The 551,031-nt window shown below is 39.6% G+C and overlaps 5 protein-coding genes and 1 long non-coding RNA gene across 13 annotated transcripts; 4 read left to right on the forward strand and 2 right to left on the reverse strand.

Annotated features, from left to right (window-relative positions):
* Positions 1 to 64,335: 64,335 nt before the first annotated feature.
* CAND1 (cullin associated and neddylation dissociated 1) lies at positions 64,336 to 91,300 on the reverse strand. Its single transcript, XM_005519334.3, has 15 exons — positions 91,098 to 91,300; positions 86,700 to 86,843; positions 80,320 to 80,474; positions 78,297 to 78,420; positions 77,627 to 77,883; positions 77,440 to 77,545; positions 76,791 to 76,936; positions 75,442 to 75,734; positions 74,642 to 74,783; positions 72,531 to 74,024; positions 71,654 to 71,749; positions 69,755 to 69,924; positions 69,492 to 69,656; positions 69,166 to 69,273; positions 64,336 to 68,092 (listed from the first exon to the last, which is right to left on the reverse strand). Exons 1-15 carry the CDS (start codon positions 91,163 to 91,165, stop codon positions 67,868 to 67,870), a joined length of 3,693 nt encoding a protein of 1,230 aa, XP_005519391.1. The 5' UTR covers positions 91,166 to 91,300; the 3' UTR covers positions 64,336 to 67,867.
* Positions 91,301 to 135,369: 44,069 nt separating this feature from the next.
* Positions 135,370 to 449,450, forward strand: GRIP1 (glutamate receptor interacting protein 1). Of its 5 annotated transcripts, XM_014248866.2 has the most exons (25): positions 231,135 to 231,275; positions 346,957 to 347,037; positions 370,703 to 370,838; positions 371,788 to 371,933; positions 375,458 to 375,541; positions 376,371 to 376,446; positions 377,791 to 377,936; positions 401,113 to 401,260; positions 402,862 to 403,031; positions 408,133 to 408,288; positions 413,318 to 413,504; positions 414,752 to 414,897; positions 415,897 to 415,977; positions 423,175 to 423,244; positions 423,500 to 423,645; positions 428,490 to 428,634; positions 429,655 to 429,794; positions 429,962 to 430,150; positions 432,855 to 433,008; positions 434,758 to 434,958; positions 437,348 to 437,459; positions 437,604 to 437,648; positions 440,067 to 440,300; positions 446,666 to 446,812; positions 447,875 to 449,450. In XM_014248866.2, the coding sequence occupies exons 1-25, from the start codon at positions 231,143 to 231,145 to the stop codon at positions 448,106 to 448,108; spliced, it is 3,507 nt and encodes a 1,168-aa protein (XP_014104341.1). In that variant the 5' UTR covers positions 231,135 to 231,142; the 3' UTR covers positions 448,109 to 449,450. The 5 variants fall into 5 exon arrangements, with proteins under 5 accessions (XP_087910868.1, XP_014104341.1, XP_087910866.1 ...); XM_088054742.1 differs by lacking the exons at positions 231,135 to 231,275; positions 437,604 to 437,648 and adding an exon at positions 135,370 to 135,503 and having other exon boundaries at positions 428,457 to 428,634; XM_088054740.1 differs by lacking the exon at positions 437,604 to 437,648 and having other exon boundaries at positions 428,457 to 428,634.
* Positions 449,451 to 449,533: 83 nt separating this feature from the next.
* Positions 449,534 to 466,384, reverse strand: HELB (DNA helicase B). Of its 3 annotated transcripts, XM_088054746.1 has the most exons (14): positions 466,110 to 466,206; positions 465,136 to 465,309; positions 463,379 to 463,753; positions 460,852 to 461,060; positions 458,709 to 459,572; positions 457,505 to 457,676; positions 456,586 to 456,727; positions 455,520 to 455,650; positions 454,389 to 454,473; positions 453,385 to 453,444; positions 452,563 to 452,767; positions 451,786 to 451,923; positions 451,152 to 451,589; positions 449,534 to 450,655 (listed from the first exon to the last, which is right to left on the reverse strand). In XM_088054746.1, exons 3-14 carry the CDS (start codon positions 463,653 to 463,655, stop codon positions 450,566 to 450,568), a joined length of 2,811 nt encoding a protein of 936 aa, XP_087910872.1. In that variant the 5' UTR covers positions 463,656 to 463,753; positions 465,136 to 465,309; positions 466,110 to 466,206; the 3' UTR covers positions 449,534 to 450,565. The 3 variants fall into 3 exon arrangements, with proteins under 3 accessions (XP_087910872.1, XP_014104576.2, XP_014104577.2); XM_014249101.2 differs by lacking the exon at positions 465,136 to 465,309 and having other exon boundaries at positions 466,110 to 466,384; XM_014249102.2 differs by lacking the exon at positions 465,136 to 465,309 and having other exon boundaries at positions 463,379 to 463,559; positions 466,110 to 466,307.
* On the forward strand, positions 466,350 to 487,374 carry LOC148184332 (uncharacterized). The gene is made up of 3 exons (XR_015772449.1): positions 466,350 to 466,397; positions 472,517 to 472,670; positions 485,251 to 487,374. It is a non-coding gene; the product is annotated as an uncharacterized LOC148184332 (long non-coding RNA).
* Positions 487,375 to 507,694: 20,320 nt separating this feature from the next.
* Positions 507,695 to 515,271, forward strand: TMBIM4 (transmembrane BAX inhibitor motif containing 4). Its single transcript, XM_005519332.3, has 7 exons — positions 507,695 to 507,816; positions 509,605 to 509,713; positions 510,988 to 511,093; positions 512,172 to 512,205; positions 513,127 to 513,244; positions 513,721 to 513,766; positions 514,413 to 515,271. Exons 1-7 carry the CDS (start codon positions 507,723 to 507,725, stop codon positions 514,617 to 514,619), a joined length of 714 nt encoding a protein of 237 aa, XP_005519389.2. The 5' UTR covers positions 507,695 to 507,722; the 3' UTR covers positions 514,620 to 515,271.
* A 436-nt stretch (positions 515,272 to 515,707) lies between these two features.
* On the forward strand, positions 515,708 to 518,472 carry LLPH (LLP homolog, long-term synaptic facilitation factor). Of its 2 annotated transcripts, XM_005519331.3 has the most exons (3): positions 515,708 to 515,838; positions 515,958 to 516,141; positions 518,245 to 518,472. In XM_005519331.3, the coding sequence occupies exons 2-3, from the start codon at positions 515,961 to 515,963 to the stop codon at positions 518,406 to 518,408; spliced, it is 345 nt and encodes a 114-aa protein (XP_005519388.1). In that variant the 5' UTR covers positions 515,708 to 515,838; positions 515,958 to 515,960; the 3' UTR covers positions 518,409 to 518,472. The 2 variants fall into 2 exon arrangements, with proteins under 2 accessions (XP_005519388.1, XP_087911402.1); XM_088055276.1 differs by lacking the exon at positions 515,708 to 515,838 and having other exon boundaries at positions 515,846 to 516,141.
* The last annotated feature ends 32,559 nt before the right edge of the window (positions 518,473 to 551,031 follow it).

The raw sequence follows: 551,031 nt of genomic DNA on the forward strand, positions 1-551,031 counted from the left end.
GAGGCTGGGTGTTTCTCAGCAGCTCTATCCTCTAGGCTGTTCCCTCACAAGCTTGACTCTTTGCCTGAGGCTGGCAAGAGGCAAGTCTCCTTCTCTTGTGTTCCTTGCTTTCTCTACAAAATCCACCGAGGAGCTCCACCCCTGCATTCTCACGCTTCTTAATGTAGCTATAAACAGCACCTTATTTGCTGCCAGATCAAGTTATCTGCATAGGTTATTTCAACCTAACTTTTGTGCCAATCCCTTTTTAATTCAGCCAGAATACTGGCAACAAGCTTTTCCTTTCCTTGGATTTCAGGAATGCTGCCAAATAAATTATCTACTATTTCAGAAACAAGAAATGGCTTAATGTTAGAAGCCTGATCTCAAAAGGGATGACTACACTGAGGGAAAAAAAAAAAAAGAACAAAGCTTGTGCTTTTCTCAACTCTATAGTCTTGAGGCTCCTGTCTACAGGATCTTAATCCACTAATATCAGGGTTTCTGTGTAAAATCCCCTGTGTAGAAACAATTGATATCATCATCAGTATCTCTTTTTGTTGGCCAAAATCCCAAGGCAGACTAGGACTTGCCCAGAACAGTTTATTAGAAGCCTATGTACCAGGAGTCCTTAGCTAACTAAGCCAGAAGAAGCAGCAAATATCTATGTAAAAAAAAACCCTTTCAGCTCTCCTGGGTATAGCCTAGAGGCTGCAGATAGGACCACATCATAACTGATGGTTTAATGCATCTTCAAATAAATCCCAGTGAATAAACTGACTCATTCCTGTTACCTCCAAAGCAGCCCTGTCATCAGCAGAGACACTCCCTTTTGGCAGTGAGAGTCTGTAAGATTGCAGCTTCTCAACTGGGACATAGTTCTGCCCTCTTAAAACAGAACAAGAAGGGGACCCCAGGGTAAGAGGCAACTGTATAGTTGATTTCCAAAGCAGCTCATGCTGGGGACAGAAAGTTGTGTGTTTGACCACTTGCAGTCCAGGCTTAGACTAAATAGTGCACCTTGAGCACACCATTGGGATGCTCCACAGTTGTACTCCTCTCTCCTTACCTACTCTTGTTCATCAGCATGTTTTGCCTCATACATGTGTCATCTCTATTTTAAATGGGCTGCAAGCCCTGAGAGCTCTTTTGTCTGACTTTCCCTGGTAAAGGCCTCTGTGGCTTTGTATAGCCATCACACCAAGAGCCCAAACCAGAAGGCTGCTAGTCTCTCTTTTTTATATCCAATCCATTGTTGCAAATAATTAAAGAGGATATTGATAATGAGAATCAGGGCTAGTTCAGGTGACATTTCTGTCAATGTGGTTAAGGTTTTCAAACAATTAGGAGCCACACTTAATACCTGCAGTTAACTCATACAATCAGTTCTCCTGTCTCATTTCTCGACCAGCTCCACCTTTCTTTCATGCTCCCCTGCTTCAAGTTCATTTAAAAGCCCTGAGGGAGGGAGAAAAATACATATTCTCACAGGTGTTTTTAGCACTTGATGGAAGGAGGGGATCCTGTTCATGAACAAGGCTTGTGCTCTTATAATGCAAGTCAGTCAGATATAGCAGTACTAACGATAATAAAGAACCCTGTAACTGAGAGAGACAGTGGTGATATCTGGGTGCTGTTTTGGATTCACCTTCTTGCAGGTTTGAGCAATCTGAAAATCCAAACATTTGCAAGGTAATAATGTAGGGTCATGAGGGAAAATTGCGGTAAGAACTCTCGAAACAATCTTTCCAGGAATCTTTATGGCCTGAAGAATTCTAGGGGCAAAGACAACCCACAGCCAGCAGGCAGGAGGTGCAGGCATGCCTTGTACTGAGGACAGGAAAACAATGTGTGTTCTCTGCTGGAAGCCTTTGCCCTGGGGAAGATCAGCAGAAACAGTGCACACAGATTGTCAGTGAAGAAGCAAAGGGATTAGTTATGATAGCTGTACATTTGGATTTTCTTAGGGCTTAAATATGGCAAAGCTTAGATGGGCATAATTGTTGGACCCTGACAAGCTGCTTCAGATAGAAGCTGCCAGTATGACCTCCTCTGAACTTTCCACCATTGCTCTCTGTGAGGTCTTGAAGTCTTTCATAGATATGTAATAAGTCAAGGAACCTCAGGTGTTAAGTTTAACTTCAGGAGCCCTGTCTGAGGCTCATAGTTCAAATGACTGATGCATGATTATATTTCAGGTCTCAGCAACAAACAACTTGACTATTGTTCACATTAGAGGCCTGGGTGTTAGTGGGATTACACTGCTGATGTTTTGGCAGTATGCTGAAGATGACAAAATGTAAGTAAAATTAAAGCAAAAGCTTGTTTAACTGACTGACACAATGGACACCAATAGGGGTGGGAAAAAGCAACAGCAGGTCAAATTGGAACGGGAAAATGACAGGTTAGAAAGTAATGGGATAAACTACATGTGTCCAGTTTGTCTTTGCCTGGTGAGTTCTGCCCCAAGATAGGGAAGGAGTTGGCTGAGACAGCCTTAAAGCTGCTTTCAGTTGTTCCAATAGAACTGTGGCAGAGCAGTGAGCATCCACGAGACTGAAAGGGTGCTAGGCTAACACCTACTCAAAGGGGAAAGCAAGCCACTGAATTGTCAGGCTGGAAAAAGTGAACAATCCCAGTCTTTGTGACCATCTCAAAGAACACAAAGTGGTGAGTAACAGCCAAGATGGGTCAGAGCAAATCTGATCTAATCCGGTCCAAACAACCTAATTTCACATGATGAAAAGTGGTCAGCTTACTGTCACTTCTCAGGCTGCTGTCAGCTGAGGCAGGCAACATATGCTTGACTCACCCCATTTGCAAAGCAGAGCTCTGTCTACAAATAAATGTATTAATTGATATATTTTTCTTCACAATTTGTGGGAGGTAAAAAGGCACACAGAAAACATCTGTTCAGAATTTTTAATTTTTATATTTAGAGAACGGAAGATTTTCCCATTAGTCGTGGCAAAGAGAAAAAGAATAATCTGATCTCCATATGTACAATTCAAAAGAAAAGAATTGTCAAAGAAATATACTTAATGTGCAAAAGGAAGAAATCACATTATATAGAGCAAAACTCTCTGATCTTAAGGATCATTTAGTGTTGGATTACATAATGCAAATGCCATCATTTGTTCTTCTTAAGAACTGACGAGACAAACACCTGCCAAGAATCACATGGTTATTCCTCATATTTCCAGTTTTATTTTCTCTGGTTTTCCATGATTTAGAAATATTTGTGATCTCTCCTAGTGCTGATTAAACAAACCACACTTCCTCTGTCCAAGGAGTAAGATGCCTTGCACTTTGGAGAAACTCTAACTACCAAAACAGATACCCAAGACAGTATTCCGTGACCCTCTTTCCTAGATTCAGTTCCCAGTCACAGCCAGTTCAACTTCTCTGGCTTTTTTTGATTTCACTTTTGCAACGTCTAAATCTGCAGTAGCAGGCAGCCCCATGCCATGCAGAACACTGTGTTTAGGGCAGCTTTCTGGTGTTTGTGTTGTGATGAGTAAGGTAGAGGGATTCAGTGTACTGTAACACCTGGAGAAGGGAGTGCATTCTCATATAAGTGCTGATCTTTTTTGGATGCACAAGAATGCTAGATGGATGCTCAGCAAACACTGCTTTATAAAGCACCCCCTGTCTGCTATGCAAGTGCTTCTGGCAGGACAGGGCAGCTCCAGTCCGGCAGGGAGCCCTGGGCAGAAGCTCTGTGTTCTCACCATGTACCTTCAAGCATCAGCTTCTGTTTTTAGGTCTTTCTAAGACAGGCCCAGAGAGCTAATGAACAACAGTTGGGTCTTGTGAAGAATAGAGCCAAGACAGCTGCAGAGGCTTGATTCAGCAATTTCTTTAGTCTGATACCTATTTCCTGCCCCCCTTATGGACTACTTTGCCCCCCCACCCCCAACTTCAGGGTATTGTTTTTTAAGGAGCAACAGGTTCAATTGGAGGCTGGAACTCTGGGCAAAAAAGTAACCAAGAAACATGTACGGCAAAACCTTGTCCTTTGGCATTTATCCTTCATTTTGCTGGGCAAATCTTTGTAAAATCAAATCTACTCCACAGGATTAGCTAGAAACACTCTCTAGAGATGAAGTGGTTGTGTTTCCTGCAGAAAATTCCAGCTGAGAGAGCCATGTAACTTCTATTCTTCTAATTTCAGCTGGAAATCAGATTGTAAAACAAGCAATCCATTTAAAATTGGTCTTCACATATTTGTTTTCCAGCAGAAAATAACAGAAGAAAGAGTAATCCACAGAGACCAGCAAAGATTCCTCTGCAGCCCAGTGGAATTCCCATTAAAGGATGACAACTGTCCTGAGTTAGCAGTTGCTGTCTTTGGCAGGGAGAAGCTAATTTTACTGGTACAGCCCTGTCAATTGCCAAAGAGATCATTCAAAAAAAGGGGTTAGTAACTGGCATTTAGGTGAGAAGTAGTGCTGAGGAAGCTGAATAGAAGTGCTTTACAGAAGGGAAATTGAAAACATGGAACAGGTTGTGCCGAAGGAAAAACCTGAAACAGACTGTTCTGATCAGCAGCAGGCAGAAATAATGGCTTGTAGAGGTAGGAGATGCCAAGGAGCACATTAATTTTCCATTGCTGGGAGTGTACCTGCCAAAGACCAGCCTCAGTAACCCCTTCTGGCCCTTACATGTTCCCAGGTAACAATAAACTTTCATGTCTGAACTTGTTCTTTGTCTTAGAGTTCATCATCTTCTCTCCTTCTGCCTTTTAAATTGTATTTGAAAGGTTTCTCTGAAGGGTGCTCAACTTATCAGTGTCATTTATATCATCTACAGGGAAAACCAGAGTGTGAACAGCTGCTTCTACTCGTGATACACTCCTCTCTTTTGGCCTTCTGCTGATGACCTCTACAGTACATGTGTTGAAATCTAAAACATTTATCCATTGGAATGACACTGTTCTTCTAATTAGTGCAAATGATGTTGCATGTCTTTCATAGCATCTCCTCTGAGACAGCATATGTGATCAGCTGTGGCAATAAATTTGTTCTCTTTCTTCCCTTCATTCTCTCTTTCCTCCTGCCATGCTTGAATCTGTTTTTATTCTTGGCTGAAATCCCTCAAGTTTAGCACTGTCACACTTACTGAGTATCTCAGATTAAAACTTGATCATGTTCTCTCCAGAGAAGCAAGTAAATGTCTCTATAATAAGACCATGGCTAAAGCATGAGGAATAGTACAGAACCCTCAACCCCTTTAGGGTTGAAGCCATGCTTTTGAATTTGTCTGGGATACCAGATCTCGGGTGCTGTTCCTCCAAGCGATCTTACACAACAGCGAGCAGGTGGGTTGGAAGCAAAAGCAGCGTCAGCGATTGCACTAGGACTTGTGCTCTGGAAGGAGCTCAAAGCCCTGCACCGGTCTGGCATTTTGTGAGCTGGAGCTTGATCTTTCTCTCTGGCTGTGACTCAGAACCCGTCTGAACTCTGTAATTCCAGAGAGCCTGGAGCCCTGTTCTGCCTTGGGTCCACCTAAGCTCTGTGATCAACCTTGAAAAAAACCAGAATTGGCTCAACACTGCCAGGTGTCATGGGTAATACTAAATTGTTTTATAACTCTCCAGAAGGCTAAGAGAGAAAATAAGCAGACCTGAAATAGATGCCATTCCAGCTGCTCACTGAAAAGTGTTGTGTAACACTTTCCTCAACACTGTGTAAATATGAAAACCTTCTGCCAGTAACCGTGAGAGGAAACTAAGCATTCTTACACTCAGATGAGTAAATTGAGGCACAGAGGAGTGAGATGTCTGGAGCAGGGCAGTGCTGGAGGAGGAATCAGCAGCCTTCCTCCATTTACATGTTCTGAACTCTCCATGTATGTGCTCTACCTGCGGGGCCTCTATTGAAGCACAGTTTTTGATTGGGCTGGATTTAAAGCAGCTTGATCATCTTTTCCCTGTGGCACAGCTCAGGGCAGCTCTGTCTCTATTACTCTGCAGCTTCCCCCTGCCATGGATGGCCACGCTGGTGCCCAGGGTCAGGACAATGGGCTGGCATGGTACAGCAGTGAGATAGCCGGGCTTTGCTGCTCCAGTTCAGTATTATCACGGCACAGAAGGTGCTGCTTCCTCCTTCTAGACCTTCCATTCTGCTCTGGAAGAAGCATATGGGTGATTTGAATCTTGATTTATAGGGCAGACTTCAGCAAAGTCCATTTTAAAGTCTGTAGTTGAACTGACTTATTTAAGCCAGCCAGAATTTTGTGAATTTTCTCATTCCTACACTGTCTCAGTTGAAAATTTATCAGAAAATTCAGTCAACCTTTTTGTTCCTGTATTAGAATGTACTGATTGTGCTTTCATAAATTACAGCATGTGGTGCTTCACCAAAGTGAAAGTGTAGCAATGTTCTTTTTCAGGACTAATGCTTGGGTAGTAATAATTTGTCACTAGGCAATATTAAAGTTTTCCTACAATCCTCTGTCTGCCTTATCTTTCTAATAAAGGGTTCTTTTGCTAGTGCTTTTTTTCTGCTTTTCCCCTACCGCTTCACACACGTACCTTTCAGCATCTGCATTTGGGCAGGCTGAGATGAGGGTGAGGGGACCGAGCCCTGGAGCACCCCACTGCCTGGCCATGCCAGGATGCCTTGGGTGGCACCAGACAGGGCGAGATGTCAGTGTCTGGCGGGGTCGATGGTGCCACAGGGCTGTCTGCTGGGCCCATCCAGGCTGACACAGCTAATCCCTTTGCTGTCAGGGACAGCTGTCAGACCGTGCCGGCTCTTTGGTCACTGCCAACCCGGGCCAGATTTAAGCTGGTGTCCTGGGAATGGCCTTGGATTGTTCCTGTGAGGGACTTGCCCTTTGTTTTTTAAATTGGAGTTTATCCTGCGGGGTAGGCAGTGCTATAGGTGGTGGCTATAACTAGGTTGCTTGAACCTGGAGAGATGGGAGGCTGAGCCAAGCAGCTCAACATATTTTAATCTTCAGGCTTTAATCAGAGCCCAGGGTCTGCACCAATGCCTGTAAAATACAAACAGAAGGGTGTGTCCAGCAGTCACTCCAAACCACATCCCTGCTTATTGTAGTTCTGGCTGCAAAGGTCATGAAGCACTCAGATGAAGGCTCCTTCTAATTATTATCCCATTTGCAAAAAAAAATAAAACCAAAACCCACAGTGCAGTCATCCATGAAGAAGTGAAGGGAGAAAAATATGTCTTATATAAGCAGCACCTTTGGGGATTTGCTTGATTTTGTGTGTGCATATGTGTGTGTAACATTTGGTGAAAAACGCTCTTTCTGTTGGAATGGATATTATTCATGAATATGGTTCCAGTTAAGCTAATTGCTTTTGACTTTAAAAAAGGAAGGGAAATTTCTAGTAAGCTGAAATACCTTACTTAGACATCCTTGAAATGAAACATTTCAAAGTGTCATTTTAAAAGAAAAAAATTGCATGATCATCAGCCTGTTTCATTTTTTAAGAAAAAGGATTTGAGGTGAGGTAGAAAAAACTAAACAAAAAAAAAAAAAAAAAAAAGAAACAGCTGACCTAAAACTAAATTTGTCAGATATTCTCAGATATTCTAAATTTGGCCATCTGACTAAATGAATCTCTCTTTCACAAAGCCCCTTCTCAGAAGAGGTGAATTGCGATCTAGCCATTCAGGGTGAGCCTTTCACTCAAAAGCTGCTTGATGGAGAAGCCTCTGCATACCACAGGGAGGAAAGTAGGCCAATCTTTGTCCTTTAGAGAGGCACCTGAAGCTGTGTAATCATTGAGGATTAAAATCTTCTGGGACTCTTGCCTCCAAGATGGACAGATGGCAACTTCATGAAACAATAAAGGCATCCTTGCAAAATAAATGAAAGACAATTAGTCACTTCATACATATCAGAAGACCCTATTGCAGACAGCAAGTGTTGGGGATTTGAAAGGAATCAAACAACCTCTTAAGCTATATTTTTTTTGAGGCATATGGAGGGTAGAATTTAGGGCTATGCAAATAATAGGACTGTTGGGGTTTTTGTTCTACAACTGAATGAAAAAAAAACAGAATAGGAAATTACAAATTGGACTGAATGCTAGTTTTTCACCAAAACAAGACTTAAAAAAATAATTACATGTTCCAACAGATCCCATATATTTCATCTTCCCGTCAGCCATTTAAAAAGCCACACCAAGTAATGGTCCCATTAAGAAAACACTACACTGTTAATACCTCTGTTTATTGTGATGTTAGTGATTACAGTGTTGGCTCAGGATGAGGAATACCAACACTGACTATCCCACTCTACTGAAGGGTCTTTCTGTGCACTTTTCCTGGACAGGGCTCATAGCCATGTGTGTGCCCTGGAGCTTGCTCTGCTGACATTATTCTATTTATTTTTATTTCCAGGCAGATGCTGGATTTTGAACAGCACTCCACAGCCTCAGCAGGAGTGCAGTCCTGGGGTGATAAGGATGAGCGCTGGTCCCTCCTGGTGAAGGTAAGTCAGGGATGCCAGGGGTAGTGACAGCTCTGAGAGCAGGATGGAGACCTCAGCTGCATGACATTGCAGCCAAGCACCTTCCAGCTCCACTTGAGCTCTGAACTGAAGCCTTCCTAGGACATTAGGAAATGCTGTCAGAAGTGTAGAGGTTTCTCCACGAGTATGCATGTATTTGCTTTCCTTCTGGCTTTCAGAGTCAACATTATCATGCCCAGAACTTGCCTGAAAATTCAGCCTCTCACTCCACCAAGTGCCACTACCTCATTCCTCAGTAACATTCCCCTTCACCCTTCTCCAGGGCAGCCCAAAGTGCTGGTACCAAAACTGCTTTTTTTCCACATTGCTCTGATCACACCAGACCTGTGAATTCCTTTACACACCCAGGGGTGTGTGCATCAGGTTCTGAGTCCTTTGTGTTTTCTGTAAACAGTTTCACTCCACTGTCACACCTGGTTCTCACAGCACTAGTTCAGCCCCAGAAACCTTCCTCACTCTGGCCTTTGTGTTACTTCATACTGCTCACCAGGCCCTGCTCATTCCACATCTCCTGCTCACATCCATCTCATTCTCTTCCACGGTATCTGGCCACATTGTCTCCAGTGCCATCTCTTAGCATGGTTAAGGAGGCTTCTTACACTGCTCTTGCCCCAGGAAGCCTTAAACAAGTCACTTCCCAGAGGACAGGTCCTTCCTGGGATTTGTCAGGTGCATGGCAGGGCTGGCAGAAAAATTTTGATACGTATTTCTTTCAAACCTCTACCCCTTCTGCTGCACTCATCAGTGCAGTGTTTCACTGACTTCCCACTCAAAAGCAGTGAGGGAGCAACTTCTCTCTGCATTTTTTCGCTTCTCTGCTCCTGATCGTTCAGCCTACAAACTGGCTGGGGCTGGTGTTGTTTCCCATCACTTCCTAGCAGTCTCTGGCACAAAGGGACTCTGATCTCCACAGATCTAAGCCCTGCTGTATCAATAGCTAATTAAAGTTTCTTCTGTATTTAGGACCCTAATCATCCCTTTACTGACAGCTCTGTGAAATGGCAGTGACTGGAAATCAGACTCAGTGATATGAAAAAGTAACCGACCAGACTGAACACATCAAACGTTTTCTGACCTGTTTCACTTTGTCTCCCTTATCTGAACCACTTGGGTAGAATTTAGCGCCTCTATTTTTAAACCTTTAACTTAGGCATTGACCTCTTTACTGCAGTCACCCTACGTTCCCTTTGCAGTCAAAGAAGAGAGAGGCACTTCTGGGGTGCAGTTTGCATGCCCTACTTTTGGGGTCTACTCTAGGGCAAGATGAAAGGGACCCCAGAAATGCCTGCTTCTTCTATTCACTGGCTGTGAACAAAGTCTTGATAGTCATGCCACATGCTTACAGTGTCAATCAAAAGTGAATCAAAATGCTCTGAGCTTCCCTTTATACACCATTGTGCACAGTTAGCTCAAAATAAAATGATTATTTAGAATGTGCAGAGTTTTGTATGTTGCTCATATTATGTATTTATATGCATATAATACCAAATCCATGCATTCATCTATTACTGGGAAGCTAATCAAACAGCTCCAGTTATCACTGTCACACTTTTCTTACAGTTTATAGGATGAGAACTGCATCTTCCAGCAATTCAAACCAGTGTCGATACTAGAGGAGAGTGTGTGGGGTACAGACTTGCAGGGTCCATGTCCTTGGTGATTCTTTGCCTTTCTGACAACGTCATTCCGGTGCCAGCCACAAAGTCAGAGCCACTCTATGAGAAGTCTGGCTGGGGGTATTTCTTTATGTCCCTTCAGGACTGCATGGCAGCTTGCTGGGGAGTTTAGCTGGAACTGGTACTACTGAGTAATAGTAGCATACCCCATGAAGCAATTCCTTACCTGGGCACTCCTGCCAGGGAAGCTTTTGGGAACAAGGGCTTGATGTGTCAGTGTGAGAAGCCAGGCTTGTTCCCATTTTTTTGCTGCAGCTGACCAAAATTAGGTCTGGAATTTTAAATTTACATTTGAATCTACATGTGGGTCACTTGATGCTGAGACTCACCATATGCAAAATTAATAACACATCAGTGCCACTGGATCTGCCTGATGAATGTTGTTAGCCACTCACTACATTGCAGCCTTCGAAAAATGGAAACAGGTACTTAGAGAAAATGATGTTTTAAAAGCACTCAAAATGCTATAGCCTCTGAACTAACTTTGCTGCTACATTTAATGCAGAAGATGAGAGGATCTTGGGGGAGGCAGGCTACATATACCTTCTTATAGATGCCTAAACAATAGCTCTGAAGAAAGTTTTCATTTTCCTGTTCAGATCACTCTGGGAGGAAGTAATTATTTGACTTATTTTTTCCCCAGTATGCACCTGAGAACTGGTATCAGTCACAGCAGGATCGATGCACAGATGAGGGCATACATGCTACCATACATATAAATTACATGCATGTCCTAGGACCATGTTCTGACATCACTAATTTGTTTAACCTGCCTACAAGATAATATAAAAACATGGAAGGAAATAAGCTGCTGATATCACTTTTCAGCAACAGCAAGTCATTTGGTCTTGAGCACAAATATTACAATAAAACCTCTTGATACAAACACTATTTTGGGACAGACAATTCCATTTATTTCCTTGAGTTGGAATGCCAATTAAATCTGTCACTCGTTCCTCTGCCAAAGTTCTGCTCCTACATCTGTGGGCAAAATTATATTTAAATACCCTTAAAGTCAGTAGTATTTCAGTGATTTGATTTATGAAGGGAGCATAACCAGGGAAAATGTATTCTGTTATCTTCTCACCTAGGAAAACAATCTGATAAGCAGATCCTTAAGTGGAGACATCTTTTGGTAATGGGTTTAACTCTTTGTATGGCAAATGAAAGTATTATGAATAATACCTTATAGTTTCAGTGTTTCTCTTTACAGTGATAAACTGCACTAAAAATCCATAGCAAAATATATTCCCTTTCTTCCTAAGAGGCATTGTAGCTGTTTTCTTTTATGCTCAGTGGAGCCCGCAGAAGTTATCCTTTGTGTGCAGCAATCCTGGCACTCTCATATACCTTTAAAAGAAAATTGGCCAGCTGTACTGCATTTCTTATGGAAAGCCCCAGAGATCAGTATTCTCCTTCTAGCTCAAAAGAAGCCCAGACCATCAATCAATATCCCACTGCATTTAGGAAGTGGGTTTCCCTGAAGGAGGAGGACTTGATAGGCTTATTTGCATTTTCCCTTCCTATGATGTGGCTTTATGCAAAGTCTCTGAAAGATGAATAGCAGGTACTTGTACCTCAATCATGCTGCAGTAGTGAACTGCAGCAATGCCTGTGCTCAGGCAGCTCCTAGACAGGGCATTCCTAGCCTTTCCATGGAGACCAAAACTGTGGACCAGGTCCCACCTTCTCCCTGTGGCAACACACTGTGACATGAAGCATTTTACAGGGTGGCAAGGGACTGGGTAACATTTTCTGGACAAGCAAAGTGGAGTGGGGAATGACATCTGTTCTGTGAATAGAACAGTTGCAGCGGCAAGGTGCTCATGAAGGTGGATCTTGGAGGTCCCAGACATTCTGGCCCTGTTGGTATTGTCAGGACCCCGACATGTCTAAGAAGGTGCTTGTTCTGTCACTATTGCGCTAAACTTCATGGGGCTAAGCTTGCAGGTTCTCACTGGGCTCCTTGTTTATAGAAAGGATATATGTATATATTTACTCCCATCCTGGGGGCTTATCTGGTAACATGTTCTAGCTTGTACATGCACTTTGTAGCTTACAACTGCAAGCAAAGTATGTGCAGCTGGACCCTGAGGCTGGCCAAGGCCCTGATGTCTCTCCTGTTATTTAGGACCTTCAGAATTCTGTGGGATTCTGTTTGACCAATACAACCCAGATGTCCCCAGTGCAGCCCAAGTGTCTGGCACACTGTGACTGCTCCTCAGACCTTTCCTCCTGACCCAGGCCCCCATGAGAGGCCCCTTCCTGCAAGAGGGCAGTGGGGATCCCAGGGCCACCATGGGTCCCTCTGCAGCTTCCAATGCAGCATGGGGGGCTGTGGGTGGTGTGGGCAGAGCTGAGGTGAGACACACAAGCAGAAGCAGCTAACACAGCAGTACTTTGCTATATTATTTCATACTTGGAAGCAGTATTTCACCATTATAGCAGCACACATGATTCCATGTGAGCCCAGAACAGTGCTTTCCATGGCAGTGGCGAGGAGCAGTGCAGTGGTGGCAGCTGGCTGGTGCCAGCAGCCTGCCATAAGAGCTTGGGATACAGATGCAAGGCCCTCACTGCAGCTTAAAATATTCCTGATATGTAAATTGAAAAGGTTTAATTTTTCAGGACAATGAAAGCACACATCAGGTCACGCAATTTGGACTTGCATGGAGCTACAGCAGCACTACAGTGGATATAAAGAGCTCTTCAGCCTCCCTAACTGATGCTCAGCTTCCTCCTCACCCCAGCTACCAAGGCATGGAGAGGCTCAGATGCATTAGGTAAAATCTTTATGCTGAAAACCTATAGCAGATATCTGAAGGCAACTCCAGAGATTTCACACCGCTCAGAGATCCCAGCATCTTCCAGCATTAAGTCAGAATTATGGACCTTTAATGACCTCAGGACAGGGTCCTCAGAGCAAAGGTCTGCCTTGTTGGCAAGTGTGATTATTGTCCTTAGATGTCCATCAGCAATGCAGACAATGGATCTGTATGTCTAGCTAGCAGCTGTTATCATGTAAGGGATCAATACTGCCTGCTGTGGCCCAGTATTTTAAGAAGGACAAGAGAGGTGCAGAAGGTTGCATGCAATGTCTCCTCTCCCTATACCATTCTTGGTCATAGGTCACTGGGTTATTTTAGCATCTGATATATGTAGGCTAATCCACTGGAAATCAATCAGATCAGCTGGGAATGGGCATCCAGTGATGACAGACTGCATTAATGCTCTTTATCGCTGATTCAGTGACAAGGGTTTAATCCTGGTATTCCTGACATGACATGCAGAACAGAGCACCCGTGGGAAAGCACAGACAAGGTAAGTGCAAACATGCTTTTAACTTCTCAAAGAGATGTACATATGAGAGGGATTCTAGCTGATGCTGGAATGAATAACTTACCCTGTATTTTTAGTAGAAAGTCAGGTCCAAGCAACATGTTTGTATCTTCCCTCACTCCCCACTGATAGCATTACTGAATGATATGTACCTATTTCCTCATCTAGGTACACACATTTTAATTATAGAGATGTTCCAGTTTCAGTCTTGGCTCCAAATATATCAAGGCTTTTAATGTTATCACACCTATCAAAATACTTACTATGTCATACCTAAGTGCTGTCGTGGTCTGAGTTTTGTGTTATTTTATGTTGTCTTAATTTAAATACCACTTAAACTAGATTTTTTGTTTTTCTTCAGCATTACCATATTTCTGAAAGTGATGCAGCAGAGAAATGTAGTCTGTGTTTTCTCTGTATTTTCCCAAGGTCTGTTCCCCAAAGATCAAGAGGTAATTTTTTGAGTAACAATTGAGAATATCTTGAATTTTGACTTTTCAAGGGAAGTTAAAAGAAGTACCCAAAACCAGACAGTCAAAGTCACCAGTCATCTTTTAAAGACTTCAGCATGTCCATGCAGCTTTATCTGTAATTTATCATCACAGCTATCATTTGTCTAAAAAATAGGCTTATACACATGAATATAAGAAGTATCGGTGAGACTGCTGATACAGGAAAGGTCAGCAGGATCAGACCTTAATATTTCACATGTAATCCTGTGAATATTAGGTCCCATATGCCCTGCTAATTCCAGCTTTATCTCTAATACGTGGCTTATTTCTTAGGATTAGATTTAGAAAAGCAATTGGCCGTTCAACAAACAGTGCACCAAAGCACCCATCTTGCAGCTACAATTGGCTTCTTCTGCTGGGATTGTGAAAAATAATTCTCCAGCTCAATATCTAAGCAATTGAATTTCTCTGTGATGAAATCTGTGCCTCCTAATGGCCCGTATGTATGTGCAGAAGAATTCCCTGATCTGCTGGCAATAATTATTTTGCAGCCATGGAGAAATCTGCAATGGCAACCGTTGTCTGAAAGCAATATCCAAGCCATCTATTACACTTGCCAAAATATTTCTGCCTCGGTGTGGCTGTTGGGCTGGGGTTTGCTGTGTGCTGCAAGCCCCTCTTTGCCTTTCACCATTGCTCCCTGTCAGGACAGGCCACAGCAGCGCGCCACAATGCTGCACAGGCTGCCAGCTTGGGTGGGAGCAGATGGTGTGAGCAGGGAAGTGAGCACATGAGGCTGGGAATGGTGCTGGAAGGTAGCCTGGGCATGGGGGACAGTGGCTGGGCTGTGGAGACAAGGGTGCCTGTGCCTCCCACTGCAGAGCCCGTGCTGCCTTCTGTCAGAGGCTGTTGCTACGTCCAGATTTCAGGGTATTTGCTTCAGTGCCTGGGGCCAGACCCCTGCAGTGACCTCTCCAGGCTCCACATCACATCCTCACCCACACAGCAATCCATCTCCCAGCTCCTTTTCTGAACGCCTTGTAAAGGCCCATCCTAAAAATAAGCTTCTTGACTCATGGACACAGTGAGAAAGAGTGAGAAAACAGCAGTTAAACAAACACAAGCAAGGCACGAGAGCACACAAAGTATTAGTTCACTTTCACATCATCCAGTTAGTCAGTTTTGTCCTCTGTCATTTGCATCATATGTCCAGTCAGTTATTTAAATGTTGGAGTTTTTCCTTTACCTTTTTGGCTTCCAGGGTAATATTCCCTTCTGTTGGTTGGCTGGACTCAGTGTCTCTTTTCCAAGGTCAGGATGAGCTGTGACAGTGGTGTCACCCCCAGGTAGGGTCCTCAGGCTGCAGGCTCATCTCCACTGGCTTGGGACTGGAGGTGCTGCAGAGCTTCACAAACAGCAGTTTTTCAGGCACAGACGGAACAAAAGAAAAATAAAGAAATTTTGTATTCATCTCAACTTGAGCCAAAACAAAGAAGTGTTGGGGCTTTCTTAATTATTCTTGTGGAGGGACAAATGCATTTCACTTATCCAAAATGCAGTGATTTATTTCTTTAGGTCCCAAATAGGCAAATCTCTTGAGGGTGTAAAATGGATACAGTCCCTCCAGCCCAAGCAGAAGGCTCCATGCCTTTCCATACCTCTTGGAAAAAGAGGCTGCCCCCCTGAAAGAGAAACTTCTTCCCAGATACCGAAACCCCTCAGGACACAAGTAACTACATAACCTCCACCCTGTCCCTTTGTCCACCTCTCACAGCTGTTTGGCCACCACTGCAAGGCTGCAGGCAGTGGCACAGGACAGCAGGCAGTGTTGGATTCATCAGCACTGCTCTGGATGGGGCTCCCATCCAGGTGGGATGCCCATGGTGTTCCAGCCCACAGAAGGCATGGGCTCATCCACTGCCTGCACAGCTCTGGCCAGACCCCCAGGTAGGGTCCTCAGGTTGTTGTTCTGCTTGTTCAGCATGTGTGGGTGCTGTATGGTGAAGGCACGAGCTGTTTCTCACTTCTTCCTCTGCTCTTTTTTCCCCAATTTTAAGCGGTTTGCTTCTCAGAGCAGCCAACTTGTTGACGAAAGGCTCCTGTCTGTCCCCACTGGCACGTGGCGTCTCCCCAGTGCAAGTGAGATGCAGGTATAAATAGCACCAGCCTCCACAGCTGGTGGTCAGCTGCCATGCAGGGGCTTAGCCCAGGGCTAATCCGCTCCAATGCTGTCAAAATCCAGCCTGTTAGCCCACGGTCCTTCTCTGCAGAGAGGAATCATCTATCATCTTTCCAGCTTCCTGACTCTGCTGCCATGAAGGTCTGAGCATCTCTCTGAGCGTGCAGGTCCCTTGGGAACAAGAAGCCACGAGCAGGCTGCTTACTGAGCACCCAGCCCATAGAAAACCTCTTCAGTCTCAGCTGAATGGGATGGGACTGAACTGATGATTACTGTGCTTGTCAAAATGCCTGAGTATTTATGCTCTGTGACCCCATCACATAAGAGCACACATAGCCTATTTAGGCTGATGGGTTAGATCTTTTTGTATTAAGCATAAATGAAAAATTTTTGCATTACTATTGGAAAAATAGGATTATGGACTTGCTGGGGTTTAATACTAGAAGGTAGAGGTTTAACATTATTTTGCTTCCTAGACTAATATTTTATGCAGGAGAGCAAGCTATGGCCTTGACACATAATGTTGGTGTTACCTGAGATTCACAAAATCCCAAGGACGATCTCAGTGCAAACATAAATATGTATGTTGCATCAGCAGCAAGTGCCAATATTTTGATAGGACATACAGGCTAAGGACTTCGCTGTGGATTCCTCTGACTAAAATTAGGATGTGGCAGACAGCGTCTGAGCCCTTAGCTCCAAGCCCCCTTCAAAATCAGTTGGGAGAAGTAGGCACCTCTATGATACAATTCACCTGATGTGGATTAGACCTGCCTTAGAATAACAGGAGCTCCACAGGTATCTGTGTGCCTGCTCTATCCACAAATGTGTCCAACTGAATAAGTAGTCTGGTGTAAGTGTATGACTTTGGTTATGTGAGCCCCATACCAGGTGAAAATGTAATCCCATAACAGGTGTCCTTATAGCAGAAAACTAGGAGAAGAATGGAAGGTAGGAGACAATTTTTAACAATCCTCTAAGCTCTCTTGCTGTTGGTTTGCTCCTCTCAGCTTGGGTCAAGCACAAGACCCCTGCAGTGCCCTAGAAAGGAGCTACTGTCCAGTGGAAGGGAGAAAGAATAACACATGCCAAAAAGCCCCTGTCCCTTTTGCTGTCAACCCAGAATCCATTCAGCCTAGGTAGTTCTAGTGAGATTTTAAGCACAGGCAGGAAGGGTGGGTCATGAACCTGAGGAGGTGTTTGCAGACACACACATGCCTTACTTCAGTGGCTGCTGTTCAAGCTCTTCCCACAGCTGGCTCCAGCACAATCAGTGGCCTTGGCTTTCTATATCTCTGGCACATCTCAAGCAATGATTTTTTCCCCCCTTAGACCCAGAAGCCTCTTTTCCTTAAAGAGTTTTTTTAAAAATAAATCCTTCTCTCAGCATAACTGCTCCATCCCAGCAGCTGTGAGCAGGTCTTGACCCCCGATCTCACAGTCTGAGGACAGATTCCCCCCTGCAGAATACCTGTAATTCAAGCATTTGATTTTTCCCAGCAGGGAACCGTTTCTGCAAATGAAGTCTATTTGTGTAATGAAACATCAAGTAGTTCACACAGGGATACAGAACAGTCACATAGGGAAAGAGCTCTCAAATGAAATGCCATGCCAGGAAAGATTTAATTGTAGTTACCAGACAATAATAAAAGAAAAGAGAGGGGAAAAAAAACCCAAACAAGACTGCAGGAACAGGCTGTTTTCATTTCCCAGCAATTGCACAGCAGCAAGGCCGTCTCAGCGCTCAATAAGCTCCTGTTGGCACTAATTGGCACCCTTGGTGCCTTGGGTCTGTGTGGATGAGCTGAGGTCTGAATGGCTGGTGGGGGCAGAGCTGCTCCCACACCTCTGCAGGCAGGTGGGCTGCAGAGGGGCAAGGTGCAGCAGCAGCTCCTGCTTGCGCTTGGCACCAGCCCCAGCCCTGGCAGCTCTCAAGACTTCTGCAAAAGAATGTCCTCAGATGTGAAGAAAGCAAGTGCTTGCACAGCCATGCTGGTATCAGATGGGGGACTTCTGCCAGGATTTTAAGTATAGTTAGCAACTTTGAGGTGTGCAGGGACACCTACTCCTTGGGTATAGCAAGCGTGTAGATACCTGTATAGCTCAGAACATATGCTTCAGTGCTTTCTTCCATGAGGACCTCAAGAAGCTCAGAGTTCTTCCCTATATTATTTACTAATAGCAACCAAGGTGATCACAAGCTAATATTTGCAGTGTTGTTTTTCACATTTCTTATTTCCTATGAACCTCCCCTTCTCTCTTTACAAGTTGCCACTGCATTTCCTACCCTTGTCCCTGACAGAGTCCAGAGTTTTTCATGTGGAGGGAAAGTTTATTACTGATTCTCAAGTGAATCTTCAGCTCAGGTAACCCAGGCTCTTCTTTTGTCCAGAGACCAAATCAGTCCCTTCTCTGTGGTGTTTATGTACCAAATGGCAGCCTGTCCCAGGGAGAGAGGGTGGTAAGATAGCTCATGCATAAAGGAGTCAATGCTAAGTCTGTCTGTAAACTTTGAGTCCAGATTGCCTTCGAACAGCAGCTTGGGACTTTTGGAAGAAACTTTACTATGAACACAGAAGCACTCTGTCAAAAATTTCAAACTCTTGCCAAATATTTTGTCAAATCTAGGTTTGTTTTTTCATTTGCTTGTTGGTTTGTTTTCTTGTTTTTTTTTCACAAGAAAAAGAAGAAAGAAATGTTCCCATGGCTTAAAATTATCTCTGCAATAGCTCTGTGTAATTGCTGGAAATGCACATTCATATATGAAGGATATCTTGCTATGCACAATAAGTAACTCTGTGAATGCATCAGCAATAAAAATGCCTGAGTTGTAAAATAAATTTCTTGCAATGAGGTGGAGAAGAGGAAAGTCTGATTGCCCACCAGTAAGCAATTTATTTTGTATGAAAATAAGCATTTCCATTCCTAATGACTGTGTAAGCAGAAGTGCTTATGACAGCTACTTTATTTCTACAATAACTGACTTCATGGGACTGGACAGCTGGTAGAATAGGGAAACTGCATGCACTGGTATTTGTCTGCGTGTATTTTAGGTGGTTAAGAGGGAAGAGCCCTTATAAAGATGTCCCCAGTACCACAGTAGAATCATAGAATCACAGAATATGCTGAGCAGGAAGAGACCCATCAGGATTAAGTCCAACTCCTGACCCTGCACAGGACAACCCCAAGAGTGGCACCATGTGCCTGAGAGCCTTGTCCAAATGCTTTTTGAGCTCTGTCAGGCTTGGTGCTGTGACCACTGCCCTGGGGAGCCTGCTCCAGTGCCCAAACACACTCTGGGTGGAGAACCTTTTACTGATACCAAATCTGAAACCTCCCCTTATACAGCTTCATGATGTTTCCTCAAGTCCTATCATTGGTCATGAGAGTGAAGAGATTTGTACCTGGGGGATGTTGAAGACCACATTGAGGTCTCTCCTCAGTCTCCTCTAGGCTGAACAAATCAAGCGTCCTCAGATGCTCCTCACAAGGCTTCCCCTCCAGACCCTTCACCCTTGCAATTCCATAGAATTCCATACAATCTGTGCTTCCCTTCAGGTCTGTGCTTGCTCCTGGCCTTGGATGGGATGGGAGTGAACAGGGTTGGTTATCCCTGGCCAAGTCTGTCTGGTGGGATCCGGTACTGGGGCTTGCTACCAGGTCTCTCCCCTGCTCTGCTACCTCATCCAGCTCCTCTGCTCCCATCCCTGCTCTGCAGTGGGGTTTCTGCCAAGTCCCCTCCTGAGCCTCAGAAACAGCTGGCAGTCCCCTGTCAGGTATCTGTGTCTCCACACTGGATTCTGGCTCAAAGAAAATGGAGCCTCACTAGTGTTGTAGCCAAGGCCAAAAATTAAGCACCTCTGGAAAGGGTTAGGAACTTACCTTTACATCTCTGATTTTGAATCCCCATGCTTTAATTCAGCTGTGGTATGTGAAAAATATATTAATGATCAATAATTGTTTTGTAGGTGAAATAACTATGCTGCAAATCACATTTTTATTTTAAAATTGATAATAAACACATACCATAAATAAAGGTAATAATACATTACATGTCCACAGCAGTAGAGGATACCAAGCCTATTAAAACAGTATCAATCAGGCACTGAAAATGATTTATATTTAGCACATCTCATTTTAGATTAAACAGACTCTGCTCCCAATTACGCAGCAGTTACCTAGAGGTATGAAGGCACGTACACAAAGCTACAGCAAAGCGACTCTGAGCACTGGCTTACTTTGCTGTTGGTAAACTTCATTTTGTCAGGATTAATTGGAGAGAAGGCTGGTGATGAGCACATGACAAGCACAACACTCAATAATGCTTTAATAAAGTGATGGAAGCAAATGTTTTCCATCAAACCTCTTCAGCACGGGAAATGTGATTAATTAGGCACGTTCATCTAATTATGGTGTGAATTCTCAGGAGGTAAATGTATACTCCAAGGCAAATGCACTGAGTTGGATTCCAGAGGCTATATTCAATCTTTCTTTATGTGGTGTTTTTATGCAAACATTAAATAAGGGCTTTTTTAAGGAGAGACCTTCATGGTGATTGGTTTCCAGCACTGGATCAAAGCCGATCCTATTCACCAGTGTTCTTCAGAGCTAATAGCTGGTGTTCCTTCAGAGTAACTCTCTGGCTTTTTTATTATCTCCAGTGAGACTGAGTTGTAGGAAAAGTGCAACCACCAAAATCTTTGTTGGATATTGCCCATGTCTTACAAGCCTTCTGCTTTCCTTTGCATTAATCGTGTTTGGGTGTTCAGGGCTGGAACTGCTTTTCTAATTAGCAGCAGCAAACAAAGGATACCAAGCTCCAAATTGTGTCCTAATGCTGCTGCCTGGGCACAAGCCCTTTCAAAGGCAGGAACCATAATACTGCTGTCATTAATCCAGGCACAGCAACCCTACATCAGCAGCTGTAGGGGATGCTGAGCTCCCAGCCCTTTTCTCAGCCTGGTGAGGGAAGCCCACAGGCAGGGCAGGTGTGGTGACAGCAAGTGAGTGCTGGTGGCATTCTCCTCTGCCACCACTGCCAGCCCATTGCTGTCCTGGGGCTGCCTTCCAGCCCAAAGGAAAATTTGCTTCTGCACTGGAAATCCTCATTTTGCTTGGGACAGGAGAAGCAGCAGCTGCAGGAGCAGTTCAGCCAAGTGACCCAAGGGGCAGTAACCCCTGCTGAATCTTCCCCTTGCCCCAGCACAGCCCTGAGGGCTGCTGAGGGGCTAGATTCCCTCCCCAGCTGCAGGGTGGTCCCAGCCACAAGGTCACAGGGTGGGAGGCTGAAGGGGCTGGCATATGGGGCACAAACAGACCTACAATCACAGCAGTGCCTTGCTGTGGCTTTGTGCAGAAACAGCAGATATTTGAGGTAGTGAAGCTTGGGGAAAGGGATACCAAAACTAGCAGGGAGGGAAAAGCTGTGGCAAATTCCCACCACTTCTTTTAACGCTGCTTCCGCTCCATCCCCCTCTCCCTTCCCCAAGGGAAAACCCATGCCTGGTGCCTGTATCCTCAGAAAGATCATTGCCAAACTATAAATATCCAGCCATCAATTAACTTCATAAATGCCCACTGTACAGAGAGTTGTCCTTCTGAGCAGCTAAGGTGATTAACATCAGGCAAGCTCACCATCACAGGTTCCGCCATATTTGCCTCATTAAACCTTGGACTTTACCGATGTATTTATTTTAGAGGTTTATAGCAATCTAGTCCATAGTGCATTTAAAGTTAACAGAAAGACTCTGCCTGACTTCTGTGGGCTTGGATTCCTTCCAAGGGAAATATTTTCCTACTTAAGTAACTCTGAAACAAGGCAATCACACCAACCAAAAAAAAAACCAACCCTGGAATGTTTCATTTAAAAATATGTTGTTGACAACAGAAAGCAAAGGGATCCTTAGCACTGGGGATGTATTTTTAATCCTGCTTCAATCAAATGCTTCAGAATAATGAAGGACTTACAAAATAAATTTGTTTGCATTTATGGCCTTCCCAGCTATGGCTGGGAGGGGATGGGGGGAAGTTCTGTGAAATTCTGGTCCAAAGGAAACAACTAAGGAAAGCAAAAGCTTTCTCAGGCAGCCTGGCAGCTTGCTGGCTTCCCTGAGAGGGACAGGGAGAGCAGAGGCTGGGGGAAGCCCCACAGCGTGATGCAGTCCTGTAGCACTGTATCTGCCACACTGGTGTGACCTAACCCATTGTAATACCAGCTCCTGGCAAAGGTCTGGAGACATTCCAGAGCATTTCACTAGGGACGCTGTACCTGGATGAACAGAAACAAGAAGGAATCCCCACAAGAGAAGGCAGGGCTCTGTTTGCCTTTTATTTGCTGACAGTAGCCCTGGGAGGATCCCACCCTAAATTGTTCATCACACATTGCTGAGGCACCACAGGTATACAGAGCAGCAGCAGGTGGACATACCTGTGGGTAGGTGGATATCTGAGAGGGCTTCTGTAATCATTCCTGCAATGTAATCAGTTCTCTTCTCTATACTTAGTGCGTGGGTCCTTGCGTCATGCCGGCGAGATAATTAGTGCCACTTCAGCAGGGTGAGCCCAGACACAGCATTGGAGCAGCCAGGTGACTCACCTGGGGCATCTGTTGGCTCCTGCCAGTGATAACCAGACAGTGTGGAGGAGGAAACACTTGCAGTGCTCACTGGAAGGGCAGGGTTAGCACCTGCCAAAGTACTCAATGGTGCATCAAGATTCAAGCAACATCAAGTGAAATCCAAACCTGCAGAAGTTTCAAGACATGTAACTACTAGGATTTGGGAAGGCTGTATGATAGAGAGGTGACACATGGGCGCTGGAAAGCCTGCAAGCATCTCTTGGCTCTCAGGAAAAGGAGAGGTCTGGTTTAAATTTTTCTGCCCTATTTCATAAATCAAACCCCTACCTAGGTACTGCTCCAGAGTGGTTGGTGTCTTCCATTGTGGGCATGCTTGTCTTCCATTGTGGGCATGCTTGTGTGTGTGTGTGTGTGTGTGTGTGTGTGTGTGTGTGTGTTTTAGCTGTGAGTTGGGACACCAGATTTCTGTGTGTCCTGCTGGGGTGTGCAGATCTTCTGACATCTTTGTGCTAAAAATAATCTGGAATTGCTGCTTCCCTTTCTGTGATATTTGGTGATTTTTGTCTTCTACTCTCTGTCCAGAGGTGGACATTTCATGTGTGGCCAAGGCCAGTAAAATGCCTTGGGAAGACCTGTGCGCTGTGTTGTCTCAGATCTGTATCTAATTGCATGGGATACCTGGGAGAAAGGCAGCAATCAAACCCTCACTGGAGCATTGTGAAGGGACAAGTGAAACTGGTAGGATGTAGGCTGCAAAGCCACAATTTTTCCTCAGGTTTGGAAGAGCAATCCCAGAGCTCACCTTACTGACATTCATGAAGGGCTCTTCTCTCCCACTATGCGCTTAAGGTGTGGATGTCAAGGTAACAGTTCTGGCATTTGGAAAGCTGCTGGGGAAATGTTGCTTTGTGACACATCTTAGGCAGGCACTGTGTGCCTAGGACATGTCCCATGCTCTCCTCCTCAGCACACCTTTTCTTACAAGAGGTGCCATTTGAACTAGGCCCCCATCATGAAAAACAAGGGGATTACAGCATCACAGTCCAAAAACTGGGTCTGTGTCCTGTTGAGCACATAATAGTAGAGGAGGGAAAATAATAGAACAAGTCCTGGAGAGCTTGAAAACATAAGAAATACGAGTTGCATTTCTCAGTCCTGCCAGTGCCACCAAAATGGCATGAAGGGACTGCCTGAGGAGGGGCAGCTGTGGTCGCAGCCCCAGTATTTCTACAGGAGGTGACCTGCAACCTCAGCCAACAGAGGCCAATAGGTGCCCTGCAGCTGAGACCCAGAAAAAAGTCTCTGTGAATAAAAGGATGAAATAAAAAATATGAAGATCTCTATAAGAAGTCAAAATACTAGAAAACGTTGGCTCAGGCCCCTGCCCATCTATAAAGTGATGCAGTGCTGGAAGGGGTGCAGGGCTGGGGCTGGCAGGACATGGGGGAGATGTGGTAGCAGGAGGATCCTGCCCTGGACTCCAGCTGGGCTCGGTTATCAGCAGGGAAAGGTTTGGAGAGGAGGCACTTTGCATTCAAAACACATATTCACATCTCTCCAGTTTTCCTCAGCTTCGCTCTCCTCCCACAACTGATGGAATGGGTCAGTCCTTTACAGAAAACAGCCTACACACAGTTGTGAAGACATCCTCTCTTGTTTGTCTGTATCCAGCTGTCACAGTTTCTTAAATATGGGCATATGGGCAAAATGCCATTTTGATGAAAGAGTATAATATCCAAGAGAGCTGTGTACAGAAATCGAGTATGGGCTTTTGGAACAACTGGAATATCCGGACATGGAAGGATTACTAGATGCTGCTCATGCCATTTCTAAGGTGACTAAAGCAGCATGTTATTTCCACTCCATTGCTAAAGCGTATTACTTATCAAACACATCCTACAATTTATATATAGCGAGAAATGGCTTGAAATGTGTATGTTTTCCTAGTGCTGGTCTGAATGAAAAAGAAACAGTTTTTCATTAAAAACAAGTCAGAGGTGTCTCACAGTGTCTGCTTCAGATTTATCCCAGAATTAACTGTGGATGACCCAGGACACATATTTGCTTTTTATTCCCCTTTTATATGATACTGAGCACAATAGGGCCCAGGCTTTGACAGTAGTTCTGAGATACTGCAGGAGTATAAAGGAACATATGGATCACAATTTGGCTAGGATTTTGAAAAAAAAAAAAAACCCAGGGACCCAGTGTCCAAATCCAAGGGAAATTTTGAGATGACTAACCCGTATCTTTAATTCTTATTGAATGAAAATTACAGGAGGGTGTTCATGACTACCACAGTGCAAAGCCCACCTTGTTCAAGAAGCTCCTCACAGTACAGAAAGTGAATAATCACGTATTTCCCTGCTACAGCCAAACTGTCCTTTTGCTTTTTGAGTGAATCACAGATTTCTCTAAATGTTTTATACTACTGACACCACAAACTGCAAAATCCCTTCTTGTATCGGTAATGCAGGTAATAGAAGAAGAATAGTACAGGATGCCAGGATCTGTGTGGCGTGCAACTTCAGAACAATAAAAAAACAAATGCTAAATTAGAGAAACTCAAGGTAGAGCAAGCATTTAATGAACATTTGGTAAATACTTGAGCTCAGGGTAAGAAGACAACATATATAAGGAGAACTGCTTTAAGATCCTGGGGATTCTTCTGACTAAGAAAGAGACAATGATTTTTCAGGCTTCCTGCCCAGAAGAGCAGTCATTCATTTCCAGTTCAGCAGTTCAAAGCCAAAGGTGTGCTAAGCTGGCTTCTTGACATTTGAGAACAGAAGCTGTCTTTGACCCAGCATGAGAAACAAGATTAGCCTTTCCAGATGTGAAGGATAGTATTAGTAATGTACCAGAGGGTTTGACATGAGGTCTATTTAATAGTGGCAGGCCTGGACGATAATGATGGAAGCAAAAGTTGCCAAGTCTATAAGGCAGGATGGATAAATTAATTTAGTTATTGCTTAAATGCCTCAGCTGAGAGTGAAATGCTGGTCAGGATAGACTGCTATAAAAGAAGGGGTCTTGGAGTGAGGTCACAATATACACCAGGAGTAGCTAAAATAATAAAAAGAAGGGTTTTTAATCAGCATTTGAGAATTTCCAAAGCTTCCAGCTAAGTACATCTGCAAGGTAAGTAAGAAACATAAAACTGGGTGACCTGGCCCAAAGGAGAAAGGGGGGCTCTATTGCTAATATCAGGTGTGCCTCTCCAGGGATATAAAACGTAAACAAAGACTGTGTTAACATTTGCAGACCTGCTAGTAATCAGAAGACAGATTTACCTCACTGTTTTGGAGTTTTCTACAGATTCAATAACTTTTCTTTTGACCTACTGCCAAATCTTAAACCAAGGACAGATTTCCTATGAGACCACAGAATTATGTGTGTGTGTATTAGTCACTAGCTGTGGGATTGCACTGATCTCTTATTTTTCTCCTTGAGTTATTTCATTAACAAGATGACCCGACAGAAGATAGCCAGACAGCCTCCACGGTGTCATTTTTGTATACAGGCATTGCTGAAGAATGGTGTCTCAGTACTTTTCATCTAGTAATTTTTATTTGTTTGTTTGGCAGAGGGTGGCACAAGCTGTATGGCAGAGGCTTAATCCAGCAAACGCTAATCCCTCAGATCAGGGCCAGAGTGCTGTGCTCAGCTTTGACACTGCTGCAGGATGTGTGGTACCAACCCTGCTCTGTAGTGTGGGCCTCCCCATGGAGCTGCATCTCTGTGAGGTGCAGCTCAGCTCTGCTCCCTTCATTGTGCTGTAGATACACTAACATGAAATAAAAACATTGGCCTTTACGTGGCAATTCCAACTGTTCACGTTGAATTAGCAAACAAGAAAAAAAAAACATCAAATATCTAAATAGTTTTTATTTGACTGTGGTCTTGAATAGCAATGCTGAAACATGCTGCAAACTAAGATGTCTGTCCTCCTCCCAGAAGCTGAATCAAATCAACATAATGCTGTGCATTTGGGGCATCTTTCCCTCTTAGCTCAAAAATCCTATGAAAAAAGCACTGCTGGATTTGAAATAAACTACAAATAAACTGAGTTCAAATTCTAATTAATTCCTTGCTATGCTCATGGACAAGCACTGATTGGTTTCCAGCAGAAGCCAGGCCCTGTGGTGTGACATCCAGTGGGCTCACAGGCTCACAAGAGGGATGCTAAACATTGCCCATGCTTGGCACATGTGGTCAGTAGCAGCAGGCACGGGGTTTGCTGTTTGACAAACATTCATGAAAGGCAAAATAAGAGAATAAAAACTCCTCTGAGTGTTGCAATGAGAAATTGCTGCCCAACAGAGGTTAAAATAAGTCATGTGGATTCATGCTGCCTACCTGAGCCCAGGCAGGCTGCCATCAATGTGCACCATTTCTCTCAAAACCAAGCTGTATTTGTACAACTGCCTCATGCAGGGTTCTCCCAAACCCTTAACACCCAGGGTGGGCAAGAGGACATGTTCTGTGTCCTCCCATCTGCAGGGGAGAGCAACCATGTCTGAGAACATGCAGGTTTTCCTTTTTTCTCTGACTAGCAGAGCACTGGCAGGCAACATCACTGAAAGCTCTCTGGTGCAGCCCCAGCACATGGGAGCCAATCTGGCTGCCAGCCGTCTGGGAGATTGGGTGGTGGGCTTGGGCTTGCCATGTCCGTAATTCACATGGAACACAGACTTGGCTGGTTTTGGTGAAAAAGCTCCAATGGCAAGGCAGCTTTTACAGTCAGAGGCTCCTTTCTCAGAACGCTTTCCAGCAGTCAGATGAGAGCATCATCATTTATTGTCATGGCTTAGTGATGTCTCAGCAATAGCTCTGCCCCAGCAGCAGGGCTGTCTGTACCAGCCTTCTCCTTCCTTTGGGCAGCTGCCAGACTGCCAGGCTCCCTTGGCACTGCTCCAGTTTCACTCCACTTGTTGCTGAGAGCTGCTTCAGGTGTTCAGGGTAAGGCTCACTCCTCAAGCTTTATACTTTCTGTGCTAGGGTAACTGACCACTAAAATAAAACCTGACAGGGCACTTATTTTTCTGAGTAAATGATTTCAGCAGAATTTCACGTATTGCTTCACAAGCACAGTTATTTAACATAGCCTGGAACAACTCTCCTTTTTTTTTTTTTTTTTTTTTTGTATCAATTCTGCTTTTTCTCCTTTAAAGGTAAATTCACTCTCAAAGTCCAAATAATCAATGTAACTCCTGTTATGGCAATAGTTGAGCTGTGCTCAATTTCTCTCCTCTACCCAAACTTGCCTTTCACCTTACTAGCCCCTGATAAGAAAACAAGCTCTAAATCAACAGGTAGCAGTTAAGATATGTGGCTCACTGACTTTCATGTTGTTTTTAACAACACAGAGAGCCTTGACTTTCTGTGCTCCCCCAGCCAGACCATGAACCCTGTGGGAGCCCAGGAAGCCACGAGCAGTAGGAGGCTGGTACAAACACAGCACCTGCCTGCGGGTTCTGACAGCGTCAGCTCTTGCAGGCATGGCTGTATTGCTCCAAGGAATAGGAAAAAGACAGGTAAAACCTTTCTGACAATGTTTTCGTGTCTTGCTCACAACCATGGTGCCTGAAAACACCGATTCGGAATAAATTTCTTCTGAAAAGCAAAGGGAAATAAGGTGTTGAGCTAAGCTCACTGTGGAAACATATCAGTCTGGAACATTTCAATAGGACATTTTCAAATACTTTGAAACAAAAGGAAATCAAAACTATTGTTGAAAAAACTACATTATTTCAGATTATATTCTCCAATCAACAGCAAATAGTCTAAAATTTAAAGGTGGACATACACCCAAAATTTATAATTTATTGAGTTTTGAATTTTTTTAATTTGAAAATTCTGTGGAACAGCTCTAAAGCCAACAATCAGTAACCTCTTTGCAAAAAAATAGGAATACATTTCTTTTTTTATTGCTTTTGATTAGTCTGCTTTCCCCTTGCATAGAGGGGGTTCTTATTTTCCATGCTTGAACAGCACATTTAAATTTTGTATTTTTATAAGAAAATTTAGAGGTAATTTTAGATGGAGAAACAAAGTAAGAACAGGGATTTTTAATTTTTTTTCTCATGTATTTAGATTACTGAACTAGTGAAAAAGGACACCCAAGATAATGGTACAGCATGACAACACATCTGAAGCATAGCAATTTCAAACCATCTCTAAATCACCTCCTCCTCACGGAATTTGCCTTTGTTTTCCAGTGCCTGGAGAAAAAATGAAATTCAATAACAATTGAATTTCACTCAATAAGTGGTAAAACATGATAAAATGAACTCTGCAAAAATGAACTCAAATAATATAACTTGCATATTAATGAATTTGTGGCCTGTCAGGCCAAGGGCTTCATAGCAAAACATCCTTTTCGTAAACTACTTTGTCCAGGAAGGGTCACATCTTTTTTTACTCCCAGGGTGTGATGGCAGGTGCCGGCATTGAGCCCAGCTGCGATGGTATGGCTGGGCAATAAAATCAGTAGGCAGGAACAAAACTGGTACTTAATCATGTAATGAGTGCTGAAATTTGATGAACACTGCTCTGTGTGACCAAGTCACCAGTGGGATGCTGTTATGGAGGAAGGGAACTGTAATGACTGCAAATCCTGGTAAGGAAGAGAATTTAAGCCTTCTGACATTTCTGGCATTTTTCATCCTCCCTCCAACCCACCGCTTGTCTGAATTGTTGCACATGTGAGTTGCCTCTAGGTGAGAAGGAGAGGTGAGACAGAACACTGCACCTCCAGACTGAAAATCTGGCTGCCTTAGGAGCTGTGCCCTCAAGACTGCCCCAAACCACCCTTCTCCCCCTTTTTTATGGTACTGAAAAAGAACAAATGGGGACAAGCAGCCCCTCCTCGTGCTTAAACACTGGCAGCTCTTCCTTCCAAGACCTTTATTCAGTGTTTTTAACTTATGGGAAGCAGGTAAGGAGGGAACCCAGCCTCTCAGTGCAGAAAAATAACCCTGATAAAAATCCAAATTGATGATATGTGAGGCCATGCAGTCAGGCTGGGCATCTTTTTTAGAAATTGTCTGATTTTAAGCCTCCAGCTTACCCCTTCCCAGTGCTGCCTGCACTGCAGCAGTGACAGATGCTGCTCGTCCCTTCCTCTCTGGTGAGTGCAGGCAAGGAAAGCGCTCTGGGCAATCAGAGCTTATTTTTCAATGCCTTACAAATTCTGTCATCTCCCCAGAACACCAGGCACTAGTTCTCAGTTTTTCTCATCCTCTCAGATCACACCTATTTGAATTATATCTTCCGCATTGTCTTTGATTCACATCAGTAGGGAAAGGGAACGGGTTCCTGCCCAACAGAGGTTTGGTGGGTTATAAAAACCCAGGCAGTCCAAGTGGCCTCTGACAGTTGCTGCTTCTGGTATCTCTAATGCCTGTGGCAGCTTAGTCCCTGGGCATTTCACTGCCAAGTTAAAAAGCTCATTCATCACTTGATCTTAAAATGGCAAATTTTCAAATTTTCATATTTAATTTTTTCTTTTTTTGTGGAAAAACCCACCCCCATAAATAAAACCTAGTTAAAGAGATTTCATTCAAGCTTTAAAGTGAATGAATTGCTTACTTTTTAGGGACAAAGCAAGCCTGGGAGAATTCAGGTGGCAGACAAAAAAAACGCCATGGAAACTTAAGGTGACAAATTACAGGCTCTGTGGTTTATCAGCCTGTCCTCAAGTGGCTGGACACAGCAAAAAGTTAGCAGCCCACAGATGTTTCAGCAAGTAGGGAAGCGCTCAGATCAAGTTTTTACTGTGAAATGACCATTTGAAAAATCTGCTGTCTTATCTATTTCTAGATTATACACGATTAAAGAAGTGTAGGAAAAAAGAGAAAAACTGCAATGGTATTTTAGTCTGCCTCTATATGGTTGGAAGGTCAATTACCAAATAAATGAGGGATTTATAAAATCCACCCTGTTGGTCCCATCCCTCTGCCTGTACTGCACATTCACCATGACATTTTGGTCCAAAATTGATCAGTTTTGCCTTACTGCTTAAGCACAGTTTGCTTGTCACACACTAACCTGTTATTTTCTCAGTAATTTCCTCTGTGTGCCTCAGTCACACTAAACCAACCCAAAACCAAATATTTACTGCCACTGTGGACACAAATAGCATTTACAGCCACACAGGGGTCTTAGTGAGGTAACTCTTTGAGCCTGAGAACTATGTAGGGGTTTCTAGGAGCAAAGTCTTGCACAAAATCTGGCTGTGGATCTTTTTATGTTGTGAGACTGCCAATGCAGTCTCCATGGGAGATGCCATGGGGCCTCCTTCTCTCCAGTGCCCATAACACCAGCCTACACACTCCCAGCCTGGCTGGGCATCTGAGCTTCAGTTTTGGGGTGAATTGTGTTGACAGACACAGGTCAAACCAATGGCAAAGCCAAGAGGTGGCTCTGCCTGTCTATCCATTGAGATAAAACCTGTTCTTCTTCTGCACAAATACTCATTACCACAACCACATCTTGGCAGATGGGAACACCAGCATGTTTGTACTGATCTATTTGCTAGCTTTGCTAGTGAAGCTGCCCTCTTTGCATCCCTGCAGAGGCCTCACCTTTCCTTTTATTGGGTGTCAGCATCAGATTTTAACCTTTGGAGCCCTGCTATCCAGACTTGCATGAAGTATAAACACATACAGGCCATGACTCCTGCTGAAGTGAAGGCACATCCCAGCATTCATTTCAGACAGTTTCTAAGATGGCTTCAAAGATGGCTTTTGAAATTATGTTCCTAGGAGAAGGATGAAACTCCAGTTTCTAGTCTCATTGCTGTCACATTCCATCGAATCCCTGCTTCTCCTTGCAGCACCTGGCGACACTCCAAAAGTCAGCCACCTAAAAACAAATGCTGTGCTCCCTCTGGGCAGCTAGATACTTAACACTGTTAAGGATCTTTAGCTTTGAATCCTCTCTTGGACTGAAGTCACAGAGCTGATAAAAAGGAGACAGCAAGGGGCTTCACATCAAATATTAGGTGACAGCAATGTTGACAGAAATAATGGGTGGCCAGGTTCAAGTCCCACACTCTTCTTAAACTTCTTCTGAAAGCAGGGATCCAAATCCCAGTGTCTCTGAGAAGTACTCCAATCACTAGGTCATTGGATACCTTTTCATGAAGATAAATTGCTCATGGTAGTTGTTCCACTGCACATAAAAGAAATAATCACATTTTAAGCTGTAAGCAAAGTCAAAAGGCTTTACAGCTTGGTATTTAATCCCCTCAGAGAGGATAGCACAGTGAAAGCCCTTGTCATCCTAGCTAGAAGTGTGCACTGCTAAACCGTGTGACCATTTTGGGGTGTGTGTAATCTCCACCCCACTCCTCCCAAACAAACACTGGCTTTGACAGCAACTTTTCAGTTCCACCACGACAGTCATTTCCCCACAGCCACATCACCAAGTGTGTGAAAAACAACTCAATTCCATAATAAATAAACAAACAAGCAAGCAAACAAATAATGCATTTCCTCCTGTAAGTTCAACATGAAAATACTGTGTTCTTGGCAATGGCCAACTAGAGTAAACCATTTGAGCACCATTTCATCAGCCACTGCTGAAATAGCCAGCTTCAGAATGGATCTTTCTGAAGATCCTAATGCTGCTTTACTAGTATTTCATTACTATGGTATGATTTAGTAAATACAGTGAAGAGTGAAGTGTGGAAAGGTCAGAAAATTTGAGTTCTTTCGTTTATTTGAATTATTCCTATAGATTATGGTCATGCTCCTAGTTCTTTTCCAGTCTCAGCTATCTCTCAAACGTGCCCAGGGACATCATTGTGCTTTTCTTAGAACAGCCTCTCTCAGGGCAAAACCATGCCTTAGGCTCCTGCTGCCAACAGCAGCTTCCTGCCTGCCCCAGGTCAGACTCAGGCTGGAGGAGTGGCTGTGCCTTTGGGAATGTGCACAGCCACCCTACAGTCACTTCAGGCAGACTGGCTGGTCAATGAAGGGTGACAGGCCAGAGAACTCAAGGCCCCTGCCCAGGGGAGAGGAGAGGGCAGCAGGGGTGAAATGTACAGAGGCAGAAATTGCTTGTTGCTCACAGGCTGATATTCCCTCAGTGACCACCAGCATTATCAATACAATTGTCATTTCAAGTCCCTCCTCCTTTTGGACCAACCACAGTCAAAATTCCCTTTGCAAAACCTGACCTGTCATGAGCTGTTATGAAAGCACAGCACCCCAGTTAAAAGAGCAGCGGTTTGGGCGATGCTATTCTTGGCCAGACAGATCATTGTCCTGCAGACATCCACTGAGGCAGAGCTGGCCTTGCACCGTTCCACTGGTCTTCCCAGCTGGGCTGCCTCTGCCCTCTGCTCCCCAGCAGTGTGACATTACATATCCACTTGTCATTCCGGTGTCAGCTGCTTTGGCATCTCTTTCAAGCAATGTTAGCTTCTGGAGGGGAAGGATAGGCTGGGTGTGGGGGAACCTGCCTGTTTACCTTCAGACATGTCAGTCATTGAACAGAAGCTAGAGTTCACCAGCAGCAATATTCCTGTTTCATGGGTTTGTTTGCTTGTTTTTCCCTTTTTTCTTTAATTTGAAAAACCCCAAAGTAAAACTGAAACACAAAAAAACCCCACAAAAAACCGAACAACAGCAAAAACCCCAAATGCCCCAAAAACCTATACCTTTAAAATTAATTTCTTTTGAAGGCGTAAAACACAGATGACTGTACCAGATTCAGTCCGAAGGCCAACTTTTCAGTAACATTTTCCTGTGTTTGCAGTTCCTGCAGTGACCCAGAGCAGCAAAGAACATGGCACAATGCAACTGGTACAGCTGCCTGCTGCAAGCCAGCATCCCCATCCACAAACCAGCAGAACGAGGAGCCCTCACAATTGCTTTAGTTGTACATCTACAAGGGTAGTGAAACCCAGTTAGAAGTTCAAAAAGGAACACAGCAAATGTTTTCATTTAACCACTTTCCTAATACCTCAATGGAAAAGCTGCTTGTTTTGATAAGACCAAACAACTTGACTGTCAGTCCATATCTTCAGCTGGTTCTCCTGCAGTGGAAAGCAGTATGTGTGCAAACATAGCAAGTGGATAAGTTTGATCACATTCTCTATCCCTTATGAAAAGAAGGATGTTCTGTGCAAAACTGTAGGCTTGCAATGAAGGACACTTTTTGGCAGTCTGAAGCAGAAAGCTGTGCCACAAAGAAACCATCATCTGTTTAGAGACTGAGGAAATATCAAGAAAAAAAAGTGAGGTGTTTTCCTCTCTGTACACAGATATACCCCTGCATACTGCTTCCAGAACCTGGGAACTACCAGTGAATTTGTCCTTGCCAGCCCAGCTGACACCATGTTACATTAGAGGAAATCTTTCCAGGATCTGTTGAACTGGAAAATATTATTTATGTTCTAATATACACTTGTGTTTATTTATGCCATTTAGGCAGCAAACTGTCTTGTTCAAGGCTACAAAAGAAACTGTAGAAAAATCCCTGAGATGTATTCTGGTACTGGACCCCATCCTCCTAACCCTTTTTGAAAGCCTCAAATATCTGTCACAAGATAAACTGTAATGTTTCCACTTGCAGTTTATAAATAACCTATTTTGAACTCCCAGGTACAAGGTCTAACCCAGAAAAGAGAGAATGAGCCCAGCCCCTTTCCCTGTACAACTACTCATGGTTTTGGACAGGGTACTCTCTAGAATGGCCTTTCTCTGTGCTGACAGGTAAATAACAACATTTACCTACTTCAAAATCATGGCAGTGGAGTCAAGACAGGATTTATAAGGCATTTGGAGGTTCTTGGAGAACAGCTATTACAGAATTACATGCTGATACAGTATCAGGCAGAACGCTTATTATTTTATTTAGGATTATAAAACAAGCTGCTCTGCCTTATAGCAACATTAAGAAGTCAGATGGAATGCTCAAAGCATGAAATCCAGCACATTTCTCCTGTAACAGAAGTCCCTTCATCAAAGGTTCATAAAAAGATGAATTGCTTTAACCAGTTGATGTCATAAGACAAGTGTTATGGGCATTGAGCTTAACTTAGAATTTCATCAGATTTGTGGATTACAGTTGGAATTGGAAATGCTTTTGAATGTGCTTGCGCAGAAACGTGCATATTGCAGAGGAAAAAAATTCAGTGAGAGCTGCCAGTAACTGGCTGACAACCCAGCACAGGAGGTATGTTAGAACTGATTCACAGTCTAGTGCAACAACTTTGTTTCGGGTTAAAAGAGGGCAGAAAAGACAAACTCCATTGAGACTGTGTTACGTGAGTCCATGGACAAGGGCTTGACTTTTGATGTATGTGTATTTGGCAGTCAGCGCTGGAGATTTATTTACAGGGTGTCATTTGAGGTTTGCTCTGATATGACCCACAGGATAACCACTGGGGTTATTTTGCTTGGGGCTTGCTGTTTCCAGCTGCCTTCTTTAACTTTCTTCAGCTGCTCAGGAGACACTTCCTAAAGGCAACTTATTCCTACCTTGCACTGGGCTCCAACATTTCTGGTATTCGTTCCTCCACTGCTCTCTCTTAAACCTTGCCTGTCTAAGCAAATAAACAGGAGGCCTAAATATGTCCTTATGTATGCACATGCCAAAGAAAATACACATCAATTCACCCAAGGCCATACTGCCCTGCTCCTAGAGGGCCTGCAGGCCCTCCTAAGGGAGTGTGAGTTTTCCTTTGCTGAAAATCCCTTTATTGCTGCAGCATGGTCACTCCTGAAAAGAGGTTACAGATATTACATGTTACCCTAGGTATGCTTCAGATGATGTAAGGCAGAAAGGTTTAATTTGTGTCAGATAAGGCTCTAACTCGGGAATATGACTTGACAGGTGAAGACATTTGAAATCAGTCTCAGGTCTGATTTCAGTTCTTCGTCTGAATTGTTCAGGCCTTTATCTCACTGTGAATTATTTTATGGTTTCCATCTACAGCTTGTTATTAAATCAGTGAGTTCAATATATGCTTATATTACATGCTCGATGAACACTTCTCATAAAGTTACACTTACAGTTGTGTAGCCTGTAAGAAATCACTTGTTTTCACTTAGTGTGAGATTCCAGCAAGAGCCAGTCAGGCACACAACATCCATCAAAAATTGTCTCTGCTGGCTGAATCAGCCTTAAGGGACCACCAGGATCATCTGCCATCAGAGAGACTCTCACTGTCACAAAACCTCTTATTTGTAAATGAAAGCTAAGCTCTGTCTGGTGATGGCACAGCCTGTCTCTGCGTTAGCTTTAAGTACTGCACAGAAATGTCACTGATGCGTAGTAGTGACTCCATTTCCCCATGGAGACAATACAGCCCCAGCTTCAGACTCTACAAATCCTCTTGAGGTTAGAGGACCATCTCTCATAATCTGATGTGGCTATGTGTGCTCCACAAACTCTTTCCTGTTACTTGCAACTAGAGATCACTGGCCATGAGGCCAGAGAGAAAAGAAGGCAGGACTTGGGCTACTGAACCCTGAGCTGCTGGAAAGGCACACCATTTTCCTCTGCTCTCCCTTCTTGCCTGGCTGGGACTGCTGTGAATCTGTTTGTTGGGTAGTGTGGCCAAGCACAGGACCTCTCCAGATGGGAAAACAGCTCCCTGGGAGGTTAGCATGGGAAGCAGCACACAAGGAATGGGGCTGGGAGCAGCAATGATGGAGAGCAGGAGGAGCAAGGAGCAATTCTCCCCCAGAGCACAAGAAGGACCAGTGCCAGTGGAAGGAGAACAAAAATGACCTTACAGCTACTGCCTGTAACATGGCACAGAGGCAATTCCAGGGCTCCTGTGAGCTAGTCTCTGTTCCTGAATTACCTTCTCTCAGGTATTACCTTTCCTTTAATGTAGCTTATGAATAATAAAGAGCACATGTGCTGAAAAAATTTCTACAAACTTGCATGTGCAATTTTCTAACCAGCCTCTTTTGGATTTTCAGTTCAATTGTACAAGCAATTATTTCTGACCACTCTAACAACAATTACTCACATTTTAATAACCTTTTTCACATGAGCATGTCACCACTCAGTCCACAATTGAAGGTGAAGACCACTCCTGCTTAACAGCTGATGATCAGCAAAAGAAATGGGCCTGATCTGATCTGTTAAAGAGAGGCAAATTTAACATTTTAGTAGAACCTATCTCTATAAAGCATCCATATTCTCTCCAGTTGCTGACTGAGAGAGACAGCATTTATTCAATGGAAAAAGGGATTCATTTATATTGACTGGACTTTCCCTCCCACCATACACATTGTACACAGAACATCAGGGTACACTTATTCCACATCAGTAACTCTCAGCCCTGCTGCAGTCTAAGTGCTCTCCCATTAAATTATTCAGGATGTCAGCATGGGCAACCAGCTCAAAAAGAAAATTCAGAATGATCTAAAAAGAAAAGAAGGTTTTTATCTTATAAAAAAACAAACAAAAAACCAAAACAAAAAAACCCCAACCAAACTGAAAAACCAAAATAAACAGAAAAACCCAAACAAAACCAAAAACCAACCCTAAACCAGGAATTGTCATGTTATTTTTACTTACAAAGATCTAATTATGGCAATATTGACTAATTTGTTTCACTAGACAGAAGCCTATAAAAGAAGTCAGTGTCATCAATATATAGGCTAATGCTAATTTTTTCTTTAGCAATCAGACCTTCTTGCTGTAACTGAGGTTAAAAACAGACGTGTGAACTACACATTATTTTAATGTGTGAGAACGGAAGCAAAGGATGGGCTGGAACAATAAATGAGTTGCTTGCTTGAAAAGTAACAGTGGAGGGAGATCACTGTCTTCGTGTCCTAGTCACATAATCTGGTGGTTGTTTTAAGCAAATTAAAGTAGACTGCTTTCTTTTTTGTGAGTTCAAGTAAAACAGAGTTTTCAGCCAGCAGATACTCAATTTTCCTGGCTAGTTTTTGGATGTGGGCCATGTGTGATCAGTGACCTATTTTCACTGCAATGACATCAGCTATGTTTGTAGGATCCTGAATCAGCAGATCTGTCCTTATTCCTGGCTCTGCCTGCCAGAGCACCGAGCCAGGCTCTCCAAAGCTACTGGCCTGCCATAGATCTGTAGCAAAGGGTGCTTGGTCATAAAAGAGCTGTGCTGAAACCTAACAGGCCAGGACCATCAGGATCTATGGTGCACAATCTGCTGGTGCTGCTGAACATGGAATTTTGTTTGACTAATTGAAAGGGCCTAGGAATAGAAGAAATCTGTGCTGTTTATAGGAATTATAATTCTTCCTGATAACACTGCTATTAAAAAACAGGAGGGGCAGAGGCAAGAACCAGAGCAAGATCCTAGTGCTTCAGCTTCAGATCTGAAGCAGTTTTGGTCACAAACACCAGACTCTTGTCTTTGGAAAAGTACGGCATATCTTGCAGTTTGCTAGTACTGCATGAATTATCATGTCCAAATGCAATTTTGAGGTCAGCTCCAAAGTATTCTGCTGTTGTTTGCCACCAAAGCCCAGTGCAGCATCTGTGGAAGCTTGGTGGTGCTACTTGGACTGAGCCATACAGAAGTGGTTGAAGCCTCATAGGAAAATTTAGTCTGGAGGGAACTCTGCAGAGGTCATCAAGTCCAACTATCCACCCAAAGCAGGGATTGCTGAGATTGGGTTACTTGGAGACCTCTCAGTTAAGTTTTGGTGACTTAGAATTAAGTGCACTATGTCCAGGATCTGCTCTTCTGGAATGAACCTCATTTGGATTAATATATTTAAAGAGAGTTTTGAAATAAATTATTATTCATGTAGGGCTGCAGTGGAGACCAGAAATCTGACTGCAGTTCTTTTCACCTAGCCCCACAGCTGCCAGTGCCAGCAGCACCAGGCACTCAGCTGTCAGGGAGGAGAGGAGCTGGTGGAAAACAGGCAGTGGTCAAACTTGTGCCCACTGATCAGCCAAGGAAAGAGAAGGAAATAAAGATAGATTTTCCTCCTAGCAGCCAGGAAAGTGAAGGCAATTGGCAGTGGTTCACATCCTGCCTTCATTCACCTCTTATCCTTGGGCTGTTGACAAAAAGAGTTGCTTTGTCAGGATTAGAGTATGGATTCTCATCTTCATTTCCCAGTGGACCATCTCTGGGATGAAGTGATGTAAGAAGGGATGAATTTGGTCTCGTGGTCACCAGTGAAAAGTATTGCTATGGATCACCTGGAATGTCCTCACAGTGCTCATAAAGACCCCATCATCACCAGCAACACTGGAGGCTTTGTGAGGTGTGATGAGGGGCTTCCTGGTGATGGAAGTTCTCTGGGTGTGGATATAGTTCTCTGAGGGAAAAATCATTTAATCCATTGGCAGAAGCTGAAACTGTCTCTGGTGAGTGTTGTGTACCTGTCTGCCTCTTACTGGAATCCTGTGGTGAGTAAAACCACCGACTTCTGTGAATTTTACTCAAAAATACATATAATTTTGTGACAATCATCTTACACGCTGCCTTCCTTCATTCTCCTCTGTAGTTCAGATTACAGTAATTCCCTGGTAGCCTTTCTTTTTCACCACTACCCCTGTGTGATCCCAAGAGGCCATTAAAATGCCAAAAATACCAGTGTGACATGAAGAGGGCTGGCGTCTCTGCCAGCACAACTTCATGGACGCCAGTGCCCTGGGGAGTTGAGCTGTGCTAGGGGAGCATCTGAGATTTTAAATGTGAGCAGTGTCCCCTTAGTGGCATAGATATCCTCTTTTTGTATTCACGATGAATGACAAAGAGAAATTCCTGCCCTCAGGCGTGTGGCAGCAGCATGGGATACTAGGAAAAGCCAAGTTCCCTCTGAAATGCAGAGAATGATTTCATTAAGTTAAAATCTCCGAGGACTCTAGGCAGATGCAGGAGTGAGAATGACAAAAGCCATTACATGGGAGCCACGCTGTGGACAGCAGATAGAGCTGGAGCTGGGCAGGAGGTGAATGCAGCATGGGTTAAAGCGTTGTGATCTCCTGTGCCAGGAGACTGGGGAATTTGCATACATTTTACAAATAGCTTTGCTGTGACCCAAGTGCTGAGGCTTTCCTTTTGGATAGGCAGCATTGCTGCAGTTTAGCCATTTCTTTGTTGTTTGCTGCCTCCAACAGGATTGCTGGGAAAATTTTCTCCATCCAGTGACAAAAACTGCAATAAGAGCAGCTGCCTTTGATACTCACAGACGAGGGCAGAATGGTCCTGTGAGACAAGCAACAGATTTGCAGAGAAGTCAAGAGATGTCAGCTAGAAATTAGCACAACTTCAGATTAAAAACTCTCTCTTCATGGTAGTTTAAGTATTAATAAAGTCACTGTTTAAAAGTTCATGAATAACAACAAATTTAAAAATCAAATGCTTTTTGGAAAAGAAACTAAGACAATTCCTCTAGTGTTGTTCTTGGAGGTTTCATCTCTGTGAAAGGGCAGAGAAAATAGGAGAAGATTGCTGTGGGTCACCCCTCAAGCCACCCCTTCAGATGCTACCTAAGCTGCCTCTATGTTCTTACACACCTGCTAGCACTGGATCTTGGAACCCAAGTGCAAAGTCTTGGTTCATTAGGATTAATGAAACTTGAGCTAAAGTCCAGAGTTTCAAGAAAGGTCAAACAGATTGCTGTGTGCTAGTAAAAGCTGAGAATGCTGCTTGACTTGAAGGAGTGCAACTGCTAAACACAAACTCAAATGTAGGTTAACAAGTGTGTGTGTGTGCATGCAGATTCACACACACACACACACATGAAAATGAGAGGGGATAGAGGAAAAAACCAGGGGGAGATGTGCAATACCCATCATGTTCCCTACAGAGGACAGGGCAAAGAGATAAAGGGGATTTCTCAGAAGGGAAATATATGCACCAGTACAGAGTGGCCCATGGATGGATGGATGGATGGATGGATGGATGGATGGATGGATGGATGAGGCCAGCTGCAAGTCTTAGCCTGAACCCAGAGATCCCTACCTCCCAGAAGCTCAACTCACTGGTCTACTGGACCCATCAGTCACCCATTAGTGATTTTCTTACCAAAATGGTGTTCCATGAAGAGAAACAAAACCAGCAAAGGAATATGAAAGAACTTCATTTCTGCTTTAACTCTGATTTTTCCATTGTGTAAGCAAGCTTGAATCTGGGGAGACACACAGATCTCAATATTAAGGTGCTTGAGAGCTGTGTGTTTATACAAAATTGTATTTAGATTAAAACTCTAGGACCTCTTAACATACACAAGTCTAAAAATAACATTAAGCACATGCTTTTTATCATGGTTAAAGCTGTTGCAATAAGCCCCATCCAACATCACACCCAGCTATTTGCTGTTATGTTGCATAGTAACAGTATTTGGCAAAAACAAAGAATACTTTTGGTCAAATGAGATGAGGAATGAAGATCTGAAAGTAGCCCAAAAAGCTCCATGAAGCCCTTGAAGCAAGATACGCAGCTGATGCTGTGGCATTTAACCTGATGAAGGAGACACAGGAAAGAGGCAAATGCAAACTAGAGACCAAGCCTAGTGCCATGACACTCAGACAGGAAATGGGATGGGGTAGGAACACATTTTCCTGAGAATCAGCAAACATTTTTTCAGTCCCAGGTGCAAGGAAAAGACACAGCAAGGCTGCAGCATCCTCTCCCCTTGCTGGGAGCTGGGAACCAGCAGAGCAACCCTTGTTTCAGGCCACTCAGTGGGAAGGAAAGAGGGTCAGGTTGTGCCCACTTGAGCACATTTTTGTGCAATTGAAACAGCATGAAATTAAATTAGTGAAATGAAGAATCAGTCCACAGATACAAAAGCATCAAATACCATGTCTATGATGAGCCACGATGATTGGTTTGTTTTCAGTGCGACCCTGCTCATGCCCAAGAGTCTGGTCACATCCAAACTTTCAAATTCAGCTTGTATGGAAAAAAGGATTAACTCAGATGTCATACACTCCAAAATACCTTCAGTGACATGAACTTCAGCATCTGATCTACTTTTCTGAAACTCAGCCAACACTTCTCTTCAGTTACTAGGAGCCGAAAAACACTGTTTCTCACATCTTGCAGTTCAGCTGAGAGGCAACAGCACATGCATTTGGCACTTTGTCAGTCAAGAAAGGAAAATGAGTTTATAAAGAAAATGCTGACACAAATGCTGGCAGGGCTGCTGGGCATCCCTGTAGTACGGGTGAAGAGCACAAGCTGTTACTGCAACTGAATTCACCCTAGGGAAGGCTTGCTGCTTATGGCCACATGTGAGGAACACTGCTGCTGTCTTTGTGCTGCTCTCAGCCTTGGAAAGGCTGCTGATGATATGTTTGATCCTCGTTGACCCTAAGTTAGAAGCTAAGCAGAAGGAGATAGCTAAAGGCTATAGTCATTGTGAGAATGAAGTCTTAGCTACAACTCATAGCTGCCAAGATTAAACTCCCTACTTTAAGGCAGAGGTGTTTTACACATTTGCCACACTGCTGAACATCACTGGTGTGCCACTTGCAGTCCTCAAGTGATAATTTAAAACCAGCTGCGAAAGTCAAAGAGTAGGTGAAGGATTTTCTTCTGTCCAGAATTTGCTTTATCCTTCCCTCGTCACCTCTTTATCACAGTTCCACTTTGTTCCTGGTCTCCAACTTGCTCCTTTCCATTTCCCTCAGTCTTCTTGCCATATAGCACCTCTTTGTCTACTTACATCTCCCAGAAAAATCTGGGGAAATAACCTTGCCTTTGCCACTGTCCTATGATCCACTTCACTTGTCTGCATCTCCCCAGCCCTCTGTATGTCTTATTGTTGCACAGGCTATAACAGGAACTGCCTGCTGTCCTCTGCTTTCACAGAGGGTGCATGCCCAGCTGCTCATATTGTCCTGCACACAACAGGCTTTTTACCACTACTTTCTAGGGTAAGGTTAGTGGCTTGAGAAACATCATTCAGGACAGTCAGCTATTTTGGGTTTTTTTTCCTTACAGTTGGTAGGAATTCCGGCCCACCCATCAAAGACTCCGTTTGCTGCATGGCTTCCCACACTAGTCAGAGATGGTCACTGATTCCTGCACTGTGTGGGCAGAAGATGTGCTGTTTTACACACTCTCTTTGCACCTGATTTTGTTTTTCCTGAGAAAGAAGCCACTAATTTTGGTTGCTTCTGCACAGACAAAGAGCAGATAGGAGAAAAAAATGAAGTTACTCAAAACCACAGAGAAATGGGGTAGAGCTGCTGTCTGCTTAGGAGCTATTTCTATATCTATGTATAAAGATTTTAGTATGGTTTTGTCCCATGTGCCATCACCTTTGGAATGATGAGTGGGAGCCAGGAGAGTAGAGGAAGATGCTGGAGATTATGAGCTCCATGGGTGCAGAGGCCCCTGAGAGCAGCCCCAGGCAGCTGCTGCTGACAGAACTCCTCATGGCCTCTATGTGTTAGTCTGTCATTTGTTAGGTATTTTACTCTGAATTCAGCTTTTTCTTTCCCAAGGAACAATGCAGTGCTTTCTGTTTCCCCCTGTTTGTGGGAGCACATAGCACCAAATTATCCAAGATTTGTACAGAACACTATCCTGTGTGTGATTCTTTCTTGAAGCTGCTGGAAAAAACAGCCCTGACTTGTTTCCGTCAAAGAGCTGGGGTAGGTCACCTCCATCTTCCACCACTCACAGAGATGTGCCCATCCACCCTGCAGAGAGGACAACTCTTTACCCACACCATGTTTTACTGCAAAGCCGAGGAGGCAGCTTGAGCCAGGTCCCAAAACTGGGATCTGTTCATGCTGTTGGTTCCCTTAAGGCCCCTGTGCCCGTGGCTCTGCCTGGCAAGAGGGTGAACCCCTGCCTCCAGTGCCTCAAGGATGACTTGGAGAGGGCTGCTGCCATGCCTGTGGCTTTCCCCCACACTCCCCTCTTGCTGCAGACCCTTCAAGTCTCCCACATGAGGTGTGTGTCTCACCCCACAGCTGCTCGGTCTCTGCGTTTGTAGGGCAGTGCCACACTGTCCCCTTAGACCTACGAGCCAACATCCCACGTGCACCACAGCCTGCTCCCACCTGTGACTCCACCAACCTGCTGAGCCAGGCACATGGAGCCTCTAAGTTGGAAAGAAGCTGTCAGACTTCAAAAGAGGTTATTTTCTACTAGTGAGAACAGCACAGCTCAGCAGTGCCCGTGGGGCCAGGGGCCCTGTGCCCAGGAGGCCTGTGGGGTGTCAGTAGGTTCCCAGCCTGTCCTAGCTTGCTGTCTGTGGGACAGAAACCTCCCTGGGCTTCCTCCATCAGCTCCTGTCACACAAGGCACAAACAATTCCCCCCAGGAACACAGAATTGCTGTCATTTCACTTGGTTTCTAATCACTGGTCCGTACTTGAAACGCTCAGTAGATTTTATTTCCTATGGAAACACCACCAGTTCAAATTTGTAAGATGCTGAACATGAGCACAATCCTGTACCAGGCCCTTCTAATTAAGAGACATTTTCAGAGAGGGGTTGAGGCAAATGAGAACGGTAATTAACTGAGAAACAACTTAAGTTGTTCTCTCAATTCCCTACACACCAGGCTGAAATGGTATTATGGCTTCCTACAAAATTACATGTACCACATCAAAAGTAAACACTTAATCGAATATTCTAATTGTGAGTTTAGATAAACATCACAGTTATAAATCATTTTAATGAGTATATAAAAAAGAAACAAATACCACATTAACTTTTCATTACCTTTTTAACATCCCCCATGGATAATGCAATTCATTTATGGGTATAACAGCCCCCTCTACTATATGCTGTAGATACACAGAGGAATTAAGTAGTGCAGCTCTGGGGGTGGTTAAGGTGTTTTAGAGTAAGAAATGGCTATGGCTTGTTGATGCAGTGCTCGTAAAAATAAAGGTTATGAATTTTAACGAACAAGTCTGGGATGGAAACAAGGATAATTTGATCCAATAATTAAAAAGAAGACTTTTCTTAATTGCTGACCCTATACAAAAAGGGTTCTTAATCAAAGTAAAAGTGAACAGTGGAAAACTCTGAGGGAAGTCAACTTTTCTTGACAAGCTATTTTTCTAAAGACTCTACAGTTACAGTCACATCATCAAATCCATCCCAAAGAAACCATTGTTAAGGCAAACTAAACATCCCAATGGGTGGCAACTTCTTTGCAGTAGTAATTTAATGGCTTTCAGAAGTGTAGCCACGTGCTTCAGTAAAGAACAGAAATATCAGGGGGAAAATCATGCAGTTCTGTAACTCAGCAGAATTTCAACATTGACTTCAAAGGTGATCAGGCATTGGGAGGTGTTTTCAGTGTTGTCTTTTAGGGAAAAGTCCCTCTTTAGGTCATTTGGCTGATAGTGATAACTTAAAAGCTATTTATCTTCAGATAAATTTTGGTTATCTGAGCAAAAGCAGTATGAAATTCCTATTTCTTTGAAACAATGTAAGCAAATATACCATGAAGCCTTCCTACAGCAGTACAGCTGTTGTTTCTGATCTCACATAATTTCTTTTTGTCTTACTCTTAAATTTATGTTGTAATATTTGTACAGGCAATAGAATTTCACACAGATCTTTGCAGTAGCGGAATCAAATAACAGCAATGATGAAGAAAATAAATTCTTTCACTGTATCCTAATTTATTACACTTGACTGAAATGGTTTAGAGGCATCTCTGAGCCACACAGCCAGTAATTCTCTGCTTCATGGACAAGACATGTTTTCCTAGACATAAACTAAATTATTTATATAATACATAGAGCACATGAACCATCCATTACCTGATACCTTTGAAACAATAGGATGGAGAGCAGCCAGCATTAATTGATCATCCAACTGTCCCTTACTCTGTGTGGGCAATTTATGCCAGATGCTATATAACCACGCTTTGAAACATTTTCCACAAATAAATCTTCCTTGCAGAGGGAGGTGGTTGTCTTTGGAAAAGCTATTTATGAGCAGTGATTTGCCAGCTGCAGCACTTGGGTAGGACACGAGCCAAGCTCCTGTCTGTGCTGTACAGACTGGTGTCTGTACAGCAGGGCTGGTGCTCACGTCCAGACACACCTGATGGAAGGGCTGAGTCAACAGGGCACTGCAAAATTCTTGTAAGACAGGTTTCTGTGAGGTGTCAGAGGCAGTTTGGCCTGGCTCAGAGGAATCAATTATTAAAATTATAGCTACTTTGCAAACCAGTGGTAAGAAAACCACCTTTGACAGGCTCCCCTGATGCCGGTAACTCGACAGGGCTGGGCAGGCAGGTAGACCTGCTGGTCTGTTCCCCAGAGCTGGTGGTCACCATCTGAGCAGCAGCTGGCTCATGTGGCTGAACCAGGCACCCTGGGACAGAAACAGCTCCAGCTCTGGGGCACTGCTCAGCACAAAGCCCAGGTTAAACAAACCAGCTAGGGCAGTGTGCCCCTGTGCACCAGCTTGCACAGAGCCACACTGCCTGGTCCAGAGATGCCTCATGTGAGTGTCACCCAGAGCATCTGGGCAAAATCAGCTCCCGTAGCATCAAAGCATCACCTTCCTGTCCTATATCAGCATAGGCTATTTCATCCCATGCAAATACAGCGATTAATCAATTCATCAAATAACAAGTTATTCTGGCCAATAAAAATGTCAACAAACTGGTCTTCTTCCTCTGATTGAGCTGAAATCAAAAAGAAAAAAAAAGAAAAAAAAGTCTCAGAACTTTCTGAGAAACTTTCTGCTCTATCAGTTCTCTCTGTTCAAATTCATGCCCCACATGAATATCTGGGAAAGGTTTAATTCCTAATCTCAACTTTCTATTCCACCAAAGAAAATACATTTACATCCAAGACCATCTGCCTGTTAAGTTTGCAGCCTTCATCTGGTTGGGTTTTTTCATTTCACAGGAGTTCTTTCCTTGGAAAAATCAGCCTTTGGAACATTCCTCAACCTACAAGGTGATCAGATGCTGTACACAACTCAGATCAGGGTGACAGATCAACATGATATGTTTTAATAGACACCTACACCATGTCCATAATAAGTTTCTAGTTTATCTGGTAAGATATTATACACAGTATTTTTTTTATTGCATATGGAAGAATACTGAAAAATCTGTTATGACTGCAGTGCAAATCTTCATGTGGCCTCAGCAGGAATGCCTGTGGGGCAGACAGAAACCCTGTAATGCACAAAAAGTAATTGCCTTTCTTCATCTTTTCCTTGCTGCTCCACAAAACCTGATAACAGGTAATCTTGATAGTCTGAGCAATTCACAGCTAAGCCTTTGCAATGACAAACTTGTCTTTCCCTGCATGCTGCAAGTCCCAGTTTCAAATGCAAACCATTTAGGACGTTCCACTGGCACCTACAAAGCAGAGCCAGCTGGTGTGCATGGGCCCTCCTGCTCTGGGAGGGATTTCTTTCTTTTTCAATGTACCCTGCAGTTGTTCTGTCCCTTCCTTCCGTTTTCAAATCAGTCCATCTTTTCCTTTCTTCCTGACTTTCTCTTACCCTTGTTTTCCCCAATCTTTCTATGTCTACATTTTTCATTTTTTCCTCATCTAAATTTACATTCTATTCACTTCTTCCTTTATACTCCTAAAATTCACTCACTGCATTGCACTACTGATCCCCAGGAGAGGAGGTGGTGGTGGCAGGACAATGTTGTTCCTCCAAGACCTCTCCTCCACCAGCCCCTCTTCCCCTTAAAAGACATTTTAATTGTACAGAAAGTGATTACAGACATTATGGGTAAAATATGACAGTATCCCTTTTCCCCCATAAGTTAATTTAAATGGATGATTCAACTCAGTAAAGGTTTTGCTAAGGTACAGGAAGACTGCTACCTTTTCTGGACTTCTCAAGTAGAAAAGATTGCCCTATACAAAATTATAGTCCCTCAGATCCAAGGACACACAAATGTTTAATATTGTTGTTTATAAGAAGTGCCACTTAAATCAGTACCTGGGGTCTGAAGAGGTTTGCAGTGAATGTGAGATCAGACCTGTCCACACAGATGTGTCTGTGTACTTGAGCTCCTTCTCCCTCCTGGCATGATATCAAATACTGAGATTCCCTACATGGATTTACCATGCATGGAGTTCAGCCTGCTGGCAGGCAGTGTTCTGGAGCTAACCCACTTCCCCATCTCCTGCCATCTCTGTGGTGAACTGGCAGCTCCTCCAGGGATGCTTAAAACCAGAGTTGAAATATACCTGGTGACCAACTATTTTTAACAGAAGGGTTCAGTGTTTTCACTCACTATTGAAATACAAGTTGAGGCTCATGTGGCAAGGAAAGTCCCCAGCTGAGCCCTCTCAGTGAGCAGGAACACTCAGTGGGTCAGAGCATGGTGCTGATCACCCTGAAGTTGTGAGTTCAACCTCCATTTGAGCATTCACTTAAGAGCTGGCCTTGATCCTTGCAGGTCCCTTCCAAGTCCAAATATTCCGTGAATCTGTGAATCTGTGAGCAAAAATGACAGCCAATTTCCCACCAAGCAAACCTGACCAGCAAGCACGCTGGGACATGAGTCCTTAGCAAAAGGCAGGCGAAGGCTCAGCCCTCCAGGGGGTGCAGGGAAGGTTCTGGTCCAAGCCCAGATTTCCAGCCTGCCTTAGGAATGGATCTGCAGACCACATTCAAAGCGTGCTCTCACTGGCTCCAGCTCTGAGAGAGGAAAGGGCAGAGCTGGTTAGACTGCTCGTGCATGGGGAAAAGCCTACACACCGAGGAAAAAGGGGATGTGGGGTGTACTTTACTTCACTGCTTAGACCTTTCTTTTGATGTCTGTTTGTCTGGTCCCAGAGCTCCAGAAAATCACAGAAAGGAGATGCCAAACTACATAGCCTAGATTTGATCCAAGATTCTCTCTAAAATTTGTTTTCTTCACAGTCTTTTTCTACAAAAGGGGAATTTATTTACTTTTTATGGAGCCTTCTCATCTTTGCAGGACAGCCTAACTACCTAACTAGCAAAATATAGAGCCATAACAAAACAGGATAATAACTGCTTGACTGCTTATCTTAATGATAATTTATTCTCTAACGAAGGAGGCATATAGCTGTGAGATGGGAATTTATTTACAGTTCATGCCTGACCTTTTTAACGTCTGGTAGAATCATGTTATGGAACTGCTTGAAAATTTATTGTCCCCATTTAACAATGCTGACATTTTGTGATTATTGGCTTTGGAAAACCTACTGGCACTGTCAGGCAGAGAAAGTTCAGAAATTGCTTCCAGGGAACAAGAAAGCTCTGAATTTTAGAGTGCTGAACACTAACAGATCCTTTTTATTGCGTATTTTTAATATACACAAATAAGGAAAAACAAGATGCAAAGCAAATCTGAAAAAGGAAAAAAGAGAAATACTCTTGATTAAATGCAAATTAGAACAGGGCTTCACTCCCAGCTGTCTGAAGTCTATGGTAAAAAGCATCATTACTTCAAAGCCAGAGCGACCAGGTCCAGGGAGGCTCCAGGAGCGGTCCTGTGCCAGCTGGGGCTGAGGACAGGTGGAAAGCAGCTCAAAACAGTCCAGCTGGCAGCAAAGCAGCCCCACAGGGGCCTCAAGGCTTGTGGGGGGCTGCAGGCAAGGAGCCTTGGAAATTAGTGCTTGTGAAACTGTCCGAGTGCCCAGGCCACACAGGCAGCCCGCACACGAACAGGCAGGGCTGAGGGTGGTCCCACCAGGGTCTGCAAATCACCGGGGCCAAGTCACAGCCTTTGTGCATTTTGGGGCCAAGGGGTTCCCTCAGCAGGTGTCTGGCACACAGCAGTGGTGAGGCTGCTGCACAAGTGAAAATATAATCCATAAAATTGTCAGTGGGTACTAGCCCAACACGGTGCTCAGGCTGGTGTTGGAAAAACCTTTGGCAGGATGCTTCAACTGTGTTCACGTACAGCAGCAAAACATTACTACAGAATGACCACTTGCAGGCTTTGTTGGAAGATATCATGGTTTTCCTGACCTTTTGTTCTCAGTGACCTTACTTTTCAAAATTCTCCTTTAGCTCTTTACCTTTTTTTCACCTAATACTACAGAAATAGAGCATTATATTTGTAGAAATCAAGAGCTTTTTGTACAGCAGTAAAAAACTACCTCCTCTGTCAAAGTGTTCTTAAAATCCAGAGTGATATTGATCCACAAAATCTTTTCCATTGCCAAGATGAGGTAGCAGACCTCAGCTCCTGAAATACAGGTTCCTGGTGCCTGTGCACTTCTGAAGGAATTAGCTAGGCAGGGTTAATAGCTGCTATGGAAAAATGCACAGTTAGCTGACCAATTAACCAGTTTACCACTGGGGGACATGAATTTCCCAACACACCTAGCTTGCCACAAGATCTTTAATGAAACCGGATTAAAAATTCTTTCAGAATTGCAGCTACAAAGAGAACCAAGAAATGGGAAGATTTAAAGCCTTTTAAATATTACGTTTTCAGACTCAGTTTGCCATCACAATTGCAAATTCTGTAAGAGGAAATGGCCTCCCTGTTGCACCAGGGAAGGTTTAGGTGGGGTATCAGGAAAAAATTCTTCACTGAAAGGGTGGCCAAATATTGGAACAGGCTGCCCAGGGATTCTCCATCCCAGGATATGTTCAAAAGGCACGTGGGTGTGTCAGTTAAAAACATTGTTTAGTGGTGACCATGGCAGTGGTGGGTTAACAGCTGGACTTGGGATCTTAGCATTAGTCTTTTCCAAGCTAAATATTTCTGTGATTCTTCTAAACAAAAGTACAGGGTACAACAGAGACCATAGCAGTGTATGACAAGAAATATGTAAAACTCTACAAATGGAAATTGTGAAAATTATGTTTATAGGGCTTTTTGTTATGATAGTTCTCAACCACTGTTATTTAGAACCAGCCGAGCACCACATTGATTTCATTGAAGTATAATGGTTTTTACAACTGTTCCTCTAAATGTAGTGACTGATCTAACAGAAAGTTCAATCAAAATAATTCAACTACTTTTTCATAAAATGCGGAATTTGCACTTTTGAAAAAAGCACTTCCACTAGAAGCACACTGCAACTCAATAAGTGCAATAATAAACCTAAATGAGTTTTTCTTCATGGTAGTATCAGATCTATTCTCTCTGTTCCTAATGCACCAAAGTTATTAATCAAAATCTCACAATAAAACATCCAGGAGAAATTTTGACTCAGCTACTCTAAAGGTCTGGGTTGCAACGTGGATCATTGTGCTCTGCTGCTGTCATTTATACCACAATAGAAATCTTTGATTATATTCTACTATCCTGCTTTGTCTGCTGCAGTACAGAATCCCATGGCTTTGCCAACACTTGAATTAATATTAACAATAGCTTTTGACTTTATGCAGCACCTCAAGAAGCTGTTAATTATAGGCCATTATCAGGCTCTTTCAGCAGATATAAATATATTGTGCTCTCTGGTGATGTTTTTCATGGTACCAGTTCTTCATTCTTTCTGCAAAATGCACATCTTAAAAGTACTTGGTCCATTATGAAGGATTGGAAAAGCAAGGTAAAATAATGAAAGCCCCATCCCAATCCCAGTAATTGTGACAAGCTTAAACTCAGCAGGAGGAACACAGATAACTTTCGTGTAACTGAGCTTTGAGAGTAAGATATTTATAAGAGTGACTGTTGTAACAACTTGCCCCATTTTATGGTGGAGGTGATACCAGTTTGGATCAGCCTACACTTTTCTTTATCTAACTATTGTCAGCCCCACATGCAAGTGATGTGGCCTCTGTGCCTGGCTGGCAAGAAGACAATTTTCAAATGAAATGTGACAGAGTCTCCAAAGCTAAAGTATGAAAGGAACAAATTTCTTGCTTAGGACAGACACGAACAGTGCTGGAAATGACGCAACAGCTTCTTTCTGCAAAGAGCCAGCAATGACTGCAGTACCCCTGGAGCATTCATGTTACCCTGTGGGTCACTATTACTTCAAGTGCAGTTAATGAAGTTTAGGGCTGTAGTGAAGCTGCTGGTGTCTGGCATGCCTGGGCCAGCATCCTCGAGGAGGTACATTTTATCTGGTATTTGTTACCTAAACAAGAGCATTTAAACAAAGCAGAACAGCTCTAATAAGGCAACTTGAGGGAAACTTGCCTCAGATTAATCTACAGTTTCATTTTAGACTAGTGAAAGTTAAATCAAAGAAAGAGCAAAACCAGACTCTAGTTCCACAAGATTAAATTGATTCTCTCATTATTACCTGCAATCTCTTTTTTGGAAATTAATAGAAATGTGAAATGCTCTGAAGACATTAACATTAGTATGATGCATGCAAATATTTGAACCCACAGAAAATAATTAGAAGTTATATTTCATTTTCTCTCCTACTCACTGTCTAGAACTTTCAATGATTACTCTGGATTTTTTGCATTTTCCAGCAGAAACACTGAGACAGAAGAATATCATATCTCTTCCAGTATTCACAGCATCTTTGTCCAAATAAACATAGGCTATATTGTAATTTAATTTGTACAGTCTTTTTTTTTTTTCCCACATAAGAGAAAACAGAAAATATTCTTTCATTAAAAGAAAAAGAAAAAAAAAGTAATATCATTAAATGTGGTAAGTGACCCCATGGCAATGATATGTCAGCCATTGGCAACACTGGGAAATACCTGGCTTTTCTTTCATTAGCATCTACACCTGTCTGGTGGCCATTCTCCTTGCTCACTTGGGCATGGGTAGGAAAGGGCTATTTCTTGTATTTTCTTTGTCAGTATTAATCAATTATTTTAAAATAATTTTTATCCCTATATGTGGATTTTTTTGACAAGGAACTACAGTCCATTTGTTCTTTCCTTAAAGGCTGACATTAAATCAGCAGCAAGGTCATGACTTGGCATATACTGTAGTATTTCTTGTCAGTGGCATCTAAATGAGAGGCTGAGGCCAGCACTCATTATTCACTTACATGTGCACTTTGATAAATTCCTATCAAGTAGCTCTCTGGATTTTAAAACAACAGTATTCTGAAGTGACTGTGCAAGAGCAGAGAAAAACCCAGCAAGAAAAGTGCAGCAGTATCTCTACTAATCAATATTTCCATTTACATTAAAGAAAAAAGTGTTATCTTTGATTTTGGCATAGAACGTATGTCACTAAAGGACACAGAATGATTCACGTGAACACGTCTCAGTGGTATGACAAGAAAAGAAGTAACTTTATTTTCTGACTCCAGTATTTATAGATTCTTGACAATGACCAGGGATTGGATAATTAAGTTACCACCTTCCCAATCACACTGGTCATGCAAAATGTCCATCAAAGACATTTCTTAGAAGGAATGTGTAAACACTCTGTCTATAGTTACTTTCCTGGGAAAGTAACTAGAACTATGAAAAAAAGATCAGAAGATTTAGTTTTCAGGGTGATAAACATGATTCTTTCAGTTTTGCCATTACTTGCATGGAATTTAATTCTGGCCAGGGCAGCCCATTTTCACTCTTAACCCCATAAAGGGAAACACTGTCAGAAAAGTGCCTGAGTGCTGATGGACACCAAGCTGGGCAGGAGGCCCACCAGAGCAACATGCCCTGGTGAAGGGCAAGAGCCTCCTGGGCTGCATCAGGCACAGCCCTGTCAGCCGGGAGAGGAGGGTGATCCTTTCCCTCTGCCCGTCCTGGTGAGACACACCTGGGGTGCCAGATCCAGTCCTGGGCTCCCCGGTGTGAGGGAGACATGGACAGACTGGAGCAGCTCCAGGGAAGGGCTGTGAAGATGACTCTGGGCTTGCAGCACCTGACATTGGGAGGGGGAGGTAAGCAAGAAAAAAAAGCTTTGTGAGGAATCTCACCCAGGTGTGTAAGTTCTCGGACTGGGGAGGCAATGAGTAAAGGTCAGGCTCTTCTCAGTGATGTACAGTGACAAAGGGCAATAGGCATGAGTTGAAGCATAGATGAAACAAAGTAGAAAAGGTCTGAAGTTTCTTGTTTGTTGGGTTTTTGTTTTTTAATGTGGGTGGTCAAGGACTGGAACATGTTGCCCAGAGAGGTTGAGAGGGCTATTCCTGATGTTCTATTCGCAAAGAATTTTACACCTCTGGTACAGGGTAGTTTCTTTGCTGGTGTTTCATGGTCAGCTTGTAGCCTAGATGGATCAGAGAATGTCCTATCTCACACCTCCCCCCAGCCCTAGATATGAATTTATTGACCACAGCCCTACACCTGTGTTTACTAAAGTCCTAAAAGCAATTATCTGAGGCTCCACAGCAGCTTCACACCGTGTCACTGTTTCTTCTTCAGCTGCCTCTCTTCTGATAGTAACTCTTTCCCAAATTCAGGATGCCTCCTTGCTCTGGAAAGAAAATCTTTATTGTCAAGCCAGCGCTGTGCCATTGATAAAGCACGCTAGATTGTAAGAGCTGAGTCAGATAACCTCTGCAGGGGCAGAAAGGAGAACAGTATTTTTCTATCTAACTTGTGCAGTTCCTATAACTACTTTGAAGCTAAAGCAAATGCTTTAGAAAGTGTGAGATAACATGAAAATACTATTCTCAGAAGTTAACTGACATGACAGCCACAGAGGATGCTATGTCCTTTTGTCATCCATTAATATGCATTTTGTGTTTTCATGGCCTCTGTGGACATGCTCAGATGTAATCTGTTTAAAAAACATACCAAAGTTAAACCAAAAGAGATATATTAATGTGTGTCAATGTAATTTGAAATTTAGAAAATTATAAAAATGGGTGGTTTTTTCATACCTAGAGAAATTAACTGGATTATACATAAGGCAACTCGCAGCAGATTTATGCTCTCAGTAGCTCACTAGAATGAATATTATGAAGGAGCTGGATCTGAAAGTTCAAGGTGAGCCTTCACATGCAGGAAACTACAATTCAGGCAGCAGAGCTGTAAAAACTGCAAATAAAGGCCCATCTTGGCCAGAACGATGCGATGTAACGTCTTTGCCTGTGGTGGTGCATATTTCTGGGAGTTACCTGGTTTCTGTGTAAACCCTCCCTGCAGCTGTGATGTGTTTTTCCCCTCCCCATCCTGTCCCTGAAACATTATCCCATTGGTTGGTGTTATATGTCCCCCCGCCCCTCTCCCGAGGTTTGAAAAAGCCCGGGAAGGAGAAACCTGGTCTCTTCTCTCCTCCGGAATCCAGCCAGAATAAACATCCTCCGTTACCCGGAGGGAGAAGCAGCACTTTTTGGTCTTTTTCTTGGTCATGAAGGATCTCCCTGAACCTCTCCATCGACAGAGCTAGTGTGGATTACTTCGAGGGGCTAAGGGAGGATCTCTTCATTTGCCATTATGGAAGCAAACCTACTCCTGAAGCTGGAGATGCAGGCCCTACCAGAGATGGCAACTGCTAAACAGTCACTTTTCCTATTGTTAGGGCAATGGTCATGTTCCTGAGTGAAAGGAGCTGACAGCCTGTAAATGTACAACCAAAGCAGCCCTTGTGTTTGCTCTATTCAGCTCCTATCTGAATTGCATTCTATCGTAGTAGTCTAACCAGTGGCACCAAACTGTTTCACACTGAATTTCAGTTATGAGAAAAAAAAAATTAAATCTCAAACATTTTCTTCTCATTGGCTTTTAACATTACATGAATTTAGCAAGAGAGTTTTTGCTTTGTAAGCTAGATAACAGGGTTTTTTTAAACGGACAATTTATCCTTACTCCAATATTTGCCATATCATTTTGGACCTCCACATATAGGAGGACATTTGAGGCCTGAAAAGAAAGCTCCTCATTGCATGCTTGTACATCTAAGATTACCCATTCACTTCTTAATAGCTGAGAGCACTCAAGCATTTCAGCTTTATTGCATTCTCTGCAGCTTTATATGCTTTGGATCTTCCAGAAACAGCACACACATGCTAATTAGCACAAAACTGCCCCATAATAAGTACTGAGCAGTCAAGTAGTGTATACTTTAAAAAATATCTTTTTCCTTTTTGAAATTTCTCAAGCCTCAGGATGTTCCAGTTTTCCTTTCCAGATAAGGTGTGTTGGGGAGCAGTGGGGACATGCCTTGACTCCCTCATCTTCTGACTGAATGGGATGATATTTAGAGCATCACTCTACAAATGAGAAAAAGACAGTTCTGTCAAACTGAATTTAATTTTGTTTTAACTAAGATAAAATTTCAGTTGGTATTTTTTACTCTGAGGGCACTGTGAGAGTCATCCTTGACAAGCTGTTCATACAAAAAGAATTGTCACCGTCTTAGTAAATTCATTAAAATTTTGATGCCTTAAATCCAGGCAGTTCCTGTAAGGCAAAACTTGTAGTTGAAACTAGGTTCTGGCAAAACCAGCAAGTTCTGATGGCAGCTTAAACAGTTGGAGCATTAGCACATCCAGGTGGTAGGACTTAAGATTAACTTAAGACTCTATTTGTAACTTGAGCTTTGAAATGTATACAAAAGCTAGTTTCCTTTCCTTTTTTCCCTCAGGTACACATCTAACTCCAAAACTTGCACCCAAGTTTTGTTGCAGTTTCCTTCAGCAGTTGTTTAGCTATAGTGTTTGGGCAGATTAGCACTGAGTTTTACTACATTTAGACCCCAAGCAGGCACACAGAGCCCAGTTTCTATACCCATAAGAATAAACAAATTTTAAACTTTATCGTCTTCAAAATCTTCATAAATTTTGTTTCTGTTTCATTCTGAAGCTGCTTTTCAGAGACAAGTTGAAGTTGCTCCCTGCATTGTACTTGACAGGAGAAACCGCTCAGTGAATGAAACTCTTGATTTAGGTGAAATTCAGGAAAACAAGGCAGATCAGAGACACATCCCATCAGATGAGAAAACTCTGTTGATCTGCCACAGAAGCCAAGACATCGTGTACTTTTACTGAGAACATTGTAAAGGAATACCAGCGACAGTTCTGGGCTCAAAGAGACTGAGTCAGCATAAGAGTGACAAATTTAGATCCTGCTGAGCGAAGGAATCCCTCTTCAGTGGAACAGCTGTGAACAAACAGTGCTGAACAGGAAGTTCCAAAGAAAAACAGGAGGCTGATGGGCATATTGTATGCTCTGAGCATCACAGATGAAGCCACTGAGGAGCACAGGCTTGTGGGGCTTAAGCAAACAGTGCAAAACAGCAAGGAGAGCTGGATGAGTTAGAAAATCAGAATCTACTTCAACTCACCAAACTAGTCCTTTCTGGCATAAGACCTTCTCTTTCAAAATCTCCTTGACTGAGAAGGAAAAAACTCCTTCAAGATATTGGGAAACTAACAATGAAACTATGATGGAAAGGGGCAAAATGTGCTCAGGACCCTAGCTGGGAGCAGTGAGAAGTCAGTCCATAGCCATGTCTCTGCAGTTTTCCCTGACACCTGAGCTCACTACTTGCTGCTCTGCCTTTTTCCCCATTAACAAGACCCTAACCAAAACTCCTTTACAACACACATACAATGTGATGACAGATGTTATACTGTCCTTGGAACAAAACATACTCCAGTAAAGACATCCAGGATTTTTATTTGGTCTGGTGCTGGTTTGAGCTGTGAGCACCTAAGAGAAAAGCTCTGCTCTGAGGGCTTGAGGACCAGATAAAGGCTGAAATTAAAAGCGAACAAATAAAACAAAACCCTCAGCAAGACTGAAAATACAAAAATAGTTACAACTGGGATAAAATAAGCTTCAGCCAGACATCCAAATTCTGCTATCTCTCATAGCAGCAGCGAGAAGAACATCTGCAAGGGTGTGTTTTGGTCAGTGTTTGTGCTTACACTGGACTTGTCAGCTTTCTTTCTGCCTCTACTGCTGCCTGGAGCAGAAAGCAAGCCTCCATCTCTAGTCATTTCTGCTCAGTTACTGCAGTATGGACAGATCACTCTAAACACTAATCACTTACTTTTCAATGTTCAGCACCAAGTACAGAGATTAATAGGAACTATCAGATTTCTGGGGATTTTTTTTTTTTTGTCTTTATCTACACATTTATATTTGCATTTATGTATTTCAAATAAAATAAATTTTATGTCTTGACTTTTGTAGAATCCTATCCGTAAGAGCATCTGATACAGCTGCATTTATTTCAGTACTTGCAACATGAAGTGCAGGTCTGCCAAAACCACCTCAAAAGAGTTTGTGACCTCCTGAAGCTGCTATTGGTTTTGCACAGACATCTCCAGGAAAAACTTCTGGGCAGTTACCTTTCCCAGCTTACTATTATGGTACAAGTTGTGGTTCATTAGGATCACATACAGTTGGTTCTAGATTACTAGTTTTCCTCCCTTTGGTCAGCTTTTCCAGAAGGGAAACCCCAGAATATTACCATTGGAATTGGGGTTTTGTTGCATATTATGTTTAGTTTATGGTCAAATTGCAAAAGAGTATCTGCCTATTAAAAATAAATAAATCAGTTACCAGGGCAACTTAGATAAGAAATCTAAATTAAAACCCATCCTCTCTTGTTTAAACTCCAGACCTGCAAAGTAAGTCAGTGTCCTGTTGCCCAAACACCTGAACTCTACCATTTAAGAAGTGAATGCACTCAGTCAGGGGAAGGCAATCACTGCTGACACATCCATCTGCTCAGCAGAATCCAAAACCTAGTTTTGTGAGGTCTCTCATGTTAAGAGCCACCATTCCATTAAGCTGACTGCTGAAAGCCTGCAAGAAGGGAAGTCATTAGCAAGGTAGAAAGGAAACATGGATCCATGCTACAAAATCTGCTTTTTCAGCCATGTAACTCAGCTGGTGGGGCCCAGGGATTTACTGCACTCCTCGCAGCAGTACCCATCCAGACTGGACCGCCAGCAAACATGTGGCTACCAGAGCACTGCCTGGTGGCCACCCACCTGCACAAAATTAACACTACAGAAATGAACCTTAGAAATAGCTTGCAAAGGATTGAAATAGAACTTTGAAGCAAGCCAGTCTTAACAGAAAGCTTCAGTAGCTTGTCAAGAAAAATAAAATTCACTAGATCCGTTTCAAATCCATTCTTCGGATACCTGCAATTCCTTACCTGAGAAGAAACCTGGCTGGTTTTCCCCTCCCGGTTCGTTTGGTGTTTGTTAATGAGGCTACAGCGCCATCTCCTGGGAGAAAACAACTTGTGGCAATTGCTGCTGAAATCTTGCATTTCACTCTGCCCCCGGCACCAGCTCATAGGGCGGGTTCTGCTGGCAGTGCAGCAACTGGGTGGGCAAAACAAAAAAGTGCTAACCTTTTTTTTTTTTTTTCTTAATAGATACACTGCAATTATGAGCATTGAGAAAGAACGGAGAGGATGATTTTAGCTTAACTCCACTTTCAAGAGGCAACACAAGATTTATTATTATAGGATCAGCATGGGGAGAGTACAAGCTCAAAAACCATTCACTGATTCAAATAAAAATGAAAGGGTTTCTGGTCCAAGAGGTACATATACCTTTTGGTCAGAGGATATAAAACCCGAGGTATAAAAAGGCAGTAACACCCCATGATGAAATAAAAATACCTCCAGTAATGTTTTTTAGATTTGTGTCTCACTGCTTTAAAAAAACACTGAGAAACTATTAGCAATAAAACTACTTTCATATAAAAAGGGCCATTGTCAGAGTTAATTTTAGCTTTCTTAAACAATAAAATATTACTATATGGTTTAACACCTAGCATTGGAAAACTATCAAGGAATTATTTGATTATTAGATGATTGATGTAACTTCTATAAACACAATTCTGATCATCCAGGAGGAACCGTAACTTCAAAAAATTAAAACACCAAAAGATGGGAAACCCACTCTCAGTATATGTGCATACATATGCACAGATACTTAGTGGAGAATTTAAAGAGAGCCACTTGAACAAACAGAACACATTAATCAAGAATTACTAGCAAGCAGGTACTTTAATCTTGCAGTGGTATGTAATATTAATAGTCCCAGGCACTTTGCTGTATTCATGGAGTATTCTGAAAACTTTCTTATGGGGCATAAAGCATGTACTTTATCATCCAGGGGTTACTACTGGCATTATCAAAAAGAAATAATAGTTGTTTCCTGGAGTAGTATTATTATTTGTGTATTACACCCCTGAGTGGGACTGTACACACTGTGCACCTCCAACTCTACAACAGATTGAAAAAACCAAAAATACTTTGGTTACTTAAACCACCTTTCTTTCATTAAAAGGCTTCAGGGCTTTATATTTAAGGCTCTTTATGAAAAATGCAGAAAGGAAAAATCATAGTGATGTTTATAATCTAAACAATGTAATATAAGTCTTGGGCATCATGGATCCCTGCAGAAAAATCCCAGTGCACTAAAATTGTATTCCAAAACCCTGGTAAAAAAGGTAACTTGGGGCTACAGGAATACCCTATCCACATCTTACTTTTGAGCACAAAAATAACCTACAGCAGTGTGCTTTATTCACCAGCACAGGATGGTGTATTTACTGGTACAGGCAGGCAGGAACAGCTGGATCTTCCTTTGGCAAAGGCCGCTGATGAGCTGTGCAGACAGACTTCACAGTGCATAGCCTTTTCTTCCGCCACATGATCAAGCAGCTGTAAGAACAGATTTATCATAGAAGCTTCTGATGTTGTTCCCAGATACTGTACTTTTAATAAACCTATTTCCACTACTTTGTCAAAGAAATAGCTGGTCTTCAAAATGGAGTGCCTTACATGTGACATCCTTGTCTGCATGTCTATTCTGCGTGCAGACCTCAGACATTTTCTAGGGCTTCTGTGCTTCTCTAACATCTGCTTGTGTCAGAAATGGATGTGTTTTTATTGCTATAGGCTGAAATCTGAATAAAACCACAGAAAAGTATGCAAGATTTAAACAAGGCAAGAAAGACTAGGTTTTGTAGTGACACAAAGCAAACAGACATTGACAATAAGAGCCATAATCTGTTTACAATCCCGAAGTCCATATGTTGGAACATTTCTCTTGTAAACAAACAGTACAGAAGCTCCAAAGCAACACTGTGAAATTTAAGGCTAACTCTGCAAATAAATACTTAAATCTTGTATTATATTTTTTTGCCTTTCAAAGCACTATCCAGAGAGAGTGTTCCTTGATGTGGTTCCAAGTATTAGCTGTATTTTACAACACTGGCAGGGCACTTTCTGAAAAGAGAGAAGTGGTCTGCTTTGAAGTTAACTGAATCAGGTTGCTAAGTCTGCAAATAAGTGTATTTTTTTATTTTAAAAAAGCAGTGTAAGCATCCTTGATTTCAAACCGTATTTGTTCACTAGACCATGTTAAAACTCAAATAAAGGAGATGAACATAGACTAAATGCTCTCCCACTTTCTCTTCAGCACTTCTGAAGGCGGGAGGTGAGAAGAAAATTTGACTTGATTTCTGCAGAATCTTTCAGCTGATCCTAGAAACTGTGCATTATGCTTGTTTGCTTTACTTCATTAGATGCCATAGCAACATTTTAAGGTTCTTCCTTGGAAATATATTTAATTTATTAGAATTATTAAAAATATTAAATCCTAGCTTCAACTATTAATTGATGCCAGAGGAATTTTTTTTAATTTATATTGAGGTGAATTCTCCAAAGGAAGATCCATTAAGCTAATTTTTAGGACAAACCTTCTCTTGAAATGTAATTGTACACTTACTAAAATTACAATTAAAAATACACATAAAAAGTAGAGTATTGCATCCTATCTGATGTAGCTAAAAACATACAAAATGACATCCATAGTGCAATGGCAACTTTTGGGGGTTCTTTCAAACAGGTCTGATTCTCTTCTCTAAGTTTCAAGGAGACACTTGTTCTCTCAGCTGGGAGGTCTGCTCCCACAGACATGCAGGATATTACCAGGTCTGTTTGGACAGTCATATTAGAATTTGTTTGTTCCTGGTATGCACTTCAGGACAGGAAAGAAAGAATACTTCGACCAAAGAATGGTCACTGTACTCTGCAGTGCTCTTCTTGACCTGTTGATCTGTAGAAGTACCTGAACCTGCCAATGGACCTTTTATTTTCCCACCCTTCCACGTGCTGACATATCACAAAAAAATCCCAGCCTGTTGCCAAACTGTTCAACTCCTTCCAATCCCTCTGACAAAGACAACTTGGGTAACATGTCAAATATTGTGTTGATAGCTAAGCTGTGCAGTCTTGGAGCAACAAAAATCTAGTGACACCAGTATTAAGAAAAATAGACTAACAAATACAAAACATTTGCCAAACAGCACTAGAATGCAGATTCACCTTTGTATGTGATAGCCTGCCTTTGCCCTCATTTAAAGTTTCCTGAACCAGCCATGTTTAGCAACCTAACACACCTGAAATAAGTAATTCATAGACAATTGGAAATTCTTACCATTTCAGAAAATTGTTTGTCTTTACATGGCCCTTGATGAATCCAACTGTTTCAACTTGAATATGTGTTCAAACCATTAAAAACATTTTCTCCATGTATAAATAACCTCTCAATTGTTCTTGTACAACCACAGAATGACTGGATGCACAGGAGTGAAAGCTACTTGAATTAATATTCAAAAATCAAACACCAACACCACTACAAAATTACACAATTGTGGGTTTTTTTTCTCTTCTTTTAAGAAGTTTGGAGTAAAAAACTGCAAAAATAATCTGTTGTCTCCCTAGAAGATGACCTACAACTAAGGCAAGGTCACTATCAGAACAGTATATAATTTTCCATGTCAACCAGCTTTTCAATCTTTATATTGGCTACCTTGAGATACACATATTCTACCATTTTATTAGAGTTGAACTCAACCCAATTTATATGCCCAAACTGGTACCAAAAGCAAAAGCAATACAGAGTATTTCACTTTGGCTGCCCCCTGCCAAGGTATTAAAATCAACCATCATTCTCCATCTGCATCTTCTGTTCCTCATTTCAATTCTAATCACAAGATGGCTTTTGCAAACAAGTCACATTTCAAACCAGAGTCATGCATTTTCAACCTGCAGTGTTAGGACAGACAGGAATTCTGTAGAACTCAGTAACTTTAGTTTAGTATAACCCTCTTTAAAAAGACTCATTTCATCATCTCCAAGTTTGGAAAAAAATATGGTAATGTTGTTTGATTTTGAAAAAGAATTGATGATGGGAAATCCAAATTGTTTTTTTTTCCCTTCTGTCAAATGTGGCTGACACTTCAAAGTTGCCAGCTGTGGAGAGAAAAGAATCAAAGTAGCTTCTACCATACATACCACCACCAGCAGGCAGAATTTAGCTGTTAAAATTCAAAACACCTTCTTATTGGCAAGCTGGCCTAGAGCTTTCAATCATTTGATACAGTGTGAGCATTCTGAAACTGAGGGGCAAGAGTAAAATTTCCATGAAGCCACATTCCATGGAATTCTGTAGAACACATCATTTTGTTTTGTCCCTAGATAATGTTAGGTATTTTCACTGCAGAGGGGAATGCCTGAGCTATAAACTCCCTCAAAAATAGCCTTCAGTTACATGTTAGCATGGCATCTCTGCATGAAATCCTTCTGTAAAATGGATACTGCATGCAATAAATGAAAACATTCTCTTGCACAATGGAATTATTGTCGATACAGGAGACAAGCCTGAACCTCCTAGCAAATAACCTCAGTAAAGACTGAAGAAAGAAAGTCTTCCAGAAGACTTGAGATTACAACATCAATAATCCCCAGGAAGGATGGCATCCAAAGTATCACAAATCAGATGATGAGGAGTCCAGTGTTTGTTCAGTTGAAGAGAAGAAAGGCTGGATGTTGAACAAAACTACAGACATATAGAACTGGGGCTTTTTAATCTATTAATAAGAGGCAGTGGAAAAGAAGGAATTGCAAATTTCTTCTAGAGGAATATCTTTACTGCACTGAACCAAGTAACACAGCTGATTTCCTAATGTCTTCAGCAGCTTTATTAAACTGATTCTTAGTTGTCAAGTGGGAGAAATCCACCTAAGAAGAGAAAAAATTTCTGCACAATAAAAGAAAAAAAAAAACCAAAAATGTAACAAAACCAAATATAAACTCCTTCAGAACAAAAGTATTTTCAAAATTACTATACACTTTTATCAAATTACTCTTTTTAAGAAGAATCAGGGAATAGAAATTACCCCTTTACGTTCTGGGATCACAGGCCACCACTTGCCAATTACTTTTTCTTTCCCTTTGTATTTCCTATTCTTCAAAACTATCAAAGGCAGAACACAAAGAAAATTATTTTAAATTAAAATAACCTGGCTTTGGTTTTGTCTCTTTCTCAGCAGGACATTTTAGTTAACATCTTCCAGCTGGTGTCCATATTGTTCTCAGAAACATGCTTTTATTTCTTCTGTAGTTCAGTGTCATGTTCTAAACCACAACACACAGGTGAACATCAGCAGAAACCCTTTGTTTTGGGGGATGGATGTCCTTTCTGATTAATGTTTTCTCCACATGTAAGATTATGTGGAAATAATAAAACTTCATGGGGTGGAAACAATTCTAAAGTAACTCCATACCACAACAAAATTGCCCAATTCTCACAAAATACTCATTTGCAGAAAGCTTCCCTGTTTCACCAACACTGCTCATGGAAGATTAATTTAATTCATTATTCTTAAGAACTCCCTCCCCAGATTAAGATACAATGAAAAATTATAAATGGATACTGATGAAGAAGTTGGATTTTAATGTGAGAGTTATAACAAGAGCTCTTCTAGGGCAGGGAGCAACACTCGCTGCCAGAATTTCTACCTGCTCATGTTCAGCAGTGCAGCACTCAAATATTCCCATCTCATAGCAAGGAGGAATCAAAGAGGGGAGAAAAAACCATAATAAACTGACTAGCATTTTTCATTTTTTCAGAATTAATTTTAAGAACAGCAACAACAAAATAGACATTTTATCTGAAGTTTAGAACAACAGGGAAATAAAACCCAGAGGCTGCAGATTTAACTGTTTGGTATTTGGCAGAAACAAGTATTATTTCAGTCAGAATGATCAGGACTCACAAAATAAAAACCCACACAAACACATCCAAGGCCACATGTTACTTTGCTTTTAAATTGGAGGCAACAGAGGGAAATTACCAGTAAATATGAGAACAGTTGCTAAATCCCTACTCTAAGTCCACCAGTACAAGGTGAACTTCTTCAGAGCCTCATTATTGAGAACATCTGTTAAGGCAAATACAATAGGAGCAGGAATGGATTTTTAATTCATATCTTCAAGTTGATGAAATTTTAAAATAATCCTTCATTTGAGGGAAGCAATGCTGTTTACATGCCTATGTGCTGCTTTGTCATAAAAATACAACTGGAAGTAGTACAGCTCTCTTTATTTTGCCAACTGCTACATTAGATGCCATACTTTGAAGGAAAACTATATAAAAAATAAATTTACATGATTGAAGTGCAACGTTCTTGAACTACTTGTAGGTTTCAATTTATAATTTTAGAAAAAAAAATCTCTTGTAAGGATGGCAAGTTCTTTCACTGAAAAACAGAGCATGAAGTATTTTTGAGATACAAAAATATTTTAACCCAAGAATCTACAATGCAAGGACTGGCCAACCATTTTTATATTATGCACAAGCTTGTTAATTGGTCTCAATTGTCTGTGTGCAAAGTGATGAAAAATACTAGAGAAAGTTCTAATTTTACCAAACATCCTAAGAATAGCCTTTCAGATTGCTAGTTTTGTTTTAGTGAGAGAAATTTCCTACTTCCGTTTCAAATATTTAGCATTTAAAAAACAGCTACAGGTACTCCTGACATCTTCTTTAACAGAATTACATGAATGTAATTGACCTAAAAGCATAAACACACCAGATTTATACAAATACTTGGATATACAGAGGGAAAACCAAAGAAAACTTTCAGTCTAGTGATCCAGTGAAAACGAGTGGAATTCCAACACCTAACATGGTTAGGTTTTGTAACATAAATTCTCTCAGTAATTATGGTGCAGTTACAATCTTTATGAGTCTGTCTTCCCACATCACCAAAATAACTAACTGCTACGTGGAGACAACCACACTCAGAATTTCTGCAATTTTCAGTGAAGACTCAGTTCTTATGTTCCCACCTGCTTCATCAGTGGTCAAAGTGAAGGTTACTCTTCTGCAAGAAAGCACTCACCAGGCAATATAGCTCAACCTTCCCTTCTGTCCGTAAGCTTGCTCCCCTGTAATGTACTGTAAAACAAAGTGAAGGTGATCTGCCTCCAGCACACCAGGTGTTTGTCATTGTAGTGCATAAGCACACACAGATCTGTCAACTACAATATTCTGTTCACTTACCATTGTTACCTACTCCCTTTTCCTATTTTAGCCTCACGGTTCACGTTTATCATACCATTCTCACATCTACCTTTAGATCTATAAAACATTTTAATATGCTCTGAAAACTTAACACAAGAAGTTCAAAGATTAGTTTGACAACTAATTAGCACAACAGATTCTTAATTAGGAGGCCTGTATATTGCTGCAATTGAAGTAGATGAGTTATACAGTAAGATAATATATATACCTAATTCACAGTGCTTTTTCTACTGTATGGTTTCTTTCTAGTCATCCCACTCCTTTGTATAACATTTAGATATGTTGGTATGTTTAATCTCATTTATTTCTACTTCTAGAAGACAATTGTTACATTAGTATGAAGACTTTGGAGACAGAGAAAGCTACATTTTTAAAAATTTCTACAGCATTAGAATTGTTACTATTGAATGAGTTCATAGACTTCTTTGTTCAAGTCCTTCTACTAAAGTAAAATGTACCAATATCTCCTCTGCTTTTCCCAAGCTGCAAGCATGTAAGGTGAAGATTTTGCCCCCAAGCCCCAATGCTCACAGGAAACTGTCTCTGAGGTCATAAAAATGAATGCTTTTTTAGTCCCATAGCAGCTTATGCCATGTACCCATGTAAAAGTTTCCAAAATACCAAACTAGCTAAAAAATACCAGTTAACTAAAAAAATTCAAATTAGTATCTGATCTGGGGGGGGAGGGGGAAAATACAACTAAGTAGTTGCATTAAACAAGTAATGAGGCAGTGGTCCCACATCTTTTTGTTATTAAATTCCCAAATCCAGTTCATCGTGGGACTGCCAGGTATCCGCTTCTGGTCCATTTCTAAATTACTTCAACATATCCACAGAAGAATATTTTCTTCTGTTTGCTCTCTCTCCAACCTTTTGGCCATTCCCTGTTTCCTGTCTCACCAGAATACTGTATGACACTTGCATCATTGCAGCCTACTGGTGGTTCCATGTGCCAGAACAAAATGAGGGTCTGGCAACACTCGTCTAGCTCATACCATATATTAGTGCCTTAACAAAAGCTGTCAGATGAAGAATAGGAGATAGAATCCACTGAAGAAACTTCCTTCATACTTTTATAACAAAAGCAAAGTTGAATCCCGAGTTCAGGAACCACTGAGTGGCTCTTGTTTTCTCTGCTCATTTTATCTCCATCTTGTTTCCTTCCTATCTTGAGGTTTGTCCACCTCAATTCCAGTGGATTCAGTCTTTAGGAATGAAAACCCATGAAAACTGCAGAAATTGTCATGTTTACTGTAAGAACATCTGCATGGTCATATTACTGGCATTTTAAAAAGCCAGGTTAAGAAAACAAACCTTCATTCATCCCTTCCTGTATGAATGGCCTGTATGTCAAAATACCTGAAAACTGCACTGATACAGCAGAACTTATTTTAACTTGCATTACGAATAAACTGCACATGCTGTTTTACAGACAATATATATTTGTAAACTTGCTCATGCAAAATTAGTGTGCACAACAGGGATATTGGTTTTCTAATCCCCACATCTGTAAAAATGACATTTATGTCTGCTCTTTTTGAACTGTGCCCAAACTCTCTTTTTAATATAATAAATCTTACACATAATTCATCTGCCAGCCAAACCAATTTATGAAGCTGAAACAAAAAAGAATAAAAAGTTATACAAAAAATATGGTGCACCTGGACACTTGATTCCCACCTCCCCACCCTTTTCTGTTTACAAGTAGAAAGAATGAATAAAAGAAAAAAAAAAATCATGGTCACAAAATTTCGACATTTTAATCCTAAACATTACAGGGCAAATGGATGTTGGAATTTATTTCCATACACCATGAGTCAACTTTTTAATTCCCAAATGTGGCCAAATCCACTAAAACAAGAGTGGTTAAACTCTGGACTATGGAAATACATTTCTGGAATAAATGCTAGAAAAGCAATTATGGGGAAAGCCAACTGTCTCCATAAAGGTAAATAAAGTGGAACAATGTGTAGATTAGATACTTTTTCTGTTTCTTACTCATAACCTGTCAATTCAGTGCATCATATGGTTCAACATAATGGTCCCCATTAGACAAACATCTAACTAGTGTCCATTGATTCCAAGTTAGTAGATGATGAATCTTTTTGGATACTTTCAAAGATGGCAGCCAGCTCAGGGTTAGAGCTTATCTGTGACTGAAATTCACTCATTAATGGACTCTTCTCTGCTTCTGGAATGGTTAGAAGTGCTGCTACAGCTCTCATAGCAGATCGTTTTAGTTCATCTTGCTTTTCAAACTCCTGTTTCACTGAGTTCGCCTTTACCTACGGAAAAAATGAAAATACGTTTGAAACTTAACTCAACCCTCGCTCCGGATCAATCTTTAAAAATGTACTTTAAAAAGACAAGTTTCCTCTCAAAATTATCTAAGCTCTTAAAAAAAACAACCAAACAAAAAATACCCCCAAATATCCTTTTAGCAGAATTTTTACCAGCAGTTTATAAATAAGACTGAAGCTTCAATACTGCAAGGTAAGCCGAAAAAAGTTGTAAGCTGCCAAGTCAACCACCTAATTAAAGCAACTACGGCAGCCAACCTTTAGCTAGTAAGGTCAGTAAATGACTTTGAACTGCTATTATCACAGTACTCCCAGCTTCCAAAGAACAGAACTTTTTAAAGAAGTTGACCTTCATTAGAATAACTGCTTAACCTTCTGTTGTTATTCTCAAATATATTTCAGTGATACAAACATAAATTAGAATTAAAGGCAGTCAATTTTCATGATGTGAAATATAGCAGACTAGAGTAATGGAAAAGCAAGGTAAATCAGGAAATAAATGACTGTCAGAGCATGCAGGTGAATCAAGACCAGAGCAGGACTGGAAGGAGACTAAGTACAAAGATCCAATAATCCTGTAATATAAATGAACAAAAGGTTGGGTAAATGACAAAAAGTCTAACAAAACTCTAGACAAAAGGTCTAACAAAACCAGGACTACTTTACACTGTCTTCATCAGCCAAAGACTTGTCTGAAACAACACCATCATCAGAAATCAGAGAAACTCTCAGTATTCCAGTTTCACTATTTATAATGAAGTGAGATTTCCAAGTTGCCCAAGTGGCAGCTAAATTTTTAAGGAACAAAAGAAAAGGCATCAAAGAAACAGAGGATTTTTAAAAAGAAGCTTACAAATCTACCTCTCCATCTGTAATTTAAATAAATTTAATACTTGTACAAAGATGCATTCATTTCTAATCTAATTATCCTGCCTAGTGCAGCTTATCAACTGTAATTCAGGAAACACTGCAGCAGATCAGAGGCATTCTTTAAACATGAGTTTATTTATATTTCTATAAGAAAACACAAAATAATGAACTTAAATAAGCTGAAATACCTTAGTTGTACATGTAGCACGCAAAGGTTCAACGAGCCTGTCCAGTCTCTGCAGCACCGCGCTCGGACAAAGGGTAGACAGTCGCACCAACATTAAAAAGGTCAGCATCTAGGGTGAGGAAAAACCCAGTTCTACAAGTTATGCCTGGCACATATATGGAGATATATTTCCTATGATGAACCTTTTGAACAGTCACACTTTAAAGAAAATGGCAAATACAGTGAAGTACTTAAGCATATGAAGTAATATTTTTACCATTTCAGTCTATTCACTATTTGAAGTATTCTGACAAAGTCACTGCTTTCACAGAGAAAAATAAAGCTAACCTTAATATCATAGTGATCCTTCAGACCATCTTCAACATGGTTTAAGAATTCAAATATATCTAGTCTATCCAAACAGCTATCCAATAGAGTATACATGCACTCAAAAGCTGCTTTCCTTATGTCCAATCCATCATCAACTGTATGCTTAAATGGTCCCATTTCCACCTGTCAGTGAATAAAAAAAAAAAAAAGGTTAAGTAATACACTTCTTTTAAAAATAATCTACTTACATATTTGGCACTGTTTTTCTTCACTTAACTTACCTCTCTGATTAATTCCTTTCTGACTTTTGTTTCATTGTAAAGATGAGGAAGCACAGTATCTAAGAGGTCCCTTATCAAAGATGGTTTATTGTGGGCAGCTGAATTAAATGTCACTAGGGCTACTCTCCTGACATTGAGATCTGGGTCCTCCAGAGTTTTCAGAAAATCACCTGCAAGCACATACAGTAAGAAAGCAACTTATGAGGATCTTTTTCATTTGAAACTTTAAAATATCTTTGCTTAGTTTTATACTTTCAAAAATAGATACCTAGTGCAGGAGCTAATTTAAAGTAACAGACACCTGCTATTTCGGCATGGTTACACAAATAAAGGATTAATTATAACAATATGAAAAGTATTAATATAATTGATACACAGTATTTCATATAATGAAAAAGTAGTAGAAGAAACATGATCAAAATAAATGGGCATCACAATGACACAAAAACTTTTTTCTGAAGATATAGCATGTAAATTAATGGAAATTACATTTAACCCTTCCTTTTCTCCATTTATTAAAATTCTCTCAAAATACGCATTAGAAAACAAGTTTCAATTTTTACAGTTCAGGAATTCAAGAACACCTCTTAAGGAAAAAATCAACATACTGATTTTTAACCCCCAAATTAGCATAAACTGAGAATACCTAAATTACTATAAAATGGACCTGCTCAGCATGTATTAATGTAGCACCACCTCTCCCATCTCACCCTATTTTTGGGCATTTTAAAATTAGATTTCTCAATACTTCTACAGCACAGCCTTGTTAAAATAAATGAATGCATGAATATATCCTCAACGCTTGTGGAAACTGGGAAGTCATGAAACAACTTCCATGAGGAATAAACATTTTTTAAGGAGAAAACCAACAAGGTGTAAAAACAAAGGGACTCTTACATCCACCAAAAAGCTGGGTAACAGAACTCAGAATGACAGATTTTTAAAGTACTAGATATTGATAGCTTTTTGATTGAATAATCAGTAAGTATTTCCAGAAACCAAAGAGGCAAGACAGCTTCAGTGGGAGGGGAAAAAATCCTACAAGCATAATTCTTGAATATATTACTTAAAAAAAAAAAAGAAAAAAAAAAGAAAGAAGCTTAGTGATAAAAATAACACACAGTAAAGTGACTTCATTTCCCTATAAACAAAAAACTTACTCTTCATAAAACTTTATGCTTTTAAGCATAATTTTTTTTCCCTCCTATTAGGTTAAGAAACATAGACAATTTTTTTACAGATCTTTAGACTTGTAATTAATCAAGTGCAAAACATTCATAACATTAAAAAAATCTACAATACTTTGTTATACAAATGAGAAAAGGAAAAAAAAAAACCCACAGCACTGCAAAAGTCTCTGTCATTCTGATGTTAGCACTGAAAGCTCCGACTACCTTATACCTGTATAAAAATACACACAATTCCAAATGCTTTCAAACCACGAGCATTACAGAGTCACAACATCCTATATTTACAATTCAAAACCTGATAATACTCAGAATAATTCACACAAGCATACATGTTTTAAGTCACTGAATGTCAAATATTTCCAAGACCACCACATCTTACTATAGCAAACTGATATAATTTGGCAAAATCACGAGAAAGGAAATCAGCTTTTGGGTCCCATCCTACTAAAAACATTAGTTTCTGGTATTTCCCGTCACAAAGTCAATGCACAGAATTTTTAATGACACCATTTTTACTGCTCAGAATTCAAATAAATTAGTGTTAACAGAAATAAATTTGCTACTATGGAAGTATCTCGTAACTCTTCCAACAGTTATCATCAGCAGCTAAATTTCAAAATCTTTATTTCTGGTAACACAAAAACCAAATTTTAAATGTAATTCTCTTGCCTGAAAAGATGGAAGCTGACAGTTTAAGTGGAGTACTTACCTATGCAGTTCTTCAAGAGTGGGTCTATGGGTTGTGGATGATCAGAAATAGTGAACTTAACAGCAGTAACCACTGAACTTCGAGCATATGAGGACCCTAATATAAAACAAAAGGGTGAACATGCAAGATTAAAACAACAACAACAGAATCTAAATCATGCTCAATGCCACTCATTCCTCTTAGACTTCTAATACTCTTAAGAACAGCAAACAAGAAATGCTATTTATTACTAGCAAGGCAATACGTAACTCAGTATGTAACTCAAATAAACTCAGGGATGGAACACTTTAAACAGGGAAAAAATACCATAACATTGTAATAAGCATGTAATATCTCCTATAGAAAATTTGAGCAATAAGCCTATCAAAACAGATTATTTATGATCACATAAAGGCCTACAAAAAAATTCTCCCCTTTACAGCCGAAGAACATGAAGAAAACAGGTGAATACAGTTCTTGATATGAAACTGATTAATGAATTATGCACAAAGATCTTTCCTAATTCTTAAAAACTTCAGAGTCCTTATCTGAAAACTAGGAATATAGTAATTTACACCAGAAGATCAAAATATTGCAATTGGTTTTTTAATTTGTCCCTTAGTCGCCCATGCTCCTTCCTCTTCAAGTTTATAGCACTTTCTGGAACATAACATTGTTAACAGAAATATAAAGTCTGAAAGCAGAACACAAGTAATTCTTCTTGTGTATGACTAACAACTTCTAGTAAAAGCAGAAAAACTTAACCTTTCATTGTTAGGGGAGGGGAGCACAACTTCAAGCATAACATTAAGCAAATAATTTGAAAAACTAGACCTGTTTATTAACAGGTATCATAAAGCCATCTGCTCCAATACTTACATCCATTGCTATTCCTCACCTGATGCCAAGTATCCCTTGAGTCGTGGAAGCAGAGTCTCTGGGTCTATCAACGTAAGCTTGCCCAAGCATTCAGCAACAACATTCCTTGTACCCTCTTCTGCGCATTCACAGTGTTTCAGGAGTAAGGCCCAGATGTTCTCAACATATGGTTTGAGACCAATCACTGACGCAGAGCTAATTATTTCTTTCAAGGAATGCAGAAGAAGGTATTGCCTTTTAGGTTGACTGGTTATTTCTTGTAGGACAAAGGGCAGGTACTCAGGAAGATTGCCAACACTAATACTGCCTAAGGCGTAGGATGCCGCTGACTTGACTTCTTCACTAGGAGAAGAGAACGCTTCCAGTATTACAGACTTCAGCTCAATTTGTCCACTTAAGTCAATGTGATGCCCAACTTCCCCAAGAGAAAGCAAAGCCAAAAGACGAATGGAATCTGTGGACCTCGAGTTCTTAACGTCTTGAATGAACTGACCTACAACAGCCGGTCCTTCCTTAGGGCAGGCTCGGGTAAGTGCAGCAACACATTTGGCAATGGAATAGTAAGACTGCTTGTGAGTAAGTGCTGTGCTCTGTGAGTACACTGGACCCGTTAACATGCGCAGTAAATCCATATAGCCTAAATTATTTGTACCAGTCACAACCAAAGCTTGGAAAAATTCTAGCATGGCACTAAGTGCTCCACCCTGAAGAAGGGGTGATCTTACCAGCCCAATAAGTTCATTGAGAATGGAGCCACTAATCTTTGACAGGGAGGAAGGATATACTTTAGCCAGCGTTGTCAGAAAACTGATGGCCATCTGTGATACGTGCATATCACTTTCGCTAATCAGAGGTGGGAGCTCATCCAGGACTGCATCAATCATGGCAGCTGTCAAGCTGTCACTGTAATTCTTAATTAAAATATCTAGCGCAGAAAGAGTGCCCAGCTTCAAAGCTCGCTGGTTCTTTCTCAAAAAAGAAGCAAGAATAGGAACTCCTTCCCCAAGGATTGGTCTCAAATCTATCTTCAAAGGAGAACCAGCAATCAATGTCATGGCCTTCACTGTAGTTAACCGAGTGATCTCATTCTTCAGTCTCTCTAGAAAGATCTGAAGTGTACTAGGCAGGTCTGTGCCTAGACTGTCACCAAGGCTACAAATGATTTGACCCATGCAAGATATTGCCCTTTCTTTCACCTCCTGGTCAATGTCAGCAGCCTTTAATCTCTTGATTGTACAAGTAAACAAATCTTTGATGTAAGGAGTAGCATCAAAGGAAGTAGGCTGGTCTAAAGGACGAATAACCTTCACAAGTTGTTGGGTAACCAGAAGTGCCTCTGATGTTATCTTGTAAAATGGGTCACCAACACAAGCTACAACTGGAGGTACCAATGCTTGAACATGAGGATGAAAGACTTGGGGAGAATGATTGCAGAGGATCACATACAAACAGGACAAAGCATCTATCTTCAGATTAGAAGAACTTGATTTGTCATTCAGTGAAAAAATTATTCCTGGAAGAAACCAAAAAATGTATTTTTAGAGTAGGTATTTATAGAGTCTGCTAGAACACTTCAAAATTTCCCAAGGAAGGCAGCTATACAGAATTCACGCCTTCCGGCTCCCCATCTTTCTGAATGCTTCCAAACCCCTTTCATCACTTTATTCAACCGATTAGCTCTTAAGCTACCTCATCAAAAGACATGGGCCATTCAATGGTTTATGATATATTTTCTTAATTATAAAGAAATTCAGAACCTTCAACATTTCCAGCCTTACTTTTCACCATTACTTCAAATTTTAACATTTTAAATTTTAAAAGCTAAACAGTGGAAAATATTTTTTTCTGTTCAGATGGAAAAGAAGGCAATTAGATCTTGTAATTAAGAATCAAATTAGCTTTTTTTTGTTTAAGAAAAAAATCTTCAATCTTCTTTTCAAGATTAATGGAAATACATGACTAAAGCAATTCTATGGATACACAGAATAGCTGATTATTTTGCCATTTTCTTTCAACAGAAGCCACACTTCAAAGTTTTGCAAAAAGCAGAGTCAGGACTTAAATATTTTCATGTTTCAGAACTCCCCATACCATTTATTAGTATTTAAGTTAATGCTGTGTTTCTCTTACCTGGAACAAGTACAGGAACATGTTGTGTTAGGGCTCCAGGTAACACATTTACTAGCTCAGTTAGCATGTTAAAGCAGCACTGACGAGTCTTCACACTTTTCTCCTTCATCTGTTTGTGCAAGGCTTTAACTATGTTGGGAACCTGTAATCATCACACATGCGTTAATTAATTCAGTAGCTGGCATTTCTTTCATTATTGATCACTGGGGGAATATAAAGAGATACATGCATTCTAACTCCCCGATTTCTCTACAGAACTAGAGAAGTTGTAGAAACACTAGGAAATAAAGATTCAAAATAATTGCTTTTTAAAAAAAAAGTAATTTAGCTTTGAAAGGTGATTTGCATTAATAAAACTGTAGAGAGCAACAACTGAAAAGTCACCTAAATAATTCACTTAGAAGAAGTTTTTCAGCATTATCCTTTTTATTCTGCAAATAAAATACGTTGCAGCAGATAAAACTTTATCTTGATCGTTAGCGCTTACGTCTGAATGCACAAAGGAACTTTTGCTTTGGCAATCTGGCTAAATGACACAGGGCATGCAACTTTTACAGGGGAGCAAACAGTTTTGATTTAATAAGCACATTTGTATGAGTCAATTTCAGTTTCTAAGTGCTGCATTTTTTTTGGGCCAGTTTACCCAGCTTTCTCTCTACATTAGCACTACAGGAATAAACTGTGACCTGTGTATGAAGGAAGCATGATAAAGCACATTGAATGAACTATCCTTATGAACATGGTGCAATTTCAACATGTCTTCTCAAGACACAAAGATAACAAAAATCTTCACAAATAACCTGACTCTGAAGCATTGTCAAAGGTGTCTCTCCTTGTTCCATTGCATCAGGATCACAAAGCCAACTTTGCACAGGTCGAGTTTGTTTTAAAAGAGAAAGATATGCATGAAAAACATCTGCTTTAACATTCTCTTCACGTTCTTTGAATCTGGCTATTAAAGCAGGAGATACAGTTTTGTAGAATTCTGGAAGCATTTCGTGTCGTGTGCTAACCACAGCATCCAGACATTTAGCAGCTGCACGCCTCACTTTCCAGCTCATGTCATCATCATCACTATATTCATCATCACTCCCTTGAAAAAATAAATTATGCATATGTTCAAGTCTAGACAAGCAAAGCATCAAGTTTTATTTTAAACAATTAAAAAGAACACAGTTGGGTTCTTTGCATAAGATACATGAAGAAATAGGTTCAAAATTACTTTAAAAACCATACATATAAAAAGCCTTCTAAACAGCCTAACCTGTAATTTTCAGCCAATTTTTTCACTCTAGTCTTCCACACATATTAATTGAAACTGTAAATAGGAAAAGGAGCACCCCATCATATTTCCAGCCTGACTACTGATTTAAAGCATATTCTTTCTTATTCATGACATAAACAACAAAGCAACAATGAATACTAGCTGATCAAGATTCAACAAATTATTCTGTCTGCTTCTTTCTAGAGGTTAATCAAACTATACAGTGTCCCCCAAAATAATAAAAAAGTATAAAAGAAGCAATATAGATTTTTCAGGTCTTAAAGCAACAACTGTACAGCTCACTCCTTCCTTAAGTAATGAGAATTTACTCATTCAGTTCAGATCACTTGTGTGTCCAAGTTTTCACCAAGCTTACATCTGACAATGCTTGCCACAATATTAGCAATAAAACACCTTGTGCCTTTCAGTCTTAAACACTTTTATCCTACTAAAAAATACGGAGTCATTTTCAATCTATTCTGATTTTATGCATTAGGTACCAATATAGTGGAAAGCAGTGAGAAGCCTTTCCCATGTTATACGTGTATTTTCAATTCATTAACTGATGTTCTCACTTTAGTTATATCATGCCACACACTTCTGTGCATTTTTCCACCTTCCAGGCTGTTTAAAATATTTATCTTGTATTTTATGTTCACTCTCAGAATTACTGATCTCCAGCAACAACATCCTAGACTTTTATTCCAAAAATAAGTTCATTAGCCATGTTTAAAAGAGGTACAAAATTTGAATGAAAGTACACAGGTCATTCAAATGCTGGTATTCAGGAATATTACCACCCATACCAATTTTCTCAGATGCAGGATCATTTCAGGTGCAGGATCAAAAGCTCATCCTCTCCCCCAAACCAAAAAGAGAACATACCTTGATCATCATCATCACCGCCATCAGCATCCATAGCATTTTCATCTTCATCTTCATCATCATAATTGTAATTAGGATCATAAGTAAGATATTTAAGACAAATGTTTATAATAGTAGATACATGAGGATAAACTTCTTTAGGACATCTGTGTAATATAAAAGTACAATCAATGTCAAATTACTTTGAAGTACTAAAATATTCCTAAAAAAGATTTCATGTTGCATACTGTATTCTAGAGAGAGCAGCCCAGACAACATCAAGGCATCCATCTGAACTACAGAAATTCAAAGAAGGGAAGGTCAGAAAGGGCAATGCCATGTTGCAACACGATCTGTTAGATTGGAAGGTTGCAAAGGACTCAGATATGCCTTTGGATACCAATTTTTTATCACCACTGTTGGACACAAGTATCAGAATACTTCCCACCTCTTGTTTGTACAACTAATAATGGCACAGTAGAAAGTTGGCAGAGAACAGATATAACATACTGCTTAAGAGTTAAGTTACAAGACAGTTATAGGAACTGTTCCAGCTCAAAGCTTGCAAGAGTATTTTGTATGAAGGAGGCTGTCTCTTGACAGCTTACAACTAAATGACATACTATTAGATCTTAAGAAAGCCTGAAATAGGAACCCATGAATGACTTACCTCCTAACAAAAGATTCAAAGGCTTGAATGCAGTACTCTCGTAGCTCATCATCATCTACATTACAAAACTTTACAACCAAAGGAATTATTTTCTCAAGATATTCACCTGGTAAGAGAAAAAAATTAGCTAAGCAATTACTCTCACTGAAAAACCTCAAAGTAAAGATAATTTATATATTTTTCTTACCTATTCTATGACCTGCTTGCCTACTGATAGCAGCAATACACTGTATATAGGTCCTAGTTGTTGACATGGAATCATTTTTAGACAGCTCTGTCAACAGATGTTCAATGAGGTCAACAAAAACCATATTGCCACAACTCATAACCAGGTGACCAAGAGCAATGATGGTTCTTTTCCTCACAGCAAGTCTTGGGCTGGTCAGCTGGGGGAGCAGACAGGTCAGAATTGAAGGATGGAAGTTAACAAGCAGTCCTCCTTGCCTTAAAACAGACAAAACACAAACTCAAAACCAATTGAATCTAGATAACTTTGTTCATATACTGTAACACAATCCTTCAAATATTCCCCAAACATCACAAAGATTCCAATCAAATATTTAAATTTCTTTCTTTTTAAAAGAAGAAATGAGTTTAAAAAAGACGCTCAAAGCAATAAACATTAAAATAAGCTTAAAACTAGAGTTCTCAGAAGATGAAATAATAATTGATCTATCAACCAATTATCTTCAATACATTCACTTATTTTTTCTAAATTAAGTTTCATCTGTACTTAATATTACCGTATTATTTCATATGACTTTGAATAATTTATTTTTAACATTTGGAAAATTGAAGTTCAAGCTTTAAGGAGTATTTATGAGCATTCACCAGCATATTAAAGGAGGGATGTTTACCTGCTCAGCATATCAGCCATGATATCCAGTGCCTCCAGTTGAACAGACACATCTTCCTGCTTGGCTATAGCACTAGTGAGACGCCCTGTGATCTTTTTGCAAACATTAGCTGCTAACGCAGAACCTGAAAGTACAACAAAACCTCAGCATTTCCATATATTTAAAATATTAATAATAAATATGAATAGTATTGAATATTAATAATATAAACAGTACAGATTTATTAAATATTGTTAAGGTGCATAATACTAAATATTATGTATTAATAACATGTAATATTAAAAAAATACAGCTTTTAACACTGGAGATGATGTTTGTGACTATGGAAAGCAACTCAATCTACAGAAAGAAGTTTTTTCTACCCAACAAAACAAGCTTAAACAGCCACTCTGTTTGCTAATGTCATGTATGCTCTGCATTAGAGCTGAAAGACTATCTATGTAACTAACATACTAAAAGCAGAAGGGTTTCTTGTCCCAGAAGGTATACACAACAGAAGAAAACTGCTTTTGGAAGGGCAAGCAATGGAAAGTGAAAGCCACAACAATTACAGAGCAGTAAATGAAAGGACCACGGGTAAAAATGAAGGCATAAAGTATAAGGTAAGGAAAAGCACAGAAGTAGAGCCACTTCTAATGGCAAAGAAAAGCAAAATAAAATTATTTTGCACAAGAAACTACTTAAAAAGTAAGTACCTGAAATACTACTGAAACATTTGAGAAAGGGGGGGCAGAGAAATTTATATCTAAAGTATTTTAAAATACAAGTAAAAATGTCTTTATAACAACTTCATAGTTCCCCCTTCCTCCAATTGTCTAAAGTTGTTTCAAGTAATTATGAGAAGGAATTCATATCATGGTAACGACTGCCCAGTGGTTAGTACTCATCTTCACCTGCATGAAATTCTTCTAGTCACGTGTTGTAAATTTCAATGTGAAATGAATACCATTCCATCCTATGGTAAATCTAGTTTACCTATATCATGGATGATTCTTAACTACAACTGAAATTATAATATAATGAGTGGACAGTCTCATGTGTTACTATGGAAGCTAAGACAAAGAGCAAATAATCTGTGTTTGAGTTGGGAGCAAGAAATAACATGTTGTTTATTTTTATAGTAGGAATATTAATTATATTGAAAGACTTTGCTGCATGTTTGTTTGAGCTTTACTTCCACCCAAAAATCTCCTTTTGTTTCGTGTAGGCAAACAAAAGAGTAAAAGCTTTAAACAACTGACTTAAAATTAGTTATTTATATAAAGCTTATGCATCTCACTGCAGCTTGATAGAAGCAAGATTTACATGTCAATTTTCAAAAGGGATATAAAAATCAGAGCTCTTTTTTTAATTCAAGAGACCTCAGTCTCTAAAAATATAATTTCCAAAGCCTTTTTAATCACTCTCTATTGTCATTCATATCCTGCAATATGATATCTGAAAAGCACTTGAGTAAAAAAATAATGCTATTAACTGATGAGCAGTTCAACATTAGTGTCTCTTTTAGAAGAAACACTGCCTTCATTTAAACCTGTGGATAAGACTTTCACCGATTTAACAAGCAACTGTCAGAAACACAAGGTACTTCCCAAAACAATTCTGAGAAAGTGAGTTAAGAAATAAGATAGTTAAAGAAAAATACAGGAGTTATAATCAATTTTGAAGTGTAGTATCAACCAAAGACCAAGATAAGATTTAGCTATTACTACACCTAGATGTACTCCACCTAGCAATTACTAAAATAGAAGCTTTTACAACTTGTTATACTGAAGTTCACAATCTCCAAGTTTGTTTTCCACATTAATGCAATCCTTCAGTAAAAAAAACGTTCTTAAACTAGTAAAATTTGGCAATATAGTCAGAGAAGGAGAAACTGAAATGGTATTTGTGCCACGTTTTTACCCTGAAACTAGTTCCAATGCTAAATTAACTGAATCCTCTTCCCTAAAACCCCCAACCTCTTCAGTTTTTTGAATTAGTAAATAACAGAACTACATAAAGTCTTTAGTACAAAATGGCTTACCACTGGAAGCTGGGGGAAGTTCTCCAATCACAGTTTTAAGACCAATGCTTGAAATGTCACGTAATTGTTCTTTATCTGAAAGCATGTTTGTACAGAGGGTATCTACAATGGTCTCCACTTGATACTCCTTCACTTTGCTCACCAGAGGTCCCAGGCTGTATGAGCAAGACAAGAGTATTAAATTGACAATATTATTTCAGAATTTTGCATTAAAGTTGCATTAAGGTGGGTTTTGGTGGCAACACAAAGCAGAATTTTAAAAATGGAAAACTTTAATCTCGTTGGACTGCCATTAACTAACATAAATCTAACATTAATCTAGTAACAAACTACTTGTTTAGGACATGTTTTTTATTTGGAGCTGGAAATTAGTTTTGTACGGCTGTTCTGCTTCAGTCTCAAAATCAGAGTCCCTCTTACTTCTGAGTTCACAAGAAGATTTATAACAAAAATTAACCCAACCAGAGCCATCAGTTTAAATGCTTGACTATCAGTGACTGCATAATTCACAGACAAGTAAACAATATTCTTAATTACTGCATTTTTACTCTATACAACATCTGAATTCAGTCATGGCTCTATGCAGTAAGACAAACCCAAAATACATATTCTATACCCAAAACTGTTGTATGTATCCCACTGCTGCTACCCTCTTTTCCCATGTCCAAGAATTAACAGAGAGAAGACCTAATTATTACAAAAAATGCCCAGCAGAGCAAAAGGCAGAAAGCAAGACATGCAAGCAGGTGGAGGACATGGACAAGTAAGCCTTTGCACTAAAGTGCCGTGTGTGACTTACTGCACTATAGTAACCAGAGTAAGGATCAAAGTTTTGGCATCAGTGGTCTGTCACCATGTCAGGCAAACCTGGAGCTTCTCTTTTGATGGCCAAGCTCACTACGCCTTACCTCCCATGAACTCAGAACAGTGTTTGCAATTGAGGCACAACACTTAGATTAACACCCAGGCAATTCCCAAGGCAATCACACCTAGCAGTTTCCATGCCTTCCTTCACAAACCATAACCTGCTTGGTTTCCTTCCCTCCTTACCCACCCTACTCATGTGGTAAAACCTGCTGAAAATACATGGCAGGGCAGGGGAAGAGTGGGCGGAGAGGTAGCAAAGGCAAAACATATTTGCCAAAACTGAAGTATCACTTACAACTAACTCAGTTTTGTTTTTGACATCTGAAACTGACGCTTTATGATCACATCAATGCACAAATTCAGGAAGATTGCAATTTACTTAATTTGCAGAGTATTTAATGGAGATTTACAGATAAATACATGAGAACATGTATTGGGGTTACATTTTTAGAAGATACAGCATACAGGTAATCTCAAGAGAACTGTTAGTTGAGATACTGACTGGTACCTGATCAAAGGCATAAAAAGAAGCCCTTTAACTGCACATAAATGAAGATGTAATGGATGGTTTCTCTCTTGCTTCAGCAGATCCTGCAGAAATTAACAGCTCTGACAGAGCCCCCTTCCTTAAAAGCAATCAGAACTCATGCCCTAACCTGACACTGCCCTTTAATTTAGGGAAAGGGCACTGTACTGGATCCTTTAGATTCAATCAAACTATCTCTACAGTCACTAAACCTCTGAAAGTAGGGAGGGGTATAGAGGACTATATCCACAATCTAATCTGGTAATTCTACTGCTTAAATTATGTTAAATTAATAATGTAATATTAAAATAATTTCTGAACACTAATACTGGTAAAGACTTTTTGCCTCTAACCAAAAAACTCCTGATAAATCTGTACACAAACACCTGCAAACACAGATTATTACCAACAATTATCTCTGAAACACAAATACATCAAGCCATCCCGAGCTGCAGTCGAAACATTTTCTCCAGTTGCTGAAAAAGCTCACAGCTTTCTTCACAACTTGATTTGACTCTTCAGTCAAGCTTTCCCTTCACTGTGATTCACTGACACATCTATACATAGTTTCTCTTCAAACACACAACACTGTCAGTCAGGCTACTCATAGCACTGCTGCACACATCTACCCTTGGTGCATAGTAAATTGTTTTGCAAGCAACACAAGCACAAATCAACTCAAACAGAAACCTATAGAATTCCAAGGTACAATGACTCCATAGTAGTCCAGAGAAATTAAATTCCCTGTGCATTTCAATCAACAAACTACAGTATACAAGGTTAAAAACCCCTTGTTTTAAACCTAAACTGCTGAACAACTACTGAATTCTTTTGATTTAAATATGCTTATTTTTCAAATGCAACCTATAAGAATTAATATAATCACAGCAAAGGCCAGTCAATCAGATTCATCTCAGCTAAGGATCTGAAACACTTTTTTGCTAATGTTTTAAAGATGACCAAACCACTGAATTATATTAACACACAACATAAATTACAGTTCCTGGAAAGTATTAAGCCATATTTTAACTGAATCGGCATCTTTGGTCCTATTTATTCAACCTATTAGTTCAGCAGAGCAGACATAACAATTGTGAAGTAATTTTACAAAATATTACCTCAAACTTTTCTGGTTTTCAAAATCAGTAAATACCACTTGTAGACCTTACTATTAGTCCCAGATTACAATCTTACCAGAATTTAAAAATAAACTATAACCTTCTTGTATCAAGTAAGTTCTGACTATAAAGCTTTTGCACTTAAGCATGTGCAAAAGTGCATTACACTTGAAGGCTATTTTGGATAGTTTTAAGTGCTCTTCGATCTTTTCCCTTTCACTAGCCAGTAATTCGTGTCTAGGTTTTCTCAAAGTAAAAAGCTCATTCAGCTGCCTATGGAAATAAACAGCAACACACTGTCTCCTTTAAGTTACACACATCTGGAAATAAAGGAGTTCGTAGCACAGCTCTGTATTAGGAAGCTGGACACCAACATATAATCAGTTATAATCTCCAACTGGCATATTTTAACAGCTATCGAATAAGCACATTTATTTACAAGGAAAAATTTAAATTCACAAATTAAAAAAAAAAAAAACAACTACATTATTCAAATCACTAGCATAGCATGATGTGCAGTAGTGTATTACCAAAGCATAGAAAATGCTTTAAAGCTGCTGAACTGGATCAGCCACACAGCAGCCAATACATGCATCATCCTGTTCACACTAATGACTCAGAGCGTCAGGCAGAATTCCCTATATTGAACTACTGCCCAGAGAAGTCACTCTGATAAATGCAGAGAAACTACAGTACCACAAAGGAAGAATCACTAAAAGTGCTTGCTTTAATCCCACCTTTTCTTTAAGGATGGATAGGTATGGGTACATTTGGCTTCTTTCTGGTTTCAGGAAACATTTCACAATGTGAACCAAGAAAAATTTCTATGTGTAGGTTTAAATGGCAGAATAACAAAGTGTTCAAAATGAGAAACAATTCATCCTTAAACTGCAACACTGAACATATGAAACGATTAATATGCAATTTGGGCCAACAGAGCATTACCAATATTATCAGCAATGAGGAACAAGCAATACCAACAGAATACCTATGCTCAGGCAAACCACACTGCTTTACTATGCCAGATGCACATAATCTTAATAAAGCCACAGGCAGCATAACTACTGCTGCCATCAGCTGCACAGGATACCGTCCTGGACCACACTATAGCTATAAACTAAGGATATGCTGTAAGAACAGCATTTTCCACATTGGCTGATGGTAAAACAGCCTATGACTATCAGGTAAAACATAAACCATTCCTTCAAAAAAATGGAGACAACAAAAATACATTGACTATTTTACATGCAATTAAGAAAAGGTAAACAACCTGCCGTTACTGACATAGGTTTCATCTACTGCCTGCAGTAAAAAGCTTAACAAATAAAACTCAATTCCCTTCTTTGGGGTCAAAGATTGAAGCAAGCCAACTTTTACTTCAAGATTACTAATGCAGTTCATTAATTTTTATTTTTATTCATAAATGAACTGGACAATCATTTTGCAAGGCAGCTACCCAAATACCCATGAACTCAAAAACTGACTTCTGCTTTGCTTTTACATAGTTTATCCTGCCCCAAACTGGCATGATGTAATTGAAAGGAACAAGAACAAAATCACCAGTGTGTTTTGTAGAGATAATAAGAAAAAGGTTGACCGACATTTTAACCAATAGAGCTCTTTTTACTCAAGTGTGAAAGCAAGCAGCAGATAAGGCAAAACAAGGAACACTGCTCACTTGTTGCTACACTCGCCTAAAAATAAATAGTGCTTTATGGTTGCTCCAAGTTGTTTCAAATCTGCTGTGTTCAGTGACCTCGAGAATCAAATCTTCAAGGAATGACTCTTATGCAAGAGTTTTATTCAGAGCATTTCCACTGATCTACCTGTAGAAGTTCCCCTAACAACCTGCAACACTTTTCTCCCTTCCTCAAGGAAAAAAATACATCTCAGGCACAGACTGAAAAGTACATTGGGTTTTCTTAAATCCTCTTTCTATGAGAGAGGGAATTGATACTTTAATGGGTCATCAAGGGTCAGATGAAAGTTACTGCTGACGGTCTCTAAAGCTCACAACATTTAAATTAAGAGAGAGCTAAACACAGTTTATGCTCTCCTTAGCTCGAAGTGCAAAGAAATCCTTAACAGAAATACACAAGAGCAAAAAATACTTAAAAAATAAGAAAAGCCAAGAAAAATATGCTGGCTGAAATTACCTTCCCAATGAATCAGACTTACATCCAATGTTGTAGTAGATGGAAGACTTAAGATCAGCTTGAACTGTCTCAAAAAAACCTACAGCTTACTAGGGTTTAGCCTCTCCCATCCTTCACCCCCACCAAAGCTTCTACCAACTAAATTGCGGAAGGAAAGCACTAAGCCAGAAGAAAACTAAGTCCCTAAACCAGTCTGTAACAAAAACAGGTAAGAAGCAGTGTGAGAAAAGGAACAAGGGGTACAAGAACACCAAACAGGAAGCAGCAGCAGCATTAGGCTGCTCATGAACCGTACTGTGAGTACAATACTGTAAGCTGCTTTAAGAAGAGAATACAGGAGTGCTGGGTGGTTTTTTTTGTATTCAAAGCGTAGCTGCAAGTGATTGGGACACAAATAAAAACCAAAAACCACAACTTGATGCATTCCAGAACGTACACATGTCCACCTTCTATATGGATGTTCACAATTCACCTGAAAACCTTCCCATTATGTTTCTTGCCCCATTAAAGTAAGTTTAACACTGCTCCTTATTTGGATTTCTCAAAAACACTCCAAACTTGAAAGAGATTCAGTCACTTCAGTTAAATCCAAGAGTTTTATCAATATATCAAAGTAACCTTTAAAAACTGAAGAACTGTTAATAAGAACAGGATGCTCTTATTAACACACAGGAAATCATCTATTTTCTCATTCTCTTCCCTTTGCAATCTTTCTTTAAAGTTTTAGTAAGCATTACTTGTACTTTAAGTTCTAAATTCTAATACTGCCATTAAAGATTGCGATATTTGTGTCTATATGTATATCTAATCTAAACTTCAGGACAACTTTAGGATGTACATTAGAAAGGAGTTTTTCATGTATGCTAAAATGTAACTTTTCCACAAAATGCTATTGCACACAAAGACAATTCTAAGCCTCAGCCAAGTTTCACAACAATATGTTCTTCTGATTTGAACTCACAAACACAAAACATTCTCGGGAACACCATATGCCTATTAAGAGAACCCTCTTTAAAGCACACAGAAAGTCAGAATGGTCAAGAACAGAAACTCATAAGAAATGTAGCACATCTTCAAAAGATGCTCTGGAAAAGTCAAACCATACCTAAAGCTCAATAAAGTGAGGAAGAGAGGGCAGTGAAGCAACAGAAGTCTCTGAAAGGCAAGTAAATGCACCCTGATCCCATAAAACATTTACAGTTTCTGTAAAGCTTGTAAAACCATTAGCACAATATTCTGAGTGTTAGTGAAGAGGTAAGTTCCACATTTGATAACCTAGGCCATATCTTTACTGTTTCATGTTTTCATCTCTGTTTGAAAGCAACTCCAGTACTATAATTCTTCCCCTGCACATCATCTAAGGTCTCAGCACCAAGTATCAGCGTGGGAACTACCACTGAATTATAAGCTTTTTCTATCTATTTAACAATCAAGAATTAACACCAAAGAATAAGTGTGTCGCTCAAATACTTTCAGCAAAGACTGCATGTGCTATTAGGTGCCTGAAACCCCAAATATTAATCTCCAATGTCAACAAAACATGATTTTTTACATTACAACAATTAAGGGAGCTAGTCTACCAGAACTAGGTTTCCTTTGTGGACATCAATTTCAAAATCATTTTGTGTAGCAGTGGTCTTCTGAGTTTTCAAAAGTGCTTTATATTGTTCACTCATTACACAATTCTTTACATCATAGGAAAATAATACCTACCATTTGACAGCTAAGTTTTGCACCTCACCATTTTTATCTTCCAGTAATTTCAAAATCATCTTCACCACCTTTCTTTCACTGTCATCATCCAGCTTGATAGAATCTTTCTGTAGTTCTGTCATCAAGTCATTAGTAGCCATAAACCTGACAAAAGATATGAGATAGTTATTGCTAAAGGGATATGGGTTATTCACAGTGCTCAGGATTCAAGATTCTCAGTTTCCATAATTTGTTATCAAACAAATCACATTTAAAATGGAATTATTGTGGTCTGTTTTGTGATGCATATACATTTATAAAACAGAAAGGAAGAAAAACTGTATTTGAAAATGACAGTAACTTTTGAGTTAGATCATCATCTTTCTCTTATGATAACAACTACATGTTTTACTTCCAGCATTTACATTATACTCCACATGATCTCTGCACAGAAAAACTAACACTTCCACAGATTTTAAATAATCCTTTTGTAAGCTATGCTGATGTTGTAAAAAACAAGCTTTTTTTAAACTTTGTTAAAAAAAGTTTATCTCTGCTCTTGAGTTTATTTTAAAACAAGTTTTAATCAAGAAGAAAAACTGTTTCTCAAACATTCTCCCATAAAATCCACAAAAGCCAAACTTTAATTAATGGAGAAATAAAAGTTCTACATGTTTTTCATTTTCTTGCCTTGTACAGACTAGCTTGTTTACAGCCCAGAAAACAGCTGATCACATTTATCCAGCTCACAATACAGAGTACAACAGTAAAGAACAAAATTAATTCTTGAGAGATCAAGCAAATAAAGTCATCTTTCATATAAATTAAAAAAAAAAGCATTTATGCCTTCTGTTTCTTTTCCTTTTGAAGTCTGTTTCACAATCCATTTTTCTTTTGTAAGTGCCCTCTCTTCTCAGAAGCAGCAATACAGATGCATTACTCAATTAGAAATCCCATGGGCTTTGGTACTGACACCAACTTCCACTGAAAACTCTAAACAAGGGTCTGTAGTTAAACAGTTTAGGGTGACATTTGGACTTCAGGCACATCAGCCCCAAGCAGACATCACTTTAGCTCAGGTCATGCTTGGAAGGTTATCTCTGCAGCTTGACATGCCAGATACTTTTACTGAAAACAAAAGACTCTGCATAGTCTTAATACGCATCACAAATACCAGATGCCTAACCTCACATGATGGACCTCAACTTGTCCTGTTTTTTAATAATTCCAGTCTAATGGTTCCAAGGTGTTTCTAAGGTAAGACTTCACCCCTTTTTCACTCACTCCAACAGTCCCACTGAAGCAAACCTGCAGTCTGACAGGAACCAGATGTGCACAAAACCAGGCTGTGGATGCAAAACATCAGCTTTTAAGCACAGCGATGGACAAAGGCTACTTGGTAAATAAATGTAACAAACAGATAGGACCTAATTTAAGGATATACATGAAGTCACACAGTACTAGAACATTCAAAAACTGTCTCCAAGTTCCTGCTGTATTTACCTCCTTTTCTTAAAAACTGAATAGCCTCCTCTCACCTCCTTGGTCAATAGCTCCTATTTACTAGCCTTAGAAGTTCATGTCCACTCATCACCTACTTGTCAGTTCCTAAATTTAGCAGCGCATGCACATCCTCAGTGCACCAGCAGCCTCTGCACTCAACTGCAATAGAGCTCTCCGGGTAGACTCCTCCACTGAAACATGCAAACCAACCCAAACACCACAATGGGGTGGCGAGGCCAGGCGGCATTTAGAAACATAGTTTTAAGTAGTTTCAATGTGACTTTTAGTCAGAACTCCCTCGGCCTGCACATCAAACTCTACCTGGTTCAAAGCAGGCAGCGTGTCAGCAGCTCCTCATACCCTGTATTCAGAGCAGTCATTCTCCTGCTACAGTAAGGACACTCCTTCTCCCGCAGCCAGACTGTAAACTGCCACCTTTCCTGACTGCCCGTTTTAGAACTTAAGCCCAAATTTCCGTGTGGACAATACAACCCTAAGTATGGACATCTTCCAAGAAGTACATGCTCCAGTTCTGCATCGGACAGGTCAGTTTATCCAAAAAAAGGAGGATTACATTTTACAGTAGACTGCTTACATGAACGGTTTTTTTACACTCTGCTTCCTGATATCTACAAGGTAACTACACTGTCCCTGTTCAAACAGACGTGATCTAAGAATAAATGCACTTAACATTACTAGAACTAAGTATTATTTTATCTGTTATGCAAATACACAAAGTTTCCTAAAATGTTACTCCACAACAGCCAGTTGGTAAAGGTCTATCATCACTCATTCTTTTTATGGTTTGTGAAGTTAGATTTTAACCTATGTTAAGAATTTTTTTTTTAATATTTGAGAACTTCAAAGTTCACAGCTACTAGAACAGGTAATTTCTGAAGTGTGCTCTACTAAAGGAGCTACACAAAAAGTTTTAATTACACACAGCTAGGAGGAAAAAAGTGTTTGCTACAATAGCACCGGGCAGGTATAACCTACCCCTTTCCATACAGAAAGTTTTTAACTCATAAGAATCAGTATTTACCACAAATTCACTGGGACTTACTGTAAGTCATCCTCCCCACAAGTACAAAATGGAAATTTCAGTTAATCACAGAAACAAATTAGCATGAAAACAGTACAAAATCTTGTAACATTTGGAGGAAAAAATGTTTCAGTCTAGTTTCAGAACAATTTAAAGAAATACGGCAATTTTAGTTTGTCTCTTTAAAAAAAAAAAAAAAAAAAAAATTATTCCAAAATTTCTAGTCTGAACTCTCCAGATAACATAATGCTATTAAAATTTGAAAGAAATTCACACAAAAATCCCACATAAAATTTGTGTCCAGTGCTAAAACACCGCCAAAACCTAACAAGATTATTCAAAACCCAACTTATATATCACCACCTCTTCCTTTAGATTTTAATATATTAAGAAGAGACTTGTTTGAATGTCATCTACTTTAATCATAAACTAAGCATTGTGATGCTGCAGCAAAGCAACAAAACACAAGTGCATGTATAGCCTTTTCTCTGTCTGCATTGATATTGACAAGTAAAGCCTTCAAACTTGAATTTCTGGTTGTACTCAATACCAAAACAATGTAATTCTTTTTAATCTAATGCTTTGGCAGAGATACCATGTAAATATATTATCTCTGCTGTTTTTTAACTGTTTACTTGTATTATTTCATTTTCTGATATTTTGCCTTTTATCTATTAATTTATTACAAAGCAAGCAAAAGTTCCAATGAAAAGCAGCACTCCTGTGACAGATCCTGAACTCAGAATTAAATTCCAGTCTTGTCCCCATAAGACTCAACTGGATTTCTCTCTCTGGATGCACAGGGGCAGCACCAAACTACATGAGGAGCACAAAATCCCACTGTCTTTTAGACGCAGCATCCAGAAGGATATGAGCTTAAGATCACAGAATCATCTGGGTTGGAAGGGAGCTCTGGAGATCATCCAGTGCTACTCCTCTGCAAACACAGGGTCACCTAGAGCAGGTGACACAGGAACATGTCCAGGTGGGGTTCTAAAGTCTCCAGAGAGGGAGACACCAAGACTTCCTTGAGCAGCCTGTTCTAGTGCTCTGCCACCCTCAGTGAAACAAAGTTCTTCCTCATGTTGAGGTGAAACTTACTGTGGCTTAGTTTATGGCCATTCCCAAGTCCTGTCATTGGGCACCACTGAAAGGAGTCTGGCACCATCCTCTTAGTACTAACCTTTCAAATAACTATATGCATTAATGAGGTCCCTTCTCTTCTCTAGACTAAACATACCCAGCTCCCTCAGTCTCTCCTCATAAGGGGGATGCTCCAGTGCCTTTATCATCGTGGCCCTCCACTGCACCCTCTTGAGTTTGCCGTCCTGGCTGTCCTTCCTGCTTCTATTCGTAGAATCATAGGACCTGTGTTTTTTGAAGTTGAGAAGAGACGAGGGAGGTCACCTCACCCGACCTCTGCTGCTCAAGGCAGGGTCAGAGACAGCTGATTGCTCAGGGTTTCGTTCTTTCGGCTTCTGAGCATCTGCGAGGTCAGGAATTCAGACCTCCAGCGTCTCCTGTCCCCATGCGAGTCAGCAAACCTGGCGGCCGCTCGGCAGCTCCCGGCTGCTGGAGATCTCTGCCCACACTGCGGGGAGGCCGCGGCGGCCCCGTCCTTCACGTGCAGCGAAGGGGGGAGGGGGTCCCCTCATGGGAACTTTTTTCCCGGGGCAGCACCAACAGATTCGCGCCCAGCCCCGCAGCCGCGGCGCGGACAGCCCGGGCCCGCGGCACCGGCCCCGCCGCCAGGCACCTGCCCCCGCCCGGGCCGCCGCGGCACCAGGCCCGGGGCTGGTGCGCAGGCGGCCGCGGGGGCAGCGCGGCCGCGGGGCCGGCGGAGGGCGCGGAGGGGCGGCGGCGGCGGATCCCACCTGAAGTCCTTGTCGCTGGATGTCATTTTCTCCAGTAGGTTGGAGATGTGGTACGAGGCGCTCGCCATGTTGACGGACCCGGCCGGAGCGCGGGGAGGAGGGAGAGGCGGAAAGCAGAAGGCGGCGGCGGCGGCGTCTTCCCGGCCCCACCGGCCCCACTTCGCCCGCGGCTGCAGGGGCCGGGCCGGGCCGGGCCGGGGGCGGCGGGGCGGGGGCGGCAGCTGCGGCGGACGCGGCGGGAGGGGCGGGGAGGCGCGCGCGGCCGCTCGCGCTCGGCGCCGGGTCGAAGGCCGGCGCTGTTGATTGGGTCCGCGGGCGGGCGGGAGGCGCGTGCAGCCCTGTGACACCATGTGACGTCAGAGCGTACGTGGCGCAGAGCCTGCGCGGGAAGTTCAGGCGCCGCGGGAGAGTGGCGGGAAGGGGGGAGGGGGTACCGGTGAGGCCCGGCAGGACTGCGTGTCCCAGCGTGCATCGCGCTCGCGCCCAGTCGGGGCCATTAGCGGTGCACGCCGGGACGTGTAGTTCGGAGTGTGGAGGGTGTCCCGTTCCGCAGTGGCTGCTGGGATGCGGAGCCTCGTTGTGGCGCGGAGGAGACGACCGCGACGCGGGCGCTCCTGAGGGAGAGCGGGCTGGGGCGGGGCTGGAAACGAATCCTCGGAGCCTGGGTGCTCTTCACGTCGAAAGCGTTTGTCTGGGCTGCGGGTGCTTCGTAGTCCTCTGCCTGGCCATTGCGAGCACGCGACGTACCCTAATGTTACAGAAGCCGCAGCTCCTGTTCCAGGCCCCCTCAGATATGTACAGTGGCTGCCGTCGTAGCTGAGCACGCTCAGAAAAATGTCAGCTGAAAGCTGAAAATACTGTGAAAAATAATGTGCCGTGAAAAATAATTTTCTTGGTAAATGAAGGCATGCTTCCGTTGGTTGTGGTTTGCTGAAAGCAATTTGAAAATGTGACTGCTTTCAGAGGCCTCGGAAGCCAAAGGACGTTTCAGAGAATGGGGCTTTCTTGTGTAAAAAGTCTTCTTATTTTTCTAGGCCTAATTTGTGATTTATAGATAGATTATATGGAGCATTAGGAGAACTGGGGAAATAGTTGCACATTACATCTTCCTCAAGGTTGATATTGAAGTTCAAGGACATAAATAAATAGACTTAATCCTCAATTATAGGTGTGTGCAGCAGAACTGAAGAAGTGGCTTTTAATCCCACTATTAAAGACTTGAACTATAAAGACAATTTCTTTAGGCATTTATTGCTGCTGCTTGCAGGCAGCCTTGCACAGCGGCTAATGGAAAACGTGCTTTTTACTCAGTTGGTGAACGGTGTCACCACCGTGGCCTGTCACCCAGCCCCAGTGTGCAGACAGCTGGCTCGGAAGATGCTCATGCTGTTCATTTTCTGGTGGCTGTGCTGGACAGAGAGTTTAATATATACTGGGGTCTTCCCCAGAGCAGCTCGGTGGGAGGCTAGAAATGCACAGCAAGAGCAGGGACAGCGAAAGAAAGAGGTGGGCAGCATGGTGTTTAGTGGCACTGCAGTCGGGGTGGTGTAGGGATGGGGTAATGAAGGTGGAGTAGTCCAGAGTGAAAGTGTCCTGAGGAGGGTTGAGAACATCCATGTGGTGGAAGTACTGAAGTGAGGGGGAGCGCTCAAAAGTTGAGCTGACCCAGTGCTGACTGATTTTCAAATAGGCCATTCACTCCCTTGAATTTGCAATACTTAATTTAGTGGTTACCTTTTAGAGAGGGAAATTCTTGACTTCATTTTACTTGAATGCTGGAACAATACAGATGAAGATAGACAACCTTGACTTGGCTGTGACAGCTGAAAATAGTTTGTGACGATATTTTACACACACAGGAAAACTGTGTGGCTCCTCTTTGAAGTACTGAGGCATGAAAAGTTGAAGTACACATGTCTGACATTTGCCACATTGATTCATATTTTGCCATGGCATGGTTAGCACTATTCTAAAATGTTTTGGTGACTGTGACTTTTGAGCATCTTACAACTTGTTTCTGGGACATTAATGTCCCACAGTTGACATATAGTGCAGGAAATGAATATTCTAACCTGGTCTTTATTTACATTCGTGACTTTGGTACTAAATGGGGATTGGGCGAAAGATCGTCTTTTCCAAAAACATTCTGCCCAGGTGGTTACCATGATGCATTAAACTGCAGAAGCATTCTAAAACCAGCCAGACAAAAGAAAATCCTTCATGGCAGGTAGGGTTGAAGGGTTGATTGCTGTTGTAAAGCATTGCCAGTAGTCCCTGTGAACCACTCTTGGGATTTACCTTTTTAAATCCTTACCATTTTCAATTAGATGCTAAACCAAGTTATTTCCCTCTTTGGGAATCCTACATGCATCTACTTATAATATGAGTGTGTATGAGAGATTAAAAAATGAGAAAAATTCTGCTCTGGTCTGCTAGACAGCCTTGAACACTTCTAAAATTTTTCATAGGTTCTCTGACATCATCCTTCCCTTGCCAGTTCCCATCCCACAGTCACCTTATCCTGCCACTGCTCAAACCCAGTTACTACCAGAAACGTAAGCCTTCACAGAGGAAGAAAGGATTTTTTTGTTCAAGTACATTTATTACGATTGGGATTCAGCTATAGGAGACATAATGTTCCATATAAAGTTAAACACAGAGAGAGATTAATTGAGTTGAGATTTTTTCCAGCTGATAGCAAACAACTTCACAGAAGGAGTGGTATTCCTGCTCTGTTCCCTGTAGACATGCATATTAGATGCTCTTCAGTTCATTCACAAAGATAGCTGAAAGCTTAATTAAATGCTGTAACCTGAAAGGATTTATCTTGCTTTACACTTGCAAATACATTCCCCAAATGTTGAAGAAGAGAGGGTTAAGAGATGCATTCGTAGCCCTAGAATTTGAACCCTCCTCATTTTGCAGTTTCGCATCACGTGGGAGCTGTGGGGCCACTGATGGAACAGAGGATATCGGGAATGTGCTGCATCTCAGTCTCAATCCCAGTGTGGAGATATACCACACAGCTGTACTCATCTTAAAGGGAATCCTTTTGGATGACAAGTTAAAAGCTGGTTATCATTTCTTTACAGCTGGTTTTGGGGAAATAAAAGGAAAATTGCTGCTCTAATTCAAAAGCTGCTCACTGCTCCAAGCAGATATTTGAACCAGAGAACCTTACAGTTGTGGTTTATCACTTAGATGCATGTCTGACTTTGAAAATATGAACTCTGAATTTTCACAAAGATTCCTGGAAAGAGAGTTTTACAAATTTATTGACTGGTTTTACTAACAAACCACAGATGGTTCAAAAGAAGTGATCTAGATTTAAATATTAAAGGAATAAAAAGGAATGGTATGTCAGTATTTAACTTAAGGCAACCAGTTTTAAAAAGTAGCATAACCTACACTGGAATGGTCTCATAGGTAGGTTTCAAGGCATAGGTGTGTTTCAAGGCATTAAGGTTATTATTGTATTACATTGTATAAACAGTCGTGTTCCAAGACATGAAGGTGAGTTAACTGTAGAACCTTTTTCTTGACTTTGGAATATTAATCCTAACTATATTCCGCCAAGGGTGGGTCTTTTTTCCCCTCCCTTATTTTCTGTTTTCCTTATTTTTCAAGTTAGATGACATTTCACAGCAAATGATAGCAATTTCCAAGGTAGGACACATTTAGAACTAAGTAAATCATTGTCTGCCTTTAATCTCATAAGTGGAAGTTTTAGTTAAGGTTTTCTTTCTTTCTGAAACAGAAATTTGTTGATGTGCAAGTAAGAGTCCCAAAGCATCATTTCAAATGGTGCTCCTCTGCTGATATTCACTTAAGATTGTTTCATTTCAGGACAATTGAAGGTACTGTTGGTTTCATTTAGGAGATATTTCTACACACTTATCAAGAAGAATAAACAATATCTACAGCCCTGAACTGCCTTCCTAACCCAGATAATCCACTGCTGAAAAGCAAAGCAAAGCAAAACAAAGTATCTGAGTGTTTGAGTATCTGATTCCATCAGCTTTAAAAAGAGAAAGATAGGAAAACAGTGCTGAAAAGAATGTATTCATCTGGATAAGTAATGGACTGAAACAACTGTCACATGAGCTCAAATTGTTTCTCTAAAAGAGCAGAGTTCCAATAGCACTCTCATCATAAGATTAAGTTTCAGGAAACATAATATCTTAAAGGAAGAAAAATAACAGTGTTTTAGTTAAAAGGTTAAAAAACTTTTAAAACCTCTACAATAATGTTAAAAGAAATTTTCCTTCTTATTGCTTAACGCTGCGTAGCTTTTTGCAGCATCTGTGGTTATTTTCATATTCATACCACAACCACCAAAAAAATAAAAAAGATCAATCTTTCAAATGAAATCTGATTTGAAATATGACCCAGAAATTTAGATTCAAAGATTTTAATCGTATTATTTTCATGCTAAATGAACTTGGTTTACAGAGCAAAGGGGCTTTTTCTCGCTCAATAACTCTCCTGAAAATCAGTCCAGGCTGTTTTTCTTTTTGCTTGACCATTTGCATTTTCATGCCTTATCACAACTTGAAATTTATAATTCCTTCAGAGCCAATTATGTTTCCCTTTATGTCAGCATACCCAGATTTTTTCATGTAATGATCTCAGCAATGCTTGTACTTGAGACACTTGTCTTCAATAAACTTAAAGCACTTGTTTAATTGGAACTTCTGTTATTGAACAATATTCTCTGTATTTCAGAAATTGTAAAAATACCAATTAAGTGTTTGCACTACTTAGGCTTATTAGAACCAGAGGTAGCTGTACTATGGATTTTCTTTATTCTGGAAAGAATAAATATAATGATAAATTAATATTGTTAATAAAATAATATGGATTTTATTTATTCAGGAAAGCCTTGACCATACCAGTAATTTAGAGATTTCTGTGTTAGTACATTGGCTAATTACAATATGAGTCAATGTTTGTCCAACTGGACATAAGGGCTAATCTGTTTTGTTTCCTGACACAACTGAATTCTGTTGATTCTTGCCTTAGAAATGCTTCACTTCAAGCCACAGAATGTGATATCTCCTGCATTTATGAGACTCAGTAACTGCAAAGTTGAAGAAATACAAATACAATTATTCTGCTATGCATCAGTGTGAACAGAGAGGGCTAAAATGAAATTGGAATTAATGAATCAAGGGAATGGAGTGTAACTGTGCAGAGTATGATTTCTCGGAGCAAAATTGACTCATTTGCAGGATCGTCCAAGGTAAATTGGAGCAGGTGATGCCTGTTGTCAGCCTACCATCACTTGAACAAGAAATGCAGTCCACTGCCTGTCAAGATGTGTCCCTGTTGGCTGCCACAAACTGATTCATGTTTTGATCTTTTCCATACTCTGTGAATGTTCTGCTGAAGGGCTTTATTAGTCTTTAACTCATATGTTGAAGCTGAATGGCTCTTAATATATAATGTGTGCTTTTCTTTTAAATTTGCTATTTGAGAAATAAATTAATAGTAATTATTCAATATACACTGTCACCTACGTTCTCAGAGCAGAATCTAAAAATATTTCCTGGCTTCCATATGCTCAGCAGGAGTCATTTCTCCAGGCATCTCTATGTAATTGACTGCAGTTTTTAGACCTGACATGTAATACCAGTGCTCAGGTCCTCCTGAGCAGGAACACTGATCTTTATTAGAGACTTTTCTGGGACTGAAAACTATTTTCAATCAGCTCAAAAGTTCTTTGGTTTTTTGTTTGTTTGTTTGTTTGCTTGTTTAACTTTCTTTTTTAGTGAAATATTTTTGACACATAGTAAGCATTTATTATGCACAGAATCTTGTCAGGGGAGTACTAAGTTTGAGTATTGATTAGAGCCTGCCTGTTTATTTTCCTCTTGTTACTTAGTTTTGCAAAGAGAACAAGGGTAACAGTACCATGCACAGGAGCAGGCTAGAAAGCTGCAGTAAGATTCCTTTTGCTGTTTGCACTGACAGAGCTGCCATTTCTCCATTCAAAATCTTTAAGTGCTTAGAATGGAAGCCTTCCAAAGGTCAGAAGTCAAGATCCAACCCCCAGAACTTATGAATCTGCTAATATGTAAGAAAGCTTCATAATTCCTTGTCCTCGTTAAAGCTTTTCCTAAACTTAGCTAATTCATTGCTCATTTATGCCAAACCTTTTTTCCACTTTTCCCAGGAGGCAGGACTGCTGACAGGTCTGGGGTCTCAGGTGTCTTTCCATTTTCTGGCTATCTTGCATGGAGGTGGTGGCACCAGATTAGGGATGACCAACAACTAGTCTCTTCAGCTCAGCACTGAAGGTCTTTGTGTGTGTCAACTACCATTTTAACAGAAACAAGAATTAATTTATATTGCAGAAAAGTCCCACCATAACTGTTGAACTGTGAGGCTTAGAGTCTTTCAACGTGATTTTGTTCATTCGTATAAATCATTAACCACATTTGTTTGCTACGGCATATGTTTGAACATGTCAGAGGCACCATTAAATTTTTTAGACCCTCTGGCTTTGTAAAATTTCTCTTCATAATAAATTTGTATTAAATTGAGGTCTGGCAAGTACCAGTGGCTTATTTGTGAATTTATGTATCTCAGAGGCAAATATGAAACAAAGTATCAAAAGAAGCATGAATGTAAGTCAAGAATCTGGTATATCTCATGTGCATTATTCAAGGAAGAGGAGGATCCCTAACAAAAACATCTACAATTAGTTATAATACTTTTGAAATCATTACATGCCAGGAAGAAAAAACACATATTAATTTTTAACAATAAAATTTAAACAACATGTTTAAATTTCAAAACAGTCTTAAGAAATGCCTTCTAATATTTTGCTATCTCTTGGGGGGTTAATGATGCCAGTAGCTCTCACTGAGAGGTCTGATATTTTTTAATAACTTCTATCACAAAAGTCAACCCACGTGCTACAATTTGATGCAGAGGCATGTCATTTCCAAAACAAAACTAGTTCTCCAAAACTTCTTAGTCTTTTCATTCATTGGAACTTGAGTCATATTATTTATGCTAAAAACATCTCCTGCCTGTCACAGTGAAGGTGACTTATATGATTGTTAATTTTTTTACCACTTTTGTGGTACTGGCAGTTTAAGGATGTCATTTTATCTCTGTGTTCAGCTATAATGGTACTAGATCTGGGCTTTATTCTTTTTCCACTTTTTGTAGAGGCCAAAATTAGTCATTTTTTCTAAGATTTTTGCATTACTAGACAGTACTTTAGAGAGACTAGAACAAATATATTGTTGAAGCAATGCCATTTGGAAGGATGAGATACAGAGAGACAATTGTCTGCTCACATATTGCAAGATAAAGATGATTTTGTCTCCCAACGATTTGTAAAAATGTCCTTGAAGTCCATTCCTACCGTGTTTCTGGAGGCAGTGCTTCCTGTAACAATAGAAATAAATACACTTCTTTTTTTGTTTTCCCTTACCTGATGTCATCATTTACACCAGCAAATAGTCAGTGTGAAAAAGCTGCTCTGATGGCATTTTGCAGTCACTTTGCCCTGCTGTGAATAGTGACACTTTCTGCAGCTGTGATGGGCATGGATGGAAGAAAGATGCAGTTTTGCTGCCTTATCTTCCATCAGGAGGTCATGCCCAGATAGAACTACTGTCAGACCAGTGAATCTAGTGTCCTTCAACTCTCTCTTGAAACCTATGCTGCCAAGGACCAGAGAACTAGATGGGAAACCACCTACTGCATTCTGCTAGTCTTGTCTCTGGCCAAGTTTTTTTTTCGAGATACAGATTTATTCCATGAATAAACCACATAAGCTCATTGTTCTCAGGTCCTTGACATGTGTTGCTTTCATTCTTGTCCTCTCAGCTTTTCTACCTGGTGTTATCAGGGTCATTTTGAGAACCCATCAAAGGCTTAGAACTGTTTGAAATTTGTATTATGTTAAATTTACACAGCATGAGTAGCTGGGGCTGAAGGAGAATTTTCATTACCCCTCAGCAATGTATAGTCTGAGGCATCTATCTGAGAGGCTATGAGACCATCCTGAAGGAATAGTTTGTACATGCTTCATGGTCAGCTTGTATATACAGATATTTTATTTCAGTTGAAGGATCCCATTTAATGTTCATGAGCAAGACATTACTAGAAGAATACTTACAGGAGTAATTTTTTTTTTTTTTTCTGTTCAGAACTATTTGTCCACATCTGATGCAAAGAGTTTCTTGTTTCAGGAAGCCAACTCCAAAATTGTATTTCCTTGAGATGATTCATCTGGTGGTGCAGTAGTGCCCCTGAAAGGAAGTCAGAGGAGGTTGGCAACAGTCCATAGTATTTCAGACTTCAGTGAACCATGGAACATGGTTGGCTTGTGTGAGACATCTTGGTTGATGAAAGGCTGGTTTAAATACAATAAAGAACTTAAGCACATTACTGAATTTTAAACCAGAGTGGCATCTCATGGCTTCACATCTGCTTACATACTGTGTTGGGAAAAGATGTTACTGTGTATTGCAGGTGTATCAAGCAGGGAGGAAACCTTTATCACTATATAAGATCTGAGGCTCAGGTCCTTCTTTAGTTCCTGTGTTTAATTCATGTGCTTCAGATGTCAGGAAAAAAAAAATAGTTTTTGTAATTTCCTTAATGAGTCCCCAGCTTGTCAAAGTTCTTAGCTCAAGTTAGCACTTTACAACATGAATCCCATTTTCAGCATCAAGCAGGATAAAACCCTGACACATTTGCAAAACCAAGTGAAGTCTGAGGTAGCAAAAACATTTCCAGAACTGTGGGAAGTAATCGAAGGCGACATTAAATCTACTTGATTCTCTTTCATTGGCAACCACCTGGGTGTCCAGATAGATAATTCAGAACAAATGTGGGTTTTTTTGAGTGACTAGAAACAACTGGAATGAAAATCCATTTTCACATCAATTGCTAAACACTGACCAAAGGAGCAAATATGATGCTGAACCATGTTCTAATCTGGGGGGGGCATATAGAAGTCTGTCTATCTATCTAGATATCTATCTGTCTGTCTGTCTGTCTATGTCTTTTTAGATAAAGCACTGGATCATGTATGATCAACTGTTGGAAGACAGAAGGAAAGAGCTACATGTCACAATTATTTCTGCATTTCCCACCAACTAAAACATCTCCTGTAAAATTGTCCTGTTTGAGGTTTCTGTCTCAAGATAAGTTTTGCACCTGCTGTTCAAAGATTAAATTGCATCTGTTGAAAAGGAACTGCCATTTTGGAATTTCACATATGTTATCAAATGACTTTTTCTAAATTTATTTGTGCAACTAGGACTACTGAATTAGGAAATCTTGCTCTTCATTTTGAGCTTTACTCTGAACCTTCATCATAAAATATTTTTTGAGACAGTGAAAACACTAAGGCACTAGGTTTTATAGCAGGAAATAAAAGAAAAAAGGATGTAATTTCTTCCTGGATTTCTCTATAATAATGTATCTGTATTATTAACGTTTCAGTTGTATAAGTAACTCTATACTCATCCAAAAACACTCAGATACCTCAAAAAGTTATAGATTTTCAGTATTAAATATTTGATTCTTTTACTGTCATCTCTAGTACATACTTTCCTCCTTGCCATCCTCACACCTTTGAATGACATTGTTGTCAAAGTAATATTTATGCCAAACACCAATTCAGCATCCTTCTTTGATGTGTGCAGAATATGGAATAAGAGCAATAAGAAAGTAAGAGCAGTGTTTGCTTCTTTAAAAATAAGATTTATATATGGACATGTTCCCAACATACAGTCTTTTAGAATTTTTGCAGAAAGCTTATCATGTAGTTACTCCTAATGTAAAATTATATTTTTCCAGAAAAGTTATTTGATGACAACTATAGTTCTTTATCTTTGTACAGGTCTTTGTCCAGTTATTCTAGAATAAATTCTTTATGTACACATGCTCAGTAACAATCAACATTAGTAAACTAGAGTTACCTACATTCACTGTTTTTAATACAAAAAAGCTGAATAGCCAGAGCGCTTGACAAAGCAGCAGAGGAGTAATGCCTGAAAATACACCACTGTTTTTAACAAACTGGTATGTATTGCTCACTCCCTCCATGTTGCCCCCTAAATGTTGCTTTTTCTTTTGACAAGAGAAGCTCAAACTGCCTCTTCTGGCACATACAATTTATATCCTATATAAGATATAAGAGTCAAGTAAACTCCAGGTTTTCATCCTTTTTCCCATCCCAGGGATTAAAATTTCTATTTAAACAGAATCAGGTGATGATACAAAATGGAAGCTAGTAATTCAATTTGATATGATCTTAGATCTTGTAGTGTTGGTATACATTCATAGTTACTTCCAACTGAAATCTATCTCATTCCTATTTATTTTGTTTACCAACAGTTCCCAGGACAAACTAGTGTAAGAGGCTTAAAATGCATTTACCATTGTCCACACACATCTCATCTTAAAAGTCATCATAATTTGTGCTCAATATAAATGCCTAAAGAGCAAGACTGTATTTCTAGGAATTGGAGCAAAATAGGGCTTCAGCAAAAAAATATTCTCTGGCTGGGTTATCTAGTGCTATAAGATTGTCCAGGGTACTAGCAGTGATTAAAGAATGCAAATGAAGTGCAAAAGAAATTCATGTTGTCCTAAGTGCTGAATGATATCAAGGACTAATGAAGCAATCAGCCCTTTTATCCAAAAGTCATTTTACAGTAGAGGGAGAAAAATGTGGTAATCACAACCTATAATGTGATGATGGAAGATGCAGTGAGAATCATATTCCATTAAAGTTCATACTACATTTTTCACTAAAGATCAACAAGTTCAGTGATAGCTTAAGTCAAATTTCTATAGGCAGTTTTTGTTTCAGCTGTCATTACCTCTTAATTACATGCCATCAATGAAAGTTTTCAAGCAGCAGATCTAGTCTTTGGCTTAGCTGTGCTCAGCTGATACACCAAAACACACTCAAAAAGGAAATACTCCAAGATCATTTGATACACAGTGACTTAAACATGAGGAAGAATTAAAGGAAATAATAAAAACTGTGCACTGAATCACAAAAAGGAAATAGTTTCTTTTTGCTAATAGGGCTACATAAAAGCAAAAACAAAGCAGTGGATATGCTTCTGGTCCAACTGATGCTGACAGAATTAAGGTTCCTGATATTTAAGATTGAGTCACACTGTGTGGCAGTCATGGTAGATTTTCTCTTGGCTATACAAAACCCTTGTGATTCCAGTAATAAAAACAGTTTCACTCAAATGCTGCAGCTTAATTCTTTTCCCTTCAAACCAAACCCAAGGAGCTGATGGCACAGAAGATATGGGAATTATATATCACATCAGTGCAGAATGATCTAATTTGCTCTGATGCAAAAGTCCTAAAGAAATATGCTACTGAGGTGATCCAATCAGGCAGGGCTTCTTCTTTTCCTGTTCTAGTTTAGAAAGCAAAAAAATGATCTGAAAACCAAAGCTATGCCCTCCAGAGAGTTACCTTATCACAAAATCAGTCACACATGAAATGCTTAAATCTTTCAGGGAAAATAGACATCAAATCCAACCTGGTGTTGTTATCTTCATTTTAGAGCTTCAGTAATGATATTCCAGAGAAATTTATAATGAACCCACAAAAAGAAAGAAGTCTGGAAAATTCGTTTTCATTTCATACTTGAATTAAAACAACAGCTCCCAGACTGAGATCGTTCTCTTTAATCATAGTAAGCAAACCTACGCCTAAAGAACTGTCAAAAAAAATCTTCCTAACATAAGTGGAGTGTACCAGAATGTCTTCAGACTTTATTTAGCCAAATGCAAAGGTACTGAAGTGTGATGTCTTTCTCTGCTACTAATAATACAACCAAGTATGAAGATCTAGAAGGCTCAGTGTGCTCACAGTTGTTCTCTTTTGTATCTAAGGTGGCAATTCAAATCCTGAAATAAGTGAAGACAGTGAATTCTGTTGCCACATCTGCTCTCAGTGAATTGATCAGAGTTCCTGGTAAACTGGTATTAATCACATATAAAATGTCTTGTGATAAATTGTTGTCCCCTTAATCCTCAGAGAAAGAAATAACATAGACTGAAGCAGGCAGGAAGAACAAAATTCTCACTGGTTCTGTAGGTTGTTCCCCTTTGGGCAACAGATTTATATTGAGGAATTGAGCCAGGGACAGCAAAAGAAATCTAGCAACGCTTCCCACCTATATCTTCTAGTACCAACCTTATGCAAAGCCAAACTTGGTCAATTTTGTTTCAAAATTCTTCATGAAAGGCATTTTCAGGTCTACATAGAACAACTAAATGACAGCTAGAAAAATAACCAATGGCAACTAAGGAAGTTAAAGCAAGAAATCTTTTTTTTTTTTTTTTCCACTGAGGAAAATACATTTCAGATTTGCATTCTACTCATTCTCTCTTAGTCGTAATTTATTCTTTAGTCTTGTGCAACAGGTCATTAACCTGCTTAACAACCCTAAATCTAGACTTTTGCCTTTAGAGAAATGTAGTGAAAATAACAAATCTTTCTTCCACTTCATTTTCTTTGATAGTTTACAGGAATGCATGAACTTGGATTTTTCTTTCACAGTGGCAAACAGTAGTTTAGCTGTTAACAACATGGTGTCTAGATTTGGGACCACATTCTATGCACAGTCCTTTTATCTGCTGAGTGTGATTATAATCAGATCAATATTCTCTAATGACTGTTATCATTGTTAGGATATTTTAAAGATATTTCAACTTCCAACACCATTTGACAGGCAGAAGGTATTACTGCAAAGTTATTTGGTCATCTTGATAGTTTTTTTTTTTTCCCTAATCAGAAACAAGATGAAAATCCTTGAGAGTATAATTTAAATTTTTCATCCACATGTCCAATATTTTATCTGCATCAAAAAACACATTTTTTATTTTTTAATTTTAAAAATTAAATGCTGTTTAAAACAGAAATCATGTGAAGAAAGCAGAAGCTGGAGCTACTCCTGAAAGCCTAGTGACAGTTCAAACACCTTCCTGGGTTTTCCTCTCAGTGGAATTGGTGGACAGAAGTTGCTATTCTAAAGTTATGTTTAGATTTCCTACGTTTCCTTCGAAGTTTTCAGTTTTGTTCTCATCCACATCAATGTTCTTTTCAAATGCATAACCTGGAGGCGAAGGCCAAAACCTCTCTAGCTTAGAAGCAAATGTATTACTTGTTTTTCTTGAAGGATTATAAAACCCCATCATCTCTCTGCCAGAGATGTTCACTGAGAGAGATGCCAGCCAATATGTTGTTCCAGGATTAATTAAAGAGTTTGTCTGCCAGACATTCTTTAAGTCTGCTATTTCTCATTTTATTTTTACTTTTTGGCATGTAATAGTGTTTCCATACTTATTAAATCCTGACTGATAATTACATGCAAAAGAGCAATTAGCAGCAGACAATTTAGTGGCAAAGAATTTATAATTTGAACTGTTTACCATTCAGAGATGACTGAAAGTGATAGCAACTGCATCAAATGAAACTTCATCAGTGATATTGTTCCGGTGGAGGTTCCACCTGGGGTGCTCTCTATTTTTTCAGTCTACCTTTGCATTAAGCATAAAATCAAACATGTAAGTAGACAGTTACTGAAATATCCTGTGGTATATCAGGTGTTCCTTAAAATCAAAACCTCATTTCATTGTTCAGCACTGTGTGTGTTGAGGGACCTGTGCATGTGTTGCCTCCTGCTCTTATTAGAAAGCCCAAGTGTCACAAGTTACCATAAATGAAATTTCTTTGTCAAAGAAACCCTGGCTTAGTGGTTGAGATCTACACAGGTTTTCTCTACTTGTTTTCAATACTTATTTTAATAGAAGCTTTACTTTTCTGTCTGCAGGAGCATAGATTCTGTGTTCCAAAAATAACAATGCCATTTCAAGCACAGTCATTAGGCCAGCAAATGTAGAACCCTTATCAATCTGTTCATATCTGAAAAAAGGAAAATATTTGATGGTTAATAAAAGGAGCTCATTCTGAATGAGACGTTGAGGGCAAGGATTTGAACACCTCTCTGATCATGAACTAAGCAGGAGCCAAAATGTCTCACCATTTTGACAGCCCTTTGAGCTTGAAGTGCTCCAGTCCATTTATGTATGGGCAAGAATATGCACAGGCATTACCAGTTTGATAGGAATAATTATCAACTTTCTCTCATCCTTCTGACACATGTCAGAGAAAAGATTTGAAGATAGTGCTGGATAACCAAAAAGAAGGAGAATGTCTGGAAAAGAGACCCAGACTTTGAGGCTTAATTTCTTTATAGTATTTGCATGCTTTAGTCTTTTGCTCTTTTTCCTGAAGTTACACTGCACTCCAATTTATAATGCAGTTATCCAAGATTGCTTCCCCTGTGTAAACCTTGCTTTCAATTGTCACTTTTTATGGTCAGCCATCCCATTAGAATCTGCATAGAAAACTCAGTTCATTTATGATTCATCATTTCAAAGCAATTTGGTACTAGTTTATTAAGTAATACTAAGAAAGAAAAAGCTGAGATAAGGACCCAAGTTCATAGATCCCTCTAAGATGGGCAGGTAGCAGAGTGTAATCATGTCAGTTTTAATGCCCTTGCACCTCTAAAAAGCCACTGTGATGGGTTGTCCCTGGCTGGATGCTAGGTTCCCACCAAACTCACTCTATCATGCCCCTTCTCAAGTGGGCAGGGGAGAGAAAATGTTAGGAAAGTCTGTCTGGTTGAGATAAGAGCAGGGATAGATCACTCACCAGTTACTGTGACAGGCAATACAGACTAAACTTGAAGACATCAGTCTAATTTGTTACCAAACAAATTCAAGTAGAATAATGACACACAAAACCTAATCTTATAATACCTTCCACCCCTGCCCCTCCCTTTTTCCCAGGCTCAAGTTTACTCACACATTTTCTATTCCTCCCCTGGAGCAGCACAGCAGGAAGGGGAACAGGGGCTGTGGTCAGTTCACCACCTGTTGTCTCTGCTGCTGCTTCCTTCTCAGGGGGAGGACACCTTATACTCTGCCCCTGCTCCACCGTGGGTCCTTCCCATGTGAGACAGTCTTGCACAAACTTCTCACAGTCCTTCCCACAGGCTGCAGCTCTTCACAAACAGCTTGAGCATGGGTCCCTTCCGTGGGGTGCTGGCCTCATAAACAGACTGCTCCAGCACTGGGCTCCCATAGGATTACAAGACCTGCCAGCAAACCTCTCTCCATGGGACCATGGGTCCTGCCAGGACCCTGCTCCATTATGGGCTTCCCACAGCATCACAGCCTACTTCCAGCATGCCCCTGCTCTGGCATGGAGTCCTCAATGGGCTGCAGGTGGATCTCTGCATCCTTGTGGACCTCCATGAGTGCAGAGGGACAGCCTGTCTCACCATAGTCTGCACTATGAGTTGCAGAGAAAACTCTGCTCCAGCATCTGGAGCACCTTCTGCCCCTGTTGCACTAATCTTGGTGTCTGCAGAGCTGTTACTTTCACATATTTTCACTCCTCTCTTCCAGCTGCATCTGTTCAGGTTTTTTTCCCCTTTCCTAAATCTGTTATCCCAGAGGCACTTGCCCCTGTAACTGATGGACTCAGCCTTGACCAGCAGAGGGTCCATCCTGGAGCTGTCTGGCATTGTCTGTCTGACATGGTGGCAGCTTCTCACAAAGTGACCTCTGTAGCCCCTTGGCTACCAAAACCTTGCCACAGGAACCCAACACAGTCACGTAGATCTTAGCTCTGTGTTGACCTGGAGACTTGTGGTGGCATAGCACCCTTTCAAATACTAGTTGAAGGCTCATACAAAAGGGAGTCTGCTATCTACTGCTGAATGTTTCCTTCCTGATTCACCTACTATGCGTTTCTAGCCAAGTATTGACCTAATCAAAACTCATTTAGTTCATGAGATCTGATGTGACTGCAGCCTGACAGGTATGATTTGGAATATTTCAGAACTCAGCAGAAGAAAACATACCCACTTTGTATGTCAAACATCCAACCCTGAGCATGCATTTTGATTTATTATGAAAAAGCACACTGATGCTATTAACAGGAAAGCAGAGAGGATCAGTTTTGAGGCTGTGTTAGTTTGTAGATTTATTTGCATGTATAAGTACTTCTTCGATGTAACTGACATAACAGGAAACTCTTGTTTGCTTTACAGTTGACGTATAAGTGTAATGAAAAGCATCCTTCAGCATCTATCATGAATATACACACCTGTGGCTCCATAATGACCTTGCAAGCCAAAATCAGGGAGCCTGGGAAAACTTTGGTATGGATATACTTGTTGCATCAAAGTCCTTGAGGTTATTGCCTACACTGTACTTAGCAGCAGTTTTAAAGCACCACAAGAGTTTGTAGCCTTCACATCTATGATCTATTGCAGAACGATAACTGCAGACATTTGGTTTAATTCCTCTGAAATCAATGTTCACTTTTACTCCGCTACCCATAAGTCAAAACAGATAAATCCAGCAAACTATTCAGACAATACTGTTTTTAAGACAAAGGGTGTGTTTCTTTAATAAAGCAAGAGACAACCATGCAATAAGACATTAAAACATTTACATCTACAAAAAGGCAAGTAAGCACAGTTAGCCAGGCAATATTACTTAATTATATTGTAATAGAATCTCCTGCTCTACTGGATGGAGGGTTCTTTATGGAGGAGATCCTCATCCATAAAAAACAATTCCATCTGCATATACAAAAAAGGCACAAAACTTTTCAAAATAACAAGGGATGATTCAGGCATTGAGTTCTTATAACTTCTCTGTCCTAGTCTGGGAGAAAAAACAGTGTTGATGGTAGTTTGCAGGAGTCCATCTGGTCGGGAGGGGTGTGGTGTGTGTACCAGTCCTTTTCCCCTTTAGTGAGGAGATGTCTGTCTTTCCACAGAGCCCATTCTTCCCTGCCTGGCTGCCTTTGCATTAATAACAGGGAACAGAATCCATTCAGTGATTGATACCAGCTTATGCTAAACAATTTCCTCTCCTGTTTCCAATAAACATGGCTGTTCAAATAGATTATAGTGTCTCAGAGTGTTCACATCCCCTCCAATCCCCCTCCCCACTTCCCCCCTCCTGCCTTAGATGTCCTTTAGCTGCTCTTTTGAGATGGTAATGAAGCTAAACAGCATTTCAAAGAGGGCTTTGATTAGCATGATAACCGTGTAGTGGCTTGATGGGCAGCATGGAATGGTTGTCTAGCCTTCCAGCACCAACAGCTTCGAAGAAAAGTTATACAACTTGTTAAAGTGCATGCATGGATGTAGATATGTATGTATGTGTGTTTGCATTCACATGAATGAGGTATCAATAAAACCTGACAAGGTCCATTCATTGATACTCCCTGTTGGAACAGTGTTTTCTTGATGCACAGGCTAATTGCAGCAATTTGCCAAAACTTGCCTGGGTAATCCGTATGCATTTAAAGAGGGGACAGGAGGTGGAACTGCAGTAGAGCTCAGTAATTACTCATCATGTACAGCATCACCACATTGCTGCTACTCAAGCTGCTGGTCATTGCTAGAGACTGGACTTCTGGAAATGGCATACTACAGAAGGACTGCAGAAAACTCCATGTCTCAACACCTATGTAATGGTGTCAACATGCACACTGAGGGCTGAAACTAAACTGACATGGCACCACTAATATAGTCTCCCAAATCAGATCATTTAGGTTAAGAGCTTATGCTGAGAGAATGCCCTTTCTCCCTTGTGACATTTATTCCTTTTTCTGAAAATCAAGTGCAAGACAGGAGTTTATGTCTGGACTGTTGTTATCTGACCTGCATTGTGGTTCTAAAGGCTTAGAGCCACTCAATGAGATGGGGCAAGCACAAGCCCATTGGCTGTTTCACAGTAGTTAGACTTTATGGGACATGACTGACTCCTCTGGTTTCATTCATTTTTGAGTTTCAGCTTTTAGCTTCCCTGTTGTAATTATTTGAAGCACGACCATGAAAAACTGCCTTAATTGAAATAATGTTTCCTCTGGATTTCTTTTTTATAATGTTTGTACATATTTTGGCAGCCCTTCAGGATGCTATATGTTAAGCAAGTAGATGACAAGTGACACCTTGCTAGTCTGCAAATACTTCAGTTCCAGAGCATGAAGGAACTTCATGCCATTTATACTAGCAACATCTATCTGCAGTCCAAACAGAAAGTAAGAGAAGGTACATTGGCAACAGATGAGTTCAGCAGCATCATGAAGCTGATCATTGTGACAAAAAGCAGTGTCACCTCTATAATGTACTCAGAACTGGCAGCTATGATTACTAAAGAATATCAAAAAGCCTTACAAAGTGGTTTATTTGCTTTAACTCTAGAAATACAAACAGCATGAATCCAATATACACTTTGTTATCGTGTATGTGGGTTTAAGCAAATATTAACAAAAATACTCAAATCAAACCAACAATCCCCAAGGAGTTATTTGGAATAGAGAAGAAAACAGTGAGTAGCCTGATGCTGCTGTGTGAATTTTGGATGTGGAGGGCCCTGTGTTAACAGCTGGATGATCACGGGGGACTGAGCACCTGGGGAACAGCTCTGTGGAAAGGGCTGGGATTCATGGCTGACAGCAGGATCAAATATGAGTCAACATCATGCCATGTGCAGTGGGGATGGCTGGGAGCATGTCCAGCTGTGTCAGTAGGAGCAACGTGGCCAAGAGATTATCGCACTTTTACAGCACAGCTGGAATTCTGCGTCCAGTTTTGGGCCCTACAGTACAAGAAAGACATCAATAAACTGGAGTGAATTCAGTGAAGGGCTACCCTTGATGGTCAAATCTGGGGCTCTTGCCTTAAAGGAGATACTGAGGCACCAGGGAATCTTCAGTCTGGGAAAGGGATGGCTATGAGGGAACCTGGCAGCAGTACCTACTAACCAGTACTTACTAGCACCTATCAAACAGTACCCCAGCCTTACTGAGAACTTGGAACCAGGGTTTTCCTGGCAGTGCATGGCAGCAAGACAAAGGACAATGGCCATGTAGAGCTGAATGGCAGATATGACTGGGCATAAAGGAAAATATTTTCCTGATGAGACTAAAAAAGTACTGGAACAAGGAAGCTGTGCAGTTTCTACCATGAAGGTTTTCAATGCCTCACTGGATAAAGCCCTGAACAACTTAATCTGACCTCATAGCTGACTCTGTTTTGAGCAGGAGGCTGGATTACAGTCTTGAGGTCCCTTCCAGCCTGAATTGCCCAGGGATCTGGTGTGTCACACAGCTCATAGCAAAGCTATACAACTTTGCTGCAGGATGCTGCAGACACTGTGGGTGTCCATGTAGGTTTCAGGCGCTGGCCAGGGTCACCAAAGGGAAATGCACTGATGTTTTGGGTCTGAACCCCAAACACATGGAGAATGGGATATGTTCAGAGGAAATACTACTGTAGGCTTGCTATAATCTCATATTCTTCCTTGTGCAGCTGCTTGTGGCCACTGTCTGAGTTGGGGACTGGCTGTCCATTTCCCAAACCAGTACAGCTCTTTTTGTCTTTTTATTTCTATAAACCACACCATCAGCATGATCTACTGTTTCAAACCTAGAATTTTGCAGAGCTTTTAATTACAGGGAAGTGGAGCTTTTAGAACGTCATCCCTACCCTTGGAAGGAATAGTAAAATAATGAGGCTTTTCAGACTACATTTTTCCAGTCAATTTTCATAATGACAGTATTTGGGGGGAAATTGAAGATTGTAGCATATTACCAAAAAGTACCAGAAATGTTGTAGAGAGATCTATTTTTATTTAATTTTTTTTTTTTTTACTTTTTCAGAAGTTCAACAAGTTGATTGCAATCTGCCTTTCAAGGTCATCCATCTGAATCAATGATCTTAGCTCCACCAGTTCTGATTTTTTGAATAAAATTGTAATTACCACCCTTTTAAGCACCAGCTGTTCTATTGAAACATGATACTGGTGGTGTACTCAGTCCTGGTGGAAAAATATCTGTGAGCTGCTCTTCACTGAAGCCTCAGAGCTGATTGCAAGAAGCATTTATAGTCACAGAATTAAAGGGGCCACAACCAGATCCTTTATGGATACAGTTCCTTCTCCTTTTGTGCATTACCCTGTTCAAACACGCATTTGAACCTCCTGTACTCGTTCCTTATAAAATAAGGAGAAAACAGAAAGTGCAATATCATGCAGTGGAATGTGCAAAGGAATAATCTATGAGCTTGTCCACATGATGAGCCACATGAGAGCAATGCTCAGAAACAGAAAATGTTTCTCTGCTATTCTTTAGCAGGACCCATTTTTTTAGCAGTATGTACCATCTTTATCAACAGGCAGCCAAGGTTAACAATTTAAGAGGAAGGCTATAATCTACGTACAGTAGGATACTGTACTAAAGAAGAAATCAGTGATGAAAAGAGAAGCAGAAGAAGTGCTTTTCTAGCAGGATTTGCAGGAGAATTGAAAGGCTGATTGGCACAGGAAGTGGCATGGGAAAATAAAAGCAAGAGGTAGAATTTGTCTTGGCAGGAAAGTGATGTTCTACTATTAGAAATGCCTGCAGGCCAAAAAGAAAAAAAAAATCCTGTGCTGAGATTTAAAAAGGATTTTCCAACTGCTGTAAAGCTCAGATCCTACGCTATCTTCCTAAAGCACAGAGAATTTGAGAAGTGCAGAAGCTTATGGTCATATTCAGGGAAGAGTCCAGTGAGTATTTATCCTCTCAGACTGGGATAGTGACAGTTTCTGTGCAGTCAGGCAAGATGCAAAGGAGCAGCCAGGCACTGGGATGCACCTGCCAACTGCTGCGTCCCTGCCTTCCCTCCTTTCCCCAAAAGATTTATTCTTTGCATATTATATTGTAGTGTATTTTCCTTTTTACTTCTATTTTTATAAGAAATTAGGACAGTGGTAGTTTATCTGCTGTCTGAACAGTAGCTCCTGCCAGGTCAGGGTGCTACCAGAGGGCACTTGGGCCTGAGGACGCAGAGGAGGGAACTTGCCTCGTCAGCTGCAAAATGTGAAGCATTGCAGTACTGCTGACTGCTTAGGCATTGCTGTATTTTTCTCTATTAATTACATGGCCTTTTCTCTTTGCAAAGCCAGGAAAATGTCCACTCTGTCAGAAGTCTTTACCTATGAGGACACTCATCTCTCTGCAGTGTGCTACCAGGAATCAGAGAGCCTGGCAAGCCCCTGCTCCCTGTAAGTCTTTCCCTTACACAATAGACCTTGATCAGTATTCCTGTGCTCAGTGCTCCTGATCATTAACTCATAAGGCCCCAGTTCAAGACAGTCTTAATGCACATAATGACATATCTCTTTTCCTTAAGATTGCACATATTGAAAATACTGGTACAATTGAATGGACATAACGAGATTATTTCTTTTGTGATATTACTGTCTATCCCTGATGCAGATATTTGGCACGGTAATAATATTTCACTGCTTTTGTGTACAGCAGCTTTTGCTACAGCTGTTCTTGATCTCATGCCAGATCTTTAGTGCTGAAGGACAGGTGATAATAACTGGTAACAAGTATGGAGGGCTCTTGTATTCATTAAGGTATTTCTGAAAAGCAATGAGAGGAAAATCAGAATGACCACATGTATTAATAAAAAAGACTTGCTGACTAGAGAGATTAAATTATTTCATTTAAGATAATATGAAAGATTGAGAGTACATCTTTCTTTTGGAGATGCTAATTTTGTCACTTCTTTGATATTTGCTCTTACTTTAAACAGTATATTCTTCTATCTTGATAACTGGGGTTGAATGGAGAGTCTTTTATTTTGAGGTATGTAACTCATCACATCTCCAGATGGAGCCACTGCAAATAGTCTGAGCACTTCCAGTTCCTACTTCTCACTGTGTCTGGCTTCTGCTAGCCAACACGAGGTCATTTTTTCTTAATATTTCACTGAATTGGTGTGTTAGTAATACATCAAAGATGATGCCTTAATGAAATGCAGCAGCTGGATATAGTCACAGCATTTGAAAGCAATGTCAGAAAAAAAAGCTGTTTACTCTGCATGGAAAGGGAGGGTTGGTGATATTTGATCTGCCGGAAGCTGGAGGCTCCAGCTCTGCAGTAGGTGAAATAGACAATATACATTTGGTGTTATGTGAATTTTAGAGCTGGTGATAGACATGTAATCTCAGTCAGCTGGCAGAGATTCACAGAGCAGGCAGAGGCTGCTGCAACCAAGTAAGCTTCCATATGCTGCCTTGTCTCAAAACTAATCTGGAAAGCAGGCAGAAAATACTTTGTCATACTGTAACTAATTCTTGGCTTAATAGCCAAAAGTCCTGCTGGGGTTTGTGACCAGCATCAAACACGTGGTACCTGCATTTCTCACCTGGGTGCTGGGCTGAGAGCACTCAACTCATCCTGCACAGGTCAAGGGGTGATCTTCAGGGCTTGGCAGACTGTGGCCACTAGTGACTAGTGGCTGGTGTTGGAAGGAGAGTTCAAGGTGAAGGATCTCCATATACCACTGGCTGTGCTCCAGGCTATCAAAACATTTATTTTTTACAGGAAAAATAAAGACTCCAAATTGTCAGTGGATATTTCATTAATTTCTGTTATTAGTGTGATATTTTCTACTCATAAGGATATTATTTGTTTGCAGGAGACCACTGCTTTTCTTTTCCATCTCTGAGATTATCATCTTAGAGAAATAAAAAAGGGGTCCCTGCCAGCTTTTATGACAAACAGTGATTACAGGAGTACTGTACTTTGTTTCTCCTTGAACAGATTTCATGCTTTTTTTACAGTTTGTTCTTCCTGGTCATTTGATATCTGAATGTGTTTATTTCTGAAAGAACCTCACCCAGATATCTTGAAAAACTGCTTTCCTCTAGAGGCCAGTGATATAGCTTATATATTACTTACAGATGCAATAAACAAAGCCTCTTCTCAACTGCAATCTCTTAAGATTGCAGAATAACTAATCAGGCTGTTGGCTCAATTTGCTGTCTGATCATTTAGTTGATAAGGTGAATCCTGACTCAGATTTTCTATGGTGGATCAATCAAGTGATGGAAGCTGAATATCACATTTTCTCACCCTCTGATAATCAAGAAAAGCATCAGCATCCAGTAGACATCTATTTTGGCAGGTAGTTTAAGCTCTAAATAGTGATTTTTATCAGGGACTAATATCCATTAAAAATAACTGCATTTTGGAATGACAGCAATCATGCTCACTCTGCTGTTGTGTGAATATCTGTGTGAAGTGGACAAGTCCCAGGGGTGGCCCCAGTGTGTTTCTTACCAGTGACCCACTAGGTCAGTGTGTTTTACTGGTAGATAATTCTGCATGAGATTGCCTACAAATGACTAACAGGTGGAACACTCTCAACTAATAACAGAAGTGTATAGTAGAAGTGATCTACACAGGGAATTATTGCTTTATTTTTTCCTTTTAAAAATAATTTTATCTGAAAAATTTATTCCTTATCAGTAAGAAGCCAATAAGAAAATTACTTTTGGAGGAACATAATGGCAAAGCAATAAAAAAAACAAAAAACAAAACCCCAACAAAACAAAACAACAACCCAGAAAAAAAATCTAAATATAAAATATATCCTTGCATTAAGACAATAAGTGGCACAGTAATTGTACAAAGTTCTCTTCAGCTGATCAGAACTGAACGGTAATCAAATGGAAAATGTCTTCCATCTTAATAAACAAGAATTCTCCTTTAATATAGAATGTACTATCACTTACTGAAAATGATACCAAAACTGTGCATTAAATTCATTGTGTACATCTTGACTTTTGGAAAATATTTTTTAACAGACTTTCCTAGTTTACACATTATTCTTTCCTTCCTTCAAAAAGTGTGCAAATGACCATGAAGCCCAGACAATACCTACCCTTTGCTTAACTTTTCACATTTTATTGCAAAATATCTTAAATCCTGTGGATTCCAGGCCCCTCTGAAATAAAAAATAATTCTTTAAAAATATATTAAAACAAACATAAAATTTTCTGAAGCATTTTAATTAATTGTAATAATTGAAAAATGAGTGGTTTCTTTTGTTTGTGTGAGTATATAGATAATTTTTAGTGGCAAAATAAATAATCATTGATTTAAAATATCTTCACTGAAAATGAAGCTATCCAAACAAATAAAACATTCAATACCTTGTCTATGTGCATCCTAATAAAGTTTAAATAGATGTAATTACCTGTCATTTCCACTTCTCTTGCCTTCTGGAAGTGTGACATTATATAAAACCAGCTTGCCTTTTCATACAGGATTCAATTTCAGGAAATCAAAGACGTGTTTATACGGTCTGAATTTCTATATAAAGGTTTTTGAACTATTGACCACTTAAAAAAACCTCTTAACTTCTTCCTTAGTAGATATTGCATCCTTGTTCTCTGTAAATTCTGCTCTGAATGATTTTTACCTGCTATTAAATTTATCCAAGGTGGAATTGTTGCGTGTAGATTTTCCACGTTATATCTCAAAGTTACCGAAGTTAATACTCCTGACAAGTTCATACATATTGTTTTTTCTCTTTTTTGCCTATACGATCAGTTTGTTTGTATGTGATTTTATTAGGAAATTCGTATTAGTTTAAAGGCATAAATGGCAGTATTTAGTTAAAGGAGAAGTAGTACTACTACTTAAAAAACAAAGTTATTATTCTGTGTTTAGGCTGAATCCAAAACTTCTGTTTTGTACACCCACACTTCTATTGTAATTATGTTCCAGCAAAACCTCGCCCAAATCTGCAGAAGATTGGTAGTTCATTTTATGAACTTTAGTACTTAAAACGGAAAAAAAATATCAACTCATCATTTTTAGGCCTTTGTGGAATTCTCTGTACCACATGGAAATTAACTCTCTTATCTGCTCAGAGACTGATGTGAGAAAAAGCAATATCACCTCTGAATACATTACCAGGATAAAAGAGTTGCTTTCCAATAGAGGGAGAAAAGGAGGATGCTGGCCATGATATCCACATGCCTGTAAAGCTCTGTGTTTTGCTGATATCTTTATTTCCACACCAAGCAGAAAGATGAATCTTCCAGTTTCTAAAGGAAGTGATGCTGTGAAGTTGCTGTGAACTGGGTTTGGCAATATTTTTTTCCCATCATTCTCTTAAATAAGTCCCAAAGTCTTATGCTTGCTTGTTAGGCTTATAAACACAGACTGCTTCCTTTTCCGCTCTGGCTGCTTTCCTTGATATTGGCTGGCTTCAAAAGACGGGGAAGAGGAAGAAACGTGCTCACACTTTCTGCGAATCTCTTTCATTTATTGTAGCCTTTAGCTCATACGAATTTCAGCTTTGAGGCGTTTGCTTGTACGGCTGTCTTGTCACCGACAGTTTCTCCAGCTGCCCCAAATCCTTTCCAGCTCCACTCTATTTTAAGGATGTGGCTGCACCACATCTTCTGGGTGAAGACAGAGATACAAAAATAAGTGTTTATTTGCCAGTGTGTTCTGGATTTAAAACAACTCAGCAGCTAACCCCTGCTGGGGAAATAGTTGCCACATTCATTTAGTTCAGAGAGACCAAGCACCTTTCCTGTATCAGGGACTTCAAGCATTTCATTAATAGCTGCTTCAGTGTTTGCACACTTAATCCTTTTTATGCAGAAGCCACTGGGGATATTATAGATTAATTAATAAACCTAATTTTAAGTGTCTCTACATGGATGTTGACATGTGGTTTTGAAGAGCTTGTTACAGGCAGTGGAGATCTGGACAATGCAGAACATTGCAGCTGGCCCATGCTGGGAGACTCAAATGAGATGTCCACACCAAAGTATTTTGTGCTATCTGAGCTCTAACTGAGGCATTCACACCATGATGGTAGACATGAGGCAGCACCTCCAGGAGGTCCACATCCTCCCAGAGCAGCAGTGGAAGGTCAGGAGGGAGGTGCTAATGTGTCTTAGCACCAACTGCTTGTCTGTATCAGCTCCCTAGTCCTCTGTTCTGAAAGGAGTTGAATTTCCGTCTCACAAGTGTCATCAGACATTGGTTTGTCATGTCAGCTTAAACACATGGCTTGCCTGTGGACAATCACAATAGGCATGTGTCTTTAGGTGTCATAACCTGGAGCCGAATTTCTCCACAAGACTTATTGCTAGGGCCTCACTTTTACTGCTTTGTAGCGTACTGGGATTACACCACCAGGTTCTGGAGAGCTCCAGGAGTAGGTGTCACAACAAGGCACTGCATTCTCCAAGAAAATTGGCAATATGCAGTCAAAGAGCTTGTGAAACACGCAGATTTAGAGTGCCCTGAATGCATGCACTGGAATACAATCAGGCCTTAAGGCAACTGAGCATACATGGGGCATGGGCAAATGTGCACAGACAAGGCACTGGCTAATGCAAGTTAGAGCCGTCCCTAAGGCAAGTTGGTCCTAAATATTTATTGGGATTGATAAGCCACTTTTGACTGTCGTTTTTTTTTGCCATATGACTCCTCAGACCCTCAGTACCAAGTATAGATTGCAGGATCTAAAGACTGGATATTATTCTTCAGTCAATCTTACAATAGAAAGCACAATTAACTGCCTAACTTGTCTGATGGTAAGAGAAAACACAAATTTAATACTAAACTCTACTGCCCAATATATTTAAAAGACTGTATCCTAAATTAAAATACACTGGAAAGTACATATTGAATACCTTAAAAAACACATTTGAAAATATATTTACATTTCTCTTTCACACAACTCTCTGTCAGAGAAATTGGTAATAAATATCAGTAAGGCTCATGTTGTAATAAAACTAAGATTTCTGGCCATATTGACATCAGACTGGCTTTCCTGGAGTTAGTCTGTTGAGGAATACAAGAGTCTATTGTGCAGTAACACACAGAAGCTGTTCAGATCTGGAAATGTGTATCTGCTTTGGCATGGCACTGCCCAGAGCATTTATGCTCCAGAAACACATCTGAACTTCTCTGAGCCTTGAACTGCTGGCTCTGTATAGTGCCAAGCTATGGCATGGGGACCTGCTGGCTCAGGTTGGATCTAACTCAGGTGCTTCATTATACACCAGAAACTCTAACTTCACTATACCCCAGAAATGTGGCCTTCATGTCTAAAAATAAGCAGGTAAAAAAATTCAAATACGAGCTATCCCTCTTTTCTTCAGGGACTCTGATAATACATATATGTGAGATAGACTTGATAGGTTCAAGCAATCAAGACAGATTGCTCTACTGCCAAACTACAAACTTTTATATATTCACTGGTTGCTTAAGTTGTTCATAAGATATTTGCCACCACTCCAATATCTGGATACACAAAAGACTGATTAACTCACATTCACATTAAACTATACAATGTATTTCATTAGTGTTTTAAATAAAATTTCTTTGCTACATCCAGATTTCATCTTCTGTTGTTAACTGATGTAGAACTTATTCCAGGAGGGCTTTACCTCTCAGCAAAGACACGTGGTTTTAAAAATTCCTTGCGTTGTGTAGCAGACTTAACTGATGTGGTCCATTTATTTCCCCTTCAGCACATTATCTCCAGTATGTAAAATGAATTATTACCTCTTCTCCAATGTAACAGCACATTATGCTCCACAGAAGACCCAAAACTTGTAGTCTGTGTTCCCACAAAATGTTCTTCCATGGTGTCTTGGGTGTCTCTAATGACACTTCGCTAACTGGTCATTCGTATTGTTCTAATCATATTAAAAGTATATGTTAACATTAAAACTTTATTCAGCTGGTTCCCAAAGGACATTAGAATCTAAGGGTGAAACTCATTCCCATGCAGCTCATTTGCCAGCCAAAAGAATACAGATTTTACGTGTGATTTATTGATGCATGGCCCAGCTGTTCAGTGTCTGCTTAGGATGTTCTCATCCTGGTTGCATGAACTCTGGGTAAGACCTTGCTGCTGTCTCATAGGAGTCTTATAAATTTTAAACAGTACTATTTAAGTGTGTTAAGTGTGTAAAGCTCATGGCATTTATGTGAGAATCACTTTGTCCAGCCCTAAAATAGAAACCGCTTCTGACATAAAATACAACTGCTATATAGTACCTCTAAAATGCTGTAGAAATTTGAAGGTATATACCATATTTCTATGAAACTACTACACTATGAAAGCAGTGTAGTAGACAAGAAGAAAACAAATATCCTTTCTAATATTAATACCATTATTCTAATTGGTAGTAAATATAAAGTTCCTTCTAAACCCTTGGTGTGATCTGTTTTTCCTAAGTGAATCAGAAGAGAGACTTAGCAGCTATTGAATCATCAGCTGTGTTTTCAATAGCATGTGGGATTTCTCCCTTAAGTACTAGTGCAGCTCAGTCTTGCTTAGGTTGTGAGAGCTGATTAGATCACAGCTTGAAGCATACACAGTAATTGCTATTAACTTAATTATTTTACCTTATATTAAACATGCTACTGCATTTCCACTATTCTCTCTCCCACTATTCCATTCTTATCTTTTCAGTTAGATGACAAAATCATCCAAAAGTTAACCAGCATCAAAAAGAAGGCCACAAAATTCCACTCTCACTTATTCTTTCAGATTTATTTTTTTTTAAGGAGGCAGAGAAGTGTTGGTTAACATATGGCTACCCTTTAGGTTAATGCTTTTGTTTTGATGGTGTTGCTAAAAGGGCTTAGAGGAACTTTTTCCAGTGTTTCCACTTACTGCCCAGCAACTGCTGTCTTGGGAATTGTATAGCTTTATTTTTCAATAAGGGTTTAGATTTTATATTAGTCATATTTTTGCACCTATTCAGTTAGAAGATCAAAGCATGTTTTGCAGAAGTGACTAAGAGTTTAGAAAGAGTGGATCTTGCCTGAGCTACATATAGCTCTCCAACTATCTGTTTTGTCTGCCTATCCACCTACTGTGTAGTGTTTGCTTTGTCTTTTGGAGGTCTTTTCTGGCTTCTCTCTTTTGACCTTACAAAAGCTCAAGAGAGGAAAGGTCAGAAGAACTTCCTGCTTTTGGACACATGGCAAATTGGAAATCATTAACAATGAAAGGCACATTGAGCCCAAATAATATGTTGAGATCCTAATTTGTGGTGGTAAGGTATGGGAATGGGTCACCCAGGAAAACTGTGGTTGTGTTTCATAGCAGAAACTGAGAATGATAGAAGCTGAAAGCAATCAGCTGTGCCTGCTATTTACTTGCACTGTAGTGTGCTACTGGGATATCCTGATCATGGGGCTTCTTCTTGCAGGGAAGAGTCACCATCAAAGCCTGGACAGTGGTGTGAGTCCCTAAACTGCAGGAGCAATGATCTGCAATGATGAGACATGTGTGGGAGCAGGCTTTCTTTTTTATACAGGTGTAAATTTGTGAGGAAGATCCATCTTTGTTCAGGGTAAGACCATCCCCTTTTCTGCTTGCATTTATCCTACAGGTTTGGGCCTGGATGGAAAGGGAAGCTACATTAAGACTAAGCTACACTGAGACTTTGGTTTGTGTGCTGAGACACTAGAACAGGTTGCCCAGAGAAACTGTGGATGCCCCTTTGTTGGAAGTGGTGCCCATCACAGGGCAGGATAGGCGTACAGACAATTTTATTCATGTTGAAGACTTTTACCAGTTTTACATTACAAGAAAAGCTCCTGTTCTTACTCAAAGTTCATTAAGGAAATGGCTCTGGGAACATCTACAGTCTGTATCAACTAATTTTACACCTGGGTAGCTAATGGAGACCATCACATATTTTGTCTTTTAAAGGCAGGGAATCATAGTGAGGTGGCCATTGTGAGTATTGGGGATCTTCAGACTTTTTTATTACTCTCCAATGAGCATTCCCTGAATGCAGCCCCATACCCTGAGAGTCTGTCCTGTTCCTTCAAGTGATTACTTATGAAAATGTCAAGAGTTCTTCAGAATAACTTTACCAGGAAAATTAGGCTAAAAGTTACTTTATCTTTTAAGATATATATATATATATATATAAATAAATATTTTTTGTGTGCATGCATACGTGTCTATATATATTTGTATATATATATATGTGAGTGTCTATACACATGCACATGAGCACACACATGCACACACAAACACACTTCTGTGCCTCCTTCTTATGAAATCTATTTTACTAAGCATGATCTACCCTTTTAAATCCATGCAGAGCCTCATGAGTCACTTTGCACTTGTCAACATTTTCTAGCTTGTTGCTGATCAGTGATACCAAATCTTCCTCCATATCAATGTCAGATAGAAAAAAAAAAAACTCATTATTTTTCTCTGGGATATCTATATATTTGAGAAGTATTTTATTATCCTATTTTGGGCTTTCATTTTTACTTCTCTTTTAGACCATTAATTTGAACAATCCTGCCTTTTTTATGCTTATTCCAGTGGAGAGATATAAATATTTTATCTTAAATGTATTTCAGCAAAAGCAGAGTGAATATTAGCTGTCTATAAGGGTTAACCCATTACTGAAAAGCACGCCTGATAAATTGAAAGTGTGGCTCTCAGCCAAGAGAGATTGGTATATTCTGAGCATTCATTTTCTGCCTTAGGAGTGGAAAACCCTGTTGCTGGTATCAGATGTGATACAGCTCCTGAAAGAAGCAGCCTCAGAGGCAAATTCATACTTCACTATTCAGAAAATTATTCACTAACAGTATACATGAATTAAGGGCATGCCTTACTTACAAAGTTATCGTTGTATCTGGAATTGGAAATTGTAACTGAGAAACAAAAAGAAGCCATAAATAACTTTGAAATAAGTCAAATTCCATTTTCAAAATATCATGTGGTGTGTCTAGTAATGTAAAAATTTTAAGATGTATTTATTAAGTGCTCCTTGACATATTTTTACCCCAAATATCAGTAATATTTTCTTCCATTCTGAGTACTAAAATCAGTAATTCAGTATTCAGGTGCCGTGATGGAATTGTTAATCCGAAAGCATTCCCATAGTCCCAGAGTGGATCAGAAGAACTCCAGTCAAGCTGTCTGGAAGTGAAGCTGTCATAGAACAATGTATGATTTAAGAATAACTAAACAGCAGTTAACCTTCCCATTTTAAAAGAAAATAAACATTCCACATTTTTTTTCCATACAGACTCGTTTGGCTTTATAATCCCTATTGCATAATTCCCGACCTGCAAACTTTAATTCAGCAGCTTTGTATTTAATTTACATTGTGTTTGATTTACACTGTGCTTAATTTACATCTACACAAGAGCAAGGAACAGAAGTCAGGCTTTGACAAATCCAGGCCATATTTAACCTAGGCAAATTCCTTCCAAATGAAAAAATGCAGAGCCCCAGTGCTAATATTTCTTTGATGTACTGGAATTTATGGAAGATTATGTTGCTCGTTTATTTTAGTCACAGAGGTCTCACAGGAGGCTTTTGGGGGGGCCTTCAGTTTCTTCTGGCAGACTATGAAGAGAATGAAACACACCTCCTGGGCATGGTGAGCACCTGTGTGCTTGCTGCCTGCTTCATCCAGTCACGCTGAATAAAGCCTTCACCAGTGCCTCCAGTGCACCGACGCTGTGCTGAGCATCAGAGCCAAGCCTATGGAGAAGGGAAGGTCTTGTGTGATAATAGGAGAGGGAAGATTAAAGTAGCTTCTCCCAGGTTTCTCTGCCTCCTTCTGCTCCTTCTCCTCCCTTCTCAGCTGGTGAGGTGCCTCTGTCAGCCCTCAGGCAGCTGAGGAGTGTTAGCAACAAGAACATTGCTCCCTGCAGCAGGCGAGGCAGAGCAGGACAGAGGTGGACAGGGGTGGGGAATCCTCGCATCCTCGGAGACAGAGATGGGAGAAGGGAGGACGAAGAAAAGTGGAAGGGCAGAATTACATCCCTAAACACCCTTGAACTCTTTAGCACTCTACAATAGCCTCTTTTCTCTTACTTTTCAAAGTTAGTTACCATACTCATTAATCCACGTGCTTTTGCCTTTCCTGTTTAAAGACATAAAATCTGTTTTCCGTATGAAATCACCTCAATTTTCTCTATAAAAGTACTTTATATGTTCAACTATTGCAGGACAAACTCACATACGAATATATCAGGCTCTGAAACATCTAAACTCTATACTCCTGATATGCAGTTACTTGTTCATTAAGAAGAAGGTAGATACATTTTAAAGAACTTATGAAGTATTTTCTTTATTTAAGGAAAACTTGTGTGCATACAGTTACAGGGAATGTATTCATTTATCTATTTTTCATACAATTAAATGATATTTGTAAAAGAGGCCTAATATGTAAAATATGATTGTTTTGACATTTATGAAATGCATTGACTAATAAGATTTTCTAGTAGATGTTCCCTATTGTTCAAGTAATGCAGAAAGAATATCTTTCCTGTCATTTTGCAAAACGCAAAATAATTTCCCAGTGAATGTTCTATATTTGCTCTGTCTCCCTAACATTTTCTGGCAGGGAGGAAAACATGTCAACATTTCATGTAGAATATATGAGAAAAATTTATTTTTCCCGGTGTGATTACATACTCTTGGTATTTCAGCAGTCTGTGGAGAAGAATCCTGTGTATTCATGCACTGACATAGACAAATTATCATTCTTATTGCCTTCAAGCTATTCAATGACATTATACACCTATCCACAAACAATTGTAATCACTTTGGGTTCATAATTCACCATTTGTTAGAACTTTAATACAACTTGTTTTTCTTTCTCAGAAACCAGACTTTGCAAGTTTCACCTGGGGATGAAATACTCTGAAAGAAATTTTACTACAGTATGAAAATCAAACCTTCAGAACTAAAATTCCAGCAACAACAGTTTTCCAAGATGGTTTTGCATCTTATTTTCTGATTTATTTTATTTCATTATGTATTTCAATAATTATACCACTTTTTACAGAATTTCTGGGTACCGGAAACTGTTCCTTTGCAGTTTAATATGACTCTAAAGTGGTCAGAAGTCCAGGGTGGGTCTGTCTTCATTTTCTCTTGAAAGCAAACATCCAAGTGCATGAAAATGGGCTTTGGCTTTTTAATGCAGTGTTTTGTTTGAGCAGAAGCTGTAAACATTATTCCAAATATCAAGCTGTTGGCTTAGACATAATGTTGGTGCAGTTTTCCTGTGAAACACTTTTTTGCAATGTGAGATTTTTTCCTTCAGGCTTGCTTTTGGTCCAGCAAAGACATCCCGGGCTGTAAGGAAACCTTTAAAATCCCCTCTGAACCCTATAAGTCTTTGTTTTAGTAACCTCCAAGACCTGTATCCCTTAGGGACCTGCCACAAAGCCCACAAAGTTTTGGTGGGTCTGCAGGCTTACTCCTTGCCGGCTTCCCTACATTCCCTCTCTTGATGTGCTCTTGAAGCCTCCCCTCCAGAGAGTATTTCATTGCCCTTAGGAGCAGGGAAACTCATCTCTCTGCAAAGGGAGCAGCACACACTGAAACCAGTGCAATGCTGGCAGGATATGGTGAGCAGAATGCTTCCTTGCCACCCTCGTGCACTATGTCAAAAGGAGAGGTGTGAGCAAAGTAAAACAAGTGTTTTCCACTGTATCTTGAAACAAGTCCAGTAGTATGGTCCAGTAATATGAGAACAACTGATGAATGACACATTTGCAAAATAGGCACTTACTTTTTGCCAGCTGCCTTTGATTCAAAACCAAAATCTACAACTGGTATAGACTACCACAAAGAAAAATGATGCATGTAGAAAAGAAGATGGAATAAAAGGGTTACTCCAAACCCTTACCATACTGAACTTGCTTTATGATGCTTGACTTGTTTACTTTTTTCCTTTACTTTTTTTCCTTCCATGCAATTGCAGTTCCTGTGTGAACTAGCAGTTGTCACTAGTGCTTTTACAGCAGCACCTTAAAGATTCACTTGTTATAGTTTCAACTGGGGTAAAGCAAATCCAAGAACTTCAGCTGAGAAAAATCTCAGAAAATTTACAGTGAGCTTGTGTGCTCCGTTTTCAAACATGGGCAGCAATATCCTTTGGAACATTCTATATTTAAATTTCAGCAGTGATTATTTGCTCACTGACCACAAATGCTCCATAAATGTCTTTGTACAGTACCTGCTGTGAAGAGTTGGACTGAGATGTTCAAACTTGAAAACTGATGTCCAAATATCACTGGCAGAGGTGTGATGAGGAGAGGCAGTGGGAACACAGTAATTCCCTCATGCCCAGTGCATACTTTTCTGTAGGTTTTGATCCTGTATGAAACAAATCTGTGCTACTAGTTACTGTCATCTGGTCCTGCTGCTAGCTGCTACTCCAGGGTGGTTCACTTACCTCGCAGCTCTGGGCTAGGTTTGGTATTGTCAGCATGTGCCCAGTTCACTGGGGGCTGACACAGTCAGCAATCACATGGAAGTGTTTGACCTTCTACAGCAGGAGCATTACTGTTGTTTCACTCTGTTAATAATAACTTCCACTGACTCAGGCTTTTGTTTTTTTACCTCGGAGGTATGAGGGAGCTTCAAGTCTTCCCTGTTCAGACCCTGAAGAAGCATCTGAGAGTTTTGCTGGATTGGGAGGAATAAGAAGGTGACATGTAAGCACACCAGGATCATCTCCGTGGTGGCTGCTTCTTGCTGCCCCTGTGAATTTTATGTTTTAGAGCAAAAAGCATGGCAGTATCATGGCTCATTGTGAGTGTTTACCTGAACACAAGCACAGGTCTGCACTCAGTGTAGTTTGAATTAAAAGACTGCTGTCCAAGCAAAAGGCATGTACTACCTGTGAGCACGTGGAGGTGTCTTGGAAGATATTCCAGATCTTGTCAGGCCAGCTTTAGGTAAAGGCTGGTTGTGAAAGCAATGACCCCATCATGTACAGGCTGCAGCAGCCCCAGGAGGTGAATCAGGAGCGGCAGCTCTGTGTCCCACTCTGGACCTCTACCTGCTGGGACCTGCAGGACAGGGCTTAAGAAGGAAGGCACAGGTGGGTGAAAGGCTGGGAGAAATGCTCCCATAGACCATTCCTTCCCTAGGAGCCCTAGTATGGGGAACTGTAATACTGGATTTCTTTCAGAGGCCTCAGAGGCTATGGTTTTGGTAAAGCTAAACTGGGCTATTATCCCCCAGAAAACATCAGTGTAAATATCCATTTTAAGCCACTAGAGTAGATTGAAACATTGCATTTGAATTACTTGTAATAGCTAATTTGTTGATCTACACAAAAGGTTAGCTGCAATTTCAAAGCTGGTTCTATTAGATTTTATATAATGAGCCACTTTATCACATTATAGGGCAGCAGATCCCATTGTTTGTGTGTTGTTTCAAGTGCTTTACTTTGCTGTCGAGACCTTGCTATCACACTGTCTTGGTGTCTGTAATCTGTTCTGTGGGTCAAAAATGGGCATCAAAGGACTTTCTTTTTTTTTTGAGTCAGTCTTCATTGTTACAAAGGCTTTGAGAAAGTTTCTGGTATTTTTGTGCAGGAAACTTGTAGGAGACAAAGCAATAATAGGCTAAAAAATAAAAAGCTTTTTCTCAAGTAGCATAATATCACTCTAACCTCAGGCTGTATCACAGTGAAAATTACTAGTTAGTGTCTTTTATTAAAATATTTTCTATCAACCTGCTTATTATATTATACAAGAGAAGGTTAAAAGTGACATGTGTGCATTGTCTGCCATGGAGATGCTGTTTTCTTTGACAGACACCTGTTACTCAATTCTCATTATCTCACATTTCCTAATTTTCTAGTCCAACTCTTAATAAAGTCTCCAGCATGGAAAGTTCTGTTCAGCAGCAGGCTGGGAAACATTCTCCAGCTTTTTTGCAGAGGGAACTTCCAGAACTTGGTCTCCATTAAAAGAAATGATCAAGTTTGTGCCCCAACAGTTCACGATTCTCAAAAACATGCTGCTATTTTAATGTTCATGGTATTTTCCCCCTAAATATTTAGGCTGTGTCATGGCAACAGCTGCTTTTAGTTCTAAATTTGTTTTCCCATCCTTCATTTAAGAAAAAAATGGCAGTTTCAGTTTATTCTCCTTAAATTCAATATTTTAAACTTTTATTAACTATAAACAGCTACCCCAATGGTTTGTGATCTGCTTTGGATTCTCTATGCAAATGGAAATTGTTATTAATTATGAAGAGGCACCTAAAAGTATAAGATAAAAGCAAATATAAAGTATGTACAATATGTGTTGTAGGTTTTTTGGAAGGGGGATTACAAGTAGGGGGTAAGTAGCAAAATCAGTATTCCCAGTACATATTTAAAAATCAAGGAGTAAGCTAAAAATAATCGCATCATAACAGGGACAATCAATGGTCCAATTTTTTCCAGTCCAGTTAACTTTATTATGTTTGCATGAGTGTAAAGCAGATTGAATAATTGAATGTACAAATTCTTGATATCAACAGCTGAACATTTTATTGCCCAAGACAAGGCTAAGGAAAAGGACATTTAAGATCCTTAAATGTAACTCTTAATAAATGTACCACTATTAATTGTTATTAGTGTCATTATTTCTATATTAGGAGAGTGCTGGAAGTAAAATGTAGTGGATTCAACAATAAGTACTTCTGAAGTGCATTTGGATGATTGCTTACCTTGGTCAAATAAGAAGAGACTTAATTCTGAAGCAGAAATCTTACATTCCTTTTCTGAGTAGTCTGATCAGCAAGTAAATCAGTCAAACAAATTTAATGAAAAAAGTGCATGTAAGTGTTTTGCCTATATAAGCAATACACAAGACCTTAATGGGTATTTTATTAAGAAATAAACTGTTCTACTCAAATTCTCATTACCAACTGATTATTATAAATATCTATTCATCTTGTATTTTATATATATATTTATAAGGGAACAGGACAATGTACAAATATAAAAAGGTGCAATGACTTAACATAAAAAAGGAAATTTTTTGACTTTTTTTAAAACCTTCCAAGTCTGAGAAAACCCTACTGCTCTACTACCTGGTAGTACTGAGACTTCACCATTAAGTTGAAACATGCTGCTATTTTTAGCTCTGAAGTGCCACTGCTTAATGACATGGTTAAGGCATGGTTAAGGATGGTTAGGGCAAGGTAAGTACTAATGGCTGATGGACAACAAAAAGATTAATAATTGGATTATGCTTATTATCAAGAAATTACACCTTGCCACAGGAGGAACATACATAATAGACATACAGATATTTCATACCAGTTTATTCTATACCACACCTTCCCCTATTAGTTTTAGAGCAAGAGCATGAATCTATACATGCCACTGTGTGGACTGATTTGCACAGAACCTGCTGGATTGCTTGATCCAGGAAAGCTCCTTTCACTCTGTTAGTGGAAGTAACCATGTCATTAAAGTTCCATTTTGTCATATGTGCATCCTCCTCTGAATCAGGGCTGTTAGCATTGAATAGGACTAGGAGTTGATCCTAAACACTATGTCTTCTTTGTAGAAAATTCGTGATAAAATACTTATTATGCCTCTCTAATCTTAATGTTTTTTCAATGTTTTAAACAATTTCTGTAACAGTTTTTTACTGCTGGAAAGTATAATTGCAGGTTTTCTTCCTCTTCTGATGCAAGGCTTACAAACACATTCTTTAAGATCATTACATTATCTCAAGTACCTTTAAAAAAGCTTCTCTCTGATCAGCTCAATGTTCTGTGTGTATATGAGATACAGATAATAGAGTTATTCACATAAATTTGCATTAATGGTACCGAATTTCCTTAAAAGACTAAATTTAATCTTCATTTCAAAAAATGAAAAAGTGTGACCAATATTTTTCTGATAGGCACACTAGCTGAGTATCAGCTTTTTATGGCTGTTTGTCAAAGCAGATAGAAAATAAAAGCTTTTTCTTTAAGATTTAGGGTAAAACTTGGAAATTGTAAATGCATCTAGGCAGCTGAGGTCCCAGTCTTGAAAGCCAGTTGGACCACATCTACATTGCTATGTGCTTTCATGTGCTTTCGTGTTCCAATTTGTCTGCTTCTGGCACAACATCAAGTCTCACATCGCAGTGCAGATTCTGCTCATCGCTTTTGGGGGCTTTTTTGGGGGCTACTCCTCCCTCACCCTACAGTTCTGAAGATTTGGTGCTAGGGATGATGGGCCCGTAACATCTCAAAACTTGCAGATATTTCTAAGGTTTTCAAGTAACACTAAGTCCATGTCCCTGTGCAATGTCAGTAGTTTTAACTTAGCTCTTACTTGAGGCACTCTGGAGATCGCACACTGGTTGTTTTCCTTCCTTCCATCTTGCTGCTGTTCATTCCAGCTTCCCTTTACGCTTGCCAAGCGTTTGTACAACAGGCAGATGTTCTGTGAAATGCTGGATGCTGGACAGATTAACTCTTCAGTTGTAAGGTAGATTCGAGAGAAGTAGGATCGTACCAGTGTGGAGCACAAGGGTGACAAGCAGTGTCTCCACATCTTCCATCCCTGGAGGCAGATAGATTTCACCAGCTGCCCTAGGCCACCAGAAATGGGATACTTCTGCCCTGAAGTGGAAACAGTTGCCAAATAGAGGAGGTTACCCCTCATAGCTCTAAGTCCATGACTGGGTCAGCACTGGCCTGTCATTATTCCTGGGCAAGTGAGGATTCATGAGACAATCAATCATATGGCCTGTGTGTGGATAATGGGTATAACTAATGTGCCTGAAATAGCAGCTGGCTTTCTGATAATGGACTTCCCAAAGTGCACTGAGTGTCATTAAAAGTATTCATGGCTGCAGGTTGCTTGCCAGAAAAAGTAAGTAAATACATTCATCAGAACTCATCAGACTGGCATCAAAATGAAATATGCAGGAAAGACACGTGAAGAAACTATAAGTACCTTAGGAATCTGAGGGGCCAAATAGAGATTGTTTCGCATGGGCTGTTCTCTGCTACTGTGTCTTCTGGAGACACCGAGGTGAACCCTGACAGGCTGCTGAACAAGGAGCATAGGAGAGCTGAAAGCAAAACTGGCACCCTCTAAACCCCTGTGCCCTCACCCAGCAGCATGCTGAGAACAGGCAGAGCCAGGACCCCAGGAAAAATAGCTTTCTAAGTGTACCACACAGATTACCTGACATCCTTAATTTTGGATTGTCAGGGAAAGATTGTCAGTTATTTATCTGCTCTCTCTCTCTTGTTTTCCCTGTCCCTCCATGAAATCTGCCGTGGATCATGAAAGACTGAGGGAGAAAAAGGTAACATGTGAACTCTTCTCAAATCTGAAAGCAAAATCCCATTTCATTACAGGCAGTTTCCTTGACAATAACAATCTCATTAGTCACAATGTAATCAGAAATCATTGTCCATAATGCCTGCAGTAGAAACACCATGAATGGCAGTTAACAGGGCATGGATTTGTTTCCTCCAGGTTGTCTTCAGTCTTTTCCCTAAGCATTCCTCATCCCAGGATGCCCATTCTTTTCTGCAGGCTGATCCTGAGCTTTTGACACCCTGAGTTGTACCCAAAACTACATTCCTTTTCTGCTGTAGGCTTTATCTCTTTCCTGTAAAAGTCAGCTTGACCATGTGGAGAACCAAGCATTAAAATGAAAGCCTTTCCTACGCTGACCACAGAAATTAAGCAGAACTTAAATTCTGTGGAGCCTTCCTCCAGGCAGGTGGCAGAGCCCTGAGTGATGGGTATCATGGACCTTGGTGCTCCTGAGTAGGACTGTACAGAGGGTTGTGATCACTTAATGCTCTATGTTATTTATAATTCAATATCATCACAAAAAGGAAGCATTAAGTCAGGGTATTAAATATTCGTGTAATTTTCTTTTTTCATTACATTGGTAATTGTGTAGCACTTTGCAGCTGATTTACACTACTCATTTTTTGTGCAAACAAAACAGTTATAAGCACTAATTAGAGTATTTTATTTTAGCAGTGCACAATCCCCAAAATTTTGATCTTGGGTACCTATATCTCTTCAGATCTTAAAGCTTGAGCACACAGGGAAATGGTGTCTCTTTGTCTTGGAGCAGGTTACAGAAAGAGGAAAAGGCAAGTAGGTAGTCCCAAGAAGTCTGCTGTCTAGTGGGATTTGTGTTTGTTTGGCACAAGGATGCTGTAATGACCAAGAATATACATCCTCTTCTTCTAACTCTGAGCTTGTTTGCTGTAGTTCAAGGATATGAGATAAAACCTTAAAAATGTTTTCTTGTAAGGGAAATAGAGAAAATCTTCCTGCCTCCTTAAAACGCCAGACAGCTAAATCCAAAGTCACACAGGTACATAACATGGGCAGCAGTGGATTGCAGGCTCCTGAACACACAAACACAGTCCATCAAACTCCCACCTTCTCCTTTTGCTTATTTGAAGGCTGTAGCCAACTTCCCTAAATGAACTGTGCTCACGTTTTGTCTGATTCCTAAATCTTTTTGGAACTGACAGACCAGGTAACTTGAGTTTTAACTTCCTGATGGGCCCATTTCCACAGGCAGGCTCAGACATCCTCCTCCTCTGCTGGACTCCCCAAAATGCAAGAGATTCATGGGACCATACACAGAGCAAGCCAAAGGGACCATGTCTCCTGCACTGGCCTAAGGTGGATATTCTCCATTGTGGCTGATGAAGACTGGCTACCACTCTGTGGTAGGATGTCCAACTACTTTTTTTTTAACATTTGTTAAGAAAAGTCCCAAACTATGTCTAAAAAAATTAAAAAAAAAAAAAAATCAATTGTTGGTATACTCCTTATGTCTCATCTGTGAACTTTTTGACCTGATGTTCAGCAATGTGACAATAGCTTTTAAGATAAGACATTTTTTTAATAGAAGGAAAATGTCAAAAGAGAAAATAGAAGAGCAGTGGGCAGCGAAGATGCTGTATGGAGTTCATCTCTGGTCTGCCTAGTGCTCAGTTCTGGCAGGATTGATATCAGTTTTTTAATGAAATCACATCACATTTAATGTGACTTGCACACATTTATGTAACAGTAAGAATACAATAACACAGCCTCAGGTTCACATTGGTGACCAGTCCACCTAAAAGATTCAGAACTTACCCTTCTCCCTAGATGGCACAGCCAAATACAACAGAGCCATCAACAACAATGTGGTATGCTCAAATATTTTTATCAGAATGATATGGAAGTTCTGATCCAGAAACCCATAGAAGTTGCAATATCTTAAGTTATTTTAGGTAATTTTTGACTTTTATTTGCTGAAGAGATTTTCCTTCACACCTTCTAAAGCTCCTTGTAGTTAAAAATGTGTATGCAAACACAAAAATATCAGTTACTTAGTAAAAAATAAAACAAAACAAACCTAGAGGTTTAGAAGACCTAAAAGCTGAGGCATCTCTCCTAGCTTAGAGGTAATTTATAGTGCAAATCTCCAGTTACTGAGAAACATTGTAATCCTCCAGCAACTGAATCCTCTGCCTCACCGTCTTCCTATTTCTCCTGCCTAACTTTCAGGAAATGCGTAAGAAAAAGGAAATTAAAAAAAAAAAATAATCTCTTCTTTAGAATGCTCATAGAATAAAACCTTTCCTCAGGAATATGATACTTCTTTTGCTTTTGATTAATTCTAGGGTTGTACATGCTTCACATGACCTGCATGTTGCAGTATCAAATAAGAAGAAAGAGTACTTCCTTGAAAATCAAGATTGGATTAGTTTAAAATTCTCTGGGAAAAAAAACTGTAGACAGAAGATTGTCAGGAAGTTTATAGCTACCTGTGTGATATATTCACCATAAAATGCACATCTAAATCAGGTGGCTGCTTTCTTCTATTAGGAGCATTGGGATATGCAGAAATAGTTGTTCAGTGTAAAACAGCTCATGTGAGTTAGAGAAAGCAATTAAATTAACTTGAACCAGGCACCCATGCAAGCTTCTCCCATGGCAAAGAAATGTGGAATTATAGCGTCATTGCCTTAAAGGATTTATTTGTAAAGTCCTGCATAAGACAGAGAGAAGCATACATATTCTATTTAATGATGCAAGTATTGTCAACTATTTAATATGTAGTCTATTTGTTCCTGAGAAGCCAGTGATATTTAGAAAAAGTAGGATTTATCCCTCATTTTGAAACACATTTCTGGAGCAAATCCAAACCAGCAGCTGGGATTTTATGACTCCTGCAGAATCCTGAAAAATCCCACATTCAGTCCTAAGGAATTCTTATTCACATTCAAAGTGATGACACTATAAAAAAATAGCTAGAAAATGGCTTATTGTGGACTGAAGAGTAGAGCAATCTACTTCTTTATTCCTCTGACCTGCAATTTTGCAGAACTCCAGTGCTGGCAAAAAAAATCAACTGGAGGATCAGAACTACAGAACTACAGTGTTAAGGCTCAATGTTTGTATTTTTATCATTCATAATGGAAATGTTAGGAGTAAAAGGTGGACATCAGAGGTAGTATGAAAGATTTAGGACATGCATGACACAATCATCTGGAGTTTTATTTAATTCCATGGCCCTTGAAAATCCGGGCATCTTTTAAGAAATGGCAGAGGTAAATGCCAAAGTAATTTCCTTTTTAAAGTAGTTATATTTCTATACACTTTATTGCCTTTATACCTGTTCCTGGCTGTATATTCTACAGGAACTCTTGGGACAGTTTTCTGCACCTGCTCCTTGTGTTGGTGCCTGCTGGGCTGAATAGCTGCAGAGTCTTCTCTCTCCATTTTCTCTGCCTTAACACCCCAAAGGCATTGTGTGGATGTTTTGCCCTGAGTGAGCAAAGAATCTAGCTGGAAATCTTTATTTTATAGTGCTTAGAAATTCACATACACACTCATATTTTTCTTCAGAAATACCAATAACACCGCCCCCAACACACCCCAAACATTATTTAAGCAAAAGGACTATGAAAGGAAGGAGAAGATTAGCATAAATATATCTCTTCTAAAAGAAAAGACTATATAACTGTGGTTCAAATATGCAGGAAGTCCAAATTCAGCGTCCCAAATAATGAAACAAAAATATCAATAGTCACATGATTCAAAGCTGACATAAATCCAGTCTGACACTTGTAACTTGGTAAAACGTTTTTGGTTTGTTAACAGCACGTTGCTGGGTTTTGGTCTAGATCAGGTATCACCTGGCTGCAAGAGTGTTGTCAACAAAAGGAACTCTTCATCCCATACTCTTAATTCAACCGAAATCCAGGATATGCCTCCTCTGTTTGGATCACTGGTACTGCTCAGTGATCCTGCAGCATTGCTGATGACAGGACTGCAGCCCAAGTGCAATCAAGGAAAAGCCAGGAGCTGCAGCTTTCATCAATGGGATTTTAAACAAGGGGTTTTCATGAGTACCAAGACACATTCTGCTTGACATGCTGGCACAAAGTCAACACAGAAGAATGCTGTGTCAGGAAACTGTCATGGTATTTACAGCAGAAATTAAACCCTTCAAATTTTCCTCTGAATAAAGGGTTCACATATAGTTGTTTGATTACATAAAATTAGATAATTTCTATAAATGTGAGGATGTTACAGACAATATAAAAATAATCACAACATAATTGTTAGGCAGGATGAAGCTCTTATAAGAGTGCACTCCCAAAAGTGGCTCAGAAAATTAAAAAGCTTCATCTGTATTGCTATCATTATTTTCAAATGACATTCAAACCTGCCACTTTGAATTTCTTTTCTGTAAAAAATAAAAGGAATATTTAATCATCACAACATTAGTCTCCTGTTAGGACATGGCTGTGTCAGAAATAATTTTAGTAGTGAGATTTAAGGCCTTTTAGTCAAAAGGAACTGCCTGTAATACTGACAGAAATTTGACCTGTCACAACCGGGTCCTGGACTCTTTCTGGTGCAAATTCTGGTTTATTTGATCGGGGCCCGTCCCTGCCCTTCGTGGGAGCTTGCCTCTGTTTTAACTCCTTGTATCCCAGCTTTCGCACACCTGGGTGCGGGGAAAGTGGCCACTCAGGAATTGCGGGGGGAAAGGGACGAGCCCTAGTGACTGCAGCGAGCGGAGGGACCGGCGGCTCGGCCGCGCGGGGGCCAAAACTCAGACCCTCGCAGAGGTGCGGAGTTTCACGGAGTGTCACGGCCACAACCACAACTACGGCCGCAGTCCCGGCCCCGGCCGCAGCCCCCGGCCCGCTCCCCCGGCGTGGGGCCGCTCCGGGCCCCGGCCCGCACCTGGCGGGCGAGGGGCGCCGCGCCCGCCCCACCTGGCCCGGCCGTGCCCGCCCCGCGCCCTCCATTGTGCGGCCGCCGCCTCGGGCCACCTGCCGCCGGGCAGCGCTCCGCGCCTCCTCTGCCTCCCACAATCCCCCCGCCCACCCCCTCCGCTCCCCGGCTGAACCGGGGCGAGCCCGCGCCTTCCTTCCCCGCCTGCCTCCCTCCCGTCCCCCGGCTGGCGGAGCTCCGCCGCCTCCCCTCCCCCGCCCTCTCTCTCCCTCCCACCGCGCGGCCGCCGCCCCTCCGCCGCTGCCCGCCGGAGCCACCGACTTCCCCCGAGCGCGGGTCGCCGCCGCCTCGCCCTGCCATGAGCCGCCCCCCGTCGCCGCCGCAGCAACGCTGAGCGGGCAGCGCGGAGCCATGCCGGGCTGGAAGAAGAACATCCCCATCTGCTTGCAAGCCGAGCCGGAGCGAGGTGAGCGCGGAGCCCCGGGGGCGCCGGCCGCCCCCCCCCCGCCAGGGAAGGCGAGGCGGGCGGGCGGGCCGGGGTCTGCGGCCCCGCCGGGTGCCCCCTCCGCAGCCCGAGGCCGGGCACGGCTGCAGCCGCCCCGCGGTGGGACGGACGGCCGGCCGGCCCCGCGCCTTCCATCTTGCTCCGCCGCCGGCGGGAGCGGGGGCTGCGGGGGGCGGCTCCCACGCCGGGCCGGGGGCCGCGCCGGGCCGGCCTCAGCAGCAACTTTACTTTTCTCCGCGGTGCTGCCGCCCGCGTTGCCCCGGGCCGGGCTTTTCCAGCCGGGGGGGTGTGAGCCGGGGGGCTGGGAAGGTAGCTCCGAAGTGACTTCGCGAAACTTCCCCGCGTGTGGCTATGCCGCGGGCCGCTGCTGGACCTGTCCCGTCTGTCCCGGTGGGCGCCGGTGAACCGGCAGCGATCGCGCCTCGGCGCCGAGCGGTGCCCGCAGGAGCTGCCCCGGGTCCCGACAGCGGTCCCGGGATGGCCTCGGGTCCCCGAACCCCGCCGTACGGGTCGGTGATGTCGGAAGCGAGATGGTTCCTGGTCACTTTTAAGAATAATCGATCTATTTAATATAGTAAGATGGTATCTTTGCCCCTTCCTCAGAGAAGGCTTCTGTCGTGGGTGGGTGGTGTGTCCCTTGCTCCGTCTTCAGCCTGTGAGTCAAAGACAAAAAGGCTGGGGCATTATTAACTCTCAGGTACGCCGGTCGAATTATGCCTTTGATTTACAGGTTAGTTCCGTGGTAGCGTGTGGCGACCTGAGGCAGGACATTTGGGTTTGGTTGCTGCCGTGTTGGATAGCTGGCTCTCCCGCTAGGAACAACAATTCACCGAGTATTAAAAAGGAGGAGGTTCTGTTTGCTGTGTGGAAGAAGTCTTGTTCCCTTGTATTGGAGGTGAAGGTCTTTTGCAGAACTGCTGCCCTTCTGACTAGCAAATCCTATCTCTAATGGGAAGTTCATCCCAAACATATGACATCATGAAAATAGTTGCCGAAATAAGTGCAAGGTATTTCAGCTGTGGAAAGCGAGCTTATGAGTCTTTACTCTTCGTAAATACATCATTACTAAAATCTGTGGTCATATTTCTTTGTGTCACGAATGCGTGTAGTGGAGGAATCACAGAAATAGGATGGATGACAGTTGTCAAAATATATCAGATGTGTTTACAGATGAGGGAACTTTAGAAAGGGTCTAATCTGGCTGTGTCAGAAACTGGAAAGATTTTCTCATTTCATTCTGCATAAAGGTTGTGTCATGAGCTGTAACATGCAGACTTGTCTTTACTCAGAGTAAACAATGGTGGTGGGTTTGCTCTGATGGGTTTAATGTCATTTAGAATACTGATTTGTTAACAGTTCTAGTTTGTTCCTATTTCTCTTTAACCTCTTTCATCTTCATTATGAAGCCGAATGGATTTATATGTTAATCGTCTTACCACTGATGCTTTTCTTTATTGTATTTCAATTGTGTAAATAAAAAAATCTCTACTGTGCCTAAAGTAAATTATTGCCTTCTGAAGTGTGTTGCATTGTATAGTGCTTAAGTTTAGCTAGTAATTTAGCAGGATTCCAGTCACTGGAACTTTCTTGATTTAGACTTGAAAAAATATTAAATGGTCAAAATATTTAATCAGTATTGAATTTAATCGTTCTTGAGTATGAAGAATAGATGAAATAAAGCTTTCAAGCTAGACAGAAAAACTGCCAGCACAGTAATGAAATGAAGGTGCATCTTTAGCTAATGCAGGAGTTTAGTGTGGCATTGAGTAAAAGGCAATTACAAATACAGTTAAATTCTGGTTCAGAGCCAGTTGTGCTAACATCCCCCTCTTCTGTTTCTAGAAAATATCTCCATTCAGTTAGTCTGCAGAATGTTTTATGTACATTGTGTTATCAGAAGACTTTTGTGAATGTAAATACTGTTATTTTAAACTAACAGCTGATAGCTTTCTGTGATTTAGATACGGAGTAATACTGGATGTGAAATATCTAGTAATTTAAATTGTATTTATGTCACATATACAAATATGCCTTTATTTAAGATACAAAATATCCATTTATCCATCCCAAATGCTTGTGTATATAGGATAAGAATACTCATACAGAATATAAGAATAAGAAACATTTAAATGCACGTGTATGTTTTTTGATTTTATGTTCCTGTAATCTAATTGTTTTAATCAGTGTTTTGTTCCTGTGAGAGGAGCTAGTCTTTATTCAACTCTGTGAACACCAGTAGGACTGACTAGTAGTAATTTTCCTGTATAACAACACAGACCTGCTAAGTTAATTTGGTGCTGAAGTTTTGTGGTGGTGATCACTTGTAAAGCAAACTACAAAATGAAAAGGGATAGAACAACCCATCGAAACCAGAAAAGTACCCTGCAACCACAAACCAAACAAGATCTCAGAAAAGTGAGCAGGTAAGTAATGCCAGTTTATCCTTGTGCCTCCTGCTGGCTTTCCCCTTCAGGGAAGCCTCCCCTGCTGGCTTTATTATATCCACAGTCCATACCCTCCCTTCTCTGTCATCGTAACAGGTACTGTGCTGCTCTAATTTCAAGTCTAGTTCTAGCAGCCCATTTCAGCTGGAAAAAGTCAGCTCTGGAGGTGCTGGAAAAACTGGGAAGGTAAAGATTTCCCTGTGGTGAACTATGAGTGGCTTGTACCAGACTGTTTTTCCCTAGGCTTTTTCCCCTGAAATGTTTCAGGCTTTCTTGAGAGCTCTGTGTCTCCTTCATGCACCTGTAGGGAGCTGATCAGGCCCTTGGGTCCTCAGCAGTGGAAGGAAGGAAGTTGTGGGCACTAGGATGTGAGGCTTGAGAAGTGGGTGGGTTTGTTAGAGGGGATGTGGGGGCTGTGTCCCCAAGGCACTGCAGCACAGAGGGTTCACTGGGTGCCAATACTCTTTTCTCACTCCAAACCAGTGCAGCATTGCTTTGGGGAGCACTCCAAGGCTGTTGTATTTCCCTTGATGCTCAGTTCATTTTGGGTGTCAGGAACTGGATGGCAGTGCTGCCACACTGCAGTGCAAACCACAGAATGTTCTGGTGCAAGGGATCAGCTAAAAAACTACCCAAGGAGCTGCATTGTTTAGCTGTGAGGAGCTCTTGGGATATTGCAAACGGTGATAACCTTGTGCAGACCTCCTGAATTTGCTGCAAGTGGGGTTATTTTAGTGTATTGGTATCCTTGTTTGCCCCTTCCTTGCTTCAGAGCCCCCCTTCTATATTGAATATCTGCTGCAAAAAGTCCTTAGCGCAGCCTATGATCGTTGTTCCTACGAGTCATGCGCTGAAATGGAGGTTATCCAAAAACTTGATAAAATCAGAATTTTGCTAATGGAAATTGGCCAGTCTTGCTGAAATGAAGTAGCAGAGACATGGTCAACGCTGTTGGCTCACCTTGGCAACAGCTGATATTCTGACTAAAGGAGAATAACCTGGGATGATGTTTCAAGCATCAGAACCTGTAGGGTTTAACATTTGTGAGAGTACTTTCTGGTGGGGAAGATTCTCTTCTGAGGGGTGGCAATCAGTGGTATTTCAACAAGTATTTTTAGATGTCTTGACTGTGGAAATTATGTGGGATACTTACGTCAACTTAAAAAAACCCCTCATATTGTACTGGTTTTCAGTGACTAAAACCATATTTAAAATAGGAAGTGGAGAGCTGCTTTTCTGTGTGTACTGCAGCACAGCTCCTGGTATTCTGCTGCCTGCTCTGTAATCGAACAGTACTCTGCAGTAGCTGTGCTGCTTCTGGCTCCCACTGCCACAATTATCACAAGAAGTCCTCTCCTTCTGAGGAAAGAAACTGTGCTGTGTTAAGTAAAATATTTGTAACATATACCTGATCCAGTGTACTCTGTCAGTTCAAAAATGACATGAAGATGTGCTAGTGTAAGACAGTGTCTTTAAAATTCAGGCTGTACTTCCCTCCCCAGTTTTCTGCCCAAGATGTAAATCAGATCTTGTTGTAAACCACCTAAAATACTTCCTGGGGCAACATCTTTGTAAATACTTTAAGAAGAAAAATGTTACTGGAATTAATTTTGTTCAATATTCCTTCTAATCAAGTTAAATGAAGGTGTTTTGTGGAACTCCTGTTTCAAATTTACAGTTGATCAAGTTTGCCAGGAGTACAGAAAATACTATTTGTACATCTTGTTTGCTCACTGTGGGACTGCTTGAGATTCCTTAATGTACATGCATGTTAATTTTAGAAATTAAAGCATCTAAGTATGCTTTGGTATTGATTTTATTTTTTAAGTAGTATTCCTTCCGCAGTTGTTTTTCCTCTGTTAAATAGACCAGTTAGGTCAAGGAAGAAGGAAATACTGTATTTTTATTTTCTGCTTTTCTATCCACCATTGCCAGTCAGGGAAAGTAGGTGAATTTCAAGGAAATGTTTTAAAGGAAACATTAGGAAATGTTTTAAACCCCAGGACTCAAGGATAAAAAAATGTGCAGGTAATTTGTGAATACTGCCTCAAATACAAAACTAGCATGTTCTCATGGAAGATGTGCTGACAACAAGTATCTATCCCTGAGGTTACTGCTGCATGAGCTTGTCTGCTCATCTTAAGCTGGAAGAGAATCAGTTTCTCAGATAAGGGAAAGATAAGTTACTGAATTTAATCACGTTATTGTGGGTTAGCAGTTTGCATCTGATCAAATGAGGCCACTTCACAGTGGATATGCTTCATGCTCTTGCCAGGTATATGTTAAAAATCAGCTTATTTTCAGCCGAAGGCTGAGGGGTGACTGTTCTTTGTATTTCAGTCTTTCACCTAGTAAGGCAAGAGGAATCTTTGTTCTTGAACTTACATGGGTTCTTGGAAACTGAAGAGAGCTGCAGACCTAGGATTAGAAACCTTGTACAGAGGCTTTCTGTCTGTCTTTATCTGTTTTCTCATGCGTATCACGTGCCTCCTGAAGAGTTAAAGTATAACCTGGACGGCAAAAAACTTCTGTGAGGAGAGGATGTGCTCACAGTGGCAGCCCTAAGAATCAGGACTGGGTGTTGGGGATGAATGTTTGGAAAGAGATGCATGAAAGATCATCTTTTACCCCAGGGAAAGCATTGCCTAGACTTAGTGTGGCATGGAGATACCAAATATGTGAACAGGTGAGACATTTGGTCAGTTGTGGTATGCAAAGTGCACTCTAGTTGGTTACATGTAAGGTGAAGAAGCGATAAGGACAGAAATGGAAGGAAATGTCAGGTTCTCAGCTGCTGACACGAGAAGCTGGATTTACTAGCTTATTCCTCTCCTCCAGTAGCATCTGAAACTGCCACTAAATCTCAGATTGGAAAACACTAGGAGATAGATTATTAACAAAATACTAATTGCAAACTGTATATATTTTGTTCTTGCTGGGACTTCCGCCTTTTCATCTCAGTCTTGACTGAACTGTGTCTTGGACATTGCTCTTTCTCCATCTGCTAAACTGAGTGTTGGTGAAGACCATTTGCCAGGTGGGATAAGATGACACTCTAGAGCCGGCTTTCAGCAGCATGCAAAGGGCACAGGCACGCTGTGTCAGTTTTTTCCTTCTTTCTCTTAAAACCAGCTGGGGTGGGGAAGATGCTAACACAAGGATGGAAAAAAGGCAACAGTTGCTCCCTACTTTTAGCATGAAAGGAACTGAGAGTGGGCAGAAATCGTCTACATCTCTTGCCATCTGCATAGCCAAGTTAATAGCATTTTATGACCAGTGGTATTAAAAGAATTTGTTAAATCTTGTAAGATCTTCATGAAGGTCTGGTCTTCACTGACAGCTGAGAGATGATCATCTCCTGTGTCTGGGTCATAACCAAGGTTTTTTCCCCTCTTGTAGAAAGTGTGAGATAAATGGAAATGAATGATTTCTATTTTTTGCAGAGGTAAAAGTAGTTTTCATGTTTGTAAGAAATGCAGTTAGATTTGTCAGCAGAGAGTGATGGCAGCAAACACTCCAGCTTGCCTCAAAGAACTGTGACATGTAGAATTTGAAGCAGTAACAATATTTGCCACTGACAGGCACAGTTGCTTTTTTGTTGGTATCTGGGAGCTATAAAGGGTATAAGTTCTGAACAAGTTTTTGATCAGAGTTTCTTGCACACTGAAACATTATAGACACGCATAACTGGAAATACAGAAGCTTCAGTGTTAGATCCTTCAGCAATTTACATGTAGACAACTTCTCTTGAGTCTCGGTGCATAATTATGTCCCTACTATGAATTGTTTTTCTATTATTCAAGATGATCTGAGCTGCCACAGCTCTAGGTTCTCCCTGATGATCTGTGAAGACCATGTTGCTCTCCAGTGGTTGCGGGAGGTAAGGCTTGATGCTGCACCTTTGCCCCACTTCTTGTATCTGAGTCCTCTTTAGCCATGCTGATGCTTTTGAAAAAAGATGCACTGAGTCAGCAGGTATCTGTAAGGGTCTGATGATTGTGGTTGTGAAATTTGGATGTGTTTGAATGTTTTACCTAAGTGTTTTGAATTTATGCACATTGAAGTGTCAAGAGTACCATCCATGCTGACTTAAGAAAAACAGACTAATGAGATGTGTCAGCACCCTGTGTGGATGGGGACACGGTGATCACCTGCTTAGCCTTTCATTTGGGCAAGATGAATGTGAGACCCTGCAAAATTCAGGGTAGAATAATAACATTTATGTCAGATACATTTATGTCATGATTACTGTATCATCCTGCTGGTTTGTTTTTTTTGGGTTTTTTTTGGTTGGTTGGTTGTTTTTTTCTCAGTTTCTCTTTCTGCTAGCATAGACTGTGCTGGATGGCTGAGGAACACAAACTCACAAACTTGTGGTGTGTCCTCTGGTATGAGGTTGCCAGCTTTATTATGGTTCTGAATGACAGTGATGGTCTAATGTCTGGGTTTTTTTTTCAAAGTCATTATCAGTGCAAGTTCTGTGTGTCACTGATTGTGCATCACAGATTAGAAGCAGTGTCCTTTGCTTACTGTTGAAATAGTTTAACGAGACCATTCGAATAGAAAAGACAGGTAAGCAAAGGGTGACAGTTTTGGTACCAATGCATATTCCACAAGGAGTTTTGTTGTCTTTTTTGTTTGGAAATCACCACAGGAATTGAGACTGCCTGGCATGACTGACTCAATCTCCATCTTTTTTGTGCCCTAATTTCTTGTTATTAGTAAAAATCACCACTGAGAAGATTCTGCTACTGTGAAGAAAACTACACAGAGTATTTTAACAGTTTTACCATCTTCTTTACACACTGAAATCCCACAGATTCCAGAGTTCCTCAGTTTCTTCATGCAAGTTTAAATCTTCTCTCAAAATAAGAGAAATTATTCCCTGAAATACAGGGATGTAATGACAACAGTTAAAAGTAACTGTCAGTGAAACTTCCCAGATTTTGGTTTTATTTATCAGTGGGGTGAGACTGAAGTTTTACCACCACTGTTTTGTGGGCTAGTAAATTTCATGTTGTGTAACTGAACACAAACATTTCCTTATTGAGAGATAGAGTTTTGAATGTTGTAAAGTATTGCCAGAATGTGTCTTCTCAGTAGCTGACTTTCCTAGGAAGGCAGGAGAATTTAAAATAACTGTTTTTGTTTACTGAGCCACACTGTGTAGTTAGCACTTTCTTCCTGATGCAGTTTCCCAGCAGGTGAATGTACAGTGGGACTTGGTCTCTCTGTCCCACACTGCAGTGTGTGAAATAAAACCAACACATTTACATTTAATCAACAAAATTGTCCAGGGCCAGTTGAACAGCTTTGAGTTCAGCAAGTTGGCTTGATCCACTTTCTCTTTCAGTGGCCTCTGCGACCTGTCGTGTGGGGCTCCATACGGCTGCTTTCCACTTCCGGTTCATCCCTACGACGCGACAGGAACTATCAGTGAACAGAGCATAGCGTGTTTCTTCTGCTGGTAGTTGGTTGTACGGTGGAGCTTCTTCAGCTCGTGTCACTTGTTCCTGCTCCTCTTCATCAATGAGACCAAAGTTTTCACCTTCCGGCCAGTTTGTAATTATCTCTAAAATTCCAGGGCGATTTGGGTTTCTTATACGGGCGCGCTGCGTGATGAGGGCAATCTACTTGCTCCATGTAGCGTCGGTGGCGTGGTGGGTAGAGGGAACCTTTGCTTTGAACATCCACCCCAGCACTGGCAGTCGGGGTGCCAGGAGGAGTTGTGCTTCTGTGCCAATCACTTCTGAGGCGGCTTGAACTCCTTCATAGGCAGCTAAGATTTCCTTTTCTGTGGGAGTGTAGTTGGCTTCGGACCCTCTGTAGCTTCGGCTCCAGAATCCCAGTGGTCGGCCTCGAGTCTCCCCAGGCACTTTCTGCCAAAGGCTCCAGGACAGACCGTGGCTCCCGGCTGCAGAGTAGAGCACATTCTTCACATCTGGTCCTGTTCTGACTGGGCTAAGGGCTACTGCATGGGCGATCTCCTGTTTGATCTGAGCAAAGGCTTGTTGTTGTTCAGGGCCCCACTGGAAAGTGTTCTTTTTGTGGGTGACCAGGTAAAGAGGGCTCACAATCTGGCTGTACTCAGGAATGTGCATCTTCCAAAAACTTATGGCACCTAGGAAAGCTTGCGTTTCCTTCTTGTTGGCTGGTGGAGACATTGCTGTGATCTTGTTGATGACATCAGTAGGAATCTGACGCCGTCCATCTTGCCACTTTACCCCCAGGAACTGAATTTCACGAGCTGGTCCCTTAACTTTGCTCTTCTTGATGGCAAAACCGGCTTTCAGGAGAACCTGGATGATTTTCTCTCCTTTCTCAAAGACCTCTTCAGCCGTCTTTCCCCAGACAATGATGTCATCAATGTACTGCAGATGTTCTGGAGCCTCACCCTTTTCCAGGGCAGCCTGGATCAGTCCATGGCAGATGGTGGGGCTGTGCTTCCACTCCTGGGGCAGTCGGTTCCAGGTGTACTGCACTCCCTTCCACGTGAAGGCAAACTGAGGCCTGCATTCTGCTGCCAGAGGAATGGAGAAAAATGCATTAGCAATGTCAATAGTGGCGTACCACTTCGCTGCCTTGGACTCCAGCTCGTACTGGAGCTCCAGCATGTCTGGCACGGCAGCGCTCAGCGGTGGAGTCACTTCATTTAATGCACGATAGTCCACAGTCAATCTCCATTCTCCTTCAGATTTACGCACAGGCCAGATGGGGCTGTTGAAGGGTGAGTGGGTTTTGCTGACCACCCCTTGGCTCTCCAGCTCTCGGATCATCTTGTAGACGAGAATCACAGCATCTCGAGTTGTTCTATATTGTCGGCGGTGCACCGTTGAAGTAACAATTAGTACTCGCTGTTCTTCCACCTTTAAGAATCCTACTGCAGATAAGTTCTCTGACAGTCCAGGCAAAGTGTTCAATTGCTTAATGCCCTCTGTCTCTACAGCTACTATCCCAAATGCCCACCTAAGCCCCTTTGAGTCCTTAAAATACCCACTTCGAAAGTAGTCTATACTCAAAATGCATAGAGCCTCTGAGCCAGTCACAATAAAGTATTTCTTCCACTCATTCTCAGTCAAGTTCACATCAGCTTCCACTAAAATAAAGTCCTGTGATCCCCCTGTCACACGATCCAGTTATTGACCAAAAAATAATGAAGAAGGCTGACCCTTATAGTCTCTGAGAACAAGTCCTAAAAAGCGTAGCACAAAAATATCTGTGTGCAAACAATCTCTATATACAACAAACTCGTTAAAAAACCATAAAACAAAAATGAAGAGGAACATATCGGTGACTGGTGTGTAAGTGAACCAGATCTTGTTTTATTTCTGTGGATATCATTCAGTGACACAGAGGTAATGCCAGCTTTTCTACAAGTGCCTGACATGGAGACAGGTGTTCTGCAGTCCAGCACTTGTTTGTCAGTTTAGCAGCTTCTGCAATGGGACAGTATTCATGAGAACAATTTTTGTAGGCAAAAAAAATAAGAACAATAGCTGCCACTTTTGGGGGAGGCTGTAATAACAGCTGACATGACACTGAATTCAGCAGTCAGAAGTATCTGTGTGATGTGTTCTGCGTAGGCAAGAAGAAACAAGGTCATAGGAAATGGTTATTGGAATAGAAATAACAGATTTGTGGAGTATTTGAATTGTATTAATATTTTTTTATTTGGTTTATTGTCTCTGTGGACCAGATACTAAGTCCTTTGTATTTCTGTTGTATTTTGTATTTCTGTTGCAAAGAACAGCTTCCCCTGCTTTTTTCACCTTGATTACCAGCTCCCCTTTCCTAAAGGTGAGGAGCAACCTGGTGCTGACAAGTGCTGCCTCTCACCTGAGAAGTTTTTTTGGCATCTGAGCAAAGCCAAAGCCATTCCAAGAAGTGAGTTGTGTCAAGCTCCCTGCTATGCTTTCTTGAAATCTCTTTAAAGCATTGGTAACTGGCAGGATTTTGTTGTCTCTTGTACCCATGCTCCTCACAACAGGGTTGAGACCTGAGTTTGAGAGGAGGCAGTTGTGGAATAAACACATTGTTTTACTCTGACAAAGGTTTAATCTCAGTGGCATTTTCAGTGAAGTATTTAGTTGTTTTTGTGTTAGGAATGGATTATTTACAAAACAAATGGGCAGGAAGTAGAGTGGTAGTCACAAGAGCAAATACTCTGGGGAGTAAAATTCACTGCCTGGTAAATGAATGCAGTTCTGCTGAATTCTGAAGGTTAATTCACTTGTGACAGCAAATTTACTGAGCCCTTGTACCTGTTAGTGGAAGCTGTTTCTTAGTCCAGGCTCTCTTCTGAAAAGTCAGAGAAGACTGTTGCCAAAAATACATTGCTTCCCTCATGTATATCTGCCAGTTTTATTCTTCTGTATTTTTACATTTTCTGGATCATATTTGTAAATGCCTCACTGTTATTGAATGCATTGAGAAGTTTTGAGCCTGAGCCTTTCAAAACACCTTATATATTTGTTAAAGCTTTTAAATTTGTGAGGAATATACCTGTAATTTACTTTGACTTTTGTTTTTGTCTAATATTAAACTGTCCCAAACCAAATGACATACACAAGATGTGGGCTTTAAGTTAACTGCATTGTTAAAGATTCTATGTGCATCGTGATTTGAGGAACTGAAGAAATGTCTCCTCTCTTACAGAAATGTGTTTTGAAATTACAATTTGTAGTGCTTTTAACTTCACCTCTTATTAGGACTGTTTGCAAAATGTGCAGGCCACAGAAATGTGCAGGATTTGCATGTCAGAAGTGAAGCAGTTGATGAAATACTTTCAGTTGGGGTGTGGGCAGCTCTATGGAGAGGAAGAATGAAATGGGTAATACAAAAGGATAATTCAATATCTTTATACTTGCAGCTTTTGTGAGTCAATAACTCAATTCAGGAATGTTATGGGCCTCAAGCACAAAGTGTTAAAACTTGACTCATGTTTTTTATGTATTCATTTTTATTTATTGAGAGAACACATCTTGTGACTTGAACTTCGTATTATCTTGATTTGAATATTATAGGGCTTTAGTATTCCCAAGCTTTCCTATCATTACAGCCACTGACAAAAATGGTGCACTAACTTGGGCTTCTCTTATGGTCACTCTTATTTCCTTTGTCTTTCTTGAGCGCACTTATAGTAAAGTTTTTGAATTTTCCTGTCTGCCTAAGGTGTTTCTTTCACATGTCCACAGATTAAGGCATGCAGTGCTACCTGTATTTGTTTAAAAAACAAATCAAAAATATCAAGAATACTATATTGTAGTATTCATGTATTATATCTTGTATTCTTGTATTAATGTATCATTCTGTTTAGATACATTTCTGATACATTCACTTCTATTTGTTTCAATATTTAGTGTGAACTGGTTCCTACTTTTCAGAATACTTTAATATGAAAAGAGCTTTAATTTTCGCATAACTTTCCCCCTGCCATTAAAGATAGATTTTTTCAAACCAAAGAAAGAAGATTCAGCTGCTGGTTCTGAATTCTATTTTCTGCTTTCATCAAAGATCAGGGTAGTAGGTAAGTAGTGCCTTAAGCCATGTTCCCATACATATGTTTCTTTTTCACAAAGTGATTGAAGTAATTTTAAAAAACACAACCTCTAAGAATTTTGTGATGTCTTCCTCAGGTTTAAATATAGGAAGCATCCGTCTAGGTGAGTTATGGATTCCCCTGTCATTTAAAGAACCAGTCTTGAATATTTTTTTTGCCGCCTTATAATAAACATCCAGCTACTTTTGACCTTCGTCCTTTTCCTCCTTTTCCATCACTCCTTTTTTTTTTTTTTTTTCTGATCTTACTGGGGTTGGTGGTATTTTTTTTCTGACCCTTTTTTGTAATTAGGCATATTTAGTTCCTAGGCATATTTAGTTCCTCTTTAACTGCAATGAAAGGAGTCAGCACAAAAACTAAAAATAACTTGATTGGTCTGTTCATTGAAACTGAACAACTGTCTGGTGTTTAATCTGCTACTTTGAGGAAAAGTGGCCTTTAACTGAGTTATTTCAAGTGTTGCTTATTATTTCCTTAGTGGAAGTTGCATGAAATAATTACATAAAATGTCTTTTTTAATATGTATGGTTTTGCTTTCAATTCTTAAAATGAAAATTCAGTTTGTTTATATGAAACTTCTAAATCTTCTAATTGACAAAACAGGATTTTATGAATGCATTATAGTTTTTTGGGAAGCTGATGGTCAGTTATAGACTGTTGCCTACATAATTGTGATACTCAGAGTTGTAGTTACACACATGTAAGGCTTTGCAAGGTTAAATGTAAGCATTTTCATGATATTTAAGAGTATGCCTTTTGTCGTATGCCATGCTAGTAAAGTACAATACACAGGGAGCAGAAATTAAGGCCTTTTCCTGGGATTGTTTGTGACAGTATTCTTTAAATAGAACAATTTTTATCCTAATGTAATGAATGTGTGTTTAAGTTTAAACACATAAATTAGCATATTGGCATGTGGATTCCAGTTAATAATCGATAGCACACCGAGGATTAAAAGAAAAACAAAAACTTGTCATGGATTGACAATATGTCTAAAAGATGTCTGCTAGCACAAGGTGCTCATAAAAGGGTTGAGCCAGCAAACTGTCCTGCATGGAGTGCCTAATCCAGCAAAGTATTAAAAAATATACATATTTTCTGGATCAGAACACAAGCTCTGACTCTAGCAGAATAAATGGATGATGCATCTGGTCCCAGTTAATTTGGTGCTCATCTGAGAAAGTTCTCTAAGTCAAGGGTCAAGGTCACCAAAATCTTTGCTGCTTAAATGTACAGATAGAATCATAGAATGATTTGGGTTGGAAGGGACTTTAAAGGTCAGCTTGTTTGAACCCCTGTGCCATGGGCAGGGACACCTCCTACTAGACCAGATTGCTCAGAGCCCCAGGCAACGTGGTCTTGAACAGGGGCAGGGTAGCCACAACTGCTGTGGGAAACCTGCTCCAGTACCTCACCACCCTTTCAGCAAAGATGATCTTCCTAATAGCTAATTGAAACCTACTTTTTTTCAGTCTGAGGCCATTCCTGCTTGTCCTGTCACTGCAGTTCCTGATGGAGAGAGAGAGTCCTCCTCTGGCTTCCTTGTAGAGCCCATCTAGATACTGGAAAGCTGCTCTGGGCTCTCTACACAGCCTTCTCCAGGCTGAACACTCCCAACTCTCCCAGTCTGGCTTCAGAGGAGAGGTGCTCTAGTGCCCTTGCTAACTTGGTGGCCCTCTGTACTTGCTCTAGCAGCTCCTGTCCCTATGACAAAGGCACCAGAACTGCACACAGTACTCCAGGTGGGATCTCAGGAGAGCAGAGGGGGAGAATCACCTCCTTTGACCTGCTGGCCATGCTCCTTTTGATGCAGGTATTGAGAATGAATAATCCTTCTGAAGTTAGTGTGCTTAAATTTATGCCTGTGACTTCTATGCTTAAGTAGATCAAAGGGTAGTTCTAAAAAGAAACCATTTATTTTCTTTAATTAAAGATCATTCTCATGATATGTGCTAATATCTGTTTTGGGGGGAAAGAGAAAGCCAGTGTAAAGGATTTAAAATACTGTAAATTTTTTCCCTGTGTTTTTATTAAAATACTGGGGTTTGTTCCCAGAGAAAATGTAAAATATGTTTTTATTTTGTGGTATTTCTCTGCTTATTCCTCATAATCCTTGTTGGAAGAGAAGTTAAATGTGTTTAACTGCAGGATGTTAGACATTCTTTATTTCTGGTGGAAAAACTTTTTTTGTGGTCATTGAAAGCTGTTGCATAGTGAATGTAAGTAATGTGCAAAAAATGTGTACTTAGAGCTGGCATTTTTATCACCAGAAGTAACACGTACTGTGTACCCAAACAGGTCTGAGATCCCACTGGGTTTTCAGAGTTACCTGATTTATTATCACAAAGAAGCTAATAATTCTATATCATAGTAGAAGGAACAGTCTTTGTCAGAGTGGAAATATTGAGAGGGTTGGATTTTTGACATTTTTTTCAATTTTTTCTTTAGTATGAATTCTAAAACCCACAAACTTTTCCCTACTGTATATTTGACTGTAATAGCACTGAAAGCAGAAATTATCAATGTAGAAAATAGGGTAGCATCTTGGTTGAAATCAAAAAGAATTTTCTGTTGAATTTGTTGAAAGTAGGATACCCGTGCTGTTGCCAGTTGGGAAAGCTACAAATATGGCTTAGATTTTTTTGAAAACTGGAGCATGGCATTGGATGGAATGACAGGATCACCTCTTAAGAAAGAGAGATTAAACACTCTGGGGCTGTTGCTGCGAATTGGCATTGAAAGGAGGAAAACTAGTGATGCTATTTTTGTGCCTTGTTCCTTAATTCCCAGGTAGTTAAAATAGGTATACTTCTGGATATTCCTTCTTACTTTGATTTTGTATTCCAGTCTTTCTGCTGACTTTGAAAATGCGTTGACACCCAGGAGGTGTTAGTGAAATTAAGTAATAATTGAAACATTAGAATTTCTAAAGAAACTTATAAATGCTCCCAGACAAGTCTAAATATCTTCTGCTTTGTGGATCAGAAAAGAGGACTTTGAGTTCATTAGTTTGTTTCATCTTCAGCAATGGTTTAAAACCTTAAGCCTTCCGTCTTTAAAATGAGGTAGGTATTTATGAGAGAAAAAATGGGGCAGATGTGTGGTTGCAAGGTCATGGTAAAAGATCTGCTTTGCAGCTGGAACTCTCATGTCTTGTTCTTCAGTCAGTGAAACACTGTAGTCTCTAGTCTTTCCTGTATGAAGGAATTGTTAAGATTTCTCATTAATAGTTGGTTAGAAAATACAAATAGAAGAAAACAGACACCTTTTTCTTTTTTTCCCAGACAAAAATATAGACTTACTTGTGTGAATACAGTATGTGGGAAAGATTGTAAAAAAGCTGTATAAACCCAATATTATTCTGCAGTATGACATTGCCATAAAACTTCTAATGCTCTATAGCTTTCCAGTCATTTAAAAAATTAAATAAATTCTCTGATAACATACAATACTCATATGTCTTTAAATAGACTTGAGTTTTGCTATGGTAAAGAACACTGGTGTATAAGTCATTAAAGCTAATGGATTTTTATTTGTGTATGCTAGTTTCCTCTTATACTGGTGCATCTCTGTGTTTATTGAAGATTTCCTTGAGGAAAAAGTCTTAAGGGAACATAATTTGAACATAAATGTTTAATCAGGGGAGAGAGGGGCTTTATTTTCATAATGAAAATGTCATCTTTCCCCTTGAACTGAGGTGCTGCATAAAAGGTAGACAAGAGTAAAAGCACTTTTGCTTGTCTGATCTCCAGGGACAAGTTTATAATCTGTCATTGCATGGTTTGGGAGCTGATAATCTATGAGCCCAGTTGAACAGAAGAGAGGAAGCAATTTTTTCCTTCTCATGTAAAACCAAGGATTTACATTTAATCTTGTGAAAAATATACTCTGCCAGTACTGAGATGAGAGCACCAAGGTACCTAAGTTTGTACAGAAGAATTGTACTAAGTTAGAGTTGGCAGTGCTAGCTTTATGGTTGGACTTAATTGTTTTAAGGGTGTTTTCCAACCTGAATGATTGTATTATATTAAGTTCCTCTCTAAGAGACTGATTTAGCTATTAATCTTGATTCTTTCTTCTGATGTCCCAGTAATTTGGGTGATGCTGGAGACAGCTTTGGTCTCAGACACCTTTAGGTTTTACTTCTTCTTTACTGAGCTTCTAGAGTTGTCTTTTTGATGGTGATGGACTTAAATACCTCAGCTTCTTCCCCCATACTGTGCAACACAGCATTTGCCATTTGTTTTCTGTCTGACTGAGCAGGTACTGTTCTCTTTCCCACAACCACCCTTTGGCTTCCCCTAAGCTGTGAACTTCATCTGGTGTAGAAGAGAGCTGTAAATAGTTTTTGCATTAGGTTCTGCATTCAGCTATCAGCATCATGTTCTGCTTCTTCCTGAAACTGAGTTTGGAATGCAGTTTTATATATTTCATCCTTTTTGTGATATTTCAAAGTTACAATGAACTAGGGCAGTTATGGGAAGAATTTGAATCTTCAAGGCAAAGGACAGGTGCAGTGAAGAATACCTATAAACACCTATAGGCAAACAGGTAGAATATATTGCTAAAGCAACCTTATTAAATTGGCAGTGATGAGAATGCCAGATGGATTACTGCTTCTTCATAAGATGTTTTATTAAAAAAGAAAAAAGTAAAAATCACAAAATCTTAGTAAGTAGGGACTGTGCTATGGTGTTCAAAGATGTGAACTAATATTTACCCATTCAAGGAAATACTTTGAAAATGTCACTTTTATTAGAGAACAACTTAAAGGTCTAGAGGTTCCTTCATCTCCTTCTTTGCATACAGTATAGACTGTGTAAGCATAATTTGAGATTCAGAATATGATTTTTTTAATTTGTAATTTTTATTCATTAAAAGTCAAATTAAGATATAAACTAAGGAATAAGCAAAAAAATAATGGAATGAAATTGTTTGAAACTGTTTTAGTTATGTCTCATGTCATTCTGCAAATGTTTTAATTTCTTTTATGGTGAAGTGTTTAATGAACATAAACAAAATGTTGTTTAATATTTTATTTAGTTACGTTAAAATGAGCTATTTCTTAAAAGGAAAGCCAAGAAATTGTTTTCTAGTAATCCACATAACCTTGCCTAAGCCCATAGTTTATCTAATATTTTCATTTTCCATTTCGTCTATTAGCCTTGCTGTCTTCATGTTATTGTATTTTGCTATTTTCGTATGGTTTCATAATATTTGTTTGTTTCCTTTATCAGTCCTCAGCTATTGCAATGCTTTTTTTTTTTTTTTGACTGATTTTTGTTTTAACAGAGAGAAGAGGGGTGGGCGAATAATGTTCAAACAGGAACACTGTTTTTCGTGGTCGTTGTGTCCCTGTCCTTGTCACTGCTGTCCGTGTTCTTTGTGGCAGAGGCCTGCTGCACACTGATTGTCTCTCCTTCACACCTATGTCATTGGTCGCTGTCTTTCCTCAGTCTGGAAGACTTGGGTCCAGAACAACATCGAGATTCAGATCCAGATGTTCCTGTACTACAGCATTGAAAATCCACAAATCCATCCTTCTCCCTGCTTTTAGAGCCACTGTTGGGCTTTGAGGAGAGCTCATCACTGGATTGTCCATTGGTCCTCTGCTATTGGGTTACCCAATGAGTACATTTTCCTCAGATACCCTGACATTGCTCATAGGTTGCTCTTCATTGTCACTAGAAATCTGTACTGATTATGCAAGAATTATTAATCTCATCAGTTATCCCTCTTTCATGTTCATTGTCAATGTTTTTCTGTTTTGTTTCCTTTTCCAAAGATCTTTTCTTCCTGGTTTAAACACATTCCTAGCCCTTCCTGGTCCACATGAATTGATGGAAAAAATCCACCACGAGTCATGGAGTTAAGAAAAGTCAGAACTCATCCATGAGCATTTCTTTGAACTCAGTTAAACCAGTGATAAGGTTGATAATATTTTTATTTTTTTTTTAACTGAGTTGACTATACCTGCTTATATGTACCTTGCTGATGTAAGGTATTTCTTATTGTTTGGGCTAAATGTTTGAATTTGCCTTCTGCATGATGAATATATATAATTTTAATTTATGTATCAGTCAGATAACTTGACTATTTAGGAGATGAGTGGGAGAAGAGGATATTTCTGCCTATGTATATAGGAGTGCTTGGAAAACATGGCCCTCTGATTGGGAGCTCTTGGTTTGGGATTCCTTGCTGTTTAGCTGGAATAGATTCCAGCTCCTCTTACAACTTGAGCTGTGAGTTTCTAAGCTCTGTGTCTGGGAATAGGGAAGCCCAGAATCTGAAAGCCCAGATAGTTTCAAAATGTAAAGCAGGAGCTCTGGAGCCCTCTGTCGCTAGGCACTCTGCATATTGGAATATCCTAAAGCCGTGTATCCAGCAGCTCAACATGGGAATTACCAGAATTCATGTATGTCTGGATTTTTAATAAGTGTTCTGTATGTTGAGGTTATGTCGTTTCTTTTTCTTTCCCTTGAAGCATTTATGTTTTGACAACTCAGTAATTGGGAAAAATGTAATTGTCATTGTAAGGATTGATAACAAATAAAGTTAATATGACTGGCAAGATGTTTGAACTCAGAAGAATTAAGTTCAGTATAGCACTTTAGAGAGAACGTAACAAAGAAAATTGTCATCTGATCATATCTGAAAAGCGTGCATACTGATGATGAAAGAGGTAACTTCTAGGAAGATGACCAAATATCAAAAAGAGTGTAAGTTGGAATAGTTGGGATTGCATGCTTGGTATTGCCTGTGGTATTGCCTGTGGTTGTCTTTCTGGAAGTAGGATAGATGATTTGATGTGCCTTGGACTGACTTCCTCACACTGTCAGCCCATCTGCACGTGTTGTAAGTGCTGTAGCAGAAGTGAGCGTGGCTCTTGCAAAGCCACTTTTGTCTCTTGCCTTTAATTGGAGGTTAACTGCTCCCGAGAACGTGTGTGTTCAACAGCGAGCAGAACTGAGCTGCTCTGGCAGCGTTCCTGCTTCACTGATTGCTTTGGAGCAGCAGCGGATGAGTCCTGTGGCAGCCACGGTATTAAAAGTTTAGGATTTTTTGTGAGTAATTATTCATGAAAATAAATAATTAATCAATGTACTAGCTTGTCTGTTTTTTGATTTTACTGTGCATCTGGCTTTGTCTCTGGCCTGGTATGTAGCAGGAACAAGCACACCCAGCAATACTGGACAGTTCGCTCTGTTTCAGCAACTTGATGGGCACTGATTGCTGTAGTTTACACCCAGCAAGAGGAGCAATTTCAAGGAATACCTACAAAACTCAACAGTTTCAACTTGATTTACTTGAGGTATTAGAAAGCTTTTTCCACTTGAGATTCTGTGCATGTGGTTTGTCATTCTGGGTCCTTTTCTTTGCTTGCTTCTTCCAGCTCATTTCCAGAAAAGGGTCTCTGAACTGCTTCCCCTCTTGCATCTCACCTGTTCTCCATTTTTCTTTCTCTGTCACTCTTTTTTCTTTTCTCATTTTCTGCCATCTTTTATTGTTTCTGCAGGTCTTGAGTTACCTCTTTAGACATGCATTATAAATAAGTTGCACTACTAAGGGTGAAGACAAGCTGAATAAGATGAATGCTTGTTACCTGGGCATAATTTACAACAGTTTTGCCCACCAGTACAACAATAATATATGGGCAAACTGCTGCATAGAATCAAGAGGCAAAATGCTAAAAAGAGACTGTAAAGGTAGTTTTGTCTAGTGTTATTCAGCCTGTGGTTCATGAATCCCTGCTGGTCCATGAATTGCTATATAATGGTCCATGAAACAACTGCAGCATGCCTCAGGCACACACATGCTCCCACACACTCAGCAGGATTGTGTATGAGATCATGGACAGGCACAGTCAACAACTGGCTCCCAGCCTGGCTGTCCAGGCCTCATTAAAATGTTTATTGCTGTCCACTCTGAACTTATTCAAGTTGTGTTCATTTACCCAAGTATTAGATATCCCTGTTCTGAACCTCCTGTGATGTCAATACTTAGTTAAACCGCACACTTTCTGTGTGTGAGTCGCTGTCTCTGGCTTGCAGTCCAGATCTGGTTTTGCAGCGAGTTACAGGTCTGATATCTTGTCTTTTAGTAGAATAGTTCTAGATCTCCTGGTTCCATAATCCCAAGTTTTACAAGTTTTGTTTGTGATCTTCCATACATACGTGGCTAATATATTTTTTCCGATCTTGCTTCCAACTTCCCCAAGTTGTTGTCCTATTCTTCATGTTTGCTGTCAAGCTTGTGGTAGTATGGTGGTCATAAGGATCACTGAATTTTCTATGTTCTAGCACCTACATTCTGTATCTGATTGTAAAACTTCTGGCGGTAATTCTTGGAGGAAAATTTGGTTTTGTCCTTGTAGAATGTAGTATGCTTAATGAGATTGTGGCTAATTCTTTCTTATGGGCATGCATCTGAAATCTAAGAAATTAATGTGATAAATTCTTTCTGGCGAACAAGTCTAAGTACCTTGTTTTGTGATTGGTTTTGGACTGTAGCTAAATTCAGGTAATTTTCCATGCTACATGTGTGATACAAATTTGAAATTCTTAGCCTAAAGTGTGTAAATGGGAGGATATTCTAAAGAAAAGGTACTGCTATTTTGGAAAATAAAACTTCAAGTATATTCACTTAATTAAAGTATGATAAAATCCTTCCAACTCTCTGACCCAGTTGGTTGAAGCAAGAACAGTAGGAGCAACAATCACCCAGAGGCAGTTAATTAGCACAGATTTTAGTGCAGTTAAGATTTGGCAAAGAAACAGATACCTACAGCAGTCCTATGTTGTGAATAAGTAGCAACAGTAATAATAGGCAGTACTAATAATGAAAGCATTGCAGGAGAAAGTCGTTCCTGCAGAGTTACCAGAAGCTGATTTTCACTGTATTGAAGGGATATTGTAAAGAATGAGGTCATCTGGTACAAATTGTACTGTCTGGTTTTTCTTCCTACATGGGAAGGAGTAGAATTCAACCTCCCTCTTCCAAGAAGAGCAATTCAATAATATTAAAATTGAACAAGTCCAGGTGTTCTTGCTTTTATTGTTACAAGGTGAAAGAGTTATCTCATGCAAAAAAATACTTTCTGATAAAGCTAAAACTCTAATTTAAAAATTCCTGGCATCCAGAATGAGCAGGCACTGATAAAGAACACTTTAAGTAAATATTTCCCCATTGGACCTGCAAAGGAATGTGACACTAATCTACACCCTGCTTTAGGAGGATGTAATTAAAATAGAGTGGGAGCTTCTGAATAAAACAGGCAATGTGTGAAACCTTACAGGTCCGAGGAAGAAAAACCTGTTTCGTATTCATTTCCTCAAAGTAATGGAGGAGAGGTTTTGCTCACAAAAGATACTCTTATACCAACTGCATGAAGGGGGTGATTTTTCCTAGGAAATAAATAGATAAATAAGTGGAATTTCTCAGGAGTAATGATGGGATATCAGCTATGCTCCAGGCAGCAGTAGATTCTGCATGGGTTTTTCAGGGCTCCTAGCCTGAAGACCACAGCCACACCGTACCCGAATGGTTGGGTTTTGGCAGTACTGGTGGCGTTCAAGTGGGCTTCACAAATTGCTGCTTTGTGGATGTGTTTCTTGGTGGTGCATTTCCATTCTTGGATGTGTCCAGATGGTGTGAACAGGCCAGGACAGATCTCATGGCTCAGTCTTAACATGTAGCACTGCAGTGTCCACTGGCAGTAAATGTGCATCACCACAAGAGGCCGAAATCTTGATACTGTCTCAACTGAGACTAAAATTTTTAAAACCTGCAGTTTAATACATAATCATGCATAAGGAGAGAGGTAGAAATTCTAGAGAAGCATCATCAAATTTCATGCATAGTGGAGGCTGAGTAGAGCAGGGATGTACAAATTAATACATCTTTAAGGTAGTAATTAAAATGATGTGTTACATTTAATGGGCACATGTGGCTTGGCAGTCAGCATGTATATAGCTCTGAGCTTGTCACAACATTAACTAGCCTGCCCTGGTAGGGATGTTAAAAGGGATGTGGAGAGGAGCTTCGAGTGTGGAGGAGTGTTCATAATGGTGAAGGTGGAAGAGGGGAGTGTGTGGAATTCGAGGAGGGGACTTTATCAGTGGGGAGGCAAATTCATGGTTGTGCTGCTGCTGGTACAATTCTGTTATGTCCTACAGCTATCATCCCCCTGTCAGTTGTACTTTCTGCATTTACAGAGGCAGAATCTGCCTTTATCACAGGTCTCTAGGAGGAAGATGACTTTGCTGTATCAATTTTGGTCTTTTTTTTTTTTTTTTTTCCTCCAGAATGTTTTTAAATTCATATGCTCTTTAAAAACAAGAGATGAATTCAGACTATTGTGTTGCATTTATTATGCAGAATTTTACAAAGGGAGTGGAATCAAGATTGCCTTAGAAAAAGGCAGTAGTCAGACTTCACTGACTGCATGTGTTACAAACATTCCTTAATTACTGTGGATGTGTAGGCTATATATTCCTGTATATCAAAACAATCTGCTAATTTTTTGGCCACTGCTGACATGCTCCCCTAGTCTTTTTATCGGGTAGCAGCATTAGGTAAAGGTTTTCTGTTCCAGTTGCTCAGTTGTAGATTCATTCAGACTTTGGCAGACTACAGGGAATTCCTGCAGGCTGCTGTTTTCAAGCTTTGGGCAAAGGAGGAAAAAGACTGGATAGGACAGGGTCAGTCTGTCTTGAGACTGAGGTGCAGGGATTTTCTGGGGGGGGGAAATGAAGGGTTACCTTGAGGGCAGTGTTGCAGGAGGACCAGTGCATGGGTAGTCTTTCTGAAGTCCTGACTCCAGTAACCTTCAGCCCTCTCCTTTTAGATGTTCACGATTTACACTGGCTCCTGTTTCAGTGGTTCCCCTTCTGTTTTCTGAGCTTCTGTTCTTGCAATGCCCTCGAGCACTGTGCTACAAAAAGGCTATAAAATTTGTATGTTTGGGGTTTGTTATGGCACCAGTTGTGTCATGGACAGAATGGTTTTCTCTGTGTCCGTTTTAGCTCCTGATCCATTATCTGCTGCTGCTGCAGACATTTTCTGCCTTTGTCCCCGTTGTCCCATGCTCATGGGAATGGGTGCCCTCTTCCAGGCTTGGGTTCCCTCGACAGATTTGCCTGTGAATGGTGGGTGCATGGACAAATTTCCCCAAATGAATGGATTCTGCTAAAATACTGATTTTTAAACTCCATAAGAGCTTTAACGAATGAGTACAATTTAAGGTCTAAGTGAGTCTGTCTGTCAGCCACTGCTGTGCAAGCCTGTGCAATCCAGGCTCTAGGATGACCCTGCTTGAGCAGGGAAGTTGGACCAGATGACCCATGGTGGTCCCTTCCAGTCTCACCCATTCTGTGATTCTGTAGGGTTTCTCTGGAAAGTCTATGCAATCTTTAGTACAGAACCTTCTCTGCTGGGCTCCAAGTGCCCTGAGCTGAAAAGAAAGTATCTAAAGCTTTTGAAAGAAAATGTTGCCCAAAAAGAAAGTTAATGTTATATAAAGGATTCATCTTTTCCCAGAATGTCTATTAAACATAAAAGTGGAAGGAATTTGTCATTTAAATCTGAACATACCATGAGAAATTTCAGCTCACCAGTTAAAATCCAGCCAAGCAAGAGGCACATAAAAGCTGTGTCAACTTTAATAATTGGCACTGATATTGGCTAGAATAAATATATATATGTCTTAAAATTGAAAAGGTTTTAGTCTAACTAAAAGAGTAGATTGGCTTCTCCTGTTACCTGAGGAGCTGATATTTTTGACATCAGTCCTGGTTCCCAGAGGGAGAACTGAGTTGGTGTGTCATTTCTCAGGAAATAAATGAGCAAGTAGGATATTTATTTTTACGTCATCATTAGTAGAACTTGAAGAATGCTTATTGCTTAGGTTCTGGTAGTGTGCTTGACAATATAGTATGAATTGCATTTGAAGCTAGTATATGTTGACCTGATGCAATTGTTTCAGAGTGCTTTTTTGGGAAATGGTCCTCAAATGTCTGCTGAGAAATGGAAACAAAGGACTTGATAATGAATGAAACTTGGGGTAATGAAAACATCTGTTTTGTTTTTCTGTAGTCTTTTCATCCTACCTTTTATATGAAGGTGTTTTATAATACTGCAAAGCATAACATCCCAGGGTGCCCTTTACATGTGCTGTAGTGATGTGGGATGATTACACAGTCTGACCTCATGGAAGACAAATTGCACAGTGCCTATGAGTCTTCAGAAAAACTTCCTTGTTAAAGTCATGTTTTGGATTTTAAAGACTGTATGTGGTGGCTCATTTGTTTTGCCTGGTTATTGCTTTGTTTTGTGCAATGCATTATTTGAGGAATAGAATTCTTTCAAAACCAGCATTCAGAAATTGGGAAAGGCTCAAAAGGAAAAAAATCTTGTTGTACAACTCCTGCTGGATTTTGGAAAAAATATTCTTTCAAATTATTAGATGAAAAAAGAAAAAATACAAAGACTGTGCTGCTGTGAAAAACCAAACGGATTTAGCATTTCTGAAATGTATAGTTATAAATATTTAGAGAATCAAGCACTTAGAAAAACATGAGGTTGGTGACATCAGACATGTTCTGTATTTAATAACTTTTTAATTAACAAGTATAGTGAGTTAAGGACTCAGGACAGATTGTCATAATTTTCTAATGTTTTTTTAGATATTTAAGCATGTATTATTTGCTTACATAGTAAGCATTGTGGGCCTTGTCTGTCTTAGATTTTCTCAAGAGATTTTGCAAGCACTTCTACCTGTTAGTATTGAGCACTGTTAAAATCCTGGGGGAAGTTGCTGCTCAGGAATGCAGCTAATTTAGACCATACATAGTATTTTTATATGAGAGCTGGCTGCTGGCTTTAGCTTTGGCTGTCATCCTTGCTTACTGCTGGTTGTTTGAGGCTAGACAAGCTGCAAACTCAGCTAGACTTGGGTTTTCATTTATAGACTGCAACTGGACTGCTGTGCTCTTGGACTGGTACTGTCCTGCTTGTGCAACTTTATGGAGCACGTTGGCTGTATTAGGTAGCTTCTTGTAGAAATGACAGATTCTAACATTTAGATCTCTCCTCTGGGCAGGCTCTCTTCTATCTTCTTTTCCAAATACTTTTATCTGTTCTTCAGCTGGGCTTGCATTCAACACCATGCACTGACAGTGTAGCTGTCTCAGCTTCTACTAAGATATGCTTCAAAAATTCAAATTTTTTTTCTTCTCCCTTCCTTCAGGAAAAATAGCTTTAATGAAATTTGTATTTTTTACTTTAGTTACCATAATTTTCATGGTGCTAGTAAAGACAACACTCCACAGAAATACCTTTCTTGCATAAAGTGGCTGTTCTGGTAGCTTCCATTTTAAGCTGTATGCCACTTGAAAAATACAGACTTCAAGTTTTTAGACACAATTGTGCTAGAGTGGGTTTATTTCCAGTCATGCTTCTATTTGACTGGCTTCAACTTGCTAGCATTGTAGCAAAAGCTCATATAGAATATTTTGTGGAAATGAGAGGAAATATGTCTAATTAATAGACAATTACTTTGTGTTTTAATCTGTATACTGGTTGGGTAAATTTAATTTGTTTTAGGTGTGGTCATGTAAATCACTTTGCTGCTGCATGCATTCTTTTTGGCTTGAGAGTGCAATAGGTATCTTGTTTGGAAAGAGGAGGTGTGGGTGACACTCCTGGGAAAGGATGCCATTCTGCTTTGCACATAGGAGTTATCCGGAGTCCCATCTGAGAGTAAGGGCTTATTAAAACAGTAGCTAGTGCTACATATTGGTAAGATTTATTCTTGCTTATTCTGAAATCAGCTACTAACCATATATGGGGACTAAACTAATTTCAGTGTTAAATGGTTCATTAATTCCTAGCTTTTTCTATCATCACACAATTCAAGAGACTGGAAGTGAAATGTTTGGGGGTTTTAACACCATGGGTACATTTCCCACTTCTTGTCAGTACTTGGTCACTTTGTATGTTTTTAATTTTTTATGTATTTATTTTTAGTTAAACCCAACCATCCACCCAGAAATATGTCTAAGTGCATACAGAAGTTATTGGCAACCCACCTTCCCTGCCACATACCAGTTGCCTTTTTTTCCACGATGGGAACAAAATTCAATTGGAAATACAGTTTCAGCAAGCTGTGTTTGCATTTTCGGATGATGTGAGCATCATGCATGTGTGTCTTAAAGGAATGGTGCTGTGCCAAGTGCTTTCAGTGACATTTATTAGCAGAGTCTCACTACTAACTAGTTGCATTTCCAGGGCTTCCTGTGCCCTGTTTCAAAGTACTACATGGTCTTTTTTCCTGCTTCTTCCTCTATATATGTTGTAAAGCAGTAGTATCTTCGCTGCTAATTTGGATGAAGTTAATACTTTGTTATCTGCAAGCACCTGCAAAAAAATTCTGCTGCTCTTGCATCTTTTGTTTAAGCTTTTACAGATGACCTGCTATTACTAACCATCTAAGAATAAAGTGCAAGTGGGGATGAGGGTCATGTTGCAAGTGTACAAACCAGGAGCAATGTTGAGGTCCTTATGTGCTACTCAGTTGTGCTGAAATCCTGTCTGTCATTGCAGGACTACAGGTTACTGTTTATCCCATTTTGGGTTTCTGTGTCTCTGCTAATGGTGCATAGTAATTGTGTTTTTCTGGGTTTGCATGGGAGAACTTTGGAAGATGATTCATCCCAGAGGTAGATTCAAGGTTTGTGCACGTAAAGAATTCTACTTGTATGAAGCTGTGGAGGATCTGGGTGGGCCTCTTAGGGACATTAATTTTTCCCAGTTGTCCCCTAACCAGGGTGAGCATAAGTTTATATCAGAGGGTTTTTCTTCGCTTGGGATTTAGAACACAGCATTTTGTTGTACTTTCTTTAAAAAGAAATAGAGAAATAAATCATACTCAGTAAAAGTTTTATAAATTGTCTCTTATTATGTATGTTCGTTGTCTTTTCATTCACTAGAGCTGCTGCTTGACCAGACAGGATGTCTGTTCATTGAAAGCTGTTGTGCTGTTGTCAATCAGTGGCCATTGTCCTGTAGATTTGCACTTTGAAATACTACCATTATTGGCAGTGAGTTTTGTGAGTGCATGTTTGCTGTTTCACTTTTTTGTCCCCATTCCTTTATTGCTTATTTACTTGCAGGGATTTGAATTGCCTGACTTCATTGAACTTGAGTTTGAAGTTGCTGATTCTGTGTCTTCGGTCTAGACTGTCCTTTTAAATAACAGTAACGAAGCGCTGTCACGATGAGTGTGTTGCTGTCTCCAGTGTGGGAAAATCGTCTCTGCTGCTTCCGAAAGCTTTGCCTGAGGTGCCTCCATGTAATTGTAACATTTTAGATAATTGTTTGTAGCTTGTACTGTGCTTTTTGCCTGGACTGAGAACTGCTTGAAAATGGATAGATTGAAACCCCATCTCTTCCTTCTCCACGTTGCTAATGACATAATTGTGCATGATTGGAGTTTTAAATATTTTTCTGGAACAGATGCAGTTTGTGTCATTGGGTTTCTCTAAGGTGGATATGTTGCCTGGAGAAGACTTGTATGGTGTGAGGAGGTATGAATTAGACCTCTTCAGTCGCACAGGGGTTTCATCAGACAAGGCAGGTGTTTTGGTGGAATTAATGAATTGTGATTTTTGGTTTCACTGTCAGAGTCAAGTGGTTTATAGTGTTTATAGTGTTAACTTCTGTTGTCCAATAAACTCTGTTCTGCAACAACTATAGGCAGCCTGAGGTTGCAAGTCCCTCACTGAAAAATCTAGGCTATACATGTGGTATTGTAACAGAAGGGTTATAGGAGCTGGTCCCTGTGCTATGTAAATGGGGGTGTGGGAGGACTCCCATGCATTTGTGCTTTAACCTTGCTTCACTCATATCAGCTGTATCAGTTTAGCAGGGCAAGGTGTGCTTTGGCTGCACTGCTGCTCTTCTATCAATAGCAGATCTATCTAAACTGGCATTGTTTTCCCATTTCTCATTTGTCCAGCTGTCTCCTTCCATTTCCCCAGAGAAGGATGTTGGTTTTCCTTGTTGTGGCAGTTACTCTGTAGGTTCTTTCTCTAACCTTGATCTATAAAACGATCCAGGTTAGGAAACGAACTTCACACTGGAAAAAAGGGAAGAAGCTTCAGACTGATCTGTCTACATTGTAAGAAAAGTATCAGCACTTTGTGGAGATGTCCTCTGTGTCATTACTATTTTTATTTTTTTAGAAAATCCAGGTAGGAACAGAATGCAGGAATTACTCATATTGAGTCAGACCCAAAGTCCGTCTAACCCCATATCCTTTCTGACAGTGGCCAAAAATGAAAAGCTTGAGAAGATTACAGAAACAAGGTAATGACCCCACCATCTGTCTTCTCCCACCCTTCAGTGGTATGTGACTCTGGATATTTTCCTGACACATGATTTCCATGTGGATATTGACTGTTACTGCATTTCTCTTTTGTAACTGTTGGGCCTGTCCTTAAAGCTGTAGGGTTTTAGTAGCCACAGTATCTTATGGAAGAGTCCCATGACTTAGATCAAAGTTGTGTGAATACTACTTCTATTTCTCCATTGTGAGCATGCTGCTGCTGGTCTCCAGCTCTTGGGCCACAGGAGGCACAGCTCTTCATGCAGGCTCTGCCGGCCCTGAATTTTATTAGCTGCTGTTATATCCTGGCTCCTTCGTCCCCTTTCCAGGCAGTGGGGGATTAGCTGCTCAGCCATTGATTATCTGAGGAGAAGACCAGGACTGGAGGCAGCGTTCAAGGTGCAGGCCCACAGTGGGTTTAATGGCAGTGCTAAGCTTGTCTCTGTCTTGTTCTCTCTTCTGCATAGCTTTTAATAACCTGCTGTTTTGTTGTGACTGCTAAGCATTTCGCTGATGGTTGCCTGAAAGCATCTGTTTTGTCTTGGAGGAAAATACATCGTGCTGGGTCGGACAGCCCTAGAAAAGCTAGGCAGCTGCTGCTTCGTGCCTCAGGGCCGAGTGGTGTTGAGGCCGAAATGTATCCCCAGCAGGCATGGATGTGCACTGTGTGTGTATGCCAGGGATAAGGCAGGCAGAGAGAGCACTGAGACAGTTCTCTTTGAGCAGGAGGGAGCTCTGGGAGTGAGAGTATATGTATATACATGTTGGAGGAGCCTGCCATCAGCTGAACTCAGGTGTTGGGTCTGCCAGGCTGTCCTGGTGTTCCCAGTTGCTGGCACCTGGACATATGAGCTCCCTGGTCCCACGGCCACCATCCCAGGTGCTCTCATCTGCAGGGACATGCAGGTGTTCTCAAGCCCATAGGTGGCCCTCAGAGAGCCACTGTAATCCCTTGCTCCCAGCCACTTCTGCTCTCCAGCTGGGTCTTTGTTAGCACTCGCTGGCTCATAAACCTTAGCAATCCCAAAATGTCATTCCCTTTCGTCCCACCATGTGCCCTACACCCCAAGGCTGGAACACTCCTTAGTTGGAAAGGTAATGAGGGGTAGCTGCTTCCTGCAACTCATCTTGCTGGGTTCCATGCCTGGTCACTGTGGCTGAGATTCTCCTGGGACAGAGAGGCTGTTACTCAGCTGGGGCCTTGCTTTGAGGTCCTGCCTGCTTCTCTTCCACTGCTCCTCTACATTTGTTGAGATGGGATTTGGATGGCCTGGGAGTAGTATGGAGATGTATTATTTGTGTACATGAAATAAGATTATAAACCCAGAATTCCACTTCCAAGTTGAGTAGGATCAGAGCCCATTACTTTATGTGTGACATGAAGATTGACTTTTTTCAAAGTGCATGGCCTTTTTTAAATGTAACTTTTAAACTTTTTTTTTTTGCAATCAACCCTTTTTTTTTTTTTTTGCTAATTTAAATATTGTCAACAAATCTTGCACCTTAGTATTCACTTTTTTTACCCCTAGTTGTATTAAGAATATTCTGAGTAGCACAGATCTTAATGCGGCTCTACCAAACTACTGATGGCTTCCCCCTAGCAGCAGATCTTAATATTTTCTGATTTTGAAAAATAATCTATGCAAGAATAAATAAAGTACTATTTCTGTCTAGCAAAGAAAGAAGTTATCCTTATTTTCAAGTTTTGTCTGGTGTAGTGTTAGGCTTGTCATTGGTAATGATGCTTCTGTCATTTTCTTTTGGAAATTATTTCATAATCAAATAGCTTTTTTTGTCAGAATTTATGTACTGAACGATTTCATTCTGTCATTCATAATAATTTCCCCAGCCCTTGTAATTTTCTGAATTACTCCTGTCATCCTTCAGTGTGAGGAGGTTCCTATTCACCTTTGTTAAGCAGATGAAATATATTCAGCTTTTCTAACTTTTCCTTATAAATTCAGTGCTTCTCTCACATTTCAGGTCTTAAGGACTTCCCCCCATGATCCAACAGAGCTGAGTGTCTTGCTCCATCTGTGTTCTTTCCTATTTGCAGGAAAAACATTTCAGAGCAATATTACACAATGACCCACTCTGGTTTTTGGAAGTCTGAAGTGAATTATTAAAAAACTTTTGTGTTGGTTAAATATGTATATATGTATTCATTTTTTTTAAAAAAGTAATATTTGCCCATGTTTTACTTAGGGAAAAAAAATTACTGTCATAGTACACTAATTATGAAAAGGCATTGCTTTTTTTTTTTTTAGAAAATTATTATAGTAAGTGCAGTGGGCATACAAATAAAGAATTCATGTATTCCTCCCTAGTTACCTTTAACATAGTAAATTTAACTTTTTTTAATTCTTAACAGTTTCTACAACACAAATAATAATAAAAAAAAATTGACTTTGTGTTATCATTTTCTCCTAGTTGAGCATACCCAGTTCTGATCCTTTTCCGGAATTCTTTGCAGAACCGTTGTTTTCAATTGAATCTATAATTAAATATGCCTCTCTTGATCATTCTATATCTCTAGTCATTTGACTTTATTTTCTTCAGCTTTAAGGATGTTTGTCAAGAGTTTTGTATTTCTGTAGTATGTATCTGCAGCTTCTAGTCAGACCTTTCTGAAGTCCTTCAAGCTCTGCTGTGCGATCTGCAGCAGGGCACTGAATCACCTCATGGGCAAATGTGCTTATGCAGTGGCTGGCAGCAAAGGCTTAGCTGGGTTAAAGTCACACATATGCACAAATAACATTCACTGTGGAGATTTTTCTTTTTTCCTAGCCCCTGGCTATAGTGATCTGTTCCTGTCTGGAGTTTTTGTCATTGGAGATGGGAAATGCTTTTTGCCAGAACTGGGCTGGGACATTCACATTTTCTGGTATAGGAATTCTATAATGATCTGCCTGGGGCTTTGGAAATAATTGCTGATTAAACTTAGTGCTCTGGTTCTGATTGGGTGACTGAGTATCTGTCATTTTAGCAGACATAAACTTTGTAGTCCCTCTAGTTTGGTTACTGAAGATACAGTGTGCATTAGGCTGAAAAGGAATAGCATGCCCTGGTAATGTATGTGCTGTGTTGTGTATGGCAAGTGGAAATCTTCAGATACAAAGACATCTCCATCTCTGATCACCAGTCCCTCAGAATTACCTCAGAATTGCTATTTTTTGGTTTTTTAAGCAGCAGCATTTCTTTCTGCCATTATGGAGCATTCAGAACCAAACTTGTATGTCTCAGTTTAGCTTCTTTGAAATATCAAGTACTCGTCTGCAGTTCCTTTAGAGCTCTTTTCTAAAATATGGAAGGTTGGAAGATTGTTGTTGTAAATAGAGATAAATGAGAATTTTTTAATCAAGTGGAATTTAAGTGGAAATGTACATATCTGGAAGTAGATTTCCTACAGGTCTCCTCATAAGTGACTTCATGGGCAGCTCCTATCTCCTTGCAGCTGTTTTTGTAGGTAGTACAGAGCCTGTGAAGGTGGGAGTGAATGGTTCCAGTGGTCTGTCTCCCTGTGTTTCTGGTGAGAAACAGGTGCTAGCATGGCAACTACTGCTTGGAACCTCTGAGCAAGACCAAGTTCTTTCTGTGCTAAGTGCCTCATATACAAGAGCCTGTGCTTAGGAGCTGGTTGTACAGACCAGGTCAGAGTAGGAAGAGGAAGCTCTGTTCTACCCTTTTTTAAAAAGAGTTGAAACTAAGGGTGACTTAATACGATGTAACTTCAGACTGGGAGCTCTTAGGAGGGGAGAGGATTAAGCCCAAGTATTTGGCATGGTAGAACATGACTGAATTCTAACCCCAGACTTTCATCTGACTCTGTTATTGGAAAAAAAATAAAACCAAACTGGACTTTAATTAAAAATTGAAGCTGTTACTGGAATGTAAAAGACAACTATATGCTAAATTTCATGCATCTCATTTAACACATATTTTGCACAGAATTAGCTACAGCAGTGCTAACCACTTCTGAACTGAAACACTTGTTACAGGCCAGCTTAGAGCTTGAGGTGTTGTTTCACATCTCCAGGCTTGGTGAAGGAGCTGTGCTTTATTCTTAGGGCAGTAAGACTGCAGCCACACAGAATGCAGTATGATCTGTGTCTGGGGAAATTAGTCCACTCTTCTCATCAGAAACTGGTACTGGCAAACAACTGGTAAATGTTATGACACATTATTGTCTTTCTACTGTATTCTCTCTCTTTGTCTCTTAATATGTGTGCATATGAAATGCATGTGGTGATTTGAGGTTATAAACATACTGGTATAACTCACAAGTGAAAAATGAGCATCAGTTAAAAATTTCACTGATCCTTCCAGCAGTAACAAATTACAGAAGCAGGCAGCAGTATGAGTCACTTAGCTGGAAAAGAAGAAATATCTAGATGCAAATGGCATTTGGCAAATGAGTGATAGTATAACAATCTGAATACTGTACAGACCATGACCCAGCTATTGGCATTACTTTTAGTGTCCTGAATTGCTCAGCTGCCACACTCTTCTGAGGCTTCAGAACATCATAAATACTTAAGTTTGTATTCATTGGTTTAAGATGTTGCCAAAAGCATTAAAAGAATTGCTGTCCTAAATTAATTAACTTTTGTTTGTTGAACCTGTAGTGTGGAACAGAAATGTCAGTTTTATTCAGACAAAAGGGAAGTTTCATCTCCAGGCCATAACTGATTTTGCCCTGGCTTAACGAGTCATATATTTCCACTCGACCTGAAAGAGAATTTTTTTTTTTAAAATTATTGCTTCAAGCCACATATAACCTCATCATTTGCAGCAGTGCAATTTAAGGGATTTAATGTAAACTACTTGAAGCTTTTTGATGATGTGATTGACCTAACCACAAGAAAAAAAAAAAAAGCCTAACCTTCAGTTATAGTAGCATAAGAAATAAAAGTCAACAGATAAGAAATAGTTTAAAATGACACAGTCTACCTGCTGTGCTACATGGCTGCCCCTTCTCTTGCTTTGAGCACATCATTGCCCACCCTCCTGCCTGGTGACATCTTTCCACAGGCAGAGGCAGGGGATGTGTGGGGCTGGGTCCTCTGCCTGAGCTCTGCCCACCTGGCAGCCCTGCAGGGCTCAGCACCGTGTGCTTCCCTCCCAAGGACTTGCCATCAGGAGTGAGCACGGTGATGCAGAATAGCTTGCTTTGATTTACTCTGCTCTTTCTAGGTGTGCTGTGATCTTTAGCCATAGGGACAAAGCACGTCAAAGTGAGAAGGCTGGAGTTTGCCATAGTGTTTGTTCTTTTTCTATTTTCCCTGCCAGTCTCTGCCAATCTGTTCTTTTTCAATTCCCTTACACTGGGTAGGGATTGCTTTGGGGTGGCTGGTGAAAGCACTGCTCTCACCTGCCTTCATACCTGTGTTTTCCAGCATAATTCCACTTGAACTAGTTCATGTAAGAGGTTTGTAGGTCTTAAGAAGAGGTTTTGTAGTCACAAGGTTTCAGGTAGACTGCAAATACCTGATTTATTAACCTGTTGTTACTCAAAACCATAATATTGATCTCAGCATTGCTAAAATGAACTTCTTCAAATAAATAAATAAATAAATTCTTCAAATAAACGGATTATAAAAAGTGAAATTTCTTGTTGGTATGAGGAACTATCATATCTTTTCAAGTCTTGTAAATAGAGGGAGTGGACGATGCGGGGGTGTACTGGGAATTAATGGCCTTTTGGAGCACTAGCTGTAGTACCGTGGATGTGTCCAAAAAAATCACTACAGTCCCTTCAGCATCCTTGTGTACATGCTTTATCAGGTACAGGAGAAGTGCCATGATGCAATTTAATGACATTGAGATGCAGATGGGAAGGAAGGAAAGTGAAGCAGAAAAAGATCTGTATATTGACTTGAAGAACTACATGCTGTATACTTATTTGTCATGCAGCTTTGAATGCTGCTTGTTTTTCTGTCTCTATGTCTTCATTCTTTTGTATTATCTTTGTAGTGTCAATATGAAAGGGAAATGTTCTTCACCACAGGTTGTGAAATCTTCTTTCAAAATCAATTTCTCCACTAGGATTTTTTCTTTCTTGGATAGGCCTTATATGTTCTTTTGTAGTTGGTTTTTTTTGTTCTTTTTGTTAGTGGTTTTTTTTTTTTCTTGGTGTGTGTGTGAGGTCTTGTATCTTGTGGTCTTAAATGGCAAAAGATTATCATTTTATATCTCAGAAAAGGCAGGTATTGTTTTCTGCTGGGATGCAGTATTTGACTGTAATTGAAAGAGTCTAAATCTTTAATATGAAATACTGGAGCTTTTGTATTCTGAGAAACTGTTTTAGAATATTCTGAAAAGTTTTAAAAAGGTGTTAGCTGTGTTTTTCTTTTCTCATGAATCCTGGTAAGTGTTGAACATATAGCACAATGAAGTGCTGTGCTTTCCAGGTGGAAAGAGAAAATAAATGGAGAGTATTGAAAGCTCTGTAAACAATTGCTGAAGTAGTATTTCAGTAGAAGTATGTTGTGTCTGTAGAATACGTGGCTTGTTGGACAGTAAAGATAATTTTTTCCCATCTAATCAGGACACAGGTGAATTGAACTCTGTACCTCATGTGGACATTGAGGTTGTACCATTGTAGGAAGTCTGCAGTTGGTACTTCATGATTCATTCTCTGTTTTTTTCTGAATCTGTAATTTTATAAACTATTTTCATTTTGTCCTGTAAGGATGCTTCATTCTGCAGCAGTGAGTTGTATGTATATATTTTTTATTACTTTAAAAAGTTTGTTTAAATATTTTATATTCTTAATAGTACTGAGCTTTGAATTCTACACTTATGTTCTATCCTTCATGGCCTGAGCAGAAGTAGTGGAAGTAGTGGTACCTATTGCTGCAGGTTGTTTTAGATGAATTTTAAAGACTTCTGTGGTTTGCTACATGTGTGGCAAAGTTTCTAACATTTTAAGCACTTTTAGGCAAAGCGATTTAAGGGTGATTTATTTCTTGGAGTACATGGATTTTAACAGTGCTATTGGAGAAATGAAATCTTAAAAAGCTGATTCCATACACCCATTAAAGAAGTGTTGTTTGTGTAATGTTGAAACCATAGAATGGCTTGGATTGGAAGGGACCTTGAAGATCAGCCAGTTGCAGCCCACCTGCCATGGGCAGTGACACCTTCTGCTAGACCAGGTTGCTCCAAGCCCTCTCTGACCTGGGCTTGGTCACTTCTAGGAACTGGGCATCCACAGCTCTTTGGGCATGCCTCACCCCCTCACACTGAAAAATGTCTTGCTAATACTTAATCTAACCCTTTTCATGTTCAAACCATTCTTCCTTGTCCTATCACTACATGCTCTTGAAAATTTTCTTTCCCTGTCTTTCCTGTGGGCTCCCTTCAGGTACTGAAAGGCCACAATTAGGTGACCCTTCTCCTCCTCAAGCTGAACAAACCCAACTCCCTGAGCCTTTCCTCATAGGAGAGGCGCTCCATCCCTCTGACCATCTTGGTGGCCTCCTCTGGACTCAATCCAGCAGGTCCATGTCCTTCCTGTGCTGGGGACCCCAGAGCTGCTGCAGCCCTGCAGGTGGGGTGTCACCAGAGCAGAGCAGAGGGGCAGAATCCCCTTCCTCCCCTGCTGCCCACGCTGCTCTGGATGCAGCCCAGGACACGTTTGGCTCTCTGTGCTGGGAGTGCCCATGGCTGGGTCATGTCCAGCCTCTCCTCCAGCAGCTCCCCCAGGTCCTTCTCAGCAGGGCTGCTCTGATCTGTTCATCCCCAGCCTGTGCTGGTACCAGGGTTTGCCCCATCCAGGTGCAGCACCTTGCACTTGGCCTTGTTAAACCTCATGAGATTCCCACAGGCCCAGTTCTCGAGCCTGTCCAGGTCCCTCTGGATGGCATCCCATCCTTCAGGTGTGTCAACTGCATCACTCAGCTTCTGCAAATATGTCATCTGCAAATGTGCTGAAGGTGCACTTGATCCTTTTGTCTCTCTCATTAATTAGGATATTAAATAACACTGGTCCCGATATGGACCCCTGAGGAGCACCACTTACCCATTGAGACTCTGAGCCATTGACCATAATTTAGATGTGATTCTCCAACCAGTTTCTAATCTAATAGTCCACTCATGAAATTTGTCATTCCCCAAAGCCATCCATGTCTTCATATCTTACAAAGTGAAGGAATATACAAACATAATAACATGTCAATTTTTTCAGCTTTGTTTAGTATGAAATTTTTTAAAGATTTTAAATTCATTTCATGTCTGTAGAAATACTGTTTTAAAAATGGCAGCAGTGATGCAGCAAAATATCCAAAGAAGATATGTTTTGTGGTGTGCTTTTCCTCCTTGCTTTTCTGAGCTGACTATCTCATTAATGAATTCACTGTAACTCAGTTTATTTGGATGAACTTTAAGTTACCTGGTATGACTCAAGATCCCTCTTTTTCATGTATGTAATTAACATAAAACCTCAAACTGGAAGTCTGCAATATAGTGTCTGATCACAAAAGCCAGCTAACTGTAAAAGCTGATAATGTTTGTAAAGCACGTTAAGCTCCCTGGGTGAAAGGTACCACAGAAATACAAAGTATTAAGCCAGTAGTTTAATTATAAGATAAGAAGTAATTGAAATTTTCCAGCACGGTTGCATGTAGAAGACATTCTGGTGATTTGCTTTGTAATATTTAGGTCAGTGAATTGAGATGTCTTTCTAAATCCTTTATGAATATTCTCTCATTTAAGTGCATTGCTCGAAGGTGTCTGATACATTTATTTGGCTGGCTGATACTGCAGTTTAAAAATACCACATTTCAAGTAGGCAGGGAAGTGCTGTATAGAAACCTTTGAAATAACCAACCTTCATCCTTCAAAATGACAGTTATTGTGCTATAATAATTGTAGAAGTACTGAGTTTGCTTCAATTGATTTTTTTTTTTTTTTGAATAGTAGACTGCTCATTTAATACACAATGCCTCCAGAATTTTAATCTCCATGTCCCTCTTGTGGTTTACGATTTGGTGCAGATTTCCCTTGAGATATTTTTCCTTGTTTTATGTATATCTATATAAAAACCAAACATTTTATCCCGAGTACTAAATCCTGCTTTATGGCACTTAATGTGCTGTCAGATAGAATGATTCATAAGGTGAAATCAGTACTTTTATGTGGCATTAAGTCCTGAAAACTTTTGTACTACTTCCATTTACAATAAAAGGTAGCCTGTAACAGCTGTATGATATTTTTGATTCTGAGATGTCCAAGACAGATCTTAATGTTGTAGTAGTTCCCTCCCTGTTGCTTCTGTTTCACGGTAGGAATGTATCAGCTTAGGTGCCGCTTGGATCGCCCCAGCATCCCTGCATTTCTTCCCAAGCTGCCTCCATGGTCAGTAATGCTTGACACAGCAGACACCGTGTGGGACAGAAGGAGGGATTTGAGTCTCCATCTTGCTCTTAGACCCTCAGGGGGAATTTCCTCCTTGGTCCCCTGCAGCTTTTCTCCTCTTGCAGTCATGGCAACACTGCAGGACCAGGAGCAGCCTTGTTTCCAGCCCAAAACTGTCTTTCATGACTCTGCTGGTGGGAGTTAAAAAACTAAATGGACACCTTACTGCATTCTGCATGCAGTAGGACAGTGTTTTAGCTAATTGTTAGTTTATCTTTATTAGAAAAATAAAAACACTGAAATATTTTAACCCTTTTTTTCCCTGCACAATAATCCTTTTTTCTGAAGAGGGAAATCTCTTTATTCTTTCCCTTTCCCTGTGATTTTCTGTCATGGAGAAAGAGCCCTGTCCTGTGGGACATGGCTGCGGCAGAGTCGGTATTGGCCGAGGTGTGCTGCAGAAACGTGGCTCAGACGGTGCCTTTGCCAGGAAGCTGCTGAAACAAGGAGAGAGGCTGTTCTCAGGCAGTGGCCAGGGGTGTTTCTAACTATGGTAAAAGCTGATCTCTAAAATCTTACAATCTTGAGCTCATGGGATGCAGAAATTTTTAGGGAGACATGAATTTGGCAGAAATGGCAAAAGATTCTTCTTACTACTGATGTAAAGAGTTTTCAGGTTTAAATTTATAACCTATTCTAAAACTATTATAACCATTCTAAAACTTGAATGTGAAATCCAGATTAAGTTTAGCTGCTCAAAAGTTGTCTGCATGGCTGCAGGGGTTTAAAGACAAATTTAATTTTGAAACTAAGTATCCTTAAAGATTTAAGTTTTGAAGAATTGACCAGATTTGCTGTGAATTTCAGAATGTGGAAACCTAGGGCTGAGTGTGGGGGGCTTGTTTGTATCTTCATAGCAAAAGGCTGTGGCCTCCATTTCCGCAGCTGTGCTCTGGGGCCATGCTGGGAGGGCAGTACGCTGCAGCCTTACAGGCCTGTTGCGGCTCAGTGCCTCTCTTGTCAAGTAGAGAAACTAAAAGGGCCATTAATTCTCTGAATTATGGTTTGCAATGCAGGGTGTCCTCTGAGGGATGCTGAACAGTTTGCCTATGGCATCACACAACTCGAACTGAGCTCTAAGCATCATTTGCAGATGTGCAATCTTGTCGCTTTATAAGGAAAACAAAATTTTTACTATGAAGTTAGGGGGAAATTTGATTGTCCCAGAAGGAGGAAGCCTTCCTGAGAAGAGCCAGCTCAGTTCCTTCTGGCGTCCTGGGAAGCTCCCTTAGCAACATTTTTGTCCATACTCTCTATGTACTATCAATTCCCCTTGATTTGCCTGCTCATTATCCTTTCCCCGTGTCCTTAACCCTGTTTCATCCTGAATCCCAGAGGAAAAAAAAAAAAAAATCCACGGCAGCCACCCTGCTCTGCCATTCCCCCAAGGCTGTTGCTTTGATAAGCCCTGTCCTATGGCCTTGTATCCCAGTCCTGGCTGTGCTGTAAATCCCCTCCATGGAGGGGCAGAGGGGGTGTGGAGGTTGTCCTGCAGGGCTGCAGCCATGCCACGGGAATGAAAACCTTGGCTCTTCAGCGTGGTGCATGGCAGCAGGTCAGCTGCAGCCAGCCAGCATGGTTGGAATGGAGCACAAGGAGGGCAGGAATGTGGAATCACTCAGTAGTGTCTGTCAGCAATTTGGTTCTTGCCTTATGTAATGGATTGAAAATATACTTAGTCATAGTCTAACGCTGCAAATTAGTGCACTTTTAAGATAGAGTCAAGTGTAAGAAGTAAGAATTCCAAGTTTTACTTGGAATAACAAATCTTTCATTACTGTGATTGAATGCAATTGAATTATCTGTTTACATACTTTATGTATTTGGTAATATTGAGGTGACCCTGTGTCAGTTGGAATTCAGGCATATTTTATTGCCTGCATATTCAGTTGAATGCTATCATGCTTCATGGACCATGAAGTTTAGATTGTATCAAATAAATGAGCAAATGCTTTTTATAAATAGTCTTCTGCTTAATTACAGGACTAGGTTTTCTAGCACATTTGTCATGTGATCTATGTATATGGTGTTGCTGTTTCTAATTGAATGTGAGAAATAATCGGCTTTCTTAAAAACTTTTGAGTCAATACTTGCCTCATCAAACTGTAGCTGATGGATTTAATTTGCTATTTACGGGGTTATTGATTAAATAACTTAGAATTCTTTGAGAGAGAGGTAGTTACCTGGAAACTTAGACTCCTCCTCTTGAATGCACTGGTAAAAACAGCTTTCTAAATGTTACTGTTGATTAATAGTTCACTTAGAAATAATAAACCCAGCCTAAATTAAATATAACATGTTGTTTCACCATGTAGTAGACACTTTCTCTTTTGAGGTCGTATTTGATTTACTTGCAAAGTACCTTCTACTTTTTACATAGTACTGGGAAGCTAAAATGTAAGGTGTTTGCTTTATAGGTGTTTCATCTCCAGTTTTTCTTGAATAAAACCCAACATTCCCCTCCCCCCCACAAGATTGTTAGGGGTTTTGCTGAAAAAAATTAGAGACTGGAAAATTACTCAGTCTCTTAAAAATATTTACATTAGGGAAACTTTTGAAAGATGAACAGTGATGTGTATGATGCTTAAAAGACTGGTAGAATTCAAGAGCTTTCTTCCTCCAGTGGTGTCTCTTGGTGCCCTCTGTTTATAAAGCCTGTCTAAAGTCCCTCTCATTCCAGGCACTTGCAGGAGCAGCTTCTTCACACTCATCCCAGCCTCCTCACACTTTCCCCTCTGTCTTTTATAGGTGATCCAGGATAACTACTAACCAATGTAATTGGATGTCCTTGGATGTCCTTCTTATGATATAGTTTCCATCTTTTGGATGATGGAATATTTGTCTTTGGATATCTGTTTGCATAAACTACCAATGTCAAGTGTCATGTAGAGTTAGAATTAGTAACTGTAATCCCTTCTTTTGTAGTAAACACTAAAATGGAAGCATATTTTTCTTTAAAGGTTTGTTTTAAAAATAAAAATTTGTATATAAAATTAAAAATTTTAAAATATAGTTTTATTTTGTTCAAAAATTAATGTTTCAGCTTCAGTTTTTGCTTACTTTTCTAAATGCTATCTACTGATATTCTTGAATCTTTCTTTGGTAAAATTTGCCACTTGCGAAAATAAGGCTATACATGAATCTTTTTATTGGAAACTCCTGTAAAGAAAACAAAAACAAAAAAAAAAAATTGAGTATTTTGCAAATTTATATCAGTGATATGAAGGGAGATGAGGACAACTGAATGGTGATCAGAATCCGATTTTGCTGTGGGCTACATAAGCTTATATACGATTCTAGGAAGGCTGGTAATTTTTTTTTTTTTTTTTTACTACAGTGATTGGGTTAAACATCATACAGACATACAAACAAACTTATGAACATCTCTTCTACGTGATTCAATCATTTTCCCTGTAGCCAGGCTTGATTCAATCTTCTTTCAGTCTTCAAAACCGTGCTTGTTCCTGCCAAGGCATCTTGACTATCAGATCTCTTATGCTAATCAAGTCCAAGGTACTTTCTGACTTTACCATAAATTGATTCTTTGGTTAAACTTGTGTCCTGTTACAGATCTGGATATTCTAAATTTTTAAAATGAAAAATCCTTATTAGAAGAACCCTGCCATATTTTGTCCCAGTTGCAGTAGTACTGTGTGTACAATTTTTCTTTGACAAATATGCTACTGATCTAATGTGCATTTGATCACAAACCTTGGCTTAAAAAAGAAAGGAAAGCAGTTTTTCTGGAGGTGCTTTTTCTAGCAGTTTTGTCTGATTTTGCAATTAGGTTGAAGTGAAGTGGTGATTTTGTGGGGACTGTTAAAAAATTGTAAATCACCACTAGAGGAGAGTGCATTATACATCCTGCTACTCTGGGCTCAGTGGGAAGGAAAAGTTGCTGCCCCTCCCCACTGCTCCTGTACCAGTCCCTCCAGTGGAAAACCTGATGGCTTTCACCACACTTCTGATAGATAGGTATGGTTCTAGCAGATCAGAGAAGCCTTGTGCTTGGTCTCTAGTACTGTTATTCTGGCTGACTCTGCAGGGCTTGGTACTTAGATTCTTTTTTCCTCTGGAACATGCGAGTTAGGCAAACCCATACCATTTATCTTAAATAAATATCTTAAATAAATATTTTATTTATCATTATAAATCTTATAAATAATTTATCTTAAATAAATCTGCTTTCAGAGCTCACAGCATATGCAGCAAAGAAACAATAGATTGAGAAGACTGTTGTACAGTTGAATCTGTATTGCCATGATTTCCTCAAAACATTTGATTTCCTGTAAGCCTTAGCAGTACCATCAGTCTGGGATCTCAGAAAGTATTTTATTTTATTTTATTTTATTTATTTTATTTTTTTAATTTTTTTTAATTTTATTTTTTTATTTTTTTCTCCATTTCTCAGCTTCTGATAAATCACCTACTTCTACTACTAAGTCTGACAGCTTTTTTGTCTGATTCCTTTCATCCTCAGTTGATGTCTTTGAGGAGCAGATTTTGCTGGTCCATGCAGAGCTGGGTACTGTTCTCTAGGTGCTGGAATGCCTTTGTTTTCTTACAGTTTTAGAGTAATGCAGTCTTCTAAAATGATGGGAAAGTCTTGAGATGTATCCACATAAGATGATGATAAATAGGCATTCCATTTAGGCTTATTTACAACAATGCTGGTTGGAAATGTTTTTGTGGTTCAGATTAAATGGGGTAACTTTCTTTCCTTTATGCCTTCTTGAGCACAAGGCTTGTCTCAGTAGTGTAGGGCAAACAGTCCTGGTATCATAGACCCCTCTCCAGAAGCAGCAGTGATCTTGGACACTTCTGTATCATTTAAAAAAAGTTTCAAACCTGTGTTTTAATTTAATAGACTGTGTTTACTGATTGACATATAGCAGCTGTTTCTGAACTACAGAAGTAAACACTGTGCACAAATGTTTTTTCCAGAGAAAGGAATACATAGTTGCTGTGCATCTTTACATCTTCTATTCAATTTTTGTATATGTTGTTTCTGAGAATTCTAGATGAAATTTTTTCATGCACCCAGAAATATTGACCTGCAAATTTAATGTGGCTGTTCTGTATTACGTATGGTTCCCCTCCTTTCTCCACTGCCCAAGTTTCATCTCTCTTTTCATGTCTTTCATGTATGTACACCTTAGGACCATCGAATAAATCCTGGCTTTGCTTCTGGCAGATTCCGGTGTGCACTATTCTGCCAGCTGCTGGAAACACTGGAGGAAAAAAACTTGTGTCAATCTCATCATTCCATTATTCAGCATGGGTGAGATTTTAAGCATGTCACAATCTATATGGTAGGACTTACTGACCTCCTGTTTCAGTGATGCTGTCTTATCATGGCTAATGGGCTCTTGAATGAAAAAGCCAATGAATGGGACCATCTCTCTTACAAGGAGGGGCTGGGGGAGCTGGGCCAGTTCTTGTTCTGACATGACAGAGAGGGGACCTCATCGGTATCTGAAGGGAGGGTGTCAAGAGGATCCAGTGGTGCCCAGTATTAGGACAAGAGGCAGTGAGCAGAAATTGATGCACAGGAAGTTCTACCTGAACATGAAGAAGAACTTGTTTACTGTGTTGGTGACTGTGCACTGGAACAGGTTGCCCAGAGAGGTTGTGGAGTTTCTCTCACTGGAGATTTTCAAGAACTGCCTGGACACACTCCTGTGCAATGTGGTTTTGGATCATCCTGCTTGAACAGGGAGGTTGGACCAGATGATACACTGTGGTCCCTTCCAATCTTACCCATTCTCTGATTCTGAAAAGCAAGTAACAATCATAAGGCATAGCAGTTGGGTTGCTGAGCATAAAAACTAATGAAGCCTGACTTCGTTAATTGTCAGCACATTAACTGTTCTGGCCTCTTTTTTCCCTTGCCAAACTCCTGTCCAGAATAGGGCAAAAACTCTTCTCCCAGCTGTATCCTAAAACCTGTCCCTTTTATGAGAGCTGGCAGGTGCAGCAGCCAGTGACAGTATGGCAGTCAGATGCTGCCAGCACTTAGAGGGCTGTGCTGCAGCTCCTCCATTGCTCTGTGGAAGCTGCAGGTATTGACATTTCGCAGCAGCTGATTGTTGTTGTTAAATTTATAGAAGCATAATTATTTTGAAGGGTTTTTGTCTTGCATAGAATTAAACTAGAATCAGACAGCGGGCTTAGAAAGTGCGTGGGCAGATAATATGATAAAATAATCTGAATTCCTTTGGAAACATATGGTTAATTTAAAAAAAGCTTTTTTACATGAAGTTCTTAAATTGAGTAATTCAATTTATGCCACAGTGACAGGAAAACTTCATAGTACTTTGAGATCCTAACTCATGGGTGTAGGGAAAAATTGGCCATAACATGAGAGTTTTACTTCCTAAGTAGGTGTGATTTCATCCTTCTTAATAGTTTTGTTGCTGGGCTGGAATAGACAGTTACCTGACATTACTGGTGGGAATGACCTCGTATATGAAGGTAAAAAAAGTGGTTATCTTTAAATAGATTTCAGTAGCTAGTGTGTATTTGAGATTTTTGTCAATACTTTATCATGTAAATCCTAATGCTGGATGCAGACATCATATCTGATAGCAGAATTTAGAAAGCTTTAGAAACAGGCTGGGGTGGAAACCTTGAAGACCTGTGTAACTGAAGCTTCAGAAGGAGAGAGTCTGCCTGTAACATTTCTGTTCTCTGATAGAAAATTACATAATCTTCCTTTCATCAACTAAAGGTAGACACAACGAACGTGCTTCCCCAGTGGAAGTTGTTTTGTGAAAACAAACAAAAAAATACAATTGATTTCATGTATATTTATTCTCTACAATATCCTCAATGTCCTGATTTTCTCAGTTCAGTAATCACAAGAATTATATTTTCTGGTTTAGTACTAAGGGTCAAATACAAATTGCTTATTTTCCATACAGCTGTCTTCTTCCCTATATTCCGTGGCATAGTGCCGCACCTTGAAATGACTCCAAAAACAACCAAGAAACCAAATTTTTGTGGTTAGTAACTGCATATCATAGAATGTCAAGGATTGTGAGGGACCTTGAAGATCATCTAGTTCCAATCCCACTGCCAAGCAGAGTAAGAGTTGCAGCATGCAGATTGATATGTCATTATTTCATTTCCAAGCTCATGCTGTTGATTTCTCTTTTCTCTGAGGGTATGGCTTCCCTTGGTGGGTGCTTCCCATAGCCTTGTGGTACGTTGGCTATGCTCTAATAGATGCCCACGTGAATGGACTTGCCCCAGGGTAACAGTGAACTTGTGATATATATCATAGGTTGCAGATCACACTCTATTCATACTAGGTTGGTTTTTTTTGTAGCTGTAGCATTAATGTGTTTTGGACTGTCTGTGCCCTGAGATACTTACGGTCTGTGTTTGCTTTGATAGTGTGGACAAGCTGCCATACGCAGCCTTGCTTTTTGGATAGAGACTGCTCTTAGTATATGACACTTCATTTTGACCTTATATGCCTTTTGGGCAAGTCAGCCTTACTTGTTATTGCTTTCTTCCTTGAGGGTAAAGCAGTTTCATCTCTTGGGACGTGAAGTCAGCTTCTGGAAACTTACATTAACAGCCAAATAGAAACTGTAGTTGAAGTGGAACAAAATGTGTTTATGGACTACAGAGGACAAATACAAGGAAAAAAATATTTTATACCAGATGTGCCCCTATGTTCTGGTTGAGTAAAGTCACCCTAGCAGTACTAAGGTATCAAGCATTAGCATTAAATAAATTAGCATTTATTGGCCTATTAGAATGCTGGTGCATAGGGTATGGTGTGAAGGGTAATAGTGATGTTAGCTAGTTGCACTAGGTTTTCTGGGTATGCATCATTGTATTGTGGGTGAAGGCTATCAATACTTACTCAGGGCAGCAGCACTCGAGAGGCAGAGCTGGAACAGATATTTAGGCCATGACTTTTTAAACATTGGAAAAAGCCAGGCTGCCTATTGAAAGGACGGTGCTTGAATGAGAACATGGGAAAACTGCGCTTAGTTTGCCTAAGGACAATGTGCTGTGTCCTTCGGGAACTCTTCCTGTCTTTTAAAGCTATTGGCTCTGCAGCAGTGAACCTGTTCCTGTCCTTGCCATAACAGCATGGGGAGGAAGCTGCTTTGCCGCTGAGCAGGTGTGCAGTGCTGATCAGGAGCAGCAGCCTCCTGACACTTCTGTAGGCTGTGTGCTCTGATCCTGGGGCTGCCTGCAGCTGCTGTGCACCATGCACGGGCCCATGGCTGCTGTGCACCATGCACAGGACTGGCTGCACCCACGGCCAGGATGGCTTGTTTGAGTGGACAAGCCCTCCACTGCAAAACTTCAAGTCAGCAAAAGGAGGGACATAAAGTTACTGCTCATCTCTCGTTTACTGTCTGTGCATATCTGCCCCTTGAGCATTTATTTTCTCTTTCATGAGGAATAACTCTCCTCATAATCTCATCAGAGGCAATATATTGAAGTGTGGTGTGGGTTTACTGGGTCAGTGATTTCATTTGTTTAGTATTTCTTACCAATCACTTTGGATGACACGCTTGTTTGTGCACATTATTTCAGTTGTCATCTAATTAACATATATGTGGTTAAGACATTTTAGAGATATTTGACCTGCTTCAGACTTCATTTTCCTTTTGGGTTGCAGAAAACTCTGGTTTATCATTTGACTGGGCTTTGGGACTGTGTGGGACTGTGTTTTTCGCTGCCCTCTCAACCAAGGATGGAATTTTGTAACCTCTTGTTGGGGCCATGTGCACTTTGGCTTCCTGTAAAGTACACACACTGGTCCCAGAAAAGCATATGCACCTCTTCTAGCAAGTGTTAAGTGTACAGAGGTAACACTTGCAGAATTGCTAGAGCTGTCTGAGAAAATTAAGCCACATGTTTTGAGTAGTTCACCTGCAAAATTCCCATTTTCATTGTTTCCAGCAGCTGTGGTCTCAGACTAAGCCATGCATGATTTTGAAATTGTTGACCATATGAGTTGAAATACATAGGAGCACAAGAAATTTTCTTTAAAACTTTTTTTTGTAGACTCCAGTACCTCAAAAATAAAATTCTGATTGTTTTTGCGAAACTGTAGCTTAATTTGGTAAAGGAAATCGGGAAATTTAAAGCAGTTTAAGGACAGTTAGTGTCGTGCCAAAAGCCCACCCTGTGTTGTCTTTCAGGTCACTTGGGTTGGAGATACAGGGATGTATCTCAGTGTTTGGTTTGATGGCCTGGAGCAGAACCACTTTTAGAAAGCTTTTGTGAACTGACATAATTTCAAGGAGAAGTGAAGCTTCTCAGTACTGCATTCAAATGAGCTAGTGGTGGTTCACAATGCGCTGGGAATAATGAGCAATGCTTGTTTTCTCATCAGGTACCATGTACCCAGAGAAGAGGGATGGGAGAGTGTGAGAGCATTCTGTAGTATGGCATAAATTACCACTAAGTTATGCTTTGATGCTTTTTTATTAGTATTATTTCTGCGTGTCATATATTAAATATATGATAATTACATATTCAGGGATGAAATGTGTTTTAGTATCCTGTCTGATGTTCCCTTTGGGAAGAAAGAAGATAATGCTGTTAGCATTTTGCCAGTTTGCTGTCATATCTAGGAGTTAGGGTTATTGTCATAGAATCAAAGGTAACAAAAATACAGACAACAATAAAACAAAATCTTCAGGATTTTTATAGAATAGCTTTCTTCTAGATGTTCCCTTTGAGCAATTAAGCTGAACAGAAATGAAAAGGAGACTAAAACTTAATTAGCTATTGCAAAATGGTGAGTCTGAGTTTATTTAGCTCTTTAAGGCTGTGTCTCTGGTCAAGCATGAGAACACAATGACACCATTTGGTGTTTGTAGTAGAGACGTAATGTTTTATTCAGTATTTTTGTTTTGTTTTAAGCAAAACTTCGTTTTCTCTTACACAATTTTCCATTAGGCAGAACTCGAGCTATGTTCAAGATTATTTTGAATTAAAGGGAAGTGTTTACCTGTAAACCTAAAATGGATGAAAATGAGCATCTATTTCACAAAGTCACTGCTTGTTTATATGACATCCTGGGACAAGAGAGATTCCCTGCTCTTCTGTTGTGCTTTACTGCTGCTCACACAGACTCATACATGGAGTCAGGCATTTCTCTTGCTGTGGCTGGCAAAGCTGCTGATGCTTCAGCACACACTGATCCCTGCGGCTGTGCATCAGCTGCCCTTGGGGAAAGCGAGCTTCTTCCCTATTAGATGCATTGCTGAACTGCAGCTCAGCAGCTTTCTTTGTATAAATAAAAACATTTGAAATTTTCCTTTGCTTCTGCCAAGATAGCAGTTTGATCTGTAACTGAAACTGTAAATATTTGGAAAAACTAGAAATGTGAGAAAAGGAGCTACAGCTTCTGAATCTGCATGGCAAGCTACTATCTGTGCTTTGGTGGGTACCTAGGAATAGGTCACTACACACACAGGTCTGCAAAATGCTAACAGATATCTAGTCATCTTCCAGCTCACCATTTCCCTAGTTTTCCAGGATCCTTTGTTTATGGCCTTTTCTAGTCTTTGCCTCACAAACCTTGCCTCTTTTCCCTTCATGTCTTCTTAAAACTCGGTGGCATTCTTTTGCCATTTAATATGTTAAATTTTCACAAATAGGATATGTGCCCAACTTGACTGCTCTTTCTCCTGCACTGTAGCGTATAACGTCCAATGCCACTTTTTCAATTATCACCTGAACTTTACAGGAAAATCCATACACTCCAGTGTTGTTGAGGCAAGCCTATGCAGTCTTGCTTTATGGAGGAGTGCATTCAGTTTTTGTCTTAATGGTCAGAAAGCATCAGATGGCCTTACCACAGTTCATAATTCTGTATAGCAGTAAAGATTAACATAGACTGAATGAGAAAATGCTGGAAATAGTGGGATTTTTCTTTCTTCCTTGTAATAAGATGAGTGCAACTGCCTAATCTTTCATACTTAATTTTTTTTGCTTTGTGTAAGTTGAATTCATGACCATAATCAGATGTGGTGAGTGTTAACTAAACAGTTATTAGTAAGTAGATGGGGAGACCATATAATTAATTTAGGCAAATCAGAGTATCAGAAGCAGTGAACCTTGCTTATAGTAATTTGCTGCAACACACATATGTGCAAGGGGTAAATATGCATTTAAATTGTCATTGTGTTGGGTAGGCAAGAACTATAGAGCCTTCTCTGAGGATTGCAGGAAGCAAAATCTTGGATGCTTTGATCAAAAATATCCATGTACCATCCAAGATGGTCCTTTTAGTCTTTGCCTTGGTAGTTCATGGTGTTACTAGAGAAGTATCTGAAAGTGCTTAGGAGCCTTTAGGTGATGCACCAGAGCAAGTATGTGGCATAGGTGTATTTTGCTTTCTCTTTGAAATGGTGAAGGACTAAAATACCCCAATACCTTTCCGCTCAAAAGAAAAGAAAAAAAAAAGAAAGATAATTTCATAGGCCTAAATGTAAATAGTAAGTCTGTGATATGATTAAAGAGGGTAATTGACTTGGTGCTTGTGTGGTGCTGAAAATTGCATTCCAAAGATAAATAAATAGTTATTGGCTGTGGTGATTTGATTCTGGCAGGATGCCAGGTATGCACCAGAGCTCCACTGTTGCTGCTCTCTGCAAGTGGACAGAGGATAGAAAATATAACAAAAAGGCTCATGAATTGAGATAAGGACAGGAAGAGATCACTTAGCAATTACTGTCATGGGCAAAACAAACTTAGCTTGGGGAAATTAATTTATTACCAATCAAATCGAAGCAGAATAATGAGAAGTAAAACAAATCTTAAAAACACCTTCCCCCAGCTGCTCCCTCCTTCCTGGGTTCCACCCTCTCTTCCCGCTATGGCACAGATAGAAGGGAACGGGGGTTATGGTCAGTTCAGCGCAGGTTGTTTCTCCCATTGCTCAGGGAGAAGGATCCTTCTTCCCCTGCTCCAGAGGGAGGGGTCTCTTCCACAAAATACAGTTCTCTGGGAAATTCTCAAGTGTGAATCATTCCCAGAGGCTACAGCTCTTCATGAATTGCTCTGTAGTTGGTCCCCCACAGAGTGTAGTTCTTCAAAAAAGCCCCCCCCCAGTGTGAGTCCCCCAGGGTCAAAGGTCCTACCAGGACACTTTTCCAGTGTGGGCTCCTTTCTCCACCAGTCTTTAAGACCCTGCCAGGAGCCTGCTTGAGCACAGACCTCCCACAGGTTCACAGTCTCCTCTCAGGAATCCACCTGCTCTGGGGTAGGTCTCCTCCATGGGCTGCAGATGGATCTTGGTATCCTCATGGTCCTCCATGGGCTGCAGGGCCACAGCTGCATCCCCATGGGCTGAACCACAGCCTGCAGGGGAATTAGCTCTAGCACCTGGAGCACCTCCTGCCCCTCCTCCTCTGACCTTGCTGTCTACAGAGCTGTTCTCACATATATTTTCACTCCTCTCTTTTCTGAGAGCAATTACATCTGCGTAACAACCTTTTTTTCCTTCTTAAATATGTTATTCCAGGTAATTTCTACCATCTCTGATTGGCATGCTTGGCCTGGGCCGGCAGTGGCTGTGTCCTGAGCTGTCTGGCACTGGGTCTGGCAGACATGGGGGAGGCTTCTTATGGTTTCTCACAGAAGTCACCAGCCCTGTAGTCCCTTGCCACTAGCAAGACCTGGCAATGCAAACCCAGTACACTGGTGTAGACATGAAATCCTGAGTTAAGCATTTTGGCAGACTTGTGTGTGTTGTGATGTGTAAGAACAAAACAGGTGGAAAAAACCAGAGCTGATACCTCTGTAAAACTACATCTCCAGGTCTGGCCTGTGGCTGTCCTCACTTTGACCATCCTGCACCTCATCTCTGGCTGGTGCCATGTGTCTCTGGGTCAGATGCAGGTCAGATTTCCCTCCTGCTGCTTCTTGTGCTTTGCTGAAAGGGTTTTACTTGAGAAGAGGGAAGCTCTGGGGCTTGCTTTCTTTGAGCAGACCTAGTGATCCTGGAAAGCCCCACTGCTTCCTGGCCCTGCTGGTGCTGTCTGAGGAGGAGGGGGATTTCTCTTGCATATGGTGGTGGGTCCTGAGGTGTGTCCTGCTGCTCTACTGCCCAGACAGTTGTTGGTGGCTCACGTTGCCCTGCCACCCCTTCATCTTCCATGACCATGAGGGGAAAAGGGACTCCCAGGTGGACTGGTTGGAAGAAGGGACTTTCCTACCCTCCCTCTGGGGGCATTTGAACATCTCAGCCCAGGAGCTGCCCCTTCATCTTGATGCTCCCTTAAGGACAGTGAGATGAGGTGACACCCCAAGGGCTGCTGACACTAAGTATTAGGGCAGCATGGGTCTTGAGGAAGGAGCAAAAAGACTGTCTGTCTGTGGTGCAAGTGAACAGTAGTGGTCTAAAAACAAAAGTTAGAACGTGGAGGTTTTGTTATCTATGTTATTCTCCCTCATATATTTTCCTAAAATAATTGAGACAGTGTCATCTGTGTCTGGGGAGGTGTGGCATTTGATCTCAGATCTGTGCTGAGAAGAAGATGGGCATCCTTAACACAGAGGATGTGAGAAAGTCTTGTGAATCTCCTCTAGTGCTAGGTTATACCATTTTTGTTTTGCTGTATTGTTTTCTTCTTAGCAATTTTTTATGAAGGGTCTTCTGTGTTTTGTAATACTCATTAGTGGCAGTGCAAGTAAAACAGAATTGATGGGAGATGAGATCTTTGACCTAAGGAAATCTGTATCATGTGCTTACAAATACAGAAAGAAATTAATGTGCTTGACTTCATAATGTATAAAACATATGTACAGTATGTGGAAATTTATTTTTTAAGTGGAGAAAGGCATTCCAAGTGAATAAAGTATGTATGCATATTTGCCTCTGATAGTAAATTCTATTGGATGACTTTTTCTCTAAACTGAATCACAGTTGTTTACAACATTTGTTACCAGATAATATGCTTTCCCTTGGTAGAAATCTTATCATAAAGTCTCAAATTTGGATAATTTGATACAACTAAACTAGAAATAAATTAAATCTGACAAATCTGTCATAAACTGTAAGTTTTAATAGAAGCCTAATACAAGCTTTCATGACTTTGTCAAAACCAATAATGTGTCAGCAGCTAGCTCTAAAACTGGTTATGTTGTACCACAGGACTGCAAAGGTTAACAGGTTTTTAAGACCCAGCTGTGAAGTTGTATACATTTTAAAATGCCTTTAGCAGAAGGCATATTATGATCAATGAATGGAAAAATATTGTGTGTTGATACTTGTTTGAAAATAATGTTCTTTTACAACTAATTTGATAATTCCTTGAATTGAATATGACAGTGGCGACTGGATAGAATTTGGGCATGAAGAAAGTAACAACCATATTCTGCTGTCTGTTTCTAATGAAATAAATTCAGTGTCAGGGCACCCTCAGATAAGGCAGACAAACCATAAAACATGATGAGACTTTCAACAATGCACCACAATTCTTGTTTCATAGGTGACACACATAGAGAATCAAAGGTTTTGTCACTGACAACCTATAGCGATGTTGGGATATCATGGCTTTGTAGCAATCAGATTAAGAGAAATACTTGTTAAAAGAATATTATAGAATGATGAAAGTGCTTCATAAGAATCTTTCTTCATTAAAATTCAATACAATCTATGTGACTTCAGGGAGAATTATATTGAGTCAAAAGAATAAACTGACCCAGTTTCTGTATTTTTAAAATTAATAAATTTAATTTTTTTGAGCCACCGCAAAAGTGAAAACAAAAGTGTCCAGAGAGACCAAACAAGGAAAACTCAGGTCTCAAGATGACTCAAGAACAATTATATGTGCACTAATTGAAGTTTTGTACCAAGCTAAGTAAATTTGACATGATCCCCTGTTTACTGTGAAAGTGTTGTTGATACTTGCCTGGTTTTTCAGGATGGAAGGAGGTTTTCAGGGAATTATGACTTAAAAAATAAATTAGCAATGAAATTATGCACAGACTAACACACAGTTTTAGTATTTGTGAGGATTATTAATAGTTAATATTTTGTTGGTGGTTGGTTGGCTTTTATTTATCATAAAACACAGCTAATGAGATATACTCTCTCTGGGTGTTGATGAAGAGAAAGGGATGAAGTGGTATGTTCCTGTTGTGGTTACTTTTCTGCTATCAATGTAAAAAGTCCAACACTGAAGAGTTCTTAAGGAAAGCTATGTCTTTTTAGGTATAGAAGAGCAGTGATACCTACTTACTTTAAAAATGCAAATAGCAATTCTAATGTCAGAATAATAATAAAAGTCAGGACAGATGTTTCATTTGTAATAAATTCATAAGTTTTTTTTCTTAAGCACATAAATTTAGGCAAATGATTTGTGAAACAAACTATAAAACTGATGTATGTCAGACATCTGGCTCATGCTTAACTTTTTAGCTTGCAGTTGGTATTTTACGCATGACAGCAAACAGGTGATCATGATTGAGTGTCTTTCAAAAACATCAGCAAAAATTATAGGTTTCTGAAACGCTAATGGTAAGGAATGACTTACTGTAATTGGTGTTTTCTCCAACTCTTTAATGATTATAATTTCTAAGTCATCTTTTACGTTTTATTTCAAGCTTGAAAATCTGGAAATTCTGAGGTAGGAAGTTAAATGCTGAAGTAGAAAGGGGTGCAAGTGTCAATGGGCTGCTTGATATTTATCTTGTTTTTCTATATGAAATTCAGTGAAAGTGTTTCAGAAATTTATCTGGTTTGTCACCTGCTCTGATTACAAAGGGTTTAATCAAAATCTTTCCCCAGTACCTGTGTGACCAAGCCGAGTGTGTGATGGCTGGCCCTGTGCTGGTCTCTTGAGGAGCTTGAGGTATTTGGGTTCATTTTCTCAGAGTCTGACAGTGTTTGCATGAAACATGACAGCTGTACCTCTTTTCACTGAAAACTTAGGTGTTGGTGTAGGGCCTTGGTTTTGTATAGCTCAAATTATGAAAGGTATTTATACAGTGTAGCAATTTGCTTGTTTTGAAAGAATGGACTTTGATTCAGTGCTTTCATCAATATGAAGGACTCACAAAAGAGATTTTGCTGTAAGGCTCAGTTGTAACAGGGTCATTCTTATCTCCTGTTAGCGAAGTTGTGCAGGAAAAACTTACTCATAGAGCAGGAGAAAACATGTATGTGGAAGAACATAGCTCCTCTAATCCACTGTGGTAGAAAATTCCTCTGGAGGAGGAAAGTTTTCACTTCTGCAAGCCTGGGCTTCATTTATTTGATTTTAAGTAGCAGTTAGGTGAAATGTGTAGATATGATACTGTGTAGATACTGTGAGACAGTATCAGGAACTGTCTCAGGTATCCCCTTTTTCAGCAGAATGCTCCTGTTGCTAAGATACAAATTGCTTTGTGTTTTCTTTTTGTGGCTCCATAAATTCCATAAATTTGGTATTTTTCAAAGTGGATCTGAAAGACTAATGTCTTTTCTCTTGCCTTGATTCCAGTCCCTTCTTCCCACCTTCCTTTCTTCCCTCCCTTGGTGGTCACAGCCCTCTTCTGGAATGCTGGACTGTTGAAACAGGGGCTGATCTGTGTCTTACAAAGTATAATAAATGTATTTAAATATAATAAATTAACAAAATGTATTTAAATTTTTAAGATTTATTTTAAGAACTCCAAACAGACTTTAAAATTGAGTCGAAGCCTGCAAAAGAGACTAGGGCACCTGAAATCAGGAAAGATGTGGAGTCCCATAGCCCAGGTGCTTGTGGATGTTGGACTGAAGGCTGCAGAGGGACCCTAACCCCAGGGATGGGAGCAGTTTCATCTGTCTTGCTGTCCTGAGTATGGGCAGAGTACCCAGCTCACCTGGCACTTGATGGATCCCGTGGCTGACATGCTGGATCTCCAGACTGATCTTGCTTGCTGCTTTGGAAGCCTAGACATACACTGTAATGCTGCAGACTTGCTCTTGTTGGAGCAAGGCTCTCAAAAGTGTTGTACCTCCAGTGTGTGGATCTAGTCCAGACTTCTATTAAAATCCTCTACCATTTAAATGACAGGGGTCCTGTTTATTGGGCTTTTAAGCAGGCTTCAGAGAGTGTGGTCTAATGAATTTCTTGCTGAAGAAGCAGCCTTACCCACAGCATCACTGCTAGTCTGTCCTTCTGGAAACTTTGCTCTGGAGGGTGAAGCAACGTTTTTGGAAAATAATTATTATCTGTCTTTATTCTGGTATGCCAGGATGTGAAGGTGCTTGGCAGTTGGTTTTAACATTTTTGCAGAATCAACCCATTGGTAATCAGAGTTAACTGCTGAACAGACTAATGCATCTGCTGTGTGTTCATATTCATGCTTATATTAAAATTGTCACAGTTTTTCATTTTAGACAAAAAAAAATCCCCAGAAAACTCTGGCACACTGTTTACTTTGGAAGGTATTCTCCCATTTTAGAGTTTGCTCTGTTTGCATCTGCTGACAAGTCTCCCCAGGAAAAACAGAGTGTGAGCAAACATCTAATTGTGATGTGTTCACAATGTGACAAGGAATCAGAGTCTGTGTGGACGATGGGCCTTGGTTCACAATGGAAGTCAGGCAGACACTTGTATTGTCTTTAGCACTGATGGAAAAGCAGAGAGTAAACACTACTCACCCATGAAAAACAATAATGGGCCAACCCTTTCTCCATAACCTGTGGGGAATAGGAACAGTTGCTGTCCAAATTGTAACCTAGTTGGATTTTCAATCTGTTGTATATTTGGCCCTGTGTGACTCTCAGCCAGTCTGGGAAGGTTAGTGTGAAATGGATGTCTGTAATCAGGGTGACTTTGGTGCTTTGATAGTCCCTCTCTTTCACCCTTTTCCTATTATATAGAAAGGAAAATTTTTATTTAATTATAAGAAAAACATTTGCCCCTGGTCTCCTATGTTAAGAAATCAAATAATACAATAAACTCATGGGTGCTTAGAGGCTTCACAGCTTTAGAGACATCACACCTTTTCACCTTAGGCAGATTGACTTCCATGGCCAGTTACATGGTTTGGGATGCTCTTGGCAAATTCAAATTGTATTGTAGAAACCAGAGGAAGCAGTTCTGGATGATACAGAAAAATTGCAAACTGAACTGCATTTGTGAAGCAGTAATGTTGAACTGCTTTCATTGAAATTGTGCTAGTTCTAATAATGAATGTGGAATTTAGTCTTACAGCTAAGTTAGTTGTGTGGATAATTTGTATCACAACAACATCCATTCAGTTCTGGCTCAAAAAGAGAGTGCTACTCTCTCAATCAGAGTAAAAACATTCCAGAAAGGAGCTAACAGCTAACTGTGCAGAGGGCAAAAGTGATGAAACAGGGATTTAAATTTTTCTGAAAGAACAACCAGCTCTTGGTTCCCCATGCTTGGTTGAGTGGAGGACAAAGCTGTCCTCTGCATGGACTTGCAGAGGTTGCCCTTTGCAGAACGGCTGCCTTGCTCTTCTCTCTGCTTTCTAAAGCAGTCCCCTCTTTTCACAGTTCCTGTTACAGTGTTCATTAAGGGAAAACATGCTCATACAACACAGCTTGCACCCTTCTGTGTCAAACTTACATAGTTTATTCTGTGCATTCCAGTTTCTGTTGCACCCAGTAGCAGAGGGTAGGCTGCCATCACATTTGAAAGCAGTGGTGTTTTCTAGTAACTGTCCTGGGAAAAATGAGAGTGGTCTTTGGGGAACTGGGATTTAGCTTGTCAGAAGGCACCACTGAGTTATCAGTAATTCAAATGCCTTTTTTCAACTGGAGTCTGACAGGACTGAAAATAGAAACTGTCAGCCTCCTGATTGTCTGATTATGTAAAACCATCAGTAAAACCAAAACAAACCAGGTATGATAGGATTATGTATGTGCATATATTTTTCTGGGAGATATTTTTATAAGGTTTATAAAGGAAAGAAATTCACTTCCAGCTGTAGATCTTAGTGTTTTGGAGAGTGGGCAAAAAAAATGCTGTAAGTCTTCCAAATGTAAACTCATATTTTTGATGCTGTTACAGGTTACAGTGGTATTCTTTGAGGCTGATCAAAATAATAATGACATGCTTAATGATTAGAAAAACAGACATCTTTGGCAAAATGATGTGATGTACAAGACAAGAAGATTTTTAGCTGTTGCCCAAATGAAAACTAAAAGAAATGTCTTGGAGGATCCTCTACTAAAAGAGTGTTTGGTTTCGGATCAGCTCTGGTCTGTCTGTACAAAATATGTACCAGAAACAGTTAGAGATAGGCAGGTACAAGTCCATGACACTGCTGTTACCCTAGAGGGTGGTGAACTCCTCATTCCTGTCTGCCAGAATGAAGAAATACTTACAAAGTCTTCATGTAATTGCTATATGTAGCATTAATATACAGCTAGGCAGCTTTTTATAACTCTAAGTTATCAGTCAGGAATACTTCTGTACTTAATGTGTAATACTGCAGCTTTGCTTTTGCTCTCAGGTACTCTGTTTAGAGTGACTGTTTCCTCTAGTGGTGAAGTGAACCCAGTATTTCATTAGACTTAAAATTCTTCAATTTCTAGAAAGGAAGTTTCCCTAAGAAAAAAAGATATAGTGGATTATGTGCTGTTTTAAAACACACCTTCACATTTAAAACAGTAGCCTTTTGGAAGTGAACTAGAGTAAATAAATTATGTTTAAATGTCACTGGCGAAAGTAAAAACAATTTGCAGCGTCCATTTCAAATGGAAGAGTTGCACTTTGCTTACTTATAAGTAAAAATTACTATTTTTTCTTTCACTAGTGAATAAAATTTTAGCCTGGGCAACCCCGTTCAATAAAAATACATGTTAATAAAGCCAGATTACTACTTAGCATGCAGGGTGTTATTGCTGCTGAATTACTGAGAGATCTGATTTAGGGAAATCTGTTTTTTCATAGACTCTGCTTTAGTAAATTTTATGGAAAAGAAAAGAAAGTTACATTTTTGAGACATAACAGTGTTTGACAATATTAAATAGGTTTTCTGAAGAGTGAATTTTATTCCATCTTAGTGAAAACCGAAATAAATCGGTTTTATGTAAAGACCTTACAGGTGGCCTGTAGATCAGTCCCAGACCTCTGTCAGGCCCTGGGCTGCATCAGAACTGTCCTTTGCAGATTTATATTCTTGCCTTGAAGGGTGGCTGAGCAGCCTTGGTCCCCAGGGCCATCTGCAGTGCAAGGAGACACAGCACCAATGTCCCAAGCGGGTTTGTTTCTGAAGGCTAAGCCTGAAAGACAGGCCACGACTGTCAAATTCCTGCCAGCTTTGTTTCACTGTGCTACTCTGAAAAGTTATTCTTGTTATAATTGCATTTTGTGAATGTGACTAAATAATTCCCCCAAAGTTCATGCTGATTTTGACCCTAAAAATGGACTTGTCCAATCTGTTGTCATTTAAGTGCATTTTAAAAAGAATAATCAACTTGGTGGACTAAAATTAAACTAGGGAGGTGACAAATTTTCTCTTTAGAAAAAAACCCAAACAAACTGAAGGAAAAACAACCAAACTAAAATCCCAACAAAAACCCCCAAACCAAATGAAAAATGCTAACTCAAAACTAGCCAGCCCTCTGTTTCATCTGTTTTCTTCAGGTTTGATCAAGGGAATTTGTCCATTTCTTTATTTGTCCTTAGCAATCCTCAGCTAAAGAAAAGCCAACAAATTTCAGCAAATAATATTGTGTACAGTGAAGAATCACATATCTTCTGCTTTGACCATTTTTAAAGATCCTCAAACGCAGGGCTATTAAGAGCAGAGAATCAAAACAATATCTCAGCTAATGTTGAGTTTGACTGAAAGTGCTCTGTTGTCCCCCAAAGTTTCTTTTCTGCACAATACAGACACTCTTTGTTGTTTTTTTTTTTAAGATAAACTTTATTGTATGCTTCCTGCTGCAGTTGATAATGATTTGAAGAGAATTAGTTGTCTGTACTGTGTTGACTCCCTTAACTTCAGTAGGTAGAAACAGATTATATAGAAAAGAATGGGAAAATTAAAAATACAGAATAAAAAGCAGATCCTGTGAATATCCTTTTTTTTTCCTCCAAAAGGATCAATGAAGCCTCACATGAGAACCTAGAAAAAAAATCATAGTTCAGCTGCTGTTACACTGTGAAACTGAAGAGCTTTCGTGGGTGTTTTGCAGTCACGCCTGAGTGGAAACTTTTATCACATAAGGTACCATTGGAAACTGCTTGAGAGTTTTACATTTATTATTAGTCTGTTCACTGGAGGAATGATTGAGGTGTGGGATTAGTTTACTGTACAAAGGATCTGAGAAACAAGCTTCTTAAACAAACTGTCAACAGCATTCATTGGCAGATTCCTCTGTTTCTGGAGTTCAAGAAGTAAAATTATTTGTGCACACCAATAGTTAATTATTATGTACAAGCCATGAGTTCAGGTTGCTGAAGAAATACCTTGCTTTGAGGTGACTATTTTACAGAGAATCTGTTTTACAAGTGACATGCTATATAATTGTCACCGTTTTAGAGTAGAGAGATTTTGACATGTCAAGTTATTGATTGAAATAATCCTTTTTCAAGAGTTTGGGAGTCAGGATGACTTGCTTGTGCTCAAGCCCTACTAGTGTTCAAGTAGTCACGTCAGACCAACTATGCTTAGTTTTGTTTTCCTGCAAAAATCAGTGGGAACACAGAAAAGATAATGGAGAGTGTACGTGAGCTGTGCTGTTAAAGAATCAGTCCTTATTACTTTCATCTTTGGAACTCACAGAAGCTGACTTGGGCTGAAAGTAGGGGCAGCTAGAGCTGAGCAAAGCATTGTGTACAACAGGTTTTGGGAATCTGTGTCTTGTTCTCATGGGCTCTGCTGCAGCCAGTGAAATGCAGGGGGAAATCAGAGCTTGGAGAGTCACCTGTGAGTTATATATCTGTAGCTGTCTTACACAAATAAGAACAATAGAAACAGGACATCATGATTATTATTATTTTAATTAAAACAGGACTTTAATTAGGAGAAGCTTTGTTTTCTGGATGAAAACAGCAATACTTCCTAAACAGATTACTTGAAAAGCTGTCTTCTCAAATGGACTGCAGTGTATTGATTTAGATATTTATTTTACAAAAATCAGTTTGATTTCCGGTGTATGCTTCTGAAGCCCAAAGGAGCTATCAGGGCATAACTCTGTAAAAGTGTCCTTTCTCTTATATTTTTCATCCAACTTTTTTTTAAGAGCAAAGGAAGTACGCTGCATTCTGTGGAGTGATTGTTGTTTCTGGTGGCTGTCTTCAGAACTGAGATTTAGTTTCCTGTTGTGGCTGGCATTTTTCCAGGTAAATTCTGTGGATGCTGCCTGGAAAGAGGCATGGAAACCTTTGCTCCTTGTTAAGACAATGTACAGCTAGACTTTCAAGACCTAACTGATATTTTTTCATCAGAATAACTTAGGTTTGTCTATTTTCCTTGTTTAACATGCAAATTAGCTATTCAGAATGTTTTGCTGCTCTAAAATTCTCTCAGTAGAGTACATTAATTTGCAAGCAGCATCAGTAATTTAGCAGCATACATTTCATGGTTGGCAGGGCTGGTGTGACTCCAGAGAAATATTTGTACCTTCTATAGTTAGTTCTCTGCATGTTCATTTTGTAATTGATGGAATATCACAGTGGGTAAATCGGATACGTTTAATATGACAGCAGCATCTTTCATCACCTCAAAATCTGGGGTTTTTTTCCATGTCTTCTGCTATTGCTGTAGAGACTGGAGAACTCCAGCTTCTTCCACCTTCTAAAACTGAGTCTTAGATGCACTTACCATTATTGAGATAGTCAGGAAAAATCAGTTGCAGTGTTACTAACCATCTGCAGTGTTGTCAAACCTAAGCATTTGAGAAATCACAGCATGAAATTAATTTCTTTGCTATTTGAAGTTTATTTTCCTGTTTCTTAGCACAATGTTCTACAGCATTTTTATGACTGAAAATGAGAACTTGACAGTCATCTGATCTGAAAAGAAGTTTGCTCATGATGAAATTATGAGTAGTATTTGAGATAAATCGTCCTCACCTGCATGAAGTGTCCATACCTGCAGCACGTTTCATTTCATGTAACAAAGAAACTGAAAAAGTGTAAAGCAGTAGATTGAATTCTTTATTGTTTAGTGAAAGATATTTGTTGTAGGAGTTTTCAGGAGAACAGATGCTCCTGAGAATGGGTTTAAAATACAAGCACACTGTGGTGGTACTCAGTTGCATGAATAAGAATATATTGGAGGAAGAGGAGTATGGAGCAGCGTTTCCAAAACGTTGCAGTGGTGCAGTGGTGCCTGTACCTGCAGGATGCTGAACACCTCTGGGTGCTGTGCATGCATCCCTCCTTGTGCCTGCAGGGAACTCCCTGGGGCTGTGCTGGGGAACTGCCCCCCACACCTGGATGTCTTTCCTGGCTCTTGCACAGTAATAAGTCATGGGGAGAGAGGCTGAAGTGCTGGGAGACCTCAGATGTTAATGTGTGCTTGGAGGAGGAGTAAGTGCTACTTACAAGCTGGGCTTTTTCCTGTATTGGCAGCTCATGTTACCATTTAGTGGCAAAGGCAGAGCAAATGTATCTGTTCTCTAGGTCAAAGTGAACTTTTAGGCACTTGAAAACAGGTCTGTTTAAGGTCTCTGAGGAAAGAAAATTCTTAATGGATAAGGAAGGGAGACCTCGAGAATGATTCAATTGATAAGGGTGGAGTAAGAATATCTACAGATAAGACAGTGCATCTCTATTTATTTATTTCAGTGCAGACTCTGATGAAGTAATTATGCTGTTACATTAACCCAGAGATTTGCTGTGAACATTTAATTGGCTGTCTCCAGGGACATGTTTTTTTCCTTCCTGTATTACCCTAAAATATAATAAAAGGTATATAAATCAGGTGTTTATGACAGACACTGTAAGGTGGAGCAAAGTGAACTCTGAAAATTGGTAGCTTTCTTTGCAGTTTGTGGCGGCATTGGTTGTTAATGAGGGAATGCAGTTAAAATGCATATTAATATTTAATTGAAGAAGATTCACGTAAACCCCAGCTGTGACCATAGAAGTTGGTACTTTTTTCTGAGAGAAATAAAAGCAGTGGTTCCCTATGGTCTCATTTGATTTCTGTATTCAGCAGCCACCCTATGTTAGCATACATCTGTGTAGCTTTTTGTAAATTTGCAGAATGGAATATGCAGTCCTCAGTCTTATTTTGGTTTAAAATGCTAGTGACAAAATTGCATGTTGCTGATGCTCAAAGGTTTTAAATAACTGTCATGAGGTTTTCTTTGTCATATTGGTGGTTGGAAGAATTGCATATAAACAAATGTACAGCAGATGGCACTGCACTGTAACTGTAGAATGAGAGGGTTGGGTAGAATAACCGTGTTTATTTAGGGTTTTGTCCCTATGTATGAAATTTGTATTTTCTTGTAAACAGCGATAGAAATCAGAAGGTCTGTGTGTTTTAAAGCAGAATTTCTTAACTTGTGTAAGATACATGTCAAGTCAAGCTTTCATAATTTTTTACTAATGGTGGTCAGTGCTGTTTCCAATGATTTTTCATCTTTTAGTGAAGCTCTGCTGCTAAGAGCTTAGGTGTTACTGAGAAACACTGGAACTAAGGCAACGCAGAGCTTTCTTCTGCTGCAGGACACCAGATCGAGAAGTTGAGTAGAAGTTTTTAGAAGATAATTTCTCCAGGACATTCTTCAACTGGGTAGGAATTTTTAGCATGAGTTTTATCAACAATTGAGAAACAAATGCAGCTATGAGGAAGGAGAGCATTCTGTGAAGGTGCTGCCATCTTCCCTTTTCTCCTTTTCTTCCCATACCTCTGGCACCTGTAAGAACCCTGACTTCATTGCTCCGTTCAGACGTGAGTGACACATGAAAGGAATGGCAGACCTCAGGCTGCTCCGCATTTCCACCTCATACATGTGTGTATTGAAAATGCTTTACAAACCTGATAGCTTTTCAGTGGGGGTAGTAAAAAATTACTCAGTGTCACTGCGTTCCTGTCACCTCATTGGAATTTTCCCCTTAACTAAGTGTAGCCCTCACTACCTCTTGTAGTGAGATGAGTCTAGTAAGCACTAAATTACTTATGAAGGACCTAGAAGGCTTAGTGGGTACAAGGTTTTGTCATTCATGCATCAAAATTTGGAAAGTTGGGTCAATGTTATGTGCATCCCATACAAAATAAAAAAAAAAGAAAAAACAGGAATTGAAAGGGTTAGAAACCTTGGGATGATTTCAGCTTGATGCTTGGTAGGTCACTTTTGAAAGTGGACACTCTCTCTCCAAAGACTGAGCTACAGCCAGTGACCCCCTTCTTGTGGTATTATTTAGCTGCAGCCTGATTCTTCTGCTTCCTAGGTGGATTTAGGGTCAAGTCATAAACAGAGCTGGGTCTTAGGAAGTAAAAATGGAATAAAAGAGGAGACATCAGCCTTTTCAGAACTGATAGGACTGAAGCAGAAATAGTCAGCCAGTCTGCATGCTGGTAAATTTACCAGTCCACATCCCTTTGGTTGGTCAGGAACATGGTTATAGCTAATTTAGAAATTATTTTCTGCAGAGGACTGTAATAGTAAGCATTCTTCATCACATCTTAGGTGGCTGTAGTTCTTAAATCATCTTTAAAGTAGCAATTCATATTTCATATTTCTTAGCATACCAACTTAGCATTATAAGCAGAACTTGAAGTCAGTGGAAGATGTTTTATTCTTATACATTTAATTATAAGAGTTAAAAAATATATTTAAAGATCAGTTTGCATTACTGCTTCGATGTTATCAGAAGCAGAAATTTGAAATGGGAATATGACCAAAAATGTGGTGAATGCAAGGAATGATGTTTTGTTGTCAACAATCATGGTATGGTGCACATAAGGTCCTCTAAGCCTGGACAAGTACTGCTTAAGAAAATTTTCTTTTATGCATGCTAGTGTGCTTCAAGGAGATTAAATCAAGATGTATTTACAGTAAGTTTAATGGCTTTTCTTGTTTAACTGGAGTGCAATGTTAATAATGAAGCACTTCTGAGAACCCTCCATTAAAAATTGACAGCGATATTCACGGGTAACTACTTATGTGTAAATCTATTAGTAAATTAATCAACTGCGTGATCCTGAGAAAGGACACTAAAATGCTTTATTGGTTTGCTGCTCATTGCATTGATTATTGAGGGCTCTTCTGAATATGCTTCTTTGATTTCTGCTGCTTGCCAATTTGTCATGGCAGTAGTTAAATAACATTTTGCTAGCTCAGCATTCTTGTCCTTGCTGGATTTGTAGCAATAACTGAAGGTGATTCCCTTTTGCAAGGGGGACATAATTCTCTAGAGAAGGGAATGTAAATGCACTGCTAGCACTGCCAGTGTGCAGTATTTTAATAGTGAACTTGTCTTCATTTACAATACCTTCAGATCTAAAATTATGAATTAGTTCACTTTTTAAAGTAACAAAATTAATAAATATTCATCTAAAGGTCACATTTTATTGCTGAATAAGTAAACTATCATGAACTGAAATCAGATGGGTTTTGTACTCATTTGTAAGTACAAAGTATTTCAGTTGTAGCACTCAGGATTTTGCAATATGTAAATAATTATTCTGCAAATAATATTGCAGAAACATTTGTTTTCATTCTTTTTCATGTCTTAAAAATGTGGAGAAAACTGAAATCACTAAGTAATGCAGGTATGAGATATTGACTTTTTTGTTTCTTCATTTGAATCCAGGGGAGTTCTGATCAAAGCAAAACAGATCTTTATTCTGTGATCTGTTTCTAGTTACGTTGTCTTTATTATTAGTGTTCAGACTAATAGGGTAAAGTACAGTGGTATTTTCATCCTCTAATAGTATTGAAATTGACATGTGGGATGTAAAGTAGTATTGATTTTGTCTTTGAATGTCCTAGATTATTTAAGTACATGATCTTCAGTGTATATTTATCTAAATGAAAAATATAGAAGGTTTTTCTGCATTTTTTTGAAGATGTGCATTTCCACTGGTGGTGTCCATAAACCCGTCCCTCAGTAAGGTCTGCATGTCCTGAGCTCAGGGGAGCTGATAACTTACTGACATGGAGAACTTAGCACTGTGTGAGGTATTTGGTCTATGGAAATTACTTGGGAAGATGAGAATAAAAGTGGATGTTTGAAAAAAACCAGTACCTGTCAACTGTCACTTTTTGGTCTGTTTTCTTCTAAACCTCCCAACCTGCTTTCCTGAGGAATGAGAGTGTGATTTTTGAATTCCTTAGAAGTCTGATGTAGCTGTGGTGTAAAAAGGGCCAGACCCAGCTGTGGGGTATTACCCTGGTTTGAGCACTGGCTACGACCTCTTGAGGCCCTCAAGGGCTCCCTGGGTTTCTGGGAATCTCTCAAAAGCAAAGCTGAGTCTTGGGGAGAAGGCTTACTTACAAGCCCTCTGCTCCTGTGTGCCATATGTGAGCGGATAACCTCAGCTGTTATTTATATTAATTACCTGAATTTCATTAAAGTTCTTTTTTTTCACACAAAGCAGTAAATATTGAATAGCAAGTTATAAAATAGTAAATGTAATTATTTCTGCTAGCCATTTAATAGAGGCAAGTCATTAATACTGATGTATCTTTTGCTTCTTTGTTCAGGCTGCTCCTCTTTTGAAGTAGCAGTGATACATAATAAATCAGGTCAGTCACATAACTAATCGACTGTGAACCAAGGCATAATTTTCTCAAGCAGGAAAACCTCACTGAAGAACTGACATCTCCTGCTTGCTTTGAGTCAAAAAAAATAAATGTTTTATTGAAGTTTGATTTAAAAACTCCACAGCCTTTTTTCTTCCCTAGTGCTGTTTTTTTACCCCCAAAAATTTAAATAAAATTTTAGTAGACACTTCAAAATGAAATGACTGTTTAGATGGAAGCCTTAGAGATGCAGTATGTATTACTGCACATAATATGTAATGTATTATTTGAAATTATGGAGTGATTCAAACAAGTCTGGCTAATATCTTTAGAACAGTTTTCTCTCCCACCTTAGTTTTCTTTGTGACTTGAGTTCAGGTTTGTGAGATTTGCATGACATTGATCCTTTCCTTGGGCGATGCACAATTTCATAATTCAAGTGCAACAGCTGCTGTAACCATCATGCCAGCTGTCCCTGCAGATGCTCAAAAATCTCCAGCTTCTCAAAGATGTGTATATGTCCCTGGGGCAAACCATTTTTCTAAGAGGTAATGTATGAAGTATCTTTTAAAAGGGTTACTGTGCTGGCAGTTCTGAGTGCATGGTGCATGTAGTGCTACTTTTCTTGACTTAAAGCTCTTCTGTGTGTCACCCTACATGGCCCATAGGGGAAAAAGAAAAGAAAAATTGTCTTCTAACCCCCCAACAACGCAAAATACTCCTGTCCATCTGTTACTGTTTAATAACTAAAGAAATGAGGCTGTTAAATAAATAAATAGATGGTAAAATTTGCCAAGTAGGGTCCAAACTTCTGTCCAAGAGAGATGTTTACAAATTTGGTTTTCCTGTTTACCAGCTTGCAGAAGATTTACCTCATGTAGAAGAGATCCTGGATGAACTCTTGTGTCTGCCTGACAAAGGATCATTCCTGCCTGGATGTTTAATGGAGCAACTGCTAAGCTCCACTGCAGTTTGGCTGGTTAAATTTCCAGTTAAGCTTTGTGAATTCAGATCATCCCTTTGGGCTGGTGCTGATCTGTGGTGCCAGTGAAGGCGTGGGCTGTGAGCTGCTGTCTGCCTGTGTCTGCAGCACTGAGGGAATGAGGTGGGGTCTTGCCCATCTGAGCTCTCCATTTCCATCTTGTGTCGAGGGCTCTGCACAGAGGCTGGGCTGCAGTGCTCAGATCCTCTGAGGCAGGGCCAGCACATCACTGAGCTCCTGGAATGATTCATGGCTTATGGATGAGTGCAAAAGCCTTTTCAGTATGTTGAGGAGTACCCTGCATTCAGACAAGACCTAATGGCCCTTATATGAATGGAACTGATTTTTTTAGTGTGTATTCCACAAATCATCTCCTTACCTTAAATTAACAATATGTGAAAATTGTGGAAAATTTTAAAACATTTGTGATTAAATAATTCCTTAGTAAGAAACAAGGAACTAGGAAAGTAGCAATGTGAATATTCTACATATGAATCCATATCCCACATGTTTTACTGCTTCTCTTCCATGACAAAAAAAATGTCAGTCATAGGAGTCCATTAATAAGAAATGCCTGTAGAGGCTGATGTTCCACAGAACAAAGGCTTGGAACAATTCATAGCTAGAATTAGCCTTTTTTTCTGCCCAGTCCCTGCTTAATGTTAGGCTAAAAAAAGGCTAAAAAGAGGTAAATACAGGTTTTATCTAAATTGGTCCTATCTGAAGTGAAGATAATCACTGTGGTTGTGAGATTAAGCCTAAGTTGGAATGGCATCCCTTTCTGTAACTTAAGTTTCTTGAATCCTATTGTGTCCTAGTAAGAATTAATAATCTGGTCTTGCTACTGCCTCTTCTTGTTATATCCAGTTACCTTCTGAGATCCTGAGAACAGCCAAAAGTCCTTTTCCTCTGCTGTGAGAGTGTGGCAAGTGTGAATTTTATAGTCAAGCTAACATTCTGCCTGGAAAATGCAACTGGCAGAAAAGAGAGTTTATTTCTAATCAGACCCAAAATTATACATATAATTGTTTTTGAAATGTGAGGACTGTTTTTGAATTGTGACTAGAAAAATAATTGCATTTATGTTTTTTTTAAGTACTGTGCCTAGTCCCAACCTCTGTGCTTTACAAATGTGGAATTTTCATGATGCATTCTTGCAGTTGAAAAAACTGTTCACCTAGGGTTCAGTTAAAGATAATTAAAATCTACTTATTTTTCAAAGAGGTTTCTGTAAGATAATTTCTTCAGAAAAATATGTTTTCACTTTTTTTCTCCTTGAGAGAAATCCTTCAGAATTCCAAAAAGTAGTAAATTTGCAGGAGAGGGAAAACAACAGTGCCAAAACTCAGACTTTAATAATACTTTAATTTATAATGATTGTTTAGAATGGGGGCAAAAATTGCCAGCCCCAGAGCATGGTCTTTAATAAGTAAGCTTTTGATGTTGTTTTATACTTTATTAGCAGTTACAGCTGTCAGGTGAATTTCTTCTCATTATTTCACAAATAGACATTTATTCTAAACTTAGAAACAATTTCTTAAGATTGGAAGAAAAAAAAATTAGCTGATGAATGAAGGTTAAATTAAGAACAGGAAGTCACATCCTCTGAATGCTTTTCATCTCAAGACCAAGCCAATTTTTGAAATATCGTTGTAGCATAAGATAATAATTTTATTAATCAGACTTTGTAATTGTGTCAGCAGTTGGTCTTGAAAGCAAAATAAAATGAGGGTATGAAAAGTACTTCCAAAAGAGAATACAATATCAAGAAAATTTTTCCTGAAGCCATAAATACCTTAGGGCAAGAATAGTAAGATCCCAGTTAAAGTCCCTGAAAGCTGGGCTGTTTAGCATTTTATTTTGATGTATTGTAGACCTAAGGGCCATGCCATAAAGTTTGCTTAGTCTCGTGCACCCAGGTTTTCCTTAAAGTGGGTGCTCTTACCAAAAGGGTACTTTTCAAAAAATATATTTCCAATTATGTAGTTCTTGCTGGAATGGAAAATAATCAGTCTTTCATTGTAAATGGATGGGAAATAAGCTGCTTTTGAGAATAAACACCTTAATTTTGCTACAGTGTTGCTAGTTTGCAGCAGCTGTTTATGTCTCTAGGCAGAATTTTTCAGATAATTCACTTTGACTTCCTGTATAACATGCATTTTTTTGAGTTGTACCATTTATTCCATTGCTACCATAGAATTTGGTATGTCTGCAGTGATCTGCATCCACCATATACGCTCTGAGCTGTCAGCCCTTGACCTTCTTAGCTCCTTGTGTGCTGCAGAGTTCATGTACAGGATTGTTGTCTGTCCCAGGTGCTGCTCTGGGAGAAAAGAGGATTTGGAATAAGGGTTTGATGAACAGATGTTGACCAGCTGTGTGCTGGGATTCTGGCACGTCTGTCTGTCATTTATTACTTTTGCAGACTCACACCTGCAAGCAGACTTCTGTCTCTACTTATCCCCATTAGGCTGGGCAGACAGACTGAAGGTGTTGAATACACCTGCAGGCAAGCTACAGACTGAGTCCCTGCTTATTACCGCAGATCAGGCTATTCAGAAAAAAATTAGATTAATAAGCCCTTAAGCAGCCATTGAATTTTCTTCTGTTCACAGAATTATGTGGTATTCAAATAAAACATCTTTTTTTCAGGTGACTCTAGAAACCATTGAACTAGATATTATATATATAGCTATTAAATATAAATATTAGGTGTTTAAGGTGGTGGGCAAGACATCAGCTGTAGTATTATTGCCACAGGGATAGAGAAAAAGCCCTTTGATTCCTCACTTAAATTCTGTGTGAGGGAAGAGAAGTGAAAAAACAGCAGGACCTGTAAAGAGAAATACACATATGTGTGTGTGTGTGTGTTTGACCTTTATGCCATGCACTGAGCAATGAAAGCGATGTAATTGGGTTCCCTTAAAACTTCATAACGTCCTGCAGCAATAATTTGTCATCTTCTAATACCAGTGTACCTTCTCTTGTAAGTAGCCTCTGCATCCCCTCATGAAACAAAAGAGATGCTTCAGGGAGCAGGGGCACATGATCCATTTCTGAGGGCTTCCCTGTTTGAGGAGTCCTGCAGGGACTGGATGTACACCAAAAATCAGGTTTTTGACAAACTGATAATGTCATGCTGCCTCTGCGTCACATCCTTCACCTTGGATCTCCATCCCACAGGTCTAAGTCTCTGTTAAGCATGTATCCTGTAATGCTTTGCTGGATACCACAGGGGAAAGCGTCCTGGGATTACTCTTCAGCAGGCTTCTCACTGTCTGCAGGGAAAAGGCTGCCACCAGTCCACTGAGAATCCCGCCAGCCAAGCTGTATAATGATTTCAGCTTTAATTATTGGAAGGTGGTGGTTTCCAGAGGCTCAGTTCCGCTGCTGATCCCCTTGGCTTTCATGAGGAGATACATCTGTTTAGGTTGTTGCTTCATAGATGCCTTACCATTACTTGTTTGCCAAGTTTCGTTAAAGCATAGGACACTGGCTGGTATTCCTGCCACCAAATATCCTTCTCGAATAATTTTCACTTCTGATCACGTACTAGTTTGTCTTTTATATGTCTCTCCCAAATGCATTAACTGGAAGATTTCTGAGTAGGTAGAGATGTGAATAAACTGCTTTGGTATCAATATTTTTTCCCAATTTAGCAGAAGATGATGGCACAGAGCTCTTTTCCCAATGGGATGCTCACAGAGTTTTTAAAAAAGTAGGGTATTTAGTGCATCTTAGCTGTCATTCCTCTGCATCAAGGGGGTTAAGAGCAACTTTTCGTGTGACTTACAGCTGTAGTTGCAGGACTGGTGTCAAAGGAAGTGGAAATGTCTATGCACTTTTGTCAACTTTGGGTCAACAGAAGCAACTGTTTGCTTTCTGGGTTTGGTAGCTTAGAAGTATACAGTAAAAAGTTAATAATTTAGACCTGACTAGGTGAGTCTTTATTCTATGGATCACAATTTTGTTTGTATCATGTTTTCTTCATTCCCCACAAAAAATGTTCCACTTAAACCCTTGAACATCAATACTTCCCCCCCCCCCTTTTTTTTTTTATCCTGGGAAGCTTAAAAACAGAATGAAGGATTACCGATTTCGCATCTATGAAGTTTAGTGGAGATGACATAATTAGGCTTGAAGAGTGAAAAATAAGGCATTATTGGTATTGTTCAGCTCAAACTCAGTTGCTTCTTATGGCTTTGCAGTGGTGCACAGGAAGCTTTATCTTTTAGATTGGTGAGTTGTGATGAAATTCACTTAGGAACACCGTTAGCCTGTCGTTCCCAGCATTTGGTTTCTTTCTGCAGCTCTTGTGTATGTATTCTGCCCTTGTATCACTTGCATCCTTTAACATATTTTGGCCAGTTCCGGTGCTCTCCCAAATGCACCTTCTCTCCTCCCCGCATGGTTCACTCCCCCCAGTCCCTGAGCAGATGTGCATTCTTACTCTTGGGTGGCAGCCAACCTCTGGATGTGGACTTACTGCTTCCTCTTCTGTCTTTACTCTCCCTGTTTTATTTTTTTTCCCCTACTCTGCTGATGACTTAAGTGAGGAAAGTGTCTGAGTCCAGAAGGGCACTGGCAACCAATCAGGCACAAGCTCCTGTCTGCTTGCAAAGGCCTTTTGCAGTGACAGAGTTCCTATTTATTATATTTGAGCCAGATGCTGTGACTTTCCTTGATGCTGCACTTAAAGTTCTTTGTGCAATCCTGGCTGAAGGCTTTTGGCAAGTGCAAACCAGAGGCAAAGAGGGTATGAACTGCTGAATGCTGTTATGCAAGGCAGTGGCAGCCCACCAGAAATCCTCTGAATAACAATTCCTGTCACAGAGAAGCTAATGAAAAAGTAACTCACACATCTCCCTGCCCTGTCCACCTGCTCACTGTCCTGGTGGGGCCATGGTGACACTGGGTGGCTCCTTTGGCTGCTGGGCAAGTGATTTCTCAGCACTGACTAAATGGGAATTGGCAATCAGCTACTGATACTTGTGTCAGGCTTGCCACAAGCAGCACATTTACCATTCAGGAGGCACACCAGACAGCACAGCTAGGTCTCAGGGATGAACAGAGTGAAAGGAATAGGGACATGTTTCAGTTTTGCACAGAATGCAGTTAACGTGATGCAGGCTAGGCTGTGTTTTTAATCATCATCCTTGCTGTTTAAAGATCTGTGTGTGCCATCCCTGCCTCATTCACCTCCTTTTTTGCATTCCTGAAGACCTCAGCTGGGCTCTGACGCTGGTTTAGGTTTAATCTCTGAGTTTTTCCTTTCATTCATGTTGGCATCATGTTGTCTTGAAAATTCACATGATCCTCAGGAATGTCTGAGTCAAACTGGCAAACAAAGCACCTGAGGCATGTCTGGTAAGAACACCACTGAAGCCAAGTGAACTAGGAAACCACCTTTGCCAAACCAGGGAGGGCTCAGAGAGCAAGTGTCCATGTGGCAGAAAGAAGGGAGGTGTTAATTCAGCAGTGGAAAGGCTTTTTCTTCAGCTGTGTGAGTGCTATTTTATGGCATTACTGGAATTTTTCTGTGTATTTAAAGGAAAGCATGTGTTTGCATGTGTACATTTGGAGTTTAAAGCTGCTGTGTTTATACCAAAAAGAAATAACATCAGATTTTCAGTTTGTTTATGTTTGATGACTTATAACTAAACATTTGGAAGTTAGTTGTGGCCAGTAAAGCTGTAACTTCCCATTTTAGTAAATCTGTAGCATGGTCCCACTTGCTCAGTCTTCTAAAAACTAGATTTCTACCTGTAAGTCACCTTTTTTTGGTTTAAAGCACAAGTTTCTTGGATCAGTTTTGGCTGCAAGTGTTTTTCACTGGATTCTAGAGGTCATTATCACTAACTTACATCCTTTATATCTATGAAAGAAAGAGGGAGATGTTATTGAAAACATGTTATGGGACTATGTAATTGTTAACTGGTTTAGGTATCATGTGTGAAGACAGCAATATTAAGAAGGGGGTGTGTTGTTCAAACTTGGTTGCAGACGGCAGACGTGTTTAATGGTGGCTGGTTACTTCTGTGTTAGGTTAAATTAAGTATTCCTGGACAGGATTGTCAACCAGCAAAAGTAAAATTCTGGTTTACAAATTCCTTCTATGCAGCAGAAAATGCTTCAAACAGTGGGTAACTAATGTGGGTTTGCACGTTCCCGCTCAGAAGACTCTTTTTGTTGGTACACATGCTGCACTTCACAGCACAGGGCTTTAGCTTGGGCCAGCTTGATGAGCCTGTACCACTGGAAGCTGTATGTAAACCTGTTTTATGTAATTTCTGATTGATTTGCATCCTAGCTGGTAAGATGACTATTTGACTTCTGAGGATGAACCTTCTGTCTCCTTTACATTACAGTTTAATATGCTTTTGCAAGTTTGTATAATAGCTGAAGGCATTTCTGCAGTAGGCCATATGCTTCTGTTCTCTTTATCAGTGCCTTTTTCTAAGGTCAGAAGAGTCAAAATTGGCTCTTCTCTGTGGTTACTTGTATCTGCAAGTGTATGGTGTCAATCTCTTCTATCCAGTCCTGGTACACAGGATGCTGCACACATGCTGATTGAAAAGCTATCCAAACAGCTCCATCAGCCAATTCCTTCACTGCAAACCAAACCCAAACATTTAATCCAGTAGAGCATTTTGCCTCTGTGCATTCTTTTTCCTTAATCAATCCTGAGTAGCTCGTAATCAAATTTTTTTGTCTTGACACTTGGGGCTGTATATGGCCTTGCTGGCTGGGGAGCAATCATGATGGCCTCTGGTTCTGAAACCTGGACAGTAATTCTTTTGTTCAGGTCATTGCTTCTTTAGCTTTTGCTTCAGACAGGTTTCTTTATTCTTAACAGATCCTTAACCTGAAACTTCTATCCCAAAATTCAAGATGCTTTTAATATAATCCTTTTCCTGTTCTTACTCATCAAGAAAGTTGCAAAGTATTCCTTTTTTAATCTCTTCTCTTTTGGGGGTGTTGTTACATAAGCATCAAGGACAGGGTGGATGTGCCCATGTGATAGCATTACCGTTAACAAGATGAAAAACAGCAAATCAAGCCTGAAAGCTTGAAATAGTCTGTGGAAGGATGAAAAATTGCAGTATAACTTTCAAACAAATATTTTTTCATATACTATACTCTTTTTTTCGCTGACAAGTTAATTCTTTCTGACGGACTTGGCAAGTGAGCAAGTGTCTCCAAGGCAGACACTGAAGCTGTTTCATGAATTCACGTTACAGTTTTTCTGATATTGTTGCTCTGCTCAAATGGTATTTTTAGCTTTATTCACACCTTGCTTTAACATTTCTGCAAGTGAGGAAAATTTTGTTAGCCAGTCCTAACCAAGCCATGGATTAGTGTTTCTCATTGTTATTGTTGCTTCTTGAAGAAATTGTTGCAGGACCTAGACTCCCTGGAAGGGAGCTCTCTGTCTTTGGGAATACTTAGCCAAGAACCTTGCTCCAAAACTTAGACCTCTCACATTGCAAATTTATAATATTTAACAAAAGGTTGGAATATTTTCTTTAGAAATATTCAAATTCCTAATAGAAAAAAAAAATCTCATCTATTGACTTGGTTGATATTTATTTGGACTGTTTTGTCACACAGTTTTGCTCACAGGATATGGTTTTTAACTGAAAGTTTTAAGATGAAAGAGGTAAGGTCCTTCACTGACCTCTGCTTGTGTTCACTTCTGCCTCATGCGCTGTACTGTTAGAGAGATCTTGTCAAGGGAGGGTGTTCAGTGGAAAGCTGAAAGCACAGGGAAAATCTCTGCAAGATGGAACTACAGATTCATTTCTTTTCCAGAGCCAGCAGCACAGCACTGTATTTCTTGTAGGCAGTGTCATCACAGGTCTGCTAGTCCCCAGCTTCCCAGTGCCTCCATCCTCTGCCATCCTCTAGAAAGTCTGGTAGCTGATTACCAGGTGCAGTAATAATGCTCAATAGAGCATTATTATCCTGTTCCTGAGACAGCAGGGGCTAGAAGTCTTCTCTTGGCATGTATCAGACATGAAAAACAGAACCAAAATGTAAACAGTTAGGAAGGAGAGAGGCTTATTGATAGAGACTCCAGGTTCAGATTTGTTTTAGGTGTTCATCATTCAGATGCTGGTCAAAGCCAAATAATGGAAAAAACCTTTGAAGTACCTGTCTCAGCAGTATCTCGAGTTGGAAAGTTAAGCACTCCTCTATTTCTCTGAGATGTGTCCAAAAATGACATATGCCTGAAGTATTATTGAGTAGTCCTTCCTTCTCTGAGGAAGCTCAGACAAACCTAGTGTGACAGAGGTTCCTGTGGTTAATATCCAGTCCTTACTTGGGGTTCAGTTTGACACAGACCAGTGCTGCCCTGCTGCCCATGGTGCAGCTCAGCACAGGTGATGGAGCCTGCCCTCTCTGCTCATTGTGATGAGCATTGCTTGTGATGCTGCTTTCTTCATTCATGTGGATGCCCTCCTGGTCTTACAGAGCAGGAGTTGGGGAAGAAAAGAAAATTAATCTCCTTCAAAGACAACAGTGAAAATTACTTGAGATCTGCATTGGATAGCCTTGATGGAGCTTTAGGAAGAAATAAGTCTGCTAAAGAGGATGTGGAAATGGACCCTTCTTACAAAGAGTAGGTTGAATCACACATGTCAGCTGCAGCAGCAGCAGAGAAAAAGAAGAGAAAATCAATTTAATATTGTAGGTTTCAATGTTCCTTCCAAAATAAGTACAGTCTAATGATAGAGAATGTTTTCAAGTGGCAGATGGCCGCATTAAAGCTACAGCTGTGCCATCATTTTGGAATTTCTATAAGGCACACATGAAGAGCGGACAGCTGCCTATAGCGTGGGTGCTAGACCCTCTTAGGGAAGCTTATTTTTAACTTAGATCTACTCCCTGACTTGGTTCATGGCTTGATGTCCTGGGCAGCTTTCCCAGGTCAGCAAAAGGAGCAGTGTAGAGATGGTGGGACAGGAGCTGTAGAGGCTGTGCAGGGAGAGAGAAGGCAGAGCTGGGGCTGCTTGCCCTGATCTTGACACTGGCAGGGGCATCTCTGGAGTCAGGAGGCTTGGTTCAGGAGGAGTTGGGAGCCAGTGTCTCATGCCAAAGAGAGATGGGGTGCTCAGCAGCATCTCCCAGTCCCTGCTGGGTTTGTATTAGCATGCCTAACCTTTAACTTGAAAATAAAAGCATAGTTGTCTGTCTGTCTGCATCATGAAAGGGATCTGAAGATTTAGAGCCAGAGATGCAGTTTTCTTGGGCTCCAAGCAGCTGTTTCAGAAAAAAATAGAAAACAGAAAAATTAGTATTTCAGAAGCAATGTTCTCTTAATGGTCACAGTTGTTGCAATATCTGGAATATTTGCAGAGATATTAGAATTGGGCCGTGTACATTTAACTAGCTCATAGGAGAAGGAATTGTAGTTTGTGCTTCTTGTGTATGATCTACCATGAGTCTTCTTGGGGGAAAAAAATACATGCAAAAATAAGGTAATAAGGAAAGGAAGAGGATTTTTCTTGTTAGAAAGTTATGTGTCAGTACACAGACGTGTGTGTGTGTGTATTTTAAAATCTGAGTATTGGGGTTAGGGAAAAATACACACATGAGACATGGTAGAAAGCAGAAACCAGAGACAGTGGGGGAATCGACAATGCAGGAGAGGGGAGCTGTGGGTGAAAGGGGAGCTGGCAGGAAGAGCAGGTGCTGAAGGAGGTTGCTGAAACACCATTTGTCTGAAAGAACCTTTGGCTTCTTTCCTTTGTAGAAGCAAAGTAAGATGTTCACTAGCTCTTCTCCATTCCTGCTAATTTCTGCTGGGATATTTAACCTCTCTCCATGGGAAAGAAAACCAGCTATTGAAAACAGGATGGGCAATTTCAGGATTAAAAGTGATTTTAAAAGCGAAGAAAGATTTTTGGATGATAATGAAAAGGTAAAGAGGAGAGAGGAGAAAGAAAAAAGGCAAGAGTGCAGGAGAAGTGGTCTGTAAGTCAAGAAAAAGTCAAATGGGAAAACAGCATTAAGCAGCACAGAGAGATTTCATATATGAAGAGTTACACAAAATTTTTGGAGTGGTGATTAAGAAGACAACTGGAGACTATGATAATTAAAATAAGTTTTCTAAACTTGACAAAATCACATTTTCCAACACTTGCAATTGATGTTTGTGTTTGAGTGTGTTTGTAACTAATAGGGTTACTTTTAGTGCTTAATTTTTTCTAGCCTCTTGGGTAACTTTTAGTTTTTTCTTACCTTTTGAATACACCAAATGGCTAGGCATTTATTTTGATGTTATTCAGGGCTTTTTATTATTTTCCATGCAAAATGTTCTGGGTTGTTTAAAATATACCTTTCAGTGATTTTGACCTTTCAAGTGTTTGAAGTTGTTAGAATAGCACTGCAGAATATAAAAACTGATGGATCAAGATTCTTACGTTTGAAAAATGAGAACAGCAAATCCTCTGATGTGTTTCCTACCTCGGCAGTGCAGCGCTCTACACAAAGACTTCTGCCTGGTGACACTTCTGGTTTTACCCTTAGAAAGCAGAGTTAGTAGTCTGTGCAGTTTATTGAAATTTTCTAGCTCTAAGTAATCCACCTAAGTTTTACAGCTCTTAATTTAATCCAACTACTGTTTTTGTATCTCTCCTGGTCTAGTAACAAGTTTAGCATGAGAACTCATAAATTAACAAAGCTATATAATTGAAGTGTGTTAAAGGCAGTGTTCAGAAGAGAAGTGGTATTAACCTAATCCCTTTCCTAAGTCGGTGTATCAGAATCCTCTCTAGCATGTCTCTTAAATACAGTATTTTATGGGATCAGATTGCAACAATTTTTCCAGCAGCAATTACCTTGAGTTTCTTTTTTGCTAAGGAATATACTTTAAAAATTAAGGAAGTCATTGGTAGTACCCATTTGCAACAAGCTGGTTAGGAAACTAATTTGATTAGAATAGGCAGTGTGAAAAAAGGAGATTTTACTTTTTTCAAATGCACAAAGTTACAAATGTATAAAATCTTCAAAAGCTCCCCACCCAATCAAACAGCATTTACATGAGAAGTATCATTATTGACAAAGACTGCTGTCTGACTGTGTGCCTTGTTCTGTCAGTACCTAAATGTCATGTTCAGACAGCGCATAAAATGTTGTGACAATTTCTGCTTTTCCCAGAAGACACACAGTTCCATAAAAATCCTACCCCTGGAACTTTGCACCTGCAAACAGTAGGTTTCCTTTGTAAATTGAAGCAGAAATTTCTTTTCTTGTAGGTAACCATTCATACTGGAGAGAATCCCTGTCAAACATCTTGGCATTTCTCTCAATTTGGGATGTTGAGAATAATGTAATTTTTTGAACTCCTGAGAGCTGCGTTGTTCTCTTGTACCAATAGTTTAAAATTTTTCAACAGGATGCCAGTTGGTTTGGAAGGATAAAGCTTCTAGCAATGATTGCTGAAAAAGTACAGAGTATAAAATGATAATTTTTTCCCCAGTTTTCCTATTATTTAGGAGGGTTAACTGTTCTTTTTTTCTGCCATTAAATTATTATTGAGGTCAATACTTTGATTATAGTAATGATGAGATCTTTAGCTTGAATGTAGGGAAGTGAGAGAAAAATTACTCACTTCTAGTGTATATATAGTTTCATCCAAGGTTTTGAATTCTTATTCCTATTGCACATGCATTTGTTCTTGTTTCCTGGGTAACAGCATGTTTTACAAACTCAGATTTTTACCATGGTAGAAGTAAGAAAAGCTAATCACAGATAAGTATATAGCTATCAAAATCTTACTAAATCTTAAGCTTTTAAAATCTAAATTTCATATTTCAGTAAAATGTCTGCATATGCATGTCTTTACATATATGTATATAGGTTCTGGAATATAAAGGCATATATACTTGATTAAATTGTAGCAGAATTGCTAATTTATTTCATTTTATACCTACACACTTTCAAGATTAAAGATCTGCCTTTATTCTCTGCGGGTGGTATGTATATATGCATAGTTTATGTAGCTGAATCACCAGATATACTAAGAATCACTCTGAAATGAAATGTGTATATATAGTTATAAAAATAGATGGTTTATATTCAGGTTGAGATTTCAGGCTTCTCAGAATGTAAGCATTCTATTGTTTTCTGCCTATATGAAAATAAGATTTTTTTCTTGGGAAGCTTGTGAGATGCATCTAAACAACTTTATTCACAGAGTATGGGAGCTGTCTGGACTATTCTTTGAACTATAATGTTGAAAGACTTTTACAGCTTTAATTTGGGAAGGGCAATCTTGCCTTTTAAGAGCTACGAAAAAATAGTTGGCTGGCCAACATTTCATGTGGTAATCGTGTTTTTTTCTTACACAAAATATGTCAAAAATGATAGATCTTGATAATGCAATATTTATTCTTTTAAGCTGACAAAATCAGTCACATTAAGTAATTGTTATTACTGTGGTCTCTCCTGCCAGTAGTGCCTTAATGTAAGCAGTTCCAATCAAGCTCTTTTATTTTTCAACAGCTTTTTTATAGTGAAGAGAAAGCACTGTGTCTGCATCTTAAAGGAAATTTGTGTTGGTGTGAAGTTTTAATAGAGCATTTTTATTTTGAATTTGCACATTCAATATAATCTCCAGGTTTGAGAGAGGAAATCACAGAATTCTGATTTTATAGTATCTTCAGTTCTTTTGTCAGACAGTATCAGCTTAAGGTTTAGTTCTTGTCAATGGGCTGCATGCATCATCACTGCTCTCTAAACTCTGTGAGATATGGAAAATAAGGCTGTATGATCATCCTTCCAGTGTAAAATTAGTTTTAGAAAGCTTATAGGTGATCAGCTGAAGGATCTTTTTTCCTGCCTTGAATATTATTGGATTGTCCAAGTAAATTCCCTGTGTGATATAACCAGTCTCCCTTTGTCTTTTATGCCTTAAAGGCCATGAAAGTTAAAAGGGGCTTTTAAAAGTGATTGTGCACCATGTATTCCTCTCTCACTACAGACTGTCAGCTCAGCACTCAGAGAGGATTCCAGTTTTGGCTGTCAGCGAAGTGCCTGAGAGCCTCTCTGGGAATTGCAGATGGCCTAAGGAAGTATTTGAAAATGGTATTTTATATGCTGCCTATTGTAACAGTCTCCCCTATAATTTTCCCCTTGTTTTCCATGCAGTTTGATATATAAGATTAATTTCTGAATGCTATTACTATCAAATTTCTAAGTATGCAATATACAATATTTGTTTATATTTATAACCCATTAGCTAAAATGAATGAAGCACTGTTCATGCAAAAGGGAGAAAACTCATGCTCTGTCTGAATATTTATTAGTGTCTTTCAGTCTTCAGAACTGCTGGAAAAAATAGCTGGAATGAACCTCTGGAGGTTGTATAGTTGGTCTCCTAACCCAAGGCACTATCTTTGTCATTCCTCACAGACACTGTAGAAGAATTAAAAAATTTAGGTAGGAAGGAACTTCTGGTGGTTGCCTGGTCCAGCCTGCTGTTCAAGGCAGGGCCACCTTTGAAGCTGGGTCAAGTTGCTTAGGGCCTCCATTCAGCTGAATTTTGAATAACTTGGAGGATGGTAAGTCTTCTCTGAGAAACGTGCTCAGAAAAGTATTTCCACGCTTCCATGATTTTTTTCCTCTCTTCTATCTAATTAGAATAATTTGAGTTTCACTTTCTCTAACTTATATCTGTAGTCTTTTGTCCTTCCACTGTGAATCTCTGAAAAGAGCCTGGCTCACTCTTCTCCAGAATCTTTAAAACAGCACTTTTATTTCCCTTAGTCTTTTTCTGAAGGTTGGAAACCAAGCAGACTCAGCCTCTCTGCATACACTGCAGGCTCCATCCTTTCATCACTGCCATGGCCCTCCACTGGGCTGGCTTTAGAATGTCTCTGTCCTGAAGTGCTCCAGGTGAGACAAAATGCTGCACATGCTCTCTCACAAGTGCTGAATTGTGGTGAAGGACCATTCCACTTTACCTGCTGTCTGTGCTGATTCAGCCCAGTACGGAGCTGGTTTTCATTTCTACAAGGATGCACTGCAGGCTGATGTGCAATGTGTTGTCAGCCAGGGCCCCCCACTCCTTTTCAGTAGAGCGGCTTTTCTTTCCAGTTGGTGCCTGTGCTGCAGGTCTTGGCATTTGCTTTAGTTGAATTTCTTGGGGTTTCTGTCAGATCATGCCACTGCCCTTATCTGCTAAATGTTTTATCTTCCACCTGAATCTTCCAGACATTTCTGTAGAAAATGGAAAATAAATTTTCTTTCTTTTTCATGGTCTTTGATGTTTCTGTGTATTCTGTTTCCACTTCAGTCCTCTCTGCTTCTCTTTATTTCTTATTCTGATTAAATTTTACAGATCTTTAATCCATGCACACTTTTTTAAAAAAACCACAACTCTGATGTCTTAAATGTGGACAGAAAGATCCAGTTCAGACCTTACCAGTGTAGGAGAGCAAAGAAACAACCCCGTGTGCCACAATGCTCTTAAATATATCTGTATGATTGAGTAGTTTACCATAGTGGGTGTTGTGGAGCTGGGTTTAACTATTGAATGATTGTGGTAACCAGATGCTTTTCAGGATAATACCTACCTAATCACTTGTTCTTCATCCCCAGGTTATATAGCTGCATATTCCTGCTTATTGGAATATCTTGCATTTCTCCTTACTGAAAGACATCTCGTTTCTTTCAGATCATTACTTCAATCTGTTTATTTTCTATTCTAATCTGCTCGTCCAGAGTGCTTGCATTTGGTCTAAGATTGGTGATGTCTTGGGATTTATTCGTGACCTAGATAGATAAAAATGGAAATTGCACATAAAGGATTGCATATGCATAAGGTATAGAAAGTAAAATATTGAGTAGCAGTGGATCCACATCTTCCAAATAATTTCTTTTCTGTTTGGACTCAGTATAGCTTTCCAATCAGTTTTGCATTCACCCTGACATACGCAAACTTTCTTTAAGAGAGTGACATACATTGAATAGTTGTGAGAATATTTAGTTAGCACATATGACATCTGTTGTGCTCTGTCTACATGGTTTGTTGTCTTGCTGCTAATTTGACATTATTTAATCATGAGAGATCAGGTTGGCTGTTTGGTTTTTTTCCAGGCGTTGTTTGTTGATTTATTGTTTAAATGTTCTGTTTAATTTTTTCATCTCAGTATTTTCTTGAGTGAAAGTTTAGCACAAATCATATAAAGATCTTCCTCTCCATCCCTCTGTCTGCTTTAAGACCGAAGTTGACCTTTTCTAGTCATCTCCATGAGTTCTCAAAGATGACAACTAGTGGCTTTGAGACTCCAGAATTATAACAAGCCTGGATACCACATCTCCAGTTGCAATACCGAGGAAAATCTACCTCATGCAAATGTAGTGGAATTACCAGCAGCTGCTGAGATTTTGTCCAGTAGTCACATGTCTTACATGAAAGTGCCATGGGCTCTTTAAATAATCACAGATGACTGATCCTTTATTTTAGAACCACTTTGAAACTACTGGAAGAATCTGACTCATATTGGCTGTAACTGTGACTGGGAAGAAGAAATTAATTCTCTTTGTGCTTAATGGATGTTGATGTGCCTGTTAAAAATAAATACACATGAGTTTGAAAGAAGGTCCTCACGTGGCTTGAATATTGTGTTTCTTCACTTGCGGTCAGGCTATTTGCATAATTTAAACATTGTTTGGCATAAATTTTTAAGCAAATGTACACAGACGTTAGCATAACCCCGTTTCTAAATGACCCCCTGCAACTCCATGCAGCCAGTTTAGTATTGTTTCAAGTACTGTGCCTTTATCTGCTGGCACATTCACTATCTACTGACTTGCTGAGAGTGTAAAAAAATCCTCAAAAGTGTTTTCATTTGGTGAATACTTGTCAGTCTGTGTGTAACTCCTGGAGTTTGTGGTGTTGTGGTATTTGGCCCTTTGAACTCAGACTGCCATTGTAGGGGCAAAAGAGTATGGATGAGTGAGAAATGGAAAGATGTTGGTAGGATGAGCCAATGATTAACCCATATGCATTACTTCATTGTTTCAAGGTGCTGGTACTCTTTGTACTTCTATGAATCACTGTGATCATAGAAAAATTTGTGTTGAAAGGAACCTTAAAGGCCATCTAGTCCATCCTGTCCCCATCTCTGCCATGGGCAGGAACATTTTCAACTAGATAACATTGCTCAGAGCCCTGTCCAACGGACCTTTAATGTTTCCAGGGATGGGGCATCCACCTCCTCTTTGGGCAACCTGTGCTGATGCTTCACCACGAGCATTATAAAAAACTTGTTCCATATATCTAATCTAAATCGCCCCTCTTTCAGTTAAAAACCGTTGCCCGTTGTCCTGTTGCAACAGGCTCTGCTAAGAAGTCTGTCTGTATCTTTCTTATTGCCCCACTTCAATCCTGAAAGGCAGCAATGAGGTCTTCTTGGAAGTGGTTGGCTCAAAGTCCTCTTGGCTCAAAGTCAGCAGTGCTCTACCCAGAGTGAAAGGGCAGTTCTACTGCCTCAGTTATGAGCTGATGTCTCACAGAAATATGGAATTTTTTTTGCCTTGTATTTTGTAAATGGGCTTGTATTTTGGTTTTCTTGTGTTTTTCTCCTTCCCCTGTTCAGAAATACAGAGTTTTTGGAAATGTTAGCCCACTCTATAGGTTAGCTTCTCACTGCACAAACATGGAAAGATTCTGAAACTTGATCAGCTGAACAATATTGCCAATATAGGACTTCAAAATACTGTGCATAGAAAAGGGAAAAATAAGGAGAAGAATAAATTCAAAGAGTTAGTGGTGAAGGGTCTGATTTCATTTGCATTTTGTCTTTTGACTTGAAGGATGTCTTTAAATTACACTTTCAAGATTGCCTCTTAAATCTTGTCTGCCTTAAACTTGTACTTGAACTACAAGTTGAAATTCTCATTTACTTTAGTCCAGCAGCTAGTTTTAAAGCAGCTTATGAAATATTAATAGGCACACAATGCCTTCAACAATGTAGTTTTCAGAAACAATGCTGCCAGCCAAATACTCAGTGTCACGTTTTCCCTTTCACGTCTTGGAAGTGGAATCAGAGGGGATTCTGGGAAGATTGACTGCATTGGCAGATAGAACCCATCTCATTAAATTGAATTTAAACCCTTACTTGATGAGCTTAAACCTGATTCATAATTTTTTATCTTTCCCTCAAGAGGTTATTGAATCCACTAGGTAAAATAAAGGACATAAATATTCATAAATCAATCATGTGTTCCCATTAGTATGTACTTGATTTTAACCCAACTGGTCTACATACTATTAAGGAACATAGTCTAGTGTTCCTAAATCAGACAATCAGACTTTTTCCAAAATTAGTGACAGAAACTCTTCCATTCCTATGTTCATTTTGAATACAAATACACTGTGTGAAAGACTTGATATATCTTAAAGCCAGGTGTGCAAGTTGGATTTTTTTCCTCCAACTCTTGCAGGCTTTGGTTTTGCAGATACCTGCCAAGTGTTAGCTTTTGGATTCATGAGTAACAGTTGATGACATCAAGGATGTGAGCTGCAAAAGACAGGGTCTTTCATGCTGCCATTTCCTTTTGGTTGTCATAAAGTAACCACTAAAGCTTGCATCTGACAAATACCTCTCCTTCTAAGTCATAAAAACATTGGATGGTTTGGGTTGGAAGGGACCTTAAAGATGATCTAGTTCCAACTCCCCACCATGGGCAGGAATGTCTTCTCCTAGATAAGGTTTCCAGAGCCTCAACCAACCTCGAACATTTGCAGGGTTAGGGCATCAACTTCAGATGGTAGAAGTTTTCCCACTGGCCTCAGCAGATGCCAGTATTCAGAGAAGGCATTTTTAAAAGTAGGAGTAAACAAAATAAAAAAATTAACATAGTGACCAAGAGAGAATCCGGTCGAGATATTTTGCATTTTAAATCCAAAACCAAACTATGTACAATTTAGATGGAAGCTGTGTCTGTTCCTGGGCATGGTGGCATGAAGCTCAATTTTATTTTTTTTTCAGAGTCTTTCTGATTTCAAAGTCGTTCTATCCCTGTGGGGAATCAGTTATTGGGATAGGTGTTGGTGAGGTGGACATGGTGGATCTTCCGGAAGAGAATCATTTGAGACAAAAAAAAAAATAAGAATGTACTTAGAAGCAACCAAGCAGTACTACGAATTAACTTTTGTTTGCTTTTTATTTTATTTTTTTCTTTTAGGATGCAAAATGCTTATTTTTCAAATTCTTTGTTTATTTACAGTAGTTTACAGTACTCATTAGAGATCCTAAGTCCTTTTCAGAGTTTTGCAATTCTTATTCAGTTAGTCTTCTTGGTAATTGGACTGAAAAAAATGTTATTTGATGTATTCAATAAGATTTGAAGTGGTAATGAATCATTATGTCTTGGAACCGAAGAGGATTTTTTTTTAGGTAACTAAATCATTAAAAAAGGTACATTGTTGTACCTTTTATATTTGGCCGTACTCTGGTGTGTAGTATCAAATGCAGTAGGAGTATCAGAAAACAATAGCTATCCCTTAAGAAAACAGCATTGGAATTTTTCCTTTACTTTTCCCTTTAAAATAAACATCAAAGTAGATTCAACCCACATGAAAAATCCTGATGAATTGATGCCTGTGTTCTGTAACATTTCATCAAACTTTCACACAAGGCCATCTATTTTCACTGGCTTCACAAACAGAAAACGTTTGGTTTTGACAGTGTATTAGAAAAATAGCATACAGGTTTACTTTTTATGTTTTGACAGTAAAAATAATTCTAGGAGTACTACATATATAAAAAATTAGCTTCTTCATTGTCTCAGCATTTTTAATTTCAAAATGGAATTTTTCATGACGGTTCAGACACACGGTTCATTAATACACTTTTAGTGACTCAGTTTGTAAAGTCACTGTAAAGTGAAATCAGAGTAAATGTGACCTAACTTTGCAATTCTGCAAAATGTGTAACAAAGGGACTAGCAAATTAAGTGACTTCATCCATCTGTGGAATATTTCAAGGTCACACCTTTATGGGCTACAAGATTTCTAACTAAAAAGACAGAGGATGACAGTACTTACAGTTTGATAATGTTTGCTTACTAAGCGTGAAATGAAATTTAACAGTGCAGCATGTCTACATTTGTAAATTTATTGTGGTTGTTTAGACTTCTTGGAAAATGAAATGTCAAGCTACTGCTCTTGGCTTCCGGGATGTGATTTTTAGGCCCAGCAGAAAAGTTCACTTTGTAAACTTTTCTTCTTTAAATGAGTGTGACATTAATTTTTTTAATGTATTTCTTAAGCAAAACTAAACTCATGGCATGACTGCATCTGAACTTAGGATGTGGCAATACCTGCGCAGCTGGGAGCATCTGATGCAGCGGCTGCTGATTTTCATAGTCCTTGCTACCACCAGGCATCATGTTCAGCTCAGTGGGACAGTGAGAGATGTTTACCTCTTAAAAGATTACTAGATTGATATCCTATATCATAGCAGTACAAAAATTGTGTCATCTACACCTCAATAAGTAGTGCATGAAGTAATTTGCAGGAAAGACAAGAGTAGAGATTAGGATGGTCAGTTGTAAATACCTGAGACACCTTTTTTTTTAAGGGATTGAACTCAGACCTAAGGAGATTTTCTTTAAGGAGAAAGAAGAATTGCAGAATAGTTTTGTAGTTAATATAAATAAAAGACTTTTAATTGTCAGTCAATACCATGTGATAGTCTGCACAAAATTGTATAAAACCAGGCAGAATGCATGAGCGTGTCTATTGAATTGTTCTAGTGCTTCTGAGCAAAATGTTAATGGTTGGGTAATCCAAATATCAATAATTAACAAGTCAGTTTGTAAAATACACATGCTGTCTGAATTTGCTTCTTTTAGAGCGATAGATGTATTCTGAGCATCTAAAACAGTGAAAAGGTTTCTTGGGATATTTGCAGTAGTTATAAAATTGTTTGGGATAGTGAAGTTTTAGCTGTGTCAGTTTTGCACAGTAACTGATAATGATTTAACCGGTGTGGTGTAAAATTTCCCTAGTATTTTCTTTTATTATTTTGTTAATGTTGGTGAAAACAGGTCTCCGAGTATCTTGGTCTCTTGAATCTTGAGGGGATTAATGACAAACTGCCACTTCATGTATGTGTTAGGAAATAAGAAATTTGCTCTGAGCAGGATATTAATTTTCTATGACTAATAATTAACAGAGACGAATGCTATGTATTTCTTGATATGCACATTTTTCCTTGTGTGACCAAATATATCATACAGTACAAAAACTCCAGGAGTTGTGAATTCCCACATTACAATCTGTGTATCAAGACAGAAGCAATGCCTGAAGGTATGGATTATACTGAAGAGCACGGAGCAGAGTGTGAGGATGAAAATGATTGTTAATAAGTGTTGTAAAGTGGATGTGTTAGGGTTGACTTCTTGAGAAGAGCTTGAAAAGCATTTGTATTTACCATTGATGAGGAGTGCCATGGGAGAGGAATGAAGTAAATCCTGGTATACAAAGCATCACTAAAGAGAAGTTTGAAAAATCAGACTGTGTTGTCTCTGCTGAGTGTCACAGAATGTAAAATCCAAGTAACCTTTTGTTCAGGAGCTATCAGCTTTCAAAGAGAAGAAACCTCAATTATTCTGTTGCTTCTGAAATGTATGCTGAGGTCAAGGATCTCATAGTCTTTACAAGTAAAATCAGAATTATTTGTTATGACCTTTATTATTACCCTGTAAAGAGTGCAACACTGAACAAGTGATTATATTTAGTCCCACAATTTTATATGGCAAAGTTGTTATTGAAAGAGTGAATTTACAGCAGAAAATGTCAAACTGTATAGCAGAAGTAAATGAGATTCAGAAGCCTAGGATGTGATGCTTGCTTTTATTTTTTTTGTTTTGTTTTGTTTTTTTGGGTTTTTGTTTGGTTTTTTTTCCTCTCTTTGGTTTGCTTCTTAACATTCAAACACAGGAAGGCTGTCCTCGTGGAGGACAGAGCAGACAATTTTGAAGTCTGTGCATTTGCTTTGTCTGTATTTCCTTTGTTAACATCTTAGGAGCAGCATTAAGCAGATTTTCTCTCTCTTTTTTTTTTTTCTTTTAATTTTTCATTTTTCTGTTCCCCTGGATGGAAAAAGCTGGACTTGAACTAGGAAACAAATTACAGACTGAACAGCAGAACCTGTTCTGTGCCCTTGGAATGGGAACAGAAGGGAAGTGAAACCTCATACATAAAGAGGTGTCAGCAGCTCTCATTTCCCAAACTGCGGTTTGGCGTGAGACAGATGAAGTACCACACTAATGTTCAATGGGCCTTGCTATTGAGGGCTGGTGGATGGAAACCTCGATCCTTCAGTGCTGTGGACATGTACTTGGGCCTCATTACTGTGAGGTTACCTGTGAAGTTGTCCTTTTTGCCTTTCAAGTCTCTTTATTGTTCTTTTTACTGTATGCTTTGCAGTTTCAGATTGTTTAAAGACAACAGGAATTACTTAAAACTGGACATGGAGAGTGTTGAGAGAGAAGGAGAAGGGTTAATCCATCTGAAGAACTGGATTCTTCATTGCAATCATGTTGGCCTGTGCCTCTAGGGCAGTGGACTCCAGATGGATGATTTAATTTGCATATATATTTACATAGTCTTTTTTTGTAAATTCATGTGATCATAATGAGGAATTTCTCTGTAGTAGTCTTTTCTAGACAATTAAGCAGAATTTTCTTCTTGTCAGAGCTCACCTGCAATAAAATATTTCTATTTATCTACTACATCTTGACCCTGATAAAATGTGGAGCTCAGGACATAGCTCAACTTTCTGTATGCCTGTGGTTTTTTATCCCAGAGGTACTTCTCCATTACTTCAATTTCACAGTTACTTCCAGATTTTTCATATTCTTCCCTTCCGATTTCTTTCCCGTTGCCCACCTTTTATTACTTCTAACTGCTCTTTCAGTTTACTAATTATTTAAATAAATTAATTAATAAATAATAATTATTTATTATTATATATATATATATATTATATATAAATGTCAGTAAATTACAGACATTTCTTGTTGCAATAATTGGTTCATCAGAGAAATGTAAAAAATGACTGGTGGATGTTTTCAATAATGAAATATAACAAGGTGTTTACTGCTCTTCTAAACTAAATATTGGTATGACAGGAGGGGGAAAGCAGAAAGTCTCTTGCATGAACTCTTACATGTAAAGAGATGTTGAATATTGATTCTTCTGTGACTTACCTTGAATCTCACACAGTGTATTTAAAGAGGTCTTCCACTGTCAATTAACTGTGAAATCCCACTTTCTGCAACTTTTTTTGATGGCACACTATAGCTCCTGTGGTCTGCAGCCTAAGAAAATATTTTGATGCTTTTGTTCTAAGAATTTCATTTAATGTATTAGGTTGGTATTTTTGTTCTGGCCAGCTGTAATTTCATAAATTAATTATTCATGCTTTCCAGTGCTCTATGTGCATTTTAATTATTGTTTAGAGTTGAAATGTACAGTTGTTGAAAAATCAAAAATTAGGGAAATATAATGGCTTTATACTCAGGGAGGAGTAAAAACAATATCCAAATTCTAAACCACTTCTTCATATGTATTTCATAGTTGATTTGAGATACCCTTTGTGCATAAAACAGACACATGATGCAAAATCTTGGTAGTGTTCCCTCTAGCCATTTGCTACATTCCTTTAGAAAGATGAAAACACCTTTAATTCAGACTTTCCAAAGAGCTGTGTTCTAGTTTTAGTATTTTAAATTTCAGTCTACTGCTTTAACCCTGAAGGGGTTTTACAAATGGTTGAAATAGTTCTCTGCTTAGCTTTTCTTGTAGAATGATTATTGGTGTCACAAAACATTAAGGAAATTCAAATCTTTTTTGTACTTAATTTTACCTGAGCAGTATTTCCTTGGTGGTGGTAAAGTTAGCATATTTGTATATTCTAATTAGTCACTTACTTAAAGCCAAATAGGTTAGAAAGATAAGAAAAAAATAGAATGTATGCAAACGGCTTTAGCTGAATTGAAGGGAGGGAAAAAAGTGTCTTTTTCCCTGAAGCATACATTCTGCATGAAATTCAACTTGACAAGTGACCCTTTCAAAACAGCACCACAAAGATTTCTCGGCATTCTCCATATATGAGAGGCAGCATTCTTGTATTGTACACACAAGCAGTCCCCCAGTCCCCTCTAAATGAAAGTAGCCTCTTCTTCTGTCCTTTGTGTTCTTTTTTACCCTCATCCCTGTGTTGGCATTCACATTTGTGAGCACAGTTTTATGTGAGAAAATTTTGCGAATAGGCAAAACCACTGGGGATGTTAATACAAAATAACATGTATGATAAAATACAGTAAGGAACTCAAGTTCTTTATTTCAAAGTGTTGAAAATGTGTGTGTTCACTTGTAAAAAAAATGAAAAAAGAGGTAAAAGAAAAAATATTTGACAGTTAACTTAATTTACAACTAGGTGACGCAAAAGGTGAACTACAACTCTCAAGTCTTGCATTAATTTAGGACCAGAAGACAAAAATGTTCCATAATTCTGTGTGAGCAGTTAATAACAAGAATGTATGACTTGTGCAACTGAATGTAATGCATTAAAACCTGAGCAAACTGATGATTTAACAGTGTATAACAAGCATCAGATCTTAAAAGTAGCAGTAACGGATCAGCAGTATTTTATCACCATCCAGTTCTCCTGGAGCAGCATTCTAGAGAGAATGCACTGGTTATCCTGCATGTATATAAACTGTCACATGGGAGAGATGTGCAGTGTAATACTGAGTATGTCCCATGCCTTCAATGCTCTTTTTAGATGTCTTTAGGAAGAGAACAAAACTTGTGTTCAGAATCTGGCTTGACAGTGGGGTCTCGGGTGGGGCAGTGGTACCTCAGGGGCTGTTGGGCTGCTGCTAGGTACTCCTCACACACAATATTGGCTTTGTACACAGCACTGCTTCTGCATATATGGGCCATATGTTGTTATAGAGTGTAATAGATTGTTGATTACAGGCATTTTATCATTTTCAAGTTGATAAGCTCACATTTTGCACCAAGATACTTAGGGCAAGGAGTGGAAAATTGCAGCCTTGACATGAGCAATTATCATGGTTGAACAAACATCACTTGAAAAACTAGAAAGTCAGGAAAGATGATACTGTAAGATAAATAAGGGGAATAGTTCTTTTGTTAATTATTGCTGCTCTTCAAAACAATGACAGCAGATTATCAAAGACATCCCTCAGCTGAAGGAGAACCGGAGAAGAAATGATTGGTTCTTCCCTTTGAGGTCTGCTGTTCCTTTATGCTTAGGGGTTTGAGGGAGGTGGGAAAAAACCTGTCTCATCTAGTCAGCTAACCCCCAAGAGCTGTTTATATAAATCGTAATTTTTGTATTGTCCATGTAAAATTCTGTAGTTTTTTTTCCACAAGAGTAACCTGAAGCAGGTAGATCTCTGCAACTGCCCTTGTGTGCTCTCTTACATCATTGCCTCCCAGTAAGGGACATTCATTCCCCCAGCAGAAGACTTTTAGGGGCTGCCCAGAGAAGCAGAGGGAGATACAGGGGAGAGTTCATGTGTCTAAAATGTTCTGCTTTTAAACACTGAAACATACTGATTAACAGGGTGCAAAATACCTGCCCCAAACTGTTAATATTTGGTGCGCATTCCATTCTGTATTTATGATGCAACACATTAGAGAGTCTTGCTTCATATACAGGCTCTGGTTTCAAAGCATCATGTTTGCAAGTCCACTCAAATGGAAATACTTGTTAAATATTTACTACCTTGGTGTCTTATCCTTGGATACCAAGATGTTTTTCCTGCTGCTTTTTCCAAATACTGGAAAAAGTGCTGTAGAAAATAAGTATGTCATTTGTGAAAGTTTACCTTGATAACTGTATAGCTAATTTTGTGAAAATAAAATATTGAATGCAGATATTTCACATGATGAGAAACCTAATCTTTGCTCTGTGTGGGGTATAAAGACAAGTCTAGAAAATTATCCATGGCTGCAAAAGCATTTATGCTTCAGTTCAACTTTTCGAAAAGGACTGTCTTATTTATGTGGGTTTTATTATTGCTATGAAGTCTTTTCCAGTAAGTCACTGACAGGAGATTGACCCAGTTTGATGGAGCTTCTCCTTAACTTAAACAAATTAATTATCATAATGGAGTATGCAAATATCATCTAATCAGTGCCACATGGCAAAATTTTTGTTATGCCAATCATGCTGGAGACAGCACGACAGTCCTTGCTTCTTCTAAGAAGTCCACTTGGAAATGGTAATAGAATGTTTGCTTTGATTGGAGTAGGCAGAAAGGATGAGCCAAAGAGCTTCAGACATATTTACATTGCAACTTTCTGTTGTGGCATTAAAACACCAGAAAATTGATTCTCCAAATTCTGGTTCAGAGACAACTTCAGAATATAAACCAACGTCTAATTTTATGCCCTCTGGGTATAATTATCCTATTCTCTTTGTCATTAAGGATGAAACTCATTGTCATCTCCGATGTTTTGCGTTTTAAAAATTTGAAAGCCAGTGTTTGTTTCTTTCTCTTCTTGTCCTGTACAATCAATATGCCTTTCTGAAACTGCTGTATACCTTTATTAGTTTCTGCTTTTTTATTTCTTTTCAAGCAGAAGGTTGCAAGAACCATGTTCATGTTCATTATGAAATGAGTTCTTCTTCACAAGAAGCTGCAGAAGGGTGAATCCTGAGCAATGGGGAAAGCTGTAGTTAGGCTGTTTATTTGTGGTTTTTTTCTAACTACTGTGTTTATGAAACTGGGTTCTCTGTGTACACCTTTGAAAGTAGGGCTATGATTAAATATTTACAGGTATGGCATGAGGAGTAGCTAATGAATGTCTCCAGTATTTTCAACAAACAGTAACTGTGGTATGTAATGCATATGAAACAAAAGTTTTGTTCAGAAGTCTTACTAGTATAGTAAAGCACTTAATGCTCCAACTTGTATTGATATATAACAACAATGTCCTCAGTTAAGGTATTTCCTTCTATTTAAATTGCCGTGAATGCCACAGTATTTTAGTTCACAGAAAATCTAGTCAAAAGCTTAGCTTGCTCTATGGCTTTTTTCAAAAAGTATGTAAAAATTCTGAAGTTATGTGTGTCTGCTGTTTGCATTCACGTAAAAGGAAATGAGTATATGATTTACATGCTGGCAGGATTGTCAGTTTGTGTGTTAGAAACCGTGGGGCTGCTTCTGCATCTTTGGCGTAGGAGATGGAGCCCGGTGTTTGTAGGGAGCAGTAGGTGGTGGGATAGAGTGAAGTGCAGCAGAGCTTGAAGCCCCTCTGCTTCTCTGGGGAGAGCTTGTGTTCCCCCGAAGCCCCTTCGTACTTTACACACAACATAGGTGGGAGCTATTGCCATGAGCACTGGCCAGTAATACCATTTTGTGCATTGTTTTTTTGCTTTACTATAGAAGCCATATATCTGTGTGATGCACCTCAGGAGCATGGGAGAGATGGGGAAGTCCATTGCACAAGGTAATAATGTACTTTCCAAAGCTCAGAATTTGCCCAAGCTTACATTGGTTCTCTCTAGAAAGTGGTCAGGCAGTTGATGTCCTGCACCTGCTGCTTGTGCTGCTACTTCAGAGCATTTGGTTGCTCTCTTATCTGCTTATCTGCTTATTTGCTTATGTTTCTTGTTATGGAGAGCACCAAAATCTCTCTGGGATGTGCTGAGGACTAGGGAAGCTGCTTCTTCTGCTGCATGTTTAGTAACAGAGGCACTGGAAAAGGTTGTATTTACTTAATAAAAACCAAGTATGTCTGTTTGATTCCAGTTTTGAGCTTTCATTTAGAAGACAGTTTAAAAACCAGAAAGTTTAACATTTTCTCCTTTTTTAAAAAACTTTGTAATTTTTAATTGAACTTAATTTAACTTCATGGAGCAGTGATGGCTGCAAGACTTCTGTCTTGACTGTTCCTGACACCTGCCAACACCTTTTTCACATCTGTTGGGGAGAGTCCTCAACGGGGCAACAAACCAGTGTTTCCCTCCCTGAAAAGAGAGAGTGCTGCCTCTGCTGTAGGCTACATCTTTGGTTTTCATGTTTCGTGACAGTAATGTTTTTGCTGCTTGGTGGCAGAGCACAGAAGAGATGCAAGTTGAAACCTTTAAAACATACAGTGATCCCTTCCTAAAGTCCATAGGTGAAGTTTTATTGGCTTGTTTATTTTTGGTAATATGCCTATGATATTCCTCTAAGGTCTTTACCATTTGAAAGTTGAAAGCTGTGTGATAAAAACAGACTTGTAATGAAACACAACCTCCTTATAGAAGTTTCACTAAAAATAGTTCTGGTGGTGCCCTGGGGGTGTTCATCAGCTAGCGACAGCGGCTGCATTTTCACAGCAGGAAACGCAGGGCTGGTGAGGTCAAGGAGGATGAGTCTGTATTCCTGTGGGGAGCTTGGCAGGAGCATCCAAGGGTTTTTGAACTTTTACAGGTAAAATGAGTGTGGGTTTGTGACAATATTGTCTTAAAATACCTGGAAAGCTGAAAGAAGCCCAGAAGGATTCCTTTTCCATCTTTCAGTGTGTGTTTGTTTTAGGATCGTCAGGTATTAGGTCTAGCTGACCTTTACTTAAAACTTTCGCGTTTCAAAACTAGAACATTCCAACTTAATATTGATCAATCTCTGCATACTTCTTTTGAAACAGAATTGCTAAGTTACAATCCTGGTTTTTGCTTTACTTCTTTTGTGCTTTTGAAAACAGTGCCCTGATTTACTCTTTGCAAAATGACTCACTGAAATGTCTGCATTTCCTAATCCCTACTCTGCGTGCTCTTCCTTTTCCAAATGATGAACCTGTAAAATCTGTTTTACAGGAAGATTTTCTGACTTCCTTATGCTCCTAAGTGCAAAATGGTATCTCTTGGGAGCCTAGATGCAAGTGACCACGTTCAGCACATAGTTTGACTGAGGTTACTGCTTGATCCCTGACTGGTGCCAACAGACAGGAGAGGTCCTGCTGGACTAGAGATTTCACTGGGCTTGCAGGAACGTGATTACAATAAAAAACCCCTGACAGATGTCAACGTGATAGGATTCGAGCAGTCACTGCTTTTGTTTTTGTGTGGGAAGGAAACTTCATCAGAAACACGGATGAAATTCCAGCCTTATCTTAGGGAATGCATGTGGGTTTCAGGCACGCAGCAAGAGAAGAGAGCCAGCGCTTTTTCAGGCTTTTTGCTTCTCTCACCGTGTGCAGAGGATAATCTGCTGCACCTTAATTTTAAAGTTTTTTGAACTCTGCTGGGATTTGAAATGAGTATTGTCACAGTGTGCTTGTGATGTCGCTTCCTTTGTTTGCCTATTGCCATATGCCCTGGCCAGCTCCATAGGAGACCTGTCTGGAGTGCCTTTTAATGTTTAGATCCAGCAGTGATTAGAATACACTAATGCCCAGTGGGTATATGTGTCATTTTTTAACAGCTGCCGAGCTTTCTCCCTGCTGCTCCAATTAACACATTCGGCGCACACTTGCCGGTGAGTGGGCTGTGTGTATGGATTAAACCACTTTGCTGTTTATTCATCCAGTGCATGAGATGCCAGAAATGGATCGGCGTGTTTCCTGTCCTTACAACAAATGAAATCAAACGTGCTCCTGAGCCTGTGCCCGGGTAGATATGAGGGCAGCATTTAACTGCTGAATGGAAACCTGTTTTGCCTTGAGATATGGTTCAGTCCATTGACTAACATCTATCCCCGCCTCCCAGCCCCTCTTCAAATGATGGAGACACAGGATAGAGAGCTCTCAGAGCTGGGCTTCCCCTTGCTGGCAAGCAGGTCTCTTCAACTTTGTCCTCTGATGCTTTAATAACAGCTTGAAATCCTGAAATTCTCCTTTTGCTTCAATGCTTTCCTCCTTTATTTATTTTCAGGTTGAAATATTCCAGTCACTAGATTTGATAAAGTGTGTCTGTGTGTGTTGTCCCTTTTTTTTAAAAAAAAAGGGAAAACAATATGCTTCCTAGTCACAGCTGAGATAAGGGAGGGGTTGTTTGATGGTAGCGGAGCGGCTGGTGGGAGCTGCAGCTCTGCTCCAGTGCTTGATTCATGCTGGGACAGCAATTTGTGAAGCACAGGGCGAAGGGGGCTGCTGGCTGGGGCTGTGAGTGAGGAAGGAGATGGAGCGCTTCTTGGGCTTTGTCAAGCAGATAAGAAGATCGAGAAGAAGAAAAGGCAAAAAGTACCGGCCAGAGGAGGATTACCACGAGGGCTATGAGGATGTGTACTATTATGCCTCAGAACATTTCCGAAGTAAGTATTTTGCATAACCTCGTTTTCCTTTGGCTGTGATAAATGTTATGTTCTTAAGATGCTTAAACTCCAAAAATGCAAGCGCTATTTCTCCCTTGATAGAACCTGAGCCTCATGTATGTATTAAAAGTCAGTTCCTGTGAGAGCTCTTTCTGGCTCTGCTGCCGATTAACAATACAAAGCATCTGAAGTGGCACAGAAGCTCGCAAAGTAAAGAGGGACTGTCTGCAGACCTGGTGAGATTTCAGATGCAGTTAATCCAGTCTGACTGCTGGGAACCTTTTGTTAAAATGCTGTATTGAGAGGTGAGTAGGGTGGCGGTAGCCCTTGTAGAGTGCCTTTGGAAGGCTGTGTGGATATTTTTTAAAGCACTACAGAGGCAGTGAGCGCTCGTTTGTAAGTTGAAGTTGATGATTAATGTTTGGTATTGAGGTAGAGTCAGTTTACTAAGCCTCTGCTGTGACCTGGTCTTTTCAATAGTGAGTAAATTGGGTGGGCTGGTTCCTCGCTGCAGGTCCAGGACCACTCCTGGAGAATTAAGTGGGGATTTTTTTTTTGCTGTCACTCACGTGATGGCACTCAGAAGCTCTGCCAAAACCAAAATAAACTACCCGCTCAGAAATCCCTGTGTGAACTGTATGCTCGACCCTGCAGCCTTCTTAGAGTTTGTCTGCTGTGCCTGTCAGGCTTCAGAGCTGCTGGCCTGCCATGGTCTTCTGGAGGAGAGGATGTGCCCAGAGATGCCCACAGGGAAGGTGGGAAGGAGGGAAGCAATGCTCAGCCCCTTCCTGGGGTCTTGTGCAGCACTGTCAGGGCGAGGTGGTGGCAGTAGAACCAGCCATGAGCAGAAATTGCCTATTTCTGCTGTTTTGGCCACTGGTTTGGGACCTTTGCAGTGAAGCTGTGCCTTGTTGAGCTGCTGAAGTTTGATGCACTTTTTTGTTGTTCTGTACCATGTGAGTGGCTGTCAGTATTTTTTTTGCTTCATTTTCACTTTGCTAAAATAAATCATGGTGTTGTTTGTTTTAAGATAGAATGATAAATGTGATTGTGCCTTACAGCACCAGAGAATTGCTGTCTTGTGAAACATGAGGAAACAAAAGAGTTGCTTTTATTGGCTTTCTCCCAGTGTGCCATGCTTGCCTATCTCCGAGAGAAATTAATGGAGGGTGCTTGGTTGTTTACTGGGCTGCTTCTTGATACAATTTTGTTTGTTTTTCATTTTTAAGCAAATTCATCATGCTGATATTAAACTATGTAATTTATTTATGTAGTTAAGAGGGAGTTCTTGCAAAAAAAAGACCTGCTGGGGGGCAATGCAGGCATAATGGGTAACATAGTGACATAAATTCTGCTACACAAAATCTACTACAGAAGAATCAAAAAGTTTTAAATCTGTTAAGCACTGCAAAATTTGAAAATGATCTATGTTTGTGAAAGCATGTAACTTTTTCTCACTTTAATATGTAAATCAAAATAACATGTCAAATCCGTATGTCAGAATATTTCCCTAGCTGATTGTTGTTGTCGAAGGTCCTTTAAAGAAGAAAGCAAAGCCCCTTCAAAAACTGTCAAATGTAATAATGATTTCTTGAATGACAATTAATAAATTATTAACTCCTAACTTAATGTATGGCACTAAGATTGAGGCAAATATCTAATAGGTTTTTCCTTTTACTCTACTTAGAAAATAAAAGAATAATATACACTTCAGCTTGTGGAGGTCATAAGTATTTCAGACTGGATGAAATGTGTGTCAGATTTTGAAGTGCTGTTTACAGCAGTGTTCAAGTACTCAGATTGAATTGAACTCAGAATAGCACACAGCCCTGTGGAGGTGGATGCACAAAGAGTTAGCTACTTCTTACAGTTACTTAAACCAAACAGTCACAGGAGATTTGAGCCATGCAGTCTTCATAGAGATATCATCCCAAGCACAGTTCCTCCTCAAGTGCTTTTGTCTGGTCTTTCCATGTGCTTTATGTGTTAGTTTTCCTCAGATAGGTGTGGTAGTTTCTTAAAGCGATGTGCAAAATCTGAAAAGAAGCTGCTGGTGCTACTACAAATGCTCTCTTCAAATTGAATTTCATGTATTTGGGACAATGAAATGTTTCATATTTAATTTAATTATGGTCTGGTGTTACACTGTTTACAGTACAAATTTAGAGTAATTGCAGTGCTTTTAATAGCCATTCCTTCTGCAGTCGTTTGCTTAGAAGAATGTGTGCTTGCAGGAAAGATTGTATTTATTGTTACGATTTTTAGAATATCAGAGCTAATGAAATCAAATGCCTATTGTTCATTCAACTGAATAGAGCTGGAGCTTTTTTAGATTTAGTTTCCTTTCTCTATGTTGTTAGGCATCCCTTCTCCATCATCATTTATGAGTTATATATCCAATTAGCCAGTACGTTTGAAGATTGTCTGAGACAATCACTTTATGAGCTTGTTATTCTCTCTCTCCCCCATTTGTAATACAGCTTAGAGTGTTGTACGGGGAGGCAGAATTAATGGAAAAATGCAGGAACTACATTAGAATAACCGCAGGATCAAACAAAGGCAACAAAGTTAAAAACAAAATAGGCCTCTGGGAATCACAGGAAAAAGGTGACTTTAGTTTGTCCTCAGCCCAGCTGTGCCTGGATATTCACATATTGTCACTCCCACTGTTTGGTATACTGTCTTTACTCCTCTGAAGCTTTACCATGGAAGATGTTAGCTGTGATATTGGGACACAGCTGGATGAAGAGAACATGCAATGCTGCCTAAAGCTCCGCAAGTTAAAAAAGATACCCCAGCTCCTGAGGCAGATGTGTTTTTTCTTGGACATTTCATCCACTTGTGTTCAGTTAATGGATAACCTTATTTTGACATGCAACACCAGCTCTCCTATCTTTCTGAAGTGTCTGTGCTATGTAATGCTAGAAAAACTGAAGTAATAAAAGTGATTTTGGTACACAAGCATATACTGACATATACAGGCATCATACTCATTTCAGTGCAGCTTTGCAGTGTGAACATAGTGGGTGACGAAATTGCTACCCAACCTACGCAGACAAGTTGGTGCTCATTGTATAAACACTTTAAAAAGCATCGTGCTTATCTCGAGCAGCATTACGGCACTGCCATTCAACCTATTCTTTACAAAGAGGCTTTGCATGAAAAAGGCCCTTACTATATTATTACAAAGACTGTTTGCAAACCATCAGGAATGCTGTGTAGCAGAACTTCCCAGAATGCTCCCAGAAATGACATATCCTATTGCTGAAGTCAGGGTGTTGTGCCAAGAGCTTTGAGTTTCAGCCTAGTCTTGAGTGGGAGTGTGGTTTTAAGGCATCATGGGACCCAGCCTGACTTGGTCACCTCTGACCAAAACAAGCAGTTCTTCCCACACCCTAAAATAATTTCAGCAGTAAGTCTTTATTTTTCAAAATATTTGGAAGGATTTGGATTTCTTCCGACCTATTTTGGAACTTCGCAGGTTTCATGAAACATGCAGGCCTAGAGGGGAAATGCATCTTGTTAAATTTTGCCTTATGTTACTTCTGGTGTCTGTCATCCATCTCCTGAGAGATCTTTTTTTCTCATTGGTGGTTCTTATGATGATGATGTTCTTCTCAACATGGTTCACAGCACAGTCTGTTGGCATAAAGATTTTACTTCCTATGTAGATGCAATGGCAATATTAAGTAAGGATCAGAAAAAGCAATGTTTGAAGAATTCTGCTAGTAAACACCTACTAACCTGAAAGGTCCCATGATTTTACTCTTGACCTTAAAATGTTCCATTTAGTCACCAGGGTCCAATGAATAACTTTCTTCTATCCTTCATCAAGGCCTAGTATATGTTGTGTAACAAGAGCATTGATGTATTAGACAAAGTAATCTGCCATAGTCTGCATCTGCAGTGTAGTCATGTATCATTTCCCTCTCTGCTGCCAGTTAATTATTTAATAATTCTGGTGTGAGAATCATCTGGTTCCTTAGTTAAGGACCATCAACCTCTTGAAATTTGTTCCCTAAATACATGTGATGGTCTTTCCATTGGTTTGTCCTTCTCCCTGCCTGTGTCATCACTAGAAAATGAGGGGAAGGTATTTGACTCCTAGCCTAGCAAATAAGGTAAAAATGAAAAACTGAAGGTTTTATATGACTCAGAATTGAAAATGTCCTTTTCATTGGCCAAAATCCGGGAATTAATAAAATTAATATCGTACATATGATATACTTCTTGGGATGGTATCAGCAGAAAAACTCCACTTAGGTGTTATTCTCTAACACAGCTCAATGTTATGGTGCAGAAACTCCCACACCATAGCTGCCAAAATGTTAGGACTAAATGTCATTGCATTTCATACCCGAAATGGTTTTAAAGCTGTATTAAGTACATAAGACAAAACACCAAGGGGAGTGACATGCCTATGGTTTCTTAATACTGTGGTAAGTAGCAACATCATTCTTGTCAAGATTTTCTCCATTTTGTAAATTGGTACAAATAGTTCTTGTTTGCAGCAATCTCACTAATTTGATTTGGGTTGCAGAAGAGTTAATAATTTTAAGAGTCATGTGGTGACAAGGGAATTGAGTATCACTTGCTCAAGCTGCAGAGATGTTAATTGATCCTGAGGATGAGGAATGGAGGACAACTGCTTTTCATTTTACAATGATTGTGTGCTGCTAGTTTGCAGTTTAACTGGATGTGCTTTTGTGTGGGGGTTGTTCACCTATCAAAGATCTTGTCATGTCAGTACAGTAAAATCTCAGCTTTCATAGAAACTGAAGTATTTGTTGATGTCTACAAGAAAAAAAAGGCTTGGTAACCTGAAGAGAGGATATCACAGACTTTGAAAACACAATGAAAATAATATTTAAAAAAAATAACTAAAATTTATTGAAACGTCTTATTTCCTTCATCTTAATAACTATTTTATGGTTGTTGGAATCTGGAGATTTTCATTAATGGACTACAGGTCCTTAGTATTTCTGCTTTCCATAAACCACTTTTTCCTGAGCTCTGGATACCCCCAACGCCTCAGGTTCATCATGGGTGTGATGTCCAGACAGGCTCTGTCATCACAGGGCTACCTTACCGTGTCAGTCTGCAAGCCAGCCACAGTGACAAAGGAAGCTGCTGTATTTGAGCTTTATTGCTGGGACAGGCAGTGTCAACTTCCCCATTCAGAATGAAACAACAGTGGTAGCAAGTGATGTTGTCTCTGCTTCCACTGCTAAGACTTCCGATGTGACAACTGCAATATTTTCCATTTTGGATGAAATTCACACAGTCTTTAGATAAAGGTCTACCCACATGCTCTTTCTCTTGCTTTTTCATCTTCTTCAGCACACATAGGTGTTAAAATTGTTAAAAAACTGTTGGGTTTTTTGTAAAATAATTGATCATTGCATCTAGTGCAGTTTTATATTTCATGACAACCATCCTCTTGCAGAGAATCGCTAGACTTCTGTTGAGTTATGTGTGTGTTTTGGAGATGATTCCATTTATCTACTTTCTTGCTCATCATGGTTGCAAGTGACAGTCAGTGAAAGTGGAACCCAAGTGGAGGAGAAGAATTACATACAATCCTCCTTTTATAGACAAGTCAAGCAAGTAGGAGTAGGTAATAAAAAGAATACTGTTAGCACTCTTCAGCCTCCCATGAAATTATTTATGTTTTCTAATCCCATAAGAAATACGCATATATTAAAATCTTACTTTACTCCTTTTCTGCCTTATATTAAAACAAGTAAGTCTTGGCATGAGGCTTGTGTTTGTAGATGTTTAGTCTGAGTAGTGGCTTTAGCTGCATTATGTTGTTTATATAATCAAACTGTAATAAACTGGTGGTGTTACTTGTGCTGCAGTAGCGTGATGCCCAGCCACACGGTCTGTTAGTGTGGCACCTAAACCTGAGGCTGTGGGGTTCCCTGTGGGACTGGAGCAACACATCTCTTCTTGCTGGGCAGGTGTGTGCTGGTTTTGGTGAAATGTTTTCTTTATTTGTGAATCAGGCCACAAAAGCCTAGCTTTATTTTTTCCTTAAAACTGTGGTGCAACAGCCAGTTTTAAGCTTGTTAGTAGTAGGATTGCATTTTTAAATGACCCTTTGTTGCTCTTCTACAAGTGGCCCTTAGCCTCCTGGGGCAGCACAGAGCATGGATAGTAAAACATTGGTTTGGAATTACTTGAGGGAAAACAGCTTATTTATTTGAAGACACTGAAATAATGAGACCTGAGTTATGTAGTTCTTTGCAGTGGAAACACTTCTTCCTTCTAGCAATTATGAGTATACAATTTCTGTGCTACTTTTCTTTCATCTACTTTCCAATCTAATTCTTTAGTGAATAACTAAAGATCCTGATTGTCCCTGCTCAAGAAATTTACTCATTCTAGGTCTTCCTCTTCTTATAGTGGTTGCTGGTATAAGGTTGTACTTTGATGTTTTAGAGAATTTGGCACCCTTTATATTTTAGTGTGTCTAGAATATATGATGTTCACATTCAGACAAAGAAATTTAGAGAGACCTGGGCTTCCTACTTCCTGAAATGATGTGTAAGTCCTTGGTTTTAATCATGGCTTTGTCAGTTTACATCATGAACGTGTAGTGATGTGATTATTTTTTCCCTTTGGATATTGAAGTCAATGAAGTATCAGGTTAAAGTGAAGTGAATGAAGTATCAGGTTTTATGAACTAAGATTAAAGAGAGAGGTAGAAGCAACTACTGAGGTGTCAGTTTTAATATCGGCCTTTGGCTCCAATGGAAAACTTGAAACAATTAGTGGAACAAAGAAAGAAACTATTTAAGTCCCCTGCTGATGAGATTATAAACATTTATTGAATGATTGCTGTGTTTTGTTAGCAGGGCATGACAGGAGCTGTCATTAATCATCTTGAGTACAAACACACCTGTTTACCATAGTTATTATTTCTGTAAGACAAATGTGGTGGTACTCACTGTATGTACAGAAATTATTGGGCAATTTTGTTTAATGTTTTTCAGCAGAAAAGCACAGGGGTTATGCTGTGACTGGGTACAGGGGTCCACAATGACCACACTGCTGATGACCCAGGCACCTTAATGCTACTGATTTTGTTCAAAGGGCTTTCTAGTTTCCTTCTGAAACCCAGGAAATGATACACAAATCAGCATTCTGAGGACACGTACTCCAGATTTAAAAGGCAGCAGAACTAAGGGTGCCTCTAGGATCTTCATTTGGCCTTTCATTAAAGAGTTCTTAATGAAGGACCTGATCACTTTTGCTGTAGTGCTGGTGTGACAGAGGCTGTACCAAATCCTGTCAGGGCTCATCCCTCGTTTTCCTCACATGAGCATGAATTTGCAGATGTCTGACACCAGTTGCTGTAGCCAAGGGAGGTTTGGTTTGTATATACAAAAATTACGTAAGTCACAGTAGTCTGAAAATCCAGCCATAAGGCATCTCAGGCTGCAGTCTTTCAATTCTTACATACCTTTGATGAGAATCTTCCAGTTCTCTGGTTTTCTGCCTCTGAGATGGGGTTAATGGTACCTCTCCTTCACAGATCTATGTGTTTGCTAAGCTAGTAAATGCTACAGTGATGAGCACCACAGAAGAACTTGGGGAGAAATTAATGTCTGTCCAGAGAGAAGGGCTTGAATAGTGGGTGGGAATTAAGGTATGGAATTACATTTTGAGCAATGAAGGGAAAGCAAGGTCTTAAATAATTTATCAGGTAGTTAAAACAATTTATTTTGGGCATTAAATGAAATGAGGTCTCATGTAAGAAGTAGATCAGGTAATTAAAGACTGTGTTGCAATGCATATGCAAAAGGAGGCCAAGCTGAGAAATTCTTAAATCTGTAACTTTCAGTTTGCTTTTTTAATGTTTTGTGTGTGCACATGCATGCAGTAGAGAACATGGAGCCAACATACCTTGGGATTTAGCATGCTGTGGAAATTTCATAACAACACATTACAGATGTAATCTTTGCTATAAATGAATGAAAATTTTCTTGAAGTTAAGATGCAGAAGTAAATTTTGACGAGTGGCCATAGGATCTGATGACACGTGTATCACTTCAGTGCGTTCTGTAGTAACAGTCCCTGTGCTGACACTGTGAGGGAACACTGTGGGCAGCTGGGGGACAGAGGAGGGAGAAACCAGGTTTACTTTTTGGCTGTCCCTGTGTACTTTGAACAGATGATAAGAGACACTTGAAAAGATTACCATGGGAAGAGCCAAACTTTGGAAAGCAGAAAGGAGAGATTTAAGACAGCTCTGGGGGAAATGCTGTTTGAATGAAACCGTGAAAAAGAAAGTGAAATCAAAAGTAAATAGATATGATGTGAAGTATTAACTCAGTAAATTGATCTCAAGTCTGTTTGCAAATGCTTCCTTTGGGTGTGTTTAACAAGCTCTGTGGCTGCTCAGGTCTATATTATTTTGATAACATTGTCCCTCTCCCAGAAGGGTAAAAGTCCTCACTTAACAGTGCACTCTATTACTATTCTGTCAGCTGATAGCATCTCTATTAAAAGAGAAAATAAAGTATTCACAATGTATTACGGGTAAATGCAGCAAAAAATGAACAGTGTGAAAACATGTATTAAATACGGAGAGATTTTTGCCTTTTTCCCCTTGCTTTCTGCAGGTTAGAGTAGGGAATATTTTAAAGCCCTGATGACCTCCTACCTGCACCCCATTTTTAGGAGCCCAGTTAAGTTGTGTGGTCATCAAGGGATGAGTCACAGCAGTAGCTGCAGGCTGTGGTGCCAGCTGTTTTAGCCCCGAACACTCGGAAATCAAAAGGGATGTTTGCCACACTGTCTGATAGCGACGTTGCATCTGACAGCCCAGTTTAGGGAAAATGAGAAAATGCTTGTGAAGGAAAGTTGGGAGAGAGCCTGGATCTATGGCAGAGCACTGCCAGCAGCAGCAGCAGTGCTCAGGTCAGTTGTCAGTAAATCTAAATATGTCTGATAGCATTTACAGTTTGGAAGGCAGGAACGCGGATTTTCCATTGCGTGGTGGGAGAATGTCACGTGGCCTGTCATGAAAATGCTACTCTCCCTTTCATTGCTAAAAGGAGACCAGAATGACTTCTGAAGTGAAGAAACCAAAGCTGGTCAGGTTGGTGTTTATAGCTGCCCATCAGTAATTAAATAGAGTGCAGCGTGGTGGTGGAACTCTGAAATCCCCATGAATTTAATGACATTGTGGTAGTCTCTGAAATGCTCCCTCTGTAGCTTGACCCATATTTCACCTGGGCTTCACAGATTTGCAGAGGAGTTACAGAGGCTTCCCCAGCATTTCTAAATCTGTTGGCATTCACTTCTGCCATACCCTGGCAGGAAAAAAGAGAGAATTCTTCTGAAGCTTAGGTTGATTATGATTTACCTATGTTTTTCTTGGTTTACACTAAACATCTCACAGAAATAGAAGTGTATTTATGAATGTGGTAGGTTTTGAAAACAATCAGCTGCTCTCCCAACTGTCTTAGCTGGCTTCTTCAGGCAGGGAATACCCAGCCCTGTGCTACAGGAGAACAGAGAGTAAGAGGTTTGTCTGCTGGAAGAGCACAACAATCCCTTTAAAATGCTGCCACTCCCAAGCATATCACAAGAGATGGAGAATGCTCTGAACGGTTTTATTTTGTAACTGGTACTTGATTTGTGTGCTGCAATTTGGTGTTTGTGTTTTGTTGTAGGGAGGGGAGAAAGTAGTGCTCCTTTCTAGTTTATTTTGGATTTTTTGGTATAGTTTTTTTTCCTTCACTACTCCTTTGAACTCAAGCTCTTATAACAATATGTAAGGCTGTGGATTTTATAGGGCAGATTATGTCATGCAAATTGTTTCCACAGACTGAGCAAAACTGTTGAAGGCTGTTCTAGTTACAGCCTGGAGTTTGTGGTCCTTTGTCTTGTACAGATAATTGAGCTTTTTACAGCCACATGTACCACATCCATTCACAATAGATTGTTTTCTTCCTTTTAGATAGTAAAAGAAGTTTATTAGCTGTTGGTTTAAGTCTCTTACAGAAATGTTGCTCATGGCATAATTATTAAGGAGGTTACATCAGTGTGAGTAGAGGAGCAGGCCAAGGCAACACAATGATCCATTGGAAGAAAATAGCTTTAATATATGGAAAATGCTCAAATCTTATGTCTTTCTCACAAAATTGCAATGAAGACAATTTTTAACATTCTGTGAAAGCAATTGATTGGAATTAATTCTTACACAGCTTTAATATGTTGGCGTTCCATGCACTGGTAAAATGTTGGTAGATTTTCAGGTAAGGAAAATGTAGTTTTGGTGAATGAGCTCTAATTTTGTGATAAAATGTCTTTTAAGTCTTGATGACTTGGTAAATATGTCTTATGTGATGAATTAATGGATGGTTAATAGCAGCAGCTTTATGCTTTAGTTTTATGTAAACTACCACCAACTGCTACAGGGATGTGTACAAATAAGGAGAAAAATGTAACTTGATTTTGAGTTACCTACAGAAGGTGATTAATAAACACATATGATCAGTTCTGCTAATTATAACAGCTTCTCTAAATAGTTAAAATTGTTATTGAAATTACAGCTAATATTTTCTTGGTCACAAGTTATATTTTTTAAATGCACTGCTGAACTAAGCTGAAAAAAGACTCTGGGAAACAAGTAGTATTTAAAAATCTGTAATAGTTCAAGAGGTGAATTTTTCTGAATTTTTCCTTTGATTATTTTACTTTAGAAAATGATCAGTGCTTTCCAGAAGATCACTGAATGGTTTATCTGTCTGTAGGCTTCTAGATTCAGCTTGTGGAATCTGGAAAATTAGTCTAGTTTTGAAGTTCAGTCTAACATAGTAAGAAGGACCATGGTATGGAGAGAAGGGTTAGGTGATAATATCTAAATGAGAGAAGACACATTTTGGCATTATATACAGCCCAATGTGGCAGCTTTTTTGTTTTGGTTGGTTTTTGGTTGGTTTTTTGCTTTTGTTTTGTTTTGTTTTTTTAATCCTCCCCCAACCCCCTTTCTCTCTGCTGATGTATATAGTTCTTTAATTCTTCAGCTGGGCCTTGGGCAATTGAGTGACCCTGTTATTCTGACTTGGTTTTTTTTTCCAAAAGTGGAAATTTTATGTGTTTTCTGAATTGCATACATGAAACCCCTTTCTCCTCACATATCCTGAAGTCTTTTAAAGTACTTGTAAAATAAAGTTAATGGCACACAGTAGCTCCTGAATTTGCAGTCTAGTAAAGATTTTTCTTGCAGTTTTGTCGTAAAATCAAACCATTGTTGCAAAGGGGAGATAGCTGTGAATCTAAACCACTACAATAGCCAACTCATCCCATCTACAGTCATTTAAACCCTCAGCCAAGGAAGGCTTTCTAGTCATACTCAGATAGGAAAGGGTGTATTCAGAGATGTGTGTCTTACTAATGCAAGATGGAAAACGCCTGCTCCTGGTCTACAGTGGATGGTTTACTTTTAGAACTTGTGTTCTGGCTGCCAGCTGCTCTTTCTGCTTACTTATTTATTTAAACAGACTAGTGAGTGCTGCTCAGCAAGCCAGGGGGATGGTCAGTTGTTAAATGTGACAGCACAGTCTAGAGCTCAAGATGAATGTGTCCTGCCTTTAGGCTTGACCCAAAGCTGCTGGGGATGCCTTAACTTTAGGCTAGGGCAAAAAAATGTGAAAAGGAAGCTGTTTGGGAAAGAAGCAAAGGGAGGGAAGTTCAAGTAGCCTTTACATCTGCAAATTCAGCTGTTTTAGTCAGAGGTTCTGGTCTTGGGTTTTAATGTGTTTTTCTGTGCATCTTAAAATGCATGGGAAGATTTATTTGTTTGTTTATAGCTGCTGCATGGAAAACAAAGCTCTCAAAAATCTGTTTGCAGTAATTGCACTTTTTGTGCTTGGTGTTTATTTTATCAAGCAGATTTGCAGAGCTGGCAGTGGGAGGGTTTTTGTAGGTTTTGTATTGTCTCAGCTGTGCCTTGCTGTAGGCCAACCAAAGACTTGGTCTTGCAAATGTCAGGCATGTGACTCCGTTAGTGTGAGTAGTCTCACTGGTACAGGTTAAATGTAAGTCTGTGGCTGGGAACCTGAAAGAAAATGGTGTGTGAGAGTAGAACAAAATAGTAATTTTAATGGTTTCTTCCCAGTGTTTGTTGTCTGTACTGTGTTTCTGTACACTCTACCCATTTCTGGCAGAGATAAAACATCTTTTAACTGAGAGATCAGTATCTCCGTATTGTTTCCTCTAAGAGAATTTGTAAGCATGGTGGTTCTATTTCATTTCAGTTCTCAAGGAAATTGCTCAGACTTCAAAAACAAAGAGAGTTGATTGTTTCTGCATTATTTCATTTCAGTGCATTATTTCATTAAAGCTGAAGAGGAAAACCTGCTTCTGAAGGACCACTGTTGACGGGAATCACTAGCCTGGAGCACAGAATTCAATAATCATTGATTAATACACTTTATTGCTGATTTCTTTTCTTTGGAAAAGCCAATTATTCTTGCCAATATCTTTTATACATGAGCCTTCACTTAGAATTTAAAATTGTAACCTATAATAATATTAACATTTTAAACTGTATAATGCTTGCTGGAGGGCAGGAGGTGGGGAAAGAAGGAAAAGAAAGACAAAAAGTGAGACTTACTTGATGCTGACCCTAAAATGCTGTTCCACTGGAGCAAAACCTGAAGTAGATAGATGTATTGTAGTAAATATTAAATGTGCTCAATTGCCTGCCAAGTACAGTGATTTTTTATTTATTTCATTTTTATTCACTCTGAATGGAAAATGGGTTTGTATGGAGTTTTATAGAAGATATGACTTCTTCTCTTTACTGTTTGAAAGCCAATTGCTGTTACAGAATCCAAGCAAATGAATGTGTGCTCCCTTTGGTAGGGAGGCCAGTGGGGATGCTGTAGCTGTAGATTGATTTTTGGACAGGATATGTGTATGTGCACATAGAAAATGCACGTGGGGTGGGTAAGTGACAGCTTGAGGTTCTTTGATAGGGTATGAAAGATTGGAAATGTCAAAAGATGAGCTGTGTGTTTATATTGATCTCTTTGCTTAGAGCAGCTCGGAGTTGTTTCTTCAGATGTGTGAAAAGAAGGACCTGAAGAACTTGCGGAAAAGCAAACTTCTGAGGTGCAGTCACTATAGAATAAATCATTTACATCTGGAAGATCAAAGGCACAAAGCTTTGGTCTCTGTGTCTGCAGTTAGACTTAAGTCTAATGCAGAACTTAGTGACCACCCTTGCTGTATGAGAGTCTTGTTGGTGTCCATAGGGCAGGGGGGAGCAGGCATGGGCACTCCTTCTGAGCTACTCCTGGGAGAGCAACTATTAAGGAAAAAAACCTTTGATGCTGAAATTTCAACTCAGATATTTCAACTCAAATATTTCAGTATGTATACATATATATATCTGTTTCAGGAATCATAGCTTTTGATTTCTGAATTACTTTTTTGCTATTCTGCACTTTCTTCAAAAGCAGCATGTACAAAATCCCCTTATGCTGCTCCTTAAGTGTAGATAAGCCTGCATTTCTACTCAGTGAGCCTGTTCAAATTGTGGAGGAGGAAAAATGAGCAGTCTCCCTAACAGGCAAAGTTCCTGTTCAAGTTCAAGAGTTCAAACATCTTCAGAACCACTTCAAACATGTTTGGGTTTTTTTTGCCATAGGATATAAGGAAGTAAATATTTATTTGACATGAAGACTTGTTTCTGTATTGCATGTGTTGGGGATGCCTCCCTTTCAGGCTTGTCTGCAGGCTGCCTGTCTGTCCCCTGAGGTTGATACTTCTGTGCTGCTCAGGATCTGATGGACAGCACTTGGCATGGGAGGACACCAGCAATTCTTTTACTAATATTTCCTAATTGCAGATAAATTCTGAAGTAAATCTTACCCTGTCATTTCTTGAAGAATGATTGAAATGTAGGAGAAAATTCGTGGTTAATTTTTTTTCTTCTTTTTTTTTTGGTCATTTTCTTTTTACTTTGCGGGTAGTCTATATAGATCAGTTTCAGGTGGGAGCAGAGGTATTGGGTGAGGAGGTGTCAGAGAGAGGACCGTGTCCATGTCCATTTCATAGAATAATTAAGGTTGGAAAAGACCTCTAAGATAATCAAGTCCAACTGTTAACCTAACGCTGCCAGGCTCACCACTTAAGTGATGCCCCCAAGGGCCACATCTAGATGGATTTCCAAAAACTTCCAGGGATGATGATTTCACCACTTCCTTGTGCAGCTTGTTCCAATGCTTCACAATGCCAGTGAAGAAACATATTCTGATATGTAATTTAAATGTTGCCCATGCTCATCTCTGCTCCATAGCAGGCAAAAGTACTTTTTTCCTAGACATACGTCTAGCACCAAGTCTGGCCTCCGTCCACCTTCTTCTTGGGTACATCATATACAGTCCTACTAAAGACAAAATAATGTGTGATTTTTGTGTGAGCTTCAGTTTATCTTGACATGGTGATGAACTGGTGAAGGCTAAGAATAGTTTTGTCTAAATAGAATTCTATTAAATGTGCAAATGGAAACAAATAGATGGGCTTCCCCCCACCCCATGTGTTTTTTTTTTCTGTTCAGAACAGTATATGTCAATCTCAAGATTGTGAGTCTACTCTGGAAAAAGGGTTTGTGACTTTTGGATAACCTTTAACTCTAGGAACCATTCAGAGATGCAGAGTTGCAAAATTATTTTTAAATGTCAGCCTGTCTACAACTTGTTTTTCAAGTATTCTAAGACTAAAACTGCCTAAAAATATTGCATCTGTGTTTCTGTGTTGTAAAAGTTGTTTTTACTAAGCCATCTATGGGACCACCAATATTTTAAAGTATTAAAGACTTGTCTCTTCACTTTATTTACTTTGACTTCTTCACTTTATTTAACTTGAAACCCATCTCAAAAAATGTGAGGGAATCAGATTTATTTCTACAAAAACTGACTAGCTGACTAGCCCACATACACCCTCAAGTGAGACCGATGAATGTTAGAAATGCAATACCATGTTTAGAGCACTGCTGTATCAGACAGGAACAGTATTCAGTAGAAGGCCAGAGGTTCCTCCTGATGTCTCAGCCACCTCCTCTGTTTGTCTGTTCAGGTCTGTGTGGGATCTGCTGGGTTTTTTTCTAGTTTTACACACTGCTAGAAGCCCAGATTCAAGAGTGCTGGCGTTAAGCTGATGTGTCATTGTGCAGGACAGGTGATGACTTGGCACCGCAGCCCCAGTTCTCCCTCTCCTTCTACCTCTCCTGAAAGCCCTCTTCGTAGGTGGACACCCCTGATGCAGCAGCTCGTGATTTTAGCTTTTGTTGGGCCAAATCAGATCCCACACTTACCCACCTAACTTGTACTTTCCTGCAAAGCATTTAAAACATTGATAGGACAAAGAAAGGCTTTCTGAAAACAGTGAGGAAAAAAAAATAAATAGTTAATTCTTCTTGTCAGTAAGTTGTATTTGATCTTTACTTACAGTCATAAAATGCTTGTAGTGGTGAGTTTTTGCTTGTCTAATTAATACTGGCTAGATATTGACTGTGTGTATGATTATTTTTTCAGAGACACCTATTGAATTAAGGGAAACAAAAATACTTTGCAATTATTAAACTTTCACCTCAGATGTGTTTGGTATTTTGATGTACAGCCTTTTCCTGTTCTGACTGATTGCTTAGCCTGAATATTTTATTTTCCTCTGCATGTATTTGTTCCCAAGTAAAAATTCTGTCTATGTGAGAAATACTTATTAATGTATTTATATATATATAAAATATATAAAATTTGACTTGTCTTCCTGAGCAATCTTCATGCTTTTTACTTTGAAAATGGCTGAGCATACTGAATGAAATTAAATGTAGGTTCAGTGACTGCAAAGATACTATTTTTGGAAATTGAATGTCAGGCTATGTAGGGAATACCAAAACTACGTAAATCTGTTGAATAGGGTTGTGGGGAAACCAGACTGGGGGTGTATGGATTAAGTGAAGTGTGTTTAGATGTCTAAAATAATTGTTTCCAAGCAACTACTGCCAGCTCTTGAGAGTAAAGTTAATTTGCTAATGGGAATATTGGACCCTTTGAAATGCCATTTCAAGCACCAAGTTCATTTTAGAGATTTAATAATTAATCAAAGTGACTGTATTAAATGTCACTGAATATATCCATGTGTTGCTGTCATACCTCTCTCTCACCATGAGTTTCCAGGCTCTTAATGAGTAACACAGTGGGATCTATAATGTAGTAGCAATGCTGGTGCTCTGGAAGGCACAATACCTCTTGAGCATTCTTACTGCAAATTCTTTAGCTTGGACTTTGTTATAAGCAGTGGATATAAGGGGTGCTTTTGATGGATTAAACTACACCCACATCTTGCTTAGAGGTTGCTTTTCTTCATTTCAGAATTGAATCCAAAGATATAGGGCAGGCTCTTCAACTCCCACTGTCACTCCCCCATGGCTTCTCTGTGCTGCTCTGCTGGAATAGAGATGTTGCAAGGAAGATGCCAGGGCTGCAGAGAGGTGTGGTTAGCACAGGGAGATTGGCTCATAGAATTTGCCTTGCTGGTTTCTCTGTATTTCATGTGCCTAGTTGCACATTTAACTATTCATGTGGTCATTCAAGGTGTGCTTATCCTGTGAAGGAGGATTAAAATTATAGAATGTCTCATTTTACACATCTCTGCAAATGTGCACAGATCATTCAAGGCATCAGACCTGGTAATGCAAGAAATAATAGCAGCTATATGTGATACAAATAAACAGAAATTGCAACTTGTAGCATGTTTTTCCCTGACTGTGGTCATGGAAAAGCAGCAAATCTTTTGCAGTAGCAGAGGTCTCTCTGTGGTTGTATGCTGTTGTTGGTAGTCCTGTTACTGCAGTGGATTATTCTCTGTGTGTCTGTACACATGCACACACTTGAGATAGTTCAAGAAAAGCCTTCCAGCCTTCTGGGAAGGAAGAAATCACTCAGTTCCTAAAAATCCACTTACATGCAGAACAGTGTACTGTCTAGAGTGGCTTGCAGTGCTCTCTAGAGCATCATTGAAACACCAGACACTTACTCCAATGTCTTCATAATAATCTTGTTTTTGAGAGAGGCACATGCTTCCTGCATTATGATAGAGAAATCATGTTAGCAGTGAATACTTGTGTAATGTAGTTGCCATATAATCATGGGATAGACAGGTCAGAAAGGACTCTGGAACATAAGGTTTGGTAGTGGGCTTTTCAAAAGCTTGTGGCTCAAGCTGGTGCTTGAGGGAAGGTGCTCTGGGCAGCAGGCATGCTGTGTTAAGAGGATCCAGGTCATAATGGTCTAAAGAGCGCTACTAGAGCTCCCAGTCAGTAGACACCATTGGTTCCCTGAGGACTTGAGTCACTCAAGGTAAGCTGCCAGGCTGTATTCTTTTGTTATCTCCCATAGCTTCTCTTGTTAGAGATGACAGTCGAATTGCACATCTTAAAAGGTCTTGGGGCAAAAAAAGGCTGTACTTCTAAATGATCAAAATTACGAGAAGTCCAGCATCAAAAAAGACAATGGCTTTGAAAAGGCATATTATAAGGCAGTAGGATTTGTGGGGACTATGATTATTTCAGAGCTACATTTTTGTCTCTCAGAATCTGTATGGTTCTTTAGAAACATCATTGCCCATAACCTTATATTAGTAGTGTACAAAAATATTTGCAACAAAACATTGAGGGAAATATGGCCTGAATAAGAGGCCTTTGAAGTAAGTAAGTGATATAGCATTTGCTTGTGCAAAGATCGTAGTGAATCCAGATAGTCAACGTATGAAAGTAATTCCTTTAACTATACAGCTGCCTGCATCCTGTTACACCATGAGTTTTACTCACAACTTTGTTTTCCCAGCGCTTCAAAAAGTTGCTAATTGAAATTAATAAAGTCAGAGATTACTTCATATTTTTTATTAGACATAATTCAAATACAGAGGTGTTTTTTGTTCTGGCTGTAACACTCAGCTCACACCACTTCCCCTTTCTGGGGGAGCTGGTGACTGCTCTTCCATTCAGTAAGTGCTCATCACCTGCTGGTGGATGTGTATGGACCACAGCTGGGCTGCTGCTGGCAAGCCAACAAGAGGCCCCTGGAGAAGCAGCCCCTGAAGAAGAGCACCTGGTTCGATGTATACTGATGCTGAGCCATAGGTTCAGTATCTCTGGGCTGCTGGAATGCATGGCAGGTCTGCAACAGTAAACCCATTGTGAGGGAGTGTTCTAGGGCCCAAATAAGGAGAAACCAACAACTCTTAAAGCTAAAGAGAAGCACCTCCAAAGCAAAGCAAAAGATTGGGATTTCTCTTTGGATGCAGTGGAGTAACAGTTCTTTCCCTTGAATTCTCTATGGTCTTTGTGTTCTGCTCTTAGACATGCTGACTCAGTGGTGGACACTGTAAGCAGTTTCACAGACATCAAAGCTTTTGATGGCAATGAGGAGATCTTGCTAGATAGAATGGGAAATTTCAGTGCTTCTTGAGCAAAAATTTAAGTAGAATTATTTGTTAAAAGAGTAAAAAACAAGGAGTTTGGGGGTGGTGTATATATATCTCTAATTAAAAACAAGGGGTTTATTAAAATGTGAAAAATGCAGGGGGTGATTGTTATGTCAGTGGGCAAGAATTAATAGAGTGCAGTAGAGTCAATTGTGTGCTATGAAACCATATTATTTTATCACTGAAACTGTGCTGTGACTGGAGGCTTTGAAAGCATTTTATGGCTATGGGAAATGTTTTTCTTTGTTTACTGAAAAATGTCTCAACTTCTGGATGTAATACACAGTACATTAAAAAAAGATACAATTAAATGTTGCAATGTGCCTGTTTAAAACCTAAAATGGAAATTTCAGGGAAAATTGTTTTTTTTTTTTAAGCCTTACTCTGCTAGAATTTCTCATAATGTGGAGATTGTCAAAATCTTTTTCTTTTGCTCTGCTGAAATTTGGCAATAACATCCATGTTTGTAAACATTTTCATGTTTATACAAGATTGTCAGAGTAGTAAAACAGGGATTAAAATACTGAAGATCATTGTTTTCTTTTTCTATTTTCACTCATAACGTTTACTTTATATAATTTTCTTTTATAACCACTTCCTTAGTTGTCACTGTTTTTATCAGCCTTTGCTGTAAAATTAGGAGAGAGTTCAAAATACTGTGAAAATTGACATAAAAAAGGAAATTCTATCCACTACAGCAGATAGAGCAGAGTAGGGTGAGCTTGGGTCTGTTTTCTCTCATTCATGCAGCTGTACCCTGGGTTTCCCCTGAAGTCTGAGCATTTCTTGTTAGTTTTCCTTCTCACACACATAATTGTATAAATCGCGTACCTCTAGATATTATCAGCACATAGGTATGTAAATAGGTAAGAAATCCAAATACATCAGAAGGCAGCATGTGCCCTTGCTGCCTGTGAGGAGAGGGAGCAGGCGGAGCTGAGGCAGTGCCAGCTGCGTGCCCAGGCCCCGAGAAGCGCAGCCGTGCGTTCCACCGGAGCGTGAAGCATCACCAAGGCATCGCTTGAGCCTTGACTGCCAGGCGTGACGGTAGTTCTGCCCCGAGAACATGTCAGAGTGCCTTGAAAGACTCTTATGTCAGGAAATCCTCTGGGATTAATTTCATTTCCTCTGAGCGTTTTTCCTTTCAGTCACCTTCTTCCCAAATTTCAGATACAGGAGCTGAGAGGGGAGATGAGTCACCAGAGCTGATTAAACTACAGGAGAGCAGCATATTAACTGGTGTTCTAGAAAGAGCTTCCTCCCCACAGCACATGGGAGCTGCCCCAGCTCCATGGGGTAATGTTCTGCATTTGCCAGGTCAAACTGTGTGGTAAACCTAGAAACCAAAGTAAATTCCCATCCCACTCTTCCTCTCTACTGTGTATAAGAAACTGACAGACACCCTTTTAATCCTCATCTCCTTGAAGATCTTCCTAAATGTTTACCTGATTTCATTCTAGCCCTGGTGAGTAGCAGTTTCAGAAATGGTCCAAATGGGAAAGATTTCCACGTTTCCAAACGTGGTTGTTCCCTTGTGCTCTGTGTTTCTGGAAACATAGCTGCTGCCCAAAACTACTTTTATGGGGGAGGAATCTTTGCATGTCCCCGTAAGTTAGCAGAGTGGACATGAGATGGCTATATATATGCATACATATATGGTATGTAAATATGATACTAACTTTCAGATCTCTGGACAGCTAAAATTATTTTCCAAGTACTCCCCATAAAGGTTCGAAACTGTGTTTTTGTCTTTTTCTCAATATTTTACCTCAGTTGTGTATCCCAGAGCTGGGCTCAGCAGTCAGTGAGTTGTTTTTCAGGTCGTAGAGAGGTCTGTTTTGGAGAGCCAATTCTTGATAAAATACACATACTTGTAATAATGAAGGTAGGAATAGTAGCACTGAGGTTGTGTGATTGCTTGTAAAACAGAAATGCAGGTAGTAGAGACTAACACAGATAAATTCTTCTGTGGCTACAGCCAGCTTACTTTTTGGTTTTCATTTGCTTTTCCTCATACTGTAGTCTTTGGATGCCACAGCTTCTAACACCTTCATTTGCATATGCTTAAAAGAATGGAATTCCCTCTTGAACATCCTTCTTCCCCTCAGTTTTGTTGTACTTGACCTACTTTCCAGTGCGTTTCCCATCATTAACAAACATCCTCCCTAACAGTCAACCTGTGAGGAACAGCAAAATGAGCATCCCCACCCTTCATGACAGTGCATAGCTGGCTGTTGTAGAAAGTGCATCCCAGTAGTTCTTGTGGACTGCAAAGTACTCCCTGATGAGTTGTACTTGTTTCCTTTAGGCTGGTTTTAACAGCAGCACCCACAAAGGAGATTGCTATAGTTATCTTCAGGTAGAGGAACAGTCCCTAAGCTGTGCACTCAGCTCTGCTAACATTGAAGATATGTCTGTAAGGGGAAAAGGTGAGAAAATTATCAGCAGAAATGATGGTAACTTTTATTTTTGGAAAGTATTACAAGCCAGTGCTTTGACAAGGTGTTGTGAGAAAAAATTCAAATAACCATGTACTCCAAACCAAAACAAATCTTGACATTTTGAATTGACACTAAAAATCAGAACAAATGATATTATGATACACAAATGTCAAAGGATTTTCTAGATACATTTTTGAAAGAAATTTACTGTGCATGTAGCTCAGTAAGCTCAACCTGTGCAGTGTGGCTGCAGGCCTGGAAATGGGGCTGGATCCTTTGCCTGGTTGAATCTTGCGCAGTTAGCATAGGTGAGTTTCTCAAACACAGCATTCATCTAGCCTGTTGAAATGACCTTCATACTCTGTATGTGGGACCCAAGCTCTTTGAGCCATGAAATACTTGGTTAGCCAAATGGTGGACTAGTATGTGCTTGAAATCAGGAGATTTTGGAGTAGCAGATCCCCGGATGAGAGTCTAATAGATGCTGTGTGTTCCAGGATGCAGTATGTGAGCATATGTCTGTGCTTTCCCTATAATCTTCCTGTGTGATGCTCAGAAATACAGTGCAAGTAGTAAGCCTGCTATTGTTGAGAGAAACTCCTGCAGATTTGCTGTCCATGCACATTAAATTCAAAGACAAAGCTTTTGCAACCTAGTGGAATTTCAGCTCTTAAATTAATCTACTGAAGAAAAATTCCTTAAGATATCTCTAGAAGTCTTAGCTAAATCAAAGCAAAAAAGGAAGGTAAGATTATATGTAAACTTCAGGAGATAGTTTGTGTGATGTGGTATTTAAGGTGTTTGTCAGAGATAGCATGAAATTTTTATTGTGACAGAGAGCTGAAGTATAAAAATATCTAAGCTTTTATCCAGTTGTAGCAGGTCCGTTTTTAGTCAAAATACTCATTTGCCTGTGTTCAGAACAGTGCCTGCAAAGATGGAGCACTGTGGACCTCTACTCTGGCGATGTCCTGCATATATGCTGTTTCTGGTTGTTGGACACAGTGGAGGATGGATCATACTGATGGAATATGTATAGCCAGTTTGCAGATGATGAGTTGTGGCAAATTACTCTGCAGTGTTTCAAGTGTCATATCAGGGCCAGTCCTAAAAGCATGATCAATTTCTGTCTTCTCCAACAGCTAAGAGGGTCAGAGGGTTTTGAATATTTTTGGTGAGAAAGGGCACAAACTTGTTTGTAAGTCTCTGTCCAAAAGCCTTCTCCAAGAAAGTAAAATGTCTGTATATTGTATTATCTTCCTTGTTCTTTTGGGAATTTGAATCAAAAGCTGCAAATGGAAAGAAGCCCTTGTTGGGATTGCCAGGCATCTCAGTGGTGGCTCACTAACTTTTCACAAACACTGCACCAAGAGCTTGGAAATAGGTTAAGCTAGAGAAGCCAATATCAGAAATGGAATTGTCCCCTAGCATAGAAATAGTCTGTTTGAAATGTAGAGCAAACCAATCTTTTTTCCTCATTCCCTCAAGAGCAGTTTTCCATAGACAGTGTCTTATTGTAGTGTATTGCCCATAAGACCTAAGCACATTTCTTAAAAGGGTAAAATTACTAAATATTGAAAACTGAAGCTAGTGGAGAAATAGAAGTATGATTTTGTATATAGGAGGCCACTTGTAACATACTGTTGCTTAAAGATGAGTGGAAACAGGTAATATCCTCCTTCATGTTAAGAATGTCTTATTTGTGACACAAATTAAAATCTGCTCACCTGACTTTTGCATAAGGAGGAATAGAAAATAATTAAATATGTTACCGCTGAAGATGAATAGATCATGCGGACACAGGTCGAGGTGTGGTGGAAAGAAGAGCAGAGTTTATTTTTCTTCCCAGGATTTATAGGCTTCCTACCACGGCCAGGGATGGTCAGGATAACACTTTCTCACTGCACTGGCCATGAGAGATGCCCATCACAAGACGTGTAACAGAAAGAATGTACACATATCTATGTTTACAGTTACTGTCCTGGGAAAGTCCTTAGAAAACCATGTCAGCAAGCTCAGAAGCTGAGTTTTCAGGGCGACATAAATACCTGTTGGTTCAGGTACTAGAACTACTTTGAATTCCCTAAATTGTTAATTCCACGTAACACTTGCTGAATCGTTTTCTTTCCTGAGAAGGAAGGCAAGCAACACCTGTCTTTGGTTAAACTTGCCTTTTCCTCACCTAGTGCTGAAGAGCTCTTGCAGCCCATTATAGGTATTAGGTATGATTTGATTATGAATACTGAGGATTTACCAGCATCACAAGGGTCCTTAAGAATTGCTAATTCAGTAAACACTCCAGATGAAACACTTTTGGGATTAATTTATCTCAAGAGAAATTGTTTAGGCAGTTACAAATGATGTTATTCTGGGAAGGTGAGGAGGGGCTGCTCAGCTTTCCATGTGAGAGAGCAGCAGGGATGCATTGATCAGACAGCTGAAATCTTATGGGTCAGGCAAAGTGCACAGACCAGTGTAGGTGACATTGTGATGTGTGTTTGCTACAGACTGCCCCATCAGGAAGAAGCAGTGCATGATGCCTTCAAGCAGCTGGAAGAAGCCTTGCATTTGCAGGAGACTGGTCTTGGTCCTCAGGGGGACTTTAGCCACCTTGATATCTATTGGAAGAATAAGTCAGCAGTGCACAAGTAATCCAGAAGATTTGTGGGGTGTACTGATGAGAATAGCTTCCTAACACATGTGATCAATAAGCTGATGAGTGGGGTGCTTTCCTTGACCTCACACTTACCAGTGTGAAAGAACTGGGCAGACATGTGAAGGTTGAACAGTCTTGGCTGCAGTTTCCATAATAAGGAAGAATTGAGGATCCTGCAAGGAAGGAACAAGACAAGTAGCAGGGTCACAACCCTGGACCTCAGGCCAGGGTGGAGAGCAGGCTTCTGTGATAAGAGACCTGCAAGGAGCACGTGAGGAGGATCCAGGGAGTCCCAGGCTGGTTAATTTCATATCAGGCTGTGGGAATGTGATGGAGCAAACAATCCTGGAAAGCATTTCCAAGGATCTTATGGGCAAGAAAGTGATTTTGATCTGTCTGCATGAGTTTAAGAAGGCAAAATCATCCCTGACCAACCTTAATAGTTTTCTGCAATGAGATGACAGCTAAATGGATGAGCAAACAACAGCGGATGTTCCTTATCTTGACTTTTAACACTGTCCTCTGTATCATCCTCATAAACTATTGAAATATGGAACTAGGTAAGTGGTCTTTGAGCTGGACTGCAAAATGACTGAACTTTGAGGCTCAGAGGATTCTAATTGGCACCACCAAGTCCAGCTGGAGGTCAGGCATAGGTGGCATACCCCATGGTCTGATAGTGGGACCAGCCCTGTTAAACATCTTTAATGACCTGGATGATGGGGCAGAATGCACCTTCAGCATGTTTGCTGGTGACACTGTGCTGGGAGGAGTGATGGATATGACACATAGTTGTGCTCCTTTCAGAGGGACCTTGACAGGCTGGAGAAATGGGCCAACAGGAATCTCATGAAGTTCAGCAGAGAGAAATACGAAGTCCTGCATGTGCTGAGGAGTAACCCCATGTACTGTTCTATTCTGGGGTCTGACCAGCTGGGAAGCAGCTTGGTAGAAAAGTGCCTGTGAGTACTGATGGACACCAAGCTGGGCAGGAGGCAGCAATGTGCCCTGGTGAAGGCCAAGAGCCTCCGGGGCTGCATCAGGCACAGCCCTGTCAGCCGGGAGAGGAGGGTGATCCTTCCTCTCTGCCCATCCTGGTGAGACACACCTGGGGTGCCAGATCCAGTCCTGGGCTCCCCGGTGTGAGGGAGACATGGACAGACTGGAGCAGCTCCAGGGAAGGGCTGTGAAGATGACTCTGGGCTTGCAGCACCTGACATTGGGAGGGGGAGGTAAGAGCTGGGGCTGTTTGCCTGGGTAAGAGAAAGCTCAACGGGGGTCTTATCAAAGCATATGATGAGAGTGAGTTAAGAGGATGGCTCTTCTCAGTGATGCCATCAGGCTCCAGTGGTGACAGGGCAAAGGTCAACAGGAACAAATAGGAGAAATTCAATTGAAAATAAAAAAAATGTGTCACGAGTGTAAAACTAGAGATTGCCACAATAAAATATTAACAAATACACAGTAAGCAGACACCTTAACAGTACTGTATGTACTGCTCTGACTGTAACAATTTACAGAGTGCCTTGTCAAGGACAAGGAAGTTATTAATCATTGTAAGTAGCAAATTGATCTTGGTTTTACAGACCAACTAAAAATAAATGTTCAGCAGAAAATGAGTTGATTCTTTTTCATTTTGCTGTTGTGCCAATTTCTGCTAAGAACACTGTCATGATTTTAGCTGTTTGTCAAAAAAGGCATGATTACATCCTAAGTACTGTCAGGAAGAATTTAAAATTCAGCACTCTTGTGAGGGAAGTAAATGAAAGCATCTTATACCTCTGGGTTGCTGGCAAAAAAAGGCATGCTAACATTCATCCAGAAGTGCTATTTTTAGTCAGGCTGTCTAATAAACTTTCCATACGTAATTGTTACCCTAATTATTACTTAGCTTTTATTTGTGGTGATTATTCTTGAGTAATATAATCCTTTCTATTAAATATCAGATAGGTACTTTAGAATTAGAATTGTATAATAATATAGATGGGAAGGTTGTAATCTTTATGGGACAAGGAAAATAATTCATAGATCATGTGCAATAAAATGTAAAGAGGAAAGATTAATGTACCTCCATACCTACAGACCACTAAACTGGTTGTAGTGATTTCTAATAGATGTAAAGGGGAAATCAATTCTCTAGTCCATGTTATAAATGGTCAGTCTTTTTCTAGCATCTTGATTGCATAATGCAAACGCTTACAAACTGTTATTTTAGTAATGAAATCTTGTCTCATCCAGCTGACAGACAGGATGCAGATAATAAATTTCTGGATAAAATGTAATGTCAGTAAAAGTTAACATTTCTTGATTCTTTATATATTATGTTAGGTCTTCCTGATGGAGTATTTTTTATTTAATGCCTTTAGTAAACTTGCTTTGAAGCTCTCTGGTGCTTGTCTTCAGTTATATCTTCAAGATATGAACTCGAGTTAAAAAAAACCCAGGAAAATAAATTATTAGTTCAAGAAGTGTGTGGTTGTGGTACTTGATCTTGTATTCTGTTTGTGAAAGATAGATGAAATAATGATTATAAAAATGGGAATGCAGCCAGAGAAATACAACCAAAGTACGATTTTATATGCCAAACTCTCATTCACTGAGACTTGAGAGGGCATGACTCCTGTGTTTTTATTGAATGTGACTGCTCTGTGTTTGAATCTTACTGTAACATGATTAGCATGCAGAAATGCAAATCTAAAGAAGTAAGAGAGGGACATGAAAAGTGTGTGGCACATTGTTAGTAAATGCTTCAGAAAGTGGAAACTGAGCGTTTACCACAATTTATAACTGGTTTCTGTGTTTTCACTTGGAAAAGCCATTTTCTGAAACAAGAAAATAGCCTTCATTGCACATCTGCACCTTCATCGTGGCACAATGGGTAGTTAGAGCTGTAAGCAGCAAGCTATCTGATGGTGCTAGCATTTGTCTTCCTAGGGAGTGCAAGCACCTGCTTCTCTATAATTTCTGTCACTTGAATAGAAAAGGAAGACTTAGCAAGTTTTAAGGGAAAAAGTGGAAAACAAACCCTTGGGTAATCTGGGAGAATAATGTGTGCTTAGCAGCTGGCAGTGTCATTTTTGATTTGTATGTAATTATTATTCAGTTTTCAGTGGTGCTTACATTCTTTGCTCCTGATGAGGAGATTCATTTGTACGCATCATTATTATCTCTTTTGACATATGCCTTAGTGACATTAATCTGTGTTTTATTTTCTGCAGTGGTAATAGCGGGGTAGTCTTTCCCTAGCTTTATTATGTTGTCGGGCATTCTGAAGTCGTCCTCGTAAGATAAAGGAAAAGTATAGCATAGGGATCTCGGGAGAACCAAGTAACACTGAGTGTGGGGGAAGCAGCTCCTCTCATCTTGCCTCCTCCTTACCAGGCTGTGATGTGCTTTACTCACTGGTGGGCAGGTGGGCAGAATCACTCCTGTTTCAAGTTGTGCAATTGAAAAATACTTAATTAAATGTCTCTACAAAGGGTGCAGCCATAGAAGCTTTATATTCTTGACAGGAACATTTAAATCCCTTTTGCAGTTTATTCTGGAAACGTGAAAGATCATTGGGGGCAGTTAGATTTATTCATTTTTAGCTGGACTGAAATAGCCTCATTACTTTCAAAATGAGAGCTGATAAAATGACTCACTCGTTTGAAATCATTCAAATGGTGTTTTTCCAGAGCCTCTGATACTCTTTGCTTTATTACGAGATGCTAATGAGTCTTGTCACACTGCTGGGCAAACTTCAGGTCCACTGCTCTGTGGCGTATCCTGGCTAGTGCAGTGGTGTAGGTGTACTGTTTTCTTCTGTTGTCATCTTGGTTTCCTGGTTTTTTTCACTACACTTACTTTTTCCCTACGCTTACATTTATATATACTTTATGTATTAAGATCTTTGTTCTGTCTCAGAATCTTTCTTTGGATTTTCTGTGGAAATACAATATTCAACCTTGCACATTGTAGTCTACTATTAGTATAACAAAACCATGATATAAAATGTAAATATAGGATGGAAGTTTAACCTGAGTAGCTCCATTTCTCTTTCTATTCATGTTCTTTATCCTCCTCCTGTTTTCATTAAATACTGTATCTGAGGAAGATGCTGAAATATATGCGCAGCAGCCATATAAAGTGAATACATCCATATTAAAAAGTGAAGGATTAAAATTAGGGGGTTTGCCTTTATTTCTAGTCTGCCTGGTATCATTGCTTTCCCCTTATTGCCTCCATTATAATACTTGGAATTTATTCCTTATCATATAAAGTCTCCATCTTCACATAGGACTGAGTTTGTGTTATGGATACTTATTTTGTGAGAAAGGAAAAAATTTCCCTCTCTTTATGATGTTGTTGGAAATGTTACCCATTGCTTACTGGAATTTAAAAAAGGATATCTCAAGAGTCCATGACTCTGAACCATCATTGAGGGCAGTGTGTTGCATTGGTGTGGATAGCTAAAAGTCTGTGGGTAGGGACAAAGTGGTGATGGTGGTGGATTGATTCTAGCTTATGCATGGTCTCAGGTCCTTTTTTTTTTTCCTCTCCTTTAAGAAAAGAAGCCAAGGAATTGGGGTATCCCTTGCTTTATTCATCAGTATATTCACATGTCTTGGTGAGGAGGAGATGTTGCAGTTGGAATGTGATATATAGCTCTTTAGAATGGAATTATATTCTTCTTTTCACTGAAAAACATGAAAATCTAAATGATGTGTATGTTTTCCCAGAGTTTAAACGACTCCTGAAAATTCTTGTTTCGATACACTGCATTTTGGTTCCCAAAATCCTGCAGATATGGCTGTACTGAAAATTAAAGCATAATCTCATTGTCCTTCAATTTTTTTGCAGCATAAAGTGAAAATGTGAGAAAACCATTGCATTTTTTTCCCCTTTTCTCAGACTGAACAAAAGCCTTTTCTTCTACAGGCGTTTAATCCGCAAACAAATAAGTCTAATTACTTGTTCATCCGTGTGTTAAACTATGCATCACTCTTTAATGTATCTGCAGGTCTGAATTTATGTGACTGCTTTAAAATAGTGATAAACACCTCTTTATGCTGTGATTGCTTAGGAGTGGAGATATAGGGTGATAGTAATTTTGGCAAAGCCCTATTGACTTTGGGGTTGTCACACCAGTAGTGGTATCTCTTAGTGTTACTGCATAATCTTAATTACTGGTGTCTTTGCTTGGCAACATTTATTACAGTCATTACTACTTTTACTTAGCTTTTATCATTAATATTTGCTTTATTGGGACAGTAATTTGAAATTTTGAAGATATGAGCAGTTAGTAGAATAGCAATAGTTCCTAAACATACCTACTTGGTAGCTTTTGGGGTGTGAGAGAATACACCATTGCCATTGTATACAGTGGATCCATCAACACCTTCCCCTGCAAAATACCCTTGATGGTCACCTGCAAGCAAGAACAATAAGGCTCTGTGCTGCATGGAGAATTCTGTGTTGTGAGCTACAATGTAGAAAATGTTATATCCTCTAAATTAAAATATAGCTTTTGGTATTGTTGCCATTTTAAGCAATTGCCTTAAAGATCATTACACGTGTTTTTCATACAACATGAACAACTCACAGGACCATTCATCTGTGTTTTTTCTATCTTTTAGTAGGAAAGACGCTGCTGTTGCCAAAGATCATAGCAAGACCGTAGTTATTTGGCATTGTTCTCAATGTGTACAAGCTTTCTGGTTCTTAGCATATTGCCAGAAGTAGGGATTATACTGAGGCTTTGTCCTCCTGAAATGTAAAATGTATTGGTACGCTGTTGTGTAAATTCAAGTAAAACAATACATTAGACAGTCATTTTGGGTAGCAAATGAGAAAGAGGCAAAACAAGTCAAAAAGTAAGTCTCGTCTCAGGAAGAAGGTGAGAAGTCCTGCAAGATAAACTTTCAGTGCTTGAAAAGAATTTCTACGAGTTCTTCAGGAAGAGGTCCCGTGCAGTTGGTCCACTACTTGGAGAGTAGTTGGATGCCCGTGTTGTACACAGCTTGGTTAATGTGCAGCCATGTAGGATGGATGCACAGTGGTCCTGGACATGCTCTGTCTGTCACCTTAGACTGATGTTGGTAGGAGGGTATTTGTGTGAGAAAGCCTGGTCACAAATACAGACACTGTTGTCTCTCCTGTTTCTAGTATCTGTTAGAGGAACATGTAGTTCTCAGCAAGACAAGGGACCCACAACGATAAGCCTTGTGTATGCAATTAAAAGACAGTTCCTGCCCTAGAGAGATCCTTGATACTGTCTGTAGCACAGATGGATAAAAAACAAAAGGAGGATGACAAAGAACCACTGTTGCACTGTTCTGATGGAGCTGTATGGTCTAAAGTTTTCAGCTGTACTTGTGTAGTTCATGGATGACTGGTTTTGTGGTGAGGGCTGAATTTTCAGCTATCACTGCATGCTTTCGTGAGGATACAACATACATACTTTTGAAGCCTGCCTGTGACCTTATCTATAATGAGTTATAATTGTAGCAACTATTAATATTTTTATAAAATTTTTCATTTTTTTAGAAAAACTGTTGAGCAAATTCTTATAAAGCCACTCAGGCAGCCTGAGACTTCCACAGCTAAGAGAGTTGCAGTTAGACAGCAGTCTGACTGATGCCGCTCTTGATAATTGTAATAGGAAATATGTCTCTCTTTAATAAATACTTTCTCCAAAGCAATATTTCTCATGGCTGTAAAATCTGCTGCTCAGCTTTCCAGTCTACTCCAGTGATAACTGATCTCTGTGTCTTTGAAATTCAGGTCACTTGGGCTTTGGCAATTAGATTTAACACTCCATCTTTAGTCACCCAAAACTTACAACTCTGACGGCATTTTTTCACCCAAATCTCTACCCACTTTGGGGGAATAAAATTGTCTTAATGTGAACTGATAATAAAGTTAAATTTTATTATTTACTTTCCTTGGCACCATTTTCCCCTGTGCCCTATTTCTTCCATTGTTTAAAATGAATAGGCTGTCTCTGGCCCTCTGTCCTTGCTGACTAAGTTATTGGCTCTGCTGTGTCTCTTACGTATTGCTTCTGCTGAAGGGCACACTTCCCCCAGCTTTCTCTTGGAAGAGAGTAAAGGGATTGTTGCTGGTAAGATAAACTTTTATGTGGCTGGTGATTCCTTTGTATGCACAAACCTCCAGTTGTGTAAGCTGTAAGTTGGTCTGTGGACTGATCCTGGTTCACAAGGCATTATCATCAAGCCTTGGTACTCTACAAAGGTAGAGTTTGGCAAAGCCAAACACAGTTAGGATGAGCAGTGGCATGGAGGCAGCAGGTTTTTGAAACATCCAGTATTGTCTGCCTGAGTAGGTTCCTTGTTTGAGGATGCAGGTTGAGTGGGATAGGAGGTGTGCAAAACTGGGGGTGACAGGAAAGCTCCTTCAAGAGGAGTGTTCCCGGGCAGAAAGCTCCGTTTGGCCTTGCTTGGGTTTGCACTATGCAGAAAGCTGAGGAGCTTTGAAAATGAGTATGGGAGCAGTTTTCCTTCTGGGACTCTGTGCTCAGGTGAGGAGATACAGACATGTATGGGCAGTGCTGCTTGAGGGGAGGTTTGCAGTGCCCTTTGACTGCTCCATCAGGACAGGGAGGTATGTGGCTGTCATGGCTTTGAGTTAAAGGTCACAATCACCCTTCAGCAGTCCTCTGGTAGGAGGTACCATGAGTGTGGAGTGCTGGACCATTGTCCAAGAAACAATATGGAAGGGCAGGGAAGGGACCATGAACTCTAGAAAAATCAAGGGTATATTTGGAAGACTGGGGCTTATCTCCATAAGAATACCCATGATGTCTTACTGTCTTGTCTCCACCTGTAAGCAGCTGCCTGTGGAGTGGACAAACCAGTGTGCAAAGAAAGACAATACTTCTTTCATAGCCTCAGTTATTTTTTCTGGTTTAGGAACTTTGAAGAAGTGGTTTTGTAGTTAATAAGGATCAAGATATCTTTGTTTTAAGTTGTCATCCATTTTCCACTTTAAAAACATTAAGCAACAACAGCATTCTTTGGCAGTGAGCTCCCCAGGTGTTCTTGGCTGCTGTCTAGGGTTAAACCATGACCAAGAGCAATTATAGAGGTCTGTTGTGCATAAAGCAAAGCTAAACATGGCTTTAACACAAAGCTTATTTTCCTGAAGCAGTTGTAAAATGCCCACAGTGATAAGGCATTTTATTTTGTTGTTTTTCAGCACAGTAAAAAGTCATTTAATCTAAGCAACTGAAAATAATTTTCAGCTTAGCAACATGTTGAGACAAATGATAAAGTATTTAAAACCCTCATTTTACTGAAGAATAACTGTCCTTAACAATTAAACTAATTTTAACATGCTTTGAGAGAGGCACAAAAGAAATCTAGCTTACAAAATTGACAATAATTTGAGATTTCTGATTATATACAGCATTGCACAGATGGTTTCACTGAAGCTTCAAAAATACAATAAAGATCAGGTAATATTGAAGGCATTGGCAGGTTTTGTTTTGTTTTATCACTGTTCCTTTCCTAGTCTGCTGTTTCAAATATGAATTATGCTTTACTGTCCCTATTCTTTGTTGGTTTTCATATTCAATGTGATATAAATGTCAAAATGTCATCATTCATTTCAAGTTTGAATGTCTCAAAATTCTTAGAATAGTGTTCATGTTATTTATTTCTCCCAATAAAAAAGGAAAATAGCATGCTTCATTTTGTTATGTAGACACTAAATTCAGAGTTGAAATAAATTAATTTGTTTCTATAATCACATCAAGTGGTGTGTTCATTGCACTAAGCCTGTGCTTGGCCTTACAGCTTATTTTTCATACTATTTGGTATTTCACTATGCTAGAATGCATTTGTAATTATTTTTACTGTTGTGTTAATTAATTATTCAATAGTCATTCATAGTAATTTCCATTTGAATTAATTCCCTTGGTTTGGATCACCCAACAGCCATTGGCGTAGGCATTCCAGTTCTTGACTGATGCTGCATGGAAAAGTTGTCATGGGACATAGCTGTGTCCAGAGAATAGCTTGCATTCAAGTCTGGCTTGACAACAAAAGTATTTAGAAATGTCTCTATTTTGGAAAATAACTTTCAAAAATAAATAGAAAATCTAGCATGTTTTACCCTGCATGTTTTTTCAGTTTCCACTATACTCCCAGTTCATAGTTTTCCTTGGTCCTACAGTCACCACAAGCTTTTCCAGACCCTTCCTTTTGCATTGCTTGTGCTAACTGATTAGAAGGTCTTGTTATATTGGTTTTATTAATAGCCAATAGTCTTTACAACCTGAACAAAAGTTTGGCATACATTTTGTGATTATTTTATCTCTGTAGCTGGTGAAACCTTTCCTCGTGTTGATTCATCTTAAGTGAAATCTTTTTTAAACCCCAAGTTTTCATCTTTTGTCCCTTCCTTCTGTTTTAAAGAGTTTTAGTTTGAAAACAGTTACTGCTTCAGTGCCAATGGTATAAGTGTAGACTACGCATTGTATACATTTTTTTATATGTAAGACTATCCTGTAACTTTAATACAATTATATATCTTCTTTTTCTAGTGTAATAATTCACCAAATTTTGATTTCTGTCATTGCTCTATGCTGCCCTGTCCCCTTTCCTCCCTCTCTCCCTTAACTGGACTCTTACACAGGATGCTTTGGGGTTTTTTTAAATTCATATGCCTAATATTGTTTACAAAAAAATTAATTCAAGTTTGTAGTTTTCATAATTTTGAGACTTAAAATTTCTATGAAATGTTACCAATTGCACTTACTGAACTTCTACGCTTGGAGACTTCACCTAGGTTTATGATAATACATGTTCCTAATTTTTATCCTTTTTCAGTTGTCAAAAAAGATAATTTTTTCTTTTTACTCTTCACATAACATGGCTTTCTTCACAGAATTACAGAATGGGCAATGTTGGAAGGGAGATAGTGGGTCATCTGGCTCAATCTCTGTTCAAGCAGGGACATCCCAGAGCACATGGCAGAGGATAGCAGCCAGAGAGTTCCTGAATATTTCCAGTGAGGGAGACTCCATAACCTTTCTGGGCAATCTGTTCCAGTCCTCAGTCACCCACACAATAAAGAAGTTCTTCCTCACATTCAGGTGGAACTTCCTGTGCATCAATCTCTGCCCCTTGCCTCTTGTCCTATTGCTGGGTACCACCTAGAAGAGCCTGGCTCCCTCCTTGACATCTTCCCTTCAGATGATTATAGACATTGATGAGGTCCCCTCTCAGTTGTCTCTTTCTGAGGCTGAACAGTCCCTGCTCCCTCTTGCAGTCCCTTGTAATGTACTTGCTTTATTCAAAATGTGCTGTTTTCCACATACCCTGGTTGCCATTTTGATGAAATGCTTCAATTTATTTTTTTAATATCATGTCAGTCCATTCAAAAAATACAACTTTGCTGGGTTTTATTTCTCTATCAAATTGGGAAAATTAACTAGGCATATTATTGTGCTTTTCAACCCTAAAAATTAAGGTTTTCATTGCAGACACTGTTGGAGATCTTCTGTATCTCTGTGTTGTGTTTTATAGTGGAATTAAATCAGTTCCTTTTCAAACCATCTGGCTGGGGTTTTTTTCATTATAACTGCAAATGGCTAAATGTAGTTTCAGTTTTTCAGAGTAAAAAATATGATTGTTGTAAATAAAGCTTTAATTGAGTTTTCATCTCCTCTTTCTGCAAAACTAAGCTGGTAAGCCACAGAGAAGAAAAAACATAAAAACCAGAGCTGAAAGAAATGGACATTTGGTAAGTTAATTAGGCTCAAATGTAGAAGAATGAAAAATGTAAATGCCTTTTTAAGAAGTATTTGCTGTCTAATAAGCACTACACAGTTAATTTAATGAGAAAACATAAGAAGACAACAATAGGTGCACTTTTACAGATATGCAGAAAGCTGGAAAAAATTGCAGATAGAAATATATCCTATCTTATATATCCTATCTGGAGTTGTTTTTAAATAGCATTTATTATTTGTCTCAACAAATGCTTAAATTATTTACCTATGTCTTTTTTAAAAAAAACAATATAAATATGATATAAAACCTCATTGTATTTCAGCACCTGTGATGTGATGGTTTGGTTGTTAGTGAGCTTTCTGATGTGTTTGGAATGTGGACAGGCTGGAGTTGTTGGATTGGCTCCTTGTCCTTTCTGCCCATCTCTACCCTGGCCAGCACTGTAGGCTCTTTGGGGCTTACACACACACTGTCTGCTGCACTCACTGTTTCAAATTATGTTTGGAAACATAATTTGGCTTTTTTAACTCCTAAAGTTACCAGTCATCAATGATTTGAATTGGTATGGGGTACAGTTTCATCAGGTGTACTCAGCCTTTACTTATGGCTTCCCAGAACTGGCCATGGTGTGAATCTCAGCTCTTGTTCCTGACAAATGGTTTGGCAGTGCTCAGGCTGCTCTGGAGTGTGAGTCAGGCTGGGGGCATGCCACCAGAACATTCTGTCACCAACTGGTGAGCAGGGTGTGGGATTGTGGGCAGGGCCCACCAGAAATGCAGCTGCCTAGTGGGTGTGATTTTTCTAGACATACTATATCGTTATGTCTTGGAGCTTTGCCTGAGGGATTTGAAAAGGGTCACACAGCTGTAGGGTATGCAGGAATGAAGCTCAGTTCTGTGCTAGCTGAAGAATCTTCCTCATTTGCCTTTAACATGTAAAAGTAGCAGACAATTAAAACAAGCTTCAGGAATAGGAGAGGAGAGGATGAGATAAATATGGGCTGGCTGGTATAGGAGTGGTATGTCTTGAGAGAGAGGAGAAATGCAGAAAGGCTGTAAAAGCTGCATGAATCAGAGACAAGCATGGAGCAAGCATTGTGTAGTCAGAATGTGGCCTCCAGAGGTCACAAGGGCTGGAGCAGTGAGAGGCATTTGAATTGTACTTCAGAAACTCAACATCTTTTGCAATGGGGACACTGCATTAGTGAAAACATTGTAAATTAAGACCTAAGAGCAATTTGTGTGTGCTGTTAGCGACAACCTGTCATTTCAGGTTGCACCATCCCCAGAGTCACCTGAAAGCAGCTGTGCTTCAGATTTGGAGCTGAATGACAGCAATAAATACAGGCTCTCTCAGAAGTCCACGTATTTCAGCAAATGTGTGACTGGAGGAGAAATACTGTTCTAAAGCCTTCCAGTAGGATATGATTTTGTTTATGATGTGTGGCAATATTTTCAATCTATGTGATGCACTGTGAGCCACACTGGTTATCCACCAAGCTTGCAAGGAAGTAAATAGACTGTGCGCTCTGACTGTCAAGCAGTATGACAGATAGCTGAGGTGTTCTGGGACATTACTCCTAAAAGTTATGTTTTCCTGTTTTTTTTTTAATGTGGTGAGGTGGTGGTTGTTGTTGTTGTTGTTTGGGGCGGGGGGGGAGGGTAGTGTTGTTTAACCAGAAGATTTGTTTTTATGATTCTTAGTACTTAAAAATTAAATACTTAACTGTTATGGTTTTTTAGGGCAGGCATAGATTTTCAAGTTAGCTCCCCAAAATGATCTCTGAGCAATCTCTTGTGTCATTCTTGCAGGGATGCTGAAGAGTTGTTTCCAGTTTCAAGTCCCAGATCCTAACACTGCCAGGTTTTTAAAATTAATATTAAAAGTGAAACATCCCCAGAGAAAAGCAGTGCCAACTTACAGGTCCAATGTCAACATTAGTAATTTTTCAGTATATTATAATGCAGCAGTGTCTAATGCCATGAACAGGTGGAGGGGTTTAAGGGCACCACTGAGGCAAGAAGTAGCAGAAACTTTTGAGAGTTGCCTGTCTAAAGGCTTCAAAAGCCTTTTTGGCTTGAGGTGTAGCACTTCAGTTTTGCTACAGTAACATTTTCTAACCAAGTCAGTCGCAAAATCTCAAATCAGATAAAATTGTTAATTTACCTTTTTCCCATCTTACCTTTTCAAAAAATTGAGAAATGCCCTTGTGCTGTGAGGCATGCTGAGCTCAGTGACAGGGCTATTGTAACTTATGCAGTGTTTTACTCCTCCATCATCTTTATATATGTCAAGAAACATGAAGGGGATCAGTTCTCCTCAATGACAGGATATTTCCTTCTTGCCATCGATGCTATAAGGGCTATTTTTCCTCTGTGTCTTGGTTTTAGTTTCACTATCATGAATGAGAGAGACACAGGATAGATTTAGGAAACAGGTCTGTGCAGTGTGAGATGGGATGGTTTGAGGCAGGAAAACGAATTGTGTTTTGGAGGTAAGTGAACTTGATGGAGAGAATTGGAAAGAAATAAAATGAGAAGTACTTGCTGAATTCACAGAGGAAAAGATTTGGCATGAAAAGAAAGGAAATGTGCAGGGGGGAGATAGGAGGAAAATAATAAAGTACCAAAAATGTTTAATTACAAAAAGAAAAAAGCTAAATTGGTTGCAGCAGTGTGCTACAATTAAATTTAAGGCCTTTAGCAGAGAGAGTACAGTCTAGGAGCTCTAAATTTTATATTTTTTTTATTATTACTGTTTTGTTCAGACAAATAAATTATTTGACAATAATTAAAAGCTTCTTTCAGGCTGAGGCTTGTGAGATTTTCTCCACAAACACATTTGTAGAGTTTGCCTGGAAATAGATAAAAATGAAAATGCTGATACAGCGTAGAGTGTGGTAATGGGAATATGCTTCAAAAACATGAGACATTTTATTGCATTATATCTTAGGATATTAGTGTTGAACAATAATTTCCCATTCATATCAGTTTTGTTCTTCCCTCCTTTTACTCTTTTTTCCCCATTCTTCCTCCCAGTCTGAGAGAACTTAGCAAGCGCTGCAGAATTCTATTTTGTACAAGCATCCTCCAGTGCACTTCACTATAATGGTGAATGTGCTGCAGTTGCCAGGCTGATTGCTCTTGAGCTGGTGTGTAGGTCATCACCTCGTGCTTTGCTTTGTCTTGTGTCCAAGGAGCTGCTAAAGCTCACATTGCTGTGCTGTGGCTTCCCAGTGGCTCTTGCAGGTTTGTTACAAATCACTGTCTTCTTGCTGCACCTGCAGCACAGCTTTTTGCTCTTTGCCAGGCATAAACAGCAGGTGGTCCCCTTATAGGAATATTTTATGTAAGTGAAGCTTTTTCACATTTAGCTCTGCTCGTGCTTCATTGCCACTTCAGGCAATAGGCAACAGCTCCTCAGAAACATCTCTTCAGAAATGCACCTTGGTGAAACGGTTTTCTGCGACTGCTGAAGAGTTAAAATTGTTGCTTAGTTCAAATGATATAGTCTTGTATGTTGGGCACTAGAATGGGGCTCCATTGGGGCATATATAATTGAATATACATTTTTTTCTTTTATTTCAATCTCTCATTCTCTCTCACTTGAGAGGAAGCTGCATCTGTCCCTCTTTCAATAGTCTGAGCATTCATATGTCCTGTGTTCCTGAATGAATGAACCGAAACAATATGCAATTTCCTATTACAGCTGGCTTTTATGAAAATCAGTGGCCAGCAGCGTTAGACTGACATTTGGTTTTCTAAACTTGAAATATTTGCAGAATGAGGCTCACCACAGCAGTGTGATGCTGGCAGCACAGGCACTGTGGGTACGAGGCTGCTGGGTCAGTTCTTCAGTCACATGCACCAGTTTCCCACAGCTGTAGCTCCAGTTGTCACATCTTCCCAACTCTCACTGGCATCCACCAAAAGGCAATTCAAGCTGGTTTTCACATGATCTTGATGCTGATTTAAAAGCAAAGATAGCACTGTGCTCAGCCTGTAACATTGCTTCTAAAACATCAGTGTTTGTTTTGCCACCTCTGTGCTGAGTTTGTGCATCCAGGGCCCAGATGCAGCTCTTGAGGCCATTCCAGAAGCACACAGGCATCCACAGAAGTGCTTTGCCAGGGATGTGGGTGACGTGCTGATTCAGAACTTAGGGCTGCCCATTCCTTCCCTGTGGGAAATGGTGATGCCATCACTACTCTTTCACAGAGAGCAATTGCTCCCCTTCTAGAATGACTGGCTCCAGCCAATTCCATGGAGAAGGAGCATCTCTAAGCCTTCCTATCCTGTTGATGTGTCTTGGTGGAATTGCCACAAAATGTCTTCAAAATTTAGCAAGATTGAGTGCATCAGCAGCCATACCCAGCTGTAATGTTGGGGTTTCTTTTTTAAAGAAAACTGGAGGTTATGGTAAGACACAACCTATCTCCAGTGAAAAGTTTTTTACATTAGGGAAAAGGGATAGTGGGGCAGGAAGGAGTAAAATGGAAGGGAGAAGTTTACATGGTCAGTGCTCAGGGCTGTCTAGAAAGGAAACAGAAAGTGTGGGAAAGAATGTAGAATAGGAGACTGAAGGTTTAGGTTGTTTCAAATCAGGTGTGTCTGTTGGCATTTACTTCAGAAAAACTTAGAGTATTTACTTCAGAGTACTTAGAAATCAGCTAAAAAAAATCTTCCAGTCATTAGGGTTCTTAAGAAGCCATGGAAGGAGAGAAATGCACTTTGAGAGGACTAGGGAGGGACAGAGATGAATGCCCTCTCTAACACAGAAAGAGAAGTTATTGGTAACTATAAAACAGTTATATTTCAAAAAATGGAATACATTATTAAATAATTTGCAAGTACTTAGCAAGTAGCAAGGGAATACCCAAATGGGTTTGTCAAGAACAAATTATGTTGTGCTAGTCCAGCTTCCAGTGTTGACAGACGAACTGGCAGGAAGTCTAAGAAAGAAGTATTTGATGCAATCCATTCTGACTTTAGTAAGGCTTTTGACACTATTTCACTTGACATTGTACTATGCAAACCAGGGAAGTAATTTAAATGAGGTATCTCTGAAATGGCTTCTGCAGTGGTTGAAAAACTGCAGCAAAGGTTTGGTTTTTAGTGACCTGATAGTCCAAGTGGTGGGAATTCATTTTCTCAAAGGCTTTGTCATGTACCCTTTTCTCTTCAGCATTTATGATTTGCCTAATGAATTTAAAATACTTAGGAAAATTGTGCACAGTGCTCAATTGAAAGGGGTTATGAATGTTTTGCAGACAGGACAGACTTCAAAATATTCTGGATAAATTAGGATAAGGGCCTGAAATAAGTAAGACAGTATTCAGTGGAAGCCACAGCTGGGAAGGAAAAATCAAATGTAAAACAGGAAATGAGAAGCTAAGCAGCTGTGCTGCAGAGCAGAATCAGTGTTCATTTTTAGTGGGTGACAAATTAAGCAGCTTAGTGGTGTGATACCACTGCAAAGAGCAAGAGTCTTGCTAAGTTTTATAAAGACTGTGTCCCATGTGAAGCTCTTGTGGATGGTGTCTGCTGTATTTGGGTATCATACTAGGAAAGAGATAGGCAAACTGAATATGGAGTGGGAGGGAGAATTGTTTTAGAAAATGCGATGTGAGACAGGGATGAAGAACTAGGACTTTTTTACTTGAATTTAGGGATTGTCCATTTTTCTGAGCTTGTTAATTTACAAAACATTCCATTACTCTAGGAATAATACAGCATTTTCAGATCCACTGGATTAGATAAAAGAAGAATCAGGAATTTGCACCATCTGAAATTGGAGAATAGGAAGTTGAGCAAAATGAGTAATACTTCAAAGAAGTGTACAGTTCATGGAAAAACTTTGAGGAGCTTTGGGGTTTGACTGTTTTCTTAGCAGAGAGAATTTGAATTCTTAATTTTACCCTGTTACTCCTACTGCTTATCCCCTGCTGGAATTAATAGCACTGCACGTAATCTTAGTATTTAAACAACCTCTAATTAGGATGATAGTGAGTTTGCCTTCCAGGTTCTCCCACGAGTTGATGCCATGCTGCCTTTTCCTTTTCTTGTAAAGGAGACTGTCCAAGTCATTGCCTTGCCAGTCATACTGTCTTCAGACACCTCCTTCATTCAGACTACGCTTAGGTATCTTTTCCTCTTCTTATAAGGAAAATGCCAACTCAGATCCCACAAAATTACCATTTTGCTCATGTTCTTTAGAATAACTTGGTCACTGAGAAGTTTTCCATGCTCTTTTGTTGCCCCTGATGCACTTTTGTCAATTGTTTGATGATGTTAATTGGCTATGGATTATGGCAGCTTCTTAGGGGATTTAATTCTGTTGGGTCTCGTGTCTCAGAAGATCTTTCCCTCTGAGACTGGAACAATAGTAGTCTGTCATGTTGAAATTTCTGTATGGCATTATGATGCATTACAGTAATTATTAATAAAATGAAGAATATGTAGGGGGAAAAAAGCTACAAATGCATCTAGCAAGATAGAACTGGAATGACTAATGTTTTATAAAGACAGAGTGAGAATCTATGTACCATATAACATCCATGCAGATTTTCCCAGGGTATTCAGTATAAAGTCTATGACTTCAGTATTTGCTCTATTTGCAGAATTTCTCATTCTGTTAAAAAAAATACCTTTCTGTGTATGAAATACCTCTAGCATATTCTGTAGTCCTGAGATGATTACAAACTAGTTACAAACAGTTATATTCTGTAACAGAGCACAAGGGGGAATATTTTAAATATCTGTTCATCAGATTAAAGAGGGGTTTTGGAACTGAATGTGGCTGAAGTCACTGGAATTGTGCTTTCAAAAAAAAAAAAGTGTTTCTTTCACCTGACAGTGCACTGAGGTTTGGTTCAAAACTTGATGCTGCTGATGCATAAGGAATACACAGCAGTAAGAAATATGCTGAGGAAGGGGGAAGGGGGAGTGGAAGCAGAGTGGTTGCACCATATATGAAAGGAGAGGCAAAAACACAAGGGAGGCTTTTTTTATTTTTTTCTCTAAGCATCCCCTTTTCTTTCATAGCCCATGGCATAGTTATCTCCCCCTTTATCTCTGGGGTGGTAGCAGGCTGCAGCTGTACAGCCTGTTGTTGTGTGAGTTAATGATGTGAGGGAAGTCCCACAGGAGTTCTGTGGTCTCTGGGGGAAACTTGTTTGGTGCTGCTTTCTGGGTGGTGAATGACATTTCAGGAGCTTGACAGAGTCAGTGAGAAGGGGGACATGGGAGCAGTGAGAAGTTTTCAGGCTGGTACTTTTTTTGCCTTTTCAGGCTGGTGGAATTTGGCCACATGCAGAATGAAAGCCACAGGTGAGTTTCCTTACACAGCAGGTCTGCCTGCCACGCTGTATAGGTCCCCTTATTTTCAGTCAGAAAAGAGGTTGCTTTCTTTTGAACATTTTGGAAACGTTGATAAGCCGATATAAGACAGTTCTACATGGTGGCAGTGTAGTTGTTCACTCCATCAGAGCCAGAGAGAACTGTGCAAGGCCTCCAATTGCAGAGGAGTTGAGCATCAGTCACTTCATGTGCACTTAGGAGTCTTGCTATAAACTGCATAGGGCAGGAAAGAAGGGGGCAAGTGTGATGCCTGCACCTAGAAAAAAAAGGAAAATGTTTATATTTGAAATTAAAATGGAGAAACAATAAATAACAGTTCCATCTATTGGTGCCATTTTATAGTCTAATTCTGAATACAAGCTTATATTGAATCTCATTTTACCAATAAATACATTCTGCTGCTTAAGCTGCCCTTGAGATGATCACAGTTTACCCACGGTAGTTTATTATAGCTAATGCCGATGCAGATGTTTTTTCTAAAAAGAAATCTCCAATATGCAAATGACAAAAATACCCAACTGTAGTGTTATGCAGAATTATCTTTTTCACTTGTAGATCAGATTTCTTCAAATTACCATGTGCAAAGCTGCAGTCCTATTTTCATATGATCTAATTGCCTGAATACAGGTCTTTATCCCTGTCCTAGTTTTGGATGGGACAAAGTTCATTTTCTTCCTGGTAACTATTCGTGTTGTGTTTTGGATTAAGTACGAGTTTAATGTTGATATCACACTGATGTTCTTGTTGTTGCTAAGTGACATTTACAGTAAGTCAAGGACTTTGCAGCCAATCATCCCCTGCCAGCAAGAAGGCTGGAGGGACACCAGAAGTTGTGAGAGGCACAGCCCCACAACAGGTGACCACAACTGGCTAAAGGGATATTCCAGGCCATACAACACCATGCTCAGTGTATTAGCTGGGGGAAAAGCTTGCCAGGGGGTGCTGCTCAGGGACTGGTTGGACATCACTTGGTGAGTGATGCCTCAAGCATCACTCGTTTTGTATATTTTAGTTCTTTTATAATTACTGTCATTATTTTCTTCCTGCTCTGTTCCATTAAACTGTCTTTACTGCAACTCATGAGTTCTCTCACTTCTACTCTTTTGAGTCTTCTCCATCCCACAGTGGAGGGGATGGGAGGAGGGGAGGGAAGTGAAGAATTGGATGTGTGATGCTTAGCTGCTGACTGGAGTTAAACCATGATACTCTCAAATACTTAGCTGTGAAGGGTCTCTCCCTCAGCATCATTGTTCAGGCATAGCTGAACTGAAGCTGACATAGATCAGAGTTGTCCACTGTGCAGGGACAATACTCTGCTGCAGGATGTCTAATGATTCTTTGATACAGAAAAAGCCTCATCAGACAGAGGCTCTGCTGAAGGAATTGTAAGTTTAGGACTGCTGTCTTTTAATCTTAAAGTAGAGACTTCCGTGCATATTCTCCCCTTAGAAATCTTCTCCCTTCCGCAAGACAGCCAGCCTGCTCTTCTCGGCTTCTCCAGATGTATTGGGATACTTCAAAGGTGAATGACTTTGGTGTGATCACCTTTGGCTTCCTCTACGTCAGAAGAGGTTGTGGCCATGAGGCCAGCAGAGCAAAGTCTCAGTGCAGATGGTGAATTTTCCCTGCTGGGGCTGTTCCTGTACCAGCTGATATGAAATGTAAAGCTTGAACTTTCAAACTGCAATTCGCAGGGAGTGCTTGTGCAGGGAAGGTCAAGCTGATGGATTGTCAGCTTTAGTCAGTCCCACAGGGAATGGCGTGGCCTGAAATGTTGAAAGTTCACTTCATCCTGCCTTGGCACAACTTCTCTTTTTTTTATTTTCCATCTTAATGCCAGAGTTTCTTGCTGCTGACTGTTTGAAAAGATAAGTGAATTTCTTTCAAGTCCTTGTAGCCAAGCTGGCTACATCCCAGGGATTGCCTTGAGGTGTTTGTGGGCTGTGTTGTCAACTAACATTTAATGTTAGTGTCTGTTAAATTTACTCTTGGATTTAGACTAGACTGTAGTCACTGGTGTTGCTTCCAAGGCTAGACTTGCATACCTGACCTTTTGCCATGTGTATTTTTAAATTATTGGGTTCTAATAATGAAACTTAGGATAGTTTATATTTCTTAAATTGCCTCTTTCAAGTAGACTTAAATTGTTTTTTTGGATCTCAGTTGCTTTCACCTCCACCTTCAGTCTCCCTTGTCTTAGTTTCCAGTCCTCAGGTTGCTTTTCCTTATTCATTAACAATCCTTCCTTTGCTTGGGGTTGCTCACATTTGTCAGAGATTTCACTGAGCTAATGTTCGAAAAGAAAAAGAGTTTCTCTTCTTTGTGAAGAAGAGTTTGCAAATCTTGGATAAAGCTGTGTAAGAAAACATTTTGTATCATTAGTAAACAGGGCAAGGCAGAGAGTTGATCATTTCATTTTCTTTAGAGAAGATGGATTTTTTTATGCTCTTTGATGTGAGCGGGATGAGGAAGGGAATTTATGTATAGTGTGTCATTCTCCTGATTTTAAAATCAATGGTTTTGCCTCTTCCCTTTCTCCCTGAACTACTCAGACTTAATTACATTCTTCAGTTGGGAACATAGGATTTATTTGCATTATCAGTTATAATTAAAGAAAAGTCCATGGTAATTACTGTCTAATATGCGTTATCATTATTTGCAAGTGTTGAATTCTTGCAGACAGCCTTATAGAGCCAATTAAAAAAATGATCTTTTTAAGATTAGATTCTTCAGGCTTTTTCCATTCCACAAATAAGAATCACTTTGGCACTGTATTTGCTGGCTTTAAGAGATGGCTGAGCTTGAGGAGACAAGTTGTCATTTATAATCATGTTCTGTTTTCCCCATGCTTTAGTTTTCATCGCTGCTGTGTGTTCCTTTTGCAAAGCTGCAGTAACACTTTAAAGCTATAGAGCTAGAGGTAATAAAAACTTAGAGTTTTTATTAACCTAAGAAGATTAACATTTACTAGGATCACCACCTAACTTCCTTTATGCTACACAGAGGTGCCACCTGTAATAAAAAAGCACGTTTTTGAAATAGTGAGCACATATGTACTCAGCTTCCTTTTTAAATGACTTAAGTATCTTGTGGTTTCAGTCACGGTTACACAAAGATGATGCTCTTGGGGAGAGGGAGATGTCAAATTAAACAGCAAGAAGCCCCGAGACAGCACTGCTGCCTGGAGCCTGCTGCCCTCTGCCTGTGAAATTCGGGAAATGAATTTCGCTTCTCCCTTCAGCATTTAACCTTTCACTGCAAAACTCGCATTTTTCCCTTGGAGGAATCTTAGGAATTCCCTCCCATTGGGAGAGTTTCTTTGCAGAATTTTTTAACATCCCAGCTTTTAGGGTATTGTTACTGTTTGCTAGTCATGCAATGAATTATTACAGCCATGCTTTCTGTGAGGAGAACACTCTTTTGGTTATGTTATTCTCCTTCTCTCTCTCTCTCTCAAAAAAAATAATAAAAAAAAATCAGCTTTGTGCCTGTAGAAGCTGTTAAGGGTGGTGCATGTGGGCCATGTTGCCTAAAGGATCATCCTACCAGCACTCCCACTTTTTATTTTATATCTGAAGCCTTCTGGGATAACAGGAATTTTCTGGTTCCAGTTATTTTCTGATTTTTCTGATAAAGGCCTTTCTGAAGAAGCATGTGGTGTTCAGAGAGTTTAAATAAAAAATAAACCTTGTGTCTGGAACTAAAGTAGTAAAGCAAAAAAAGATCATTTTTAAAAAATGATTATTTAAATGGTTGTAGTAATATCAGGCTTGCTTATGATTTGAAGAAGTTGTTAATTTTTGCAGCTGTATTCCATTTTTATGATATGTGCAAATCACCAAGTGTACAGATAGGTGTCTGTGTGTTTAGGTATGAAGGATGTTATATGAACAGTGTAAAACAAAAGCTCTATGTGTGTTTAGTAGAGGCTTGTGTACTTGTGTCAACCTTATGATTACTTCATCATACAAAATAAATTTTTTAGAATTGTGAAAAACATTTCTCCCTGATGAAAAACATCAGAGAGAGAGCTTTAAAACAACTTATTGAAAAGAGCCATAACATCTATCTCTCTTATTATCTTAATGACATTAATTTCTAAACTTGTCAACAATGAGTTTGTTGAATGCTCACATTTATAGAAACTGTGTGTTACTTTAGCAGAATGCAGCCTTTCTATGAAATGTGATATCAGGCAAAAAAAAATCCAAGAGATCAACAATTCACAGGTTTGAAATGAGAGGCAGAGTAAGTAATGGGTTTGTCTTTGTAGTTAATTGAGCCAAAAATGTATCAGGTTGGACCCCTACCAGGTCCCTCAGTTCCAAGGGAGAGTAAAGGCATGTGGATGGTAGGGCTGGGGCAGCTTTGCAGCCTGTCATGCTCCCTCATGCGTATCCAGCCTCTTGCATGTCAGATTTCAGAGTAAAATGCAAGCAGTGATTTTCTTTTTTAGAGAATTCCATAAATATTTTAAATGAAACAGAACATTCAATTTCATGAATCTTGCATTATTTATTTTAAGCCTGCTATAGTAACAAAAATCTGAAAGTTTGTGGGGAGTGAAAGGCAAACAGAAACCAGATTCATATCTGTGAACATTACTGTGTGAACTACAATTAAAATTAATACTGGACACTTATTTGATGCTTATCTGGAATTTGCTAGGAAGCAGCTTAGATTCTTGGTGCAAGTTATCTTGCAAATGCACAATGACAAGCAGCCGGCCACCGGCACTGAATAAGATTTGGTGCAATGTACTGCAATGTTCATGTTGTGCAATGGCAGCAAAAATACAGGTATTTTTTGGAAAAGTGGCAGCTCTTGCCAGCAGAGGGAGTCGATGGACACTGATCTGGGACTCCACATCTGTGTGCAGGGGTGGAGTGGTGTGAGCTCCACTATGTGTGCAGACATACTCCAATTTCTGTATGCTTCAGTCTTTTTTATTAATAAAATCTTGATAGGGATTTGTGCTTACGGATCAAAAAAGGTGAATAAATGCATCAATGTTACTACATTTCACTTTTAAATAAGAGGGATGAAAGTTAAAATAATTATCACCTTGTTACAGACACATCAGACAAGGCAATTGTTTTCACCATTTTACTGTAATTTTGATAATATCTAAGGATTTAGCAAAAGAAGGTCTTTCTTTATTACTCAGTTCTGTTCACAGTAACCTTTTAAACCTTGGTGTCAGAGGGCTGGAGGTAGCTCCATCCCCATGGTTCTGAAGCTCTGGTAGGAGGAAAAGGCAAGGAGAAAGGAAGCTGCTACGAATGACTGACTCCAGGAGATTCCCTGGCAGATGAAGAGCTGCTACACCCAGTGATGCCATCTTTGTGCTTTCCAGACTGGGAAAGGACAGATTTAAGAGAGTGGCTGCTCAGTGCATTAGGAGGTGCTTTGACCAAAGCAAAAAAAAAAAAAAAAAAAACAACAAAAAAAAACAACTTCATGGGACCCAGGACCTTCTGTCATTTTACTGATTTCTAACACCTAGATTGAGCATCTCTTGCTTTGCAAGTGGAATAGTTTTCTCTAATTGAACAGTGGCTCTTGTTCCCCATCTGCTGAGCACATCTGGCTTTAAATCCACAGTTACCATCATCTCCACTCCACCATCAGACTGAGAGAGGAGCGTTGTTCTCTTGTCAGCTGAAAGATTGCAGTTGTTCCACATTCGTGACTTTGTCTCCTGGGTTGTCTCCTTTTTTTTGATGGTCGTGGTGGTGTTTCCTGACGTGTTTGGAAACAAACTGTCTCGTTTCAAAAAAAACCTCTAATTGCAGCTTTGGCATAAGTAAAACCGTATTTATTATGTTTTATCAGAAGATATTCCCATTTATTGTTACATACCAGTGGGGTTTTGTGTGCTGGTCACTCAGTCGCTTCTCTGGCATCTGATGGCACGTGTCACTTCAAATCCTGTAATGCAGTCACAGGGCACACTGTGTCCCAGGAGGGAGGTAACACACGATCCCATTACAGACATTTGAACCAGTGTAAGGGATCAGTCTGAGGCCAGAGACTGAAATGTGCGACAGTGACAGCCCCCTCCGAGGCAGTTTTGCAAGTTGGTTCATACTTGGAGAGAATTTGAAAGAATTCAGGCCTTCTCTGTTTCCTTTTTCAAACATGAAGCAAACTTGAGGTTTCAGTTTTGTCTTCCCACCAAATGCTCAGTTCAGAAATGTCCAGGTGCGTTTTCGTCTGGTGTTACTTCAACAAGCTTAAAGTGAAGAGGAGGAGTAGGAAAGTTTCATTTAAGCAGCATCCAAAAGATGCTGAAAAAAGAGCACTTGACTAAATGTGAAATGAATAGATGTTCCCCAAAAGCTGTTTGTAAAGCAGAAAATAAAATGCAGCTGCCTTCCCTGAAAGCTTGTTTCTTGCACCCTGCATAGAGCAGAGGAAGCTTCTGCATCGTCAGGGATTTGCAGCAGGTTCACCAGTGCTCTGATGTTGAGTATGTATTCTGTAGCATAAAGGCATGAAGGGAAATTTATTTTTGATCTCTTAAAAAAATCAAAGCCTTCTTTTATGATACCTGTTTAATAATCTAACATAGCAGAGTATGGGAAACAGCTCTTAACCTTGAAAATCAACCTGGGAAAAATGCTATGAAGAGGATTTGTATGGTGACAAATGTAACAGTCCACTGAATTGCTTTTTCTCCTGATGTGCACTCTTACAGCTGTCCAGTAGAGACATGGTATGAAACACTAAAAAAAGGTATGCTTTCAGTTTTAGGGAAAAAAGTGTATTTGTATCCAAGTTTAAAAAGCAGTGAGAGACTGATTTTTTAGAATAATATAATTTACAAGAGGTTCTTTTACATGTTTTTTTGTTGTTGTTGTTTTTGGGGTTTTTTTTAAGTTTCTAATTGGGTCTTGCTGAGTTTCTTATTCAGTCTTACTGGGCTGGTTCATTACTGACTTAAATCATATATTCTCTCCACTCACAAATGAAACACCACATGGTTCAGAAGCAATTGGAGAAAGACAGGAAGGACAGGATTGTAGATTTTGCCACCTATGCCAGGGAGATATTTTACATATTATATGTAACATATAATATAATAATGCATATATGAAGAATGGAACAAAAAGAAAACTGGTTGTAAAACCACCAACAAACAAGCCCCAAACACCTTTTCATAGTATTAAAACCCCTGACAAGCAACAGAACAAAACCAAACTAGAGCAGATTTCTAAAATACAGTAGTCTTTTGTGAAGAGTATATGATGTGGGTCTTCTGCTTAATTATAATTCCTCGATCCCACTGGTCAAAGACATGACCTTTCCTTGTTAACTAAATGATTCATTAGCTTCTTCAGAAGATGACTTTCTGTGTCTAATGCCACTCTGTGCTGAGATTTTGAACAGGTTCGTAATGTGCATCATGTTATATTTTCCCTTGCATTGTTCCTGTAGCTTTTAATTGAGGCTGTCTTTTATTACACTGGTTCATACTGCCATTTCACTGTAACCCATTTCCTTACAATTAGGTATGCCCCATCCCTGAAACGCAATTTTCTTTGTGCTGGTAAACGCACAGTGCAAGTTTTACATTATTATTTTCATGGGACTTTTGTGTTTGATAAAAAAAACCTGGGATCAGAAAACGGTGCCCCCAAGGCTGAGTTTTGCAGTACCTGAAGCACTTGAGGAAAGTTTACTGTGGCTGGGGCAGAGCTGGCACAGATTGAAACTAGGAGGAAATTATCTGTAAAAGTCTTGAGAGGGTGGGTTGTGGGTGTCTGTAATTCTTACCACTTAGTGTTTTGTCAGTCTCTGTCTGTGAAACCCAACTGAAATGAGCTTGTTGATCTTGACAGAGAATTAACAGGGAGGAGGCAATGTGATAGAACTGATCATTCAAATCCATTGCTAATGGCAGAGTTTCCTTCCAGAGCCAAGACAGGGCTGCTCCCAGCAGGAGCTGTGTTCAGGGAGCCAAGTGGAGGTGAACTACACACCAGCCATAGCTCAGTGCCTTTCTGCAGGGCCTCATCCTTCATCCTGATTAATGTATGACTGCACTTAGTGGATTTGGAGGTTCGAGAAAGAGCCTGTTCACCAAAATGTGGTTTTAAAGGAAAGACAAATATTACAATGCTGGCATTTTTTTGAGTGGACAAAAAGTAGCTTTTTGTTAGTAAGCCATCATATAAGCCTACTAAGTGTACTGTTCAAATAAAACCATGATGGGGGTATTGAGGGATGTGCTATGCTATAACTGTAGGGCTGTTATTTCCATGCTGAAGCTTAAGGTATTTTGTTACTTGTGATTTGTTTCTGGTGTCTGGGCAAAAGTTTCCAAGCAGCCCTACACAAAGAGTGTCAGGTTGCCTCTTAATTAGTATTGAACCTTCTGGGAAAGGACTGCTGACTCACTATATAACTCACTCTGCAACTTCTTTGTCATTTGTCATACGCCACTAAGCAACTCTTAGATATTAGAAACCATCCATCAGTACCTCCCTCAGCTGGATCCAAACTGACAGCTTACAAATGAAAGCCTCCCAAAATCAAAGTCAATCTTCTAAGCGATTCAATCCCTTAAAACAATGTTTCAGGTGGAATAAACTGAATATTAATAGCTCTGATAAGAAGACAAACTTCTGCCATTTTCTCTTCTTCTTTCTTCTCAGAGGGAATGGGTAGTCTTCTCCTGGTTTGCAGCTACCTGTGGGGTTGAACTCAAGACAGTGTGGGCATTTCATATTGGTTCCACCCCTCTTCCCATTCCTCTTTGGCTTAAAGAGCTAAAAGAGAGAACAAGAGCCTTTAGGGACTGAATCGTGCCAAGGGCTGGATTCACAACCACAAATTCTGGATGAAACATCTGTTGTGCCTCTGATCATATCAGTGCTGAAGCTTATTGCATTATATCTGTAGTTCAGAAACTCAACCCTTTAAGGGAAAATATCAGGGAATATGTTTACTCATATAGGCTTCCAGATGTTACATGGAAGATTAGAGCTAGTAGTTCCTATGAAAGCAAGTGGAGAGAGGAACTTGAGTTTACCTCTTCTCAGACCTTAAAGGGATATCATCAACATAGGGTTTGTTTCCGGGCTTTATATGGGAGGGCAGGGGGTGGGAATCAATATTCATTGTTGCTAGGGCACCCAGATACTTTATTTAAATAGGTTTGTATTTTGCAGTTGAGATTTATATGTGCTTATCAGAGAAGGGGAAAATGGACTTGGAAAGAACACACAAAATGAATATGAATGAAGTACTTCAAAATTTATGAAAACTACTTACTTTTCCTCATTGTTTTTGGTGATAACATCTGGTAAATTCAGTATTTTCAAGATTCCAAGTAGTCTTTCTAATACCTGCACCAACTTTGTGCAAAAGGTGGGGGAAAGATTTGTCTACACCTCAGATGCAGACACATCTCCAGTCTGTTAATTTAAAATGCCTGGGAAGAGGCCAGTGGGAAGTGCAGCATCATGCATCCAGCAAAAGGTTGTTACAGCTGTGTCACTTGGAGATTGCCCAAGTGAAGAGCCCTTGGTCATCACCTTTTCATAGATTTACAAGCTTAAAATGCAAAGCCTGAAATGAGCATGTTAGTGGAAAATGTGCTGCCTCTCTGAGTGAGTAGTGTGTAAATGTGGATTATTATTTTTAGGAGGGACTTTTTGTTACACTTGTTTTGGAAAAAAACACAGAGCATCCTTACTGAAGCCTCATGTGAAAATGACAGTAGCTGCAGGCTCATCTTCATGTTAGTAAGATGTGAATTGACATAAATGAAACACCTCTTTCAGGAGTATGCTGTGCTTCTAATTTAAAAAAAAAAATAATCAAAGCATAGACATGTTGTTACATGAGGGAATGCGGGCATCCCTGTGTTTTGACCAACTTAAGGAAGATGCTTCCTCTTTTGAAGGCTTTGCATATCCAAATGAAAGCAAGCATAGATTTATTATTTTTATATATGTATTTTTATACTCTTGTTGTTCATACTACACTGAGAGTGTGTATCTACTTCCTGCAGCCTCACCCATTTTCCCCAGTGTGTGTTTGGCATTACTACAGGAGCCAGCATCCTTGTTGCTGGACCACAGCAGCAGCAGAGCTCTCTCTCCTGGAGCTCAACCAGCAATAGCAGTTGCTGTGTGAACATGAGTCTCATGGTTGCATTTTCTCTCAGTAGTGCTTCTGCCCCCCAAAGAGGTACTTCACCATTCCCCTGGCTCAGAATGTCTGGTTTCTTTGTTGAGGCTGCACCATTAGGGTTCTCCTCCATGACCTGGAAGGTGAACCCCAGGTACAGCAGGCATAAGCAGCTTGAAGCCCCAGCTGTGGCCAAGTAGAGGATGAATCTTTAATGCCTTCTACTTGAGCTGCATTGCATTTTCATGCATCACAGAAAGTGCTGCATTCAATCTTTATTTAGATTTTCCTACCAGGTATGAAATGAGCTGATGGCAAAATCTGCAGTTACTTCATATTTTTAAATTATGGAGATAGATGGCTGTAATCTTCTGTCATTTGACATGATTTTTACCCCTACGTTTTTGTGCCTTGGCAGAAATGATGGGAATTCAGATGGTAATGAGGTGGCATCCAGATGCACTGCACAAACATGTGTATGCACAAAATACTGATTTAAATATGTCCTGACAAGCTGGTCAGGCAGCAATCTGAAGGAAAGGAAACTTCTGAAGTGAAAGAGAAATAATGACAATAATGAAGAGGCAGAACATTGATTTTAATGTGTAGCAGCAGTATGGAGATCTGGGTCTGATGAATCAGAAGGGGGAAGCTGGCACAGGAACACACTGTGATTTGTTGCATACATTTGTTTCCATTTTTATCCATTAGCAGCACTGTGAGCATTCAGATGCAGATGAGAGATTGGGAATGGGGAACAGGGGGAGGGGAACTTGGGCTGTTAAAACTTTGATAGGTGGTGAATTTATATCAGCTAGCTTTCTAATTTCCTGTTATTAAATGTCCAGGCCCCTTTCTCCTTGACTTACTTTAAAATAAATAAATAAATGTCACAGTTATTCTATATATATATATATATATATATACCATTTCTGCATTCCAGGCAGCAGCTTGGGAGTATTTCCATCACCTCTACAGTTTTATGGACCTTTCCAGTAAGGCAGCATGCCCTGGAAGTTGGTGCAGTACTATTAGCATATGCCTCTGCAAAATATTTCATCATTTTGTGACTCCCTTTTGATCAATTAAGTTCATGTAGCTCTTTCCAAGTAAGTTCATAGAGAGAATCTGTACACAGCAATCTCTTTTTGGTACCAAGTTTATTTTCATTGTTGGAGTGCAGCATCTGGCATGATGCAAACCAAAACGTATATTGGGAAAAAACAGTGAGTGCATCAGGAGAGAGTGTGTTGGGGGAAAAACATGCTTTTCAAGAATTCCTGGATGAGCTGGAGTTTCCATAAAGCCTGTGACACATGAACAAGCATAAAGAAATTCAAGTGTACGTTGTTTGCCACTTTCTGTCTCTGGCTGTGAACACAGTGATCTTTGGTATCGGTCGGTGGAACCTGTCTGTGTTCACCCAGGTAGAGTTTGACATTCTGCTTGAATGGAAAGTTAGTGACATGCCACAAAAAACACTAATATGTGCACTTAAAAAGAGAAGAGGGAAAAGAAAGACAAATTTTGAAGAAAGAAGAAAGTAAGTTTTGGCCATGATCTTCTCCTCGATTTAGTATTGGTGTCCATAAAATTTCAGTAATGAAATAAATATTGAATAAACATTTAAGAGAGAGAACGATTTCAGGTCTTGAAGGTAATGTGAACATAGTTAATAAGCAGTATAAATTTGTAAATAATGACTCTGTCACAGTTTGGAATATAATACAAAACTAATGGAAGAAATACTATTGCTTGATGCAAATCTGCTTGATGCAACTCTGCAGGATGTTTTTGCATCTTTTAAAACATTCAGTGTACTTTAAATGCTTATGATATAAAAAGGGAAAATACCTCAAAATGAGTTGGTTGAGAAACACCCCCAGGAGTTGACTCAAGGATAAAGACAGCAGTAGTGATTTAACGCCCTCGTTAACTGTTGATAAAATTAGCAGATGAAATTAGATCAGGAGACCTACATAGAAATAAGAATGGAGATGTCTTTGGTCTTTAAAACAACTAGAAATGTGTAATACTCAGAAGAATATCAGATGACTTGGCAAGTAAATGTGTCTATGGGGAAATAATCCAAGATATGATGATATACTATGAATGAAAAGCCAGGAAATCAGCAGTGCTTAGAGGGACCAGCACATATGGAGAAAAGCAGTTAGGTTTGCTAATCACTAATAGCAGCAATACTTGCAAAAGGGAGTTACTAATGCTGTACTAAGATCATGTCACAGGCATAGGAAAATAACTGCCCTTTACTTACTCAAGTGTCTGTTGGACTGCACCAAGGCTGTTAAATGTACTTGTGGCTGCTTCTCATATTGAAGCATAGGAGTGAACAGAAAGGGTTCAGTAAAAAGCAGCAGATGGATTTCATGCCTGACTTGTTGCAAAAATTTGTGTGTATAGAATATTCGTATACAATGATTATTAGAAGAACCCAGATATCTATAGGGAGAGGAAAGTTCTACAGGAAGATTCAAAAGGTCACAATTCTTACAGTAAAGTAAGGGGACATATAAAATTATTGTTAAGAAATTTTCATTGATACTTATGGAGTCATGTGAAACATGCTCAAAAAAAAAATTGTGACTGTGACAAGAAGCAAGGTGTCAGCTTTCAAAGCAGTGTGGATGGCAGGGGTGTGCTGTGGCTGGTACAGCCCATGAGTGGGCAGCTGGCAGAGACATTCAGACGAGTCTAAGCTAGAATTCTTCTCTAAAGCAAATCTGAGACCTTTGAACTCATCAGGAATTCAAGATGAATTGTGCTTTTAAAGAAGATAATGCAAGTTCAAAATTACTAGTTGGTTAATGAAGATGTAATACAGAACTTGAAGTTTGGTGTTTGTTGATAAGCTCTAATTTCATACCTGACAGCGCAAAAGAAATGTTTGAGAGGGTTGTATAAAAATGTTGGAGTATTAGAAAACTAATTAAAACAGGGATTTGTTATTAGTTGATAATTTATAAGTGATACATCCACAATACTACAGGAAGGCCAGTGCTTTTTTTCCAGTTACCTTTTTATTTTTGCAAGAGTAACATTTATTTTGCTGATTGACATATTTTAGTTTTATGTTGGGCTGTTCTGGAATGTACTGTTTTGCCCTTGTGTCTAGCTGTCCCCAGTTTTTTATTGATCATTTTTGTATACAATACCATATTTACTTTAGGAGGTTGTAGGATTTCTGTGACTTTAAAAAAAAAAGGAGGAGAGGGGAAACAAAACTGATAAATATTGTATACAAACTTTCAAGTGTTAATGTTATCTGGCCAAGATACTTTTTAAAGAGTATTTTAGAAGGTACTATTAAAAGTGTGATGAATAGCAGTGGGACACCACTAAAGCATTAATGATCCATGGAGGAATAACACTAAAACAAACTTGAGGCTATCAACCTTTCACTTTTGAGACTTACAAAACAAATATTTCAAGCCTATGCCTAGGAATCTTTCCATTGTTTGTTTTTATGATCTAGGAGGAAAGCACAGTAATAATTTTGTATTCATACATGCTATATATGTATAACATGTATGAATTTTCATGAATGTAACTGTGTTACTTTGCTCATGTGTGTTTTCTGGTTGTTGCTGTGGTTCCTGTCCCTTCTTTTACAGCAAAAGAGAGAGGATGTGTGTGGCTGAGGATGGTACACAAAAGTTTCCCTGCTTTTGAAATGTCAGCATTTTGAGAATGTGGGGTAATTGTGGTGTGTAATGGGGCACTTTTTCTAGCACATTAAGGATTCTGATTTTATAAAAAGATTTTATTTTTGTGTTAATTATATATTTGATAAACCATTTTGTTTATCTATGTATAGCTAGTCCTATCTTTTAATACCATTCTATTTGTAAAACATTTCATGTGCAAACCTGATGAGTATTTTAAGGATGAAAATAGGCCTGAAAACTCTTCCAGTCCATTTTTCAATGGTATCCATTTCTCTTAGTCAAAGCAGTAGTTACTGACAGTAGGAGGCCATCAAAATCTCGTATCTTGCTTCATTTGCTAAAACAAGAGAGGGCATGTAAGATATGTAAGGAGGTTGTGACATCCATCCTGTTACTGTTACAGCAGGTCAAATAACTGGTGTTTTGCAAAAATGCATATTCCAGAAAGGCAGGTGGGCTCTTCTGAGAACAGTTTTGGTAGTTTTATCTGTCAGTAGATCTTCCAATCAGCAAGTGATCAATTTGGATTTTGACACTTGTCTATCAAGTGATGTAGAAGCTCTTCAGCACTTAATGTGTCCATCCCATGACAGCTCTTAGGCACTGTCTAATCAGGTCACTGTTCTAACTCTCCCAATCTGATATTATACTTCCTCAGTCTGGCACTGCACGAGGCTTTTTTATTGGTCAAATCACTCTTGGTGCTCTTCTCTGCACCCTGTCCGGTTTTTAAGCCTTTTAGAAACAAATCTAAATCAAACAAATCCCATCATACATGGCAGAGCTGAACACTGGGTTCTAGTATAGGTCTCTGTACACAAGGCAAGTAGCAGTCTTTTCTCTTCTTGTTCTCGGTCTGCCCCCATTTGTACAAGCAATAATTCCATTAAACCTGTTGCTGCAGTTGCTAGTCGTTGGCTTACCTTGAAATGGTCTGCTCAGTTGTTTTTGTAGTCATCATGTTCTGGGATACACTTCCTGGTGCTGCCAGTACCAGTTCTGCTTCTGGGATGGAATAGTCCATGCGGCCTGGGAAAGTGCAGTGGTTGGTGCCAGTCAGCTGGCAGCTGCTCAAGCTGCAGGCAAGCATCCAGTGTGCACCCAATTTCAGTATAGAAATCCATTCTGTTCTGGTAAAGCAGCTGCTTCCTGCAGCTTGCACATTGTAGGAATAGAATTGTATCAATGAATCAGCCTTGCCCTTCATCTTGCAAAGGCTTGAAGCTATTGCCAGTCAAAAGTCCTTGTGCCATCTTTTCTTTTTGCTGCATCTCTAGAGCTATAATATTCCATTGCCATACTTTTTGACCATATCTCAAATACAAACACTTGCACATAAAAACTTGCAGAGTTAATTCCCAAAAAATCTCGTCATAGATTAAATGACTTTACATTATATTCTAGACTCATACCTACAAATACACATATTATTTTTTAGTGTCATATTCCAATTTTGTGACTGCTTAATGGGTTGATAAGAATATGGGTACAAAGCAGTATAGTTATAGAAAGGTGTAGTTATTCCACTTTTGTTCAAGTGGTTTTAGTAGAATCATAATATATTTATTTTTTTTAATGAGAGTAGAAGCAGCTGCTTTCTGCAAAGTGTAGGAGAGTCTCTACTTCCAGTATGATAATTTTGAGGGAATGCTTAGCTTTGTTTTGTTAAGAGACTGATGTAGCAGTTGGAAGGTCATCATTTTAATTAATTTAAAAAACCCTCTACAAAGTACAAAGCTTTACAGAAATTGTAATTACATCAGTCTTTAACCATGTAGTGCAGCATGTGGAAGCTACTTGTAAGACAGAGTCATCCTTTAGTTTTGAGATTACGTTAAATCCCAAAGCCTGTAATTATATGCATGTTGCTGGCAGGAGCCCATGCTGGGCTGATTGTGTTCAATGAACGGGGTCGTTACTTGCTGTTTCTCTCCATGAGACCTACAAGCATCCTGGAAAGCACAGTACCTAGTACTTTCACTGCTGCTTCTGCTGAGAGGGCAGACAGACTACTTTGGATTTGGTTTATTATATTTTGACAGATTTTCAGGTTCTTTACTAGCTGTCAGTTCAGAAGATGCAAGGACAAATTATTAGTAACGCTCCAGAAAGCGAGCACTCTCTTCTGTCATTGTAAACCAAACCAAAGGAAGGGTACAAACGTGTCCGTACTGGAAATGCAGCAATGCCTGATTCATGGGCTCTTGATTTTGTGAGGAGACTTGATGCAAGGTGCACATGGGTTGAGACAATCCTGAGCACAAGCACGGGCTGGACAGAGAAGGGATTGAGAGCAGCCCTGCTGAGGACTTGGGTGTGCTGGTTGATGAGAAGCTCAACATGACCCAGCAGTGTGAGCTCGCAGCACAGAAGGCCAACCACATCCTGGGCTGCATCCAAAGCAGTGGGGCCAGCAGGGCAAGGGGGGACATTCTGCCCCTCTGCTCTGCTCTGCTGAGACTGCATGGAGTAGAGACTCTACTGCACCCAGCTCTGGGGCCCTCAATGTAAGAAGTACATGGACCTGCTGGAGCAAGTCCAGAGGCCCATTAAGATGGTCCAAGGTCTAGAGCACCTCTTCCGTGAAGGCAGGATGAGAGACCCTGGGTTATTCAGCCTGGAGAAGAGAAGGCTTCAGGGAGACCTTAGGGCACCTTCTAGTGATTAAATGGAGCTTAAAAAAAGAGACATGGCAATTTTTTTACATGGACAGATAGTGATGGGATTAGGGGGACCATTTCTAAGCTAAAAGAGGAGGGATTTAGGTTAGATGTTAGAAAGGAATTTGTTACGTTGAGGATGGTGAGATGCTGGAACAGGTTGCCTAGAGAAGTTTTGGATGCCTCATTCCTGGAAGTGTTCAAGACCAGGCTGGATGGGGTTTTGAGCAACCTAGACTAGTGGGTGCCAGGGAGATTGAAACTAGTTGGTCTTTAAGGCCTTTGTCAGCTCAAACTCTGCAAAGATGATGATGATGACTTGTTTCTGAAACAAATCTCAATTAGTTGTGACTGTGCTTGAAGTTACCTTTGAGACACTACAACGTACTTATGCTACTAAGATTTCTAATTTTCATAGTGTATACTGCATCTTCATGTTTTCCAAATCTTATAATTATTGTAATTATAAATATTGTAATTATAAATATTGTAATTATTTTTAAACAAATATTTGTGGCTAAGAAAGGGTGAAAAAAGCAGTGTGTTTGCCAGTAGCTGAAAAGAAGTTGAGTGAAAAGTCAGAGTTGTACTCAAAGGTTTTTTTAAGATCTTTCTCTAGTAAGAAACATCTCTTAACCTTTGTATATCAACACAATTTCACTGAAAAGGACAGGTTTCATTTTTGCCAGCAATTGAAACAGACTGGTGAGATAAAGATTTTTTTAAAACCTCTGGTGAGGGATTCTTTTAAAGGATAGTGTAGAGGGTAATGTAGGCAGTGCTATTTATTCTGTTTTGCTAAAGGGCAACATGCAGTGGAGAGTTATTTTAATGTAGAAAAGACGTATGTATTCTCTCTCCTTTAATACTGCATTATAATTTTTTAAAAACATATCATTAAATCAGACTTTTAAAAAAAAATTTACTTTTTAAAAAATTTACTTTTTAAAAAAGTAAATTAAAATGGGAATCTGTTTTATGGTAAAATACTAAAACAAAAAGCCATCCCCGGATGTGGCAATATTGACCAATTTTATCACCACTTAATACCTACTGATTTAAAAAGGTTAATGTTGCTTGGAGCCAATAAATGAAGTTTTTTTTGTTTTTTTAACCTAGAAGGCCCCTAAATTATTTTTCTTAATCTCTTCCTAGGCAATGAAGCTAAAATACTTGCATGGTGCAGCAGTGTTTTGGCATCAACTTAGGTCTTTAACAGAAGTATTCTTGTAATCTGTTAACCACTTTCCACACACACGTCCTTGCTTTTCAACATGCTGCATCTCGTACGTGACATGTTCTCCAGTGAGGATCTTCTGAAGCCAGAGCAGCTTTTATGACTCCTAATGACATTCTTCTACAATGTCTGCGTGAAATTACCCATCAGTGTTGCAGAGGTGGTTAATAAAGCTAGAAAATAGCTGCTGCAGTTGATTTAATAAAAATGTAAATTTACAAGATCCTCCAAATTATGCAAAGCTGACAAGTTGTCTGTTTTGATAATCTGAGCACTGGGGAATAACAGGGTGTCTTTATTTCACTCGCCTTTTTATTCCTTCTCCCTGTAGTGAAGGGGAATCTTCATAATGGAGCAGTATTCATTGCAAAATGCAGGACTGATTGAGCCTGCTGCTGAATGGGAATACAGTATTCTCTTTGGGATGAAAAATTTTGTTCAGATAGAGATTTCTGGTATTGATACAAGGTTGTATCAAATACTATAGTGGAAATATTTTCATTTTCAAAAAAAGTATCCCTATAGCAATTTTTTATTTTCAGAGCTAAATTAAGTCTCTTTGTTCCTTAAAAATCTGACTTTCCATTTGACTAATGTGGTAGGTGCCAGTGATAACTTGTAAAATGATGAAACAAAGCACGGACTTGTACAAAATCCTTATGCACTCAGATTTCGTAACATTTCATTTCAATTCTCTTAGGCAGGTAGATCCGGCAGCTACTGCTGCGTCTTCCTGACACATGAAGCTCTTGATATCTGCATGTCTTTCTCATTGCCTTAATGATTTGCTGATACTGTTTGAATACATTGCTGTCATCACTGAACCCCATGGGTTGGCTTTCTTTAAAGGTCTGGGTCTGTGGTGGACGTCACTGTGACCAGATGAGTTCTCTGTGGTGCATCTGCTTCAGTGTGGTCACACACAAACTTAGGCCATGAAGAAAAGTAGGAGTATGCAACACCCAAAACCAGTTATAGCAGCTCATGTGGACAAATCCCCTGACAAGTGAAAGGGGGGATGGTGTGTAACTGGTTTTAAAGTGTTGTTCAGTCACTGTGTGAAAGGAAATGTTTGATGCAGCAGGAGGGGAATTTTCAATTGGTGTGTTTTCTCCATAAGAAGCTCATTTTTTGCAAACACTTTTTCCCCCTCTGATTTCATATTTTATATAATTTTTATTCTTCATTGAATACTGGTTCTTCACAGAAATTTCCTCATTGTAACTAAATGTCACACTGTATAAAGATTGTAATCTTCAATTTAATTTAGAGAAATTTCATTACATTTTTTTTATCCAAAAGAGAAGTGTAATAGATAGTAACATTTTTGATTCATTTATTTCAGCTAATGCGATCCGATAAGATTAACCAGAAGTTTGTGTTAAATAGGATACATATATTACACCACCTGTCCTATCGTATGAAAATACAAGCTTCTTTCATCTAGTGACCTTCTACTGAGTACTTATGAATAAAAATTCAGTTGATAAAGTATTTGTGTGTTATATATATTCTAGATTTATAAATAATCTTTCAGACTCCTGAGAAAAGGAGTGAGTGCAGCAATAAAAGTGATAAAATTCATGCTGCCGCCCAAAAGGATCACAATGAAGAAAGATTTTTACAGATGAATCCAGAGGAAATTGTAACTGAATATGTAGCTCTGTTAATTAATAAGGAAGAAATATAATTACTATAGTTTAACCTGTGTTATATAGACTATAAATAATGTTTTAATAGGTCTGAGGATTTTGGATCTCCTAATATTATATTAGGAACCTTTTTGTTTTTACCTCTTCCTCAATTTTTCCTCCTGAAACCAAGTCTAGCAGCAGAGTTGAATGGCTGACCCTTCAGAAAACGATGGCTGTCTTTTGGAATGTTGAAGCATTTAAAAACCAAAAAATACTTGATTTGGTAAAAAAAAATAAAAATTATATACATTTATATATATAAAAACATGTGAGGTATAGTTAAATTAATTTCAGTAGTAGGAGTTTGGACAAGAACAGTTCTGTTCATCCTCATGATTGTCATCCTCAAAGAAGGTGATAAAACCATGTCTATCATGAGTGAGTATTTTAGAAATTGTTCCAATAACTGGATCTTTTCTAGACCTAGCAAAAATGAGGAAAAAATATGCAGTACATACAGTAGATCATGATGTTCCATGCTGTATTTGAAGTATGAATTCTTTGTCTTCTGAAACCTTTTTGAGAAATGCAAATCTGTACATGACCTCCCTTGGCAAGGACAGAAAAATTGTCTCAAGAAACATAAGCAAAAAATCATCCCATTGACTTGTTTGGAAGTGACTATTGCAATGCTTCAGAGGCTGAGGCTGTTTAACATACACACCAGTATTCTGGAAGTAGTAAACAATACAATAAGCTTTTTGGATCAAGGAATGAATGTATTCTTTCACTGTTAGTAAAGCTTTATCTGATCAAGTCTGGTTTTGCATATATATCACAGTTTCTGTACGGTTATTACAGTTTTACACATTTCTACTTAATCCCATTGCGACTCAGCATTTCCTTACATAAAGCCTTGAGTTTTCTCTGGTGTCTGTCTTTTGCAGCCTCTTAGCTCTGTAAGTGTCTTCTGTTTTGCACCCTCTGCCAAAGGGGCTGAACCAGGGAAAGTCATGAAGTCACATCACAAAGGCAAGCAGCAAGCAGTTCTTCCTCATGGTGTAGATACAACCTCTTGCCATTCTCTGTCCAGCAGAAGTCTTTAACAATGTTAAAACTGCACAAAAGTGGACTCTTGATTTGAGACCTGCTTACCAAAATCATCTTCTTTTGAAGGGCAGAAGGAGCACTGCAGGCTGACCTGGCACTGATGCCAGCAGGTAGTGGCAAGGTCCAATATGCCATATCCAAAAAGGTGGGAGTGGAGACCTTACTGCCCGGAGTAGACAATGCTGACCCCACAGCTGACTGGGAAGAATCAAAGAACAAATGTTAGGGCAGCTAAACTACTATCTTGCTGTATCTTCTGGTAACATGAGTTAAGGGCAAGTGATTAAACTGGTCTGCCTAGGTCCAGCAAGGTTTATGGCATCGAGGATGGGCATCTGGCGGATGAAAAGGCAGTAATAGGGATCCTGGATGCCAATCTGAAGAAAGAGAACAGCAAGTTCAGGCAGCTTTGGCATCTCAACCCTGAAAGAGCTGTGAACAGGGTTTGTGTGCTGAGCCATAGCCTTTGGTTTCTGGAACAGCTTTCCCAGGGGAGCAGAGAGAAAAGAAAGCAGATATAAGGTGGTATTTATTGGTATTCTTGGTGTGAAGTCCTGTTACTTGAGCAGGAGGTGGCAAGAAACAGTGGTGGCAAATTTTTTCATCTATAAACATATTGGCAGAGAGAGAGCCACTTTATGGGAGAACAAGAACACACAACTTCTCTCCCCTTTCCTCTCCATAACAGTCCCAAGATTTTCTGTTTTCTTTCAGGACTACTGAATTACACTGATGTAAACCTCCACCTCATCCTCTGGTTTCACCCCTCCTTGCATGCTCTGTCTATCCTTGGCCAGAGGTCTGTAGTTACAAGGACGGAGCCATCAGTTCACTTCAGGTGCATCTGCTGTCCCACCGCTTGGGTTTTATGGTTCTCTGGTACAAGAGCAGCTACAAGAAGCAATTAACAAGGCTGGTGAACAGATGACTCCAATACCCCTATCTGGAGTCACTGAAAATGAAATAAAATCAATTTTCACCAGGTCTGTCTAGGCAGTGGTAACGGTGATGATGGAGGGTTTCACCTTATCCTTGGAGATAGGGCTGTTGGTCTAACCAATAAAACAAAAATAAGAAAAACAATCTAATAGTAGTTTGAATTGTACTGTGGGAAGCACAGAACTACTGAAACAGTGAAGAGTAAGCAGAGAGAGAGAAACATCTCAGAGTGTGGAAGCTGTCCATGTTTCCTCCTGACTTTCTGTAGCTGTGCACCATGACACTGGACCATAACATTAAATACAGTGATGGATAAAAGATGGCAGGAGATAAATTTAGCAATTTTGTAATCAAAGCACGTGAATGGGACAGAATATATGACGACAGTTTTAAATATATCACTCAAGTGAAGCAAAAAGCTTGAGAAAGAAATAATTATCCATTGTCTTAAAGGAGAGTATCTGGTGCAGGACTCTGGGGTTTTTGCACAGATTTGATGTGAAAAAGTCTATATGGAACATTTTGGTTTGCTTGCTTGGTTTTTAAAATGGGTATGGAATTTTGTCCATAAAGGTGGTATAGAACTCCAGTTTAAGTGGTATGCTCTACTTCATAATTTGCTGAATGGATTGTAAAAGCAGGTTAATTTGCTGTTTGAATAGGCATGAGAGGGCATAAAATTCCTCACGAGCTGAAGAAATCTTACAAATGGTGCCACATTTGGTTCAGCTGCTCTAAAATCTACTCTCTTCTCCCTTTAGTGAAGGCAGAAAACTCAATTTGCTGTGTGTTTTCTATTCAGCATCATTTTATTTTGGTGTGATCAAATGCTTGGTGGTCCTGCCCACACACAACAATCCATCAATTCCCTCCACTCTCTCCCTCCCTCCCTCCCCCTGTGTTCTGTGCTTCATCGGCTGTAATATACTTGTCCACAATTGTCAAAAAGCTTTCCTGGTTAACAAATCAGGCTTTTTCTTTTTTCTTCCTTACGGATTGGTAGGATTAAATCTTTAATGTGCTTTGATTGGAATATTTCCATTTGAAATGGGGTCCTTCTCTCGCAGAAGTAGGATTCCTTATGTTTTTGCCCTATTTATCCAGAGGAAACAGTAAAGGAAAAAGGGGTAGATATGAGGAAGGAGGAGAAAAATCACCATGTCTTGTTGAAACGTGGGGCCCTTTGCCTGGCACAGCAAGCATCACTCCCTGCAGGGTCAGGGAACGCGAGAGGCTGGGGGATGCGTCCCTCTAATTTCCACGTCTGTGTGTGCAGCTGGATGTTTTGTAGCTCCTAAAGAAATATGGCTTTTTGAGCCCTTCATCTCCTCACGCAGGTGGTGGTGACGGCGGGAGTAGTGAATGACACAGCTTTGCCGGATGACACGGAGCTGATCTCTGCATCAGCCAAGAGGAATTAAGCTTTGTCACTCCCCGCCGGGGCTACCTTTTGCCTGGTATGTGCGGGAGGAGGAATTCACAGGCTGCTGCTGCATTCACCCAAGCAGAGCCCCGAGCGTGCTTTGCCAGGGGAGGCAGGCAGCCAGAATGATAGCTGTCTCTTTTAAATGCCGCTGTCAGATCCTGAGGAGACTTGCTAAAGGTAACGTGCTTTCCTTCTTACTCGTCCAGGGGCTCCGGTGCATCCTTCCAGAGACACAGCCTGATGTTTTTACTTCTAAATATGACCGTCCTTCCAATGTACTGTCAGGCAACAAAGAACTCCTGATACAGGGGCTCATTCACTTAACATTCTACATGTCCCAGGCTACAATCCTGCTAGGAAGATAGATTCCTGGGGTTTTTTCCTCTCTCTCTCTCTCTCTCTCTCTCTCTTGCTCTTTCTGTTATTGCTAAAAGGAGGATTTTTTTCCCAAGTGTAGTGCTGAAGTTATTGTGGGGTGTTAATGTTTTGTATTTCTGCTGACTGCTCAGAGGCATCCCTCCTGGGTCAGGGCACGCTCTGCCTTGCTGGGAACAAGTGACACTGCTGTCCTGGACCTGTATCCAGGACGAATTTCTGTTGTTTCACGTCCTTTGTGAGCTATTTTTACCTGTGTTTTAGATACCGAAGACTGCTGTATGTGATGAAGCAGCGTGTGTTTTTTCGGGGCTGCACTCGCATGTCACACTTTTTAAGTTAATTTGCCTGTTAGAGCAGTAAGCATTTTATCTTACTGTAAATCTTTGCAGTCTCTTGTTTTACCGCTCAGAACTTTAAAATACCACCCTGAGTCCGTGATTGTTAAAGCAGATATGTGGAAACCTGCCCAAGACACCTTCCGTGTTCAGGAATGAACATACCTTATTTTCTAAAAATAACTTTTATTTTTTGAAAAAAAAAAAAATCTGTTCTATTTGGTAAATTTTTCTTTCTCTGTGTGAAAAGGTTTGACTGGGGATTTTAGCTTGATGCTTTCATGGAAACTTCCAATGTTGTAATAGCATTATGTATCTGCAAATCAGAAGGTTCTGTTTTTTATCTTGGATGCTGTGAAATATTTAATGGCTGTTACTGTGCAGCTAGATATACATCCGTATGTGAATTAAACTATTTTTAACAGCTTAGCTTGAAAAATCAGATATATTTGATTATTAGTCAGGGTAGCTCAAAATCAATCAGTGTTTTATTTTGCAGAAGCATGAAAAGGTAGCATGCTAATACAATGAGATCAGTAATAGGAAAAGAGAAGGAGACTGCAATCAAACTTATATAAGCATTTTCCTTTTATTTAGATTGCTCAGTGGGGCCATGCTGTTCAAAACATAGGAATTTAAATATTTATTAATCATCCTCTCAGTGGATTTGCTTCTCTTTCAAATCTATGCTGGGCAATGCCTGTTTTTCTCATTTGTGTAAAATGTTTCTATTCTGATAGCTCTATTACATGTTTATCAGGTTGAAAGTGTGTTCTTTTTCTGGTGTAAGCAGAGCAACCTTTTTGTCTGCTGATGTCTTTATCAGACAGATCTGGGCACTAATTTAGTCTCTCACTGATGAGAGTTGTTCCACTTAAGTACAGTTTCCCTGTGAATAATCAATAATCTTATACATCTTAATTATTAGCCATCTTAATTATTTCATGCTTCCATCATTTAACAGAACTCAGGCTGGTGGGTTTTTTCTCCTTTGAAATAATGTTAACTACCATTGAGACTCCTTGCTCCTCCCACTCCCTCCCAATAGGAACTGGCATGATACTATTGATTTCTTGCATTAGTGTGCCTTATGCTTGTCTCTAGTTGATAAAGACAGTCTAGAGGTATGTTCATATGTTCTCCTGTAAGCTGTGCGCACGCTGGACTGGCATTGCTGTCCTAATTGACAAGTTCCTGGTTTCTCACTGTTTTGAGTGAAACCTTTGGCTTTTTATCTAATTCCTCTGGGTTTTTTGGCCTTGCCATTTGCATCTCAGACAACAGTTAGGGGCTGCTCAACACAGCCTAGCTGAGGACAGGAATGGACCTTCACGTTATTAGTGTGGAGAGTATTCTTGCCAACAGCTGGCAATCTCCTGCTGCTGTATCAGCTGGAAGGTCTCCTTTCCTTCTAACCTGCTAGTCATGTTTTTGTGCATTCATTGAGTTCTTTTGCTCCAAAAGCAGTTTTCTTTGCTTTAGTTCTTGCCCCCATCCTGTCTCTCCTAGGATCCTTTTCTTCTGTACTAATCCTGTAGCTTTGTGAAGTTCCCCAAAGTAATTTATTTTCTGTCTTTCAGGCCCTACTGTGGTGAAAAGATACAGGTGTGCTGTACACTAGATTAGTGTCTCATGTTTTTAATAAAAGATGTGCAGTTAACTATACATCAAAATGTGGAAATATCTGCTTTATATATGTTATGTCATTTTTCATGCCTGTCTTGACAAAGTAAGCTTGTAACTTCATTTCCTGTTCTTTCAGATAGGGATGTAAACAGAAATGCCTCATCTGAGCAACTGGAGACTCTCTAAAAGTAATTCTTTCCAATAGGGAGGTGTTCAGGCAATATTTTATTTTACAGCAATTGTACTCGCCTCTTCTTGTACTACATCTTAACATTTCAAAGCAAAAAGGAGAGCTTTTTTTATGTTTATTTGCATTGTTGCACATACTTACTTCATAATTGAAAAAAATCTGGTGGGAGAATCAAGTGTTGTGAGCTGATTTCAAGGCAAAAATATCATACAGTAGTGGGAATGCTCTCCAAAGCCTAGTCAGTGACCCACTCCTTCCCATAGTTGTGAGTCAGAGCCTGCGGCAGATACCCTTACCTCTCTTGACCTCACCTCCAGGGTCGTCTTCAGATGGCAGCATTAGTCTTCTTTGTCCTCTGCCTTCAAACTTGCACCATTCATAGGAGACAGGCACAATTACAGAATCATAGAATGGTTTGGGTTGGAAAGGATCTTCAAATATCTTTTCCAGTCCAGCCCCCTGCCCCTCAGTCCTGTTTCACTGCTGCCCTTGCCCCTGCCCATGCACTCCTTTTGTGCAATATTGCCTCTGTGGGTACGAGGGCTACTGTGGCTGCTGCAGCTGCTGTACAGCAGTCTTCTTCTGTGTTTCCACTGTATCAGTCACCCCCTCTTAAAGCAAAAGGTGTAGCAAACAGAAAGTGCACAATAATTACTCATGCAGGAAATTTAGAAGACTATGAAATTAGATCCCTTAATGTTTATTATGCTTCAGTTTTGTGAGTCTTCATTTTGGAGGTCAGTACATTTTCAGTAATGAAACTGCACGTTACCAAGGTCAGATGGAGCTTCATATTTGTGTCCATTAACAAGCAACCATGAAAGAAAAGTACTATGTTATTTGATGATGCAATTTGCAAGAATGATGCTGTGTGAGACTGTTTTCTCATAGGTGTGGAAACATGATCTGAATTTAGATCTAGTCTATCTAGTTAAGAACAAAAAAAAATAATCTGTTTTTTACACCTGTGTGTTGTTTCTACACCAGTCAGTTGCTTCAATGCTAATTTTCCATTATGCATTTTTTTAATAGCTATTAAAATGTTTATTGTGGATGGGAGTTTGAGCTGTAATTACCTGATTTCTTTCATTAATAAATCTTTCATGCTTTTACTTTCGAGCTGAAATATTGCTGGGTCAGTCTGTTTTTATTGTGATTGCCTATACGTATTTGAATCTCTATGTGTATGTATATACATTTTAAGCAATGTTGGAAGTAGTTAAAAGGTTCTGAAAAGAGAGAAGGTACCTTCTTACCACATTAGGTACTAAAATTTGCACTGAGAAGGGAGTTTTGTCATTTTTATGTATTATTTTAATTTTTTATCTCATTTCTATCCCAAAAGAGCAAGGTAAGCCAAAAGCTGCATTAAGAATCTGAAGGAATAGCTGTTTTTGTAGTTTTCACTATGAGAAGTACTGGGCTCAGAGAGAATGGTAGCTTACATTTGGACCAAGTGAATATAAGGAAAGGCCACATTTGTAGCTGTAAGAGCAACCACAGATCTGCACTTCATATAGTTTCTTGTATTGTAGGATGATTTTTTTTTGTGCAGTGGAGAGACACTAGGGTTTCCCCCCCCCTAGTTTATTCATATAAGACCTTGGGCATTGAGCAGTATGCTGTGCATACCAAAGAGCCTGTGGTAATCCCTTACATTGCATATATATGCTAAATAAAAACGGTACCATTTGCAGTTGTTAAGTACCACAGTGAACAATATACATGTATAGCATACAGTAGTGAAAAACTGCAGAAATGTGTAGGCTGGTCAGGTTTACAGGTAAATGAACCACTTTATAGTTTAAAAATTACCTTTCAAGTATTGCATTACAAAGCCTTGGTTGTGGTTAATTGATGTATGGACATGTTTGTTTTTTCCCTTTATTAGCCAAAAAAACAGTACTTTTAGGAAGCTGTGTCTGTTGTATAAAGTTGCTTACAGAAATGGGTCTCTTCGTTAGAGTCAGGAATGCAGTTTTTCACATACACAGATCAGTGAAGTTATTCTGGATTTTATTATAATGGAAACAGAATAGGAGCACTCTGATAAAGATGTCAACTGTTGTTACACAGGGCATAGTGTGAGGAGCTGAGTGGAATGCCTCACCCATCAAAGCTTTATAGCCTATCTTCAGGATAATTTATCACCTACTGCGCATACAGATCCTTTCTGCAGACATATATTTTTATTCTCCCAGTATGCTTCCAATACAGCAAGATAAAGCAAGCTTTAAAGGCAAGATGCTGCACTCCATTTTACAAGATGATCAGTTATCTAAAAATTGGATTGGGGCCTAAAGCATCAAAGGATGAATTCTGAATGTAGCTGGACGTTGGTTATACTTTGCTTTGCACACAGGCAGATACAACACAAACAAACCCAGAATTTGTTTTTAAAGTATGGAATTAAAATGGTGTTAAAAGACTTTGACATTGAGGCTATAGAATATCTTATTACAAAGTTGCTAGTGTTTCAGAGACTCATCCGTGGTTACCAGCCTTTAAATTATTTGATTTGTAATTCTGATTATGTGGTCTCTTTTTGCCAATAAGTTGTTTATAAAAATACAAGTTTAACTACTACAACTGAGTCAACATCTTGCTTTGAATGAAGTAAAAATCACAAGTAACAGTATCTCTAGGGACATTAAACATAGGTTGGTTCCCTGTCTTTCTAAAATTAGTTCTGAAAGTTCAGAAAACTCCTAAGTGTCAGTTAGTTCTATAAATAGGCAGTCAGTATGGATTTGTTGGCTTTGTGCATTTGGTTGGGATTCCAGAAATACACTTTGAGGTTTTTCATACTCAACACCTGTTTATCAAAGTTGTCCATATCTCCAAGTTGTTTTGCATTTTATTTCGGAAAATTATTTCTATGCTTCTTCTGATTTAGTAAACAAAGTACAATTAAAGAATAAAGAGTAGAAGCAAAATCTTGAAACTTTCTTTTCCTGGGAACTTCAGGGCCAGCTCCAGAGTTGAAGCCCTTCCTCAGCCATTAGTGGGTACTTCATGAGAAGACAGGAGAGAGTCCACAGGAGAGACCTGTGGACATCTGTCAGCAAGGGAAGTTTTGACATTGCTCTTAGTGCTTGTAATGTAGTAAATTCAATTAAAAAAAAAAACAAAACAAAACAGAATAAAACAAAGCCATTCCTTGGTACTACTTGGAATTTTTGTTTTGTTTTGTTTTGTTTTTTTTTTTAAATTATTTTGTTGCAAGATTTGTTTATCAAATAAGAAAATGAAGACGAAGAGTGGCCATGACCTGTCTTAGGTCACTCAGTGGGTCCATGCTAGTCTTGGGGATAACCCTGTCCTCCTACTCCCATTTGTTCATCACTGGTTAGGAACAGTTACTGAAGTTGGCAAAGACTATGAGAGAGCACAGAAGACAATGCATGACTTTTTCCCTTCGAGATTTTTCACCAGTTTTGACTTTTTAATTTGCAGTTAAGGATGCCTTTGGCCAGGATTGTTTTAGGATTGCTTTGAAATTGTACATGCCTGCATTTTGATTGCTGAAGGAGAGGGAGAGAGTTGAATTTTTGTTAAGATATTCCTTCTATAATTGGTATTTAGGCTTTCCAGCACTGAGTATGTGAAGAACAAAAGAGGCAGATTTATTATATTTAATGAGCATTATTAGTTCACAATATTGTCTTTTTGTTCAAAAGAATTCTTTGAACTTATTGTTGTAAGAAGTAATGAAAGGAGAAAGGATTTTCTCTTCTAGAGCAAGCTGATCACAGTTCACAAGTTCAAGCAATATTTCTTCACCACTAATATATTCAAGAACTGGCAAACTCTTTATTAATTATTCAGGATGATCTGAAGCACAGCAGCATACTAACCAATCTGTGTGATGCTTTGACAGAAAAGAAAGACATAAAAATACTTTCCAAATCAAGCATGTACTACTTAAAGTAGGAACAGTGCTGCAGCCCTTATGGTCTGAGGGTGTGTGTATGATTGGAGTTCTGCAGAGAAATTTTTTTGGCTTAGATAAACAGATATAATTGCATGCAGGCGCCTGTGAGGTGTTTAGAGAAAGCTGCAGTCATATAAAGAGATGGTAAGTGGCCATTAGCTATCTTTTATCTATCAGATATTACTAGCTGATATCTGATGTGATAGCTCTGATATCAGTTACACCTGGAAAACATGGGAAGTGTTTTCTTCTAGCATGTGTAGATTTGCAGGATGGGTTTAAGAAGTTGTTGGCTGGTTCCTACTGAACTTCTTTCACAAGAGTTCAGCAGGTAATTGGGACTTTGTGCCTTGTCCTTAGTGGTCTGATGGGAATAGCTATGTTTCTCTCTGGAGAGTATTCTAAGGAAAACAAAACAAAACAAAAAATTACCATGTGTCAGTTTGTAGGCTTTCTGAATATTAAAGGTGAAGTTATTCTAAAAAAACAGTTTAGTGGTAAGTAATGCCAGTTTAAATTTAAATGCAGGCAAGATAATTGAGCTGTAAGTAATGAAACCCCAGACTTGCTCATGGATAGGGAGGGTGTTGCACAAACATCCTTCCAAGCAGCAGCATTGCTGCAGGATAGAAGTGCATTGCAAATATTTCATGAGTTTGTCTTTGGTGTCATTGCTGCTTCTAGTTGTAGAAGACAGATATTCAAAAATAGCCCAGGAGCCCAGTCTGGGTGAGCATGCCAGAGTGGCACAGAAGGTGTGAGGAAGGCTGGAGCCGGGTGCTAGGCAGGAGCTTGTATCAGGTACAGTGGGACAGACACAGAAAATTTTGCCAATCTGCAAAAAGCTTTGGCTATCCTCGCCTTCACATAAGAACACTGGATTTTGCTTTGCAACCAAATTTGCTCTCTCTCCGTGCCTATCTGGTGCCCATGGGAGTTTTGATTACTTTGAAATATCTTAATTCCACAGCATTCTGTGGATGGAGGTGAAGCCTGAGGAAGCAGGGGAAGAAGGGTGGCATGGGGTAGGAGGGAGGAGGTGGCACACACTGCAGGCCTTTGCAAAAGGCTTTCGTTTGTCCCCCGTCTCTGGGGCACTGCGGTAGCGGGTGAAGGAGAGCTGAGCTGCAGCTGGGGCAGTGAGCAGCGGGAGATGCAGCACTGCTGGGAACTCAGCACAGCAAGCAGGAAAGAGGAGAATGGGGAAAAGAGAAATGAGGGGGATGTGGGAAAAGCTGGAGGTGAAGTAGACGTGGCATGTGCTGTGGACAGTCTCTTGCTGCTGGAAAGGCACATGTGATGTCAGGAAAAACAGGAACCTGAGCTGCCGAGAGTAAAGCAGCAGGAGTTAAAAACTGACATTTTATGGAAACTTTTTATCCCATATAAAGCCCAAGTCTACAATTACATAGTAGTACCTACCTAGATATTTTAGGAATATATTGCAACCTGAAGCTCCAGGTGGAAATGGGCTCTGGTTCCTTGTGTGAAGAATGGACTCACTCTCTCATGAGCTTTATATAATCTTAATCTGGGGGTCTTCTAAATCTGAGAAACACTGTGCAGTAGGGATGAGAGCATACCTGCCTTCTGGGGTTTTTTAGATTTCTGCAGCTTAATCTGTCTCCCAGCATGACTTTGTCTGCTTAGCAGTGCTCCATCTGCATTTCATACTGTGCTGCTGCTGATGTGCTTCTGCCATGGGAAGGTCCCGCTCTAGGCATTGCCCCTAAGCAAGAGAGTCTGTCTCTGTCAGCATAGGTTACAGCACCTCTCCAAGCAGCTGTCAGTACATCAACAAAGGGTAATGTAATTTCTTCTGCCCTGTCTGCATTCCCTGCAGGAGTTCTGCTGACCTGAGGAGATGGCTGCTCAGTGGGGCATGCAGGGAGGACTGCCATGGTTGGAGAATATCCCAATGGGCCAAATTTAGAAAGCTGTAAGCAAAAAGAAAGTGGCTCATAACATGTTCTGTTTTTTCCTCAAGGGAAAAGAAAATATATTAAAATTTTGAAAATGTATTAATTATATAAATCAATAGAATCTTCTGAATCAAAACTGATTTACCACCATATTACCACAAGCACCATGTCATTCCCTCACTCTAATAGGATAATTTAGGATCATGTCAATTGAAAAAGACCTCTAAGATCATTGAGTCCAACCATTAACCCAGCACTGCCAAGTCCACCATTAAAACATGTCTCTAAATGCCCCACCTACCCATCTTTTAAATACCATTTCCCTGGGTAGCCTATTCCAGTGCTCAGCAGCACCTCAGGGTCTGTGCTCAGCGAGGGGCCTCGAACTGAGCACAGGATTCGAGATGTGGCCTCAGCAGTGCCAAGTACAGGGGAACGATCACTGCCCTGATCCTGCTGGCCACACAGCCTCTGATATTTCAGAAACTGCAAGCCAAGTCCTGTTGGCATCTTGCAAGTGTAAAAACATCTTCTAAAGATGCTCATTCTTTATGCTTCCATTCTTTTTTTGAGTGTTTGCTTTAAAGCACCACTTCTGTAATATTTAGGAACCTTTTGAGACTCTGGGCAAAAGTTAAAGCTTCAGCCCAGAATGTTGTTATTACAGAAAAAGGAAAAGTATTATATAAGTCTGTACTGCAACCTATCTTATCCCTTGAACTGCTCATGTGCAGTTTTTCTTAATGCTGTTGGGAATTATGTTGTTATTAGGAAAGGAGACTTCCCTGAAAGTGTATTGGGGCAGAAAAATTGCTCCATATTGGACTGATTACAAAAAGATGAACACTAGACATAGTTTTGCGGGGGAAAATGTTTTACTGGAAATAGTGTCACATCTAACAGGCTTATTCTGCCTTAGCTTCCCAACAGTGAATAGAGAAATATGTTATGTGAGGAAATACCAGCTATTCCAGTGACTGCATTACCATAGTGCACTGGTAAATGTCACCAATAAAGCACAATTTAAATCAACACTGCTCTTAAGGAAACATTTATATTTGTAGTGAACTAGAATTTGACAGCTCTGTCTGGCAGAAGTTGTTTCTGGTGTTTAGTTTTGGTTGGTTTTTGTTTTGTTTTTCTGGGCATCCAGCATGTGTTGTGACCTCTTAGAGACCACTGCAGATTTGCAGATACTGTGGGCATGTTGTTCTCAGCTGTATCACAAGCCAGTGATGAATAACAAAGATGAAATTTCCTACCATGTTAGGAGGCTTAAGTTGATATATCATTTCCTTCTCCCCAGCAGTCCAAAAGGAGGGCACCTTAGAGTATTTTAAGCTTTCCAGTGACAGGGTTTATATGTTTTTTTTCCTTTAATGACATGCCTATGCACATAAATTTCTGTAGACCCTAAGATAATATGATATTGTTACAGCACCTGTGGGTCAGGAATCCATTTTGCTGAACCTGAGCATAAACTTACTGCAGATTTTGTTTCATTGAGCTAAAAGGAGTTAGGAATTGAGATAAAAGCTGACAGCCTGAGTTAATATGTAATACGAACAGTTCTTTTTTACTGGACAAAAAAAAAACCAAACCTTCACAAAGCTTGAAAGTAAAAAGAATTTGCATTCTTCAACGAGAAACAGACATAAAACCTTTTTATTTAATAGCTGTTTCCACAAAGAATGAAAAGGAGCAGAGAAAACGGGGATTCTGGTTTAGGTTTTGTTTTACTACCAAAAAAAAAAAAAAGAAAAATTAAAAATGAAAGTGCAGTGTTGGTGGGGGTAGTTCCTTGGGAAGTTCAGCAATACAGAAAATTGTCTAATTACATCTTTTCTCTGTTTTCACTCTGGAGCTGTGTGATGCAGTGATAAATATGTCCAGAGGCCAAATTTACTTAAAGTTCCAGAGCTTCCAAGACAGCAGGAGCCTGTCCTGATGAGCAAGTGGAAGGTAGGTTGTGCCTTTGGAAGCGCTTGAGCTCCCTTTGTAGAAGAATACAGTTCCCTCTTCGGTGCTGCTGTTGTGGCCCTTGTCAGGACGGTTCAGGCAAGGCCACCAAACCAGCAGCAGCAGTTCCTGCAGATGCCTGTCTGAGGGCCACTTCCCATGCGCATATGCTATGGAATATTGAACAGCAGCTGCTCGGTGTTGGCTGACAGCTGCACTGAGGTAGGAGCTGTAGCCCCAGGGAGTAAGGCTGACTTCTCTTTTGTTGCATCTGTGGCGGTAGCACAGTGTGGAAATCTCCTTTGCCCAGCGTAACAGAAAATCTTCATCACTTACTCCCTGCAGAAATGTGAGTATAAACTCTGCCCTTATTTTTCATGGGATTCCTCACAATTTATCCAGGTTGAGAACTTGGAGTGTTTGGGCTGGGATGTGGTGTGCCCAGTACTGAGCTTTTCAGCTGTCTCCAAGATTTCAGATCTCAGTGTAGCCGTAACTGAAATGTTCATTAACAGTTCTAGACAAGTATGATTGACTTTCAACACATATTTCAGACCTGCTACAGTCTGTGTTGCTCTCAGTGTACTGTGTGTTTTGGTGGTGGTTTTCTTTTTACCTGACTCAAAAAAAGTGCCTTTACTTTTGCAAATAGGTAACTGGGTAGAGGAGATCTCAAAGGTGGTACTGAATCCAGGCTGGTTTTTTATGGTTTCCAACTGAATAGGGAAAAGACTTCCAAATATTTTCCTTATTTCTGCAATTGGACAGTAGGGAAGGTTGGACCTTCTTGAACGGGCATTGGCCATGTGGACTACATACCATTTTGAAGGGGTTTGCATGTTGTGTCTGTACATGCAGTACATTTTGAGGATGTTGCATCCAGGCCAACATCCTGAGACAATTGTTCAGTTTGTCAAGGGCTCAATAATGCCCTGGGTAGCATATTATAATAGATGACTCAAATACATCTGTGAGATACCAAGTGTGTATAGGAAACTTTGAACTTATTTTGATGGCATCTTCAGTAGAGGATTTTAAGTAATATGGTCTTGATACTGATGGACAACTGCCTTAGAAGAAATTGGGACCCAAGTTGACATTTCCAGCATAGTGTCCCACTGAAGGTAGCATTCAGCAGCATTGTGCATCCACTCAGATGCTCATTCACAGCGTGGTAAGTTTCTCTCCTTCAGGTATTGCTCAGGAATTATGCAGGAGCCAAAAAATTACTGTAATGAGCTCCCTCACCATCTATTTAATCATAATTAGTTGTAGAGTAATGAAGTAAGTGACATTTCCTGTGATCTTTTCACAGCAAATTCTACTATCCATGTTACCATAAAAAGAAAAGAGCAAAGGGATGATGTTGGAAAAGAGCAACTGGCTTGTTCATGGTGGTTCCTCCTAAGTTCCCCAGTCTGTTACACAGTGACATCTTTTTGATACCAAAAGATACCAGAAGAGATGGAGCTTAGTAACCTGTTTGAAACATTGTGTTTTCAGACATTTGAGTGATTTATGGTTAGCTGAAAGAATATTTAGATTCTTTTTATTGATTTGGTTTTCTGCTTGTTTTCTTAAGCTGTTCAAAAATTACATTTTCAGATATTTTGTTGAGGTTTCACTATAAGCCCAAGTTTGAGAATCAGAATGTGATTTAATTTTATTGGTTTAACTCTGTTAACATTTGTGGTTCGTTGTGATGGAATGTGAAGAAAGAGGAAAAATGGTGATTTAAACTAAAATCATTGTGTTTCTTATACAAGAGCAAAAGATCTATCTAATGTGTTGTATATCTACACTGGTTATCTTTGAGACATCAGCTGCAGTAATGTCTGAAGCCTGTGCCTTTAGAGATGGAGGCAGAGGAATATTTGAAGGTGTCAGAAATTGTGGTGGATAGCAGAAGGATAGAGTAGGCAAATACTGTTCAGAAACAAACTTCAAGATTGGTTAGTGTTGATTACAAAGCTGAAGCTAACACACCAAGTGACTCTTGCAGAGTTATCGTGAACAATTTACAAAGTCAGATGAAAAAATCTCTATATAATTCTGACAAAACTTAATGGGCAGTGTAATGGGCAGTGACAGCAGAAAAATTACATGAGGGGCCTATGGATTATTCAAAGTCCGTGTACTATTTTCAAGGGGTCTGCAAATGAAATCAAGAAAAGAAAGCTTTTGTTTTGTATTTAATTTTCAATGTTATGGGAAATACTAAACATCTGAAAATCATAAAAAATGGAGCATATATGTGTTTGTGTAAATGCACAAGTGTTTATAGGCACACATATGTGTACACATGCATACAGTGGCTATCTTACTGCTGAAGCCAGAGGTTATAGCTAACAGTTCAAATCCCAACTAACTTCAATCAAAAATTTGAACAATGTAGGAAGGAATAATACTAAATTTTAATTTCCTTAGAAGAACGAGATAAAGCTTCAACAGTTACGTTCACTGCAACCAGTCACATTACTATTGTTATATATCTGCAAGCAAAAAGATTGACATTTGATGTATCTGTAAAGATGATTTTTTAATAAATTAATCCAGAGTGTAAAAAAATAATATGAGAAAGAGTGCTGCAGGACATTTGAATAGTAGGTCCCAAATTCATAAATCTTTGAGAGCTGAAGTTATGGGAGCTAAGAGATAACCACTGTTCTTCCAATTTGGATGGTAAATATGAAATAGGTAAAGCATAGTAACTTTACAGCATGTAACAAAAGCTTAATAAAATTCTGTTCACTCCATAAACGTCATAAAACTTGAATGATAGCTAATCTTTCTTCCTTAAGAGAACTTTCTGGAAGACATACCTGCTACATACTTTATGACATGTATCTCATATTTCCCTGCAAATGTGGAGGGGGAAACATGTCCGCACTCTTAAGGTTTTTTAAATTTTAATTAAGAGTTAAGATTTTCAAAATCAGACCTCCTCTTTCAACTTTGTCTTAAATAGGAAGAATAGCAAACATGGGTTGTGTAAGCGAAACAGAGAGAATGTGGTTGGATTAAAGCTTCTTCATCCTTGTTTGCAATCAGGGTGTCACTGCGATATCCAGGAATGTTCTCATGCGGAGAGCGTAAAGCTCATACATTATTATCCGAGCAGCTGAAATACAAAGAATGTATGGTAATTTATTCTCTTGGCTGGTTTTCATTACAAGGGTTTTTATTCTTGGTAAGCCTTTCTTGCAAAGGGGAATAGTCTTCCTATAAATGTAGGTTTTGTGACATGAATCCATGGGGACTGTCTGTCTGATTTGAAGTTGCTAATGGATTCAGCCTATTGCTGAAGCATTTGCTCGTCTAATACTACCTCCTTGAATAATAAATTGCATTCAGGTTTTGTTCTTGGCCTTCTTCTCTTCAGCTTCTCCCTCTGTAGTGTCTGTGCCAATGAGACCATCCAAATCTATTTCTGCTTCTAATCTTACTGGTTCAGATTTGGTTTTGAAAGCATTCTGTGTAGCTGTTCCAAAGAAGTTTGGAGAACTAAAATTGTAGGTGCAAATGCTGAAAATCGGAATGCTTACTGTGCTGTAGCCCCTGGTGTCAGATGTAATAAGAAAGAGATCCTTTTAGTAAGGAAAAGCTGGCCAGGATCTGATTGTGAAGCTTTACATACATACATACATACATACATACATACATATATATATATATATATATATATATATATATACGTGTATATGTATATATGTATGTATGTATATGCATGTTTATATATATATATATATAAATAAATAAAAATGGTTGTGTTATGCATGAGATAACTACAGATGCTCTGTATTTGATGAGCAGCATGGCTGAGCTAGTAGTGGTGCTGCTGGCTAACCTGAACCACTCTTTTGGGAGCAAATGATAAAGCACAATGTAATTGGGTGGGAGTCACTGCCTTAGGAATGAGCTCTCTGCACAGATAGAGCAGGACTCTTGGGAAGCCTGTGGAGTGTCCCCACTTCTGTCAGTCTCACAAAATAGGTGGTACCAGTGCTGTGGTGCTTATCCTCCTTGTGATGGTTTTATGTAAATAGGAAGGACCATGCCCAAATGCATTGGTCATCTCTGATGGACAGATCTGCTTTGATGGCTTAGACAGATGCATCTACTGACTGCAGGTGCTCTTTCTTTCCAGGGTGAGGAATCCTAGGTTTGTTTCAGGCTTTTAATTTTTTCCTTGGGATGCTATTAGCAAGGTACCTGTAGATGAGATCAGAAACCTGTTTATCTGTTGCCCATGGAATAGTATCTTACTATACTAGAAATCTCCACAATTTAAACATCACGTTTCAAGAAAAAACAGTAGTCCATGTGAAAATGATACTGAAGTCCTAAGTAAATCAATGCTTATGTAGTCGGTTGTTTTCCTGCATTTAGTTTTCAAATTCAGCTGCCTCCTAAATGTCTCTAAATGTTGGAGAGGATTGCAACATCTAGACACTTTTATGTCCATAGCATTCTTTACCAAAGTTGTCATGTTAAGGAGGTTAAATAGGACAGACATCTGGCCATAAAAAGTTCATCTGGCCTTGCTTTTCCACCCCAATGCTGACCCTGGCTAGTGAAGCTCAAAAGTAGCTCTGAGGAGAACAAAAACTGATGAGCACTGCCCCCTCAAATCTCGGAACATGTGACTGGGTGTGGAAACTTGGGATAGTATGGCTTCTGAGAAAGATGGATGAAAGCAAAGCCTGGTAGGATGAAAGCTCTTATCTAAAAGGAAGCTCAAATTTTTCTGGGTCAACAAACTTTTCTGGGTCAACATGACCAACTGGCAAGCATATATGCCAGTGCAAATAATCACTCATAGTCATGGTGGGAAGTTTGGGATGGAGTGACAGGCCAAGCCATGAGACATATGTGAGAAGTGTATTCTATCACCATTTGTAAAAATGAAGTATTTTTTGTAAGAACGAATTATTTATTGGAAAAGATAATCTTGGTGAAGAGACAGTAAAAAAAAAAAATTCCTGTAAAAAAAAACTGTAGAGGCATCAAAACTGGCTAGAAAGTGCAGTGAAGAAACAGTACTTGCAGCATTGTAAAAAGTAGCTAAGGATGTCAGTGCAGTATCCCAGTATGGTCCTCTTCAGGAGATGCTTAAGCATGGCATAAAACCACAAGAAATAAACATAATTGATCTCCTTCATCAGCAGAAGGGGGAGCTGGTTTGATTCTAGAAGCCAAATGCTAGAAGTTTAAGCAGGAATGTTTTCCTGACATACGTGTCAGGAGGTCATTGAAAGTTATGAGTCCAGAAGTGTAAAGAAAACCATGGACCAAATGTGTCTGAGAGAGTTTCAGCAAGACTGATCATCAAGTCCAACCATTAACCCAGCCCTGCCACAACCACCACTAAACCATGTCCCCAAGTGCCACATCTACTAGGCTTTTACATACCTCCAGGGATGGTGACTCCACTGTTTCCCTGGGCAGCCTGTAGCAGTGCTTGACAACCTTTTCTGTGTAGAAATTTTTCATAATATCCAAGTTAAACCTCCCCTGGCACAACTTGGGTCCATTTTCTCTTTCCTATTATTTGTTACTTGGGAGAAAAGGCCAACACCCACCACTTCCACTGAGGAAAGTCTTGATCTAGATGGATTGAAACAAGAGAAGGAGCAGTGGCCTTTCCAGAGGACAGAGGGGCCAGGTGAGATTTGGAAGGGATTTTGAGTCAGTGATTCGCACCTGAAATGCAGCTGAACTTCATTTATGAGTTGACTGGAGAGCCATATCATTATTTGCAGTGGAGATAGACCAGGGTTCAAGCAGCTATACGATAGTTAATGTTGGGAGAGCATTTCTGCAACTCTGTAAAATCTGTCACACTCAGGATAGGTAAAAAATCACAGATTAGAGTTTTGAGGGGTGGTAATTGGTGAACTCTTTGGATGATCCCTAGATTATTTCCAGCTGTAATGCTGCAGGAGCAGTACCACGTAGACGTGATGGCTCATCACATAGGCTTAGCTGGAGAAATGCACAGCTTTTGTATAGCATTCTTCATTCTTTAAGTGATCCTTGGATCCCTAAAAACCTTAAACTAATGTCCCTTCCCTAAGGAGTCAAAGTCTTTCGTCTTTAAATGTCCCTGTTCTCCAGCATTTCATGTTGCTAAAGGTCACAGCTATATCTGGCTGTAATTTATTAAGGCATAATAAATTTATAGTGTATATCTTAACGAGTTGTTGCTGCACAGGTGCATTGATCAAGAGACAGAAAGCTTCTTTATAATAATGGCATAGAATGCTTCAAAACACTGTTTTACTGATGTGAAATGTATCTGTCAGTAGTACAACTTGGATATTTTAGAAAATTGTTTAAAACATTATCAGTTTGAGAAATGTTGGCTGTAATTTAATTTCTGTCTTTATATTTTAGCAAATGATGCCTTACTTCAAGCATTTCTCAAGCAACCATCTTAATACTGCTGTTGTACAGTATTCTCGGAAATGGAAGATGCTGTCAGACAAAATGCAGGTGTTTCACACTGCTGCTACCTAGCTGGGATAATATTTTTATATCTATGTATTTATATAGATATATAAATATGTTTTTCGCTCTCTACAAATCAAGTGCCTTTCTGACTGAACCCTTAAAACTGTCAGTATTCAAACCTTAGCAGTTATACCGTTTCATATAGTTTTATTCAGAACATCTTACAGCACTTCTAGGTAGCTGTATTTTGGGTGTTAATGTTTTCACGAGGCAGTAGTTTGGGCTGTCATTAAGAATTGGTAGTCACTGCTTTATGCATTGAAGTTGTACATAATTATCCTTCCTTTATCATGAAGATTTTGGCTGAAGTAATACCTGAAACTCTCAGATTATAAACAATTGGTAACTTTACTTTTTGCTCAGATTGAGAGCCATGTTTTTGATGCTCTAATGAGTTGACTGTATATTCTTTTCAAACTTGATTTTGCAGATCCCTTAAAAATAGTTTTAATCACTGTTGTATTCTGTAATACAGTTTTTTGTTTTGTGTTTTTTTTAACTTGTATCTGTATTTATAAGCAAAATGAAAAACACTCCTGAGTGGAGAATGGTGAGAGAATTGTGGAGGTTAGACTTTGTGAATGCAAATAATTATAACTCTTCATTTTGAGTGAGGAACAACTAAGAGGATGGTGACAGTGTTTCATTCCAAGGATGGTCAAGAATATTCTGTTTTATCTGGAAATGCTTTTAATATTCCTCATGGTCATGTGGTATCATTCTTGCTGAACATCTCTCACTGCACTATATTCCACATCAGTAATTTGGCAGAGACGTGCTGGGATTTTTTAAGTTCTTAGCACTAAACATTTGTGTTTTCTTGTTTTCTGTCTGTGTTTGATATCACCTCTATTCAGTTCTGTAAGAATTTTTGGTGGTTTTTTTTTTTAATTGCCTATTCCTTTGTTACTTGAGGGGGCCTCTTCAGAGTAAAATGTGTCCTTTAACTGATTTGGCAAACCCTGCAGTAATGTGGTGACAGTAATTAATGTAAAATAGGAGTTTTCTTTGATTTTTATAAGATTCCAGAATTTTGTCTCCTAGTTTGCTGTGCAGAAAATAACCCAAATTGTCAGATACTGTTTTTATAGTGTAAAAGTGATTGGTATTTGTGCCTCAAGGCAATCGTGGTTATACATTAAAAAAGTTAAATGGTAAGAGGTTCTGTGTACACTGTATTTTCATGTCTTTCCTGTATTTGTTTTCTCCTTTGTCAAAACACCCCTGACTTCAGGAGCAGGAGTGGCTCCTATTTGCATACACAAATTGTGAAGCCATGTGTCTTGGATAAAATACAAGGAAAGCATCATTAACAGCTGTGGTCCAGCCTAGTACCCTCTTTATACTCAGCAGTTCCCATGGGCTCTCAGTGAGTTTCCAGTATCGTTTTATCCTCTGTCTAGGGATATTAGACAAAAATGGTGATACAACCCCATGATGTAGCAAAAATTATTTGATGCTTGTCCTGTTGGTTTTTTTTTTTGAGCCTTACAAAGTTAAGGTTGGAAATGCTATCCTGGTTTATGGTAGTTAGCTTCTGAGCCAGGGTGCTGTGATTTCACCTCAGGACTCGAGTGTGGGGATCCTGTGCTGTAATTCCTCCCCACTGCATGTGGGGCTGTCTGGATTTAGACCGCCACAGGAAATAAACTCTGTGAGGATGAATCTGATGGGGATGAGCAGAGCCTCATGTTGTCTGGCCACACTTCCTGCTTAAAATTCTGGGAGCCAGGGAAAGATATGTAATCCCTGACTTTGAATCTGGGTCCTGACATTCAAGTGTAAGAAAGCAAATGAGCTTTTGCAGAAACAGCTGTAAGGAGAGGGACTCCGAGTGACAGACAGGTGTTAGCTGAGAAGACATCAGTATCTCCAGATCGTGAGTTTTTGGTTTAACTTCTAGGAAATATGTCTCTATTGAAATACTTCTTTGCCACTGAATTTGGTTTTGATCTCCTTCAAGTTGCAATTTTCACTAGGTATCTTTGTTGTTTCGCACTAGGTATTTGTGGAAGATAAATTGTTTCAGAAATTAAAGTCTTGCTGCAGTTAGAAATAGCTATTCAACATCCACATGTCATTGTGTGTAAATAATGTCATTTTCACAAATATGTTGAATAATTCATGTTATGTATAGAAATTTCAAAGTGCTATCTATGGAGGCATATATCAATCAGGAGAATGATATATCCAGTTGCATCTTTTTTTGAGGCAGAGAGGAGAGCCAAAGTCATTCAAATATTTCCAAACATGCAACATTTCTAACTACTAATGCAATGTTAGTTTCCTAAATGCGTCATTAGGTACTGGTATGGCCTTTCAGGGCTTATATTCCAATTGTGGTAAAAGAGGATGATTCTATTAATCAGTTCAGTCAAGTAATTGATAACAGCTTTAATTTCCTGGGGGATATATGCAGCTTTTCTTGTGTCACCCCAAAACTTCAAACTGTGGATTTCATTTATTTTCTGGTTCTAGCTCTCTGATCAGTGCATGGCTCCTACCACATCCTAGCATTGTGAATTATATAGTGCACTTAAGCAAGAAAATATAGTGATGACAACTAAAGAATTGCCTTAATAATTTTGTTAAGGATGGATATGAAGAGGGATGTAACTGGAAATTAGGATGATAGGAAAGACTCACTGCATTAAATTACATTGTGTTAGTAGTTTTACCATTGCTATAGGTATAGGAAGCTGTACCAACTGAATAGACAGAGTTATACTGCAGTTCTCTCTGCCTTTTGTACCAGTCACATTGTTGTAGTGCTACAATGGCTTCTCTCAGTTCATCCATTCATCTTTTTTTCTGAAATGTATTAAGAATGTCCAGCAAACACCTTCTTCCAAGGCACAGAGCTCTTTTTCCCCCACAGTTTTGAAGGAAGCTCAGCTTTTTTATAAGGTCTGATGCCTTCTCTACTGAGGGAAAACAGATTTGATGTGTTCTTCCTAAAGATGCATCCTCTCAATTGAAACACTTAAATGTTGTCCTGTAAACTGATAGGACTCATATAAAAGAGATACCAATAAATGAAAGCATTTGAAAAATAACGCCAAATATGTCTATATTTCCTATAGAGTTGTAAATAACTTTATAGAAAGAAGCAATAGTTTAGTATTCTAAAGCTGGGGAATTTACTTTCTCAGTAAAAAAAAAAAAAAGTACATTAAGTATGCTATTGCTTTCTTCACCTGCACATTAAAATGTGTATTTTTACTTGGATTGTATAGAAAGCTTTTCATAGAATTAAAGTTAAATTAGTTGTGGCAGTTGATCGTGATTAATCACCAGTTTTTCACTGAAATAATTCTGTTTTTCAATATTGAAAAATAGGATTCCACACGGAATTATACACAGTGGGAAACGTCAATCATATTTGTATAAAATCTGAAAGATGGGAAGCATGTCGTATTAATAGATGCTTGTGTATTTTATTTGGAGGTTAGAGTGACCTTCCTTTTGTTACCTTAAAAATAGGTAGTGAGGTGGAGAGGGAATCATAGAATTTTGGCTGAAAGATGACTGGCAGGTCACCATGTCTTTGAGAGTTTTTCATGGCCTCCCACAATTGCTTGGTGTAGGCACACCATATTAAGCTGGATATAAGTGCAGTTTGATACAGGTTTTCATGAAAGTAACTATTGCGTGTTTCTGAGCATCATGAGAGTTTTAAAAGTTGTTAAAGGGAGAATGTGTCCCAAGAGCCATGAAGGAACCTTGAAAAACTCATTTTATGCCCTACTCAGCTTTAGCTTCTGAATGAACAGTGCAGTAGGTGAAGTACTAAGTGGCTCAGTCTTTCTTCCAGGCTGGAGCTTAACATAGGTGTTAACATTGTAATCTTTTGTATTTCTGTGACACAAAAATTTGCAAGGACTTAAAAATATTACAAATAGTTATTGTGTCTGTACATGCAGCAGTAGTGGGTGGGCACAGATAAGTATTGGACTCACTTTGAATAAAATTCTGGTATTTTACTTGGTAGCAGTTTCAATACAGGGATTTTTTTTACTCTGCCACAGATAGAGGAGTGCTGTATATAAGGCATTCAGGTGGAGTTCTAATTGGGGATTAAATTATTCCCAGCCTTAGTAAGAAGCTAAATTCTTTGGGATGAGGAAAATTTTCAAAGATTAAGATGAAGGATTTCAAACAAGATCACATTCTGTTTTATAGCTGGTTCTTAATGAGTTTTACTTCATAAGTCCATGTTTTAATTATCTTCTGTGTATTAGCATGAGCCATCCAGTATGTTTGCATGTGTTAATTCTGTCAAAGTTATTTATATATGAATAATTTTATCTGAATTTTGTGCACATTAATTAGTCTTGTAGGGTTCGATTCTCCAAGCATCTGCATAAGTATTTGAAAAATTGTACCCCAGTGAAAATACTGCAGCAGCTTATGTCTTAATAGAAATAGTAAACTTGTTGGAAAAAATCACATTACAATGAGTATTGAGAAGCATTTTGCTGTCATTCCTACTTCGTTTCATCAGAATTCTGGTGATTGTGTGAGCCTGGTAACTGTGTTAACAACTGTGAAATGCAGGTCATTAGGGAGATTAGGCTGGCAGCCAGTTACATTGTTATTACCTTTCAAACCTAAGGTGCTTGGTAAATTATGAAGTACTGCAAGAGATGTAGCTGTATGTTTTCTGTCTTTCTTGAAAACTTTTCAAGGATATTGTATATGCCAAACAAACATTTCTAATGCTGCAGTAGGGTTCTTAATTAGATAGAATATGTAACTTACAGCCATAGATTTCTACCCCCAGAAATGATAAATGATAGTGGTTGGAGTTGCTCTTATGCAAATGTAATTACTGGCAGGAAGAAGCAGCACTTCACTTCATTATGCATTCTGCTTTTGTCTTTTTTGGTGGCTTTGCAGCATTATGCTTTTACTATGACCATCTTTGGTACTTGTTAAAAAACTGTGTACCATATTTATGCAGATATTGGGACAGTAAGCATGTATTAGTAGGTGAGACATTTGGATGGATATAGATTTATGTGTACACAGGAAAGCACATATGGCATGCATCTACATAATGCTTTGTCTTCTTGCACATTCTGAGAGATACAAAACTTGTTATAAGCAAAATCAGCCTCAAGAGAATCAAACTACAGTGAAAGAACCTTGAAAAATTTATATGTTGACACCCATTATGCTCTCAGTTGCTGCTGCAGAAGAATGTATTGAGCATTAGACCAACATTTGACATATGGCAAGTGTCTTATTTCTCAGCCCTTACAAATCCCCTCCCCACATCTAAGTATGTATATCCAGTTCAACTGCAGTAGCTCAGGCACTATGACATCTTCATGTTCTTACAATAAAGAACATTCTCATAGATTATAGCAAGATTTGGCAAAAGTATTTAGTTTGCAGTGAGGGGCTTCTGCAAGTCACCCTTCGACTTGCAAATATTCTGTTTTTAGTTTTTCCTACTTTGTTGAAACAAATTCCCTTTAAAACAAATAGCAGGATTTTTAGTGTAACTTTTGTGAACTCAGGTTTTCAAAACCTTCTCAAAAGAGCTTCAATTTCACACTTGCATTTCCTCTGCAGAACTTTAGGAAGCTAGGACATGTACGTCAGATTTCTTCTTGCTTTAATTTGAGATTAATAGTTCGGAGAATACAAAAGGAAAAAAAAAAAAAAAGAAGCCCGTCTGCTTCATTAACACTGTTGTGATTTCATTATCTATTGTATTTTCAAGTCATGTATAAGAATCTTGGTAATTTTTCTGGTGATTCAGACTTTTATAAAGTTTCTCCTTCCAGAGGGGAAAGTTGTTTGCAAAAGCAGTAAGCCTTTGAGCCTGTGCTCTCTCTCTATGTCTTTTTTTAGTGCAACACCCTGGAAATTCCAGTACTGAATAAAATGGCAGTGATGAAAATCTTTCTATATTCCATAGTATGTTTAATTAATAAATTCATTTTAAAAGCCCTTAGGTATTTGCCTGTAATGAAAATGAGGATGTATTTGAGGGAATAACTTGATGCATCTTTTACCTGTGTATAAAATAATTTGGGCTAATAAATGTAATATTTGAAATCTATAGCATGTGTAAGATTTAGAACTGTTAGAAAGATTTAGAACTGTTTTAGCAGTTCTACATTTAATATTTCTGAACAAAAAAAAGATCAGGTTCTTTGAAAAGTCTCAGGAGGAACTATTAAATCAAGTATGACAAGTGATAGGGAAAATTAACTTAAACCATTAATACTTTAGACAAGAAGTGTGGGAAAGCCAGTAGGTGAAATCTAACAGGGTTTTTCACTGAAATTTAGAGGCTTAAGTACCCACATTAGTTTTGAAAATGTTAGTTTTGTCATTTTGGGCTAGATCTGCACCTTGATGCTGAGAAGGTAGGTGCATCTCTAGTACGCCTGACCCTGAACACACAGACCTCCTGTTAGATGCCCATGTTCCCTAGGCAGTGTACATGAGAATTGGCCATCACAAGGTGACAGCTCAGCTGGACAAAGATGTCAGCAAGAGCTCGTGTGTTGCTGGCACGCCACTTGAATTTACATGAGTTGCTGCATTTTCTTGCTGGCTTGAATTAGCCAGCAGGTAACACTGAGAGTGTGGTGACCTGGGGGTTCTCTTGCGTCAACAGAAAGATCAAGTTTTCCACCCCAGCTCCCCAGCCTGTGCACTGCTCTTCTGAAGCTGCACGCCTGTATGTACCTTCCTTAACAAACTCAAGAGAGACAGAGAATGGAATGGAAGAAGCCACTCTTCTCTTTAAAAATCTGGGTGCCCCCTGTCAGTTTGTGAGGACTTAGGTTCCACTCTTTAATCCTGAAGAATTAAACCTATGCCTTCCACCTGCACATGACAAAAGAAGTCCCTGAGTCACACCAGTCTAATGGTTGCGATTATATGTACTCTTTTTCTTGTCTTGGTACCCAGTAGTGGAATTTCTACTGACAAGGTTTTGGACAAAGATAAGAGAAAGCAGAAGAGAAATTGTACCCTTGCATCTTACAGGAAATTCGCCTTCCTGGGGAAGGGTCTTTATGACTTTTCCTTCAAAGATTATTTTACTGTTCCACGTGAAAGAGATTGCAGGTTAAACCAAATTTGTATCCTTCTGAAAGGCCACCTGAACAGTGGGTCACATTTCCTTTATTGTGCAGTTTATCCAGTCAATGACAAATGATCTTCTTAAAATTCTTTAAGGTCTGATTTAATTAAATTTCTGGGGGAAAAAAATGAAATATCAGAATAAACTCAAGGATATGATAGACTTATTTAGGCAGAAGGATGCCTAAAATTTCTGAGTTAAAATCAAATGCTTCCAGCTGCTTCATCCTGTAAAAAAACAAGGTACAGAAACTGCTTTTTCAGTTATTTTGGGACCTCACTTTACATGGAAATTGTGGTTTACTCTCTCTGTGAAGAGGTGCATACCTTCAGAGGCTGATGGCACAGAGCAAGGATTTTTAGGGTTACATTATGGGAATCTGGAGACCTAAAAGTCATTATGAAGTCTCTGTGTAGGTATACAGCATCAACATTGAATCTATCCTTCAAGCTGTCTTGAATCTCATTGCTGATATTTCATATTCTGTGGTACAATAAAAACAAATGTGGTTTTCACTGGCATTTGTCTTTATAGAATGTGGCAGATGGAAACTGCATCTCAAAAGTTTGAAGTTTGTTGTTGTTTTTTCTTCATCTTAAATGTTGTGTGGAAATTTATCTGCCAACATTCAGCTGCCTGGGATAGGGAAGAATGGAAATTGTATCCTTGCCAATTTAAGAGTCCCTGCAAGGCATTCCTGACTTTATATATTTGCATAATGAAGCATAGCAATATCTCTGTAGAAAGTTTTTGCAAGATTTTCACTGTAATGTATTAGTTAATATTTAGATACTGGATTGAGACAACCCACTCCAACTCAGGGTAGCATTTAAGTGCACACAACTGAGCTTGCTATTGCTGAGCAATAGGCTTGCTTACATCTCATTGGCTTGGTTTGTTTAAGTACAGTGCTGAATTATTAAGCTCCTCAACTAGTTTATTTGGAAGTATTATCTTTGTAGTTTTATGGTCCTGGTAGCTTGTGAGATATTTCAGTGGAAAAGGGAACTTAGTTTTTTTGAAGCTTTTGGTACCTCATTGTTCTCTAATTTTTTTTAAATGTTGGACAGATTAATTATGATCAGACAGTTATAATCTTGACTGTGATATATTTTATTGATGTACAATAATATCAAGAGAGGACAAACCCAAATGTCCTGTATCAGAAAATAACAGTAATACTAAGTCACATATCCCAGTACAATGCATGCATTCCTGGGTGCAAAATGGTTTCCTTTACCTGTTAGTATCCACAAATAGATGGAAAAAGGGGCAAAGACAATTTGAGCAATCTCAGTATTATTTGAACAGCAGTGGGAAGCTTTTTCCCAGGGCACCTGGGTCAACATGGGAGTCTCAGATATACAGTATGTGTTACCTGGCTTTCTATTATTAATGCAGAACTGTCTACCATGTGTTCATTTCTGAACAGGACTAATGCCTAACAAAAATGCCAGAATAGTGTCATAAGCTCAAACCCAGTGAAAAGAAAATGTGTTTTCTTTTCATCAAATTATACATCAAATAGAATGTATTTTATCTTAGTTGAAAAATCAGCTTTCACTTGTAGCAATCATGAATTGACAGAAGTGAAATTATGTTTTCTAAGTAACAGTAGTACTTTTGCATCTTTCAGAGTTGACAAATTCCTTGTTGGGTATAAAATCCTCTCTGAGAGTATTCATCAACCTATTTTACACGGCATTAAGTGCTTGTAGCTTATTTTATTGGACATCGCTGATAACTTGACATTTATAGAAAGCAATGCCTCTGGTGCACATATTAGTGACAGTCATTTCAAATTGGCCATTTGGGTAAAACTACAGATATTGGAAAATACCAACTTAGCCAACAATGGCATTTAAATGGATGAGGTCAGATAGCTTGAAAACATGCATAAAATGACAAAACTAAACCACTCTGCCAGGTCATCTGTGTTAGTATCAGTTAGGATATTGTGCAGTCAGATTTGTAATGGGATTGCAGGATGGCCCTTTTGTCTGTTGGTGAAGAAAGGTGTTTTGTTGCATTTTCTCTTTGACAGTTCTCATGTTCTGTGTGATTTCTTGTTCCATTTAGTTTTAGACAGGGATTATAGTGAGACTTGTGCAAACTGCTTTGTATCTCTTCTCTAATTCCCACTGGCTTCATTAGCAACACATTTGCTCTTATATAGGCTGTGAAAGTGATAATTACCTCCATCTTTATGAATAAAGCTTGGAAAAGTCTTTTTTGACAAGTCATGAATTTGCTGAGAAGCAAGAGTTTGAGATCAGAAATATGTGCATTTTCAAGGATGATTACTGCCAGTAATTTTGTCTGAAAAAGAAAGATGATTTCCCCAGATGCTTCAGTGTCTTATTTCAGCATTTTCAAAATTAGATCTGTCCTCTTCTCTTTCAAAATATTTTGGAGCTTTTTACTGTATTTTTTTTTCTTTAAAGAAAACATGTTTTTAAGGATTAAATAACTTTAAAATTAAGGAAAGCATTGCAGCATTTTGGATCAAAAATAATACTTCAGGTTGACCCAAAAAGTCATTTATTACTGTATTATTTTTCAGTATTATCTGTGTCTTTAAATTCAAACTCTTCCCCCCTTTTAAAACTTTTTTTTTTTTTTACTTTTCATGTTTAAAACTGTCATCAGTTCAGTTCTAATCTAGAGTTTGTATGAAAAATCACTTGAAAGTTTCCAGTAAAATGGATGTAATTTGTGTTTCAGAATATATACAATATCTCCTCATAAACCAGACAATTGCCTCAGAGTATGTTATTAGAATATCGCACTTTACCAGGCAGCTGGTGTATGTTAGCAGCTTTACAAACAAGTTCTATAATAGTCACACATGAGAGCAGATATATTGCTTCCTCCAGTTTCCTGGAGGGAGTTGCAAACCAAGAACTGGTGGCTCCCACTGAAGTCTTGTATTTTCAGAAGGCACAGGCTCAGCCTTCTGAGGTGGTGTATTCAATCCGTTGGATGTGTGACTGGCAGCATGCCAGGATCCTGAGCCAGGATGATGCAGCTGTGGGGGTTCAGAGAGGTGTCTTGTCTCTGCAGCCCTGTGGAAGATGGGAATTGACCATATCCATCAAGAATGAAAGCCAGAGTAACTGCTGTGATGTGCTGCAGATCTGTCCGTATTCATTCTGTTGCGCAGTAATTTTGAAAGTTAAAATGACCATATGGAATATCAGTTTCTATTGTATCCCTTCTGATCAGACAGCCTGTGAAAGGAGAGGGACCCTTTCCTTGTACAGGTCTGTGCAGTGGCTGGTGAGTGTAGCTTCATGGTGTTGCTGAGTGGATTTTCGATGCAGTGGTGCTGAAGCAGGTGCTTCCTTCTCTGGCTTCACTGGAGCTTGTCTGGCTTGCAAGGGGGGACCTTGGAGCTTCTGTGCCTAAGGCAGGGATGGTTTGCCTTGCTTAACCCCTTCAATCTTCCTGCTAAAAACTAGTAAAAAAACTACTAGGTTTTTCCCCAGCATTTGATTATGTGGATGCAGTTTCTCTTCTGGTAAGTAGAGATTGTTGTGTACCTAGTTAGCGTGCATGGAATGTTTCTAACCATGCTGTATTAACTTCCCAATAAATAATTGTGTATTTAACAGCCTTTGCACAGAAAACAATTCAGATCTCCCTGGGGAACAGGCAAATTATGCCACTATTTGGTACATTTCAGATATATTTTGTTGCCTATTCTGTTTTCCTGTTGTCTCACATAATCTTTTGTGCCTGCATGTGATTGTCAGGTCAAGTATTCTGCAGCTGAGAACACAGGAAAATCTTTAATTTAGGAAACAAAATGCTGTATCAGTGCATACCAATTGAGTATGTGCCAAGTGACTGTGTGCCAGCTGTGTTTGGGGAATGCTGGTGGGTCACCTTGGTGGGAAATATTACTCATGTTCTTACCCATTTGTGCTTTTCCTCTGCCACCTCATGTCCCAGGATGCAAAACCCATGTTTCAAACTTCTGGTTTTCATTCTTGACTTTACATTATGACCAGAAGGTAGTGCATCCTTGGAAGTTGACATGGATTGTTTATTTCTTGCCGTTAAGGGAAGTATAGTAAATACTTCATGCTGTTACTAAGAGCACTAGGAAACTCCTACCATCTGCAGAAATAAATTTTCTGGAGCAGAAATGGTTGTGCATCAGGCTTTAATGCACAGGATTTTTTTTGCCCATGCCTTTTCCGTGTATCTTTATTGTACGTGCCTGGAGTTGGGCAACTTCAGACAATTTTGCTAGAAGTTGAAATGTCTGAGAGATTCAGGGGGAAAAAAAAAGATGAAATCGTTGTGTGGTGGCGTCTCCAAGAACAGCAGTACCAGCAGTTGTTCAGTTTTGTAGCAGAAGATGAACATACTCCTGCACACACCGTGGGTCTGCAACCCTGTTCACATAAATTGTCATTTCCAAGCACAGGAAAAGATGGAGTTGCCACCTTGCCCTGCATGTTTCTGAAGGCTGCAGGAGGAGACATCCTCCCCCCTCTATGCTTAGGGCAGGCTAGGGGAGTGGGTAACTCTGTGTTTCCCGATGTACAAGAAAGCATTTGTCATTTTACCAATGACTACAGCCATGGTTTGTCCCTCCTCCCCAGGAAGAATGCCTGTTCCCAGCAGTGGCTTCTTATGGACCCATTCCCACGTGTTTTCAGAGGTGAAATTTGCTTCTTCCAGCCTCTCTCTCTGCTTGGTTCTTAGTTTTTGTCTGTAGTTGTGGCTCTCCCTCCCTTATTAGCTGGTTCTTAGGGAAAGACACTGGCAATTCATGTATGTATTGTGTGAGGATTATGCACACACTGCAGGCCAGCACAGCCCTGTGTTTGCTTATACAGAGGTAAGCATGGCATACATAGTGAAATCAGTGCTGGTTTCTTAATCACGTCTGCCTTCCAGGACGATGCAGGAATGACCTTCTGTTTTCTAAGTGTCCTATCCTTAAATGTGAACTCCTTTAGGATGGTTTTCTTCCACAATTAATTTGGAATTTTATAGCGGTTTCAAGAGATGGTAGGAGGGGAAGAGTGGGAAAGGGATTTGTAGTCTTCCATTTGTGGTGTTCCTTGCACCTACTTAGCATCTTTATAGAATCACAGCATCACAGAATCATTTTGGTTGGAAAAGGCCTTCAGTATATACTTACTGAGTCCAGCCATTAAAACAGCACTGCCAAGTCCACCACTAAAACATGACCCCAAGTGCCACATCTCCACATCTTTTAAATGCTTATGGGGGTGGTGACTCAACTGCTTCTCTGAGCAGCCTGTGCCAATGGATTACAACTCTTTTCCTGAAGAAATTTCTCCTGATGTCCAGATTAATTTGGGTGTTTCTGGCTCACCATGCAGACTTTTCCAGACTGAGGTGCCTATTCCTTTCAGGCAGGTATCTGGTAAACTCATTATAACTCCCCAACACTGTTTTGGCCAAATCTCATGATTTACAGGTAACTTGTCTGGTACCGTATATGAGACAGGCTCTTTCTGTCCAGCCTGAGAGTATGGGTGCTGCCTTTGGTGCTGGTCTGGGACTAAGGAAGACACCAGAGCCTCTCCTGCTCCTTTGGGCTGGGCTCAGGACCAGGGCTATGCCAGGAAGTCTCCAGCCTTGCCAAGGGCAGCTGCAGTCCTGTTCTCTCCAAGCCATGGTGGTGCTTCATGGTGCTCTCAAATGACTCACAGTCCAGAGGCAACCCTGCCAAAACTCTGCACCCTCAGTGGCACGGCCAGGGCCATCTCCCTTTGCCACGTCCCCTTGCTGCCTGTCCATCCCTCAGCAGGGGTTGCATGTGTCTCCCTGCCACTTTGTGGCACTCCACGGTGCAGCTGGCCTGTTGGCCAGTGCATCGGGCCTCGGGTGACTTTCTCAGCTCCTCAGCATCTGTTCTGGAGCCTTGGAGAATTTCTGTACAGCACCATCATGTGTTGGTGGCTTTGACAGCAGTGTGGTTCAGCAGTAATGGTTATCTCTGTGTACCTTTTAATTACCTTAAATACACAGTGTGTATCTCTGGAACAAACTGCCTGATGCCCCTTAATCTTCCTGTTTATCACTGTTTGCTCTGGTTATCTTCAATATGCCAGTCAAATACTTGAAAAACGTCTGCAGTGATTGTGTAGTATGACTTGTGTAATACAAGTCTTTGATTTCCATAAATTAAGGAATTAATCCTATTTAAATTTGAGCAGCCTGTAGATAAATATTGATCTTAATTTTTAAAAATGTTTAGTAATGGAAAATTAACATTATTGCAAAAGTGTTACTGAAAATCAGTATTAATGATCCAAGAGCTTTTTGGCTTAGCTGTTGAATCAAAGTCATCCAGACCTGCTAATAGTGGACTGCCTACCTTGCTATTGTTGAGCATCATTGTAACTTATTGTTGAATTAGAAATATACTGTTATCGTCATGAGAAGTTATGTAATCCTTTTTCTTTTTTTTTTTTACAGTTGTGATTCTTCTTTCAAAAAATACAGCAGAGAGATTTTGTAGGGTTTTAATTTTCCCAAACAGATTTTTTCTTGAAGCCTTAAAGCTTTTATAGCAGACCTCTATAGCTCCTAGTTTGTGGTTTCTGTGCATCACCATCTACTTCTGCTTTCTCTCGTAGCAGTAAAGTATTAGTGACTTGGTTATTATTATTAGTAACTAGGAGCAGCACTTCTACATGGCACAACATCCCCTTACCTGTTCTCAGTCATATTCCTTTTTCAACAAGTCTTAATTTTGCATTTTAATTATCTAATTATGCTTTTCTTCTCACTCCAGTACTTTTATTATTTTCAGTTTAAATTTTTCCATATCCATTAATTGTTCTGACATCTCCTGTCTAGCACGCAGTTTCCTAGTTGTGATGCAGACACAATTATCTTCCTACTTTCCATCTTTAATTTAATTTAGTAATTTCAAATAAATTAGTTTCCCAAACCTTGATATTTTTTTTTGAAATTTTTTTTAATGCTAGATGAATGAATATTCATTTGTTCTCTAGCCATCCTCTCTAGCCATTCTCCTTTTTGGTATTAGTTTTATTGGCCTGATTGACCTGTTTCTTACAAGGTTGACTCCCTTTCTGCTGAGTTGCAGGACACCTGGGTTGTCAGCCCTTAGCTTTAAGAAAAAGGATATGTCCCATAAGACAAACCCTTCTGTCTTTGAGAGTTGCTAACACATCTGTTTGCTGGGTTAATCTTGGAACAAAGGGAAGCCTAATGTTTGATGATCAATGGTGATTTGGGAAGATGTGCAATAGGGAACAGATGTTGCATCCAGATATTTATCCCAGTGCATCCCCGTGCTGGCCAGCAGTTCCAGTTTATCCGAGTTGGACCCACACCAGCTGGCTTTTATCCAGATGCCAGACATTTGTCTAAGCAGGGGATGAGAAACCCCTGAGCATCTATGACAAGTGGCATATCACACCAGAGTTAGCAGAGCCCAGACCTCTGCAGGCACGCCTGTGGCTTCCTGTGGGAGCACTGGTGCGGGAAGAAAGCCAGGCACAGGCTCTCTGACATTGCCCATTTCCCTGTGAACCTCAACAGCTTCAGTCATTTCATGCTAGGCACAGGGCAATAAGGCTGCATGGCTTGTGAGTGGCTAGTATTTCCCAGCTGCAGGGAGTTTCACTGAAATTCTCTGATCATTACAAATTCTGCAGTTGTACTGCTACCTTTGAGAGGTTTGTCTTCTCTCTTAAAGAGGAGCCACTCCTCTATCTGCCACACTTTGCTCTCAAGCAAATAATGTGTTTCCTTTGTAGCTTCCCATGATATGTGGAAATAAAACTCTGTAAATCACAGAGTAAGTTATAAGAGTAGGTATGAATTTATTCATCACTGAGGTGCATGGGGAATAGCTCCTCCAAAGACATGCACACCTTGGAGACTTCCCCTCCTCTTTTTATTCTCTACAAACTAGGGTTACACAATACACCTAATACATATTCATATCCTAACCCTACTTGTCCCCACTTCATATTAAAATTAGCTCCACACCTCTTTGCGGCTGTGCACTGCTCACTGTTGGTCACTCCGGGGGTCATCTGGGGGTTTTTGGGATGAAATCAGTGATTTTCTCCTCAATTGAACTTTTCACCTTGTCTCTTTGCACATCCTCCTTTTAGTCCTTTGACCACCTTTCAGACTTTGATACCATTTCTTCTAGCTTAGGGGTCCAAAGAACCCCCTTGTCTTGTGGTGCCGTTGTCTTTGCTTCCTGTTTGTGTATTCTAGCTCTTTATCTTGTAGTCTTGCTCCCTTCCTGCTCTTGTGGGAGCAGTAAGCATTCCATAGGGTTTGGCAGTCCCCTCTTCTAGTCAAAGCATTTCTTTATGCTTGTTTCTTAATTCTTAATTTGTCTGTTTCACCCATGCCAGGAACTCTTGCATGCCGTGGTGGGAGAGGTGCCAGCGAGCGCTCTGTGTGCTTTCCTGCTGCAGGCAGGGACAGTGCAACCGAACAGGGGGGCGACAAGGGGAGGATGGCCCAGAGAGAGCTCTGGGGGGCACAGCTGGCAGAGCTGAGGGCATCCTGACTAGATACACAGCTGCAAAGGTAAACAGGGTGAGGGAGAAGGAGAGGAACCTAAGCTGCAGCGTGTGCTGCTGCTGCCCCTGTAGCACTCAGCGTGGTGACAGCACCGGGGCTGGGTGTGCTCTGAGCGTGCGAGGGCCCCGAGCGCAGTGGGGTCAGGGTGTGCTCAGAGGGTATGGAGCTGTCCAGCTGAGTGCAAAACAAACTGCATCTTTTCAAAATGCTCTTTCCTCCTGGATCCAAGTTAACTTTGGGTCTGGCAACTTCCATGCGCTCAGAAACAGTGACTTCAGAATCACAGAGTTGTTTATGTTGGAAAGGACCTCTGAGATCCTTGAGTCCAAACGTTAACTCGGCACCATCAAGTCCACCAATTCATGTCCCTAAGTGTCATATCTAATTGGCTTTTAAATACCTCCAGTGATGGTGACTTAATCACTTCCTCAGGAAGCCTGTGCCAGTCCTTGACAACCCTTTCCATAAAGAAATTTTTCCTGATGTCTAATCTAAACCTCCCCTGGCACAACTTGAGGCCATTTCCTCTTGTCCAGTCACTTTTTGAATCAGAGAATGCAATTGGAGTTAATTCATTTGTTTTCATTAAAAAAAAAAAAAGATTCTCCCTTTATATTACTCCTTGCCTGCTGTATTACAATTGTAAAAACATTAAATCTCTAGTGATAGTACTTTGGAGTGGGGAGATAAGGTTTAAGGTGTGTAGATGACTGCTCAAGAAAAGCAATGAGAGGAAGCCTGAAAAAGAGGGAAGAGACTGTCAGTAAGAGAGTGAGAAGCTTCAGGCTTTCTTGGTTTTTTTTTTCATTTGGCAGTTTTTGTTGTTATTGTTCCAAATAAACCTCAGATCTCTTTTTCACTTAAACATGAAAATATTTGTTTGGGCCCCGGTGTCAAAACAAGCAGAAACTTAAGAGTTTTGTAAAAATGTAATAAGGGAAATAGGAAATAGATTTTAATTCCACAAATCATCTTCTAACACCTTCCCATTTGCATTTTACCTCAAATCAAGGATAGAAAGGAAGTCTTCTTGTCTGAAGACAGTGCAATCATGTTTATTCTGCTTTTTTTTTCTCACAAACTCTTGGTTGTTTGAATGTCCTCATTCAGAGGACTTTGGCTCAGGTCTTCCCTCAGTTGTAGATCCAATGAGCAGCACCAAGTGTAGTGCTCAGTATGATGCTCATGGCCTATCCTAGCAAGGTCACATCAGTAGAGAGCTGAGAGGTTCATGGTATGTTGTTTTCTTGTCAAAGGTGAGCTCTACCAGTCAAATTTCTAAATTTGTAGCCAGCTTGCACACTGATACATGCACCAATTCACTGGGTCTGTGTTCAGGCTGGACTCGCTGGGAAGGTTGTAGTGGACAAAATTATGGTGGATAGCCCACTTACAGGATGTAATAATACAGATCTACAAATGTAATCTTTATTAGCCCAGCACCACCTTATTTACCACTAAACCATGTCCCCAAGTGCCACATCTGCACACCTTTTGAACATTTCTTGTTCATACTTGAAAATAAAGTAGCCTAAGTTCTAGGCCATATCAGTGTACAAATTTTTCAAAAGCATAAAGGACACTCTACTGGACCAGAGATGGCAATATCTTGTTGAACCTTACTTTACAGCAGTTACTAAAATTTGATTTTATGACTTTGTTGGTCCAGAGTGAATAGTGGTCAGCACAGTTAGCTAGGGAGCCGCGTTCAAAACCAACCAAAAGAGCAGAGCAGTCTCCCTCCCTCCTTCATGCTCACGTTCCTAGGGGAGATGGTAGCTAGACACCAAAGGTGAAGGCAGGCTAATGAGGAACATACTTGAGGATGTAAGGGGAAGTCAGAGATATAGTTATCCCTGGTAATATTAGCATGCCATTTTTTTCTCCTCCTTAAAGTGTTTTAGCAGCAGAAATCATCTGCTTTCAGCTTGTCAACTTGCTGCTGCAACCTTGGAAATACCTGCCAGTTTCAGTGAATGTTTCACTTGGCTATAATAGAAAATATGCCTGCAGTGGGTCTGGGGTGGATGTTGTCACCTCCTGTGGTGGGAAAAGAGTGCTGCTGGGTGGCAGCTACAATTCTAGTCCCAGTAAGCCATGAACCTGATTCCTTGCATAGGTTTATGTGGCTGCACACATTTACAAAAGCCCACAGTCTCCATTTAGCATCAAACGTAGCAGTCCAGGTGAAACATGGGTCAGTCACCACATAGCTGTGCTTTGTTCTGCATGGGCTCAGTTCAAAATCTCTCTCCTGTCTGAAACTCGTCTGGGAGGACACATGTAATTGCCTGCAGGATCATTTCTCCTTCTTGCTGACTGCTTCCAGCAGCCGTGTGTGACAGCAGGGAAATGCTCCATGACAAGTGGAGCCAGGCTGGTGCTGGCCATCAGGCCATAGTGAATTGAACCTAGATTAACAGAACGATTTCTTGCAAGAGCTGGAAATGATCATAAAGTGCACTTCATGAAGATCTCTCCTTAAGATTTCATTTCCCCATAGTAGCTTTCTCTTGATAAACTCGAATTACTTCATAAATAGTAGATAATATAAAATATAAATTACCTTTTACAGAAACAAATTTGTGTTCCTTGCACAATGTTCTTGAAGAAATAAGAGAATAATCATTATTTTGTGAAACTCTAGTACTAGACAGGTCAGATGATACTTTATTTGGGGGGCATTTCTGAGGTCAGCTGAAGTGAAGATGTATTTTATCCAGAGTCTTTATTGCTTCATTTTTAAGTGTAGTGTCTTATAAATGGAATTGACTGCATAGTCCTTTCCTAGGGAGAAAATGTGGATTTTAAGTGTGAGAATAGCTCTATAGACTTTTCAATAATTTAAATGCCTTGGCTTCATGCTTATTTGGCTTTTTTGCCGGTATTGATACCACTATTTGTTTTCCAGTTTTAGCGAGTTCATATGGAATGTCTTAAAGGTAAGTCTCAAAACCCACAAATCTGTTCACTGAGGTGGTAATGGATGTTTTCTGTTTATGTATGATCTCACTGAATTTATGTTGTAATGTTAAAGTGATCTTTAGCAAAATCCGGTAGCAAGAACTTGAGAGAAGCAGCTGTTGTATTTAAAATTAGCACATAAAGTGTCATTAAAATAATGATAGTGGTTCACAGAGTTGCATTCTAAGTGCTAATCATCCTATCTTGTGGATGAGTTGACTGCTGTGCCTTACTCCACAGTGCTTCATGGGCTTGGATGATTGGCCTAAATTATTCTGTAAAAGTCTGGAGGTGATAGAAATAGGAGCACATATATGCGTAATGTGTGACATCTGCCTAATATCTGCCCACTGGGCCCATCAATTAAATTAACATTTTCATCTCCATCCTTGATCTTTGCCAGTGTCACTGTCCTCTCTGGGTTGTCATGAGGATTTTCAGTGTACTGGCTTGAATTGGCTGGGGAAGAAAAACTTACAATGGACTAGGGATATTCTAAGTTGTATGGGGAGCTAGCAAATTGCCAGGATCAGAGTTACTTTTTGGCAAGCTAAAATGTCAACATGAAGAAATGATGATTCAATAAGATTGTCCAGGAGAGCTGTAATTATAATCATAATCTATAATGGCTTTTTCTGTTCATTTAGGCAGGTTTTCTTACGGGAACTGGGTCAGTCAAAATCAGCACCCATACCTTTACAAATCCACTCTACTCCTTTATCACTTATCTGTTCACATAAAATCATTGTTTCTATTGTACTGTGGGAAGGACTAAAATTTGTGTAAGACTGGAGATTAGTTGCAAATAATGCATGAATGGTTGTGAAGTCTTTAAATACTAATTGAAGAAAAACTAAGGTAACAAAGTTGAGCTTTTTTTAAATGGAAAGCTACTGCAGTGGTGGTTTTGTGTAGATCAGTGTCTGTATGCATGAATGGATTGCAGCCTCTTTCTGCACTTTGATGTACCTTAATAAACTTCTGTCTATTTTGAAGTGTGGATGAACACACAAAAAATTTATGAAGAAAGGAATGGTAGCCCACACATCTGGGAATTTTAAAATAGATTGTGTGTTTATGAAAAAGTACTGGACAATCTTTTATAGCCCTTTTGCATCAATGTGCTGTTATTCTGAAATTGCTATTGTTTTGTCTTGTAAATCACTGTGCTGGAAACATTTATTTTTATGAGCTTTATGAGAATAAATGTTACAGTATTTTTTTTAGAAGAGACTAAAATGATGAATGTGTGACTTCCAATATCCAGTTTTTTATTCTTACATAGAAATTGGGTATCAGACTTGCAAACAGCCATGCTCACTGCAGTTTGCCAGGGCATTCAGCAAGAGGCTGCTACAGTAGTGGCCTGTTTTGTTATAGCTGCACTTAGGAATGTGATATTAAATGCCATATTTTAGAAATGCTTGTAGAAATGATGGTGTATAGATTTGTGATGGATTTTTGTTTACTTTTCTTTACATTATAAAACATAATACAATATCACAACACAGAAAAATATATTATTGTACATTTTATGTAAATGTACATGTCTTGACTTTCTCAATGTACTTAGAGAGCAAAAGGCCCTGCATGTGCCTGAATATCTGTAAAACCAGAGCAGGAGAGCATCCCAAATCAGAAAAGCATCCGGCCTGTGTTTGGATCTAAAGCAGTCTGCTAACTTTAAAATCCCACTGCCTTTTCATTTGGCTTTAATAAGAAGAAATGATCCCTTAAACTGACATACTTTTCAGAGCAGGGTCTTAAGGAAAATTATTGCTTTTACTATTGCTGTAGTAGCCAGTCTGACTAAACTGAAGCTACCCTGGCAATATCAATGGAAGAGTAATCCTTTTGTGTTCAACTTTCTTGTTTTAACTTCTTATTTAATTTGAATAAATCCATTAGAAAAGGATAATGGGAACATTTTATTCTTTATCATAATCTTTATTGAAAAAAACATCTTGAAAGAACTTACACTGCTTGTATGAGACATTACATATATATGGATCTTGGCATGAACTTGGGGAATAGACATTCTTTGATCTCTGTTGTCATTTTATTCAACTTCTAATTAACTTTTTACATGCAAGTCTCAATAGACTTGCATACTGGTAGTAATGGGAGCAATTCTGAGGCTAACCCAGTCCCTGAAAAAATCATGCTAGAAAGAAAAATGTGTTCAAAACAGTGGTGGTTAAAGAAATAATTTGTCTGCCAAGACCTTATGTTCACTTTGTTTTGTTTTTAAGTTGTCATTGACACATCTATATTTTTATTTCATCCATATAATGACAGCAGTAGCCCTATCACTGTTATGTGTGCTTCTCTACTAAGCAGAATATTGAAGAAACTATCTGAACCAAAAATTCTTGCATGGTTGCAAAAGTTTTAAGAGTTTTGTTTCCTGAACTTCCTAGCTTGTTTTCCCAGTCAGGTTCCTTGGGCTGGTGACGGTGACAGAAAATAAACACGGCTCTCACTGTCTCCCTTGTTCACGTCCGTCTCACCGGGAGAAACATTAGCCTAGAGCAGAGGAGAGGTTGGGAAGGAAAGCAGCAAAGTATTAGTTCCTGTTGTGATAGTGGTGTCTTGGTGTTTCTTGCCAAATCAACTTCTCCAGTGGTTTCTCCATTGGCCTTTTGCAATTAGGAGTAGGATCTCATAGCCAAGGACTTTTAACATCTGTGTGATTTCAAACCAGGCTGCTTCAGTTGTACTGTGTAGTTAGCAGGAAATAGAACTTGTTAGAGGAGTTTGGGAAGCAATCGAGAAGGAATTGAGAAGTGGGATCAATCTCTTCCCATTCATCCTCTCCCATACTGTTACTTCCTTTCCTTTTCCTCTGCAACCTGATACAGTTTGGTTTTGTTCTTTTCTCCCTCTTCCTTACTTGACACACAGCACCCTATGCATTGCATATATTTATTTTCCGTTATGTTTCCTGTCAGACCTCATCTCATTTCTTTATTCCTTCTATTCTGTATACACTGTTAAAATGTATTGACCCTTCAAAGGGAAAAAGTGTGGACTCAAAGAAGCAGGCAGAAGTAATGATGCTGCTGTGGAACATGCAAAAGCACAGCTTTGTTCAGCATCCCTTGCCTCTGGTCTGACCTTACATGGAAATACGAAGCATGGGAGCTGCTTTCACAGAACTGTTTGGTGGAAGTGTCTTTTGACAGAGAAAACAACATTTTTATTTTAAACTCTGAGACAGAATGGGTTCAGAAAGCAAGTTATGCATAGCGAATGGCAGGGGTTTTGCTGGTAGACCACTTTAGGTGGGTTTTAAGGTGTTTGTTTTTCAGAGTGATTGATGGCAACCCAGGCTGTTTTTAAAGTGCATCTGCCTAGACATTTAATTTAGAGCAAGCAACCTTCCTCTCCTCCTCCCAACCCCACCCTTCCCCTCCCCCCCGCCTACCCCTCAAGAATTTTGGACCAAACAGGTTCTATTTATTTGTGTATTGCAAACTCTGACAAGGCTTCTCCTTCTATTTGCTGCTCATACAGCATGCTCACCACTGATTCTTGTTACCAGGCTGTACTTTCTCTACTCTTCCATCCTCTACACCCTGCCCTGCTGTTGCTCCCACCCCCTTATATGCTGGTGTACTCCCACAAGAGGTAGATGCCCTTCCTCCATGGGTCTGCCTCTGTTCCCCATGCTTTCCTCTCAAGGAATGTACCAGAGAAGCACATTGAGCTGGCACTGTCCATCAGAGTTAACAGCGCTTGTTCCGCAGTCCAAACTCCTGTTTGGAAATGTTTTCAGAAGCATTTATGTTTCTGGCCAGCTAAAACTAATGTAAAAGCTGGAAGTCAGAATGTGTTGGCTTTGGAGGGCAGAAACTTGTTTTGTTGAAGCTCTCAGGGCAGATGATGGTGCCTGTTAGTCTTAATGGTCTTTATTTTTCTTTGTTTAGATACTTAGTTGTATTGTACACATTAAGAAATAAATTGCAGTAGAGTAAAGGTATAATTTGTTCTTAGGGCCTTTCAAGAGATGTTTCACAGTAGTGTGTGATCTTTCAGGGCTTGACAGAAAAAGGTTAAAAGCCACTGCCTTAATCAACAATTGTGACTCTCAGTGGCTTTGGGGTTCTCACAGTCTAAATGAGTGTGTTCAACTCAACTTTCTGACTCCTCAGCAAACCACTTGCTTTGTGTAATATAGAAATCATAGCTTGAATTAGTTGTGGTTTTTTTAAAATACCAGTTATTTCTTGAAATACTTTAAGATCAAACTTGTGCAATTGTCTGTAAGACATTGTGCCCTGGTACAGATACTGTCAGATACAGATACTGCATTTTCATGTTGATTTGGTCAATACCATGTCAGCTGTGCCTGTGGTTGAACTGTCTGTTTGATGGGGGTGTGCTGCTGGTTCTATAGCTGCTTCCTGGCGGGTTTAATAAGATATTGTTGTCACCTGGATTGCTGAACTGCAGCAAGTAATTGAAAGCATTTTGCTCCTCGCTTGCATAGAAATGTTTCTCCCTTCCTTCTCAATTGCAGTTTACATTAATGTGTACTGTATTCTGCACCAGGCTCTCCTTTTAGAGACTTCACATCATGAAGGAAATAGGAAATAGTGTTTCTGTGAAATAATGATGTGGGCTATTTTTCTTGACTTCCTTTTTTCAGAGGTTTTGTATAGATGTATTCCACAGCCTGAATAGTGTGCAGATGTTAATAAATTTAGCACTTCATTGGGTCTGAAGTCTTACACACCATGTCTTATTAATAGTTATATTCTGCTCTGGCTCTTAAAATCAGCTTGGTTTCCCTCAGTCTTTTATTATAAAAAGCCTGGACAAGGCACAGGCTAGCCATGATAGAGTGATCTGGACTCTGGCATTCATCATGCTGTTGGTCTGCCAAAACAAGGGCTTATTTGACCTTCATTGTGTGGCCAGTCTGGAAGGTCTGAGCTTTTGCCTAAAACAGCATGCAGATTGAGTCCTTTAGCTGCATCAGGTTGATTTGACTTATTTTTAATATATGATGTTTCTTGGTTTTTTTGGTTGCTTTCTGTTGTCTATTTTGAAATTATTAAAATCCATTGTTAAAATTAAACACACATGCACACACACATAAACATATTGTTATAGATCTGAAAATGCTGGCAATGTGCTGAATACACAGAAAGATGTAATAATTGCAACACCATTAGTGTTGGGAGAAAAAGTTTAAGTAGAATTTTCACACTTTGAAAAACTAAATCCGTATTTATTTTTTCTGCAGTTGTGACTGGCAATAAGTTAATGCTGTTGTTGTTTCTAGGAGATTCAGAGCCAAAGATGTGTAGGTACAACTGTGAATTCCTGAAAGAGAAGGGATCCTAGGTGGAAGGCTTGGGAGATTTGTGCATAGAAAGATTAAAAATTATTGGTCTGCATTATTGAAGGTTATGGGGGTATAATTTTTCGTGTATGCCATACATTCTTTTTTACCTATTTCTTTATTGCTGTATTTTCCACAGGATTGCAAAAAGCATGGACTAAGTTGTATGTAGGAAAAGATGTGAGCAAGCAGATCTAATAATTACCATTTTACAGAATTTGAGGAATACTGCAGACAGTGAACTGTTTGCCCTAAATAAGCTTTGAGATTAAATAGGACCCAGGAGACACTGGCAAATAAAGCTTGTTTGACAGGTTAAAAGCCTTGCTGTAAAGAACTACATGCATGGATAGATGCTGTCTGGAGCACAGAAGGTGGCCTAGGCTTTATGTGAGCTTTAAGTAAGACAAATATGTATATATTGTTTTGTCAACTTGACATCTCTTCTGTTACTGTGCTTTGTTCCCACTTCTAAAAGCACACACTTTATTTAAAAAGAATCTTGCTCTGCACTGTGTTCAAACTTGTCACATCTTCCAAAAACAATGAAGTTTTGCTGACAACTGAAGTTAGTCTAAATTATTGTGCAGTCTCTGTGGATATATTGAGTAAACTCTTCCAGGGAAGGGGCTGAAAGTAGGACAGTATTTCACAAGGCCATGAGGAAGGTGCCAGGTTTATGTCCTGACTCTTGAAAGAAGTGCAGTATGAAAGATCTGTTTTTCACTAAGCCTGAGCAGTGCCGATTTGTACTAATGTGTGTCATTTGGACTATAAATAAGAGGGACAATCCCACTGGCATGCCAGTATAAATACACTGGTACTGGTATCATGTTTATGCAGCTCCTAGTGGCATCCTGTGAATCAAATAAAGCTTGTTAGTGGGATTAAAAAGAATAACTATAATGTTGCAAATGTATACATTACAAAGATGGAAAAGTATGCTTTACTCTTAGTGTTGTCCACATTATAGTTAAACATGTGTAAATTCTTGTTTTAAAATTAAATGGGACACTCCACCAAATGAATATCCTAGTCAGTGTGTACACTGTGCTTTGGTGACAAGATCAGCCAGTGTTTGTGCTAAGTCAGGCACAGCATGAAGAACTGGTCGGATCTGAGCCTAAAGCAGTAGGCTCAGTAATCTGTCTGGTTTCTGGAATGAACAGAATACATGAGAGATATTCTTAATAAGATCTTCTGAAGAGTGGAATTGGGTTATTAGGAATAATACAATGACAGTTAAAGCAAGGAAAGAAAGTTGCAGACTGATGGAGGGATCTATTTTCCAGCTGTGAGACCTGATGCATCCTGTGGAGCAGCTTCCAGAGGAAGGTGATGAAGATGTCATCACTAGAAACACTCACAGACACAAATAGGCTGAAAAACACATTATATAATTTACTGCTAATAGCAGTAGTGCAGCACCAGAATTGAAACGGGATAACTAACCTCAAGAAAAAAATATAATTTCTAACTTCTTTTCTCTGAAGATAGTGTTGTGACTTTGCTTGTTCCTGTTTTCCATGAAGCAAACTAAACACCTGTTTTCTGAACAGTTTAACATATTTTACTTATATTTTATGCAACTTGAATGACAGTCTCACTGGCTCAGCTATTAACCTTTATCACTGGCTTCCCCATGAACACCTGCAACTAGCTTCTGTTTTCCCTGGCATGCAGTAGAGAAGTTCCTAGTTGACATCCTCTCTCCCCCAATCCCTTCCAGCTGTAATGTCAGCAACCTGGGCAGATGTTCCTGATCTACTTTGTGTTGCAGTCTGCACTCATGAAAGATGCTATGTCTCATCCTCTTTTCTACTTCCTCATTTTAAAGCAGCCAGACTGTAGGGAAAACCTCTACTGAGACTGGGCTGAACAAGCACAGGCATAGTTGGTACACAAAACATCACTGTTAAGATCTGCTGGTACAGGAGAGGTGCCATGGAGAACTCAGATGACCAATATATATTTCTGCTGCTGCATTTTAACTACAAATGTAACAACAGATCATACCACACACTGTGTTTGATTAACACACAATGGAATGCTGGTGGCCAGGAGGCCAATTACCTTTTGTCCACAGGAGGCACAGTGGTGGGCAGCCACAGCAGTCAGGTGCCATGAGATATGGCTTGGCCCCTTTTCTCCCTGTCAGCTACCACTGTCTTCCCAGCTCATCAGGGAATAGGTAGCTGAACCAAGGGTAGAGAATTAAAGGTAACTGATGCATTTTTAAAGTTAATAGCTGTTCAAAAAAGTGTTTTTCCATGAAGTGTGACATTAATGCTCAAATATTCTTGAGGGATGCTGATCTAGCATGTCGCAGTGTTAAAGTAATTGAATTTATTAATTATTAGAACTTTGTAAAGAAAACATTTTTCAATGTATTTTTTCCCTCAAAAGCTAATGTATGGCACTTTCATACCATGCCAGCATGCAGCAGTACATCAGAGCTACATACGTGCAACAAACACCTGGTATGGACCAGGGTGTTCAACAAAAAATTGAAGCTTGAGTATGTGCTAATGCTTCTTGTCAGTGATACCTGTGACACTTAGGAATTTCCTTTTAAATTAAAAGGTTTATAGCCCCATCTTCTAGGATAAGGTTTTCTGCATAAGCTGTATGTACAGAAAAATCCCAAGATTGTTGCAGAAATCAAAATAGTTTGTATCCCCAGTTTCTTCCAGTTCTTCATGCACCAGCCTCTTCAGTTTCTAGCTGTTCTGGGAAAGCCTCACACATATCACTTATGTGATGCCTGTATTATTTCCATAAACAATAAACAGCAGCTCAAGACAATAAAGTGAAACTCAAGTTGAATTTTAAAATTATGTAACAATTCAGTGATGATTCTGGTTTATGGCATTTGTGCTTAATGCTTGATGCTGTATAAACAAAAAGACATTTATCAGATTTGAAGTAGTTTGTGGCTGGGGTATTATTTAAATAGGATTACTGCTTTATTAGATAATCCACTGAAGTGAATTTCACCATATGCTAATATCTCTTGAGACACATTTTGAGCTTTCTGCAGATCCTGCATGTTTTAAATGGTCTTGGAAAGTTCTGAATTTTCATGAGCAAAATAGCTTTGGGAGGAGATCAGCATACTCAGTCATTTAAGAAACCAAGCATTTCCATTCAGGTGCCTAAGCACAGGCATAGGAAATTAACTTTGCACAAGCAAACTTGGAGGATATTCAGATCATTTTTCAAAGAGTCAAGTTTGCTGAGGTATTGTAAATATCAATATGAAATGGATTCACAGTTATGCATAATTACAGTACCCTGCTTCTCTTGCTTCTAGATTAAAACTGAGCTGCTACTGTAATAAGTAACCATATAATTCAGAAAAAAGAGAATTACATTTACATAAAGTATAATAAAATTGAATAAATTTTCACTTTAGAGAGACAACACAGTTATTCATTGGTAGTATAACTGTTAAAATTAAGTTTCTAAGAAAACCAGAAATATGTCTGCTAAATGTGGAAAAGAAAATTACCAGGGGAGCTATTCTAACTCTTTCTTCTTGTGATCTTTCCATGTCACACACACCAACAAATGCTACTTATGGAAGCATTTGAAACCCTGTTTTCTTAATAAAGACTGCTCTCAAGAGCACTGAGCACACAATTTGATAAGAAAGGATTAAGATTAAATACATCCATATTTGTCCTACTTGGAGCCTAGTCCATTAATGACTACTTTACATGCAATTCTTAAAAAAAATGTAGATAATTCTAAGCACTGAAGAGCAGCATTGCCATTTCAATAATCAAGTCTCATTGGAAGTGACTGAAGCCATAGCTCTAAAATGAACTTGAAAAATTATTATTCCTCTGCACCAGTAGGAGAAATTAATGCTTTCTTTCATGGTTGGAGCTCCCATAACACATCTGAAAGGGTTAGCATATGGGCAAAGCAAATTGTTGACGTTCTGTTGTTTCCTGAAGCATATACATTCAAAATCTGTACATTACACATCTGGTGAAAAAAGCTGAGATAATTTTGTGTCTTTTTTCAACAGTTTATAGTCTCTTATGCTCTGATTCAGCTGTAGTGACACTGTAGTAACCATGAATGTTCCAGGATGTTATTTTTTCCCTAGACTTCTGCATTATTTAAAAGGGAATCTTACAAAAACATCCTAAAACATCCTCCTTTCCCAGGAAAAATATCTTCTCTAAGATTTTTTTTGTTGTTGTTACTTTTGTCAGAGTGAGCTAGCAAGGCTAGAGAATTGTGTAGCTGGGAGTTTGGGTACTTCCTGTGAATATGAGAATGAGTGGGCTTCAAGTCCCTGCTCCAAACAGTGTTTCAGCTTTCTCACAGAACTGAGTATCTTTAACAGAAAGGTCTGAGTTTAGAAGAGAGTCAGTTGCTGCAGGAATGATCCTAAAAGTTCTACCAAGACTCTTTGTAAGCCTTCCCCAACTTCAGAGCTTCTATAAACCACAGGCATCAGTGGATACATGTTTATTTTTATCTGTAAAAGCCTCTAGCTGCAGGCAGTGAAGATAATGATGAATGCTGTAGCTCAGAATTTACTCAATGGTACGATATTGTGCAAAGAAAATATGTTTTTAGATAACGTTGAGCTTTATGCCATTTAAAGATAAAATTCAAGATGGGTTTCAGATGTAGGAAGTATGAGAACCTATGGTATTTTGTGTTGTACTGGCAGGATTAATAAAAATTCATTGTTTTTAGTGAAAAATACTCTTCTTTATAAAGCTTAGGAACAACAAATTTCAGTGAATGGAATATTACAGATCTAAGAATGTGTGAAGTAACAACCGGGGCTCTGGTGATTTTATTTTTTGAGGAACTAATCTTGGGGATGTTCTCTCAATTGCAGCCAATCCTCTTGACAATCTGTGTGTCTCTATCTCTGTACAGACATGTGATTCTCTGCTTGTCTGAGCTGCATGCTGTCCCAAACCGTGTAAACAGCAGCACATGAAGTTGGTTTTACTCCTGTACACTGAGACAGCTGGAGGTTAGCCTGCTGAAGATGTAATGTGCTTCTCTGAGGAGTCTTGGGGCTTAGTTGGAGATTGTTCCCAGTGGGGAACATTTGAGGGACATCTCAGATTTCACTTGCTTGGGTCATGAAGTCTTGGGACTATGCTGTAAAATTGTTTAAATTCAGTTTTTTCTTGGCCAAAGAATGGCGTGTTCTGTGGTGAGACATAAGTAAAGCCATCAAAGAATGGAACATGAAGAGCTGAAAGCTGGAAACTCTGTTCTCCCTTACAATGCTTTCACATCTGCTTTTGAAAACATGTAATACAACTTTCAAGCTCCTAAGTATTAGAAAATTCCTGTGTTTGAAATTACTCATGTACAAATTTGATGCCACATGCTCCCTTTAATGCAGGTTTTGCAGTAGAGAAGCAGATACAAATGGTGACATAGAGCTGAGAACAAGTGAAGCACGTTCACCTTTCCTGTCCATGCAGGAGGGGCAAAGTGACAGCCACAGAGTTGTTCAGGAGCTGTTCCCAGTGGGATGGGAAGAAGCTTCCCCTTCATATCAAACAGGCTGTATCAAACTAAGCTGTTCTTAGTCACCTTCTGGGGCCACCTAGTGCTGCACAGGATTTGGAGACACTTACTGGGTTCAGCAGTTATCAGCAGTATGGACATGTGTGGCAGCAGCAGTGAAGGAAACATCCCCTAAACCTTTTTGAAGAGTTGAAGGAGGGAGTGCCCTTAGCCTTTACCACACCTGTAAACAACATTCTTGTGTCAATAGCTTTCACAACCCCCAAGAGAGACACAAGAATAGTTCAGTCGTCATAAACTGCTTGAAACATTGAACATCTAGACTTCACTGTTGAGGAAGTATCTTTAGGCCTTCCTTTTATTGCCTCTTAATGTGCCCCCAGTTGGTATCCTTCAAAGGATATTAAACTAAATACAGCAAATATCTAAAGATTTCACGTGGTCATTTTGCTGACACAGTAACAGGCACTTCAGATATAAATCTGTACACATTGTCTCATGTATATTCTTTCTGGGGTTACATTACTGTTCTTTCTCACAGTCTTTAGAGCCTTTAGTCTTGGACAGATGTTCCACACCTGTATAGTAAGGGCAATGAAGAATGATATATATAAATGGGTCACAGCACAGTCCCTAACTCAAAGATTGCATCATTCAGTTACAGGATAGAGATGCCATCAGGTTAAAAATAGGGAGGAAAGTGCAAAAAAAGCTGTTTATCTACCACGCATGCAAAAGGCAATAAACCTACAGTAATAGCTGTAATGAGTTGGAGTACTTCCCTGTCCACTTGATATTATCTTTGTAGTCTTTAATGCTATGCAGAGCTTTGAAAGGATGATGTGCAAGCTACTGTTACTGGTGTTCAGGGCTGTTTGGTGAGGACAAGTAAAAGGAGAAGATAAAAAGGTCCCTTTGGTTAGGTTAAGAATCCTAATAATCTGCAAGGTGTCACCTCTCAAATTATCATTTGTGTTCTGCCAAGAAGGAGTGAATTAATACAGTGTACATCTTTCACTATTGCACATTTACAACTGTAAGAAACATGCAAAGTATGAATTTGGGGGGAATGACCCTTGCCTCTTAACAGCCTAAGAGGGTTGGTTTCCTGTAGTCACTGAGTGAAGAGATATGCTGGCATAGCTTGACACTTTTATATGACCTACTGACTAGCTGAAATTGTTTACTCTGAGTTGTCTGAATTTTTTAGCCAGAGGAATTAACAAGAGGAAAAAAGGCCAGTGGTGTATCAAAAGCACAAGTGGATGGGTGTAGCTAAGCTAGTAGGGAATGTGGCCACCTGTGGAGTGATTCCTTCAGAAGCAGACAAGAACCAAGCACTGGTGCTATGCATGGCAGGGTTTGCAGCTGTGTGTCCAGGAGAGCCATTTCTGTGCTTTGGGGCAGTGCAGTTTGGCCTGTGAGTTCTTTATGGACTGTGGCTCGCTCCCTGCTGATGATGTGCTACTATTAAGGGTGTAAACAGATGAGATTTATCTTTCCGAATCTAGCCTGTTTCTCCCTCTACTTTGGACGTGTGGTGTCTTAAATTATATCACTTTTTTTCCTGATACTGAGTTATTATCTCCTGTTTGGAGGGAGAATGCTTTATATCCTTCTTTGCTCCTTTGCTTTTTCTGTGTGTTGGCTTGCTGAACTGAGTTTCATCGCCAAGTCTATTAGTGCTGGTAATACAAAACTCTCCTACAAATCCCCCTAGGCACTGCTGTCATAAGACATTTTTGCATTTTTAAGACCCTCCCTGCTAACTATAGAGTGGATGAAGGCATCAAGAAATTTTAATTTGATGATAAATTCTTGTGGCTACTCATGCAACTTTGTTAAGTACATAAAAACAGATTTTTTTCCCTTGGGGCACCACGGATGGTGTCTGACATTTCAAGGCTATCAGGACTTCCTTGTCTCCCTAGTTTCTTTAGGATGACATGTATTTCTGCATCTGTCTGATCTTTATTTTGCTTTCCTGTCTCAGTTAAGCATCGCAATAAGAACTCTTTGTACAGTTGGTTGTGTTTATTTTCCTTTGCTCCTTGGAGTCCTTTATACCTATTTCTAGTCATGTTTCAGTCTGATTTTACTGTTAAAGGGGCATTGGAAGAAAATTCTATCCAGTTCTGAGAACAGCTTACCAGTCCAGCAATGGCTCATTTTTCTTTCCCAATAATAGTAGTGTATATTTTGCATTTATGGGGTTTCAGAAGTTTATGAAGAAACTTTTTGGGCCCTTTGTTTTGCTCTGAGAACCTGTGAACTGATTAAAAAATGCAATGCAATATAATTTCATGCCTCCAGTACCCAACCCATATAAGCATCTGTTAAGCTTTCAGTGTTAATAGGCTTAAATTAAAATACTAGCTAACTCATCTGTGCAGTCTTACTTTCACATCTGCCAGTTATTATGTAGAAAACATTTTTGCTCAGGCTCCCTAGTAAGTATTTGAACATGCAGTCCCCTCCCCTCGTTGGTGTTGTTAAACAGAAAAATCTGCAGATTTCCATGTTCTGAACTCAGAATAACCACAGGTACTCCTAGTCCAGTGCAATATTGGGAAAATCTTCTTTCAGTATGGGAGTGGAGATGATTTACTCATTTGCTCAATGACAAAGATTCAGTGGAAAAGGTCTGGTTATGAAAATTCTTATTTCATTTTTTCCTCTCCCTCAATCTGATGGCAATAATTTGTATGTAAGAAGTCTGACTTGGAGAGGACTGTTTTGTTCTGTAAATTGATAGATTTTTCATAGGTAGGGCATACAGTCAAATAGGGCCCAGAAGTCATCACTATCCATCAGTTATAGAGAAATTGTATTATGTTTCCTGCCCACTTTTTAATAGAAAAATGTGTGCCTCACACTATCTGCTGTCATGTTCAGCAACTGCAAATAAGTAGTAATGGATGGGACATATAAGCCACGTGTTCAGTTTCTTTGTCTTAAGCCTTGTATTGAGTTCAAGCTCAGTGGTGCCTCTTCTGTGAAGGAAAAAAAGATAAGTGCTACTACTTTCAGAAGCTTTAGTTCACTCTTACTATATTTTTTTTTCATTAATGGGGGGGTGTATATTCTATATATGCAATAATACTAGCTTAACCACTTACCTCAAATGGAAGGATAAGGCTTTACATACCTTTTTCTTAAATTATGTATCTGGACCCATGTTAATTTTTTTTTCCATGCTTCTCTATTTCCTGTAGCTGGCAGCTTTATTTTGTTGGTGTTTGTACTAGCGTGCAGTATAATCAAGTCTGTTACTCTTCCGCTTGTAACATTGTAGTCCTAAAACAATTGCAGTTCATTTTACTGTAGAAAACACAATTATATTGGCTGTTGTGCTATTTTACCAATACATATTCTTCGCTACCTGCTGTATTTTCATCAAGGTTCATGGCTATAAATAATTATTTTGGCTTTTCCTTCTTTTTATTCCTTTTGAATTAATTTAAGCTTTTTGTTGTTGCAACTGCCTAACAGTAGCAGACTTCATTACAGAAGTTCTGGTTCTAAAGGATAACCAGCTCTTTCAGTTTCTTCTTTGAGACCTGGTTTTAAATTAAATTATACTGACCAAGCCCTTATCTCACTGGTATGAAAGTGGACTGCTGCCTTTGATGCAAGTTTCTAATGGAGTTTGAGACCTTGCCAGATTGCCGGAGTGCAATCAGCAAAGAAGGATTATACTGTCAAGAGTGTCAGCTGAAAAGATGGTTCTCCAGAAAAAGTTTATATGGTTCTGTTTGATCTGAGGATGCTATAACAGATTATGTAGTCTTTGATTCCTCTATTCATTGATCAGTATTTAAGCATGTATTCATGCACATGTATAAATGCATCAGTCGTTTGCAATCTGAAGGAAAATATGCAATCAGAAAGATTTGTGACACTTTAAAGTCTTTGAGCACTCAACTAAAGGGAAAGCAAGGCAGAAGCCTTATTTCTTCTGATTCCTTTCTTTTGATTGAAATAATAAAATGCATATACTATTTCTTCTCTTTATTCACATTTCTTTTCTGCACTTATAGCTTGTCCTTTTCAAAGCAACTATATACTTGACTTTTCCCTTACTGTCATTCTGCTCTTGAGAGGGATGTAGAAGTGACTCACTTTCTGCCTAATGCTGCTCTAATTGGTGACTCATCTGCTCATCCCACCATTAGTGGTCTTTTATGCACTGAAGTTGATCAGTAGGTATTCCATGTAGTTTCCTATTTAGACACAGACAAATACAGTGCTGTTCTTGAGGCACAAATGTGCCTGGCCTGTTTGGCAACAGCTTTCTGATGTTTTCCCCAATCAACTGTTACAAAGAAAAAGGAACAACACACTGACAGATCCTAAAGGAAAAGGGGTGTATCTTCCCAGCCAAAATATTCAAAAGCTTCTGGAAGACTTTTACTCCTGAACAGGGATAGTGCCTCTGTCATTCAAATCTTTGACACATGAAGCTTCTAAACATGAGAAAAGGGCAATTTCTATCATTATGTTAAACCTGAAAAAGCCTTTGTATATCAGGCCTGTCATCAATATGTGTTACCTCCAATTTTTTAGCACATCCTTTCCAGCTCTCCTATTCAGAGCCTTTGTCATCAAATCTAAACATGGCATTGAGCATTGAATTAGCATTCAGAAATGCCCATCTTCATCTGGCTCACAGCATCTCTTGTGATCCGCACTGCTAATTCATACAGTACCTGGATTTTTAAAAAAAATGTTGTTTTTAACATTATATTTAACAGTAACTGGAGGTATTGCTTGTTTCTGTTTAGATGAGAGTCCTTACACAAAATCTGCAAACCAGGCAAAGGCACCTGATGGAGCACTGTCTGTGAGGAGACAGAGTATTCCAGGTAAGACTTGCTTCCCTTTTTGTAATGACTAACTTGTTTTTGAACAGCAAGATAATACTAATCAAAATTCAACTAGTTATAAGAAATGTATTACAATTGCTATCAAGCAACTTTATAAGGAAAGTTCCAAGAGAGCTGTAAGTAGTTTCCACAGTTAGGTTGTCTCAAGCTTTTGCTGCGAAGAGCATCTCCATATCTCTGTCTTTTGCAGCAGATTTGAGACACTGAGCACAAACACCTTTTCATCAGAGGCTTATATATTTTCAGGCCCTCTCAAATCTGTGTTTTGGTATCTGGTTTGGATAGCAGAGGGAGATTGGCTCATATTTTCCACTACTCATCAGCCAGGCTCAGAAGTTTAACAGAGAAACACTCTGGCAGAGTTCTTGTCTTCATGTGACTTTCTGTCACGTGTAGAATCACTTGTCCATCACAGTCTTTTGTGTCATCGCATCACACAAAGCTGGACCATTGGATCAATGGTTAGTTAAAATAAGTGATCTTTCAACCTGTGTCTCCTTTAATTACTTCAGACAAGTCTGATATACGTACAAGTTTGATGTGTAGACTGTGCAGCAATCTAAAGGGATTTTCACCTCAAGTAATATTTTAGAGACCTTTTAATGAAGACAAATGAACGCTGACAAAGGTTGCACTCGGGTGGAATTACTGATGTTGCTGTTCTCACCTCAAGCACGGTAACCTCTGACTCAAAGGGAAGATGCATTGCAATAGAAATCAGAAGCTGTAAGGTCACGTCACCCACCTTCTAATGGTAAATATTGCCTGTGCTAAGTGGTTTTATTATTGAACAAAGACACACAACCCACAGAGAGTCTGTGGATGGGGGATGGAGCTCAGACCTTTGCACTTCTAGGCTCTGATCACATCCCAATACCTATAGTGAACAGCCAAAGCACATTTTGTGGATGCTTTGTGTGCATGTTTCTATGTGTGAGAGAGAGCAGGCTGGCTTATTTAGTGTTACTTATAATGAACATTCTTGTTCAATATTGAAAACATCCTAGTGATTTAAAAACTGTTATTTTTATGGTAGAATTATGAAGATCATAACCACTGTGAAAAGACATCACTACAGCATCCAGTATGCAGTTATTCTTCTAAGAAAATATTTAATTATACAAACATCAAGCAGTTTTTTTAATCCAAGTCAATACAAATTGATATTCATTGTTCTTCAAAGTGAATGAAGACCTCTATTGGGTACTTTTCAGGTAATACTTTAGCCCATAGGCCAAATATTTATGGCCTTGAAAGTATTCAACCTTTTGATTTTTTTGCTGTGATCGTAGTAGTTATCATTTATAGTGTGGTTACTGTGTTTATAAAACACCAAGGTCTGAGAACAGACCGAAGTTGGTAGTTTCACATGACATTTTGAGAAATCCTGATGATTTTTGCTTGTGTTCTTTAATGAGAAAGTTTGGTGATAATGTACTGGCACAGCTTTTTTTCAAAGCATCTGATAAGATTAGGAATCTCAAGTGCTGAGTAATAGTCATCATGACTAATGACCATTTATTTTAATTTTTTTACCATTTTGCTGCACATTCTGGAATTTTTGAGAGCACTGCAGGTAAATTTTTACTGTGTGCTCTGCATAAGTCACAGTTTATTCAGAGAGATAATACAAGTGTTCAGTGAGATGTGCTTTGCTGTATTTGAGATGTTCTGAAAACAGCTGATTTAAGCTTATGTATATTCTTTAGCTTTTAATATAGTTATGACATTTATCTGAATGCCTTGTTCCATCTCTAGACCTTAGGAACCCCAAAGGATAAATGAGATAGAGCTGATTGGATACTTAAAAAAATTCTAATTAAAATTATTCATGCCCTAGCAAATTATCATTGTAGCGCAACGGATGTTGTGGGTTTAGATACATAAAAGGCTTTGCAAAACTAGGCATTATTTTGAGAATTAACTTGAATATTTAGGAGTCGACTGAAGTTTCTGAAAATAGCCTATAAACATTTATATCACTTGACACCACGTTTTGTATGTGAGATAGCACCTTAAATAGTTTCTATTCTTGCTTGTGTGTGAGCATTTTATTCACATTGTGGATTAGTCTTGGCAGAGGTGCAGAAGCATCCCAGCTAGCCAGCTTCATTTGGCAATAGGAAGTTCACTATTAAATGGTAGCATTAATTAGTACAGGACCAGAAGCAGAACAGCTGCTTTTGCTTGGGAGCAGGATCACATTTCTGACGTTATGTAGGTCAGCTCCAAATAGCTTTGGAATTGGAAGGTGTGATGCAATGAACCCAGAAATTCTGCTGGACCTGGATGGGAACATGTCAGCTGGAGTTACTGTCAGTAATCCTCACATGGAGATCCTATCCTATATGGAAAGCAATCATTTCTATCTTCCCAGATGGTATGCCTGATAACACATAACATTCCTGAGCTGCTGTTTTTTCGAGCTTGAGGCATGGGAGTACCTTTGACAGTGTAGCTGTCTATTCCACTTGGTGTTCTGTCATTCCTAAGACATGGACAGCAGATGTTCTATTCCCAAGGAATGCTCTGCCCATTGAATTAGCCAAGAGAAAACTTCTGGGTTTTAGCAAGATAATTGATTGCATGCAGAGTTTTGCACAGGTTTGAGCAGTCTGTGAAAAAAATACTAGTGAAAATATACAGGGTGTGAGATACAAATCTTCCAGCCTGGTAATGGGATCGTGGCATCTCCGTGTGTCTGGTGAAAGTTCCTTCTCCTGACATTTGAATTCACTTTAAAGGATTTCACTGCTCCATCTTTTTGACAACTATCAAAAAGGGGAGCTTTTGTTGCTGTGAGGCCTGAAACTACTATACTAGCTGCAAACCTCTAGAGGTGGGTTTTATCCTTCCATGTGAAACTGTATTGAAAGAGCAGTATTGATGAGCACTGACTGAGTGCACAGAGAAGTAATGTAATTCTGTAGAGGTTACATGGAGCTCAGGCTTGGTTTATTTTACAGGAAAAAATGTTGAAATAATCATTTTATAATTAAAGTCAAATGAGCACATACTGTGCGATCAGTGCACTGAGTTTAATTCCTTTCATCCCCAGAAGGAAGGAATGGATTAAGCATCTCCCTGGAGCAGAACTTGCTTTTTTGAGATGCAGAATGCATTATTCATGTGATGAGACTACATGTCATATTTACCATGTCTTCACATGGTGCAAAATCAACAAGCAACAGATCCTTTCAAAGGGATTTACAGCATTGCTGAAATAATAGTTAATTCAAATTATATGCATTAATATAATGTGGTTTGAAACTTGGACTTTTTTTTGCATATGTGTAGGTGTTTAGTTACAGTTACATATACATGATTGTTTGAAACGTTACTTAGCTTCACAGTCAAAATTTCTTAACTTAAAAGTAAGGCTTGAGGTAATGCTAGCATGAGAAGCAGCTTAGAGTCAGAAACAAACAGATTTTTCCCCTCTAAGCATTTAAATTTAGACTGTCAACCAGAATGTAACGAATTTTTGCTTTATTGCTACCCTGTCCTTACAGAAGCCAAGGGAGTGAGTGTATTGTGCCCTGCTGAAGAAACTGTCAGTGCAGGACTAGTGTTAAGGCACATAAATGAAAACAATCTGTTTCAGAAGTCGTGGGTAAGACCCTTCCCTCAGAATCACAGATGCAGCTAAAGACAGCTGTAATTTAAAATTGAGGTATTTGAATGCCAGCCTCTTGAATCCCTAGGTTTAGATGGATGTAGTTCCCACTGAGTTCCTGGACTGAGTTTTCCTGATTTGCCAAGAGTCCAGGCAGTGCCCAGCCAAGGGCAAGGGTAAGGGCAGTAGTGGGTGAGCCAAAGGTGTTGTTCCTGGCATTGCTTATTCCTGCAGGAGCTTTAAAAAGGACATCAGCTATTCCTGTGGCACTGCCACAGTGTCAAGAGCTGATGGCACTGTTCAAGAGGCGCTTTCAAGTGAAGGAGACCTTAATATTTACTTCAAGACAAGCATGTTCCTGTGCTGTCTTCAATATGGACAGGCTGGACAGCTGTTCCCATGATTTTCAAACTAAAATCCAATGTCCTCTTATCTGTTTTTACAACATGGGTAAATCAACAGTAATGCTGTGCAAACTGTTCACTTTATTCATCTATTTCTTTGTTTTCAGTTCACTTACTGAAAACCGGGGGCATGGAGTGGAAAGAAGTGACCTGACGCACAAATAAAAATTACTGCTTTGTAAAATGAAAATAATACACCATAAATTTAAGACTGATTAAAATATTTCATAGAATCTGCAACAGAAGTTTCATTTTGTGTCCATATTTTTAACTGAGACTTAAAACTTACCATTACTGAAAAAATGTAATAAAAAACACCACAGTTTTTTGAGGTGAAATGTTTTAGCTTCTCAGTGCTTCATTTTTGTTTTGTTTTTTTGGGAAAAGTGAATCTGTGCCCAATCTAGTCAGCATTAAATTTAAAAAAAAAAATTAAAAATCCACACTTTTTCCTTCTTCTGTCTACTGACTACACATGTGCACTGTCTCCAACTTCTGGCTATGTAAAGTCTTGTTGCCTGAAGTAGTCAAGGGCTCAGAAGAACTATAGTGTGAACTACACACTGGGAGAGCTATTTGAATCATCTGTGAATTCAGAGATTTTGTTTAGCCAGGACGATTGCAGTTGTGAGCTGTCTCTTTCCTAAGTAAATTCTTGTGCAAGAAACAGGCACCAAATAACAAAGATTAGCGGAAATATTTCCTCAAAGAAAGGAGTTTTCCTGTTTCCTGGGGCAGAAGAGTTGCACAGCTGCCTGCCTTCTGCCCTGATCAACACATCTAGCAGAAGGCCCTTGAAGTCTTGGACTCACCATGTTGTCCAATCCATGTCCCATGTCACCCTTGTGCTCCAGCTCTGCCTGCCTCTGGGGCCCACAGGAGCCTTCCCAGGTCTCATTCCAGCCTCTGTCTACTCCACAGTGATAATGGATCTGCTGAACAAATTCTCTGCATTTATGGTGAGAGCGCATGCCAACCTTTGCAGAGACAGCCAGGAGAAGACCAAACCTAGATGTTACAAATCATTCTTTTGATGTTTTCTCCACCAACAGGAGCATCTTTTTCTCTCTAACCATTTTTTTTTATTATTATTTGTCATATGCAAGTTTTGTACGCAGCTGCAGGGAGGTACTAACAGGTCAGTTGTTAAAATTGGTCACTGTGCTCTGAAGGAAAATTCTCAAGACTTTGAAGTCTGAAATTAAAGCGACTAGATTTTTCAATTCCTTTGTACATGTGTAAATACTGCATTTTCTTTCCACACTACCTGATTCTTTGAAGCATGCTGTAATACAGGTTTTGTATTTCAGCACAGTGTTTGATCTCAGGAACAAGGGTAGCCATCAAACTGGAGGGAAAATAGAGTGTATGTACAGCCCTGAGCACATCCTCTGCAGTGGCTCAAGATCTGGAATTGCTGTTAGTAGATGGTTTGCAGCCTTGTTTGGGGGGAGCTGGTAACAGGATTTTAATGCAAAAATAAAATGTTAAACAAACATAATTTTAGGGTAGGCTGGATTTTGAACTGCTTAGCTAGAAGGGAGCACATGCAAATCAAAGAAGCTTAAAATGCCTTGAAAAGATAATATTTACAGAGCTGATACTAAAAAAGTAATTGCTGCATGATGTAGTGTCCTCAGTAATTGCTTAGGACACAAAATATTCCTAAGAGAAGTTATGAAATACTAAATTATTGTAATAAAACCAATAATTAACATCCTGGGAATTTTCAGGCTCTGAAATATTTAAATACACAATGTAAATGTCATTAGAAAGAAGTAAGGCAGTTTTCATCCAGTCCTTGGCTTGGAACACGTAGAGGAGCTGTTTACAGAAATACAGAGGTATGCCTTTTTTCCCCCTCCCTGACCCACAGCCTGCTGTGCAGCAAATGCTCATATTCTGTGTCAAGCTGCACCAAATCTGGCTTTCCTGAGGGGTTTGTCTACTGCCCACAACTGATGAACTCAAATGTAGGTCAGGTGGAAGCCAAAGAAAGAGGTTTTAAAGACCTTTCTTTCTTCACTATGATTCTTGGAGTTTTGTAACATCTAGAAATGTCTGTTTTAATTAAAAAAACATATTACTATCAGAAAGCAAGCAGAGGTTCTGAAGAAATAAGAAAGTAATTGAATTTATATATATATATATGTATGTATGTATGTGTGTATATATATGTATATGTATATATATGTGTGCATATATCTATGTAAATTCCAGAATCCAGTCTAAATTAAAAGCAGAACATGTGATCCAGTTATGATGTAATTGAGTTGCCAGTACAGAATTGTATTAGCTGAATTTAAGATCATGTGTGCTGTGATTTAAACAAGGAAAAATTCTGTACTGCATATCAGAATAGTAGAATATATGGAGTGCATTAATTTTCTTTTGAAAGATAATCTCAGAAAAAAGTGAGAAATCTGGAAAGTAAAATGGAGAGATAAAAGGTTTTTTTTTTAAAAAAAAAGTCCACATGGATTGAAAAAAAAAAAAAAAAATTAGATTTCTGAAGTGATCCTGGGATCTAAGTTCCATTAAGTGACAGTGCTCAGGAGGGAAGACGGCTCCCAGGTTATTCCTGTAGCTCAGCTCTGAACATCTGAGCCAGGCTCTCAGTGACTGACAGATGTGACAGAGGGATGATGCATCCCTGTGGGTACGTGTTTACCTATGTGCAAACACAGCTCCAGAGCCTGTTTTGTTATCTTGGTGATTAATATGGCATTGGCAAGACAGTGAGTGTTCAAAATCAGCTCTTCTCATGCTGCAGTTAACTTGGTCCAATTCCTTCAGGCTCCTCTGCTGAGTAAAACTGCAGAAGATTTAAACGATCCCGTTATCTTTTGACAGAGTGCTCCTAACATCAGCAGGCCCCCTTGCATCATTTGCTGCAGTGCAGCCACCTTCTCAGGCAATGTTGCCTGACTTGTGCAGTCCTCAGTCAGTTTTTCCATCCTTGTCAAAAGAAACCTGCCTTGCCTTTAACTTCAGCTTCCCTCAGATTTCAGAAGCACTCTAATATTGCAGATGCAGCGCTATGTTACCTATCCTTCATCCCTCACCAAAATGTGAAGTAGTCTTCATTGGCTAACTGGTTTTGCAGAGTAAGAGTGTGATTTGCCTGAGAAAACCTGCCAAAATCATCCCTGACCTTTTTCATAGTTCTCATGGTGAGAAAAAAGAATTCATTGCAGAAGTAAAACTTGAAAATAAAACATTCATGGGTTAGGAAATTCAAGTATGTGTCTACAAAAGCACTGTTTTCCCTCAATTTGCATTTTTCTCAAAGACACTTTTACTGTGTACTTCTAAAAATCAGCACAAAATGCCACTGAAGAGATTTTAAGCATTTAGAAATCCATTAGCTGTAACCTCTGCAGTCACAGTTATTATGGTAACGATCCTGGGTGATTTCCGAGCAGAAGCAAGCGTTCTGACCTGTGAAATGCAGATCACAGGCTAGTAAGCTTTTCTGCACTTGAGGTGTTTATTATATCTGCAAAGTCATTTGCTGATTTTCATGTTTGATGAGAGCCTACAGTTGCTGTATCATTTGCAGGCTTCCCTGTGTGTTTGTTTAACCTGCTGGAGGTTTACCAAATGGTCTGTGAAGCAGCTGCAGAGCTATATGTCTTTTCCTTCCCACTGACATTGAAAATTTCTGAATTTGCTTTCACATATTTATTATTGAAGATTTCTTTCTTGTCCTTCCTCCTTTTCATCAAAAAACTTTGTTGGAAGGACTTCATATGTCATTCATGTTTCATACACAGATAAATGTGAAAGAAATTTCTCTCTTGTAGAAAATTAACAAAGGTCACTGAGCTCTTACCTAGTTGAGATTGCTGATGATTTATTCATACATATTCCTTACAGGTCTGCTACATGCCGGTGTTTTTCAGCACTGAAAAGGATTAGGGTAGAGAACGGTCTCATTTGACTTCTTTTACCACAAAGGAGAAAATGTATTAAGGGCAATACTGTACATGAGGGATGTGCACTTTTTCAAATACCCAACTGATACATGGTCTGAAAATTTAACTGACTTTAAACTGTTTTTGCTACTCACACAGCAGGTTTTGTTGCTGATGGCACCAAACATGTTAATTCACGTGTATTTGGATTTAATTGCATATAATTTTGACAACCTTTAGCCTTTCAAAGTAAAATGTCTTAATTTATTGCAGCTGCATTTTTTTCCCAGAAAAATCAGTTTAGCTATATGTGGTATAGGATGATATATATGATATAGCATCTATAACATCATTAAAAAACTGTCTCAGCAATTTAGCTGTTGTACACACACACAGGGATGGGCAGCTCCAAGCAAATTGTTCTGTACTCAGCAAATGTGCAGTGTGTACATGTGCAGTGTGTACATGTGCTTGTACTCCTCTGGCCATTTGTTAGTTTGAAGCACAAGTCCCTGGCTCCTGCCTTCCAGTCACGGTGATACCACAGGATTTTTTAGTGGAGCTTGGAACCTGAAACAGGCTGGGAAGCATCAGTGCATCTCCTGAGGTTGGGGTTCCCATCTTTCGGGACAATTGTTTTCCTGCACAGTTCTGGCATGGTCTCTAAGCTCCAAAAAAGGGAAGATACCCTTGTGACGCTTGGTTTTGTTCATTTTAATCAAAATGTTGGTGATGTCTGTTGAAAAATTTATTCTCCTTTAAAGATTTCAGTTACAAGAGAAAGCATGGTGTAGTGGACATGTGAGGAGAGGAAACTAAGTAAAAATGAAAGATGGTTAAGACTAGGTTTGAACTAGGAGCATGGAGACAGTCTCTGAAGGAGACACCAGACTAGCAGAGTGAGCTCGGAAAGAGGGAGGAAAACCATATGCTCTTAAAAGGTCATGGAAAGAGGTACCAAGCACAGGGAGATTTGTAACCCTGGGATTGTGCAACTGGTCATGATCTCTTCCTGGATAAACATAAAATTTACCAATCCAGATAATCACTGCTGTCTACGAGAAGTTGTAAAACTTTGTGAAACCAGACTGACTGTTCCTTGTGGAGTACAGCAGCCTATTACAGCTACTAGAGGTTCTTCTGGGTAACTGGGAAGCTAAAATTTAATATTGACCTCTTGAAAAATCACTGCATTTTCACAGGATAGCCCAGCTGGGCTTTCTTGGAGCAAGAAAAGGGAGTATCTTCAGAAAAATGTATAGTACATGAGAAGAAAATCCACAAGGAATGCTCAGGTTCCCCAGTCTGTTCAGAAGTAAGGAAATGTATTAAAAATTTGTCGGGCAATATATTTTTCTCTGAGTGGAAATCTATTTAAATGTTCTTCTCTATACTGCTATTAGTCCAGTATTGGAAGAAAAATGTGTATTCAACAGCAAAAATTATTTCTGCCTCATTCAGTTGAGATCCAGTAGAGATACTCATGGATCCAGTATCTCTAGAGAGGAAGAGCAGGCAGTAAATCTGTGTTTACAGACTGTGTCAGTGGATTCAGTAGAGACTGAATAAATTAATTGCCAAGAGCCTTGTATGTAAATATTGCAAAGACTGAGAAGCATTGTACTCTCTAATGTGACACCACTGGGTGTCAAAGAACCGTGGCAGGGCCAGGCTGGGCAAAGTAGGCTGGCTCTCATTCTCTCCCTAAACCTCAATTTCTTGCTTTCCAAGATGGAGCAGGATTAGATTGAGTGTTGATCTGACCCAGGAGGGCATTTCTCTCTTTCAAAAGTCTTGTGTTGCACAATTCTGTAGACAGAAGCATATGACTAGCAAAGAAGAATGTTCCTTTAAGGTCTAGGAAGTTTGCTCATCTGAGAAGTTTGGGATAATTTTTTTATCATTTGCCTGCTTAAGTCTCTTTGCACTTAATAATTTCTTTTTATCTTATAGATAATTAACTTGACGTTTTTAATGTTCCTAATATATTTTCTAATACCTCTTTAAAGGACTTAGTACATAATTTCCATCTGTTTGGGTTTTTTTAAATATCTCCTTCAGCTTCTTCAGTGATTATCATTTCAGGGTATGAAAATAGTAAGGAAATAATATACCATCTACAAAGATAAATAATATAATATTCTAAATATTCTACTCCAGATCTAGATAGTAGTTTTCCTCTTCTTTTCAGCTGTATCAGTAGATCAGAGCTGCTCATTCTCACTCTACACCTTGATTTATACACAAAAATCTTAATATTTTTTTGTTGCTATAAAATTCTATGTCCATTTTGCCAATATGAAATGGCTCAAAGTATTTTGTATGGATGGAGAAAAGGTTATTTCTTTGCTTGTTTGCCTTATAGCATTTTTGTGCTTTCTATTCATTTCTTACAATCAAAAGAGGAAAAGAGATTCTGGTGCTCTTGTGTCTTCCTCATCACATCTGTGGTACATGGGACAGACAGAGATGTAATTGCATGCCTCATAGTGTAGAATAAAAGAAGTGGTTTGGTTTGTGCATGATCTGGAAGACCAGAAGTTTATTATAGCATCAGTGCAAACTAGCTTTTGTTTCCTTGCTACTTAAATGTGCAATGGTAAGAACAAAGGTCCTGTCTGATCGAGTTTCAGTGTATATATTGTGAATTTATGGGGCCAAAAGAGGTATTTGTGACTGTCTAAACAAAGCATACGACTCCCTGGAATTTATTTGTATCTCAACTTGTATTTTAATTATATTTTAGAAGGACATTCAATCTATTTATGGTTGCCAGTGATACAAAACCCATCACAACCTTTTGTGGTTAGACACACTGCATTTATTTTAGTTTGAGTATGCACAGGTTCAGCTTCACCTCATTTGTAAGAAAGAATTGTTTTTCATCAAAATTTATTTCATCCTTTATACACTTCACTATGAAATCACCATTTAATCTTCCCTTTGTTAAAGTAATCAAGTTGTGCTTCAGGGGTCTTTGCTCCCAGGCATTTTTCTTTAACTATTGTGAAAACTCTTTCATGACTTTCCTGTCTTCTCTTTTGTTACTAATGTATGTGTCAAAAGAAGGAGAAAAAGCATCTGAGTGACAGTCACTACTTCACTAACACAAAGGTGTACTAAGTATTGCTATGTTAAGCTGTTTTCTTTATATATTCATGATTTGTATTGATTATTCTGGTCAGTAAGAGGTTGAACACCTGGCAGGATGCCCAAATAACTTCTTGGCCGCTTTAATTTCATAATTAATTTACTGGGCACCTGTTGGGGATAGGTGTGCACATCCATTGACATCTTTTACATTGGTAGAGTAAGGTGCTTTTTTAACTTTGTAGGTGATATACAGGCTAGGAGAATGCAGATAGTCGTCTTCTTTTGATTTCTTGTCCTTGTCCGAATCGCAGATATCTCATTTTATGTCCATGTCGTTTGGGGATTCCACTAATGTTACGTGAATAAACACATAAAGAAGTCTCTTCAGTAAAGTCTCCCTCATTACCAACCTGAAAAGAGTACAAGAAAGCAAAACAAGGAGCATTTTAATAGGGGAAAATAGTAACAAGGCCAAAGTCAGGATATTTCATTGCTCTTATTCACAGAAAACATCGGTAGAAGGACACTGTGAATATCAATCCAAACAGGAACAAAAGTCAGTCTTCAATGCTAATTGATTTTATTGGTGAAGCAAAACGAGCCCAGCTTAATAGTTGACTGTGAGACAAGATTCTGGCAAGACCTTCCTATATTAGATGACACTGTGACCCTGAATACTTGTTGGATAAATGGTATAGAAAATGAGCATTGACCTTTGAGGTACTAAAGACGTAGTGTCATAGAAAAATGAGACATGTTAGAGCTGAACTTTAGATACCACTGCTGAACAATGAGTGAGCATACCTGATAACACAATGTGACTGTTGAACCCCAAAATATTGCTCTGTTAAGGAAAGTGAGAAGTAAAAATTGATAGAGGTTGTACAGGGAAATCATGCTGTTATACCAAGACTTCAACAAAATGGACCAAATCTATCAAGAATAAAAATGCTACAGTGCAGTTAATAATTTCTAAATAACTTATATTTTACATATTCACATGGGACTGAAAGTGTTCTCTTCCAGAAAGATTGCAGATTTATTTCTGGAATTGAAATTTGAAAGTCATTACAAACTTGTAGCTACAAACCCAGGTACCTAGTAAGGAACTTACGCAATTTTATGATAAGGATGGTACGTAACTCTGATGAGGCCATTAAAAGCCAAGGGCTTTTTCCTTAGCCACTAAGAAAAGGTAATGGTGCAATAGAGAGCATATAGTGGATGGGAATATCTAGCCAGTCATGAAGCTTGACTTACTTAATCACACACCACAGAAAATAATAGGAAAGCTGTTTAAGTCATTCCAGCTTAAGTGCTAGCCAACGAGTATGATAGCTGGATATGATTATAATGTATGGTAAGACATGCTTTTCATGGCCTGAGTTAAGCATATTGGAGAAATCAGAATATTTTTGACAAGTTGTAAATACATTTTATAGACCCAGTTTTCTCTGCGTATAAAATGTGGGAGTAGAGACTAGAACATTTTATTTGCTGATACACTGCGAATTTTAATTTATCTACTACCCTATAAAAATATCATTGACCAGTAGTCAAAATGCGGGAATCAGAAGATGTCAGAGCATCATCTTGTATTTTTTAATGCATATATACTTAAAATTAAGCATTACGAACTCAAATCCATACCAAACAGTCTTACGAGATTGTAGCAGCTAACATTAGGCTGATTATCTCTATCTCCATCATAAATAAGCTCTGGGTTTTCACTGAGAAAAATATGATGAATGTGCAGACCTGTTACAGGTCTTTGGTAAATCAAGAAGGGAAAGAAAAACTGACTCTTTTACAGACATTTTGTAAGACCACAGGGAGCAGAAGTTTGTTTCATTTCAAAAACACCACATATTGATTTATGTGGAGAAGAAAAAAATTTCAGAATGCACTTGTTTGTGCAACATAGCAAAGCTTTATACCAATGTGAAACCATATGAAATGTAAAAATTCCGTAACTTTTTCTCTAGTTCTGATTAGGAAATTGTACTCTCAATGGTAGCAGAAGATCTCTGCACTGAAGCTTCTGTATTGAGAAAGGCCTGCTAGGTTCCTTAAGTGATTTCTGTAAACTTAAAATAATTTAGAATTAAAATGCTTTCTTTGAAAATGCTGGCAGTACATCCTTTAAAAGCAGATGATAAAAAACCAGAGATAAACACATCTTGTGAATTGGTTGCATGGAGTCAACAACCTGAAGAAGTGCTCTCATGCTGCAGTTCCCTTCTGTTTAAGCACAGCCTTTATTAAGAGACAGCTTTTTCACAGACTGTCTTACTTTAAAAGAAGTATTTCAACAAGCCTGCTTTGAATGGTGTTAGCAGTTTCCTCATTTGCATCCTCAATGAGATTATGTACATTGCACTGTGCCTGGAATTAAATTATTAAATTTATTAAATTTAATTATTATTAAATATTAAAGCCTCCAGATAGTACTATTTAGCTGAATCTTTATCTGTTTCAGTCTATTTGAAGATTTTAGCTATTTCTTCAATCCATATAAACATTTTCCTATTTTAACCTTTTGGTCACCGAAAGAAGAGAAGGACATTGCAATAGACCCAACAGACAAGGTGTGTTTTTGAAGTAGAGGTGAACCAGAGTATATAGAATTAGCATGTCTTAATGTTTTTGGAGAGGAAGGCAGGTGTAGTCTTTGTTCCTTTTCAATCAAGGTTTCTGGAGGATAAGAGTTAATATTGAAAGAAAAGCCAAAAACTTTCCTGTGAAACTTACGTTATTTTGAAGTTTCACAGAGGAAGGTCATGTTCCTATATATAATATAGGTTATATATAATATAGGTTATATATATATATGCTCTGAGATAGTATAAGCCTCTTATTGATGCCACATTCAGGTTTTTGCAAAAACCTGCAAACACCTTCTTGAAGTGACCTGAAGTTGTGAAATGTTCCTGTTGTCTCACAGGCTAACATGAGCAATGTCACTATGTGCTAATATGATGCCATCTCAGTTTCTGTGCTAATTTAATGGGATGGTGACAATTTAGATGAAAAAATAAATCACATAGGTAGATTCTTGCAGCTGGGTGTTTTACTGTTTCGCTGCAGTGGTTTGTTCAGAAAGCTTGACTATCTAATAAGCTAGTTCATGCAAATTAAGGCATCTGTCTTCATCCTTCTTTGCCATTAGTTCATTATGAATACATTAAACTTCAGGGAATAAGTACAGAGATTGATTAGAGAGTTCCAGAGCACAGGTTAGCAGACAAGAAATGCCTGAATTATTCCTTTTGGTTTTTTTCCCCTTTTTCCCCCCATTTTGGCACACTTACTTTACAGGAATAGTAAATTCTCTTATTGACATCTAAAGTCATTACTATTTCACTGATTTGGTAAATCTTAATATAAGCCAGTAGCTTATTTTGCAGTTCTTTAACCCTCCTTCTCCACTGGCTTTAACTGTATTTTTTCTTCATCTTGAATATTGAGTAAGTTAATGATCTTTTGTCACAGGCATTTTTTCTTTAACTATAAAAAGCTAGTAAAAAATCTGTGCATCCTATTTGTCACGTTGCATATTAAATTGCCCCCTAAGCCACCCTTGTAACTTTAGTTTAATATCAGATTGAAGTATACAAAAAGAATGAGTCGTTGACAGATCACTTTTTAAACCATTTGTAGCAATGCATTCATCCAGCCTGATTTTGAGCTACCATCTTCCAGAGGTCAGCATTGCTGGGTTGGGGTTTTCCACAGAGGTGAAGAGTAAGCAAACCGTAAAGATACCAGCGGTCACTGAGCACAAAGGACAAAAGGTAAAGTGTGTGGGAAGCATTCATTTGCATTTTCCATATTTCTCATCTCTCTCATCCATATCTCATTTTCACAAGGATAGCCTAATCTTCTACACAGAGACTTTGATAAACCCTTTTGTCATTCCGAGTCTCCTTCAGTACTACCAAGTAGAAAGACAGGGTGTGCATATCATTCAGCTGTATTTGTCCTACAAACATTTATGTATATGACCCCTAAAAACTTAAATATCTGTTCCTTAATCCAAGTACTAGGAAAAGTTCTGTAGGCCCATTCTTCCAAATTTCAAATATTTGAAAATTCACCACCCACTATTTGAATACATGAACGACAGTTTTTCTAAAAAGGAGTGACATCATTACTATATCCTTTTCTTACCCTTACTGTTTTGGTTTTAACATGACACTAGAGAAAACCACTGTCTTGTGTTAACTAAAATGTTACATTATATAGCAACTGTAGATCATGACAGGCAGTTCAAGGTACGTTAGGAAAAATAAATGACAAATCAAATGGAGAAATGTGATTTAATGACGCTATTGCTAAAATTTACCTGGTGGCAACAGGGTGTTAAAACATTGTGGCAAAACATGTCTTAAATAGCAAAAACCTAAGCAGTTCAGACAGTTCTTTATCTAAAAGGGAAAGAAGATTAAGAGGTGATTTAATGGGAGGTTACAGTTCTGTATCACAGGGACATCCTGAATGTAATAGCGGGACTGTAATGAGATCTCGGTCTTCGAGGCTTGTCTACTCCCAATTCAGATAGACATTATCTACACATAGAGCAGAGTTTTCATCGTGTGATGCTTTCAAAGTCACACTGGATATCTTTCTAAAAGGTAATCCCTAGGTGGAGATACTGCCATATCAAGTTTCTCTGCTTGTGTCACTCAGGTGATGAGGGAGAGGATTCTTTTCAGTGGCTTTTTCCTGCTTTGAAATGCACAAATGCAATCAATCCTGTAATCAATCCTGCCTGATCCATTTTGGTAACTCTAGAAAGTAGAGAAACTGCAACAGCCAGGCTGTGTTTTTGTGAGTAGTAACACATCAGTGCAAAGAAACACAAATTATCAAGAGTTCTCTTGATGTTAATTTCTCATTAAAAAGAAGTTGGAGGTGAATTCATAAGAATTATGGAATTATGGGAAGAAGTTTTATAAATCTAAATTACTGTCAGTTCTGTGCTGGTAGGGTTTCTACCAGTGTAGGTAGGGTTTCTACTAGTGAAGGAGGGTTAATGAGCCCTTCATCCCATTCAGACAGAAATGTAGAAAAGACTAATGTCATGGGGCTATTTCTCCATCGGTAGTGTCAACAGAGACATGCAGAGGAGTTCAGGGTAGTACTGCTGATGCACGAGCCATTCCTGAATTTAAGATTTTGTTGCTTATCTCAGGATCAAAATTTTCAAAAGGACATATTTGTTTCATGTGGGAGATATAAATTTGAGATAACTACGGGCATAACCTTCAGCTCAAAAGTACCTTCTACTACCCATTCCCCACCCAGTCTAACAATGATATGGTGTGGAAGCAAGGAAGTTTGAGCTCTGGAAAGCCCTGCAATGTCTGCTGAAGAACTGAAGGTAGGGACCATCAAGTCATTCATCACTGTGCTTATTTTTACCTTCCAATGTCCTCACTTCATAAAGCTTGAGTTTAGCGAGCTGCTCCGGACCCAACAAATGTTGAGGAATTTGACTGCCATCATAGATAATGAGGAAGTAAAAAAATGCTTGAACTTTCTGAAACATAACGAGTGTCCCAAGGTGGAACTGGAACACATCTGAAGATAAGGAAGTTGATGGCTGCAGATTTTCAGGTGATCAATGGATAGTGTAGGTACGCTCTCAAAGAAAGCCATTGAAGAAAACACTGGAATTTCCCAGCTAGCTTAAGGAAGAAATGTGCTTTCACTAGACTACATAACTGAGCAAATTGTAGCTTGCACTGCATCTCTATTCCAACTCTACTGCAAGGTGTCATGTCAGGGATAAAAATATTTTATTTATAGATAATAATACAAGAAAAGGTTTTGTTGTTGTGATTATTGTTGTGATTAACTAAATCTGGATATACTTACAGTAATATATTAAAGTATTCATATTTACTGAAACTAAATGTTTTAATGTTTTAATATTTTTTTAATAATTTTTGCTCCAGTTTCATTTCTCTGCTCAGGGATTATAAATGGGGAATGAGTGTGTTTAGCCTGAGTTTTCCAGTCCTAGATGTAGAGCAAAAAAAGAAAAAGTACAGAAAAGGAATTCAGAAGTGTTCACTGACAAAAATTCCCAATAGACACAGCTCTTAGAAGAATCAGATGCCATCATCTGTATTAAGATAACTCAAGTTGATCCCTTTGCACAATATCTATCAAAGTAATGTCATGAATAATTTTGGGATGATAGTACTTGGAATATTTGGGAGGATTTGGAGTATCAGCATCTGTTCTCGTTTTGTTTTCTGGCACTATTGTGCAATTCAGTTACGAATACAAGAAAACAAAACAAATAAAAAAATGCTTGAAAACTCTTTCCTTGGGGAGTTTTTTGCAAGCAGGACTATCCAGAGGACCAAAAAGCCTGTTGTTCCCTCACCAGCACTTGTCTGGCTTGAAAAAGCCTCTAGATACGTGGCCATCCATTTCTTGCTTTAGTCTGCATATCTGCCACAGTTAGCCTGGAGAAACCTCTCTGCTTCTTACACAGCTGCTGCCATGGGCAACCTTTTTCTCTAAGTTCAAAGCAGCTTTCTTTTGCACCCTCACATGAAGCCATCCCTTTTGTAAGGTGAATTTACAGAAATCATTCTGGTGTTTTCTGTATAAAGCTGCTTTAATGTGGAAACTGATTTTACACCATGCCACACTTTTTTTTGTTTTTCTGGCAAATGTTCTATACTATTCCTGTCTCCAAGAAGTAGATTCAGACACAAGTAGGATGTTGGACCTTGAGCATGTGCCATTGGTAGCTCGGCTGTGCTGCTACTGGAGGAGCACTGGGGCTGCACTGTAGGCTGTGGGGTGCAAATGTTAAGCTCTGGGAAGATATTAATGGTTTACTCCAGTCATTGTTCACTCCTGAAATGTAATTACTGGAGTTACTGTAGTGTGCATTAATAACTGTGTCATATATGTTTCTTCCAATACTCTTCCACTGAAATTGGTGAGGTTCTTTCATTAAGAATTAAGAGCTCTTTTTTTTGGTTGTTTTTTTTTTTTTGTCTGCAGCTGGCTTTCTGGTGGTTGTTTGACTTTTCAGGCCTATTTGTATTAAATACAAATTTAATATTTGTATTAAATTCTGATATTTTAGTTAGAATTTCAAATATAATGCTTACGTTTTTGGTTAAATTGAAGACCACCTTTGTTGAATGCCTCAGTTGGGATTTAGAGAGTGTGGCTGCCAAGGATTCTGTGAATATGAAAAATTTACCCAAAATCAAATAGGCACAAGAGCTAAGCTCGTTTTAGACAAGCAGCCAATGAATCCAGGTGTGAGCTGTGCTGCTGTGTCCTGCAGGCCTGGTGTTTTCAGTGAATTATGTGATCATGTCCTGTATATCACTGCTTGTGATGGGGTGTAAAATACCCTTATTTCCTTTTCTGTGTCATGCCTAGGCTAGGCAGACTTTTTCTACTCTATAAGCACTGGTGGAAGGTATTTGGATTTTAGGTAATATTTTTACAATGGAAAAGTCATCTTGTAGATGCTCTTATAGCTGGGAACAAAGAAAACAAAAAATAAAAAGGAGATACTCTAATGCCCTGTACACAACCAGAACAGCTGTCAGTGTAAACTGAATCTGTTTTAGACAGTTTTTTGCAAGTGTCTTAATCTTACCTATCTCCTTTGTTTTCACTGAAAATGGTACAACATTTCACGTGTACATTTATACAGATTAACCTGGCTGCTGACCCAAGGCATCCTGCATTGGCAGTGTTTAAAATTCACAGTCTTGTTGGTAACTGCAGTGTGTTGTGCCTTTCAGTGTGCTCTGCTGCACCTCATACCAGTTTGTCCTCCACTGTGGGTTGCTGGCTTCTGAATTAGGACTGGTTTGGGGATTGTCCCTCCACAGGCTGGAGAGGAGGCCACAGGGCAGGTTGTGACCAGCCTCATGTCCTCAGACTCTCCCCACTGATGTGGTTTTGTTTGTTTTTGATAGAAATTTAGGTGTTTTAGAAGTTAGTGACAGCCAGTCAAGAAAAGGGCAACAAGGAATGGACTGTTATCATCTCTTGACATCCCTCTTGTCACACTAAGAGAAATACACATACCCACAGGACTTGAAGCACTGAGTAAATGTGATGTCTCCACTCTAACAAACTGCTATCTGTTCCCAAAGAATTGACTGTATCTTTATGTAATTTCTTATTAAGCCATGAGATGCCTACTGGGATGTAAAGCAAATTGTTTTCTCTGCAGAATTTCTGCTGACATACAAGGGAAAATCCATTCAAGGACAGCATTCACTATATTTTCAGCAAACTTACCAATTACTTATTAATTATATATGGTTTTGGTAGAAAAATGTCAATAACAGCAAGTATTTTATTTTTTTTTTTTACTTCAGTGTTCAGTTCCATATATACCCTGTTTGAGCTGCACTTGACAAACTCAAATTCACTAGGTGGAGAATAGAAGCAAGCATTTGACCTGATGGTATAGATTTTAGACATTTTTTTTGGTTTTAAAATGAAATTTTCACAAAAGGGACTCAATATATGAAATGAAGGTAAATATTTTTGAGTTTTACTTTAACTGTGCATTATGATATAGAATGGTAGCACTTAAGAAAATAAATGATGAAACTTTTGACTAAGAATTTTCTCAGCTTTCAAATATTTTTCTGTGAAAAAAATCTCTTCTGTCATCTAGTACTGTTTTATTTTTGAAAAAGTGAATATATTCCAGGTTCATAGGTCTCATGAGAATTTATTTTCCATGCTGTTTATTCATTGAAAGATATTATTTACATACACCAAAAAGTAGAAAATGACAAGAAGTCTTGTATAAAATACGAGAAGCTTTACTACGTTGCTATTATCCTTGAAGAAAAATTAGTCATGGTATTTCTTCAATTTTACCTACCTGCGAGTTGTTCCATGTGGTCATCCTCTCACAGTAAGATTTACCCAGTCTTGAATCTGAGCATCTGCTTATCTTTGAAGCTTTCTTGTGCTATGCTGAGTATCCCTGTAGTCCTCCAGGCTACATATCATAGTGTACAGGTCATAGTGTGAATGCACCAGCTGACCTGGCTGCAAGTCAGGCACATGCAGGCATGGTATTGCAACAGCAAGCCTGAGAGAAGCCTCCAGACCAGCAATTCAGAGAACAGCAGCAGTGTAACGTTTTCTTTAGAATTCAGCTCCTGTGTATGCTCCTGCTTACAGAACTGGAGATCTAAGGGAAGCTCTTTGGAGCAGAAACCTTTCTTTTTCATCTTATGTGTGCCTGTGTGTAAAAGTGTGCACTTCTGTGCTCCCCTTGCCAAGCCATCTCCAGGATTCAGCGGGATTCCTGAACCCCATAGCAGAGGTAGGTGGATGCAAAGAAAGCTGTAGAGTGGCTGGTGCAGCATGGACAGGCATGTACCAGGGATTGTCCCTGCAACAGCAGGAAGCGATGGAAGTCCTGAGGCAGTCCCAAGACCCTCTCTTGGCTGAGGGAAGGCAAGTCCCAGTGTGAATTCGTAAGAAGTCTGGGAATAACTTCTGTGCTTTCCCTTCTGATGCTGACTATGTTAATATTATTACTAGTATGGGAGTGCATGTAGGAAAGAACAGACTCCGGAGACTTCTAACTAATTAGGAGTTTGCTGGTTGGCATAAGTAATGAATTGTGAGTGAGGTGATACATGTAGTAGTCTGGGTTTTTTACCCTCAAACTGTAATGTAGCATTGTCTTGACTAGGAAATAGAGATTGACCTTGCATTAGTGCTATTCCCATAGAGATGCAGTTGCGTGTTGGATTGGAAATGAAGTCCCAGGGTCGTTCTGATATTGGGCATTTCAATAATACTCCAGTGGGATTAGTCTGTAATAATAATGCCAAAGCAATGCAGATGAGTAAGCATGTCATATATAGCATTATAAGAACAGTAATCATGTGCGATTTAAGACAGCGAAGATGAAAATCAGAATGATGAGGGTATCAAATGGGCCTGGTTCAGAGCACTTGCAGGGATAACAGTCTCTTGTAAGCAAAACCAGCTTAGGTAGTTTAATTTCTTCCTGAAATGACTGATATGTACAACAAAAGCTACAAAATCCTTCAGAGCAGCAAACCTAATGAAACTACTATGCATGCCTAGATGACCTTATTTGTCTGAGTGCAATGAGCACTTGACACCACCCCTCCCTTACAGTGCTGGTGCATCTTTTCCCACTGGCCTACCAAGGAAGAGTGCTTAGAAGTCATTGTTCTGTTGGCAGAGGTTAACAGAAATTTGTCATAATAGATGGTAAGAAGGAACAAGCCTGGTCATCTCTTTCCATGCCAGTAGTTGAAGGGAATTGTATAATTGTTAGCCTGCTTAAAATACTGCTTGGATCATCTGTTCCACATGTACTTTGGGCAGCAGAGTGTTGCCCAGCATTGGATTGCAAACTCAGAACCTATGTAAAAGATCAAAACACATGACAGTATTATGCTATGGCAAAAGATAAGGCATTGCATTGCAGTGCATTGTTTATGTCCTGTATACACATTGTGGCAAAGTATTTGTTTAAAAAAAATTAAACTTAGATGGGTACTGAAAGCCAGATTGTACTACTGAGAATTACAAAGGAAGGATTCAGCTTGGGAGGTGGGAAGAGAGGGGAATTTCCCTTTTGACTCCAGATTTTATGGTTGAGTAAACTGTGAATAAACATGTGTCACACACTGGCAGGGCACCTGAGGTTGCCTCATGGTTGCCAATGTACGGTATCTTTGGTTGCAATATAACTCTTGTATTCATTATGAATACTTACAGGGTTTTATAAAACTGAAAGCAGCACTTTGGTCCATAGCATCTCTACAGCTATGCAATATGTCTGCATGTTCAGAAGCAGGTAATCACATCTGTTCCTTCTGAACTGTCAATGAGGCCAGATGTGAGCAAACATTATGGAAGCTCAACAGCTTCCAGATGGTACCAAATGGTAGTTTGGTGTCAGCCAAATTGGAGAATGCCCCAGTTAGCTCTGCTGCTGTCTGCTTCTGACAACCTGTGTTGCTGAATTTTCTGCATTGCAGAATTTTGTTGTAGTAGAAGCTTTATAAGCATAGAGGAATTCTTATCCAAGCATGACAAGAATTGGAAAATTCATGCTGTATAATGGTAAAATTGTGAATGACTGAAGTGAGGTCATCATCAGCGGCAAAAGATAGAAGAGCCTGTCAGCCACCTAGAAATGGTCAGGAGCACAGGATGATGCTACATCAGAAAAAGATTCAGCAGCTAATCCTAGCAGAGGTGCTACCAAGGATTACAAGCCTGTGCACCAGGACTGGAGTCTCTTCTGAATGATTTCCTCTATCTGCCACCATTTCCTCAAATAGAGAGGTAATGATGGTGGTTTGGCAATTCTTGTTCAGGGCAGCAGTTCTTCGTCGTAAGGTGAAAATGTGTTAGGTCATCTTCTCAGTCCTGTGGAATGCTCTTGAAATAGCTTTGTTGCTATTTCTATAGTGCTACTTCTACACTTACTGGTGAACATTTGAATATATACAAGGACCTTGCTTGGTTTTTGGCTGACTTTTCATCTTTAAATTTCATGCTGCCACAGGAAACTTGCTGGTGCAGTGCAGACATACAGTTTGTTTACAGTGAATATATGATGTTTGTATCTGATCAGTTCACCTAAAAGCTGTGTATTAGTATTGAAAAGGATGATCCTGAGGTGGATGATCCTGCCTTAGAATTTCATGTATTTTTCCAGACTACCTGGGCAGCTGGTGGTTTTACTTAGGTCTGTCCTGACTGGAAACAGTGCACATGTGGCTTTCCAAAGAGTTGCAGTCCTGCTGAAACTGCATATGTAGGTTGCCTTGTCCACCCATTTGCAATAAGGACATCTCTGTTTTGAAAGTTTGAGGCTTTTTGTTGCATGTGACCTGCCTTTGTTGACTGTGAAATTAACTTACTATTTTCCAAGAATGGAGAAACTGCAGAAGAGGGTGTTTTAGCATGTGAGGGAAATTTTATATACACTTAATAATTATGAAAGGCCTTCATTTACTTTATACCTGTTCTGCAGAGAGCTACAGTGGAGCTGTATTTACGTAAAAATAAAGAATAAAACTGTTAAGGTCTGATGTATCTCTGTCTGGGTTCTTGTTATATTCGGTAGTTCCTATTAACATGACATCTGCTAGGGGCCTCAAAGTGAGTCTGAACCAAAATTATAGTTCTGTAATGTCATTGTGTGGTTTACCCTTCTATTTAATCAGTTGAAGTGTATTATAAAACATAGAGGTCAGAGGTAGAGAGCAGAAAATGAGAAAAGATAGCTTTTTTAAAATGTGAAACAACTATCAGTAGTTATAAGTGTTCCCATACTTCATATTTATGGGTTCTGTATAGTATACTAGCACGTTGGTGTAGTTTTTAATAACCTTTTACAGAACATATGGCTCAAGATTTATCTATATGCAGAGCCTTGTGGACAGAACTTGTGAATTATAACATAAAAAATCTCCAGATGTACATGTTATTTCTCACTAACACAGAATGATTTTCTTGGGAAGAAGGTGACATATTAGAAAGGCAACATCTGTGTTATTACTTACATTTTAATAATGTGAATAATTTTCTTTCAACAGAGGAATTCAAGGGCTCAACAATAGTTGAATTAATGAAAAAAGAAGGCACCACCCTAGGGCTCACAGTATCGGGTGGTATCGACAAGGATGGGAAACCAAGAGTATCTAACCTTCGTCAAGGAGGAATTGCTGCTAGGTAACCACATCTCTAGCTACAAAATGCATTATAAGATGTGATTGCTTCAGAAATATGTACTGCATCAGAAAGGTCACCTGAAAAATATGTGACTGATGCATCTATAATGGCAGCCCATCACACTGGAGAACCTCAGAGGGAAATGGCAACAGCTGGTCTTTCTTTTTGCTCAAGGCTGATTTGATAAAAAACCAGAAATACCAATGAGATCTTTGAAAGTTGTCATAAGACTCATGATATTTCTTCTAAATTATATATGTTTTATTTCTCTATTTTCTTGTCTTTGAACAAAAATTTGAGAGAAGCAGCATAACATACTGAGGGGAAAAAAAGCCAAAATGGAAACAAGAATGACAGTGCTACCGTAATTTAATTCTTTTTTAACTCTTCATTAGATAGCTTTGAGATTAAAAAGACTCTAAAGTCATAAGTACCTTGCTTATTACTACAGGGGAAAGAAAAAAGCTTTTAATCATGAGTGAGGCAAGTCAAAAAACATAAGGGTTGAGCTAAATCATCCCAAGTAACTGAGTAGAACATGTGCTTTTGGCCTGGCCCATCTCCTGTTGTTAACTGTGAAAGCAACCAATGTCCAAAAGAACTTTTTTTTTGACGTTTTCCAAAGAGACAGACAAGGATGGGGACATGAAGAAGTTGACTTTCCAGATCCTATGCCCAAACCAGTCAAATCATGCAACTCCTTTATTGTACACTTTGTTTTGTACCTCAGGAATGAATAGTTCTTATTCCAATAAGAACCAATGTTCTTATTTTAATATTTAACGAGCTAGAGCATCTTAAAATGCCACTTTCTGTTAGAAAAAATCAACTCTTTTAGATCTAGATTAATGGAAAAAAGAATTCCTACAATCACAAAACAGTAATTTAAGGAATTTAGTTTGGTTCATCAGATCTGTCTTTCACAAAAGGAGTATGTACTTTTCCCTAGGAGCGACCAGCTGGATGTAGGGGACTACATCAAATCTGTGAATGGAATCAACCTGACCAAATTTCGCCATGATGAGATCATCAGCCTGCTCAAAAATGTTGGTGAAAGGGTTGTGTTAGAAGTGGAGTATGAGCTGCCTCCAGTCTGTAAGTATTTGCAGGGCAAACTGAAAACCTATAGCAGAATAGCAGATGTAGTCAACAGTGAGATGGGCAAGGTTGGTAATAGTCATTGTAGTAGTGGTTAATTTTTAATTTTCTATTCCTAATTTTATTTTTTCCTGTGGCTTATCACAGAGCGTTGAAGCAGTACAAAAGAACTGGCAGTACAGAGGGATGCTCTCAGATGTTTTATTAACAGAACTCCCAATAACAACAGAGCAGAGTTATCAATCTCTGCCTTCTGTTGGTTTGTGGTTTTCTGGGGGTGAGGGTTGGTTTTGGTTGTTTGATTGGGTTTTGTTTTGGGATTTTTGTTTGCTTCTTTGCAGTTTTGAATACTAGAAATTAGATTAAGTAGGTTCCAGGGCAAACGAATTCTTCTTTTAACAATAAGATCCTCTGAGATGAGACCAGTGAGTATTTGCTAGTTCTGCTTCTGCTTTTCCCTTTCTTCTCTCCATTTGCAGCACCACTAGGTAAACAATATCCTTTGGGACTTTTCTAGTCTTTTCTGGCACCACATTTAGGCAAAATTTCATTTCTAGAGCAGAAGACACAGTGAGGTAGGCCATAAGGATACATGAACTTGAAAGAAATGTGTGACTGAAACAAGGGCTTTCACTGAGCAGGATTTTCTTCAAAACACAAGTTTATGCTCACACCAAACTTACAGAGTTACTGAATGTTTTCCTCGCCTCTCTTTTGTTCTGTCTTTATGTGCCTGTGTCTGTAATGGTGTGTCTGTAGGACAAAATCAGTGTGAGTCGAGTCTATCAAGTATGAAGTGAAAGCCAGAGAAACAGTGAGTTGAACACCTGGGACCTAAAGTGAAGGAGTGTAGGTGGCTGACGGCCACCAAAGGGGCTGCACCAGGCACACCCTTGAAAGAGTGTGTGCTCATTCATACTGCTCACTGGAGGGCAGAAGATGTGGTTTCCTGGTATCTGGCCAGGAGAATCTCAGGTGCCAACTGGGAAGTTCTTGTCTCCTTAAATAGTTTCCTTGCAATAGAATCTAAAAAAATCCATCACTGTCCTTGGTGCTCAGAAGCTGATGAACTTCCCCACTGCTTTCTAGCAGCTGGAGGGTTAGTCTAGTTACATATTTGTTTTTTTATGAGACCTCCTGACAAGCACATTAAAAAATTTTGAATGTTCTCTGTTGATTAGTGTTTGCATGTGGTGAGGGAACTTCACGTTCTGAAGCACAGTATCTGAATTAATCAGCTGAGTTCAGAGTTACTTTGCTGCAGAAATAGTTGTTTGACCAGCATTATTTGTTTTGCATTTATTCAACTGGGCTTTCTTTGGTTTTCATCCTCTTTTGGCATATGTGCCATTCTTGTTCACTGAGACTGGATTTTGACACACGGGTTTACAGTGGTGTTCGTAACTTTAAGTCCTCGGAATTTCCAGCCTCTCCATGCAAGCATAGATAATAAAGTTGGAGATACTTAGCAGTCTGTTTTTTTCCGTGAACTACTAGTGAGCAAGCTGTTTTTGTTAATCATGTAAATTTTCCAGTAAGCCACGTGGAGAAGTCCTGGCACTTCCTTCCAAGCCCCATACCTAATGAAATTCTACTCTTGTTCCTACACTTGCTCCCTCAGAGAGAGGACTGTCATAGTTTCAGTGCTGGGAAATGTCAATCATTTAATAATGATGGATTAAATTTGGCTGAGGAGTGGTAATCCCACTCCCTAGTGCTTCCTTCCATTTCTGAAGTGTTCACAGCAGGAGCATCCAGCTGCTATTTTCAGCACGAGCCACCTCGGTTTAAAACTGGTGGGTGAGCAGTGTCTGTCTCACATCTGCCTTTTGCTGTTGGCAAGGGTTAAGGGGTCTTTTCCCACAGCAGTCTGAGGCTGGGGTGCAAGGACAGCCACTGAGTGGTTGTTCCCAAGTGGAAGGATGCTGCTGCCATCCCCCAGTGCTGAGCTGCAGGTTTCACCTCTCCCCAGGGCAGGTTACAGGCCACACCAAACAGGGAAGTGTGGATTCATCCTGAGCTACACTCAAGGCTGCTTTCTGTCAATAGAAATGGAGGCAACAGTTGGCTTCTCCTTGTGATTCTTTAAGTCAGTAAAACATTTCCAACTGAAAAGAAAACAACCACATGGGCTCAGTAACATGGTCGTGATCTTCAGGCTGTAGCAGGAATTACTACAGCATGGAGCAGTGCTCTGGAGAGCCATCTTTCACCTGTTTTCCTAAGGAAATGAGATTTATGTCATTTCACTGGGTGGTTTTCCTGGTTCCCTGCAGTAACTTTTTTAATAGGGACTGAAAAATTCCAAAAAAAAAGTACGTTACATACAGTACATTTCCTGGAAATAAACACTTGAGTGAGTAGTGAGCAGGGAAGTCCTCAGAGAGAGAGAGAGGGGCAGAGAGAGCCCTCTGCTCTTCCTGGTGCCTTTCATGATTGGCAGCACACACAGGGTAGCCTGTGGCATCCACTGCCCCCCTCAGGGTATCCTGACAGGGAAACTCTGGTTATTGCAGGCAGGAACATTAAATGACACAAGTTTTCATTAGTTCTGCTGCTCACAGAGCATGTATTTTATAGAGGTGGGTTGGTTTGGTTTTGATTTTTTTTTTAAATTTTATGTGTGCTTGTACACTTTACAGTATTTGACTGGAAGGTGGAAAGTGTGAGTGCATGTGATTTTGCAGAGTCCTTTTTCCCATTGGAAAAGAGTATTCTTAGACCCTGCCAAAGTTTTACTTGTAAAAGCTAATAGCAAATTGTCTGCTGGTCTCTTAACAGCAGTGGTTTCAAATTCTGTAAAGTGGATTATCACACCCAAATGCAATGGTCTGTGCATTAGGCTTCTCACCTCCTAGTCCAGCTGTACACCAATTCTTTAGTACTTCCAGAGAAAATACTGACTCAGCTAGAAGCCAAAGAACTTTTTTACTAGCTCACCAATTATGATTTTTAGCTAGCGCTTTAAAACCACCACACCAATTATGAGGGAACATATTACATTTTGAAAAATAAAAAAAAAAATCCTTATGATAATAAAATGCATTATGCATCGTAATCTAGTAACCTGAGATCAAAGAAACACCCCAAAAATCTTGACTGTCTTCTCTCTAAGTGACAAAAGTAAATTTTCATAGCTCAACAACAAGCTCTGTAGGCACTCTTAAGAATTTTGTGTCATTTTTGTCTCACTGTGTACTTCCATATTTTCTAGCACTCTTCTGTAACTATAAGAAAAGCAAAATTATGCCATAATTTAAACAGTAATACTCAAATTCCTCACATGCTATATAGTCTGTGTCTTCTTTCCAAACCATTGTCCCTTTGCAGAACATCTAGCCCAAAATTCTCTCAAATAGGCAATGAGTTCTATTTAATTGCAGGTCTTCTGTCTGACTGTTCTGTAACTGAGTCTTTCCAATTGTATGACTCAATATGTACCTTAAATTAGAAAAGGTGTAAATCTGTGTGTATAATTAGAAAAATAATAGCCATTAAGGTTTCGATTCTTTTTCTTTTAGCTGTACAAGGATCAGGTCTCATCTTTAGAACTGTGGAAGTTACTTTACATAAAGAGGGGAACACTTTTGGATTTGTAATAAGAGGTGAGTTATTTTGGAGTTTGAAATCTGTATTTTGTTTAAAAAAAAAGTGGTAAGTTTTTTAAGCACTCAGAAGGCTTACAGTTTGTAAAAATCAATATATTACATTTTCCATACCCTCATGTATTGCTTTCATGAGCTGCTCTAATTTTTATTTATGGAAGAACCTTAAGTGATCAACTATGCCAAGGACACATGACAAACTCTGGTCACATAAGACCAGATTCTGCTACCACTGAAATCACCACGAAGATCACAGTTCTTAAAAAATATAATTACCTGTAGTATTGTATATATTAGGCATGAAATTTTATTAATACTGCTGATGGTCTGAATTGTACAACTAAAATATTATCACTGACTTGGAGAACAGAAGAAAAGATGTAGCTGTTAATCAATATACCCCAACAATGAATTATTACTTTCCTTGGGGAAAATGTCTTTTTTATTTAATACATAAATTTCTTAATGAGCGGTCACTCATTATTCTGAGTATACATAAAGTACAGATTTTTTTTTCCTCTGTGCTGCAAACATTGCAAAGCAATGTGTGTGTACACACTGAGACCACATTTTCAGAGTAAAGGTTCTAAGAAAAAAATACGCAATCCCTCCATACAAATGTTTTTTAAAGATTCATCTATACATAAAGAATGTTGATTTTATTTAGGTAAAATTCAGTGAAGGGTCATATTAATGGTTTGGTCATTTTTTGATCTTTTTAGCCCATCTGTGAAAGTGCATGCTACAAGATGTAGGCTTGCCTTTTGGAAATGAGCTTTCATTAAAAGCATAAAATGAAGGTATACTTTCTCTGATTTTTTCTTTCTAGGTGGAGCACACGATGACAGAAATAAATCTCGTCCTGTTGTAATAACATGTGTCAGACCTGGAGGGCCTGCTGACAGGTACAATTCGTCTTTTCTCTCGAGTTTATGTGAAAGAGAAATGGAGAAAGGTGAATTATTTGGGACAGAAGTTAAGATTTTGAGTGAAATAGATGCATTTAAATGCATCTTTAAAATTCGTGGGTTTGTCTTTAATTGTTGTAATAGGAATAATAACAACTGCAGCAATAGTAATGGGCAACCACAGAGGCTCAGCACATTATGCTGTGTGTGAACTTGAATTTAGAATCTTGCACCTAAAATAATTAGAATAAATTCCTGCAATAGGTCAGAGCACATTTTTTGCATTCTTCAAACAGCTGATGTATCTCTTGCTTTTTAAACTCTAACACCATAATCTTTTACACTTGCAGTTCAGAATAATACTGTGACAACGTTGAGTATTGTATTATTCTGTTAAGATGTTTGTACATTTCTGCATGTGAGGTCACACATAACTTTAGCTAGAAAACTTCTGAGTACAGATTTATGTTCTGGTCATATCTGTATATAATGCCATTTTGTAAATATATAAAGGAAGAATATTCACTTTATTTTTATGTACAAACTGTATTTTCAGAAATGGCATTTGTGTCCTTAAACCATTACAGAAACTCAAAGGGCAGTTTCTTTAAAGCATATTGGTATCTGTAGCCTATGCTGACATTTTTGACCTTGGAAACATTAACTGAGAAGAAAATGTTCCAAGAGAGCATTACTTTTGTTCCCTCACTTTCTTCTCTCCCTCATCTCCTGGTTTCCTTGTTTTTTCTCCATGATTCTTAAGCTGGTAGTGTTAGTACTTTATTTTCTTTTATAATTCCGAATAGGTTATAAGATATGCCTAGGAGACAGAATTTTATATTTAGAGCTGAATTACTTCCAGGTAGGAAGAAAGGAAAAATGGAATTATGCAAGTAAAAGATATTTTTAAAGAAAATCAATAAATGGGCATTCATATTTTGCAATCTGCTTCAGCACCCATGTGTTTGCACCTCGTGTTTATTTTTAAGAAAACATTGGAGGAGGATGTGTTTATTTATGTATGTATGAAAAGAGAGTTGTGTGGACAAGGCAGAAAGAAAGCATATGTTGAGCAGAAGCTATACTTAGTTGCAATTTAACGTGACTTGATTATTTCACTGTGTGGTAAGCTGTTTTACAGTCGCTGACTTTCCAATTAAAGCAATTTCCTTTCCACTGCGCCCTCTGATCATTCTCACTGTCAAAGTAAATGTTAAGTGTTAAGGCAAGAGGGATGGGTGTCAGGGAGGGTGCAAGAGAACCGCTTTGCATAAAAATGGTATTATCTCCAAATCAATTTATCTTACACTAACAAAGATCATTCCTTTATTCTCCCTTCAGAGAGGGCACAATCAAACCTGGGGACAGGCTGCTGAGTGTTGATGGGATCCGACTGTTGGGAACAACACATGCTGAGGCCATGAGTATTCTCAAACAATGCGGACAGGAGGCGACTCTGCTGGTCGAATATGATGTCTCAGTGATGGGTAGGTTGTGGGATAGGAAGTGGGGCTGCAATACTGGGAGCTATCTGTGATGTTTCCCTGCCAGTTCTCCATGAGCTACTTTAGAAGTGATTGTGACCTGTTACGCTCCTGGTAGCACTGCTATTCCCTTCGGCATCGTATCATTAATCTTGGATTCATAAGGAGGTGAGCAGTATTTTACTGTAATTTAGCATTCTGACATTGCGTGGTTTGTAGGCTGAAACCGTAGTGTGGGTTCTAGCAAAGTAACTTTTCCAGTGAGTAGTTTATAATAAAGGTTAATGAAGTGTAAGCATTTCTATGTCCCATGAAAGAAGGGAATACTTGATCTAACAAGAATTCTTTTGCCTTTTGCCAGTACTGCTAGTTGGATGAGACATAATTAAAAAGTCACAAGACTGCCACAGAGAAAAGAATAGGGAAGAGAAGGTTTGTTAAGAAATACCTAGGTGGCAAATCACGGCTTGAAAAATGAGCATACAAACTTTGATTAAACTCACTGAAAATGTGGAAGTCAAGTAGACCAGATCATTTTTATCAAGAGATTTGGAATTTACTTGTTTCTATTTGTTTTGGAAATTGTCATATCCCCTCAAGTTTTTCAAGATACAGAAAATTCATAGCAGCAAGAAACAGAAATACTCACCAGTCAGCCTGAAATATTTCTCGACTGTTCTTTTTCTGCTGAGTTCTACAGTCAGGTTTCTAGCCTAGCAGTATAGCAGCCTCCTAGGGATTTGTGAAATAGCACTGTCAAACTTCAAAGCCTTGGAAAAGATTAATACTGAAAAGAATAATGTCAGTTATTTGCTTATTCTGGAACAGACCTCTTTATTCTTCTCTGAGACAGAGATTTCTCTTTTTTTATTACAATATATGTTTCTGTTTACTTAACTGTCAAGGATTGAAGTGGCAGGTTTGTGTAGTGTCTGGCAGGCCTACAGACAGCTGTACAGATTCATGTCCAGAAAGGTGGGGACAGCTCAGATGAGCTCTAGCTCCTGAGGAGAACTAGAATTTAGATGTCTTCATTTTCTTCTTTTTCCTTGAAAGACGATGGATGACCAAACCCTGTCTATCATCACAGTAAAATCAATATCCTTTCTACTCCACTTTTTCTAAAATGAACCCCTGGCTTTAGACAAAGTTCCCAGCAAACTTTAATTATACCCCAGCGGGAGAGTCAGTCTCCATTTCACGGAGGATCTTTCAGATTTGTGCAGGTTTGTGTAAGGAGGAGGCCACATGGTGAAATACTCTGTTGTGTCCTAAATTGCAGCTTGTTCAAGGCAGGAATCTTTGCAGTACTATCTGGATAGAGCTCAGTTTAGGAGGACACAGAACTTCCTGGTTTAGGGCAAAATTTGGGAGAAAACCTCCAGTGGGGCTCCCCCTGGGAAGCAAACCCACGTGGCCCTTTTTTTTCCACCCCCCAACCGGTTCGGGAAGAGATTTCTCTGAGAGAAGTGGAAAAAACCTGTTTATTTCACAGGCACAGCACTACCCAGCACAAAAATGAATGATATCACATTACAAAACCTCTCGCCCTTCAGAAGAGATGACAAACTTCAGAGGGTCTCTTTCCTGTGGGTGTTCGCTCTGTTATCAGTCCCTCTGGCGCTGGAAAATGCCGCTGCCCAGGCTGGGCTCCCGGTAGTCCACGGGTGCAAGCTCCCGGTGCTCCCCCGAGTCCCCAGTCCAGAGCAGGTTCGATTCGTTTCGAAAAAGGGAAAGAAAACAGTCCAGGAAGACCTCTCTGCTCCGGCTAGTTGGAAAGCCAAGGCGATCTGTGTCTTGTTGTCTGTCTGTGCTGTAGTCAAAACTCCCGATGCAGGGGGAGCAAGTACAGTCTCTGATAACAGACTCGGTGCTTCTTTTCCACTCACTTTTACTCTTAGATGAAATTTTAAGAATACAAAACCTGTGTCTGCGTAAGGTGGACGAATGGGGATACAATTTAACATCATAATCAACCCAGGACAAGAACTTAGTTGGAAATTTCAGGCTTTTAACTCTAAAGGTAGCACCTACCAATCGGTCTCTTAATGTCGTTTTCTCTCTGCATAAACTCTATTGTTCTCAGCACCAAATCTGGATTTATCATCCCTGCATTCCTGGCAATGAATGTGTTATCCAAGAGAAATTAAAGGAGGTAGAAGAACCTCCACAAGAAGACTTGTGGAGTCAGAAAGAAAGAAAGAAGGAAATCAGACACTGGGAAATGTATGGAATGGTGGTCCAGCAGAGTCTGCAAGAAGAAATAAGGAGGGAATAAGTAGACTATCTTTCTAATGCATTGTGATTTTTTAGATATTACCTAGCCCACCAGTAGGTTTTGAATTTTCTCCCGATTTGTGTGCCCTGCATAGTACTTTAGCAGTGGTGTGAACAAAAGATTTTGTTGGGATGCTCTCTTGTGCAGTTGGGTTATGACCATGGTGCAAAGGCTGAAAATAATTCATCCTAACCCATTGAATCCTGGTCCAGGAAACCTTTGCTGATTTGAATCTTCTCTTAGTTCTGCTCCAGAGCAGGAAACAGTGTTGGGAGTAACATGAAAGAGAGAACATGAGTCATGAAGAGAAATTTAAGAATTACAGAAATGTTACTCTTTTCCCCAACTCTTGTGTTACCCATAAACTGTTTGTAATGCTATCTAAGGGTTGATGTGAATTTGAAAATAGGCTAAAACAAAGGAAGAACATTGGGTAAGGTGACTTATCAATAACAGATGCTTGAAAATAGACTAGTAGGTTAGCCTGCTTGGAAGAGGCAGAAACAATCCAAAAGTTACACAGAAGTCTAGTGTATTCTGTAGGGTCCTCCTGGTATAAGCTGTCAGTAGAATATATTACTCCTAGAGATATAATTATACCACTAGTTGCTTTAATACCTTCTCTTCTGTTAGTGTTTGGTAATGTCCTGTAAAGTAGCATTGCATGTGGCCAGAACTGGAAAGAGCCATAAAATACATTCTGATAGTATGAAATTGGAACTTGATTTGAAATGGTTTTACTAGACGAAGAAAATAATCCTGAACTATTTTTCAACTACAGTCTTGTAGTGTGTATCTGACTTTTCTTATTCCTGTAAGCATAAGCTGTTTCAAAGGTGCTATATTTCTCAAAGTTTAGTTCTTCCAGCTGAAGTCTTCAAGAGGTCACTTGGGAAGCTTGTACATTTTATTGTTTCTGGACCCTAGACAAACTGGAGTAAAAAAAGCATCAAGGGGTTCTGTGCAGGGTAATCAAGTGTGTATATAATGTAAGAGATGTGGCTATTCCTGTTCAACTCTCTGAGGTTACACCTGTGCTTGCTTAAGTACATCCTGAAGTCTCCTGCTCAGCTGGGTCCTAGGAAATAAACTTGTCAGTTCAGCTTCTTGGAAGAGATTTTGGTGTCTGGAGTGTACTGCTGTGTAGTTTCAAAGAGACTTTGACATAGTAGGAGTTTGAAAATACCAAGATAATCCCTGAAGAAAATTGGAAAACCTAATTTCTGAGAAAGTATTTTATAATGTAATAAAAGTTATATTTGAAGTTGTGGAGGATGCAGTCTTTCAAATGCCTTTCTGTTTTGCAAAACACATTCTCCAGTCTTGAAGTACTGTAATTGCTTACCTTTCTTGTTGATTTTAGAGGAAACTACCTCTAAAATCTGTGTTTTTTAATTTTGGGATGCTTTAATAATGCTGCACTTCATTGTTTGCAAAGGACATGGATATGGTGACCCGCTCTACATAAAACTGTACAACAGAAATAACATGATCTTTGTGGGTTTTATTACTTTTTTCTGTAATCCTTACACCTTAAGTGTCCAACCTTTCTGGCCATGTGGATCACCTGTTTTAGTCTAGTGGTGAGAAAGGTCTGCACAGTGCAGCTCTCTGTGCCCTATGATTTACACCTGCACCCTCATATTGAGGAAGGGGAGAAGTAGAGGCAAGGTCGTAACTAGCAGCAACTTGCTGCCACTGTCAAGATAATTTTGCAACCTGAATCCTTTCCTGTGGCAATCAAATATAAAATATTAATTCCAAGCTATAAAGTTAGGTTGGGGAGGCTGAAATTCTCACTGTTTGGAAGTGGTCAGATTAAGTATCATAACTAGCTGCTGACATCTAGAGAGTTAGAATGCAACACTAATAGCTACAAAGATTCACAGTACCTCTGTCTAAAACAAGAAATAAAAGTTTATCAGTACATTGAAGCTGAGGAGATGCAGTTTCCCTTCAGGTTCTCAAAGACCTGCCGTTATGCCACTGGGCTCTGTGTTGTCTCTAATTGGGGTTGCATCTGCATGGGTAACCTTCCATATTTTCTCTGAAACGGAGCAATCAGACAAGTTCAAAGGTAATGACTACCTTGAGTTTAAATTCTCACCATTTTTATGTAACTCCAGTTCATAAATGGCTGTTGGTGATCTTTTGAGCAGCCTACTTTTTAAGTCTTGGATGCTCATGCTGTGGCAATCCTTGAATCAAGGATACTGTAGTTAAACAAAACTAATAGCTTTTGCCAGAACTTTGGCACAAAAGGAAGATTTTTTAGTTGTTTGCACTTGTGAGACAACATCTTTCTCTCTTACCTCTTCAATGGGTGTTTGTTACTTCAGAGCGCTCTGTGGTGTTCAGGAGTGAAGGAACATATGGCATTTCCAAATTCCATATGTTTCTCTGGCTTCTTTAACAGTTCTAGCTCATATTTGAGCTAGAATAGATTTGCTGGAATGTGGCACTCTGTAAGTGTTCTCTACAAAACAGAAATAGTCAGCTTGTTTTCTGCTGCAAATCTACCAGAGTCACCCTGACACAGAACCACTCGATTTTAACTAGGGCAGCACCCTCTAATTTCTGAACTCAATGTTTAACACTGATAGAATTTTCTAGAAAGGGGATTTTTGATACAGACATTTGCTAGTAAATCTTTTTGCTAGCCTCATCCAAGGCTTCTGCCTCTTTAAGATCACCCATTAAAATAAGCTAATTAATTAATTAATTGATTAATGCTGTAATGATCCTATGAAGGTGTATTTAAAGAAATCTGCCTCTCCTTTTAGCAATTCTGCCTGACAAGAAGAATACCAGGGCAAGAAAATTTGCACAGTTTAATGATCAGGTGAGATAATCTGTGGTCTAGTGTAGACTTTCAGTAATTTGTGGAAGGTGAGAAATAGAGAAGAAAAAAGAACTTAGGGGCTGACCCTTAAGTTTCATAAAGCCATATCACTCAAGTGTATCCAGAGTTGTGGAGACCCTTAAAGCTAGAGATTTTACAAGCCCAGAGGAACAGGAGTCCCAGAGACTCCAAGGACTGATTTAAGATCTCCATAAGCCCTACAAGTGTTTTAAGACCTTGGAAGTTAAAGTCAGGAACCCTGTAGGATTCCACACTGCCTTTTTCTTTCTGATGCTTTAAAAACTTAAAATTTACATTTCCTTTGTCTCATATAGGGTTTTGACAGAACAGATAGGTAGCATACTCTAGGATTTTGCTGCAACTTCAGGTCTTCTGGCTATCACAGGGCAATAGATTTAGATCCCTTGAAACTCTAAGTATGAATTAATTGCTTAAAACTTCGAAGAAATTTTCTTATGTTGCTTCAGAGACAGAATGAAAATTCATGTGCAAAGCAAAGGTCATAATAGCTGTGTTAATTGAAACATTACTTTAAATACTGCTACACAAACATATACACAAGTTACATTACAGGACAATGCTGGAAGTCAAAATGTTGAGTGTTGCACTTCAGAAATGTCAGAAGTGAGACTGTTTGTCAGCCATTGTCCATGCAGAGGTGTGCATGCAGTACAGTCACAGGAGAGATAATAACCATTTTATGCAGCTATTCATTTTGAATTTTATTTCTGTCTCCAGTGTGTGACCACAGGCTTATTGAAGGCACTGCCCAGATCCTTGTCTAAATGCAAAGTTATTAATTTCCTGGTGTTTTTTCCTGAGGCCCTAATTCTGCCACAGTTTGAGTGCTTCAGGCAATATGCAGATCTCAAGGAGAAAACCTCTGAGTCCCAAGGTCATTCTGTGTGTACTGGATCTTTCTTACAGCAGAAGATGACACAGACATAGCTCTAACAGTTCCAGAAATACCCACTCACAGATGTGTCACTAGGTAAAACACATGGGATTTTCTTGTCTCTTGTGGAGGCTAATGAGTGATTCACATTCACTAAGCAGATACTTAAATCTACATTTCACATTAGTCTCATCTCACTGTGCAGTTTACTTGTTTATCAAACACACGGCGCGTTCTGCTGTCGGTGCCAGATGCCTGCAGCAGGGACACCAGTATAAAAACTGGCAGTCAGCCGTGGATATATATACAATAAATAACTTTTCTCTTTGTAGTGCTAGCAAGCTGTGCTAAGGCACAGGGAGGCGGTTCAAGACAGCCAGCACAGCTTCACCAAGGGCGGGTCCTGCCTGACTGACCTGTTGGGCTTCTATGATGGAGTAACTATATCTGTGGACAGGGGAAGGGCTACAGATGTCATCCCTCTGGACTTCTGTAAAGCTTTTGATACAGTCTCCCACAACATCTTTTGCTCTGAACTGGAGAGAGATGGATGCAGTGGGTGGACTGTAATTAGATGGATAAGGAATTGGTTGGACAGTCACATCCAGAGGTAGTGGTGAATGGCTCAGAGTCCCAGTGGGCATCAGTGACAAGGGGTGTCCCTCAGAGGACCGGTGTTATTTAATTCATTAATGATATAGACAAAGGGGATCGAGTGCACCCCCACCAAACTGGCAGGGAACACTGAGCTGAGTGATGCAGCTGACACACCTGAAGGATGGGATGCCATCCAGAGGGACCTGGACAGGCTCGAGAACTGGGCCTGTGGGAATCTCATGAGGTTTAACAAGGCCAAGTGCAAGGTGCTGCACCTGGATGGGGCAAACCCTGGTACCAGCACAGGCTGGGGATGAACAGATCAGAGCAGCCCTGCTGAGAAGGACCTGGGGGAGCTGCTGGAGGAGAGGCTGGACATGACCCAGCCATGGGCACTCCCAGCACAGAGAGCCAGACGTGTCCTGGGCTGCATCCAGAGCAGCGTGGGCAGCAGGGGAGGAAGGGGATTCTGCAGTTCGAAGGTGTTTGCTGAAAGAGGAGAAGTCCAAGGCTTCTGGATCCCATGTTCCTTCCTGTCTATTTCATGGAGGCATGTTGCTTCTTTACTCTATTCTCTGTTCCTATACTGGTTCTGAGCTGCATTACTGTCTTTTTCCCAGTAGCTGCTTGATTTTTCCTTTCTCTACTGACCCAGTTTGAATTGTCTTTTCAAGAAGGTCCTAAATCCCCAATATGCTATTCCCTCTACTTACAACCCAGTTTTTTCTGCTGTCTTTTGCCAAGTAAGGCTTAAGTAATTTTCCAACACATTTCTCTCACACTTCTGATTTCCCTCTTTTAAAGGCCTTTTGCACTTTACATGCCTGTTCTTCTTGAGCTCTTGTCCCTGTCTCTTAGCAAACCATCCCCAAGTTTCTTCACAGATCAATAACCTGCTCACCTCAGTTCCTCCCCTTCTTGCCCAAAAAGTCCTTCTCTCTTCTCTTCTTAGTTCTTGATTCCCAGTGCCAGATCTGTCAGGTAGAGAAGACACATAGGGAATATGAATTTCCCATATAAAGCCTATAGAATTTTTAGGGGGTGGGGCAGGGAAGGTGGGGCAAACTATGGCTTTTCCTAATGACCTGTTTCATGTAAAAAAACTAAGGGGAGAGAGAAAAGACATCACACAAAATATTTGTCCTTTGGCCAAGTTGTAAGTTACAAGCAATTAAAAACCAGATTTCTTTTAATCAGAACAGTATTATTTCCATGATTCCCAAGTCTATTTGCCTGATATCTTTTCTCTGTCTGATTGTGATTTGCTGCTGCATTTTAATAGCCATCTTGCTAGCGGGTGATTGCAGAAGGGAGGAGTTGTCATGTTTTACAAGGATTTCATAAGTCTTACAGGTGTTTCTTTCTTTACAAACTTCTTGATCATCCCTAAAGAGAAATAAAAGGAGTTTAGCTGAACCATAAAAGTTACAAATTACTCTAACAGGTCCAATTAAAATTTATCTCAAGTGCTTTTGAAGCTACAACCTCATTAAAAGCAGCTTAATAAACATTGCTTTATATGGGAGAAAAAAACTGTAAAGGTGAAATGAGATGTCCCTGAAACAGAAAACTAAAGGTACAATTTAATTGTCATAAATAACTAGTAAGGGGGAGGAGTTCCACTTCATGTATGCAAATATACTGTTTTACTTACTGAGTTCTGAGAGTCGTGGAAAAATTTGTCTTCAAAGACTTATCAGGAAGGTGAAACCTGTATTTGTATGCAGTTAATCTAAATAGTCTATAATTATAAGAAATCAATCTGAAATATCAAATGTATTTCATGGTGGGCATTCATTAAAGGAGACCCTTGCTAATCTGTGTTAGTATCTCTTTACAAAGCACATGGTCTCAATATTTTAGATCCTAATTCAAGGGCTTAGATCCTCAAATGGAAGCAGTCTATACTTTATAAAAATATGCTGTTTTGCTTCTTTTTATAAGTAATTAAAGACAAATGATGAAAGAAGATTCTTGTAGTAATCTCTCCAGTCCACCATCCAGGCTTCAAGAAAGCAGAGCAAAGGAGCAAATAACCCCCAAAGACACTTAGTAAGAGATGGAAAATAAAGGATTGATCAAATTTTTCTCTTCACATGAGGGCTATCCAGATACACCATGAAATGCAGTGTGAAAGAGAATTAGCATCTCTACCACATGCTCATAGCTCTGGTCAGCTGGAAGTGGGTCAGTGAGTTGGCTTCTCTGTTATTTAGCATGCTGGTCAGCAGAGACTATGATAACAACAGGATAATGAGGTAACCTGGCTTGTGCTTGCCTGAAAAAAAATTAAGCAGGTAGCTGCAGTACTTAAATTCAGAGTGCAGAGGTGCATTACAGAAACGGTGATAATTAAGTTTTGTGGAGATTAAAGGATCTTTTGTATGTGATTTGTATTGAAATTCAAAGCAAGAGAAACTTTGTAATCTGATCCAATTAAAAGAAAATACAGATTTGTATTAGTGCCATTGAAGTCATATGAGAGACCAAGGAATAAGAGACAGATCTGATTTTCTTTATACTAGAGAGAATTTGTGCTGTAACCCCAGAACCTGTCTTTGAAAGGGCCTATCTCTAAGGAAATAACAGCAGAAAGGCACCAGTCCTGCCTCCATTCCTGGGAGAGGAAAACACTAAATGTCTCCCAAGACTTCCCCTGAGGGGAGGCATTTTAAAAAAAAGCTGGAACTGCACCACTCCATCCTCTTGACTATTTTTCATGGGTATGAGACATCTGGGCTGTCCCTGACAGGTTAGGTCAAAGGGGAAAAAACAGGAGTCCCTCAGGTCATTTCCTGGAAGACCTGTACCAGGCATAATCTAAGAGGTTAAAATGGAATGCAGATTTTTATTCCTTTACACTAAGGTTAATGGTCCATTCATCATGTCACAGAACATTTATGCTGAAAAGGGATGGATTTCAAAGTATAAATATTTTGCCTAAATAAGTCCTCAGTTAATGGTGTTTTAATGCAAAACCCCTGTGTGAATGAGATCTGAAGCTGATCTTGTGAGAATGCACCATCTAGTACTCAGCACCTGGGAGATGTGTACTGCTCAGAGAAGACTGTACTAAGGTCTGTGAGCTGGAAATGTAGGCAGTAGGGAGAATCAACATTTAAGGTGAACAGGTTTATCTTGAAATGAACATAGTTCCTCAAGATAATTGCACCAGTGCCACATCTTACAGCATGATCTTGTTGCACTTCCAATGGTGTTGCTCAGCTGTACAAAGAGTGAGTGTTTGATTTATTCAGAAGACTTTCTTTAAGAATCTTTCTGATTTCAGCTGGGATTTAAAATAAGACCCAAAGGCAAAAAAAACCCAAAAAACTCATGTCCTATGTTCGAAGGGCTTTGCTTAAAGGGGAATAAACAGCAGACCTGTGTTTCTTTGTCCCCCGCCTCAGTTCTCTCCAAATGGACATCCGGTTTATACCAACAAATATGTCTTCTGCCAGCATAAAACTTTTCTAATTTAAGCACTGTTTACACCACTAAATCAGTGTTTTATTTTCTTGCCAACATAAGGTTAGGGATTCTACAGCCAACTCAAATCTGAAGTGTAGAAAAGATTTGTATTGCAAATACTTGACCGATGCAGATTACTTTAAAATTGTGATCTTTATAATGTTCAATTACCCTCAGTTACCACCCAGTCCTCTCCTTTCTACAAACGAAAAAAGAACATGCTAGGCCCATTTTCTCTTCACCCCTTTGCTAAGATATTTCTCTTCTGGTACTCTAGCATTAGCATGGCAACAGGGTGTACACACATGAAATAGCCAGTTCTGTGCTAAGTTTTAAAGGTCATCTCACTTTGGATCTAGATCACAGCAAAAGTCTCTACCCTTGAACATGCCAGAGAAACTGTTGGATGAACAGCCACCATGCATTTCATTTTATTTTGTTTTATGGCTTTCACATAACAGGCCAGATTTAAAATGTCAGCATTTGATTTTATAAATCATGGCAAGGTATTGATGCTGCTGATCTTCTCAGTACATCCTGTCATTCTTTAGTTGGATATGGAATGGGGAGAAGCACCACTCTAGGTTTAAACCAGAAATCAGCTGCAAAGGGAAAGCAAACAAGAAAGCATGTGTCCTTTCTGTGCTTCTTTAAGATCTCCCTTGCTGAAGGAATGTCTTTTTTGCTACTTTCACAAACTGACTCAGAGTTAAACCCAAGATTTTAAAGATTTTTAAAGACAAACCCAAGATTTTTTTGTGTATATGGGGGAATTTTTTTCTCGTCTTTGCAAAGTTCCTTTCAGTTCAGCTCTTCAGGGATTAGAAATGTAAGAATTTAAGATGCCCTTGCAGCCTTACTCAGATGCCTTGGTGCACATGGTACATTACAAATTTTAATTGGAATGATTGCATACATTTTACCTTCCAGTCACCTGCTGCACAATACTAAATGATCTGAAAAACAGTCATGTGAGAGAAATGTTCTAAAAAAAGCTGATCTCATCTTGATGCAGATACCTAAATTGGGGCAGGTGAACACATTTGTCAAATTCCAGTTTTCTTGGGTGGTTGTAGAGAGAGCTTAGGTGTAGCTGCTTCAGGTCTGTCCTACAGAGGTCTGCATTTTGGTGCAGTGAACCCCAACACAAGCATCCTAAAATGTCCTCTCCAGACAAATGGATGTTTTCAACCTTCATTTCTTTAATGCTTGGTTGTTTATCTCTACAGTGGGAAAAACACCATGCTTTCACTCTAAACTGTAGTTATTAGAGAAAATCATTAATAAATGTGTGTTGTAGGGAATACTCAGAGGCTGCAGCATACAATAGCTCTCCCCCACCACATATGCTCAGAGAAGTTGGAGAATACTGTTTAGTAATTAAGGCATGAACCTGGAAAAAAAGGGAAAAGTGTTCCTACTCATTAAATATTCACTGTCTACCTTCCACATGAGGCTCTTGAAGAAGGAGGTGTATGTGCTTATTTAATTAAAGAGGGGAGGTAAAAATAAGTACATCCAGGCAATATTCATTCTGGGGATCATTAGGTTTGAAGTGCTTTGTGCCCACATGGTGATTGTAATATTTTCCTTTTAATGTCATTCTGTTTGTAAACAGATACTTCTGATCTTTATTGGTGTACATGTATTTTTATGATGATTTGTAATAATGTTCTGCAGATTTTAGTCAACTTCACATTTGGATTTTTTACACCTTGCATAAGCACAGTTTTTCTGTTATGGTCAGCTCAGCAGTGTTGCTCAGAATAGCCTTCTTCTGAACACGGTGACCTCTAATTTTTCAAGGTCTTTACAAAAACCGTAGGTAAATTTGGGTGGGTTTCACTGGTAAAAGAAAAAGAATGACCAAAATCAAAGAAACAGACTGAAAAGAAACACAGATAAAAAAGGCTTTTCACAGTTTCTCCTTTACATAAATTCGGTAATCGCTTAATTATAAATATGAGCAATGGAAATCTTCAAAAAGAAAAAAGTCACCAGACAGGGGCATGGGAGGACCTGGAGCCCCTCTGAGCCTGGCAGCAGGAACTGCGCTGGCAGTAGGTAAATGTCTTGTCTTGCAGCAAAGGAGGAGCCACATGGGAGCCTTGCCAAAGGTGACCCTGGCAGCAAGCTGGCAGGCTGTCTGCTGAGGTAGCAGATGATAAGAGTGCCCTTCTCATTGCTATGGCTATAACAGTTATGGGCCACTTGAGTTGCTAGAGGTTATTGCTTAGCTGGGATTTTGGGAGCACAAATGTGGGGAATTGGTTTTGCTGGAAATGTATGCTGCAGAGAAAAGGGGATATAGAAGCTTTCTTTTACTTTAAATGTGTGAATGCTCCCAGTAGTACTGTTCGTGTATTCTTTGGAACAAGAAGAAGAAGGAAAGGGGAAAAGGTCAAAATATATAGACAATCCTAGATTATTTTTCAATGAGGGCTGAAAGAGTTAATGTTTAGAACCATGGGTTCTGTGTTGGATTTAAGGGCAATTTACCTAAACTACTTTCTCTTTTTCTTTGAAATGTTTTTGCTGATCTGCTGAGGTCCAAAGCAGATCCAAAGCAGAAAGAGAGGGCAGTTAATAAACTTACTTTCTGACTCATTTTACCAAAGTTTGTGCGACTCCTAAGGGCAGAAAAAAACTCTCACTCTGGTCCTCAGTGCACAAACCTCCAGGTCAGATCTCAGCCTTGACGTTCTGCATGGTAGCATTTTACAATGTGGTTGTGCCAATACATCAATTATTTTAAAGGCATCTGTGCTAGAGCACAGATTATTGAAGAGACCAAAGTTTCAGACAAAAAAAGTGGTACCGATAGTACACCTTTGTAGGATTAGAAATTCATATTATCTGTTAATGTAAAAATTAAATTACTGTAAATTACTGTAAAACAGTAATGCACAGTTTAATTTTTCTTTTCTTCTGGTTCATAGTTACCTGATAGGCTTCGCAGAGAAGTGTTTTAGACTAGTCTGGACTGCATGTTCAACCAAACCAAGTTAGTTGATGTCAATGTTAGCAGAAGCACAGCCAATGTCAGCTTTCCAAGCTAGAGACTGCCGTTATCTTGTCTGCAGAGGTCACTAGCACATGTGAATAATAAGTAACCGTGAATGTGTAATACAGAGGACCCCTGGGCAAGGTCCAATTGTACAGCTCACGTACACCAAGCACCTGTATGGGAATAGGGCTCTACTTAGGTCAGTCATCCTGTTGACAAGCAGAAGTGGCTGTCACAGGCTCAGCATCTTGCTTAGGTGGGTCTGCTGCTTCCAGGGCTTCAGCTCGCACCGCTGTGGCAGAAAGACGGGGGTATCTCAGCAGCAACACAGCACTGACTCATCCATACTTGCTTTAACTGTTCTCTTATCCAGGTGTCCAAACTGTCCATGGCACAGCTTTGCTCTGAAGCTTTTGGCATTATCTGAGATGTCCTGTCCTGGTGGAGACTTGGACAGATGGGCACTGTCAGCTCAGTGCACAGTTTGGGTGCTTGGGTGTTTGCAGGGCTTGTTCCCATCTATGAAGTGACAGCAGTGAGGAAGGAGCTTTGTGCTCTGCAGGCTTTTGAAGATAATCCAATCCCATTCTAATTATTACTGTTCCAGTTAGTTGGAACTTACGGGCATTGTGTCAAATAGGCATAATTGATGGGTACTGCAGCTCTTTATATTATCTGTAGTGTGTACTTACAGATATGCTTTTGAGGTTGGCTGATGTAAAATTCAACACACCAGCTGTGTCTTAGTTTGCAGGCTGAGGTGTAGATTGTGTTGCCCTTATTTGTTCTAGCTGTTGTGATTAGTCACAAAAGCCTGCAAGAGATGGAGAGTTTTGAAGACATGAAAGTTCTTGTGCATTTTATTTTCTGTCCTGCTTGGAGGAGAAAATAAGTATGGGAATTTCTTTTGGACATAATGCATCTGTGCATCAGGCCCAGAGAAGTTTTGGATGTCCCATCATTGGAAGTGTGCAAGACCAGGTTGGACTGGGTTTTCAGCAACCTGCTCTAGTGGAGAGTGTCCCTGCTCATGGCAGGAGGTTGGGACTAAATGGTATTTAAGATTCCTCCCAACCCAAACCATTCTGTGATTCAGTGGTTCTTTGATTTCATCCTTGCTTTGTGCAATAAAAAAATTAGTGTTTTGTATTGCAGGGCCTCAGCAGAGGGCATATTATTTGCACTGTTTGGGGGTCTGTCTCATTTTGGAAGATGGTTTTCAAAAATAATTATTTTTAAGTCCTGTTCCTGGAATTAAATGCAGGCAGAATTCCATTGCTGCTGACTTCTGCAAACATTTTACTGTCAATCTAATGCTATATAGTGTTTCAGGGCAGTTTTCAGGAGCCATCCTTCAGTGGAAAGGTGGTATTTGAGGCACAGGTTGCCAAACTAACCATAAAGGTGTATTTAAAGGCTCCCAAGTTCTGAAACCATGTGCTGCCATCAGGGATAGAGATTTGGGTTTTTAATAGTTCTTTAAGTGCCACCTGAATTTTCTATGTGGTATTCTTTCTCAAGGTAACAAAGGCAGAAAGTTGCAGGGACTGGGCTTAATTAAAATGCACTCAGACTATCCTCAAAGAGGCAGGTCCAGGATTTTCTGTACAGGCATCGTCTACCAAGTTGTTTTTGTGTTGTAAATTGGGCAATAGACAGATCATGTTTTAGATTAACAAGGCACATGGAAAGAAAAATAGAGATAAATTAAGAGATTGGGGTTTTATGCAGCTTTTGAGCAGGGAAGAGGCCTAGTAAAAGTGAAAGGTGTGAGCTTGAGACAGTTAATAGGAGGAAGCAGCATCCTGAGAATGGGGGGAAAGTCTTTTGAGCTGAAGTTGTTTAGGCAGGATTTTATGATCTGAACTTAAGAGAAAATCTGAGACAGTCCCAAGCTGATTTTGAATTTATCCACATCCACACTGTGGGAGCATTTTGAAGGAAGAGATGGTTCTTCAACTAGTTAGTGACATTTCTTAGCTGAGAAGGATGGTGGGGTTAAGATTGCAAATTGTGAAATTAGGTAAAGGCAGCTCCTAAGCTTTTGATTTGCAGAACTTGGCTAAATTAGAGGCATATAGATGAGCTGCAGGAATTAGGCAACAAGAGGAAAATGAAAAGACTGTGCCAGTCAGCTGACAAGAATATTAAATTGCTTGGGTATAGAGGGGATAATAGGTGGCACATTTGTTTAGAGAATAATGTCTCTGTTTTCCATTCTGAGGTTGAGAGATCTCTGATTTTGCTATCACTCAGTCTGCTGGCATCCTCTTGGAACTATTCCTATTTATCATTTTTGAAATTTGATTATTCTAAAAGTGAGAGGGTATAAAATGCCATTGGTGGTTTTTTTTTTTTCCTCTAGCAGCAATTTTATGGGTTTTTGCCTGAGAACTCTGTGATCTTTCTGTAGACCAGCAGCTCCAGTGTTGTCCTGTTACTTTCAATAATGGAAAATACACTGTTTTATTTATCTATATTTTGTACTGTTTTTTTCCCCTCTAATTCTAGTTCAGCCAGGTGAAATTAGAACAGCTGCTGCTTATTCTACAGCCTGCCTGAAGCACACAGTACCCCAAAATCAAGAGACTACAAGGAGCACACATATTTTATGATAGATTGTAAGCTGGGCCTTGGAGACCAACACTGACACTTCAAACAAGAACAATATTTAAATTTTAAATAGTGGTTCTATTATTAAAAACTGCTATCCTTTCTCCACAAATATCATGCATAATACATTGTCAACTTACTCTATTTTATAGAATCATAGAATAGTTTGGGTTGGAAGAGACCTTAAATATCATCTAGTTCCAACCCCTCTTCCATGGGCCACCCACTAGATCATGTTGCCTAGGGCCCAGTCAAACCTGGCCTTGAACACCCCCAGCAATGGGGCATCCACAGCTTCTCTAGGCAACCTGTACCTGTGCTTTACCACCTTCTGGTAAAGAGTTTCCTCCAAAGAGCTAAACTAAACCTCCCCTCTTTCAGTTTAGAATTGGTCTCTCTTGTCCTATCACTGTCTACCCATGTAAGAAGTCACTCTCCATCTTTTTTGTAAGCTTCCTTCATGTACTGAAAGGCAGCAGTGCCTTTCTGAAAGTCTTCCCAGAGCCTTCTCTTCCCCAGGCTGAGCAGCCCCAGCTCTCTGAGCCCATCCCCACAGGAGAGGTGCTCCAGTGCTCTGAGCAGCTTCATGGCCCTCCACTGGACCTACTCCAACAGGTTCACAGCTTCCTGAGCTTTTCTTTGATTTTATTTTGCCCCTAAGATCTCAGATGAGTAAAAGGTTGCTCTGCTTAATGAAGCATGACAAAAGGCAAGGGTGCAAACATTATGCAATATTAGTAGAACAGGATACCAAAGCCAGTACCGTGAATCATTCTCTGTGTGTGGCTCATTTATGACCTTTAGTCACAAATATATGAGGAATCAAATAATATTACTCTGAATGAGTAATAATGGTGCTACCCAGCTGTAGGGCATCTTGAATGTTGTTCCTATGCCCTTTAAACACTGCAGAAGTCTTATTCCTGCCTCTCTTCCTTGCTGCTGCATTCCCTCTTGAAGCCATTGACCCATGATCCCAATCTCAATTTCTTGATTAGATCATCTTTAAAAATACATAATTATGTCCTTTCTTTGTGAAACAGAGATCAAATAATCTTTGCAGTACAAGGAAAGGGTGTTACATAAATAAGTGACCTCCCATGCTCCCACCTTTGCCCAAAAAAAACAGTATTTAAATAACCATCACTAAGTAGGAGAGTTGGCTAGTCATCCAATTGCTGGAAAAAAAAAAGTAAATTAAAATGCCCCTACAAATGAAATTTAAAATGTTATCAAAATAGCCTAAGTGTTTTATGTTGTAGATGAAGAACAGGGGCAAAAGTGGGGTTTTTCAACTCTTTTTTTCTGTGACTTAGTGAAACCTGGAGAAAAAAAGAAGAAAGGTGTAAGTGAATTGAAGAAGCAGAAAGGAAGGAAAAAAGTAGAGAAAAGCTTCCCTACTTGCAGCAGATTTTTGTCTTGCACACACATTTCTGGTTGTGTCTCTGTTTTGCAAGAGATCATGGAAAAGATAGACGGTGAGTTGACTGCCTATCTCTATGGCAGTCTCAGGAAAACATGAGAAGAGAAATAGAGGAGCCACAGCATGACAGAGGACTGGGAATCTCACTATCACAGCTAGGAATGCAGTCTTGCACCAGACTGTGAGGAGCTGGGACAGCTTTAAGTGTATCAGTCTTATGGAGAAAATGTGTTAATGGACACCAAAAAAATGGGGGATTTGGGCTGGTATTCACATAAAATAAATAGTCCTTAAGAGTACAAAAACCACACAGAGAATGACAAGATTCATTAAGTGTAGTTTAAGATACTGTCTGACAGTTATGAATAGTCTGTGGGTGAATGAAGAAGAGTGGATGTAAATGCACACAGAGTCCCAGAGTGCTTTTATGTTGCTGTGCTGTCAGCTGAGCAGTACTGTAAAGGACCTTGCAAAACGGTCTGGATGGAGAGTGTCACTGCTAAAACCACACATCCTAGTAATTAAATCCATCAAGCCTGTTAGAAGTCCTGCCTTTTCTTTGGGTTGGTTGTCTGGTCTCAAGTTACAACTAGCAGTGGGTTTCAAGTGCCCTGTAAGATATGTATTGGCTTTGATTTTTGTATTTCAGCAATCTAGCTTCCCTAAGCAGTGGGAAATACTCAGAACTCATGGCAGTAAGCCTGTGGTATTTTGATCCATTTCTGCTACAAAAAGCAAAAAGCTTTTAACATTTCAGCCTTTGTTTTTTAACACAGCAAACAGGGAGGTTCATCCCTAGCATGCTGATTCTGAATGGACTGGCACAACCACACCTGCTGTGCTTTCCTCACCATTGATTATTCCATCAATCATGGAATGATTTGGGTTGGAAAGGACCTTAAAGATCATTCAGTTCCACCCCCTGTGTCATGGACAGGGGCACCTTTCTCTAGACCCCATCCAAACTGGCTTTGAACAATGCCAAAGATGCAGCATTCACAGTTTTGCTGGGCAACCTGCTGAATCGATACATATGAACAAAAGAGCTTCTCCTACTTAGTTTTTTTCATGTAAGACGGGAAAAAGTCAAGCACTTGGATTTCTTCAAACTATTCTGCAACTTCTCTGGGCAACCAACATTATATGTTATTCTCAACTGAGATGCTAAATAAAGGCACAGATTTGGCTGCTTATTCTGTGCCTTTCACATCAAACTCATCACTGCTACTTTTAAGTACCTTCTGCTTATGTGCTGAGTGCTGACAGTGGCTTGCTGGGATGTCTCAACCTTTCTGTAGTAAGTACTGACTGCAATGGAGTGTTCTGTATTGGGCACTTTCTGGAACTCACACTGGATTGTGTACACAAATGCACACATATACTTCCCCTCCATTCTGTTGGGTTTTGTTAAAGAAAGCAAGTTCAAAGAATGGCTTGTGCATTTCTGCATTTAAGAATTTTTGAGTGTCGTTGCATGAGTTTACTCAACAGGTTCTTTGGGGAGCAGTCAGTGATTGTCCCTTATACATCAGAGCTGTCACATATATGATTGCTGAGCGGGTACTGGAAAAAGATCATTGATTTTTGTGAATTGAAAAAAGAACAGAGAGAGCAGAGGAAAGCAATAATATAGTCTAAGGCATTTGGGAGTGATGGGGGATTGAAACTGATTTCTTCAATCATGACTTTCTGTAAATGTTCCAACTTTTTGCACTTAAAGGCAAGAGTGTCAAAGATTAAAAGGTTTTTTCCAGTTCTTAACAATCTTCCTTAACTTCACTAAGATATGCTTCTGTGAGACAAGCCAGCACTGGGTATAAAAATTAGGGTTACAGAAAAGGAGAAAGAAAATAAAGTTTCAGTTGTACTGACAAGAACTGAATGGAGGAAAGGGAGTTCCTACCTGAGGGAGAGATTGCTTTACTTAAAATCATAGAATTATTATGGTTGGAAAAGACCTCTAAAATCAGCAAATCCAGCTGTCCAGCCCTACTTGCTATCTGTAGGCTGGCAAGATTTTGTATGAAGGGAGCAGAAATAGTTGTGAGCACACTTCTTTGACCAAAAAAACTATTTATGTGAAATACTGTCTTCTGTTTTTAACCTGAGACACATTTAGATCTCTGAAGGCATTGCTACAAAAGTGTTAAAACTTCACACTGCAAGAACTAAAAGGTTTGAGGACCTATGCATTTTTTCTGGTCTGAACCAGCACCTTGCCAGATTTTTTTGACTACTTTCAGTCAGAGAATCACAACAGAGAAGGCTACAGGAACCTGCTATGTGCAGTTTTTAAGGTGCAAAACTTGTTAGTCTGTGAACACCTAATAGGGGAAGAAGCTTGGAAAATTAATGTGAGACAGTAATATATCCACTTGTTTGTCACATCATTGCTATAAAATACAGCAGCATCCAGGAGAGGTCAATAGCAGTCTCCTGAAGCTGTGTGTTTAAATTGGTCCAGCTGGCTCTTTAGAGTCAAAATCTATTTTTACATCCTTCCTCTGTGTCAAGCTCTTTTAAGCTGCTCAAAAAAATGTTTTGTACCTTATGTTGCCATGACTTGGAAAAAAATGAAAGAGCACCCCATACCTTGCAGTTAGAGAGGTGAGAAATCTGCAGAGCACAGGTAGTAGCAACAGAGCTCAGTGCTCCTACAGGAGCAAGCTCAGTAGCAGTACTTCCCAGTTTTAAAGGAAGGCTTTGGAAAGGAAAAAAAAAAAGCATCATGGACTAAAAAAGTTTCGTTTCCTGTGGATTTAGTGTCGTTACTGACTGCAAGCTATGACTGAAGCTTTTCCCTTTCTAGGACATTTAAAGGTACTGCTTCACATGTAGATCCTCTGCTTCCTAATACAAGCAGCTTGCTTTTTGTTTTCCCCACTGTAGGAATCCTAGTGGTTTTTGTCCTCCACCACCCACCAGTTTTTGACCTGGATTTCACATACCATAAGGACCAGTAAAGATTAACAGATATATACATTTTTGGGGACATAAAGAAACACATGTAATGTGATGACTTTATCAGGTTAAAAATACATTTTTCAATTTTCAAGATGATTTGTGATTATCTTTTGAGGCAAATGGGGTTGGTAGCACTGCTTATTTTATCCAAAAATCTTCTAAATACTATATTGTATATGATTTATACTATACTAAATATAGTATATTTACAGATAGCAAAAGTATATCTGGAATAAAACCCCTTGTTGCCAGTGATTTAAGCAGTCAAATAAAAAAGGTGTGCTGCTGCCTAGCTGAAGAAATGTTTTAGCATGCAGAAAGCAATGCTGCTTCCTCTGGGAGGTTTTAATCAGGCCTCTTGTAGTGATTGAGATGCAATACTCTAAAATGAGAAAAATTATTAACAAAATCAAAAAACTAGAGTGTCTTTCACACAAATATTCATCAGTGTATCTTATGTAATTACATAGTCGATAAATCAACATACTGTGTAAGTGCTTCATTCATGGTGTAAATATCTTAATGACTGAAAATCTTCACACATGAATAATTTATACCTGTATGATTCATTTTTCATATCCATGCTTTACTTCAACATGAAAAGCTAATTCTTCTCTGTCAGAGTGTGTACTTGATTATTGCCTTCTGGTTTCTCTTCCTTGTGCTTCCTTTCCACCGTTAGACACACTCCATTTCTTCTCTTCTGGTTCCTCTAATATAGTTATCTTATTTATTTATTCTGTCTGCCTTGGTTTGCATTCCCAGCTCATTTCAACAGGCACCTGGGAAATAACACTCAGGCATAAGCTGCTTGTGCTTATGCAGTTTCCCAAGTAACTAGAAAAAGAACCAGCATCTTGAAAGATTTACACATTCTCAACAGATACTTGCATTCAGTTTCCTCTCCTCAAGGCAACCATTGCAGAAGGAACTTGTGCAAGTTGGGTTTTGCCATTTTCTGGGTCAATGTGAGTTAAAACCTTTGTCAGCTGATGACAAACATTGTTTGAGTCTTCTTCCCGTATATATGCAGATGTAAAACTTGTGTGTAGCTCCAGAAACCACTGGAATGTTCAAGATGAAAATAATTATTTCTCAGTGCAGGAATGGGAATAGAGAATACTTAAATTCTGCCCTGCTGCACATGCTTATTTGGCTGTTTTCAAGGCACTGTATATATCCTGCCTTAGTTAGACCTTTAACCAAGTCACCTAAGACAGGAATTTCATTGTGTTAAACTCCCTCTTTAGTTAGTAAGAGAAATACAGGCAGCTGCTGAGGGTGGTTCATCCAGTTTAAAGCTACTTAGTGCTTGAAGCTCCAGGCAGAAATGCTCCTGGGTGGACTCTGTTCTTCAGTTTCAGAATTTAAAGATCAGTTCAGGATTGTGGAGCAGCTTATTTTAGTAGTGCTTGTGAAGGTTGAGCCTTTAAAAATTCAGCCCTAGTTGTGTACAGAAATTGTTCATTCAGATTTAATGACCACTTTCAAAATTGCTGAATCGTACCTTCAAACCCTCAGATTTTGAACTTGAAAAAAAAAAAAAAAAAAGAAAACCAGCAGAAATATAAAAGTTATTTCAAGTTGTGGGTGGAAAAGGAGTTCTAGGATAATTAAATGACACTTTTCTGGTATTTTATGTTATTCCAGCCAACCTTTTTTCACTCCATTTCAATATGCAGTTTACCTAAATTATGCTCTAATGAGGAAGAGCAACTTCTCTCAGTGTTCATCACTCTCTCATTCAATTTCTTGTATCATTATATGGATTGTTAGTTTTGCATGCTAATACAGTTTCACTGTCTTTTCTGTGCCAGTATTACATTTTTTGACTTTTTTAGATTTAAGACTGAGTGGGATATCTTAAATCTGTCCTCTCCCCCAAACTTGGAAGCCCAGCTGCAGTTCTTATACAACTTCAATCTTAGCATCTTCTGAGACACATCACAATTGAATGTTGTCTTTGTATCCTCACAGTTGGTTCCAGTATGTTGTGAACACCAATCTCTCCTGTTTGCTGGCAGGACATTTGGTAACTTAAATCCAGCAGAAGTCTTCATCTATTCAGTTTTTTCTTATTCTGATTGTAAGCACCTCCAAAGACTTCTGATAGCACTTTGTTTGCCTCAGTCTATTTATATCTTTTAAAGGACATCTTCTCTTACTGCACTGAGATGAGTTATTGATCAATGGGTATTGGTTAGTAACAGTTCTCAGCCAGTCTCCAGAACATACTTCACCCTGATCACTGCCTGCTTTGTTGTGGCATTTAGGAAGAAGTCTGCTGTCTTTTTGCTTTGTTGTGTCTAGCACTTGTCCTCTTGGGTAGCTTCTCACCACAGTCATCGATCATGACTGTTGCTCCAACATACCTCCCTGTTTTCTGTATTCAGTGTTGGTCATTTACTATCTATGTCCTGTTGTAAAGCAGTATTTTATCCAGTGACAGGATGCTAAAAAAATCTTCTGAACCTCCTCACGTATATTTTGCTTTAACGTCTACTACTTCTAGGTGTCAAGCCTCCTGCATTTTCTCCGTTTTGTCCTTTCTTTTTCTGAAGGATTTCTTGTGGACCCTTTTTTTATCTTCTTCATTTGATTATTATAGCTGCTGTCTACAGAACTTCATCTTCTTTTTTGAAAATTAATTTAGCTTCCTTCTCTAACCTATTCATTTACTCATTTTTTTTCAGACAATTTTCTACTTTTTTAATTAATTCTGTTTTTCCAGCATGTCTGTTTAAATTCCAGGTCATGTTTATCTTCAGTTGCTCGAGAATGATTCACTAACACATCCTGTTTCCCTCGTCTGGTCCGTCTCTGATTCTGACACACTCTGAGACTTTCAGACATCCTAGATTCACAAACGTCCTCTTGCTTTTATCATTTTCAGCATCAAGAGCTGATTATTGACACCTTAAATGATGTTATTCCAGTATTTCTTGAAGTGGCATGTTATCTGGTTAGAGAAATAGAATACCCATGGAGAATTTATGTGGGGGAAACGTGAAAATGGCATAAATACCACATTGGTATAATACTGATCTTTTGTTGTCTAATTTCAACAGATTCAGTAGCAACAGCTTCTGGGCCACTGCTAGTTGAAGTTGCCAAAACTCCTGGTGCTGCTCTTGGGGTTGCACTAACTACCTCGATGTGCTGCAACAAACAGGTCATTGTCATAGACAAAATCAAATCTGCAAGTATTGCAGACAGGTGAGTGTGACAGAGGACTGACACTGCAGGTCCATGCATCCATTTTACTTCTTTTTCTGTTTGGTCTGGTTTTAAAGGAACCCTTCCCTATTTTGAGAAAATCGACTGAACCGGGTCCTGTCAAGGTTGCATGTCTTAAAATTAGCACTTTGTCAGATGGCTATTCCAGTCTAAGACTTCCAGGATGCCACCTACTTTAGCTCATTCATGTAGTATTTGGTGACATAAGCCAGCCCCCATGTAATATGTGACTGGCTGCTTGCACTGTGCAGCACAGGAGTTTAGAGGTCTGCTTTGGCTGTTAAATGTAATGTTGTGGCAGAGATTAGTATTTAAAAAAAGAAACTGTAACCCACTGGAATTCTTGAAGTAAGCCCACCATATGGAACAGCTGTCCAGGAATGTAAATTTTGAGGCTTTGCAACCTTGAAGTGTTCTTTTAGAATATATTGCTCATTCTTGTGGCACAGTGAAATGGAATTCCTTATGTCTGGATTCTTCGACTGATATTTTAGAATACAAGTGAGGTATAAGGAAGACTGGCTTCTGTATTTCTAAACTGTTTTGCTGTAATATTTCCACTTTATTTAAACCTTTAAATAAAACCATTTAAACCATTAAAATTATAGCTAGATATTTTTCCCCAGTGGCCTGAACCTCTGGAACAAAGTTGTGGGATCTTTGCTGGGGTGTGTGTGTGTGTATGCGTATGTGTGTGTTTATACATATACAATATATTTCTATATTCATGTCTCTATCTAAATTTTTTTTAAATATTATGTTTCAGCAGCAAATTCCTCCTGCATGTCCCCAGTCACCCTACCTTGTAACTCCTCTTTGGCAACGGTGCTTTTGGTAGCACCCACTTGTAGCAGTGAGTCTACAGCTCCTCTGTGGGCTTTTCCCTACAGTAGAAACTTTGAGAGTGACGGCCATTGATCCAGGGGTGTTCTCCAGTTCAATGGTGCAGGATGCTTTAATTTTCTCCCTCTGTTTTCTCCCATTTCACAGGGGGTAACCAATTAAAGGAGCTGTCCACTTGACTGGTACGTCGGGATGCTGACTGCTGTGTTTGCATTTCTCAACTCATCCAGTAGCCAGTCTCGAGTGCAGCGAGATTTAGCAGATAGCCCCCTCCCCACCCCACTCCTAGAGTCACCATGCTAGCCCTGGTTTCATTATTTGTTTGACTACTGCATAATTTCATCATCATTTACAGCTTTTGTACTAATAAATGTTTGAACTATAACTCAAAAAATGATGAACTGGGTGCTTGTGTGAGGGATATGTGACCAAGTTATTCGAGTCTCCTTAAGCTCTCCTCATTTTATCCTGCTGCCATTCACACATATTTTTAGAGTCAGCTACCCCATTGCAGTTCTGTGAGTGATGTCTTGGCATATACTGTATTAACTGAATTGTTTTTAAGGTTTGTACTAATAGAGATAAAGTCTGACCAGTGACAGTGCCTACAAAACACAAATGTCTCTCGAAAAAAAAGAACACGTTCATAATTGTCATGACCAGTTTGAAGGCAGAAGAACTCATTGTGCAAGCAGAGAGCATACCTGATCATACCAAGTTTTTCCCCTTTTATATAGATGTGGTGCATTACATGTAGGAGACCATATTCTGTCCATTGATGGCACCAGCATGGAGTACTGTACGCTGGCGGAAGCAACACAGTTTTTGGCTAATGCAGCGGATAATGTCAAACTGGAGATCCTTCCCCACCACCAGACACGGCTAGCACTGAAAGGCCCAGAGCATGGTAAGAGGATCTGTAACACCAAATACCCCTTTCTACTTCTTTCTTTTACTTTGCCCGCCCATGCTGAGTGGCCAAAGCTATCGCTGCAGTTACGTCTGTAAATGTTGTTTCAGCTCCCCAGGTTATGCTTCTGCAGTTTCTGAGCAGCTCTGTGTTTTCTCGGTCTTAATGAACCCTCTGAGATTCTTATGGCCAGAGAGGGAGATGTTTTGCTGACAAAACTTGCAAATGTACATAAAGACACCTGTTGATTCTACTGTTGCAGTTGGGGGTGCTATGAGTTACATCAGTAAATTGATCTCTACATTGTTTCTTAAATTTAGAGTGGGGAAGTAGTACCACAGCCAACTTACTTTCAGCATATTGACTTGATGGTTATGGTCACTTCATTAATAACACCTGTTCTCCCCTAAAATACATAAACCCCTCCTGTATTTTCACTTGTTAATGGCATTATTATTTATTGCTGTCATCTTTTAAGGTGCTCCTGAGATTGCTTCATGGGTTCACTGTCAGTGCTTATGAAAACTGTTTGGAAACAGTTCCCTAGATTGCAGACCTTTTCACTGCAATACTTATTTCATACCAATGTGCTTGAGTAGAATGGCTTTCCGTTCTCAAATCAAATATATATAAAACGTCTTTTGAAGATGGAGGCTGCCTGCCTTGTCTTCTAACTAATAGTGAGAAAGTGACTAATTCACAGTAATCCATTAATTCAGTCTAAAATAGCACACGTTGATAGACATCAAAACAGTAACAAGGGTTATCAAATGCCCAGAGAACAGGTACATGTGTTGCAGCATGAATCAGTGGTAACATTTTTCTGAGCCTGTGGTACTGTGCTTCTGCCTTTTTTAGACCAAGACAAGATTTCTGAGGTCTCGAAATGTCAGTGATGGTAAATGCTTTGGGCCATCCATGCAACATCCAGGTTGTCCCTTGATAAGTGTTGTTCTGGACATTTTCTCAGAGTGGGAAATACTGAACTAGAGACAGAGGAGACATTAGTTTCTCCTAGACCAGGACGAACAAAAAGTAACCTTTGCAATTACATGTTTTCCCTTTACTCAGCTCTTCTGCTTTTCTACTTAAGCTGGTTAGAGCTACAAGGAGCAGAGAGGGTGGTACTGCACAAGCAGAACAAGGTGGAGACCAAATTTACGATTCTTCTCAGTTATGACACTACATTGCAAACAAATCTTTGTTTTGTTTTCTTTTGTTGTTTTTTTTTTGAAGCAAGGATGTCATGCAATTAATTTCTGGATGGTTAAAGAATTTTAATAAAGACTTTTTGAAGACAAATGCTGGGGCCAGTGATTTGTGTAGATGATTGTATTACTTGAAGCAGTTGATATATTAACCAACATTTATAACAGAATGATGCTGTTAATGTTCTAGTAACCTGTGTAGATGCTTAGAAAAAGCAATGCTCTTGCTGTGCCAGAGTTAAGAACTGTCTGTTACAAAATCATATCAAGATGATCTGCAAAAGATGATATACAAAAGCATCTTTTGGGGAAAAGTATCCCTAAGGTAATAAAGTTGCTTTCTTCAGTAAGGCAGAATAACTAGGATGTTTACAGCCCTTTCCAGCCCCTCACCAGGTGATGCTACCACAATATCATGACCAATTCAAGATATAACAAGCTTTATAGAAGCAAGTACCCTCTTAGAAACATCTTTCATCAGGTGTGGTATGATCTAGAGGCTGCAGAGAGTGAAAATCTCCCTTGACGTGTCTGGAATAAGCTGAGTCATTAGGGCTGTATCTGCTGAGCTCAGTTATTGGTCTTGGGGGAATATGTTAGGAATTTAAAATGGGCAGGAAAGTCAGTATATAAAATAAACTGAAATTTTAGCCCTAAAATAAAGCAAAGAGTTCTATAATAGATAGGATTTTTTTCATGGTTTTTTTTCCTTTATACTGTGCTACTGACATTCATTTCTCTTGCTGCCCCATTAGTTTTATGTTTACTCTGCACAACCCTGTACTGGAATAGTTGAAATTACCACTAAATTACTGTGGTTACACACAAAAGGATTTTCTTTTACAGAACTTCTGTTGAATTGGGACTATCCTTCTACAAGCTGAGCAAACTGAATTTGTGTACTTTCCCACTTTGTAGGACATTTTTATCTCTACTCTTGGCATGAAAATAAAACATTAAGCATTAAGAAAAAGTCTCAAGGACTACCAGATAATTTCCTGCTGGAAGCAGTCTTTTTAATTAAACAAGGCTCACAGCAGCTTGAAAATAATGAAAATCCACCTGGCCACATTGTTCTTATCAGATTTTAATTTTTTCACCATAGTTAAAGTTAAGAAATCTCTCTCTCTGTGCACGTAATTGAGGAGACGGTTTCCTCTGAGAAGACACGCTAAGTCTCTAAGACACATAAGGCCCTATCAGGCTGCTTCTGATGTTTCTGGGACTTTCCTGGCTAACATGAGATTTTCCAAAGTCCCTGAGGGTGGTGGTGCCATTGGGTGAGGAACCCCAGGGGTGCAGACCCAGCCTGGTGCTGACATTGCACCCCCCCCTTACTTTTGATATCTGATATTGGGGCAAAAAAATAATTCTTTTGATTGAGCCCCTGTGCTCCCCTTTCCCTATCCCTTCTCTGGTGTGCACTCCATAGATCCACCTGTAGAGATAGGCATCACTTTTGAGTCAGAAGGTGATGTACAGTCAGGCAATTAGCAGATCAGTATTCATGTAATACGAAGTGAAACCAAAGGACAGCTTTCCTTCTGCCAGGGCACAGGGCTTGCTGTGGTGGCTGCCCTTTTCCCCTCTCTTTTTGTCTCATTACAAACACAAGGTGTAGGTCCAACCTAAATGCTCAAGATTTTGGGCTCCTGTTAAAGGCCAGCCCGGGGGCAGACAAGTCTGCAGCCATAGGTGTAGCAGGTAATACAGCTCATGAGACAAAGACAGCAAACTCAGTTTTATGGAAACAGATTTAGAAACAGGTTTGGATTAGATATTAGGAAGAAATTCTTCACTGTGAGGGTGGTGAGGCACTGGCACAGGTAGCCCAGAGAATTTGTGGCTGTCTCATCCCTGGAAGTGTTGAAGGCCAGGTTGGATGGGGCCCTGAGCCACCTGGTCTAATGAAAGGTGTCTCTTCCCATGGCAGAAGGGTTCAAATAAGATTGTTTTTAAGATCCCTCCAAACCCAAACCATTCCATGATTCTGTTGGTGACTCCCTTGGTCTTTTAAGACAAAAAATTCAGTGAATACTTCCCAGTTTGAACTGTGCTTTTATAGTTAAGCAAGGATACAGACATGCTGAATTTAATGATGCATGTACTCTATTTAACCAAGGGAGACTTCAATCCCTTTCCTTTAAGATGTGACAACTGAAATGCTTCCCATTCTCTTGGTAAATACAGGTCTTCACTTTCGGTACATCCCAGATTCCACATATGTAGAACCCACAATTAAATAATCAAATATGGTCTCATATTTCATCCAGTGAAGGATCATTTTAAAGTTTTTAAGAAATACAACCAAAAACATGAAGGAAAACATAAAATTACACATCCAGCTGATCAATAAGACCTCTTTTCTTTATTAACCAGGTTTCAGGATACAGTTTTCCTGCTGCTGGCATTGGGAAGTCATTTACTGCACAGAATAGCATAATGCCAGCAATAGATTGTGGCAAAATTAAAATGTCAATACAGTAAATTGAAATGGCAAGGAAACATTTCCATTCTAGGCAGTGCCATGTAAAGTATCTGGTTGGTCTTTCTAAAAAAGATGCGTGCAAATAGAGAGTTTTTAACCTTCAGTTAGTGGTCATATGTAGTACTTTAGTATTTTCTGAGAAAGTTTGCAGTCCTAGCCCCTAAGCCAGAGGGAGATTAGAAATTGAGTCAGTAATCATAATTTTTAAAACAAATACAAAAAAGAAAAAAAAACTTAATTAGAAGCATTTTTTCTGAGAAAAAATATTATTTCTGCTCCTTGAGTTAGAACCCCCTGACAAGAAGGCAGGACCAGGTTTTTTATTATTTTATTTTATTTTATTTTCAATTTATTTTCTTTCTTTCACTTCTGGTTTTTGTTGGGTTTTGTTTTGTTTTGTTTGTGCAATTCAGTTACTTTTACCTCTTCTCTGGTCCTTTTGTTTTCTGATTTTCCATCATCCCTTCATGCGGGCAGTGAAGGTTGAAAGAAGCAACAGGCAACTTACCTGGGATTCGTGTGCCAACAGCCACAGCAGCCTCCTCACCTACCACCATTATAACACCTACCACCCTGACCATTGCAGGATGCCAGCCTTGAAATTCCAGAAAGCGCCTCCTCAAAAAAGCCTTCGTAATGTTCCACACTTTTCCTGCTGACATACTCTCCTCCTCTTCTTCTTCTTCTTCTTCTTCCTCCTCCTCCCTCCCTCCCTCCCTCCCTTCCTCTTTCACTCATACTTTTCCCATTTCAGGCTCTAAAACCTTTTCAGTTTTACGGATGCTACGCTTTTTCATAGCCATGCCAAGGTTATTTCTGACATTTTACACCTTTTTCTCTCTTTAAAAAAGCAGCCTTTGTAGACAGGAAAAGGCTTGAAAATTTCTGAATGAATTCTGAATGAAACGGCTCTTCTTCTGTGTATAAGTACACCATTGGATTGGAGAAGTGTATATAAAGCATGATTATTGAATGCAAAACATTGCTTACAAACCTTTGTCAGAAATTACCTACTACAAAAAGGCATTTCTAAAATCAGTGTGTCTAGATATATTGATATGCATTAGTTTGAGGATGTGTGTTGAATTTTTTTTTATGCTTTTTTAAAAATTAAAGATTTTTAATGCTTTGCTTAAAGTAAATGGTATACTATGAATATGCCTTTTGTATCTACATTATCTTTGTTAGCTTCCAGCAGGTGTTGTCATGAAATGCTGGCTTTACTTTTTCCTAGGATCACCTGTGTGGTTTAATGTCTTTATTACTGGAAATGCACAAACCATTCCTGTGCATCATACACAGCCTATACATACAATGTTTGATTCATTGATGAGTTACAGGCATGTGCCGCACTCTTCTGTGAAGACTGAATGCTGTATGCCAAGTGTTTGATTTCTTACAGCAGCTCTGGTGTCTTCATCCTTCTCTCCTACCTCCATGAGTGCATACAGCCTGAGTTCCCTGAACATGGGGACCTTACCTCGCAGCCTCTACTCCACCAGCCCACGGGGGACAATGATGAGGCGGAGGATGAAAAAGAAGGACTTCAAAAGCTCCTGTAGGTGGTAACAGCATTTGCTCAAAAATGTGCAGTGAATGAATGGGTGGAGGAGGGGGAAGATGCAGAAAAAAAGTCGCACAATACCTTAATTAATATGCATATATTCTAGACAAAAGAGAGAGTTTCTGGTAGATGTAGGGAAACATAAGGGTAAAAATATTTGTCCAATGCTAAAATGAGATGTGTAGATGCTATGCAGCATAACTATCTCATCTGAAATTTATAAAAGAATGTTTTCTTCAGACAGTGCTGGAAGTGTTTCCTACACCGTTACTGAAGTGGTTTTCAAATTCCTTTTTCAACTCTTCCAGTGTCCATTAGGGAATATAATTCATAGCTGAATAGTCAAAAACAGGCTGCTGGTAAGCTCAACCAATTGTCACATTAGGGAAGGCAGAGTTTGCCACAGCACCTCCTAGGTAGTTCTAATGTTTACATCTGCTCCATGACCTGTAGAGCTGTTTTGGTGAGGGAGAGCAACAAGTTACAGTGAAGACTAAACAGCCTCATTTGACCACTCTCTGTGATTCTAAGCATGGATTGCCTAGGAGTCAGTCATTTCCCAAGCCAGAGTAGATCTATTCAGGCTGTTCCACTTTGCATATTGCTAAGCATTCAATGTGCTGGCAGGAGTGTGGCTGTCAGTGCACATTTTCCCAGGCTCCATGCGAGTGCCACTTCTCTTTTGGCTTGTCCATCTGTGTGTGATCCGCAGCAGCTCAGTTCCTCCAGAGCAGGGAGGTGAGACCTGCTCTGTAAATCATTTATTTGCTCTAGGTAACAATGCTCAGAAGTCCACTCTGGAAGAACTGAGCTGCTGCACGCTACAGCGCTGCTGCTGTGTTTTAAAGATTCCCCATGGTCATACTAAAACCAGAGCAAACCAGCAGCTTCTAAAGCCAGTCACTACAGAATTGTGAGAATACATTAGAGAGGAACTGAGGTTTTGCTTTCTTGCAGTTTTTGTTGCTTGCTTGTTCCTTATTTCTTCTGAAAAGCTCATATTTTTCATAACATTTGCCTGTAAGTGCATTTTTTATTTTTAATCCAATCAGCCATTTTTCACAGCTCATCTGTTGACATGCTAGCTTCTAATGCATTCTTTTGCGTCCCAGGGGGATCCTGTGTCTGTCGTGCTATGGTATCAGTAGAGGTCCAGCTCTTACGTGTTCTCCTCTGCACATGAGAAACAGTAGTAATGTTATATTAGTAGTAATTGATTTGAATAGTAAAATCAATGCAAAAAATAGTTCATCAATTGTGCTGTGTTAAAACTGTCAAACAAAGGATGAAATCCTCAGAGCTAATCCTGTTATGGATCATGGACACAGCTGTAACTTGTGTTGGTAAATTTTTCAGATATTTTTCCTTCAAGGAAGCCTTGTCCATGTTATCTTGCAAAGACTCAAAAGAAGGCCAAGGATGTGGCATTTAAGTGGGACAGTCACATAAAGCATGCAGCCCACCTAAAACATTCTTCAAGTCAGAAGGCCCTGGGGATGACAAGCTCCTATGAGTAAACAAATCTCTAGATAGGAGAAGTTAGGACAAGGCTTAGTTGTGCAGCAGTTTATTACATATTCATATTGTGAAGTCTTGATATAGAACATTTCAAAATACGTGAAACTCACTCTGTCACTGTGTGGTCAGTGCCTCATTACAGCCAGTGACTACCTCAACTACCCTGGACCAGAGCTGGCTTTGGAGGAATTGGCTGGCCAGCCAGACTCGTTTGCTCTTTTTGTGAGGTTGCTTATTAGCCCGTGCAGAGTTCCTTACTCAGTTTGTAGACTAAGACCCATACTTGTGACAGCACTAACAGCCAACTTAAGAGGCCCACACTACTCTGAATATCCTGCAACACACCAGAGTAGAGAATGTCCCGTACCTTTCCACTATCCATCAACAAGACTTGGAAAACCTCTCCCTTTGTAGGAGACTCATGAGAACCAGGTAGATTGACTGCTGTGCTTTTCATGGGAAAAAGAGTGGCACACTCTTAATTTTAGTGGGATTCTTTTTCTTTAATCCAGTTGGATCATTTGAGAGTTTTATTAAGACAAATTTTAATAAATCTTTTAGAATGTCACCTGGGAACAAAAATATGTAGGTTGCTATAAAGTTTATATTGTCAATTATTTAAGAATACTTGCACAACATAATGTGATCATGGCATAATTCATGACGATGAAGTGTGATGGCACGAGGGGTTACAAGACTTTTATGGTCATGATTTAACAATCATTGTATTAGTTAAGCAGACCATTCTAAATATGTGGCTGTAAAAACTGAGGGCATGCCCTGCTGCCACAAGCTTTATTTATGCCACTTGTGTTCAGTTTTTATTCTTCCTCTGCTTTTGTTTCTTTGTTTAAGGTGTGGGATTTGTTGTGGAAACACATAGATTATTATTTCATAAAAGTTTAAATCCTGAATATTTTGTAATAGGTCCCTATTAGTAGTTGGAAGCGAGTCATAATTTATGCCGATTTACTTTATTAGGGTTGCATATCTGGTAGAAATTGGAAAGGGATTTAGACATGCATGGGTGCTCTTTTCTCAACAGCTATCAGGAGGAATTGCAAACATTTTTCAATTTCTCGTGGGCCAGAGTGGGAGACTGGAGTCATAATAACCCATATATGCACCTTGAAACAAGTCCTGTTCTGCTTCTCATATAACTGCAGACACAAAAGTAACAAATACATAACCTTCAAATTCAAGATTATTATTTACATAACTGCAGAGCTTATAGCAATCCAGCCCCCAGGAATGTTGCTAAGAGTTAGGTGAGAACTATACAAGTATGCTGGAATGTACTCCTAGCAATAGCAACCAGTGTTCACTGGAACTGCAAACACATCCATGTCCCCTTTTTAAATCAACAGCATTGCTCCCTGGCCTGTAAAAATTATAATCCATCAAGGAACCAAAAAATGTCAGTGTTTCTTCCTACAGTTACTCTTGAGTTACAAATCCCAGCATGCTCTAAGTCATGGGTTTGGGTACCTGTGACATTTTACAGAGTCATAGGAAATAGGTATTGTTACATGATTAGGAAAGGATATTTTCATCTCTGGGTTTCTTTTTTTGTTTCTGTTTCTCTTCGATTTTCTTTTGGAGTGGAAGAAGTTCCTTATATGTCATACTTATGTGTCAGCATCATCAAAATGTTTATCAGAGTGAGTTTTAAATTCCACAGATAGTGACTTAATTTCCCAATTTGAATTAAAATTTTACTGTCCTAAAAGTTGAAATAAATTTTATGAGACATTTAGGTTCCTGATAGGAAGTTATAAAAAGAGTAAGAAGGTTACAGAGTCAGCTAGATACCTGCTGCATGGGAGGAATAGAGACATAAGTGATGGGAAATAAAGATGAATAACAAGTAATTGTTATAGGACCTTTAAGAAAGGGAAAATTGAACTTTTCTGAGACTGGATGCCCTAAATTAAGATGTTTCTAGAAGGCGTCTTAGGTATTATATTGATTTATTCGGCTTTGTTATATTTTAACCTGTGCAGCAGCAAGGGCTGGAGAAACCTATTTCTCACATGCAGTAAATCCTAAAGCTGATGGAAGTTTCTAAGAACAGTTTTTTAGTATTTGCATTTGTGTATAAGCATATCTTGCTGAATGTAGATAAAAAAAACAGTAAGAAGGAAGCTATTGAGTATCTGCAATAATGCACAATTCTTACAAAGGAAACTTGAAACAAGATGTGAGGAAGAATTCACAGTAATTTGGAAAAGACCGTTTTCGAGTGACAGAAACTTGTGAGGTTTTTGGCAAGTGAAAATTTTGCAAAGAACTGTCATTGCCAACTGTGATACATCAATCAGACTTATACTAACTGATACAGAGCACAAGTCTGATGCTTGCAGTCCCATAGTGTGAGAAAATGCTTACATAACCTCTGACATCTTTGTACAGTTGTGATAATATTATCTATAATGTCAAAAATTTTTCCCGAATCCAAGAGAAATAAAAATGCACAGGTAAACTATCCCTCAAATAAACCACAAATTTTTACCTAATTCTTAGCAGCTGCTGCAGGCAGAAAAGGATTTTGAAGGAAATTAGAGGTGGAGAGGTAATGACACAGATTGATAACACAAAACCATTCCAAATCCTTGGCATTGGAGGGATTATCATTACTGAACAGGAATTCAAAAACTCCAGCCTTCTGTGTATGACATAATGAAAGGCACTAGTTTGTCACTGGGGAAATTCAAACAATAATACAATAGACATTTAGATAGAGATCAAGGAAGCAAAAGTGCAGTCTCATCCTTTCATAGGTAATAGTGCTGATTCTCAGTGCTGTTTTTGTCTTGATTTGTTCAGTACTGCAGCCTTTCAGAGAAAGTGTGAGTAAAGCAGGAGAACCAGAAGTAGCTGCCTGAGATTCTCATTAAAGGTCTCACAGTGGCTTTGAGAGACCCTACAGAACTTCTTTTCTCACAATCCCTTGAGATATACTGGTTGCCACAACAGAGTGGTTTGTTCAGCTTCCTTACATTACCCAGTAAGCCTAACAAATTGCTGACTTACAGTAAACATGTACAAGAAGAAGGCATTCTTACTTCTTGCAAGCAAGACTGGTCCATGTGGTTGGTTGCTAACAACGATTGCTGTGAGATGTTCAAAAGAGGAATCTGCCTGAATAACAGCTGGGCTTGTTCCTCCAGTTGCCTTAGTTCCTGTTAAAGTCCTGCTTATCCTTGCCTCAAATCTAATGCAAACAGAATTCAAGGTTGTCCTGAGATTTTGGAGTGGGGATATCAAACACATTTATTTTACTCAGAAAAAGAACTATCTTTTTGCATTCCAGCATACAACCAGCTGTTTTCTATTAGCTTATATGTCATAACTGTTTATACATAATTTATAAACTTTAGCCTCAATTGACTTTAAAAGAGACATTTGATTGACTAGATTTATTGTAAAGATCAATTTTCTCAAAAAGCAATGGAACCTGTGCTGTGTATGAATGTCTTTCCTCCTGGTCTGCTCTGTTTTATAGTGTCTTTAGCCTCTAGCACTGTTGGTTTGGCTGGGCAGGTCGTGCACACAGAAACCACAGAAGTAGTGCTGACAGCTGACCCCATAGTAGGGTTTGGGATTCAGCTCCAGGGTAGTGTGTTCGCTACCGAGACCTTGTCTTCTCCACCTCTCATTTCCTATATTGAGGCTGACAGTCCTGCGGAAAGGTGAGGCTCTTTAATTGACTGCTAAATACATCTGGTGGGTGTTCCTTGGGTGCTTTGGGCTTTTTACTTCTTTCAGTTTGTGATGAATTGCTGGGCCTTGCTCAATGGAGTGGGGCAAGTAATACACTTTCTCTTCTGACAGTGGTGTTTCATGCACTTGATCAGCTATGAAAGAATGACAAGCACCAGTGTTCTGGCCATACACAGTCCTCCAGAAGGAGACTGGAAGCTATATTCATGCAAAACAAACAAAAAATAAATCAGAAAAATCCATGAAGTCAAAATACTGATAATTTAACATGCCAGGGGGAAAGTTATATCCATCTCTGTTCAGTTTTAAGGTATCTTAGGGAATTCCAGATTTTTGACTTAATAATTTTTTTAATTACATTTTTATGCTTATATATGTATTTAATCATGTTACGAGAATGATAGCAGTTGCACAGACAAGCACCAGCTGCCATTTCACCTGCAGCCCAGGGTTAGAGGCAGAGATGATGTCCAAGGATGGGGTTGAAGCATGAAGACCTCTCCCCAGCACCTAGAGGGCACAACCCATACTGGGAGTTCTTGAGAGTGTCATGCTGCAGAGGGGCAGCAGCTTCTGTGCCTGGGCAGATTGATGAGCTGCCACAATTATCCTTCAAGGTCTGGTTGAATGTTTTTGATCAGATGGCTTATATCAGAAACTGTGTGGCCAGCCAGACCAGGGCAGTGATCGTGTCCCTGTGCTCGGCACCGGTCAGGCTGCACCTCAAGTCCTGTGCTCACTTCTGGGCCCCTCTGTATGAAAGACATTGAGGTGCCAGAGTGTGTCCAGAGAAGGGCAGTGGAGCTGGTGAAGGGGCTGGAGAACAACTCTAACAAGGAGCAGCTGAGGGCCTGGGGATGTTTAATCTGGAGGAAAGGAGGCTCGAGGGGAACCTTATAGCTCCCCACAACTATCTGAAAACAGGATGTAGCCAGGTGGGGATAGGTCTCTTCTCCCTGGTAACATGCAACAGGACAAGAGGAAATGGCCTTAAGTTGTGCCAGGGGAGGTTTAGATTGGATATTAGGAAACTTATAAAAGACATGTAAATATGGCAATTCCACACAGAAAGGGTGGACTTTTCAGTGCTGGGTTAATGGTAGGGCTCAGTGATCTTAAAGCATTTTCCCAACCTAAATGATTCCGTGATTCTGTGATTCTGCTGGTTCCGGTAACATGCACATCCGATGATTGTTTTGTATCGTTTTGTACCAAGGTGTGGGGTGCTGCAAATTGGAGACAGAATAGTGTCAATAAATGGTATCCCAACAGAAGACAGCACATTTGATGAGGCCAATCAACTGCTCAGAGACTCCTCTATCACCAACAAGGTCACTTTGGAAATAGAATTTGATGTTGCAGGTATGAATGTCCTGTTATTCTGTCTTGCAAGAAAAGCAAAGGAATAAATCCCAAGTACATTGTAAGTGTTAGGCATCTGAGGTAGAGGTTTTCTTCTCACATCTACACCATTAAGTTTTCAAGTGACTTATTTGAAACATGTTTCATTTCATTTCACACAGCCCTGCAGTCTACTTCAGAAAGCAAATAGAAATGACAGTCCTGTAGTAAGATCTGGTGACTGTGTCTCCTCTGAGTTATTTCCAGACATTTTTCTGGCCTCAGATAGAAATGTTTTGCTAAACAGAGACAAAACCTCTACAGGCCAAATAATGAAATATTTTGCAAGACAGAAAAGTATTAAAAAGTATGGATAAACAAAAAAACTCTTGAGGTGTTTACGGTATCGCTAAATAAAATAGTAGAAACTGAATTAATAGAGGCCAGATGAATAATTGTTAATTTTTCAGTTATTATTACTAATGGCATTCCTTTATTCTGACATGTGTTTAAGCATAAAGAATATACCCATGAAATCACAAACTGTGCATATCAAACAAATACACATTATGTATGTACACCACTGGATTCCTTTTCTTCCCACTTGATGTTAAACCCATGGCAATTACCTTAGCAGACAGTTAAAAATAAGTGTTAGTCCTGAAGCAACAAAGGTCAGAAGTCCTTACAACTCAGTCTCCTGTCCTTTTAATTAAAAGCTGTCTGCCAGCAGTAAAATTTTCATTTGTGCTCACAGAACTTGCATATGAGCTAAAAACCTGCAGTCTCAGCTGGCTGCTGGCCCATGCAATCTCCACAAATTCAGTTAAACCTTAAAAAAATTGAGTTACCGTGAAATTACCAGTAGAGTTATAAATCATGCCTTCTTCATTTTTGCACCCGTGTTTCATCCCTGCCTTATGACTCTGATGTGATTTCATCAATTTACATGTATAGTTCCATGCTCATGGAACTGCTGTGCCTTATAAATTATCTAACATTTTAAATATTTTTTTATAGAATCAGTTATACCAAGCAGTGGAACATTTCATGTAAAACTACCAAAGAAGCATAATGTGGAACTTGGCATCACCATAAGTTGTAAGTAAAAGTGCTTATTTTTCAGACCACATTTATGGGATAATCTGTAGATATTAGTAGATCTTGTAGTTACAGACTCAGGGTGTTTTTGGTATGAACTTCTTTTTCCTTTTTCTAGCTTCTTTAATTCCTTTTTCTCTTTTGAAATCCTCTTCTGTAACATATTTATACTCTCCTTCAAGTAGTTAACAAAGCCAGAAGTTCGCCAAATCAAATGTTTCACTTATTCCTTCATGCATGGGACATATTTAATTCCTAATAAAATTATTTATTTAAAACAAAAGAAATAAATCAGCAGAAATAGGTCCATGCAAAAGTATTTCCATAGTTGTGAAGTTTAAAGCAGAGTTTGTCATGGTTTCTCACAGACTCTTGAACAGAACCCCACTGAGCACAGGACATGAGGCTCCACATGTGTAGGGTTATTTTCTCCTGCAGAACCCAGATACATCCTCAGTCCCTAGAACATGTGGACAGTCCTGAATGTGTGGGTGACAGCAAAGTCCCCTTTCACTAGGGATTGCAGAGATTGCTGAAGAAGGTCACAAGGACCTGCATCAGTCTGTTTCTCAAAAACTAGTTGTTGCTGTGGTTTTAAATTAAAAGTGTTTCTATACTTTGTGAGGAGACATTAACACAATGTGTTACTGGATTTTGATCAGGTAAACTCTGGCATAATAGTTCAGCTCTTGAGGGAAGGAAAAACAATCCATATCAAAGTTAATGGGCTTGACACTGCAGAATCTGGTGTCATCAGAATTAACATTCTTTCATGGCTGCAGCCTTTCTTAGGCTATTAGTCTTTCTTTGGAGTTATTCATGTCTCTTGGGGGAAGATTGTGCTTTGACTTGCATTCTCAAAGCTTTTACCAGCACAGTGGAATATGGTTAATCAAAGGTACAGCAGGGATCTCAGTGCTAAGGATTACATCTGAGAAACAAATGGGAGACCCTGCAGGTCTGTTTGCTTGTGTTGCCCACTTGAATGAGTAACTGTTAGACTCTGTAAGATGTGATGTGATGCTTGAAGCGAAATCATGCATGTACATGTATCTGTGCAAATGAAAATTGAGAAAGGAGAAAACATAGAACGAGGCTGTTCTATGTAAATGTTATTCTTAGGATTGATAAAGGTTTGTAAGGTTACTGAAAAAATATAATCTTCCTAGTAATTTGACTTGTGTTGTTTTTTAGAATGCAGAAATCTGCTTTTTTTTGTCTGTAGGAATAAGCTTTTAATGGAAAGCTAATATTCTTGAAATTGAGTATTTTGCACTCCTCTTCCAAACTTTGCATGCCTTACTGATCTGGAATTTCATTCAAAAAATTAGTGCTTTATAAAATCAGTGCCCTATATAATCAGAGTAACATGTGGTAGGTCTTAGCTCTGCTCTTGTGAATATACAACAGTAACTTTAATATTTAAATTAAATTATCTGTTATGTACAATAATCTCTTTAACAATATTCAATGCATATGAAATTTATCTAGGATTAATTATTTACATGGTTTTAAAGGATTTATATTAATAACTGGTAGAAGTCTTGAATTGCTGCATTTCATGCTTGTTTTTCAGTGTTTTGCTCTGTTTTACCTAATTAACTCCTAAAAAAGGCAGTATGATTTGAAGAATGTAAGCATTTTATATTCATTTTGTGAAATTTCTGTCAGGATACTTTAGCACATTAGCATGCCATTTATTACTGATATTTTCAGAAAGCTGTGTTATTTATTTTAAATAACAAATACTAATTGAAAATTGGCAGAGTTGGTATGTCTTAAGTAAGCAGGGGGATGGAGGTGATCAGATTTATTCACTTGTGGGCTTGATCTCTTAAAAGTGATAGAGACCTGCTTCATCCTCTTACAGAAAAACACCTTTTTTATCTTCCATATCCCCCATTTAGCTTGGGATTTATATGAGAAAGGCAGGAAATTACCTAATCTGACAGACAAGACAGATATTTTTTGTCAGATGGGAAACACAACTTCACTTTGGGCTGGCATGTAAACATATCTCTATTTTTAAGTCCAGGAGTTCTTCTAGGTCAGCTGTTAGGAGTCAGAGATCCTAGGAGAGGAATTTATTTCTCTTTCTTGGAATTGTTTTCTTTGGTAATGAACACCAAGAGTGCTTGCATGGAGTTACAACCAGGTGCTATATTGAAGGCATGTCTGAGGTGACACGCAGCACTAAAGACAATTAAGCTAATTCATGGTCTTTGAAACACAAGACTTGTAATAGGAGAAGAGACTTTCCTTAGTTTCAAATTTCTTAATGCAAGAAAAAAAACCCAGAAAAAAATTAAAAATCCCCTTAGCATAACTCCTTAAATGCAGGACAGAAGAAAGTTTCATGAGCATCGTTGTTAACATTGAGCCAGGGCTCTGAGTTTTGAATAGCTCATGTCAGTTACTGGTCTTGCCCACTGCTGCCTTCATACACACATTGCAGTCCTATCATTCGTCCCTTATCTCTGCTATATCTGTCTAATTTTACCAATGACAGATACTTACACTCAATAAAGAGCTTTATTTCATATTTTGCAAATACACATGTCTATATATTTAATGCTTCATATATTACTAGTTTCACACCCAGTTACCTGATTGCAACAAGCAGAAAGTCTCAGTTCTTAAAATTATATCATCCAAATAAAGCACGGGAATGTTCCTGTGCACGTGATTATGCTTTTATGACAGAATCATTCCCTAGAAGAAGGAACACTTACAAGCAGTGCTAGTAGTACTCAAAGCTGTTTCTATTTATTTGCCATTGCCATTGATTTTAGACCATGTAATGAATATAGATTTTTCTTTTTAAAGACAAAAGCCTTTTTTAAAAGGTTTTGAGGCAACTGGCTACTTTATCATAGACTAATTATTTTTTTGTCAAGTACATTGAATGGTGTCCAGTAAAATGGCTTACTAGTGGATTCTGGTAATTGTAGTTAATACCATTTTTATTTTCCTTTCCTTTTCTTTTTTTTTTTTTCATTTTCCTTTCCTTTTCTTTTTTCTCTCTTATGTAAGATTCTGATATCCTTACTGGCAATGAACTGCAGCACCTTGCTTCATAAATAATCTCTCTGAAGCTAGTGGGACTGCTCAAGGAATAAGAAGCTGCAAAGCTGGTAAGAATATCAGAATCTCACCCAAGCTATCATCAGTTTCTCTGAGTCATTTCGACTAGCAGCTATAATGTACTCTGCTTTATTGTTTTTGTATTTCATCAGAAACAAGCTTTGTAAATATCTACAGATACATTGACTATGAGAATTTATTTTCTAAAGCATGTTTCTGTATATTTTGTGATTTCACCTGGCAAGATCTACTTAATTTTGAAATATTACAAGCGATTCTTTTCAAAACAAAAGAATACCAACAGATTTCTCAACTGCTCCACATGAACCAATACTTAAGGAACAAAAGAGCTGCATCAGTGTAATTTTAAAAAGCTCCTTCATCTATTTATTAATCACACTATTCTTAAAAATATCTTCTAGCCGTAAACCAGCATTGTGGATAAATGGGCTGACTTGGTATAAAAAGTATTCTTCCATCACATGAGCATTTTCCTTTGCTTGTTCAGTTTGTTCAGAGTTTGATCAAACTCCAAAGTTTGAAGCCAGGCTGAGAGTGAATTTTGTCTGGGTGGTGGGTGAGTTGTCCACTCCAAAATCTGTTGAAGTCACTTTGTGGGGGGGTTTTGTTTGAGTTAGCAGTTTAATAAGAAAGGAGCCTTGTTTGAGGGGTTTTTAAATGTAATGGAACAGCTGATACACAGAACTGACAACACTTTATTGAACTTACTTTCAAGTAGCTGGGAAAGTTTAGTAGAATAGGGTAGAGACCTGGGATGGAGACCTAGGATCAGTAATTTAAAGAGAGAGAACAAACAATTTGTTTTAGAGCAGCCTTTTAACTGCAACACTAGATTTAGTACCTGCACAACTTTATGCATTCTTCAGTCCACTTGTAGTTGTTCATACAAACTCTAAGGTCTCTACAAAAGCTGAACATTGGGTAGAATAACAGCTGGAGCAGGGAGGAGAAAAGATGAGATCTTCATTGGATGAGCAGAATGGGACAAGGACAAGAAACAAGTGTAAAGCTGTAACAGAGGCCGCAGATGAGGGGAGAGACTGAGCTGTGATCAGGATTAGGGGCAGCTAGGACTTGAACAAGTAGACTGGACATGAGTGAGTGGTAAGGTGCTTCGTTTTTAGCAGCCTCTTAAAACCAGAAATAATTCTGAAGTGGAGACTTGAAGCCATACAGTGTCACTTCAAGCTTGCATTAATCGATGTGGATATATTAACTGGTCAAATACTGCTTTCCCACTGGAACTCTGGTTTCTCTGCTCTCTGGGGAGAGATGAAACAGTGGTGTGTAACAAAGGGGAGGGAGGCTGCATAATGAATGAGATGGAGGATTGCAGAAAGACAAAGGAGGCGATCTCATGGTCAAGGTGGTTTAATGCTACCCTGGAAAATTAGGGTGGTTTTTCTTTTCTCTGCAAAAGACTCATGCTGAGACAAGTCATTCTGGGAGTGGGGGTGGAGATTTTCCATAAGTGGCTGCTTGATTTTGAGCTGAAACATTGAGATCCTGGGGTTGCACTCACAGAAATTCTACTCATCTGCAGCTGTTGCTGAAAATGCCAGTAGTTGTATTTCAGACATAGAAGCTGTTGCATTCTACAAACTATGGTGAGATATAAAGGCAGGGATATCTCAAATTGCTCACTGAAAAATGTCATACTTTGAGTTAAATTTTCCTATGTTTCCTTTCCTTATCCGTAAAATCAGAATAATAGTACTGAATCTTCTTGCTGGAGACAGCATCTGTTCACCAGTTTTTGGGTGGCAATCTTAGGCAATGTAATCTTAGGTAATGTGCAAAAAGGTACAAAAGTTCAGGAGGAAATGAATGATTTTATTTCTGCAGCACAACCTGAATAATTTGTAGGAAGTATGCCATGAGCATCAAACAATAACAAAATGAAGTGTGGTGCATCTGCTTCTCAGCATGGGGGGATTAATTTCACACAGGGCTGTGTTTGGTGCCTACAAAAAGGCTTTCATTCTCCAGACCAAATAATAGCCCAGGAGAACTCATAAAATACTGCTGGTTCACACTTCCTCAGTTTGAAACTGTGATACCTTTGTGTGCAGCACCATACTCTTTGCATCCACATGTACTTTCTGGCTCTGCTCTTTGAGCTGTGCTCTTTCCCTCATTTTGGTTCCTCCTCTCTTCTTTTTACAACAATAATGGGCACTTTTCATAAATTCTGGAAATTTTGTAAGACAGTTTCATAAAAAGTATTTCAAGACTCAAACCCTGGTCTGCAGTGGGTATCATATAACCTCAGAGTAAGGCAACCCAGAGGGTGAAAACATAGAACTAAAAAATCACCGAAGTGATAGTCTAAAATTTTAACAAGATACTAGTTGGTAAAACAAATCCAAAGGATTCAAGTAAATTATGGAATTGTAATATATTTGACCTATGACATGAAAGTATGACGAACAAGCTATGAAAATTACATCTCTTATAAAATTTAATTGCTGTTCTCTAAATTGCAACATAATAATTTCCTGAGAGCATGCTGTTTTAGAAAAAATTCTAAAAATTCTTCAAAGTCCTTGTATGTCCATCTTCTGGACTTTTGAGACATTGCATTTGAAATATGGCTCTTCTTGAGTTCTTGAGCAGTTCCTTTGGATATTCGAAGGCTGTCTCAGCCAGGGCAGCTAAGGTTAACAAGACCTGTTAGCATACTGTATTGGAAATGTCATTATTAATTTATCATGTGGTTGCTGTAGGTGAAGATCTGTCATTTTGCATCAAAGAGAAGATTCATGAGCTGCTAAAGTAACTGACATCAGGATTTTGTAGGTGATCCTCCAATATGGGCAGCTTTTTGGGTGATTGTCAGTTCAGGCTTTGGAGCCTAATGGAAACCTTCTGTGAAAGAATGCAGAGGGCTCAGTACACAGTGCAGAAATGGTGTGGGGCAGTTGAGGAACCATAACTGTGCAAAACTAATTAGTGCTTTCAGGAGGGCTGAGAGCATTATACCACATGGCAGTGTTTTAATATCAGCACACTGTTTGTTAGCAGTCCCAAACGCCAGTCTGTGTTCACCATGTGGAGCACCTCCTGGACAGAGCATCTGTAGGTGATACTCTTCCCAAAGGTAGACAGCATGTGCTACACAGTTGTCTTAACAATGTGTCTTCATCACCCTCAAGTTCTAAGCTGACTGCTTGCCCTATCAGATCTTCAGTCTTCCATCAGCAAATGGATGAACCCTCCAAAACAATGGAGCTACTTCAAGAAACAGTCCTTCCTCTGGTATATTTTACTGCTTCCTAGGCAGCTAAAGGTCAAGCAAAATTGCAGACCGAATTTCCTGGCCAAGGGAAACTTATCAAATAGTTTTGCACAAGTTCGTAAAGAGTTGCAGTGCCTGGTGTTGAAGAGCAGAGCATCTTTTTAACCATGAGGGACAGATAGAAAAATTGACCATTAATGTCAGATTCTTCCAAAAAGAGATATGTGTGCGAGGAGAGGAGTGGTGGGAGTTTTACTAAACTGACTGGAATTGCAGTGCTCCTAGTAGGTATCCCCAGTACAAAGTTGGGAGAAGCTCACTACTCTTAAGGTCCAGCAGCAGTACAAGGGGGCAAGGTTACAGAGATTGGTGGAAAGGATGTGGACTAGCCCGCTCTAGATACATGGCCAGAGCAGCTCTGTTGGTCAGGAATATAGTACAACAGGATTTATTCTGGCAAAAGATCATCAGTAGTAGTCACATTGGAAGATTGTAAGACAGAAAGTCTTCCTTATGTGTTACAGCTACTCAGCATTTTATGATAAATCACTGGAGCTCTACTGTGGTGTCTTCCCATGGCTCAGTCCTGATCTAACCCAGAAATCAAACATATCAGGCTAAGTTCATTTTGTACCAGTCACTTCAATTCTGAAATGTTCTCATTTTTGAGGGGTGTCCAGTCTTGCCAATATGCTGCTGCTGTTTGTTTGTACCTGAAGTTCACGTAATTTAGGGGTGGGGGAGAAATATAACACAAGTAAAGAATGTGTATGAAATATTGATTTATGGTCAAAACTAGTCCATCTGCGTATCTGGAAACAAAACTAAATATCCGTATATATTCTTTATTACAGCTCCATCAAGTAGAAAACCAGGGGACCCTCTGGTTATTTCTGATATCAAGAAAGGAAGTGTTGCTCACAGGTAAGACACTAGAGCTCCCAATAAAAATCTGTTTATGTGTGTAACCAGCCAAATTCAAGTTAAACAGAGAGAGCTTGTAAGAGACTGTGCACTTTTTTTTTTCCTTAAATAAAAGGTTTTGTGAAAAGTTAGAAAATAGAAGGCATATTAAGAAGTAATTGTCCTAAAAATCCATCTATTTTCTGTAATAATGTTTAGACCTTTTAGGATACCTTTCTTTTAATGTTACTAGAGTTCCATGTAACTTTTTCGCAGAACTGGGACACTCGAACTGGGTGATAAGTTGCTGGCAATAGATAATATTCGACTTGACAACTGCTCAATGGAAGATGCTGTCCAGATCCTTCAGCACTGTGAGGACCTTGTAAAGTTAAAGATCCGCAAAGATGAAGATAATTCCGGTATTAGCAATGACTATTGCAGATTCATGTGTATTTTCAGGATTTCTAGAGCAAAGGGGATTTCTTTTAAATTTTAGTGAAATGTTTTTTCTAAACATGTCTGTTTTATGCTAATGATAATCAGAAAATATGACCTAGAAAGAATTTAGTGTTGAAGTTTCTCACTAGCTATATTGCTTACAGGAGCTGCACTGCAAAATTAGGTCTTCAGTTAGCTGAAAAGACAATTGCCCCTCAGGTGCAGCCATATAAAGTTGATCTGTTTCTTACTAGAGTATTGGGATTTTCTCTGCTTTTAAGATTGGAATCATGGTTAGCAAAGCATGGATCCCTGGGCTTCAGTTCTCCAGCAAAGTGGTGTAGTGTGTGCTTTGTCCATAAACTTAAAAATTTGACTTTGGTACGACTGTTCACATGCTCAAAGGTAAGTAGTACTTTACACACTGTGCTGGATATCTGATGGAGGATCATGCCTGATCAGCCCAGTGGAATAATGGACCTTCCCCATTGTGGATTTCATAAGAGCAGAATTTCTACCTGGAGATAATAAAGTGAGTTCTGTTATGCATTGTAGTGCAAACAAAGGCAGTTATAACTACTATTACTGCTGCTGTTTATATTGCAGTGTTATACCCACTGGAGATTCACTTCTCTTCAGCTCTATTCCATCTCACAGCAAAAAGGCACAACCTGCCACACTTTATTATTTCAAATTAAGTGCAACTGTTGAAGTGGTGTTTAGAATTGCACTAGAAGACTCTTTTCCTTTTTCTTCCTCCCTCCTAATTGATTCTGAAAGCAAACAAAGCATCTTCTTAGTATTATATTACAAAGCAAAGGCAGCTGCATTTAGTACTTGTGCAAATTGTTGCTGTAATTGAAACTTGGATTTCAGTCTCCACCCATAGAAAATAAGATCTTTGCTCTCTTACCATGCACACCATGGTATCTGGTACAGATTTTAGTCTCATTGGGGTTCTTATACCACACTTTTCTTTTACACACTCACATTGCTTGTTTTATAGTTACATAATGTATCTATATCAAGATTCTCACACAACTAGAGTGTTCTATCCAGACATGGCTGGTGTAACTAAACAGATTCAAGTGTAACTGGACAGTTACTCAGAAACCTACTGAAAAAAAAATGCTTATACAAATTGTTCTTGTAATAGTTGGCTAAATGTCAAAGCATAAATGGAAGTATTATAGCAGATTTCAGATTCTTTGAAATTTGAAATGAGTGTCTGCTGAAATGTTAAAGAAAAAATATTTAGGAAACAGTGGCATAACAGTAGCAAAAGTGTAACAAAAAGTGGATCTCAGTTAAAATAATTCTTTGCATATTTGCCATTAATTTACTTACAAAAGTTTTTTCTTCTCACAAAGGAAGAAATGTGCTGCTCAAACTCAACAGAAGAAATAATAAATTCCTTGAGAAAATAAAAGCCTGATGCTAACTGATGAGTAGGCATGGAGCATTCCAAAACATTTTGTAAAACACAGAATAAGATTAAGATTTAAACTTCTTTTTATTTTTCACTGCATGCATTTTCACTTTCTTGAGGAAGGTGAGGCAGGGAGCAGGGCTCTCAGAGCTGTGTTCCTCTGAGCCTCCTTGCAGCTGAGGCCACAGCAGCATGATGCATGTCAGGTGCTCTTTGCCCTTGTCACCGTGGTGGTCAGATGTTATTCTGATGAGCAAGAGGCCAGTGAGCAGAGCAGAGGCACTGTAGCACAGAGGATCTACTGTCATTAAATGTGGTTTCCAAGAATTACCCACAATTGCATCACAAGAAAGATAGAAAATCTCAAAAACATGAGACCCATAACCATAGTACTTCAGTTATATCTTCTCCCCAGATGGAGGTATGTTTCCAGCAATTTTTCTCTTTCCTTTTCTTCTTGCCAGCTTCCCAAACTGAGGACAAATTTAAATCCAGATGAGCCTAATGGCTACCTCCATTTCTTGAATACCACCATTCTTTGCTTTCATGGCAGAACTGACCTTCCCGGTGAATTCAGGGCACTTGTATGCCCTGTTTTTGGATAGCTCCAACATTCTGCTCAGCATAACATTCTGCCAATAATTTTCTGACCTACAGCTACTCAGAAAACAGACACAATGGACCAGTCTTCTTTCTAGTCCTTCACTGAGATCTGTAGACTTCCAGCTCCCATGTGGAAGGGCTGCTGATAATTAGTAACTTCCTATTCACTTCCTGTTTATAGCAGAGAAGTGTTAGTATTGTGTCAACTGTTACCGCTGAAGATCAATAGATCACCCGGACACAGGCTGAGGTGTGGTAAAGAAAGAGCAGAGTTTATTTTCCCCCCCAGGATTTATAGGCTTCTGACCATGGCCAGGGATTGGATGATCAGGATAACACTTTCTCACTGCACTGGCCATGAGAGATGCCCATCACAAGACGTGTAACAGAAAGAACATACACATATCTATGTTTACAGTTACTGTCCTGGGAAAGTCCTTAGAAAACTATGTTAGCAAGCTCAGAAGCTGAGTTTTCAGGGCGACATGTCAACCCTTAGCAAGTGCTGGCTATTACATTTTCAGCTGGCACGTTGCTTTCACCCTTCAGTTGAAGTCTTGCACCATGTCCATGCCACTGCTGCATAAACAGCACCAGCATTTGATCCCAGGGGATTGATTGGTGGCTGCTCCATAAATGCTTTAAGCAAGCAAAGCTGCCACTGTGCTGCTGTGCACATGCTAGCCCACTGTGTGCCAGACTGGGGCTTCCAGGGACATTTGTCTGGGTGCTTCTGGAAAGAGCACGTCAGATAAAGTGATGTGAACTGTACCAAAACACTGATGGCAATGCCCCAAGTAGGCACAAAACCCCCAGTATTCTTTGCTGAATAAACACTACTAATTCCTCTCTGATTCTCTGTGTGTGGCATTTTCTGTACATGGAAAGCAAGGAGGAAATAGAACAGAGTGGAGGGGGGGTGTAGGTGAAGATCTAAATTTTCTGAAAATTGGGAAAAAACAAAGTAGCTTCAAAGATATCAGTGATCCTCCAGCTCTGCCTAAAGTACCATGTTCAGTATCAGAAGACAACTCTTTGAGCCTTTGCTAGTGATGTAGGTTTGTTTTTTTTCCCTTTTTAAGCTTGTCTGTCTACAGGAACAGAAATGGTAACATTTGAATTTTCTAAGTTGTTGTAGTTAGTTTCAGTAACAGTTATGGAATGTGTATCCTAGACATTTTCCACATTCACTGAACTGCTCAAAATGTCACTACCCACAGATGTAGGAAAATTTGCCCACCAGACCAGCCATCCTGGCTGAATACCAATATCAGAACATCAGCTAGAAAGAATTTGTTATTTTGATTTGGGGAGAATTCTGGCATTTTAAATTTTAAAATATTACTTCACAACTCAAAGACACTGCAGTTGATTGCTCTCTTGCTGTGGTTGGGGATTTTTTAATAATATGTAAAGAGCATTGTATAAATACAGGCACATTTCTTGTTGATGCAATTCCTATTGAGTATTGTTTAAGGAAATATATTATATTTAAGTTTACTCAGTGATGGACTCTTTCCAGTTCTGATAATTGTTTGGTGTGATAAAATTTCAAAATCATGCAAATGACTTCATGCAATATCATGAAATAATATCTAATGGACTTACTTAATTCAGTTTAGTTGATAATTCAGTATACAGAAGATATTTTCGATTCTGTTACAAAAAGCTCAAAACATGTCCATAAAAAACATGGACTGTTTTACAAATACAGCTGCTCGTCTTATAATGACTTTTGACTTTTCCCAGAATTCTTTTAAGAAGGTTTGGGTTTAAAACTTTCAAATTACCTTTAATTTTAAATACCTTCCATTCAGTTCTAGAAACAGATGGGTATCAGTATTTATACCATAGTAGTAACTTGCCTTTTCTGTAATAATGTGACGCTGTGGCAAATAAAAACAGCGTCCTGGTGTGCAAGAGGCAGAGCTTGGCCAGCAGGTCAGAGGAGGTGATGCTTCTCTCCTGCTCATCACTGCAGAGAGATTTCTGTGGGCTCCCCAGACATGGACACACAGTGGATGAGGTCCAGCCAGGGGTGACAAAGGTCAGGAGGAGAGCCTTCTCCTCTGAGAAGAGGCTGGGGGAGACAGGACCTCTCAGCCTGGAGAAGGCTCAAAGGGGAAATCTTCTTAGGGTGTATAAATACCTGAAGAGAGGGTGCAAAGCAGACAGAGCCAGGCTCTCCTCAGTGGTGCCCAGTGGCAGGAGCAGAGGCAATGAACACAAACTGAAACGTGTGTGAGGTTCTGTTAGTCAGGAAACACTGCTTTACTTTGAGAGTGACCAAACACTGGCACAGGTTGTACAAAGAGGTTGTGGAGTTTCTGCAAGTGGAGATATTCAAGAGCCAGCTGGACACAACTCTGGGCAACCAGCTGTAGTTGGCCCTGCTTGTCCAAGGAGGTTGGACAAGGTGGCATCCAGAGATCCTTTCCTATCAGTCTGTGATTCTGTGACAAAAAAGCCTTAAGTTATAGTTTAATATAAAAGGAGATCAGATCTAAGATCAGAAAAGAAATCAGACCTAAAGATTTTAAAGAGAGTAAAATTTAGACTTAACAGATTGAGGGGAGCTTTTCTGCTGACATGTGTCCAGGTTTTGGCAATAAAAAATTGTATAATAGGTAATTTATTTTTTTTAATACTCTAGTAGAATATGATTCAGAATTGTGTCTGAAATGTGATCTTTTGATAATGTTGTTTGATTACCAGTCACTAGACTGAATATGCTATTTTTTTCATTCCTTCTTTCATAAGAAACCAATTGCATCCCCTTGGCATTTATTGCAGATGAACAGGAGAGCTCTGGAGCAATTATTTATACTGTTGAGCTAAAGCGCTATGGTGGGCCCCTTGGAATTACAATCTCTGGTACTGAAGAGCCCTTTGATCCCATAATCATTTCCAGCCTTACAAAAGGAGGATTAGCTGAAAGGTAAGTTGGAAAGCAAATTATTTTTAAATGTTCTCTCTGTCAAGATAGAGGTTTGGTTTTTTTTAACCTAAAACCCCCAATTTTCATGGGTAAGCAATTGATTTCTTTATAATTCTCAAACCTGGAATTTATAATATTTTTGCTGTTGTTTTTTGATCACTGCCAAGCTCCAGGAGCATGGGCAGGATGTACATTAGTATACAAGGCAGAGGACTGTGGTCCCTATTATGGATCACCAAGGAAAACCTAATCAATCAAACGGCTCGGTCACAGGAACATTTTAGCAGCCTTTCAAAACCAATAGTCTTGCATAGTACAATAAGTAAAGGAAGCACTTCATGTGTCCAAGTTTATCGGAACTCATCATACTCTTATCTGCCACTGCATCTGTATGTGCACCTACATAGACCATAGGAAGCATTATCAGAGGAGAAATGCTCCTCATGGTAAGTGACAGATAGAGAATAACGAAAATTATAAGGATTTCTGTCACCTGTTATTTCTCAGATTGGTTGAGTCATTGAAACTTGGTGGTGGTTTCAGAGAGAATTTACAGCACACAAAACATGATATTGTGCACAGACATTTACACAAAAATATTTTCTTTTCTTGATTGACCCATCCTGAAGGCCAGGTTTGTGAAATAGATGGTTGCTTGCTCACACTGTTTTTTTTTTTATATTGTGAGACTTAGAAACTTGACTCATTTTAGGGCTTACTAAGCTGTCTGAGATTGCTTATGAGCAGGTGGGCTGCAGTGAATATCATCCACAGGTGATTAACTCAGCTGTCACAGTAACACAGAAATCCACATCATGCCTCAGCTCTGCTATTGTCACTACAACAAAGGTGACTTGCTTTAAGTGTCTCTAACAAAAGAATTACTCTGTGACACAACAATAAAAGCAAAATAAAAGGAAGAAAGGGAGATGGGACTTTCATGCTCCAAAATGCCAAGAAATTGCCTTTGTTGCCTTTTACACTCTCTTCTCAATGTTTTACTTCTCTCTCTTATTGTAGGACTGGGGCAATTCACATAGGAGACAGAATTCTAGCAATAAATAGTAGCAGTCTGAAAGGAAAACCTTTGAGTGAAGCCATTCATTTATTACAGATGGCAGGAGAAACTGTCACCTTGAAAATCAAGAAGCAAACAGATGGTGAGTGTGGCCAAGGGTACCATCCATGATGGTTAATGCATGTGTTATTGCAGATTAACAAGCGTTTAGGCCACCCATGGAAAAGCTTTGTGTCAGGAGTAAAAACCAGATTCTCAGAGCTGCAGCAAAGCAAGGATCAACACCTCTTTTTATATAATCCTATTCAGCTACCAGTCCCAAGAAATTTTCTGTGCCTGTGGGTCACGTGAGTGAACTGAGTGATGCTGAAGATGAAAGCTCTGCTGCACAGAAATCTGGCAAGCTCTCGGACATCTATTCCACTACAGTCCCAAGTGTTGACAGCGCAGTGGAGTCATGGGATGGCTCTGGTATTGACACCAGCTTTGGAAATCAAGGTACTGTCAAAAATACAATCCACATTTAAAGCAGGAATTATTGCCTTCATGGGTGACCTTCCTTTGCCCTAAGTAGAACTTTTCATCTGTACTAACTTTTAACCCTGCACTTTATAATGTGCTGCTGTCTCATTATGACCACACACCTTGGCAGGCAGCATGATTTCTTGCACTTGGCTGCCCTCAGATTCATTCTTTCATGAGGATGTGATGTGTTACAAAGCATTTATCAATACATTAACAGGCTTTTGTTAGCTTTACTGACATCTGTATAGCTTGGTCTATAGCTCATCCTCAACTAAATGAGTTTATCCTTCAAGTACAGATCAATGCAAGGCGCAGAACACTCTGGAGATGTTCATGAATTTGATGCCCATATGCATTAATTTTTAAATGACAACAGATTTATTATAAACTGCTGAAGGGCAACATTAGTCACTGCCTATGATTTGTAAATCTTTTGCTTCTTCCTCATTCCTTCAGTATTAACATCTAACTTTCAGCTGTCAAAAACAATCATTCTATTTAAAAATGTGATCTTCCATAATGAGATTTTTTTTCACCTCTCTGTAACTATTGTTTCATGTAGGATTTTCAAATAATTTCAGTTTGTAATACGTTTATTTAGGCAGTGAAGGATATAGACGTTTTGTAATATTCTTGATAACAAGAAAAATAAGTTACACACAACTTCAGTTGTTTTTTTTTAATTCTTTTAAAAATGTTTCTTTCCATAGTAAACCATGTATTCCCATTACCTGGGAGATATTTGGACAGATAGGTCCTTACCTCAAATAATTTTTTCACTGGAGTTAGAATTTGGATTTATTAGACCCCTTTCCTTAACTGTGTTGGTCAGATTATCAAAACAATTTATATTAGATTTTCTTCTGATATTTTTAAGTTGTAAGGAGAAGTGCCAGAATGGTACTTCTCATTTTCTGGATGAATTGAAGATATCTGGAGCAAATTGTTCAGCTGTGGAAAGGATTGAGGCCCAGAATGCTTTCCAAAGTCCTGATGATTCAGATGCCGTGCCAAAGCTGAACCAGTATCTCAAAGAGGATTTTTTTTTAACTCCCTTGAAAAAAATCTGCCCAGACTTGGCTGGATACATGGCACCTCTGCTAAACAGCCTGAGTGCAAACAGATTTGTGGCTTTATCCCTTGGTGTTGTGGTGGCCCCCATTTCTATTAGAGTTCAATCTGTCTTGACCCATCAAGCTGAGTTTGGCTTTTCTCCAAACCTTTCTTGGCAATATGCACAGACTAAGCAAATTGAGGAGTTTGGGGGATGTTTCTGGAGCACCAGATAATGCTTTATCCTATTAATTACCAATTTAATGCTGGTGAGCTGCCTTTTCTCTCCTTGAATCAATACCCCATTTTGTATCTTTGTCTTATGTGTCTGCCTTACTAATCCAGAGCCTTCACCACACAGCAGTCACATCTTCCCAACCAATACCTTCCCTAGAATCTGGGACTGTGTTAGTATCTGCCAGTTTGCTGGAAAGCACTCACAGCTCTGCAGTTACACAGCATTTGAGGGAGACAGGTCTAGACCGATTTATGGAAGCAAATTACCCTCTTTAGAGGGGCAGCAGCAGTCACAGTAGTCATCAACAAAACAGTACTTCCTAATCCAATATGCACATCAAAAAACACCAACTGTAGAGCCAAAGAAGCAATATATCAAGGTGAAGTATATTACATATATATGTTATATATATATATGTGTGTGTGTGCTTATTTACATACTTACATGCAGACACATATATACATATACATATATACATATATACATATATACATATATACATATATACATATATACATATATACATATATACATATATACATATATACATATATACATATAAAATGTGTATTATCAGTTCTACCATAATGGATTTTGCTTACTAGATCAGCATCAGCTTGTGACTCCTTGATCCATGTGTTCTTCTTGATACATCACTTGGAAACTGCTTCCTACTTGGAATTCAAATTACACCTGGTTTCAGTTAAAATACTATTGAAGTAATACCTGCTTTGCTAGTATGATAAAAGCACCCAGAAATGAACTCTGCAGGTATAAAAACCATCTGATGTCACTTACACAGCCTTGAGACACTTAGAAATGGGTGATAGAGATGGTGTATATTGGTACTGGGAATGTCTGCCCATTGTGAGACAGGCCTTTCCTGAGCTCTCAGAGCCCTAGCAAAAGGGGGCATGAAAAGCCAAGTTCATGGGATTTTTTAATACATCTTTGGAAACTTTTTTCAATACATCTGAAGCAGTTTTCTTAATAATTTAGCTTTAATTTTGGGCATGTTGCATATGACCATGTTAACACGTATTTAACACATCCATGATTATTTCACTATTGATCAGTCTAGGATGTCGAATTGGAAATTGATAAATTGTGGCAGTATCTAGAACTAAATGTAGAAGCAGCTGAGACAGAAACAGTAGGAGAACAGTGTTAGATATATTTAAGATTTTGCTTTCAGTGGACATTCACAAAAGAAGCTCTAGAGCACACCTAATTCCAGCCATAATCTAGGCTAAATAATCTGCCAACAGAAAAAAAATAAGGTAACAATGACAAATTCAACAGTTCTTGAGAACCCCGCTTCAGAGGTGTGCTTTCCCATCATTTCAGCATATGCATTGCTGTAAAATAGTAATTCATCATTTTTAGGACACACCTATCAGGCTTCAGGATACAACTTCAATGCCTATGAATGGAGGAGTCCCAAGCAGGCCAGTTTGTCCCCCCCAGGCAAAGCACGGAATCAGCCGTTCCACGATGCAGGGCTGAGCGACGACGAATGGGATCGACCTGCAGCAAGCACGTAAGTTCCCATACGACTTTCTCTTCTCTGGTTTGCTGCTGCTGCAGCACCTCAAAAATAAACACTTACTGTCTTGAAAGAAATGATGTTTTTCTAATGAAGTTATAGCAGCTCTTCCTTTAAATATGAGATACAGTACACTCCATGAAACTTACTGGGGTGGATTAGTGGTTTTATAGAGGATTATGATGCCAAAACCAAGACATTTATTTCAAGTTACTTCAGCCAACGAAACATAGCATTTATCCCTTAAGAATAAACAAACAAAAAAATTAGGGCATTTCCCTGGGCAAGTTTCAGAAAAAATCTGATCTGTTTTCCACTCCACAAAAATAAACCTACAGATAATGTGGCTAAAGACAACTGGTGTGTTAATCTTTTGTCTTCTGTGAAAATTCTTCTTGGTTTGGGCAAAGAAGCACAAATTACAGTCTTCATCCACAAATACTTGAGACATTCACATTCAGTAGGAGTAAAAAGTGATCCAGGTACAAATATCTTGTCCAAACTGTTGGTATTTTGCCATGCATTTATTCCTCCTCTTCTGAGAAGTAAATCTCTTTTTCAGTTAATTTCTCTGCAGACAAAAGAACTTCCTGAGGAGGAAATTTTTACTTCACAATTCCTGGAGGTAGCGAAAGACCCAAAAATCTCTCATTTTCTATTCTAAGTTATCTTTTCTTTTGGATTTGTTAGTGGATCCACTGCAGAGACTTGGGTAATTTCTGCCAATGAACAGTTCTTACTCAGATGTGGGAAGACAGGCATCACAGTAAAGAGATTTCTGTGCTCTTTGCACCTACCCTCAGAAACTGCAGACATGCATGTCCTTCATGAGAAATACACTTTCTTGGTGTGCCAGCACAGTGAGCCTGAAATCCCAGTCTGTGAAAAATTAAAGTTTAGTACTGAAAAAACCATTCCTGGTGCCTGTATAAACATACTGCGTAAGGAAATCCATGAGATCTAGTCTGTAACCTTTGAAATACAAATCAAGGCAAAGTTTAGATGCTGCTTTCGGATTCTGAACGACAAACCCTCTGACACAGCCCACAGCTTTGTGGCATTTTTGTCTGGAGACAAGTCTGGTGAGATGACAGCTAAGATAGGAGTGAATTCTCAGCCCATATCCAGCTCCTTTGGTCCCTACTGCAGAAGCACACGGGCAGTTTTCATAGGCTAGTAGTAGACAGTGTTTAATAAAGGAAATTAGATAGTTTTCTTCATACTGCCCATTTTCTTTTTAGTTTAATAGGGTCTTTATCCACAGTTACAGCCCATATTTTGTTTCTCAAATGAGATGCAGCCATGGATTCCAGAACACCTACTGTTTTGCAGCTGTGTAAGTAATGGGCTGAAAAAGTTGATGAGCAGTGAATCGGGGAGCTGGATTGTAAAATAAAGAATCTTCTAAATGAAAAGCATGTGTTGTATTACCATTTTAAAGCACTGTGCAGCCAAAGGTATGCACAATAGAATCTTGTTCTGCTTATCAATGTGACTTACACCTGAGAGAACCTAAAATAATGGTTACTTTTAGGCTGTATCTGTAAAATGGATGGTGCCACATCTGATGGTGTTGCCATCCCAAGTGCTGGAGTATCTGAGAAGGTTATGTCTGTTCTTCAAGCCTGTTACAGGAATCCCCAGGAAAAAAACTCTTCTCTTGTAGTTCTAGCTAAACAACTTCTCTTCCTCTCTAGCTCTAGAAAGTAACTTTTTTCTTTTTCTTACCTTTGTTTCGTGTAGCACAGCTTCCAAGAATGTGTGGCAACAGAAGGAGACTGAGACATTGGGAGAGAATCAAGAAAACCATTTAAAGCAAACATCTGTAGAAAGATCAGGTGGAGAGAGCATCAGGAGTGTGAAGAAAGAGGGAAAGATGTGGAAAGGTGCCTCTGGAGGGCAAAGGAAAGGTGGGGGACAGCTGGAAGAGTGGAATACTTCCAGGTAGGAAACCAAAAAGTACACAAAAGTGAAATCCAGCTGGGCTGAGGCAGAGGTGGGGGTGGGGGGTGTGAGAAGACAGGGGAAGAAAGGAAAAACAGTTGAAATGAGAAGAACAGGGCAAAAGCAGAAAACACCACATTAACTTGCTGTTGATGGACAAGGAAATTTCAGTGGGCAAGCAAATGAAACCAGAGAGCTTAAACCACTCTCTAGCCTGGTGTATACCTATCACTGGTAGGTAGGACAAGTCTGTTGTAGTTCCTGCTCCAGAGAAAATGTTTAACACATTAAAATATCAATGCTTATGGGAATGAGTCTGCCAGATCCAAGAACTTCCTGATTAAAAAAGCTAAAAGTCACAAAGATTTTTTCTCTCATATGGCAGTAAGAACAAAATCATAGACACCCTTGTTTTTATTATCTGTCCTACTGCCTTGCCTTCAGACTTTTTATGCATCTGAATTTCTGACGGCTCTTTAAATAAGCCTCAGAAAAACAAATATGTTCATTATGGTCACAAACAATATTTCATATGACTTAAAATCAAACTCTCAGGTTTTAGATTAAAAAAAAAATCTAGATAAATTATTTTGGTACCTCTTTTGGTTTTTTGATGTAGTAGCTCAGCTACAAATTACTCATGTGGCTGTAATGAAGATGCAAAAGTTGAGATTTCACACACCAGGAGACAAGACTCAGGGTAAAAGCAAAAGAGGAGAGGAGAGCTGAAAAAGAAACAGCTTCAACTGAGAAGTCCAGACATAGAAGCATCATGATTTTATATTTCACAGAAGTCAGAGAAGAGATGGACCTCCAGTTCTAGGAAATCCAGGTTTTGCTGTCGCAGACAATTGCCTCAAATTATCTTGTTCATTAGCTTAAGTTCCATTTGATATCATTAATATGCAATATAGCAAGAGATATTGGAATAGATAAATTAGTCTACATTCAATATTGGCTATTGAAAGAACTACATAGATTTATTGAAAAAGTTCATTTCAGAAGTCAAGGATCTGTCTAAAATCATGTTTTAAATACTTTCTTGTCTTGCCTGGGAGGAATTGCATCTGTGATCTGAGTAGGTATTCCTGCCATTACTGTATCTATTGCAATATCTTAGAAGAGACACTGATGCTAGGTGGAGAATCATTGCAATAAGAGATTGAAATGGCTGGCCATTGTCTGCTTGACTGATTGTAGCTGTAAGAAAGCATCTCTGAGGCAGAGTATCATGTGTGTGAAGCATTCAAGCTGTCCTCCCTTGTGCTGGACAGTTCTCCTATTTAAAAGCTACTGTGTAAACAGAATTACATTCACGCTATTCTCAGTAATACATCGTTTGTCAAGCAAGGCCTCAGATGCTTCCATAATAGTGTCTGCTCTGTTTATGTGCTGTTAAGCACCACTAGCTGCAGTCCATGGGCAGCTGCTCCAAAGTAACAGCTTGCTGCCACCAAAAGGGCGAATTGTCACTTTCCTTCCTCATCCTTCTTCCCCTGTGCCTTTCACATAATCAGCCCTCTCCCATGCAGCAGCTCTGATGCTTGTGTGAATCTTTACTGAGCTGCTTCCCCTTGCTGAGACAGGAAAACCTCCTGCTTCCCTCCCTGTATACACACATACACTGGAAAGGTGTTGCTTTGGGCTGTGCCACCGCAGCCCAGAGTTGTGGTTTTTATCAGACCTCACTTGCTGAGCAACTTCCCTAAGCATCACTGTCACCAACATCTGCTCAAGAGTGCTTTTAATAAGGCTTTGGTGCATTTATGAAACACCAGAGACCTAAGTTTCCATGCAAGACAGTGGCATCCCTGAAAGTTTCTCTGTTTATGTATGAAATTATTGGAGCAGTTTATATTATGGTGATCAGGTGGGCTTAAACTCATAAATGCAGCTTAGGCTGAAGGAATCAGGTAAAAAGCACCACCAAGCCTCTTTTGCAAAATGTTGTTTGTAAAAAGAAGAGGACTATTTCCATATTGCCTGGGAGAAGTCTGTGAGCTTGAAAGGTTTTATTGCAAATATTTGTTGCACGGAGCAGCTCCGCATACAGCTACTGGTTGATCCATTAGTTTTCATAGGGAGGTTCCGGTTTCAATCCAGTAAAAATGTGTATTGAACTGTTCTTGGAATCCATTTCTCTCCTTACTGAACAACTGGCTGCTCAGATCCTGCCAGCTGCTAGTGACTGCCAGGTTATGAGAAGGCTTGTCTGTCATGTGCTCTGCATGTCCATCCGGCCTCTCCTGATCAGCGACTCTTCCCCACTCTCCTGCATAACCTTCTGTCATTCAAGTTGCAGTCTGTGGCAAGGCACGTGTGTAATATATATATATTTTAGAGGGGGGGAAAAAGTCCACATTTTTTTAACTTCTCATTGTAAATCTAGCTTCACAGGTCCCCATGATAACACCGAGGCTGACCAGGAGGAAAATTTCTGGTCTCAGGCTCTGGAGGATTTAGAGACCTGTGGCCAGTCAGGAATTCTGAGGGAACTAGAGGTAGAACAATCTTAACCTTTCTTTCCAATTATAGAGAAATATAATGGTTTTGGTTTGGTTTACATTCATTTTATTTTCTCCTTTTTTCTTTTAAGTTGCACTAATCACACCGATTCATTTAAAAGCTTTAACCCCTCTCCACAGGACAAGGCTGACAGGCGTCTGTGTTTGAGAAACATGACTCTCTTGGTACCTACCCTTTACCTTTATATTTTTGCTTGTGCAGCTGCCTCCCCTGCCCCTAACCAGAGCTGTTTTCTTTTGTGCAATGCAACCAAAATTCTATAAACATGTTCACCCCAGTGCTTTTGACTTGCAGCTTCTGCTGTGCATAACCATCAATGCTGTCTGTAAAGGCAGCAAATGGCACAGAACTTCTAAGTGGGCATAACCTTCCTGCAGCAATACATTCCATTCTCTGACAGACGCTTCATGCAGCTTTTCTTAGCATGTTGTAGGTTGTCTTTTAAAATGCAACTTAATTTGATTAAGATGAACATAAAAGAAAATCAGCTTTTCAAAATGTTTACCTATAATCACACCACTCTGAAAGAAAAAGAAGCTGCCAATGTGAGAAATGTTCATTATACAGCAATTTCTTCACCATGTAACAAATTTTCATATTTCATCCTTAAGTTCACTACAAATCTAACCATGCTTTGTGTTGGATTGTACTGAGGGCACATCGGGGGAAGAAAACAGACACAGAGTAACTTGGGAGTCTTTAATTTTTTAATCACCTTTTCAATAAGTTATCTAATCAGAGCAATTACCATTATACTGCCAATTGAAACCACAGAATGAAAGGTCCTAAAATATTTTCTTTTATGTTCTTTTAAATTCCTGGAGCTGCAAAACTGGCAGAATCTCATTTTCATTTTTATGTTATATAAAGTCCTTTAGCAGCCAGGAGGAATATGAATGGCGTAACTGGGTGAAAGTTTTTCAGTCCAGATTAATTTACTTCCTCAGATTTATGGCTTTTGTATTGCATGTATGGGTAGCAAAATGTGATTCTCATATATTTGTTATTGAAAACCAGAGAAATATAGGAGAAAATGTTATACTGGCTTAATTCTATAGTTAGATATGATTCAGTACTGCAGGCTTCTCTTGCAGTTTTCAGTATTCAGTGCATAATAAAAGGATATGGAAATAGATAATTCCAAAAGGGAAATAGGTCATCCATGCTGTCCAGAATTCAGTTACTTCAACACACTGAATTTTCCTCAGTCTTTCACAAAAGGGAAATTCAGAACTGTAGATGTACCATTTATAGCAATGCCTCGTTGCACAACCCCCAGCTCTGAAAAGAAAGCCAGACTCATTCTGTGTGACAGGATGCTGAGAGTGGCCATGCCTCTACTTTATGAAGTGCCATGGCGTAGTCAAGGACTCCTTATCATTTTTCATTTCAAGGTCTTCAGCCAAAGAGCAAAGAAGGCTGTTGTTTGCCAAGTCTTCTGGCTGCTTTTGCTCCATCAGGCAGTAATATCAGTCATTACTGAGCACAGAAGAGTGTTATGGCTTCAATCCATTATCTCATAGTGAAAGTAATGCTGGAGCTGTGAGAAGGAGGGATGACAGACATGCTCACCAGAGTTATAGGCAAACATTTATTTGTCTGTTTTGCCCTTATTTTTTACTTCTCCTATTCAAGCAGGCTGTCTGTGTCCAGTCCCAGTCAGAGTTCAGGTTATGGTCTTTAAATTTCCCTTTCCAGTTGTCCATCAGAAGAGATAATAAATAGGAAATTCAGCTCACCCTTTCCCCGCAGTCCCAAAGTGCATATGCCTCCCACTCCCCAGAGCAGAAGATCTTCCCCAAAGGAGAAGGCTCCTTGCTGTGCATGGATGCTTTTCAAGTTCAGTCTGTTCCACCCACTGGGCGAGGTGATTCCCATCATCTTCTTTCATGATTTCACCCTCCATGTATTCTTGCATCTAAAACAAAAGGCTGTCTTTTACTGAGATTAAAACCAGCAGTGAGACCAGGGCCAGTATTAATGGTGAGCCAAGGCAGTCACTCTTGCAGTGTGCATGTCATACAGAGTTTCTTTCCAGGCAGTGAGCTCACCTGCACTGAGTTTTCCCTGAGCTTGGGGTAGTACCCAGGCACTCTGCCCATGCTGGCTCTAGAGCTACCTACATATTCTGCTGACTCACATTTTTTTACCTTGCACACACAGTCTGAATTGCAAATGCCTTCCTGTAGTTCCAATTCCAACAAATGCAATTATGCCACAACTTAGATGTTGTTTTATTTATGTGTAAAATATTTTTAAAATAAGCAATTACACTACATACTCTTCAGTCTGCCAGGGGACTGGCTTACAAGCATAGCCATTCTGGTGCTCAGTATTTCAGTTTGAAATGCCATCTGAAAACTTTTGCCCAAAGGGTTCATATATTGTTATTGTGTTTTGTTGTGGTCCTTTATTTTATAGTGACTTGCAAGCAGATTGAACATCTATCCTCTTGCCTTTTGCTGTGCCCTGAGTGATTGTGTTCTAACAAAGAATAGAGGTGTTTTTCCTACTGCTATGAATTAACCACTTACTTAACCCACATTCTGTGCTACAAATTAACCTGTTCATTAATGCTCTAGGCCACAATCATGTCAGGAAGTACAATGAGTTTGAATCATGAAAACCCACAACCTCGTAACCAGCTGGGAAGACAAGCCAGCTTCCAGGAAAGAAGTTCTGTAAGGCCACATTACAGTCAAGCTACTCGTAGCAACACATTGCCTTCAGATGTGGGGAGAAAGTCCATGGTTCTGAGAAAATTTAAGCAAGAAATGAAAGAAATCATGTCACCAACTCCCGTGGAGTTACACAAGGTCTGTAATTTTTCTTCTGACAGCTTTGAAATAATATATTCAGCACAGGAACTCTAATTATATGGCAACACAGTAAGCACTTTTTATAATGACTCCACAGATGTAATTTGGGGGCCATGCATATTAGTTCTTACAAACACATTAATGATAGATCCTTGTGGGGGAAAACAAATGAATAAGATGCATCCTTGTCTACTATTTCATTTTACAATAAATCCTCAAAAGGCACTGCTCTTTTGAAAGGAGCATCCGCTGGTAATTTGAATTGACAGGACCAATAACTCTCCTTTGCAAAATGTGTTCATTAAGAAATCAAAGTTTAATTTCTAGAAAATACATTTCTTCAGGAAATTACTCAGGAGGTTTTGGGGCTCCCATAAGTCCTTTTTTAAATTAACACTCATTTTCAATCAAATACAAGAGATTCGATGTACATAATGTAGAATGTTATTTCCAATTAGGTATTGCTTCTTTTCTCTTTAAAATTCCTTTGATGTAAAAAGGATAAATAATCTTCAGACTGTGCAGCTTTTCACTGCCCAAGATGGTTGAAGTCACTGGGTGACACGGAGGTGGCTCTGCACTCCAAGCCAGTACTAGATAAAGTATCTTTGGATATGCACAGCAAACAGCCAGCCACTTTAGGTCTCAAGTCCAGTGGGGCCATGAGAGCAACCAGTTTCCAAAACTTTGAGGGGCATTATAATGCTATTCTCCCTGATGGGAATAGGCACCCCATTTCCTGCACCCATCTTCCTCTTAAAGGTCTGAGATCTTTCCAGGAAGGAGGCAGAACATAGAAGAATTTCATTCATATGTCATCTCGTCATTCTCAAGAGATTTGGTTTGGTTTCTAGTCTCTGTGGATTTACCTCACTTTAGTCTGTAGTTCAGTTGAGTTCAGCAACATAAAGACTTGCTGAGTGTAGGCTAAATGAGTGTTTATAGAAGGTGGTAGAGAACTTATCTAATATATGGTAAATTAATTCATTGCCGGTGTATATGATCAATAAAGATGAGTTGTGGTAGTTTAAAACTATTCCTGTTTCCAGCTTGATGTGACCAGTGGATTTAGGTACTGTGCTCAGCTTTTCAGAGTGGTGAATAAATGCGAAATATAAAACCAAAATATACCAGTAGGTATTTCACAGTGTGCTCACATTCAACAAAGGCACAGTTCTGGATTACAAAGCCAGCCTTTAATGTTAATGAGTCAGTGGTATTATGTGATAGTAACTAGCTGTTAGAGTCCTGAGCAGCACAAATAACCTGTCCACGAGCTTTCTCTTGCTTCAGCTGACTGTTTTTAAGATTGCTTTGACCTTTCCTTTGAGTAATTTCCAGACTTTGTTCAGACAATATACCGTTTTTCCCTGTCTGCTGAAGTGATGCTGAGTTTGCTTTTACTGTCTGTTCTGTCACCCAGAAAAGAGTAATTTCCTCTCTAAAAATCTAAACATTGAACCTGTACCGAGGATTTTCCAAATCCTTACAGTCATTCAAGAAAAACAGAACTAGTGACTGGATCTTATGGTCTGATTCCCCAAATTGAGGTTATACCCCTGTGACACATGCAGGTTAGCCCAGGCAGCATGTACTGCTTTTTATCTGAACAGGTTCTTACTAGTTAGCTTTCCTACCGGCTCTTGTGTAGCAGTGTGCCTACCACCTTCTCTCATGTATTCATGTTCATTTTTGTATTAGACCTCTAATTTAACTCTAATAACCTGTTCCTTTGGACAGCTTGTCCAATCAGAGTTTTCCAGAAGAGCTGCAATGCCACAGGAATGACTCCACTGTCAGGGAAAAGCCTTGTTTGAAGTCTTTTTCATGTATCCTCTTGCTGGCAACGTGTTCTGCCTTCTGCAGGCAAACGTCTTAATTAGCTGGGCCACTGAAAAATAGGAAGATTTGGAAAACTATGATGGTATGGGCAGTTTTGAGGTACAAGCTAAGACATAGTTTGTCTAAGACCTTGCTCAGCAGATTCTCCAGAATGTGCTTGCCCACGTGCTGCTGAGCTTCCCCAGTTTCATGGGCAGGGCAGGGCAGGTGCCTTTGTTGTGTGTCAGTGTGATGAGTCTGCATCCCTGCTGAGGCAGGGGCTGTGTGCCCACAGAGCTCACTCTGCAGCAAAGTAACCTGAATTCTTCACTGCTCTTTCTTTCTGCATTGCATTCACCAGCAGTGCACTTGAACTGTCTTTGTCCTGAGCAAACTAGGATTGAGATAAATGTCCTACAGATCTCTTCAAACATTTGTTCTAGATGGTTTAATAACATTTAATTTAGCTGGATAGTGTATTGCTATATCAGTACCCAAATTTAATGAATGCCTTTAATGATTTTATCTGCTTAGATAATAATATAGATTAACATTTTTCTAAAAATCATAGCAGACCATTTTTTAGAAGTTTCATAGAGCACACATTCCTCTGAGAGCAAAAATATGCACTAAGATCAGATAATTTTTCAATATTATTATTGCAAGTAGCCATTAACCTAAAATTACAGTCAGTTAAAATATCTCAATAGCTGATCTGTGCAAGATGTATGAATTTAAATTAAGCATTTTCCCATATATTTGAGAGGGAGAAGAGGCATAGGCACAGACTCAAAATGTATAAGCTTGTGTTTAAAATTTGTAACTATTTAATTGCTTGTGAAATATGAATTAAATTTCCAAATCGACTTTCTTTTTCCCTTAGGCTCCTGAAGTAAATTTAAAAGACTAACAAATCACCCAAATGGAGATTTTGCTATTGAGATCAGACCTTCCAAAGAGTTGTGATCAGCAGTACAGATAAACCAGCATGATTTAGGTGTTGTGTGAATAGTCTGAAGTTTTATTCCCTTCAGAGAGGGCTGCTGCAAATCAAGATGAGGAACCTATGGTAGGGCTTTGTCCATACCCATTATTAAATAGAAATTCAGTATTTCAGATAGCAGAGCTTTTATCAGAGATTCTCTTTGAAGAATATATGTTGCCCTAGGAAGAATTAGCCCCAAAATTATAACCTCTAATACGAAAGAAAGTTGTCTGCAGATGACTTCCATCTGAAAAATGTGACAGCTGTCAAACATGCAACCAAGCTAAATTGCTACCTCATCCCTGAAGCCAGCATCAGCTTCTTTAAGTTCCAAGCTCCTGTTAAACACAGCAAAGGTCAAGAGAAGGTAGCTGTAAAGGAAGCAGTTTGTAAAACTCCAGGATCTCTAGATCTGAATAACAACAAACATCAGAAAATATTTTGAAATGTGTAAGTTGTGACTTACAAAAGACTTCGGATGACCATTCCCAAGGTCTGTGCCCCTCCCTGTCCCCTGCCTTGCCTGCTCCATTGCAGTAACTTCCCACTGACCCTCTACAGCAAAACTCCCCTTCCATGCCCTTTATCATTTGAAATGCTCCATTTTTTGTCTCACAAGGTGGGCATGAAGTAGCATGTGCATTACTACAGACAAGATACAAGTTAAGGTGAGCTAATGTGTAATGGCTCTTCCCATAGACTTGTATTTGTATGTGTTCTGTTGGCTGATAGTTCATTCACTAAAAACAGGGGAAAAAGCAACACTATCATAGAACATATGAATGGGACCACCATCCATGGTGAGTTAATTCTCCACTGCAGTTTGGCTTTGAGAAGCTCTTGAGTGTAATAGTGTCCAGTTTGCGATCTGAAACTTAAAGAAAGATGTTGACCACATGGACAGGGTCCAGAGAAAAACAAGCCTTATTTTACATCACTGCAGAGAAAGAATAAAGTGATCTTGTTCTTTGTGCATGGCTACAGGCTTAAGCCTCAGCAAGGGTGATTTAGTTTAGACCCAAGGAAAACATTGGAAGGACTGGAAGGGATTACTTTAATAAACTGCGGGGTCTCAATCACTGGAGATCTGAAAAACAGAGACAGATAAATGTATCTCTGAAATGGTTTAGGTGCAGTTGGTCTTGTCTTAGGACAAGAATACAGTCTAGATGACTTCAGAGGGTCCCTTGTTTCACATGCTTTTCTAGTTTATCTGGGGCTGGATCCAGCTCCATTTGACTCCAGTGACTGAAGAAGGGGTAAAGGAGTAAGTGGAAAAGGGAAGTTCCTTTCAAAAATTGTGCCACCAGTGCTAGAACAGGACAGAATATTTCAAGTCTTCTTCTCCTAGGCATGGTATCCCCTTTTTACATTAACTTTTCAAGGCTTCTTTAAGAAGCTGTTAACTTAAAGCACTTCTGTCCTTTGTGATGATGAAGATAAAAAAGTGACTTTGCTAGAAGATAATTTGGTCTAGAAGGGTCTTGGTCTAGAGCTAGTTACTTCTAATTTCTGCCAGGAAGTGCACACAAATCTGTGTAAAATATATCTCAGTAAAATAAATCTCCCTGCTTTTTTTTTTGATGGTCTAACAGCACTTTTGTAGGAGCTTCGAACACACTTTTATCAAAGCCATGTTAAACATGCCATGATATCACAAAGAAAAGCTTCTGTTCATACCAAATTATTAAAATTTCCCTGAGTCCTGTTGATATAGCATCTGTTGATACAAATTAAAATAATTCTATGATGAATTATTGTGAATTTGCAGATAGGTTTTTCTGTAGCTGAAATGCCTATTAACTCCTAAAGTTCATGCAGGGATGGAGGACATATGATAGGTTCAGCAAGAAGATATCTTGGGGGAGGATGGGGAAAAGAAGGCAAAAAACTTAAACACCACAGTCCCTACAAAGTATGAAATGACAGCTCATACCCAAAAATGTTACTGGCAGGAAGAAAACCTTTAGCTTTAGGTGTGGCTTTCTGCTTTGCAGTGCTGTTCAGGGAGAGAAAAATAAGGGAAGAGGATGAGCTGGGGTAAAGTAAGGGACGAACACCATGTGGGGGTGTTTGTGCTCGGCACAAGACACTGATGTTTTCACAGCAGCCCTGCCATGCACATCCACATCTACAGAGAGAATGGTGCTGCTGCTGCTGCAGCTGCTGCCCTTGTACCCAGCCTCTCTCAACTGCTGCCAGGACAGCTACCAAACTTATTAGTTAGTGTGATTTCATTCTGGTGAAAGCAGGGCTGATACACCCCTAAACCCAAGTCAAGAAAAATGCCGAGAGCAGGAAAGAAACCTAAATCCCAAATCCTTTACTCCTCTTTTGAGACAACCTGGTCTGTTCTGGCATACCTTTTCACACTGGCAATTAAGACAGCAGCTCAGCTGCTCTCTGAAGGCAGCTCCAACCAGTGCTGTGCCTCAGCACTGCTGTGAAATACTGGCCAAGTCCTCAGCCTGCTTTGAGCATGACACTAGACTAGAGACTTCCCAAAGTCCCCTTCAATTAAAATGATTCCACAATTCAGAAACATCAGGAAGGAATTCAGAGGCTGATGCACACACAGGGATGCAACACATGGAATATTATTTGTACCAAGTCATTATAAAATTTTGGAACAGTTAATGTTGCCATTTTTATCAACCAAGGTATGATAAAACCAGTGCATTTTGAATTCAAGGTGATACAAGCTACAGCAGTAAAAATACAGGTCTGACTGTCCAACTGTATCTGTGCACTGGCACACCACTCACACAAATTACTTGCATAGGTCAGCACCCCTGATGTGAGGAGGACCAAGGAAAAATCTAAGCATGCCACTTTCCCACAAAGAAGTCTCTATCTGTCAAATAGCCGAATTCACAGAACTATCTGTGAGGACTTGTCTTCTGAACACCTGAAAAACCTTCTCCTAACTATTTTATTATCTTCTATTTCCTGCTTTTGAAAAACCACCTCATGGTTATGTAACTGTAATAACACTGCCTGCAAGCTTTTTCAGAAGGAGCCTTATTTGTACTTCCTTAAAAGATTGCATTATAACTCTCATACTGAGCACTTCTGAGGTGAGGCTTTACAGGGTGGACCACTGCCTGGTCTAGACACTAGATTACACTGACAATGGTCTTTATTCCCTTGACTGCAAGACACAACACCAATTGTTTGATTGAGGCCAGGTCTTCATACTTAAAGCAAAACTAAGCCTTATCTTGTACTCAGATCCTGGCATCTAGAGAACAGAGAAATAAAACACTAAGAATCAAAAAGTGACACCAGAAAAGGTGGGCTAAATACCATAGCTGACAAGCAGAAGTGAAAAGGGCTGTTTATTTACAAAAGGATAAGGTGGCATCTGAGAATATTAACATAATATCAAAATGAGGACAACTTTAATACTGTAAGTACCAAAGAGTAGGTAAGTGATCTCTCTAAAGTGAAAAAAAAAAATGTCACCAAAGCCATCCTAGTAAGAAAACCTGACTCGTGCTTGTAGAAATGGGGACAATGTTTTTTTCTTTCTCATCACATCACCTCTCCTCCACAGGTAACTTTGTACAAGGACTCTGATGGAGAAGACTTTGGGTTCAGTGTCTCAGATGGTTTATTGGAAAAAGGAGTGTATGTTAAAAACATTAGACCAGCGGGCCCTGGTGATCTGGGAGGTTTAAAACCGTATGACAGACTTTTACAGGTAATGTTTCTGCCACTGTGCAGGTTCAGCATGAAGGGACATGACATACAGATTACTTTGTAAAAAGGTTTATAAGCACACTGCGGGGTATTTGGGTATGCGTCTTTGGAGAGGTGATTGTGGAAAACTGCAGTTTTGCAGCCTTGTTACTTGGAACAGCCCTGTAACCTACATTGCTTATTATATTTTAAATAAAGAGCACCAGTTTGTATTTCTGCTGGGAAGGGATGTGTATAGGAAGGATGATGTGATCAGGAAGGACAAATGACCATAACTGCTCTGCACCACAGGTTGTGCTGTGTAGATTTCTTTCCTTGGCAAGGCCGAGACTCCGCTTCATGGAGCTTTGGACTTTATGCAGTGGCACTAAAGCTGGATTTTCCTGTGCAGTCAGGTTTATAGAAACAAATTCTTTCGGAATGCTAGATATTTTATAACTCCAAAGGAGACATACAAATGCTCACTACGAAGCTGGAATTTCCCACAGCATTTCCAGACAGATTTTTCTTTCTTGCTTTCCTTGATACAGACGTGAGAATTATTTCTTGTGTTTAATCCAAGTGTTGACTGACACAGTTGGAATTCTGTAATACTCAGCACCACACTTACCACAGTGCCAAGATGGACTGATGAAAAAGCCAAATTATTTCTCAACTAGCCTAATAGAATGCTTTATATAAATTTATATATATTAGGTGAAACCAGAGAAGACTTGAACTGAATTGAAATTTCAGACGTGTTCTACTGCATTTAAATTGATGAACACCATGAAAGAGAAACTATGTGCTGTTAAATGTCATTATTGGAGTGAACATTGTGAAAGCTGGCAACAGCCAGCACCAGTGTAAATATCCCCTTCAGCTACATTCTGTTTAAAAGTGAGTAGAAAACTTAACTGATGTGCTTCAGACTAGACATCACAGTTAAATAGTCTTATATTGTGCAGTTCTCTACTTAGAATAGTTAAATCAAGCTCTATAGTCTCAAGGATAAATGTTTTTCTCTAGTGATCTCATTTTTTCCCCTAAAACAGTAACAAAAATCAATCTTCTCATCAATCAGGTAAACCACGTTCGCACCAGAGACTTTGACTGCTGTTTGGTTGTGCCCCTCATCGCAGAATCTGGCAATAAGCTGGAACTGGTCATTAGCAGAAACCCACTGGCATCTCAGAAAGGAAGCTCAGAACACCCTTCAGGGAGTGGGGAGTGGAGCGACCCGAATGCTGCCTTCCTTCAGCAGAGTGGACACAGCAGTGTTAGCACGGAGACAAGGGATCCTACAAATACGTTATAGCCGAAACCATCGGAGCGGGACGTTTGGTAACAAAAGACAATTATGGTGCTAAATCCATTCAAGAGTTCTCTGAGATTGAGGCTCAGATGCTGTACAGCACTGAAAAGCACAGGAGGTCAGTTGGTCTGTCTCAAGGCTTCTATTAATCCATGGTTACTTTGGAAATAGTTTCATTCTTCATTAAGTCAAGCCATTCCATTCTAAACAATCTAGGATTAGTAACAGTAAAAAAATACATAAGGGCCTTTTTTTTCCCCAAATAAGAAACTGGGGAGATGTTTTAAACATGCTCTAAATGTTCTTCTCCCTTCAGCAGCAGCAGCAGCTGTTTGAGGGAAAAACATGAGTTAACCTCTGCTAAGAAACAGTAGTGTCCAGGTTATGCAGTTTTTAAAAATCATTTTATCAGGAAGGTGGTGCTGTCTGTTGGACAAGGCAGAGTGGTTTACTGCACTTGGTTTTCCTGGGAAATGGCTACATTTCTGATTTTGAAAACCTTTATTCGCTGGCGAGAAGGGTGCACTCATTAGACAAAGCAGGGTTTAGATGTTATAACAAAATGCTTGCAGGAAGCTGCAGTTTGCATTGAACATTACTCCCCACTTCAGCAAACTTGGTTAGAACATATGTTACTCCCTATGCAATGAAATATTTAATGGTATGTCTTGCAACCTGTGGGGATTTTTAAGCAGAGACTTTTTTAGTGGGATAAAACCTCTGACGGGGGATTACTGGAAAGAGTGAAACTGAAAGGAGTTCAGACAAATTAGAAAGGTTTTTTTTTAAAAGAAAATGGCTTTTTTAAAATTCTGTCAGTGGAGATTGATACAGAAGCTCTTTAATGATCCATAAACCTATAAAACTTGTACTGTCACATGTGAGCTTTTTAAGTCAATCAGTTTCTTGAAGGAAGAAAGGTCCTATTTAATATGCTTTGTTTTCAGCCTTCTTTATGATAAACATTACCCCCTGCAACACATTTTTAGAATTTAAAATTGTAAATATATTTTACAAACACATCACACAAATTGTCTCCTCTCCCTTCTTCCCTCAAGCAATAAAAGACTGCCAGTTGCTTTATATGCTCACCAGCAGCTGCATTGGTTTATTCTGGTATTCAAGTTGTTATTGGTAATTATTGTTATTGGTGAATATAAAGATACTGGATTTGTACATTTGTAGAGTCTCCATATCTAAGCAATCACCTTACAGAGTTGTTTCTGGTCAATTTAAACTGTTTAATGTATCCCTGTTGCTGTTTCCAATACATAAACAAGCTCACCTGCCCTGCACACACAAGCATCTCTGATTTCTATTTCAGCACTGCCAGAAAAGGTCAGAATGACACTCAAGGCTGAATCATGTAAAAAAAAAACAAAAATTAAAAAAAAACAAACAAAAAACAAAAACTCCAAGGTTCATGAGTCACTTAAATATGTATTTTTATTTGTAACAAATAAGTATTAAACTGTAAAGTATTTTTGTACAAATTTAATACTTTAATAGCATGATATTTATCGTCTATGTTATGTTTTTTGAAATTCAAACTGTTGCAAATATTTGTATGGAAAAACTGTATAAATTGAAATAAACAGTGATTTAAAGACGTTAAAAATGAGGTAGAGTTTTTCAACTTCATATTTTTCCCAGTGTTTTAGAAAAAAATACCATTTTTATATTTGTGGCATACTTTTTCCTACCCTGAGTGAAAAGAAAAAATGTTAAAGGTAAGCAGGTTGTCTACATTTTAATGGACATCAGATGTTTAACAATCAATTTATTAATCTTGAAATTGCAGCAAGTCCTACAGTGCACATGAGAAAGCTGAAAGCGGAATGTTATTTGAACTCTGATTTGGAGTTTTGCTTTTCTTACCATGATCATCATAGATCAGCACAGAACTATTAGCTAAAGCAGCAATGGCAAGTTCTACATCATAGAAGAAGTTTTCTAAGTCACTGATTGCAACTTTCTTGTTATGTCTTAACAAGATTAAAATCCATTATCCATCAAAGCTCACAAAACCTACACCCCTTAGTAAACTGTTTGCTTTACTCAAGGAAACGATAGTTTTGGCACATCAGTAAGAGCATCTCATCAATACTGTAGCATTTGGAGATGGATAAATCTTGGTATGGACAGCTAGGAGTCTTAAAATCAAAATACATCCTTGTGTATTTTTTAAGAGAACATCTGGATCCTCAAAGACCTGTAAGTTCATTCTTCAGCAAAACAGAAGAATTACATGATTTTTGATTACCAATACACCAGTGAATCTACTAAAAATGAATCACTGAAAATGTAAATAAGAGGCGCAGCATAAAACAAGCTGTTCTTCATAGAACATGCAAAACCAATAAAGCCCTTGAAAGGCACCTGCATATTCAGCTTGTCCATCCCAAATATCTTGAATAGGTTAGGTAAAGGTTTATACCAAGACCAATTAATAATTGTCTGTTAGCTTTTGAAAAGCTTCCTAGGAATTTGCTGACCCAAACTTAGATTCTTAAGTCTGGAAGATCCAAGTGGAGATTCTTCTGCTGTTGTCTGTCAAAACAAAACAAAAATGTTACCCAAGTTTGAAACAGACCTAAAATACTTTAACTTCTTCAAAAAAGGCTCTTTCTCCATGAGCTCAGAAATTAGATGTAATGAAAAAAAAAAAGCATCTGTTAGTAGGTCTGACTTTATAAAAATCAATTTCAATTATTACATTTTATACACATCTCACAGCACATCACCTAAAAACTGACATTTGTGCACAGACCATAAGCTGATACAGGCTAAGCTGGTCAACAGATCACTCTGAGAGTAAAAACATGTATAAGTTTGTTAGTATTGACATTAAACCTTTTTTTCTGTATTAGCCATACATTACTCTGCAAAGACATCTGCCAAATTTGAGTGCTTCACCAATTACTGGTCAACTTGAAAATTATTAAATAAATATTAATAAAACATCGTAACAGTGCCCAGGTGACTTGCATTGGTGAAAGAGAGTGCAAAAGTTTGTTTTAAACTTTCTCAGTAAGGAGATACTTACAGGAGGTATTTTTGTAGCATCCTCAGATGCAGGAATTTGTCTTTTACATGGACTTTGCTGCAAACTGATTGTCTGCTCTTTACTGAGAACTGATGACCTCTCCTGTATCACGAGGTTACTTTGAAGTTCAGGTGGGTCAGGAGCACTTTGAGTAAGAGAAACAGACTGAGTCTCAAGCTCTTGACTTTGCCAGCACTTCATCAGGGAAGAAGATGTTTGTTCGGGACAGCTACTGGTTTCTGCAACTGCCTCTCTCAAAAACCTCTGCAAATGTGTTTTTCTGGTTATCTCCTTGTTCTTTACTGCTTTCCTGAGGTGCAGCTCCTCAGCTACGATGTAGACCCGGCAGCGTCCCCTGGTCACGGCTGTGTACACGTGCTGCCAGTGCTGCCGGCCCGCATTGCCAACCACATACACCACGGTCCTTTCCTCAGAGCCCTGAAACGTGGGAAAATGCTGGTTTTCAAAGGCTGATTTCCAGGAAATAGTTAAAAAAAAGACAAGAATGAGGAAGTTGGAGGCAACTGGGGACGCTCTCAAGAATATTTTCTATAGGGAATTCTAGTTTCAAGAATGTTTCTGATTCATTCATGAGTGAATACAGTGTATTACCTCACAGCTGCTGTGTTTTTACCTGGAATGTGTGAATAGTTCTGGCCCAGGCATGCTTTATGTGACACAACTTCCTCAGTGCCTTGTAGTTCACAGTGAATGTGGAGCCGCCGTACGTGCTGCTGATGGTCAGTAAGCGCTGCTTATCAATTTCTGCATCCTTAAAGAATAGCACAACACTCAGCAGTGAGCCTGGATCCGCAGCTGGAGCAATGTCTGTACTTCCCTATTCTAGCTTTCCCTGAAATTACAATACCTGCAACATCGACCAACTGAAAGTTTCAGAAGACACTAAACCAAATAAATTGCTGCCTTTCACTGACTACCTTGAAGGAAAACAGTTTTCACTGTTCAGGGATTACCCTAAGTACTGGTGCTTTCACTGCTCAACTCACTGAACCCAGCAAAAAAAAACAGTTTTTTGTTGCTGTTAACTTTTAGGCCAGCTTGGTTTTCTGCCAGAGAAAACTTTAGCTGTAGCATTACTCTTTACTTCAGACTATGTTAAACATTATCTGTTTCAATTACAATACATTTGAGTATTTACAGAATGTATTTACACTGAACACAATCAGACCAACTGAAACACATTGTACAAAAAAGCCCAGAATTGAGGTTTTTTGAATACTCTATCATACTTTGTCTTTTTCACATCTTTTGCATGATTGTTTAGCCAAACTAAGTATGTATTATGGGCTAAACTTATAAAGTGTGAATTGCTTTGTTTGGGGGATTCAGCAAGCAGTGAGTAATTTCCCACCAGGTTTTCTTTGTGCAAGTTCTTGCAGCAAAGACTTACCTCTGTAATGAAAAATATATCCCCATTGCAGAGTCGTTTGCCCTCCTCATCAGCCTCTGCAGTGAGTGTGGTTTCTGCACTTCTGCATTTCTGGCTATTAGGACCCTCTCTGACACCGCTGGCTGCCAAGAGATCCTTGAGATACACATTGCGTGTGCTGGCAATCTTGTCCCCGTTTTGAAATAGAAGTCGGTTCTTGTGGTCTCTGGGTCACAGAAAGAAGAAGGGGAAAATGTATTTACAAAGTGTGCATTTACCACATCTCAGTATTTTTTCTCTTTTCGCTCTCTATACGTGACCCAAATTGAAAAACTTTAATAATAATCAAAATAGCTAGGGTAACAGATTTATGTCTTGAACTTTTGTAAAACCATTTGGTAGAAAACAGTAATATAGAGTAGCAAAAAAATATTTCAGAATCTATTTAGAAATCATACAGTAGCAAAAAAAAAAAATTAACCTTATGGGTTTTTTTTCATGTTGCTTTTATATATAGATTTTGAATATTCAATAGTAACTTAAAATCTCAGAACTCACACAATGAATTTAAATGAAAAGCAGTTTACCACTGTTCAAAATGAGATTAAAGTTTATAAACTTTATAAATAATAAATAACTTTATAAATAATAAAATAAAGTTTATTTTATAAATTATTTATAACATAATCAGTTCTAGATGAAACACTGGAAGTTTTACAGTCTTATTTACAATGTTGTCCCGGCTTTCAAAACAAAAATTCAACTTCCAAAACTCTCAAAACCAAAAAACTTTCAAAAACAAAATTACATCGGTCACAGGAAAAGTGTGCAACACTGGCTTACCTGGTTAAATGATTTGAATAATGTTGGCAACAAAGTTCATTTATTAGATCACAATCTTGCCTAAATCAAAACAAGAACATGAACAAAATCACGATATACAAAAAATACAATTACAAGCAATGTCACATTAGCATTAATTTATAAATAATGGAAAAAGCCCCTTTTCTCTCTGATGATCTTCCACCATCTATTAAGAACAATTACTTATTCAGAGTTTAGAACACAGAGCAGTAAAGGAACAGTTTTGTCTAAATACCACAGAAAGTTTTTGCACTGTACACCTAGATTAGTTAGAGATGTTTTTACGATAAAGAAAATTAAAGAAAAACTAAAACCTGGAGAGATTATTTTCTGTGGATATATTAAAAACAGCAAGAAGATTTATTTGCTTTTTAAAGACCTGGAATTTTAACTTTTAAATGCAGCTTAAATACCTATAAATATATTATAGAAGAATCATACACAAAAATCACTTATAGCAGTATTGTATTAATAACAATTTAATATATAATGATAGCAGTATTGTACTAATATACAGTATTGTACCTGAATGCAGACTGGAGAAAAAAATTGATAATCAGAGTTACTCAGCATTCACAAATCACTTATTAGCTCACTGGGAACCTGTAAATAGTAGGTGTTTCTTACTTACTGAGAAAAGGTTCTCCACAATTAAAGGTGAAGGAGCTTTTTCCTAAAGTACCCCTTTGTGCAGAACTCAAGGTAATGGACTACTGGTACTAGTGCACTTTATCCCTTCCATCCCTTCAGTGTTTCTTTGAAGCCATGCATACTATTCATGCTCCTGTGATTACTAACTTCCACAATCTTTCTTCCAGGTGTCTTAGAGCCCTACATCCCACCCTTTTTATGTGATGAGTACTCCAGGTATTCAGCAGTTTTATGCTACTGCCACTAGTCTCTCCAGCTCAACACACTCAGCTATTTTTAGATTGTGGCTGCTAGCAAGGACTTTTTCAATGTCTGCCTGCACACTCCATTACCTTCTGAAAGCAATGAATTGTGACTGCTTGGCATCCTCCAATCCCGGCCCTTTTTTAAGTAAAAGCTTTATTGCAGTTTGTAGATCTGTTTTAAAAGACATAAAAAGTAAAACATAAAAATATTGAATTTAAAAAAGAAAAATATAATTCAATATGAAACTGTCTTGGCTTATTTATTGCTTTAATGACATCTCAACTTGTTTAAAAAACAGAAAAGAAACAAAACCCCCCCTGAAAAATTCCCACACAAAATGACACACCCCTCAAAGAAACAAATACACACCACAAAACACCCAAGAAAACATCATGCAGTTAATCCACTATTAAAATCTGAGAAACTAGAGTGATATGGAAAGAAACAAATTCTTATTTCTGTGTTAAACAACAAGTTGCATGGAGCATATTTCATGCAAAATAAGGTTTAGATACAGCACATTGAAGACGTAAAGATTAAATATTTTCAAGCTACAGACCTACACACTTGGATTTCACAGAAGAAATCTGCTTTTAGTATTCTGTTTGCTGAGGATTTTGCTAGAGTAAGGTAAGGTGATAGTGTTTGTACTATTATTTTTTTCCACGTTCCCCTTGAAGCTTTTTAATGCATATAAGAGAGGCCACTCAATCCACTTATACCCAATAAATGTCAAAAAAAACCAGTAAACAATGCCTCTAGCCCCGACCCCAAAACATGTTAAAAGAAATACTGGCATCCCTTCTTAGAATTTTCCTAACTCAATTCTACAGCTGGGAGCACAATCCTGTCCAGCACACCATACTGTTACAGTTGCTTTTTGCTCGAATGATTCGCCTCTGAATCGATTCTGAAAATCTCCAAAGGTTTGACGGCTCCAGATACAATATAAAAAGACAACCACATTCAATTACAGTGGTGGAAGCTGTCCCCCATTTCAAAGTCTAACTGGTGAGCTGCAGCTCTACAGCCCATTCTTTGCACTTACACGTCTTGCTGTGTGCACTTATAGAAGGCAAAAGACAAAACTTTGAATGTAGCATTTAAATTTATACCACAAAGCCAGACTAAAATATTCCCAAAATTTTTATTCCAGACAATAGTCTATGCTTTACCAAAGGAAAAATCAAGATAACAAACTGACTATACACACATACTCTCACAATTCCCGCCAGCAGGCAAAGCAATAAAAATAAATTTCTTTTCCGGGATTGGCATTGTCATTTCCTCATTCCAAGCAGAAACTTTCAGCACCTCATCAAATTCAGGAAGCTGCCGGTGAGAGATTCTGGACCAGAGCATTGGAGGGAAACCGGAAAGTTATTTTCAGTTAAAGAATTCCAGTGTATCATCATCTGCATCAGCCTAAATTCACCACTTAGAAATTTTTGTCATCTACACCACATGCCCTGGAAACTCTTTCCTCAGAGCACAACTTAATTTCATATTGAAAAAAATTGGTAGTTTATACTCTAAACCCTCCATCACTTCAGCAGATACTTAGTATTACCTATACAGTTCTTCCCATGGGAGCAAAATGGACTAAAACAGAAGTGTCATCAAAAAACAAGAATATTTGTAAAACACTTCTAGACATCTTGCAAATGTTCAGAATATTCTCAAATTCAATTAACATCAAAATCTAGATTTTGTTCTTAGAGGTTTAAAGAAGAAATCAAGTACTGATAGGAAACAGGATTATTTACAAAACAGAAGTAATGCAAATTCTGGAAACATTTAGACTCTTTAGGTATTGATACAGAAAAAAATAGAAAGAAACAGTGATGTAATGACCCTTGACATCTAAATTCTCCAAGCAATTCAGTCTGTTTTAGTTGTCACATTTATCAGCAATGTCTTTAAAGACTCTTTTTAGAGGAGCAATTGTAGGCCATTTTAGAAGGCATAGAGTCAGCTGTGCATTTACAACTCATTTAAAAACAACAGAGAGTATCTGATAGCATAATAGTGAAATACATCCCATAAAATTCAAGAGTGTTCCAGCACACACATTTTTTTGTCCAATATATCCTTCTGAAAAAATCTGTAGGGTTTTGTTGCTGTTGTTTTGGGGGTTTGTTTGTTTTTAAAACCAATGTTACGGATTTGGACTAAAAAATCTTAACAATACTACAGAGTCAAATCTGGATGCACTGCTATTTGCAGGTAAGAGGCCAAGCAAGAATTACAAGAATTCTTCATACACACATTAGGATATCCTACCTTGATGCATTATCTACAATTAGTTGTGATTCAGCTCTGTGGTTAGTTCGCAGTTCCACAGAAAAGCCTCTTGATTTTAGACCCTCAAAGATATCAGCTAACATGTTTCCTGGGTCTATGCTCGGTAGCTGTCTAGTATCACCTAAACAGAATGCATATTATTTTTTGTGAGAAGAAATAACCCAACATCTGTTGAAATTTGTCTTTAAAAACAATGAACACTAGAATGAATAAATACTCAAGCCTATACATTGTAATCTCCATCCTTAATACAATTCACATGTAATAAAACTTAAAAGAATCTAAGAAACTTTAGGAATAAGGTTGCAGTCTAGTTAAAGTTTTTTTTATACTCCTCACTCAGCCGTGCTTTACTAGCAAGTGCAAATCTCTCTGCCTGATGAGCACTGACAGTGATCACATCTTACTCAAACACACTTTGAAAGCTACATATTTAAAAACAAATACCATAAATGGCATGTCAAAAAGGAAACCTCTAAGGAAGCATAAAAATTTGACTTTACATTTCTTTGCTTTCCTTTTTAAATTAAAACAAGATGATCCTAACATTAAGAATTGCATGGAAACTCCCTCCTAACATACAATTCATATGCTAGCAATAGCTCCTTCCGATTTAAGGAAATCAGAAAAGTTTTCCAGTTGCAAGATGTAATAAGCTACCACATGGAAGTCAGGAAAAGACAAAACACTTCTAAACAATAACGGAAATACTGATACTTTCATACTGACCTTTGGAAAATTGTCTCTCTTATCTGACCTTAAGAAAGAGCAGAAGTATCTAAGTTCAGAACAATGTAACATTCTGAGATTTTTAAGATACTCTGTGGGAGCTGATAGTTACACTGTATATTGTGCATTATTACACATTGAATAATGTTAAATTTACTGTTTCACTTACCTAAAATAATAAGTTTAGCAAGCTGAGCATGCTCACGCAAGAGTTTTAAAACTAAACTAAGAATGTGTACAGACACCAAACTTCCTTCATCCACAATGAGAACCGTCACTGTAGAAAACTTCCATGGCTGTGCTTGGTCACTCCGCCTCCACGATTTAAAACTATAGATAATCTAAAAACAAATAAAAATAAAGCAGGCTCTGACACTAATCACTACTAAATTACTAAACTGTAAACTATGTTACAAAAGTAGACAGTGTGGTATCATCTAACGTATGTAGAGCTATTACCCGAAGTTCTGAACTTACACATGTAAAGACCCAGAAGACTCAACCACTCAGTCTTATTTTCCAGCTCAGTGAATACATTTCTAGCTGAGATTAGTGACACTGACTTACATAAAAGCAGTGTCTTTTTTTTCCTACAGGAAAGACACAAGGTCAACCATTAGGCTGCTCAGTAACAGAACACCTACTACAACTTGCTGTGGTTAATAACACCCAAAATTGCATGGGGAAGGGGAACAGGCAACTAACTATCCAGTCCCCGAAGATAAAATAAGCCAAAAGTACTTTTTCTATTATTATAATTTCTATTTATATGGGTTATTCCACAATTCCAATGTCTTCTTGGCACCTTTTGCTACCTAGAACGAGAGAGACTTGGCCTAATTTTATTAATAGAGTATGCTTTCTACTTTGTTCTATTAAATTCCACAATACCTAACATTAATTAAGAAAACACTATGCAAATGAAATTTCTCTCATTATTCAACCCCAGGCTACTGATCTTTTCATGCATGTGCTGCTATAATTGCTAGGCAACAGGATCCTAGAAAACAGCTCTACCACCTAGAAATTATTTTTGTCTTCATTAAAATGAAATGCAAAACTGAGAAAACCCGATGCCCTAGAGAAGCACAAGTTTCAGATGTGTATAAATAGTAAAGAAACCAAAGTTAGCAAATAACGTATTTCAAATGATTTAAGATTTCCCCAAAACATAATGCTGACTTTCAGATGCTGATAAGCTGTACTCAAGCATTAACATTAATAACAAAAATAGGCTACACATTTCTTAAGGAAATTTCAATAATGAGCTTCAGTTTTTTTTCCCCAAAACAAAATGGACAGTACCAAAAGGTGTTCTATAACCTAATTAAAAAAAAAAACCAACAAGAAACAAAACCCAGAACAAACCTTACCTGATGCAGCGTATATGCAGGAAGCTGTGTTTTTTCTCTCAAAAGACTTGTTGCCCTCCCTGTAGGTGCAGTGAATAGTACATTCAATATTTTTTTTGCATACATATTCTCTGATTCCCAGTGGTGATCAAATGTATTCCATTCCTCAGATGCATCTAAGTCTTCTTCAAAGTCCTTAGAAGCAGCTTCCACTTCTTTTTCCATCTGCTTTAAGTGACGAAAAAGGGAGCTAACTATTGTACTCTTCCCACAGCCTCCTTTTCCACTGATGATTGTGACAGGATTAGAACAAATTTTTTTTACAGCAATCGCTTGATCTTTGTCTACCTCTGTTCTACTTTGGATACCAGACATAGAGCCCACCTCCTTTTCAGAAAAGTGATTTTCACCATTATGATTGTCCGGATTATTTTCATCCATTTCATGTGCCAGGGTAATATCCATTTTGTTATCTACTGTTTCTCTTGGTGCCTCAGAAATGCTAAGTATCTTTTTCACATCCACATCCAGTTTCCATGTGTGGTTTGATAGAAGGTCACCTACATACATTGCAATATCTTTTTCAGATTTGTAAAGATGAGGCAGAAACACCAGCTTTTTCTCCTTAATCACTACATTCTGATCTTTCAAAAATTCAAGAGACTGCCAAACATGCTCAATGGACATGTGTTTGGATACAAAACGAGCTAATTCATCTTGATCTTCATATGTGTGTCCCATTTGTCTACAGCGTGTCTTGAGCTGATCATACAGAATTAATGCATTCTTCTGCAAGCCAGGAATCTTCCGGAGGAGATGTTCACACTGACAGAAGGTGGCCCATGTTGCCTCACAGTAAGGAAGGTTCAACTCCTTATACATAATCTTCTCCCCAAAAAGAGTAAAAGCAAACATAAATTTATTTCAGAAGTTGTTAGCTTCTTGCTGAATAGCATTCCTCATAGTAAATACAAATTGCAATTCAGAGGGTAGAAGTTTGCAAAAACGTACATACTTTTCATAAAGCAAAATACTTAAAAGTAAGCTGGAGTGATAATTCCTCTTTAGTCACCCTTCTGTAGGAAACAGAATTTTTTAAAATAAAAATACCTGGCACAGAAACTGGGTATTAGGGAGAACTCATGCACACCAAATAACATATTTTCATGTAAAGGTACACAAACTGTAGGGACAGAGCACAGGAAAACCATTAGCCAGAATACTGTACCCGATTCTGAACATGTTCAAGAAATATGCCACACTATGACAAAATAGTGAAAGATTGAGATATGCAATCATATTGCATATTGAGAGAAAGAAAAATTAAATTAACTTGCTCAGTCATGAGAGAAAAAGCTTAAGAGAGTCTTCAAGCAATAAAAAACTGCAGTGAGACTGCAGGTCCTTGAAGCAAGAGAGCAACAAGTCCATATTGCACCAAGGAACAGTCAAATTGGACATCAGGAAAATATTTTTAAATTATGAGAAACACTGGAATATATTTGCTACCCTGCTGAATCTCTGAAATTAGAGCTCTTAAAGACAAGTCAGAACATTCATCAGTAAAGCAGAGGGAAAACCAAGCACATTTTTGAACAACTAAAGCTGTAGCTCCTATGTGAGGTACGGGACTGCTAAGATGATGTGCAGCAGCAAAGCTCATGGCAAGCACAGCAAAGGAAAACAGGGAGGTAAGCAACCATTGCAAATTCCATTACAAAAAAACAAACTACTGGACCAGATGACCTCTTAGAGAGAAACTTATCTACCTTACTATGAAAGCACAGATACTGCTCTACATATTAGGAAAAGAAAGTCTCATTTACCAGTATAAAATTGAAGAGAACAGCTGAGGATTTTAAATTACCCAACTTTCGGCCCAATTACCTCAAACATTTCATTTTCTGTCTCTTGTAGAGAATACTAAACAAATGGTTGTAACAAAACCACTTTCAAAAATCTTCTGAGATTTATTCTAGACCAACTGGAAAAACAAAATCTTTTGCTAAAACTGAGTCCAGTACATCATCCATTTCCAAATGAACTATGCTTAGCCCCTACAAATGCCCATTTTATCAAGTGAACCCAACTAAAACAGCACTATAGTCTAATGCACCTCAAATGCAGCAAACACCATATTTTTACTGTACTTAATATTACTTACCCTGCTGAATCCAAGTTTCCATGGCTCATCCTCTAGTATCTCATCCAATTTTGTTACCAACTCATCAGTTACCTCCTCACCATCCACATCAGCCTTTCTTTGCCAACACATCTTATCTAACAGACAGCAAAAGTGGCGTGGCAGAAGAATCGGCAAGAACTCCAGTATTCTCGGAAAAGCCAGAGCTCCCAGTACCGCCTTTCCTGCAACTGCACGCACCACAAGCACAGCAAATTTTATGTGATATACAAAGACTGTTGCAAAGCAATTTACACTGACTCTGGCTTCACCCTTCTGCCTCCCTTATACATAAGACTTCACAAATTTCTCTCACTTTCTTATTTTTCATAACCCTTTTCATATTTTTTAAAAGTCTTTTTTCCCTGAACTGCCTTAAGAAAAAAACAGTGTAAACAGATGACATAAAACCAGCAACTAAATGAATTCACTTGGAAAATATACATATTATGCATTTGGTTTAAACTGCATACTCAACAGCATTTTGTAGAAAGTCAGTTCAGACCTCACCATGCCTGCCTCTTACCTAGAAGTAATTTTCATACAGATTTCATGTATTTCAAATGCAAAATACGAAAAGAGGCTTCTAAATTTGTAGTATCAGATCAGTAGAGGAACTTACCAAAAAAGTGCTCGCCACTGGCTTTCTCAATGACCCCAAAATTAAGCTATCACTTTCCCTGTTTACATCAGTCATGGGCTGAGAGAAAGGAATAATGGAACTGATTTGCTCCATATTTTGCTTTAAAGAAGTAATTTCAGAAGAAAGAAAATAAGATGTAAAAAGAAAGTGAGACTTTCAGAAGCTTTATCTCTTGGAAAAAATAGGCTATTTTTAAGTAAGTGTTAAGGAAAATTTAAAACACTAATTTTTCTCACTTAAGTATTTTTTTCTGATCACTGTCTTACCCTCATAAAGACAAAGATAAAACTTTTTCCCTTCTAAGCAAGTACTTAATTTACATGCAAATCATCAATACACACAATTTCTACATACAAAAAAATACCATAAAGACTTGAAGAAAAAACCAGTCAAGCCCATAACAATTAATGACAACCAAAAAAATTTACAATACTAACAGTAGCAACTGGTATAGGGGAAGGGTCTATGTTGCTCATGGATAGAGAAAGACTAAAGCTTAAAACATAGCAAATCAGTTTAAGCTAGATACTAGAACAAAACCACCAGCTACAAGAAGGATGAAGAGAATACATAAGCACACTGTGCAATCTTTTCTATCATTACAAAAAGAGAACAAAATGAGGCCAAAAAAGTCTACAGAACTCTGAATATTTTCCTGTCATTACACATGGGATTTGAAGTAGGGTCTGTTCAAGTCTAGCAGAGGCTCTGAACTCTCCTGTTACACATAATTTGACATCCAAAAGCATCATCTCCATCATCTGAACTGATACTGCTCAGTAAACCAAGTACTGGAAAACTTTGCTTGCTTACACATAACTGTAGATAGACCCAACCTGTCTGTACAGGTTATGGAAACAGATCATCATAGCAAAACAAGAGCTCTAATGCTGAGGGCACACCTCAGACATCCTGACCTTCTGTGTATTTCAGTGTTTTGCTTCAGACCAGCTAAGTCTGGTCCCACAGACTGAATACCCATTATAGATCAGAGTACCTCAGGAATGCAAGTAGAACACATTGTTTGGGTTTCATCCAGCAGGGATACAGTCAGTGCTCTCAGAGACTGCATCACAGGGAGGACAAGGGGGATGTCTGCTTCAAAAGCACACTCCTGATCCAATTTCTAACACTGAGGTGGTCACATTCATGTCACACACACCAACACTGCCCAAAACAGCATCCTCAGAAGTCTGAACTATCTCCATGTGGAGACATTCCAGTGCTTCCACAGTCTGCTCCCAGCCACACCAATCTGCTGACAGGCATGATTCAAACACACCTAGTCTATTTAGCACAGCTGATTAAGACTATGCTGAACTCCTTCACTGATCCCTGTATTACAGAGAAGCACCTATACTACTTTTGAACATGCGCAGTCCTAAAAAGCCATCGTCACCATGCTAAATTAGTGCTGAACCCATTTTTCAATAAGCCTTGTTATAGCTGAATAAGCTATATAGTTTATAGTATAAATAAACTATATAGGAAGTACCAGTGCCTTTGCATCATAGAATCACAGAAGCATAAAATGGTTTGGGCTGGAAGTGACCTTAAATGTCAACTAGTTCCAAACTCCTTCCACCTTCCACTAGACCAGGTTGCTCCAAGCCCCATCCAACCTGGCCTTCAGCACTTCCAGGGCTGGAGTATCCCTAGCACAGACAATTCTACTTAGACTACAGAATCCAGCAAAGTCTTTCTGTATGGCAACCTTTAACTGATCAGTTGTCCTACTGTCCTGAATTATTTTAAAATAAAAGAATCATTTGAATATACATTTCAAATGAATACATCTTAGTTTGAATTCAGTATATGAGATAGAATACCTTAAAAAACAATTAAAACAGCACAGGATATACCTACATGATTTTGAAACATAATAGAAGATGTCATAATCCTTGGTATCTATTTGGCTCCTCCTTGGCTGTAGCTGTGAAACTTGGAACTGTTTTAGTTTTTCTTCAAGATTGCTAAAACTCAGCACAAACTCCATAGGAAGCCAAGCAAAAAACTTTTCTTTCCAATTTTCAGGAACACCACATTCCTTAAGAAAGAGTGAAAATACTTGTCGGTTGTTTTCTTCTACATCAGTCTGCAGAAAATACGATGGATATCCTTGCACAAAGTACTTTGACCCCATTTTTTTAACTTTAACATTAACTTTCCACCAAGGGTCAACTAATGGAAAACGTCCAACTACTTCATACTGCTTTTTGGTGCCACATTCCTGTATAATAACTGAAAAAGAAAAACAAGTCCAGTGTTAACTGAGAGTCATAAAAATTAGAAGTTTCTGTTGATTAAAAGAGTTTTGTTGTTTCAATGTTTTTTTGGATTCAAAGGTGGTTCAAACATTTCTGTAAGTTGCAGTAGTAAAAGCAAAGCAGGGCTTTTCATAAACTCCTGATGCCAGTCTCTCCACTATCTAAATATCTAAAAACAAAAGTGAACCCAAACTCAGAAACAAGTACTAAAACTCCTTCTCTAAGCATGAGGAATGAACCTGGACTATGAATTTATTAATGTAATTAAATATGTATAATATTACGGTTTACTATTTATTCCAACTCAAGCTTACAACTGAATTTTAAACAGTTTTATCACAAAATAGTCTATCACAATGCCTGCATAATTTCACAGAATTACTAGGTTGGAAAAGACCTCCAAGATCATGGAGTCCAGCTCAGCCCTAATACCTCAACTAAACCATCACACCAAGTGCCACACCCAATCTTCTTTTAAACACATCCAGGGACGATGACTCCACCACCTCCCCAAGGCAGATCATTCCAATACATTGTTACTCTTTCTATGAAAAACTTTTTCCTAATATCCAACCTATATTTCCCCTGGTGCAGTTTAAGACTGTGTCCTCTGTTCTGTCAGATGCTGCCTGGAGAAAGAGACCAATCCCCACCTGACTACAGCCACCTTTCAGAGAGTTGTAGAGAGTGATAAGGTCACCCCTGAGTCTCCTTTTCTCCAGGCTAAACAGCCCCAGCTCCCTCAGCCGTTCCTCACAGGGTTTGTGTTCCAAGCCCCTCACCAGCCCCGTTGCCTCCTCTGGACACGCTCAAGTGTCTCAACGTCCTTCCTGAACTGAGGGGCCCAGAACTGGACACAGAATTCGATGTGTGGCCTCACCAGTGCTGAGTACAGGGGGAGAATGACTTCCCTGCTCCTGCTGGCCACACTATTCCTGATACAGGCCAGGGACCATTGGCCTTCTTGGCCCCCAGAACACACTGCTGGCTCATGTTCAGCTGCTGTGACTAGCACCCCCAGGTCCCTTTCCATATGGGCACTGTCCAGCCACACCATCCCCAGACTATAATGCTGCAGGGGGTTACTGTGGCCAAAATGCAGGACCTGGCACTTGGACTTATTAAACTTCATCTTGTTGGACTCTGCTCATCCATCCAATCGTTCCAGATCTCTTTGCAAAGCCCTCCTCCCTTCCAACAGGCTCCCAGCTTAGTGTCATCTGCAAATTTACTAATGAAGGATTCAATTCCCTCACCCATATTGTCATTAGAAATATTGGACAGAACAGGCCCCAGCACAGACCCCTGAGGGACACCACTGGTGTCTGGCCCCCAGCTGGATGCAGCCCCATTCACCTCCACTCTGGGCCAGACCATCCAGCCAGTTCCTAACCCAGCACAGAGTGCTCCCGTCCAAGCCATGGGCTGCAGTTTCTCCAGGAGTGTGCTGTGCGAGACAGTGTCAAAGGCCTTGCTGAAGTCCAAATAGAAAACATCCACAGCCTTTCCAGCGTCCACCTGGTGTGCCACCTGGTCATAAAAGGAGACCAGACTCTTCACATATGTTTGTATACCAATCATTTCCCATGACTGAAACCACCAAAATGATAAGGAATTAATATAATAAATTCTCAACATTTTGTATGACCTGGTTTGCCTCTTCTTTGCCTTCAAAAAAATAATACACCATTCCCTGATTGACAACTGAGGACCAACTGCTATGACCAGAACAAAGTGGGCATCTATGTTTAACAGGGCCTCTTCCTCACCAGGACAGCTCTGTAATAACTTTTTCATTTCTCCCTGGCTATTTAGCCCAGTTTAGCCATTTTAAAAACAACTTGCAGATAAAGCACTTTTTAGGCAGAGGTTATTTCAACTTCACCTACTTTTCTAAACTCCAAGTATAAAGTAGGAAATTAACATAAAGTATCAACACTCATATGTCATCAAAGAAAAAAAAAAAAAACGCGATTTTTTCGTGTAAAGTAACTTGAATGTGAAAACCTTATGTTTTCTTACTGTTGCAATCCTGTGCCTGTAGAAAAGCACAGGTTCCCTTTCACTACCTGTTCATCACCTGCTTCGGTTTCCTGTCCCTGCCTGTGGTCAGTTCAGCGGGGAAGGGCCGAGCAGGGACCTTTCCCACACGGAAAGCGCCGCGCACTGGCGGCAGGGCCGGGGCCGGGCGCCGCCGCCATTCCCGCAGCGCCGGGCCCCGCTCGCTTCCCCGTTGCCCTGCGCGGAGCCCCGAGCCCCGAGCCCCGAGCAGGGAGGGCACCGCAGCCTGCCCGGCCCGGCCCGCCCCGGCCTGTCCCGCCGCCCCTCACCGGCGCTGCGCGGGGGCAGCGCGGCCGACAGCTCCCGCCCGCCGGCCTCCAGGAGCGCATCCTCCGCCAAGAGCGGCTCCTCCTCGAAGTCCTCGTCGCTCTCCTCCTCGTCGCCCGGCGCCTCCGAGCGCAGCGGCCGCAGGTGTCCCCAGAGCTCCAGGGTCGCGCCCCGCTGCCCCCCGCACTCCGCCATGCCGCCCCGGCGGAGATCTCCCCGCCCCCGCGGAAAGGCGGGACAGCGGCCTGAGGAGCCCGGAGCGGCGCGGGATGGGCAGGAACGAGGAGACGGTTTGGGTTTTTTTAGTACTTCGGGACGTAATTCTCTGTCTTTACATGACCCCTGTCACAAAACCATCAGATCATAACATCGTACTTCCTGTATATCGGATTATGTTTCACCCAGCTGCCCCCAGAGTAGTTTAATGTACAACTAGTAGAGTGTTCTCCGGAAGGCCCTCATTGAAAATCACCCTTCCTTTCCTACGCTTTAACCTTGGCAATTGCTGCTTAGTCCTCGCTTTTGCTCAACACCAGATCCTTGCCTTTTCTGAAATTTTGTGACAGTTCATTGTTGAAATACCAAGCTTTCTCATATTCAGTGTTGATCTCTCACTGAAGTCCCCCAGAAATCCTGCCATTCAGTCAGAAAGCAAGGCTTTCTACAAACCATTTTAAACTGATTTTCACTGCTGAGTAGTTAGCAGGTTAATATTTACCATTTTGTCATGTAGCTGTTTTTTTAGCAAAATTTCACAATTGTATTTTTGCATGTTCACGCCACTAGCAAGCATATGTTTTCATCAATTAATTTAGTTTTGTGAGATATTTTTTTTAAAAAAATCATTTTGCTGACTTCTGTGTTTTGATTTGCCCTGTCTCTATTTCTTCAACTATTTTCTTCCAATTTTTTCTTTGTTTTGCTTAATACAGTTTTGCTTTGCTCAGTACACTGGAGGCCGCTGTGGATGTCTTGCTGCTGCTTCAGAGTACTGGCAAGCAGATTAAAGGAGATGCAAAAGCAACAGGAGCTGGTGCAAGGCTGGTGGATTCTTCTGATTGAGATTAAATAACTGGGTGGTTTCACACCCCAAAAGACCAAAGTGCAACACAGAAATGCCCCCAATACTACACTAAATGGAATGCAGCAAATAATTTGCCCAGCTTCTGAGAAGCTGTCAGCAGCACAGACATACCCTTCAGAACAGTAGCATAGATTATTTGTACGTGTGTTTAGAACAAGTCATGTATAACAAAATCGATAAACATACAACAATTACTTTTGGTCTAACCTAAAAGAGACACAATTCTTTCCCACGTTGTTTCATGACTCCTTCCCATGCATGATCCAGGAGGCCTTCCACCCACAGGTCTACCCTATAAAGAATGTCCCCCTCTTTGCCACCTTCCTCCTAACAAAACTAAAAGGCCTTCAGCTCTCTCACACAGAGGCATGGGACTCTCCCTCTGTCCTGGCATGGTTCCAGGTACTCCATGCCTGGAAATATCTACATTACTGTGTCAAAGTAGTACCTATAACCTGACAGAGATGTGTAAATATTGCTGTTGCTGTTTTAAAACCCAACTGCAAGTCTCATGCATGCATAAGAATACTGAAATAGTTGTTCTTAGTTCTTATGCGATAAATATTAGGATCCTTTCTCCAGCTTAATTCACAGATAATGAAGTAACTGCTTTACATGGCAAGCTGAAAACACATGGCCTATAAAAGGGAGACATGAGAGGGAATGGAAACATTGATGTTAATTTTAAAAATTTTAAGCATTAGCTTACTGAAGAGTTTAATGGTGTAGGCAGTCATACATTTGAATCAGTGCTTTAAGATACTTTTTTCTTATGAAACATCATTTCATATTCAACTATGTATTTGTCTAAGTGAAACTGGATATCTGACTGCCCCAGTCTATTCTGAACATGCAAATTTAATACTGTATTCAGCAAGGCTGACTGGTATTTCCTTATCTTTCTACAATCCACACTATATATGCTGAATTTCTGTATGATGTCTTATATTTCCATTTCTCCTTATCATCCAGTAGGATGCATCCTGATTATGAATGTCTTTATGTGTGCCCAGCTTTATTAGGTAAGGCTTGATTTTCAAAAATGTCACTACTTGCCACTCACGTGAAGTCAGACTGGTTTTCTAGAGATGGGTGAGGATTAGATGTTTTTTTTGAATATTTGAGACTAAATGTTTTGCTCCTTTCAGGAAATGAAATGAAATTTTGTGATTTCAGTGACAAGCAATTGGTCAAGCTTCAGTCCTATTCTCTGCACTTCATGTTATTCCATTCACTTTTATTGTTTTCACTTCATTTCAGAATTTTCTTCTTTTTTTAGCATTTCATTTCTTCAACCTCTTCTCCTGTCTCTTTGTTTACCTTTCTTCCCTGATTTTACAATTTCAGTGTGAAGAATTTTCAGTCCTTTTCACTGCACCTCATTTAATCTCAGTACATTTTGTTATAGTCACTCCATTTCCAAATTTTCTTTCTCTTTTTTTTTTTCAATTGCATTTACTTTATCATATCTCCTTTCCAGAGTATTTGTTACACTTTGTTCTCTGATTTCAAGATTTAATTTCCTTTCCTGTCACAAAGGTTTTAAATCATACTTTGAAAAATACTTGGAAATCTTAGATAGCCTTTGGGGACTAGCTTATTCCCCATAATGTCTCACTTCAAATATCACCCTAAAATCCAAAAATGCACAGTAAACAGAAACATGCTTTGATAGCCCTTTAATTTATCCTCCAATGCACCATGATATCACTGCCATGATAATTCATGATTCTTAAAGTATAGTCTGTCATGACACATGACACATGACTGCTCTTTAAACTCTTAAAGTTTCTGCAGAAGAGTAGTGTTACTCTTCTGTCTGTGGATAAAAAAAAATCTGTCTATAAATTTGAACCCAATATTGGTGCATTAATTGAAAAAATGCAAATCCCTGCAAAGCAAAGTCATGATGAACAAGGATAGATAATTTGCTGACTCTTACTGCTTTGTGTCTTGTCCCACAGTAGCAAGTTTTCATTCAATAAAAAGTATGCCCATATAAATCTCCCTTTTTTAAATAGGTGTGTGAAATCCTACCCTGAAAACAATTTTCAGAACATTCTGACAGGTACCATTTATACACTGAAGGGTTATATTTATGCCAGCCTCCAGATTTAAGTAAGACTTGATACATTTTTTAGTGTTTCCCCACATGTGACACCCTTTTTCACAGGATGACTAGCAGTTCATCTTCAAATCTGACTAGGACTGGGAGTAGGGGGAGATTCCCTAGTCTCAAATTTGCCTGCATACTCACTGCTTCCTGATCTATGCTGGGATTCAAGACATTCCTGTCTGCCAAATCTGACAGTAAGACTGAGTTTGCCATCTGGGAGCATCGACTGGAAGTCCTCAGATGATTAAATTAGGTGATGTATCTAGCACAGCAGGAGGCAGGAGCAGCAGAGAAAGGGTTAAACTGTCATTCCTCTTGAGATGGAAAGGTTTCAGTTTTACACTGTGGTCTTTCAGGGTGTCGTAGACAAATCATATCCACAGAAATACTTTTCAGGAAGTGAAATTATGGACAACAGCAACACAGCCCAAGTGCCTTTTGTGATGTTATATTGAAATGCTGGACCCAAACAGCAGCGAGCTGTCCTTGCTGCTAGCCACGAGCCTCCTGGCATACAAGGTCCACAAGAAGTCAGCTACCACCAGCGTGACTTAATAGTGGAGTGTGGAGATTTTTGAGATCTAGGGATCCCATAAACAGGTGTCAACATATGGAAGCTTTCAGAGGGTGGTGGCTAGTGACAAGGGGCTGTAAAATGACTGCAGGTTAATTAGCACTTTTAATTGCCAAAGTTTCTCCTGTGAATTCTCTTCACAGCTGGGTGACATTTCTATAGATGAGGCAAAAAGTGGTAACTCCACTGACGCTTTTTCCCTAGACAGTAAATTTCAGAAAATGTCAAACATGTCATGTGTTAGATATATATGTCTCACAGTCTTCATTACAAATCAAACTTGTAGAACTTGAGACATTTAAACATTAACATTTTTTTTTTAAAGTGAGAGTTGTTATAAGAGCATCATATTGCAGCATGCTCAATCATAGTCTAGAAGAGGGGCTTTCAAAAACTTGATAGGGGTAAGATAGAGCCCCCTGGTTAGGACAGATACAGTGATACAACTTGGAATTCTGCCAATGTAAACCAGCACATTAGCAATAATGTTGAACTCTGCTTAGGAAACATGCTTGGCATTGTCAGGGCCTTAGGAGTCAAGGCAGATTCTTTGCATTTAATTCAAAGTTCTAAAACAGGACTGCTCCTTATTAAAAGCCTCAGAAGAAAACCAAGACAACCTTTTCATTCTCCTTTCTTCCCAAGCCCACAGAATGTTTGCAGCATCTGGTATGTATTTCCCCTTACAGAATGGTGACCTCATCGAGATATGGGATCAGAGTCACTTTAACTTAACCATACTGTTGTAAAGCATTTTAAAAAAATGTTTAAAAATTATTTTTTTCTGTGTCTGAGGGAGGAAAAAGCAAATCCAAGGGGTGAAAAAAAATCTGGATAAAATGGCTGCTGTTACAGACAAAATAAAAACAACCACCCAAATTACTATTTTTATAATTAGATGTATGTGTACAAAGATTTCTGCTTGAATATATTACATTCATTCACCAGGCTTTATGTCATACTTGTAGGTTTGTAGATCTCAGGAGGGAAATCCAGTACTGTTATCTGATTCGCCAGGAACACATAAAACCTCCCTTAACAGTGTTTCATATTCAGTAATATTTGGAAGTACTTTTTCTAAAACAGTCTCTATATGGGTGGTTTACAGAAAAAACCTCCTCTGTTTATCCTAATGTGTTCCATTAGTGAAAAGGCTACGGAAAACAGAAACAACAACAACCAAACCAAAACTAAAACAAACAAAAAAAAGCCCAAGCCCCCAGAAAATGAAAGACAGCCTTCTTAAGAAATGCCTGAAATTCTCCAATTCTACTTGTTACTTTATACTTGTAAATGAAAGGATGGGTGACTTTAATGACCATGTGATAATATTTTGGTTCACTTGTCCCTGGCTGCCCTCCCTCAGCATCCATTCCCCAGCATCCTTTCTTAATTAATGGTTTGGAGGAGAAATTAACTCCACAAGTCTACATTTTTGCAAGAGAATCCCAGAATTATTCTTTATGTTTAAAACTTAAAGAGCTATGATGTTCTGTAATGGTGTAATAACTACATTCCTGGTGAACCACACAGCAAAGGTCTGGTTAATAAACTCAAAATTAAATAGAATTCTCAGAGAAGGAAAATTCTCTGTCTTTTGAGACTGTCAAAAAGGATATTAGGAAATATGTTTTAAGTATTCTTGTGTAGCTGCTCATCTTTGCTTTTTGAAAATATTTTTCTGGTAACAGGGAAGACTAAATGGGGGTAAGAGGGGGTAAGAGGGTAGGGTGTATGTTTCCCTCAGGATTTGACTGAAGACTAGTATTTTCTGTGCTTATTTGAATCGGTTTTTTAATTTTCCTAAGCAGAAGGTCACCCTGCTGCCAACAGTATCACACTGTGAGGGTGTGATTCTGGGCCCAATTTCCATCTATATTTGCAAACTAACCTGGGCCAGAACAGGGCCTGAAGTGGAGGTGTGCCACCATCCACAATGTCTGCAGCTGAGGCACTCTGGCACATTTTGCCCTGTGTCAACAAACACCATGTCAGATGATGCCCAGGCCCAGAGAGCTTTTCTTTCCCCTCTCATAGTTAAGAATCAGGACCAATGAACAGATCCTGTTTTCTTTTCTGGTTCAGAGGTAGCTACTAAATCTTCCCAAGTCATTTACCTGCATACAGTTCTACTTTGCAGCTGTTTGCCACCAAAGGCCACTGCTCCCATTAGCTCTATAAAGCCTTTTGTGATACTCAGATCTGGAAAGCATTTGTAGCCACTTTCCCCCTCTTTAGTTCTTATCTGGAGCTTTCCTTGAAAAAGAATGAAATAAAAATGAGTAAGCACTTTCACAGTCTAAGATCTGGGACTTTTTCCACAGGGTTGAGAGCCCTTCCAATTATTTGCCTTCAGCTGGGCTCCTGAGTTTAGCTAGTAAGTTTTCTTTATAAATAAATCACGTCCGTGCACTAACCCTTCTTCGTTACTGTTCCCCCAAAATTTCTATACTTATCCGGTAACAAATTTAACGCAATTTTCTTCATGTGGTCTCATAAACGTAACGAGCAGATGGAAGTGCTCGGATTACAGCTAAAACCAGCTTAAATGCAGCTGTTCATCTTCTTTTGTAACAAAATCAATGAATACAAAGATTAATTTCTAAGTTTAATTTGTCTCTTATTCCTCAAACAGCCACTCCCAATAGGTGTTCTGCTGGAAAAAGCAAGGTTCCAGGATGGATTACAGAGGAGAAGGGATGAAGAAGGAGCAGATGAGAGATACTAGTAGAGTTGAGTGTGACAGGAAAGAACTTTACAATCCTCCCATTCATCCCAACTACTTCCAGGTCTGGATAGAGAGTTATCAGACTGTAAACCCTGCCTCTTGATTTTGTGTAAGGCACTTTGATACAAAGGACTTGTGGTTAATAGAAAAACTATTAACAGTGAACAGGGAACAGGGAACAGTGGTGGCGTCGTGTTGATTGATGCTGTCAAGCAGCAGTGGGTATAAAGGTCAGGAGGATTTAAAATCCTCTGGGATTTAATGTCACTATGCACTTCACTCTGGGATGGCTCCCATCCTAAATGAACCACCTGGAGAATGGAAGTAGCTTTGACAAGAGGGATATGACAGCTCTGAACTTAATCAAAAGTTAAAATGCTCAGTAACACAGTGCTGGGTCACACATCTAGCATGGATTAGAAGATACTCATGGAAAGTGAATGTACAGTGACAGCTGTTATAAATGCAAAGGCAGATTTGGGTTAAATAAAAACAATTTATTATAAAACAATTTCTATAAAAAAATAAACAATGAGGGAAAACCACAATAAAACAAACAGCGCAGCGCTGGGTGGACAGGGGTCTATACTCAAAGGTATAGGTGTTCCCAAATCCACGCAGGAGGGTAGACTGTCCGGGGTTTTTATAGGGATTTTTAGCCTTGAGGCCAAATTCCAGGCAGGCACCATTCATCAACAGTCCTTGATTGTCGTATGAATTGATTTCCTGGCATTGGAGAATAGAGTCGAATGGACGTCCGGACCGAGTCTCCTCATATGTAAAGAAATTCTGAGTGGCTCTTGTGGTTCAGGCCATCCGGATGGGATGGCTGGATCCGGGTTGGAGCCGATGGATATTTCGGCTGGATTTTTCCTTTTGTTTACTTGATGGCTTCCCCCAACGGTAGCCCGCAAGGCGAGGTGTTCGGGTCGGTGATGAATATCTCGTCGGTGCCTCTCCGTTTTGGCTTGATGTTTCGTTGTCCTGCCTATTCTTCCCCGTTGATGGTCACCGAGCCTGTCCTTGTCAGTTTGAGGAGTTTTTTTTTTTTCCTGTCAGCTTGATGGGCCGCGTCCTGTCTATTCTTTTGTTGATGGGCGCCGGCTAGGATCGTTATCCTTTGAGTGGGAATTCGTGGCTAGATCTGGGAAGGGCTTGTGTGTCATACTGTACTTTATATTTTATTTCGTTATTGTTATATACATTTATTTAGATTTTTACGAATTTTTACAAGTTCATTTCTCACAGTCCCCCGCCTAATAATTCATTACATTAAAAATTCGTGTTATTTCATCCAATTCTGCAGGGGAGGACTATAATTTTTTTACTCACATTCATCTTTTTCTCAGTCTGTTAACGAATTCTCACTATATGCTTGTGCCAGGTTATATTTATTTTCAAACTTCTTTAAGGCTTTAATCACATTTTCGTTTTCTTTTTCCTCCTCTAATTTCATTAGTTTAGAGAGAGGAAAAGGTCTCCCTTGCGCTTTCTCAGGATCAATTGGAAGTGTGGCAATCTGCATTCCTTGCACAACAGAGTGAATTAGTCTGATGAAGCAAGGAATTAAGCAGGGAAGGAAAATGATTCTGGCAACTGAACAAGTGATGAAAAATACTAGCTTCTTCCACCAAGCCCCTTGCCCGAATATCTGGTCCCACCAGGAGGCTTGTAGGATTGAATTCCATTTTTGGACTGGCACATGAGCTACCTTTTTTATTTCAGCAGCCAATCTTTTTATTGTTTCTCCGTAATCGTCTATTTCTATACAACACTCGGATTCGTTGTATCTGCCACACACTCCTCTCTCCTCGGTTAGCAAATAATCGAGAGCTAGTCTGTTTTGGTACACAAAAGCTCTCATTTGTGAATGTTGTTTGGCTAGGAGTTCTAGGGCTTCTGAAGTGTGGTTGGAAACTATCTTTACCACCGCTTGCAACTTGATAAGTCTGTTGAGGAGATAAATGGGGGTTCTGTAACCCCAGCTGCCATCATTTGCCTAAGTAGCGGCCCGTAATATTGAATGATCCTTTTGGCAGGCCATTCTTCCTCGTTCTACTTCTGGTTGCCTCCCGCTATTGGTAGTTTCCGTTTTAATTCCTTCCTTTGTCTGTTTAATGTCTCAAAGAGAGGGGCTCAATGATTTACTCTCTGTTTTAGGTAGAGTAAAGAAAAAGGACCGAATTATTCCAAGTGTGCAGGATCCTTTCTATTTTCTGGGTAGCTCGCTGTATGCCTTTTCCACATATCTAATATATACTATTAGGAGCTTTTTAACCCTTGTTCAACTTTGCCGGATCATCTCAATATTCCTTCAATCCTATTAGCTCATGGAAGGGATTGGCCCCAGAGTTTTTGTACCAGTAAAGTTCAATTATTTCCATCCATTCACAGTTATTCCCTCGGGAGCGACTCCAATAGCCCGCGGGTGGTTCAGGTTGCCAGGTTTTTGTTTTTGCTTTCCGAATTCACCGTGAGTGTGCTTACACACGGGGTATAGCCTACTAAATCAGTGAATTCTTTTCCTTCTGGTCTTTGTTTTGTTTTTGATATTTTAGAGCTTTCTCATTTTTAGAAGTTACTCTGGGGTTAGTCCCTCTCCCTTCCAAGGCTATCTTTCAGCTGATTTTAAACCGCCACAGATCTAAACAGTTAGATAGGACCTAATTCTGTGGCTATTTCTTGCATTAGATCTATGAAAAGATTCTGGTTGGGGTTTGGCAACCCCCAATTGCTGTATTGTTTCTCTAATTGCTCATAATGTTCACTAAGAGAGTTAAGCCTCTCCTGTTCTAGTTTCTTTTTCTGAGCTTCTGCTTCTTGCCTCTTTAACTCTAGGGTTAATTGTTTTATTTTGTTTTCAGGGTCTACCCTTCCTCATCCCTGGAGATAGCAGAATACTTGGTTGAATTGCAAACATACCCGGTCATCACTACTTTTTAACAAATCAAGGATTATCGGTTCATTATTAAAAAAGCCTTTTTTTCATGTTTTAAATTTTTACTTTCCCAATATACTTTCCCTCCCATGGTACACATTTTTAAATTCGCTTTATTGTAACATAAAGGGTTAACCGCATAATATGCCAAAAAGGTGGATTGTCTTTTCCCCCCTATCTAGACCGTTTTGTTACATTGACTGCAGATTGGAATTGGGGGAATCATTTTTCCACTTCTCTCTTATACCTGAAATGGGAAGTTTCAGTCTTTCTTTTCATAGGAGTTTTAGACTGCCGTTCTTAAGCCTTGCCCCTGAGTGGTAACACTGGACCTTCCCCTTTAATTCACAAAGATTATCCTGAGTGCTGTTAGACAAACAACGTTCCGGAGGACAGTAGTTAACTATTCGTCTGGTATCTGTGGCAGTCTGACCCTGCTCACACTTCCCCAGGAGACGCCCCCCCGGAGGTACTCGGGGAATCATTCTCTCGGCTAAGCACACGGCTAGACCCAGGACAGTCAGGATTCCCCACGGTGTATCCCCTCTGCCTTGCCCCTTCGCCCGTATAGAAATATACGGCGGGGATTACCATCTTCCCGGCAGCAGGGATATTCTTCAGGGGCCTTGTAGTTCTTATGGTGTATCTCCCTTTTAAGGTTAGCCCACCGAGACGACTTAATCGTGTCTGTCCTGCACGGTACTTTTACTGTCTTTCGGCACTCAATTTCCAAAGCCTCTGCCTTGGAGTCTAGTTTCCCTCTTATCCCCTTTTGAAAAAGTAGGAACCACTCAGGAGAGTCGAGTTCCAACAATCTCGCCCTGGTGGCATGTATTAAGAAACGGCTAGTCAGCTTCCTGTTCTTTAGTCAGACAATTGGTACACAGTCTCTTAGGTTTGTACTCTCCCCAACAGTGGGTTACTCAAATTTTGTTTACAACAAGCACATTTAAAATGTATAAATGGAAAACAATCACAGTTTGCGTTGATGTAACTTATCTGGTCTGCAGCTCTACGATTTTAGAACAATCATGTACTAATTTTTCTGAATAGAAACTGAGCAGGATTTTTTGTGCAGTGGTTTTCAATTCTAAACCGGGTGAGCTGATTAAGATGGCTTCATATTTTAGAAGCCTGGAATCAGTCAGCCACTTCTCTGCTTTTTGCTGCAATATGTTTTTCACATCGTGGGGAGTGTAAAACTACCAGGGGGGAAAAAGTTTTTGTCCTTGCTTCTCTTATTAACAGAGCCACTGTTACAATTGCTTGTAAACACGTAGGCTAACCCCGACTGATTGGATCTAAGATCTTTGAAGCCTATAGGCTTTCTTTTGTCTGCCCATTCCTGAGTCAGGACTCCCTGTGTTGTTTGTTTACTCACATTCACAAACAACTGGAATTCTTTATTCGTATCTGGTAGAGTTAGTACCGGGGCAGTCATAAGAACAGTTTTTAATTTCTGGAAATTAGACTCATCCTGTTCAGTTCACTTCAGCTTGTCAGTGTTTAATCTTTCATACAAAAACTTCACTTTTTCACTGAAACCCTCAATTCACTGCCTGCAATATCTTAAGAGCCCTAGAATTTGTCTAATTTGCCTTTTTGTTTTTGGTGCAGGCAATGCAAGGATGCCTGCTACCCTCTTCGGGTCTAATTTTTTCTTTGAGATATCTAATGTCTGAGGTATTTTATTTTTTATTTCAGGCTCTGTGAATTGCAGCTTGGATTTTGATACTTTCAAACTTTTCTTTCTTAGAAAGTTTAACAAGGCAATCGTGCTTTTCTTCACACTCTCTTCAGTCGGTCCAGCTATTAGCAAGTCATCTACATACTGTGAAAGCTTTGTTCTGTCTTCAAGAGCAAATTGGGTTAACATTTGTTCTAAAGCTTGTCCGAAAAGGTTCGGAGACTTTACAAACTCCTGGGGGAGGACCGTTCACTTTAGCTGTTGCTTACGGTTTTTATCTGGGTCCTCCCACTGAAATGCAAAATAATCTCTACTCCTTTCATCTAGAGGGCAAGTCTAAAAAGCATCTTTCAAATTAATCACACTATACCACACATCTTCTGGTGTGAGTCTATTTAGTAAAGTATAGGGGTTGGCCACCACCGGGAATCTAGTCCGGGTCCTAGCGTTTACCGCTCGTAGGTCCTGGACTAATCGGACGCTATCATCCGTCTTTTTACAGCCAGGATGGGGGTGTTGTGTTGAGACATGCAAGGCTCTAAAGTATCCCCGTTTAGGAGGTCATCAATTATTTGTTTCAACTCCCTTCTCTCTTTGAATGCTATACTTCAGGGTTTATTTTCTCTTCATTTTTAGGAGTCAACTTAAATATTTTCACCACTAATTCAGAATTTTTAATCAAGATATTAATTCTTAAAGCAACAATCATGTCCCTTCCCAGTAAATTGTAATCTGCTTCTTCTACTAATAGCAAATTCCCTAAGCAAATTTTATTTTCAGATTCTATTTCCACATCTTTTATTATAGGTACTTCAAAGGGGTCTCCCTTTGCACTGATTACAAAAACTTTTTCTCTGCTAGCCACACATCCGTATGGCAATTTCTGCAGGGTACTTTTCTCTGCCCCCAGTATCTACAAGAAAACTTACTTCTTGTCGTTAGGGGCCCACTTTTTAATTTTATCAAGGGCTTCTTGGATGTTCTGGTCTCTAAATTAAAGAGCCCCTGACACTCTTAATCTTCTTGAAAAAATTTTCTCTTCTTTTATTCTTTGTTAACAATTCCCCTGAACGTGTCTTACCTTTTTACAGTAGTAGCATTCGGGCTCTCTCTCGTGGGGCCGGGGCTGCCCAGTGAGAACCTCGACTTTTTCCCGGGTAGTGTTTTAAACTTACCCTGCATCTGTTCTTGTTTCTGGACTTCTTTTACCGCTGTTACTAAAATTCTAGCTTGCGATTTCTGCTTCTCATCTTCTCTTCTCATGTACACTTTTTGAGCTTCCCTTAGGAGCTCTTGAAGACTTTTATCTTGCCACCCCTCAATCTTTTCTAATTTCCTCCTAATATCTTCCCAAGACTTCGCAACAAAATGTGTTTATTCCAGAAACTCCCCCACAGGAGAGTTCGGGGTCAGTCTCAGAGTAAATCTGTAAACTTCGCCGTAATCTCTCGATCTATTCAGTGGGTGGTTTCCTTTTTCCTTGACACTCTTTGAAAACTTTTGCTAATGTTCTGGCCCCTAGGGACCGCTTCTCTTATACCTTGTACAATCATGCTCCTTAAATCCATTATGTTCCGTCTGCCTTCCTCTGTCTGTGCATTCCAGCTCGGGCTTGCGCTAGGCCATTTTCTGGTTACCTGGCATCCCCTGTGGATTGCGTCTGTCCCAGTCTCTGATCCGGCTTGTTTAATCATTTCTCTTTCCTCCGGATTAAACAGTGATCTCAGGATTGCCATAAGATCGTCAAAGGTATAAATGTTACTCCCTAAAAATTCATCTAACTTCTCTGCCACTCCGAGAGGGTCATCTAACAACCGCCCCATCTCTTTTTTAAATGCTCTTACATCTCCAGAGGTAAGGGGGGACATTCACAAAACCGATCACTCCCGGGGCCGTCGGTACTTCTTTAAGAGGGAGCAACCGGTGCCCCTCTTCACTCTCTCCCCATTCATTAAATCTATCATTCTCGCTCTTAAACGGGTTCTACTTGCGGGAGGGGAATTGGTGATTGTGTGTTGCCTCCCTGTTATTAATGGTGGGAATTTTGCCGCCACCCGGTTGAAGGGAGGAGTCCCCTCCGTTGTATGGGAGGGTCCCGGTTGTGGCGGGTGGGCCGGCAGGGGTGGGTAGGGGGTTCCCCCGCCTTGCGCAGAAAAAACCTCCGAGGAGGTTGCTGTGGTTACAGTGTTTACAGGCGGGGAAAGGGGAAGGGCTGCCGGCATTGCTGCTGGCCCCGAGTCTCCCGTCTGAGACACACGTATCTCAGTGGGTTGGTCTCGGGGGCCCAAGGGTGCTGTGGGCATTTCTTGATCTGCAGAGGAAGGTCCCGCTGGTCCTCGATACGGGGGTGGTAAGTGATCGAGGGGTTCCCAGGACTCAGTTTTCGACTCACGTTTTTCTTTTTGCTTTATTGGAAATAGCCCTACTCTGGCATTTACCCAGAGCTTGGCGTATTCCCTCTCCTCAGGATCTGAGGGGACTTTGTTCTCCACATAGGAGAACAACTTGTTACACGTCCATTTTTCAAATGTGCCTAACACTGGCCAAGTGAGGTGACTTTTCAAACTCCTGTCCTCCCCAAACCTCTATACAATAATGTATTAATTTCTCCTTTGATTTCCCCTTCCTCTGGGGACAATCTTCCCAGTGTTTTAGCATCCACCCCAAGGGACTCTCCAGTGGGATGTCTGGTGATTCCTCCCTGATCGGAGGGAATCTTCTCCTGTGCTTCTTCCTTGAAGCTTACTCTTTATCTGCCCTATACTTCGCAAAAAATATGTATCCTATCTTCGACTTGTCCGTGAGTCGAGATCAGCTTCTACGTTGCGTACTCAGGAATCTAACTTTGCCGATAGTCACCTTTCAGCGAGCTGAGCTGAGGTCTCTTGTAATCGGAACTTTTGATTCTTCCCTGGGCCTCTCCCTGGGTCCGTTACTAAGAGGGTTTACCAGCCTCGAGCTCGACAAGACGTCCCTTCCCCTCTTAGTACCTTGCGATCAGTTCCCGAGACACCCTTTGGTCTCAGGTTTTACCAGTGTGTGTCGAGGGAAAAAAAAAACTTTCACTCTGTATCGCTTCCTTCGCGGCCGGCCAATTCCCTCGCGGGAGGATGGAAACGCGACCTTGAAGTCCACACTCGCCCCGTGATCAGATCACGTCTCACACACTCGCCCGATCGCCCGCTCAACCAGCAGTACTTACAGCTATTTTCCTGCGTGGGTGTCCCTTGTGCGCACTAGACGTTTTACGAGCAAAGTAAGCCGCGGCTCCCGAAGGCTCCGTGCCTTCCGAGCTCTCCGATCCGGATTTATCCTTTTTATTGTGGTTTTTACCTCCGCCTAAATTTGGTTCGGATATCGGAACGAACTACGGGGGTTCTCAACTCACCAGGCCGCCAAAATCAGCGGGGGTACCCGTCCTGGGCAGCGAGATTCCCCGCAGTTTCTCCGATCCGAGTCACGGCACCAATCTGTTATAAATGCAAAGGCAGATTTGGGTTAAATAAAAACAATTTATTATAAAACAATTTCTATAAAAAAAATAAACAATGAGGGAAAACCACAATAAAACAAACAGCGCAGCGCCTGGGTGGACAGGGGGTCTATACTCAAAGGTATAGGTGTTCCCAAATCCACGCAGGAGGGTAGACTGTCCGGGGTTTTTATAGGGATTTTTAGCCTTGAGGCCAAATTCCAGGCAGGCACCATTCATCAACAGTCCTTGATTGTCGTATGAATTGATTTCCTGGCATTGGAGAATAGAGTCGAATGGACGTCCGGACCGAGTCTCCTCATATGTAAAGAAATTCTGAGTGGCTCTTGTGGTTCAGGCCATCCGGATGGGATGGCTGGATCCGGGTTGGAGCCGATGGATATTTTCGGCTGGATTTTTCCTTTTGTTTACTTGATGGCTTCCCCAACGGTAGCCCGCAAGGCGAGGTGTTCGGGTCCGGTGATGAATATCTCGTCGGTGCCTCTCCGTTTTGGCTTGATGTTTCGTGTCCTGCCTATTCTTCCCCGTTGATGGTCACCGAGCCTGTCCTTGTCAGTTTGAGGAGTTTTTTTTTTTCCTGTCAGCTTGATGGGCCGCGTCCTGTCTATTCTTTTGTTGATGGGCGCCGGCTAGGATCGTTATCCTTTGAGTGGGAATTCGTGGCTAGATCTGGGAAGGGCTTGTGTGTCATACTGTACTTTATATTTTATTTCGTTATTGTTATATACATTTATTTAGATTTTTACGAATTTTTACAAGTTCATTTCTCACACAGCCAAATTGCCCAAATCATGTGGCTTTGTTAGCATAGCAGTGATGATAAAATAAAGGATAAAGCTCCCTTTGGGGTCCTCACACAGAGTGAAATTTAAGTTTTCCAGACCAAAATGCCAGATGCTGGTAGAAATGTGTTGTGTTTTGGGATTGATATAGTGCTGCAGCTATTATCCCTTTCCTTTGGAAATGTATTAGACCTTTAGTGATCACTGCAGGCCAGTAGTTTTTTTTATTTCTCAGAAATAAAATTACAGGATGATTTTTTGAAACTTAAAAAGCTTATTCAGACTTGATTGCATGTAGCAATTGTTTTGTGACCATGAAACCAGAGCCTGTTACCTTCACTGACAGGTTTTCTCCCTTTTTGTTGACATACAGCAGTTCTAGCAGGTAGTGACTTGTGTGTTCCGGGTTTTGAAGTTTCAGAGTTTTTTTGTTTGGTGTAGATTTTGCAATGAACTTTTCATTTTTTTCTGAAGCATAAAATTTGAGACAACACATGGCAAAAAGATAAAATAGAAGGGCAAGTCTAATGTGGAGTTTTAACATTTGCAATTTAGCCAAGATTTCTCTCATAAGTGATGGAAGAGTTTGCAGTGGTAGCCATGGTGTGTAGGAGTCTCTCCCCACATCTCCAGTCATGCAACACTCTGGAGTAGTGCTGACAGAGCACACAGAGCAGGAGGGTGGAGGGGAAACACAGGAAAATGTCAGGGCTACCTTGAACTATAGGCTGAAAAATTTTAGAAGAGGCTGAATTATGGAGGAATGGGGGAAGATGTGAACATGGAAAAGAAAAAGAGGTCCTTTCTGAGGATGGGGAAGGAAAAAGTAGAAAAATAATGTAAAATAAAGAAAGGCTGACTTTCCATAGTTGTTTCTCAAGGAAAAAGCCCAACACTCTTAATAAGCAGTGCTGTCTCCACTAAACTCATTTAGAAAGCAAATCCTGGCTAGAATTTTGATTAGTAATTATGAGCATGTTTCCTTTCACCTACAGCTTTCCAGGGAGAGAGACAAAACATTGACTGAATCCAGTGATTTCTCTTTTGTATTAGCACTATTCACACATCATTCATAATGCCCCAAACAACAGTAATGAACATATTCTATACAGTGAGCTACTTAGCAGTGAGCAAGGGAAATTATTTGTTTAATAATAAGATGACCCCTGAAAAGTTAGTTTTAAGATGTAAAGCAGACAAAATTATTTCTTGACATGACATGTGGCAAAGGTTTTCTAACACACAAAGATCTTTCTACTCCTTTGTATGAGTCTACTCATGTAACAGCTATTCAGAAAATAATACAAATGTGTTTATATCAATGATAGTCTGATACAACTGAATATTATCCGCTACCTATGCTCAGGGCATTTTAGCTCTTGACCTGTCACAGGGTTAAGGGGAGAAATCCAGATTTGTTTGAAACAGCTCTGAGAACAGCAGTTAAAAATATTTCTTGAACATACCATATATATACCTTCTATTATGCAAACATTATTTTCCTTCATTCTGATATCAGAGATGTGAACTATCTTCAGAGAATGAAATGCCATCTCAAGATAAATCATATGGTTACTTACTAATGCTGCTCTATCAGAGCATCCAAGTCAGTGCTAAGCAATCTAGCAAGTGGAGGAAAGGGTGAGTCATTATTAAATTTATGAGAAGCTGCTTCATAAATCCTATATAATCACTTTTTCTGAGTTGACTTGGGAAAATCCTTTAAAGCTGCCTCATTCTATTTGGCATCCACAGTAGCTCAGTGTGATAGAAAAGATTTACTTTTCCCCAGACAACTTCCCAGAGCCCTTGCTTTTCAGCTGACATCGAGGAAAGAGCCTGTAGCAGTGCATTTCAATTTAGAGTCAGATTTAAAGTCTTCGAAGGCACCTGAATTTAAGCAAAGATTAGGCACATAAAACCAAAATTACAACTCGAACCCCATCTGTAATTCCCTCATTCTGGAATTATTGAACCACCCTGGGTATCTAGCTTATTTACTTCAAAGCTTTCCATGTCTCTGCCCAAAGCTCAGTGAGGATTCACAGCTGGGGTGTTTCTCCTCCTAACTTTCCCATGGGGTCTGCTTCAGCAGCCCTCCTGGACAGCTAATGCCTTAGGAAAATCAAAGATTCATAGGTGGAAAGTAAAAGAAAAGGAACAAGATGAAAGTCTGATGTTGAGCATTAGTCTAGGGCAGGGAGGTCCCAGGGTCCCAGTGGATATTTACAGTGGCTCCTTCATGCCACATAAGCTCCTCAAGCCTCTCTCCTGAGCTGCAGGCTCCAAGCAGCTGTATCTGGCCATGTCCCAAGATGGGCAGGATTTTGAATGACACATAACCCTTGATGCACCCTGCTGGATGCTCCTTGCTGGCCCCTGATACAATTCCTGGCAGCAGTCAGGAAACAAGGGCAGGGCTCTAAGGTCAGTTTCAGTGCCCAAAATCTGGAGTGTCAGAGCCTAGCTCCAGCTCTCATCAGTCTGGTCCCTGGAGTGGGAGAGGAGTCTGGGGCTCACAAAACCTTGCATCCACAGTTGAGTTTCTCCTGAGCTGAAACCAGAGTCTGGAAAGCTAGAAACTGTAGTTGTGTGCCAAGAGGGCACTTGAAAGCTGTCTAAAGCAATTATTTTATGCAACATTTTTGAAAGATTAAGACATATTTTTCATCTTTGAATTGCTAAATGACAGTTACATTTTTTTACTTCCCCACAGCTCTGGAATATTACCCAGGTCCAGAACAGAATTCATTACCTTGCTAATTTTGAGGGGTTTGACTTTTTTGATGACCAACCCTCATGTTACTCCTAAATCCCTTAGCTAATCAACAGATCTATCAGGGTGTGCTCTTGAAGTGTATTGTGCTTGCATTTTACATCAGTGACTACTGGCACAGAATCAAAAAGCCTAATTGGGATTAAATATTCATATAAAATAGAGAACAGTGTCAACAGCAGAACTCTTACTAGCATGTTCCTTCTTGCTTGCCTTTGCAATAGCTGCATCTCCTTCTTTTACTCTGTTGTCATTCTTGACTTTACTGATTCCTGCTTGTCACTGAGTTTATATATAGGGTTTTCCTTCCCATTTGATTTAAAACAGCAGTTGTAAGAGCTCAGCAGCTGCCAGGGGTATTCTTTTATTTAAGCCATCTGACTCACTTTGATATATTAATAAATGAGAGACCCTTTTCTTCAAAATGCTTTTTTCAGATTTCTGCCAGCTTAGAAACAATTTCTCCCAAAATTTACAGTGCTTGTGAAGATGAACAAAGCTCACAATGGCTCAATTCCCTGTAAGCATAGCAGATCTCAGCTTGAAACAAGACAACCACCTAAACTATACATTTAATGCACTGCAATTTTTATTATAAGGTGCTTCTTATATGTTTCATTATTTTCTGCAGTATTATTAAAGACAATCTAATTCATTATCATCTTCTAAAAAGAGAATTTATTACCTGAGGTTTTTCTTGTTTTCATTGACATGACCAAGTAATGAATAGCAATTAAAGTCTGAGAAGAAGTTTACTAATACAGAGATTTTTAAAATAACAGACAGAAAGCAATTTAGGAATAAATTATCAAAAACTAGCCCTGAAATTTTTTGGTTTAGTATTTTTTTTCCTTGATTGACAGAGGAAAATTATACTGCATATATCTTCTTAGTCAATATTGGTTTTGTTTGGTTTTCCTTCAGAGTGTGTTGATTTTGACACTATTTTTTCCTTTCCTTTGCAGAAACTCTAAAGAGTGAACATCCTTCAAAACAACTGGCGTGACACAAGACCAGCAGTGTGCATGTATAGATTATCAGGACCTTAAATAACTCTCATGTTGCATTCAGTGATCTGAATTTTCATGCTGCTAATGTAAATGCCTGTTCAATTTTACTTTCTGCTGCTGTACTGCAAGTATGAATGTTGCCATTTTCTGTAAACCCAAAAAGATCTGGCAAAGCAACACTGCTCCTGGTCTTGACAGTGATGGCAGTGTTTCAGCTTCCATTAAACAAATGGGAAAAGACTTAAAAAATTAAACAGAAAGTTGAATATTTCATAGTGGCTTTGCTAAATGGGACTGGTCTGTCTCTTCCAGAGAACTCTACAGAAAGTGACCTCTTGTGGCAGTTGCATGTCCAAGATGTCCATCTGCACGTGTGCAGGGACTCCTGCACCACAGCACGTCTCAGGCAAGGCTTTTTTCAGCTGGCCAAGCCAGGGGAACCTGGCCCCAGAGATCTGAAACCCAGACTTAGGAAAAGACTGGAGAAGTGCTGCTGCATTTAAGCACCTGGCCCTGTTTCTGTGCGACTGCAGGGAGATCTCAGATATCCTCCCCTTTCCTCCCTAGGCTGCAGAGAACCTGAGATGGATCTTATCTGTGCACGGGTTTATATACGAGCTGAGAAAATTAACAAATAATGACTGGGTTCTGTGTTCCATTTCCATGACAAAAAAGAGTTTCCCACAGTTTTCAGGTGCCATTTGTTGATTTCTTCCCAGCACTGGGTGATGCTAAGGGGTTGATGCCCAGATCTCTGATGTAATGAACTCTTGTGCTACTTTGGGTGTGTCTGAAAGGTGGAGGGGTGGCTGTGGATCAGATGTGTGCAGGAGCTGGCAGCACTGGATGTGCTCTGCCCAGCACTGGAGGAGACAAATAATGACAGTGAGAAGAGTCAGAGCTGCAAATGCACCTGAACAATCAGTCCACCAAACAGAGGCTGTGTCAGGTGATGAGACCTGGAAACAAAGATGTTCCTTGTTCAAGGAAGCCAAGGGGAGCTCTGTGAGGAATAAGGTGATGCTATTCAACTCATCATGCCTCCTCTGCAGTGAATTAACTGAGGCATCTCTGCTCTGTAAAGCTAAACAGTAAAGCAGTTGCTGTGCCTTATATCCCATTTTAGTTTCCCTGTGAAGTGTACAAGCTCCATTACAAAATAAATAGCCCAGCAAAGATCTTCTGGATAGTTATGTGTTAACAGTGTTTTGAGGATGTTCACATTTTCTCTGTGCACTTTCATATGTATGCAAGCTTCTACTGGAATTGATCCCCTAAAAAAGGGTTTATGGCTAAAATATTCTACATAACATTTGATAAAATTTTATAAAATGCATCTCATAAAATCCTGCAGAATGTCTTGTATGGTACAAAGCTGTGAAGTGCATCTCATAAAATACTCTGAAACCTGTATCTTGAAGCAGAGGATAGATCAAATACTGCAGCAAATGAATTTGGATGACACCTGGCTTTCACAGCGATAGGTTTATTATTGGAATCTGCTCTGCTGGAAGAGATGTGAGGAGGGAGAGGAGAAGGTAGGGGGAAGGGAAGCACGGACTGCCCTCTTGTGTGATGAGCCACCTTCAGCTAGGGAATATTTATATTAGTGTTATAAATGAAATCAGCGAAATTTTATCAATAAGGATTTTATTGGAAAATTTGTAAAATCAAATTTTGGAACAGCCACAATCAAAGTCAGTGTTGAGCCCGGGATCGGCACTGGGTGAACTCTGAACCAGCCTCTGTCGCATTGATTTCCCCAGGTTCACAAACTGTCTTTCGGAGAGCTGAGTTGTATACAGTTTTTTCAGCCTGAGGCTATGCAGCTTCAGTTTCTTTCTCTTTCTTGTGTTGTTACATATTCACATTTCTGGTCTGTTGATGAGTTTTTGAGAAGGGAAGAGAATTTGAGTAGTTTTTCGGAAACTGGACATTGAGATGTATGTTCCTGAGGATTTTGACTAGATCAGTATCAGGCATTAATTGCTGGGTCGTTTAGTAGGCTGTCTTGCTTGGGGGGACCCATCTCTCCTCCTTCTCGGTGTTATCTTAATTGCTGGGTAGTTCTCTTGCAAATTCCTGGGTTTCCAGCAGCTGCTTTTGCAATATCAAGTTGTTTGTGTTTTATACATAAAACATGCTTTTATACTTGATTTTATATGTGTACAATAAAACACGAATTATACCAACATATATTACATTAGTGTTACAAGAAACTTTCTTTCTGACCTTTCTGTCCCTCCCAGCACAATCACTGCTCTGGGCAAGGAGCAAATCCATAGCAATCCCTCTCAACTGGGCAAAGCTAAATAGGCAACAGCTCCCTGGAACATGGCAAACACTGTATCTGCCTTCCAGTCTCTTAATAATATGTATGCATGTTTCCCTTGTTTTGTGTAAGATGCCACAAGAAAGAAAATTACTCCAGCTCCTTTCCTGGGGCTGTCAGGACAGATGTATCCCAACTTCCATGTTCATGGAGAGGTTTTGTTGGAGGGAAGATTTTGTTGTAGGGGTAAGGTCTTTCTGGAGAATGATGCTTCCCCTTTCACCAGGGAAGAGGTGATGGAAAAACTGAGCCTTTTTAAGCACTTGGCCATTCTGACACCTCTGTCACAAACCACTCATGCATGAGATGTCAAGCTGTCACAGCTTTGTGACACTGGCTCACACTTTAAGCATGTTCAAAATATCATGCATTTGAGAAGCCTTGCTAAATTTGGAGAAAGTAATTACACACCTGGACTTATCTACATGCTTCCTGGGAGCATACTAGCCTGAAGGTACATTTGCACCATAGTTGTGGTTTTAAACATATGCTGATCATACACAGACTCCCGGCAGCTCCTTCGGTGTCTCAAGGCCCACGATCCCTGCAGCAGACAGCAAGAATTTGCTCTGATGTTTCCTGTTTGAAGTTCCCACAGTTGCACCCACCCAGTGGAACCCAGCAGTAGAGCAGGTGGATTTTGACTGCTCAAACATGGGGACCTGATCTGGACAGGTTTCAGTGTCACCTCATAAAACCACCCAAAGCCTGTCTGCAGCACTGTTTGCTCCATTTTGAGCACCAACACTCTTTCCACATTGCTAAAACAGCTCTAAAACTTCTCACTGCAGAAGATGCAGGTGACATTGGACTGCCTCATCCATTTTCCCTTTCACACATTGCAGGGAAACAACCTTGCCTGGGGCTCCTATTTTTACATCCATTTATGACTGTATAGTGTCTTCCCACTGCGACTGAAAAACCGCACACACATGCCAGATCCCAAATTTAGTCACTTCATACACCCAGATTAATCAAAATATTTTTCTTTTCTACTTTCTAACTAGTTCAGCTTTCTTATCCTTAAGCCGATGTAGATTTTATTTTACAGTGACTTCATCGATGCTTCATAGAAACTTCCCTCAAAATACGCAAGAACAAGATACATTGTATGGGAGAACAGGCCACCTTGTAAGAGACACAAATTTTAAAAAGTACAAATTGACAAGTAATGAATGCATGCAGTACTGGAAGCTTCACAATTGTTTCTTCCAAAACTGGGAGGAGTTATGCAACCTTAAAATGACAATCAGTTTATGCAAAATATTCATTAGGTTATCCAGGGAAATCTCACAATTTTCCTCACAAATATCAGTGAAATCTAACAATTCTTCCTGGAAGCATTTTGCAAACTATGGTGGGTAGTGGCATTATCCCCACTTAGCAGCAGTCCCTTCACATCCATGTGCTTCTCCAAACAAGGACTTAACCTTGTATCAAAACCAGGCCAAGGTGACAAAAACAGAAGGTCACTGTAGTATCAAAGACCCTGCTGTAATAACTGTCAAATATAGTGGATGTATCAAAAATACATCAAAGTCCATTAAAGTGAATAAAATTAATATTTTCTTTATTTTCCAGTGCAAAAGGAGATAATACCATTTGGTGTCCATTATTCACTCCCATAAAACCAAGAAGATCTTGTTCTAGTGCTGCAGCCAGGTAAAAGAAGGTTTCATGCTCCCAGAGGTATCAGGAAGCATGGGGTTTTTTGGGGTTAGAATGGAGAAATGGCCCATCACCACTATCCTCTTAGTGGTTATTTTTCTGCTGACTGAAGCACTGTACTCACGAGGAATATTCTTTTGTTTACTTTTCTGTTTTGGGAGGAAGCAACAGAAAGTTTTGGTGTTTACTGTTTTCTACAGGTAAATTTTGAGAGCAGGAGCTGGAAAGATGAAACAGTGTGAAAGACTTCAAAGATCATGGTTGACTGGCAGGGAAACTAAGAGTATAGGGAGAAATTTCTAGTGTCCAATGCCTAAAAAACCCAGTTAGATGGAGAGACAGTCATTGCAAGTGGGATTACCAGGAAATCCCGCAGCTGATCTCTGTGACACTGTGTCTTGAATCAGTGTAAGGATTCAAGCAAATAAGCAGGTGAATAAGCAGGTGTTCAAGACCCCCAAAAGCAGAGTTGTGAGAAATAACTTCTATTCCAAGCAGGCTCAAGCTTTTTTTCTCCCTCACCATTTTTCCTTTCAATTTTTTGTTGCTTGTTCTACTCTCAAATTCCTCCCATCTATATTCCCTACTGCCCGTTCAGTGATCTTTTATTACCTTCTTCCCTCCTTTTTGGTCACATGTGGTCATGTACAAAAAAACAGAAAGTGGATGACAATCTAACTTAAAGGAGACAGGAAATCTTTCAGAGAGTGCTCTAAGAGATTTAAATCAGATCAAACACATTATCAACCCTAAGTAACCCAAATTCAGCTTACTCAATTATATAAAAATATACATCGTTTGTATGAATATATAAAGCATGGAGGCAAGACCTCCACATGAGATCTGCACATCCTTAAATCAGTCAGGAAAAAACACTTTCACTTCGCCAGCGGCTGACTGCTGGCTGATGGTGTTAAGTGCAAGCGTTAAGGAGCCCTAATGACTGATAGGAGGAGGGAAGAACTGCTCAAGACCAGGACCTGTTCCAAAAGCTGTGGTGCTACTGCCACCTGAGGTTTTCTTCTGGAAATACAACTCTTACGTGGAAGGGGTTGCACAAAAATTGGTGTAGAAGGGGCAGCCTCTGCCCTCCTCGCTGCCCTTGTCAGCCTGGGCAGAAGGACTAGAGATCTCCAGAGGTCCCTGCCAGATGATTTGTCCTGTGATCCTATGATCGTTGAGACAGCTGTGTTTTCATACAATTTTTTAGCTGTGTGATGTTTCAACTTCATGTGCAAGAAATATTTTTATCTGCTGCTACCTTGACCTATAAGGATTGCAATGTAACCAGAAGAAGTGAAGGCATTTCCCCATTATGGTACTGGCAATCTTTAAAAGCAGAATCCTGGACGATTCTTGCAGAGGCCAGGGTCCACGTGCACTGCTCCAGAGTATTACACCACAGCTGGGATCTCTTCCCACTCCACACACGGACATCTGTTTTTGAGCAGCACGTTAGCAGTACTGGTGTCCAAATCCACATAGTCCTCACATAGCATATGACAGGGAAAATGAATGGAGTTTTTGAAAAGCCCAGTAAAAATGTTTTAAAAAATTAAAAATTAATTATATACATTTCATCATCTTCTGTTGTTGGTATCTGATTTTAATTGGGAAAGACCATGTCGTCATTTGTGCCCAGCATTTGATCCTGCTCCTGAATTTCTCCTATTTGTTGTAAAACACCATTTTGATCACAAAAACTATTCTCTCATACAAACTTCTCCCACGGTGGATCTCAGCTTTGCATGTGAGGTACATTGATGTAATAAACTAAGCATTTGCAAGGCATGAATTTTAAATTTTTTTTAGTTTTCTCCATCATGTTCACCATCACATCTTTCTGGCTAGAAAAAGTATAATCTAGTTACATTTAAAATTTAAAATAATAGTATTAGAAATGCAACATACCATTTTGAATTGTGATCCTCACCAAGATAATGTTTTGGACTTTTTGTCTCTTTTTCAAAGCCTGACAAGACTTCCATTATGGCCTAAAATAGTATAAAATAAAGCTACATTACTTTTGAGATTGTAAAATATTAATAAACTATGAATAACCAACTATAGCTATTAAGTATATTTGAATAGGGTTTTGAATATTTTATTATTTATTGCTTGCCTAAATTCCTTATAACAGTAAAATCATTGCACAATATTTAACATCAAATCAAATAGAGCAAAAAAATTAAGATAATCTCCCCTGCCAATCAGGTCATTCAGGAAAAGAAAAATATCTTATTAGTTTACAAAGGTTGATACTTGCAGTTCAATAGCTTTAGAAATCATTTTAAAGAAGGTCTGCCCTTTTTCAATAACTTCTTTGTTTATCTCTGGAATTTATTTGTATCTGTACTCTCCGTGCAGATATGAACAACCACTTGGGATCTCAGGCATGACACAGAAAAATCTGATAATTTTGGTTGAATGTGGTTGTTCAAAAGTATGTTTGTACTGGAATTATATATAGATGTATATATATTGCATACATATGAAGAAAGGTGGGAAGGAAGAGAATAGATGGAGGGTGAAAAATCAGGCAAAGGAAATTCAATACTTGTATTTTCTTAAGGTATCAAATTCCTACTGTTTTTTATATTAGTATTTTATTGTTCATTATAGCTCCAATGAAGCAATTCTCTTTTTGTATGTGCTGGAAGAAGAAGTCTATCACTTTTAGTGAGATTTCTTAAATGTTTTCGAGATGAGCAGATGCTTGAAATAAGCATACACTGGGCCAGTGCTTGACTGCACTGCTTGGTATTTATTAGTAGTAGTGCATGGCTAATGTAACAGTTACTTCCATTCTAAATTCTCTCTTCAGCTGTTCATAACTTCCCAAACCAAATTCCTTTTAAACCTTAAATTCTAAATACTTGGCCTCATGCAAAAGACAATCTTTGTATATTGGTTCCTGTAAAATCCATCCATATGAATTCACATTATGTGGATAAGACAGAAGTGATTACCATGAACTCTAGCTCATTTTTTTTTCATATAACTGAGAATAGCCATGAAGTTTCAAGCATGGTTGAAATTGCTAAATTCAGCCTCTCATTTTACAACAGCTCTTCTGCAGATGCACCATGACTCACACGCATGAGTTCACTGAACTCAACAAAAATTTGAGGAGGATCAAAGTTTCACTTGTATGGTGTTTAGGGAAGGACTGAGCACGCAGAGTCACTGCCAGGGACAAGAAGCCACGTGGAACTCCCAGCTGGGGATCTCCATGAGGGTGAACAGGCCTGGGGCCATCCCACCAGCCCAGACAGGCTGGGGGGCAGCCAGAGCACCCCTCAGCCCCACTGCCAGATGTGTTTTTGGTGACACACCAGGTCTGGGGCCCAGCTAGAAAGTCTGAAAGCCAGGGTCTGGCTGAACAGGGTCCACAGCTGGGTAGGGATGGGAGAAGGCTGGGGACAGAAGTCACCTACAACTTGTAGGGGGGACAGTCCCGAAGGCTGAGCTGAAATGGGGTTCACTTTAATGCCTTTCATTCTGAAAAGAACTCTTCATAAATTAGGCAACTGGACAACAGTAAGGCAGTTTAATAGCCAAACATTTTAAAACTGAAGGTTTTTGTGAGAATGAAACAGTTCTATCCCTTGGAACCATTGCTTTCTAAAGACATGTCATGCCACGCTGGTTCCTACTGCTCCGTCTGTGTATGAATGCTGCACAGCATGTACAAAAATCTAATTTCTATCACGTACCTTACAGTTCTGTCACAAACCACAGTGCAGATCTGGATAGTATGCAAATACTGAAAAACTTTGGCTGTTCCTATTAATATATTCAAACAAATTTGCTAGTATAGAGAGAAACAATCATTACAAAAACAGAGGCACTAAGTAGGTACTCTGTATAAGACAAAAATTCCACTTTGAAAAGCACAGCAATAGATGGCAATCTTTAAAAAAGCACCATATGATAATTGCTATGGTTCTGGTTTTGAATGTAGACTGGATATTCACTGAAGGGCTTTGATATACAGATTAATCTATATTCCCTCCACCTGAATGGTCTCATTTGTTTTTTTCATTAAATGCCACCCAGATGAGTTTTGTCATCAAATGAATGACAAAATGTCATTTGTCATCAAAATGAAGAGGTAATTTTTCAACATTTTCAGAGGGGTTGAAGATCATATTACTCTTTTCCAGTAGAAAATAATGACATCACTCCTATAGAAATATAGAAGTATTTGCAATATCAAGACCCTCAATATCTTCTTTTCTTACCTTTACAAAGAAGAAATGCTTAAAACACACATTGAAGAGATTGGATTGGTGTAAACAGCAGCAGTAACAGAATGTTTTACATCAAGTTGTACTGGAGGCTTTCAAACTCCATTTAATCTCAAGAAAAATTTATTGCTATTGCAGGTTTCAATTATTGGCAACAAGGATTATTTCTCAGCTAATGTTGACAGGGAAAATCCATTTTCAGTGCAATTATAAAAGTATTGGCAGAGACATGGGAGATTATGTGCTGTCACATGTCTTGAAAAGGTGCTGAAAATGCTTTGTTCTGTACATGGCAGGATTAAATAATATTTTGTCTGTCTGGCTCTACAGATTCTCTTACATCAGAGTAATTAGGATAAATGAACTCCCATTTGACCCTCTTCAATGCCTGTGAGATACCTGTAAGATAACACAAGTATTACACTTAATCCCCAGATCAGCAGAGCACTTAAATGTATATTTTGAGACCCGATTTAAAGGTATGTTTAAAAAGAAACATTTCTTAATGGCATTGGTGAACTGGGACCTTAACAGGCTTTCACGGTCACTGCTTGAGGAAACCATGACTTAATGTAAATCCTGGGAGAGCAGCACTTGTTCCATGCCTCACTCCAGCAACACAGCTGTGTTGCCCAGCATGCTCTGTCCCAGGACTCTCTACATCCAGGTTTTGCTCCACAGCGTGGTGAGGTGCACAGACCACTGCGTAGCCACACATGGAAGCAGAAGGTCCTAAACACAAACCCAGAGAAAATCCTCAAACTGAAAGCACTCTTCAGCAAACATTGTTTTCTTTGGAAATCTATTTTAATGTAGTCAACACCAGGATACCTCATATAGTATAAGCAAACATTTTCATAAAATCTGACACAAAATGGGAGTGAAAATATTTATTTGCTAATTAAGGCTTCTGCACTATTTTTCTTAATAAAAAGTAGAACAGCTCATTCCATGAGAATGTCCATCTATTTCAAGTAAGCTTGGGTGAAGAAACTAGGTACTGGGTACCTTTAGAACCCTTGATCGTTCAGTAGGAAAAAAAGGACCAGTATTTTATATATGCCAGCACGGTCTCAGGAAAATTACTTTCACAGACAATAGCTATCAGCATAGAAAGGCATTGAATGAAGTAAAGAGTCACTTAGGTAAATGTGTTATGAATTTGAATGTAACATTGCCTGATGACAATACAGAAAAAAAAAAAAAGACTATAAATGAAAACTTAAATTGAAATGTAATGGCTTTGAACTTTTTCTGTAGTGTACCCAGTGCAAATTGGTTTTTAACCATAAATAAATGTTTGGTGGATAAAGCCTGCAAGATCTGCTGGCAAAGATGTACGGTCAGAGCTATAAATATGTGGGAAAATCTAATAGTTCAAATTTACTCCAAAGGTCATCTGGAGTATAAATGCATTCTCAGAAAAATTATGCAGAAATTTTATCATTCTCTTCTTCACATGGGCTGAGATTGCAGGAAATAAGTAAGTCCTCACAAAATATAATGACAGGAAGAGAAAAATGCCTGTGCTGTGACTGAATCCAGTTTCTTCTAACAAATTATTATGTGCTCTGTGACATAAATTCCAACCATTAATCAATTCCATAGGCATGAAGCCAGAAGAATAGCACTGTTAAGACCGGTTTCAGCTAACCCCTGAAATATTTTATTCTTGAAAAGGTTGCATTTTTCTAGACAAAGGAGGTTTACATGCAGCTTGGCAAGAAGTTAATGTGAAAAGGAAAAGCCAAAACAAAATCAACTTACAACTGCAAAGCTTTGACTTCTGACTGAAAGAGTTTCCACTGCTTTTTCATGTGTTTTGCCTATATATAAGCCAGGAAACATATATAATCAGTGAGTTAGAGTGCACAGATGTACTTAAGTCTTTTTAATGTGGGATGCAACTCCTCTATCATAAAAGGAAAATGCAAAGTCATTTACCTCACTGGCATCCAATACTTGTGCCACAGGGAACAAGCAAGAGCCATGTGTGCTTGCAGATTAAAAGATAATAAACCTATACCACAGAAGATACCAAAGACTTTTCCTTTTCCTTTGCTTGCGCATGGGCACAAGGTCCCAGGAGAGCTCTTGCATTGGGAGTGTTTCCAGGACGGCTGTAAGAGATCCACTTCACATTCTCATCCATAGTGAATGGGAACAAGCTACACTTTGTGGGAGTACATATATGCTTTTTAGCAACACTTCCTCTGCAGTTGTATTTTAATTAAACAATCCTTAACAGAAATCAGACTGATAGCAAGTCCCCCCAAAACAAGCACACAAAAAAGCCCCTGCTCTTCAGCTGCAATGGCAGGGAGCTTAGATTCTCAGTGGTGGCTGTGAAATTGCAAGACAACACCACATAATAAAACCCAAGAAAATTATTACAAAATTTCCATATGTACATAAAGTAAATAAAAACATGTGCAGATATTTCCTATCCTTGTACATCTCAATAACACTAGCCAATGAGTTATTCATAACATTCTTGACAGCAAGAGGCAATTTAATTTTCCCTTTTTCTTTGGTTCTATTCTAAACATTTTCCCAGAGAGTAGAATTTTAAGTAGATATGGGCATGTAAGATTTTATATAGAAAACTGAGCATTATTTATCATCCACTTATAGAATATTAACAGCTTCATGGTTCTTTTCCCCTTTTTGTCACCAATATTACACACTTTTTTCACTGCTGTGTTCACAGAATGAAAACTAGTAAATGAAAAGAGAATGGTAAAGGATGCTGAAGGTGAGCTCTGGGACTGTGAAGCAGAGAGAAAAGTGTGCCTCTCTCCCATGGGATTTTCCCTCTCTCCAGATACCACAGCTCAGAGCAGCGCTGCCATGATGGAGTGCTGGTCACTCACCATCTGCGGCTGTGCTGAGGGCAGGAAACCAGTTGGAGACACGTCAGAAACTTTCTCTTCTGCATTCCCCACATTCTGGTGCTCTTCGATCTCTCCACTCCCTCAATCTCTCCAAACAAGGTTTGCAATAGAAGTTAGTAATAAGAAAAATGAAGTTTCTCAGGAAGAAACAAATGCTAAGCAATAAAGCAATGCAAAACCAGCATTACTGCAATTTTTTTTAATATTGCCAGAGGTAAGTGGATGATTCTCTGTCCTTTGTGTGTGTAACCATGGTACTTCACAAAGCCTTATATTAGCCTGCTTTTTCATCTGTGTCTAAGAGTGATGTTGCTGAGCTGGTAATAGAATTATCCGGAAAAACAAAAATTTGCCTTTTTTTTTTATATTTAAAAATCATGTTAATATCAATTCATTAATATTATTAATTATTATTAATTAATATTACTTTAAAAACATTTACATTTGAAAGCAATACATATTTTGATACATTAACCCACTTTCTATATTGTCAGAAACCTGATTGGGGTTTTCTTAATCAAGAGCTTTTCACATAAAACACATTAGTGTCACAGGAAATCACAGTCGCAGAGTTAATTTTAACTAATTAAAGTAGATACTTCAAGAGAATGGAAACTGTGTCCTATCAGTTGGATGGGACAGTGGTACACATCCAGTGTTTAGGCTGATGTAACCTAAGAGATGAAACTACAGTTTCACTCCAAAACAGAACTGTGCTAAAGTCAGTCTGTATAAAGAAACACCATCAGTGATGCTATAAATGGTCTCTACATATTGGTAGATTGTTGAATTAAAGCATGTATAAAATCACAAAAATGCAGCAATTTTATATTTGCTTTCTGTTCTGTGCAGAAGTAACAAAGTTTGCAGATGCAGAATGTTAGTAAGCATCTGAAGGAAAAATCTGCATTTGTATTCTGAGAACTCAAAGGCACTTAATATGAGTTTTGTAATTTATTGCCATCATGGGAATCATAACTTTCAGGAAAGCCTGTGAGTTTCTCAAACTATATTCCCAGCATCAACCTATTTACAGAAAGAATTTCAATGAGAATTACAATTATATGTGGGGCTGATGAAAAGCATCTTTTCCCACATTGGTGCTGCTAGAAACTATCAATCAAAGCATATTTCAGTATTTTCTATCTTAATGATGAGATTTGGGAATGCATATACACTAATTGTTTCCAAAAAGTAAAACAAAAAAAGAAAGAAATTGCTGAGTTTTATATATTTCATTGCTTACCTTAGTGTATTAATGTCTATGCAAAATTCAGCACAGCACAGCCAATTAAAAACATAAGTTGATAAATACTTACATTGCAAATTGGCCTCTGGAAGACTTGTCTACTTGAGCCAGATCATCATAACAATTGCTGCAACTGGTCTCTCAAACAGTGCTCAAAGTCCTGCTTCTACACATTTCTCTTTTAAAAAGCTACAAAATATTTGGGTCATTTATGCAGTTACTGTATTTCTAGAGTGCTTAGTAGACACAACAGTGTTCCTTAGTATTGCACTAAAATTCCATTAACACAAACTTCAATTAGATGAATGATGCTCTACCTCTACTCCCTAGGAACACAGGATACAAAGAATGTTTAGGTAACATTTTCTAGCACTGCAAATTTTACACCTGTTTTTGTATGAGAAAGTTAAAACCATCATGAAGTCAGAAATTTTTGTTCCTCTTAGCTTATCAATAAAATCATGTCCATTTGAAAATGCTCCAGATTTGAGACGGAGGAGCTCTGCTTGGGATCTATTCCCCAAAAATAATAAAATCTGACAGGACTGACACCTTCAGCTGCCTCTTAAGTGCTTTCCACAGTGTAAGCACAGCAGTGCAACCTCTCAGCAACATACAAATTTCATAGAAATGTGAAAAGCAATGTGATTTTGATGAAAGTTTAAGGGAGAATTCACCATCCAGGTAACACTTCTGTCATCCATTCCACTCAGGACATAGATGCAGATATGGCAATTTTCAAAGTATTTTGAGATTGAGGGTGAATTTCCATCTCTGGGCAGAAGTCCTGAGAAGCCCAATATGAAACATCATTCCAAATATGTTTTTCTGAGACTGGCAGAGAAACATTCAGAGTTTTGGCACCACAACATGGCTGGGCACCAGCTGGTCCTGCCACATACATTGAACCACACACCTTGAGACACACACTTTTACACTGGTACTTTGTATGTGGCAGAGCTCCAGCCTTCTGTTATTTCATTATATTGTCCCAGGCCTTAACACTACTGAAGAACTAATTTATGCTCCAAGCAACATTTGAATGTGATAGCCACAAAGGAAATAGTTGGGTCAAATGTTAACTAAACATATGTGATTCCATAATTAGCTTAAGCTGCTGGAATGCAGGCTGCCAACCAGAGAAGCAATGCCCTTCCTGCCACCAACCCTCATGTGCCCATTGCCTTCCTCTTGTGAGCACACACAGCAGCCCACACAGAGGCCAGCTCATACTGGTTATGATCTACACGCTGAGTTATTCAGTATGGAGTTACATGAAAATGTGATTGTCTGTGAAAGTCTATCTTTGGAAATGTCTGCTCCTGAAGTTCTTCAGGATGAGCTGCTGCACTTCCATCCATGTTCCTTTCAGTGTAGGTTAATATGCAGTTTTATACATATCTTTGTATAAAAATCAAACAAGTGAACCAGTTTAGGCAACAGCAAAGTCCTAAGTCAGTCCCAAGTCCATACATAAAAACTGCTAAAATTACTACTTAATGTTGGCTATCAAAGTGGCAAATCCCACCTTTCCACGAAGAACTTCTGCCTCAAGCAATCTCAAATACTGCCCTATTCCACACCCTCAAAAAAGTACACAGATCTTCAAAACAATTGGTGTAGCCATGTGTATTGCAAAGACTCCAGAAAAGCAGTTTTTGGGCAAGGGAGGTACATTTCCCCTGCTCTAGTGCAAGAGAAACATGCTAGGCAAGGAAGACTTCTACACAGGAACTCTTCACTGAGCTGGGAAATTCAGTTGACCTCAGCAGCCCTAGGAGTTAAAGCACCCACTGTGTGTATTTGCTCTGTTGAAGAAACAGACCCTGAATTATGGTGTAGGGCGTTTGAATTTTTTTTTTTTTCTTAATTTGTGAGAGAGGCTTACTCTGAGTTTGAGGGATTTTCTGGACTTCTTACCTGAAATAACTTGTGCCCCAGCCATGTAAAATCAGGTATCTCAGTCCTGCTGTATACTAGGACAGACAAGTCCTCAGACTGAAATCCAGTACTTAGAAAATACCTTGGAAGTGCTGCTCCAGAAACCAATTGACAGATTTCTCTCTCCTTTTGACTGCTATTCTATAAAAAGGAGAAAATAATATTTGAATATAAAGGGATAGGTTCCCCAAAAATCATAAAATTTGAAGTCTCATAAAGCACTATAATTATGTTAATTTGTCACATTTGTCACATCTGTTGTTCTCTTCAGAAGCCTTACAGAGACAATAAATCATCTAAAACATAGCTGCTAGCTTTGGACATAGTGTTTTTAGGGAACTGCAGAACAGTTGGTGAACAATTATGGGTTTTGGCCAGTAATCAAAAAACACCATTAAAAGGATTCAATTGCAATTACAGTTATTTTCTTGGCAGGTATTAATGAATGTGTTTAATATTTTAGTGGAGATATTAGGTTTCTAATTATATTAGATGTCTAAGACCAAGTATTAGATTTAAAGAATCAATCACTTTAATGGCTGACTCATTAAGATGCAGAGTCAACTATCTATGAAAATAATTTTAAAATCTATTTTTCTCAGGCAAGGTTCTCTAAAAAACAAAAGCAGTATTGAATAACTGGATTAGGATGCAAACAAATGTAGGTGTGCTCCAAATGATGCATGCTACAGAATGGTCAATAAGATCTCACACATGCCAGTAGGCCAAGTTGAGTGATTTACAGTAGAAATTTACCTGGTCACTCAGTTTCTTAGCATAACTAACACTACTATGTAATTCTGGTTGCTTTCCTACATGCTCAGTATTAACTATCTCTGAAAAAGGCTTAAAAGCAAACACTGTTGTTAAAACAGCATCCTTTAAATCTAATCAGTGGATTTGGCCTATCAATTTGATATGGCTCTGCTATCCTGAAAAGCAAAAGGTTATGTCTCAACATGGATTTTCCCCTTGCCTTTGTTTATGTAATTCAGATACATCACTCTTTGGAGGGCAAGAGCTCAAGCACAGCTGGTGTCCCAGCAGAGAACCTTTTCACAAGACAGGCCCTATGTGCTACAGCCCACTCAGCCAGCACATATCCTAAAGCTCACTGTTATTACCAGTGTGGGTTTTCTGATCCCAGGTGGTAGTGGGCTGCCAGCCACCACCAAAGATTACAGTGAGGGCAGTGAAACACTGGCACAGGTTGCCCAGAGAGGTGGTGGATGCTCCATTCCTGGAAACATTCAAGGTCAGGATGGATGGGACTTTGAGCAACCTGGGCTATTTGAAGCTGCCCCTGCTTATCACAAACTGTTGGACTAGATGCCTTTAAAGGTCCATTCCAACCCAAACTATTGTATGATGATTCTGTGTTTTGTAGAGGTAAAGTCACTAATAGCAGTCCTTGTAGTCAAAATCCATGTAGTCAAAACCTCTGGAGTTCAACATACATTGAAACACAATTCATTCTTTTTAAGTGAACGGGGGCTGCTGAGCTGCTTTATTGCTGCAGGAGAAGTGATGCTTCTGCTTTTTAAGTCACAGCATTAGTTTCTGGCATGCATACATCTCAATTCTAAAAGCATTGGAAACATCTAACCCAAATTCCACTTAAAAAAAAAAAAAAAAAAGAAGAGCTGTTTTCACCGCAGGTTAGGTTTTTCCAAACATTTTCAACACAGGTGTTGCTGAAAACAGTGTGGAAAAAAATCCTGGATGCAACAAAGATAATTGCCCAGTTCATAGTCTCTGTACAGGTACCACATATCAATTAATACTACTCCTTGTCAAAGCAATAATCAAGCTTTAAAAGGAACGTCTCGCTAAGAATTCAGTTGTGATGATCCAAATCTCTGGCTGACTTATAAACCACTGTTCTTCCTGCTAGTATCTGAGAATGTCAAGATGACATGAGATTCACTGGTGTTTTAAAAATGGTATTTAAATATTAACACTAGGAAACACACAGTTGAGAGTTCTGTCTTCAACTCTTTTCTCCATTGCTAGACCAAATGTAGTATTTAGGGAGCTGTGGCAGTCTTTTCCCACTGCTGTTCCAGAGAGGCACCTTGAAGAGACATGGAAGTACTTTGCTATGTCTGGAGCCATGAGCTTTGTTTCTGCCTTATGCAAAGTGAGCAGCAACAACATCTGACCTACATATCCTGAGACTTAATGCTGAAGAAGCTGACTTCAGACAACTAAATAATTAACCTTATGAATAAGCAAAGGAGTTGCCGCTGACCCACTTCCCAGAGAGCCTGCATGAGGCTGACAACACTCTTGTTCCATCAGCACCACAACAAACATCTTACACCACTTTTGTCCTTCCCCACTCCCCCCCTATTTTTCAATGCTGTGAAGCTCTAGGAGGTGTCTTGAAAGCCACTCAGCTGTGGAAAAAAGGTGTGAGAAAACTAAGGGCTGCTCAGTACCTTATGGCCAAAAGGCCACTTAGGGTGCCCTTGGTATTTTTGTTGAAGATGGTAGGAGACACCAAATACCCCAAATTTCTTGCCCCAGCCCCTGTGCAGGACACTGCAGGAGCTGTATGCAGCGTCTGCACTTTGGGGTCAACACATGTGATGGCAGCATGAGGAGATGAGGTGATTTCAGCCATGCCTTGTGCCTTTTGAAGCCACTCTAGACAAAACCTGGGAGCAAGCAGTGCCTGACAGTGAAGTGTATCCTCCTCTCCTCGCAGCTCTGTTAGTTCCAGTATGCTCCCAAAATAAAGAGGGCCATATCTGCGTGGGTACTTCTGTGCTGTTAAAGCTCTCCCAGCAGAGACAAGACTGCATCCACAACAAAGGAGGTTTGCTGGCTTGTGTTTATGGGTGGGCCTTCATGTATACATCTCTTCTTTCACAGAAATAATCAATGCCTTCAGGGTTTTCTGCCAGCTCCTCCTCCCTCTTTCCTGCCTTTGCAGGATGTACCCATCCCAGCTGTAATATATGTCCCACATATGCAGGGTGCCATTGCTTAAGCATTGGAATCTGGTGCCTTTCAGGATGCTCCAAGGTACCCAAGGTATTGCTTGGCTTTGCAGATATAACAGAACATTTAAAGAAGCTCAATGCCTTTACAGAGGAGCAAAAGGAATTGAGATTGATATCCTATGAGCCATAAAATGGCACCAGACATGTTTAGGCATCTGCATGCTACTCTTATTTCCACTGACAGTAATGGTTGGTTAAGCACTTCGTACACATGTAGATACCTATTTATAGACACTTAAGTGCAGCTGTTTTCATCTAGAGCTGAATCCTGCTCTTCAATCTCTGCAGAATAAACCTCACCATGAGCTGAAAAGCCACTTTTATTTTATATATTTGGGGTTCTTTTCCTCCCTTAGCAGCATCCATACTATTAACTTTGTTACATATGGGAGTTCTTATCAGGATTGGATTGAACTAGAAATAAGCATATCTGACCTCAACTTTTCAAAATGCCAGGAAATAAAAGATTCAGAATTAAAAGTGATCATAACAAAATCAGTTCAAATGTTGAAATAAACTAATTCATATGAGTACACTCAGGTTTCAGATGACAGAATGACTAGCCATTATGGATGGTGTAGACTGTTCAAAGAGGACAACTGAAGACACAGACAATTAAAGCACATTGGAATTTGTACAGAAAGGGTCGTTAAGGGTTTTATAAAAAGAGTCCATATTGCACTCTCAGTACTCAAGCAACTCTTACTGCTAAATTGAAACTGAACAAAATAATAGCAAACTCAGAGCAGAGTATGCTTTGATGTTTCATTCAGGGAAACAAATTCAAGAGGAATCTGCCTTCTGTTTCACAAGGTAGTGCAGTTATTAAATTTGCTTAGTTTGTAACATTACTTCCATGAAAAAGAAAAATTTCTTTACATAAAGAAATGAAAAATTGCCTTTATCTGGGCTGTCAGTGTAGCATTCCATATTTTCCTAGGATTCAGTCTTACACATGGAATAGAATAAAATGGTAATGCTCTTTTTTTAAACTTCAGCAGCTACTGAAATAACAAAGGTGTAATTATAAGCAAAGACAGATTCCAAATTGATCCTGACCTTAAAATATAAAATCCCTCAGCTTGTCAAAATAAGATGGTATCCTTGAAACATATGAGACTTGTATAAATGGGTAAAAATCTTGAAAGAAGACTTTTAATACTAGGATTATTAACTACTAGTACTACTCTATTAACTGCAGAGACATATTTATCCTGAAGTCCTGTTTTCAAAAGGAATTGTACTCACCCTGAGCCCATTCAAAATGTCGCACCCAATCACATGAATCAAACTGACATGTCTGTCCAAGAGCTGCTCACGGTCCTTAAAATAAAGGTCCAGGCTTTCACATCATGCTCCCAGGAAGGTAAGCTTGTACCTCCCACATCAATGGACTACTGCCTAGTGCCACCAGATAGCTCTGGTCCTAGGCAGACAACCCATGTCTTATTGCATCTAGACTTCCACTGAGAATAAGATCCAAAACTAACCTGTCATATCTTATCAAAAATGCACATTGTTTGAAAAAAAAATTTAAAAATGAGCTAATCAAGTTACAATAGGATGATTACAATAGGTGTAATGAAAAAAAAATATATAATGCAGGTGGGATTTAATAGGAAAAAGAATATAACATCATCAGGCAAATATGTTGGCTGTAGGAAACCAAAGAAACATTGAAAGAAACTTATTCATCCTGGAATAGCTTGGCTTTGTCATCAGCTTGCTAAAGGGTAGAGTATTTCTCATGAAACTGTAAAGAAGATAAACTCTCTTCCCTTAATCAGTAGATTTGAAAATTCACCATTAGGGATTTTACAGCAACAGATGGCACATCTCCCTCTGAGTTTCCTTGTTATTTTCCTGCTCTGTAAGAACATCATGATGGTTTTGCACCTACATACTGTACACGTTGAAATATAATTTGGAATAACTTTACAATTACATGATTGTCCCCAGTTCCCATTTGTATTTCAAGTGTGAAGATAATTTCACAGTAACTCATGAAATCATGGTTTAGGTTGGAAAGGACCTCAAAGATCACCTACTTCAAATCCCCCTGCCATGGGCAGCAACACCTTCCACTAAGGTCAGGTTGCTCAGAGACCCATCCAACCTGGCAGTGAACACTTCCAGGGATGGGGTATCCACAACTTCTCTGGGAAACCTGTCCCAGTGCCTTACTGTCCTCACAGAAAAGAATTTCTTTGTAATATCTAAGCTAAAATTGCTCCCTTTCATTTCAAAGCATCACCTCTATCAATACATGGCCTTGTAAATAAGTACATCTCTGGCTGTCTTGTAGGCCCCCCTTAGATGCTGGAAAGCTGCTAAAACTCACATTTCTTCAAGTTAAGATTCCTCAGAATCACACAATTAAATGATCTCTTTAACTTAGCCAGCTATTTTGAAACTGAGAGACCAAAGCTCACCTGGGGATAAATGAATGGTTAATGGCCATGTGGATGCACCTACATAACCAAACTTCTCTCCTGTTTACCCACATTGCTCTGTACCCACGCGTGCTGTGCCATCCTGAGCACAAATTGCCTGGATGTTACCTCCCTGTGGAAAGGCTGGCAGGCAGCCACAGGGCCCCATGTGTGACTCTGTACTCCTGGAACCACACTCCAGCACTACCACAGCAGTAGTGCCTTATGCATTTGTATGGAGCCATGCAGAGGTCATGGACTTGGCAGTCTGGGAAGAGGAGACCATTTAGTCCTGCCTCAGCAACAGCCGTGATGATGTGAAGATACCCAGATGTGTATCAAAGCCATGCTGAGAGGGGTCACTCTGGGAACACTGCTCAAAGCAAACGAAGGGCCTCTGGCACAATGATTTAAAAACAAACCTTTGGAAAGAAGTAGAATCCTGGCAATGCTCCAAGTACCTTTCCCAAGTACCTCTGAGCAACAGATGGGCTTTTTCCAGCAAAGCCACGGATTATGTGTAACGCAGACAAAAGGCACAGAGGAGTTCATGGTCCTTACCCAGGCCTCCAGTGACAGCAAGCTTCCTTTCCCCATACCGGAGCCCAGACCAAAACCTGGGAGAACAGAAAGCTCTTTCACCCCTGCACGCACGCACATGGAGTGGGAGCGTCTAGCCAGCCCTAAGCAAGTCACTGTGGGACTGCTGTGGTTTCAAATAAAAATAGTGTGATGGAGGTATGTTTATGAAAACATCAAATACAGAAAAGAAAGGCAACGTAAAACACACTTCCCTTTTTATAAGGCATATTTAACATTTTACAAGGTATACTTTCCCAAGCGAGGAATGGAAAATTGCAAAGACATTGAAAGCACTCAGGCAGACTCAGTGTCATTAAATGTTCATTCAATACAGTCACTCCAAAGAACTGCATTCTGTATGTGCCTGCAAGTAACAAGAAAGGCCTTAAGACAAGAATGATGCTCTCTTTTGCCATGAAAATAGCAGCCTATATCAGTGTTGCGGATGTAAATAGTTTTCCATTCCCATCTGCAGCAACTTTGGCAGATTGTGTTTCTCAGTGGCGTCACTGGGTGATTTTGCGGCTTTGTCTCTTGCCCTGCCAAATAAGCTCATTAATGAATCCTGGTGGCTGCCATCAGACCAACATCTTCCACACAGGATGTGGGTGTGTGAGAGCGCAAAGGCTCATGTGCCTATTTCCTGCCATCTCCTATCTCCCAGCCTGTGCCTAAACCTCAGGCTATTCCACAGCTTTACCCTGATTACTCTTAAAATTAAAAGTACTCAAGTTTTCACCCTGAATATTTCCTACTGCAGTTTAAGCCATGCTACCTCTTAATGTGACACTTTCTCTACAGTTGGAGGACTGCAACAACCTTATAAAGAATATTTGAAGGCTATTATTATATCTGTCCTTCAATTGTCTCAAGCCTCAAACTATTTGCAGGAGTCAACTCTGTGGCAATGCTCTGAAATTTTGTTTCTCACACAGAATGCCCCTAAGAGGTATTTTAAAGAAAACAGCACTGCTTGTATTTGGAGAAGGCAACACCAGAACTCAAAATGCTGCTTCTGGGAGAACATCAGTGTTGTCCTTCTGCTGAAGCAGATGCGAGAAAGCAGACAGCATAACTATTTCAAAACAGTTACTATTCAGCAGCACGAACAATGAATAAAGCTCCAAATTCAGGATTTAAACCAAAAGATCCTACTCTGCAGCAACTAAAAAATGCAAAATGATGCTAAGAAAATCATAAACACTTCCCAGAATATAAAGTCATACTCATAATTCTTGTCCCTGCAAGTGAAGTGTAGTATCTTAAGTCAGCCCAGTAGAAAAGCTGCTCAAGATTATTTCATCACGAAATCATACAGTTGATTTACTTCTCCCTTGAGAAGCTGAATACAGTTCAGGCCACTATTTTTCAGTGTTCAAAAGCACTTCTACTCAAATCTGTTACATCTATTTCTAAAGTGTCTGTGGCTTCAGTGTCTTGGCACACTTTAGATAATATTCACCAGTTTAAGAAACAACCTACCGCGCTCCCCCCATCCACATCCCCAAATCGTAGCTCTTGTGATTGCTCAGCGTGAGCTTCCATCAGGTCTGACTGTCCCAAGTGCTTTGTGCCGCCTGAGAAACGCTGGGTATCTTTGCTTTCTGTTCAGTTACACTGACTTTGAAGGACGGGACACGAAACTAGGAGAACGTCGAGTAAAATCCTGCTTTGCATTAAAGGTTTTGGGGAGTGAAGCTCATCCCTGTGGGATACAGGGATGAGCATCAGCCCAGGCACGCTGAACGCAGGTAGTGTCTGCAGCCGTGCACAGCCTGTTGGCAGAGCAGGCAGAGGCAATCCAGGCGAAAAGCAGCCCAAGGCTGGGTTTTTGCGGCCGCTGCAGCTTCCTCTCCAGGCCCTTCAGACCTGAACTACACACGGGGAGAACGCACAGCTCGGCATAAAGGCAGCCCCGCGACCGAAGAACTCGGCCGCTCGGCGGGGCGCCCCGCTCGGCCCTGCACAGCGCGGCGGCGGCGCCCGCGATCGACGCGCTCGGCTGCTCGGCGGGGCTCCCTGCTCGGCGCAGCGCGGCCGCGCCCCCCGGAAGCGGAGACAAGCCGCGGCCATGGCGGCCGAGCAGCGCTACCCGAGGGGCTCCATCGAGGATGACTTCAACTATGGCAGCAACGTGGCCTCGGCCAGCGTCCACATCCGCATGGGTAAGGGCTGCGGATGAGCGGGAGAGCCGCATAGCTCCGCCTCAGCTCCCCAAGCGCTTGCGGAGAGGTCCCCGTTGCCCCCAGTGGGGCCCTGCTCTCCCAACAGGCGCCTCTGTGATACTCCGGTCACCTCTGGCCTTGAGCTGCAGTGGGGTTCCGCGCAGTGTTTTAACCTGGCTAAAGGTGCTGAGTGCGGAGCCCGAGCGCTGTATAGTCCAGGTTAGGCATCAAGGGTGAGGGACTGCGGCCGGGGAAAGGCTCTGTCGTTTAACCGTGAAGGGGCTAGGTCTTCTCAGAGGGGTTACCCCGTGCACTCGGTACCCTGTGTAGATTCAGACTTGATTTTGTCCCGAGTGACGAGTTCTGAAGTCCAAACGTGGTCCACGAGCTGCAGAGTCCCTGCAGAGAGGCATCTCGTCGGAGGTGTTTGAGGAAAGCCTGGACGTGGCAGTGGGTGCCATGGTCTGACACGGCGATGTTCGGTCACAGGTTGGACTCGGTGATCTCAGAGGTCTTTTCCAGCCGTATTCATTCTGTGATTCATAAATACTATTAGAATAAGTGACTGCAATTATAGAAGTTTAACCATGAGACTGAAGGATTTGAATTTCTTCTGTGAGGTGGTAGAACTTTTGTCTCTTCCACCGAAGCATTTGGCATACTAATGCCCGTGAAATCCTGCTTTGCTGTTCGTGTGCAGGTCTGAAACATACTGAGTACTCTGGTAGAATATGTCGAATCAGTAATCCTTGCTGAAATAGTATTACTGGACACATTTTGGAATAAAATCGGCTATGAGCTGTGAAGTCTTTTATTATTTATTTCTGATAATCAGGAGACCACTTCCTATTAAAATACTGTTTTATTTTGTTTGAAAAATAACAGGTGTGCCATAGGAGGTATGCAACAGGTAATGCCACTAGTAAAATTGCTGATGGGTTTAGTAATGTAGGGGAAAGGCTTTGCAAGCTGGGAGGTTTGGTCAGTTTATTATGACAAAGTAGGCCCCAGTCCCTCATGGCTTGCAAGTGTATTTCACTTTACCTACTGCAAGCAGGTAATTCGGTTTCTCCTAGTATGTGCTCTTAATCTTGTTTAATACTGTGATATTAATGACTGAATTTTTTTCCCCTGTAAGCTCATTCTTCCTTCTACAGCATTTGCCTAATGGACTTGGTCTCCTTCTATTCAGAACAGAGAATACCTGTATGATATATCTGTATGTCCTGATCTACACTTTTCTTTCAGTAATTCTAGAATTAAGAAGCCTCTTAATTCTAGGATTTTTTCCAGCCTGTGCCCAGCTGTTCAGTACAATGCAAGTTGTAAATGATGATAAATGATATTTAATATGATGGAAGGGAAATCAAATGGACATTCATGTAAAAACTTAACCTTTTTAAACTTTTATGGCTGTTTCTGCCTTCTGTGTTAATCCTTTCAGTTAGGTCCATTAGGCAACAGTAACATGATAGAGAAGGTATGCTGTTAGTATAGTGAGAATGGGTGTAGGTCTTAAACTAATCAAATTTAAATTCCTTGCAAGTGTTTTCTATATTTCTTTTGTCATCATTGTTAATGGTTAAATAATGATGTCCAGGAATAAATTTTGCTGTAATATTGTGTTAATTTTTTTAAAGTAAAATGGCTTTTTACAGCTTTTTTCTGTGCTTTTTCACTATGACTTTATAATGGTTCTTTATGAAAATGAAAACTTGTATCTGATTTGCTGTTGAAGTTTGAAAGTGTAAGTCAAAAGTAGTTTCATTTTTATTTTCCTTATTCCAGCATTTCTGCGAAAGGTCTACAGCATTCTTTCTGTTCAAGTTCTGTTGACCACAGTCACATCTGCAATTTTCCTATACTCTACTGGAGTGCAGGCATTTGTTCATGAGAGGTAAATTCCAAGGTGAAATACAGCTGTTTAGCATGTGTTAGGTATAAATTATGTAACTTGTTGCTACACTTCAGTCTTCCTAATCAATTTTATAACCTTTTGTTGTTTTGTTGCTGTAATAGATACTTCTTAATTTGATTAGGGAGTAACTTTTCTTCTCTGACAATGTTCTCCTCGGTTTACTGTGAAAACTATCATATTGTTTTTTGTTGTGTTGTTGTTTACTTTAATCAATGCTTTATTAATAGTGCTTATTTCAATATTTGTGCTATGCATACTTTGACATGAGTTGCAGAACATCTCAGTTACTGACATTTCTTGTATTACAGTCTAAATACTTTTAGAATATCTTTGGAATGCTGTTATTTATAGGTGACTGTTCCAAAAACCAGAATCATGTCTTACTCCTCTTCCTCTCTCTCCTGTCTTCTTTTTCCTCTTATCCCCTCCCCACTCCCCCAAAATAATTATTCTGCATGAATTCCTGTGGGAGTACTTCTTTTTGCCTCTCAGATTTTCATGATAAAATAAACCTCAAAATGCAAAGTGTGGTGAAAAGGCCAGGGAAAGGAACAGCTGGGAAAGGAGACCACTGAGTCGGGTTTCTGTTTTCCTCCAAGTGCACTTTTGAACTTTCACTTTAAAGCCCAAATAAAAAAGGAGGATTAAACACTGCATGAAAGTTTCAGTTTCTGTATTATCTGTAGAGTATACAACAATGATTGTAAAACTACTGTTTTCTGCTTAAATCTGATAATTTAAAATTGTCCTGCTGGCTTAGAACTGTCGTGATTTTGTGTTTGATGTTGGTCCTCTTTTTCCTTGGAGGGCTACTTGAATGATTTAGCAATACATACTGGTCAGTACTGATTTTCCACAGTGCAGTTAGTGCCCATGTTTGTTGCATTTGGGTGCTTATGAAAAATAGTTCTCTGAATATGGAGTTCAGAACTGGCAAAACAGTACATGTACTTTAATACTCTTACTTTGTATGGATGGATTTTCTTCTTTGTATGTGTTCATTTCCAGGTAATGGATTCCTGGGGAATCTTTAGCTTTATTATGAAAACAAAGCCTTTACTTGTGACTGTACTATTTTTAACTGATTATCTGTAGTAGTATGTTTTAGAACAGTTTTACTGTAAACCTGCCTTACATTTACTTTGGATATCTTTTCCTAGATGATCACTTAAAAAATTGGTTTTATATAAACTGTTCCATACTCTTAGAGATATTTGATTGTATTTTTTTTTTTTTTTAATGGAATTTTACAGGCCTGCCTTGCTTTTGATATCTGGACTTGGATCTCTGGCTGTAATCATGGCACTGACCCTCTACAGACACCAGCACCCTGTTAATTTATACCTGCTGTTTGGATTTGTAAGTGTTTAAATCAATTAAATTATTAATTGGTGAATTAATTCCATTTAATAGTCCCTGGAATATCTTGCATAGTAATTAATTCCTTGAAACTAGAGGTATGTCACTTGTTTTTCTTTAATTCCTTGAAAGACATCCTATATATTTATGAAGGTCTGAGTTACTTTTTGAAGATTCTGTCCACAGCTTGTTCCTAGATAGCAGGCACTTCAGGTTGCTTTCAGTTTCTTTCTAGAAAGAGTGTTAGAACTTGGAGCCAGTTTGAGCAAGGGTTTTTGTGTGTGTGTGTAAATCTATCTGCTCTCATTGTTCTGTTGATGACAGGGATTTTTTCTATAGAACTGCTCAGTAAGAAAGGAGGAGGCATTCCTGTTACCTAAATTGTTCAATGGACAGCCTCCAGCAGAGACCCAAACCAGCTGTATTGTTTATTCCTCCAATTGTTGTCTTTTTGATGCTAAATTCCAAGCATGTTTCCAGCACAGACAGATCAGTCAGAGCTGTCCTCAAATTTCAGTCTTCCGGCTGATGTTGTGAATATGTAGATCCAGGCTAACAGTTGCTCTTGGGTATTTTGGATTATGTAGCAAATGAGTCTTCTGAAAAGAAGTTACAGTAGCTTAATTAAAATTTGATGTGTTAAGAGTTGCCTAAATTGTATTTGTGATAAAACAGAAAGACAGCTTTGCTGTGTAAGTAAACAGAGTGTTTAAAGGGTAAGTGTGGAAAGGAAACTGATGCAGACACTAACACTGTGTTAGACAGCTGTCCAGCAAAATACTGAAAATGTATTCATTTTATAGCTCCTTGAATAGTTTGTAAGAAGTGTCATATAAATGCTGTGCACTTACAGTAGAAAATGTGACATTTTTCTGTAGGGACAGTGTCTCACTCATTTTCACTTTGTATTGTACTCTTTTTATGTAACACAACTTCCAGCCCAGTGAGACAGTCTGACTGCCATTTTCTTGTTAAAAATTTAGCATGTTTTCATACACAAAGATTTAACAGGAGACCTAATGTTTAATGGTTTGATTTTTTTCTGATCCTTCTATTTTTTTGTGTTTGCTTTTTATAGACGCTACTGGAAGCACTGACAGTTGCCATTACAGGTAAATAGTAGCCATCCTATTATTGATTCCATAAAGAATTTGGAAAAGGAATCCATTATGTTGTACTAATTGCCATTAGGGTTTTGTAGATGTGACTAAAATAATTATGAACCATGTTAGAAAATTTTAATGACGGTGATAGGAGTTTAGAAAAGCTAGGGAATCAAGGGAGAAAACTGAATTCTGATGCAGAAATGAAACTGTATAAATTTGAAGTGAGAAGTGAGTTGGGGAATTCCATTCTTTCAGCATAGCTAAAAATGTTCTTTCATAATGCTCAGCTCTCAGCAGAGCTGATCTTTAAGTTGAAAAAGTCCTGTCAGCCCCCTCAATTTCCTCAAAGGGCATTTGAGTTTGGAGAATTCTGTACCTTCATGGTCAGGGTTGAAATGAGGCATCACCTCAAACTACCTTACAGCATAAAATGAAACCTCTTCATTGTGGCTTATGATCTCCTGGTTTGGGAAAAGGAAAGATTAAGGAGGAAGGAGGAAAGAAAAAGGTTGCACTTGTTTCTGCTATCTTTCCCCTCCTGTCCCCTAATCACAACTTCAAGCCTTTATAGGGGATTGTTTTATTTTTCCCCTTGTTTCAGTATCGTGAAAAATTCATACAGTTTTTTTCCTTAAGATCTCTGTTATCTGTGCTTAAAATCGTTTTGTTTTGTTGGTGTTTTCATAATTCTGACTAGGGAAGACCTGTTATTTCCATTTAAGAAGCTACAGCTATAAAGTAACTGTCAAAATTAGCTAGTACAAGGTCCCTGAGTCCTATGATCATGAATTTGAAATGCAAAGACAAGTTCAGGTATAATTTACTCAGTTTTGTTCACATTTAAATTTAAATTTCTGTTCTCAAAAGATAACTCAGCAAATACAGTGTAGTGTTCTTTAATTGACAGATCACTTTCTCTGTTTATAGTGAGTTTCTATGATGCCTCCATCGTCTTGCAAGCCTTTATTCTTACTGCTGCTGTATTTCTTGGATTGACTGCATATACCTTACAGTCAAAGAGAGACTTCAGCAAATTTGGAGCAGGGTATGTTGTCATATTGATGATTTTTTAAAATTTTTTCTTGTTGTTAAGGTTGGCTTGTTTTTCTTTCTTAAAACAACCTTTGCAGGTATAATAAGAAATACAGGTCAACAGAACCTGCTTCAAGGGAATAGTGAGGGTTATTTATTTTAAATTATTAATTTTACCTGGTTCTGATCCTTGGTAAAATCTTTTCAGTGATAAAGAATCTTAAAACAATTAGAAAACTGTTTAGTTTACCTGGATTTTTCACTGAGAGAGAAGGCAGATGTTTCAGAACTTTAAGAAAATGAAAGTTGGAACCTAACTTTTAACAGCTTTATAAAATTTTACTGCTGACACCAGTGAACAGTTGGCATCTAAGAATTCCAGACATTTACTTGCCACATATATTGTGAAGAGGTTTTAGAAAAATGGAGGATATTTTAAGTCTAAAAGAAAGTATATTGTTGGTCACAGTATAATTTATTCTCTTTCAGCCTCTTCGCTTTTTTGTGGATTCTAATCTTCTCGGGTTTCTTGAGGGTAAGATACTTTGTGCTTGCAGTTAAAAGATATTCACAGAATCACAAAATGGTGTGGGTTGGGAGGGACCTTAAAGATCATCTAGTTCCAACCCCGCTGCTGTGAGCAGGGATACCTTCCACTAAGGTCAGGTTGCTCAGAGAAGAAGGTTTGGGTCAGCCCAACGTAGCTTAATGAAAGAAAATTCCTACCCAGATCCATTACTGTTTTGGATAAGGATGGTGATCTTCTAACCACACACGTTCAGTTTAGATTTTTGTTGGGTGTTGTTCTTGCCAACATAAAAGGGGTATTTGGGTTGATTGACAAGATTTGTCAGTTGACATCCACTACTTGATGAAGGGAATGTGAAGGAGATTTGAGATTTATTTTGAGATGTATTTTGATTTTCTAGTTTTTCTGCTGTTAGTGTTCTGGAGGCCAGAGCTTCCTCCCTGTGAAGTGGAGGCACTTTTACACAGTCAGAGATTGTGTAACTAGAGAGTGTATGGAATAAGAGCATTGAAATATGGCCATAATACCATGGTTTTGTGTACATAACACTGGAAAGACTGTGTATTAAATGTGGCATATCATTATTCAGGGATTTTAATATTAAAAAAAATTAAATTCACAAGTATCTTTTTCATATTTTATCTGCCTCCAGCTGTTTTTCTATAGTGAGACAATAGAGTTGTTGTTTGCTGCTGCTGGAGCTCTTCTGTTCTGTGGATTTATTATTTATGACACTCATTTGCTGATGCACAAATTGTCCCCTGAAGAGTACATACTGGCTGCAATCAATCTCTACTTGGACATCATAAATCTATTCTTCCACCTGCTGCGTTTTCTGGAGGCATTTAATAAAAAATAGTCGAAAGCAGTGTGGGGTTTGACTACGGCACAATTAAAGTTAAGCATTTGGATGATCAGCAATCTCAGTAGTTCTGCCTTCTGAAGACTGAATCTTTATTATGTTTGCATTCCATGAATATTGATCTCTCCTTAGGGGGGAAAATGGCTTTTTTACATAGCTACAGTTCTTCTCCAGATCATGTATTTTATGTAGTTAACATGCTGTCATCATTACAGTCACTTTTTTAATCACTTAATTTTCAATTGACAAAAGTAATGATTAAAATTTTGCCAACTCCTGATTGCTCCATAGTAAGCTTCCCTGCTCTTCTGTAGCTGCTGAAAATGTTTTCTTTGGGTTTGATCATTCATTTATGTCCCACATAAGGGTAGCATGAGTTTACCATTGTGCAATAGTTTACTAAGATAATTTTTTTTTTTTTAGTTTTTGTTTGGTAAAATGATATGCTGTCTCTGGCAGAGATAGATACTCTGTCCTTGTTAAGGGCTGTCACTATGGAAGCTGTGAGGGTGTTAAAACAATTAAATGGAATGTTCTTAATTTTAGTATTATTTATTGCCTATCTTTCAGTACTCTGAAAAATAATTTGGAGATTGATTATGGCATTTTATCAACTTGTGTGTAATAAAACTCACTGTGTCAATAAAAATCGGGAAGCGTTTAGTCTGTTCTTGCAACTGGGACTGGAGAACTTGAGGACGCTGAGAGTGAGCGCTGCAGCCGGATCGGTGCTGGCAGGGTTGAGATGCTGTCACTGCGGCTGCTTCCCACGCTCTGGAGATGCTGGAAGGGCAGAGAGCGTAAAAACGATTTTGAAAGGCTTCCTTCGCCTTCAGTGAGGGATTGTTACTGCTCGCCAGTCCTGTCAGTGAGAGGTGAGCGACAAGGAATGCAGTACCTGGGCAATGTTCCGGCCTGCCTACCCCCGCTGGGACCGGGTGCGCTTTTTTTTTTTTGTCGAAGTACGACCGCGAGTGGGATAATCTCTCCCGTGCCTTAGGATTTCATTCAGAACAGCGGTGCAGGAGCTAAGAACAAAACCTTGCTTTTTTACGATGTGATGGAACTCTTGTTTATCCTTTCAGGCCGCGCACTCGCTCGGAGAGTTACGGTAGGGCCCATCTACCTCCGCGCGAGGCCGGGCCCCTCAGTTTGCGCACGCGCGGCCGGGCAGCGCGGCCTTCCGCGGTGTGTGTGGCGGTCTCGTGCGCGAGCGGTGAGCGGGGCTGGGGGGGGGATGGGCGCCGTGTGCGCGTCCCCGGGCCCGCCGTGCGAGTCCTGGGCCCGCCGTGTGCGCTGCCCGCCCTCAATCGCTCCCGCTTCCCCCCCCCGCAGGGCATGGCGAAGAGCCTGAGGAGCAAATGGAGGAGGAAGATGCGGGCGGAGAAGAGGAAGAAGAACGCGCCCAAAGAGCTGGAGAGGCTGAAGAAGATCCTGGGAACCAAAGCGGATGTCATCATGGAGGAGGTCAAGGAGGTGGCGACCGTGCTGCCCCCCGAGAAAGTCCTGGAGCAGAGAGGTGAGTCGGGCTCTGGCTGGCGTTTCCTGCTGCCGTCGCCCAGGTGCGGGCGGCCCTGCAGTGTTGTTGCTGATCCTGTGACTTTCACCGCCGGGATCGGGCGTGTGGTTGTTACAGGCTGAGAACAGTGAGTCGGAAGGTTTGTCTTTCTAAAGCTTAAACCCTAAATCTCGTCATTTCGCAACACTGGCATCCATATTGCATCCGGTCACTTGTGGAACGAGGTTATTAACGTTTAGTTTTAGTACGTAAAGTGTGTGATGTATCGTAGGGAGAGACATCTCTGACAGCGTCAGGTGAATGCGGATTCACCACTTAGCAGTTGTTCCAGTCACAGCATTATGTTTGCTGCCAAACTCTCCTAATTTGAGGAGGCTCCTAAACACACAGGAGTTGGAGTGGGAGTAGTATGGCCCGGTTTCTGAACACCAATTAGTGTTGCATTGCCCGTGGTGCAGGAGTGGGTGTCAGGTGTCTACAGATAATGCCATCTTCCTTGTGTCTGGAATCTAATGTAAACTGTAAAGGAAGTAACCCAGAAAGTGGAAACAGAGGTTTTAAATAGCTGCATAATGGATATGAGTCAGAAAGACACCTTCTCTTTCCAAAACTGACACCCAAACTAAATCATAGTCTTATTTTGATTCTCCAATTTGTGCCACTTAAGATATTATGATACTGTAAATGGAGACAGAATGCTATATAAAAATAATTGTCCAATTAAGGGTAGTTTCAAGTATTGCTTGTAATTTTATCCATGATTCTGATTTATCCCACAAACCAAGTGTAAAAGTGTAAAAGCCTCAGAAATACCTAAGAAAATACGTATTTCACAGAACAGCTACAAGTATTGTGAAAATAATGGTGTCTTCTTTAAGAGGACTTTTCAGGACTAACTGTGGACACAAAGGAGTTCACATCACCAAGTGTTACAAGAACTGAAGTAGATAAAAACTTCACCCATAATAATGTACTTCCTGTAGACAGATAAATAATTTTCCAGCCAAAGAAGGTATAGGTATATATTACAGACATCTTACTGTGTTACTTTAGGGCACTGTTTACAGTGCACTGGGCATGGTTTTTTTTTCAATTTTTCCTTTTAAGAAAAAAATAATCTAAGGTCTGCTGTGCTGAATAGGCTTTTTGGCTCTGCCACCAGGCCCCTGTGCTGATTCTCTGTTGATTGCAAGTATTTGCAAGCCCCTCAATTTTGGGCTCCATAAGCACATCTCTGGTGCAGATTCCTGTAGACTATCAGCCTCAACTATTGAAGCAGCAAGTTGGCCTTTTCCTCGTGAGCTTTGTCTCCCAACATCAGACAAGCACAACATAGAAGTCTTTATTCCTCTCCATAAAACTTGTGGTAAAGGCTTGAGTTGTACACATATAATTTGGGAACAAGGTTGGAATGAAATTCCAGAGCACAGTTCCAGTCAGTACTTTGCAAGGTGTTCCTCCTGCACCTTGTTATCTCACCAAGACATGATGTTCATGGGGTGTTAGGCAGCTGGGGATGCCATTCTTGGGAGTGACGGTGGCAGTCATCCTCATCCTAGAGATTAATCCTCTCTTTCTGCCTGTAAATGTGTTAGACCTCACTCGTAGAGGCAAGCGTGGCATCACTGGCTGATACTTCCTACTGTCACTGTATTTCACCTTTTCTCTTTACTATTCCTTTTATTCGGCTTCATCTTCCACTCAGAATATATTTTTAGAGCAGATCTTAAACATTACATCATAAAAAGTGTGTAATTGTGCATGTTTCAGTAAGCATATGGCTTCATGCATGTTTCTGTGATGGAATATACATTGTTCTTAGACACAGGATTGGAACAGATTGCAGACTAAGGAATAAGATGCTTTGTCCAGACATGGTCTTCAGGAAAAATACTGCACATTTACTATCAACTGTTGAAGTTCCTAGGTTGCAGTTGCATTGGTTTGGAAAGTGCTTTCATTTTATAAAACCTTCAGTTCTCTATATACAAATACTGTTGTGTCTAGGGATATTTTTATCACTTGGGGGAATCTAGTAACGAAATAGCTTCTATGAAGCTGATTCAGACATTTTATTCACTAAAAAATACCTTTAATTTTCAGATGACTGCAAAATGGAGCTGGATAATAAACGAAACAAAAAAACTCTCCTAGACCAGCATGGACAGTACCCAGTATGGATGAATTCCAGGCAAAGAAAGAAGCTTAAGGCTCAGCGTGTTAAAGGGAAAAAAAAATCAAAATTGGCCAAAGGCCTCGTCTGGTAAAATCAGTTTTGTAAGATCATGAATATTTTATTTAACAAAATAAATTTCCCATATAAGCTCATGAGATTTTGTGCTTGGTCACTGAGTATAATTTACTGTGTCAAATGAATTTTTGAAGAGACTATTTAGCCAGCAAATGGTGAAAGAAATAGCAGCTTGGTGTCTGTCTGCCAAACTTAAAAAGCAAGCTGAGTGCCTTTGAATAGATTAATTGTTGCCTGTGGGTATCTGTTTACTTGGCGGGTGAGGGTCTTCATCTTTTATTATTAATATCAAAAACAGTAAAGGAAATCCTAAAAGTAATTAAACCAAATGGTTTTGTACTGTGGTCTTTGTCAGTGTACCTTGTCTTTTAGTAAATATAACCAAAGGATTCTGTAAACATGCTGTATCCTTTAAATCCTTCTGTAATATTCGTTGGACTGACTTGTGTTGCTTTTAATGTCTGATAATTAACAAAAATATATCTTCATATGTAACTCCACAATTTTTATGCTGAAACAACACCAGGGCCTCATGAAAATTCTGCAAGTAAAGTGAGAAAGCGTCAGTCTGACATAAGTTCACAAAGAGAATAACAAAATATTTAATTGCTGTCTGCAACAGAAATATTGTAGGAACTAAATAAGTGAAAGTACAATTGATTCTTTTATTATTAAAATGAGAGTACACAGATGCACAGAATGGAAATAAAATAGCTTTATTTAAGATCTTTTCCAAGTTTTAGTAAAGTAAATGAGAATTTTCCTTTCCATATGTATTTTCAGTAGCCTTTTATTCCTCTTAAAATGGTACTTATCTATCCTGCTTTACATTGTGTGCATAGGATAAAACACTGCATGATTGTGTAACAGATACCATTTATGTGATTATACATTTGGGTGCATATTACTTGGCAGTAACACGTGATGACAGATGCAAAGGTTAGTTGCCCTGAAAGCTTGTGTTTTTAAAATGTTTCTCATTTCAAGGATGGAAATAATTACAGTATCCACCCTGCAGGATGTGCCTTTGCAAGTGCCAGGCATGGGTACAGGGCATAATCTTTGTGCAGCTTCATGCAAGATGAGATCCACATTCTGTAATTATCCACAAATTGTGATTTATATCCATTGTGATAACTTGGGCATAGGAAAGAAGATCTATTCTTATAATTACACTAGGTGTAGTATGCTAAAATGTAGTAAGAAGAACTCAGTGTGATGGAAAATTAAGTTTTTCTGGAAAAATATAGTGTGTTTTGTGTTATCGTTAGGAGAAAGCTACATAAAAAAGCTACAGTGATGTTAAAAGGAAAACCAGTATATCTTCTATTTTCGCATAAATTGACAGTTAATGATTTAGTATGGTATCTAGGTCGCATATTACCAAATGATATGCCCTTAATAACTGTACTTTAAAAATATTTCCATTAAGTTGATAAAAGCCCTGCTAGTTGATAACAGCTGCTACTGCTGTCAATTTTTTTAGTCATACTAGATAAATGGATCTAGATTTTGGTATCAAACTTACCTAAATATTAGCATGTAGATTAGAGCTACTTTAAAATGGATACATGTGGAGGAAAGTGTTCATGAATGTGTTTGACCAGGAATGGAATGAGAAGTCAGATTGTATTTATTTACTGTTGTAATGATGTAGGCTTTATTTTGCATAAAACATGCTTTGGAGAATTGAGATGGGAAACTTCTCAGGCTTAAGTGTGAAAAAACAATTGTTTTTTTTCTGTAGAGGTCAGATGATTTTCAAGCAGCTCCCAGTGGGAAAGCAGGCTGTTTTTCCCAAGTGGAGATGATTAAACTGGCAAAGTCCCCCTGTTTAGATGTACAACTTCAGAGTCAGTTTATTCTTTAGGTGCATAGGCGTCATCTGCCTCGTCTTCACTGAGCCTGCCACTGCTGCACTTGCCTTACACTGTCCTCTCTCCAGAGCTGTTTCACTCCTGCCTCTGCTGCTTCCTCTATAAAGAGAAAATTAACCCTCATAACTGAATAGTCTTGCTTATTTGTGCTTTTATGACCTAGCCCTGAGCTTTATTGTATAGATTTATTAGTCAACTGATTTTGTGACCAGATAAGAATTTGAATCTCAAGTGAAAGACGGCAGACGCTGCACTGATGTTTTATTTAGAAGTTGCTTCCTTCCTGTAACAATACTGACTGTGTGAGGTATTTCCTTCATGGTGTCCAGGGTAAAGTCAAACGTTCTCTTAAACTACAGATATTTTAAGACATCCTGTTTTATTTTTGAGGTGAAATGGAGGATAAGGAAGGAATAAACTGCTGTCTTTATAGGAATATAGCTCTTATTCTAGTACCAGTGTATTGTGTACAATGTCGTACCTCACTTGGGTGAGGCAGAGCTCTCTGTGGGCTGGGAAACATTTCTGGGAGCTGTTTGGGTAGGATCTGTAATTCAGGGTAAAAGCTTGCTTGTAGACAGACAGCAGGAACCTGGCTAAATATACTGCATGGATGTAACACTAGAGGCTGAGGATACAGCAGGCAAATTCTGCTTTATGGGATTTGAGCATACTATATATGGATACTGTAATTTTGTGTTTGGAATTTGTTTTTACCAACTATTTTTGAATGGAAATACCAAATTATTTAGTTGCCTTTGAGTATTTGATTCATACTGCCGAATCTGAAACATGTTTCTGTTTGAGTTGATGGAAAAAGTCATGTTTCCTTACAATAGAAATTAATTTAAACATAATTGATTTTGACTGAAATACATATCTTAAGAGTCCACAGAGGGATTTTCAAGGGAGTAACTGATTTGCTTCTAAACAGCATTCTAATAATATCACAATTCATTGGTCTTTATGTAAAAAATGTTCTTTAGGTTGGGATTGAGGGAAAAAAGGTTGTAGTTGATTAAACAAACTGATGGAAGTCTAAAAGTATATAAATTAAATGGCACTGTTGTGGTGGTTGGGGTTTTTTTAATTCTGTAATTGTGTTATTATGAAACTGCTTAGTTGCAACTTTCTGCCACCTACCTGCAAAGTGCTGTGGTAGCTGTGTTTCCTGGACCTACATACAGAAAGCAGAGGAAATAATGCAGGTACTTTTGAGCTACATGCAGAAAAGCCAGCACTGAAAGAATTAAATTCTGTCATTTTATTGAAATGTTTATGTGCGTAAGATGTGCACATATTCATACAGTATAAAAATTGCATTAGCAAATTGCTAAATGTCCTGCAGATTGTTGGCAGTTTCTTACGAAGATGACAAGGTCTGCCCTTTTTGACCTAGTGTATAGGACTTGATTTTTAAAGTGAATTATTTCAGATGCCTGAAACAACTGGCAGCACTGATGGTTCAATTCGTGGGCTTTTCTGGTAACTCACTGCTGCCCTGGGACACCTCTGCACTGTGTAGTCAAGTCAGGGGACCAATTAGCTAAGATGCACTGAAAATATTCTTATTTTCCCCATTTTTTTCAGCTAGATTGTCTTACAGCCTTACTGTACAAAATGCAGCGTCAGTAGGAGGCAGTACAAGACCAAGAAGAAAGACCAGGCTGGTGAAGGCGAGGCTGTGTCAGGCTGTCCTGGTGCATGAGGCACCTCTCTTCCTGTGGCATTAGTGCCTCTTGGTGTGGCCACTGTGCAGTACAGCATTGTGAGGGTGGAGAGAAGTTCTGGAGACAAGTCAAGCAAGTGCATTGAATGGGAGTTTTGAAAATCATTTTCAATAGAGGGCATAGTACTGGAGTCTTATCTACAGCTGACACTGTGGCTATGCTAAATACAGTTTGGGGCTGCTTAGTACTGGGAGGAAGAATGTCATGGCAACATGGTACAAAATGGTCTCCTGATATGTGGTCACAACTTCTTAAACAACAAAAGGAGTCCTGTACAAAGGCTTTATAGTGCATACCTGTTTCTGTTCTACCTTTTCCTCCTGCCACCTGAACAGTTGTGTGGGTTCTGACTTTGATGGAAGCTGGATATCTGACATGTATCTGCTCTGTAGTGTGAACATGTCTGGTACAGGCATGAGACTGTAGCCTTAGCATGGAGAAGTTTGAGTGGTGCAAAGCAATCTGCTGCTCAGGGTGGCATAGTCTGAATTGAGTTATGGCATTTGTGGGGAAGATGAGACTCTGAAGCAAGACCTATGTATGCGTCGCTCTCTTAAGGCCGTGGTTTTGCCATCAGTTTAAACTTGCCTAGGAGTGACATTTCAGAGCAGGACTGACTGAGCCATCTGAGAGCTCACTGCTGCAGGAAGAGGCTCTTTTTGGCTTTTTCCTTTCCCTTCTCCAGCTGCATTGTCCAACTTGCAATTTCCTACTTCTGAAGAAACAGACATTGGGAGGTTTTTTTCCCCAAGTTGAAAGTGAGAAAGAACTTCTTTCTGTTAGTAAACACTGCACAGTTGTGACAAGCCTACCATTTTCACTGTCATTTTATTCTTCCTGCACTACTTCATTTTTCAGATCTCTACCTAATCAATAGTGACAGAATTTAAAGGAAAGGAGAAGGCAGAATGGGAAGCGGATATTTGCACTGTTTCCTCTCTCATCCCAGTCACTTCAACATTGCTCTCTCAGGTCTCTAATCTTTCTCGTGCTCTTATTTCATTATAAAAGGTCTGAAATGTTAGGAACAGTACATGGTGTGGCAAAAGAGGGTTGCGTATCAAGGGTCCTATGCAAGGCAGCAATGAGGACTGCTTATGAAGTGCTTGTATATTCAGAGCAAACTGACTTCTGTTTTCAATGCAGTCAACTAGGTGGTGAAAGTTACTTATATTCTTGTTTGGTAAACTATTGCCTAATATATATTCTCTCTAACTGCAGTTAATTTTCTTGCAAGGCTTTTAAAGTCTGAATGCAGATTTTACAGCATTTTTAAACTTTTGCTTTTAACCAGAGGTTGGCTTTTGTGGATAGCATTTCAGGAAGCAAAGGTGCATTTGTTGTCTCAGGATGGCTCATCTGACTCAGCCCAGCTGGTCCATTCATACATTTACGTTATTTGAAACATACAGTATCTCTCTTTTGAAAGGTAACAAATTCATAACATATAGGTGCAACAGCTATTCCATGGTACAGCTTGCTACCTTGAGTCTTTAAATTACTTTGACAGTAGATGTTCTGTAAATTTAGCTTAGGTGGATTCTGATATGTTTGAAACAAGAACTGTATAGATCTACTGATTGTGCTTCTGTCCATCTTACTTCTGCAAAATATAGCAGAGCTTGCTGAAGATCAGAGCTGCAGTTTGTCTCGAAACAGAACACAAAACATTTCTGTGAAAGCTTAGAAGGGCTCAGTGACAACGATTTCTTGATTGTAGTCTCTTGGGTTTAGTTAATCACCACTACTGCTACTGAATAGCCTCATCACAAATGCAAAATTTCAGTTCCCTTAATATATGCAAAAAGATATTTAAAACTAAATTGTTTGTGAGAACTAAGAAAGGTAAGATACACTGCTTTTGTTGAACTTGTTTCACGCCCTTGGAATATGGTATTGTTAGAGGATGAACAGGAAGAAGCCAGAACTGAAGTGCACCAGGTTATGTGCAAAGCTGATTGTGGAGCTGCAAAGTGACCCATCTAAAGCACAGCTGGGTGCCCGCAGACACTTTGATTGTTTTTCTCTCCTGAATGTCCTTAAGTCTGCCTGAATTCTTGTGGAAAAAAACCAAAACATTTGCCATACTTCAGAGCAAATGCAGCCATAGTGTGATCCATATACTTGTGGTTGCTGGAACTGCTCATCCATGTCTTGGCTGCTACTGTGTTGGAGAGAAAAATGTTTAATTCCTGGAGTGCGAGACCAGGGTGTAAGATCATCCATGGAGAGGTTACAGCTTCTGTTTGCTGATGTAATAACTTTAGGAACTATAAACAAACACCTATGTTTTTATCCATCACTTTAAAAGAGGTAAAGGGTCAAGCATTAGGCTTTCTCTTTTTCTCTTGGGGGCGAAGATTGCGTGTGGATTTTTTGTTATTTTGCTTGCTGTTTAAAGTAAATACTGATCTGCTAAGCTTCCATGTGTCCATAAATGTGTTATATGTGTCTATGTGTCCATGTGTTATAAAATTTAAAATCAAAATTTGCATTAGTTTCCTTAGGCAACCAGAAAGATGTTAACAGCCGACGCATGTCCGTAAGAAATTGTAGGGTTTTGGGTTTTTTGGGTTTCCCCCCGCCATTAAGTTGAACTGCTTAACCAGCTCCTGACAGAAACCCTTAGCAGTGGGAAGTGAAACTGTACTTCCACAACTTCCCTGTAACAGTGATGGGAGGGGACAAAGGGCAAAGTCTGTCACACAGTGTATTTCCATCTCAACATTTCATTGCCCATGCCAGCATCACCCAAATTCACTAGTGAATGAGACTGGATTATCCGTTGTCGTGCTCAATGGCAACAACTTGTCATGCCTTGTCTCAGATGCAGCAGTGACACGGGTGCCGTGAGGTGGTGGCATCGCTAACCGGGCCGGTCCCTGGGTACTTGGGGGGAGGTGGAAGAGCCTCCCTGCAGGAGCGATCCCGGCGGGCCGTGCTGGCCGGGCGGGAGCCGCGTTTTGCTGGGGCAGCCGCTGCCCGGCAGGCGGCCCCGGAACGTCCCCGGAGAGTCCCCGGAGTGTCCCCGGCTCACGGGCCCTGGGAGGAGCCGCACGGCCAGCAGCCCGTGCCGTTTTCTGTGGTTTAAGACGGAGCTCGGTTTCCAGCGGGGCGTGCATTGCCTGCAGGGGAGCGGGCGGAGCGGTGCCGTAGCCCGGGGGCTCGCATTGCTGGGGGTGCTGCCGCTTCCCGAACTGCCTGCAGAGCGGCTGGAAATACAGTCACGTACTCTGCCCTAGTAAGGAGTGCCATTTAAACGTGTAAAACCACTTGATGTTCTTACTGATGATATAAACGAGAGCAGTTATTCTCTAAAAAATATACTAAAAATGCGACTTCATGAAAATGATCCCCCAATCTCTTCCCCCCCCCCCCCTTAAACATGTCCTTTTTCCAGGAAAGTGCACAAAGGGATCCATGACTTTTTCTGATATATAATGTTTTGTGTTTAGAAGGAAGGCTCTTTAAAAGCTTCTTATCAACCAACTGAAGCATTTTAATGACAATTTCAGAAACTCAGTGGAAAGAGAGTTGTTTTATATCTGCTTGTTTTATTTGCATTTTAAAATCTCCACGTGGTGATTTCAGCAAAGGTCCTGTGTCAGGGAAATCCAGAAGTGAGGTTGACCAGAGACAAGTAAAAATGCCTGTGTTGTTTTCATTGTCCAAATGTAATGATGTGCAATGATTTAAACCAGCAGTTTCACGTGGTTAAAAATGAATTAGATTCGTAAAATTCTAAAAGTAACCTCAGACACACCAAAAAGGATAACAGTTTGTGTTAGGGTAGAATTAGTTTTGAGACTACAAAAACTATTTTCCATGCAATCACAAAACAAAAAGTGATTTTATTTTTAAGAATTCACAGAAAAAAAGATTTGTTTTTATACCAACAAACACTGTTACAACAAATGCATCAGTTCCTGCAATTGTAATTGAAGCTGAGAAAAATAAAATAATCTTAAGCATTTCAGGAGTAAATGTAAAACAATATAAATTAATATAAAATTAGAGGGAAAAATATTTTGTGAATACAAGACCCACTCTGTAAGAAAAACAGTGAGAAAAACACCAAAAAACTCTGTAAGAACACAGAAAACAAGGTTTCTTTATCTAAACAAAAATTTAAGAAATACACACAGTGATACAGCTGAACAAATTTATGGAATAAGTTTAAATATTTAAAACTGAAAAATATTTTTTAACTTGCCAGAAATTAAATGTTGCTTAATTCATAGAAATAAAGTCATACTTGGGGGGAAAAAAGTAGATTAGAAATAGATTTAATTTGCATAAATCTATACAAATAAAGTAAATTTATGTTTTAACTAAACCTACCAATTCCAGTGAATGAGAATTTTTCCGTTCATTGGTCTGGAAACAAAGGTTAAATCTTGAAAAAAAAGACCTAACAAAAAACCAGAGTAGCTGAAATTCCAGCTTTCATGGAAAATAAAATGAACAAAAAAGTTTTGCAAAACCTTTTCAAATGTTAATTGAGCGTCTAAATACATTTATTTTTTTTTAGTTATTACATTATCTTTCATTCAGAAACTCTACATTTTAAAGTCTTATTTCTGTCAGAAACTTCACTAACACAAAGGTGCAAAACAATTAATTCTATTTCTAGTCTGCCCTGACATCTTTAGAGATTGTTTTGCTGTAGAAGGAAATTAAATAATTTCCAAAATTATCTTTCCCAAGTATCTTTTTGCATTAAATGGGGTCTGGATTCAGTGGTTCCTAATGAATTTGGATATGTTAACAGTGACTGGATCATATCCAAATATGACTTGATGGGAAAGCCATTAGTTTTTTTCCCTGAGGTTACAGTGGGATCCCATCTGGTGATTGCTAATAAGTGTGGATACATTCTGAAAAAAAAAAAAGAGCTTGCATTGGATTCTATTATGAATTACTGGGAATGCAGTTTCTTGGAGTTTCATTCATGCACTTCAGGGAAGTTGAGCTTGGAGTATCTGACAAAAAAGAACATGACATAAGACTTCAGTTATTTTTTTTTATACTACAGCAATTGTTTTTTAATAGAATTACGTTTGAGATCAGCTAAAATGTATTATTATGTATGAACACTTACGACAAAATCCAAAATAAAACCATCCATTAAAAGAAGTTGAATATTTGATTGTAGCTACCAAATGCTTACCGTAAAATAAAACTTTAATCATTGAGTGTCTGAATAGCGTTCCTCCACAGTAGGATGAAATCTAAGTCATATTTATCTTTCCTATGCACTATCCAAAACACTGAGGCAGGTTTCATTTTTATATGTAGTGTTAGGAAGAAAATCTGAAGAAGACCAGAAACAAATGTTTGTCTTAACAAAGAGGAAATGCACATCTGTTTTCAAAATCCTCTAACTTCTTGGAAAATATAGCAGTGTGTTTAGAATAGTAAGGCTGATGGTTGAAGGCAGCTTATGTCATTTGTGAACACTACAGTTAGCAATTATATGCAAGGACATACTGCATTTCTTTTTCTAAAGTAAAAATACTGTTGTACTTTTTCTTTTTCTTTTTCTTTTTCTTTTTCTTTTTCTTTTTCTTTTTCTTTTTCTTTTTCTTTTTCTTTTTCTTTTTCTTTTTCTTTTTCTTTTTCTTTTTCTTTTTCTTTTTCTTTTTCTTTTTCTTTTTCTTTTTCTTTTTCTTTTTCTTTTTCTTTTCCTTCCTTAACAAACCAATTATTAGCCAGGGCAAATTGACCCTGGTTTTGATCAAAGGAGCAATTTATCTCATCCTGTAGTTCCTGCAGACTAACAGCTATCTATTGTTGCAGAATGTACGGGTCACCTTTAGCTGCCGACCCCATCCAGGCATGAGAAAAGGGAGTGAGGAAAAACCTATAAAGCCCAAAATAAAACTGTGGATTCTTCTGGTTCTTGTCAGGTTCAGTTACAGTGGTACAGAAACAGCAGTAAATTCACTGAGGCTCTATCAGATCAAAACAGCTCTGTTATAAATATCATTCATATAAACCATGTGGGCGAGAGAGAAACTGTCAGAAGAAGGGAAAGGAAAATAGATCTTCTGCACTTCAATAAATTATATGATACTTTTATAGATTATAGCAAAAAAAATGAAAACTTAACATACATATGCCTACATATGTGTGAGTGCATGTATGTGTATATACTCACATGGTAGTATTAATTTAAATATTCAAATATTTTCAATCCAAATATTTTGGTTTAATAAAATAAAGATATTTAAGTGACTGTGGATAAAATTAGGGTACAGAATAAATCTAGAACAAGAGGTTCAAAGAAGTGTCTTATGTTTTCCTTGAGAATTGACTCAATTGCTTGATGCACTTCTAATTGGATGAACAACGTAATTCTGCTTGGTTTTGCAACTGGTGAGCAGCTGACAGGCTTGTGATTATTAAAGGTGACTTTTAATAGGTGATGAGGATGTGATGACCAAAGCCCTTGTTTACCTACACAGTTGATAGAAGAAGGTTGTTTCATATGTTTCCCTGCTGTAATTAAAATGATCAGCCAGAGTTTTAATGACATACCATTTTGACAAATTCCCTGTGCTTGATGGTAGTACGTTTGGAGGTTTTACATTTTGAGATGCCTTGACACAATTATTAGAGTACAGCTAACAATTCCTTTATATGAAATAGCTAAAAATAGCTAGTAGTTGTCAGGTGATAACATACTTTTCCTCCTCTAGACCTCAGCTAGATCTAGAGCCACATCTTAGCTACAGAGTTCATTACCTAGAGAAAGATTAATATATACATCGGTTCAGTAAAGCGTAAGTGAGAGAGAACATGCTACCAAAGCCATTAAGACTGCAATGGCCACAGCTGTACAGTAAGAAAAGAGGGACACACTAAAATGATGGGAGTGCACCAAGCCTTTTTACAAGGGAATCAGGTTTGTTACATGATTTCAGGAGAAGTGGGACTACATGCAGTTTATGCAGCATCTACCAAATTGAGTAAATCTGTTTCTTAAGAATTGTCATATTTTTGGGCACAGCACTAACTTTGATCTTCCATTATTTTATTTTTTAACAATTTTCAAGTGGTTTTTCTTGCCATTGTTTCCTGATTGCTTGCCCAGGGGAGCTGAGCTTGTTGAGTTCTAGTGTTGATGCTGTGCATTTGCTGGCTCAAGTCCTGAGTCAGCTAAACAGAGATAGTTTCTTCAAAAGGGTAAATGATGGATTCAAGATAATTTTGGTGCTTAACTGCTCACGGTAGATAGCTTACTGCCTTGCAGGTCACTCCTTAATGATCACAGGAAGTAAAGCCAGAGACAAAGAAAAATAAGGTTCAATGAAAACCAGGAACACAGAGGAGGAAATGTACAAAAGCAGGACTCCTAACTTAAAAACTGTGAAGCAAAAAGAGGCACTAGCTGACCCCAAAGCTTCCTCTGCTCTTCTCCGTTGGGTTCACACATTCACTCAGTGCCTATAATTGTGTCTCTGATCATGTCCAAAACTGTTGCAGACTGATAGCGCATCCTTAAACACAGCTGGGAAATCAGAGCAGCATTCATTTACTCCAGCTTTACTCTCTTTATTTAGAGACTTTAATCAGAGCTGGTTATCCTTAGCTACATTTTCCATCATGGGAGGAAGTAAGGGACAGCTCAAGGGGATATTTAACTCAATTTTTTGTTGACTATTTCTGCCTATAATAATCTGGTTTCCTCTACTTGCTTCTGTCCACTCACTACAGAAGAAAGCTTTGGGTGAGTTATATGGATTAGACCTTTAGCATAGCAATGCCCAATATCTTTCTCCCAAATTTCCTCTTTTCCTCCCACACTCTCTTCCAAATCAATAGAACCCATAGCCTGGTGGCTCAAACCAGGGTTTGACAGGAAGGAAGGACCTGACTCCTTGCAAGCAGAATTTGTGCCTTGCGTCAGCCATGTAACTGTTTCATTTGTGGGGCAGTATCTGAGAAGACAAAACTGTTGAGATTTTGTGAGGAAAGATGTAAGTAGCATCCAACACACCAGAGAGCTTGGTTGTGAGCAGGCATCTCCTGTTAGACCTGGATGTGGCACTTTCAGAGAGAAACAGAATTCAGAATACATCTTGAAGACTGATTTTAGACAAGCCCACTCAACACACTTGAGTCTTCTGCAAAGTCACTTATTGCCCCCCATGTAAAGAAACATTAGGCTTGAAGGTCTATGGATCCCTGCTGAAGTCTGTGATCTTGAAGCTTAATACTGAGAACTTCTCTCTTTTTTGAGTTTATGTGTTTTGCTGAGTGTTGCTGTAGAGGCTTAAATCAGTAACTTCTGCACAAGTGCAGGTGTGTATAAATTCTCATGAGTTAGAGAGAAGGAATGTAGTGAGGAAGAGAAGGATGACACTACTAGGCTCTGAGGCTGCTGCTGAAATGAACTAACACGCCAGACCTAGCACATGTGCTTTTGCACTATTAAGGACCACCAAACAAATATAGCTTTCAAATTTTACAACTGAAAGACAAGTTTGGCAACACCTTTGATGGAATCACCATTCTGGTGACCTCCCTACTGTGCGAGGATGTCAGAAACTCCTCCTCTCACTGGGAATTGTCCTTCCTGCTCCGCCATATGTTGGCTTGGAAGGGCCAGGATTATCAGTAGCACAGCCAAATACAGTGGAGTGGCTGTTTCTCCAGAGGTGAATCTGAGTGCATGCACTGGGCCGACATTGTCTGTGGAAGGGGTGCTCTGGGTATTGCTGATGCCTGAATGTATAGACCTGCTTTGTAAGGTAAGTTTTTGTGTCTCTTCTTGACTACAGATGCTGTGTTTCTTGTTAACTACAGATGATGAATGATGTTTTTCTGTAATTTCGTTTTCTGCTGCAGCTGCCATCCAGCCCTCTAAAGGAAAAATCTATAAGCTACTTCTGTAAGTCACTAGGTGGAAGCATCTACCTTAATACTACAAGCAAAACTCCTTATTAGAGAGATAAGTCTTTCAGTTCCTCTCATCTTTAATTTCTGCATCACATTACACAATGTCTCATTATCAGATGCTATTAATGGCAGTTGTTCTACTGTCTGGTTCAGCAAAGTACCTCAGTACAAGCTCAAGACCATCCTGTGTCCTGATCCCTAATCTTTGGAAATGCCCTTCATTTTGTATAGTGACTAAGTCAAAGTTGTATGTTTGGGACTTCGTTTGGTGAAACATGCAAGTATTTGTTTAAACTGAGCTCACAGGAGCAAATTCTGTAGTGGCTGAGCTGGGACTAACACTAGTCTTCCTGATCTGCAGACACCTTCAGCAAAAATCCTGCATGAAGCCATCTCAGAAGGGCTCCCTGGGCCCTTTCTTTCTGTACCAGTACCTCCCATTTTCTCCGCACTGTGAATTCTCTTCTCCCTTTCCTCTCTCCATTCAGAATAACTGGCTGCCTCATAGAGAACTGAAGATGCCAATTAGCTGTGTGTGACCTGGGCAGCCTGGAGGATGCTAATATTATACTGGAAAATGTCACTAATTTGCATACAGGTCTTCTGCAGCATTGTAGCTCTTAACTAGGTAGCCACTTCTTCCTCCAGGTTTTTGTATCCTGATTCTTCTCCAAATCTATTCTGGTCACTGAAATCTGGAATACTCACTAAAGCTCTGGAAATGGCCAGGTGCAGAGCAGTGGTGTTAAGCAGAAAAGGAGGCAAGCTGACATGGGCCGTCCAGCTGGGTATCGTATTCTAATGTGCCAAAGGCTAAGACTCCATGTCTTAGCTGATTTCTAGGTCTCTCAGTTCCTAATCTACTTTAGGCAACAGCAGCAGGGCTAGTTCAATTTGAACCATTTAATCTAACCTTGTAGATTTTGCAGGAAAGTGGATTAGCAAATGCTGAAGCCCTGCTTTTAGCCAGCAAAGCTCCACAGATGATACCTCATGGAAAGAGACTGCAAACAACTGAAGTGTTTCACCCTCCTGTACCATGCCAACTCAGCAGCAGGCAAGCAAACCAGCTCAATCCTAATCCAGCTCTTCCTCCATTGGTGTGCTCTCCCACAAATGCCGGTTTTTATTGAGGCTGATACATGAATCAGAAAGAACTGAGTTTGGTTTTCATGCCACAGACTACAATGCTGAGAAATAAACAAAAAGAAATCTGTTTTTTACTTGTTAGCTGAGCAGTTTTGATTTGAAAATCACTGACAGACGTCAAACATGGGACCCCACAATGAAATGTTTACAGTGCCATTTTAGAGAGGGACTCCACTTTGAAACTGAGTGGAAGTATGTGGGAAGTTTGCAGAGCAGGACATGTAGGGGTAGAAAATTAAAGCATGATGGAGCCACCAGCATCCAGAGTTTAAGGAAAAAAATGGTATTTATATTCCTCATGTTTCTTCTCAATTGACAAGATGATCCCTTCCACTTGTGGTTATTGAGTTAGCTTTTGTCTTGATTCCCTGTATTTTCAATTTGCTGGCTTTGGCTTTGCGTTATTTTCCTTTATAAATGGTACTAGCAAACTGGGGAGCTCTGCACACTTCATTGTGAAACAGAAAGGAGACCATTTCTTTATGTTTTCCTTCGGTTTGTTTTTCTTGTATGAACCTATGCAACACATTTCATGCAAATCAATGTATAATTTAGCACTGACTCTGTACTTTTATTTTGATTTGATGGAGAAATGCTTAACACTTGACACTCTTATTTCTATGTAATTTTCTCATACAACAGCTCATGCTGCTTTCCATAACATAAATGAAAAAGGCTAACTCTATAATTTGAGATTTGGAATGACTTTATTATTACAATCTGATTTGTTTACTGTTGGCAAACCCCAAATATTCTTCCAAAGAGGAAGTTACGCTGTTGTGCCTGCCATTAATATAAATTTATATTATGCCATGTGTTTTATCTATATAGGACATATTTGCTTCCCAGTTCACTGTTTGTCACTGAGAACAGAGAAAACAATTACAAGACAGCCTGCTTTTTATTTTGAAACAGTAAAAGTTATAAGCTGCAGTGAATTGGAAAAACTCGAGTAACTCTATGGGACAGAGGCATTCCAAAGCACTTCCACTGACCGGGGAAGAACAGAAACAAGACCATGATGAGGACACTTTGTGGAGGTAACTGGCAGTAAATGAGACATGAATCTCTTGTGCCTTCTGTTGGCCTAGCTCTCTTTGCAATTTGGGTTTATGTTTCAAGAGGCAGCTCACAGAGGAGTGCAGAAAGTAATTCTTCTCTTGTGCAACTGAACCTGCAACTTTTCGTTTTTGTACCCCAGGGCAGGGATTAGCAGAAAATATTGCACAAACTGGACAGAGCTCCAGATCAGGAACAGTCTGGGGGAAAGTGATGCTTATTCATGCTCCTAGGGGGTGGTTTAGGGGCCACACTGGCAGCATACACAGCATACTTGAAGAGGGAAGATAGGGGCTGAAGAAAACGAGGAGAAGCCTTCCTGCAGGTCAGTAATATGAACTTGGCTGGCTGCTGTCCCTGGGGAAGTGGCAGAAACCTTGTTGTTTGGAGCATGTGAAATTAGTATAAACAAGACCATAACAAATGTTTGCTGGAGAGCAGTCCTTTGCTGGCAGGGAGTGCTGGGTGACTTAATGGGTCTTTTCCATATGTAGAGTCTATGAATAACAACAGATGATGAAAAGAAAAAAAAAAAGAAGTGTGAAACTTGTGCAGGCATTTTTCAGAAAGTAAATTGCTTTCCTAAAACAGAGGAAAATCAATCTGAAATCACCCAAAGACATTTATCGAACCTTATCCAAGTCTGTTTTTACAAAATGTGTTGATATTCAGCTGCTGGATGAAATCTTGGGCTGATTGACATCCAATGAAGTCCTACCACTGGCTTCAGAAGGGCCAGGTTGGAGTAATTGGGGAACCAGAGTTTGGTTCATTTGATCAATCAGAATTGAGAAATAATAATCCCCACTCAAAACAGTTTGACTCATTTTTCATCCTCGCAAACAAACAAACAAAACCCAAAAAACAAGACAAGAAAGAAGAAAAAACATCTAGCAAAAGAGTAGATAAGAGCATTGCACTTCCAGTCTCCCTCTTCCCTTCTCACAAACCTGCCTCTCTCCCTCACCCAGCCCAGTTATCCTGCACCAACACCTGCTGTGTTTGGTTTGCTTGTTTTGTTTGAATTGGGAAAATACCCATTATATGTAGCTCAAAAATTGTGGCAGAAAATCTAGGAAGTGAAACAAGACAGATATATAGGAAAGATGAGTGGTCTGCTTTCATCATTTTTCCTTCAGTTTCAGATGGAGCAGATGTTGTCTGTTCTCAGCTTTTCCCAGAGTCAACGCTCCTTGCTCAGACTTTGTTACCACTGTCCTTTGAGGATGCTCTGCCCTCGATGGCCTTTCACCTCTGGCTGCCTTTCCTTTTGCAGGGATGCTTCTGAGGTTTGGGAACATAAGGATGATGGAGTAGAGGAATGAGAAATGAGAGGACAGCTGAGGTGAGGCTTGTACCTCTGTGGAGGGCCAGCTGGGTGAACAGGGGGATGGAAAAGCATGTTTCTTCTGCTGCACCTGAGTTACCACAGCTCAGGGAGGCTCTGTGGCTTCCCAGCACCTTTTCCTGTCCATTTCTGCCACCAGCTCCCTTAGTGGCCTGGCCTTACACTCCTCCTCAAATCTCCCTTTCTGAGGAGCTTCTGTGACCCCAGGCTGCCCATCCCTGGTTCCCTTCACCAGTGGGCAGGAGGAGGGGAGTGGTCCCAGCCTCCAGTCCTGCTGTGTTTGTTGGGGCTGTACAATCCCAGGATGTTTCAAGAAAGCACAATAAAAATTAGAGCAATGCTGAGCCACAACCTCTTTGATTCATGCTCAGTAACCACATGAGAGGACTGCATGCTTATAAAACTAAACTGTTTCAGCATTAAGAGAAATATTTATGAAGATCCTGCCAGCACAGCTGACCTGCAAGAAAAATTTCCTGATGTCTCCTCCTTGCGGCAAGCTTCCTTTTTCTGCCAGGTTGTTGCATCTTTCTTTTGCATCTTTCTTTTATCAGTGTTTGTTTTGTTGTGTCATTTCAGGGAGCAGAAAGGATGAGTGTGTGTCTCCCCATGCAGCCCCCTGGCAGCCCCTTGGCAGCTCCTCAGCATGCAGGGATCTCAGCACTCCTTTGCTCTGACTGTTGAGTTTTGTGTCTTTCCAGCTGCTCCCATGACCTGCCCTGTCCTTGAGGGTTGTGCTTTGGTTTTTCAGTCTATCAGAGCCTGTGCTTGACCTCTGCTGACAGTTCTGCAAGGGTGGGCTGTGGTAGGCTTGACACCTCTTCTGTATCATGCTCTTCCCTCACCCTCAGGCTTTTGAATGTGGTTATGATCACTTTGCTTTGATTATCTCCGCTGGCTTTTAGGGTGCCTCAGAGAAGATGCCTTGTGGGCTTAGATTCTCTCTTGGGGCAACAATTACGTGATATCCTTGGCAATGCCCAGGCATGTCACATAATACAAAATGTTCCTTAACTTCCATCTCACAGTGATTGTCTGAGTGCCCTCCAGGGACCTCCCCTGTCCTCCCTCCACAGAGAAATGGAGGAAGTATTCCCTGATGACCAGAGAGTGCTCTTCCAGCCTTTTCCCATGGCTGGTTTGGGATTTCATGGTGCAGTGGACTTTCCCATAGCTCTTGGTCACTGTATGCACTGAAAGCTCACTGTGCTGTGCAAACTCCCTGTCACACCTGGTGAGCAGACTCACTTTGAGGTTAACTTGAGAGTGGTTCTTCCTTTGTCTAGAAGTTTTTAGCATTTCTCCCCCAACCCTCACTGTTGTTGCCTTTTCTTCCTGGCTGTCATGCTGGGTACTTGCCCCATCATCTCAGTCCTTTCTTTGCCCATGCAGCTATGTCCCTGCACTTGAGCTCTCACCTCCTTGCCCTTCAGAGAGAGCCAAGTACAAATTTTGTAAATTGACACACGCAGCTTTAGGCATCTGAGCTTTAGAATATAGAGATTTTCATTGGTGCCTGTCCTGGGTTATCCTGTGTGTTTTAAAAATACCTCTGGGCTCTTTCAAGGAAGCAGAAGCGTTAGGGTCCTGAGCATCATGTTTTCCTCTGAGCCTTCTCTAAAATATTTGGGCCCATCCACAAGGGTACAGAAGGAGAAGTGTTCATTGCAGAAGAGTGCACACGTATGTGTGCAGATGCATAAAGATGTTCCTGTGTGTGTATGTGGGCTCCTTGTGCTAGACCAGGTGTCATCAATGGGGTACAGTGAATGAACATGTACTGCTTGATTTTTGGAAGTGCTGTGGTTTCATTTAGCATTATGGTTGCTCACAGCAGGGCAATTTTTTGGTTGTGTTTTGATACTTTATACCCTTTAGCAGGTAGAGGTTTCTATAGCTTGGACATGAGGACACAAAGAGGAAATTTTGGACTGGAGGCTAGGAAAGCATTTGCCAATAATTGTTCTAATCCATAGAAACAATAGTAATAGTAATAGTAAATGGCTAATATGTTCAAATCTAAGCAGCATGAGTATAAAGCAAGCTTTAGGAAGTAAAGTAAATGTGTAATAGTAGTGGTGTAGGCTGGTGGACAAGGACTGTCTCTAATTTTGCAGTGAGAGAATGCAAACAGTATTCAGTGTCTTAAAAAGTGAAACATTTTAAAAGATTTTAAAAGAATGAATGTCGTAATTATCCCACTTGTGATGGTCATGTGTACAATCTGGAGAAATCTGCTGGGACCCAAAGCATTTCAAAGCTGAGTGCCGTAATTAGATGTGTGCAGCACTGTCTGGTAAAGGGATCTGATTGCCAAGTAATGTTTTGAGTTATAACAAGACAAAGAATCAATCATGAAGAGCCACCAAAGGGAAGATGCATAATATTTGCATTATGCAGCTTTCAGGATGTAGTAATGACAGCTCTGGAGCTTGCCCTGCAAAGCATCATGCTGCACACTGCAGGCTACGCTCGCTTCTCTCACCCCACTGGCAAAGCTCTGAGTGGCACTGCTGCAGGCTGAGCTTCACCCCTTGCCTTTAGTCTGAGGATGCTGCTAATGGCAGTAACACACTCAGGCCATAAGTACAGGCAATACTTTCTGCAAAATAAAATTATGGCACTCTCGCATGAGGCCTCAGAAGCTCAAAAAAAATCATTATCTGTGGCATTGTACGGGCTTCTGCATGATGGAAGCCACACACATCTTTTGCTGACTTGTGGCCCAAGAGATTATGGTTTGTAATGTTAAATCATTGATAGTAATATGCATTGAACAATCATTTTTTATTAGGATGTTGAATGGTAGCAGTTAACAAATTAATCAAGGAATGAGGATACAAACATATGCCTTTATGGCTTATGGTATGGGTAGAACTTTTATTTTCTCCACTTAGTTAGTATGTGTGTGTGTTTTAAAACCAACTAAGTGGAAAAAATAAAATTTCCTTTGTTTAAAAGGAATAAGTTATACGTTCATCATTTTTCTTGTTGTCCAGGATCTTAGCAACAAAACAGTAGGGAACTCCCATTACACATTTCAGCTCTAAAAGTATTCCTTTCTTCTCTCTGTAAAATGCACAGGTCTAGTGATCCAAGTTAAACATTATTGGAATTTAAACATGACTCAGAAAAAATATTAATTTTGAGCCCACATATTTTTCTTCTGGTAGGGTATAAAAGTTTAAAATAAGCACACCCTCCAGACAATCTGTAAGTGGTAGAGTGCCATGGATGAGACAAAGAAAGAAAAACAAAACAACATGCACATATAACAACAGGGCAGCAGCAATGTTGGGTGGTATGAACTTTTTTGGTATGATGGCAGGAACCAGAGTTTTTTCCCCTCATTTCTGTGGTCTTGTTCAAAGGGAACAGAAGGCTGGCATCATGCCTCTGAGCTGAGATTTCTGTCCCATACAAATCCATAATTTGGGTTACTTCTTGGTGGGAAGCTCAGGGATTGTTCAGGATATTAGCATGGCATTTCTGAACTCCCGCATCCCTCACTCCCTCCCTGCGCGGGAGATACCGCATGGCTGTTTGTCTGAAGTCTAAAGGCTGCCACAGCCATCTTTTTCAAATTAAAATGGCAATGTAAATTTTGTAAATGTTAGTTCTCCTAATTGGCAGTGGCTTGTATAATTAAAATAAAATCACTAATACTTTCTCTTGTTTTTTTTTATTATCACTGAAGTTCATTTTTCAGTAACTCAGACAATGTCTTCATTTTTATGAAGACCCATACTGACCTCTAAATATCTGACTTTTTTCAGTGAATGTTTATGCCCATCTGGTTTGAATTTAGCATTCTTATGAGTCATTCCACTTTGATAGGAACACTCTGCTATAGAAAACTTCTTTTAGTGTTTTAAAGTTTTAAATCAAACACTGCATACTGCATTACCTAAACGCCCCTAGAATTATGGAAATCAGTGGGTTAGTTTTCTTCATTGGACATTGGATTTGCTCTCTTTGTGAATTAAATGTTTTTCATGTTGGAAAGATCTATAATGCACATGTGTTCAAGTGTTTTACCATCTTTTGTTGCCACATCCTTTCCCAGACTTAATAACAGCCTTTTTGGAAACAGCCTCAGTAGAGGAAGGATGAGTGATTCTATAGGAAATAAGGATGCTCAGCACTTCCTTACATCTGACATTTAACCCAAGAAAAAGTGCTATATTTATTTTACTATCAACACTGATTTTATTACTTCTTATGTTCTAACTACACGCATTTCCTGATGTTAAAGATATAGCCAGTTCTTCAGGGTTGTTTCTTTTCATGCAGGGAAGAGTTTAAATAGGTTTTTAAAGAAACTCCAAGTGAATTGCAAAAGAAAGAGAAGGAAAAAAGTTAAAAGCTAGCTATTAAAAGTATGGTGCGGTGGAGACCATTCTATTTCAAAATGAAATCTCAATTTGCCAGTATGTTTTATTGAGCTATAACTGAATCATCACATAAAATAGCATGGGTCAGTTCCAACTGGAAAAAAATTGGAATATTTTAAGGTATTGTTTGCACTTAATATGTTCTAATAAGTTGAGACTCCACTTCCTTTCTTGACTACTTAAATTCATTTTAGCTCTTAAATATATACAAAGTAAATTTTAAACATTGATGTTTTCTCTGAGACTCTCAACTAGAAGGGAACTAGTTTTTGAGCAAATATGGGTGAATTGCTTTAAACCATCATCTGCTTTAAACCAGATGAAAATTACAGTACTTTATTATATTGTAATATGGAAAAATGTAAGAAGTTGGGTTTTTTCCCATAAACACAAAATAATTAAGCACTCAGTTTAAGAAAATGCTTAGCAATTTTAGAATATCTTCCCACATACAAATTAGACTGACACTACTTTCCCAGTTTATAGTCTATAATATCCTTCTTCAAAGCCTCTGACTTCTTTCTTTTCTATTTCAGGGTAAATTTGGATTCAAGTAAACATAGAAGACACCTAATTTTTAGCTGATCTTTAGCAGAGAATGCAGAACCCCACCATGAGGTTGGACATTCATGAGGACCCAAAATGATCATAGTTTTATACTCTTATGCTGGGGTATATTTTACGTTGACCAAGGCAGCAGAGCAGCTAATCTGCTTTAAGAATTACCTGCTCACAGGAGCAAAACAAGTTGGTCCTTGCTATGCACACTTGTAATAGTGTTTCTTTTATTTTGGTTGCATTTTAGGTAAGGTAAAATAAAAAGGACAGGTCCATTGATAGAGGCTAAAATGTAGTCCCTTCATTTTCATCATTCCTAAGCAGTCTGTAACATGAAGAATGCTTTTGTAGTTCACATTAGTCACATTATCATGATGGAATAATGGAAAGAAGAAAAGATTTATTTTTAAGTACAGTTCAGAGATGTAGTGTTGTCAGACTGATGTCAGAATACCATACTTCTTTTAAAACACTTAACCTTCATCAGTCAGACAGATAAATACTAAAGACACTAAAGATCCTTTCTAATCCATTGAGGATGCTGAGTTTTTTGGGAGTTTTTGGGGGGTTTTTTTTGGTTTTTTTTATAGATCAGATAATGGAAAACTGTAGCTTTGTTAAGAAATCTGAGGATATTAAATTACAGAATTATAATTTTGCCAATTTTCAGTAATAATTTTTCACCAATTGCTGAACAATGTTTTCTCCATTTGCAAAGACAAAAAGGAAAATACTTTTACTTATTTGCTCAGTATATTTATAGAGTGGTGACTGTTCATTTTCACAGGAAGAGTTCAAACATGTAATGGACATAAAAGACATTCATCACATAGTTGTATGCACACAGGTTCTCTCCCATTTTACTTGTAAGGATCAGGGAGAGGTGGAGGAGACACTGTACCTGTGAGTGTGCAGATTCTGAGGGCTGTTAAAATCTTCCACTCCTTCACAGCCTGGTGCCACAGGGGATGAAACTCGGGGGATGTAACTCTTCAGTTTTCCATTTCCAAACCCTGGGCAGGGGTAGCTCAGCTCCCTGATCACAGGGAAGGTGCTCTCTGAGAGGCCTTGGCATGCTGGCATCTGCCTTGGGCTGAAGCTCTTCTGGGACCTTTGTAGGAGGCGCTTCTCCTTGCCATACTGTGCCTAAAAAGCCAGGCTGCTCACTAACCCAGCAACAGCTCTTTTAATGCCCAACAGCAGCAGCAGGATGGAGGAGTGATGTGCTGCTGTGTGCCAGCTGTCCTGTGGGTATCCCATGCATGCAAGATGGGACAAATCCCCTCACAGCTTTCCATGTACTCTGCCTTTGCCAGGGCAAACCCTTAAAAGAAATAGAAAATACTTGATCAAGAAGAATGAGTTGGTACATCTTTGTGCTCCTCAGGAGGGAGGAATAGAAGCTCCAGCATCTTTTCACACATTTTATTTAATGGTTGGCTCCTCTATCTGCAGGGAGGGCAGGGACCTGGGCTACTGCAGGAAAGCAGGGAAGTTGAATTCAGGTCTCCCACATATTAGATGAGCACTCCTGCTACTGCATTGCTGTATAAAAAAAATACAGCTGCCACTGCCAGCTAGTTAATAAGGGCATTTAAAAGCAGGTTTGGTCTGCTTTTGAAGGGGAGAGGTTAGCCTCTGAGCTCAGAGGAGAGGGAGAGACGGCATGCACATCTTAAACCACCTTTCTCCTCAGTGTAGGTTTTTCTGGAGCATCTCCAAAGACTGCTAGATCTCCCCATTTTCTGGACCTCAGCACCCAGGGAAAAAGTCTAGACTCCTGTGCTTGTAACAGGCATCTCAAATTAGGTGGTGCAAGTCCTGGCAAGCAGTGGTTTGGCCCGGCAGTGTCTGTGTTTGTTTAAAGAGCTATGTGCTGAGCCAGGTTAGTGCCTGTTGCATTAGTCATAACAAGCTTTCAAGATTATAAATGGGAAAAGTGCTGAGTAACTTGTGATTCAGCCTTACTATGATTTCTGAGTACATATTACTAATACATTCCGTGTTATTACACTCCCTCCCCTCCCAGTTTGACACCTACATCCGTTCCCCACACAAAGCTGGAGCAGAGAAGGCTCCTCTTATTTCCAGTAGCTGGTGGGACACGAGGAGCTGGCTCATCCTCTACTCGACATTTCTATCACCCTCAAAAACTCCCTTGTTTAAAACTGTTTACTCTGCTCTGTAATGTTTTCTTTGGGAAGTAGTAGTGACAGAAACCAGTCGATTTAAGGCAAAGTTGCAGGTTCTGCACCCCCTGCACGTAGCAATCAGTACTTTATGCCTTTGTATTTACCATGAGTTATCTGCAAGGTTTTATAAGAGGAGTGAAAATTGAGCCATCAGGTGGTTTCTGGGGTGGAAGCTTGGATGTTATATATATATATAAATATATATATATATATATATATATGTATAAAAAAGGACAACTTTGTTTCTTTTGGCATTATCTAAAATGAAGTTAATGGTGGGTGGAGGCTTCCTGGGAAGGAAATGTGCAGGGGTAAAAAATGAAATTGTGGTGGGCTGCCACCCTGTAGGGCCTTGGCGAAAACTTTGAATAATTATCTGACTGTCGTGGGTGATGGAAGTTTGTGTCCTCTTCAGGCAGGGTTTTGCAGAAGCAGCAGGGTGTTGCAGGAAAGCCTGTTTGTGCACCTTTGGGTTGGCAGGAAGAACACAGTCCTGTGCTCCTCAAGCAAGGGCAGACTCTTATTTGCTGGAATTTAATTTGATCAACTTTACTTATATTGAGACATCTGTTATGACAAGAAAGACCTCTTTTGAAGAAAGAAAAATTATTTTTGTGGTAAAGGCCTGTGGGCTTGAAGGGGTGGAGGAGATTGGGATCAGTGATGCCAGGCTCAGGGTGGGTTTCAGTGCCAGAGCCATGCTCCCCCCTAAACGGAAAGTCCCCAAAATTGGAAGCAGACTGGCTCCCTTAACAGCTGGGAGAAGGAAACCGACCCCCACAACTCTCTGTTCTCTTTCTCCTGCTTTCTTGCAGGGCCTGTCAAGGGACCCTGAAGTGACCAGGCTTTTAATTTAGGCACTTTAGGTAAGCACCTCAACTTAGAAAGAATGACTCTGGGACCTGAAGTGCAGATTGCACCTCTGACAGCAACTTTAGAAGTTACTCTCCCTCCTCATCAGCTCCACTGAACACTGAAGACCCCAGATTTTTCTGGCATGTTCCCAGTTTGGGAATTTCAGCACATGGCTGGAGATGCTGCCAGTTTTGCATCATGCTGAAAGGTTATTGCAGTGGTGTAGGTGAAGCCCTGGGTGAACACCACAGTAGTCACACAGGGCAGGGGACAGAGGAAGGTTGTGGTTGCCCAGGCCAGATCTTCAACAAGGAACCTGCTGATCATGGATGTGGGAAACACTACGTCTGCAAAAGTGAGGTTTAGCAGATAAAAGCAATTTTTAGAGGTAAGCACCATAATAACCATAGGCTTCTCTTGAAACACTGGTGCTGTTTGTTGCAACGAGTGGCCTGGTGACCTGCCCAGGAAGGAGGGAGATTTGTGTTCCAGCTGCTCTTTGATTCAAGAGTTTGGATACTTTAGCTTCTGTAGCCATCTGAGTGCTTTGACCACCAGGCTTAGGCTATTCTAGAAGAAAGCAATCCACTGAAGCTGCACAGAGATATGAAAACCTCATGGAATCTGGACCCTTCTAATATCTAATTGTACAATGAAGGGCCTTGACTGGAAGCAATGGAACTTGTTGGTCTGGTCCCTGTATCCAAGCCTGTTTATAAATGAATTTTAATCTGTAGATAAATACAAAAAAAACACACAGGATGCAGTGCCTGGGTCGTACCATCTTTCATCCACCTCTCCCACTGCATCTCATCCACTGATCTGAGCCTGGCACTGGCCCCTGGCCACTGAGCAAAAAATGTGGCAGGTACAGGGGGCACAGACAGCCTCAGTGAGGAGAGAAATGCCTTCACAGTGGGTCCTTGGACACTTCAGGAAGAACTTCCCTCTATACAGTCTCCCTGGGAATGAAGAATAGGTCCTTGCTCACCTCTGTGACAGAGCATGCCAGGATCATGGCAAAATATTAACTGTGAGCACCCCATAGGGGTAGGTATTGAATTCAAATGGAGATTAATTTCTCACCTTCATCTCTGGCTTGTAATTAGAGGTGGAATGTGTCATCAGCTCTGCTGCATAGGGTCGGTGTTGTATCTCTCAAGAACTCAATCAGCTGGAAAAGATTTTCCCAATGTCTATTAAATGCAGGGAAAAAAAGACATGAAAGAAAATAAAAATTAATGAAGAGGAGCTCATGGAGGCTTTAGTAGTATTGCTGTGGCATGGAAGTGCCAGTGAGCTGGGGATGGTGGGAGTGTGTGGAGCAGAGCAGGATAAGCAAAGGGCAGCACCTGAACCCTGTGTGCCAGCAGGTACATATTCTGTAACAGTACCAGTTACCTCAACAATCCAGACAGACTGAAATGGGAGCTATTTCCTATGAAAAATGACCACAAGAGCTTTCCATTCCAAGACTTTAATTTAGCTTTTTTTTAGGCATTTGGATATTATCCAGTGCTTCCCGGTAGCTGCTATTATAGTATTGTTTCAAATATAGATCATATGAGTCACTGTGCTGCCAAATTTAGAATTCATCCTGGAAACGCTCAGGCTCTTCTTTCAACTCTTTCTCCCAATCCCTTGGGCATTACACAGGCTTCCTCCAGGTTTTATCCCAAAGTCTCAGCACTCCACCTGACGTCCTCTTTGTGGTGAAATCTAGTTATTACAAAACATCATGACCTCTGAGAGGTTAAGCAGGCGAGCTTATGGTAAATCCAGAGACATTTGGGTAAGCACTTTCTGACAAACACAGTTCTATGTATTTGCAGCTCAGGGTCTGGTTGAAAGTTCTCTTCAAAGAAAACAGAAAGGAAAGAAATTCACATCTTTGGAACTACCTGTGATGATAAGGCTCGCGGTCATGTGTGAGCTTTTACAAAGTTGTGGCTAGAAGAGCTGGAGAAGTGGAGTACTTCAGGTCTTCAGGAAAGCTGTCTGTGGCCTACTTTCTTCCCTTTTAGTTCTTTTTAGAGGATACATCACTAAGTTTGTGCTGTAAAGCCAGCTTCAGCCGGAAGCATCCTTTTTATAGATGCAATTTGTGCAAGGTTTTAGCACACTCGTCTGCAAAATAATCAAAACTGTGGACAACCTGCAGACTGTGTGCTCAGCTCTGCATGTAGAGCTCATCCTGAAGATAAGCAATATCCATCAAAAGGATTTGCAGCTCAGCCCTGCTAATTGTGTACCTCTTTATCTTACCACTTTATTTCTGCTAGCTTTTCTTCTGCATGGTAGAAATAATTATGGCATGTTTTGGACCTGTACAGGAGTCACTGATCTATTTTTTCTCCCACTCTAGTTATAGCTATAATGTAATAGGAACTGCAGTCTTGTTTGAATTACTGCTGTGTTGTGTTTGGATGCTGCTGTGTCTGGTGGTCAAAGCAATGAGAAAAGTAGCTCATAATCTGTGAAACACATGAACTACATTCCTGTGACATTTAGAATATTTGGCAGAGAGTGTTGATTGAAAATGAGCAAAGCAGCATTACCTTTCCTTGTAGTTTGCTTTGTGTTATGGTGGCTAAGAACGCTTTTGCACAATAATTTTTAATTGTTTTTCTTTTAGGCTCGGAGGCCAGATGCTTTAGTTTGGGCATTTGGGTTTTTTTTTGTTGTTTTTTTTCTTTTTTTTTTTCTTGTTTTGTTTTTTGGTTTATTGTTTTTTTGGTGCAGAATAAACATATGCATCACCACACACCACAGCTTGTTTCCCAGTATATAACTGGGAAACATCTCAAAAGGAGAAAACCCTCTGAAACTCACTGCACATTAAGTTGGCTGATTCTTTACCAGAAAGACCTTGACTGGGCATTTAGGTTTTATTACATATTACAATGTTCATCCTCTATGAGATAAATTTGTTGAATAGAAAAGACATTCAATATAATAACTAACACATCAGCTGTAAACATGTCTTTTTCTTGCTGAGGACAGAAAGGAAAACAAACCTTACATTCTATACTACGCCCCACAAAGACAGTTTTTAATGTGAGAAGGAATAAGAAATCATTAAGTGGGAAAGTGGCAGAATACAGAGCTGAATGCTAGTGCATACTTTGTGTCAGACTCTTAACTATCCAAAGCTTCCTCCACATGAATGGTATCAAAGGAACCTCGAAGTCTCAAACGTGTTTGATGCACACTCCCACCAAACTTCACAGGATGTGATGGGATACATCCTTATGCCATGCCACAAAAATAAATCTGACAGGCTGCAATACAGTATTCTTGTTATTTTGTACATGTGGGTCAGAAAAGCTATCAAAAGCTACCATTATCACACAATGCCCAGAAGATTGCCATGCCAAATGCTTCGTGATAGGTCTAGAGCATGCTGAAAGTGAACAGTCTCATCCAGGAGCCAGGCTTTCCTCCCTGTGGTACTCAAGGCTGCAGTAGCCGTGGGTCGCTCCTGGTAATTCCAAACCTAAAGTAGTGCCTGTTGTCTGCTTGAAGGAGTCATGGATCTCAGAGGTTGAATGGACTCAGGAAACTGAACATTCATTCTTCCATCAAAGCTCTGCATCCATTTCTGTACTTGCAGGCAATACTAATGTGTAACAGGTAACAGCTATAATAGCGTAGATGTATTAATTTATTAATTTATGGTAGGTGTATGATGCATATACTATGTGTGTCCTTGCAAAAGCCAGAAGCAGAAAGCCTCAGCACTCATTCCTAAAAGACACACACTTTGAAATGGGTTTTTATCTTGTCATTTCCTTTCTATTGGTTAAGCTTGCTCCTCATAGCACAGCAATTTGCCTGTGGTCCAGCTGGCAGATAGCTGTCCAGAGTCTTCGAGGAATCAGCTGGCAATGCAGGCACTATTTACCCCTGGATGAGGGGCTTTGTGAACATGGAGCATTGTCTGACTGATTCCATAATCCAGGCTGAGACCAGGGGCTTGATCTGAAGGGCGAGATGACCTCAGGTGATGAGATACCTGTAGGCTGAATTGCTAGTGGGGGCAGGGGGGGCATGACTGTGGATCTCTTTTCCTTCTCCTATTAACACAGAGTAATTAATCATAGTTTGTTTTCAAACAAAATAATTAGCTTTTAAAAAAAAACAAAACACAGATGTTCGTAAGGGGTCCAGCAAGGATAACGCACAGCCTACATTATTGTACATATCAATATCACCTAAATTGTGCCAAATTGGTAGAATAAAGCTCTGTTTAACCTCCTGCACTGGTCTCAGGGCTCCATAGCTGTGTGCTTCAGGGTTCAGCTCTCATAACAGAGGTATAACACTCACTGCTGTCTTCAGAGCATTTCTTACTGGGGATTAGTAGTTTTCCCATAGCACCCAAAGGACCTGGCCCTGCTGCAGAGCCCCATGTTCTCAGAGGTGTGTGAGTATGTGGTGGTGCTGTCTTTGTAATACTTCAGCTTGATTTAAAAAGAAAAAAAAAAAGAAAAACAACAACCTGTGGGAGCAAGGTTTGAGTTGGCTGTAAACCAACACATGCACAGTTTAATAACATACATCTACATTCAGTGATTTCAGCTCTTATCTTTTAATCAGAAGCTATAGGACCCTAACCCAATTTTAAACAGCTTACAAGTGCAGATTTTAAGTCTTGCCTTTTATTTTCTTTGTACTGGTGAGAAAAATCACTGTTATGGAAAAAAAAGTCTTACAGAAACTATTATTACTCAACAGATTTTAAGTTTTTCTACCAGCTTCAAAATTGCTGTTTCCATTTGACAAAAGTTTGTGAACCCCCATCCTTACAGGGTTTTCAATTTCATTAATTAATTAGTGTTATATAAATCAATTCACACAGCTGAATAGACCTAATTAAAAATAAATACATTTACAAGCTATCATATTACGGCAGCATTAAGGGTAATGAGTTCATTAAGCATCACGTGAAGACATTTTCAGGCTGAAGGTACAGGCTGCAACATGTTGAAGACACTTGCTGCTGAGGAAAGGAGGCTCTGCCAACAGAGATTAGCCTATCTGCAACAAAAGCTTTTACTTCAAAGATCATAGATAACGTTGGAGGGCTTAATGAGACTGTATTTTTAAAATGTAAATAGGAGGATCTAGTGGGCACATAAATTGCATAACACTCATAGCACACCCTCTGCCCTTGCTTATGGAAGTAAAGAGAGTAAAAGTTAACAAGTTAGTGCGTCACTGTGCCTGTTTCAAGGGCGTGTTCTGCTTGTAGGTTACTTCTTATTAGTGGAGTGCCTTAATAATTGAAATTGTATCACAAGCTTGAAATAGCTGCTGCACACCCCATTTGTCTGAGTACCCTTTTTCATGAGGATAGTCCCAAAATGCCCAGCAGTTAACTGAAATAAATATAAGGTGTCTCAGCACACACAAGAGTGTGCTGCTCTGCTTTTAGAACTCCTGAAAAAAACCTCCTTCAGATCACAATAACATAAAAAGCTTTATGGCTAATACTGAAAATGGGATTTATTTTATGTTACGCAGAACTGATAATTGATTCCTTAAAAGCTTGCTGTGTTTTCACATGAAACATTAAAATGTTATGTGCTGAACTGACAGAGGAAATTTTTAATATGCTGAAATAAAATGTGCTTAAATAACCCTCCCCAATAGTCTTTCATTCTTTGCTCAGCTTACACAGAGAACCAGCCATCACCTTTAAGTTTTAATAAGTTTCATATGTTTTGTAGAGGAACTGTGTTTGGTTAATTCTAACCTTTAATTAGTAGCCTCTGGATTGGTGTATACCTCAGGCACGGGGATGTTATTAGTGCGAACTGAAAGCTAAGTGTGTTACTCCATAACAGATCAAAACAAACCTTGTATGCTCTGACAGCATTAAACCCCACTGAGACCTTGTGCAGGATATGGTTTTCCACTTGCAAAAGAAAATTGTAATTCACAAGCCTTTGCCAGATGTTGTCCTCCCATACTTACATACCTACTGAGTAGGTGGTCACCTAGGGTAAAGCCAAGTGTGCCCTGTTAGAGCATTTGTCAGACTAAATGATTTCTTGAGGTTTCTTTCTTGTTTGTTTGGGTTTTCCTGGGTTTTTTTGGTTTGTTGATTTTTTTTTTAAGAAAATAGCAGGAAAAAATTTTGAAAAGCTGTGCCCAGAAATGGCTGTTTTCTATGAGTAGGACCCTGTTTTCTGAGAGGAATGCAGGGCCATGCTCATGATCTCTTGAAGAGAGAAAGCATAGAGGCACAAAGGAGTCTGTTGAAGACTTGATTTCTGCTGAACAATGTCACTACAGACCACGCTGCACCCTAAGTGCAGCAGTAACACAAATTCAAGAGACAGACAAAATGAAGAGGAGATTGCAATATAATACTTTGAAAGGTGACTTCAGAAGACATTCTTTTGTTAAAATTAGAGATGTTCCTGTAACCAAATAGAAGAGAGAATAAAATGTACTGCCAGTTGCTCATCCCTGGCATTTTATTAGCATGTAGATAGCTGGTACAAATGGGTACTTCTATCAGACTGTTATCAGATTTTACCAAGTCAAGCAAAAGTCATCTTTGTTAACTGTAAATTTTTTTCCCCAGAGAAAAAGGTTTAAACTTTGCATGGAAATGAGACGCTTAAACAATTTTCTTTGGAAACCCAAATTTTCTTTGGAAACAGCTTGAGTGACCCCACTTTGGTGTTTCTTGCACTCAGCTGTAAACACAAAAACATGGCTTACATGTTGTAAATGTTATCACAACTTTTTTGGTCCAAGAATAAAAGTGATGCAGGATTGTAGACAGATAATAAAATTAAAACAGCATTCCATAATTGGAAAACTTGGAATAATTTTTAGACTTCATTTTATTCAGAAATTTTATGTAAAATTCTGTAAGTAAAAGGAGAGGTTTCTGGTGTTTTAGGATGTGCAGATGGTTTTGGTTTTTTCCAGGAGATTTTATAAACATGGCAAGAAATGACTGCAACTGATTTTATGCAGTAAAAAGCATTAAGATGGCTTTTTAAAAGAAATTAAGTTCTCTCTGGCTTCTGGACTTTTTGAGAAGAATGAGATAAACTTTTGACTCTGAAAGCCATAGGGTACTTATGGTATGACTGTTTGAAGCCACAAAAATCTTATCTACTACCCTGGTGGGAACCAGCCTGTGAACATCAGACATTCAGTGACATACTTACATGATCTATTTTTGACCGGATCTAATGTAAGCGTTGTGATAAAAGGGCAGGTCCTGCCAACAAGTCGGCACATGAAGTGCAATTGCTGAAATTGGGGTGTCACGGAGCAATCCTGCAGTTCACCTTCCAGGGGCAGTCTGATGGAGCCGTGCCCCTGGGCACAGGTACTGTCCTGCAGGATCAGGCCTGTCTGCATGCACAGGGAATTGCTTTGCTTATTGCTTTGATGTCTGCCTGAATAACTTCTCAATAAACATAGTGCAGCAAGTGCCTTCCTTTCATGCTATTAAAAAGTACACGGAGCTTTAGTTCGATGGAGACCTTCCTCGGGAAAGTCCATGTCTGTCGCAGGAGTGAATTAAAACTAGTCACGCAGCTATTATCTTACTGTACATAGAATGCAATGATGTTTCTTTGTCTTGGAATGCCACACTGGCAACTGATTTTGAGCAATAGTCCCATATCTGCCTTTTCATGCATCTTGGATTTAGTGGTATTACATTTTGTATCCGTGTAATCAAAGGAAAAAAAATCTTCTCTCATTGGCAACAAGAACAAACTATATATATGAACCTGACTGTAAGGGCTTCCAGCACTAAATTCTGTGTGTAAAAACACCAATAAAAACTTGAGCTAAGCTTTGAGGTTTTAGAAGAAATCTGAAAAGCCAGGGTAGTTTTTTCTCCTGTTTTCCCTCTTTTTTCTTCCTCTTTCTTTTTAATAAACAGACAAGACAAATCTTCCAACAGACTCTGCAGTGTACATCTCTCTCTACAGGTAAAGAGTGCTGGTCATTTCTTTCAGACATATCATCTTCCTGAGATTAAACCTGGATTAATTTCTCCTTTAGACAGGTGACTTTCCACTCCTTGACAGAAATCTGAACAGCATAAAAAATGGTTCTGGCCAAAATTACAGATCAGCTGGAAATTCACAAGCAGTCGCACAGGATTTCCTCTGGAGAACTGACTGACTGACGGACTGAGAGCCATTTTATTTGTCAGTTATGTTGTTTTCCTCCAGAGGATAATAGACAAGCAAATTAATTAGTGAAAATAAGCTACAAAACCATCAAAACATTCAGGCAAAGCTTCACTCAAACTAACATGTTCAGTGAAACAGAAACTTGGACTGGCAGCTCTCTGTTTTTACACTATTTGTTGATTCTACTGACAGCTTTAATCATTGCTGAGCTGACATTCTGGTGGTACAAATGAGTAAATAAAATGTCAGTTTTGCTTACGATGACATTGAACATAACTGTTCAGCCTTGACAGGTCTATATTTGTAGACAAGATAATCATTTCTTTAGACTTTTCTACAAGAATAACATGTCTAAAATCTGCGCTCCTACCACATACATGGCCTGTGAACACTGAA

Source organism: Pseudopodoces humilis, chromosome 5, assembly GCF_049639895.1.
Source record: "Pseudopodoces humilis isolate 2021_Gansu_Grassland_sample_001 chromosome 5, ASM4963989v1, whole genome shotgun sequence".
NCBI classification, from domain to species: Eukaryota; Metazoa; Chordata; class Aves; order Passeriformes; family Paridae; genus Pseudopodoces; species Pseudopodoces humilis.

Excerpts from the sequence above, each read along its gene's own strand:
- TMBIM4 (XM_005519332.3), top strand. The coding sequence starts at position 507,723 with ATGGCGGCCGAGCAGCGCTACCCGAGGGGCTCCATCGAGGATGACTTC. Across the intron at positions 509,714-510,987 it reads CAGGCATTTGTTCATGAGAG|GCCTGCCTTGCTTTTGATAT; the intron begins GTAAATTCCAAG and ends GGAATTTTACAG. Across the intron at positions 511,094-512,171 it reads TATACCTGCTGTTTGGATTT|ACGCTACTGGAAGCACTGAC; the intron begins GTAAGTGTTTAA and ends TGCTTTTTATAG.
- CAND1 (XM_005519334.3), bottom strand. The coding sequence starts at position 91,165 with ATGGCGAGCGCCTCGTACCACATCTCCAACCTACTGGAGAAAATGACA. Across the intron at positions 77,546-77,626 it reads GCAAGCAGGTCATAGAATAG|GTGAATATCTTGAGAAAATA; the intron begins GTAAGAAAAATA and ends TTCTCTTACCAG. Across the intron at positions 68,093-69,165 it reads GTGCTACATGTACAACTAAG|GTAAAGGCGAACTCAGTGAA; the intron begins GTATTTCAGCTT and ends TTTTTTCCGTAG.
- GRIP1 (XM_014248866.2), top strand. The coding sequence starts at position 231,143 with ATGGAGCGCTTCTTGGGCTTTGTCAAGCAGATAAGAAGATCGAGAAGA. Across the intron at positions 370,839-371,787 it reads CAAGGAGGAATTGCTGCTAG|GAGCGACCAGCTGGATGTAG; the intron begins GTAACCACATCT and ends ACTTTTCCCTAG. Across the intron at positions 408,289-413,317 it reads GAAGGACTTCAAAAGCTCCT|TGTCTTTAGCCTCTAGCACT; the intron begins GTAGGTGGTAAC and ends TCTGTTTTATAG.
- HELB (XM_014249101.2), bottom strand. The coding sequence starts at position 466,302 with ATGGCGGAGTGCGGGGGGCAGCGGGGCGCGACCCTGGAGCTCTGGGGA. Across the intron at positions 454,474-455,519 it reads TGCTGGCGGGAATTGTGAGA|ATCTACAAACTGCAATAAAG; the intron begins GTATGTGTGTAT and ends CTTTTAAAACAG. Across the intron at positions 450,656-451,151 it reads ATGCTACAAAAATACCTCCT|ACAACAGCAGAAGAATCTCC; the intron begins GTAAGTATCTCC and ends TTGTTTTGACAG.
- LLPH (XM_005519331.3), top strand. The coding sequence starts at position 515,961 with ATGGCGAAGAGCCTGAGGAGCAAATGGAGGAGGAAGATGCGGGCGGAG. Across the intron at positions 516,142-518,244 it reads GAAAGTCCTGGAGCAGAGAG|ATGACTGCAAAATGGAGCTG; the intron begins GTGAGTCGGGCT and ends TTTAATTTTCAG.